This window comes from Tursiops truncatus, chromosome 9, assembly GCF_011762595.2.
Source record: "Tursiops truncatus isolate mTurTru1 chromosome 9, mTurTru1.mat.Y, whole genome shotgun sequence".
Lineage (NCBI taxonomy): Eukaryota > Metazoa > Chordata > Mammalia > Artiodactyla > Delphinidae > Tursiops > Tursiops truncatus.
Window position 1 is genome coordinate 93,940,404 of NC_047042.1, and position 576,716 is coordinate 94,517,119.

At 40.9% G+C, this 576,716-nt stretch overlaps 12 protein-coding genes, 3 long non-coding RNA genes and 5 pseudogenes across 26 annotated transcripts in view; 11 read left to right on the top strand and 9 right to left on the bottom strand.

Moving 5' to 3' along the window:
- Positions 1–16,799: 16,799 nt before the first annotated feature.
- On the top strand, positions 16,800–356,120 carry LOC109549748 (uncharacterized). 2 transcript variants are annotated; one of them, XR_012334133.1, is made up of 9 exons: positions 16,800–17,019; positions 24,803–24,856; positions 137,768–137,850; positions 160,554–160,701; positions 275,290–275,390; positions 289,974–290,030; positions 303,872–303,954; positions 332,205–332,365; positions 353,422–356,120. It is a non-coding gene; the product is annotated as an uncharacterized lncRNA (long non-coding RNA). The 2 variants fall into 2 exon arrangements; XR_002176147.3 differs by lacking the exons at positions 16,800–17,019; positions 24,803–24,856; positions 275,290–275,390; ... (2 more) ...; positions 332,205–332,365; positions 353,422–356,120 and adding exons at positions 47,585–48,108; positions 161,942–163,079.
- LOC101320041 (taste receptor type 2 member 60) lies at positions 18,247–19,546 on the top strand. Its single transcript, XM_019933827.2, is given in 3 exon segments — positions 18,247–18,745; positions 18,748–18,793; positions 18,795–19,546. Coding segments are annotated over 3 exon segments (936 nt in total). The 5' UTR covers positions 18,247–18,528; the 3' UTR covers positions 19,468–19,546.
- LOC141279592 (uncharacterized) lies at positions 33,424–47,175 on the bottom strand. Its single transcript, XR_012334134.1, has 2 exons — positions 44,007–47,175; positions 33,424–33,931 (listed from the first exon to the last, which is right to left on the bottom strand). It is a non-coding gene; the product is annotated as an uncharacterized lncRNA (long non-coding RNA).
- LOC141279612 (olfactory receptor 2F2-like) lies at positions 49,647–55,657 on the bottom strand (annotated as a pseudogene).
- On the bottom strand, positions 56,097–56,990 carry LOC141279591 (olfactory receptor-like protein OLF3; annotated as a pseudogene).
- Positions 70,383–74,882, bottom strand: LOC117313633 (olfactory receptor 10AC1-like). Its single transcript, XM_033863405.2, is given in 1 exon segment — positions 70,383–74,882. A coding segment is annotated over 1 exon segment (930 nt). The 5' UTR covers positions 74,703–74,882; the 3' UTR covers positions 70,383–73,772.
- On the bottom strand, positions 135,190–162,119 carry TCAF2 (TRPM8 channel associated factor 2). The gene is made up of 8 exons (XM_019933876.3): positions 161,993–162,119; positions 159,017–159,650; positions 143,927–144,918; positions 143,550–143,647; positions 142,365–142,578; positions 141,786–142,025; positions 139,946–140,283; positions 135,190–137,298 (listed from the first exon to the last, which is right to left on the bottom strand). The coding sequence occupies exons 2-8, from the start codon at positions 159,637–159,639 to the stop codon at positions 137,044–137,046; spliced, it is 2,760 nt and encodes a 919-aa protein (XP_019789435.1). The 5' UTR covers positions 159,640–159,650; positions 161,993–162,119; the 3' UTR covers positions 135,190–137,043.
- TCAF1 (TRPM8 channel associated factor 1) lies at positions 177,325–222,755 on the bottom strand. 6 transcript variants are annotated; one of them, XM_019933871.3, is made up of 9 exons: positions 222,133–222,755; positions 195,656–196,289; positions 185,889–186,883; positions 185,502–185,599; positions 184,162–184,375; positions 183,607–183,846; positions 182,217–182,554; positions 180,275–180,525; positions 177,325–177,710 (listed from the first exon to the last, which is right to left on the bottom strand). In XM_019933871.3, the coding sequence occupies exons 1-9, from the start codon at positions 222,146–222,148 to the stop codon at positions 177,701–177,703; spliced, it is 2,796 nt and encodes a 931-aa protein (XP_019789430.1). In that variant the 5' UTR covers positions 222,149–222,755; the 3' UTR covers positions 177,325–177,700. The 6 variants fall into 6 exon arrangements, with proteins under 6 accessions (XP_019789430.1, XP_019789431.1, XP_019789433.1 ...); XM_019933872.3 differs by lacking the exon at positions 222,133–222,755 and adding an exon at positions 221,360–221,492; XM_019933874.3 differs by lacking the exon at positions 222,133–222,755 and adding an exon at positions 221,165–221,349.
- Positions 232,341–264,327, top strand: LOC101339609 (uncharacterized; annotated as a pseudogene).
- On the top strand, positions 275,402–276,427 carry LOC101315760 (olfactory receptor-like protein OLF3). Its single transcript, XM_073810030.1, is given in 2 exon segments — positions 275,402–276,120; positions 276,123–276,427. Coding segments are annotated over 2 exon segments (939 nt in total). The 5' UTR covers positions 275,402–275,486.
- Positions 301,031–301,981, top strand: OR6B1 (olfactory receptor family 6 subfamily B member 1). Its single transcript, XM_004326619.4, has one exon. It carries the CDS (start codon positions 301,031–301,033, stop codon positions 301,979–301,981), a length of 951 nt encoding a protein of 316 aa, XP_004326667.3.
- A 30,855-nt stretch (positions 356,121–386,975) lies between the features above and the next one.
- On the top strand, positions 386,976–387,923 carry LOC101315534 (olfactory receptor 2A2-like; annotated as a pseudogene).
- Positions 387,924–415,385: 27,462 nt separating this feature from the next.
- LOC101315830 (olfactory receptor 2A2-like) lies at positions 415,386–416,273 on the top strand. Its single transcript, XM_033862734.2, is given in 3 exon segments — positions 415,386–415,662; positions 415,665–415,839; positions 415,841–416,273. Coding segments are annotated over 3 exon segments (885 nt in total).
- Positions 416,274–425,297: 9,024 nt separating this feature from the next.
- Positions 425,298–426,067, top strand: LOC101316122 (olfactory receptor 2A2-like; annotated as a pseudogene).
- An 11,084-nt stretch (positions 426,068–437,151) lies between these two features.
- On the top strand, positions 437,152–438,073 carry LOC109547058 (olfactory receptor 2A7). The gene is given in 3 exon segments (XM_019933846.2): positions 437,152–437,314; positions 437,317–437,970; positions 437,973–438,073. Coding segments are annotated over 3 exon segments (918 nt in total).
- A 5,420-nt stretch (positions 438,074–443,493) lies between these two features.
- OR2A1 (olfactory receptor family 2 subfamily A member 1) lies at positions 443,494–444,421 on the top strand. The gene is given in 3 exon segments (XM_019933831.2): positions 443,494–443,656; positions 443,659–443,867; positions 443,870–444,421. Coding segments are annotated over 3 exon segments (924 nt in total).
- Positions 444,422–460,620: 16,199 nt separating this feature from the next.
- ARHGEF5 (Rho guanine nucleotide exchange factor 5) lies at positions 460,621–486,520 on the top strand. The gene is given in 16 exon segments (XM_019933878.3): positions 460,621–460,787; positions 467,766–469,403; positions 469,405–470,869; positions 471,460–471,511; positions 471,933–471,997; positions 472,207–472,460; positions 477,258–477,418; positions 477,944–478,096; positions 478,399–478,528; positions 478,772–478,846; positions 479,264–479,353; positions 480,501–480,658; positions 481,264–481,425; positions 483,106–483,176; positions 484,973–485,077; positions 485,794–486,520. Coding segments are annotated over 16 exon segments (4,779 nt in total). The 5' UTR covers positions 460,621–460,745; the 3' UTR covers positions 485,952–486,520.
- Positions 486,521–500,143: 13,623 nt separating this feature from the next.
- NOBOX (NOBOX oogenesis homeobox) lies at positions 500,144–506,848 on the bottom strand. Its single transcript, XM_033862704.1, has 8 exons — positions 506,327–506,848; positions 504,188–504,761; positions 503,659–503,765; positions 503,226–503,338; positions 502,872–502,957; positions 502,428–502,659; positions 501,574–501,878; positions 500,144–500,874 (listed from the first exon to the last, which is right to left on the bottom strand). The coding sequence occupies exons 1-8, from the start codon at positions 506,846–506,848 to the stop codon at positions 500,573–500,575; spliced, it is 2,241 nt and encodes a 746-aa protein (XP_033718595.1). The 3' UTR covers positions 500,144–500,572.
- Positions 506,849–509,316: 2,468 nt separating this feature from the next.
- On the bottom strand, positions 509,317–510,595 carry LOC109549750 (uncharacterized). The gene is made up of 2 exons (XR_002176151.3): positions 510,345–510,595; positions 509,317–509,941 (listed from the first exon to the last, which is right to left on the bottom strand). It is a non-coding gene; the product is annotated as an uncharacterized lncRNA (long non-coding RNA).
- A 38,175-nt stretch (positions 510,596–548,770) lies between these two features.
- TPK1 (thiamin pyrophosphokinase 1) overlaps positions 548,771–576,716 on the bottom strand; it is a 332,319-nt gene continuing 304,373 nt past the window's right edge. For 5 of the 6 annotated variants that reach the window (XM_073810031.1, XM_019933883.3, XM_073810033.1 and 2 more), the window contains one exon: positions 548,771–549,936. In XM_073810031.1, coding sequence (XP_073666132.1) covers positions 549,809–549,936 — 128 coding nt within the window. In that variant the 3' untranslated portion in view covers positions 548,771–549,808. Of the gene's footprint in view, positions 549,980–576,716 lie in introns of all 6 variants that reach the window. The other variant, XM_073810036.1, reaches the window with a different exon arrangement.

A 576,716-nucleotide genomic window follows, 5' to 3' on the forward strand; every position in this document is an offset into this window, starting at 1 on the left:
TGGCTGGGGTGTGAAGTATGACCTCTCTGGAGGACGGCTCTTTCTGTTCCACTTTTTTCTCTTTCCCAGTTAGCTCCCAGACCTGGATCAGAGCTGCTTCTGGTTCACTGGGAAAATTCAGAGCCATGGTCTCCCCTCCATCTCCAGGCAGGCAGCCGTGCTCTGGGTCAGCTGCTCTTACCTGTCCTTCTAATGGAGGTGGCACATTCATGATTTCCAAGAGCTCACCCCACTCTTCCCACATATCAGGTTCAGAACAGGGCAAAATAATTAGAATTGTTATTAGACTGATTTTTGGATTAATGAGGTATCTTAATTGTGCATATTGAAAATTATGAGTAGCTTTAAGGCATTGGAGAGATGGTGAAGTTGGACATTTTCCCAGAGAGACTGATGAAAAAGAAAGAGGTAAAAAGTTCTCCCACAGTGACTGGGAAAGAGAGGAGTCAGAAACAGGGACTCTCAGGCTGTCAGAGAACTTTGAGGACATTTAGTCTGAGTCTTTGATGCCCATTCCACAAGAGAGACCCCTTTAGAAAGCGTTGGATGAAGCAGGTGCTACTGAGTGTTCTGAGAGAAAGAAACAGAATTTCAGAACTTTACAAAGAAGCTGTTACAAGATTTGAGAGTTATTCATCAGTAAGACACAAAAGGCATTTTGGTTTTTAAATGAGGAAAGGTATTGGAGCAGGAATGTTGTGGGAATAAGTTTCCCTTCAGAAAAGGAAAACAATAGACAGAAAACTTGAGTTTGCATTTTGTTTCTTTTGCTTTGTCGGTACCATCTTTTGTGGGTTGTGCCTGTTTTGCTAAATGACTAATATACAGGCCTCAGCAATGGACAAAATATTTATATATATATATTGCTTGGTGACAGTTCACAAACTTGCCAAGTTTTTATTGTTAAGTTGTACACACCGAGGTTGAAAAAGAGGAGATTTAGTCCTAGGTTACATGTTGAGAAAATGACAGAAATAAAACCAAGTCCAAGTCTTCTGAAACTTAGTTATATGCCCTTTACAACAAACTGGCTCTAAGTTAATTTAAACTTGTAGAATGTTAAGATGAGCATTTATTTTTGTAAATTGCTTTGGAATGTCATATTTTCTTAGATTCTCCCTAATGTTTGCCTGCGTGGGCATATTTATTCATTGCCACCTGGTGGTAAATAAGAAATATTATGGGGAAGAGGAGAAACAGGGAGATGACAAAACACTTGTTAGTTATTCCAAACAGCCATCTTGGTTCAGAAATTTGAGATTCAGACACTGAAAAATCGCAGGTTAGGTAGAGCTGGTTTCTTCTGGCCCCACTGGGCAATGGAAAACCCTGTCAAGCCACGTGGCTTCCTGATTTTCCATCAAGGGTAAAGGCAGAGTTGCAGGAGCTTCTTGATATTTTCCTGCAGAACAAAAACAAAGGCATAGACAGTGTATCTAATAATAAAGAGTAAAATCTGGAGCACATATGGCATCGTTAAATAAGATTAGATGAGAAAATGCTATATGCAAACGTGCTTAGCTTAATGCCAGCCACAAATTAGGTTTTCAGTGAATGATGGTTCAATTTGAGATTGTATTTCTTTCCTAGAACTTTCTACTTAATAACTTGTGATTTTAAAAATTATTTCTCGCCTCTTACTTTTTTTTTTTTTTCTGCCCGCGTGGCTTGCAGGATCTTAGTTCCCAGACCAGGGATTGAACCCATGCCCTTGGCAATGAAAGCGCATCTTTTCCATCTTTTCTCAGATGTCCCAAACTTCCTAACCACTGGACTGCCAGGGGATTCCTTTTCCTCTTACTTTTATTGCCACGGTCTGATGGGCAAAAACTAACTACTCCGCCAGCCTACCTGCCTGGGAGGCCAGTGCCCATTCCCTACTGGTTCCACACTCACCCAGTGTTCCTGCCACCATTCTGCCATCCTTCCCTATGTTTACCCAGTTGGAAACTACCACTGCAGCCAACTGAAATCCCTCTATTTCCTTCATTTCTGGAGATGCAGACAAAATGATGGGAGTTTTCTATCGGGATTGTCAGGAGGAGCTGGAAAGTTGGGAATGCTTTTTTTTTTCTTCCAGGTTTATTGAGATACAATTGATGCACAGCACTATGTAAGTTTAGGGTATATAGCATAATGATTAGACATACATATGTCATGAAATGGTTATCACAGGTAGTTTAGTAAACATCCATCATTTCATATAGATACAAAATTAAAGAAATAGAAAAAAATTTTTTCCTTGTGATGAGAACTCTTAGGATTTGCTCTCAACTTTCCTATATAACATACCACAGTGTTAATTGTATTTATTGTGTTGTACTTTACATCCCTAGCACTTGTTTATCTTATAAGTGGAACTTTGTACCTTTTGACTGCTTCTGGTAACTACAAATCCTATCTCTTTTTCTATGAGTTTGTTTTTGAAGTATAATTGACTTATAACACTGTTAGTTCCTGGTACACAACATAGTGATTCAGTATTTCTATACATTTCACAATGATCACCATGATAAGTCTAGTTACCATGTGTCACCACACAAAGATGATATATAATTATTGAGTATATTCCCCACACTGTACATTTCATACCTGTGACTCATTTATTTTGTAATTGGAAGTTTGTACCTCTTAATCTCCCTCACCTGTCCTCCCCGCCCTGCCCCGCTTCCCCTGGCAATCACCTGTTTGTTCTCTGTATCTATGACTTTGTTTCTGTTTTGTTATGTTTGTTCATTTGTTTTTAGATTTTATATACAAGTGAAAACATACAATATTTGTCTTTCTCTGACGAGTTATTTCACTTAGCATAATGCCCTGTAGGCCCATCCATGTTGTTGCAGACGGCAACATTCTTTTTAATGGTGGAGAAATATCCCATTATATATATCACATCTTCTTTATTCATCCTTTGATGGGTACCTTGGTTGCTCCCATATCTTGGCTATGCTCTTTTTTTTTTTTTTTTTTTTTTTGCGGTACGCGGGCCTCTCACTGTTGTGGCCTCTCCTGTTGCGGAGCACAGGCTCCGGATGTTCAGGCTCAGCGGCCATGGCTCACGGGCCCAGCCACTCCGTGGCACGTGGGATCCTCCCAGACTGGGGCACGAACCCGCGTCCCCTGCATCGGCAGGAGGACTCTCAACCACTGCGCCACCAGGGAAGCCCTATGCTCTTTTTTAACTCCTTCTCTTGTCCACTGAGTTTAAGAGGAAATCTGTGAACTTCCGGATTCTTAACCATTGGACCACCAGGGAAGTCCCTCAAGCTCTTTATCAGTGGTTTAAATCTTTCTCAACAATTTTGGTCTCATCAGGTATTCAAAGATTTTATTTGTCTGAGAAAGTCTCTCCTGGAGCCTCTTGTCCTGCTTCTAAATGGACGTGTCCCCATGCTTGGTGTACCTCCCTTCATTTAGAGATCTGCCTTTTCAGTCATCCTAGTGACTTGTTTGCGTCTCTCTTGGATCTTGTATTGTCTGTACCCTATGTCTTCCTTTATCATGGTGTACTCGCTAGCTTTGGAGGAGTAGTTCCCAGAGAAAGTGTATAGAAAGTAAAGTACATAGAAGTGTATGGAAAGTAAAGTATATAGAAAGTCTTTTATTGAGACTTGGCTTGGCTTGTCTGAATATTCTTTATTTCCACCTTGCACTTGAGTATCCAGATAGAGGACCTAGGTTAGAGATAATTGTTACATTGCCTTTTAGCTTCCAGAATTACTTTCAAGAAGACTAAAACCACTCAATTTCTAATATTTTGAATTTGGTATCGTCCCTCTTTTCCCTCTGTAGAAGCTTGTAGGATGGTCTCTTTATGCTCAGTATTCTGAAATTTTATGATGATGTGCCAGATACTTGGTAGATCCTTTTAATATGAAAATCCATATCCTTTGGTTCTGGGAATTTTTCTTCATTTATTTTGTTGATGCTTTTCTGCCCTCTGTTTATTATATCTCTCTTTTTAGAATTTCTGTTACTTGGGTGTTGGATATTGTGGACTGGTGTTCTCTGTTTCTTCAGTACATTTTTTTTTTTTTGGCTGTATTTTCTGAGAGACTTCATAAATTTTATCTTCCAACTCTTCTACTGAGTTTTAAATTTCAGATGTGCTTTTATTTACAAAGAGCTCCCCTTTTGAAATTTTTGAGTGTTGCTTTTAAACAACATTCTCTTACTTTATATAGTTTTGTCATTTTCTCTTAATTCTCTGGGAATATTGATATTGGGGGGTGGGGGGAAGATTTCTTTATCTTCCTTTGTTTTTTCCTCCAAGTAGCTATTTTACTTCTTTGTTTTGGTTTTATCTTCCATCTTTTCTCAGATGTCCCAAACTCCTTGTTGTCTGCTCTGTTGAGTGAGCGATGGGAAGGCTGGTTGGAAACCAAGCTCATGAATGGGACTTGTTGACCATAGGCTTCACTGTAGAGTGATTGACTGGGCCAGTTGTTTGAGGACTCTCTGATATCTTCCTCTGGGAAAGTTCAAATTCTTGGAAAAAGGCTATTCTTACCTCCTGCCTGGAGGGTGAAGGCCTGGGTGCCAATGTTCTGGACTCCAAGTGAGGGGAAAGCGTTTGTCCACCTAATTTCACTGTTTTCAATATACCTTTGCCTCAGATGGATTTAATATGCACCCAGCTCAGAGATCCTGTTTAACCCTCTCCAGAGGATACACCTCCAGTCTTTTCCTGGGGTAGGCAGGAGTGGTTGCTCAGTTATGCAAAAGGGGAGAAGTGATCTGGGAATCTGAACCTTAAACTGACTTTTTGTTAATTTTTACCATTTTTTCTTTGATGGTACCTGGTACCACAAATCCTGAGTAAAAGTCAGGTTATTTTTTGATTTTTCCTTCTGCCTGCACAGAGTTCAGTCTCCTCAGCTCTGCTCTGTTTTTATCACTCTTCCATCTACATACTTTCCAGTCTCCCAGATGTTTGTGCTGTCATTGTGAATTGGTGCCTTGAAAATAATTTTTAAAAAATTCCTTTACAGTCAATTTAGAAGAGTTTTGGAAGGGAGTGAAAGAAGATGCATTGACTCAACCTGTCTTTTTCCCTCTTGATAACTTTTGATCTAGGACAGTAGTTTCAAATTTGTTTTTTCAGTGGAGTTCTGTCTTTAACTTAGATCTTATGCAGAAGCTTAGTCTAGAAAGTAGATATAAACAGAGCTGCTTTGTGTGAAGAGAAGATGAGAAGCTGTGGTTCTACTTTCTCAGTTTTCCTTTGCCCCTTCACTACTAGAAGGAGCCCCTGGAAGGCATGGCTTCTAAACCACAGATTTAGAAGTTGTTGAACGTGATTTCTCTCTCCAGTAGATATTAGAGTGAACTTTATGGCAGTATGGAAGGAGCATTGATTTATTCTTTAAGAGATTAATTGTATTGCTTCCAATTTGTTTAAATGGTGCAAGACAGAGAAAGAACTATTCAAAAAAATTTTGATTTGAAATAAAATTGGAATCTGGACCTCCTTGCAGGCTAACCTTATCATCATAAAAATGCTATTTTTATTTGAAAAGAAACTGTATAAATTTACCTGAATATTAAAAAATGTTTAACTTGCTTATACATTTTGATAATTGAGGATGTTGGAAATTCCCAATTTAATTTTAGAGAGCTAAAATGCTGTTTTATTTTGGATTGCTATCAGATCCAATGTTTTATCCAAAATTATTTACTTAAATAGAAGAGTGAGAGGAAGTCTGTAGGGCCAAAATATTATTTAGAACTCATTCTGTATGAGCATCATCGAAACTGTGCATGATTTAGCTTCATATTTATGTACAGTCTCTCCATTAAAAACGTTGTTATTTCCTTCCTTCTCCACCTTTCTGTGGCACAGACCATCAGTTACCTGATGAAACCATGGAAGAATGTGGAAGTATTTGCACACTGCAGGTCACTCAAAGGTCCAGTGGGGAATGGACACCAAGATTTACAAACCTTGCCAAATAAAATGTGTATTTTCACATGTTTTTAAGATGACTCAGTGAGTTTTTGAACGTAATAAGAAAAAATAAAACAACACAAAGAAGCAAACTAATGAACAGAAACCAAAAACCTCCTTTACAAGTGTAGAGCACCAAAATGAAGGGAGTACAAATAGATCTTTTTGGAATCATACACTTGGAATCTGTTATGTGTTTGACACTAGCATCATTTCATAGAAGACTCAGGCATCATCTTAAAAAAATATTGCCAATTGTGCTACAGAAAAGGATTTTGTATGTTTCATTTGCAAGTATGAGACACCTTTAGAAAGGAGAAACACGACCCAAACTCTTGTGAGAATCACCTGGTATTTTTGATTGCTTTTGTGTATTGAAAGGGCTCTTAGCAACAGCTCAAAGGGTTGCTCTGCCTGTGGCCTCTTTTGGAGGCAGATGATGAATGGGATGTTGACTAAAGCTATTCACAGCCTAAAGGTTGAGGGTTATGTTTTATTTGGAGGGAATTTTTAGGTCTTCAAGCCCAGGAGGCAGCATCTCAAGGAACCCTGAGAGAACTGCTCCAAGGAGGCAGGGGGGGAGCTAGGATATATAGGAACTTTGCAACAAAGGGCAGGTAGTCTGAAAGTCAAAAATTATTATTAATGAAAGAAAACCAGATATCCCAAGTGAAGGAATTTAGCGCTTTTCTGTGTATGGGAAGATGCAGGAGTCTGGGCTCACTGAAATCATTCCTTTGAAATGCACCTCAGCTATCTGGGGCCAGTATCCTGTGTTTTCATATCCTGAGTTTCCTCAGGGCTCACCATGGGGAATGACTGCAGTTTGATGGCTGCTAGATAGCAGGTATTCTTTCCTTCCTGAGTCCCCTCAGGGATCACCAGCACAGCCTAGTGAGCTGCAACTGCTGATGACTGAGACATCCTTTGTTTACTGTTATGGCAGGCAATATTCCATTTATCAGGGACATGGGACCTCTCTAAGACAGGTCTAGTGGAGCGCTGAGAGACGGATGAACAGGTACCTGAGGAACGGTACTCTTTCAACTTTTTTATAGAAGAGTATCAAAATGGGAGAAAACATGCACTTTGTAGAGCTGTTAACTGTAGAAAAGGAAGTCTTGGGAAAGACTGTTTCTGGGAAAGCATATGTTTTGATGACTGTGCAAGTCACATGAAAGTTGCCTGTGAACACACAGGGAACACTTGGTTACATATGACCACAACAGGGCGTGTGTACCATGGCCTCAACTTGCTTCTTGATGACATCATGAAGCTGGCTTTTCACCGAAGGATTCTGAGAAGAGCCAAAATGTTGTGAAACCTGCAGAAACCACGCATTGCTGCTGTCTTTGAGAAGCCAGAGAAAATCGGCAAAGAACTAAATCACATCACTGAAGCTTTGTTGCAAAACCATTGGTCAGATTGGATTATCTGCTCTTCGATAACCTTTTGAGAAAAATAAAGCAGCTCTTCAAGCAAGCGGCATAAGCTCTTTCTCCTGAGGTCTCCACTGTAAATAGTTAACCTTGGTTTTATTTATTTTAAATCTTTTGCATATAGACCTCTCACCTTTGGAATCTTGAGTGAGACTGTGTGAAGTGGGAAGCAAGGCTGTTATCTGTGAGCGGTCATGGGGGAGGACCCTGACTCCGGGATCTTCCTTCCTTCACCACCTTTACCTCTGCTTTCTTATACCCTCCTCTCTCTTTTCGTTTTTCCCCTTTTTGGTCTGTTTTCACGTTCACAGGCATTCCTGCCTTTTACAACCCACTTTAGTTGGATCTTTCTTAGTGGCTACCTGAGCCTGGGTTGGCTGATCTGAACCAGTGTCCCTTTGCATGGTGGGCAGTGGAGGCAAAATGTAACGTGTGAAATCACTTTATAAATGGCAAGGTGATGCTCTAACAGGTGGTTGTTATTATCTTAAGCATTATTATAGGAAGTGGTTCATCCCACAGACAATAGTCCCTCCCTGGGGGCTTGTTCTGAGCTTTATTCTTAGCTCCTCTTATCGTCCCACCAACTCTTGCTTCCTCTGGCTCTTACTGTGATGTCCACTCTGGATCTGATCTATTTCCATTCTCTGTCTTTCCCTTCTTCTCGTTATGACGTATCTACTCTCTCTCATTTCCTCAGAGGCTTCTTGGGAAATGATTAATTTTGGTTTTCTAAGCACATTGAAACTAAAGTGTTAATGGCTAACAGATTTGATGTTAACACATTAGGGAAACTCACTTTTTAAGTGGAGACTCCTTGAACTCCAGTATGGAGCCTGCCAGTGAAATTTTAGGCAGCCTGAGCAGCCACTAGAAGGGAAAGGGAGCCTTTTCTTAGTGTTTCCAAGACTTGTGCGTATGTATGACTTCTTCTTCTTTTTTTTTTAATATATTTTACAATATATATATATTTTTAACATCTTTATTGGGGTATAATTGCTTTACAATGGTGTGTTAGTTTCTGCTTTATAACAAAGTGAATCAGTTATACATGTACATATGTTCCCATATCTCTTCCCTCTTGCATCTCCCTCCCTCCCACCCTCCCTATCCCACCCCTCCAGGTGGTCACAAAGCACCGAGCCGATATCCCTGTGCCTTGCGGCTGCTTCCCACTAGCTATCTACCTTACGTTTGTTAGTGTGTATATGTCCATGACTCTCTCTCGCCCTGTCACAGCTCACCCTTCCCCCTCCCCATATCCTCAAGTCTGTTCTCCAGTAGGTCTGTGTCTTTATTCCTGTCTTACCCCTAGGTTCTTCATGACATTTTTTTTTTCTTCTTAAATTCCATATATATGTGTTAGCATACGGTATTTGTCTTTTGCTTTCTGACTTACTTCACTCTGTGTGACAGACTCTAGGTCTATCCACCTCATTACAAATAGCTCAATTTCGTTTCTTTTTATGGCTGAGTAATATTCCATTGTGTATATGTGCCACATCTTCTTTATCCATTCATCTGATGATGGGCACTTAGGTTGTTTCCATCTCTGGGCTATTGTAAATAGAGCTGCAATGAACATTTTGGTACATGACTCTTTTTGAATTTTGGTTTTCTCAGGGTATATGCCCAGTAGTGGGATTGCTGGGTCATATGGTAGTTCTATCTTTAGTTTTTTGAGGAACCTCCATACTGTTCTCCATAGTGGCTGAACCAATTCACATTCCCACCAGCAGTGCAAGAGTGTTCCCTTCTCTCCACACCCTCTCCAGCATTTATTGTTTCTAGATTTTTTGATGATGGCCATTCTGACTGGTGTGAGATGATCTCTCATTGTAGTTTTGATTTGCATTTCTCTAATGACTAATGATGTTGAGCATTCTTTCATGTGTTTGTTGGCAATCTGTATATCTTCTTTGGAGAAATGTCTGTTTAGGTCTTCTGCCCATTTTTGGATTGGGTTGTTTGTTTTTTTGATACTAAGCTGCATGAGCTGCTTGTAAATTTTGGAGATTAATCCTTTGTCAGTTGCTTCATTTGCAAATATTTTCTCCCATTCTGAGGGTTGTCTTTTGGTCTTGTTTATGGTTTCCTTTGCTGTGCAAAAGCTCTGAAGTTTCATTAGGTCCCATTTGTTTATTTTTGTTTTTATTTCCATTACTCTAGGAGGTGGATCAGAAAGGATCTTGCTGTGATTTATGTCATAGAGTGTTCTGCCTATGTTTTCCTCTAAGAGTTTGATAGTTTCTGGCCTTACATTTAGGTCTTTAATCCATTTTGAGCTTATTTTTGTGTGTGGTGTTAGGGAGTGATCTAATCTCATACTTTTACATGTATCTGTCCAGTTTTCCCAGCACCACTTATTGAAGAGGCTGTCCTTTCTCCACTGTACATTCCTGCCACCTTTATCAAAGATAAGGTGTCCATACGTGCGTGGGTTTATCTCTGGGCTTTCTATCCTGTTCCATTGATCTATCTTTCTGTTTTTGTGCCAGATTCTCTATGTATAGTATCATGTCATCTGCAAACAGTGACAGCTTTACTTCTTCTTTTCCGATTTGGATTCCTTTTATTTCCTTTTCTTCTCTGATTGCTGTGGCTAAAACTTCCATAACTATGTTGAGTAAGAGTGATGAGAGCGGGCAACCTTGTCTTGTTCCTGATCTTAGTGGAAATGCTTTCAGTTTTTCACCATTGAGGATGATGTTGGCTGTGGGCTTGTTATATATGGCCTTTATTATGTTGAGGTAAGTTCCGTCTGTGCCTACTTTCTGCAGGGTTTTTATCATAAATGGGTGTTGAATTTTGTCAAAAGCTTTCTCTGCATCTATTGAGATGATCATATGGTTTTTCTCCTTCAATTTGTTAATATGGTTTATCACATTGATAGATTTGCGTATATTGAAGAATCCTTGCATTCCTGGAATAAACCCCACTTGATCATGGTGTATGATCCTTTCAACGTGCTGTTGGATTCTGTTTGCTAGTATTTTGTTGAGGATTTTTGCATCTATGTTCATCAGTGATATTGGCCTGTAGTTTTCTTTCTTTGTGACATCCTTGTCTGGTTTTGGTATCAAGGTCATGGTGGCCTCGTAGAAGGAGTTTGGGAGTGTTCCTCCCTCTGCTATATTTTGGAAGAGTTTGAGAAGGACAGGTGTTAGCTCTTCTCTAAATGTTTGATAGAATTCACCTGTGAAGCCATCTGGTCCTGGCTTTTGTTTGTTGGAAGATTTTTAATGACAGTTTCAATTTCAGTGCTTGTGATTGGTCTGTTCATATTTTCTATTTCTTCCTGATTCAGTCTTGGCAGGTTGTGCATTTCTAAGAATTTGTCCATTTCTTCCAGGTTGTCCATTTTATTGGCATATAGTTACTTGTAATAATCTCTCATGATCTTTTGTATTTCTGCAGTGTCAGTTGTTACTTCTCCTTTTTCATTTCTAATTCTATTGATTTGAGTCTTCTCCCTGTTTTTCTTGATGAGTCTGGCTAGTGGTTTATCTATTTTGTTTATCTTCTCAAAGAACCAACTTTTAGTCTTATGGATCTTTGCTCTTGTTTCCTTCATTTCTTTTTCATTTATTTCTGATCTGATTTTTATGATTTCTTTCCTTCTGCTAGCTTTGAGGTTTTTTTGTTCTTCTTTCTCTAATTGCTTGAGGTGCAAGGTTAGGTTGTTTATTCGAGATGTTTCTTGTTTCTTAAGGTGGGCTTGTATTGCTATAAACTTCCCCCTTAGAACTGCTTTTGCTGCATCCCATAGGTTTTGGGTCGTTGTGTCTCCATTGTCATTTGTTTCTAGGTATTTTTTGATTTCCTCTTTGATTTCTTCAGTGATCACTTCATTATTAAATAGTGTATTGTTTAGCCTCCATGTGTTTGTATTTTTTACAGATCTTTTCCTGTAATTGATATCTAGTCTCATGGTGTTGTGGTCGGAAAAGATACTTGATACAATTTCAATTTTCTTAAATTTACCAAGGCTTGATTTGTGACCCAAGATATGATCTATCCTGGAGAATGTTCCATGAGCACTTGAGATAAATGTGTATTCTGTTGTTTTTGGATGGAGTGTCCTATAAATATCAATTAAGTCCATCTTGTTTAATGTATCATTTAAAGCTTGTGTTTCCTTATTTATTTTCATTTTGGATGATCTGTCCATGGGTGAAAGTGGGGTGTTAAAGTCCCCTACTATGAATGTGTTACTGTCGATTTCCCCTTTTATGTCTGTTAGTATTTGCCTTATTATTGAGGTGCTCCTATGTTGGGTGCATAAATATTTACAATTGTTATATCTTCCTCTTGGATCGATCCCTTGATCATTATGTAGTGTTCTTCTTTGTCTCTTCTAATAGTCCTTATTTTAAAGTCTATTTTGTCTGATGTGAGAATTGCTACTCCAGCTTTCTTTTGATTTCCATTTGCATGGAATATCTTTTTCCATTCCCTTACTTTCGGTCTGTATGTGTCTCTAGGTCTGAAGTGGGTCTCTTGTAGACAGCATATATAAGGGTCTTATTTTTGTATCCATTCAGCCAGTCTGTGTCTTTTGGTGGGAGCATTTAGTCCATTTACATTTAAGGTAATTATCAATATGTATGTTCCTATTCCCATTTTCTAAATTGTTTTGGGTTCGTTATTATAGGTCTTATCCTTCTCTTGTGTTTCTTGTCTAGAGAAGTTCCTTTAGCATTTGTTGTAAAGCTGGTTTGGTGGTGCTGAACTCTCTCAGCTTTTGCTTGTCTGTAAAGGTTTTAATTTCTCTGTATGACTTCTTATTCCACCCATGTATAATACATGCAGGATATGGAATAAAATATTAACTTGGGACATGAAGGGTCAGGGAAGGTTTGTGGTCATGGGAGGCAAACAGGGATAAGGACTTTTTCTAACTTTTAAGGAAAAGTTAGAAAAGAGTATAGTGAGAAATGTAGTGCAAAATATGGGTATTTTCAATCACCTTTGGAGCCTCTATTCTGTTACCATTTTCCTACATCTGGCCCTAATGAAGAACAGGCAAATACAGGTTTGGCAAAACAGAGACAGGATGTCATTGAGCTGGGAGGGATTTGCATGCCCCGGGAAATCACGGGGATCCTCTTTTCAAATCCTGGAGGACCGGCAGGGGTGGGGGTGGGGGTGGGGGTGGGGAGGTGGTGGTGTTTGCTGGTTGCTACGCTTTTTCCTGAATCCAAGGAGAGCCTCTGAATCTATAGTCTCAACAGAGTGTGGCTTGTCCAGAGAGGCTGTGGATGTGCCCCAGCACCCCAGAGGAGAAGCCGAGTCTGAGCAGAGCCTCCCTGGAGAAGATGCCCTCCTCACCCATGTTGATCTTCATGGTCATCTTTTTCCTGGAGTTGCTGGCTGCCATGCTGCAGAATGGCTTCATAGTTACTGTGTTGATCAGGGAGTGGGTACAATGCCAGACACTGCTTGCAGGCGACATGATTGCGGCGGCCTCCCTGGCCGCCTCCCGGTTCTGACTGCATGGGATGGCCCTCCTGAACAACCTCGTGGCCTTCTTTGGTTTTGGTTTCAGAATTTACTATTTCAGCATCCCCTAGGACTTCATCAACTCTCTCACTTTCTGGCTTACTGCTTGGCTTGCTACATTCTACTGTGTGAAGATCTCATTCTTCTCTCACCCCATCTTCTTTGGGCTGAAGTTGAGGATTTCTCGGTCAGTGCCCAGGCTGCTGCTGGGCTCCCTGATCTTATCTGCTCTGGTAGCCATCCCGTTAGACACTGGGAACACAATTCGTGTGCGGATGGTTGCTGCCCAGAGTTCCCATGGAAACAGCACCCTGGCTGGTAGAACACAGACTGTCTCTTTGTACTTTTTTCTACCTCGTGTAATTATTATGCGGTCAATTCCATTTCTCCCGTCCCTGGTGTCCACCCTCTCGTGTTCTCGCTGCGCCGGCATTTGGGGCAGATGAGGGACCATAGACCTGGCCCCGAGTGATCCCAGCACCTGGGCTCACACCGTGGCCCTGAAGTCACTTGCCTTCTTCCTCACCTTCTACCATCACGTTACCTGTGCCTGATTATCGTTGTTATAAACATCCTAACCCTCTGGAATCACTGGCGCTGGGCCTGGGAAGTGGTGACCTGTGCAGGCATCTGTCGGCACTCCAGCATCTCGGTGCACGGCAGCCCCAGGCTGAGAAAGGCCCTGATGACGAGGCCTTGGAGAGCCCTGGGCAAGGAGCAGTTTGTCTCATCAGAGTCAGTAACTGCTGTCACTGAACAAGCCCATGGGTGGCAAGAATGCACAAGGTTTGGGTGTTGTCCTCTCTGTTCATTTCCTTCTTTCTTCCCCACTCTTTCTACACCCCATTAATTCTTTTTCCACTCCTCTCTGTTTCTACCCTCCCTTCCAGTGGTCCTGGTCCCTCATCTGGGTCCCAAACCACCTTGGACTAGAATGGTGGCCTCATTTCCTCACAGGCCTCCTTCACTCTCTACACAGCAGCCCTAATAATATATTCTCCAAGCGTCATTTTGGTCTGTATTCCCTTTACAGAGACCTGTAATGGTTGTCAGTTGTTCTGTGGTCAACCTAAAGTTTTTTTTGAATGGTGACATAGGTTGTCTCATACCATCCCACAGACATCAATTGCCCTCCTCAACCTTGCTGTGCTCTCAGAGCTCAGTCTCTACTTCAGCCCAGGAAAGCTTCTTTCTGTCTCCCCACATGCTCTTGCCTGCAGCCTGTGGTCTTTTGGCCCATCTGGAACCTCCTTCTTTCCTTTCTCTGCTGTTTTTTGCCATTCCCTTCTTTCGTGCCCTGCTTAAGACCAGTTCCACCCATGGAGCTTTTTCTTTTGAACAATTGATGTCTGAGGGCATGTATGAGTTTTGTGCCACTATAGGACCTGCCCATGGTTTTGTGTGTTCAATATATGTTGAATTAAAAGGAATTTTATGATGTGGAAATGCTTTGGCCAACAGAAGATAGAAAAAGAAAACAAACGAAATTTGCTATAGTTTTAAATTTTGAGAATCTTACTCTTCCTGTCCACTCATCCAGGAGGTGGACCCTGGATGCCGATGTCTAGGATGGTAGTCTCTGAATTAGGGTGTTTGCATCCCGGAGTGTGTGCAGAATGATCCATTGGATATAGAAAGAAAAGCGTGACAATTTCCATTTATTTTTATCTCATCCTTTTAATCCCTATTTCTGATATGTGTTTTATGATGTACATAATGTATTAGTAGAGTATTACAAGCATATAATGAAAATAAATAAACATGCGTATGGTGGAATTCATGTTCATAATTTTTTTTTAACTGATGGAGTTTACTATAAAAAAATGTGGAGACCAAGAGACCAGAAGAGATTGGGAAAAACACCATACATGGTTAACAGATTTATATGTCTGAGCTAATCAAGATAGGAGTAATAAACAACAGAACAGAATAGAGTTTACAAAGGATTTTCAAGTAAATAACTGCATTTATGATAAGTTGTCCAACAGTCTTGGGAGCTGAGACCCCAAAACATTCTGTTGTAATGCTAGCTGGAGGCTGAGCTACGGCAAGAAGAGCAAAAAAGAGGAACAGAGATGAGGTAACGGGGTGAGGAGTTTTCACTTGGAAGAAGAAGATTAGGGCTTTAAAAGAGGAGATTCCCAAATTGTAGGAGAGGAGCACAAGGGATTTCCCAAAGAGTAGAGAGAGGGTGAAGCTGGATAGAGGAAACTGTGGAAAGCTGGGAGTATCATAAAGAAATTTTTTCTTTTTTCCTTTTTTTTTTTTTTTTTTGGCAGCAATATGAGTGAGCTGGGAGGGCAATAATAAATTGCGGGGACTGAATTTTGGGGCTTAAGCCACAAGAGGGATGGGTGGAGGCAGCAAAGGCAGGAGCATCAGGGATGTCACCTGGAAGACTGGCTTTCCCTTGGACAGAGCTCCAGAACTTTACTGAATGTCTTGGGTGGGAGGGGAATGGTGGTGCGACTCTCATGTTCTGCAACATTTTCACAGCCTTCTGATTTATGTCAGGACTAGTGGGCTTATCTCAGGAGTTTTTAATTGGTTGATGTTCTCAACCTTCCTTTCCTAGGCTCTAGCTCATAAGAGCCCATAAGCATTTGGTGGCCCCATCTTGACCAAAGACACAGCCTAATATCTCATCCTGACTTTCAAAGCCTTCTGGGATCTCTCCCCAGCCTGCCTTTTCAGCCTGATATGCCACCATTCCCTTATGGAAATCCCCTGCTGTAGTCAAACTTATCTATTTCCTGGACATGATCAAACTTCCATCTCCTTTACTGGTGTCATCTCTGTCCTTTCAACATACAAGACAGCACCTTTGCTGTCCCACAACGAAGGGGCTGCTGATGTTACTGAATTCTTCTCCGGATTCTTGGTATGGAAATAGGATGACACATACATTTAGAACCACAGCCTGGGAGTGCTCCTTTTTTGTTCTCTGAGAGATAGAACTGAGCTAAGTGTTTCCCACACAGGCAATGTACTCAGGATTCCTACCTTTACCACCCTCATGATCATACATACAAAGACTACCTGTGAAAATTTCAAAATTCTCAGACTTGGCTTCCACCAAATAAAGTCTGAGAAACAAAATGTAACAAACAAAAAGCACAAACAACAAAAGAATCACCATAAAGCATATTCCATATTAAAATACAAATGATTGCTCACACTTCTGGATTAACTTAATCTGCACATAGTGTACGTCCAGTAAATGTTTGTGGTTTATGATTAGTGCATGAAAGCACTTTGAGGGCAGATACCTAGTTCATTGTTACAGCCCCAGCGCCTTTCACAGCGTCATTATGATATACAGGAGATGCTTATTAATTGTTGTTGGTCAAATTGAGGGTTAACAGCATATTTTTCCCATTATATGAGCCATCAAATATGTAGGAAGTAGAAGGGAAAAGATGTAAATTTTCCATATTGAGAACTTTGTGGCTGGCCAGACGCCAGAGCTACGAGCTCAAAGTTTGCTTTATTGCTCCGTGTTCCAGGAGCAAACAGCCAAATGTCAGCCAGAGGAACAAGGGCAGGGTAGAGAGCAGCTGGGAACTTATCCCCTGGAGATTTGCATCTTCTGAGAAAGGCAGAGTGAATTCGTCGCCTTAGTTCACCTCTCCTTTCCCCAAGATCACCATGTTCACCACAGCAGGGCTTCTGTGTTGGAAGGACAGTTCTACTGGACCTTTGTCTCAGGTGAACTGGGAACTAGAAAGAGATGCTGAGAGTTCTGGATTCTATTCTTTCTTTGTGGGGTTCTGTGCATGGAAATAGTAGGCTATGGTGCTGGTCAGAAGATGAGTGTTCTGTAAAATACTCCCTCACTCTCATGTTGCTTGATCCTGAGCCTTCACTATTCCCATAGCTGACCCAGAACCCTTTCTGCTTGCCTTACTCTCTGTGACACACTAACCTGCTCACACGCACCTGAGTAAGTAAGCGCTCACCTGATTGCTTTTTTTTTTTGATTCTTTGAGCCTCATTCCTATTGAAAATGTGGCCTTTGCTTACTCCACCTTCCTCTAATTAAAGTAGATGTCCAGTATTTGGTGCCTTGGACCTCTGTTGCATCCCTGATGCTCTCCTGAATTTTCCTTGGACCACTTGTCCCTCCACAGGGTGGGTATCATTATAATAACACTTGTCATCACCACCTTACTTATTTCTTATACGTGTGTAGAGATTTCTAGTTTCCACATGTACATCCATATATGTGTGTGTATGTATATTCACATATATTTGTGATCCATATTTTATAGATGAAGAAAGTGGGGTTCAGAGAGGTTAAACGACTAGTCCAAAGATCCGTAGATAGTGACTGTGACAAAACTCAAAGCCTGGTCTTCTGCCTTCAGCTGTGGATGAAGAAGATAGGATACAAGATGTGCTGCTAACTATGCAAAGATTTCTGGTCTTGGAATCAGTTTGGGTCTTGGTCTTTTCTCCAAACTGTGACTTTAGGTGGGAGTCTTAATCTATAACTTGAGGCTTCGTTTGTTCATCTATAGAATTATTTAATACCTTTTTTGATGTTTCTGATGTTTAAAAAAATTTTTTTTTATTGGGGTATAGTTGTTTTACAATGTTGTATTAGTTTCTGCTGTACAGCGAAGTGGACTTCCCTGTGCTGTACAGCAGGTTCTATATATTGGTTATCTATTTTATACATACTAGTGTATATATGTCAGTCCATTTAATGTCTTCTTTCACTCTGAAAACTGCGATTCTAGTCCTAGAATCTAGTCTTATCCTGTGAATTAGAACAGATGATACTTTTCACATCTTACAGATGGAGAAACTGAGGCACAGAGGGGCCTACTGACATACCCAGTAACTCACAGTGATGGTGGAACTAGGACTAACACTTGCCTTGATTCCTAGCCCAGAGTTCTTCCTGCCATAGCCCATTAGTGCTATAGCTATCATAGTAGGCTTTCCTATATGAAATGGCCTTTAAAGGTCACTAATAAAATATGGTTAAAAAATTCACTTGCTTGATTATGTATAATTGTCTGCTATGTTCTATTTGATGATAACAGTCACCACAAGTAATAGTATTTGAATTAACCTCTCTCAGTAGAGGTTTTGTTCAGTTTTCTGCCTGTCAAAGGGGTTTTCTAAAGGCACTGGCTTCATAGGGTCATTGTGAGAACTAAAGACAGTGAAGATCACTTAGGACAATGCCCAGAACATACCAACCAACCAAGGATGTTGAGCTCTGACTGTTAGTAGCAGGTGTGCTCACTGGATTTCCTCACAGAGCAGCCAGTAGGTGTGTGGTCATATCTTAGGTGTCAGCTTAGAGAGGTATAAGCTCCCATGTAAGGGATGCTAAATGCAAGGGCCTGATATAGTATCCACAGCAATGTTGATATAGGCAGACAGTAGGCAGAGGAAGGACAGGCAAATTCATGGGCAGGCAGGGGGACTTTTGAAACTGAGCCTTAATGATATTTGTATCTATTCAGAGAAGAAGAAACCTCTTCACCCTCCTCAGATAGCCCACATCCTCTACTTTATCCTCTGTATGTAGGGAAGCTGGAGAGACCAGCATCATACAGGACCTTCCAGAGCCACCCTACAGGAATAGACTTTGAAGTCTTGGGACCCATCTTGTCTTCAGGAGAGATGAGTGGAGAGGACGTGGTTCCAGGACCTCAGTTGGCTGATAAGATAGCCTTTATCTTTGCTATCATTTTATTCCTTTTGTGCTTGGTGGCAGTGGTGGGTAATGGCTTAATCACCATGGCACTGGGCATGGAGTGGTTGCTGCAGAGAACTTTGTCACCCTGCAATAAGTTATTGGTCAGCCTGGGAGCCTCTAGCTTCTATCTGTGATGGGTGGTGATAAGAACATTTATATTTTCCTGAATCCAATAGCCTTCCCATACAACCGTATTCCAGTTCCTAGCCTTTCAGTGGGACTTCTTGAATGCTGTCACGTTATGGTTCTCCACCTGGCTCAGTGTCTTCTCCTGTGTGAAAATCGCAACCTTCACCCACCCTGTCTTCCTCTGGCTAAAGCAGATAGTGTCTGCGTTGGTTCCATGGGTGCTGCTCAGCTCCGTGGGGGTCTCCAGCTTCAGCACCATTCTAGTTTTCATAGGCAACCGGAGAATAGATCAGAACTATTTAAAGAGGGTTCTGCAACCTTGGAATGTCGCTGGGAATGCTGTGAGAACATATGAGAGACTCTGCTTCTTCCCTTTGAAAATTGTTACCTGGACAGTCCCTACTGTTGTCTTCATCGCTGGCATGGCTTTGCTCATTCCACCTCTGGGAAGACACACCAAGCAGGTCTCCCTGTCCATCTCAGGCTCTCACGATCCCAGCACCCAGGCACACATCAAGGCTCTCATCTCCTTTGCTGTCCTCTTTGTTTCCTATTTTCTGTCACTGGTGCTCAGTGCCTCAGGTGTGTTTCCATCACGGGAATTCAGGCACTGGGTGTGGCAGGCTGTGATTTATCTGTGCACAGTAGTCCGCCCCATTGTTCTTTTCTTGAGTAACAGCAGGCCGAGAGCTGTGCTAGAGAGGGGCTGCTCCTCAGGGCATGGGGCATCTTGAGATGCTTTGATGAAGAGCCTCAGAGACTCTACTGCAGAAGGCCTGGGTAGAATGGGACATTGCTTCTTTAAATCTCTTTGCCACATTTAATACTCTTTCCCTTTTTGATGCATTTCATGATTTCAGTGAAATAGGATTTCAAGGTGAGATGGAATGTACTGAACTAGTGGTCTAGTGTCACTGATTTCCACTCAGGAAGGGTGTAGCTGATATAGTAAATGTTCCCTGTGGGACTTGATGTGGCCAAAGAAGCAGGAAACTTTTATTTCCCTGTGACTAAACTCGGTGTTTAAAATTATCCCTCTGGAAACTGGATGCAAGGATTTGGACACATGATTCACTTTTTAAAAAGAAATTAATTAATTTTATTTATTTTTGCCTGTGTTGGGTCTTTGTTGCTGCATGCGGGCTTTCTCTAGTTGCGGCGAGCAGGGGCTACTCTTCATTGCAGCGCACGGGCTTCTCATTGCAGTGGTTTCTCTTGTTTTGGAGCACGGGCTCTTGAGCGCAGGCTCAGTAGTTGTGGCGCATGGGCTTAGTTGCTCCGTGGCCTGTGGGATCTTCCCGGACCAGGGCTTAAACCCGTGTCCCCTGCACTGGCAGGTGAATTCTTAACCACTGCACCACAGGGAAGCCCACGATTCACTTTTTATCTGTTGAATCAGACTGGAGAAGATTTTTGGAAACTGAATTTTCCTTTGGCTTCATCCTGTAAAACCATATTTCCTTTTTCATCCTTAACTGATTTCTAGCCATCTAGTGCAGTGAAGCTCTCTCTCCTTTCATGCAAGAGTTCCTGGTGTCTGAACTCTCTGTACAGAGCATGGTGTGATCTGTGCATGTGTGCAGCTGTGTGTGTTACCTGGGATTTGTATATTCACAGATTACCTTTTGAGATCCCCCTGAATTCTAGGGGTTTATGGTTTATATATGGTTTATGTCCTCTACAGTAGCTCAGTCAGTTAGTCTGTTCTATAAATGTTAAGGTCCATGAACCCAGATGTGACTTCTTTTATTTTACCATTGGGACCTACTAAAATTTTTGGCATGGAGAGGTTCGTCTGTTTCTGCTGCACAAGATTGAAGAAGAGGCTCCCGTCTTGGTTTGGTGAAGCATGTAGACTGCTTGTCTGCCTTTCACAGATTTTCTCAAACTTTCCTTAAGCTCAGTGACCTCTTGAATCATTCAAACTGAGATCCCTCAGTGTCCCTGTATCTTCTCTGAAATCTCTCAGCCTCATTTCCTCTTTTTCCTCCCCTTTCCCTCTGTATTAGAAGACAGGTCCCTGCTTTTGGCTTTTCAGGGCTAACATTCATGCTATCCTAGCCCCATGCTCTCCTGCCTCTTTTCTATCCCTTGCTGGGTCAAGAATTCCCACTTCTACACCAGTCCTCAACCTTTTCCTATTTACTGTCCTTCCCTTCTTCAGTGTGCCTCTTACCTTCCCCCACACAAAAAAAATCCCCTCCACTCTTTCATTCCCTCAAGTTATCATCCTACTAATCAGTCACTTGCTGAGAGTCTCCCCATGGGCACTTACAACCTCCTGCTGCCTTTCTGTTGAAATGTGTTTCTAAAGGATGCACATGGGTTCCTGATCCCTAAAGGTGGTATTATCCCCAGCCCCCATTTTCATGTGTCGCTGTAGTATTTGCCTCTCTTAATAGAAAATGATTTCTTAAAAAAATGGATTAAAATATTTTACAAAAAGTAATACCTGATTTTGGTAGAAGATTTTAAAGCAGGAAAATAAACATCACCAGTAATTCCTTACCCACATGTCTTCCTAAAAGTCCTTCTCTTGGCCTCTCAGATGCTGCACTAAGTTCTGTTCCCTGCTCTGCGGCTCCTTTCGTGTCTTCCTCACTGTCTGTTCATCATCTTGACTTGGTGTTTTCCTTCACCAGCCCTCTTCCTTCCTTGACATGAATCTTCTCCTTTTTCCTTCATGTTTACATCTACTCTTGTAGTTTCAATTATGACCTTCATGTGAATAATCACCAAAGCCTTGACCTTCCTCAAAACTCTAAGCCTATATTTTTTCCTGCTTGCTGAGCATTTCTATCTGATAGTACCATGAGCACTTCAAACTTAGCAAGTTTGTAACAGCTGTCCTTTTTTTCTTCTTCCTCTTTCTTTCCCTCCACTGCCCAGTTGAATCTATTTTTTCTATTATTGATATCTAATAAATCAGACTTACCAACTCTGAGTTAGTTTTCACTCCTCACTCTCCACTGACCCCTTCTATCTAATCAGCAGCTTGTCTTCAATTGGTACCCTTGTAGTATCTCTATTATCTGTTCCTTTCTTCCTGTTCCTGTAGATCCTACCTTAGATTAGACTGTCCTCTTCTCCCACCTAGACTGCTTATATTTCTTTTTCACCACTTGCTTCATTACAGTGTCTTCTCTCCCACACTCCCCCGACCCCCAATCAAAAGTACCATTACCAGATTGATCTCTTGACAATTTCACCCACACCCTTATCACTGTTCAGTGCCTATCAATTAAAGCACATGTCCCTAAATTGGCATTCATGGACCTCCACAATGTGGAAATAGTTTTATCTTTCACTGCTTCCATTCTAGTAGAACCAACCCTATTTTGCAGCAAAATTTGGGTTATCATTGTTCTGGACATGCCTGGAACTTCCTCCATGACGTGCTGAAATGTGTTCTCTTATCCCACATCTACGTGTCAAAATCCTATTTAATTTTTTTTCCTGTTTAATTTTTTTTGTGGTACGCGGGCCTCTCACTGTTGTGGCCTCTCCTGTTGCAGAACACAGGCTCCAGACGCGCAGGCTCAGTGGCCATGGCTCACGGGCCCAGCCGCTCCGCGGCCTGTGGGATCTTCCCGGACCGGGGCACGAACCCGTGTCCCCTGCATTGGCAGGCAGACTCTCAACCACTGCGCCACCAGGGAAGCCCTCTGTTTAATTTTAAAGGTTAATTCAAATGGCTTCTCTTCAGGGAACCTTTTCTGGATGCCCCCACACCTCAAGCTTTGATCTCTCACTTCAGAGGACATACAAGTGGGGTGTTGCTCAGTTGTGACATGAATTCTGCCTTGTGGTGGTATGATCTGTATACTCATTTTATTCTCCTTAGTAGATTTTAAAGTTCTGGAAAGTGTGGGCTGCCTCATAGTCTTCCATGTGTCCCTGAAGCACTTATAAATACTTGCTACATTGAACAGAATGGTTCTCTTGCATCTGGAATCCAGCTGTAAGCACATGTACTTTTGTCTGTATATATATAATCTGGGCTACCCACTACTACCAGTTATATTTTTATGGTTCTATTTGAGCCATATGCCGTTCACTGGCCAGCTTGTTTTTGGAGGTCAGACATACATTCTGTTTCTCTTGAGTTATGCACAATGTAGGAATAATAAGTGGATGAGAGAGTAAAATTTGCCTGATTTTGTGATACCTTTACCTTCCTTCTTTCTTATGCATTTACATGTTGTTAAGCAACTGTGAAGTTCCTACCTCTGGAAATATAAGGGAAGTGCCATTTCTCCCCTTGGTTACTGACCCAGTGGACCTTTCCTAAGCAAACTGTCAACTACTCTTTGTTCCTTCCACTCTGTATTATTAGGCTAGGAGATGGGACATCTACCAGAACCTGCATGATCTCCCCACAGGGAGAAGTTCCCTTGGAACTTGAACACACAGGGAAATGTAAAAGAGAAGTAGGATTTGTTATATTTTTAAAATACCTAGTAATTATAAAGCAGAAACTAACACACCATTGTAAAGCAATTATACTCCAATAAAGATGTTAAAAAAATACCTAGTAATATTATTATCATTAATTTTTGCCTATAGTCTAATTTCATCATGCTTTATGGTGGTATTAATAACAATCATTCGTGAATGCTTATCTCGTGTGAGGCATGGGGCCACAAAATTTATTTATTTATATCCTTTATGTACTTAATTCTCAAACAAACACTGCAAAGTAGAAATTGAGGTTTAGAGGAGTTTACTGAGGTCTCATGGTCAGTGTATGATAGAACTGTGATACTTTAGTGCTATAATATGTAAAACATTGTGTTATTGGTGTAGGAATAGGTAAGTACATCAGCAGACAATCCAGATAATAGTTACATAGAAAATTATATTTGATAAGTAAGGCATTTCAAATCAGTGTGGGAAAAGATAGTCATTTAATAGTGTTGCAGCAAATACAGAGCCAACATTTTATCCTAGGTCCTACATAGATGATCTTTAATGTAAATGTTATTTAATTTTTTAAAAGCTTCCCTTTCTTGATAATTTAATTTTCTAATATTTTATTCCATAAAATACTGCCTTTATATTTTACAGAAATATTGACTCTTTTCTCCCCACCCTTTTGGGTGTCATCAAGAGTATGTATTACCCTTCAGCTCCTACAATTCTAAACCCCTGTTTTCTTAGGTTTTCTTAAGTCAGACTCAAAATATTGTCATAATGGAAATAATTGGTAAATTTGACTACAGAAAAATTTTAAACTTTTTAAATAACAAATTCTATAAATGTAAGGATCACTGAAGTCCTTTTCAATTTTAAAGGACAAGTAACAGAAAGGTAAATCTAATATCTCTAATATACAAAGAGCGTCTACAAATCAATAAGAAAAAGACAGGCAAACTAATAGAATGTTGATTAATGATGAAAATATATAATAAAGATTGTCAAGTAAACATGTGAAAATAAGATTATCATCGCTGTTGATTAAGGAAATGCAAACTAAAACAACAATAAGACTTCTGCTATAAACACAGCTGCATAAGTCAGTGTTTTTCCCTCTTCTTTCCCTGGAAAGCACATAAAAGCAATAGAAAGTTGAAAAAGACTTTGAAAACTGCATTTTCAGTAAAGCTAAGAGACAAATAATCCAGAATTTCAAAATATGTGATACCACTACCAATCACAGATGAGATCAGTTAAAGTCAAGAAACAACCTTTACTACAAACTCATAGCTCCTGTAGATCAGGAATCCAGGCACATCATAATACAGTTGAGAATTTCAACTGTATTCTCTGGTTCTGGGTCTCACAGGCTACAGTCATCTCCAGGCTCAACTGTGAAGGAGCCGCTTGCCAAATCACTCACATAGCTGTTGGCAGGATTCACTTTCTCCTGGGTTGTTGGACTGAGACATCAGCTCCTCATGAGCTGTTGGCTGGAGGCCTCCTTAAGTTCCTGGCCACAGCCTTTTCCATAGATCAGAGTGAATAAATGGGAAGGTGACACAGAAAGTGTCAGCGCGAGAGAGTGCCAGCAAGATGGAAGTCACAGCCTATTGTAACATAGTTAATTATTTTTTTCATTATTGCTCATAGGTAGTAACCAACAGATTTGATCAAAAGAAGCAGAGGACTAAGAAAATTATAAAGGTAAGCGCTAGAACAAAAAAACATACTTTCCTTAGAATTAATAGAACCACAAACAGAAATGAAGAAACATGCAACAAATATAAAAATCCTAAAGAAACCCTTTAAAAACAAAACACAAAACATAAAATAATGTGCTAGAACTAAGACTAAGCATATTGGATATATAATTAAATAAAAATGGGCTTTACACCTAAAAGACAATGGTCTTCAGATTGTCTAAAAAGCAAAAACAACTTTATGGTATTTCTAAGATCCATAAAAGAGAGAGAGTTGAAAATAAAAGAATGAAAAATAACATGTCAAGTAAATGCAAACAAAATAAATTTAAACCTAAATGATCAATGAGATAAGTTTTTAATGTTAAGAGGTAAAATGCAAAATTTAGATTGGTGTGAATATATGATATATGATAAATAACATAGCAGCCTTATAAAGTACAAATTACAAGAAATATAAACAGAATCACTAAAAGACTTTACCTTTGTCAAAAAGAGAAAAAAATAAATATCAAATAAATTAGCTTTTATTGATGTCAAACTGTACACACTCAGAAAACACAACTTCTTTGCAAATACCAATGGAATAGTCATGAAAACGAGCCTAACAAACAAAAAAAATTAGAAAGCAAAGTCCAGCAGTACGTTAAATCATCAAATAGAGTTTAATCTAGGAATTAAAGGATGATTCATTGTTAGCAAATCCATTAAATTATCTTATAAATAAATCTAAATGAAAATTCATATAACCACCTTCCAAAATGCTGTCATTTGAAAAAATGTAATATGAATTTTGATAAAACACTCAATAATATATGTATTCAATAACGATGCATATATCTATGTCAGCCCCAAACCTGCATCATATTTAATGAATTTAGATATTCTTATAAGGCTCAAGATATTAAAAGAATGAGTACTATGACCACTATTTACATTTTTTTTTGGCGGTACGCAGGCCTCTCACTGTTGTGGCCTCTCCCGTTGCGGAGCACAGGCTCTGGACACGCAGGCTCAGCGGCCATGGCTCACGGCCCCAGCCGCTCCGCGGCATGTGGGATCTTCCCAGACCGGGGCACGAACCCGTGTCCCCTGCATCGGCAGGCAGACTCTCAACCACTGCGCTACCAGGGAAGCCCTCCCACTATTTACATTTTAAAGTGATAATACCTAATGTAATCAAGAGAAAGAAATTAGTTATAGACATTGGAAATGGGAAGCAAAATATATGTTTGCATAGTTGAAAAATCCAAATAATCTACGTTAAAAACTACTATAGAACAGTAAGAATTTTGTAAAGTAGTGGGGAGAAAAATAAATGCACAGAAATCAAAATTTTCTAATATATACAAATAGTCACCAGTTAGAATGAAAGAAAAGATTCTGTTTGCAATAACAACAAAAAGACAAAATACTTCGAAATAAATTTTGTGAGAAATATGTAAGATCTACATGAAGGAAGCTTTAAAGCGCTCAGGAAAACGTGGAAGAAGATATGAATCAATGGAATACAATACCATGTGCTTGGATGAGAAGGCTCAGTACTGTAAAGATGTCAGCTACTCTTAAGTTAATTTCTTAATTTAATGTAAGACCTATAAAAATGCCAACTTTACCCCTCTTTATAAACCTATTTAAAAAAGGGCTAACATCTAAGGCTATTATGGAAGCTGGAAGGAACATCCCCCCCCAAAAAAGGTAGATAAGCTCTATCAAACCATGGTTTGATTTGTGGTATGAACCTCAAAATTTTAAGAGTGTGTGACTATACAACAGTAGAATAGAGAGTCCAGAAAACAAATATTTATAATATGGGACTTTAGTATAAATTCAGTAAATAAAAATAATATTTCAGATCAGAAGTAAATGGATTATTCAGTAATCGATACTGAGATAACAGGATAGTCATCTGAAAAAAAGAATTAAGGTGCTGCCATCCACTGGGATAAAGTCCAAATGGATCAAATATTTTAATGTTAAAAGCAGTAGAGTTGGGCTTCCCTGGTGGCGCAGTGGTTGAGAGTCTGCCTGCCGATGCAGGGGACACGGGTTTGTGCCCCGGTCCGGGAAGATCCCACATGCCGTGGAGCGGCTGGGCCCATGAGCCATGGCCGCTGAGCCTGCGCGTCCGGAGTCTGTGCTCCGCAACGGGAGAGGCCACAACAGTGAGAGGCCTGAGTACAGCAGAAAAAAAAAAAACAAACAAAAAAACCCAATAGAGTTGGGCTTCCCTGGTGGCGCAGTGGTTAGGAATCCGCCTGCCAATGCAGGGGAGACTGGTTCGAGCCCTGATCCGGGAAGATCCCACATGTCACGGAGCAACTGGGCCTGTGTGCCGCAACTGCTGAGCCTGCGTGCCACAACTAATGAGGTCCGCACGCCTAGAGTCTATGCTCCGCAGTGAGAGAGGGCACCACGGTGAGAAGCCCACACACCGCAATGAAGAGTAGCCCCGCTTGCCGCAACTGTAGAAAGCCTGCGCACAGCAGTGAAGACCCAACGCAACCAAAAATAAATAAATATATTAAAAAACCAAAAAAAACCCAATAGAGTTACTGGAAAAAAGTGAGAGGATGAAGATTCTTTTAAAACCTTGGTGTGTGGAAAACCTTTTAAGCTCGTAAAAGAAAAGATTAATTAAAATGAAAAAGTTCTGCATGGTAAAAATTCATAAGAAATTTACAAAAAAATATAACAAGCTGGGAAATGATCTGCATTCATAGCCAAAGTTTAATCTCTAATATATAAAGAGCTTTTAGAATCTTTAGGGAAAAGGTCAACAACCCAAAAGAAAAAGAAACGACAAATAATATGAATATGTAATTCACAGAGAAGGAAATACAAACGGTTCTTAAACACAGCAAAGATTGTCAAACTAATTTATAACAAGAGACACGGAAATTAAAACTATACTGAGATACCCTTTTTTAACTATCCATTTGGCAAAATTCCTAAACTTTGGAAATACTTTTTTGTCAAGTTATTGGAGAAATTAGTTTTCTTACACATTGCTGATGGGAGTATAAATTAGTTAATATGGAGGGCAATTTGTCAATATGTATCAAATATACTAATGTGTACACCCTTTGATCAGCAATCCCCCCACAGGATTTTGGTGTGTATTACCTTCTTACTGGTCACATTTTGTGTCTTACACTCTTGGGCATGCTGGGACTTGAGTCTGGTTATAGTTCTAGAAGTAATGAGGGGAGATAGAGTGGGTTACTAGGAGGATCAGTAATGCCTTGCAAGGAAACTACCACAGGGGCCTCCATGATGGACTCTGCAGGGAAGGAGTGACCAGTTTCCTCAAATAAGGGAGGAAGAGTTGCCTCTATTGATAAAGAAGATTTGACAGAATTTAAAGGTTCAAGTTTCTAGCAATCTATACTCCAGATCTCCCTATAGTATCAAACCAAGACTAGATTAACGCTCAAACTACTTTTTTTTTTTGTCCAGCTTCTTCCCCTGCCCTATCTTTTTTTTCTTTTTAACATCTTATTGAAACTCATATATATACATTGAAACACATATATACATGTATATATGTACATGTATATATGTACATACATACATATGTACATGTATATATGTGATATATGTGTACATATGTATATATGTACATGTATATATGTGATCAGATCACAGCTGATCTCCCTGTGCTATGCGGCTGCCTCCCACTAGCTATCTGTTTTACATTTGGCAGTGTATATATGTCCATGCCACTCTCGCACTTTGTCCCAGCTTACCCTTCCCCCTCCCCGTGTCCTCAAGTCCATTCTCTACATCTGCGTCTTTATTCCTGTCCTGCCCCTAGGTTCTTCATAACCTTTTTTTTTAGATCCCATATGTATGTGTTAGCATACGGTATTTGTTTTTCTGACTTACTTCACTCTGTATAACAGACTCTAGGTACATCCACTTCACTAGAAATAACTCAATTTCGTTTCTTTTTATGGCTGAGTAATATTCCATTGTATATATGTACCACATCTTCTTTATCCATTCATCTGTTGATGGACACTTAGGTTGCTTCCATGTCCTGGCTATTGTAAATAGAGCTGCAGTGAACATTGTGGTACATGACTCTTTTTGAATTATGGTTTTCTCAGGGTATATGCCCAGTAGTGGGATTGCTGGGTCGTATGGTAGTTCTATTCTTAGTTTTTTAAGGAACCTCCATACTGTTCTCCATAGTGGCTGTATCACTTTACATTCCCACCAGCAGTCCCTGCCCTATCTTGTGTCTCTTAATTTTCTATAGGTTTCTCCTGAAAGCAATTCCTCAAAAAATCACTTGCACAAGAACCTCCATTATAGGCTCTGATTCTAGAGAGCTTGATCTAAGTGGTCTGATCTTCAGATTGTATCTCTCTGATCTACATTTGTATAACGCTTCTTGAAGGTCTACATGGCTGTATAACGGGCATTTCAAAGTTATCATATGCAAAACTGAACCCCTGACATCTTCTCACTTCAGTATGCTTCTGTTACTATTTTTCATGTTTCAGGATGCGGCCATTCTTCTAGGTGCTCTGGACAAAACATTTTACATTACAATCATGCAGCAATTCTGATGCTAAGCCATTTGACTTGTAGCTAAACCATTTTTAATTTTTTTTGAACTTTTTATTTTATATTGGAGTGTAGCTGATTGACAATGTTGTGATAGTTTCAGGTGCACAGCAAATTGACTTAGCCATACTATACACGTATCCATTCTCCTCCAAACTCCCCTCCCATCCAGGCTGCCACATAACATTGAGCAACGTTCCCTGTGCTATACAGTAGGTCCTTGTTGGTTATCTATTTTAAATATAGCCGTGTATACGCGTCAATCGCAAACTTCCTAACTATCCCTTCCCCCCACCCTTCCCCCCTGGTAACCATAAGTTTGCTCTCTAAGTCTGTGAGTCTGTCTCTGTTTTGTAAATAAGTTCATTTGTATCATTTCTTTTTAGATTCTGCATATAAGTGATATTATTTGATATTTCTCTTTCTCTGTCTGACTGACTTCACTTAGTATGACAATCTCTAGGTCCATCCATGTTGCTGCAAATGGCATTATTTCATTCCTTTTAATGGTTGAGTAATATTCCATTGTATATATGTACCACATCTTCTTTATCCATTCTCTGTCAATGGACATTTAGGTTGCTTCCATGTCTGGCTATTGTAAACAGTGCTACAATGAACATTGGGGTGCATGTATCCTTTAGGAGCATGTTTTTCTCTGGATATATGCCCAAGAGTGGGATTGCAGAATCATATGGTAGTTGTATTTTTAGTTTTGTAAGGAACCTCCGTACTGTTCTCCATAGTGGCTGTACCAATTTACATTCCCACCAACAGTGTAGCAGGGTTCCCTTCTCTCCACGCCTTCTCCAGCATTTATCATTTGTGGATTTTTTCATTAAACCATTTTTAGATAAACTGCTTTTGGGTTGGGGTTTCATATGCAACAAGCATCTCCTTCACTGCAGTCTATTAAAAGTCCGCCCTTGACACAAGGGTTTGAAAAAATTAGTGTTAGAGTTGTTAACTCAGCTTTCCAAATGAACTTGTAATTCTACCACTTACCACCACCTTCATTGCTACCACTCAGTGCAAGCCACTATTATCTCTTTCTTGGTTTACTGCAATGGTGTCCTAATGGGTTTTGCAGCTTCTGCTTGCCTTTGGTCTATTTTTCAATACAGCAGCTAACAGCATCCTTTAAAAATATGTCACATCTCTTTCATGATTCTCCACCTGCTTTTCAACCTAGAGTAAGAAGCCCAAATTTTCATGACGAACGAAAATGCCCTTTATGATTTTGTCCTCCACCTCATACCTCTGAAGCTGCCTCCTGCAGTTCCGCCGTCCTCTCACACTGCCCTAGCCACTTTGGCTTCCTTGATGCTCCTTGACTGCTAGGCATATGCTTCCCCAGAGCTTCTGCCTTTGCTGATGTCTGGTTGGAATGCTCTTCGCCAGATATGGGCATGGCTCACTCCCTCTCTTATTTCTGGCATTGTCATTGCCACTCCAAATTGCAATCCTCCATAAGACTATTCCTTGCTCTGCTTTCTCTCTTTAACGTTATTATTACTTTACTTATTTTTTTTTATCATTTGTTTCCCTCAATCTAATGTAAACTTCATAAGGACAGGGATTTGTGTCTATTTTGTTCTCCACTGGCAAATGGTAAACAATAAATATTTGTTGAACACACGAATGCCTTATTTTATTATAATTAACTAGATTACTTTATTAATGCAAAGTTTCATTATTTCTATGCCTGTAGAAGTAACTATGGCTGCTAGAGAATGGGTCGTCAATGGACATTCTCTTATAAATTCAGACACTTCAGTGATTTTTGCTAGTTCGCTAATATAATACTCAGTCTTCATATTTTCTGCAGTTGTTGTTATAGGTAATTGCTGCTATGCTTCCTTTACGTTTGAACAAGAATTTATTGATCATCTAGACATGGATGTCTAGGTATAGATCTCCTTGCTAAGTGCAATGGAGATATGAAAGCAGGATTTAAACATTCAAGAAATCTACCATGTAGCATACTAAACCAGTTAGAGGAATATAGAACAGTTAAGAGCTAGTGACCATTGTCAAGTACTAATAGTTCATATAGTAAAGACAGAGAGAGGGTGAGTTTTCAGTAGAGAGAATTCTAAAATGGAAATTAATCAGACACAGTTGTCTAACATTATCTAAAATGTTTCGCTGCAACTTTTATATGTCTCAAATACGTGATATTGGGGAGTTTCCATCTATCTTTGAAAACAGTCTGTTTGATTTTTTATTTCTTTTTGCGGTACGCGGGCCTCTCACTGCTGTGGCCTCTCCCGTTGTGGAGCACAGCCTCCGGACGCGCAGGCTCAGCGGCCATGGCTCACGGGCCCAGCCGCTCTGCGGCATGTGGGATCCTCCCGGACCGGGGCACAAACCCGTGTCCCCTGCATCGGCAGGCGGACTCTCAACCAGTGCGCCACCAGGGAAGCCCAGTCTGTTTGATTTTGACATTTCTTAATATCACCAATGGCCTCCTTTTCTGAATTCCTATAGAATTATAGCCTGTATCATTGGCCATTCTTGCGTGATTCACTCAGGTGAAGGGCAATAATCTTGATTTTTAAAAAAGTCACAAGAACAAGGGCCCACATGGGAGGAGAGTTGTGAGGGGAAATGAATCCTGAAATCAGATCAGAGTTGTGAAGCAGGAGTGAGCCAGGATGTGGCTTCTGGTGGCTGCTCCTGGGGCTGGCCTCTGTCACAGGCTTATAATGAATCTAAGTTCCAATGGTTTGGATGGTTGGCCTTAGTAACAAAAGCTTTTGAAGCTGGGCTTTAGCAGTGGGCAGCCGAATGCCTTTTGAACTTCAGTAGGCTAAGCTGACTGACACACCTTTTAACTATATATAAATAATACTTGTCCTGGACTACAGTGATGGAAACTCAAGGCCAGGGAGGGGGTGGTGGCATTTTTTTTTTTTAGGACTTTTATTTTTCTTTCAATAAAATTAAACTGTTTTTAAGAAGAGGTTGAATTAACTATTTAAGGTACACTATTTACATAATAGTATTCATTCTCTGTTTTTCTCAAGACAGTTTTTTTTTTAAAAATGACTCCTTTGTCATCAGATTGTTATATCACATTAGAACTAAAGTGCAATGATTTTTGAGAGCAACATGGAAATTCTTCCTTCAGGGAGAACTATAGTTTTCATAAGATAAGGGATTAGGACTACGTTTTTGAGGTTGGTAGCTTCCTACCCTGCTGGCAAACTCTGTGGGAGCCCTGAGGTTTGGGTCAGCACCAAAAGTAGGATCCATTCAATCCTGTAGGGATCAGATTCAAAGAGACTGTTGATCTTACTGCGGGAGAGTTTCAGGTGGAGAAGGAAAATATCTGGTTCAAAGCTTTAGAATTGGAAAGCATTTACATTCGGACTCCTCTGTACTGAATAGAGAAATCCATGAGGAAGCTAGGGGGAAAGCTGCATTTCTCAAGTTAAAGCCAATGACTGTATTTATGTGAGTGAATAACATACTTTATCTGTGTTTGAAATTTTTTGTTACATGTATTACTGTGGTTGAGTTTTTACTAATCTGTTATTTTTGGGCAATATCATCACCAACCTTTAGTAGCAAGACCAGACTTTCAGGGCTCTAACAAGTAATGCTGAAAACATTTTTGTATGTACAGCATACATGTTTCTTCTCAGCATTTCCAAGCTAGATATAAGCATTACTGCTTCTATCATCACAGCGTTTATATAAAGTCTTGCTAACTCAGTCTCCTCAAAGAACCAAATATTGAAAACATCTGTAACAAAATATATCAGTAATGCAATTTGTACAAGGGTGACACAAAGATTATTTTAAAAAGGGGAAGCAATCAAGCTCATTTAACAAATATTTCCTTAGTGCCCACTGTGTGGGAGGTGTTGGGCGCTGGAGAAGACAGTCTTTGTTCTTTAAGGGAACAGCATACTTTCTAGTAGACCGAGAGCAACATTTCACATTGAAGCACGAATTTAAAAGATTAAGACCTATGTTGTGCCCAGAAGATATTCTTTGAGAAAATACTTTTTTTTTATTATGGTAAAATACACATAACATAAAATTTGCCCTTTCAACCATTTTAAAGTATACAGTTCTGTGGCATTAAGTACATTCCCATTGTTAGGCTGCCATTGTCACCATCCATTCCCAAGAACTTTTTCACCCTGTCCAACTGAAACTCTGTATCCATTAAGCAATAACTCCCCATTTCCCTCTCCCTCCCAGCCCCTGGCACCCACCATTCTACTTTCTGTCTCTATGAATTTGATTGCTTTAGGTACCTCCCATAAGTGGAATCATATAGTATTTGTCCTTTTGTGACTGGCTAGTATCACTTAGCCAGATGTCGTCAAGGTTCATCCATGTTGTAGCATGTGTCAGAATTTTCTTCTTTATCAAGGTGGAACAATATTCCGTTGCCTGTATATGCCACATTTTGTTTCTCCATTCATTTGTTGATGGACGTTTGGGTTGCTTCCACCTTTTGGCCATTGTTCATAGGAGAATAATAATTCTATGAACAAAGCAATGGTAAGCCAGTCTTCAGAAGGTTAATATACAACTCTGCATAATAATGAGACCTTGAATACTGCTACCAGTTCTATCCTACCTTCCCTTCCCTTGCCCTATGCCGATCAATCAGTTCTTAACTAGTTTCAAATCAAAGGGTCTTGTAGGCCAAGGTTAATGTTGAAGACAAAGTATAGTTATTTAGTCTCCCTTACTTAAATATATCACAAATGGTTTATTAGTTTTAAAACGTTAGTATTCTTTTTTGATAATTTATGATTATTGTAGGAAACTTGGAAAATATAGACTATTGTAAAGAAGTTTCAAAATCACTCAAACTTTCATTATCTGAAGATAACCACAATTATCACTCATTATTTCTTCCAGACATTTTTTTCTCACATAAAATTGTATTTATATATATATATGCATCTACAGAAATAAATAATGCTAATATCTCAGACATTTAAATGATTTTTTATAAAATTGGGATAATAATTTATATTTTTATGTATTATGAATACATCCCTTTTATGCAGTTACAGACATAAGCCTTTAAATAAGTATTGAAAGCTACTTTGAAATTTATAAGTGAAAAAGCATGCAAAATATAAAATGAATAATGAGCAGAATAATCATTAATTTCTCATAAGGAATCATCATTTCTTTTCATAGATGGCAGTGTTCTAGGATACCCAAATATTTTGTGGAAAGTATGGCATGAAACATGAAAAAAAATAAAGCTTACGAGTAAAAATATTTTATTCAATAACTTAGCCAAATAAGCATGTTTTTATTATAAATCTTTTACAGTGATTTTAAATAGAACTAGGACACGATAAACTTGGTGATGTTGTTTCATAATTATTCCATCATAGTGGTGCTCTCACTTCCTAGAACACAGCAGGACAGTCTGAAAAGGCAAAGATTCTGAATATTTTATTGCAGGACATATTATTATATCTTTTGTTCATTGTTTTGCAATCTACATTGTGATGAAATTTTAAATGTTCCATTTCCTTTCTTCAGAGAGGGAATCATGGGTCAGTTCTACCTAGAATCTCAGCCAGTGTGTTTTGGCATTATACTTTTATAAGTCCCAAGGAGCATGCCTTCATGTGTCTTGACTTCACATTTACTGTTTTTAGCCACTATAGACAAATGTTATGTCCTCTAAGACTGTCCTAGAGACCATATTTGCTGACTCTGCCTGCCACTTTGGGGATATTTATTCTGACTATTCTAGTTTGCATCAAAAGTATCATTGGTTCTCTCCCTCTCTTTCTTATAATTGCAAATTATGTGTTTATCCTTGTTTCCATTCATCCTGTCATAGACATATATATTTGAATGGTAATATAATAGTTAAAAAACATCATATTGTGTTCTACCTTTCTTAGTTAACATTCATAGTTAGTTTCTGATTGACTCCAGTCTTTTTTTCAGCTTTATTGAGGTATAATTGAGAAATAAAATTATTATATATATATAGAGAGAGCGTACAACATGATGATTTGATATACATATACATTGTGAAAGGATTCCCATAATCAAGTTAATTAACACATCTCACTTCATATTTACCTTATTTTAATGAGAATACTTAAGTTCTACTCTCTTAGCAGATTTCAGTTATACAATGCAGTATTATTGACTGTAATCACCGTGTTTTATGTTACAGAACTTATTAATTTTATACTGGAAAGTCTGTATTCTTATCAACCTCTCCCCATTTAACCCACCGCCCAACCCCTGGCAACTACCATTCTACTCGCTGTTTCTACAAATTCAACCTTTTTTTAAAAGATGTGCAGTTGTTAAATGGTCACGCAAGCACCCCCCAGCTATCTCTGGGCTCAGGGCAGAGGGAGCCTTTTCAGTAAGTGGTGTTGTGAAAACTGGATAGACACATGCAAAAGAATTAAACTGGATCCCTATCTTACACCATACACAAAAGTCAACCCACTGAGCCCACATGCTGCAACTACTGAAGCCCACACGCCTATGAGATCACACATATGAGATCACACGGTATTTGTCCTTTTCTGTCTGGCTTATTTCAGTTAGCAAAATGCCCTTCAGTTTCATCCATGTTGTTGCAAATAGCAGGATTTCTTTTTTTAAAAGGCTGAATAATATTGCATTGTGTATTTATGTATATATATACATGTATGTATATATATATCTTTATATCTATATCATATTTGCGTTATTCATTCATCCATCAACAGATACTCAGGTTGTTTCCATACCTTGGCTCTTGTGAATAGCCTGCAATGAACATGAGAGTACGGATATCTCTTCGAGTCAATGATTTAATTTACTTTGGATATATACCCAGAAATGGGATTGCTGGATCATATGGTAGTCCTATTTTTAAATTCTTGAGGAATCTACATACTGTTTTTCATAGTGACTGTGTCAGTTTCCACCAACAATGTACGGGGGTTCCCTTTTCTCCACATCCTTGCCAGCATTTGTCATCTCTATTTTTTTTTTTTTTGGCTGCGTTGGGTCTTCGTTGCTGTGCACAGGCTTTCTCTAGTTGTGGTGAGCAGGGGCTACTCTTCGCTGTAGTGCGCGGGCTTCTCATTGCGGTGGCTTCTCTTGTTGCGGAGCACGGGCTCTAAGTGCGAGGGCTTCAGTAGTTGCAGCACGTGGGCTCAGTGTGTTGACTTTTGTGTATGGTGTAAGATAGGGATCCAGTTTAATTCTTTTGCATGTGTCTATCCAGTTTTCACAGCACCATTTATTGAAAAGGCTCCCTCTGCCCTGAGCCCAGAGAGAGCTGGGGGGAGGGCTTGTGTGACCATTTAACAACTGCCTTGTTTGCTGCTGTCCTGTGGGACTTATGAATGCAAATCACATTAGCCCTCAGAACCAGGTGATTTGGGCGGGGAGGCTGTGCCTCAGATGGCAGCCTTAAAATTAAGTTGGAGTACTAGATGTGTGTTCCAAACCCTTTGTTCCTTTGGGGGAAGCTGGTAGTTGGGGTCTCCCTCTTGATTACAAGGCACTATGTCAAGGGTGGGGTTTATGATGAGAGAGTGTTTCAGCCTTCTGAACCCATTTCGATATGGGTATTTTCTCAGTTGCCCAATGGGTAGGAGTCATTCAACTAGTTTCTGGATTTCTTTCAGGGGGAATCAGTCCATATGTAGCTGTATATTTGGTGTATCTATGGGAGGAAGGAAAGTCAGGAGTCTTCTATGTCATCATCTTGGGGATGTCACCTTGGTTCTCTCTCTTTTACTCTCAAAGCCGTACACACACAGTGGTGGTTGATTAGATGACAGCAGAGTGTAGAGAACAGTGCTTAGAACTCAGAGTGAGAAAATCTAACTCATTAGAAAATCTTCCTCTAGTGACCTTGAAGCAGTCACTTAAATTCTTTTAAAAATTTTACTTACTTAGGGGCTTCCCTGGTGGCACAGTGGTTAAGAATCTGCCTGCCAATTCAGGGGACATGGGTTCGATCCCTGGTCCGTGGGTTTGATCCCTGGTCCGCAAAGATCCCACATGCCGCAGAGCAACTAAGCCCGTGAGCCACAACTACTGAAGCCCGCATGCCTAGAGGCCATGCTCCGCAACAAGAGAAGCCACGACAATGAGAAGCCCGTGTACCTCAGCGAAGAGTAGCCCCTGCTCACCACAACTAGAGAAAGCCTGTGTGCAGCAACAAAGACCCAACACAGCCAAAAAAAACCCCAAACAAATAAATAAATAAATTTTAAAAATTTACTTAAAAAATTTAATTTTGGTAAAATATACGTAAATAAAATTTACCATTTTAACCATTTTTAAGTGTACAGTTCAGTAGTATTAAATATATTCACATTGTCATGCAGCTAATCTCCAAAACTCTTTCATCCTGCAAAATTGAAACTCTATAACAATTAAACAACAAATCTTCATTTCACACCCCTCCACCCCTCAGCCCCTGATAACCACCATACTATTGATACTTTCTGTTTTTATGAATTTAATTACTTTAGACACCTAATATAAGTTAGTTACACAGTACTTGTTTTCTTGTGACTGGCTTATTTCACTTAGCATGTTCTCAAGGTTCATTCATGTTTGGCATGTGTCACAATTTTCTTCCTTTTAAAAGCTGAATGATATTCCAATGTATATATATCAACATTTTGTTTATCCATTCATCTGTCCATTGATGCTTGGGTATTCCTACTTTTGAGCTTTTGTGAATGATGCTGCTATGAGCAGGGGAGTACAAAAATCTTTTGAGATCCTGCTTTCAATTCTTTTGGGTGTATGCTCAGAAGTGGAATTGCTGGATCATATGGTAATTCTATTTTTAATTTTTTAAGGGACAGTCATACTGTTTTCCACAGTGGCTGCACCATTTTATACTCCCCCCAGCAGAGCACATAGGTTCCAGTTTCTCCCCATTGTCATTAATATTTGTTATTTTCTGTTTTTTGGCTAATAGCCATTCTAGTGAGTGTGAGGTGGCATTTCATTGTGGTTTTGATTTGCATTTTCCTAATGATAAGTGACATTGAGCATCTTTTCATGTGGTTGTTAGCCATATACCACTGGGAAAATACCTATTCAAGTCCTTGTCCCTTTTTTCTTCCAGTTTTATTGAGATATAATCAATATACAGCATTGTATAAGTTTGAGGTGTACCGCATAATGATTTGACTTATATACATCATTATATGATGACCATAATAAGTTTAGTAAACATCTATTATCTTATATAGATACAAAATTAAATAGAAAAATATATATTTTCCTTGTGATGAGAACTCTTAGAATTTTCCCTCAACAACTTTCATATATAATGTAGCATTGTTAATCATATTTATCGTATTTATTGTATATTACGTCCCTAGTACTTATTTATCTTATAACTGGAAATTTGTACCTTTTGACCGCCTTCATACAGTTGCCCCTCCTGTCATCCCCTGCCTCTGGTAACCACCAATCTGATCTCCTTTTCTATGAGTTTGAGTTTTTGTTTGTTTGTTTTTGAAGTATAATTGACCTATAACATGATGTTAGTGCACAACCTAGTGATTTGAGATTTCTATAAATTTCAAAATGATCACCATGAGAATTCAGGAGTTTTTAAAAATATATTCTGGATATTAACCCCTTATAAGATATATGATTTGCAAATATTTTTTCCCATTGTGTAGGTTACCTTTCACTTTGTTGATTGTGTCCTTTGATGGACAGAAGTTTTTAAATTTTGATATAGTCCAATTTACCTGTTTTTACTTTTGTTGCCTGTGCTTTTGGTGTCATGTCAAAGAAATCTTTGTTAAATCCAGTATCATGAAATTTTTCATCATCATAAATTTTGAGCATAAATTTTATTATATATAAAGTGATTATGATAATTCCTATCTCATTTCTTATGAGAATAAAATGTGATAATCAAGATTAAATGCTTAGCATGGTGCTCGATGAACATGACAGGTGTTCTACAAATGTTACGAGAATTTAAATGAGGGTGAGATTTCAAAATTTATATATCTGTGCCAATATTATATTCAAGCATCCACATAACGAAAATATCTGTAATTTTTTAACCTAAATATTGGGGAATAACACAGAGACAGCCATTCCTACAATTGACAGACCCGTGATGCTTGGAATAGTCTGGGAAATTATAAGTAGAACTGGTAGGTCTAGCCTTGAGAAATATATGATTGTAAAATGAACTGTTGTTAATTATTATTGCCGAAATTGGAGTGGTGGCCGCGCCACCACTGATTTCTGATCCTCAGTCCCCCTGCCCTCTATTCTATTGCAATGTGTTTCTCCAATTCTGGGTAGAGGGGTGAAATTTCCATTGGTCAGTATCTCATGTTTCCATGCAACAAGTACTGCATAGCATGCTTAGCATGTTTCTCCTTTTCAGTTCTGCCTTTCTGTTTGGTACCCATGCCCGTGAAGCTGCCCATTGGAGCCTCTATGGCTCAGGCCTCTTGTGAGACCGCCAACATCCATATCAAAGGGGCTGTCCCTCAGTGCACCCAAGTCACCAATTTCCAGGGTACCAGAGCAGTGCTGACTCTGTACAGAGCTGACAAAACACTTTCCACCTCTTAACTGGGCCCAAAGCGTCCCATCCATGACTTTGTGTAGGGAGTCACAAAGACAAAGAAGTGTGCTCCAAAGCAGAATTTTCTTCCTTTTCTTGATCAAGTTTTCAAAAATGGTTTCCTGTAAACTTCACTATAGAGTCCAAGAACCTGATAATGACATATCAGGAGCTTTGTGATCTGGCCCCTGCGTACCTTTCTGACATCGCTTTTGACATCTGCTCCCTTCTTTCCCTATTTACATAACCTTTCTTCAAACTCCTGTCATTCTGAACTGGCTTCAGCTAGCTCTCCCTGCCTGTACTTTTTCCTATCATGATCTTTTAGCCTTAGCCTACATCCTTCCTTTTTCCATCCTCAGCTGCCTTACTGAATCCTATGTGAAATTCAAACCTCAAGTCAAACCTTGTATCTTTTTGCAAGGTCTCCCCAGGATCCACCTGTTTTTCACCTTTCCCCTCCACATCCCACTAGATTTTATGCAGTTTTTAATGCTTTCAGAGCAGACACCAGGTACTGTAAAGGTGAAGAATACAAGCTACATAGTTAGACTGCCTGGATTGAAATTCTAGCTCTGCCACTTACTATAGCTGTAACTAGGAGATGTTACTTCTCATGTACCTGTGCTTCCTTATCTGTAAAATGAGGGTAACTATAGTACCTATCTCACTGGATTTCTTTTATCTGCATTATTTTTAATTTCAATGCTGAAATTTTCCCAATGGAACATTCTGGAGGCAGGCTTCTTGTGTCTTTTGGATATGTCCATCAGTTTTTTAAAACAACTTTATTGAGATACTATACAATTCACCTATCAGTACTTCATTTCTTTTTATTGCCAAATAATATTCTACTTAATGGATATATCCCATTGTGCTTCTCCATCAGTTGATATACATTTGGGTTTTTTCTATTTTGGGGCTATTGTGAACAAAGCTGCTATGAATATTTATATACTAGTTTCTGTGTGAACATATATTTTAATTTTTCTTGGGTGTATACCTAGGGATGGAATTTTTGGATCATATGGTAACTATGTTTTACATTTTTAAAACATTTATTTATTTTTGTCTGCATTGGGTCTTTGTTGCTGCACGCGGACTTTCTCTAGTTGCGGGGAACGAGGGCCACTCTTCACTGCGGTGCACGGGCTTCTCATTGTGGTGGCCTCTCTTGTTGTGGAGCACGGGCTCTAGGGCGCGCAGGCTTCAGCAGTTGTGGCACACGGGCTCAGTAGTTGTGGCTCGCGGGCTCTAGAGCTCAGGCTCAGTAGTTGTGGCTCACAGGCCCAGTTGCTTCGCGGCATGTGGGATCCTCCCGGACCAGGGCTCAAACCCATGTCCCCCGCATTGGCAGTCAGATTCCTAACCACTGTGCCACCAGGGAAGTCCCTGTTTTACATTTTAAGGAGCTGAACTCAAGCAGTTTTTCAAAGCAGCAGCCCCATTTTTGTAATCCTACCAGCAATGTTTGAGGGGTTCAATTTCTTCCTATTCTTGTCAACACTTGCTATGACAAATCAAGACCATGTGAAGTAGCATCATGGTTTTGATTTGCATTTCAATAATGACTAACAATATGGAACATCTTTTTGTCATTTGTATATCTTGGCCATTTGTATAGCATCTTTGGAGGAATGTCTATTCTAATCCTGTGGGCATTTTAAAATTTGGTTACTTGTCTTTTTATTGTTGAGCTGTGAAGTATTCTTTATATATTCGGGATGCAAGCTCCTTATCAGATATATGATTTGCAAATATTTTTTCCCATTATGTGGTTTTCTTTTTACTTTGTGGATGGCGTTCTTTGAAGCACAAAAGTTTTGATTTTTATTTTTATGAAATTCAATTTATCTATTTCTTTAGTCACTTATACTCTTTCAATGTCATGTCTAAGAAGGCTTTGTCTAACCAAAATCATGAAGATTTACTCTTGTGTTTTCCTCTAAGTGTTTTATAGTTTTACTCTTACATTTGAGTTAATTTTTTAGTATGGTATGAGGAAGGGGTCCAGTCTATTCTTTTGTATGTGGAACCTAGATGTTACAGCACCATTTTTTTTTTTTTTTTTTTTTTTTGCGGTACGCGAGCCTCTCACTGTTTTGGCCTCTCCTATTTCGGAGCACAGGCTCCGGACACGCAGGCTCAGTGGCCATGGCTCACGGGCCCAGCTGCTCCGCGGCATGTGGGATCTTCCCGGACCGGGGCACGAACCCATGTCCCCTGCATCGGCAGGTGGACTCTCAATCACTGTACCACCAGGGAAGCCCCAGCACCATTTTTGAAACTCATTGAGTTTTTATGAGTTGCAAAAAATTAATATCTGTAAAGCGCTTAGAATAGTACATGGGGATGCTAGCAGAACTGAGTAAACAGTGGTAATTATTATTTTAACACTTACTATGCTAAATGATCATCATAAGTCTACTTGTCTTTCTCTCTCAAGACCACCTTAATCTTTGTATCTACGTGCTTGGCCTAGCACCTGACAGACAGTACATGCTACATGCCGAATAGATTTTTTTGAATGGATGAATGATAAGTAGGGCTTCTATGCTGATGCAATCAGTGGGTAAAGCACAGGACAGATACCAATTTCAACACTGACATTCTGTGCTAACCTTGGGTCCGAACCAAAGGGCCTCTCAAACTTAGAACATGTCTGCCCTAGGGCATGTCCCCAGAGAGCATAGCACAAAACCCCTGGGTTCAGATCACTCTGGACAACTAGAATCTCTTCAGCATGTTTATCATTCCCACTTGTTTGTTTTCTTCTCCTCTCGTCCCTGAACATGAACTCAGGGAATGGAATCCCTCCCTAATATTTGTTTCAGCAAAATCTCCTCTGCTGGATCCTTTGGCTTTCAACCCCTAAAAGTTGAAGAGTGCAAGACTTACTCCCAGCACCTTAACTATTTCCGTCTACATTCTTTCCCCACATGATCTCATCTGGTTTAATGGCTTTAAATACCATGTAAGTGCTGATGACTCCCAAACCTGTTGTTCCAGCCGTAAATCTTCACTGAGATCCAGACTTATATTTCAATTGTCTCCTTCCCATCTCTTCTCAGATCTCTAACAGGCATCTCAAACTTAACATAAAGGTAACAGAGTTTCCCCACATCTTCTCTCAGTCTTCCTCATCTGAGGAAGTAAATGGCTCCATAAAATTCTCCCGGTTGCTGATATAAAAAATTTAGGATTTGTCCTTGATTTCTTTCTCTCACCTTCATATCAAGCATATTCTATTGGATCTGCCTTCAAAATATGCCAGCATTGTATGCCCATTCACCATCTCCCGCGCTTCCACTTGAGGACAAGCCCTCTGCTTGTACTCAGTTTAATGAAGTAGCTTCTGACTGCTCTTTTCCACTCCTGCCTCTTTCAATTCCATTCTTTACATAATAGCACAGAGGATATGTTTGAAAACATAAATTAGATTATCCTACTCCTCTCTTTAAACCCCTCTAATGGTTTCAGTTACATTGGGATAATGTCCAAATTTCTTACCATGACCAACAAGACTTTTTTTTTCTTTTATGTGGACCATTTTTAAAGTCTTTACTGAATTTGTTACAATATTGCTTTTTTAAAAATGTTTTTTGGCCTCGGGGCATGTGGGATCTTAGCTCCCTGACCAGGGATCAAACCCGTACCCCACTGTGTTGGAAGACAGAGACTTAACCAGTGGACCGCCAGGGAAATCCTCAACAAGACTTTCTTGATTTTGTCCTTTAAATAACCAGATGTTAAAGGTTGAAATTTCTACCAGGTGTAAAGATTTAATAATATGAGATTTCAAACTGAGTTGCCAGTTCACAATATGCAGATGTTCAAAGGAAATGGACATAAACTTTTCATAACTCTTGAAACCCTTTGATAAAAGAGTTGAAACAGTAGAAGAGAGAGGATTTTGTGAGAAATAAATACTTAGAAAAAGCTACATTATGAGTCCCATTCCATATTCTGCCAAGGAGGACTAGGAATGCCTCCCCCTCACCTCAAACCTGGTGGTGGTCGAGAGCTTCCATGGGGCCACTTGCAAAGCTTATAGGGTTATTTCTTCTGTTGGGAGGGACAGTGGACTTTCTTCTGCCTGAGGGATTAAGAGAACGAGAGACAGACTGACTGGGTAATTTTGGGGGCAGAATCAGGAGAATGTGGCTACATTAGGATTGTGGAGGCAGGGTTAGGGGCCAGCTGTGGGCCACAAGGGAGAGAGCATGTGTGTGAGGGTGTCTTGAGATCTGACTAACGGGGCTGTCCAGTGGAGTGTGGAAACTCCAGCAGCAACTATTTGGTGGTGAATGCCTAGGGACTGAGGAAGGAGTCCTGAGGGAGCGCTCAAAATAGAAGTGCTTTTGCCCCATCACAGGGAACTGCAGAGAGAGGGCTCATTAGGGAACCTCCAGAGCCCTGAAAGTTCCCATGAGGAAGAGAATCAGCATTAAACGTCTGCCAGGCCTGGGAAATGCAAAGCCAGATTACTTTGGTTGTAGTCCAAATAAGACCCTTCCTGCTCCTTTTCCAGTCTCCCTATGCATCAGCCAGTCTCAGAAGGGTTGAAGCTGCAGTTACCTAGTTTTCAATGTGCTGAACTGAAATGTCCAGTTTCTGGTTTGAGGCTGTTTTGTGACTTGAAGTGATCTTGGAACAACCTGTTTGACAAGCGTGAAAAGTAAAGTCATATGACACACTGGAGTTTTTTATCTCTGGCTGGAGAAGTTTCCCTTGCTAAATAAATTTGGAAGAAAAAGTAGAAAGGAATGAATAAAATTACGGTTTAATAGTATTGTAAGTACAGCCGAAGTACACATGGCGAAGGCTCTACTTGCTCAGCCCCTTAAGCCACGTTATCCCCTGAGAAAGCCTTCCCCAGCCTGCAAGTCTAAAGCAGCAACATTTTTTCCTCCACCTGTTCCTCAGCAATTTCACTCTTCTTTTTTCTTCAAAGCACTGACTACAGTATGAAAGTACCTTGTTCAGGTGTTTGCTTATTATCAGTTATGTTCCCTTGGATTGTAAGTTCCATAAAAGCAAGAATCCTTCCTCTTTGGCTCACTGCTATATCCCCACTGACTACAACAGGTGCCCTGTGTATATAAGTGCTCAATAAGTATTTTTTGAGTGAATGAATGAATGAGTAAAAACTGTATAAGGAACATAGATCTAAGAGTGAGAAAAATGTGTATTTGCCCAACTTTAATGGAGTTTTTCTTTTCTTTTCTTTTTTTGTGGTTTGCGGGCCTCTCACTGTTGTGGCCTCTCCCGTTGAGGAGCACAGGCTCAGCGGCCGTGGCTCACGGGCCCAGCCACTCCGCGGCACGTGGGATCTTTCTGGGCCGGGGCACGAAGCCGTGTCCCCAGTATCGGCAGACGGACTCTCAACCACTGCGCCACCAGGGAAGCCCTAATTCAATGCAGTTTAACCCCATGTATAGGTTTGTGTAACCACAGTCAAGACACAAACAATTCCATCATCACAAAAGAACTCCTTCGTGCCGTGCCTATGCATCTGTACCTGCCCCTCACCATACCCTTTGTGGTTTTTTTGTTTTGTTTTTGTTTATGCTTCTTGCTTTTATAATAGTGGCTTGTGCCACACAGAGTTTTTTTATCCAAAACAGTTTTAGTAATGTTGAGATTTTTGTCTCAGAAGGCATTCCTCACATTGATATCATAAAAAAACTGCCTTTTGGTTTCTTTTAGCACTTCTATGCTATCATTTTTAAAATATTTGACCGCTATGGAATTTACTCTTATATAAATTATCATGTATAGATAAATTTTACTTTTTTTTCCAGATTATTAGCTTGTTTCCCTAACACTATTTATTGATCTTTTTCTTCACTAATTTAAAATGCTACCTTTTATCATTACTAAATTCCTGTCTATATTGGTTTATTTCCAGACTTTCTATTATGTTTCACTGCCTTGGTGTAATCATGTGCCACTACCATGGCATTTTGATTCTTTCAGATTTATGATGTTCGAATAACTAGTACACTAGTCTTTCTTCATTAATCTTGTTTTTCAGAAATTTCTTGGCTATTATTTTTAAAATAATAGTGTCTGGTCTCAAACAAAAATTTCTTTTTTGTTATATAAACTTGATCCTATTCAATTTACCATAAGGAGACATACACATCCACAATATTGAGTCTTCTATTCAAGAATATGGTATGCATTTCCATTTGTTCAAGATTTCTTTTATTACTTTCAGTAGTGTTTTAATTTTTTAAAATATAGATCTTTGCATTTTTTGTGATGTGAATTCCTAGGTATAGTTAACCCTTTATGCCTTAGTTTCCTGGTATATTAAATTTGGTAATAATAACTGTCTTAGAATAATTGGCAAAGATTGAAATGTGTAATATATGTGCATGACATGTAAGTAGTACTTACCATAACTTGTTAATAGTATTATAATAATGCATAGTTAATATTATTTTTTCAAATTATTTTCTGTATCTGAGTCAGTATGAAGAGAGTAGGGGAACTAGGGTGTGGCAAGGACTTTTCTAGCCACAAGGAAAGACCAGTTTTTCTTTTTCTTTCTCTGACTCCTGTTTTTTTCAATATTTTGAATTGCCAAAAAGGGCAAATATACTAAGTGTGACTGAGATAAAGGAAAACCACTTGTGGTGGATAAGAAATCACTGAGAAGGAAGTCTGATGCTAAAGAAGGATATTGGAAGTTCACTAGAGGGTGTGGCTGAGAGAATAATTTACTTAAGTAGCATTTTGACATCAGCTGAGGGAAGTGAAAAAAGCTAGGAGTTGTTTTTTGTTTTGTTTTTTCCTTTGAAGAAATAAAGGGGAAAAGATGAAATGATAGGAATAATAAGAGTGTTACTAAACATTATGTAGCTATTATCTTTAAACTAAATTCTATATTATATTTTGTAAGGTTGCTATGTTACACTGTTATATTGAAGAAAGAAATGAAGAGACTAAGAAAATGTATTAGAGAAATCAGATTAGATCAATGGGAAACCAGGTTGACTGATGGACACTGGACCACATGCTCTCTTTGGGCAGTATTTTTTAATAGTAAGTCCAATTCTGTACCATCAGGGAAGCTTATCTAAAACCCCCATCTTATCAATCAGTGGCAAATATCACAGCTGTCTAGTAAAGGTTTTATAAAACACATTTTCTAAAATTTAAAAACGTTAATACAAACCAATACATAAATCGGGACGTGTTAACCTTTTGTGGGGGCCACAGATTGTTTGAGAATGTATTCAGTTAGCAGATATGTTTTGAGTGCTTACATGTAGACAACGCCCTGAGCTGGGGATAGAGTAGTATCACAGAAAACGCCTCTCCTGCCGTGGAATTTACAGCCTTGTGGGGAGTCAGGAGTAAAGCGTCTAGTCATACAAGTGAGCATGTCGTTACAAACTGGGACAAGTGTGAGGACGGGAAAGCATGGAGGCCTATGAGTCTGTGTAACAGGAGGACGAGGCAGAGAGCTGGGGTGGGGGAGGGCCACTAGCAGAAGGACTTCCTCAGGAAGTGATAAAAATTGGATGAGATACCACTTTAGCACACAATTCCAGAGGGGTCACAGACCCCAAGCCTGTCAGTGAGCTCCAGGCTAATAAGCCCTGCTCTCCAGTGTGTTCCTGGTCTCGATTGTGTGAAGCAGAGAATGCTGTAGGGGAGATTTTGTTCTGGGTAGAAGAGATTGGATTTGTGCCTGAGGAGCAGGGAGGTTCTGCAGTCAGGGAACCTCTGTCGTGGGAATTCCCAGGTGTGTTCAGATCCATGTTGCGTCACACCTGTTTGCTCCCTGCCTTGTCTCTAAGTGATTGTAAAATGCCCTCCTAATCTCGTTCCCGTCTTGGACCCTGAGCTTTGTCTCCTGGGCTTCATGCACGTATTTATTCTCCATTAAAAGTATAAATTTGAAGGCTTTCCCAGGCTAGTGCCTTGGTGAGACTCAGACTCATTTTGTGAACCTGCATTAGAAAAGCAAACTCCAAATCCCTCCTGACAGGGGTGGGGCCTATCTAACCAGGGTGTTGCTGCTCGAGATGTGACATAAGACAGAAAAACAGGCTCATATCAGAGCTAACACTTAAAGAAAACACCAGGTAAGCTCTGCTTATTTTTGCTTGGTCTTCAGATGTTACTCAGATGGCATGGTTATCTTCTCAATTAAAAAAAAGGAAAATAGAAAGTGCTTTATCTATAGTTATACCCTCTGTTCAATTCTCAATTTGAAGATCTGATCATTCATTTTTACGTCTAACATTTCCCTGTATTCTAAATAACTTGTGGTCTATATCCACTAGCTTCCCAATTCTTGGGCTTTCAACCTTACCTTAAACTCTGCCTGGTCTATGAAGTTTACCCTAATTAGAGGAAGTTGAATTATAAGTAGTTGATTCACTTACTCCCACTAGTGAAGCATGAAATAGAGAGTTTTTTGGACTAAAAGAAGAAAAAAGTTTGTCCTATTTATTTTTGTCTCAGTTAGCCTAACAGTCCTGGTGGAGAAGAGGAGGATAACTTCTAGAACATCATATATTAGATGTGCTATTTCCCACATCAGAAACTGTGCTAACTTGCTATTGCCTCTAATGCAAATTCCATGGCCTTGTTTTCAAAGCCCTACTATGCACACCATCCCCACTTTCCAGCCTTACCGCCTCCGCAGGACTCCTCAAAATGAAATCTTTGCTCTAACCAAACTGGTTTGCTCACTCTTTCCCAGACAGACCTTGGTATTTTTTATCTCCTCACCTGGCTTACGTCATTCCCCCATGAGCCAAGAATAAACCTCTCTCTCTCTACTCCCTCATCTATCCAAGTTCTACCATTTTCTGTAGCCATTTTAATTTTTCCTTCCTCTTCAATTCCTTTGCAAACGACCCAGTTTTTTCCCCTTCATGGGGGAATTTTGTGAATCCCCTGGGCTTTTAATTTCTATCTCATATTTGGCAATTAACCAAATGTTGCCTAATTATACTTTTCCATTGCTGGATTGTGTTGCAATTTCTTTTTTGGTATTTATCTCTTATCTTTCCAAGTAATCCCCAGGTTATGGGGAAGGACCTCATATTAGACTCGGCGTGTCTCTTGCAGCACCTGGCATGGTGTATTGAGCACAGTGGAGCTTGATACGAATGTGTTTACTGATTGATATTTCTTTCCAAGTCCTGCCTTTTTTCCAGGGCACCATGATGCTCTCAACACTAGGAGGGAGTTGTGATGACAACTGTGGTGATGAAAGGAGTCAGGGTGAGCACAGAAGAGAGGCTCATTAAATGTGCTATTTGACTGATTGACTAGATGGTGAAGTTGACATTTAGGACAATGATGAAAGTGGTTGTGGGAATTATTCTGATGTTCACTCAGTCAACAAATATTTAACATTTCTGATTGGTGTAAACTGCTTTTGAATTTCGGTGGAAAAAAGCAGAGTTACAAAGAAGATTCCAGCGCTTAAGTCATTATTTGTCGATACCTTCAAAAACAAAGAGTACATCTTTCACACACACATGTACTTGTGTGTATACAGTTGCAGGAACACTTTATCCCTTAGTACAAGCTTCTTTGTTCTCAGGGGAAACCCTCCTATTTCTGTTTCTGAGTTCTTCTGTATTTCTCGGTTTCTACAACTGAATTCCTACCCAGCATTCAGCTCAAGGCACCAGCAACACAACTCCACTAGAGTCCACCAGGACACCCTAGTGTGTGTGACATCCACACAGGCAACATGATTCAGCACGTGGTGCCCACAGCTGGGCAGGTGCATGGTGATTGCCATCTCCACTACAGAATTAGCCATGCCCACAAGCCAAGAGACCACTGTCAGCCTCGGGCCGACTGCTGCCCTGTAGTGCAGGGGGTCACCCACCATATAATGGTCATAGGCCATTGCTATCAGCAGCGGGAACTCAGGCCCCTCCAGAGCCAGGGAGAGGAAGAGCTGGGCCCCACATTGAGTAAAGGAGATGGTCTTCGTCTCCAGGAGGAAGTGCACCAGCATCTGGGGAACCCCACAATGGAGAGGTTGCCGAGGAGGAAGTACATGGGCGGGTGGAGGCGGGCGTCCAGCTGATCAGGAGGGTGATGAGCCCTTTGCCCAGCAGGGTCAGCAGATAGGCGGCCCCAAACAGGACAGAGTTCAGCCTGATTCTGCCTGTCCCTGGGGAGGCCCATGAGGACAGACTCACTCACCCAGGTCAGGGTATCCCTCCTCACGGAGCAGGTGGGTCAGGCTGCAGGAGGAGGTGCTGGGTTAGAGAGGCCAGAATCAGGATCAGAATTCACAGTCTGTGTTTGAACAAAGGACTTTAAGTAGGACTGCAAGTACTTGTATTTTTCCTCCGTTAGACTCTGAGTTTCTTGAAGTCAGGGACCTTTTCTGATTTTTCTTTTTGTACAAAGAAAGATTTCTAACAAATGTTTCACAATAAAAACATTTTGTTGGGTAAATGAATAGAAAGAGTTTAAAGTAGTAGTCTTGAGGAGGATTATCTGATCCCAAGATGTAGGACTTGTATTCTGAAACCCCCCCTTGTCCTTATTACTCATGCTGGAGCAGGTGGTTTTCCTGCTTCTCCCATTATCCAGGCTGGGTCAGTGACAGAGCAAAAATCCTTCATTTGGTTCTCAGTGTACTGATGAATCAGGCTTAATCCTAGGATGATAAGATCAAGGCATCATTGTAGAACATTATACCAACTATAATTATGTCCCAGCTTCTGTGATTTTGCTGTTTCCTTGGTGAAATGCTGGCGTTTATTTGAGTGCTAAACTAAGTGATTAATGTAAGATGAATGCGCACATCACTTACTTGCAATGACGTTTGGAAACTGACGGTGCCCACTGGTGAAGGCAGTAAGGGAGTGCCTCTGAAACCCTTGGGGCTTTGTTATGTGTAAATCCTTCTGTCATAGCAAAGACATGTTTGCCCTTGGAACACCTCCCTATTTACTTTGCTTGTCTTTAGCCTCTATCAAAAGATAAAGATGTCTTTTTTTTTTTTTTTAGTAAAAAGGTACTAAGCAATTTTATAGTCTGTATTTCTCTGTTAATAACAAGACCCTCTAGTCCCATTTCAATGTTCAGCTCATGTGTCTTTACAACACGTCAGAAGAAGGTAGTGCTATTGGCTAGTATGAGAGTAAGTAGAGACCACAGAGACACATAGAAGAGTCTGACTGCTGGGAAAGCCCTTTTGGATGTCCATTTGGGAAAGTTTGAGAGGGAAGGAAAAAACTCCATGTTAAAGGGTTTGCCTATGAAAATCCCACAGGACCCAAGGTGGAAACCAGAGCGGTGCTTTCCACATTGGCTACACATTAGAATCACCTGGGGTGCTTTGACAACTCCAGAAGCCCAGCCCACACTCCAGAGTAATTAAATCAGAACCTCAGGAGGGTGAAACCCAGACATTAGTATGTTAGTAACTTCTTAATATTTCCTGGTAACTAAAATGTAAAACTTTAATTACAAGTTTGAGAATCACTGCTTTAGAGGGAACTTTTAACCTTATCTTTGAAAACTTAAGACGTAGTATTTTTGAGAGAGGAATATGTTTAGAGATAAAACCAGTAGAGCTTTTGAGGAGGAAAAATCTTTGACCTAAACTTCTCATTCTTTGTTTGAAAAAGTTGAGGCCAAATCCCACTGAATAGTGAAAAAGTGATCCTGCATTTCTTGCCGTTTGTGTGCTGGGTCTCCCCTTAGCTTTAGCCTTCTGAGGTCTGTCCAAAACAAATGTTTTAGAATGTCTTAGATCAAGGGAAGAACTAGTTAGTATCAACTGAGACAATGTGTGAGAAAGCCCTTCATAACTTCAGAGCATTATCTAAATAAAAAGGATTTGTATTAAAGATATGAGAGATGGGTCACAGAATCCAATGAAATGGAAATGAAAACAGTTCACCCCAAGTCTTTCTAACAGGGTTTGAAGATAGGGCTGTGGTTGGATGGGGGTGAAGAGGGCAGAGCAGCTGGATGCTATCCTCCGTCTTTCCTACTAGCTAGTTGGAACTTACAACTTCCTTCTTTCAGTCCTTTTGTGGCCGGAACGTGTCACTGTAGAAAATGCCCAGAGTAGAAACTGGCTTTGGCGCAATACCCAGCTGAGTTTCTGAACCCTGCACCTGGGATGGGAGCCCCTGGCTTTCCACAGAGCCTATTTCTTTTGTCAGTGCAACAGGTAACCAAGCTTTAGTCCCTGCATGTGGCTCATGAGCGCCAAAGACAGCAACTGCAATTCCCACCACTGAAGAGAATAAAATGCAAAGTGAGAGCCACAGAGAAGAATGTAGGCTGGAAGGAAATTCTGGGATCACCATTTCAACCTCATCATTTTACAAATGAGGAAACTGAGACTCAGAAAGCAGAAGTGGTTTGCTCAAGATCATTCTGCCAGTTGGAAGCAAAGCTGGAACTGAATCTGAAATCTGAGGACCACAGTCCCCATCTTCTTCTTGCTACATCACATTATGTTACCACGTGGAGCATGAAGAGTGTATCGCAGCTGCTAGTGGGGAGCCACATTCCCACAGAATGAAATGTAGCACAGGTTTGATTTCTGGGGGGAGGGGAACGTCAGAAAAGGTGTGGTGTTTGGATGCCGCTCCTGGGGAGCCAGGTGGAAACTTTGAACTGCCACCATGTAACACAGGGAAACAGGCTGAAGAGTAGTTTGGACAGATCAGTGGACTGGTGGTCCAGTTCGTCAAGTACCAGCTGACCTCTTTCCATTTTAGCTGTAAAAGGGAAACATCCACCCCGTAGTGTAATGGGGGGATAGAGCCCACATACCTTGACTCTTAACTTATTCTGAAGCCAGGAGGTGGAACTGGAAACCCCCCTGCACTAAGCCCAGCTCTTTCACTCCTCTTTTCTGATTTCTAGCAAACAAACTGCTTGAAGGGTAGAGAGGGTATTTTTTCTTTTAATTGTGCCCTTTCTAGTTCTAACAGAGACTGGCATATAGAGCCGGTGGACTGAATGAATGAGTGAACATCATATCGAGGAGGGTTTCTTTAAAATTCCTCCTCTCATCTAGGAGCTCAGTGTAGAACCTTGTTACTGATGTTTTCAGAGTCTGCTCTGTGATACCGGCTCAAGAATGACTCTAAACGGAAGGGTCTTTTGAGGGACCAGTTGTTTCCTCCTGATTAGTAAGTGCCCTTTAAATACATTGAGTCTCTCTTTAAAGAGGCAAGGGCCAAGAAAAATTTCTAAATTCTAAAACTCAAGCAGTGGGATAAGTAGGAAAATATTTTGGACATTTCCCCCCTCTTTTCTAACCTACAACCTAATGAACTAATGCCTTCTTTGGATAAACTAGATGTATGCACTACTGCTGCAGACAATACAATCTAAATTTTATTTTATATATAAAAGATATGCTTTAATTATTAGGATTAGAAGGTGTCAATAGATTATTGTCCCAACTACGTCATAATTTAATGAAGGATTATAGCTCAACAAGTATAGAACGAACATCAGTTGACTCCTTCCAACTTTTAACTGGTTTTATCCAACCTCATAGACAAAGTTTGTTCATTCAGCTACTTGGTGAGCATTTCTGTAGCCAGGTTATGTTAGAAGGTGTACTAGAATACCACACTCCTCAAAGCTGGATGTTCCATAGACATGTGATGAGGGTAAAGGAAAATACATCAAAGTATAAGCACTGTGGGTTTTTTCTCACTCACTGACGAGGAAGAACTCCTGAGGCTTCTTTGCTGTAGAAATCACAGACACTGGGTAAAGGGCGGGCAAATGCCTAAGTGTGGAGGCTTTGGTTGGGGGAGAGAACTTTGAAAAGGAATAGAGAAAGGAAAAGGTAATCTGTTGATTTAAGGGGAGAAATTAATAGTCTAAAAATGAGAAGTCTAAAAATGAGAGTTAAAATATGTTTCTCAGGGGATGGAGCTGAGTGCCTCAGATGGGAGTTGGAGCAGTAGGGGAAAGGACCAGGGAGGGGATTAAGAGGAGGATGGAGGCTGGTGGTCATGGTCCTAGGGGAAGAGGGAGGCAGGAAGGGGCTGAGGGAGTGAGTGAAAGGGAGGGAAGGGAAAGGGAGGTCTTCAATAAAATTAAAAACAAAAGTTTTGCTGGACATGTCTCCAAAGAAGATATACAAATGGCCAACACACACATGAAAAGATGCTCAACATCATTAGTCATTAGGGACGTGCAAATTAAAAACATAATAACATATCACTTCATACCCACTGGGATGGCTACAATCAAAGAATCAGAACGTAAGTGTGGTCGGGGAAGTAGAGAAATTGGAACCCTCATTCATTGCTAGTGGGAATGTAAAACAGTTCAGCCATGGTGGAGAACAATTTGGCATTTCCTTAAAAAGTTAAACATAGAGTTACTGTATGACCCAGCAGTTCCACTCCAGGGTATGTACCCAAAAGAATTAAAGACAGGTTTTCAAACAAAAACTTGTACATGAAAGTTTATAGCAGTACTATTCACAATAGCCCAAAGTTGGAAGCAACCCAAATATCCATCACCTGATGAATGGATCAACAAAATGTGGTTATTTCCCTACAAGGGAACATTATTCAGCCATAAAAAGGAATGAAGCCCTGCTACATGCAACAATATGGATAGACCTCAAAAACATTATGCTAAATGAAAGAAGCCAGACACAGAAGATCACATATCGTACGATTCCATTTATATGAAGTACCCGGAATAGGCAAATCCATGAAGACAGGATGCAGACTAGTGTCTGTAAGGGCCTGGGAGGGGGGATGAACGGGGAGCGAGTGCTTGAAGGGTATGAGGTGCGCTTCGGGGGTGATGAAAATGTTATGGAACTAGATAGCGTGAGGTTCTGCAACACTGTGAATATACTAAGTGCCACTGAATTGCACATTGTAAATGTTTAAAATCGTGAATTGTATGTGATGTGAATTTTACCTCAATTTTAAAAAAAAGTTTTGCTAGGAGTTTTCAAAGATACTTCATTTTCTCCTCCTCAACCTTTTGACATTTTCTCAACAGACTAAGTTTGAATTGTTCTCCATTTATATTTTGTATATTTGCTTGTGGGTAAGACAAACCAGAAATCTGTAATATTTAGGTAAGAGATGCTTCATTCTGATTTTTAAAAGTTGTTTTAAACATTTTTCTGGATAAAGTATTATTGCCTCACTTTATTCTCACTTTACATTCTAGAATGTTTAGAGTTCAATCATTAACTGTGGGTTAGAAGAGTAGAGTGAAATTATCACTCACAGGGAGTTGTAATTCTTTCTTTTTTAAGTAGCTTGGCTTATCTCTAATGGTACGTGGCACAATTCTTAGTCAAGCATGTGTTCTGAATACATCCTTCAGTTTTCATAAGAGCATGTCCTTAGACCTGATTATGTAGAAAGATATTTGTTTGAGGTTATGAACATTCACTTTCTGGCCAGCCACTTGCCACCCACTGCGCAAGTCTGAAGGGGAAGTGAGCAGAATGATATCCACGTGACTCACACTGTGTCCAGTCCTGCTCGTCAGGGATGTGGGGATTATTACTATGACTTTGGCTCCAAGTCCCCATGTGAATATACCCCAGCCTGCTGAGTTGAGCTGGACCACGTGTGATCACATGATGACGTTTGTACCTCTGGCCTAAGACCTGTTTGATCCCATGGGCATGGTGAATCTTGTAACTTACAGCTTGTCCCCTCTTTTTTCCACTGATTTCAGAAAAGCTTAGACATATGGTTGTAGCATTTAGGAAAGAGACTTTCTTAGCATAAATCTTGTGTGCTGCTCGAGCTTCTGATTCGGTCTTCCTTTCTAATTCATATGTGCCAGTATGTCTTTCTTTTTCCGTTTAATCTTCTGTATGTATTTCTACGTTGTTGTAATTCACCTTTTTTAGACTAAGTCAGGAACCAGAAATAGTGCCCAGAGATAAAATTCCACTTCTCTATTATTTCAAAAGATAGTATGGATTGTGGCCTCTCTCACCTGCTTCCTTACACACACGTGCACACACATGCCCGCACATGCACATGCACACAGTAGGCGGAGGGCACGCTCCAGTGCCCACCGTCTTCAGAGTGAGGCCCTCTTATGACAAGGTCACATTCTAATGCTTTGATTCAGAGCGCCTCATCAGAGCCTGACTCAGAGCAGCCTTCATCTCCTTGCTCCTCAGACTGTAGATGAGAGGATTCAACATGGGGGTGAAAGAGCACCACCACCTTGTCCTGCTTGCCTGAGGCCGTGGAGCCAGGCTGCATGTAGGTAACCAGGGCCGGCCTGTAAGGCATGGAGACCACAGTGAAGTGGGAGGCTCAGGTCCCAAACGCTTTGCGGTGGCCCCCGCTGGAGCGGATCCGCAGGATGGTGGCCACAATGTGGGTGTAGGACAGTGCGACCAGGCAGCAGGGCACCAGCAGCACCACCATGCTGGAGGCCACTGTGACCGCCTCGTTGAGGGTGATGTCCATGCAGGCCAACCTGAGGAGTGCCAGTGTCTCACAAGCCACATGGTTCAGCACGTGGTGCCCACAGGTGGGCAGATGCACTGTGACCACAGTCTCCACTGAAGCATTAGCCAGACTCACGAGCCAGGAGACCACTGCCAGCCCTGCACAGAGCCTTGGCCGCATCACTGCCACGTAGAGCAGGGGGTCGCAGACGGCCACATAGCGATCATAGGCCATTGCTGCCAGCAGCAGGAACTCAGGGCCCTAGAGAAGAAGAGCTGGGTTCCACACTGGGTGAAGGAGATGGTCTTCTTCTCCAGGAGGAGGTGCACCAGCATCTGGGGAACCCCACAATGGAGAGGTTGCCGAGGAAGAAGTACATGGGCGGGTGGAGGCGGGCTTCCAGCTGATCAGGAGGAGGATGAGTCCGTTGCCCAGCAGGGTCAGCAGATAGGCGGCCCCAGACAGGACAGAGAGCCCAGCCTGCGTCTGCCTGTCACTGGAGAGGCCCATGAGGACAAACTCACCCAGGTCAGGTTGTCCCTCCTCATGGAGCAGGTGGGTCAGGCTGTCAGGGGAGGAGCAGAGGCAGGGAGGGGCAAGTAAAGGTCTCACTCCAGGAGTCTGGGAGTAAGTCGTGGGCCAGGACTGGAGCACCTCCCGTCAGGTTTCTTAACCTAGGTGCTTAGGAGAGAATGCAGTGAAGATGGTGGGGAAAAGGACATTTGAGTTCTCACACTAGACTCAAGGATGAAGTCCCTGTTCTGGTCGTCCTTTTACATCTAGGATCCAGCAGTTACAGTTATATAGGATATAAGCTATTGGTATAGAAGGAAAGATAGAGGGAAAAAGTGGCAGAGAAAAGGGAGAAAGAATGATAGGAAAGAAAAAAGGAAGGTAAAAGAGAAAGGAAAACTAAGGAAGGAAGGTAGGAAAACAGGAAAAGGAGGGAAGTGAAGTAGAAGACAGGGAAGAAAGGAAGGAGTCTCCACTGTGGGGTGGCTGTGGGAAAAGTATTACAAGCAGATACTTGAGACCAAGAGGAGCGCCTAGGGGTCCAATCCTAAAAGACTGAATTCATTTGCTCTGTATGTTTCTTCTGGGGTCCAGGTCTGGGTCACTGCCTAGAAAGGAGTCCTCTCACATCATTCTCGTGCCCATCAGTCTGGACGAAGTTTAAATACTTGAAATCAGTATAGGTTAAGCCCCTGCTGTGTGCCAGGGACTGTGCTAGACATCAGACACCTGTCTGTGGACCAGAAACGCAGAAGCGCGAGTCTTGCTCCTTGGTTCTTATAATTTAATCGGGGACATAGAGATTAAATTAATGATTACAAAAATTAATTAAGTATAATTGTGCTAAGTGCTATGAAGGAGAAGAACAAGGTTACTAGTTGGTTAATTAAATTTGCAGTTGTAATTAAATTATGACTGCAGTTATGCCTTATTTCTCAATAATATGCAATTTATGTAGTAAGTTAGATGTTTAAATAAATGATAAAAAAATAATATAATGAGAGCATCTGGAAACCAATGATACTTAACATGTCACTACTGAGTATGAAGTGACTGACATCCACTGATTCTTTTCAGGGGGAGTGAATTCTTTCTTAGCTAAGTTTGCCCTGGGTCATTTTCCTTCCAACATGTTGACCAGTCTTCTATAAACATAGAATTAAATGCCATCAGTTTTTCTTAATAGAAATGTAATATCAAGGTATATTTCCTGCTCTTAAAATATGAATAATTAGTACATTAATTAACTCAATTATTTAAAAATATTTATTGAGCATATGAGGTACTATGCTTTCAACCAACCTCTAGGAAATACTGCCTTTCAGTGTTAGGAATTTGTTTTAGAAAATCAGCAGTGCCACAGAATCAAATAAGAAATTTTAAAAAAATTGGGTCTTGGTAAAATCTATGAGAATCAAATGAGACAGCGTAACAAAGGACAAAAGCAATATATCAGTGTTAAGAAAACCAGAGTGGAGCCACATAATCAAATGCAACAGAATTGAAAAGCATAATCCAATTCAGATTCTCTCTAGCTGGGAAGGGGGTCTGGGTGCTGATTGGTGGAGGGAGAGAGCAGAGAACCTGGATGGATCAGGCATCGCTTGCCTTCCACTCAGCCCTGGTCCTGCAGTGGCCAGCAGGTGTCACTGTAGAAACTGCTAAGAATAGAAACTGGCTTTAGATTCTCAGGATTGGAGACAAGGCTCTGGGGCCTGAGTGCAGTAGTTGGTGGTTGGGATTCTGAGCGCTGCCCCCAGGAAGCCTGTGGCTACCCACAGGACCTCGTCCTTCTAACAGCAGAGAAAGCAATTCAGCTCTGATCTACTACAATCCGGAGGCTGCGACAGCATCCAGAATCCTCACCTTTGGAGCTGCTGTCATGAATCCAGATTCCCTTCAGAAGGGCCCTGTTGCTATATAAGAAAATTTAAAAAAATGTTAGACGTGAAAGGAATCATAGAGATCATGTATTTTATCCGTTTAATTCTACAGACAGGAAAACCAAGGAACAGGGGTAAGGTGATTGACCCAGGTGTCAGATCTACCTGGGACACAACCTGGAGCCAGGCTTAAGGCTGTGCTGCACGTTCTCAGTTCTCACTGAACCTGTTTGTGAGGGACGGGAGGGGGTTCTAAAAGGATATGGTCTAGGAAGGGAGGCGCCTAAGGAATCTTAGACTGGAGGCCCAGGACACCTATCTTGCCATGCAGAGGAATGCTGTGTGGTGAGTGAGAAGTCAAGGGACCTGAGTTCCTGTCTGCCTCTTCCATTAGCCTGCTATGTGCCCTGGGCAAGTTACTTGTCCTCTCTGAGCCTCAGTTTCTCCATTTGAAATGTGGGAATAATAATAATGCCCAGCTCACAATATTCTGAGTAAGATCAGATGAAGAAATGAATATGGATGGGCTTTGTAAAGTACTAAGTAAACACAAGTGGCTATTGTTGTTATACTCAACGGGTGAGGTCAATTTGCGTGGTCATCGGGTGACAAGAAACAATATGAATTTGTGCTATAAAGGCCAGAAATTGAACAGAATGGGAGCCGTAAAGCCCCTCTGCAATACATCTTATTGCCTAAATCACTTAATTAAAAAGACCCTGTTACTCAATACTATAACCTATATGGGAAAAGAATCTGAAAAAGAATAGGTATATGTCTATGTCTAACTGAATCACTTTGCTATACACCTGACACTAACACAACGTTGTAAATCAACTATACTCCAATATAAAATAAAAATTAAAAAATAAAGAAATAAAAAGACCCTGTTTAAATAAAGTGAAGAATAAGGTAGAGTCTGTTTATACCGGGTGGGTAGTACCATGCTCTACACACACTATAAATGCAATATATTTTTCTCCAATAAAAATTTGATGCTGTTTTTAGATGATAAAAACATTGATTTTTATTAATAGATGGGCTTGTTCTCAGTTTTGGGGGATAATTAGAGAATTTCTTTCCATTTACCTTGACTTAGTAAACATTCACTGAGCACTGAGTAGAACCTGGTCCAGTGGCAAGTGCTGGGGTGAGAAGGATCAATACAGTCTGGTCTCCATCTCTAGCAACTCGGCCTGGCAGGAGGATGGAGAGGATGAGTTATCATGATCTTATCAGAGTTTTCAGAGGAAGCTTGAGTATCAAGTCTGGTAACAGGAGACATAGAGTCAGACTGTGTAAATAGCCGGGAAGATATGTAGAAGTACTAAAGTAGAAGCAAAGAAACAAGTGCATTTACGTCTTGTAAAAGTGGATGTGGTTTACAGTGTATGTAGATTGGTGGTAAGGAGGCATGGTTTTCAACCTGTATCAATAGACCATGTAGGTATGGTTGTAGGTCACTACCTTTCTGAGCCATAGTTTCTTCATCTGCAGAACGAATAAGTTAGGTCAACACTAAGATTTCTATCAGCTCTGAAGATCTGTAGTAAGTGAATATACATAAGCTGTAGTTTAAAGCAGTATAAAAAGAGGGAAAAAAATCTTTGGTCTTTGATTACTCTAAGTATGCATAGCTAGTGGGGCTGTAGGAAATAAGATATGGGTTTCCGGGGTTGGGGATCAAAGCGTTCGTATCACACATAACTGTCTGGGGAAGTGCCAATGAGTGAGAGACCATGTTGGCTTGAAAACCAGAGGCTAAGGAAATAGGGACGGCACCATACAAATAGAAATGGGAAAACTACTTGGGTCAAGGCTGAAAGACCTGTAGGGTTTTGACACATGAAATTCTTTCCAAAATTGGACCCAGATATTTCTTACATAGTGTGGTAATCCATAACAACACTAGATCAGGGACCAAACCTGGGAAAAGGAGGGGTCCATGTCTATCTTCTGTTCTTATATCAATCCCACCTTCTCCATTCCTCTTTTTATCTCCAGTATAATGCAAATGCCTCGAAGCTAAGAAAAGAGACTTATCTCTTTTGATCGCCACTCTTCAGCTCTTTGAATGTATGTCTGTATATACTAAGCACTTCAGTTTATACTGTTAATTGGATGACTGACCAAGACCGAGGACTTGATTGAGTGGAAGAATCAAAGCGCCTCCAACTGCAACCAGTGAGAAAAACCAAGTAGAGGATCCTAGGACAGTCCTGGCTGCTCCAGGGGTTTGGGCTCTACTGTCTCACCCTCCTCCTGTTGTTCCCTGTGGGGAGGACTCACCGAGGCTGAGTCCTCACCTTATGCACAGAACTAACTCACTTTGGATGGGAGGCAGCACATCTTTCAGGAAGTCCTTGAAGCAGTGGTCCATCCTCTTCTTGGGGATGGAGGTTTACTTTGTCAGTCTTAGCTGAGAACTTTCCAGAACCTAAGAATCCCCAGAGGGCAATTACTTGCTCTTGCTGTGTTTCTTTACTCATTCTCCCCCCAAGCTGCTTCTTAGCAACCACAGCTCCCTACTCTTCTAAGTTCCCAATGGGATAAACATTTTGAAAATGTTTTATGTCAACTTTCAGTTGTCTTTCTAGTTCTCAGAGCCCTTCCCTGACTTTTTTTGAGTCTTTCGCTGCTTTTCAAGGCTGTGGCATTATTGGAGACTTTCGACAGGAGTCAGGAGACAAGAATATTTACACCTCTGACCTGATGGGAAGGGACTGAGATTAATTGGGAAGGAGAAGTGGAGCTAAAATCCAAGTTTGACCTCCTTTCTAAGAGAAGATGAATGCGTCTTCTCCCCTCCTTCCACATATCTAGTTTTGGCGACCAGGGAGTGGGGAGTAAAGTAGAAATTGCCAAGTAGAACCATCATGTTCACGTCCCAGAAGTCATTGAGAAGTCCCAAGTTCACAGTCATTAAAATACTCCCACAGGCTCCTTGGTGGTCTCCAATATCACACAGCTGTTGAGTTGTGTATTCTCACACTATCAGAAGTTTTTCAGGCTTTCCCTAAGCTTGATCTCCCAGTTCTTGATCATATTGCATGAAAGTTTTAATCTCTTCACTGGAATTACTAGAAGGAGCAGAGAAAACAGTGGGTTGGGATTCGATTTTGTTCCTATTTACTTACCCGTTTCTGTAATAATAGAACACGGTCTTTGGTAAGATGGAAACAGATATATTGTTAGCAAGTAACCCATTAGAGTTTTTCTGTAATAATTGGTCAATATTAGCAAGATAAAATTCAATTATCTTGAAGATTTGCCACTTTAATGACAATGGACTGGGGAACGGTAGTTTCACTGCATGCTCTTCCCTTTGTGCAGGACCTGTAATCTCAGGTTCACCTCTGTTCCTTCCACCATCCAGCTATGCTCAGGACCCAGAGGACCTGAAGCTCTCCCAACCTCAAGCATTGAAAACTGATGGGGCCGTTTGACAGAGTTGGAGCCAAAAGTTGAGGGGAGGGCAGAAGTAAAAAAGAAGTCTGAGGGTACCATGAGGGAGAAGAGAGAGAGAGATTGACACCTGAGAGGTGGGACTCCGGAAGTACATCAAAGATAGACTTAGTATAAATCAATACAGGTGACTCAAGTGTAAAATAACTGCCGGGTACCATCTTCCAGACAACATAGTGTGTGGTCTTCTAATAAAAATATTTCCTTGCTGTTAAAACAAAAATTCATCTTTCCTACTTTTCCAAGCACTAAGGTTACAGATAATATGTAACTGGGTGAAAACAGTAGGTTAGAAAATAGTAGGTTCAGAACAATCGTAAATTGAAAAGAATATATACATACAGTTAGATATGCATAAAGACAGAAACACAAAGAAAGAACTGAAAGGATAATCATAAAATGTCAATAGATTATCTCTGGTAATGAGTTTGTAGGTATTTTTATTTTCTTCTTTTTGAAAAATGTCTATAATAAACATTTTTCTAATATGAGCCCAAATTAAAATTTAAAAATTATTATTGATATAGATATGTCACATTGAGATAGGGATGCTGGGAAATCAACTTGCTGGCTTAATGTCCCACACTACTGAATGGTCTTTGGAAAACATGGGTGAGTGTTATGGGGTGGAGGGAAGGTATAATTAAAATCCTGCCTCAGCAAAGTAGGTATGACTACAGGTTTAAAATCATTTATACCATGAAAGGTGAATCTGTAAATACTCTATGGTGGCAAACACTCTGGACTAGGGACAAGATAATTGGTGTTTGCCGGGGCTTTGGTGTAATAGCTCTTTGCCTTCGGGCATGCTGTTTAATCTCCTTGGGCCTCAGTTTCCACACTTGTGAAACAGAGATTCAGTGAGACTGTAAGGATCCTGCAGCTCTGGAAGTCTATGTTTTCCAGTGTGGACATTGCTATATTTCCTAGATACTGACATCTGAGACAGGAGTTAGACCCTCATGGGATCCAAAGAGTGGTCTTGAGGACATAGGGGTAATTATCTCCTTTGAGCCTGATTCACATGAGGAGGGAGTTTCATTGACAGAACCAATATTTTATGTACTATTTGGATCCCTAGCCCTTGGAGATAATTCACTTCCTGCAGTGTCTGTGCAGCCCCAGGCCTGCTGCTTCCCTGGGTCTTTCCCTTCATTCCTTTGAAATTGCCCCACGACTACTGCTTCCCCACCCCTTACTTCTCCCCACTGATATCTCCTTGCCACAAGACTTTCCTGTTACTAGGAATAGTTTAGTTCACTCCCAGTGAACTACTTTATCGGGTTCTCAGTTATGCACCTACCTCCCTTTTTAGTTCTTTCTACTTTTTTTTTTTTTTCTTCTTAACCAGGGATAGCTTTCCCACATGAAATGTCAAGAGGCGGCTTCTAGGAAGCAGGTTACTTGGGCTGATGGTCTCTACACTTGACAGCTGATTCAATAGCTTTGGCTGCAACTCATCACAAATTATCTCTGTCATGAGAGGGTCTGAATACTTCTCTGATCCCTACCTCTAACACACTAGGAAAATGTAAAATGATTTCTGTGATTTGGTCTTCTCTTTGTGCATAAGCAGCTATGTGACTTGAGGGAAACCGCTTAGGTGGTGCTGGTGGGAATGAGAAAGAACATTCTAATGTTCTAATGGCAACTAATATTTAACGAGTACTGAATGCTTTATAAGAATCATCTCCTTGAAATTTTATGTAATTTCCTTATTTTATATTAACATTGGACAGGTTCAGTACAGCTCATTTCTAGAAAAGAAGTCTCTCCTTAATAGATTACTAGCACACCAAGGAGTTCAGAGATACCTTTACTTCAAGATCGACTTGCCTGTGTGATGGTGAAACAACTTTAAATACTCCTCATGGATGTTATATGAAAATGTAGCTTATTTGTTTTCTATAGTGATCTTATCATCCCAAGTTTACATTCTGATGCTTGGTATGGAAAGAGGAAAAGAGCAAACAATATAATACTGCCAATTGAAAATATCTTAGTTTCCTACAGTATAAACAGTATCTTTTGACTAAAAATAATCTTTCCAGGTAAATAGTTAATTAATTCAAAGTTCAGCCTTTGATCAGAATGGTTTATTTCTTTCTTTTCTCATTGGTGGATTCTGGGTATAAGAGAAAACTGCTACTATGGGATAACGTGGAACTTGGGATGAGGGTGTAGAATCACTCTTGTTTCATGCTGGTCCTGGTCTCTGCAGTTGGGCAATTACTCTTATCTGCGTGTGTACACATGGCAGGTTTCTGCTGAGACATGGTCAATCTCGATCTAGCCCATGGCATCCAGTATTGAAGTCTGTGGCTGAGGGACGCATGGGCAGTTTGTTGTCTTGGCTTTGTCAGGGTTCAGTGGCAATCCTTTTGTTGAAATGGTTCTGCTTCGGGGTTTCTGATGTGATTCTGACCCCCGTTTTCCACACACACACCACCTCCAAGAACTGACCATGATTCCTTTTGGGGGCAGTCCACCTCGTAGTCCTTTTTCTCCACCAAGTTGATCCTACCCTGGCAGGTTCTCTGGTGGAACTTTCAGCTGCCTTCTGTACCTCGCATTTGAAACGTGCAGGAGCTTGAGGCATCCATCCCATGTTCTAGGAGCCGGGAACATGTCTCAGACCTGTTTGGTGCCCTCTTCCACTGCTGTGCTGTGGCCTCATGAGCTACAGTCTCCCTTGAGGTCTCCAAGTGGGGATCAGGTAAACGTTTCTACCTTTGACGATCTCCTCCCCCTATCGCTTGTCTATCCTTTAATCTCTGTGCTCCATATGTATCCCAACTCTGATCTAGCAATCAGCAGTCACTCTGTTCCATTCATTCTTCCATGGATGCCATTGCCTGGGGGCGCTGTGGAACCATGTGGGTAGAGGAGGGATTGAAGGACTATACCTGGGCAGCTCTGACTATGGGATCAGGCAGCTACACGACAATCAGATTGTCATCACTAAGCATAAGACGTGAAATATTTTGCTAAAAGAGCCTGTTTGGTTCTTTGTGAGAGTCACTTCCAAGTTCCCCTAGCTTGGTATGGGCTCGACCCTAAAGGGGGACTTGGGTATGTGCCATGTCCTGGGGAGTGAGGAGAGGATAACAGTGTTCTGTCAAATTCGTAACAACTCTGTGAGGTAGGCACAGACTTGGCCAGAGCTAGACGATTGGTAAAGAACCAGCTGAGATGAAAATCATTATATGACGGGTTTCAAATCTCAGACTCTTTTTAAAAAAACATTTTTTTCTTTTAGGCCACGCCACATGGCATGCGGGATCTTAGGTCCCCAACCAGGGATCGAACCTGTGCCCCATGCAGTGGACGCGCGGGAGCCTAACCACTGGACCGCCAGGGAATTCCCGTGAAATTTTAGACTCTTTTCACTAGACCATGCTGCCGCCACCATTATTCTTTTCTTTCTGAAATAAAAGGGTTGCAAATGGAAGAGTGTAGAAGTCTCTTCATGCCCTGATGTTCTGAACTTCACTACATAGAGGTCAGCAGAAGGAGAAGCGGTTGGGATCTCTTCCGTGCCCCAGTTAAGCAAAACCATGCCTCTCACCCAAAAGGAGCAGGGAAAAGTTCTGGCCGGATGTTTCCTGCTACTCTTAGATACAACTGTCTTCCTGGCCTTTACATGAGGAAGCTGACTTGCTTTTTGCTCTGGAGTCTTCCTACCACCTCCAGGTCTCTACATTTGCCTCAAGCTTGCCCTAACAAAATTGGCTGTTTTTAGTACTGAAATGGGACTGTTTGGGGAACTGAAAGTGACTGTAAACCTTTATATTTTCTACGGGAACCAGGACATTATGCTACATGCTATGGATTTAGTCCAAGCATACCCCACAGTTCGTTTTGTTTTAATACATTTATTTATTTATTTATTTACTTACTTATTTTTGGCTGCATTGGGTCTTCGTTGCTGCGCATGGGCTTTCTTAAGTTACGGCGAGCGGGGGCTACTCTTTGTTGCGGTGCGTGGGCTTCTCATTGCAGTGGCTTCTCGTTGCAGAGCAGGGGCTCTAGGCGCACGGGCTTCAGTACTTGTGGCACGCGGGCTCAGTAGTTGTGGCTCACAGGCTCTAGAGCGCAGGCTCAGTAGTTGTGGCGCACGGGCTTAGTTGCTCCGCGGCATGTGGGATCTTCCCGGACCAGGGCTCGAACCCGTGTCCCCTGCATTGGCAGGCGGATTCTTAACCACTGTGCCACCAGGGAAGCCCCACAGTTCGGTTTTGAAGGTGTGGGGGTGAGCAGGAATAAAGTTATTTTCTGCTTATACCCTGAGAATTCAGGATGTTCAGTGAGCCAGTTCCTCTTAGTTCCCAGAACACAATAGATCTGAGATCTGGTGGTCTGGAGCCTGGGAATCTCATCCTGGCTCTGACCTTTTCCCAAGACTTTTAAGCCTTTTAAAAGTCTCAGATGGATTCTGTGTAGCAGAGGTGGTTTTATCTACTTAGCAGATCATGATGTTGCTGGAAGAAGCAAAGCCTGGTGGTTAAGAGTATAGGCGCCTAACCCTGATTGCCAGCGTCAGAATCTTGGCTCCCTACCCTGTGCATTTATGACATTGGACAGGTTAAAGTCTCTTTTGCCTCAGTTTCTTCAAATGTAAAATGGAGAGAATGATAATATCTGTCTCATGTGGCTCTTGTGAGGATTAAATGAGAGAACCCATGCAAAGCCCTTAGCACAGTGTCTAGTCTATGATGAACCCTCAACCAACGTTAGATATTTTTCTGTTTAAAATACTTTCAACACTTCAGAAGAAAGGTGCTAGTCAAACCTATGATACAAATAGAAACTATCCCCCCTGCCGCCCCTAATACATTTACTTCCATCCTGTTGAGGCTTGTAAACTCAACACTTTCTTTTCTCTTTTGCAAAATACAAGCTGTTCCAGCAGCTCTTCGCATCAGATCCAGAGTGTTTCATGCCGTCCTTGGGATTTTGTGAGAGATGTTTTGGAAGTACCTTTTAAGAAACTACACTGGTTGGAACTGATGCTCAAGCTTTGCTATAAGTGTAGAAAACTTCCGAGCTCCTGTCCTGTGGAACTGGAGAGGGCAGCTGGAGGCGATCCAAAGGAGAGGATAGATTCCAGCCCAAGAAGCCTTCTTCTGGCCAAGAGGGGTGGGCACGGGGAAAATGAAGCCTGGAGGGAGGTCAAAGAGGAAAGTGAGTGTAGGGGCTGGGAATGATTATCCAAGAGCAGATATGGGTCCAGAGCTATTCACAGAGGCGACAAGAGCCCTTTCCGTCTTGCCTCTGTTCAGGTTTAATAGTGAACTTACTGCCAATGTCCTGAAGAAAGGGTGAGAGGGTGAGGAGTGCTGCCCCAGAAACTGCCTTACAGACTTCCATCCTCTCCTATCTCCAGGCCCAGTGTGAAAAAGATTCAAAGAAATTCCTTTGGCTCCCAGAAGAAAAACGACTCTCCAGCTCTGATCTTGCTAGATGGGAGTTCCTCTTCTCCTTATCCTGAAAAAGGAAAAAAACCTTATATTTATATCATGCTTCATTACTTTCAAGCAATTTCATAGACACAATCTCATCTGAGGGAGGAGAAAGTTGAGGCCATTAGGGTACACAAAGTTTGTCCATTATCAAGTATTTCCTAAGTCTGACTCCAAAGCTTATATTAGGTTGGCTCTTTTAAGAATTCTAGTGGGCGAATACTGTAATCATGATTAATATCACCACCATCAAACATATATTTAAAAATCCTACTCTACTAGTTTGAATAGCATTAAAATCAGTGGAATGTCTTTAAAGGAATTTTTTCATGTGCCTGTTAAGTGGGCCTTAGTTTAGATGTGGGCAACTATCTCATACATAGGGGATTTCATTAACGGTTTCATAAGCATCTTCCATTCTCACTTCACCTTTCTTCATCTCTTCTGGATGACCGTATTCTAGTTCCCTCCCCCTGCCCTCTTCTAACCAGCTTGTCCCTTGACCTACCTCAGGTGGGGAAGTATTCACTGACTGGGAACTGCTAACTCTTAGCAATCTAGCCATCACCTCCCCAGTTGGAACTTGCTGCTTCAAGGAAAAGGACCTTGTAATCAGAGTAATTGGAATTTTCGTATCAGAAAGATGTTTATATGCTCGAGTTCGAGGCCTGGGAGACGTAGCAGTAAGTAATGTATGAGCCCTCCAAGGAGGTGGGTAAAGATGGAATCTGGAGCCCAAGGAGGAGGATTATATTGATTCCACACACACTGTCTCAGGTATCATTTGTAGAGTTTGTCTTTGTATTAATCATGTTTTTATATTTTTCATACTTCATGATGTTTTGACATCTTAGGGGTCTTGCTTGTAGGGGATAGGCTGCCCCTCTCAGAGCTGGCTAATTTCTAGACATTGCAAACCAACTTCCTTTTGATTACAATTTTCCTATGCAAACCAACCAATCCAAAGCCCACATCCCAGTCCCCTTCATTTAACTCCCAGGCACCAAGCCCCCATCTTCCCTGCTGTTATCACCTCAGGGCCAAGTCAGCTAGACTGGACAGCTAGAGGCCAGTCCTATGGCCCAGAGCCTGCCGAAATTATTCAGACTATCCAAGCCTAAGTTTCCTCCAGCTTTCCTAAACTGCCTAATCCATTCCTTCCTCAGAAACCACAGTAGTGTCTGAGGGTCATGCTGTCTCCTCTCTCCTTCTGCCTCCTGACTGACCTGGTGCTTCCCCACGGGCCCTGCGTGGTGTGGCCTGCCCCCTTCCCTTGCTATAAGCTCTTCTTTCAAAGGCAGTTGTCTCTGTGTCTGCCACCTTACCATACCAGAGTAAAACAAATCCCAGGTACAGGTCTTAAAACGGTGTTAATGATTTCAGCATTTAAAATGAAAGCCAGTGTTACTTTCTACTCCGGCAGGTGATTAAGCACAATTTGAGTTGGTTCTACATGTTTCTTCAGTATTGGCTGGAGTCAGGCAGTCCTTGCATGATCTCTGGCTAGACAGCCTTTCTGGAAGTGGGCTGTGTAGTTTGGCTGCCAGGCCTTTACACATGCTTTGCTGAGGTTTGTATGAGTGAGCTTGGTGCTCTTTGGGCCAAATTAGACATCTCTAAAGTCATCTCTGGCTCCAGCATCATATTATTTAGAAATAGCAGTATCATTTGGCACTGTTGATCACTCCATCCTTGAAATTGTCTTTCCTTGGTTTCCATGACATCATGTTCTCTTGGATTTTCTTCTACTTTTTTGATTGCTCTTTTTAAAAAACTCCTGTGCATTCCTTTTCCTCTGCCTAGCCTTTATTTTTTTTTGAAAACATTTATTGAATAAATAATGCATATATATGTTTAAGGAAAGTATTAAAAAAAGTAAAAGTTTGCTCCACCTCTGTCACCCAGTTCCACAGACTCTTAATTTGATTACAAATGTGTGTGTGTGTGAGGGTGTAAAACTATAGGACATACACAAGCACACACATATGCTCATACACACATGATATTCTGTGTGTTTTTGTGTGTAAATGCTATCATACCGTAACATTTATTTATTCACTCATTCTTTAACAATTTACTGCTGTTTACTAATTAGCAGCTACTACATGCCGGACACTGTTTAGACCCCGGGAAGACCATGTGAGTAAAGTAGACAATTTTCATAGAGTTTATATTCTGTTGGGAGGAAGAGACAATTTAAAAGAAAGTCATTTAAAAGAAAGTCAGAGAATTTTCAGTAATGAGAGATGATTAGAATTTAAAGTGTGCTAATGTGAGAGAGGACAGACAGGTGACATGTAGGGTGCCCAGCGAGGGCCTCTCTGAGAAGCCAGTATCTGAGCCAAGACGGCATCTGCATGATGAAGAGCGGCATTTCAGGAGTGGACATAATAAGGAAAAGGCCAGAATCAAAGATGGGCCAGAATCAAGGATGACTCCTTAGTACATACTTTCATGTACCTTGCTTTTTCATTTAATAGCATGTATGAGAGATGGTTTCAGGTCTATAACAGATAGAACTGCTTCATTCTCTTTAGCAATTGCATAAGATTCCATTATAGGGATAAAACCATAATTTATTTCATCAGTCACATACTGCTGTTTAAAAAATCTTTAATCTTTTGCTGATGCAAGTAATGCTGAGATAAATATTTTTGAATATACATGTTTGTCCACAAGGCAAATACATTGGTAAGGTCAAACTCCCGAAGTAGAGTTATTGGAACAAATGATATGTTCTTTAATTCTCATTTTAATTGATGTACACAATTGGCCTCCATAGAATTGAACAAATATATTATACCACCAACTCTGTATGAGGGAGTCTGTTGTAAATATCCTCCGAACTCTGTGTTCACATTTTTGAGCAGGAAGTGCTCTAAATAGCATTGTCTAATTTTATTTTGCATTCCTCTTATGAGTGAGGTTGAAACTCTTTTCCTGTTTAAAATCCATTTGCATTTCCTTTTCTGTGAACTGTCTATTCATATCCTTTGCCCATTTTTCTTTGTGATTGTTAGTCTTTTTCTCATTGATTGGCAAAAGTTTCTTATGTATTAATGAAATGAACCTCTTTCATACATTAGATATGATCTTCCCAGTTTCTCTTTTCATTTTGTTTAGGGTAGTGTCCCAGGAATGAAGTTTTTACTTTATTAATATAGTTAATAAATTATGCATTTGTGTCATACTTAGACAGTCATCCATCCTTCAGTGTTGGTCTTCCTCAGAGTCCTATCTTGGAACTGCTCTGTTCTTCCTCTGCTCACTCTCCCTGGATCATCTCAGCCGTGTCAGTTGCCACTGATGTGTGGATGATTTCTAAATATGTTTCTCCTGACACATACCCAACTGCCAAGTGTACATCTGCACAGCCCAGGTCAACATAATCAATACTGAACTCATCATTTCAACTTCGTCCTGTATTCAGACTGGTCACTCTTCCTGGGTACTCCATCTCAGTGAGCCCAATGTGTCATTTTTTCCAGATCAGATAATCTATATCATCAGTGAATCCTTTTTTCCTTTTATCCCTAAGCATTCAATCTGCAGTAAATTCTATTATATCTACCTTCTAAATATTTCTCAAATCTGTCCATTTCTCTCCATTTCCATTACCACTTACCTAAAATGGGCCAACATCATCTCTAACCTGTGTTTCTACACTAGCTTCCTAATAAATATACTTTCTGTCATGTCCTTCTTCAATTCTTTCTCTACACAGTAGTCAGAATGTTCAGACTGGATCATATCACTCCCCTGCTTAAATATCTTCAGTGGTTTCTCTTTTTTCTTCTTCTCCTTCTCCTTCTCTTCCTCCTGCTTTTTTCTCCTTTCCCTCCTCTTTATTCTCATTCTTCTTTAGGGTAAAATCCAAACTCTTTAACATGGCATACAAGGCTTACACGATCTGGCCTGCATTTGTACCTCTAGCATAACCTCTTAATACCTCTCAGCACACAGCACCCCCCTTCCCAACATCACCATCAATAAGAATCAGTCCTCTTGACAAGTCCTTGGACTGTATCATGGCCTCGTACCTTGGGGCATTTGCACATGCTGTTCCCTTTGCCTGGACTCTCCTTTCTCAGCTTTGTCTGGCTCTAGCTATCACAACGTGCCCTTAGATCTTACACATTACTTCTTCCATAACCTCCTGATGCTCCCACCACCCCAAGACCAGGCACAATGCTTCCAACAGGATCTTGTCACACCATAGTACTCATCACTTAGTAATGCAGTGCCTATTTATTTGCCTGAATCCCCTAGCAGATTTCAAGCTCCACGTGGACCTCACCTTCATCGCTCCAATAATTTGGAATGCCATGTTAGGTATACAGTGGCATTTGATCAGAGTTGAATCCTTAACTCTCCAGTCGCTGGCATGGAACCATCACTCAATAAACAGTTATTTGTTGCACGTATGGATGAAGGAATAAATTTTAGAATTTTCCTAATGTAGCCTAAGTTTTGTGCCAGTTTGTTCGCTTTACTATAGGATATATTGATGTAGTAACACTGCCTAGAAATAGTCACATTGAGGGAATTTCTCCAGTCAGTTTTACAAGGCAGAGTGTTTAGTAACTCTTCCTTTTAACGTCTCCTCACTTTATCTTTGACGGTAATATCTCCACCCAGCTACCGAGGTAGATGAGAGCACGTCAGTGCGCCCCTGCTCTTGTGCTACGTGGTAGAATTCCCTTCCACTTCACCCCAGAGCCTTCAGGAGACATCCTTCAGATATTCATCCTGGGGGTAGAGGGGAAGAAGTCTCTCTGATTCACTGAGGCACGCCAGTATTATTTGTCTTAAATAGTAATTTTTATATATGAGTAATATCCACTGAAAATGATTATGAGAAATTTGGAAAATATATAATCAATAAAATATAAATCACCTGTAATCTTATCACATAAAGAGCAATTATTAGCTTTCTGGTGGGTGGCATCACTTCCTTGTCTCAGTAGCTGTCTGTAGTCTCAAATCTGTCCCCCCTCTTGAATCTCTCCCCTGAGCTCTAAACTGGTGTATTTGCTTCCTCAGTCGCCATCTTCGCTGGCTTGTCCTGGCAGCATCTCAAGTCCACACGTTCTAAGCAGAAGTCCCCATCCTCCTCCCTCCTCACTTGCACCTGCTCCTGTGTCCTTTTCAGCGATTGTACCACCATCCACCTGGTGACCTAGGTTAGAAATGATCCTTAGCTTCTCTTTCTTCCTCGCCCTCATATCCAACCAAGATTCTGTGGTTTCCTCCTCCTGCATATCTCTTTATTCTTTCCATGTCCCTTAATCAGCTGTGTCAACACTCTGGTCCAGACTCCATCACCTCTCTCCTGTAATATGGCAACAGCGTCCATGGGTCTCCATGCCTCCAGTCCATTCGCCACACTGTGGCCAGAGTGACCACCCAAGGAGGGGCAAGCTGTCGTATCACTCTATGAACTCAAATCCTTCAGCCCTTTACAAGGACCTTCCCGAAATGCCCCAGCCCCTGTTTAACCAGTTCCATTTAGAGCATTCTTCACTCTCCTCTTCACTTGGCTGACCTCTACCCATCCTACAGTTCTCCACTGAGCCGTCTTTGCCCCCCAAGAAGTTTTCCCTGACTCCCCTCTCCCCTGGAAAAGTCTAGCATGAGCCCCTCCACCCATCTCCTGTTTTCTCCTCACATCTGTCCTCTCTCCCCGTGAGCTCCCTGGGGCATGAGTTGTGCCTTCTTTGTCACTACAAGCCTGCTACCTTGCCCAAGCCCAGCACATGGGAAGAACTCTACAGGTGCTGATGGATCCACTCAAATCAGGTCTAGGGTTCTTATTCCACACAGAACTGGCGGAGGATGGGGAAACTGTTGGGAGACTCTCTTAGAGGGACACTTTTCCAGATTCTCTTTTCTGAATCCGGTTCTTGAGCTCTCCCGGTGGCGTCCTCAGTGCAGACACCTGCTGATAGGGGGAAGTTTAGGGAGCAGAGCCGCCCCCCCTGGCCTCGTCCCTGCCGGCTATCATGGCTCACACAGATCCTGCCCTGGGGTTCAGCACCCAGCGGGTGGCGGCCATGATTTTGCCGTTGCGCAGGCTGTAGATGAGCGGGTAGAGCAGCGGCGTGACGTTGGTGTAGGCCCGCGCCAGCGTGCGATCCTGCCGTGGGGAGTAGCTGGCCTTGGGCCGCATGTACGTGAAGGTGGAGCAGCCGTAGTGGAGGAAGGTGACGGCCAGGTCTGAGGCACAGGTGGAGGCAGCCTTGCGCCCGCCGCGTGGGGAGCGCAGGTGGCTCAGGGCGGCGGCGATGGCGCCATGGAAGGCCAGGATGAGCAGCGAGGGCCGCAGCAGCAACACCAGGCAGGCGCCCAGCAGACGCAGCTCCTCCGCGTAGCTCTGCGTGCAGGCCAGGTGCAGCAGCGCTGTGATGTCGCCGAAGAAAGGCACTAGCAGGTGGGAGCCGCAGAAAGGCAGGTTGAAGACGGCCACCGTGAGCCCCACGGACACCGCCAGTCCCCCGAGGCAGCAGCAGGCCAGGGCCAGCCGCGTGCACAGCCCAGGTGCCACCACCGCCGCGTAGCACAGCGGGTGTCAGATGGCCACGTAGCGGTCATAGGCCATAGCGGCCAGCAGGAAGCACTCGGCCCCGCCCAGAGCCACAAACATCTGCACCTGAACAGTGCAGCCCAGGAAGGAGATGGGGCTGCCTCGGCCGCGGCCTGGCGAGGCCAGGTGGGCCAGGAAGCGGGCCACCACTGCCAGCATGTAGCAGAGCTCGACAGCTGACAGCTGGCACAGGAAGAGTAGCATGGGCGACCGGCTGGGCACTGAGGCCACGGCCACCAGGATGAGCAGGTTCCCGCTCGGGGTAGCCAGGTGCACGGCCAGCAGCAGCAGGAAGAGCATGGGCCCCAGGTGGGGAGGCTCTGCGAAGCCCTGCGGGAGAAAGCCACAGGGCATGGTGGCATTGCGGGCGCTGTCCACGCACTGGCTGCCCAGGGGTACCTGTGGGAAAGAAATGTGGGAAGGGAGAGGTTGTGGGCTACGCTCCTCGGGCGCTGCTGGTGAAGAAAGGGCTGGGTGGAATTTAGAGGGTAGGAGGGAGTAGGGCTGCAGAGAGGGAGGTGGGTTGATGGGTCCATTCCCATCCTCCCTCCCCATGAAGGAGTCTTATTAACTTGTTCTAAACAATGGTCCAGTTTTTCCTGCCTCTGGGCTAGAATTCTTACAGGTGCTTTCTCAACATGCTGCTTCCAAAGAAACCTTGATTTTAGGCCCTTCCTTTACAGTGCATCTCTCCTGACCTCCGCCTATGGAGAATCCCCTCTCTTCAGACTCCACGTATGTCGTGGGTCCTATACAGCCACCGGTATTAGTCCACCTCAGCCTCAGCTCCCCGAGGCAGGAACTGTGTCTTTAGGCTCTATTTCCTCCTCCCTGCTCTACTCTGCCACTTCTGAGTTGCTTGTCTGGTGTCTCAGAATCACAAAGACGTAATGCAGATGAGGATCTTAGCCATCATCTCATTCAGCCTCAAAATTTTAAAGAGAAAAAAAAAAAAAAAGCTGGGGAGGAGCAGGATGAAGGGCTTAACTGCTCACAGAAGGTTAGGACCAGAATCTGCATTCCTGAGGCTGAATCCAGAAATTCCCACGACCCCATCTGAGGTTGGTAAAAAAGGTCACTGGCACCAGTCAGTCAGTCCATATTGATTTAGCCTTAAATAGAGACCCGAGTCTGTGCCTGGCACTGAGGCAGACACTTAGGCAGCAGGGGATGGTTAGCAGAGAGGCCTAACCGGGCACATCAGGAACAATATGTCCTAACAGTCTTATTAATACTCTGCCAGCATGAGAAAAAGTGATGTGTATGTGTTTTAACTCGCCCTTCAGAGGGAGCAGTACATTCCAGATACGCTGTCGGAACACAGTCTCTTTCTAAGCATTATCCAGTGACTCATGCAGGCAACATTTGGAGAACATTTGATAGCATGTAGGTTGGCTGCAATTGTTATAAACCTCTGGAGTCAGGGAACATGAGGTGGTAAGAAATTCAAGGCCATGACAACTAGAGGAGGACGTTTGATTTTTCCAGTAGTTCTTAATGCTATCTCTTTTTAATTTTAATTGTAAGTTCAACCATTATTTCCTCTTAGTGACTCTGAGTCACTGTCTATAATCAGTGTTGGAAGTGGAGTTTGTGCCCGTTGTTACACTACAGAGTACAACGGCAATAAAGCTGGGCCACGGGCGACAGGTAAATTGGATGCAAGAACCAGAAAGAATGCAAAGAGCTTGGTTTTTGCTATTAATGCTCCTTTCTGAGATAGTTCTGGGGATTTCTATCTATCAGCGTCAACCTGTGCTCTCTCTTTTGTCATCCGAGGGGAATGCCTTCAAACAGATGTTTGCATTGCAATGGAGGAGGAATAGGGTGGGGTTGTGGGTGGGTCTGAGGGATGTGGAATCACTTCCCATCATTTTCCCCCCAACATTCAGCCACCTGGACAAATTTAACAAACCTGCGTGGAGTGCCTCTTCCCTGCCAGGTGTCATAGCTGTGGGTATGACCAAGAGAGAGAAGGCTGACTGTCCTGGAGGTTCAGACAGGACGAAGCTGTTGAAGTAACCGGCTCTCTTCGCTCTGCCTCTGCTTACCCCTCGGTCTTTTACTTCTTCCTTTCATCTCCTTAGAGAAGCAGGGTGTTGGGGGTAGAGAAACACAGACAGTCCAGTTCTTTCGCCTTCATGCTCATGCTTCACAGAAATGGAGATGACGTGGAAGGCCGGGCAGTGGCTCCAGTAACTCTAAGCTCAAGGTATACCACGTTTACAAACAAGGCCATGGAATGCAAGCCAGACAGTTTAGTTCAATCAAAAGGAGACTGAGGAGTATTTCTACTTTGTCTAGAGTTTTTAGGAGGATTTGTCACAAACTGTAGGAATGTATGTTAGAAATGTCTTTTCCCTGGGAGGGAGAAGGGAAACAGACACTTTCACAACTTCAACAATTTGGTCTGTTCAAAACCAGGCTCCAGCCTAGTAGGAGAAGCTACAGAGGGAAAAGAAAACACCCCCTTCCTCCTCCAGCGCCAGAAGGTCTATATTCTCACTCTTCAACAGTAATAGCTAAGAGAGTGTCAGGCAAATGCTCATAAGGACTTAATACATTTAACTCACTTAATCCTAGCAACAATCTGATGAGGTATGTGAACTCTTATTGTACCTATCTTACCGGTGAGGAAATTGAGGCCTAAAAGAGTTAAATGTCATGAAGCTAGTTAGCAGCAAAGCCAGGTTTTCACTCAAGCAGTTTAGTCCCTGCTAGTCCATGGTCTTATCCACTATACTGTCTTCCTTACTTATCACTCTCCTAAAAATTCTTCTCACATAAGACACAACCTCTTCCCACATCTCCTACCTTCCCCTGTCCAGAACTTACCTGTACTCTCCTAGGCATTTCTATTCTCAGATTTCCCTTTGCTGACATTTCTTCTGAGGACATGTGGATGTGAGCAGTAATACAGATCATCTAAGATAGCAAATCTAAAAATAATTTCTCCTTAGCCTTGACATTCTTCATTCCTGTTGTTACTGTTCTGACAGATCTGCTTTCCTAATTGTGTAAGGCTTCATGGAGCACCCACAGATTAATGGCTGGCTGGTGGCCCGGGACATCTGGATGCGGCTGGAAGCCTTGCTGGGCTGGGGCCATAGATCTGGGATTTGATTTTCACTGTGTAGAATAATTAAAATTATCTGTAATAATGATGTTTTTTAATCAGTCATTTAATAGCCAATTGAAACACTTCTAAGGAGAGGTTGTGGGGAGATTTGAAAGGCAGACAGATCAGGCTCCTCTGGGTCTTGAAGATTCCATAAAATGCTGAACTAGCTTGAAGGTCAAATGGTCCAGATCCTCATGCTATAGCAAGAGATGCCCCATAGAGGACATACAACCAGCCTGGGACCTCACCACTGTCTGTTGGCAGCAGAACTGGACTCTCAACTCCTGTTTGATGGTTCTATTTCTGCCAGAATTGTCTTCCAGAGTAGACCTGAGTCCACTGATCTAGTATTAAAATTGTTTACAAAAACACCAGAGGAGAGTTCACAGAAAAATCAGATCATTGTCCCATAGGAGGTTAAATTTAAAGTTGTACCTATGCCTGAATTTCCATAATTTGACTTAATAACCTGTCATGAGCATCTGGTCTATGAATTTATACAAATTGTTCTGAAATCTATTTTTGTCCAGTGCTTTTTTTTAAGGGAAAACACACACCATGCATTCAAAAGATTTTTCCTTTTTCTTTTCCTTACTCCTCAGTGAAGTAGAAAGGCTCCCCACAGCCTAAATTTTTGCTTTGTTATTTGATGGGTGCTTGATTTGGGTTGGGGACAAGCTAATTAACACTTCGGAAACCTTGCCTCCTCACTGTTGAATGGGGGTTGTAACAAAGGAGGGACGTGTGAGTATTCCGTGAGACAGCATGCAAAAACTAGCACAAAACCCCACACAGAGCAGGTGCACAACAAGACTAAAAAATATTCTCATCTCTGTCCTTCATGCCTTGACAGGCTTAGATTGTATTTCTTCTGAATATTCATCTTTCCACCGTGAAAATCTCCTCACCCCTTGATGGTGTCTCTTCAGGTGCCTTTTCCGTCTTTCTGGGATCCAAGAAACAAAGGTATACATAGTACTCTGGATTTAGGGAAGAATACTTTTCTCATGGGGAGAAAAGTAGAGATAGACATAAATAAGTCTATCTCTATCTATGATCATTATCATTACCATCATCTTTCTCCCCCCACCTCTCTATCTTTCAACTTTTTTTTTCTCTTTGGTTTCCTATCATCTTTATAAGACTGTACAGACTATGGAAGAAGACATCTATGAATTCAAATCCTGGCTCAACCACTTCTAGCCACATTACCTGTGGGTAATGTACTCAATTCCCCTGATCCTCAGTCTCTTTACATCTAAGTGGAGATAACGGTATCTAATTCATAGGCACTCTACAAAGGAAGCTCACAGCACAGTGCTGGGCACAAAGCGGACATGAAGAGATGGTTATTAATCACATCATGTTATAACCCAACTTCTGCAGTATGATGTCAGCCTTTGGGCTCCACCTGCAGAGCAGCTGACAACTGTAATTACTATAATGACTCCTTTTCCTATGTCATGAGCCTTTTCCTTGGTTTATGACAGATAACTTGAAACTCAATTAACATATATTTGCATTATTATATATTTCAAATTTAGATGTGTGTTCTGAAATAAAATCCCTTGAATTAAAAAACTCATTTACCTTTTTCTTGCTTTGTCACGCAAAATCACATCTTTTAGTGTGTTTTTTTTTTCTCATCAGTTTGGTAATTTCTTTACTCCAAGGAGCTAAATATCATCTTTGGTTGTAAAAATTTCACTGTGCTCCTTCTTCCAACCGTTTATAATCTCAGCCTCAACCCTGAGACAACCCTGGGACATGAGCCTCTTTTCTGGCATGATGTTTCTGTCTTGTGAACCATTATCTCTTACATGATAAAGCGGTCTACTGAGTCCCCATGACTAAATTTGGTAAGATAGCTTGTCAAAGCTTTTGAAAGTCTAAATAAAAGAAGTCCTTGCTAGTTTCTTGTTGGCATCTTTATCCCCTAAAAGCATTTAAGTAGATTTAATAGGGAATGTTTTCCTTACACAAACATTCTTGCTTTTCTCCTTTTACAGCGTTTTCTGAAGTATTTGTTGATCCTACATGTTATAAAAATGAGATGCCCTTGATATTTCTGTGTCTGCTCTGGAGCCCTTCTTAAAATGATGGTTACAATTCTGAGTCTTTTAGTTCTCTAGCTCTGGGTCGATATGTTACCTTGGGTTTTGCATTTTGGCCAACATTTTCTCCTCAGTTTCCTGACGATTCAGAGTTACATGACAATATGTGCACTTGTGTTAAGAGATCCCTGAATAGTTGCCACTGTTAGTTCTCTTTTCTCCAGAAATCAATTGTGGGATTAAAACTTTGAGTAAAGTGTCATTTCAGGTGCGCTGGTCTCTTTTATTTTCATCTGGAGAGGACATTTGAACCATACAAATCTAGGAGTCCTGCTGATTTTAGAGCTGGCTCTCTGCCTTTAATGCTTTTAAAGAAACTCTCTGCTTGAACAAAGCAGCACCCATTTAAACTAATATCTCTGACCCAGGCTTCCGCCAGAGGAAGAAGGATATGCTTCAAACATGAGCCCTTTAATCTTCAACATCAAAATTGTCCGGCAAAGAGACTGTCCCAATTCTGGAATTGTGAAGGTCAACTTTATCACACATAAATGCATGATCATTGTGCTGTTACATATTTTTTAAAGTATTCTAGGCCTAAGGGTCAGTTACTTTGTCTACTTGAATAAATATTTGCAGTTTTGCTCTATAAAAAGTCTAATTTGGGACTTCCCTGGTGGTGCAGAGGTTAAGAGTTCGCCTGCTGGTGCAGGGGACATGGGTTCGATCCCTGGTCCAGGAAGATCCCACATGCCATGGGGCAGCTAGGCCCGTGCACCACAACTACTGAGCCTGAGCTCTAGAGCCTGTGTGCCACAACTACTGAGCCCTCGTGCTGCAACTACCGAAGCCCGTGCATCTAGAGCCCGTGCTCCGCAACAAGAGAAGCCACCGCAGTGAGAAGGCTGCACACCCCAAGAGTAGCCCCCGCTCGCTGCAACTAGAGACAGCTGGCACATAGCAGCGAAGACCCAACACAGACAAAAAAAAAAAATCTAATTTGTTTTCAAAATTTATTTAAAAAAATCAGCTGTCGTTTTCCATGAATTTGGTTTTAGTAGGTTTGAGAATACTTTTAATTTCTAACTTCGTCTTGTGCTACAAAATAGAGAATTCCCTCAAAAACCCAGAAGCCTCTGTTTCTTATTGGCCACAGACTGAGAGTTGGAACTAAGTAATGGGGCAAAGCAGCTGCATGGATGAGGAAATCAAGGCTACCTCAGTTCTGTCAGGGTATTTTCATGATTCATTAAAATGGGAAAAAAAAAAACATGGTTAAGGAAAAAATGTTGATTTCCTCGGCCAGCCACCTTCCAGGAGAGAGAGCTTCTGATATCTTTGGAATATTGTCTCAGAAAGCCATGGGCGCCTCAGAAAACCTATCATCTGCAAGAGTCATGTGCATAATTTTGGCTTCAGGACCTTTTCCAATAGGACACTCCCCCTACCATCCTACTGCTTACCCCTGAGTTTCTAGAAGAGACTCCTGCGGTTGCTGAGAAAGAGGAACAAATTACTAGATGAAATAAGATGGAATGCACAGGATTCAGCCTGCCCAAGTGTGGGCTCTGATGGGGGACTGGGTCTTCTTCAAGGGAAGCCCTGTGGCCGGTGTCTGGGGCCTAGGGATTTAGTGCTTTGTCCAGGACGGGAGCATACATGGAGCTTTTCCTGTCATGGTATCATCAGTGGTCAAATTTTTGTGTCCCATGAGGTAGGATGATAATCATAGGTAACACCTTTTTGAATACTTTCTTTTCTGCCTCTGAGAGTTGAAGAATTCATATTTTCTTCAATTCTGTTCTTACATATTATTCTAAAGAAACAAGATATCATTGGATGCCTCTCGCCATGAAAACTTCTGTTCATTTGAGAAGACAGAACTCTCCCATTTTTAGATGAGAAAGCTGAGGCAGAAGAGATGCATTGGGGCAAAGTCATTCAATAAAAATAGAAGCAGAACCTAACAGTCCTGGCATTTGTAGCTGCCTCGTGTTTCTCAAGCCCAGCCCTACCTCAGTGCACCCAAGATTGAAGGGTTCCACGGGTTACAGCACCTTGAGCACCGGGTGCTCCATGGTTTCTTGCTGTGAGGCACCAGATCTGATCTAAGGAGGGTGGTCTTTCTCTCACCAGCGGTTATCTCTTTTGGGTAAACCTACTCGGGAAGTATTTTTATTTCCTTATTTTCATACTCTGCTCTCGATGTTTCCCTCTCTTCCTCTGCCCTCCTACCCCACAGTCTTCTTACCTGGGCTCAGAGACAAGGGTGACTTGGAGATGGGTGGAGAGGAGGTTCAGATCATGGTGACTGGAGATTAGAGAGATCACAGGCAAAATGAAAAACAGCAGACTCTAGAGCTGCAGTGGGCAGGTGTAGAGGAGAAGGGCTTGAAAGGAGAAGAATGAGGGATGGAGACGCTGGAGAGGGGCGAGCGCCTGGAGGGGATTTCCCACAGCAGTTTCTGATTCGCTGTGTCTGGTCGGTACTATAACCTTAGCCTGCTTTATATCCTGGAGAGTTGGGAGGATGGGGAGGAGAAGGTTATACTAGTCCCTTCCAGAGGGAGGGCAAGAGAAAAAGCATCCTGTGATTAATTCTCTCGTCATAAAATCTCTCCTCAAGGTTGGAGACCTAGGAGGGCTTGGCACACGTGCAGTGACTTTGCAGCTGTCCAGAGAGAAACAACTCCCTATTTCATACTGACCACCTGCCGAGTTCTCTCTGCCCCACTGGTGCCACAGTCTTTCCCTAGAGTGTTCCATACTCCTCTGTCATCACAGCAGTTCTCATCTGTGCATGTGGTAGTTCTAGAACCTGTGGAGAAGGATCGGGTACCCGATAGGTCTAAGCTGTGTTAGTTTGTCCCATGTCTAGAGCAGGAAGCTAGCTGGATGTTGAGATGCATGAATGAATTGTCTTTAACTCTCACATGTGTCCAAGGACCCCAGAAACTGCACTAGGAAGCTTCCACCACGGGATACTCCTGACAACTCTGGCAGGTCCCTCTAAGTTTGAGAGCTGAAGACTTGCTCTTGATTTCCCGGTTATTATCCTGCCTGTCCACCTGTGTATATGCACCAGAATCACAGGACTGTAGAGGTCATTTGCTGCAGTTCATTTACTCGTTCACTCATACTTTGATTTAATTATTCAACACATGATGCTTATTGAGTACCTACTATGTGCCAGCCTTTGATCTAAGTACTGGGGTATAGATCAAGGAGCAAAACAGACAAAAATGTCTGTCTTCATGAAGCTTACATTCCAGGGAGAAGAGATAGACAATAGCCAAATTAGGTAAATTATATGGCATATTTGAAAGTAAGTCCAATGGAAAAAAATAAAGGAGGATAGGAAATGTGAGGGGGTGACACGCAATTTTAAATAGGATGTTTGAGGAAGGCTTTAGTGGAAAGGAGACATTTGATGCAAAATTTGAAGGAGGTAAAGAAGTGAATCATGTGGCTATCTGGGGGAAGAACATTCAAAGCAGAATTAGTCAGAGATCCTGAATGGAGAGCAGGTCAGGTGTGCCTGAGGCACAGGGAGGGAGCCCAGTGTGGCTGCGGTGAAGTGAGGACAGAATAGTGGCAGATGAGGTCAGGAAGGCTGTGGACAGCCAGTAAGAGGTGCCTTGCAGGGGATTGTGAGAGACTGGCTGAAAGACTGAAATGATGTAAAAAAGGTCAGTCTGGTTGCTGTGTTGAGAATAGACTTTAGCGGGGCAGGGTGGAAGCAGAAATCAGCAATGCAGTAATCCAGGTGAGGGAATATATGATCTAGATGAGAATAGCAATAGAAGTGGGAAGACATGGTTGGGTTTTGAATGCATTTGATTTATTATTTCTTTTTTAAAAATACATTTTAAATGTAGAGCCAGCAGAATTTCCTGATGGGTTGGATATGGGATGTGAAAGAGAGAGGCCAGAATGATTTTCTACCTGAGCAACAGGAAGAATAGAGGTATCATTACCTGAGATGAGGAAGGCCTCAGATGGAGCAAGTTTGGGAAGAAAGAGTGGTCAGAAGTTCAATGTGGGGCATATTAAGTTTGAGATGCCTGTTGGGTGTCCAAGTGGATCTGTTTAATTGACATACAATCTGCAGTTCACAGAAGTTCAAGTCAGAGGTGTAAATTTGAAGTCATCAATTATAGGTGATACTTTAAGTTATGAAACTGGGTGAGATCGTTATAGGAATGAGTATAGTTAGAGAAAAGAAAGGGTCCCAAAACTGATTTCAGGGGTTCTCCAAAATTAGGGCTTTAGGAAGATGAAAAGAAACCAGAAAGGGAGAACATGCGGGGAGTCTATAGTCTCCATTTTTCAGCTCGGTAAACCATATAATTGTGTCTGCCTATCACCAAATTTGCACATCTCCATCATGGAATATTTACATGGAGAATGATTCCATGATATAGTAGGATGACTTCCCCCATTGATAACAAACGATTATTTCAATCCCTACATAATTCTTCTGTTAAAGGTAATGTGGAGGGTTGAATGGTGTTCTTACAGGGAGCAGTGGACCTTCCTCTTCCCTTTTCCCCTTCTTCATAAAGTGTAAGGAGTTATACCAGAGGCTGGAAGTGAGGGCAGAACCCAAACCCCATGGTGAAGGAAAGAGTTGGAAACAAAAACTTCTGGGTTCTAAAATTGTAGATTTCTTTCCCCAATTTTTTTTTCTCTGTATACGTTAGGAAGTAATTTACTTTGTGTGAGCCTTAGTTCACATGATTAAGTATAAGAATGATAATACAACCTGTGTCTAATTAGCAGATTTTGTTTTGACATTTTATTTTTAACAGTTTTATTGAAGTATAATTGAAATACAAAGAAAACTGTACACATTTAATTTGTTCAATGTGATGTGTTTGGACGTATGCAAACACCCATGATACCATCACCGTAATTCAGGGAATAGACATAACACAACACCTCCCAGAAGTTTCTTTGGGTCTCTCTTGCTCTCTTTCTCTCTCCCTCTTTTTATTTTTGGCGGCAAGGACATTTAACATGAGGTCTACCCTCTTAACCTCTTAACAGATTTTGAATACAGTGTTGTTATCTATAGACATGATGTTGTACAACAGATCTCTAGTATTTACTCACCAAGCATAACTGAAATTTTTACCCTTTGAATAACAACTCCCCATTTTCCCCATCCCTCAGTCCATGGCAACCACTATTGTATTCCCTTCTTCTATGAGTTAGACTACTTTAGATTTTTCATATATGTGGAATTAAACAAACTGATATTTCTCCCATCTTATAGAAAATCTTTCTTGGTCCTATTTTTTCATCTAGTTACCATTTTTGTGTACTTGGAGAAAATCCTTAGGAGAGTTGTGTGCAGTTGCTCTCTATACTTCCTCTCCTCTTATTCTTTTTAAAAATAGCACTTCATTGAAAAAGCAACAACAAAATAACAGCTTATTGAGGTATGATTGACATGTAAAATGCTGTTTGGAGATTTTAAATGAGATCTTACTTATGAAAACTTTTATAAAACCTAAAGTACTCCATAAATGTCACTTATAATTATTATTATGTTGAAGAGCCTTGATCAACATATTTTCTAAACAGAACTCCATCCTGCCTTTCCCTGGCACTGAGTTTCAGCATGTAGAGTACCCTCCCATTCTCATTCTTTTTATGCCCATAGTTTCCCTGTAAAATGAGAAGCAGTTGGGAAGGGACTCAGTCTGGACAGGCCTCCTTAGTGGTCAGGACTCACGGATGTGACGATACCGTTCACAAACAGCAGTGTATCATGGTTCAGAATTTTGGGAATGGTGCCAAGAGGATCTTGGACATAATTTACAGGATGTATAAGCCCTGACCTAAAGCAAAATTTACCAGTGACAGGCGTTTAGAGTTTTATACATAACATTTTCTTTGGCTGGAGTCTGGCTTTATTTAAAGAGTTGTGTCAACACAGGGATTGTCTGCTTGGGCCCAGGGATTCCTCAGAGTGTTGGTGCCTCTGTCGCCTCTTGGAAGGTTGGGATGAGTTTTCTCAGACTCAGAATTATGTGGGATCTGTGTTTGAACAAAGACTGGAAATACTTACATCATCTCTACATTCCTCAGCCATTTGTCACCAGATTGCAAATCCCTGCTTCTAGGGAGAAAAGATACTGCTGCTCTCTGACTTCAGCAGAGAAGAGGTCAGTCAGGTTATTGAGTTTGATGAATATCTATGGCCCTAAGGAGGAAAAGTTAATTTCTTTGCGGGTTTTGCATAATTTTTTGGGTAAATTTATAGAAATACAGGTGATAGGAAAAGAGCAATAAACTTAAAGTATCAAAAATAAATGCAATTATAATGCTACATAAAGAAATCAAGAGCACAGAAAAGAAACAAAACATCATAAACAGAACCTTAAGTTGATTCTCTGGCGATTCTAGGAAGACAGACAAACTTCTGGAATTTTCACCATGGAAAAGTGAGAAAAGATACAAATGAATTAAAAAATGAAAAGGTAGAAGTTAAAATAGATATAGTAGAGATTAAAAATAATAAAGTAATATTATTAAATAGTATTTATGGATGCAGGTGACACATATCTGAAAATAAAAGCCTAATTGGCCCAAGAAGAAATAGAAAATTTGTATAGAATTACGATCATTAATGACCTAGAGCTGCTACTGAAAATATAACCCCTCTGCCCTTCTCACTACTCCGATGGAAAATACTTTTACTGATGGACTTTACCAAACTTTCAAGATGAATATAAATATAATAATAAATATAAATAAAATAGAATGTAAATATACTATAAAGTATATAATCCACATATGTTTTTCCAGAAAATGAAAAAAAGCAAGAAAAATTGCCCAACTCATTTTATGACATTTGCATAACCTAGATTTAAAATAATTCTTATTAGTATATTATGTAAAACGTATACACTAATTTTACGGATGAAAACATTTAAAAATATTATCCAAGGAAATTTAACATTTTTTTAAAAAACAACATATTTTTACCAAGGGACAATTTTCCCAGGAATACACAGATGATTCAACCTCAGAAAAATCTATAAATTCACTCTCATGTTGGTTGACTAAAGGAAAACAGAGTTATCTCAATATACATGAAAAAAACCATGAGAATTCTTAGAAAGCTAGAACTAGAGAGGAACTTCATACCTAATAAAAACTACATATAAAAATTCTACAACAAATGTGGTATTTAATGGAATCTGAGGCACTTCTTCTAAAATCAGGAGCAAGATACATACTATAAGTATAAATGATACTTAACAGCACAGTACTTACAATTCTAGCCAATACAAAAGGAATGAAAATAATTGATATGGAGAATATAATTATTTGCTGACGATATGATCAGTTACATTTAAAATCCGAGAAAATTAATAGGCAAATGAGTCACACCAATAAGAAAGTTCAGCAAGATTTCCTAATATAAGATTTACATATAAATAAATTTTTTCTAAACCAGCAGTAATCAATTAGAAAATATCATAAAAAATAAGATACCGTTACGGTAGCAACACATTATAAAATATATAGGAATTAATTTAACAAAATGCACAAGAGCTTTGTAAAGAAAAATATATAAGACTCTAGTAAAGGACAAGAAAGGAACTCTAAATAAAGGTAGAAACCATATTCATGAATGGGTCATTAAAAATGCCTTTTTTCCTTGTAAAAATGTCACCTTTTCCAAGTTTGAGATATATTAAATGCATTTCCAGTAATAATTATGATAGGAAACATGAGGCACATTAGTATATTGGTTTAAATATACATATAGAAAAATAAAGACTCTAAAATAACTAATAAAAATGTAAAATTTTAAACATTTTTTCAAAGAGGAAAGAGTAAAGAGGATGAGTAACCCTCCAGATATTGACATACTGCAAAGCATCAATTAGTAAAACACATTGATACACATTTGTATAAGAAAAAAATGGGCATTTGGTAAAAGATTGACACCTCAGAAACAGACCCATAAATTCAGGTGAACTTGGTAAAAAAAATTGATGGATTTGAGTACATTAAATATAACTATTTTGGTTAACAAAGGACAACCAACATAAGTAGAAATAATAGTCCAGGAAGTGATACTTGTATCATCAATAATAAAAAATGTATTGAGTTATTTAAGGAAATATCACTAATTAATTTTAAGAAAACAAAAGTGGACAAAGGATGTGATCAAGCTGTTCAAGAAGAGGAATTTGAATGAACAAGAAGTCATTGAAGAGATTGTCAGCATTGCTTTCAGCCAGGGAGAATAGCATTGAAATAGCCATGCAATCCCTCTTTTTTCTTTCTCCGTCATCACTGCTATGACTTGGATACTTGGCCTTCATTTTTTTTTCTTTTTTTAAGATTTTTATTGGAGTATAATTGCTTTATAATGGTGTGTTAGTTTCTGCTTTATAACAAAGTGAATCAGTTGTTCATATACATATACCCCCATATCTCTTCCCTCCCACCCTTCTTAGCTGGTCACAAAGCACCGAGCTGATCTTCCTGTGCTATGCGACTGCTTCCTACTAGCTATATATTTTATACTTGGTAGTGTATATATGTCCATATATACACTACCACTCTCACTTTCTCCCAGCTTACCTTTTCCCCTCCCTGTGTCCTCAAGTCCATTCTCTAGTAGGTCTGCATCTTTATTCCTGTCTTGCCTCTAGGTTCTTCATGATCTTTTCTTAAAATTTTTTTAGATTCCATATATATGTGTTAGCATGTGGTATTTGTTTTTCTCTTTCTGACTTACTTCACTCTGTATGACAGACTCTAGGTCCATCCACCTCACTACAAATAACTCAATTTCATTTCTTTTTATGGCTGAGTAATATTCCATTGTATATATGTACCACTTCTCCTTTATCCATTCATCTGTCGATGGACACTTAGGTTGCTTCCATGTCCTGGCTATTGTAAATAGAGCTGCAGTGAACATTGTGGTACATGACTCTTTTTGAATTATGGTTTTCTCAGGATATATGCCCAGTAGTGGGATTGCTGGGTCATATGGTAGTTCTATTTTTAGTTTTTTAAGGAACGTCTCTACTGTTCTCCACAGTGTCTGTATCAATTTACATTCTCATGAACAGTGTATGAGGGTTACCTTTTCTCCACACCCTCTCCAGCATTTATTGTTCCTAGATTTTTTAATGATGGCCATTTTGACCGGTGTGAGATAATACCACATTGTACTGGTTTTGTTTGTTTGTTTGTTTTTTGCGGTACGCGGGCCTCTCACTGTTGTGGCCTCTCCCATTGTGGAGCACAGGCTCCGGACGCGACGGCTCAGCGGCCGTGGCTCACGGGCCTAGCCACTCCGCGGCATGTGGCATCTTCCCAGACCGGGGCACGAACCCGTGTCCCCTGTATTGGCAGGCAGACTCTCAGCCACTGCACCACCAGGGAAGCCCCGCATTGTAGTTTTTTTTTTTTTTGCGGTACGCGGGCCTCTCACTGTTGTGGCCTCTCCCGTTGCGGAGCACAGGCTCCGGACGCGCAGGCTCAGCGGCCATGGCTCACGGGCCCAGCTGCTCCGCGGCATGTGGGATCTTCCCAGACCAGGGCACGAACCCGTGTCCCCTGCATCGGCAGGCGGACTCTCAACCACTGCGCCACCAGGGAAGCCCCGCATTGTAGTTTTGATTTGCATTTCTCTAATGATGAATGATGTTGAGCATTCTTTCATGTGTTTGTTGGCAATCTGTATATCTTCTTTGGAGAAATGTCTATTTAGGTCTTCTGCCCATTTTTGGATTAGGTTGTCTTTTTGCTATTGAGCTGCATGAGCTGCTTGTAAATTTTGGAGATTAATCCTTTGTCAGTTGCTTCATTTGCAAATATTTTCTCCCATTCTGAGGGTTGTCTTTTGGTCTTGTTTATGGTTTCCTTTGCTGTGCAAAAGCTTTTAAGTTTCATTAGGTCCCCTTTGTTTATTTTTGTTTTTATTTCCATTTCTCTACGAGGTGGGTCAAAAAGGATCTTGCTGTGATTTATGTCATACAGTGGTCTGCCTATGTTTTCCTCTCAGAGTTTGATAGTGACTGGCATTACATTTAGGTCGTTAATCAATTTTGAGTTTTTGTGTGTGGTGTTAGGGAGTGTTCTAATTTCATTCTTTTACATGTAGCTGTCCAGTTTTCCCAGCACCACTTATTGAAGAGGCTGTCTTTTCTCCATTGTGTATTCTTGCCTCCTTCATCAGAGATAAGGTGACCATATGTGCATGGGTTTATCTCTGGGCTTTCTGTCCTGTTCCATTGATCTATCTTTCTGTTTTTGTGCCAGTACCATACTGTCTTGATTACTGTAGCTTTGTAGTATAGTCTGAAGTACAGGAGCCTGATTCCTCCAGCTCCATTTTTCATTCTCAAGATTGCTTTGGCTATTCGAGGTCTTTTGTGTTTCCATACAAATTGTGAAATATTTTGTTCTAGTTCTGTGAAAAATGCCATTGGTAGTTTGATGGGGATTGCATTGAATCTGTAGATTGCTTTGGGTAGTATAGTCATTTTCGCAATGTTGATTCTTCCAATCCAAGAACATGGTATATCTCTCCATCTATTTGTATCATCTTTAATTTCTTTCATCAGTGTCTTATAATTTTCTGCATACAGGTCTTTTGTCTCCTTAGGTAGGTTTATTCCTAGGTATTTTATTTTTTTTTGTTTCAATGGTAAATGGGAGTATTTTCTTAATTTCACTTTCAGATTTTTCATCATTAGTGTATAGGAATGCAAGAGATTTCTGTGCATTAATTTTGTATCCTGGTACTTTAGTAAAGTAAAAAAATTCATTGATTAGCACTAGTAGTTTCCTGGTAGCATCTTTAGGATTCTCTATGTATAGTATCATGTCATCTGCAGACAGTGACAGCTTTACTTCTTCTCCAATTTGGATTCCTTTTATTTCTTTTTCTTCTCTGATTGCTGTGGCTAAAACTTCCAAAACTATGTTGAATAATAGTGGTGAGAGTGGGCAACTTTGTCTTCTTCTTGATCTTAGTGGAAATGGTTTCAGTTTTTCACCATTGAGGATGATGTTGGCTGTGGGCTTGTTATATATGGCCTTTATTATGTTGAGCTAAGTTCCCTCTATGCCTACTTTCTGCAGGGCTTTTTATCATAAATGTGTGTTGAATTTTGTCAAAAGCTTTCTCTGCGTCTATTGAGATGATCATATGGTTTTTCTCCTTCAATTTTTTAATATGGTGTATCACATTGATTGATTTGCATGTATTGAAGAATCCTTGCATTCCTGGGATAAACCCCACTTGATCACGGTGTATGAGCCTTTTAATGTGCTGTTGGATTCTGTTTGCTAGTATTTTGTTGAGGATCTTTGCATCTATGTTCATCAGTGATATTGGTCTGTAGTTATTTTGTGTGACATCTTTGTCTGGTTTTGGTATCAGGGTGATGGTGGTCTCGTAGAATGAGTTTGGAAGTGTTCCTCCCTCTGCTATATTTTGGAAGAGTTTGAGAAGGATAGGTGTTAGGTCTTCTCTAAATGTTTGGTAGAATTCGCCTGTGAAGCCATCTGGTCCTGGGCTTTTGTTTGTTGGGAGATTTTTAATCAGAATATCAATCACAATATGCTTGTGATTGGCGTGCTCATATTTTCTGTTTCTTCCTGGTCAGTCTCGGAATGTTGTGCATTTCTAAGAGTGTGTCCATTTCTTCCAGGTTGTCCATTTTATTGGTATATAGTTGCTTGTAGTAATCTCTCATGATCGTTTGTATTTCTGCAGTGTCAGTTGTTACTTCTCCTTTTTCATTTCTAATTCTATTGATTTGAGTCTTCTCCCTTTTTTTCTTGATGGGTCTGGTTAATGGTTTATCACTTCTGTTTATCTTCTCAAAGAACCAGCTTTCAGTTTTATTGATCTTTGTTATCGTTTCCTTCATTTCTCTTTCATTTATTTCTGATCTGATCTTTATGATTTCCTTCCTTCTGCTAACTGGGTTATTTTTGTTTTTCTTTCTCTAATTGCTTTAGGTGTAAGGTTAGGTTGTTTATTTGAGATGTTTCCTGTTTCTAAGGTAGGATTGTATTGCTATAAACTTCCCTCTTAGAACTGCTTTTGCTGCATCCCATAGGTTTTGCGTCGTCGTGTTTTCATTGTCATTTGTTTCTAGATATTTTTTGATTTCCTGTTTGATTTCTTCAGTGATATCTTGGTTATTAAGTAGTGTATTGTTTAGCCTCCATGTGTTTGTATGTTTTACAGATTTTTTCCTGTAATTGATATAACGTCTCATAGCGTTGTGGTCGGAAAAGATACTTGATACGATTTCAATTTTCTTAAATTTACCAAGGCTTGATTTGTGACCCAAGATATGATCTATCCTGGAGAATGTGCCATGAGCACTTGAGAAGAAAGTGTGTTCTGTTGTTTTTGGATGGAATGTCCTATAAATATCAATTAAGTCCATCTTGTTTAATGTATCATTTAAAGCTTCTGTTTCCTTATTTATTTTCATTTTGTTTATCTGTCCATTGGTGAAAGTGGGGTGTTAAAGTACCCTACTATGATTGTGTTACTCTTGATTTCCCCTTTTATGTCTGTTAGTATTTGCCTTGTGTATTGAGGTGCTCCTATGTTGGGTGCATAAATATTTACAATTGTTATATCTTCTTCTTGGATTGATCCCTTGATCATTATGTAGTGTCCTTCTATGACTCTTGTAATAGTCTTTGTTTAAAAGTCTATTTTGTCTGATGTGAGAATTGGTACTCCAGCTTTCTTTTGATTTCCATTTGCATGGAATATCTTTTACATCCCCTCACTTTCAGTCTGTATGTGTCCCTAGGTCTGAAGTGGGTCTCTTGTAGACAGCATATATATGGGTCTGGTTTTGTATCTATTCAGCCAGTCTGTGTCTTTTGGTTGGAGCATTTAATCCATTTACATTTAAGGTAATTATCGACGTTTATGTTCCTATTACCATTTTCTTAATTGTTTTGGGTTTGTTATTTTAGGTCTTTTCCTTGTCTTGTGTTTCCTGCCTAGAGAAGTTCCTTTAGCATTTGCTGTAAGCTCGTTTGGTTGTGCTGAATTCTCTTAGCTTTTGCTTGTCTGTAAAGGTTTTAATTTCTCCATTAAATCTGAATGAGATCCTTGCTGGGTAGAGTAATCTTGTTTGTCGAGTTTTCCTTTTCATCACTTTAAATATGTCCTGCCACTCCCTTCTGGCTTGCAGAGTTTCTGCTGAAATATCAGCTGTTAACCTTATGGGGATTCCCTTGTGTGTTATTTGTTGTTTTTCCCTTGCTGCTTTTAATATGTTTTCTTTGTATTTAATTTTTGATAGTTTGATTAATATGTGTCTTGGCGTGTTTCTCCTTGGGTATATCCTGTATGGGACTCTGTGATTCCTGGACGTGATTAACTATTTCCTTTCCCATATTAGTGAAGTTTTCAACTATAATCTCTTCAAATATTTTCTCAGTCCAGTTCTTTTTCTCTTCTTCTTCTGGGACTCCTATAATTCGAATGTTGGTGCATTTAATATTGTCCCAGAGGTCTCTGAGACTGTCCTCAGTTCTTTTCATTCTATTTCTTTATTGTGCTCTGCAGTAGTTATTTCCACTATTTTATCTTCCAGGTCACTTATCCGTTCTTCTGCCTCAGTTATTCTGCTATTGATCCCTTCTAGAGAATTTTAAATTTCATTTATTGTGTTGTTCATCATTGTTTGTTTGCTCTTTAGTTCTTGTAGGTCTTTGTTAAACGTTTCTTGTATTTTCTCCATTCTATTTCCAAGATTTTGAATCATCTTATTATCATTCTGAATTCTTTTCCAGGTAGACTGCCTATTTCCTCTTCGTTTGTTAGGTCTCGTGGGTTTTTACCTTGCTTCTTTGTCTGCTCTGTGTTTGTCTTCTCATTTTGCTTAACTTACTGTATTTGGGGTCTCCTTTTCGCTGGCTGCAGGTTTGTACTTCCCGTCGTTTTTTGTGTCTGCCCCCGGTGGCTAAGTTTGGTTCAGTGGGTTGTGTAGGCTTCCTGGTGGAGGGGACTAGTGCCTGTGTTCTGGTGGATGAGGCTGGATCTTGTCTTTCTGGTGGGCAGGTCCACGTCTGGTGGTGTGTTTTGGTGTGTCTGTGACCTTATTATGATTTTAGGCAGCCTCTCTGCTAACGGGTGGGGTTGTGTTCCTGTCTTGCTAGTTGTTTTGGCATAGGGCGTCCTGCACTGTAGCTTGCCGGTCGTTGAGTGGAGCTGAGTCTTGGTGTTGAGATGGAGATCTCTGGGAGGTTTTTGCCGTTTGATATTACGTGGAGCTGGAGGTCTGTGGTGGACCAGTGTCCCGAACTTGGCTCTCCCACGTCAGAGGCACAGCCTTGACACCTGGCTGGAGCAGTAACAGCCTGTCATCCACACGGCTCAGAATAAAAGGGAGAAAAAAAGAAAGAAAGGAAAAGGTAAAATAAAATAAAAGTTATTAAAATAAAAAATAATTATTAAGGAAAAATTTTTAAAGTAGTTAAAGAAGAAAGAAAGAGAACAACCAAACCAAAAATGAAATCCACCAATGATTACAAGCACTGAAAACTATACTAAAAAATCAAAAACAAACCAAAAAAATGGACAGACAGAACCCTAGGACAAATGGTAAAAGCAAAGCTATACAGACAAAATCACACAGAGAAGCATACGCATACACACTCAGAAAAAGAGAAAAAAGGCAAAATATATATATATCGTTGCTACCAAAGTCCACCTCCTCAGTTTGGGATGGTTTGTAGTCTATTCAGGTATTCCACAGATGCAGGGTTAACTGCATCAGATACATCATGTTAACTGTGGAGATTTAATCCGCTGCTCCTGGGGCTGCTGGGAGAGATTTCCCTTTCTCGTCTTTGTTCGCACAGCTCCCGGGATTCAGCTTTGGATTTGGCCCCCCCTCTGCGTGTAGGTCGCCTGAGGGCGGCTGTTCTTCGCTCAGACAGGACGGGGTTAAAGGAGCAGCTGATTCGGGGGCTCTGGCTCACTCAGGCCTGGGGGAGGGAGGGGCACGGATGCGGGGCGAGCCTACGGCGGCAGAGGCCGGCGTGACTTTGCACCAGCCTGAGGCGCGCCGTGTGTTCTCCCAGGGGAGTGTTCCCTGGATCCCGGGACCCTGGCAGTGGCGGGCTGCACAGGCTCCCGGAGGAGGGGTGTGGATAGTGACCTGTGCTCGCACACAGGCTTCTTGGTGGCGGCAGCAGCAGCCTTAGCGTCCCATACCCGTCTCTGGGGTCCGTGCTGTTAGCCGCGGCTCGCGCCCGTCTCTGGAACTCCTTTAAGTGGTGCTCTTAATCCCCTCTCCTCGCGCACCAGGAAACAAAGAGGGAAGACAAAGTCTCTTGCCTGTTCTGCAGGTCCAGACCTTTTCCTGGACTCCCTCCCGGCCAGCCGTGGCGCACTAACCTCTTCAGGCTGTGTTCACGCCGCCAACCCCAGTCCTCTCTCTGCGCTCCGACCGAAGCCCGAGCCTCAGCTCCCAGCCCCGCCCACCCCGGCGGGTGAGCAGACAAGCCTTTCGGGCTGGTGAGTGCCAGTTGGCACCGATCCTCTGTGCGGGAATCTCCCCGCTTTGCCCCCCGCACCCCTGTTGCTGTGCTCTCCTCCGTGGCTCCGAAGCTTCCCCTCCGCCACCTGCAGTCTCCGCCCGTGAAGGGGCTTCCTAGTGTGTGGAAACCTTTCCTCCTTCACAGCTCCCTCCCACTGGTGCAGGTCCTGTCCCTTTTCTTTTGTCTGTTTTTCCTTTTTTCTTTTGCCCTACCCAGGTACGTGGGGAGCTTCTTGCCCTTTGGGAAGTCTGAGGTCTTCTGCCAGCGTTCAGTAGGTTCTACAGGAGTTGTTCCACGTGTAGATGTATTTCTGATGTATCTGTGGGGAGGAAGGTGATCTCCACGTCTTACTCTTCCGCCATCTTGAAGCTCCTCTCCTTGGCCTTCATTTTATATCTTCACATTAGCTTCTCAGGTTCCAGATATCTTTTGTCAAGAAACAAAAGCAAAATTGCCCTATTTCTCAAGGGATTTGTATAAAAATTACTAATCAGAGCCGGTATGATACCAACACTAGACATGGAGAATAAGGAAGCTGGGTTTACATGAGGACAGCAGTTCACATGTTTATCTTCATTGATTCCACATTCTTATTAGACAGCTCTGAGCCAAGGACCTTTCATGGTAACTAGTTGCAGCTTGGTGGAAAACATAACTTGTTTTTTTTCCTGTGTTTTTGAAGTTTAGTAATAAATACATGTGATAACTTTTGAACTATTTTTATCCCTTAGTTTGTGAAATAACATATTTACGAAATGTGAGTTTGAGGCTACACCCCAACCTCACTCAGATGGTTTAATACATTGAATATCACACCTGACATTTACAAGATGCTAAACAAACTATTAAATGAAACAAGCAAGCAAAAACAAAAATCAAGAATAAATGAGAAGCCCATTTTTTAATCATCAAATTGGCAAAAATTAGAATGCCAGATGATATAAGGTCCTGGTGAGGTTGTGGAGAAATAGGAACCCTCCTGCACTGTGAGTGGAGGTATAATTAGTGCAGTTTTTATGGAGAACAACTTAATATTAGTGAAATTGCATCATGTTAATAGTCTGTGTCTGTGCAGTTTCACCTGTGAGAATATATCCCACACTTACTCTTCCGGAGAGACAGGAAAGATAAATTCTCAGAAGTTTACTGCAGCACAGTTTGAACCAGCAAAGAGCTGGAAATAACATGAGTGCCCAATAGTAGAGAAATAGGTAGGAAAATGTGCCACATGCAAATAATGGAATACCATGCAGGGGGGTAGAAGTAATGAGCTAGAATTAAGTATGTCTACATTACTAACTCTCCAAATATAATGATGAGTAAAAACAGTAAGAAAAAGAGATGTAGCATAATGCCAGGTATCTTAATTAAACGCATGAGTGAGTACCTGAATAGAACAAGAAAAGAAGAACCTTGCATGACTGATAAGGTAATTGTGCCGGAAGGTGATTATAGCCAAGTTAGCATTTGCGTCACTCCCTGAGGCTTAGTTTTTCCCTTTATCCCCTGAAATGAGTGGGAATGGGAAAGGATAGAATTGTTATAGCTAATTAATATCAAATAATGACTGATCCTTCCCTTATCACCGAGTCTTCTCATTTGAGGTCTATGGTATCACCAATTCATATCAGAAATTATTGTCACCATTGTTTACAAATTTCTAAGATTACTTTTACCATCTTTGATGATTTCTCATAATAACGACTTCGAAACGTGGGGATGAGGGCAATAGTTTCAACCTCCTTGCAGTCACATAATTCGTTCGTTAATGAAGCAGTACTGTCGAACCTTGTCCCTGATTTTCCTATCCATTCACCTGCTGCTGCATTTTCAGTGACTTCGGCACTTAAGTTGTAATATACTAACCATACTTCCCATCCTTGATATTTCCACCTTTTTGCTTAACTAGTAGTGAGGAGATGATTTAAACTTCATTACTATCACCAACACTCCTCTAAGATAACATCTACTAAACCTTTTAACTAGTTGCACCCTTGTGTAGTATGACTGCCTACTTACTGAAATTTCACCCATTATACTAGCCTACTTTCTGACCGGACACCTCCCAACCTTTCCCAATGCCTGGCTAAACTTCAAGTGGGTTCCTACAGATGCTTAATAATAGTTTGCTCATTTGCTGATGAAATCTCCACAGTTTCCCTGTCCACCAACCTTCTTCTATTTTTCTTAAGCTTACCTCTGCTCACTTTATTCTGAAACATATTTCTTATTGATTATTGCCACTGTTGCTCTGTCTAATTCCACCATCCCCACTATATGATAGCTTAGAAAAGTTCCTGGAATACAGTAAATGCTCAGTAAATGTGTCCTGCTGTTCTTACTACCACCGCTCCTACCATCTACTGCTATTCAGTCTCCTAGGGCCACCATATGTCAAACGATTATTATACATTAAGCCTAGTGCCAAGGATTTTACGTATGTTATCTCACTTAATTTAATACGTTTTTACTGAGAACACTGAAACCGTTCAAGAAAAATCTTTAGGCTGTTCAAAATTGATCTCCTTAAAATTTGAGCCCTCCTCTTATCCTTTTTATCTCAGTAAAAGAGGTGTGTTCCTCCTCTCCAGGGCCAACAGTTCAATGTGTATTTCATTCTCAGTCCTTGTCTCTCACTCCCAAGACCATGTGTTCTCGTTTTCTGACTCTAGATTCTTTAGTCTCTCTCTTTCCACTGGCTCCTTTCTCAGACTTCAAATATGCTCAGGTCTGCCTAACTCGTCTTGAAAATCCCCAAGTTTGAACTGATTTCTGTATAAGATTCTATTATATCTTTCTCCTTCAGTTTTCACTATCTTAACACCTCTTCTTGCCTGAATTCTATGTTCCTAGAACCCACCTCTATTATTTCTGAACTAATCATAGTTGGTAATGATTTCCTAGTTACCAAACCGTCTTCTAAATTTTTAGTCTCATAGATTTTTCTAGTGCATTTGCCCCTTTGACTACCGTATCCTTAAAACTCTTCTTTCATTTGTATTACAGGACAGATTCTTGATTCTTGCATACCTTTCTGTGCACATTTCCTGGCTCTCCTTGCCTCTTAAAGGCCAGATGGTGAGCATCATATGAGGGTACCACCTGAGGGATATTGGAAACAGAGCATGCACAGAAGGTCAGGGTTGAGGCAGCAGCAGAGTCATTATTCACATTGTTGCAGAGAAACCAAGAGGACACAAGAAGGTAGAGAAAGCCAGAAGGTTCATATTCCTGGCACCAATTGAGAGCTGAGATAGCTGCAGTCGTAGGTGAAATATTATGAATGTCTGGGCATAGTTTGTCAAAGGGTTTACAAAAACTGATGGAGCTGGAGGAAGGAAGGGCAGAAGGTGTGCAGGGAGCAGTTGGTTGCAGGTGTGCAGGGTGACAGGGAAGTAGGTTGGTTGGTGGGCAGAAGAACAGATGGAAAGCAAAAAAAAAGGGATAAAGAGAAGAAGTTTTGGCACCATTTACTTACCTCCTCCTAGTGAAGTTAATCTTGGCTTGACCTTGCTCAGAGGCCTGGGGGTAATTATAGCACGAAGCAGCAGACTGGGTGATCGTGAGAGCAAGGTGAAGACCTGGGTTGGTCTGATTATTGGCAGTGGAAAGAGTAGAACCTGGCAGAGGTACAGATACAATAAGCAAGGCACTTGGACCATCATCATCCTTCCTCTTTAGTAAACATCAGCCATCCACACATTTTATAGCTTTTGATTGTAGAAAGTTTCATATATACTTAAAAATAGGGAGAATAGTACAATAAGCCTGCATGCGTTTATTATCCAGTTCAGCAGTTATCAACATTTTGCCAATCCTGTTTAATCTGTCTTTGCCCCACACCCTTTGGATATTTGCTTTTGCTGCAGTGTTTTAAAGCAAACCCAGAGCATCCTGTTATTTCACACACAGATAATTGAGTGCACTCATTTGTTTTGTATCTAAGCACCTGCACACACTGGTGCATTTTCTGCTCTGGAACAATTATTCATGTAGCTCTTCAGTTACGATATTTGAGTACCAGATGAGTCTTAAGAAGGAGTAGTAGCCTAAAAGCCCAGTGGGTTCTGCAAATGGATGTCATAAGGACTCTGGAACTAGTATCTTCTGTCTCCTTTAAATTTTGTGGCTTTAAGAGGCCCCACTAAGGACTAGACCTTATTCCATAAATTAAAGCAGGTCATTCCTTTCTTAAGCAGTCTTTAAAGTTGAAATTTGTATTTTGGGTAAAAAGGATTTTGTTATTTGAAAGTCTTGAGCTAGTCTGATAAGCAACATCAGAATCATCATTATAATCAACCTGAGTTATAGAGCAGCTAACTCTGGGAGATAAATAAGTACTAGAGATAAATGAGCCAAACTATCAGGAGAGATATGAAGGAATATAAAGCATAATTAACAACACAGTACTACATACAGTGCCTCCGATAAGCAGTACCAAAATAGGTGTGCTCAGTAATTATAGTGAACTAACTATAAGTCAGCAATCAGAACATATAATTTAATAAAGGATTTTTTTCCTAACATGTGAATTTACTTACCTTAGAGATCCCTTCAAAAAAATCACATTTCATGCTATGTTTGAATCATCTTCATTTAGAAGAATAAATCATATAAGCCCAGGGCCATGTGGACAGTCTGGGACGAGTGAGCTGAGCACTCAACAGGCCTAAGGTAGTTAGAGAAGGGTAGTGTTGAGCTCAAAGGTGGGCTTGATCTTACTTGGTCAAGAGCCAATTTAAAGGCCAGGAGGGATTTGTACAGGGTACTAGTGGAAGGTAAGTTCAGAAAAGGATGTGGACCTGAGGAGGTAGATGTCATAAACTGTGTTTTGTGGAACATTAGTGCCAAGCAGATGTTCTTAAGTTTTCATTGAAAAAAGTGTTCTTCTCAAGTGCATTTTGAAATGCAAATTTAAAAAAATGTTTCCGGTCTTGATCACATATTCAGGCTGTTAGCTAATGTTCATGTAAATGGAGAAGAGATGACGGTAGGTAGCATTTCTTTCTTTCCTTATTTTAAATGAAGTGCCTAGTATCCAAAGAGCATGTGTTTCTCAACACATGGTTTGGGAAACACCAGGGTAAGGAATTGATCTTATCTTAAAGGATATGAAGAGTCATGCAAAGTTTTTCTGCAGGAGACCAAGTGACATGTCACCAGGATTAATCTGGTGTGGTTTTAAGATGGAATGAAAAGGGAGAAAATGGAGACAAAGAGAACACTATAGTAATAGTTGAAAGGTGAAGTCATGAGGGCCTGGATTTGAGCAGTGGGTGTGTGAATAAAAGAGAAAGTTCACATACGGGAGAACCTTCAGGTTCAATAGATAACAGAATGAGAAAGGTGAGGGTAAGGGATAAGTCAAGTTATTCAGAGTTTTTGAGTGTAGGCAAAATTTGTGACCGTTGACAGAAATGGAGGCATACGCAGAGAGAGAGCTAGTGAGCTGGAAAGGATGCTGAGGTCAGAACTGAGCTGCACGTGGCCATTCAGGTGATGATGCACAACAGCTGCTCATGTGGGTGTAAAGTTCAGGAGAGGGAGGGCAGGGCAGGACATGGAAGCTTGGAAATTTTTGTGGCTGGATTTTGAGTGGCGGAAGGCTGGTAGTAAGAGTCCATGCAGATTTTATAGGCAGTGTGGTACCCCAGAAAGAATAGACTCTGTCTGGAGTTAGAAAATCTGGTTTCTAGTTCTATCTCTGGCACTTTGCAACTTTGGACAAATTATTTATCTTTCCTGAACCTCAATAGATAGATAGATAGATAGATAGATAGATAGGTGATAGATAGATATACAATAAAAATGTCTGTCTCGAAGGATTGTTGTGAAGGTTGACTTAGATAATGTTTGTACAGTATAAACTGTAAAGGGCGGTACCAATATTAGTTACTGCTATGAGTGTTAGAGTTAGCAAACTAAAATGTAAACTCCAGATTCAGAGATCAGTCCCAGAATAAGTGGGCAGTGAGTAAAGACCATTATAGTTCACGTCTACACAAGTGCCAGGGGCTTCCCTGGTGGCGCAGTGGTTAAGAATCCGCCTGCCACTCCCTGACTTCAGACTATACTACAAAGTTACAGTAATCAAGACAGTATGGTACTGGCACAAAAACAGAAAGATAGATCAATGGAACAGGATAGAAAGGCCAGAGATAAACCCACGCACATATGGTCACCTTATCTTTGATAAAGGAGGCAGGAATGTACAGTGGAGAAAGGACAGCCTCTTCAATAAGTGGTGCTGGGAAAACTGGACAGGTACATGTAAAAGTATGAGATTAGATCACTCCGTAACACCACACACAAAAATAAGCTCAAAATGGATTAAAGACCTAAATGTAAGGCCAGAAACTATCAAACTCTTAGAGGAAAACATAGGCAGAACACTCTATGACATAAATCACAGCAAGATCCTTTTTGACCCACCTCCTAGAGAAATGGAAATAAAAACAAAAATAAACAAATGGGACCTAATGAAACTTCAGAGCTTTTGCACAGCAAAGGAAACCATAAACAAGACCAAAAGACAACCCTCAGAATGGGACAAAATATTTGCAAATGAAGCAACTGACAAAGGATTAATCTCCAAAATTTACAAGCAGCTCATGCAGCTCAATAGCAAAAAAACAAACAACCCAATCCAAAAATGGGCTGAAGACCTAAATAGACTTTTCTCCAAAGAAGATATACAGACTGGCAACAAACACATGAAAGGATGCTCAACATCATTCATCATTAGAGAAATGCAAATCAAAACTACAATGAGATATCATCTCACACCAGTCAGAATGGCCATCATCAAAATATTTAGAAACAATAAATGCTGGAGAGGGTGTGGAGAAAAGGGAACACTCTTGCACTACTGGTGGGAATGTGAATTGGTACAGCCACTATGGAGAACAGTACGGAGGTTCCTTAAAAAACTACAAATAGAACTACCGTATGACCCAGCAATCCCACTACTGGGCACATACCCTGAGAAAACCATAATTCAAAAATAGTCATGTACCAAAATGTTCATTGCAGCTCTATTTACAATAGCCCAGAGATGGAAACAACCTAAGTGCCCATCATCAGATGAATGGATAAAGAAGATGTGGCACATATACACAATGGAATATTACTCAGCCATAAAAAGAAACGAAATTGAGCTATTTGTAATGAGGTGGATAGACCTAGAGTCTGTCATACAGAGTGAAGTAAGTCAGAAAGAGAAAGACAAATACCGTATGCTAACACATATATATGGAATTTAAGAAAAAAAAATGTCATGAAGAACCTAGGGGTAAGACAGGAATAAAGACACAGACCTACTAGAGAAGTGGACTTGAGGATATGGGGAGGGGGAAGGGTAAGCTGTGATAAAGCGAGAGAGAGGCATGGACATATATACACTACCAAACGTAAGGTAGATAGCTAGTGGGAAGCAGCCGCATAGCACAGGGAGATCAGCTTGGTGCTTTGTGACCGCCTGGAGGGGTGCGATAGGGAGGATGGGAGGGAGGGAGACGCAACAGGGAAGAGATATGGGAACATATGTATAACTGATTCAGTTTGTTACAAAGCAGAAACTAACACACCCCATTGTAAAGCAATTATACTCCAATAAAGATGTTAAAAAAAAAAGAATCCGCCTGCCAATGCAGGGGACACGGGTTCGAGCCCTGGTCCGGGAAGATCCCACATGCCGCGGAGCAGCTAAGCCCATGCGCCACAACTACTAAAGCCCGCGTGCCTAGAGCCTGTGCTCCGCAACAAGAGAAGCCACCACAATGAGAATCCCGCACACCGCAATGAGGAGTAGTCCCCGCTCGCAGCAACTAGAGAAAGCCTGTGCGCAGCAACAAAGACCCAACACAGCCACACACACAAAAAAAGTGCCAGGATCTGAGGAACTGAACTGGTATGGGGGAGGTAACGTAGGGTAAGAGCGGGCAAATAGTTTGTAACAAGGAATTCTGTTAGCAATTATTAGAGATCTACGCATTGGGAATCTGGGGCAGGTGGGGGCCAGCCCCTGGGTGCACTGTATGAGGGAAGAAATCTAAGCAGCAGGCCTGGGGTGGAAGATAAGGACGCCCACTCCCTTGGAATGCCAAGAGCTCAGCATTAGCAAGAGCAAGGCTGGCAACAGTCAGAATTGGTCTCAGAGTTTGGAGCAGAGAATACTTACGGGGGTCCTTCGATAATAAAAATACAACAATAATAATTAACTCTCCAGCGCTTACTGTGTGCCAGACTCTATTATAAGCTGTACTCATACTGACTGAATCATTTCGTCCTTAGAGACAACCCTAGGCTTATCAGTCTTTTGCAGATGAGGAAACTGAAGCCCAAAGCAGTGAAGTGACTTGCCCAGGTTCACACTGCTGGTTAGTAGCAGGGTCAGGATTCGCAGGGAGCGGGCTGGCTTCAGAGTCTGCCTTCTACCTTGGGCCACAGTTCTAGTGTTAGAAGGGAGAGGAGGTTTCCTAGAGGGTGGAGAATCCATTCAACAGCCCACATTCCCAGGGTCTGGAGCTTTTTACTGCTAATCCCTGTTCTTTACACCTCTGTACTCTCCATCGCCGCCATTGATTATTGTATTCACAGTCACTGTGTTAGTCCTGTGACAAAGGGTGGTGGCTTTTCTTAGTCTACTGGATTCTCTGTTATGGAGGCAGAGCAATGCGGGGTGGGCCCAGGGCTCTGAGAAGGCTGGGTTTGAGGCTGACCCCACTCTGTGGGCCCTCGGCTGTTACTTAAATTCTCCAAGCCCCAGTTTTTTCATCTGTTGCTTTAGACTAGTATTGTGTGTGAGGAGTCCATGTACAGGCTTTGGAATCACACACTTTGAATCCTGACTTGGCCTCTTATTAGCTGTGTGCTGTTGGGAAAATGATGGACTTTTCTGTTTCTCTGCTTCCCCATGTATAATATTGGGGTAATAGCAATCATACCTGTGCCAGAGAGCTGTTCTGAGGATTCAATAGAATATTGGCCCCGATACCTGAGGCTCAGTCAGTGTTCTCTATATGCCAATTTATAGGGTTATGGGGAGGGTGCAAAGTGCTCATTCTGTGCAGTGAGTACAGTACATGGCACAGAGTGAGTCCTCACTAGACCTCATATGTTACCATCTCCTTGTTTATCCTAATGCTTTTACCACAGAACAACAGCAGTGCACGGCCCTCATTCTTTTCCTTGAGGACTGCACCTCTGCGTGTTCTCAGGGGATGTATCTCTTGAATGTAGACGGCCTGTAGGTAGGATTGAATCTAAAATTCAGTCTTGTTACTGATTCCAGAATACAGAGAGATATTTTTGTCTTCGACTGCTGGCCGCAGGGCAACATCTTCCCAGCTCCTTTCCGTGGTCTCACCTGGAGCGCTCTCCTGCCCTTTGTCGCTCTCTGAAGGCTTCGCAGCAGGGCCCTTAGCCCTCCAGAAGAGCCCCCACAAGGCGTGGCTCTGTGGCTTCAGGAGTGATGGCTGGCAAGTCTGCTACCTCCACTTGCTTTTGGCTAGATGACCCCTTGTAAGCTTGCTTCATGAATCTTACCACATACCCTACCTCACCCTCAAGCTCCTGGTAGGAAAAAGCACTTCTGTTTTAGCTGGAGTTTTATTTTTATCAAAGTTAAAAAATAATTATGTAAGACTAAAAACAGTATTTCCCCTACTGTGCCCCTGTCTGCCTCTGACGTCTGCTCCTCAGTATCTTAGTCTATTACTGGTTGATATTTTTTTTCTTTTTTTTTTTAGTTTTACGTATTTCTCAACTTTCTATTGTGGAAGATGGGAATTTGGCTTTCTTACACTCCTCCCCAACACAAACACACACAAGACAAACACACATACTTCCTTTCCCCATAGAATAATTACATCATTATCTTGGTATAGGACAATATTCACTGTATCCATTATTGTAATTATGTTAAGAGTATTCATGATGAGCCGTAGATGACACTATTATCACCAATTGTTAAATTTCCTTTCTTGTAAAACTTTCATTTCCCCTGGAGTTAATAATTACCTCATTTTTGTTTGTTTGCTTAGCTTTCTGTGTAGCTATTAGTACTTCACCCCAGAGCACTGAGCCAATAGTGTAAAGCTCTGAGTACATTTAAACATATCAGCAATATGTCAGTTTCACCATTGTCATGGAGACGTCCCCCCTGGAGTGGAAAACTACTGCTCCAGCGTGTCTGGTTGGTCTTTGCTCACTGTATGTACATCTGTCTTCTTCGCATTGATGGCCCTTTATGCACATCCTGGAGATTACCTTCACTTTCCTGGGGTCCCTGTTTCCTGGATGCCCGATTTTTCTCTCTCTCATTTATTCCCTTATTTGTTGGAAAATATCCCCCTAGAAACTTCCTTAATAAAAGGAATATGAGAAAATAAAGTTGTTGTTGTCTTTAACATCTGTTAATGTCTATCTGTCCACACAATGGATTCATACTTCGGATGGGTGTAAGATTTTGTGCTGAAAATCATTATTCCTCAGAATTGTGAAGGATCATTCTATTGTTTCTGGCCTCCAGTGTTGCTTTTGAGAAGTCCAATTCCATTCTGAATCTCAACCCTTTTCATATAACCTATTTCCGTCTTTCTCTCTGAAAACATTTTGTGTCCTCTGTTTGTCCAGAATAACCTGACATATCATGGCACTGTGCCTGTGGGTGGGTCATTTTAAAATTGAATCATGAGTACTTCAGTGGGTTCAGTCTTGAAACTCAAGGCTTTCGCTTCTAGGAATACTCATTTATTATGTGTTAGATAATATTCTTCACTTTCTTTGTTCTTTCTTTTTGGAACTTCTGTTCAGGACCCTCTGGACCACTCCTCTTTCTTTTTTTTCAGGTATGATTTTTCTCTAGTTTTTCCTGTATGTCTTTCTCTTTACTTATATAAGGGAGATTTTCTTCAATATCTTCCTAAACTCTCATTGAATTTTTCATTTCTACTGTCAAAGTTCTGATTTTAAAGAGCATTTTATTCTCTGTTGTTTCTTTTCCTTGTGTGATATGATGTTCTATTTGTTTTCACTTGATAGATGGAATATCTTTTGTAATTTCTCTGGGGAGATGCATTATATATATTTTGTAATAATTTTCTTTCTGCTGAGAATTTTTTGTGTGCATATTTTCTCTAATGTTAGAGGTTTTTAAAATGACTGGTGCTTCCTAGCTTTCTGTCATATTTATGAGTCAATAGAACTGTTTAGAAGCACAGTATGTACAGACAATTCTTGCTGATTGGTAGGCTTCAGCAATTGAGTGGTGCCTCCGCTACTTCGACAGGGGACCTCTCAATGTCACGATCATAAATTTCTTCTACTGACTTGTCAGTATACTCAGAAAGCAATTCACATATCTCTAGCTGGTAGGGTATAAGTCTGGCTGCCAACATCTCGGGTGAAAGGGGTTTGAGGGTGAAATGGGGAAGAAGCCTCACTCAGTGTCTGTAAACTACCCCTGTTCTCGGATGTGTGTGGAGTCCCTGAGTACAGAGTTCCTGTAGTTCAAGCTCTTCATCTTCACCTGGGGCAGAGTAGGGGCAGCTCACTGACTGTATGGATCTCACTGCTTTTGTGCAGACTTTTTAACCAGACCTTATTTCTTCAGCTTTCAAATCCCGACTCTTCCCCAATTCCAGAGACTTTCTAGTAATCTGCAGCATTAATCTAGCCTTTAAGAGCTACTATATTTCCAGCTTGGTTTCTGTTTTCCTTGATCCGCTAAGTTGGTTACCCATCAATTTGTTTTGCAAAGACTAAAATTGTGTTGCTCTCATCACCGCTCCTGTTTTCTTGATCCCCTTGAAGATTTACACCTTTTGTAATTCCTTAATTGTCATTTTAGTGAGGTATGAGAGGAAGAAGAGGTAAATCTCATGCATAAGTAGAAGTTTCTTGAGAAGCACTTTCACCATCTTCTGCAGGGCATGTGTGGTTACCAAGCATGGAAGATAGTTTTGTTTTTGTTTTTTTTCATTTATTTTCCTTCCTGACAGCAGCCAGATTTGGTTTTAGGATTTAACTCCTTCATAGTCAGATGAAACAATAACCACTGGTCCTGCTCTCTCCAGTCAGGGGCTGGGCATGTGTCCCATGCTGAGCCAGGCTGATTCTTTCCCTTAAGATTTCAATCTTCAGAAGATGTAAGACAAGTCTGAAGATATTTGCCATTCCTCCATCCCATCCATGGCATCCTAACTAGATTTCTTCTTCTATTAGACAATTTCTGGTTTTCTTGCCTTCTAGATTTCAGAAATGACTGCTGACTTTAAAAACTGCACAATGTGAGAATTTTTAGTTAAGTTTTATTTGGGGCAAAATGAGTAATATAGCCTGGGAGACAGCATTTCAGATAGCTCTGAACAGCTGCTCCAGAGAGGTGGGGGGAAGGTCAGTATATATTTGTGATCTTGGTGAAGGGGGAGTACACGCAGTCAAGCACACATTGTTTGCAGAAGGTGTTTGCTGGTCGTGAGGAGCAGTCATCACCATGAAAGATTTTAGCGCTTTTCTAGATACGAGGAGATGCAAGAATTGGGATCATAAAATGGGCCCCTGAAAATATCTATCTGAAGACCTGTTCTGCCAGTTTTTCCCAGAGGCGCCTCACTTCTGCTCTCCACCCTGAACTCCTTTCAGGGGTGTTGAAAATCAGCAGCTGCAGCAGCACATGATTTAATCCTTGTAGAGGTAGGTGGCAAGTGCCCATTTGTAGTTGACACGACTTTTATTACTGTTGGTTTCAAATCTGATTCTATGGGCTTCCAGTCAATTTTATTAGCTTCTGATAATGTTTCAGTAATTTCACACTAGATTTTGTCATTACTCTAAGGCTGTGTAAAAGTTGCCATACTTTGATTTGGTGAGAGGCTGCTTCATTACCCAACCCTGCACGTTTCCAACTCACTAAATTTTGTCTAAATTCTTGCAAACTGACCAGTTCTTTCCTCAGTTCAGCTCTTTTAGGTAGCACCTCAATAATGTAGCTAGTAGCAGTCAGCTCATCTTTCAACATTCTTCTACAAAACATCTTTGCTTAATGTTATAATTTTGGTAAGGAATTTTTTTTTTCCCCCCGGTACGCGGGCCTCTCACTGTTGTGGCCTCTCCCGCCGCGGAGCACAGGCTCCGGACGCGCAGGCTCAGCTGCCATGGCTCACGGGCCCAGCCGCTCTGCGGCATGTGGGATCTTCCCGGACCGGGGCACAAACCCGTGTCCCCTGCACTGGCTGGCAGACTCTCAACCACTGCGCCACCAGGGAAGCCCAATGTTATAATTTTGTTAATGACAGTTTCTGTCTTACAAATTATCAGAGTCACAATTTATGCCAAATGTCTTGCCTCTGTTTTTTCCAGCTTCCACCAACAGTCTCCTTATAGCCTAAAGCTAATGCCACATATTCCAGGTTTTTGTTAGGGCAGTACCTCACATCTGTGTTTCAATGTGTGTTTCAGTCAGCTATTGCTATGCAACAAACAACCACAAATGTCAATGTTATATGACAAGATTATGCAGTCTTCATCAAGTTCCCTTTACATCCTTGTGAAAAATAAGTTGATCACTTATTATGTGTGAGTCTATGTCTGAATTCTACGCTTTTACATTGATTTATGTGTCTGCCCTTCCACCAACACTACACTGTCTTGATTAATGCAGTTTTATAGTATGCCTTGATCTGAGGTAGTCCTCCAGGTTTGTCTTTTTCAAAATTGTTTCAGCTCTTACAGTTCTTTTGATTTTTTTTCAATGTAAATTTTAGAACCAGCTTCTCAATTTGTACAAAAAATATCCCACTGTAACATTAGGATTGCATAGAATCTATAAAACAGTTGATGGGGAATTGACATCATAGCAACATCAAGACTTTCAACTCACGAACAAGGTAAATCTCCTATTTGTTTAGGTCTTTGATTTCTTTCACCACTTTTTTGGAGTTTTCAGTACAGAGATCATAAACACATTTTGCTAAAATTTTTGTGTTACAGTGCACCAAATTATTTTGTATTTTTTGGTGTTATTACAATGTTACTGTTTGCAGTTTTCCAGTTTCCATGGGTAATATATAGAATATATACAGAAACATGATTGATTTTATACTATAAGTAAATTGAACTTATATTGGCCTAATATCCATTGACCTTGCTAAACTTACCTTTTAGCTCTATTAGCTTCCTTGTAAATTCTTTGGGATTTTCTCAGTATACAACCACGTCATCTGTGAAGAGAACATTTTTATTTCTTCCATTGCAAACTGTATGTCTTCATGTCTTCAAGTCTCTTATTTATATCTACTTATTGCAATGAGTAGAACTTCCAGTATGATGTCAAATGAGAGTGGTGAGAGTGGACCTCCTAGCCTTGTTCCTGATCTTAGGGGTAAAACATTCGATCTTTCACCATTAACTATGATGTTAACAGGTCTTTTGTAGATGTTCTTCCTTAGTTTTAAGAATTTCCATTCTGTTATTAACTCCCTGAGAGGTTTTTTTTTGTGAATAGATGCTGAATTCTGTCAGATGATTTTCTGCATCTCTTGGAATGAGCATATGATTTTTTCCTTCTTTTGTGTACGGATGTGGTGAATTAATTCAGTTAACTTTGGAATGTTCAGCTATCCTTGCATGCTGAGACAAACCTCACTTCATCATAATGTCTTTTTTTACATATTGTTGGTTTGCAATTGCTAGTATTTTATTTAAGAGTTTTGGATCTTTTGTTGTGAGGGATATTTGGTCTGTAGTTTTCTAGTAATATCTGTTTTTAATATCAAGTAATGCCAGCCTCATAAAATGAGTTGGATAGCATTCCCTCCTTTTTTATTTTCTGGAAAAAATTTGTGTAGAATTGGTATCATTTTTTGAAATGTTTGAGAAAACTTGATGGTACAGCAGTCTGGCCTGAAGAGCTCTTCTTGGAAGGTTTTTTAACCACATATTCTATTTCTAAAATACATATTAGATTATTGAATCTATATATTTCTTCATATCCATTTCATCTTTATAGTTATAAATGTCTGTAGGATCTGCAATGATGTCCCCTCCTTTGTTCCTCTAATTGGTAATTTATATCTTTTCTCTTTTTTTATCTTTGTCGATATAGCTAGTCATTTAATAATTTTTAATTTTTTTCCAACGGAACCAGCTCTTTGGTTCATTGATTCTTTCAGCGTTTTTCCATTTTTTATCTGTTGCTATTTATATTATTTCCTGGGAATTCTGGAACAATTTCCATGAATCAACACTCTAGGTCACTGTGTTTAAAACTTAAAATAAATTGTGACTTATAAGAAATACTCTTTACATCATATCTTGATATGTGTACAAAAAGCCTACATACATATAATTACAACAAACTTTATTGTATTACGTGTGATAAATTTCATTTTTCCCTAATTTAATTCCCTTCGGTTCCAACCTGGCTATATTCTCTTTTGTTAAGAAAAATCTGTTCACAACCTGCTAACTATATTCACTGACCGCTAATGGTTAGTGATCTACAATTTGAGAAACTTGCTGAAGATTATTCTGTTAACAGGTCATATATACCACACTTTGTGAAACTGGTTACTATTTCTTGATCCATGTCATTGATAAAAATGTAAAAACAAGATAAGATACATTATCTAGTCCAACAGCATATCCCTAGAAATCTATTGAGAGGTTAAAACAGAGCCATTAATGAATATATTGATACTTTGCATGTAGTGGTTTATATATCCATTTGACAAACACTGAACCCAGGTATCAATTTAGGTAATGTGAATACAGCAGTGAATAAAGCAGTCCTTTACCTATGATATTTCTATCTTAGTGGGTAAAGTAGTTAATAAACAGAATGTATAAATAAGTATGTCAAGTGATAATAAATGCAATGACGAAAAGTAAAGCAGGATAAACGAGAAAGACATGGGATGCCATGCTATTTTATTTGGCAGAATTAGTGACTATTTCTCTTAAAAGAGAAATGAAGAAGTGAGAAATAGCTGGGGAATGAGTATTCTAAACAGGGGAAAGAGCAAGTGCAAAGGCCCTGAGGCAGGATCAAGGAGCTAGAGAGGAGAACATTGCGGGAGGAGAGTGGTAGAGATGGGAGCAGAGAGGTCGTAGAGTCCAGGCCATGGACTGCTTTACAGGCCTTGGCAATTACTGGATTTTACTCAGAGAAAGGGGAAGCTACTGAAGTGCTTTTGCAGCTGAGTTACATGATCTTATACACTTACATGCTAAAAGACTCAGACTGCTGTGGGGAGAGTAGAACACAGGGAAGTAAGATGGGGCAAAGGAAGGTATTGCAAAGGTCCAGGCAAAAGGGGGTGGTGACTTGCGTTAGGAAGATAACAACAAAGATGGTGAGAAGTGATGAATTCTGCTTCTATCTAGTAGGTAAGGCTGACCATACCTGCTGATAAATTGTATGGGGGTTCAAAAGAAGGGAAAAAGCCAACCCCCAGTCCCTATCATTCCATTTTATGTATTTTTATAACATTAGGTACCATTTATAATTACACTATGTATTTTTTATTTCTTGTTTATTGTCTTCCTTAACCCGTAGATTAGGTATTGCATGAGATTAGAAGCCTTGTCTATCTGTTCACAGCCATATTCGAGCACCTAGAAGAGTGCCTGGCACTAAAGATGCTTATTACATATTTGCTTGTATGAACGAGTGAAAGGAAGGGAATTTGACATCCATATTGAGTCCTAAATATATTTTGGCCTTTTCACCTCTCATTTCACTTCTAGGAATCTATTTTGAGGAAATCTTCACAAATACAGAGACTCATCCCCATAGACACTCATCAGAGCAACTGCTGCTAATAGTGGAAAATCAAACACATCCTAATTGTTCAACAAGAAGAAAATCTGGGGCACTTCCCAAAGGTTTAAGGAAGACTTTGACCACTTTCAGGGCAGGACAGTGGATGGCAGGAAACAGCTGTCTCTGCCAGGGCTTTAGCACCAGAGCCCAGCAGACCCATGGACAGAGGACCATGCCAGCTGGATGGCAGGGTGATGTTAGTTCACTTCAAATCATGCATTCTAATCACAACGCTTAAAATCTCGAGGGTTTAATTCTAAAAGTTTTACAGCGGGCTTTGAGCCAGTTCCTGGGGCCTCACCATGGGCCTGTGTGGAGGGACTTAGGGGGAAGGAGAGCAGTAACTAAGGGAGAAGTGTACATATAGAAAAACACGAGGGAAAGTGAGTGCAGAGCTTCAGTTAAAACCCAGCTGGGCAGTTTGCATCAGTGAGTCTAACTCTGAGAAGGAAAAGGTAGTCTTAGGAAATGCTGTGGGACTATGGGTTTGCTTGGCCCCTCAGAGGTAACACTTCCCATAGACATTGCCAGTACAGCTCATGGCAGGAACTTGGCATCTTCCTGTGGGAACTCATGCTGCTGTGCTCAAACTTGACACACTGGCATGTACCATTTTACTAATTACTGAAACCTACACTTATTCTGAGTGCTGAGTGCTGGGGAAAATAAATGAGATCTATAACCCCATTTTTTCCTCACCAAAGAAAGAATCCTCTTTAAAAAAAACTTGCACACAACAGAGTTCTAGTATCCAATCTTCAGTATATTTATTCCCAAATCAAAGAATTTCTGAGCTGAAAGGTAATCTGAGCTATTTTGCCTCTTTATTTTACAAATAAGGAAAATGATGTCCAGAGAGTACCTCAAGGTAGTAGAGAAAAGAAGAGAATGCTTTGTTTTCTGACCCTTATTTCAGCTCTCTCTGCATGATTCTGTACTGTTTACTCATTTTTTAATGGATTTACTTATTCAACAAACATTTACTGAAAATTTATGTGCAGTGCACTGGTTAGCCATTGGGGAAAGATAAAAAGGAAATGAATTATATTTTCCAGGGATGTGTACTCTGTGTGTACATGTTCTTGTACTCATTCTTTCTCTCTTCCCTCTGCCTAACTCGAAAACCAACTTTAGGTGCCCGAGACTTTGATCATTGGGAGCCAAATGCAGGACCTAATGCAAAGGGGAAAATGTAGTTACTATTTGGGCTTCCAGAGACTCTAAAATTTGGGTGGAATTCTTGGAGGAAGAGGCTGTGAAGTTGGCCTGGGGATCCTACAGTTGTGGGTATATCTAGTATAGCGCTTGGGGATCTTGGCTGGATAGCAACAGAAAAGAAAGCCTTGGCTAAATTTTGCAGGAAGGAAATTTACTAGAAATAATTTGGGTACTTCTCATAACTAATGTTATATATGGAGAACTGGGCCTGAATACCCTAGGCACCAAAATCTAGATGTTTGGAAGAGCAGCAAAAATTATGCCACAAGAAGAGTTTGGTTGACATGTGGCTGCTGTGGTCACTGGATGCCACCAACAGAATTAATTCCATACTTTACACTCCCCGTGTGTCAACTACTAGCTACAGGGTTGAGGGGAAATGTATATGTATCTGGCATTTTGAGCACGTGTGTTGTGAAGAAGAACCTTGTCTTACACGGTGACTTGGACTATTTGAGAAGACCCCAAACAAAATGAGGGTCCAAATGCAGAGCAGCCAAACAAGAAAAAAACCCAAAACTCTAAAAAGTCTGTTTAAAATTGAATATAATTGAGTTGAGACCAAAGAGGCAATCTGTATAAATTTAGTCAAATTTCCACTTTTTCATCCATAGAAGGTTTCTAGGTATGAATTAATAAATATTTTGTTAACATAGGTTTATCCTAGATACCCAAAGATATATTGGGAAGTAAGGTGCTATGATTAGGGGGAAAGCTCCCAGATATTTTACTATAATGAAAATAATCTCTGAGCTAATTAGATATCTGTAAAAGAAAAACTGTCTTTTACACATTAGTCTCTTAAACGTCAAGCATATAACAAAATTTAAATCCAATTGAATTAATAGAGAATCACTTAGGCTGACTTACGGATCATGTTCTATCTAATCTCTTTCCTTTTACTTGAGAATTACTTCGTAATTTCCTATAAAACTAAATTTAATTTACTTCCCCCCCCCTTTCAAGCACATGTCAAAATTTCTCGCTCCATACTGGATTATTCACATCTTCATTGTAGAAATATTCTCTAGTATTTCATTATCTTCAAAAACAAATTTTTTCTTAGTCCTTTATCCCTCTAGTTATCACCCTTTTTCTTTGCTTCCATACCAAGAAAAATGTGTCAAAAGTGTTTCGAATATGGGTTGTCTCAAATCCCTCACCTCCCGTTCTCCTCGACCTGTTTTCTGACTCAGCCACCACCCACAAGGACCGACCCCAGAATTGTCTCCACACTCGTTTTACGTGATTTTTTCACGAGCATTCAGCAACATGAACCGTTGACATCTGCCCCCTTCTTTGCTATAAAAAACTATTTTCTTCTCCACAGTTCTGTGACACTGTAATAAATTTGGGTTTTCTTCTTATCTCACCAAGCTAGTCTTTCCCAATCTCATTTGCTTTCACTAAAATAGTGGCTTGCAGCATACTAGTGTTCTTTTTCTTAAGGAATTCAGTGTGGCCTAAAGCTTTGAATACCGTCTATATTCTAATGAGTTCTAAATTTATATCTTCAGACTGGACCTCTGCTCTGAAGTCTAGACTCATCTATCAAGCTGCCTATCTAATAACTCCTCTTAATTTTGTACTCCAAACCTCTAACGTCTAGACTCATATATCAAACTATTTCATGTTTTCTCTTAATCCCATACTCTCATTTCCCATCATCTCAGTTAAAGGTATGAAAAACACTGAGGGCTCATTTGCAGCAACATGGATGGACCTAGAGATTTCCATACTCAGTGAAGTAAACCAGATGGAGAAAGACAAATATATGATATCACTTCTATGTGGAATCTTAAAAAAAAGATACAAATGAACTTCTTTCCAAAACAGACGTAAAAAGCAAACTTATGGTTACCAAAGCAGAAAGGGGGCTGGGGGGAGGTTGGGATTAATATATATATACACACTACTATATATAAAATAGATAACCAACAAGGACCTACTCTATTGCACAGGGAACTATACTCAATATTTTGTAATGACCTACAAGGGAAAAGGACCTGAAAAAGAATCTATCTATCAATCTATCATCTACCTATCTACCTACCTACCTATCACCTATCTCTAAATTGGTGTGCAGTAAACTTGAAACTAACACGATATTGTAAATCAACTATATTTCAACAAAAAATTAAAACAAAACAAAACCAAACCCACTGAGGGCTCAAGCCAAGACCCTAGGTGTCATCCTCGACCTCTCTTTACCCGCCCCCGTCACATCCACTTCATCAGCTGTCTATTATATACAATCCCAAAACATAGAGGGTCATATTTTCTGAAAATAATGACTGTTTTCCCCTTCCTTTGCAGTCTGTTTTTCTTGTCCAAATGCATTAATAAAGACCTCCAAGGATATGCTGAAGGTAGCACTAAGAGTGAACATTCTTTTCACATTCTTGAGTGTAATGTGAGTGCTTCTGCTTTTTAACTACTGAGTATAATGCTTGCTAAAGGTTTCTGGTGCATACACTACTTGTTATAGGAAGTTTCTACTTCACTGTCTCACAAAATGTTTAATCATGACTGTGTCTTGAATTTTTCAAACTATTTTTTGTCACGATTGTAAAGTTTTTCTCTTATGATCTGTAAATGCAGCGAACGTATTAGGTATACTATAAATGCATCATCCTTGCATTCTTGAGATGGATCTGTTCCCCCAAGCTACCTTCTCTGGATTTGGAGAATTCCTGTGGTCACTCCTCTCTGTAAAGCACTTTGCACCGAGCAGGTTCTTGGTTTTCTTTTACCATGTGATACCATCTCCCTGGATCTTTTAGGGGATGCTGTGTTAGAATTTTACAAAAGATCTGGTCTTCCTAGTAATCTCTGGCCAGGAGTCGAAAGAGGCTGGAGCCTGTGCTCAGTGTGCCATCTTGAGGACAGACAGGAAAGGACTGGGTTACTTTGGTTGATGATACAGAAAGATTTGGGGATCATCCTGACTTAGAGGAATGCCCTTGATCCACAGTTTAACAGCATATAGCGGGACTAGGGGGAGTGATGATTCAGAGAAAAGGAAAACCTCTCCAAAATTAATGTTGGCTGAAGTTCAAGTGAAGCGAGAAAAGAAACAGGTATGCGAAGAAGTGAAGACAGAGACCATAAAATGTCAAGACCTAAGAAATTTATTTTAAAAATAATTACATCCCTTGAAAGTTTCCATCTTCATTCCCCACAAAAATTTTGCTAAAAACAAACATTCTCATAAGTACTGAATCTTGAATATACGAGTGGTTGGGAGGAGACCAATGGAAAGTTCCCACTCATCCAGTCTGACCACAAATATGACCAAAATTTTTGTAGCCGGGTATGAGGTGTAAAAAAATAGAGGAAAGGCTAAGATCATATTACTGCTTCCTTCTAGAATAATGGAAGAATTTCTTTGAATTTCAGCAAATATCATAGGGCTCTATAAGGTACTCATTGTGGACAGGCGTTGGGAGTCCTTAATCAGTCTTGTCAGCCAACAAATACCTATCCATAAAAAACTTCCGATGCGTCAGGAGCTGTGCTATTTATTGGGGATAAAGTCTGAGAAATATAGACGGCAGCCTTGCCTTCATGAAGTGTGCAGTCTGGTGAGGGAAGAGAACTTTAAACACACATTAAATGTGAATGTGATAAGCATTGAGTGAAGCATGGGTGGCGTGGCTGCTGGTAAGCAGCGTGCATGGTCAGGACACAGCTGGGCATGGCGTTTCCTCTAAAAAATGACTTTTAGATTGAGACCCAAAAGAGAAGACAAAGAACCATTGTCAGCCTTTCCGACCAGATTCCTGTCTTTCCAAAGCTGGAAAATAAAACCCAAATTCGGTGTCTAGCCTCTCTGTCCAGAGGTACCTTTAAAAACAAGAGTGTATGGTTTCAGAATCATGGAATTCTAGAGGCGAAGGCTTTGGGGACTGTTGCTTATCTTTACCATCAGTGGAAAACTGGCTTGTGTTACCACTGTCTCAACTCATGTTATACTGCAGCTGCCCACTGTGAGTAGAGGAGAGGGATGTGAAAGCAGGAGGGTCTATTCCAAGTAAATCCTTCCCGAGAAAAGGCAGGAGTCACATTGCTCCAATAGCAAACTGGAGAGGACTTAAAAAGGGGAAAAATTTTATTTGGACATTTCTGATGACAGGTAACAGGAACTCAGCTCAAACTGGTAGAAGCAAAAGGAAGCAATTTATTGATTCAAGGAACAGAAGAGTCTGGGTGTTGCCATGGGGCTTGCAGCGCTACTAGATCTAGATTCTTGAACAATGTCCTTAAGGATATAGATCGTTGTCTTTGTCATTGTTTTTCTTTGTGTGGGTTTCATTGTCCATCAGCCTCTCTTTATGCAAAGATGATATTACAAGGCAGCTCCTGGCTTAAATGGCTCATGGAACCTGTGATCTCAGAAAAAAAATTGTTCTTCCTTACCAGTGACTTTATTACTTATCAAAAAAGGACACTGCCTGGTTCTACTTAAGTCATGTGAACATCCGCAATCCAGTCACTAGGTCCAGAGGATGGAGTACTCTGGTTGTCCATGGTCTCGTGCCAGCTCTTATGATGGGAATGCTGTGGTCCCTTGATTGACAACCCCATTCCAATCATGGAGAAGGTAGAGGCAGCTCTCAGGAGGAAGCGTCATAGAACAGATGAAAAAGTGAGTAAGTCCACTAAAGAAAGGCGCATTTATGTATTCTTCTCCTTTGAGCTTACATTTGGCTCCTGTAACTAGAGGAAGAGTAGCTGTGATCATCTGTTCTTACAGTTAATCCAAATCAACTGTTCTTACAGTTAATCCTTGCTCTGCCACTTGTTAGTTTGTCACTTTGAAGTTTAAGCATCCTTGTGTGCCAGTGAAGATTATATACGCAGCCATGGCTTAGCAGTACTCCATTCAGCATGGACTTGCAGCAGCATTAATCCTCCAGCACAGAAGATACTGACCAAAACGCAACCACGTGCCTTGCAAACGTTTCATTGATATGCATTGGAACAAGCCAATATATATATATTTTTAACATCTTTATTGGAGTATAATTGCTTTACAGTGGTGTGTTAGTTTCTGCTGTATGACAAAGTGAATCAGCTTTATGTATACATATATCCCCATATCTCCTCCCTCTTGCGTCTCCCTATCCCACCCCTCTAGGTGGACACAAAGCACCGAGCTGATCTCCCTGTGCGATGCAGCTGCTTCCCACTAGCTATCTATTTTACATTTGGTAGTGTATGTATGTCAACGCTACTCTCTCACTTAGTCCCAGCTTACCCTTCCCCCTCCCTGTCCTCAAATCCATTCTCTACATCTGCGTCTTTATTCCTGTCCTGCTCCTAGGTTCATCAGAAGTATTTTTTTTTCTTTTTCTTTAGATTCCATATATATGTGTTAGCATACGGTATTTGTTTTTCTCTTTCTGACTTACTTCACTCAGTATGACAGACTCTAGGTCCATCCATGTCACTACAGATAACTCAGTTTCGTTTCTTTTTATCAAGCCAGTATTTCTTTCGTTTGCTTGCCTTGGTCAATCTTTCTGACACTAACATCAAATTTTCTCAGATAACAGGCTTTGAATTGTCAGCAAATTGTTTGATCATTTCCCAAAGGAACCACATGGGGTGTTTGGTAGGCTGTGTGGCAGCTCCCATCTGTAGAGGTGAAATGGATGTGCGTGGTCCTCTATGCTGCAGGAATAATTCTAAAGAATTTTGTGAAGTAGTAAATCAGCACCCCCTCCCCTATGCATATGAAATATATCTTCATGAAGTTTAACCTATTATAACGTTAGAGCTTTAATTTCCAGGAACACGTTTTCCTACTTGGAACAGGACCTGTAATAGTTCCTAACTCAGGGTCGCTGCAATCAGGAAATGACTTGGTCCAGTTAAAGCACTTGCTGGCTGGCACACAGTGAGTTCTCTATCATGTAGTTGTTATTATTCATTTTCTTTTTCTTCTTATTATTTATTTATATTTATTTTTAAAATTTAGTTACTTATTTTTGGCTGCATTGGGTCTTCGCTGCTGCACGCTGGCTTTCTCTAGTTGCGGTGCGCAGGCTTCTTACTGCGGTGGCCTCTCTCGTTGCGGAGCACGGGCTCCAGGCGCGCGGGCTTCAGTAGTTGTGGCTCACGGGCTCTAGAGCGCAGGCTCAGTAGTTGTGGCGCACGGGCTTAGTTGCTCCACGGCATGTGGGATCCTCCTGGACCAGGGCTCGAACCCATGTCCCCTGCATTGGCAGGTGGACTCTCAACCACTGCGCCACCGGGAAAGCCCCTATTATTCATTTTCATCAAGTATCTGTTGACCAACTACTGTGTTCAAACCATGCAGACAAAAGATATTTGTGAAACGTATGAAATAATTTTAGGATAAAGAGAAAGGTGCTCTAAAGGGATCCAAGGAAAGACATTCCTGGGGTTAAGTCTTTGGGTCTGAGCAGTTCCTGTCACCCAATAAAGCAAATGTAAAACACTAAACAAATCAAGAAAGAAATCTCTTAAGATTAAAAAATAAAACTAGAGAAAACATGGTTGAGTTATGCAAATTACTAATTTTGAAAAATCACTGTCTAATTTAATCTCTATGTTGCAAATGAATTAGGATATTCTGAACAAGACTGAGAAAAAAAATAAAGCTGAAATTTGGGTTGATTATGTGAGGATTAGATCTGTTATATCCAATGATCTGTTTTAAAGTGAACATTTCTACAATTCTTCACTCCTTTCTGTAGTGTGCATATGATTTCATGGGATTTTCTTGCCACTCAGGCAGACAGGGCAGGCTATCAGCCACTTCCTTCTGGACAGGCCAGCCTCAGGCCTCAAAGGAAGGAGCCAGATTCTTCTGCACCTTTTCAGAGAACTTCTTCACCACAGATTCATCTTGCCAGTGTTGTCTGGTACTCAGGAAAGAGCTGGACAAATGCCTCCCACCCAAAGGCCTCCTGGAGCTGGGAAGAGAAGGAAGGGGCAGAATGAGATGTCTGGTCTACAAAAGCCACGCCCCCCCCGACACATACTCACATAAAATTACATGGTAATGCTTAGTTGTAAGCTATCTTTTAACACTGATTTAATTCTCAACAGTGGCTCTCTCCTTCTCCATTCTCTCATATGCTCATTCCAGTGACTGGTGTCGTATCTTATTCTGCCTCACTCCAGTCTCAGAGATGGAGTCTGTGCTTGCACTTTACTTGGTCTCTAATAAATGGTAGTTACTTTTAGTATTTTTCTCCTAAGCTTAGTGGTAGATAAAGATTTTAATCTGACATAGATGAGGATCATCTTGTGGAGCTGAAAAGTGGAATCCTTCCACTTGAAAACACAGACACCACCCAGATGTAAAGATATTTTTGTTCTTTGTTGAAGACTCGACTCGTAGTAAGTCTGCCACATTGTCTTATGGAGACAGGCAGATGTGTAAAAAGAATGCATTTTTTTGTGTGGGTAGAGCTAGGATGAACTCAGACATAGGGAGAGATGTGTACTCAGAGTCAGTTCCTGGAAGGCCCTCTGAAAAGGATAGTTGGGATTATAGAACTTGAGAGCTAGAAAGGACACAATCCTGGTCCATCATTTAGGAATCTATGACCCTGGAGAAGCACTGCCTTGAAGACAAGTTAAAGTAGAATGTCTCAGCCAACACCACTATCATTCTTTCATTATTGCTCAGCTGAGATCACAGACTGAGCCATTAGGAGATATCTAATACTAATTATAATCAACTTATTAAGTTACATTAAATTTTAATTAATTGAATTGAATTAAATAACTGACAACCTGGGGTCATTTCAACACAATTGTAACATGGGGGAGCAAGTAACTAATATCTCAAAGGAACATATTCAGGGAAGGCTTCTTGGAGAAGGTGACAATGGTCTGATTTTGAAAGACGGACAGTTTTCTTGGTATATAAAGAAGGCAAAACTATTTTGGTGAGAAAGAGCAATATTTGCAAATGTACAGAAACATGGACCGTGGCAGTGTGTTCTGAAAACCGTAAACAGTTTGGATTTGCTGGCGAATGAGTAAGAAGGCAAGAATCTGGATCTCGGGGCAGGAGCAGAAGGCAGAGCCCGTTACTAAGAGTGTGGCATTCTGCTGGAGGCACCAGGGAGTTACTGAAGTTTTATCAGCTGAAATGTATGTTTTTTTTGTCAGCACCTTTAGAAGACAGGTCAGTTGGGGTCATGGATAGAAGCAGGGAGACTAGTGAAGAGGCTATTGGAATAGCTTGGATGACAGACGCCCGGGACTTGAATTTTGACCATGTGGTGGGAATGGAAGGTGAGGGGTCAGGGAGGTGGCCGCCTGGCCTGAATCCAGCCCCAGAGCTATGGAAGTCCAGGTAGAGAGCAGTGAAGGGAGTCTGCCCCCAAGGGCTTTGAATTGAACTTGTAGGTCAAGCTTCTGGGACACTGACTCTTTCATGCATGTGCTCAGACAGATTAGTTATTGCTAAGGAAAACGGAACAGTCCAAATTTATTGTGCGGCCTGAAGTAATCTCGGAATCTTTGGAATCGTGAACATCCAGACGGCGTGCGGTAGTGCCAAAGGCGCGGGGGTCTGGAGTCAGAACACCACACCTGAGTTCTAGGTCTTCCCCTTTCTCTCAGTTTTAAGGTCGATGACAGACTGCTTATGCCCTTTAACCTTCAGCTTCTGCACTTGCCAAATGAGGATTGTGATAATACGTCCTTAATGTGTTTCACGAGGCTGGCAAGGATTAGATGGGGGAAATGGAAGGGAAGGCTTTGAAAAGCTGAAAAACACTACACATGTTACTTCTTTTATAATGGAACTAGGGCTTATCCACACTTGGGGTTTGAGTAAGAAGATACCATTTTGAGAAACTTGCTACCAGGTCACTTTCCCCAGCCTGTGTCCTCGTAATGCATTGTTGTAGTGAGGTGATGTTCTTGTCTTCTGAACTATAAAGGTAACTCAGGAGAAACCACTCAATTTTGTATTTGGCAAAGCTGCGAGTCTGCCTCAGTTTTCATGGCCAGAACTGTGTTATCGTGCTATACTTTTCACAGTGATTCTACCCACTTTCATTTATTTCCACAAAGTTCTGAGGTGGAGGGGAGGAGTAGGACACACGTCATTATCCATTTTAGACATGTGAAACCTGAGCCACAGAGAGACACCACCATGCAGCCGTCTCCCATGTCCAGGGGAGGCGGAGCGCCCATGGCTGGTGGCGGTGTTGAAGGACTTGCAGTGTGGTCCCCGTTTCCCTCCATTTCTGCTCTGTACCTGAAGATATGTTTCCAGAGCCAGTCAGGGGGGTTCCCTTGTCCATGTGCATTTTGATCCTCTGCTCCCGATTTTGAGGACTCAGACGAGAGTGGGCCTGATTCCCAGGGATGTCCAGCACTGTCGCTCTCACATAGACTGACCAGAGGTTGCACAGGGCCTCACTGATATGAGGATGGATAATCCATCCAGAATGCTTCAAGTTGCGGCCCATCTCGTGGAAGAGACCCCAGTGCCTTTGGATCTTATGATCGTCTCATCAAGGAACACAGGCACTGACTGCACGTGGCACATGATGCGGTATCCAGACTGCACCCAACCTGAAGGAAGCAATGAGGAAGAAGAACTGAGGTGATGAACGATGTTCTTTGTAGATTATATCTCTCCCACCATCCCAGGAAGCCCAGAACATTTTAAGTAGTCCCAGATTAATCAGAAAAGCATCCGACTTTACCCTCTTGTCCAAGCTTATTTGTAATCTAGCCGGTCTCCTTCCCAGTTTCTTGGACTTCTTCATTTTCATCCCTACTTGACCCCAGGGGTATACGTACATGTAATGTGACTATTAGTGTCATCATTCCTTTTTTTTTTTTTTTTTTCCATTTTTGCATGGGTGACTATTCCCGTGAATTGCTATGTGGGTGATGTGTTTCAGTGCCGTGATGTCCTGTGTCTGCATTTGGGACTATGAAGGAAAACACTATAATTTCTCCCTTCTCTAATTTAGTCTTAATCCATTTTATGGAATCATTTTGAGAGCCTGAGGACGGCAATCAGACTTCCTCATTTTTCTCTAAATACCTACCTTTACTCCAGGGTTTATTTTTTAAAACATCTTTATTGGAGTATAATAGTTTTACAGTGGTGTGTTAGTTTCTGCTTTATAACAAAGTGAATCAGTTATACATATACATATGTCCCCATATCTCTTCCCTCTTGCATTTCCCACCCTCCCAACCCTCCCTATCACACCCCGCTAGGTGGTCACAAAGCACCAAGCTGATCTCCCTGTGCTATGCGGCTGCTTCCCACTAGCTATTTATTTTACGTTTGGTAGTGTATATATGTCCATGCCACTCTCACTTTGTCCCAGCTTACCCTTCCCCCTCCCCGTATCCTCAAGTCCATTCTCTAGTAGGTCTGCATCTTTATTCCCGTCTTGCCCCTAGGTTCATCTGACCATTTTTTTTTTCTTTTTCTTTTCTAGATTCCATATATATGCGTTAGCATACAGTATTTGTTTTTCTCTTTCTGACTTACTTCACTCTGTATGACAGTCTGTAAGGTCCATCCACCTCACTACAAATAACTCAGTTCCGTTCCTTTTTATGGCTGAGTAATATTCCATTGTATATATGTGCCACATCTTCTTTATCCATTCATCTGATGATGGACATTTAGGTTGCTTCCATGTCCTGGCTATTGTAAATAGAGCTGCAATGAACATTTTGGTACATGACTCTTTTTGAATTATGGTTTTCTCAGGGTATGTGCCCAGTAGTGGGATTGCTGAGTCATAAGGAAGTTCTGTTTTTAGTTTTTTAAGGAACCTCCATACTGTTCTCCATAGTGGCTGTATCAATTTACATTCCTACCAACAGTGCAAGAGGGTTCCCTTTTCTCCACACCCTCTCCAGCATTTATTGTTTGTAGAGTTTTTGATGATGGCCATTCTGACCGGTGTGAGATGATATCGCATTGTAGTTTTGATTTGCATTCCTCTAATGATTAATGATGTTGAGCATTCTTTCAGGTGTTAGTTGGCAATCTGTATATCTTCTTTGGAGAAATGTCTGTTTAGGTCTTCAGCCCATTTTTGGATTGGGTGTTTGTTTTTTTGATATTGAGCTGCATGAGTTGCTTGTATGTTTTGCAGATTAATCCTTTGTCAGTTGCTTCATTAGCAGATATTTTCTCCCATTCTGAGGGTTGTCTTTTGGTCTTGTTTATGGTTTCCTTTGCTGTGCAAAAGCTTTTAAGTTTCATTAGGTCTCATTTGTTTATTTTTGTTTTTATTTCCATTTCTCTATGAGGTGGGTCAAAAAGGATCTTGCTGTGATTTATGTCATAGAGTGTTCTGCCTATGTTTTCCCTCAGAGTTTGACGGTGTCTGGCCTTACATTTAGGTCTTTAATCTATTTTGAGTTTAGTTTTGGGTATGGTGTTAGGGAGTGTTCTAATTTCATTCTTTTACATGTAACTGTCCAGTTTTCCCAGCACCACCTATTGAAGAGGCTGTCTTTTCTCCACTGTATATTCTTGCCTCCTTTATCAAAGATAAGGTGACCATATGTGTGTGGGTTTATCTCTGGGCTTTCTATCCTGTTCCATTGATGTATAGTTCTGTTTTTGTGCCAGTACCATAATGTCTTGATTACTGTAGCTTTGTAGTATAGTCTGAAGTACAGGAGCCTGATTCCTCTACCTTTGTTTTTCTTTCTCAAGATTGCTTTGGCTATTTGGGGTCTTTTGTGTTTCCATACAAATTGTGAAAATTTTTGTTCTAGTTCTGTGAAAAATGCCATTGGTAGTTTGATAGGGATTGCATTGAATCTGTAGATTGCTTTGGGTAGTATAGTCATTTTCACAATGTTGATTCTTCCAATCCAAGAACATGGTATATCTCTCCATCTATTTGTATCATCTTTAATTTCTTTCATCAGTGTCTTATCATTTTCTGCACATAGGTCTTTTGTCTCCTTACCTAGGTTATTCCTAGATATCTTATTCTTTTTGTTGCAGTGGTAAATGGGAGTGTTTTCTTAATTTAACTTTCAGATTTTTCATCATTAGTGTACAGTAATGCTAGAGACTTCTGTGCATTAATTTTGTATCCTGCTACTTTACCAGATTCATTGATTAGCTCTAGTAGTTTACTGGTAGCGTCTTTAGGATTCCCTATGTATAGTATCATGTCATCTGCAAACAGTGACAGCTTTACTTCTTCTTTTCCAATTTGGATTCCTTTAATTTCTTTTTCTTCTCTGATTGCTGTGGTTAAAACTTCCAAAACTACGTTGAATAATAGTGGTGAGAGTGGGAAACCTTGTCTTGTTCCTGATCTTAGTGGAAATGGTTTCAGTTTTTCACCATTGAGGACAATGTTGGCTGTGGGTTTGTCATATATGGCCTTTATTATGTTGAGGAAAGTTCCCTCTATGCCTACTTTCTGGAGGGTTTTTATCATAAATGGGTGTTGAATTTTGTCAAAAGCTTTCTCTGCATCTATTGAGATGATCATATGGTTTTTCTCCTTCAATTTCTTAATAAGGTGTATCACATTGATTGATTTGCGTATATTGAAGGATCCTTGTATTCCTGGGATAAACCCCACTTGATCATGGTGTATGATCCATTTAATGTGCTGTTGGATTCTGTTTGCTAGTATTTTGTTGAGGATTTTTGCATCTATGTTCATCAGTGATATTGGCCTGTAGTTTTCTTTTTTTGTGACATCTTTGTCTGGTTTTGGTATCAGGGTGATGGTGGCCTTGTAGAATGAGTTTACGAGTGTTCCTTCCTCTGCTATATTTTGGAAGAGTTTGAGAAGGATAGGTGTTAGCTCTTCTCTAAATGTTTGATAGAATTCACCTGTGAAGCCATCTGGTCCTGGGCTTTTGTTTGTTGGGAGATTTTTAATCAGTTTCAATTTCAGTGCTTGTGATTTGTGTGTTCATATTTTCTGTTTCTTCCTGGTTCAGTCTCGGAAGGCTGTAGTTTTCTGAATGTGTCCATTTCTTCCAGGTTGTCCATTTTATTGGCATATAGTTGCTTGTAGTAATCTCTCATGATCCTTTGTATTTCTGCAGTGTCAGTTGTTACTTCTCCTTTTTGTTTCTAATTCTGTTGATTTGAGTCTTCTCCCCTTTTTTCTTGATGACTCTGGCTAATGGTTTATCAATTTTGTTTATCTTCTCAAAGAACCAGCTTTTAGTTTTATTGATCTTTGCTATCATTTCCTTCATTTCTTTTTCATTTATTTCTTATCTGATCTTTATGATTTCTTTCCTTCTGCTAACTTTGGAGTTTTTTTGTTCTTCTCTCTCTAATTGCTTTGGGTGTAAGGTTAGGTTGTTTATTTGAGATGTTTCTTTTTTTTAAATTAATTTTTCTTTTGCGGTACATGGGTGTGGTACATGGGCCTCTCACTGTTGTGGCCTCTCCCGTTGCAGAGCACAGGCTCCAGACGTGCAGACTCAGTGGCTATGGCTCTCGGGCCCAGCCGCTCTGCGGCATGTGGGATCTTCCCTGACGGGGGCATGAACCCACATCCCCTGCATCGGCAGGCGGACTCTTAACCACTGCGCCACCAGGGAAGCCCTGTTTCTTGTTTCTTAAGGTAGGATTGTATTGCTATAAACTTCCCTCTTAAAACTGCTTGCTGCATCCCATAGGTTTTGGGTCATCGTGTTTTCATTGTCATTTGTTTTTAGGTATTTTTTGATTTCCTCTTTGATTTCTTCAGTGGTCTCTTAGTTATTAAGTAGTGTATTGTTTAACCTCCATATGCTTGTATTTTTTACAGATATTTTTCTGTAGTTGATATCTAGTCTCATAGCGTTGTGGTCAGAAAAGATACTTGATACGATTTCAATTTTATTAAATTTACCAAGGCTTGATTTTTGACCCAAGATATGATTTTAAAGTCCATTTTGTCTGATACGAGAATTGCTACTCCAGCTTTCATTTGCATGGAATATCTTTTTCAATCCCCTCACTTTCAGTCTGTATGTGTCACTAGGTCTGAAGTGGGTCTCTTGTAGACAGCATATATATGGGTCTTGTTTTGTATCCATTCAGCCAGTCTAGGTCTTTTGGTTGGAGCATTTAATCCATTTACATTTAAGGTAATTATCGATATGTATGTTGCTATTTCCACTTTCTTAATTGTTTTGGGTTTGGTATTGTAGGTCTTTTCCTTGTCTTGTGTTTCCTGCCTAGAGAAGTTCCTTTAGCATTTGTTGTAAAGCTGGTTTGGTGGTGCTGAACTCTCTCAGCTTTTGCTTGTCTGTAAAGGTTTTAATTTCTCCATCAAATCTGAATGAGATCCTTGCTGGGTAGAGTAATCTTGGCTGTAGGTTTTTCTCCTTCATCACTTTAAATATGTCCTGCCACTCCGTCCTGGCTTGCAGAGTTTCTGCTGAAAGATCAGCTGTTAACCTTATGGAGATTCATTTGTATGTTATTTGTTGCTTTTCCCTTGCTGCTTTTAATATTTGTTATTTGTATTTAATTTTTGATAGTTTGATTAATATGTGTCTTGATGTGTTTCTCCTTGGATTTATCCTGTATGGGACTCTCTTGCTTCCTGCACTTGATTAACTATTTCCTTTCCCATATTAGGGAAGTTTTCAAGTATAATCTCTTCAAATATTTTCTCAGTCCCTATCTTTTTCTCTTCTTCTGGAACCCCTATAATTCGAATGTTGGTGCATTTAATGTTGTCCTAGATGTCTCTGAGACTGTCCTCAGTTCTTTTCATTCTTTTTTCTTTATTCTGCTCTGCTGTAGTTATTTCCACTATTTTATCTTCCAGGTCACTTTTCCGTTCTTCTGCCTCAGTTATTCTGCTGTTGATCCCTTGTAGAGAATTTTTAGTTTCATTTATTGTGTTGTTCATCATTGTTTGTTTGCTCATCAATTCTTCTAGGTCCTTGTTAAACGTTTCTTGCATTTTGGCTATCCTATTTCCAAGATTTTGGATCCTCTTTACTGTCATTATTCCTATTCTTTTTCAGGTAGACTGCCTATTTCCTCTTCATTTGTTAGGTCTGGTGGGTTTTATCTTGCTCCTGCACCTGCTGTGTGTTTTTCTGTCTTCTCATTTTGCTTAACTTAGTGTGTTTGGGGTCTCCTTTTCGCAGGCTACAGGTTTGTCGTTCCTGTTGTTTTTGGTGTCTATCCGCAGTGGCTAAGATTGGTTCAGTGGGTTGTGTAGGCTTCCTGGTGGAGGGGACTAGTGCCCGTGTTCTGCTGGATGAGGCTGGATCTTGTCTTTCTGGTGGGCAGGTCCATGTCCAGTGGTGTGTTTTGGGGTATCTGTGGCTTTATTATGATTTTAGGCAGCCTCCCTGCTAATGGATGGGGTTGTGTTCCTGTCTTGCTAGTTGTTTGGCATGGGGTGTCCAGCACTGTAACTTGCTGGTCGTTGAGTGAAGCTGGGTCTTGGCGTTGAGATGGAGATCTCTGGGAGATTTTCGCCGTTGATATTACGTGGAGCTGGGAGGTCTCTTGTGCACCAGTGTCCTGAAGTTGGCTCTCTTCTCTCAGAGGCACAGTCCTGATGCCTGGCTGGAGCACCAAGAGCCTTTCATCCACACGGGTCAGAATAAAAGGCAGAAAAGAAGAAAGAAAGAGAGAAAGAAAGGAAGAAAGGAAGGAAGGAAGGAGATAAAATAAAGTAAAATATATAAAATAAAGTTATTAAAAAATAATTAAGAAAAAAATTAAAAACAAACAAAAAAAATGGACGGACAGAACCCTAGGACAAATGGTAAAAGCAAAGCTGTACAGACAAGATCTCACACAGAAGCATACACATACACACTCACAAAAAGAGAAAAAGGGAAAAAAAAATACATGTTTTCTCCCAAAGTCCACCTCCTCAATTTGGGATGATTCGTTGTCTATTCAGGTATTCCACAGATGCAGGTACATCAGGTTGATTGTGGAGCTTTAATCCGCTGCTCCTGAGGCTGCTGGGAGAGATTTCCCTTTCTCTTCTTTGTTCGCACAGCTCTCGGGGTTCAGCTTTGGATTTGGCCCCCCCTCTGCGTGTAGGTCGCCTGAGGGCATCTGTTCTTCGCCCAGACAGGACGGGGTTAAAGGAGCAGCTGATTCGGGGGCTCTGGCTCACTCAGGCCGGGGGGAGGGAGGGGTACGGATGTGGGGCGAGCCTGCGGCGGCAGAGGCCGGCGTGACTTTGCACCAGCCTGAGGCGCGCCGTGCATTCTCCCGGGGAAGTTGTCCCTGGATCCCAGGACCCTGGCAGTGGTGGGCTGCACAGGCTCCCCGGAAGGGGGGTGTGGAGAGTGACCTGTGCTCGCACACAGGCTTCTTGGTGGCGGCAGCAGCAGCCTTAGCGTCTCATGCCCGTCTCTGGGGTCCGCGCTGTTAGCCGCGGCTCGCGCCCGTCTCCGGAGCTCCTTTAAGCAGCGCTCTTAATCCCCTCTCCTTGCTCACCAGGAAACAAAGAGGGAAGACAAAGTCTCTTGCCTCCCTGGCAGGTCCAGACCTTTCCTCGGACTCCCTCCCGGCTAGCCGTGGCGCACTAATGCCCTGCAGGCTGTGTTCACGCCGCCAACCCCAGTCCTCTCCCTGCGCTCCGACCGAAGCCCGAGCCTCAGCTCCCAGCCCCGCCCGCCCCGGCGTGTGAGCAGACAAGCCTCTCGGGCTGGTGAGTGCCGGTCGGCACCGATCCTCTGTGCGGGAATCTCTCAGCTTTGCCCTCCGCACCTCTGTGGCTGTTCTCTCCTCCACGGTCCCGAAGCACCCCCTCCGCCACCCACAGTCTCCGCCTGCGAAGGGGCTTCCTAGTGTGTGGAAACCTTTCCTCCTTCACGGCTCCCTCCCACTGGTGCAGGTCCTGTCCTTTTTCTTTTGTCTCTGTTTTTTCTGTTTTCTTTTGCCCTACCCAGGTACGTGGGGAGCTTCTTGCCCTTTGGGAAGTCTGAGGTCTTCTGCCAGCGTTCAGTAGGTGTTCTGTAGGAGCTGTTCCACATGTAGATGTATTTCTGATGTATCTGTGGGGAGGAAGGTGATCTCCACGTCTTACTCTTCCGCCATGTTGAAGCTCCTCCTGTATTTTTAAGAAGTTACTTAGAATCAAGTCCCAGCAGAGTTTATTGTTGTAGTTGTTCGCTTATTTGTTTCGGTGAAACGCAATGAGCTGATTCTAAAATTTAAATGAAAGCAACAAAGAACCAAGAATAGTTGAATGTTCCTGAAGGAAAAAAAAGGTAGAACAAATATCAAGATTTTTTGTAAAAATATTGCAAAAGCATAGCATTGTCATAGAGATAGAAAAATTAATCAACAGAAAGGAAGAGAGAGCATCCAGGAAGGCCCACCCATATACAGACACTTGACCCTGTAGATGAGAGGGGGGGGGAGCTTTTTAATGAACAGTGCTATGATAACTGGGAATCCATGTTTTTAAAAACTGAAATTGTGTTTCTACTTCACACTACACACAAAACTCATTCAAAGATCTAAAATTGAAAGAAAATTTATAAAACGTTAGAAGGATACTGTAGAAAAAATATCTACATGAAGTATGGGTAAACAAAAAAATGAATTAAGATACAGACAGCACTAACCATAAGGAAAAGATTACTAACTTTGACTACATAAACTTAAGAAACAATGTTTATCAAAAGATACCCTAAGAAGAAGGGCAACCCAGAGTGGGAGAAGTTATCAGCTACACAAAGAACTGACCACAGTTATATACACAAAATATCATGACACAGAAAATCCAACAGAAAAATGCATGAGAGACTTAAATGGGCACTTCAAAAACAAAACCAAAAAATAAAAATCTAAATGTCTAATTAATATATGGAAACTGTTCAACCTCATTAGTGACCTCTGTGCTGGATCTCTGAACATGTGAGATTTTGCATGAGCCGTTTAAAAGCAGTCTCTGTTTCCTACAGCTCTCTGGCTCTCCTGTACACAGGCCCCGCAGGCCTAAAAGCCAGCTGTTTTGGGGCTTATCTTCCCAGTGCAGGACCCCTGGGCTGGGAAGCTCCATGTGGCGCTTGAACCCCTGGCTCTTTTGCGAGAGCCTCTGCAGTTGTGATTATTCTTTCATTCAAGGGTCTTCTCCCCGGGGTGTGGGTGTTGACTGCACTGCATTTCCACTCCGCCTACCCATCCTGTGGTTCCTCTTTACAGCTTTAGTTGTGGAAAATCTTTTCTGCCATACTTAAGGTCATTCTCATTGATAGTTGCTCTGTAAATAGTGTAATTTTGGTGCGCTCATGGGAGGAGGTGAGCTCAGGGTCTTCCTACTCTGCCATCTTGGCCACACCTCCTACAATTATTATTTGAATTGTGCATATGTTTTACACAATTTTTTTGTGAGCATGATGCATTTCATAATAATAAGAATATTGTTGGGTTGCTTATTGTGACTCTAAAAACTCCAAATTTAGTTATTAGAGCACATTATAACTTGTGTAGAAATCATGACAATGTTCGTAAAAATACTTTTCCCCCCATTGTTAAAGTCTGTGTTATAACAACAGGATTATGGCAAGTAAAGATGAAAGTCCTACTTGCTTCTCAGTTGTATCTTATTGCTTCTTCATTCAAATTGTCTGTCCCTAGCACAGATTCAAAGAATTTCCATGTTTCCTCTAAATTTGATCTTTAAATGTCTTAAGACTATATCCCAACTCCCAACCCCTACTCCAAGGTCTCATTATCTCTGGAGGGGTTCCCAAGAGGTTTGAGTATTTTTGCTAGGAAATCATAATAGCCTAGTCAAATTAATTTAAATCACTATTGCCTTAAACTGAGAACTGTGTACATCAAGGAGTCTTGCTTCAAGTAAAGACAAAGAAAAATAGAGTAGAATCTCCCTCAGTACTATCTGTTCTTCTTTGTCCTTTTCCACTTGAGTGTAGGATTTTGGTAACAATTAAAGGAATACATTGACTCAGATCCTTCTAAGGGCAACCAGCTGTTCACATTCATAAAACAATTTCTTGCCACTAGAGGAATAGCTAGAGCTCCCTAGAACATGAGTTCTGATTAAGATGTCCACTGCATAATTCTGCTTAGAATCTTTTCATGTATATATACACACACACATTTTTATGTATATTTGGTTGGTATCAATATATGAGACTAAAATTGTACTTAATCTGTATATTTGACCAGCGCTTTTCAGATTTACTTGTTCTATATTAGTTTGGATCCAGTATACTAATTGTCCCGCACACTAGCGCTTGATCCCAGGTTCCAGATCATCGGAGGTGGTGCAGGAATTTTCTTTGTACCTAAACATTTGATTCTGCAGCCTTTCAGGATCTTTGGGCAGGACATAGATGTTGCTTTCAGTGCTGTCTTAAGCAGGGCCACAAAGTTCTTGACAAAAAGTTTGAGAACAGAGAATCAAAACTAAAGACCCATGAGGTCAGAACTCTGCTCTTAAGAGTAGTGTTAGAACTCCCTGGTCATGGATCCTATTTTGATGAGGTGATGAATGACCAAGATATGGATGAAACTCCTCATGAATTTATTTCCAAATGTACTTGGACATTTTTTTGGCAGAGGTCTTATTAGCCTTAATTGTCCTGTGGCTGGAGATATTTTCGTTACTCAATTTTTAAAAATATATATTTATTTATTTTATTTATTTATTTTTGGCTGCGTTGGGTCTTTGTTGCCGCGCGCGGTCTTTGTTGCTGCTCACTTTCTCTAGTTGCAGTGAGCAGGGGCTACTCTTCGTTGCAGTGCGTGGGCTTCTCATTGCGGTGGCTTCTCTTGTTGTGGAGCACGGGCTCTAGGCGCGTGGGCTCAGTAGTTGTGGCTCGCGGGCTGTAGAGCACAGGCTCAGTAGTTGTGGTGCACAGGCTTAGTTGCTCCACGGCATGTGGGATCTTCCCGGGCCAGGGTTCGAACCCGTGTCCCCTGCATTGGCAGGTGGATTCTTAACCACTGCGCCACCAGGGAAGCCCCATTACTCAATTTTTAATAAGTAGTTTGTAGCACTTGACGTCCTTCTGTGAGTAGCTTTTTTCCCCCCAAAATTGGCCCTTAGAGGCACCAAGCGGCCAAGTTTCCTTTTCTCTCTGGCATGAGACAAATGGAAAGGCAGCCTGTACTGTGACCTGAAAAACTTGTAAACATCTTACTACTTCTTTTCCCCAGTGGGAGGTCACTAATTTACACATGTCCCAAAGCATTAGGCTGGAGAAGCCTAACCAAATCTTGAATGGGCTACCACTAGTTATAAGGCTACTAATCTTTGTACCTCTTTCTTACAAGAGCTAGTGTAAATGAGAGAAAGGTAATGTTTATTTTGGGAGAATATTTCTCTGTGGTCTGGATGGCCCCAAAGGTATATTTTGGGAAGCCTCTTGGGCTTGTTCTAATAATCATTTATTTTATGAAAGTCATAAATTTAGTAAAAAGTGTTAACTAAAACTTCATATGTGTAATTGATAACGGCAGTAACTCTTTTGTATGCCAAGAATCTAAATCCATTTTAACAACGTTATGAGCTAAAGAGTAGATGAATTTGTTTCCATTCCAGTTGAAGCAAATTGATTTGGGTGGTTTTTTTTCATGGATGTTAAAAGTGAAGAGCATATTGACCAATCTGTTTCTTCATGGGAAGAGTCACATGAATATGTCTTTTAAACTAAAACTAAGACAGAAACAGAGTTTGCCTCCATGGGAATAATTACACTGTTACAATTGATGGTCAGGAGCTGTAAGGTTTTCTAGGTGGCCATAAGGGGGAGACAAAGAGCAACATAGGCGACGAGGGAATGTACAATGCCAGAGATTTAGTCAAGATAGAAGATCACTTTAATTCCCTTTAGAAGTGCTTGTTATTTTATTTCAACAGTATTTGCCACAAGTATGAGGTGTTGTGGTTCCATTTAGTGTGACCAACCACTAATGCTTTAATTTTTTGAAATTAATTGTCCATTCTTCTAATAAGTCGCTGGCTATCTCGTGCTCAGGGGAGATAAGATAGAGGTATAGTCCTTTTTAATTTCCTTTAAAACTTTAAAGTAGCCATTATTACTTCCCTGAAGTATCCTATGGTGATTTCTTTCCTTAGAAAATTATCCAATTTGCTAGAAATTTCGGTATTTCAGATATTCGATCTAGTAACCTATAAGAATGCATGGGCTCCTTTGTCTAATAACAGTCTTAGACATGAGGATGGAAGTTTGGGTATCCTTAAGAATGAGCAAAGGACACTTGGATACAAGCCCTGAGGTTAAGACAAGCTTCCTCCAGGACTCCACGAAGTTGTTATTTGAAGCATAGGATCTTTAAAACCTTTCAGACTTGGTAGGGCAGGGTCTTGGTATTGAGGGATGTGTGCCTTGGATGCATGACCCTAATGGTTAAATAATTCCTGTTTGAGTAACTAGAAGTAGTCTGTTTGGTTTTTAGTAGTTTTTATGTGGTCATTTGTGACGCAGTAGCCATACCCATAGTTCCATGCGAGTAGAGCTACAGGTTGTGGCAGACCCAGTAATATAGTGTACGGTAGTATATAGTGTGCTGGCTAAAGTGTGGGTCCTGAGTCCAACTTCCAGGGACAGAAATGTGGTTTCACCACTTGCTACCTCTGTATCTCTGCTTCTTTCTCTGAAAAATGGAGACAGTCATAGTACTTATTCCATAGGACTGTTGTGAGGATAAACAAATAAAAAGCACTTATAACAGTTCCCTGGTAAATGGCATTCACCAGACCTGCACAGACATCCTTCGGAGCAAGTTTGCTCTGGAATACAGAATACTCTGAGAGTGTCACAGGTACACGCAATTAATTCTGAACTTAGAAACAAGCGGCAGAGCCACAGTCTCTCTGTAAGAGGGAGAAGGGCTCCAACTTCCACTACAGAGAATGTGGGGAAAAGTCAGGTTTTGTCTTTGTCTCTATGGCAACCTCTTAAACCCAGCATTATCCATTCATTTACTCATCCCTAGCATCACGGGTAAGAACACCAGTTCTGGAGTTGAGTTGCCTGCGTTCAAATCCTTTCTCTACCTATAGGGAAGCTAATCACATGCTGAGACAACCAGAAAATCAGGTACCAATATTTTCTTAGAGGTTAAATTTTGTATTTAATAAAAATTCAATAGTGAACATGGCATAAGTCAGAACTTTGTTGAACTTCCATTTTCTCGGTGAATTTGTTTCTAAATTGAAAATCATCCTTGGAGACAAGCTCTACAGTTTTTTCATTGCTGTGGGCTTCAGTCAAGCCCCGACTCTTTCTCTTATTAGCTTTGTGACTTCAGAAGCTATTTAATATCCTTAAGTGTTCACTTTCTCGTCTATGAAATGGGATAATAATATCCGTAAGATAACTCATAGGAAATACCTCACACGATGTCTGGGACATAAAGACTGTTCATTATGTGTTAGGTGTCTTTACTTTTCTTTCAATTAACAAATATTTACTGAGTACTTTTCATGTGAAAAGCACCTGACGAAGGACACTAGTGAAATAAAAGGAAATTATCCTAGAATTGGGAGAAGGATGTGCTGATGGGTTTCAGAAAAAGACATTCCCTAGGTTAGTTCTCCACCTGAGGAGTCTCTCTGTTCTCAACAAAGCTAATGGAATGATATTGAAAACAACAAAAATACGGTTTAAAAGCAAGCTAGAGGAAAATGGGTAGATGTACACCCATTAATCCTGAGGATGCATCTCTAATTGGAATGCCACCCAGCCAAAGAGCCGGGATGGGTTGGAATGAGATTATGAGAAAGCTTGGGGATGCTGGTTTGTGGGGTAATAAGTGAGTGTGGGTTAATTCGGTCTGCTGCACTCAGGAATCCTGTTCCATTGGAGCCTGTCCTGGCCATGGCCCTCTCAGCACAGTAGCTGTCGATAACTGACAGTGCCTTGATTCCAAGGTGACCAGAGGAGTCAGACACCTGTTTTGTACTAAGATCCAATGGGCTTATGGAGTTGGTAGGGCTGCTGGAAGGATTTTTTCCTTTGGTCGAAGCAAATGTACTCGAAGATGAAACTAACCAAGAAGACCCAACCCCAATAGCTTTGTAACCTCCAGTTTGAGTTCATACCACATTCTTGGGCTTAGGTTATACCCAAGAATCTTTCCAGAGGCAGAAGAAAGGACACATAGGATGGGCTAGGATCGTGAGGACTATCACTGATACCATGTCTGGGAACAGCACTGGTGTTCACTGAATACTCTCACACAAGACTGAATGCTGACCTCAGGGAGGTTGACTCTGAAGGGAGATTCAGTTTTCAGGTTGTCCACATGAAAGTGGGCAGACAGGCTACTGTGGGGCCTGGTGAAAGCTGAAGAGCTCCCTTATATGCGTCTGCAGGTTGTGTTCAAAGACGTTCATCATCATCAAACAATAGATTTTTATCCCATGTCATGGATAAGAATCCAGATGCAGACGGAGTTCAGTGATTTTCCGTAGAACCAAAGCTGGTTCAGGGCTCTCTCCATCATACCAGCCTGTCTCGCTTGCTGTTAGAAAGCTTCTCAAAGCAGAAGTTAAGAGCTTTGTTCAGGGCTGGCTGGGGTGAGGGAGTGATACCAGATTATAATGGAATCCATAGTCTTTAGAACTACCGGTCATAAATAGAAGCAAAGAGCCTGCAGAAACTCAAGATGCCAAGACGAAACATCCTCTTCTGGAGGATGAGGATGGTGAAGCAAGGCTCTTGATGAGAGCAAGAGCACCAGCAGAGAAACAATAAAAGAAGCACAGCAGCCTGAGAAGGTTGGTCCCATTGTGTCTTAGGACCTTAAAGGCCTTCCTGAGGAAGGAAGTAGGAAGTAGGAGGTAGGAAGGAAGTAGGAAGTAGGATTCAGGCTCAGGGTACACTAGGCAAGAAAGAGGGTGGCAGAGTTGGTGAGTGATCACCCCCCGTCCCACACACACACCCCTTCGTGCACATCTTTTAGTCCTCAGTCTGGATGTACATCTGCATGGGGTTTTCCTGCCACTCAGGCAGACAGGCCAGGCTCGCAGCCACTTCCTTCTGGACAGGCCAGCCCCAGGCCTCAAAGAAAGGAGCCAGGTTCTTCTGTACCCTTTCAGAGAACTTCTTCACCCACAGATTCATCTTGCCACTGTTGTCTTTGGGGATGCCAGAGAGGGTCTGGTACTCAGCAAAGAGCTGGGTGAATGGCTCCCATCCAAAGGCCTCCTGGAGCTGGAAGAGAAGGAAGGGGCAGGATGAGGTACAAGTTTGTGAAAATACCTGCAACATGCGTGTTCATGAGTGCATCTCATTTCTGGTGATTTCTTCCCCTTAATCATTCACTAGCTTCATTTCTCTGCTTGCCCTTATCTCCCCATCTCAACCCTGCACATAAACACAATCTTATTGGCTCATTCCACTTCTTGGCCACAAACTCTGTACCCCCTGAATGTAGTAGGGGACTACATGAAGACCCTAATGGGTGAAAAGAGGTAAATACTCAATAAATGACAGTTATCATTATTATCCCTATTTTAAAAAATTATATCCCCAGTTCCTAAGTGTTTCCCAGGCATCAGACAGGTTTGAGCCTGACTGAGATGGGGATTTTGGGAGCCAAAATCTGGGCACTTCCGACACCTTCCAGACATAATAAAACCTTCCAGACAGAATAAAACCCTTGTTTTTTTCTCTTTTTCAGCCGTCTCAGAGCTGTGACTATTTTCAAGGCTACTGTTTTTCTCTGTGGAACACTGCCTTTGGGACAAAACAAGGAAGAAGCAGGTATGTCACAAGGGGCTCAAAATGAGAGTGACTCATACTTTACAGGGAACAGCCCACCTGAAAGCCATGGGCAGGAGACTCTTTTCAAGATTATAGAGATTTAGAATTAGCCGGGATCTTGAGGTTTCCGAGACCACGCCCTTTTGTGGAGGAGAATCCTCTGACTCTGAGGGGTAAAAGCCCGAGGACAGATGGCATTTGGATCAGCCTCCCTCTGCTCTCACTGTTGTGCTCTCACTGCTCATCTGCTCTCACTGCTTGGCCTTTGACAATCGTCCTGCTCATCTCTCTTAATTAGTACTCTACAAATTAAACATTTATCACACACATAACATTAAAAAATGTCTACAATGTGCCGGGTATTTCACTAGGCAAAATGATTAAGGCTCTTGTTTATCTGGAGGTCACTGGTCAATGGGAGAGACAGACGTGTAAGTAAACAAATTACAAAAAAAGTTGGCTTGTCAAGCAGATGATGTCGGGAGAAGAGGACAAGAGAGCTGAATTTTGACAGGTGACTTGACAGGTAACAGACAAGGTGTTCAAGCACGTTGCAGCTGCAGGAAGGAAACGTGAGGAGGTATAGGAACGAAAACAGCAAGATGTGTTCACAGCGGGAAGCAGCTCGGTAAACTGCAGGATAATTATGGAGACGGGAAATTGGGAGATGGAGATGGAGGTGTTGGCCAAAGCCTGATGATAAAGGGCCTTCTGCACCCAGCTAAGCAGCTTCCATTGTATTCTGTGTGTGAAGGAGAACACTTGACGAGCTTAAACATGGAATATTCAGATTATTTTGGAAGTGGTGTGGAAGATGGATTATAGGTGGTTGAAGCAAGATGCTGGAAAAACTGAGGAGGCTTGTAAAACTGAAGAGAGTCCTGAGGATCTATGCTAAGGCAACAGCAGGAGGAATGATGGTGAGCAGACCTCCCACAGGTGAAGAAAACAGAAGGTATCTCTCTGTCCTGGGACCAAGTCTCAGGCTTCGAGGTGAGGGGTCTCCCTCCCTTGCAAATATCATTGCAAAATGATATTCATGGTGAGTGGGTCAGTAGGTAGGGTGGAATTAGGGCTTTGCCTTACACTTCAGTGGCAACTACCATGTAAGGTCCCTTTCCCTGTAGACCCTCAGACTGGCTCTAGGAGAATCCTGAGCTGATGCTACACAGTTATCTCATTGACTGGGGTTGTCTCACACTCGCTCTTCAGAAAATGAGTGAAAAAAGAAAAATCAAAGGGAGGGTTCAGAAGTGCAAAAGCCTGGGCTTGTCATTAGCTCCTGATTTTAGGTTCTGGGTCCATCATTTAAATGTGTGACATTGGACAGGATGCTTAAACTCTCTAACTCAGTATGTGCCTATAAAAAGTGGGCAATACCCACTATCTAAAGAGTCATGGTAGACAGTATAGGAGATCTGATATGGGGAGTGGCTTTGACAACTTGAAAATATAAAAATTCAAAGCAGGATGGGGGAGGGGAAAGGGATTTATGCTTATTTTATAGGAAATCGACTCACTTTGGGACTTCGGTGTTCTTCTATTGGGTTGGTTATTTACTTATTCATTCTAAAGACATTTTGGGTTCAAATGGGTGATGGAAATATGAGAATCTCGTTGACAGATTTACCTCCTGAGAGGCCTTCTTGTAATGGAGTTGCCCCTAACACATCACTGTAATTATGAAGGGATGCAACACTCACCTGACGCATAAAACTAAGGTGAGGGAAAACGAAGCAAAGCAAAACGATCGCCATTTCCAAGGCACCTACTCGGGGACAAGGGACGGACGAGTGAGTGGGAGCGCTGTGACTCAGAGCGTCTGCTCTTGACCGATATACCCAGAGACTACATTCTCTGCTTCTTTTCTTTTCACAGTATTTTTCATTTCCTCTTACATATCATCACAAAACCACAGTACGTGAGTGGGACAGGCATCATTATCTCCATCCTGAGAAGCACCGCCATGCAGCCAGGGGAGGTGGTGGGCCCAGGCTGATGGGGGTGGTGAAGGAGTTGGAGAGCTCCTGGGATCCAGGATGCTACACGACTGAGGGTCTAGTGGCCCGCATCTCCCTGAATTTCTGTTCAGTACCTTTAGATACGTTTCCAGAGCTGTCCACACATTCCAGTCGTTCAGGGGCGCTCCCTTTCCCAGGTGTGTTTTGATCCTTTTCTCTCGTTCTGGAGGGCTCAGAGCTGGGTGGGCCTGAGCCCTGGGGATGTGCAGGACCGTCTCATGCACATAGACTGACCAGAGGTTACAGGTGGCCTCGGTGGTGTGTGGGGGGAACTCCCACCCGTGCCGCTGCTGGTTGTGGCCCAGCTCGTGGATGGCTCCCCACAGACCTCCGCTTCTCATGCCCATCTCACTGATGAGTTCCTGCACCGACTGCAGGTGGCACATGATAGGGTATCCTGAGTGCATCCAGCCTGGGAACGCAAAAGGAAGAGTGAGGCATGGTGGGCGTGGTCCACCCAAACCCATCTCCCTTCATTCCTCTCCATGGTGTATTTTTTTCTCGCCATCCTGGCTGCCACCATAATTCCAGAATCTCCATGCTGATTGGAAAGCAGATGCTTTCTTTGACTTGGTCTGAAAAGTCCCGACCCTTCTTCCCGGCCTCCACACTGGAGTTATGCCTCGCCTTCTCTCTGGCCCCCCAAATGTTAACACTTTATATAGTCATTCTCACTATAATTCAGTGCTTCCTTTTGTGTGAGTTTTCTTTGCATGTGAGTCTGCAACATTAGGTCCCGTGTCTGAATTTGAGATCCCTGAGGCTAGGGCAGTGCCGTTCCTTCTCCTGTGTACGCTACTGTTGGCCAGAGTTATACTTTTTAACAGTGAAAATCTTGTAGTTTTTTGAAGATTAGAAAACAGGTCCAGAGGAATTTTGCACATGTTGGAACCAGATTTCCGTGTTTGTTTTTTTTTTTTTTTTTAAAGATGGCCTTCTTTCCTCTAAACCACCGAATACTTAACATAAACCTCTTTACTCTCTCTTTTCATTGCCAACACGTTTGAAGGAGATATTTTTGTTTTAAACTCTCCTTGAAACAACGCTCACTGCCATCTTGAACTCCTGGTACCAATTTTTCTGAGACTGTTCTCCCTCCTGTGAAATCTTACGCTTTAGATGAACATGATTTACCTTTTCACATGTAAACATCTTTTCATCTCCATCAAAGTCCATGTCTTGAACATCTTTTTTTCCCTTACTTTACTGGTAAAATTATGCCTTACACATATTGGACATTTAAAAAGGGCAAAATAGATGTCAGCAGAAGGAAGGAAATAAAGATCAGACAGGGAATAAATAGAGATTAAAAAAACAATAGAAAAGATCAATAAAACCGACAGCCGGTTTTTTGAAAGGATAAACAAAATCAACAAACCCTGGCCAGGCTCACAAGAAGAAAAGAGAGGGGACTCCAATAAACAAAATAATAAATGAAAGAGGAGAAATAACAACTGATACCACAGAGATACAGAAAATCACAAGAGGATACTATGAACATATGCCAACAAATTGGACAACATAGAGGAAATGGATGAATTTCTAGAAACACACAGCCTGCCCAAATTGAGTCAAGAAAAAACAGATAATTTGAACAGACCAATTGCTAGAAGTGAAATAGAACCTGTAATTTAAAAAACTCCCTACAAACAAAAGTCCAGGACTGGATGGCTTCACAGGGAAATTCTACCAAACATACAAAGCAGAACTTATACCAATCCTTCTCAAACTCTTCCAAAAGACGGAAGAGGATAGAACACTCCCAAAGCCATTCTATGAAGCCGCCATCACCCTGATACCAGAACCAGACAAAGACGCTACAAAAAATAAAAATAAAAAACTGCAGGCCAAAAAAAGGCAAAATAATAAATAAATGGTGTCCACAGACTAGGAGCATCCCTCTGGAGCACCCACCGGCTGAGATCTGCACATCAGCAACAATCCTCTCTGGACGGAGGAAAGGAAAGGGCTGGGCTGCCAGCCTGGCTATAGCCCGCATCATCTCATCCCAGAGGTGGAGTAAAGATTCAGGGTCCTCCAGGGCCTGGAGGTCTGCAGTTGGCACCGTCAAGATGATGTTGTCTGTTGCCAGCTCTCCCCAGGGAGCTGTGCTCTCCTGGATACGCCACTTCCACTCCTCCAGGGATGTCTTACCTGGGAATAAAGGGCATGGAACCTGTCACCCACTTCCTCAACTTTCCTTGAGCTGAAAAACACAACTGGAACTCCAGGAGGAGGACAGTGAAATGATGAACTACTATCATGTGGGTCTATGTGCTGTGAAGTGAAGGACAGGCCCCCAGACCCTTCCCTCTGTTCTGCCCAGAAGTCTCCATGGACACAGGGAGTCCCTCATCTCCTACCTCCACTGGCACCTCAGACAGTCCCTCCTCCTTCTGTCCACCAATCCCCTTCCCTCCCCTCCTTCAACCAGCCCATCAACACCACAGCACCCCCGGCTCTCCCACTCCCCTCCACGTTCAGTCCACTCACCCAGCCTGTAATATGGGGCAGGCACAGCGCTCTTGATGGTGACGGACACGGGGCCCAGTTTACTGCCCTTGGGCACGATGACATAGAGAAGGCCGCCCCAGAGGCAGGAGACTGACAGTTTGGTCCTATCCATGCAGCACTGGTGAGTTACCACAGGGGCTCGAGACAGCTTGCTGGCACTCGTCAAGTCATCGGTGTGGCAGCCAATCTGTACCTGGAGAGGCGATTCCACCATGTGTGCTGTGGGTGTGTGGTACTGTGTGGATGGAGGGTATTAAAAAACTCTAGCTTCCCCTTTCTACGAGCAGTGCATGCAGACCTGTGAGCTTTTAGCACTCCAAAAACCATATGGACTGAAAGGTCCGCAGAATCATTTTTCTAGGGATTTAAGCAGCTGCACAATGGACCACGATCAGGCAGACCAGGCATAACCCCGAGGCTGATACTGACTAGGGTCCGTGGTGCCTCTGTACCAGGCAGAAGCTGGGCTCTCACTCCAGGGTTCAAGTCCCTGACGTGATTCCGATGCTGGGAATGAGGCAGAGGGAATCTTCATCTGCCCTTTGTGCACAGACAGGAGGCCTATCCAGAGGCAGTGGGATATGGGGTGACGGGGGAGAACTGGTTCTGTCTTCCCCCTTTGTCTCAGCCTCCCCTCCTGGTCAGGTAGATGGAGTGCATTTTGTCTGGAGTCCTGTGACTGCTTTTCTTAGGTTTAATGTAAGTGAGCTCGAGAAAGGAGACTAACCCAAAAGAGACCCTTACTGTGGTAGGAAGTGACCCTCAAAATCGAGGCAGGAAGAATTTTACTTCTGCATGACGGCCTATCTTTGTGAGTGACAGGGTTAAGTATACCCTTCAGCGATCAGGGTGAAGAGGTGAAACCCAGAAAGGCCGCGTTGGAGAAATGAGTGAGGTTCCAAATATGTAACAGGCGCTCCTTCGCCTCATAGCCCTGTCGGGAGGTGGAAACCTGAGGGCTTGTGTTTGAGGACTGGCTCTGATGTTAGGAGCTCTGGCATCTTCAGTCACTCCCTTAGGCTCCGTGAAACTTAGCTGTTTCGTCTGTGAAATCTGTAACGTGGGCAGAACAATGCCTTCCTGCACTCCTGGAAGAAGTGTCGCGAGCTGGATGAGAATGAAGCTCTGTGGCTCTGAGACGTGGCAGTGGCGTTCTGGCCTTACCTTCAGGCCAGCAAAAACTGCAGCTTCAGACAAGGAGACTTCTGCATTTTGTCCATTTGGGAGGTAGAGCCCTGTACTCACCCAGGAATCACCGCTGCCTGACAAAAGCCATAGGAAAGGCTGAGTTATTCCCCCACCTGACTCCACCCCACCTGGAACCTCACAGCCCCTCCCAGAGGTGCAGCCCTGCCCTGCGCACCTTATCTCATCCATGCTTCTTGCATCCATCCCACCTAATCCCTGAGCAGAACCCCAACCCCCGTCTCCTGGGAAGAAGTACCTGTTAGAGAATGGAGCTGGCCTACCTGAGCTTCAGCACCTGCAATGTCCTGCAAATCTCGCCAGCCCCACCTTCCCCCAGGTCCCTCATTCTGTACCTGGGTTGCTTCCATCAATCTCCACTGTGATGGCGTGTTCTGAGGGGTACGAACTGGAGCTGCAAGACCAGGTTCCAAGCCCCTGTGCCAGCTGAGAGCAGTCTGTGCCGGAGCGTGCCAGCTCCGTGGCCAGGCAGAGCAGTGCAGCCTCATAGGAGTCACTGGCAACTGGCTTTTCCCTGCTCACAGCTGGGAGGCCTGACACATGCAGCATCTTCCTCAGGAGCCGGTGCAAGGAAGCATAAGCAGGGACCCCCTCTGCAGGGATCTGCAGGAAGCTTGCTGCATCTGCTCCCAGTTTGGCCAGCCAACTCTTTTCCAGGTTCCCACCCCCGCGGTTCACGATAAGCTGGAATTCAGACAGTGCCTTGCGGAAGTGGTAGCTCTGCTTCTCAGGGTTAGGGACAGGGAAACAGCCTGGCTCCAGAGTCCGAGCTAGGATACTGAGGCCAAAGCAGTTGAGTATGACATTACCAGGGAAACTAGCCAAAGTGGAGCGGCCGGGGTTCTGGGAGGCCCACCACCAGGCCTGGCCCCCGATCAGCAAGCCCCCCCCCTCAGCCACAAACTCCTGCAGCTGCTTAGCCTCCTTGTCACTGTAAGCCACACAGCAGTAGACACTCAAGTCAGCAGTCAGACGGGGCTCCAGACTGCACTCCAGGCCATGTTCTGACAGCAGGGCACACAGATTTTTTAGACGTGTGTTCACCCCAACTTTGCGCATCTGGCCTCTGGCCAGCCAGCGCACAGCATTGAGCAAAAAGGGCCCCATCTTGGGCGTACAGAGCATGCCCTCGTGGGCAGCCAGAACCACGCGGCCCCGGCCATAGCGGGCAGCTGCCAGGAAGCAGCCAAGAGAAGCGTCTAAGCCCAGGGGGAAGGCCAGGGCCCCATGCACCAGCAGCTGCGAGGGGAGTCCCCCTGTTTTGATGTCCAGCTCTGAGATCCCTTCCAGGAGCTCCTGCTGATCCTGCCCGAGATCCTCCCCAAACCTGGAAAAGAGACAAAGGAAAAGGAACAAAGGGGCTACAGTCAGTGAGTGAACCACTGAAATGAGCTCACTGAATAGAGCAATCTGTGTGGGTACAGAGATACACAGTTCATGCCAATCTTCTTCTTCTTGCTAAGATTTGAGATTTGAATCACTCGTGTGACTCGCTTTATTGCAGTGGTCTGGAACTGAACTCGCAGTATCTCCGAAGTCTGCCTGTTACTAAACATATAAATGAATTGTTAGAAAAATGGATCTGTTATTCTTAGAGAAAGTAGTCCTACTTAGACATTTTTCAGAGTAACATTTCTGTAAAAGAAGGCAGTAAAAATCAAATCGCCCTCTCCACGTGCTAGCACTGATCTAGGAACATGTTACATGTAAACTATTTAATACTACACTTGAAGATTTATACAAACTCACTCTTTAAAAATTGTCACTGAGGTGATTCTAATGTACAGCGCAGAAGGACAGCCACTGCAGGCCACCTTCTCCAACTCTGAAGGCACTCCAGCCATGTGGCTGACAGGGTCTTGGTGCTCCGGCCAGGTGTCAGGCCTGAGCCTCTGAGGTGGGAGAGCTGAATTCAGGATATTGGTCCACCAGAGACCTTCTGGCCCCACGTAATATCTGGGAGAGCTCTCCCAGAGATCTCCTCCGTCTCAGTGCTAAGACCCAGCTCCACTCAATGACCAGCAAGCTCCAGTGCTGGACACCCCATGCCAAACACCTAGCAAAAAGGAACACAACCCCACTCATTAGCAGAGAGGCTGCCTAAAATCATACTAAGTTCACAGACACCCCAAAACACACCACCGGATGCGGTTCTGCCCACCAGAAAGTCAGGATCCAACTGCATGCACCAGAAGACAGGCACCAGTTCCCACCACCAGGAAGCCTACACAAGCCACTAAACCAACCTTACCCACAGGGGGCAGACACCAAAAAAAAAATGGGAATTACAAACATGCAGCCTGCGAAAAGGAGACCCCAAACACAGTAAGTTAAGCAAAATGAGAAGACAGAGACCTATGCAGCAAATGAAGGAGCAGGGTAAAAACCCACCAGACCAAACAAATGAAGAGGAAATAGGCAGCCGACTTGAAAAAGAATTCCGAATAATGATAGTAAAGATGATCCAAAATCTTGGTAATAGAATGGAGATAATACAAGAAATATTTAACAAGGACCTAGAAGAACTAAAGAGCAAACAAACAATGATGAACAACACAATAAATGAAATAAAAAATTCTCTAGAAGGAATCAATAGCAGAATAACTGAGGCAGAAGAACGGAGAAGTGACCTGGAAGATAAAATAGTGGAAATAACTACAGCAGAGCAGAATAAAGAAAAAAGAATGAAAAGAATTGAGGATTGTCTCAGAGACCTCGGGGACAACATTAAATGTACCAACATTCGAATTACAGGGGTCCCAGAAAAGAAGACAAAAAGAAAGGGACTAAGAAAATATTTGAAAAGATTATAGTTGAAAACTTCTCAAACATGGGAAAGGAAATGGTCAAGTCCAGGAAACACAGAGAGTCCCATACAGGATAAATCCAAGGAGAAACATGCCAAGACACATATTAATCAAACTATCAAAAATTAAATACAAAGAACAAATACTAAAAGCAGCAAGGGAAAAGCAACAAATAACATACAAATGAATCTCCATTTAACAGCTGATCTTTCAGCAGAAACTCTGCAAGCCAGGATGGAGTGGTAGGACATATTTAAAGTGATGATGGAGAAAAACCTACAACCAAGATTACTCTACCCAGCAAGGATCTCACTCAGATTTGACGGAGAAGTTAAAACCTTTACAGACAAGCAAAAGCTAAGAGAATTCTGCACCAACAAACCAGTTTTACAACAAATGCTAAAGGAACTTCTCTACGCAGGAAACACAAGACAAGGAAAAGACCTACAATAACAAACCCAAAACAATTAAGAAAATGGTAGTAGGAACATACATATCGATAATTACCTTAAATGTAAATGGACTAAATGCTCAAACCAAAAGACCTAGACTGGCTGAATGGATACAAAAACAAGACCCATATATATGTTGTCTACAAGAGACCCACTTCAGAACTAGGGACACATACAGACTGAAACTGAGGGGATGTAAAAAGATATTCCATGCAAATGGAAATCAAAAGAAAGCTGGAGTACCAATTCTCACATCAGACAAAATAGACTTTTAAACAAAGACTATTACAAGAGACAAAGGAGGACACTACATAATGATCAAGGGATCAATCCAAGAAGAAGATATAACAATTGTAAATATTTATGCACCCAACATAGGAGCATCTTAATACATAAGGCAAATGCTAACAGCCATAAAAGGGAAAATCGACAGTAACACAATCATAGTGGGGGACTTTAACACCCCACTTTCACCAGTGGGCAGATCAACCAAAATGAAAATAAATAAGGAAACACAGGGTTTAAATGGTACATTAAACAGGATGAACTTAATTGATATTTGTAGGACATTCCATCCAAAAACAACAGAATACACATTTTTCTCAAGTGCTCATGGAACATTCCCCAGGAGAGATCATATTTTGGGTCACAAATCAAGCCGTGGTAAATTTAAGAAAATTGTAATTGTATCAAATATCTTTTCTGACCACAACGCTGTGAGACTAGATATCAGTTACAGGAAAAAAACTGTTAAAAATACAAACACATGGAGGCTAAACAATATGCTACTAAATAACCAAGAGATCACTGAAGAAATCAAAGAGGAAATTTAAAAATACCTAGAAACAAATGACAAAACACGATGGCAAAAAACCTATGGGATGCAGCAAAAGCAGTTCTAACAGGGAAGTTTATAGCAATACAATCCTACCTTAAGAAACAAGAAAAATCTCAAAAAAACAACCTAAAGCAATTAGACAAAGAAGAACAACAATAAAAAAAAACCCCAAAGTTAGCAGAAGGAAAGAAATCATAAAGATCATATCAGAAATAAATAAAAAAGAAATGAAGGAAACGATAGCAAAGACAAATAAAACTAAAAGCTGGTTCTTTGAGAAAATAAACAAAATTGATAAACCATTAGCCAGACTCATCAAGAAAAAAAGGGAGAAGACTCAAATCAACAGAATTAGAAACGAAAAAGGAGAAGTAACAACTGACACTGCAGAAATACAAAGGATCATGAGAGATTACTACAAGCAACTATATGCCAATAAAATGGACAACCTGGAAGAAATGGACAATTTCTTAGAAAAGCACAACCTTCCGAGACTGAACCAGGAAGAAATAGAAAATATGAACAGGCCAATCACAAGCACTGAAATTGAAACTGTGATTAAAAACCTTCCAACGAACAAAAGCCCAGGACCAGATGTCTTCACAGGCGAATTCTATCAAACATTTAGAGAAGAGCTAACACCGATCCTTCTCAAACCCTTCCAAAATATAGCAGAGGGAGGAACACTCCCAAACGCATTCTACGAGACCGCCATCACCCTAATACCAAAACCAGACAAAAATGTTACAAAAAAAAGAAAACTACAGGCCAATATCACTGATGAACATAGATGCAAAAATCCTCAACAAAATACTAGCAAACAGAATCCAGCAGCACATTAAAAGGATCATACACCATGATCAAGTGGGGTTTATCCCAGGAATACAAGGATTCTTCAATATATGCAAATCAATCAATGTGATACACCATATTAACAAATTGCAGGATAAAAACCATATGATCATCTCAGTAGATGCAGAAAAAGCTTTTAACAAAATTAAACACCCATTTATGATAAAAACCCTCCAGAAAGTAGGCACAGAGGGAACTTACCTCAACATAATAAAGGTCATATATGACAAACCCACAGCCAACATCGTCCTCAATGGTGAAAAACTGAAACCATTTCCACTAAGATCAGGAACAAGACAAGGGTGCCCACTCTTACCACTATTATTCAGCATAGTTTTGGAAGTTTTATCCACAGTAATCAGAGTGGAAAAAGAAATAAAAGGAATCCAAATCAGAAAAGAAGAAGTAAAACTGTCACTGTTTGCAGATGACATGATACTGTACATAAGAATCCTAAAGATGCTACCAGAAAACTACTAGATCTAATCAATGACTTTGGTAAAGTAGCAGGATACAAAGGTAATGCACAGAAATCTCTTGCATTCCTATACACTAATGATGAAAAATCTGAAAGAGAAATTAAGGAAGCACTCCCATTTATCATTGCAACAAAAAGAATAAAATATCTAGCAATAAACCTACCTAAGGAGGCAGAAAACCTGTATGCAGAAAACTATAAGACACTGATGAAAGAAATTAAAGATGATACAAATAGATGGAGAGATATGCCATGTTCTTGGATTGGAAGAATCAACAGTGTGAAAATGACTCTACTTCCCAAAGCAATCTACAGATTCAGTGCAATCCCTATCAAACTACCACTGGCATGTTTCACAGAACTAGAACAAACAATTGCACAGTTTGTATGGAAACACAAACGACCCCGGGTAGCCAAAGCAATCTTGAGAAAGAAAAACAGAGCTGAGGGAATCAGGCTCCCTTACTTCAGACTATACTACAAAGCTACAGTAATCAAGACAGTATGGTACTGGCACAAAAACAGAAAAGTAGATCAATGGAATAGGATAGAAAGCCCAGAGGTAAACCCACGCACATATAGTCACCTTATCTTTGATAAAGGAGGCAAGGATATACAATTGAGAAAAGACAGCCTCTTCAATAAGTGGTGCTGGGAAAACTGGACAGCTACATGTAAAAGAATGAAATTAGAACACTTCCTAACACCATACACAAAAATATACTCAAAATGGATTAAAGACTTAAATATAAGGCCATACACTATAAATCTCTTAGAGGAAAACATAGGCAGACACTCTATGACATAAATCACAGCAAGATGCTTTTTGACCCACGTCCTAGAGAAATGGTAATAAAAACGAAAACAGATGGGACCTAATGAAACTTAAAAGCTTTTGCACAGCAAAGGAAACTATAAGCAAGATGAAAAGACAACCCTCCGAATGGGAGAAAATATTTGCAAATGAAGCAACTGACAAAGGATTTATCTCCAAAATATACAAGCAGCTCATGCAGCTCAGTTCAAAAAAACAAACAACCCAACCCCAAATGGGCAGACGACATAAACAGATATTTCTTCAAAGAAGATACACAGATTGCCAACAAACACATGAAAGGATGCTCAACATCACTAATCATGAGAGACATGGAAATCAAAACTACAATGAGGTATCACCTCACACCAGTCAGAATGGCCAGCGTCAAAAAATCTACAAACAATAAATGCTGGAGAGGGTGTGGAGAAAAGGGAACCCTCTTGCACTGTTGGTGGGAATGTAAATTGATACAGCCACTATGGAGAACAGTACGGAGGTTCCTTAAAAAACTATAACTAGAACTACCATATGACCCAGCAGTCCCACTACTGGGCATATACCCTGAGAAAAGCATAATTCAAAAAGAGTCATGTACCACAATATTCATTGCAGCACTATTTACAATAGCCAGGACATGGAAGCAACCTAAGTGTCCATCGACAGGTGAATGGATAAAGAAGATGCAGCACATATATAGAATGGAATATTACTCAACCATAAAAAGAAACGAAATTGAGTTATTTGTAGTCAGGTGGACGGACCTAGAGTCTGTTACACAGAGTGAAGTAAGTCAGAAAAAGAAAAACAAATACCATATGCTAGCACATATATATGGAATCTGAAAAAAAAAAAAGTGGTTCTGAAGAACCTAGCGGTAGGACAGGAATAAAGTCGCAGATGTAGAGAATGCACTTGAGGACACGGGGAGTGGGAAGGGAAAGCTGAAACGAAGTGAGAGAGTGGCATGGACATACATACACTACCAAATGTAAAATAGCTAGCTAGTGGGAAGCAGCTGCATTTCATGGGAGATCAGCTCGATGTTTTGTGACCACCTAGAGGGGTGGGATAGGGAGGGTGGGAGGGAGACGCAAGAGGGAGGGGATATGGGGATATATGTATACGTATAGCTGATTCACTTTGTCATATAGCAGCAACTAACACAACAATGTAAAGCAATTATACTCCAATAAAGATGTTAAAATATTGTCACTTAAATCTGATGAGCATATTTACTACTTCTTATTGAGAAATGGTCAAAATGTAGTGAATTGAGGAAAGATTTTGTATTTCAAGAATTTTTAAAACCCATTTGTAGATACTTTGTCAAGCGACAGGAGATTGGTTAAATAAGTTATGGTTAACTGTAGATAGCATATCATATGGCAATTAAAATAATTACTGGAAAATGCTTCATAGAAAAAATTTTAAGTCAGATTCTAATATACTATGCTCTAAATAAGCCACATTTTGCACAACAAACTGCCAAGAACAAACAAACAAACAAAAAACAAAATCCACAAGACCAGAGAAACATTATCCAGAGTATGTTTATCAAAATGTCCTCAGTGATCATCTTGGCTAGTGGGATTTAGATGATTTTAATTACCTTTATAAAACTTTGTCTCATAATAAAAATCAAATGTTAATAAAAAGGTTTAGTCACTCAAGTAGCAAAACATTACTGAAGAAAATTCCTCCCGTACAGTTTCTCCTTAATTTCTCTTTAGCATGAAAATGGAGACACACGTTTTAATTTTATCACTCCGTTTTCAACTAACATGGCCAAATGTCAAGAGGGTTCTGGCATCAGTTTAGCTTGTACCTTTTTTCCACCTGTAGAGGCTTAAAGACTTATTTTGTGGGGCAATGACGTTGAGCCACAACACTTAGCTTATAGACGTAGCTTCCACACTAAGTGTTCTGCTGGAATCTTCTGACGGGCACCTTGTGAAGTCCAGCTACTGATAAAACACCTTCACTATGGAGAGATGTGATAATGAGACGGGGAACCTGAAGGTTTACACTCATGTGCTTATAAAAATGTCTAACCGCCGCTGTCCAGCTGAGCAGGTCATTGGTGGACTCTGGCTCTGACTGGTCAGGATGATCCTGCTTCCTCCCTTGGCAGAGTAGCTGGAAGAGCCTGTGAAATTTACATCCCCTCTCCAAGCCACCACTTGCTTATCACCACTTGTGTCTGGGAGTATTCAATAAAGACGACGTCCCTGAGTTGGCTAACATAGTATCTGATATATAGTAAGTCTTCAACACATGTTAGTGGGTATGTAAAACACACAAATACACACAGAATATTTATCTGATAATGAAAGACTTCATATCTGATAGACAGGGACCTTAATACCTAAAAGTACTAAGGGTATACAGGGTTATGGGTTGAGTTGTGTCTCCTCCAAATTCATTTGTTGAAGTCCTAACCCCCAGGACCTCAGAATGTGACCTTATTTGGAAATAGGATCATTGCAGATATGATTAGCTAAGTTAGGATACGGTGGGCCTAATCCACCATGACTGGTGTCCTTATAACAAGAGGAAGTTTGGCCACAGACACACACACATAGGGACAACGCCATGTAAAAATGAAGGCAGAGATCAGGGTGATGCTTCTGCAAGCCAGGGAAGGCTAAAGAGTGCCAGGAAACCACCAGAAGCAGGAGAGCGGCCTGGAGCTTATTCTCCCCACAACCTCAGAAGGAACCAACCCTGCCAACCCCTTGATCCCAGATTTTTAGCCTTCAGTGGTGCGGTGACAAAATTCTGCTGTTTAAGCCAGCCAATCTGTGGTACTTGGTTATGGCAGCCCTAGGACGTTAACCCAGTCACAATTCTGAAAACTGATCCACACAGGACACTCTGGGGGTAGGTGATCTGTAAAATTGGTCTGGATGTATCCTGACATTCTTGGACTAACGTTTTTTGTTTTTAATTAACTTTTGGCTGCGTTGGGTCTTGGTTGCTGCGCGCGGGCTTTTCTCTAGTTGCAGCGAGTGGGGGCTACTCTTTGTTGTGGTGCGCGGGCTTCTCATTGCGGTGGCTTCTCTTGTTGCGGAGCACGGGCTCTAGGCACGCGGGCTTCAGTAGTTGTGGCTCGCGGGCTCTAGAGCGCAGGCTCAGTAGTTGTGGTACACGGCTTAGTTGCTCCGTGGCATGTGGGATCTTCCCGGACCAGGGCTTGAACCTGTGTCCCCTGCATTGGCGGGTGGATTCTCAACCACTGTGCCACCAGGGAAGCCCCTTGGACTTACTTTAAAAACACTGATAACTGAATCAGAAAGTTACCCAGGGGTAGGACCATATCTTGTGTGTCTCTAGTTCCAACAGCACCTAGTGTGGTGTCCGGTGGGAAGCACTACCTAGCGGTAGTAAGACATGCCACAGAAATGAGGGGGCAATCATGTAAAATTAACATGCAGTGGGCTGAGAGCAGCCTCTGAGCTGCAATGCCTCTCACCTTTCTTCTGAAAAAGGACTCACCCTCTCACTTATCCAGGAGTACATGTGTGTGTATGTATTTTTATGTGTTTATATATACACATAGGCATGCATATATACAGAGACATGTGTGCACACCCATGTATGTATACATATACTATATATGAAATGATTATATGGGCCTGAGGAAAACTATGGAAGATGACATCCTGGGTTGTCAACATGGTTCCTGGGGAAGGGGTGGGAAGACGGTGTGCAGAGTACCATGAAGGAGGAGCAAATAAAAGCCTGGCATTTAATCATACTACAGCTTACTATTTATCAGTTACAAACTACAGGGAGACCTCTGAGAACTAACGTGGTCAGATGTTCCAGAACAGTTTTTTGAGTAAAAATTTTAAAAATAAAAACTAACAATTTGGTGATACAATTTATATAAGACAAAAATAAAACAAAATAAATATATGTCAATATATATGTCAAAAAAGTCAGGACAAAAATCACAGGAGTGTAAGAAGTATTCTCAATTGTGTGATGGAGACAAGGGGTTGGTATTGAAAGAGCTGCTCAAAGGGGACTTGTCTCATCAGTATTTTTTTTTCAAATACGGAGAAGGTATGAATATATTTCTCAGGTAATTAAGAATTAAATTTTAAATGTTAAGGTAACTGATGGAAAAATAGAACTGAGAAGCATAATCTACAACTATGCTGGGAGAATTTAAGGAGTAGAGAAAACTAGGTCAAATACTGTAACGAAGAAAAAATGTAAAAAGAAACAAAGTATAAAAACAAAACCGGGAAACAACAAGGCAAGAGTAAGAAATACACTTGAATTATCACTATCTAGGACTGGATTAAATTTGTATACAAAGAGACAGATGCTCTCAGACTGGGCTAAAAACATCTAGGTATAAGCTGCTTACAAAAGACACAATTGAAACTATCAATAAATGGTACACAAAGATTGAAATGAGGAAATCAACAAAGGTATATCTGGAAGATACAACAAAAAGAAAGCAGAAGTGCCGGTATTAATATGAGATGCAATTGATTTCAAAGAGGAAAGAATTAAACAAAAGATGAATATTTTCTATGAATAGAAGTTAAGCCTTCCAAAGATATAATTTTCATTAATTTTTATGGGCCTAAAAACAAAGTGCTGAAAGCAAAAACTGCTACAAAGAAAATTAAAATTTGATGAATTCATAATCACATTTGAAAATAGTAACAGATCTCTCAGCATCCAATGGATCAATTAAAAAAAAAGAAAGAAAAAAAGGATAGAGATGATTTGAGCAGAATGACTGACAAACTTGATTAGAACCAGAACACAATGGTGCAATATCGCCTGGAATCTGAGGGTGAGAAAGTGAGAGCCTAGAATGCTGTGCTCTGTCAGTTCGTTGTGTAAATATAACAGAAATGAAGACATCCTCAAACGTGATACATTAAAGATATAATGTTTTAGAACACACACACAGGCATAGACAAGCAATTGACAGGATCCGTATCAAACTTCTAAGAGCGGCTGCCTTAGTCCAGATGCATGAGACTGGGAACTGTGGTGTGGGATGAAAGACACTTGGCCACTCTCCTCTATACATTTTTTAATTTGAGTATAATTGCTTTACAATGTTGTGTTAGTTTCTGCTGTACAATGAGGTGAATCAGCTCTATGTATACCTGTATCCCCTCCCGCTTGGACCTCCCTCACCCCCCCATCCCACTCATCTAGGTCATCACAGAGCACCGAACTGAGCTCCCTGTGCTGTACAGCAGGTTCCCACTAGCTATCTATTTTACACATGGTATCTATGTATCTTATTTATGTCAAACCTAAGCTCCCAGTTCATCCCACCCGTCCCCTCCCGCCCCCCGACCCGTGTCCACACATCCATTCTCTACATTGCGTCTGTATTCCTGCCCTTGTATTTTTCATTATAAGCTTGAATTCATTTTGAAATATTTTTTGTAAAATGGTGAAATGTTTCGGGACTTCCCTGGCGTTCCAGTGGTTAAGACTTTGCCTTCCAGCGCAGGGGTTACGGGTTCAATCCCTGGTCAGCGAGCTAAGATCCCGCGTGCCTCGCGGCCAAAAAACCAAAACGGAAAACAGAAGCAATATTGTAACGAATTCAATAAAGACTTAAAAATTGGTCTACATCAAAAAGAAAAATCTTTAAAAAAATTTTTAAAAAAGGTGAAATGTTTCTCAAAAGAAAAGAAAGGGGCGAGAGAGGGAGGGAGGGAGGGAGGAGAGAAGGAAGAAAGGAAGGGAGGAAGGCTGGACAAGCAAGCATAGAAGATGGGATGTCAAGGAATTCTCAACAGATGTTTCTATTTACCAATATTTGAGTCTTGTATAATATCTATTTACAGTATTTAAGTTTGTATAATAACATAATGAAAGTAGCTATTATTTAATGAGGTTTAATATGTTCTAGGCATTTATTTACACATACAGATCATCTCGTTTAATCATTATAATAAACCTGAAAGTTATTATTCTTGCTTTATAGATGAGACAGAAAAGTTAGGCTATTTGCCCCATGTTTCTTAGCTAATAACTGGAAAGGACAGGAAACAAATCCAGGGTGGTTTGTCTCTAAAGCCAGTGATGTTGTCCACACACCAGTAATCTCTCAACTACTGAGTTTTGAATGAAGACCACAGTTGGGTATGCGGCAATCAACAGGTATATTTTGTGCAAAAGAGGCTTTAAGTAGACATGAAAGTGTGAATATACTGCATTTATGGAAAAGGAAAAGCATGTGCTCCTTCAGAGCTGGAAGTGCAAGAGAGGGCACTGAGGAAAGGAAGGGAGAGGTGGCAGTGCTCAGGTACCAAATCACACCTGAGCAAACAGGTGATACAGGAGATGGCTTTCTGATGGAGATTTAAAACCTGTCCTAGTAACGACAGCAATGATCAGAGAGTTCAGTGTGAGGCGAGCTGCTGTCATTGTCACCATGCCTTGGCCTTGTCTCTTCTCTCCCGTGTGCTGGCTACTAGACCTGTTTCACGTGGGGTGTTTGCTTCTTAATTTGTTTTCTTCACTCTGAAATTCCCCCTTTTCATCTCATTCTGTCTCTTGTTTTATATAACATACATTTTTAGAAAGTTCTGTTAGAGCATGAAGCATTCTCAAGGAGTGAATGTGTCCTCATTCATGTATTTATTCACTAATTATATAGTCTGCAAATATTCTGTTCTGTTCATTGGGTCATATTTTTCTTCCAGCCATGATTGATTCTGTTGTCTTTCCACACTAAATTTCTGTCTAATATTTCCCTTTTAAATTTAATATAGCCTTTTTATATAGTTATTACACAGTTGTTTTTTTTTTTCACCATGGGCATGAGCAGATCTTTTGCATGTTCTGATATCGTGTGGGTGAGGTCCTCTTGATGTTCTTTCTAAGTTACCCCAGACCAGTTTGTTTGTAGACACGTACCACATCCACCACCTTCTCAAATTACATTGGGGTCTGTATAATGCTTCCTTCCACTTTCTTATTGCTTAACGTCTGTATCTCTAACTGAAGGGCAAAGATCAGCTGGGGCCTATTGCTGTCCTTACTGGGGGCGTGTCCCTCCCCTCTTTAGGGACCTAAAGCAAGGCCTACTCCACCCAGCCAGGCATGGAATGCACTGGAGGTGTTCAGCCCACCACTGTCTTTGGAAGATGGCGAACTCCAGCATCCCTTTCTGCCTCCACCAAATTCTGAAGGAGCTTTGCTGCTTTTACGTTTGAGGATTTTTTCCCTTAAGTGTCTACTCACCCAATTTGTTCATTCTTCTACAGCATGAGAAGGCATCAGTGATACTTCTTGGATTTGTTTCAACTTTTTCCTGTGGTTGTGCATCGTGGGTAGGTACAGTCTCAGGAGATACTGCACACCGTGCCACACATCAGTCAGCTGGCACTCCCACCGACTGTGCTTTCGCAGTACGTGGGATCAGCATCAGAACCTCCACATTTAGTTGTTTGCTTACTACTTTTCATTCACTTGGTCAGATTTGATGGAGAGGGCAATTCTGGGCTCTAGGCTCATTTCACACTACCTTTACCTGGAAACTCTACATTTATGGGTCTTGAATATGAAAACAGAACAGTGCTGCTTACAAGCTGAGAGTCCTCAGACAAAGACCTTTGCACTCTATGGGAATGTGGTGATGATCAAGAGAGAGAACACATCATCTTTAAGAGAGGCATAAACCTAAGCTACTAGTTTGTATTTACTTTTATATGAGCAGCTCCTAATACACTCTAGACCTTGTAGGTTATGCCATGTGTAAGAGTAATGAGGTGCTGATCTGAGATTAATTTTTCCCCAGACTCTCCTGTGTCTTGGTATAAAAGCAGCAAATGCCTTTGGGTCTGGCTTTGCACGTTAAAGTACAGGCAGGACCTCCTCAGGTGTGTAAAACTAGGTGTGCAGGCAGCTTTTGCCCTTGGGGATAGGACCCTTGAGAGGATCTTTTGTTGGTTTTATGAGACTGCTCCTCCCCTGGGCAGACAGGGCAGTTCCCTTAAGGAGCTCCAGAGCCTCCTGCAGCAATTTAAAGTCAGCAAACCTGTTCGGTCAGCCCAGGAGCCATTGACCAAGATTTGTTGGCAGGAAAGTTCACTGAAAACCTCAAAGGAGACATGCGTGAAGGCGGCAGGAATCTGAGCTGAGGGCCTGGGCACCATACAGGCCTTTTAAGACTTTAGAGTTGATGGGGTCAGTCAACTCCAGCTCAGTTTTGGGCTAAGGCTGGAAGCCTGAGACACAGCACATTCTATAACATGAAGCTGTCTGTAGGCTCAACCCTGGTACCCAGGCCACCCTTTCCTTTCTCGTGGTTTAGGATGTGTATTCGTTCATATATTTATTCATTAATTTACACAGTCTACAAGGAGGAAGGAGCGGAGGTATGTGTCTCTCTCAGGCTGTGTCTCTGGCCATCACTGTGTCTTCTCTTAGGCTCCAGGTCCCATCAGACAGTCCCCGCATCTGGGGTCCCGGCTCCTGCTGGACAGGCCTCCACCAGGTGGCTACAGCCCCTGGGCTGCTGGACCACCACTGCCTCTGCCAGTCCTGCTGCTGCTCATCTCCTGGCTACCTCGCTGCCTCCTGTGCAGCTTTCAGCTATGTGTCGCCTGCTTAGTTAGCTACCCATATTAAATCCCTTCTGTTTGAAACACCAGTTAATGCTGACCAGGCCTGACTGATAAGCCTTCCCTGATGACCCTAACTAAAGCATTCTCCACTCCCCTCGCTGTCACTTTGTCACTTATCCTGCTTTACTTTCCTTGTAGCTCTTATCAATACGTGCTAGAGTATGTATCTGTTTCCTTAGTTGCCTAATTTTCCACTGGAATATAAGTGTCAAGACAGCAAGGGTCTTCTGCATGGGGCCTGGCACATGGTATGTGCCTCACACAAAGAAACAAATGCTTTTCCATTCCTTTAAGAGATATTGACACACACTCTCCAAGTCTCAGGCACTAGACAGATTGATGAATAAGACAAGTTTTAGACTGTCGCTTTGGCCACAGGTGGGAGTGGCAGTGAGAACCCAGCCGCTCTTGGGCTTCAGTGCATTTTAATTGTCCTATTTTCTATTTGTAGTGGTTCTGAAAAGCAGTGGAAAATCAGGTGTATTTGGAAGCTCACCGAAGAGGGGGCTCAAATCTATTGTGAACATACATCAGACTCCCCATAGGGAAACACCACTCACCTGACCTGGAGAGGGATCTTGGGCACCTTCTTAGAGACCTTGAACCGGCTTCTGTCCCCACAGGTATCAGTGAAGTACACACCAGCCACACTGGTCACCTGGTTCCCTGGGAACTTGGACAGCACCTTGTCACGACCATGCTGACTGGCCCAATACCAGGCTTGGCCCCCCATGAGCAGGCCCCCTCCACGTTTCACAAACTGGATCAGCTCTGCAGTCATGGTGTCATTGTAGGCATTGATGCAATAAACCCCCAGGGGTTCTCTCGGTTCTGGCTGAATCTGTGCCTCAACCCCAGAGCCCTGCAGGATGTTTGCTAGTGATGCCAGGGATGGGTGCACTCCAACGGGAGCCCCAGGAGAGGGACAGAGCCAGCCCACTGCATTGAGAAGAAATGGGGCCAAGCCGGCGTCCAGCAGGTAGCCCTCATGGGACACAACCACAAGGCGGCCTCGGCCATAGGAGGACGCAGCAATGAGGACCTGGCCCTGATCATTCACCATCACTGGGAAGGCAGCCTCTCCAGTTAGAAGGAGTTCGCTGGGGATGGGGCCTTTAGGGACATCCCAGCTTGTCACTCCATCCATGAGGGCCTCAAAGGCAGCAGCAGGAGTTGTCGCCATGGTTCAGTCAGCTGCAGGAGAAGAAAGCAAAGACTGAGCTTGGTCAGAACAAATGAAGGAATGAGTGAAAACAAAAACAACTGAATGCATTCAGATGAAAACTACTTGTCAGGTCCCCCACTGTGTGCCACGGCCTGGGGGTGCAGCAAGGAACACAACAGACAAGGTCCCTGCTTTCACGAATCTAATATTTGAGAAGGGGAAGGACAATAATTAGGTAGATAAACAGATAAAATGCAGCAATTAATAAGTGTTAGATGAAAATAAAACATAGTGATATCGAGCAACCGGAAAATTACTTTAGATTGGATGACAGGAAAGGCCTACAGGAAAAAGTGACCTTGAAGCTGAAACGTGACATTTAAGTTGAGGCCTGAAATGCTGCAGGAGAGCATTTTAGCAGTGAGAAGCCCCAGGGTGGCTGGAGGAACACACAGGGAGGAGCAGGACCTGAATGGAGTGAGGGTGGGGCTGGATCCCACGGAGCAGGTAGATCGAGGTGAGACCTGAGCTGACTTAGCATTTTCCTCTCTGGAAGAAAAAGTCAGTTGACCTTTCAGAAACTAAATTTCTTCTGGTAGCTTTGACCAAAGGAATTGGAAACGCCTCCCAATTTATCATATCTGCCCTAACTAGGGAGCTCCCCGCCTCTACTTGGGGAGCATCCTGAGGTTTACCAGGTCTTTTAAAATTTGGTGTGCCTAGAACTGAGTTAATTATTCCCTTCAGAGCAGCTCCTCTTCGATAAATTACTTACACTTTAGTCTCTCCATTTACATAAGGAGAATAGTACAGCCCTTGGAGGATTGTTTTTGAAGATGAAGAGAATGCGAATAAAAATGCCTTGTCCAGTGTCAGGTGTACAATGAGCACTGAGAAAACTCTAGTGTCTGTTCCTCTGCTGTCTCTTCTAGCTTCCTAAGTGACAAGAGCCATGTAGTAGGTGCTCTGGGGGCCCCGGACCGCCTGTGACTCCAGCAACTGCCCTGGAGGACTTTCCTGGACACTGGGAAACCTTTCTCACCTGGCAGGTGCCCTGAAGTGGCGGTGAGCTGATACAGGGTAAGCTTCACCCGGGGGAGGGCGTCACGGATAAATGCCACAGGGCTGTCCTAGGTGCATTCTGGAGCCCCTCACGAGGTCACCCAAGGAACTGAGTTCCAGCTGCCCACAGCGGTAAAGAGCTCAGCGACAGCCCTTCCTTGCTGGCTTCCCCTCCTTCCTGGTCTCTTCCTCCCCATGTCTTCACTGTGCCGTACTGGGCTCACTTCCCAGATAAACCACCTGCACTCAGATCCTTCTATCAGGTTTTGCTTTGGGGAACAATCTAAACTGACAGACACCAAACCCTTCCCTTCCACTACATCTGCCTCTGTCCTTCCTCCCTCCTGCTTCCGTACACCGTCAGCCACCTCATTTTGTTCATCTTCTTTCACGTATCTCTCAAATATCAGTCCCTTCAGTTTACATTCATATCTAGATGAAACCAATCTGGTTTCTGTCCCCAGGATACATTCCCACCAACAATCTCCCTCAAGCCATCCTACTCACATGTCTTCCAATCAGATCTCTCAGGTTCATCCACTCCCCCAGGTAAAAACTGAGTGGCTCCCCCTGGATTTTAAGCCTCCAGGGTACGGGCTCTCCACAGTTTTTTAGACTTCTTCCCTTCACTTTCTCCACCAAATCTCTGGTACGCTTGGCTCCCTGAGCATGCCCTGTATTCCTTGTAAAATTCCAGCTCCTTTTTTTTTTTTTTTTTTTTTGGTTTTAAACTGCCGTTCCCATCTACCACCTCTTAATATTGCCCCCAGTAAAGTGAATTCACAAAAAAGCACCAGTTCCCAGCTGGAGTATGGAGCCCGTGGGTGAGTGAGCTCAGCTTGCGGGTTTGGGGTAGGAAAAGGCAGCGAGAGATCAGGAAGCCGGAGGTCGAGCCAACCACCTCTGACAGGACAAGGGAGGTCTTTCACGAATCCGGGCCTCCCAAGTTTTACAGGAAAAGCACCAAAAAACCCAGGAGATGAGTAATATGTTCTCAGAACTTTGACCACAGCTTTCCATAACTACATGCCCGCGCGCGCGCACCCAGAATCACACCCACATACAATCACACATCTTTTGTCAAATTCTTGACTCACAAATTCAAAGAGGCGAGCGAAAAGTGTCTTGAGACAAACAGCAAATAGGGAAAGAAGGGCGAAACGGAACAAGAACGTGAACCTAAGAAGACAGACACCCCGATTGCCGGGAACCTTCTCGGATCTGTAACTGACACCTTGGGGCGTACCCGTGTCCCCAGGTGCTCGGCCCCCGGCCCACCCTACGGACCCGCTGGGATCGGCAAACTCACGATGGGGCGGCCGCGGTGCGCGATGCAGGCCAGAGCGTGGAGGTCGGAGCCGAGGTTCGGCAGGCGGTTCCGGCGCGGCAGGAGCTGCGGGGCGGTGCGGGCGAGGGGGCGGTGCGGGCGAGGGGGCGGTGCCCGGTAGGCTCCTCCCCGCCGCGCCAGGGGCGGGGCTGGGCTCCTGCGGGGTTCGCAGCCCGCCCCGCCCCCCCGGGAGGTGGGGCCTCTCGGCCCTCGGTTGTCCGGGCCGAAACCGGCTACCCCGGGCTCTCCGAGGGTCGCGTCGGAGCGAGAGGGAGCTCCGCAAAGTTGCTGTCACAGTTGGTGAGGAAAACACACGCCAAGTCTCCAATAAGGCAGACTCGGGGCGAAGAATCCCCCAACAGTAACGTAACCCACGGCCGAGGCTCTGCTTGGGCCACGCGTGGAACTGGGTCCCCTCCCCTCCGGTCCGGGGGTGCGGCGCCGGAGAATCCAGGCTGTCGTGTCACCGCCTCAGGGCGGCTCCTGAGTTGAGGGGCTGCCCCCTGGTGGCGAGCGACCGGCCTTGCACCCCGTGCCGGGCGGGATTCTCGGCGGTCCACGGAGCTCCCCCAAGAGAACTGAGTCTGGGAGTGTAGGCAGAAATGCCGCCCAGTGATGTGCTTGCTGGGAAGGAAACGTGCCCGTTACACCACCAGACACGTCCATTCCAGCTAAAGCTATAGAGTGGCTGCTGCTTGGATTTCTACCTAAAACTGGTGGGAAGGTCAAAATCAAGGTTAAAGAGTTCTAAATTTGCCGCGAATCTGATTTTGCACAGCTTTGTGCAGCAGATGCGCTGTTTTAACTTTTATGGAGTTTTTGTTTTGTTTTGTTTTAGGGGGAGAGACTAACAGGTAGGGGTGGGGACACGCGTGCGTACTTCAGAGTGATTATGGAGAAGGGGGCTTTAGATCCCTATTTTATAATCCCCCCACCCCCGTTTGGGGCTAACACTGGTTATACATGTAAATCATCGCACTGTTCATAAAGTTACCGGATGTATCTATTTTTCTTAAAGGTTCATGACTGTCTTTTTATAAGCATGAATTAAAAGTAGCAGTTAATCTTACATCCTCGTTGATTTTAACATGTTGTGGACACTTCACTCATATTCTCTTCTGTCTCGGGGCTTATCAAGGCCGGTGCCTTCACCAGATCTCGAGCCCATTCTCTTTGTAAAATAGGTAGCACCTCCTCCAGGATCTTGCTGTCGAGTTCCCTTTTATGTATTTTCATTTTTTAAATCTCTTTTTGACTTCTTCCTGGGTAAAAATATACTTTGGTAAACTCCATTTCTTGCCTATCTGTATAGAACATGTCATTTATTTCCTGCAGCTCACCCTCACCTTTGCCAAGAATGAAGTTCAAACCTTGCAATCCAGCTTCTGCTTCTTCCACTTCATTCCCTTCCCAAGTCCAGGCTCCACCCCTGCCTCCCCTTAAGTGTACACTGGGTAGTTGACTGACTCTTCATTTTCCCTCTTTGGTGTTAATCTAACATAATGCTAATTATTCTATTTTTCTTTGGATCTTTACGAAAATATACTTTCAGGATTTTAAAGCAGTTTTTTTTGTTTGTTTGTTTGAGAGTGGGGGCAATCAGGAATGAAGTGCTGATACTTATTTTAATATGTTGTGAAATGCTTTTTGTTATGGGCTGAATTGTGATTGAGTTAAAATGAGGCCAGTGAGGTGGGGCCCTAATCTAATAAGACTGGTGTCCCTGTGAGAAGAGGAAGAGACACTAGGGATGCCCTCACAGAGAGGACAAGCCATATGAGGACACAGTGAGAAGGAGACATCCCTAAGCCACTGAGAGAGACCTCAGGGAAACTGACCCCTGCTGGCACCTAGATCTTGAACTTCCAGTCTCCAGAACATGAGAAAGTACATTTCTGTTCTTTAAGCCAAAGACAACCTAAAATTACCTAATCAGTAAATTCTAACAGTAAGTTAGTGGTTAAATTAAGCTACATCATACAGTGGAACACTTTTCAACTGTTAAAAGGAATGAAGTAACTCTGCAGGTACTAATATGGAAATGTTTAAAAGTTTAATGTTTAATATGTGTTGATTAGTGTGTGTAATATTATCTTGTTTAATATAGAAAAAGATTTTATAGAGACACACAGCTTCTTTGTGTGTGTGTGTGTGTGTGAAGACCTTGATAACCATAAGTTGCCTCTGATAAGTGATTACCTCTTATAAGTGATTACCTCTGATAAGTGATTCCAGGGTGTTTGGGAATGGAGAATACTTTTCATCTACTGTAGTTCTTTTTTTAAAATATATATTAATTAGTTTATTTATTTATTTTTGGCTGTGTTGGGTCTTTGTTGCTGTGTGCGGGCTTTCTCTAGTTGTGGCGAGCAGGGGCTACTCCTCATTGCGGTGCGAGGGCTTCTCATTGCGGTGGCTTCTCTTATTGCAGAGCATGGGCTCTAGGCACGCGGGCTTCAGTAGTTGTGGCATGCGGGCTCAGTAGTTGTGGCTTGCAGGGTCTACAGCGTAGGCTCAGTAGTTGTGGTGCACAGGCTTAGTTGCTCCATGGCATGTGGGATCTTCCTGGACCAGGGCTCAAACCCGTGTCCCCTGCATTGGCAGGTGGATTCTTAACCACTGAGCTACCAGGGAAGTCCTTCTTTTTTTAAATGTAACTTTTCTTTTTCTTTCTTTATTTTTTTTTTTGGTTTTATTGAGTTATAATTGATGTACAGCACTATATAAGTTTAGGGTGTACAGCGTAATGATCTGACTTACATACATAAGAAAATGATTATCACAATAAGTTTAGTGATCGTCCATCATCTCATATAGATGCAAGGTTAAAGAAATAGAAAAAAGTTTTCTTTGTGATGAGAACAGTTAGGATTTACTCTCTGAACAGCTTTTGTATATGAGATACAGCATGTAAATTATCTTTATCACGTTGTACCTTACATCTCTAGAACTTATTTGTCTTATAACTGGAAGTTTGTACCTTTTGACTACCTTCCTCCAATTCACCCTCCTCCCACACCCAGCCTCTGGTAACCACAAATATAATCTCTTTTCCTAGGAGTTTGTTTTTGAAGTATCATTGAGCTACAACACTGTATTAGTTTTTTGTTACATAACACAGTGAGTTGATATTTCTGTACGTTTAAAAATGATCCCCTTGGCAAGTCTAGTTGTCTACCACTGTACAAAGATATTACATAATTATTGACTATATTCCTCACACTGCACATTTCATACCTGTGACTGATTTAGTTTGTAACTAAAAGTTTGTACCTCTTAACCTCCCTCACCTCTTCACCACCACCACCACCCCCTCGACAACCGCCGCCTGTTCGTTCTCTGTGCCTATGACTCTGTTTCTGTTTAGTGTTCTTTTTTTTTTTTTTTTGCGGCGTGTGGGCCTCTCACTGTTGTGGCCTCTCCCGTTGCGGAGCACAGCCTGCAGAGCACGCAGGCTCAGCGGCCATGGCTCACGGGCCCAGCCGCTCCGCGGCATGTGGGATCTTCCTGGACCGGGGCACGAACCCGTGTCCCCTGCATCGGCAGGCAGACTCTCAACCACTGCGCCACCAGGGAAGCCCTCTGTTTAGTTTTGTGTGTTCATTTGTTTTTTAGATTCCACATATAAGTGAAATCATAAAGTATTTGTCTTGTCTGATTTATTTCAGTTAGCATAATACCCTCTAGGTTCGTCCATGTTGTTGAAAGTGACAACATTTTATTCTTTTCTATGGCTGAGTAATACTCCATTGTGTGGGGCTGCAGGGCCTTGGTGGTACCAGGGCTAGTGCTGGCCTACTGGCAGGTGGGGCTGGGTTCCGGCCCCTCTGGTGGGCAGTGGCGTGTCCTGGGGTGACTGGGGGTTCAAGGGGTCCTATGGTAGCTGGCCTGCTGTCTGCTGGGGCTGTGTTTCTACCCAGCTAGCTACTTGGTCTGGGGTGTCTCAGGACTGGGCCTGGCTGGCTGGTCGGTGGGGTCAGGTCCCAGTTCTAATAAGCTAGAGGACAGATCCCCAAATCACACTTGCCAACACCAGTGCTTCACCGTGGGATGAGCACCCCAGAATGGCCGCTGCCAGCATCTGTGTCCCCAGAATGAGTCCCAGCTGCCGTCTGCCTCTTTTGGAGGCTCTCCAAGATGAGTAAGCAGGTCTGACCCTGGCTCGTTTCCTATTACTGCTTTTGCCTTGGGTCCCGGAGTGGGTAAGATTTTGTGTGTGCCCTGTAAGAGTGAAGTCTCTATTTCTTACAGCCCTTTGACTATTGCGAAAGTAAGCCGTGCTGGCCTTCAAAGCCAAACATTCTGGGGCTTGTCCTCCCAGTGCAGAACCCCTAAGGCTGGGGAGTCCCAATGTGAGGCCCAGACCCCTCGCTCCTTGGGGAGAACCCCTGCAATTTTCATTATTCTCCTGTTTGTGGGTCACCTACATGGGAGTATGGGTCTTGATTGTACCATGATTCTGTCCCGACTACCCCTTTTGTTGTGGTTCCTTCTTTATATCTTTAGCTGTAGAAGATCTTTTCTGGTAGATTCTGGTTTTTCTCATCAGTCCTTGCTCTACTATCCTCGTAAATAGTGTAATTTTGGTGTGGCCGTGAGAGGAGGTGAGCTCAGGGTCTTCCTACTCCACCGTCTTGGCCAAACTCCCCTCCAGGGGTTTTCTTTAAGGTTGCTCGATGTACAAAACTCCCTCCTACCAAAGTGCAATTTCCTTCTCCTAGAAAATGACTCTTTTTTCATATCTTAGCTCAGTCATCACTTCCTAAGGAAAGACTGTCCTAACCTCCAGAACTGTACTAAATCGTCCTTCTGATAAACCTCTCTTCTTACCCAGGTTGTAATTTTACAGTTATTTGTATGCTCATCTGATTAATGTTGTTCTCTCTCATAGGCTCTCATGGTATGAGTGTGGAGTCTGTCTCCTTTTTGCCCACCATTGATTTTGGTTCATTTCTGGAATGTAGTATCTTAATAAATATATAAATGTATGTTGAATAAATAAGTATATAGTGAATGTTCAAGAAATGTCTGTTGAATTGGTGAGTAAATAAGTCTTTGGAGGATTAGTGCAAACCTGATTGGCAGAGAACCAAATGCAGTCATGTTGCAGAAGGAAGGAGCATGGCGAAACCTATACAAGGAAGACAGTTTGGATACAACAGATCAGGATTTCCGAATACTTCAGGATGGAAACCCAATGTGAGGTGAAGTTAGTTGAGTTCTTGGTCTCATACCAGCAAACAACTGACCTTTGAGAAGCAAAGTGGGAAACGAGCCCTGAGGGAGGGTCAAGCAAGTTCCATGTCAGCGCTGAGCTCAAGATCTCTTTTGAGAGTTTGTGCTCTTAGGTTTTAACCGGTTTCTACCTACATCAATCTCAGTCTTTATGGTAAAATACCATATTTACTTTACCATATTGTTCTAAAAGGATTCCTGAGCCTATTTCAGTGTTGATCTAACAGAAGAAGGGATTTCAAACAAAGGTGATTTTTCCAGGGTCAGAGAGCAGAAGCAGACCCACCATCAGTAACGTACCTGCCATTTGGGAGCAAGGGTTGGCTGAAGAATGGAGACAAAGCAATATAAGGCACAGCATAAGGGTCCATTTTAAAAAATTGGGAAATGAAAGATGGTGACCAGCATGGATGTGACTAAGGATCATTGCTCATGTGAAGGTGTGAACCCCCAGGCCTTTCCTCCCACCCAGGAGAACACAGAAACTAGTCCATGAAAGTCAGAATATTCTCACGGGGCACATATTCTGTGAGGCACTCTGGGAGATGACGGTGATACTGTGGTCAGTAAGTCGAGAGAGGAGAGGAGACACGAAACAACTATAGTATCAGATGGATTTATGTAGATGCTGAATTGGCTGCAAATTAAGTGCAAGGGAACAGAAAGGAAGAAGCAATGATTTCTAATCAAGATATCAGAGAAGAACTTACAGAGGTAACACTAAAACTTAGCCTTGGAGAAATATGTGTGGTCTTTGTGGGCAGATGAGGGTGGCAGACATTACAAAGCGAGGCTGTGTCATAGTCTGCAGCATGAAGATGTGTGTGTGAAAAGCTTGGTTTGAGAAAAAATGTTCATTGTGAGTGGAGCTTGTTAACAGGACTTGTATATATAGTGCTAGCTCTACGAGGCATTTGGGCCAGATTTTAAGGGACTTTGGCTGGTATACTAAGGAGCATGGATTGTAGTCTCCAATTTGTAGGAAGGTTTTTAAGAAATGCCATGTAAGAAACACTGAGGTTACCTCCTCAACATCTCTTTTCTACCTCACCTCTCTTGTCCTTTCTAACCAAATCGCAATTTTGTTCAGATAATCTACCTCTCCCCTACAAGGTTCAGGGGGCAATGAAGCCATTTCCAGTTCCAAGGGTAGATACGAATTAGCTTAAGCCAGGCATGCTAATCCACGCCCTTTGCACTGCAACGATGGGCTCCTTTTGGGTTATAAACAATGTAATAATTGTCTAGCGTACACAGATCAGAGTTTTCATTGTTACTAGTGTTACATCAGTCCATTTTTGTCAAATAGAGGAAAATCTCTGCAGTAATTCCGGTTTCTCACTACGCCAAATGCAGGGGTTACTTTATACACATGCTTTGCAACTGTGGGCTAGCATTAATAGTCACTGGCCTCCTTCTTCAATTATTTTTAGTTACGAGTTAAACTTAATGTGGTCCCATATAGTCTTTCCCTAAAGGGCCTCAGGAATCTGGAAAGGATTAGCCACACTCTAATTTAGGAATAGAGATGGATGAATCCACCTATGTGCCTGTACTGGTATGAGTCACTGGCGAGGTTAATTAAGTCACTAAGATGATCCAGAACAGGTGTCTACAGCTGTTTCAAGAAGGAGTGGTTTTGTGGCTATGAAAATGCTCGGCTCAGATCTCCCAACTGCAGGGAGTGGGTATGCAGCTGACGGACGGACCCAGCTGCTGTGCTCTAGAATCCTTGGCGCCACAGCCACGTGGCCCAGGAGCTTCTGCTGGCCAGTGATTAAGTATGGTGGGGGCACTAAGGAGACGTGGGACTTTTTTGGTTTGTGACTTTGGCTCACGGACTCTCCAGAGGCCTTGTCAAAACCTTCTGACACCTACAATGCAAACCATTCCCTCTTTCACTCTCTCCTCACAAAGGTTAAAACTACATCGCAGTCTGATGGTTCTTCCAGCCTCCTCTGGGTCTCTCTCCATCTTCTCTCACAAGTGTTTCCCTTAATAAACCTCTTGTACACCTGACCTCATCAGGCTTCTGCCTCTTGGAGGACCCAGGCTAATATATGTACTGTTATATCTCCTAACATTAAAATGCTCAAGTGTATTCATTAAAATTGTGTTGTAGTGGGAGTAAAGAGCAAAGTCATCAACTTGAGAGTATTTAAGGAAGACTCATCCACATTTTTCATTCTGTAGTACATGTATGATAACATTTATTCAAATTATAGCATGGTCTGTTTCCAGGGGCAAGTTCCTGCCTGCATGTTTATTTAAAGCAATAAGCTGGAGTTTGCTGGCCATCTTGACAGGTGGCCAGCCCTAATTCAGAGTTATAAAAGTTTTCATATTCTCCTTTGGTGCATTTGTGAAATTAATGTGGGGTGATATTTTCTTTTTTGGGTTATAAGTATATGGAATATATATGGTAGGAGCCAGTAATATTCCAACCACAGAAGATGTCTTGGAGAAAATCACTGCCACTCCAGAGATATCCAGGCTGAAACTCTCTCCCTCCATTGATGAATGAGGGAGGAGGCTTCTTACATTTCTAAACTCCTCCCATTTCCAGGTCAGACATAAACTTTGGTTTTGTACCGAAGATTTCAGCCATCTGGGAACCAGTGGAGCTGACTTAGCCCAAGGCTGCGTGGATGTTCTTCCTCCAGCTCTGAAATATCAGGCCCAATGGGTAGGCACACAACAGATCCAAGTTCCTATAATTGCACCTACACCAGTGTGGTTTATACATCTTCATACACAATCCCACAAGGGTTACAACTATCAAGATGCCAGAGGGGCTGTTGTATGGGGATCGGGAATCATGGAAGGCCAAATATCTCCATAACAAAATTCCTACAGAGGAAGAGTGTGTTAAAGTTCCTACTCTTATAAAGACCAGCAACATAATTCTTTTCCTGCAAATGTTATTTCAGAATCTATTCTGAAGTTCCTGTGACATGAAGGCCTTCCTTCTTAAGTCTTCCCGTTATGTATTGAGACTTGTGATCCAAAGTGTCTTTTAATTTGAACTGAGGTCGAATGGACATCGTTCAGCTTGGGCAGGTGGGGGAAAGGGGGAAGGGGGGATATAGAATGACAAGCCAGGAGTAACTGAGTCTAAGGTTCCCGCTACTCTCCACACATTTGTCGTGATGGGCATCAACATATACGACTAAAATTTTCATTGCTATGCAAATTTTGTCAATTGTTTCCAGATCAATTTTCTCCGTATGAATTTGGTTCCAAATTCTACTTACTGGATCCATCGGGTCATTGACAGGGGCCCAGAAATTAGTATAGAAAAGTATAGAGTCATGTCTCCATTCAGTCCCTTTGGTAGAGGCCATAACAACTACTGAGATGAGCCCCTCTTTCTTTTTAGTCAGAGAAATTTCAGAGGGGAGCAGCTGCAAAATTTATTGTGAAATGTGGCTTGACTTTGAGGACAGACATTCAAAAGTTACAAGTGTCCATTAGGTTAATGGCCCCTAATAGAATGTTAAGGTCAGAAATCTGTGGTCAAGACTTACATCTGAGAAAGTAGCTATTGACTGTTCTAGGGATGAAACTCATGTCTGTCTTGCTGCTCTCAATATGCCAAATATAATTTTAACTCTCTTTGCCGTGAATTATCTGCAGGCTTTGCTCCATCATTTCCTTTAAGAATTTGCTCAAATGTCGCCTTATCAGAGAGGCTTTCCTGGACCTCACTACCCATTGTCTACTCCTCTATCCCAGAACACTCTCTTCCCCATCCTTTGTTTTATAATACTTCACAGGACTTAACATACCTGATATATGTTTATTTGTTCATTTTTATGTTTTAACTGGAACACGGGAAGGAGCTTTATTATGTTTACCTTGTATTTCCAGACCCTGTAACAGTAATTAGCATTGCAGTCTGTGTTCAATACATGTTTATTTAATGAATTTTTAGGTGACTTGGTGGCTAGACTAGAAGAGGATGCCCAAATGTGGGAAATGTATCTTTCAGAAACCAAAATTTTATACTGGTTTTATGAATGTTTAAGAAACATGTTATGAATGTTTCTTAAAAGAGGGCAGATAAAACAAGAAGGTTGGGCTTCCCTGGTGGTGCAGTGGCTGAGAGTCCGCCTGCCGATGCAGGGGACACGGGTTCGTGCCCCGGTCCGGGAAGATCCCACATGCCGCGGAGCAGCTGGGCCCATGAGCCGTGGCCGCTGAGCCTGCGCGTGCTCCACAGGCTGTGCTCCGCAACGGGAGAGGCCACAACAGTGAGAGGCCCGCGTACCGCAAAAAAAAAAAAAGGTTTTTAATTTAACTTGGAGAAGTGTTTCTCTAGTGGCTTCATGTAGTTTAGTGCTAAAAAAATGTTGAAAATCTGGGTGAGGCCATGGACCTTTACTACCTTAATCTCCTGTCCCAACAGAGATTCTAAGTTTAGCAAGGGAAGTCTGAGCACTGGGGAAATGCATCTTCCAGTTTCCGTTTTAAATTTCAATTCCTTCTGTGTGCACCAATTATAGCAGTTAGCAAATGAAATTACATGAATTGTAAAGGTTTGTTGTTATCCCTCCTATGTAAAAGCAAACTGCTACTCTCATGACTGCTTCCTATTCCTCCTAGGCATGGCCCAGAACCTACATTTAAGGAGTGGGCATGTTTCAGACAATAAGTGAGTGCCCCTTGAGTATTGAGCACGGTCCCAACTTCATTTTGGTTTACAACCAAGACTTCCACCAAGTCTAGGGGATCATTAGGGAACCATCCTTTCCCAGGATATCTCTTGTGATATTAATTGTGATATTAATTTTTTTCTAACTTATCCCTTATGCTCAGTCAAGAGAAGTACAGTTTTGAATTTTCTGTAAGAGAAACAAAGGCTCTTTCTCTATTCTTTTGCGTTAGGAAAGAAAAGAAAAAGCAGCCCCTGACACCCAGGAAGTTGTCTGACACTCACAGCTAGAACATGGCGATGTTTGCCCTGTCGGACATAAAAATTTCACAGAACATTGACCTCAGACAAGGTCACTCTGAGACTATGATAAATAAAGTTAGATGGAAACAAGATCTCTGGGCAACCACAAAATACCAGATACATCTCTCTCTTGTCTAAAGTGAGTAACTGCTGCTTTTTTTAAAAAAGCCAATTCCAGCTTTAAGCTCACTTTAGTCAGCCCCCCTTAGAGATGAGATTTATTGAGAAACTCACTCAGAAGTGCCACTGCTTCTTGAGAGCATCCAATCCAGAACAAAGCCTTGCTTCCTTAGACCCTCCCTTAAACTACCTACCCAAGCCCAAATCCTATAACAGGTTCTTTCTAACACTCTTTTACTGAGACTCCCACAGTTCCCTGTGCTGTGCATTTCCCCCAGCTGCGATAAGTAATACATCCAACTTGTTCAGCTACAGGTGTGTTTCTGATGGTCTTTGGCTGGAGGGCATTAACACCATCACCGGCTATACCTGAGCATATTCTCTCCTCCCCACCCCATCAAAGGCCCTTTTTTTTTTTTTTTTGCGGTACACGGGCCTCTCACTGTTGTGGCCTTTCCCGTTGCGGAGCACAGGCTCCGGACGCGCAGGCTCAGCAGCCATGGCTCACGGGCCCAGCTGCTCCGCGGCATGTGGGATCTTCCGGGACCGGGGCACGAACCCGTGTCCCCTGCATCGGCAGGCGGACTCTCAACCACTGCGCCACCAGGGAAGCCCCAAAGGCCCTTCTTTATCCAGTACCAGAGATCCACTGGGTTTTATCCAAAGGTCACTCAAACACTTCTGATAAGTCAGATCTTTGCCCTTTTACGTTTATCTGAAAGTTTCCCTATGAGGACCTGAGATTTAAGTCTGCTCTAAGTTTTGATTAAGTTCGTCATCAATAAATAAGCTTATAGTGCCAATCATCCTGTGATTAAATGTCAAAAGCCTTAACTAAGGCTTGTTATTGTTTGCTGTGTAACAGTTTGGTTCCAAGGCTACACAGATAGCAAGAAAAGGAGAAACTATTAAAAAAAAAAGTTGGAGTTTCCTCTCCTGTCTCTGTTAACCTTGACAAAGGGTGAGGAATGAGCTTATCATCTTTCCAGGTTCTTGGCTCCTGTTTACATCAGACACTTCCCAGATGAGAGGACTGGGCATAGGCAGAGGCTGCCGTATTGTTGAGAAGCGGAGCGGGGTCTTCTCTCTATGTCTCTGGGCCTCTTCCCAACCACTTGACTTGTTCTTATACTGTACATTTGATCATTTTGCCCTCCCTCCTACCCTTTCAGCACTATCTCAGTTCTCAAATTATACTAAATAATGTTGGCAATCTGTGAAAGTGCCTATGATGTCCAAATTTAGGCAGCTCATGCAAAGAAATTTTTAGTACCTCCACGTACATATTTCTTAACTAATTATATGAGTCCCTATCTAGTGCAGATGAACAGGATTAACTCTCTGATGGCCCTCAGGTGCACATATTTGTATTAACATAATCCTTGGCTTCTGACACTGTCATCACTGGTCAACGCATACCTTGTTTTTAATTTACTCATTTATTTATTCTATTTATTTCTAATATAATGAGCACCTATGAAACCAACCACCTAACATGACACTAGAACATTGGAAATAAACTGCTCAAGCTTTCCTGTCAAAGAAACGCTTCTCTTTACAGCATTTAAATGACAAGAATCCAAATAAGTAACATTTCTGTAACTCTCTCGAATTAGATGTGGAATTGTTTTTGTGTATCTGTAGCTAGATGTCTGAAAAGTTAAGGATAACCTCCACCCCTTCTCTACCACACTTGGAAGACTGACTCCAATTATGTGGGTCAATGAAAGAAATCTGTTTCAAAATGGAAGCCAAGTAGGGGTCCAAAATCTTTGAAGGAGTAAAGAACATAGGCGTGAATTAGTCTTGAAAGAAGGGTGTGTTACTTTTGTCAGCAAGAATAGTCAATATCTAGGGCAGTATTTGATTACTTACTGGCCTGTTAAGTACATATATTAGGTGAGGTTGTGACGTTGGGTGGGGACATTGGTTTAGGGACTAGGTAAATCAGAGAGTGATCTTGAGAGGAGATAGGAAAGATTTCCAATAAATGCAGTTGTTGAAGATTGGCAGGAAGGTCAGTCAATACTCATTAGAGAGCTCCAGTTGGCCTTGGAAGGTAGACAACAGAAGAGAGTAAATTAATGAAGAAGGAAGAGCCACCAAGAAACTAGGCATAGCAGGACACATGAAACTTGGGAGGCTGAAGATGTCCACTAGACAGCTGGCTGTTTCTCCCAACTACAGGGGAAAAATAGCGGAAAATCGATTATGATATTGAGGCAGTTTGGCAAAGAACATACCAAAGAGACTAACAGATGGATAGAAATCCTCTGACATCACCTGGTCTCGTATATGACTAAAACTTATCAAAACTGTGAAATGAATAGTTCAGGAAAGCGTACATCATGGTCTTGAAATGCTCCTGGAATAGAGACAAACATCATGTGCCTTCTTGGGAAAGAACACTAGTTGGTGATTTTCATGAACACCCTGTTGCACATTCATTCACTCAACAGATATTGAAAACCTGCTAGACAGTAAGCTGAATCAGCAGACACATGGTGAGATGGGGACAGGATTTGTTTTCTGTGGAACACCTGTAGAAACAAGAGAAGGGGAAGTGTTTCTGAATAGCTGGAGGGTATTTAGTGCGGTTAGAACTAGAGAGTGATGGGGAGATGTGATGAGCCTTGGACACACCGGGTGGATCCAAATACTTGAGGGCCTTATAAGCCATTTTAAGTGTTTTGATTGGACTGTATCTTAGTTAATATGAAGCCATTGAAGGGTTTTTATTTAAGTTTATTAAAAAATTTTCAAAGTAATACATGCACAAGGTAAAAAATTAAATAGTACAGAAGGACTTAAAATGAAAAACACAGTTTCCCACCCCACCCTTTTAACCCTAGTCCCATACCCTAGAGGCAATGCATTTAACAATTTCTATTTTTAGATATTCTGTTAACTAACTTCCTAACATTAAATAATGTTTGAACAATAATTTCTTGACTTATTAACTTTAGACAATCTTTAATAATCCCCCATTACAAAAGATAAGGATTTAACTTACACTATTCCCACCTTTCATTTGCCTATCCTTTTCCAAATTTTTGATAGATGTCATTTTTAATACTTCTATTGGTTTATAGTTTTGAACAGTAACAATCCTTTAGTCCTTGTTCCATTAACTGTAGACTTTATCTTTTCATCCCCATTTGGAATAGGTAAGTAATTCTACTCTTCCCTCCACCTCTCTTCCCCCAACTAATTCTCAACCTCTTTCTGCTTTTTCCTTTTCAGGATTACTTTCCCTTTTATTTCTGAATAAAAGATTAAGCCTTTCATGTTTTACCTATAGGCTGATCAGAACACTGAATACCAATCAATAGTATCTACATTATTTTGGCTTTGTAAATACTGTTTACTGGGAGCTAAGTAGAAGCTAGGATATTTTCTTCCAAACATATCCAATGTCATGTTTCCTGTGTCACTTGAAATGAAATGTACCTACTGCCAATATCAAAATGAGTCTCTTCTTACATTCCATGATTTTTTTTATTATTGTCTCATAATTGAACCTGAATTTGACATTTCTATTTTGTTCTCTTGTTTACTAAAGAATGTATCTCCTCCACATTCTCAAACATTCCAGCTTCTCAAGGATATCTATGGCACAGAATGCATATTCTCCCCAGAGAGCCTGAGACTGTGTACTCTCATCTGAAATGGGGCTCTTGGATAACTGTCACTCTAGAGTGAGCCATCCTATTGGATACCTGTCACTCTGGAGTGAGCCTTCTTGTTGGATAACTGTCACTCTGGAGTGAGCCTTCCTATTGGATAACTGTCACTCTGGAGTGAGCCATCCTATTGGATAACTGTCACTCTGGAGTGAGCCTTCTTGTTGGATAACTGTCACTCTGGAGTGAGCTATCCTATTGGATAACTGTCACTCTGGAGTCAGCCATCCTGGGTGAGGTCCACTGTTTTCTGGATTCCATTTCTTTCTCTTTCCCGATTTTCATTCTCATTTTGCCGGAGAACTTCCTCACTAGGTGAGAGAGAACTTCCTTTCCAGGTGCTAAGAGGGTAGACTTTCTGAAAACTCGCATGTTGGAAAATTCCTTTCGACTTGACTCTTGACAGTTTGGCTTGCTATGGAATTCTGGGTACAAAGATTTTCCATGTGTGAAGACACTTCTCTATTGGCTTCTAGCATTGTGTTGATGATGAAAAATCGGCTCCCAGTCTAGTTCTCATCCCTTTTTAGTTGAGCTAATTATGATGACCTAATTTTATTTTTTTCTCTTGGCACTTTCAGTATCTTCGCTCTATCCTTAATATATATCCAAAATTTCACAAGATTATGTCTAGATGTAGGTTGTATAGGGTCCTCTCAATTTGGAGACTTATTTCTGTTCAATTTTCTTTTCTTCACAACATTTCCTGTGTTCTCTCTTCCAGAAACTCATAACAGTTAGATATTGTCTGTGTCTCTTTCCTCTCTTTATATTTTCTATTTCTTTTTGCTCTATATCTAGGGAGATTCCCTCAACCTTATTTTACAGCCTGTCTACTAAATATTTTTGGCAGTCCTATTTCAATTTAAGGGCTCCTCTTATTTTCAGCGTTTTCCCTTTCTTTGTAGCATCCTGTTTTTATCTTACAAATGCACCTTAGATGTCTCCGAAGATATTTAAGTCATTTTCTTCCATGTTAACTGTTGCCCCTAGAGTCTGTTATATTTTTCAAATCTCCTGATTGTTTATTTTTCTCACATGCTGCTCCCCTGGTCCCTCCCCCAACCCCTACCCCTAAGGCTCAATGTCTGGGAATTCCCAGCTGACCATTTGCATTGAAGAATCAGTATAACTGTTTTTATAGGAGTTGCCGTGGGTTCCCTCTGCCATTGTGTGGTCTGTCTGCTTCTCCAGTAAGCCTTTCTGTGACTAAAACCACTTGGTTACTTGAGTAGGGATCTCAGCCATCTGTAGAGAACTAACTGCTAGGGGCTCACTTTTCTCCCCAAAAGAGAAATTTATTTTGGAGCACCAACTCCTACCTTTCCTCAAGCAGTTTATTCGATTCCTTTACACAAACAACAACAATAAACAACAACAACAACAGACTTAACAGAAACCAGTGGTAGGTTGCCTGTATTCTGTGCAAAGGTTGGGGTAGAATGAGATGGGGTTCAATTTCACAACTGACATAATTCTTCAGTAGACAGACTTTTCAGGTGCCCAAATCTCTTTGGGGTTACATGTTCAGATCAGCTTATATTCCGTCTGAAAGGAGCTGCACTCTTTCATTATCACTTCTTCCACTTTCTCTCTTCCAGAAATGTGTTGAGATCTTCTTCACTTATAACCAAATTCCTTCAGTTTTCTTTGCTGAGATGTGTCAATTCTCTTTTACATTTCTTGACTTCGGTTTCAGTGGGGCCTGGGGAGGGAGGGAAGTAAACTTACATGTTCAGTTCATCATCTTAAATTCAAAGTCCCATTGGAAGCTTTTAGACAGGGGAGTGACATGGATAACTTGATATTTTTAAAAGGTCCCCGGGGCTGTACTGCTGAAAATGGACTAAGGAGGGCAAGAATGGGTATAAAAATTGTTCTAAATGACTGAGGATCTAATTTCCTTTCTGAAAACATACAGTGTCTGAGACTTTTGGGAGTCAGACACTTTACCAAAATAGCCCATCGTTCAAAATCCAATAAGCTAGTAGAATGCTTTCATGGTGCCCTGGAGATAAGGACTGAAACCCGAAGATCCCGGAACCCAGATGACTGGGACCGTACTAAAGGGACCATCCCAGCACTGTCCATTGGGAGCACCTCAGGAGCCAGCCTCAAAGTCTTCCTTTGAACTGGCATTCGGGGTAAACAAAAGGACTTTCTGTTCTGATAAAATTAGATGAGAGCTAAGTAAAAACAGCCAAATTGCTGGCGAGGAGGGACATAAAGTTCCTTCTGTTTGCTGGTTCATTTCTTCATTTCCTCATTTATTTGCTTGTTCAAAGCACTGTAGTTACTACAACTCATTTGTATTCAGAATGCCTGGGTTCAGATCCCAGATCTATCACTTATTACCAATAAAGGCTTAGGCAATTTACCCAATCTCCATAAAATTCAGTTCACTCATTTGAAAAATGGGAGCTGTTCAGTTTCCATTCCATAGGTTACTGTGAAGATTAAATGAAACAGTCTATATACTTGGCACATACTCAACAACCCACTAATTGATAGCAATTATTTTCAATGCTGAATGAATATTTAACATCTGTGTTTGAAGTACCTGGATGATAGATACTCATGAAATAAGGGAAAATAATTCTAGTATTAAGAAATGACACAATAAAAGAATCGAAAGAAAAACATTGTCTAGGTCAAATCTTATTGTCTGTGCATCCATCCAATTCCCAATTAAGCAAATAAAACAGTGCATTAAAGCAACTAAATCAGAAGAAGCGAGCTAAAGGAAAACTGGCTGGATGCACACAGCATTAATCCTGGAGCCCCAGCTCTAGCTGAAACTACGAAGAATTGGGAGGTTCTGAATAAAACTGGAAGAAAAGTTAAAAATCTCTGAATGTACTGTAATTAAATGAAATTTGGGTCAGTTGCATCCAGTTATCTTGTTCCAGTGTAAAGGTTCTATTTGTGCATGGACTGTATCTGCCAAACAGCGACAGGAATCTGTGTCACTGCGGAAATATAAACAGCATCACTCAGCCGGATGCTCCTTGTTTGCTAAGGATGAACATCCTCATGGAATTGTTCTGGTTTTCAAGCGACTTCCACTCTTAATCAAAGAAGGGATTTTACCTGAAAGATGGAATTGAAGAAGGAGACCAAACCCCAAGCAGCTTTTAAACCCCACTATAAATATAGAGACCTTCCTTTAGATCATAGGGCAATATACCAGAATCCTTTCAGAGTCAGTGTATAAAAGTGTAGGATGGGATAGGGTTAATTCACTGCATCTGTAAATGCCATCTGAAAGTGCAGTCCTGATCTAAAATGATACTGAGTTAATTTGACAGTAACAGTGGCAGCTGACAATTTCTCAGTACCTACTAAATGCCAGGTACTGTCACTTTTAGAGGCACTAAAATTTAATCCTCACAATAGTCCTATGAAATAGATCCCATTTTATAGATGAGGAAATTGAGTCACAGAGAAGTTCAGGAGCTTGCCCAGAGTCTAACTGGTGAAAGAACCAGAACTTGGATGTGGTAAGTCAACTGTGAGAGATGATGACCTTAACTCCTGGGCTGTGGGAAGAGAATGGGGAGTAGGAAACTCACTACTCTGTGGACCATCATGAAATAAAACCACCCCTTAGAGTGCATGCCCAGTATCCACACTCCTCAGAATGACCGGTCTGTCTTCACCCACAACCCTGTGAGGCAGGGATCTTTACCCTCACCTTACACACAAAGAAATGGGAGTTCAGAGATAAAACGACTTTCCCAAGAGCTAACCCTAGTTATGGGCTCTTCATAATACACCAGACAGCTTTTGGAAAACTACCTAAGACATAAAATATATGAGTCATCAGGGAGCTGTCTGAATATCATGGTAAATTAGTATTTCATTTGGGTTCTATGGTCAGGTTTTTGGGGAAATGATCAAAATAAAAGCCCAGGGAGTCCTCAGGGTGAGAGCCACCCTCTGGGCTATGGCCCACGATGGTGAACCAAGAGCTGGCATAGGAGCAGGGGCCAAAGCTCTCAGCACTGGCCTAGCACAGGGTCAGGAGGGCATCTGCTGGCTGAGAGCAGAGGAATGAGCTCATAAACAGAAGGCTTTGCTCCTGAGGGATTATGATTCCACTTTTTTCTATGTTCTGAACCCACTCCCCAGAGATATGACTAAGATCTAGGGGCAGTGAGCTTGGGAGGGCAAGGCTAGAACCTAAGAGACAGAGGTCGAGGAGTGAATCCCCATCTCTGCCTAACTCCCCAAACCTCTCTACCTGCCACCTCGCTGGGCACTCCTTACATCTGTGTGAGGAGGTACAATTTCATAATATTTTCCTTCCACTCAGGCAGATAGGCCAGGCTGGTTGCCACTTCCTTCTGGATCGGCCAGGCCCAGGCCTCAAAGAACGGAGCCAGGTTCTTCTGCACTTGGTGGGAGAACATCTTCACCCACAGATTCATTTTGTCGACATTGTCTGTGGGCAAGTTGGTCTGGTTCCTATACTCAGTGAAGAGACGGATGAACGGCTCCCACCCAAAGGCCTCCTGGAGCTGGAAAGAGAAGGAAGGAGGAGGATGAGACATCTGATCTACAGGAGACCCAACAAACACTCCAAATGAGTTAACGCGTTTCACCCCTTAAACACCAGTTTCATGTCTATCACTGACCCTCTGCTGTTTTACCTGCCAGCCTCACGTGCTACTCTCATGTTCTGATGACGAGAAGGGCCTCTGAGCCGGCACAGGGCTCAACACAAAGCAGACACTCAAGACAGCTGTGGTGAAAACTGTAGGATTTACTACCAATATCATTATTCACCTATCTCACTAGACCATGAAAGTAGTCACAGGATATTACACGAGGATTTAAAATTGGTTGAAGTGAAAAAATCCACTGTTTTTCATAGTTGCAAAGTTAAACAACAATTAGGGAACTCCCAGCCGTATCCTGACATAATCCACACTAACTGTAGGTCTATGTCAATTTGCAAGGCGACCAAAAACGGCCTTTGGGAAAAAAGGTGAGTCCAGTAGAAGCAGAAGACAATGTATAGTCTAGGTAGCTAGAATGAAGAGTAAGGCATAATTTTGGGAAAAGGTAGCCGTCCCGAGGCTGTTGGAAACAGCCCATGTTAATTTGTTTATTTTTGGCTGTGCTCAGGCTCTGTTGCTGTGTGCAGGCTTTCTCTAGTTGCGGCAAGCGGGGGCTACTCTTTGCTGTGGTGTGAGGGCTTCTCATTGTGGTGGCTTCTCTTGTTGTGGAGCGCGGGCTCCGTAGTTGCGGTGCACGGGCTTAGTTGCTCTGTGGCATGCGGGATCTTCCCGGACCAGGGCTCGAACCCATGTCCCCTGCATTGGCACATGGATTCTTAACCACTGCGCCACCAGGGAAGCAGTTCCAACCTCAACTTGATTTCACAGAGGAGGAACTTCTGTCCCGATGACAAGGTTAAAGCAGACTCCTAGCAGTGTCATCGTCATTCTTGTGGCGGAGGAGATCTGCAGTGAGAACTCCAGCAGGTGGAAGGGCCAGAATAGAGTGTGGCTGGCCTGAGACTGAGTTCCAGAATCCAAGGTGATGAAACTCTCCACAGTGAGCTGGGAACTAATCCAGGGACCGGGGGACTGAACCTGGGGTGTTGTGTGATAACTAAAAGGCAAAGGCCACCCCCATGTCCAGTTCAGTGAGGAAACCTGGCTTGCTTATAAGGTGGAAACCGAGGCACAGCCAGGTCATAATAAGAAGACGCTTTACTCACCTAGGGAAAAAACAGCTCCTTTCCCACATATTGTGTGTGTGTGTGCGTGTGCGTGTGTGTGTGTGTGCGCGCGCGCGCACGCATCGGGGTGTGTTCAGCTTTAGGGAGCTATTTGAACAGCACAGTTTGGCTTCTGTCTCAGGTATGTCTAGGTTTAAAGCCAGTGACAGCAACTATATTTGTAGCATCACATTTGCCTCTACCAATTTTTAACCTTTCTCAGTGCTTTCTGTCTACTCTCAAAAATCTCTTCAGAGTCCTGGGGTGAAGGGCGGGGCTGAGGCAATTAAGTCCACCTTAGGGCCATGCAAAGTGATGCCCTGAGAAGCATCCTCAACCAGCACCTTCACACCTGGGCGCTGTCAGGACCTCCCCAACCTGGTGTGGGAGGCGGGTCAGCGGGAGGTCCCCTGGGCACCACGCTACCATCTGCTCAGGGTCCCCACTGCGGGGCTCCCACCACCGCCCACACTGGCCCAGCACCTGTAAGTACGTTTCCAGGGCCGTCCATGCGTTCCAGTTTTTCACATTGGGACCCTTGCCCAGGTAGATTCTGACTCTCTTCTCCCGAACTGGGGGCCACAGAGCAATATTGGCTCGTCCTCGAGGGATGCCCAGGACCGTCTCGTGCACATAGACACACCACAGGTTGCAGGTGGCCTCGGTGGTGTGCGGGGGGAACTCCCACTCCTGCCGCTGCTGGTTGCGGCCCAGCTCGTGCACAGGGCCCCACAGCCCCTTGGTTCTGATGAGTTTCTCACTGATGAGCTCCTGCACCGACTCCAGGTGACACATGATGGGGTAGCCTGCGTGCATCCAGCCTGGGAAATGCAGGAGGGGGAAAAGAAGGTTAGAGCGCTCCCCACCCATCTAACAAAATTATTCTCTCTGTTGTATCTCCCAAAACACCCAGTCCCCGCTGACCCCATGACTTCCAGAACCCTGTAATGCTCAGAAAGGCAAAACCCAGAGCCTCCCGGGCCTTCCTCCTTACGCTCTCATTTTGTAATAATGCTTTCATCGCTGCTCTGACTGGCTATGGGAGCCGAGGCAGGTTACAGATCGCCGTTCGTGTTACTATTCAATTTTTCTGTTTCTCTGAGAGTGCTCTGTCTGTGTGAACCCATCATTATACTCTTTTCTCAAAATTAAGAACTTGTGGTTCTCATTCTTTAGACATGGAATTGCCCACGTCGACACTACCTTATAGTGATCATCTACATAAGCCAAGAAAACTAAGGTCCAGAGAGATTTCCTTGGTTCTTTAATTTCTATACACCCTTCATTTTTCAGGCCTCTTGACCTGCTGGCAAAGATCTCTTTATTCAGTGCTTTCTCCCAACACCTGTGACCTAGGAAGAGGCCCTCGGTCAGTTTTATCCACTCCTTGAAGTCCCCTGATGGAAGTCTGTGAAAACCCGGCATGTATTTTCTGCACCAGTCCCACTGTTTGATAACATCTCTTGACTAAAACTGTTACATATTTTAACATACTGTGTACATATAGTTCTACGGCCTGCTTTTTATGTGTCATATAAGCTCATCATATTTCCTTATGCCATCAAAATATCACTTTAAATGTCTTCCTTAATGTCCACTGAAGGTATACACAATACATTACTGAACCATTCCATAACCATTCCTAAGTGGGCACTTAGGTAGTTTCCAGTGTTTTGTTGGGGGACACAGCGAGTCTTTTTTTTTTTTTTTTTTGACGCATTTTTTCCCTTTCCATTTAAATAGCAAGGATTACATTTTATATGCCTTGCCATAAGAACATTTCTACCCTCCTGGCTGCCCACTGCATGGCTGTTGCAAGAAGGAAGGCCCTAAGGGGGGTCAGCATGCAGAGAGGTTCGCCCCAGGCACCTACCGACTGAGATCTGCACGTCGGCAACGATCCTCTGAGGCAGACGCAGGGGGAAAGGCTCAGCCCCTAGCCGGGCCACGGCCTGCATCACCTCGTCCCAGAGGCGTAGCAGCGGCTCAGGGTTCTCCAGAGTGCGAAGGTTTGCGGTTGGCACCGTCAAGATGATGTTGTCTGTAGCCAGCTCTCCCCAGGGACCTGGATTCTCCTGGATACGCCTCTTCCATTCCTCCTGGGATGTCTCCCCTGGAAGACAGGCCACAGCGCTTGAAACTTGTTTCCCCAAATCCCTGACATTAACACGTTCAACTTGAACCCCAGCAGGAGAATACCAATGCCATGAACAGCCACATACTTGCTCTATCCTTCTTCTACAAAGGTCCCATGGATGGGATACAGTTTGGTCTTTATCCCCTCAGCCTCAAAGCTGACTGTAAGGAAGCTTCCCTCCCTTCCCTCCACCAATCCGAATCGCCCTCTTCCCATACCAGGCAGCCCCAGATGACCTCCTCACCCCCAGCTCTCCCTGTCCCTCGGGCTCGCTCCAGGGCGTCCACTCACCTAGCCTGTAGTAGGGAGCATGCACAGCCCCCTTAACCGTGACAGGCACGGAGCCCAGCTTGCTGCCCTGCGGCACAATGATGTACAGGAGGCCCCCCCAGAGGCAGGTTATCGACTTCGTGGGCTTGTCCAGGCAGCAGCGGTTAATCACAAGGGGGCCTCGGAACAGCTTGCTGGCCCTGGTCAGGTCATCGGTGTGGCAGCCAATCTGCACCTGGAGCAGAGAGATCCCCCACCTAGTGACCCTGGGGCATGCACGAGCCAAAGGGGAGAGCGCCCAGGACATGGGGACAGGAAGGGTCACGGGGCCATGACCCTAGGCAAGTCCAGGCATCCCACCATTTATAAGCCCTGTGCGCTAAACCCATGAAATTGTATCATCCCTCAAGGTCGTATGGACCAGATCGTGAAAATTCACCTCGGGGCGGGTCAAACAGCTCCACAAAGGGTCACGCTGAGATGCTGATGCAGGGGCACCAGGTGTGGCCCAGATGCTAATTCTGAGGTGGGCGACTCCCACACAGAGTCCCTTGCTGTCTCTGTAACAGCCAGAATCCTGGGCTGCCTATTCCCCCGTGGTGATTCTGGCTCTGGGAAGGGGCAGAGGGGATCCTGCCTTTTGACCTGAGAGGCCCAGTGGGAGAAAACGTGACCGGCTGATGTGGAAGATTGATTCAGTTCCACCTGTTCTCCCAGGCCCCTATTCCTGCGCCAGTGGAGTCACCCCTGTCCTCAGAGGCATCCTGGGACTGCTCTCCCGGGTTTATGCTAAACAAGTTCCAGGACAGATACAGGCACAAAACAGACGCTAACCATCACGATGGCCCACAAGGGGGATAGAGCAGGACGGCAGCTTAACGTTGTGAATACCGTGTGTGCATGTGAAAGTGACAGAGCTGACGCGGACCGGGCAAGCTAGGAACAGTGTATGGTGTCACAGGGAAGAAGCTGGAGTCAGAAGGACCTCATGCTTTGATGTGAAATCACGGGGTGGAACGTGGAGTAAGATTTATTGGACTGTGTGCTACGGCACCAGCCGTCTGGTACCTTTCTTATTCCCCACTCTATGACATAAGTTAAAAGCACAGAACTTGAGCCAGAAGCTGGTTAGGTTTGAGTCCTGGGCGCTGAAATGTATCAAATCCATACATTTCAGTCAGTCAGTCAGCTGTTCTGCACCTTAGCTGCTCCATCCTAAGCAACTAAGGGGGTAGAAGTACATGCCCTTAGTGCCAGCTGGTTTTGTAGGAAGGTCAGGTAAGATGCCCACTATGAAAGCAAGAGCATCTGGCTTCCGTATTTGGGTTCCACGTTACGTGGTGAGATGGGGCATGCCTTACCTTCAGGTCAGCAGAGGCAGCGGCTTCAGGCAGCGAGACCTCTATAATTTGCCTCCCGGGTATGTAGAGCCCGGTGCTCATCCAGCAATACCTGGTGCCTGCCGAAAGCGAAGGAAGAGTAGACGTTACCCTTCCTCCGTGATTCCATCGCCACCCAGCTTCCAGAGTCCCTTCACGAGCTCTGCACATCTTCCTGCCTCCGTGCCGCCCTGGCTCTACTCTTCCAAACATCACCTAAAACCTCAACCCCCATCTCCTTGAGAGTGCACGGCAGAGGACGGAGATGGCCCCCTGGGGGTGATCAGATCTGGAGCTGAGCTGCTGAAGTCATCACGACCCATTGCCCTCCAGTTCCCACCCGCCAGCCTCCCACCCCTCATTCCTTACCTGGATTGTTGCAGTTGACCTCAACAGTGATAGGAGATTCCGAGGGGCGCAGGTAGGGGCTGCTGTACATATCCTCAATTTCTGGGACTAACAGAGAGAGGTCGCTTCCAGAGTGGGCCAGCCCAGTGGCCAGGGAGAGCATAGCACCCCTGCAGCAGTCGTTGATGACAGGGTTCTCTCGGGTAGCTACTGGGAGCCGATAGCGACTCAGCAGCTTCCTCAGGAGCCGATGCACCGACATGTAGGCAGGGATCTCCTCTGCGGGGATCTGCAGGAAGGCTGCGCCATCCGGTCCCAGCTTTGCCAACCAGCCCTTCTCCACGTTCCCTCTCTTCCTGCCCATTATAACCTGGAACTCGGCCAGGGTGGAACGGAAGTGATAGGTCCTTATCCCTGCCTTAGGAGTACGAAAGGGCCCAGGGTTGAGGCTTTGGCTGGTGATGCTAATGCCAAAGGGGTTGAGGAGGAGGTTTCCTGGGAACCGAGCCAAAGGGGACACTCCTGGGTTCTTGAAGGCCCACCACCAGGCTTGGGCTCCAACAAACAGGCCCCCGCCCTCTGCTACAAACTCCTGCAGCTCCTTGACCCCCACATCACTCACGGGCTCAAAGCAATAGACACTGGCATCGCTGGTCAGATTGGGCTCAATGCTGCTGTCTATGCCCCCCACTGCAAGCAGCCCACTCAGAGTCCTCAGTTCTGTCTGCACCACGACCTTGCCTCTGCGGCCCGCGTCCAGCCAGCGCACAGCATTGAGCAGAAAGGGGCCCAGTTTACCAACGGTGAAAAGGACCTTGTGGCCAGTCACGACCACCCGGCCCCGGCCGTAGCGGGCAGCCGCTATGACACAGCCATGGTAGGAATCTAGCCCCAGGGGAAAGGCTAAAGCCCCGTGCACTAGCAGCTGGGACGGGAAACAGTCCGAGTTGCTGATGTCCAGCTCAGAAATCCCGTGCAGGAGTTCATCTCTGTCCTCGGAGAGATCGTCTTCACAACTGCAAAAGACACACGTGTTCTCTATTACAAAGCGCTCAGAACAGCACCCAGCACATAGCAAGTGTCAGACTTACTAATACCATTTTTAGCTCTTACATGGGAACTGGGAGAACAAAGTGGGCAGACCCGGCCTCACTGGGTATGGAGACTTGTTGGAGGGAAGACAGAGGCACTCGGCATTAATTCTGCTCTTTGTGTGCAAACCCTCCAAAGGAAATCTCGAAAGAAGTCCTGCTGGGTGTACCCAATACCGTATCTTAAATATACTGGGTTTAAGTGTTTGTTTCAGCCTTTGAAACACTATACAAAGAACTGAATGGAAAATCATGGTTTCATCCTTATAAGGAGGCTTGTTTATAATTTCATGTATCGAATTTTCTACAAATAAAGTCAACAGAGAGCTGAGTCAGTCAGTGGCGTTAGTGAAGAATCACTATTATCTCAAAAGGTGGGGCAGGGAGCTGACCGGCCTCAACTCTAGTGGGACCCTCCTGTTACGTGAACCCAAGAGGATTGACTGCCTACACCCAGAATCCCACACATTCGTTGCCGGCTCAACAGGGGTGATACACATCTGTGCTATAAGGTTTTTCTCATCACCACCTGTTCCTATCTAAGGGTAACAAACTCCTATAAGACTTTCAGGACACCTATAACCCCCAAAATGGGGGAAGCCCCAGGTAGTGGGATTATGAGGGGGTAAGAGGTAGAGTGATCTCTAAGCTTGAGGTCCCAGAGCTGGTTAAGTCACTCTCGTTAGGTAAATCTCTGGCAACCGTATGGTCAGAGGACGTTGTAAGGAAACACTGAAAAATTTATAGTATTTGTGTTGTACTCTCTGTGGTTGGCAGAGCTGTAATTAACTGATGGGGAAACTATAGTCCTCTTAGCAGGTACATACCTTTCCTGAAGATAAAGGTATCACCCTACAAGATGACTCTCCACCTCCTTGAAGCACTAGCCATTAAAATCATTCAACTAGCTGTTCGTGCCCTGATTCCAAATTTACCAAACAACCTTGTGATAATAATAGTACTTCCCAGGATCATCTGCCTAAAGAAAGAAGTCACTGGCCAGGAAAACCAAAATCTTCTATTTTTTTGTGACATTTATATTTCTCTAGCAACATCCTAGTATATCTTTAATTTGCTGATTCTAAAGCAAAAAACATTCATTTTTAAATTTAAGTACTTTATGCATACAAAATTAAATAGAAAATGTTTTAGTTCTTTTTTTTAATAGATCTTTATTGAAGGTGTGGCACATATATACAATGTAATATTACTCAGCCATAAAAAGAAACGAAACTGAGTTACTTGTAGTGAGGTGGATGGACCTAGAGTCTGTCATACAGACTGAAGTAAGTCAGAAAGAGAAAAACAAATACCGTATGCTAACGCATATATATGGAATCTAAAAAAAAAAAGGTTATGAAAAACCTAGGGGCAGGACAGGAATAGTGACACAGATGTAGAGAATGGACTTGAGGGCTTGGAGTGGGACGGGGAAGCTGGGGTGAAGTGAGAGTAGCATCGACATATATATACTACTGAATGTAAAATAGTTGGCTGGTGGGAAGCAGCAGCATAGCACGGGGAGATTAGCTTGGTGCTTTGTGTTTTAGTTCTTATCACGAGTTCTGTTCATAAATTTCATGCAATTAATTGTTTTACAAGTGTAGTCAGTGAAGAGGTGATTTACGTTGGTATCAAGGTTTGTACATTAGCCTGTTACGACAAGATGAGCAATACTGAATGTGCAAAGTTAAGACCCAGACACTGCGTCACTAGCAGGACCCTAGATGCTCCCTGCTGAGTCGGAAGCATCGTCAGAGACCTGTCTGTTATTTCTGAGAGCCATGGCTTATATGCAGGGGGAGATAAATGTTTCATAAAAAACTTGAATTGGATTTTTACTTTTCTTTTCCCTCTCTGTTCTGAAATGAAACAAAAGTTATTAAAAAAAGACAATAAAATCATGATAGCACTACATTCACTATATTTCAAGAAGGGTGCAATCAGCAAGCTGGGACAGGAGGAATTTATAGGAAATATAAATCAAATGAAATCAGATTGATCAGAAACCCAAGAGAACAGAAGAGTCTGTAACTGCACATGTGTGAAAGAGAAGATCAAGAAAACAAAAGAACAGGGATTAATCGTCATTTGTGAAAACAGCTATCCTTCCTTGCCTTGTTCTCAATCTCAGGGTATTTCACCATTAAGTATGTTCTTAGCTATAGGTTTTTCAAAGAGGACTCATCACACTGAAGAAGTTCCCTTTTATTTCTAGTTAGCTGAAATTTTGTCATGATTTGACACTGAATTTTGTCAAAGGTTTTTTTTGGTCTGTGTACATCTATTGAATATATATGGTTTTTCTCATTTATTCTGTATTAACAGAATAATTAATTTGATATTTGAATGTTAAACCAGCCAAGCATTCCTAGAATAAGCCTTACTTGGTCATGATGTAGTATCCTTTTTATATATTGCAGTCTACTTACAATATTTTATTAAGAATTTTTGTATCTATGTTCATGAGGGACATTGTTCTGTAGTTTTCTTGTCTTGCAATGTCTTTTTCTGGTTTTAGCATCAGAGAAATAATGTTTTAATAAGTTACAAAAACTTTCCTCTCCTCTTATTTTCTGAAAGAGTTCATGTAGCATTAGCATCAAAAAAGATACAGTCCAAACTGTAAGCAGTGATTACCTCTGGGAAGAATTAGTAAGAGGCAGAGGTGGAGGACGAAGATCTTTCACTTTTTACTTTGTATACTTTGGGACTATTTCTCTTTTTTCCTGTAAGCATATTATTTTGAAATTGAAAAAAGGAAAATGTGCATAAAAAGGAAAAGAAAACTGAATCGTGACTTAGCAATTTCTCTTCTAAAGTGGCATATCTTCCCACTTGAATTCACTCTCTAAAAACTTCTAATTTATTTTGTGAGAACCAGTTAATACAATTCTACTATACATGGCTAGGACTGTAGTAAGACGCTCAGAGTTAGGTAGGTATGCTCACCCCATCTCGCAGGGCCATGACCCTGACCAACACCTGCAGTTAGCATTCTATCTATCCTAGCAATGACCTCCAAAGACTTGTGGATCCTTGTTACAAATAAGCTTATTAATATCTGTTCAGGTATTTTTGTTTTCCAAACTTGGGGAGTCACATACACGCTGATTATCTTCAGGAATTTGGCAGTTCTCTTGTTGCATTTCGGCTCATTTGAAGTAGTCGATTTTCAAAATCCTGAAATCTTCATAATCTGAAATTCAAAGACTTTTCTATATAATATCCCTTGGCCATCTTTCAAAATGCAGTAGAGATGTCTATATACATATATATATGTGTGTGTGTATATATACATACGGCATCAATTTAGATAACGTTTGCCAATTCAGGTTTCACAGGGGTGTTTTCAAGCCAAGGAATTTGGAGCACGTGGACATTTCAGAGCAGGACCACTGTTCGACATGCTTTCTCTGCATCTCTGATGACCGTGAATATACAGGGATTACTGAAGACTGAAAACCAGTCTCAATGGAGTAATGGCTGAAATGAGGGCAAGGACCTTCTACTCCAGCACGTCCCATGTAGAGGGGGAAAGAGAGTTGAAAGCACACGCTAAGGTCACGGCATGCAGTTGCTGGCAGCGAGCCCAGGTTTCCAGGTTCTACCGAACGTTGATATCACAAGCCCTCTTCCTACAACAGTTACTTGGTTTTTGTGACTTCCTCCAGGCCTGGTTATTGGAGACGTTTCTGCTCTTCTAATTCTCAGACCTTTGGAAATCATTTTTTTGAAATAAGAAATAAAGCCTGAGACATAGCATATACCGAATAAATTGCTGGCTAAATGAATGGATGAATGAACACACATAGAACTAGAACTCTAACAGAAGCCTGAGATTTGTGTTAAAATGAGACAAGGGCCTTCTTAGCCATAAAACAGATTAAACTATTGTGGTTGATTCTCCCCAAACCTCCCTCAGATCGGTTATCTAATGATATGTTTAATCAGCATCAAGTCCCGTTATCGGTAAAGCCAATTCAGTGTCTAGTCCCTGTTTTGTTAAATGTAGAAAGAGGGTAAAACATGGCAATCCATCATGATGCTGCTGCCTCAGTTTGGTGGATGAAGTAGGAAAAATACCAGTTAAAATATCAATAGCTGGGCTTCCCTGGTGGCGCAGTGGTCGAGAGTCCGCCTGCCGATGCGGGGGACACGGGTTCGTGCCCCGGTCCGGGAAGATCCCACGTGCTGCGGAGCGGCTGGGCCCGTGAGCCATGGCCGCTGATCCTGTGCGTCGGGAGCCTGTGCTCCGCAACAGGAGAGGCCACAACAGTGAGAGGCCCGCATACAGCCAAAAAAAAAAAAAAAAAAAAAAATCAATAGCTTATACAACTGGAGAAACGTACATGACTTGGGGCAAAGCAGCATAATGATGGCTGCCAAGTAATTTTCAGTGTTTGGAAATGATATTCATGACCTCATACGCTTACATTACCACAGCCTGAAGGCTGATGTCAAAATAATTAAAGTGTTTTAGGTACTTTGAACATGTTTCTTAATTCATTTAATCCTCACAACCACCCTTAAAGGTAGTCATCGTTAATCCTACTTTAGAGATGAGGCTTATTTGTGGCTCAGGGTTTTAGAGCAAGCACCAGACAGAGCTTGGGAACTTATTAAATTTGCCCTCGACTAAAATCTGCTTTTCCCAGTAGATATGAAATCTCTTACTAGAATCCTGAGTCTTGAAATGAGGCTGTGTTTATGACAATGGATCCAGTGTTTGTTCAAATGAAATACTTAATAGAAAGAAGGTGGGACTGGTTCTGCATTTAAAGTACAATAGCCATTGCCCTCAGATCTGGAGATACAGTGGAGACCTCCGAGGATAAGCGGATGGAAGATTAGAAATTGTTCAGGGAACAGAGTACAGGCAGTGTGGCCATAGAGACAACATGGTGGCCAGCGCTCTAAGTGCAGATCATGGTGCTTTCCAGGCAGGAAGTGAGGGCAGTGACTATGAGACTTGTGTCCTGATATCTGCAGGTATTCTCACCAGGCTAAGTAGATCATCTGGTTTTATTATTTAGGGTTTTATTTTTCCATCATAAAATTAGTAACTTCTTCTGATAAAAATTTGATTCATCTTGATAAGACCTGTGGACAGTTTATTCTTGGAAGGTTCATCCTAATATCTTCTTTAGAATTTAATTTAGTAAGAAATGCACAAGTAGCAAGGTTAAAGCTATCTTAATTCACTCTCGCATGTTCAAATATGGGTTTAAAAATAAATAAGATATTTGGGCAGAGTAACTAAACCCACAGGGACTTTCAATGTGAACCTGACAGCCTGTGATGGAAATAATCTTCCTTCTTGAATTCTAATAGAAGCATGTTGGTGTCTAGTATTGCTGAAAATGCGTTGATGATAATGTTATACAGTATTACATAATTACAAGAACACTAAAGAAAGATCCAAATCTTCAACAGTAGGCAAATGATTAAATAAATGAGGTATATACACTGGCATTTGCATAAAATGAATCAAGTATAATTTTAAAGATTACATAGGATGAAAAAGTTTATGAGCAGAATTCAAAATAGCATGTATACTAAGATGACAAGGGAGCAAAATTATGAATGAGTGGGGAAAATAGTGTGCAAAGGTGAAAAGAGAGTTGTATTGTGGGTTTATGATTTAATAATTTTAAAATGAAAATAAAAAAAGAGATCCAGCAATGTTGAAAAGGTAATCTAAAAGAGTATCCAATGAAGAAAAATCATAATTCAAAAGTACAGTTGACCCTTGAACAACATAGGTTTGAACTGTGCAGGTCCACTTCTACACAGGTTTTTTTTTTTTCAATACTAAATACCACAGTACTGCACGTTTCGCAGTTGGTTGAATCTAAGGATATGGAACCGAAGATACAGGGGGCTGACTGTAAGTTATACGTAGATTTTCAACTGTGTAGAGGGATGACCCAAACCCTCAAGTTGTTCAAGGGTCAACTGTATTGGCAACACTGCACATGCATGTGTGTGTGCATGTTTCAGAAATATTAGAAAGGAAAGTGGGAAAAAAGTGATCTATTAACGAGTTAGAATTTTAAAAATATTTTCTGCTTATTAAATAAAAAAGCATTTGTGTGTCATAAAGATGTGGAAGATTTTAAATGTGATTTCTGAATTGCATGTGAAGCAAGGTAATGAAATATATGCCTTGTTAAAAAATTTGATAGGAAGTTTGAAAATTAAAGTTTATACCTGAAAATCATCTCTCAGTATCCCACAGTCAAGAGATCTACCTATTACTCACATTCGGGGCTTTCTTCTTATGTAATATTTTCTACATATAGCTATATTTTTTTTTAACAAAACTGGGAACATATTGAACCACCATTAGTATCCTATTTTATTTCACTTAATAGTATCCCCAAAGAGCTTTCCCTTGTCCTTAAATATTCTTGGAAACATAATATGTTTAATGGTTAGTTAATAATCCATTGTATAGTGTTCTATAATTTCTACTCTTCCCAATAAAAATAATGCTGAACTGCAATCCTTATACATGAATCTGATTATATCTCAGATTATTTATTTTTTAAAGTCCTATTTTAACAAATATATTTTCAAAGGTTGAGATTTAATTTACATAAAGTAAAATTCACACAATTTAGGTTTATAATTAATGAATTTGGATAAATGTATAGTTTGGTAACGACCACAACAGGAGGTGGGAGAAAGATAGGTTGATGCTGACCTTTCAGCATTGTTTTGATTTTTTGAACTCTGTGAATATATTACTTTGTAGAAGGAAGGAAATAAGGGATGAGCAAGGGAGAGGGAAGGAGGGAGGGATGGAACACACATACTGGGTGCTTGAGAGCTAATATTAAGGAAACTGGGGTGAGGAGGAGAGGTTTTTCTTTTCTGTTTTTCCCTACTCATCTCAACCTATGCATAGGTATTTCCTTTTTTTTTTTTTTTTTTTTTTTTTTGCCGCGCACAGGCTCTGAACGCGCAGGCTTAGCGGCCATGGCTCACGGGCCCAGCCGCTCCGCGGCATGTGGGATCTTCCCGGACTGGGGCACGAACCCACGTCCCCTGCATCGGCAGGCGGACTCCCAACCACTGCGCCACCAGGGAAGCCCCATAGGTATTTCTTAATGTAGATAAGTTAAGAAATGTATATATGTGACACACACACACAGACATATATTCTCTTGTACCTTTTCCTTCTCTTCATTTCTTCTCAGCCAATTAACTTAGGAAATCATTGCTGCCATCTTGAATCCATCCACAAGTCAAAAAATGACCCTCATAACATGTAAGTAATTCTATGATATACCTACCTGCACAAGCAGAGTCAAGCGTTGCAGTGACGTCTTACCTAGTGAATAACCGACGCTAATAACCCATAATCTCCACAGGAGGTTCTATGCACGTCCCTTATTAAGTCTGATTTTTCCTCCTGCGTTAGCCTTCAAGTTGATTTCCCACGTGCACGCATGCACATACACACACACACACGATTTAACCAAAAGGCAAAAAATTCAGATTCAGTGATGATGAGAGATGATACAGGCATAGCCAAAGAAAAAAGAGGTATGATTTTGATAGCGAAAAACATCTTTTAAGGCAACTAAAGGGGATTACGTTGTTAAGAAATAGAATTACGCCCAAGTTTTACCTTCCTGGTCCTTAGAATGAAGATCACTAGTAAGCTGAAGTTTGAGCAATCTGATCAATCCCTGTGCCTCTGAACAGCTCTTTCCTCATTGCACATATGAGAATGGAGCTGTGTGGGGTGTTCCAGGAGTTCCATGCCAAGGAGAGGCCACAGCTCATTCCCTAAGTCTCTGTACTACCCTGGTGTACCGTCCTCACTCAGTCTACCTCGTTCTGCTCCCACCGGACAGAAATACCAATGCTCTTTGCTCCAAGGATGCTGAGAGTTTTCATGCACAATATAAGGTGTGGCCTCGTGTGATTTTTCTACTTCTGGGACTACTCCAGCTTCTCATCTCTCTCTTCATCCATCCAACACATGTTTACTGAGCACCTACTAACCTGCTCCATGTTCAGCACCATATGAGGTGCTGGAGCACAATGTGAAGGGAACAGGCTGGGCAAGGCCCTCAAAGAACTTTCTGTGTAGCCTGTCTTGGAACCCATCAGCTGCCTCCTTCATCCTCCATCAGCAGGTCTTTTGCTTCCAGAGATAAAAATCATCTCTGACTCCTAGATTTAAGACCTAGCACATAGAACTTATGCCATCTTTCTGGTATCTCAACTTCTAAATCCTCTAGTTTTTACTTCCATCCTAACCCTATCTGGCTGGACATTGCAAAACCTTTCGCACAGCTCTCTAGACTTTGTCTTACTGGACCCCTCGTGTCCGTCTTCCTTTGCCTTACACTTCAGTTGCAGGCAACCTTCACCTGTCACCTTCCTGGATTAGTCATGTGAACCCTGGGATTCAGCAATATATTTTACTAAACAAGATGCCGGGGGACATAATGGTCACTAAGATGTTTCTCCCCTCAAAGAGCTAAGTGATCTGGTCTGAGGAGGCAACAGGGATCCTGCCCCTGCTGCCCCTCAGGGTATTTTAATACTCTGGTTGATTCATGGCGAGTCCACGTTGAGTGCCAAATTCTCTTCTGTTAGCCTGGGAGTAGCCTGAAGACAAGAACCACCTTCTGCTTTTTAACCTGGACCAGCTCCCCACTGGGGTGATGCACTCACCTAACTAAGACTGGGATCTTGGGCATCTTCTTAGAGACTTTAAAGAAACTCGTGTCCCCTTTATTGTCGGTGAAGTACACGCCGGCCACGCTGGTCACAAGGTTCCCAGGGAACGTGAACAGAACCCTTTCATCGTCGCCCTGGTTGGCCCAGTCCCAGGCTTGGCCTCCGATTAGCAAGCCCCCTCCACGTTTCATGAACTTGACCAACTTTTCAGTCATGGTTTCATTGTAGGCATCAATACAGTAAACCCCCAGGGAGTCTTTCACTTCTGGTTCAACCTTTGCCTCTACGCCAGAGCCCTCAAGGATTTTGGCCAGAGGTGCCAGGGATGGGTGTACACCAACAGAAGCCCCAGGGGAAGAGCAAAGCCAACCCACTGCATTGAGGAGGAAAGGAGTGAGCTGGGCCTCCACCAAGTAGTCCTCGTGGGACACCACCACCAGGCGGCCTCGGCCATAGGAAGAGGCAGCAATGAGGACCTGGCCCATGTCATTCACCATCACCGGGAAGGAGGCCTCTCCAATTAGAAGCAGTTCACATGGGATGGCATCTTCGGGGACATCCCAGCTTGTCACTCCATTCATAAGGGCCTCAAAGGCAGCAGACGGAGTCGCCATGGCTGGATCGGCTTCTGCAGAGAGGAAAGCAAAGACTCAGCCTGGTGAAGAATGGATAAACAAACAAGCCAAGAGTTCACTCCTCCAGTAGCTGGGGCAATTCTTCCCATTAAGCAGATGAGACCGACACTGTGAACTGACTCGAGCACTCTTCAGGGCCCTCAGTGTCTCCAATCCAGGAGACCCTGTTGTGCGCTGTCAGCTAACATTCTCATGGTCAGACTAAACAAGCTCGACATTTTGCATCACATAAGGAAGCAAACAGAAGTGAAGAATTCGGGCAGAATTGAGTCTCCAAAGACATATATTTAAGTACTAATTCCCAGCGCCTGTGAGTGTGATCTTATTTGGAAATAGGTCTTTGCAGATGTAATCAAGTTAAGGTGTGGTCATACTGGATTTGAGTGGGCTCTAATCTAATGACTAGTGTCCTTGTAAGAAGAGGATATTTGGACACAGACACAGGTACACAGGGGAGAGACACACAGGCTACGAGAACATGTGGGCAGAGACTGGGGTGATGTCTCTATGAGCCAAGGAATGCCAAAGATTGCTGGTACACACCAGAAGGTAGGAGAGAGGCATGGAACAGACTCTCCTTCAGAACTTCCAGAAAGAACCAAACCTGTCAACACTTGGATTTCAAACTTCTAAGCCTCCAGAACTGTTAGAGCAGGGGTCCCCAACCCCTGGGCCACGGATCGCTACTGGTCTGCAGCCTGTAAGGAACTGAGCCGCACAGCAGAGGTGAGCGGCGGGTGAAGCTGCATCTGCCGCTCCCCATCGCTCCCTATCTCTTGCATTACCGCCTGAACCATCCCCGCCCCCCCCCCCCCCCCCCCCCCCCCCCGCCGCCGCCTGTCCGTGGAAAAATTGTCTTCCACGAAACTGGTCCCTGGTGCCAAAAAGGCTGGGGACCGTTGTGTTAGAGAATACATTTCTGTTGTTGTAAGCTACCCAGTTTGTGGTACTTTGCTGCGGTAACCAGTGGAAACCAACGCAGTGGTGTAGCATGCTATCTCCCCACCCCCACTCCTCCCCATTTGGCTTCCACACTGATCGTATTAATCTCAGTTTGGGGCCAGAATTTCAGTCTGAAAAGTCTGGGTCCTCATAGAGGGTTCTCTGGTCACAGTCATAGGCTGGGTAAGAGGAAAGCAGAAGTCCTCTGGCTTGAGTCCAGGTCCCAGACAATCAGAAGCAGAGGTAACAATTTATGAACTTACGGCGGATTCTTACTTGCACCTGGACATAGCAGAGAAAGGTGTGTATGTCTGTGGATGCGTACTCACAAAACCCCTCTGCTTCTTCACCACAAGCTCCCTGCTCAAGGTCTCTCTGCAGCCTGAACTCCTCCATATGCACTTCACTGAAGCACTTCCCTCAAGGACAGACGTGTTGAATAGTCAGGACATCCAGGCCTCACTGACCACTCGGTGGGTCTGGACAGTGCTGCTCTCCTGGTCCTTGAGGCTATTACCACCTCCAACCTTACGGCCTGAGCCAACCTCATCATGTGTAACCTCTCAAACCGCTTCATTCCTATCCTTCTCTTCCCTCTTCTGAACATGCAGATATTCTTTAGGTGTTTATCTCTGGCCCTTACTGCTTTTTTCCCTGTGAAAGAATATGCTCACTCAAGGTACTACGGCACAGCAGTTACGAGCTTCGGCTCTGCAGTTAGGCTGAACTTAGCTTCCTCGTTCATTAAGTACGGATAATACTATCCACCACATAGGACTGTTCTGAAGATGAAAGGAATAGCATAGGCTAAGTGCCTTTCCATTACGTATTATATATGGATCTGTAGATATGTAGACACATATACGTGTTCAATTATTATATATATATCTTTGTTTAAAATTACTTGGTTACGAATAAGCTATTTAAGTATGTGCAAAATAGGGAATTATTGTAAAGTGAAAACAAATCTAACTTCATGTTAGATTTTACCAACACCGGATTAAGCATTTGTCGACTCTCGATTTTACAGGTTTCATATTGTGGAGCCAGTACTAATACTGATGATTGTTTAGTTCTCAAGGATTTCTACGGGCCCTTGGCAGAGGCCTTCCCTGTGCCTTCCCCAGGCCACAGATGCAAAGGCCCTGGTCCTGACATAAGCCATAAACTCAAGACCCCTATTAAAAGCACACTCTGCCATTTGTAACTGTCTCTGAAACTGAAAAGTCTTAAATTTATTCTTTTCCCTCCAAGTTAGCTCCTCTTGGGTAAAAACATAAGCTCGAGGTCCCTAGTTGTTAAAGAGGGTAACCTCCACCCCAGAGAACTACTGAGAAGATACAATCAGCAAACAGTTGGTTAATAAGAATCTGTCACGTCCCTGGCTCCTCCTGGGGTCCACAAACAGCCAGGACAGCAAACGGCAAGGAGTCACAGTTGTGTCCCTTCTCTCTTCTGATCCATGTCCAGCTGGTCACAGTGTCGTTCGTCCTTCACGGTTTCCAATCGCACTGCCATTAACCTAGTTTGGGTCCTCAGCGATTCATTCCTGGACTAAATGGACCCGGCTTCTAAGTCACCAGCATCTGTTCTCGCCTTTATTCTTCTACAGCCACTGATTGTGTTATTTCCCAGAAAAGAACCCCCCAGAGCTTCGCCTTTGCCCCCCGGGGAAAATCTGAGCTTCCTCTTGGGGTTTAAGGCCCCCAGGGCCGCCTGCCTCTTACTTTCCAGCATATCTCTTGCAGCTGCCAGGATACTTGGCCTTCCTGGACATGCCCTGCTTTCATTTTAGATTCTCTTTCCGTTCTCTTTATTCCTGTTCCCTCTCCCACATCTTTCAGGCCACTGAAATCCTACCTTTCTGAGAGAAAATATTCACAGAAAAGGAAACTTAATAAATCTATGCAAATAGGCTCAATATCACTAATCAGGCAATTTAAATACAATGTACGTTGCCCCTAAGATTGTCCAGAAAGAAGGGGGCAAAAAAGAAAGAGGAAGAGGAGGAGAGAAAGGTAAAGATAATAATGTCCAATGCCCCAAGGCTGTGGAAACACTAGCACGATCTGTTAGAAGGACTGAGAATCTGAAAGCAATCTGACAGTGGCAACTCAGTTTCAAAGGTGTGCCCATCTTAAGATGAGCAGGCCTACTGATAACCTTTCTTACAAAATAAGAACAGCAGTATTAAAGATATACGCACAAGGATGGTCACTGCCCAGCGAAACTGCAAATGGAGATAGATAAGTGAAAATCTAGACAGGGAGATAGATAGATGGCAAACAATATTCTCTAGAACCATTTTTGACTCCCGTGGGTACAGGATCTCTAACCCAAAGTCACGGCTACCCAACTTCCATGTAACCCCCGGATAGGCCATGGCACCGAACCTGAGACCCTGGGGCACAGCCCCCAGGCGGCCACCCATACACACGCTGTGAACGACTGCCATGCTGCCCCCAGCGCTGATACTCCAGACACACCCAGAGCAGGGAACTCGCAGTTCTGCCTCACTAGTTGTACTCCGAGCTAGTTCATGGGAGAAGAAGTATCTGTAGAGAAGTGACAAAGGGATGGACAGGTGGCCTGGAGATTTGAAAAGTAGGGGACAAGGGAGAAGAGGGGTGCTTTTCCTGCTGAGTCTCCCACCTGGTTCCTGGGCTTGACGGGTGGCCTGAGGTGCGTGGGGTTTGGGTGGAACCACCTGAGCGCCCTTCTCTCTGCCGGTTTTCCTTGTTCCTTAGTCTGATAGCAAGGCTCTGAGTGTGGCAAGACAAGCTTTGAGAAGGAGAATGCTTGAGAAAAGCATGATAATCTGTATTATAGAATACCACGAGGCTTTCATAAAGAACAGCGTTAAACCTATTTTTCTTCTACCTAGAAGAATGTCCTAGATATATCTGAAGTGAAAATTTCAAATTGCTATAATATGTAGGACAAAAACCCACCTTTGTATGGATGAGGTTACTAACAATAGTAGTACTAGCAATTTCAGTAGTAGTGACAATATAGTGCTTACCAGGTTGCAGGCATCATTATAAGCGCTTTACATACATTATTTAATCCTGACAATAGACCTATGAGGTATGTACTATCACTATCCCAATTTTAAAAATGCGCAAGACCAAAAAACAAAACAAAAAACCCGATGGCCAGAGAATTTGTTACTTGCTTAAGTCACATAGGTGGTAAGTGGATCCTTCATTCAAACCCAGGAAATCTAGCACTGGAGTCCATGTTCTTAAGTACCAGAAATACATAAGCCTGTTACTAGGATTTTATATAAACAGAAAACTATGGAGGCCACATTTCAACAAGCTAACACTGACTGCATAGGAAAGGAAGAGGTGAACAGTATTCTTTCTCTTTATATAAGTCTGCACAACAATCCTTTGAATTGTTGCATGTATTTCTATTACAATTAAAAATAGCACAGGTGTCATGAAGAACCTAGGGGTAAGACAGGAATAAAGACACAGACCTACTGGAGAACAGACTTGAGGATATGGGGAGGGGGAAGGGTGAGCTGTGACAGGGCGAGAGAGAGTCATGGACATATACACACTAACAACCGTAGTAAGGTAGATAGCTAGTGGGAAGCAGCCGCATGGCACAGGGATATTGGCTCGGTGCTTTGTGACAGCCTGGAGGGGTGGGATAGGGAGGGTGGGAGGGAGGGAGATGCAAGAGGGAAGACATATGGGAAATTATGTATATGTATAACTGATTCACTTTGTTATAAAGCAGAAACTAACACACCATTGTAAAGCAATTATACCCCAATAAAGATGTTAAAAAAAATAGCACAGGTAATATAAATTCAATCAAGTAAACACATTAAATGATTGAATATATAAATGATTGGATTCATCAACTGATCCTATCTCACTCATTCTAAAATGTCTTCCTTCATCTCCCAAGGTGTGCATTTGTCCACCAATAAATGTGAATTCCTCCTCTGTGGAGGTTCCCTGAACTTTGTAGCTGGTTCTGTCCCCACTTTAACCAGCTATCAATGACTCCCACACACAATTTTTCAACCAAATGCTGCTTCTTTGTGCCTGAATCCCTGTCTGCCCTCCTAGCTTGGTGAGCGCAGATGGACATAGCCTGGGGTAATCTCTTATTTCTCCCCTTAAGTTCTTCATCCTTGGTTCTCCTTCTGTGGATCCTGCTTTCTCTCCCCAGGCCCGCTAACTAATGGAACCCAAGGCACTTCGGGAGTAGAAGGCACCTCAGGCACGACCTGTAACTCAAGGAGAGAGCTTTACAGATCCCTTACCCCTTCCACAAAGAGGCCCCATGGCACCTAAACGGGGTCTCCCTTTAAGAGACGTACCTAGAAGGCAAGAAGGTAGTGGGCCTGCCTTGGATATGGCACCACATCCTGCACTGTAGCTTGATCTGAAATCCCCAAAGTAGAGTAAGTATCTGCAGGGGACGTGATTTATATATCTGGATTCCCCACAAGAATGAAGAGGTGCTCCACAGGTGGACGACTGAATCATGGATGTGAACGTAAGGGCAAACCTGGGATCAATTCTTCAGCATATAGCCACTCGGGCCTTGCAAAATGACCCATATCACAGACACCCAATCCTATAGGTCTTCTCGTCTTCATGCCTTTTTTTCCACGAACGCTTTATTTTTCCTTATATGTCCAGTATCTTTTCCAGTGTCCACCATCTTCTGTTAATAGTAGCCAGAATTGGGGTGGGTTCATACCAGCCCAATCTTACTTATTTTTCACTTAAAATGGTTTAATTCATACATTTAAAAGAATATGTAATGCACGTGGAAGAATTTGGATGGTAAAATAATAAAACGATTTAAAAATTAAACAAACTTCCATACACCAATCACCCAGATTAAACAACAGGCCGTTACTAACATCTTTGAAGGCCCTCTTGTGGCCCTCCAGAATCAGTTCCCCCCCATCCCCATAAAAACAGGCAGGATGCAGAACTCTGCTTTTTCTATTCCTCTAGTTTAATCTTAATGCGCTCCCTTCTTAATTCCTAAGTTCCCCCTGGGCTCTCTGTCTTTCTTTCACTCATATTTGCTCACTTTTCTCACTAGGTAAATCCCAGGAAAATAGCATAATGTAGGAGTATGAGCGCATAAGTGAGACCTGAGTTAAAAAAAAAAAATCCAGGTGTTGCCTCTTCCTAGCTGCTGATCATCTGGCTTCAGAGGGTGTCCTATCAAATGGACAATATGGGAGAGGGCCGGCCTTGACTCGGAGGGGCTGTCAGGACTAAGTTCTGGTGTGGGATCCTCCTCCCTCCTTTCCTCTCCACGCCTTCACCAGGCCAGACTTTCCTCCCCAGGCCCAGAGCCAGTCTGCAAAGAGCATGTCGGTGACGTCAGAGGAGTGGAGAGGGGGCTGAGGTGGGGGGAAGCAGCAGAAGGAGGGGTGAGAGGAGGGAAGACAGCGGAAAAGCTCGCGTGCGTTGGCAGGGAATTCTCCAGACCTGCTGGCACGGAGGTCTGGGTTGGTTGGAGGTACACAGACCATCGGCTCCTCTTAGACACACACACACACATTCCCTAGTCTCGGTGGGGGCAATGCAAGTGGGCGAGGGATCTCAGTCCCAGAGAGTGTTTGCAAAGATCAAAGGGCAGTAGGACAGAAGTGATGCTCTACCACCAGCTCCCCGTGTGACCCCGAGCAAGCCCTGCCACCTCCCTGGGCTAGGGTAGTCTCACCCGATAAAGCTGCGAATTAGATGCTGTTTCTCTAGGCCATGTTTGTGCGCAACTCGACAACACAAAGCAATTAAACAAACATCAGATGTTAGAACCCCAAGAGGAGGAGCAATGCGGCAGGAGGGATGCAGAGCTGGAGAACACAGAACAATCTCTCACAGGAAGGCGGACACAACAGCGAGGGATTGTGCCCCTATCTGGGAACCGGCAAACCTGCCGCTCGCCGGGGCACACAGGTCCGCCCGCGCCCCCCTCGCGCCCCCTCGGCCTCCGGCACCGCCCTCTCCCTACCCGAGCTCAGTCCATGGCCACCCGCCCCTGATCCAGCGTGCGGGGCATTCGGAGAGGGCCACTCACCAGGTCGCCCTGCAACTTCCAAGGCGGCAGCTGGGAGGAGGAGGGTTGGGGGCAGAGGGAGACGCAGGGTTTTGCGGGGAAGGGGCGTCCCAGCAAGCGGCGCTGGGCGAGCGAGCTGGGCGGAGACGAAGCGGGGGTGGGGTTCCGGACTAGTCTCCTCCTCCCCGCTTCCTCCTGGGCGGGACCGCGACCCCGAGGGGCGGCGCTTGGCAGGGGACAGCACTTCTTTGTGTCGCCGGCCCTGTCGGCTCGGCATTGCGGTGGCCCCCATTCTGGCAGTGGGGACGGCCGTCTAATTAAGACAAAACTTCTCTGACTAGTCATTAGTAAAGGAAATGGCTGAACAAACCATAGACACAGTCTACAGAGTATTATTCAATTCTCATGAAGAGGTTAGATCTCCATTTCGTTGGAGGAATGTACTTGACATATTGCCTAGGGGAAAATAAAAATTGCAGAAATTGTTGAATATGCTTTCATTTTTATAATAAAAAGCATCCCTCTATATATTTGTATTATGGTGGGTGACAGGATAGCTACGTCTCTACCTGCTAATATTTGTTTAATTTGAGGAACAGTGCAGGGCAACTTTTATATAGCGCTGCATTATTTGCACTGTTACTGTGTTGTCTGGTAAATTAAGAATATATCTCAAGCAAACAATAGGTGGCTAAAATTGATTCTTCTGTGTACTTTTCAAATCCTCTTTCTTTCCTAAAGTCCTTTCTGATGACCAGTTGACAGTTGCTCCTCCCTTCTCTGAATTCCAAGTTCCTACTTTGTGTGGTGACTTCACCTAGCTCAGGTGCTACGGTAGTATAATGTAGGATAATGGTTAGGAACTCAGACTGTCACCAGATAACCTGGATTCAGATCTTAGTGCTATACTTTAGGGGCTGAGTGACTTTGCACAAGTTACTTAATTCCTCTGTTCCTCGGCTTAAGCCTGGTGAGTGAATACAAAGTTTTTAGATCAATGTCTGGCATGTACAGTAAGACTGTAATGACTGCTTGTTAAATAAAATAAATATTCCGGTCATCCTAAGATTTAATAAATATGTTTCAAGAAAATGCATACTTTTTCATCTTGACTAGGATTTGGTCCAAATCCAAGTCATATTTCCTTTCTCCATCTCCCTTCAATCCTCTTTCCCCAAATTGAATCATATGAACAATAATTCAATAGGAGCATGTGGGCAGGTGAGCTCACTGGCAGGGTTTACATAGAGGAAATGCCAGGAACAGAAATCAAGAGGACCTGAATTCAGGATCCTGCTCGGTGAAGGAGTGATGGTGAGGCTGTCTTTTATCTTCTCCAGGGGTCAGGGTCCTCTTCTAAACAAAGAGGGCTGGTGACTTGCTTGCTAAGACCCTTTTGGGTCTGAAATGCCAAGACTAGTAGCACCAAGGTAAAACCTGAAACATTGTTTCATGAAAAATTTAAACTTCAAAACAAAAATGCATATACTGCATACATAAAAATAAATAGTAGGACAAAAATATACATGGGAGGGATACAACCTAACTTACCTCTCAGGATGGTGGCATGAGACTTGGTGGGGAAAAGGTTTTAAATGTCAGATTTTGTTTCTTAAAAAGGAGGAGAGACACACACAGAGGGAGAGAGGGGGAGTGACGTTGAGAGAGAAAGAGGGAGCTGAAGGAAAGGTGATAAAATGTCAACACCTGATAAATCTGTTATATTATTTTCTGTACTTATCTGTAGCTTTGACAGATTTTATTATGAAAAATGTTTAGAAAGGGCAAGAATGCATTAGACTTTTGATGGTTACCTTCCCGAAGGAGAAGAAATAACAGAACTAAAGAAATAAAAGCCAGAGTGGTGGAAAAAAAAAGCAGAGCCAGAAACAGACATGGAGAAACCGCAGGGAATCCTCTTTGAAAGACATCTGCCTCCTTAGGCCCAACTGGTCTCAGACCAAAAACCCGACCACTTTCTCAGTCCCGCTGGGCCCACTCCCCTGGGACCCTGGCCGCGTCCCTCCCTCTCGAAGCCCGGCCGCAGGGAACTCGGTTGGTGCTCCGTGGCCTGCTCTGGTCCCAGAAACCATCTTTGTATAAGACTCACCCGTAGTCCAGCAATATCCACACCCGCTACCTCAAAGGGGGAAGGGACTCCTCTGCAGAGACGTGACAAGGAGAAGGGGCACACAGCCCGGGATTTGAAAATTGGTGGAGGTGGTGGTGGACGCTGCGGGTAGAGGTGAGCAGCGGCGGGGGTGGGGGAGAGAGAAGGCGGCCGTCCCGGGAGCTGATTGGCTGACGCAGCGGTGGGGGCGGAGCCTGGCCGGCAGCCCACAAACCGCAGAGGCCCCGCTTTGTGTCAGTTTCTGCGCGCAGATGCCCCCAGCAAATGCAGGACGGAGAACCCCCGCCCCCGCCTTGGCAGTGCTGCAGGGCAGTTTGCGGAAAAAGAAATCCGTGATTCTATTTACCAGCAAACGAGTTGGTGGATAGTGATAGTTCTTTATATAAAATAATACAACTACTTCCAAGGATGTGTTAAATCTATATATATTTGCCAGGAGTTTGGCTATATTTATTTATTTATTTATTTTTATCACAGCTAATAATGGTTTTTTTAAATTATTTTTTTTACATCTTTATTGGAGTATAATTGCTCTACAATGGTGTGTTAGTTTCTGCTTTATAACAAAGTGAATCAATTATACATATACATATGTTCCCGTATCTCTTCCCTGTTGCGTCTCCCTCCCTCCCACCCTCCCTATCCCACCCCTCTAGGTGGTCACAAAGCACCGAGCTGATCTCCCTGTGCTATGCGGCTGCTTCCCACTAGCTATCTATTTTACGTTTGGTAGTGTATATATGTCCATGCCACTCTTTCACTTTGTCACAGCTTACCCTTCCCCCTCCCCATATCCTCAAGTCCATTCTCTAGTAGGTCTGTGTCTTTATTCCTGTCTTACTATATTTATATTTTTAATAAACATTTAACGTGGTAGTAAAACGGAGATTTTGCAATTTTGTACAAATAAATTTAAAAATATTTTTATATGCTTATATGAACACAAATTTTATGGAAGACATACATCAAACTATAAGAATTGGACAGTAAAGAGAAGATTATTTGTATTTTTTCTTCATACACCTCATTAACGTTTCAACGGTAATATATATTATTTTGTGATAAAAATAGATACATTTAATCAACGAAATAGATAAAATATCCTTGCTCAAGCAGCTGGTAGTGACCCTCCTATAAAAATGATTTCTCCCTGTGTATGGGTTTCCTGAATTTCGTTCCTAGTCCTGACTCATTTTAATCAAGGGAGAGTGGGATGCAACACTTGACTTTTGAGCCAGGATCTGGCTTTATGCCTGACCACGTGTTGTCTTGAATCAGGTGTCTGCTCATCTAGCTTGGTGAGCTCAACATTAGAAACCAGGGTGAAAACCACAGCCCCTTTTTATGGCTGTCCCCAAAGGCCTACAAGATCTGTGGGGCCTCTGTATACTGTCCTGTTTCCTCACCCCTCACCCATCACCACCCTGGTCCCTATACACTGGGTTCCTAAGGAGAAGATGTCCCCAGACCAAACTATCCTCAGGAAGAGACAATTTCAAAGCTTTCTCCCCTAGCACAAAACAGTGTCCAGGCTGGACCTTCCACAGGAATGTGGATTCAAGGTAAAGTGGATAGAGTACCACACCTTGTACTACTTCAGGGTTTCATTACAACTCCCCAAACCAGAGTAAGCCCAAGCCAAGAACTCTGTCATTCTTTTCCAGATTCTCCACTTCATGTGGCCGTAAACAGGTGATCCGTGATGTCCAACTGATGGCTGAATGGACAAGACAGATGATTGTGGGGTGAGGAAAGCAATCCTAGGATCACTCCTCTATGAAACAAATAGCACCGTGACATAGAAAACTGACCACATTGCAAATTTTCTGTATTGTAAGTTTTCTCCTCATCTTCGTGCTCTTTTAATTTTCTCCCTTAAGCCTTTTGTTTTCTGTGTCTCCCCAAATTTCAACTGGTTCTATCCTCTCTTTCTCTGTTTCAGACTCTACCTTACTAGCTCAAGTATAAGTATAAATCCTGTATCCTTTCTTTTTTTTTTTTTTTTTTTTTTTTTTGCGGTACACGGGCCTCTCACTGTTGCGGCCTCTCCCGTTGCGGAGCACAGGCTCCAGACGCGCAGGCTCAGCGGCCATGGATCACGGGCCCAGCCGCTCCGCGGCATGTGGGATCTTCCCGGACCGGGTCACGAACCCGTGTCCCCTGCATCGGCAGGCGGACCCTCAACCACTGCGCCACCAGGGAAGCCCCCTGATTCCTTTCTTATTTCTACTTCCCCTAGAGGTTCTGTTTTACTTTCCAGTTTCTGCCCTGAGTAATAGAGACTGCCATGAAATCCTGAAAGCACTGAAATAACTTTTGAGATATTAAGTTCTGTAGATACTCAGCAACATAGGAATGAATGAAGAAGTTATTAACAGTCCATACTACAAAATGTTACGCAGTTTTTAAAAAGATGAGCTCAAGTCAAACCTTGAGGAATGCTCTCAACATATATTTTTAGTGAAAAATTAATGATCCTACTTTTGTATGTTTCTGTTTATCTAACAGGAAAAATAAGGATATATTTGGCTACCTCAGGAAGTGGGAAGGGTTGACCAGTAATTTTTTCTTTAGATATTTTGTATTTTTAAAATGTTACAAAAATTATTTTGAAATAAAAAATAAGACTATTCAGTAATACCACTCTTAAGTATATATCCAACAGAAATGCATACACACGTCACCAAAAGACATGTACTAGAATGTTCAAAGCAGCACCATCCTTAATAGTCTGGAAGTGACCCAAAAGCTACCCTCACTGCTTTCTCATGCCTAGTGCCACCGCGGCACTACCTTCTTTAAACTACTTTTTATTTTTTGGCCGCGCTGAGGCATGTGGGATCTTAGTTCCCCCACCAGGAATGGAAGCTGCGTCCCCTGCATTGGAAGCACAGCGTCTTAACCACTGGACCGCCAGGGAAGTCCCCTACTTTCTATTATAAGAGTCTTAAATGTTACTTTCAGACCCACAAATATTGAGAATTTATTATCAAAATGTCTGCTTTAACAGAAATTCTAAAGGATAGATCTCAAGAAGAAACAAAATAATCTTAGATAAATAATCTGAGATGTAAGACAAAATGGTGAGAGACTTCCAATTCTGTCATTGAGAAAATACCTTGTTTAGAACAATGCTTCCACTAAAAACAGCAATAAAAGTTGGATAAAATGTAGGAAACAAGGGAAGACTTTGAAGAGCAAACAATATAAGCAGGATGAGAGAAGCTACAATCCTGAGGGAAGGAAAACTCAGGACATGAACTGCACTGTGGCTTCTTCTTTTAGGGCATTTTCCAGTTCACAATGCAGGATAACTGAGGCCAAGCAGGAAGTGTCAGCGTTACTGGTTCAAGATTACCAAACCAGTTAAAACTCAAAGGAGTGAAATTTCAGACAAGAAGAAACCTCAGAGAAGTGAATCTAAAAATCTATGTACAAATTCCCCTTAAGTCACTGGCTGACTCCTAAGCTATGCATGCACAGGGAGAGACCCAAAAAACCTGCAGAAAATAATGGCTAAAATGCCAAACAATTGAGCAGTCATTTCAGTAGCTGTACTATTATGGAAATATGGAGGTCCAGTCCCACCAAAGTAACTGATTTTTATCAACACTAAAAATAATGCCTGAGAAGTAAGGTCTATGCTCTTGGATAAAGGAAAAACCTGAAAGGGACCAGTTCTAAGAAAGCTTAAAGCTAATCTCTGATAGTATTAAAGTAATCTGCTGGTACTTTATCTGTCCCCCACGCCAGAAAAATCCTCTTTGATAAACAATAACATCAACCGGAACTTTCTGATTTTTCATTCATGATGTCCTGCATCCAATCAAAAATTTAGAAGGAGGCTAAAAATAAGGATGAATTATCAAGAACTCAAGAGAAACAACAAAAAATAGAAACAGACAAGTGGTTCAGACATTTGAGTTCTTAGACAGGGACTGATTTTAAAATAACTGTGATTAATGTGTTCAAAAATAACAGAAACAGGCTGGAGAATACCAGTATAGAATTAAAACGTAAAATATTAAAATAGAAATTTTAGAAATAAAACATAATCATTGAAATCAGGAATTCAATAGTTGGTTGTAATACCATATTAGACACAAATGACCAAAGAATTGATGAACTGCAACAAGAATCAGTAGAAAGTATCTAAAAATAACACACAGAGGAAAGAAAGGATGCATAAGGAGATGAAAGGATACAGTAAAACTATAATAGGAATTATGAGACATAGTAAAAAGTCTTGACATATGTGTAATTAGACTCCCAGAAGAAGAGAGACAGTGAAACAGAAGCAATATGCTAATAATTAATGATTGAAAATTCTCAAGAGATGAAAAACATCAAAACTCAAATTAAAAAAAAAAACCCTCGGGCTTCCCTGGTGGCACAGTGATTGAGAGTCCGCCTGCCTATGCAGGGGACACAGGTTCGTGCCCCGGTCCAGGAAGATCCCACATGCCGCGGAGCGGCTGGGCCCGTGAGCCATGGCTGCTGAGCCTGTGCGTCCGGAGCCTGTGCTCCACAACGGGAGAGGCCACAACAGTGAGAGGCCTGCGTACTGCAAAAAAAAAACACAAGAAAAACAAAACAAAAAACCCTCCTCATTCCCTAAGCAGAATAAATACAAAGAAAACTACACCTAGGCACATTATAGTCAAATGCTAAGAAACAAATTCAGAGAGGAAATCTGAAAGTCAGCGAGAAATAAAGGATACTTTCCATTTAGAGGAACAATAATACATCTGGCTTTTCAAAAGAAAATGATAGAAACCAGAACATAGTGGTATTGGTTAAAAAAAAAAAAAAGAAGACAATCTGCCAACCTAAAACTCTATGCACAACAAAAATATCCCTCAAAAAATGAAGGCAAAATAAAGACAATTTTAGATAAACAAAAGCTGAGAGAATTTGCTAGCATTACAGTATAAAAAGCAGTACTTCAAAATTAAGAAAAATGATCCCAGATGGGAGTACATAACTACAGGAGGAATTGAGAATACGGGAAAGAGTAAATACCTGGGCAAATATCAATATTGATATTTAAATAAACAAATACGTCTTGTGGGATATAAAAGCATAATAAACATACAATAACAAGAGCACAGCTGCAAGATGGTGGTTAATGAAGATAAATGGTTTTAAATTTATTGCATTGTTTGAGCCTTACCCATACCCTGACACCAAAGTCAGACAAGGAGACTATAAGAAAGGAAATTACAGACCGACATCCCTGATGAATATAGATGCAAAAATCCTCAACAAAATATTACCAAAGTGAATTCAACAGTACATTAAAAAAATCATACACCATGATCAGGTGGGATTTATTCCAGGGATGCAAGGATGGTTCAACATCTGCAAATCAATAAATGTGCTACCACATTAACAAAATGAAGGATAAAATCATCTCAGCAGATGCAGAAAAAGCATTTGACAAAATACAACTCCCTTCCATGACAAAAAATTATCAACAGATTGGATATAGAAGGAATGTACCTCAACAAAATAAAGGCCACATATGGCAAGCCTACAGTTAACATCACACTCAAGAGTGAAGGCTGAAAGCTTCTCCTCTAGGATCAGGGACAAGACAAGGGGTCCCCCTTTCACTTTTTTTCAACATAGTACTGGAAGTTCTAGCCAGAGCAATGAGGCAAGAAAAAAGAAATGCCATCCAAAATGGAAAGAAAGAAGTTAAATTGCCTTTGTTTGCAGATATCTCTGTTTGCAGATGACTAACTTCTTTTATTAAGCTTTTCTATATATAAACTTGCAGAGACAATTCAACATTATTACTTCTTCCAATCCATGAACAGAATAGCTTTTAATTTGTGTCTTCAGTTACTTTCATCAATGTTTTATAGTTTTCAGTGTACAGGTCTTTTACCTTCTTGGTTAAATTGGTTCCTAAGTATTTATTGTTTTTGATGCTATTGTAAATGGGATTCTTGTTTTAAATTTCCCTTTCAGGAAATTGCTAAATTGCTGTTAGTGTATTGAAACACAACTGATTTTTTTTTTATTTTAATTTAGGTCCTGACTAACTGGTACTCACTTATTTATTTAAATTTATTTATTTTTGGCTGCGTTGGGTCTTCATGGCAGTGCGCGGGCTTCTCCTTGCGGTGGCCTCTCTTGTTGCACAGCACGGGCTCTAGGCACGTGGGCTTCAGTAGTTGTGGCACGTGGGCTCAGTAGCTCCGCAGCATGTGGGATCCTCCCTGACCAGAGCCCGAACCCTCGTCCCCTGCATTGGCAGGCAGACTCTCAACCACCACGCCACCAGGGATGTCCCCACAACTGATTTTTGTAAGTTGACTTTATATCCTGTAACCATACATTCAACTGATCTCTGACAAATGTGCAAAGCACACACAATGAGGAAAGGATAGTGTCTTCAATAAATGGTGTTGGAATAACTGGATATCCACATGCAGAATAACGAAACTGAATTCTTCCCTCATACCATATACAAAAAGCAATTCAAAATGCATTAAATACTTAAACATAAGATCTGAAACTGTAAAGCTACTAGAAGAAAACATTGGAAAAAAGCTTAACACTGAGCTGGGAAATAAATTTTTGGATATGACCCCAAAAACACATGCAATAAAAGCAAAAATAAACAAGTGGGGCTATATCAAACTAAAGTTTCTGCACAGGGAAGGAAACAACAGAGTAAAGAGACAATCCACAGAATGGGAGAAAATATTTACAAACCATATATCCAATAAGGAGTTAATAATATCCAAAATATATGAGGAACTCAAACAACTCAATAGCAAGAAAACAAATAATCCAATTAAAAATAAGCAAAGGACCTGAATAGACATTTCACAAAAGAAGATATACAAATGGCCAACAGGTATATGGGAAAGTACTCAAATCCACTAATCATCATGGAGATGCAAATCTAAGCCACAAGATATCACTTCACACCTGTTAGAAGGGCTAATATCAAAAAGAGAAAAAATAGCAAGTGTTGGTGAGGATGTGGAGAAAAGGAAACCCTTGCACATTGTTGATGTGAATGTAATTGGTACAGTCATTATAGAAAACAGTATAGAGATTCATCAAAAAATTAAAATTAGAACTACCATATTATCTAACAATCCTAGTTCTGGGTATATATTCAAAGGACATGAAATCAGTAACTGCAAATAATATCTGCACTGCCATGTTCATTGCAGCATTACTCACAGTAGCCAAGATATGGGAACAACATAAGTGACTAACAAATGGATTAATGAATAAAGAAATTGTGGCATATATACACAATGGAATTTATATAGCCATTAAAAAGAAGGAAATCCTGCCATTTGTGACAACATGGATGAACCTCAAGGCATTATGCTAAGTTTTGAAATAATTCAGAAAGAGAAAGACAAATACTGTACAACTTCACTTATATGTGGAATCTAAAAAAGTTGAACTTATAGAAGCAGAGAGTAGCATGGTCATTACCAGGAGTTGGGGAGAGGTTGGAAATGGGGAAATATTGAGCAAAGGTTGCAAAGTTTCAGCTATGCAGGCTGAATACGTTCTGGAGCGCTAATGTATAGCACAATGACTATCGTTAACAATATTGTATTATATACTTGAAATTTGCTAAGATAGTATATCTCAATTGTTCTCACCAAAAAACGGTAAACTATGCAAGGTGATCAATATGTTAATTAGCTTGATTGTGGTAATCATTTCACAATGTATACATATATCTAAACATCACATTGTACACCTTAGATATATGCAAGTTTTATTTCTCAATTATACTTCAATAAATGTTATGAGTTAAGTGTGCTATACTACTAGAATTACTGCTAAAACATTTGACCTAAAACATTAGAACATGTAACTTCCAAATAAGAGAAGGAGTAAAATGGGGAATAAAAGAGAAAAAAGAAAGAGTGGTTAGGAATGAAAGAGACAGATAAAGCAGAAAAAATTAAAAGCAAATATAAGATGGTAAAAGTAAATCCAATTGTATTACTAATCACAGTAAATATAACTGGATTAAATTATTCAATGATGTTATAAATTGTCTAACAAAAATTTTAAAAACCTAGGATTTAAAGAAATACACATAAGTTTATGACATATATGCTTTTTTATGTACTGGTATCTCATTGTGGTTTTTATTTCTTTATTTTTAAATTTTTTAGTTTACGTTGGACTATAGTTGATTTACAGTGTTGTGTTAGTTTCAGATGTACAGCAAAGTGATTCAGTTATGCATATACATATACCTATTCTTTTTCAAATTATTTTCCCATTTAGGTTATTACAGAATATTGAGCAGAGTTCCCTGTGCTATACAGTAGGTCCTTGTTGCTTATCTATTTAAAATACAGTAGTCTGTATATGTCAATCCCAAACTCCCAATCTATCCCTCCCCACAACCTTTCCCCATAAATTTGTTTTCTGTGAGTCTGTTCTGTTTTGTAAATATTTTCATTTGTATCTTTTTTTTTTAGATTCTACATATAAGCAATATCACAAGATATCTGTCTTTCTGTCTGACCTACTTCACTTAGTATGATAATCTCCATGTCCATCCATGTTGCTCCAAATGGCATTATTTCATTCTTTTTAATGGCTGAGTAATATTCAATTGTATATGTGTACTACATCTTCTCCATCCATTCATCTGTCGATGGACATTTAGGCTGATTCCATGTCTTGGCTATTGTGAACAGTGCTGCAATGAACACTGGGGTGCATGTGTCCTTTCAAACCATGGTTTTCTCTGGATATATGTCCAGGAGTGAGATTACTGGATCATACGGTACTCTAGTTTTAGTTTTTTAAGGAATTTCCATATTGTTCTCCATAGTGCCTATACCAATTTACATTCCCACCAACAGCGTAGAAGGGTCCTCTTTTCTCCACACCCTCTCCAGCATTTATTGTTTGTAGACTTTTTAATGATGGCCATTCTGACTGGTGTGAGGTGATATCTCATTGTAGCTTTGATTTGCATTTCTCTAATAATCAGTGATGTTGAGCATCTTCATGTGCCTGTTTGCCATCTGTATGTCTTGTTTGGAGAAACGTCTATTTAGGTCTTCTGCCATTTTTTGATTGGGTTGTTTGTTTTTTGGTATTAAGCTGTGTGAGCTGTTTGTAAATTTTGGAGATTAATCTCTTGTCGGTAGCAGCGTTTGCAAATATCTTCTCCCATTCTGTGGACTGTCTTTTCATTTTGTTTATGGTTTCCTTTGCTGTGTAAAAGCTTTCGAGTTTTATTAGGTCCCATTTGCTTGTTTTTGTTTTTATTTCCATTACTCTAGGAGACAGATTGAAGAAGATCTGTGATTTATGTCAGAGAGTGTTCTGCCTACATTTTCCACTAAGTTTTATAGTATCTGCTCTTAAATTAGGTCTTTAATCCATTTTGAGTTTATTTTTGTGTATGGTCTTAGAGAATTTTCTAATTTCATTCTTTCACATTTAGCTGTCCAGTTTTCCCAGCACCATTTATTGAAGGGACTGTCTTTTTTCCATTGTATAGTCTTCCTTCCTTTGTCATAGATTAATTGACCATAGATGCATGGGCTTATTTCTGGGCTTTCTATCCTGTTCCATTGATCTATATTTCTGCTTTTGTGAAAGTACCACACTGTTTTGATGACTGTAGCTTTGTATTGTAGCCTTAAGTCAGGGAGCCTGATTCTTCCAGCTCTGTTTTTCTTTCTTAAGATTGCTTTGGCTATTCAGGGTCTTTTGTGTTTCCATTCAAATTAAAATATTTTTGTTCTAGTTCTGTGAAAAATGCCATTGGTAATTTGATAGGGATTGCATTGAATCTGTAGATTGCCTTGGGTAGTACAGTCATTTTGACAATATTGATTCTTCCAATCCAAGAACATGGTATATCTTTTCATCTGTTTGTGTTAGCTTCAATTTCTTTCATCAGGGTCTTATAGTTTTTAGAGTACAGGTCTCTTGCATCCTTAGGTAGGTTTATCCCTAGGTATTTTATTCTTTTTGATGAGATGGTAAATGGGATTGTTTCTTTAATTTCTCTTTCTGGCCTTTCATTGTTAGTGTATAGAAATGCAACACATTTCTGTATATTAATTTTGTATCCTGCAACATTACCAAATTCATTGATGAGCTCTAGTAGTTTTCTGGTAACTTCTTTAGGATTTTCTAGGTATAGTATCATGTCATCTGCAAACAGTGACAGTTTTACTTCTTCTTTTCCAATTTGGATTCCTTTTTATTTCTTTTTCTTCTCTGACTGCTGTGGCTAGGACTTCCTAAACTATGTTGAGTAAAAGTGGTGAGAGTGGACATCCTTGCCTGGTTTCTGATCTTAGAGGAAATGCTTTCAGCTTTTCACCACTGAGTATGATGTTGACTGTAGGTTTGTCATATATGGGCTTTATTATGTTGAGGTATGTTCCCTCTATGCCCACTTTCTGGAGAGTTTTCATCATAAATTGGTGTTGAATTTTGTCAAAAGCTTTTGGCAAATTCTATCAAACATTTAAAGAATTGTTAACACCTATGCTTCTGAAACTCTTCCAAAAAATTGCAGAGGAAGGAACACTCCTAAACTCATTCTATGAGGCCACCATTACCCTGATACCAAAACCAGACAAAGGTGCCACAAAAAAAGAAAATTACAGGCCAATATCACTGAAGAACGTAGATGTAAAAATCCTCAACAAAATACTAGCAGATCAAATCCAAGAATACATTAAAAGGATAATACACCATGATCAAGTGGGATTTATCCCAGGGATGCAATGATTTTTCAATATCCACAAATCAATCAGTGTGATACACCACATTAACTAATTGAAAAATAAAAACCATATAATCGTCTCAATAGATGCAGAAAAGCTTTTGACAAAATTCAACATATATATTTAAAACACAGATTTAGAAAGATTTAAAGTGAAAGGATGAAAGAATGATAAATGAGGTAAACACCAATCAAGAAAGTCTTGATTTGATGATATATGAACACATTAAGAATTCAAAACAAAAGCATTAATATTTTATTTTAGCCATAATATTTTATATCCCTACATTATGATAAAATTTTCAATTTATTCCAATTCCCTAATAGCATTGCCTCAAAATATATAAAGTAAAAATAAACAGATCTACAATGAGAAATTTCAAAATTCACCATCATAGTGAGAGATTTTAATGTATCTATTTTTGTATTGATAATTTAAGCTGATAAAAATTGGTGAAGATATGGCAGCCCTGGATTTCATAATTAACACACTTGTTTTAAAGGTATACACAGGACATTATATAATTAGAGACTACACATTATTTTCAAGCACACAAAACTGACAATGTGGTAGGATGTAAAGCTAGATTCAATAATCCAAAGGAATTGGTATCATAATTCTCTGAATTCATTATAAATTAGCTAGGCAACATTTACTAGAAGATAATAAAATATTCTTTATGGAGTGACTGGAAATTCAAATACACATTTCTTAAAATTTCATGGCTCAAACAAGAAACCGTAATAGAAATGATAAATATTTAAAGTATGACAGCAAAATATTCATATCAAATCTTGTGAGATAAAGCTAAAGAGCAGTGACACAAATTTATAGCCTGAAGAGCTTATGTAAGAATGATAGCTCAAAATTAATGAGTTAAGCATATACCTTAAGAGCTTAGAAAAGAAATAACAGAAAAATTCTAAGAAAGCAGAAAGAAGTAATAAAATAAATAATAATGAAGAAAACAAACAGTTTGTGTGTGTGTGTGTGTGTGTGTGTATGTGTGAAAGAGTTAACAAAGTAGTCCAAGTTCTGGCAAAATTAATCAAGCCAAAAAGAGAAAGAAAATATACACACATTAGTAATGAAAAGGGGGTCATAATAATAGAAAATATTTAAACGGATAATGAGAGAATATTGTGAACAAGTTTGTTCCATTAATTTTGGTTAAATATCTTGGAAAATGCAACTTATGAAAACTGATTCCATAAGAAAACCTAAATAGTCCTATAATCTTTAAAATAATTGGACCAACAGGTTTAATATCCTCTGACAAACTAAACTCTAAACCCTGAGTGTTGTGCTGGTGATTTAAAGTAATATTTGACCAGATAATTCCAATCTTGCACAAATTCTTCCAGAGAATAGCAACAGTGAGAATACTACTCATCTTATTTTATGAAATGATATTAACGACAGATAAGGTTAGTACCATAAAGAATATTTACAGGCCAATCTTAATTCACATATATAGATACAAATATTTAATGCTTATCCTTATATCTATATCTAAAAGTTATTAGATATTTATCATAGAGAGTTTATTCCAGGAATGTAAGGTTGATTTAATATTACTTTGAATAAACTAAACTTCACCACATTAACATACTTAAAGAAAAAAATCATATGAGAAAATCAATAGCTATAGGAGAAGCATTCAATGAAAAATTTACTCATAATAAAAGTGCTTAACAAAAGAAGAACTGAATTTTCTTATCATGGGACAAAGCATTTACAAAATAACCATCATGAATGCAATATTTAAAGTTGATATAGTGAAATCTTTTTCTTTATTATCTTAAGGATAAAACAAGACACCCCTCCCTACTTTTATTTAACATTATGCTGAGGTTCCTAGCCAATGCAGTAAGACAGGAAAAAGAAATTAAAAGTGTAAAGATTAGAAAGGAAGAAACAAAACTGTCATTATTTTCAGATGATATAACTGCCTTTTTAGCAAATCTGACTCTATAGGTAATTTAGAATTATTAATGGAGCTTATCAAGTTTGATATATAATCAATATATAAAAGACAATTGGATTTCTATACACCAGCAACAAACAATAAGCCACAAAATATAATTTTTATAAAAGAAAACATTTACAATAGCAATAAGAATATAATGTACTTAGAACTAAAGTCAACAGAAACGAGCAAAAGGAAAACAATGAAAGGTACTATAAAACATTACAAAACATTAAAAAATATTAATGGTAAGCTAAATAAATGGCATTATATACCAAGTTCACAGATGGAAAAATTCACCTTGAAGAGAACATTTCTCCCAAAATTGATACATAGAATTAATTCAGTATCAATAAAAATTCCAGCAAGTTTGTTTCTTTGCTTGTTCGTTTCCTGTTTTGAAGAATTTGACAAGTTTATTTAAATATTTATATGGAAGATCAAAGGTCCAAGAATTGCTAAAAAAACTCTTGAATTAGAATGAAGAGGTGGGAGAATCTTTCCTACCAGATTTAAAGACTTACTATAAAACTATAGTAGTTAAAAACAATTTTGTATTGATGTAGAGTTAGACAAATAGATAATCAGAGAGAGTACGGAGCTTAAAACAAATTCATGCACATATGAAAAACTTGATTCATGCAGATCACTGGTGCTAGGACAGTTGATTATTCATATGGAGTAAATAGTATAGCAAGAAACTTCCAGGTGGATTAAGACATTGCCAAATACAAAACTTTAAAAACTTTTAGAGGAAAGTATAGTAAAAGTGAAATTAAAATTCAGAACTTAATTCATTGGCAGAGATAGGCAGACATATGGAGAAAGAAAAGCTAAGCACCAAAGTGAAAGCAGATATTTGCAGCATATGTGGTTAACTAGGGATTGACTAGCATCCAGGTTATGTAAAGAAAGCATTCCAATAGACAATACGAAAAATACAAACAACCCAACCTGAAAATGAATGAAAGAGAGGAAGCAGAATTTCTCAGACAGAAAGGAAAATAGCTCATCGTTAATATGAAAATATGGTCAGTTTCATTAGTTATTAGAGAAATGTTAATCAGAATCAAAACTGAATGCTATTTCGTGCCTGCTCGACTGGCTAAAAATGAAGTTTGATAATACCAAATTGTGACAGGTATATGTAAAAACAGGAACTCTCATCTGTTGCTGGAGAGAGTGCAAACTGGCTCAACACTTTGGAAACAGTTTAGCAATAACCTAAGAAAGTTGAACATACACAAATCTTAAAACCCAGTATTCTACACCTAGGTGTACATTCCAAGGAACCAGAGTGAATGGGTGCACGTGAACCAGAAGGCATGTACGAGATAGTTAGAGGACATTATTTGTTAATATCCCGGGTAGTAGGCAGCCTTTAAAATGGCCCCCAATAATCGCTGCCTCTAGATATTCATGGTCTTGTTTAACCCCCTTCCTTTGAGTGTGGACTGGAACTAGTGACTCACTTCTAATGAACAGAAGACGGCAAAAATGATGGGATGTCACTTTTGAGATTAAGTTGCAAAAAGTCTCTGGCTTTCGTCTTTCTCTGTCTCTGGAAGCCTTCACTCTGGTGGAAGCAAGCTGCCATGCTGATCTTATACAGAGGCCCATGTGGCAAAGAAGTGAGGCCAACCAAAGCCAGTGAGGCCAAGAGGCCTGCCAACAGTCATGTGAGTGAGCCTGAAAGGGGTTCCCTCCACCCAGCCTTGAAATGACTGTAGCCCTAGCCAATACCTTGCTTAGCGCCTGAGAAAGACACTGAGTCAGCTCCCAGCAAAGCTCCTCCTGGATTCTTGACCCACTGAGACTGTGAGATAATATGCTTTTTGTTTGTTTGTTTTGTTTTAAGCTGCTAAGTGTTGGGGTAATTTGTTACACAGCAATAGATAACTAATATAAACCCCAAAGGAGCAACAACTAACAAATGTAGAATGAATGAATTACAGTAGACTCAAGCCATAAACAGTGAAAATGAAGGAATCATCAACTGGCGTGAACTTCAAAAACTTAAGAATACGTATGGTACAATGCCATTAATACTAAAGTAAAAAATAGGGAAAGCCAACATATATATATGTTTTTGGAATATACACACAAATGGTAGAATTATAAAGGAAAGCAAAGGCATGATTAATACAAAAAATCAGGATAGATGTTATCTCTCAGGGAAGGGAGAAGGATGAGCATGACCTAGGATACAAAGGGGCTTCTAGGGTACTGCTATGTCCTATTTCTTGACCTAGGAGATGGTCAGGCACTCACTTTATTAGCGTATATACCTTTTATTAATAAATTAAAAAAAAAAATCAAACCAAAGGAAAAAAGAAAGCAAAGTACTGCAGTGAAGTCAATTCACAAATATTTTGGGGTACAGAAGGATGGATGGATGGATGGATGGATGGTCAGCTAGCCATACGTTCTGTCCTTTATGTCTAGTTAGACCTGCACGTCCTCCAAGAAGTTTCCATGATTAACTGATTCGTAAATTTTTTTCTCCTATACATAAGGCCTTCTCCCTCCATTTCAGGTTGAGCCAAGTCAGTGGCCAGCTCGGGTCTGTTTACCTGGGAACCGTTCAATCCAACCCTGACTGCCTCAGGCCAAAGGCACTGCATTCTGAAGAGTCCGCCCGACGCCCCGCACCCACTCTCCCGCACCTTGCCCCTCACTCCCCCACCGCAGACACGCTCAGAGCCTGAGGGCGCGTAGAGCACTTGGGGAGGAAAGCACTTTCACCTTGCGCGCTCTGCAGAAGCAAGCCACCCGCAAAAAATTCAAGAGCAAGTCCCTGGGAGGTGAAATGACATCGCCTCCACGGTTCCTTTCAGCTGAAATCTCGACGGCTCCCAGCGGAGCACAAAAAAAGCACCAGAAAACAGGGGGTCCCGCGCCTCCAGACCAGCAACGGTGAGTAACAACGAAGCAAGAAGGGAACAGAGATGGAGCTGCAGGGAGACACCAGATAAGGAGCCGAGAAATAAACAGCGAGCAATCCTCTGTGGCACTCACCTGCTGCCTCCCCTTGGGTACCGCAGAGGCCCCACGGCAGCCCTCACGCCTCCCGGACCCCACACAAACGCACGTCCCGGGCATCCGCATCGCCCACGTCGCCCGTCTCCCCGCCCGGCCACCCGCCCTGCGGACCGTGGCCTGTGTCATCGCCAGGCCTCTCCTGTCCAGAACCCATCGCGGGCCCACACTCACCCTTAGCCCCGCTATTCCCTGCAGCGCGGGTTGGGGGCAAAGAACACCAGCTAGGCGGGGGTGGCGGCGGTTCCCAAGGGGCAGGAGTTCCTCAGGCGAAAAGGGACTGGGCGGCTGACTGAGGACTGGGACGTAGAAAGGACGGGGGTTGGGGGTGGCTAAGAGGGGGGCGGTTCCGGGATCTGACTGGTGGCCGCGCTGGTGGGGGCGGAGCCTGGCCGGCCGCCCCAATTGCAGAGGCCCCGCTTTGTGTCAGTTTTTGCACGAAGATGCAGCCTTAAATCCGCCTTAAATCCAGGATGCAGACCCCAGCCCCTGCGCTGGGAGTGCAGGAGGGCCATTTGTCGAAAAAGAAATCCGTCAGACTATGAACAAGTGAACGGTTGAAAATAATAATATATTTTCATATAGTATAATGCACAATTATTTCCAAGGACGAGTTAAGTCTATGGGTCCTAAACATATTTTGAATTAAAAGAATGAAGTTGCCTTAAAATGGAGGGTATGGTTACATGCTTATATAAGAGAAGACGATCTCACGGTGCTTATATAGGGCGAAGGGCTAAGAATGAAGAAGTTGGCTATTGATACTTCATAACCGCTGAATTTTTTAAAAATATCACATGTATTGTTCTATAAACCAAAGAAAACAGGAAGGTGTTAAAATGTTTTGCTGACCAACAAATAGGTGACAGATATTGGGCATGAGGGAGAGACAGAAAGGTGTAGCTGTTGAAAGCCTGGACCCTGAAGCCCCTGCCACGTCTGCTTACCAGCTGGCGAGTGCATTCCTTTCTGTGGGTGCCCTGACAAAGGACCACGAACTTGGTGCCTTGAAACATCACATTTGCTGTCTTGCAGCTCTGTGGGTCAGAAGTCCAGCGAGTGAGCATCTCACGGGGTACATCAGGGTGTAGGCAGGGCTCCCAGTTCCTTCTGGAGGCTCTAGGGGAGAATCCATTTCCTTGCCTTCTCCGGCTTCAAGAGGCTGCCCAAATTCTTTGGCTTGGGCCCCTTGCTCCGTCTGCAAAGCCAACAGCCTCATCCCTTGGATCTCTGTTTCTGTCATCACATCCCATTCTCTGCTTCTCCTCTTTCATTTGTTTCTGGGTGAGTTTGACCTGTTAGTTCCTTTGTGTCCTGGACCCAGCAGGCCTCCCTCAGTTCTAAATCTACTGCCCTTTTTATGCTCATTTCCTTCGGTCTTTCTGTTCCTCTTGTCCCTTTTACATTGTTCATCTTTGTCCCCCAGATAATTTAGTTTTTTACAGGTAGGAAGTGTTGTGGGTAGAACATCTTCTCACCAGAGCACTTGCATTGTTCTACTGCTGCTGAAAAGTCTGCTGCTTCTCAGAGTTGTTGACACACATGTGACATGTGTGAGAAGGACGTTCTAGACTCCCAGGGGCTGTCAGGCAAGTTCCCAGTCTTCGTGGTCTCCTCTCTCCCTCCTTTCTTCTCCAGGCCCGCCCCAAGGCCAGACTCTCCTCCCCAGGCCCAGAGCCAGTCTGCAAAGAGCATGTCGGTGACGTCAGAGGAGGAGGGGCGAGGGGCCCGGGGGTGGGGGGAGGCAGCAGGGGGAGGAGAGGAGCTGTCCCCAATGGCAGGGAATTTGCTGGCTGAAGTCCACGTAGTCTGCTTGTGTTTGCAGGCTGGAGGAGGTTCACAGGCTGCACTGGCCTTGTCTCCTGCCAGCCCCCAACACACACACACACACACACACTCTCTCTCTCTCACAGCAAAGCCTAAAGGACCTAAAGGACTGGGCCGGTGATCTTGGCCTCAGGGATTTTGTACTGAAACCACTGGAGCCTAATTAGACATCTGAATGTCAAGGGCGTGCTGCATCTCCACCTGTGCTCACCCTTTCGGCTGCCTGTGTTTCAGTATTCCTTTTTTGATAAAGGTGGAACCTGGAGGAGATGTTTTAGCTCTGGAACTCTGTGACCAGTTGCACAGCGAAAACAACCCCAGCTGAAAATGGTGGGCTCTACTGCTGTCTGGGAAGAGAGTGTGGGCGGGCAGGCAGGCAGGCATGTGCTTGCCTTCTGACTGTCAAGTTTTTGAGAGGAGGAGGGGTATGGCAAGAGAGAAACGCAGCTGTCTTGGCGGAGAGAACGAGAGAGAGAGCTCAAGGCCAAGGAACCCGGGTCTTTTAGCAACACTCAGTCTGCAATCCCTCGACACCCACCTGCATCCACCCGGTCCCCCAGGATGCCCCACTCAACTGCACAAACATTGGCTTTTCCCTTCACCTTCAAAGGACTTTGTAGTCAGAAACTACCCCTCTGTGCCTGGGTTGCCGGGTTGCTCACTTCTGGAAACCTCTGAGAAGTGAACCCCATTGTCTGCCCTCCAATCCCAGGTCAGGCCTGGTAGGGTAGCTCTGAGGGAGATCAGACTTTGCAGGGAAGTGAGGGGACTCATGACATGCCGGGGTTTCGAGGAAAGGAGGTATGGGAGAAGGGAGCAGAGGTCGTGCTATGAACACAAAGGCTGACCCTCCCCTGAGTAAGAGGGAATTCTTCCTGCCTTCAAACTGGGACGTGGCCTTTTGTCCTGCCCGCAAACTCCAGCTGAACCATGGGTTCTTCCTGAGTGTTGTGCCTGTTGACCTTCCGACTGGCGTTGCACCATCTGCTTTCCTGGGCCTGCAGCTTGCAGACAATCCCTGCAGATTTTGAGACTTGCCAGCCTCCATAATTGTGGGAGCCAATTCCTGATAATATCAATAGATCTCTCCCTATCTATCTATCTATCTATTCATCCATCTATCCTGTTGGTTCTGTTTCTCTGGAGAACTCTAATACGGCCCCCCCCTTCTCCTGGGTTATTCACTTGGAACTTGCTGACCAGCACTATGTACACCCCCCGTGCCCCCCACACTGCTCCCAGCCTCTACATGGCTCTGCTGCTGGTCACTCCTGTTAACTCCTGAATACAAGCCCCTCACAGGGGCTCCTGTTTATTCACAGAAGCAAAGGGTGAACTCAGGACAGGCCTTACTCCACGTGTTTCCTCGTGCTTTTTTTCTCCTCACCACCCATTAGAGATCTATGTTGTACAGCAAACGGACTTCCAGTGTGGAAGGGGGAGATTTCAGTACACTGATTGTTAACTCTTCACCCTAGTCTGGGATAAAACCCCAAGGGAATCTGCTACAGGAGAGTCTTTATGGTTGCTTCCTTCTCTCCCCATTTTTTTCCTCATCTCCTCATACGTCCCTCCCTGTGGACTTTTATAGGGACTAAAATAGATGTTTAAAATGGAATTATTACAAACACCAACGCAAAGAAGAAAATTTTTAAAGCTCAAGCTTGGAATATTTTGTGTTTGGAAATCAAGTTTGCTCAGTCTTAAGTAGGAACTTCACTGAGAAATAAATATAATCAAATTAGGAACAGTGGGAGGACAGGAGGAAACTGGAGGAAGACTGATTAAGCTGGAGAATTTTTTTAAAAAGAAAAGTTAAGTGCTATCTCTTTTTTTTTTTAGGATAATGACTTCCTCATTTTTATGAAAGCAATACAATGCATAAATAGATAGGGAAAAAAGGAAAAACATAAAGAGGACCATACTGTACATACTATTTAATTTAAAAGGTATCTGTCTTAGATAGTTTGGGCTGTTACAGCAAAAATATAGACTGGGTGAATTAAACAAGAAATATTTATTTCTCACAGTACTGGAGGCTGGGAAATCCATGATCAAGTTGCCAGCAGATTTGGTGTCAGGCAAGAACCCTCTTCCTGGTTCATAGATGGTGTCTTCTTGATGTTCTCACATGGCAGAGAAAGAGAGCTCAGATTTCTTCATCCACTTGCTAGGGCACTAATCCCATTTTTGAGGGCTTCAACCTCATGACCTAATGACCTCCATCACATTAGCGTTTAAGATTTCAACATATGAATTCTGGGGGACATGTTCATTCCATGACAGTATTACTTTTACGCTAACTTGAATTAAACAAAGAAGATGAAGAATTGCTCAGGTAAATGTTTCTCTACAACAAGAACATCTGAAATAATGTTAAGTGTTCTGCACCAGGGTTTTCTCCACTGGGCTGGGTGTGTCCTCTACTCATGGCATGATACTTTTGAACCCTGGGAAACCATGAGTGCTGCAGGTTTCCCTGTTCTCTGCCAAGACCATGATGGAGGTAGAGAGAAGTTTCTACACCTGAAAGATTGTACTCTTTTTCCAGGGCTACTCACCATGTCACTCCACTGTCTCAGGACTGGATGATAGCAGTGAGAATTCTTAGCATTTTATATACTCACCTTCTTCCCTCAGTACAATTTCTCAGCCTCTGCTGGGGCTGTTAGCAACATGAGTGAGGGTAGTGTTTAAACATTATTCTAGGATGAACCAAAATCTAATTTTTTGTAGAGGCAGGATCTGGAAGCTGGCTTCAAATACCCATTTTTATATAAGACATGGCTAGAAGAGAGCCTGGTATATAGCAAGGCCCATGCATTTATTATTAAATTATATTCACTTTCAGAAGTTTATGAAATGAGGTTGTGCCCCCATTCCTTCTTTGCTGTACGATAAGAAATATTTCTTTTGAGCTCTTACACCTTTCTTTAAATTAATTTCATTGCATATTGATGGAAGGGAATTTTGTGATCTGGCCTCCTTCTGCTATCTTTACTTGGAGATTCCTACAGCTGCCGTCTAACAGAAGTAAGCATTTATGCTAAGCAACACGTTTTTGGAAAGATTTCATCTATTTTATTTTATAGAATTCTCAAGTGATCACACTTTTTACATTAACTTAGAAAAGTTTTTATGGGTCATTTTTCTCCTAGTCTGTCAAATAAATAGTCTCTCTACCCTAAATCTGCAGTCTCTTTCTCTTGCTCTCTGTCTGTCTGTCTCTCTTTAAATCCCATTTAGAAATTCAAATAAGGTGTTTTGAAGAAAGAAAAAAAAATAACCTAACATCCTTCTAAGGGAAGAAAAACAATCTATTTTAAAGCAGGATCCAAAAACAACAAAAAAAGTCTTGACACTTTTTTCGGTCCAGGCTCAGGCTGGGACACTCTTGGGGAGGCACTCTCAGACACTCCTTGGCTTATAGAAGTTACTGATGATGGCACTACCAGAGCCTGGGGGCATGGGAGCCTCCAAATCCACTCATTTTCCTCTAGCTAGCTTCTTCCCAGGCCCCCATTCCCTCAGATTCAGGGCCTGGATTTTAGGCATGTGACCCTGGGCAAGTCAGATTTAGGCTGGCCATTACTGGAGAAAGCTCCCAGATCCTGAAGACACTAGGGGTCTGCCTCAGCAGAGCTTGGGGCAGGGGAAGCCTCCCAGCCCATCCATCCATCTTGAGCTAGCCAGCTGCTCTACCCTCATCCCCTTAAACCAGGGCCTGAATACTAGGTCAGCAAGTCCCAGAGGGGCTGGAAGCTGACCTAGACTTGTGTGTTCTGAAAGGCAGGAGGCTCAAACAGACCCTTGGATGTAAGGGAAGCCTGTTTTCTCAACCCACCCACAACCCTTAAGTTAACTGCAAGGTCTTCCCCGAACCCATCACACTCTAGGGTCTCCATGTCTGGTCTAGTAATGGTCAATCCATGCTCATAGTGACCCTCTTTATCTAGAAGGTATCCTCTGCCCTCAATCTCTGCTGTTGCCCAAAACAGAACAAAACCCCAAACCTCTATGTTTTGATTTGATTTGCTTATGGATAGAAAAATTAACGTCCTCACTAAGTTAGATACCCATGTGGATTAACTAAAAAACATCCCTTAGAAATGGTGCAACCTACCAATGTGACTGATGCACTTCCAATGGCAGGTGCAGCAGGGCTGAAGAGGTCAAACCCAAACCTGGGTATGCAAACACTGTGATTATGTGAGGGTTTGGCTTCAGGGTATAAATCCTATTTATATCCTGCTTTTTTCCCAACTAAAATTGTGTGTGTGTGTTTTCATTACATTTTCTGACTGGTCATTGCTAGTCTGAAGGAATGCTACTGATTTTTTTTAAAGAAACTATCAAGAATGATATTAGTTATTGATTTAAAATTGATATAATATTTATCAGGTTAAGGAAATATCTTTTTATTTCTTAGTGTACCCAAATATATAAAATCTGGAATGGGTGAAGCATCTTATTGAACTTTTTCTCTTTTCTTTCTTAGTGATCCAGTAGATTTCTAGATTTTAACTTCTTACATTGGAGGAATGTATGTACTTGGTTATAGTAAATTCTGTTTTCATTAAGCTGTTATACATTTATTAAGCTATTTATATTTATTTAGAAATGAAACTTTTTTTCTGGGATATCTAGGGACAGAGTTCTGTGGAATACCAACTGGGGACAAATTGGTCTATGGGTTTGTTTTCTTGTTCTAACTTTGCCAGGTTTACTACCAAAGCTATGTTAACTTTATAGAATCTAGACATGAATAAAGCTTTGTCAATATTTTGGTTTATTTATAAAATACTAAAATAACATTTTTCATGATTATAAAACTACCACATGTTCATTACAGAAAATTGGGACAATACCAAAAATCAGCGAACAAAAATATTTGTCACCTATATATGCATTCCCAATATTAGAGATAATTGTGGTTAACATTCTAATCAATTTTAATTTATCTATATCTATATAGGTATCTATCTTAGATTTATGTATATTCAGATATTTATAAACTTGAAATTATCGTGTGTATTGTGTACAGTTCTATGTTGTATTCTTTTCGCCATGATTTATATTTTGGACATTTTACCATGTCATTAAATATTCTTTAAACATATTCTTTTAATAGCTGTATAACAGTTCAACTCATTTACTGAAATTATACTTATTTTCCATTTTGAAATTAGGTTATTCCAGAAATTTGCTAGTCAAAAGCGTCTGGTTAAAAACATCTGTTTTACTTACATCTTGATCTGCATTCTGATTATAGGATGGATTCCTTGAAGCAGAAGTAATGAGCCCAAAGACATAGCCTTTAGAAGATTTTTGATACATACTGCCAAATTATCCTCTAGAAATGTTTGATATATTTCAGCTCAACATAAATGTATCCATCTGGACTTCCAATGGACTGAATATCTTCTTTTCTAAACATTATGTAGTATTTCCACATGTTGATTGAAATCCGTTTTGGTATAGTTTGAAACATGTGTGGCCTAATGGGCTTTTCTCTACTTTCTCTCCTTCCCAGAGTCCAACACATGTAGAGCCTAAAACGAGAGAGAGGCGTATTTTGAAATATAAGCTAGTGTATGGGGACGTTAGGAAGAGTTACTAGCTTAAAATCAGATTTGCGGTTGATATATCTGCTGCTCACGACTGCAGATGACAGTGCCGGGCACAGCAATCTCTGCACACGCCCACTGCCGCCATCTTTAATTGCAGCGTCCTGTGCAGCCTCTCTGCACACGCCCGCTGCCGCCATCTTGGATGGCACCGTCACATGTAGCCTCTCTACACACAGCCCCCGGTCGCCATCTTGGATGACGCCGTCACGTGCAGCCTCTCTGCACACGGGCCCCGGTCGCCATCTTGGATGACAGCGTCACGTGCAGCCTCTCTGCACACGGGCCCCGGTCACCATCTTGGATGCAGTGTCGTTCGCCTCACTTCTGCAACACGCCCGCCAGAGGCGAGGTGCCGGCGGCAGTCATTCCGCCCTAGGAACTCCGGTCGGAAGAGCCGGGTGCGAGGCCTCAGCACGTAGACCCCTGTGAGCAAGGGAAACCCGACTAAGTACAAAGGAAAAAAAAAGGTTAGACCTTATTTTATTACCCAGATTTTATTTTTATTGCCAGGAAATAGTAAATGAGCTTAACCTGGTGACACTTCTGGGGCAGAGCATTGGTTAAAAACGGCCCAGATACTTCAAGGGGACATTTGTGAAGCTGTGCAGTGAGGTGTGATGGGGATGTAGCCGCCGCCTCTGCCTCCCCAGAGAGGCTCTGTCCAAACGAAGTCATGCTGTGGGGCTCTGGAGTCAGACCTCGGTTTTCTTGGGAGGAGCGGGTGCCGGTGCCGAGGACGCTTACCCGTGAGCAGGCCAGTCTTGTTTGCCGTGTTGCTGGGCGCCTGGTAGGAGAATGAAGCGAGTGGAAATTCCAGGCACACAGTGATATGTTCTCTGTCTAATGTGTCCTGTTCCTGCTGCTGCTCTGCGGCGGAGGTTTTGCTTCTGTCTCCCAGCAGCCCAGCTGGATTGAAAATGAAGGTCACTCTTTGCCGCCCCTTTGCCCTCCAGCTCGCTCCCTCGGGCCGGGTCTTCTGCCCCGAGCGGGGATTTGTCCCGAGAGGCACCGAAGCTCACTTTGTCCTTTACTTGTCTTTTATTTCCTGGTGAGGATTTGTTTCTGTTCCCTCTTCCTTTGTCACTTTTCCAGCTTGAAATACATCCCTCGCTCTCATTTTGCAATTCTCAGAACTAGAAAGAAAACCAGTAGGAAAATCGAAAAATGGCATTAACCTGTTATTATCGTAATTATTGTTCCTTTTATAGCTAAGTCTGGAGGAAGCATCTAATTGTAACTGGCCTTTGGGGACAGCAGTGAACAAGCATAGTTTTTGTATAGAAATGCCCTTGGTTCTTAGGAAGTTGAGGGTTTGACACCAAGAACCACAGACACTTGCATACAATGGAAGTGACCAAGTGTCCTAATTTTTTAAAAATTTTTATTTAGTTAGTTTTGGCTGTGTTCGGGTCTTCGTTGCTGTGCTCGGGCTTTCTCTAGTTGTGCGGCGAGCAGGGGCTACTTTTTGTTGCAGAGCACGGGCTCTAGGTGCGCGGGCTTCAAGTAGAGCTTGCAAGCTCTAGAGCGCAGGCTCAGTAGTTGTGGCGCACGGGCTTAGTTGCTTCTTGGCATGTGGGATCTTCCCGGACCAGGGCTCGAACCCATGTCCCCTGCATTGGCAGGCGGATTCTTAACCACTGTGCCACCAGACAAGTCCCCTAAATGTCCTAATTTTATTGGGTAAATCCTAACTTCCTTCTGCCTTTGATCCCCCATCTGTTCTATGAGACCCTAGGCAGGTCTCTTGAGCTGTCTTGGCTTCAGGTGGGGCTAGTAAGATCTTACCTGAAGTCAGGAGCAGGACCACATCATCTCTGAAGGCCCCTCAGTGCTAAGATCTACAATTCTGTGAGTACTCTTTACTCAAAGATCCCAGAAACAAAGTCACAATCCAGCAAAATTTCAGAATTCCCGCTCTCCACAGAAGTGTTCTGAGATAAGAAGAAATGCTAAAGAAATGAGATCATATGTAAGTCAGAATACAGATCTCTAAAATAGAGAGGACTGAGAGAATGTATACCAGATTTCTGACTGTCTGTCAGGCAATGGGCAAAAAATTCTAATTATGCAATGAGGTTATACAGAGTTTTCTGTAAGGCAATAATAAAGTCCCTAAAAATGTGACCTGGTTCAGCTAAGGCACAGACAGGAGGCATTTAGAGTAAAACACAACTGACTGACTCACTGGCATAACCAGGCTCAGAGCCATTTGGGGTTCTTTTTACTAATGTATAATTGAAATGGAAGAGGAGGAAAGCAAAGCCAGGAAGAAATATGAGACTCAAGATAGAACGGCTGAGACTGCATCTTAGACCCAAGCTTAAGTCTCAGAGTATGATGGACAAGGTGACAGGTTGAACTGATGGTGGCTCTTTGCTTCTAAAGGCAGAGAGGACTGAGATGCAGCAAACCCCACCTTGGCCGGGGGAGGATTCAGGTGGAAAGGACATCTCAAATTTTGTTATTCATGAAGACTGGATGGGCATGAGATCACAGACTTTACTCTCCTGTAGGGATTTCACTTTAGTACTGAATTTAAACAAAGTGTCTTAATAGTCATTTGGATGATTTTGTTAAATAGATGTCGGGCATTTGGATCAGAGACTGGCCCAATTCATTACTGATCACACAACCTCCCTGACCTTTGGAGATTCCATTATCTCCTCTGAAGGATTTGGCACTACCTATGCTTCTAAATGGAATTACCTAGAATCTGTGGCTGCAAATGGTTTTGCATGCATCTTGATGACAAAATGAAATGCATCTCTATCTGTGCAAATCTACCTGTATTAGGTCCTATAAAGCACTTGGCTGTTGCTTTACAAGAAAATATGGGAGTTTGTGAGTTTTTCTTGTTATGAACACTTGCTTCATTTATGATCAATTTATACTCCACACCTTAAGTGTTATTCTATATGCAAACACTTCATTTCAATTAGACTTTTTGTTGAAAGTTGAATTTCAGAGCAATATCTCTGAAGAAAATTTAACTACAATTAGGCTTCCAAATTAAATGTAAAATTCAACTGCTTGTGTTATTTTCTATGTGAAAAACTCAACAAAGATGGCAAGACGATTAAGGCCTATATTTCAGATGGTTAAATTTACATATGCCCAGGCAATAGTGACTCCATCATGATTCACTCCTCTGCCTAGAAGACAGTAGTTTCTTTTGATATTGGATACTTTAAAATGTAGAGAAAACCAACTATCATTTTATTAGAAATGTAAAAGACAAAGGAATATGTAAAATGGCAACAGGTGTTGCATTTAATTGTCATTATCTCTTTAGTCTGCTTCAGTCTAGAACAGTTCATATGTAGGAACATTGTACCGTTGGTTTCTAATATCTCACTTTGAACATACAAATTAATGTGCAGAAAGTATATTTCTTCAATTTATACAACCCTTTATAAGGAAGACTAGATAAATCCTTTTATTCTATATAAAAACAAAATATATGTGTTAGAATTATTTGTCTAAATTAGGTTGTTAGGGAATCATATGTAAAATGCAATTTTGATTTTCAAAAGAGGAGAAGGACTTGACGGGAGGATAGGAAGAAAGTGAGATGGCAAAAGTAGACGGGAGAGGAGAGCTGCGTCCACGTCTGCCATCGTGAGTGGAGACTGCACCCGGGTCTGCATGCCACATGTATTAGTGCTGCGTGGCGGCTTGCCATCTCCAGTCCCTCCAACATGTGTAAACGGGGGGTGCGTATATTCGGCTCCAGGGGTTACGTAGCAGAAAGAGCAGATGGAAGGTAGCAAACTTGGGAACTCCTGCCTGTGCTCCATCCTTAATTCCTTATGTGATGCTGTCTGTTTTCTTCTCTGGACCTCAGTTTTCATGCCTTAGGGGGAAAAAAGGGATATGTCAGGACTGTGAAATTCTGAGATGAGAAATAAGGCGCAAGAGTAACACACGTGGAGTACAACAGAAACAGATAATCGTCAAGAAAACTTTTGCCCACTTTGGGCTCACAGTCTCTAACCCAGAGACACACCTTCCTACGTTCCACCCATTTTACAAAGATCCGAGACTCCAACCACGCGAGTGCTCAGAGACTGCCTTCCTCCCCACCCGCACCCACGGACCTTTCCATCTGTCCTCTCATCCTTGACGCCTGTTAAGCGAAATTTGCCATATTCCTGAAACTCTTAGCGGTACAATCTCCCTCTTTTGTGCTACTCTTCCCACTCAGAATGTGCTTAGAAGGAGATTCATTGTCAGGGGAGTGATGAAGAGACAGGTAAACAGCCTACAGTTTTAAAAAGTAGGAAAAGAGAGTTAAAAAGGAGAGTTATTATCCATAGAAGCCTCTTTTGTTCCTGCCGGGCTTCACTGGAGGCCCGAGGAGCTGGCGTTCTCTGTGGAGACACTTCTGATTCAACAAGATTTATAGACACAGCTCATGGGGCTCCTATGCTTAAGAAACTCATAAAGCTGGGTGCAAAGAAATTACAAAACTCTTAAAAATATTTTAATCTTATTAAAATGTGATTTTTCTTCTTTTAAAGGATCAAGTCTGACATAGCTTTTTCACTGAAGTGCTGTCAGACACATCCTGCACAGCTGGAGATGGCGAGTTCCAACAGGGTTTTGAAAATTATCACCAAGGGGCTTTCAGGTAAAGGAGCATACAGGAGAAGGAAGAAGGTTGTTTTGCATTAAAATACATACATACAATTAAAAAGCTGAGCTGCCTTCTGGGAATGGAAAGAATTAGTCATGGACGTGGGCTCTCCAGTGGCATTAGGAACACCGTGCTTCTACCTGCCCTCAGAACTTCTCTGTTTCAGGGGATGGGGCAAGCAGAAAATATTTCCTTTAGTCATACTAACAAAATCAAACCTGTTCTTTCAGTGAACTTCAAATACCAACAAGACAAATTGATGACTGCAGTGGCAGAGGAAGGAAAACAGTTTAAAAAGGCTGTCTAAAGAGAGTATAATTAACAGCTTCCAGAATTATCCATGTGGTTCACCATGTTCTGTGGATGGTCTTCCACCTTAGCGCAAATTTGGGGCTCAGTTTAGGGGCTGTGGGTGAGGGAAGGTTGATATCTTTAAACTTCAAAGGTTATTTAAAGGCCTCCTTCTGTGGTAGGAGACTGAAAGAATATCTAAAGGAATAATAAAGGTATGGACCAAAAATTAAAGCCGAAAGTGAAATATTTCCGTTAAGAATTTAAACAGATAGGTAGAAAGATAAAAATAAACCTCCCATCATTACAAGATCCAAAGAAAGCTACTCTTAACCTTAAATATTTTCTTCCTTTTCCTGTTTTTAAAAACATAGTTGCAAGTTGGGTTTAATTAATTAAATGGTTCAACAATTATTAAAAAAATTTTTTTTGAAATGTAGATTCATAGGAAGTTGTAAAAAGATGTACAGAGAGTTTCTGTGTACCCTTCACCTAGTTTTCCCTAATGGTAACATCTTGTATAATTATATTACAGTATCACAGCCAGGAAACAGACATTGGTACAATCCACAGAGTTTGTTCAGATTTCACCAGTTTTATATTCACTTATTTGTGTGTATGTACAGTATAAATAGTTCTGTGCTGTTTTTATTTTTTTGTTTTTGGCTGCGTTCGGTCTTTGTTGCCGCACACGGGCTTTCTCTACTTGTGGCGAGGGGGGGCTACACTTCGTTGAGGTGAGCAGACTTCTCACTGCGGTGGCTTGTCTTGTTGCGGAGCACTGGGCTCTAGGCGCGTGGGCTTCAGTAGTTGTGACACATGGGCTCAGTAGTTGTGGCGCACGGGCTTAGTTGCTCTGTGGCATGTGGGATATACCCAGACCAGGGCTCGAACCCATGTCTCCCGCATTGGCAGGCGGATTCTTAACCACTGTGCCACCAGGGAAGCCCTCTGTGCTGTTTTTATCACATGTGTACATTTGTGTAACCACCACAGTCAAGGTACAGAACTGTTCCATCACCACAAAGCTTCCTCATGCCACCCCTTTATAGCCACATGCACCCTAACAACATACAATTTTAATTTTTGCACAGTATCACCGTTATGGCCCTAGAAAAATATTATTGAACAAGCAAAAGTCCCTGCTCTATTGAGAAGAGACAGAAAATAAACAATTTTAAAAAATGAATACAGGCATACCTTGGGAATATTGCATGTTCAGTTCCAGACCACCACAATAAAGTGAGCATTGAAATAAAGGGAGTCACATGAAGTTTTTGGTTTCCAGTGCACATAAAAGTTAATGTTTACCCTATACTGTAGTCTTTTAAGTGTGCAATAGCACTATGTCTAAAAAAATTACATACCTTAATTAAAAAATATTGCTTAAAAATGCTAATCATCATCTGAGTCTTTAGCGAGTCATAATATTTTTGCAGTAGGAACATCAAAGATCACTAATCACAGATCCCCATAACAAATATAGTAATAATGAACAATTTAGAAATACTGCAAGAATTACCAAAATGTGACACAGAGACACAGTGAGCAATTGCTGTTGGAAAAATGACGCTGATAGATTTGCTTGATGCAGGGTTGCCACCAAAACTTAAATTTGTAAAAAATGCAGTAACTGGGAAGCTCAGGAAAATGAGGTATGCCTGTAGAAAAAAAAATCAAAAGGCTTTTAGGACTGGAAAGAACTAGTCATGGGTGTTTTCATGGTTTTAGGAAAGGCATGCCTCTGAATCTAAAGCTGTCTTCTGGGTTTCAAGCGGATGGGACAAAAAGATTGAGGAGGTTGAGAGCAGGAAATACTGAAGATTTTTCCAGAGAATGAAGGTAGATAGAAAAACAAACCAAATATATCTTCTCAATTAGCTCTCCATGCTTAAGCTAGGAAATTGACTCCGGCAGGGACAGAAGGCAGGCATTGAAAACTATCAGAGGCAATTGTTGACATAGCTTGAAGTAATTTTCCTGATTATCTGTGGTGAGTCATCCATTTATAGGGCAAAGCTGTCCTGTTGGTGCCTTCAGGTCACGGCAAGACGGTGAACTGAGCTTGCTGCCTTGAAGTTTCAAGGGTTAATCTTTGCAACATTTCTTTGAGGGTCTCCTCCCTGTGGTTATAGCCTGGGTCCAAGCTTTTTAAAGAAAAATCAGATGGGCAAACAAAAAAGGAAACTTGCTCTTTTTCTTTCTTCTCTTATGGCATTTTAACAGATAATTGGAAAGAAGAAAAAACCCAGTCATTATACCACTCCTGTTATTTATCGAGTTTCCATATGTATCATCATCATCCAGTATTCGTAGTTGCAAGCAGTAGATGCAAACGTTGGCTAATTAAAGCAGAAAACACGTTTATTAAGGGGTACAAAGTAGCTCACATAGTCTCTGAGAATCAGGCTTGGAGTTGACCAGCATCATGCAAAATGGTCAAAAATCATTCTGCAGAACTGATTCCATGAGGACACCACCCCAAAAAGTCTTTCGTGGGCCTGGACAGTGTGGTGTGTGCTGGACTTGCTACAGCTTATAGTGCCAGCCTTATCACGTTTAATTCTGGGTGGCTCCTCCCTCTACCATTACTGGTCTTTGTGCCAAATTCTGGCACAAAAGCACCTGAGCGACGGAGCTTGGGTCACGCCTGTGCCCCTGCTGCAAGGGATGTTGAGAACATTCTAGTCTCTGATGAGGGAGGATACCCCAAACAGAGAGGGAATATTCAGATGTGGGTTAAAAAACGTATTTCCTTCTTACAACCTTAACAACTCCTCCCCTGTAAAAAGCTCTCGCCTACCACAATGCACAACTCAAGTGTGCTGGCTGACTTCTCCAGTGGTATCAAAGACTCATCCGTCTCTAAGACCAGAATCCCTAGATGGACCCTGCTCCTTCTCTAGAATGTGAAACTCCTCTCTGGATATTCTGTCATTGGTGGGATAACGTGAAAAATGCGGCACCATGAGCACACGCTATATGTAAGAGGGGGGGAAAGGGAATGAAAGAAGAAAATGGGTCAAATATGCAAGTGCACACAGGACACATCAAGGAAGAAAAGGTGTGAAGATGCTAAATCCTTATTTCTGTGACTGCTGTTGAGGTCACAGTACTTGTGGCTTTTGTCCACCATCTGTCCCATGGTATCTTTACCCCTACCCAGCTTCACTGCTTGTTTCACTTCACTCAGAGAGTCAACCAGTGTTCATTCTGAGAAAACAGAAATGTTGAGAGTGGGCATTACCTATGTAGAAACATAATACCGTGTACCACAGAGTACCACAGAGTCTATCTGTTGACTTCTGTTTTTCTCTTTTTCATTTTGTAGACATTATGTTTTTTCAGGGAGGTATTTTCTCAGCCAGTGCCAATAAATTAAATTCCTCCTGGCCACCTGGAGGCTACAGGCATTCCTAATTAGTAGCTGCTTAAGAAAGACATTCTGGGTCTGTAGGCGAGAGGAGAGAGAGAGCTGTCAATACAGGAGCAACAGAAGAGGAAATTCTAAACAATAAAACCATTAAGAAAAAACTTGTTTTTTAAAGTTGGACGCTAAAAATGTTTGAGAATAAAAATCAGATTCAGAATTAAGGCATCCTTGAAGGTTGTCTGCAAAGCAAGCCCTTTGGGGAGCAAAATCACCCCCAGTTGAGAGCCGTTGGATTACAGTGTATACAACCCCAAACCCTCACAAAACATTGTTTCCCAGCTGGAAATACCCGAATTTTTCAATAGACTCTTCTACCAGGGTTATGGGCTCCATGGTGAAACTTTTGAATCTCTTAAGCATTAGACCATTTCCTTACTTATTTTTCTGAAGAATACAAGTAAAATTATGAGTTTTGAGTTCTTATGAGCCGTGGTTGGAAGCACTTTTCACTGTTAACTCATTTAGTACATTGCCTTTTGGGGAAAACACTTTTATTATCCCTACTTTATAGAAGAGGCACCTGAGGCCCAGAGAGGTTAAGAAACATCTTAAGGCCACACTGCAAGTAGGGGATAGAGCCAAGATTTTGAAAATTGATTTTTAGAACATATTTTATTTTGAATTACTTGGGGCTGACAAAATTTTCTGATAGTACAAAAGGGTATATTAAAAAACAAATCTTTTCTACACATTCACTGTAGTCTTCTTCCAAAGCAAACACAGTTTGTATGTATGTATGTATATACAAATAGCCCTTCTAACACAATTTGTACACATACAAACTGTTTATATCTTACTTTTTTTACTCTTCAACATATCTTGGAATCCATTTTATGTCATTAATATATAAGGAGTTACTCATTTTTACATTAAAATGATTGGCTCTTGATACGATTAAAGAAATTTTTAATACAAAATTTTAAAAATCTGTGAAAGAGAAGGAATAGTAATGAATCTCCGTGTTTATATGTGTACAACACTCAGCTTCAACAATGATCAAATCATGGCCAATCTTGTTTTATATATAACACCACCATTTTTCCTTCCTTCAGTTATTCTGAAGCACTATTTCATTATGTACCTCTAAAAGACAGAGACTTGTTAATTACCAAAATACTATTATTACACTTAATAAAATTTAACAGTAGTTCCTTAAATCATCAATTATCCATTAAACGTTCAGATGACTACTTTAATCCCACTTGGCATCCTAATTTTTAAAAATATTCTTTGTACTATTTAGGTATTAGATCAGGGATACACCAAATTAAAAGCAGACTATGTTAGAAGCACACTGAGTCTCCAGCCTGGATCTGACTCTGCGGTGGTCTGGTCTCTAGAGGCTGAAGACCACATGCTGCTCCTGTGTCCTTCGCATGAGGTAACACTGAGTGGACCCTGCTTTAGACTCTCTGTTATATAGTCATCTGTTAAAACTTTCTAAAAATGAGTTTAATGTTTATCCTCAGTTTTATCATTTCAGCACTTTTCATGTCTGTGTGTGTATCCAAATTTCTGTCTGGTATTATGTTCCCTTTGTCTGACAAATTTCCAAGAACTTTTTTGTAGTGTGGGTTTTCTAGCAATAAGTTCTGTTTTTGTTTTTTCTGATGAACTCCTATTTCTTCTTGATCTTTGAAAGATATTTTCACTGAAATTTGGGTTGACAGCTTTTCTTTTTTCGTCAGCACTTTACAATTGTCACTCCATTGCCTTCCAGCACATTTTTTTTTTTTTTTTTTGCGGTACGCGGGCCTCTCACTGTTGTGGCCTCTCCCGTTGCGGAGCACGGGCTCCGGACGCGCAGGCGCAGCGGCCATGGCTCACGGGCCCAGCCGCTCCGCGGCATGTGGGATCCTCCCGGACCGGGGCACGAACCCGTGTCCCCTGCATCGGCAGGCGGACTCTCAACCACTGCGCCACCAGGGAAGCCCCGGCACATAGTTTTGATGGGGGTAGAGGTTTCTTTTCTCTCGTTCTGACTCTCAGTCTTAGGCTCATCCTTTGTTCCAAGTCTCAGTCAAGGGCCTTCTGCAGAGCTCCTGTTGGGGTTGTGTTAGAGACGACCAAGTAGGGTGCCAGGATTTTCCTCCATGCCAGCCAGCAGTGAGCCACCTCTCCACCTGGGCATCAGTGGAAACTATGTGGAGAGCCTAGACTTTCACCCCTACGTGGCTGTAGTGAGGTACCCTCCTCCTTTTAATCTTCTCATTGTTAAGAAAATTGAATTCATAATGTAAAAACTCCCCCCCAATAACTCTCCAGGCCCATATGGTTTTACTGGAAAATTCTACAGACAGAGAAGAATTAACACGAATTCTGCCTGATATTTTCCAGAATTAGAAGAAAGAAGTGCTTCCAAATTCATTTTATGAAGCTAGTATTATCCTGATACCAAAACCATAAAAAAGACACATAAAACCACAAACCAATATATCTCTTGAAAATAGATGTAAACATTCTTAACAATGTTTTAGCAAATAGCATACATCAATATATAAAAAGAAGTATACAGCATAGTGGAGTTTATTTCAGGAACGCAAGTCTGGTTCAACATTTGAAAATAAATCGATGTATAGACAATATTTATAGACTAAGAAAAATTACATAATCATCATCTAATGCAGAAAAACATTTGATGAAATTCAACATATATTCATAATAGAAATCCTCAGAAAATAGGAATAGAGGGCAACTTCCTAAACTTGACAAACAGCATTTACAAAAAGCCCACAGCTAACACTATACTAAATAATAAATGAATGATTTCCCCCTAAGATCAGGAATGGGGTGGTAATATCTGCTCTCAACATTCTTATTCAACATAGTGCTAGGCATTCTAGCCATGCAGTAAAGTAAGAAAGAAAATGAAGGCATGCAGATTGGAAACGATGAAATAAAGCTGTCCCTACTAGATAGTTTCTGTTGTCTACCTAGAAAATCCCAAGGAATCTATGCAAATCTCCTAGAGTAAGTAAATTCTTCAAGGCCACAGGATATAAGAGAAGCAAAAATCCATTGTATTTCTATATACTAACAATAAATATGTGAACACTGAAATTAAAAATACAATACCAATTACAAGAGCTCAAAAATGAAATAATTTTATGTAAATCTGACAAAATATACAGAATTTATATGCTTAAAACTACATATTGCAAATAAAAGAAAAATTTAAATGAGAGATACTGTGTTCACAGATTGGAAGACTCAGTAAAGATTTGAATTCTCCACAAATTTATAATAGGCTTAACACAATTCCTATCAAAAGCCCAAGATTTTTTTGTACGTATACAGAAGACTGTTCTAAAATTTATATAGAAGGGCAAAGGAAGTAGAATAGTGAAACAATTTTGAAAAAGGAATATAAAATGAGGGGGGAATCAATCTATCCAGTTTTAAGGTTTATTATATATCGACAGTAATAAAGACTATGTGGTATCCCGTCTATGTGGGATAGATGCATAGATCAGTGGAACACAATAGGGGACCCAGAAATAAATACATGTATGTACCGTACTAATTTTTGACAACGGTCCAGAGCAATTTAATGGAGAAAGATAGACTTTACAAGAAATGGTCCTGGAGCAATTGGCCATCCATCCATAGGCAAAAGGAAAAAAAGCTCCATAGGTCTTACAGCTTATTAAAAAAATTCACCTAAGTGGGCCATGGACTTAAATGTAAAGCTATAAACTTATAAATTGCAAGATATTACCATTGGGGGAAACTAGAAAAGGGTACAAGTGATACTTCTGTATTATTTAATACAACAGCATGTAAATCCACAATGATTTTAAAATACAAAATTTAATTTAAAAAATAGTTTGAATCACTTCACAATGTATACATATATCAAATACTTTGTGCACATCAAATATTTTACAATTTTATTTGTTAATTATACATCAGTAAACGTGGAAAAATGTTTAAAGAGGTGTAGAAGTTTCACCCTTCTGTGTTAAGGATTTTGGGTGACCTTACTGCTTTTCCATTTTTTTTCAGTAGTTGCTGAAGCTCCCTTTATCAACTTTCTGTAGAGCTGGATTTTAAAATCTGTGTATTTAATGCTGATGTCTATTTTCTGAGCTCGTAGTACTATGAGAAATGTACTAGGATGTCCATTACACTCCCAATGCTCACAGAAGCCCATGAGACTGCACGTACATCAGGGGACTGAGGTGTACATCTCTCTTGTCTCTAGGAGAAGAAATAAGGGCATCTGGATCCAAAAGGGGAGAAATGGTATTTACGCTAGAATTAGATGCAGCCCCATCACTTCTCCCTAGATTGGGGCATTGAAGGCTAAAGTTTGACTTGGGTTATAGGAGAACGTACTAAAGCCTCAGTAAGCTGCTTCTCTTTTTAGAGTGACTTAAGGCTATAATGAAGATGTTGGTGGGAGAAGGATGGAGAACAGCCTTCCACAGGGAGAAGGGCAGCATGGAGGCCCTGCTCTTGTGAATTGGGAATGGGGGCAGCAATTAACATTCTAATGCATGGGGCTCCCGAGGGGAATCTGTTGGCCCAACGTTGGCCAGCGCAACTGCTGTCGAAGCTCGTTAGGTCTGTGTTGGAGCTGTTTCTGGAGCTCTTGTCAGCTTGCTCCCAGCAGTGCTCCTCACAATCACAGTCAGTCCCAGATGACTTATGAGCCTGGAGCCCAAGGAATTTGGGGGTTTCTATTCTACATGGTCCATCTCTTTGTTGGAAGGGAAAGCTCTTTAGATCCACTTAGACATAGATGCTAACAGAGATGTTTATTTTGTTAGACACTGATTAATATTTGAGAGGCATCAACAGCATGTGGGAGTGTGAAATTATGTGACGTATTAGGGACTTTGGATTAGGGATATGAAACATGACTGGTGAAACCTTATTCTAAGTATCATAGCAAATTATATAGTAAAATAATTCTGCTTTGCAGAAAGCATGAGGCTTGGGTATAATATTTTTCAACAGACCTCTCCCAGGTTTATTAGTACTGTTACAAAGAGACAAAGACACTAAAGGAAAAAGCCCAGAATTATAAAATCTTTAGTTAGGTATTAGTATTAACTAGCAGATGGTGGGAATATTAACATATTACATTTCCAGACAAGAAAAGATAAATTATTAATTGCTTTAAAGCCTTCTGTCTCAATTATTTCTGAAGGGTTTGCTACACATGATACTATGTTTTTCCTTTTAATAACAGATAAATTAAGATGTAAGGCAATTAATGGTTTATGCAAAGACCTTCAGCACTTAGGGAGTGAATTGGAGTTAGGATCTATGTCTCCTCCCATCCCAGGCTTGGTTCCTCTAGAATTGGCTGTAGGGACTGCACTGTGGAGACTTGCCAGACAGAGGGAATTTTACTGCAAAAGAAAACCCTGGTCTTAGTAACAGGGGACAAGAAATACAAAGAAGGTGAGAATTCACATGATGAAACCATAATAAAATATGTCACCAAAAGTGAATGTTAGGTTGCACGTGTTTGAGAAACTGAGTTTTAAAAATTGGACTTGATTAAGTAAAAATTCAAGTAATCGTATCAGGCTAAAGAGGTTAACAAGACCCCAAATAGAAAAAAAAATTAATTCTTCTTTCAGCATGTCAGACTCATCTTTGAGATGTCAGCCACCCACAGGGCCCTGGGCCCTGTTTCCGTACATGAGGATGATGCAAATACTACTTCTCAAGGTGGATACACTCAGTGTCTACATCAGCCAACTCTCGAGTCACGAGTCAGAGAACTCTTTCCTTAACTGAAAGTGCGTTGCTATGGCGCAGGTGTATAAATATGTGGGGCCCACAGTCACGTGTTCTGCTTCTTTATTCAGGGCTTTCACTTGTCCCATCCAAGACTGTTTAGAATCCCAATACAGAGGTCAAATAGGTTTAAGCTTAAATGGACACATTTTCTTTATTTAAACAAAAAAAAATCATAACTGACTAAATTGAACTAATTAGTTGTATTAAATTATATAAAATAATGTATTAGGAATCTGAAAACTAATTTTCTGTTTTCATTTCTTTGTCATAGAAGGCATTTTAGTTCTATTTGTTGTATTAATAACTGGAATAATGGGAGAAGGCACGTGGAAGTATGTTTAACTAGGTTCAGCAAAGTTATATTTTAACCGTGAGGAGTTGGTCTTTGCTCTCCAAACCTCATGCCTGATTTTTCCTATAATTTCTGTGTCATTCCTCATCCCTCTGTCATTTGTAAGGGTCTCAGTTTTTTGTTTTTTAATTAATTTTTGGCTGCATTGTGTCTTCGTTGCTGCGCGTGGGCTTTCTCTAGTTGCGGCAAATGGGGGCTACTCTGTCGAAGGCAGAGAAGGAGGTATGAATTCATGTAGATGTACAGAGGAATGGAGTTGACTTTTTGCTTTCTTTCACCCAGAAAGTGCTTTTTCAGTAGAATTGTATGTTATAATGTCAATTTTGAATATTAATAAGAAGCAATTTACATTTAAAAAATTTTTATAGGACTGATTCATTCTTACTATTTCTCCATGCCTGCCTAATTCACTAACTTTTCATGCAGTGTACAAAATAAAGTACAAAATAAAGGAAAATAGGAGATAAGGCAGTAAGAGGGCTTGAGGGCAGAAACAGAGCTGCTTCTGTCATCCACAAACCCTTTGGGGTTAGGGTAGGGTCTCTGAGCAGAAAAGTGAATATTGTCTATCCTTCAACTCTCTTACCTGTGTGAAAATTAATAAAGGAAAACCCTGCCTAAGGGAGGCCTGATGGGGAGTGTCAAGCCGACCATCAGTGTAAATTACAGGAAGAATTGTCAATTACAGGCCCCAGGGAAGGATCATCAACAGGAAAGAATCATCAATTACAAACCTCAACAGGAAAAGATACACACATTGCATCTCTTGTAAGTAACCAGACTACCCCAGCAACTCAGCCAGTGAGAAACCATCACAACCCTGAATTCTCAATTTCCTCCAAAGGACTTTGGTTCAAAACAGCCCTTCCCAACATCCTCCTTTTACTCTATAAGGTTCCTCTCCTTTGTTTGTGGGACTTCTATGGCTTCTCTACGGCTTGCATGTCCTGCATTGCGATTTCTCTTGCAGTAAACCCTCTCCCAAATAAGCCCATTTTGCTGGCAAAATAATTGTTCTGTTTTTAAGTTGAAAACCTCTTAAAGGACAAAACAAAGCAAGTAGGTCTAGAAATGGCCATATATTTCATGATTCAGATACATAAATTTTCATAAACCTCTTTTGTAATGTCCACAAACCTGACGTCCTCCACTGCTCTATCAAGACACTTCTACCACCACCCCTCACTTTGCTTTTCTTCAACATGGTCAGGCTGAAATAACATCTACTTGCCTCAAAGAAGGCCTTCAGATATAATTGTAAGACTGCAAGAAAATATTTAACTTAAAAAATCTGTTCACTTTGTTGAATATATAGCAGATCTGCAGCAGAAAGTAGACATTTCTTTTTATGTTAATTTGGCAAATATCTATAAAGTCTCATCTTGGCTAGATGTTGGTGTTTCAAGGCGAATATTACATTTACCTGTGTTCAAAGACTTAACCCATCCATAGAGGAAATGACACAAAACAGATCATCATCACATCATTTTTTCCCCCTGGTGCATGTGCAAGCCGCCTGGAGAACACGCCAGCCAGTGACCCCCCGGTGCTCCTTTTACTCACCCTGCACATCTCTCCACTACAGCTTGTGCCTCATTACACACAGGTGACAGTGCCACTGAGTGCAGGTATGAGCTTCGGAGTCTAATAGTTTCTGCTTTGAATTCATTCTCTTCCACTTCCTGAAGCAAGCCCCTTGGCCTCTCTGAGTCTCATTACTCTTCACCTATATAATGTGGATAATATTGGCCTACTGAAAGGATCATCGGTGAAATTAAGCAGTTGAAGACCCAACATTCCTATACTAATGACTGAATTAGGGCAGGTACCCATTATTTGGTGATGATAATTGATCTAACCTTTGGTTCCATGCTCTCTCTCTCTTTCAGGATCTTATTTCTTCATTTAGTCTGTTTGTCATCCTGGGGTTTCTCCTGCTTCTGATGGACTCCTTTTCCCTCATTATAAAAAATATACATGCCTCTCACCGTGGAGAGAGGAATCTTTGCTATTTTTCACTCTAATTCTTTCTTTCTTTCACATCCAGAGTTCTCAAATGATTGGTATCCACTTGCTGGGTTTATTTCCTCAAAACGTTCTTCATTTAAGCCATGGAAATGCAGTTTTCACCTTCACTAATCCATAGAAACTGTACTCTTAAAGGTCACTCATGGCCTTCCAGGCATCAAACTCAGAAACTTTCATTTCATTTTCATTGCTAACTTTTAACAGTGTTAACTAATTCCTCCTTCCAACTCTCAACTCTATCATTCACTTCTGATCGGATTTTCCTCCAGTCTGTTACTCCTCATCTGCATTCTTGGGTAATTTTCCGAAATTCTCCTACCCCCGTACTGTGAGAACTTTGTAAGTTTCTTGCTCACAGGTAATACTCTTCTTTCTATAGTTTTCTTTTCTTGAAGGGTTTTTGATTTCTAACTACAGTAATATTATCAACTATATGTAGCTCACCCTCAATTCTACATTTATCTCCTAGACTTCCCTCCAAAGCTCCAGATGCTTTTCCCAACAATTTAAAAAATATTTCATAAATATCTCACGAACATCTCCATTCATCTCCCCACATGCTGTATTCCTTCCTCACTTCTTCATGTCTGACAATGGAACTAAAAGTTCGCCCACTCTTCTAACACATCATGATTGATTTTTTTCTTCTTCCTCACCACTCCATAGAATAAATCCTCACTTATTTAAGCCTCAAATAAATAAATAAATCTTTGTTTTAATTACGTATCTTCCATCTTTCATTTAGTGTTCATTCACACTTACGTTTGCCCTCATCAATCCCACTTTATGAAGTGTAATGCCTTCCTTGTAAATTTCCCTGACGTAAGCTCTACCCACTCCACACATCCTACACACTGCCTCCACGTTAATCATGCAACACAAATTTCTTCACATCACTTTCATGCACAAACAGATCTATGATGTGTAAATGTATATAGAATTAAGTTCATCCTGAGCAGAATTCCCACACAATCCACAATCTTGTCCTGTCTTATTTCTAAAATTTATTATCTGTAGAATTATTATACTATGTTTTACAGCAAAGTATTTTATTAAAATAGCTGAAATATCTTCCGTTGGTATGCTACCTGATTAATTTTAACCTAAGACTATTCATTTTTTTTGAAAGCCCGCGTACAGCAAAAAAAAAAAAAAAAAGGTATTTAAACATTTGCTTCCCTTTCTCTTTTGTAAATAAAAAGTCAAGCATTCACACTCTCATTTCCTTCATTTTGAGCCCATATAAAAGGGTAGATTTTTAACAGCAGCAAGTTGAAAGGAGAAAAATGAAAAGAACAAGGTACAATTACAATCATCTACCCCACTGTATCTCACTGAGGCTAAAGAGACCCAAGGCTATCAGAAAGACAAATGGTCCCCAGGCCCTCAAAGTGACCCAGCTATTCCTAAGCCCTCAGTTCTATTAAAAGTTGCCTCCAATATTATTTATGACTGAATCGTTGAGGGGGGGGTTACATGGGAAAAACATGTTTGCTACTTTATTTACGCCAAGGCAGAGATCATTGACTACTAATACCCATACTACTACAGTACTGCTACAAGTAATAGGTCACAGAGTACTTTCTCCATAAATTACCTACATGTGAGCTTAAATGTACTTGTGAGTTGTATGATATTACCTGTTTCATATGTAAAAGTGTCACTAAACCCACATCACATAGCTGGTAAATAAAATCAGTTTTCAAACCTAGAGTCTCTGATTCCAGATCTTTTCACAAGCCCCTGCCTCTTTTCAATATTTCTTTTTATAATAGATTTATACATGTCATCATAATGGATCTAGTTGACATATTTAAGGTAGTTTTTGTAACTTTCCTACCAAGCTTTTCTTCACTGTTTATCAATTTACCTGCCATTGTTATCTACCATCCTTCCCTTGCCCTAGAAACTTAGGCAAGTTGGTAAAGATGTGCAGCTCCTAAAATTGTAATGCATTATCTTCAGGCTTTAACTGGGCCTCATCAAGTCCTTAGGAAGGTGCTGTCCTGTTCTCTGATGCAGAATCAGAGACAACATCAAGTCCTTAGGAAGGTGCTGTCCTGTTCTCTGATGCAGAATGGATACAGTGTATATCAGGATGAAGCCTGTCATGTTGGCCCATGAGTGATGTGAAACATCTGACTAAGGGTGGCCAATTGTATATAGTTTGTATTGATAAAAGTTATTTTTATGGTTCTGTGATTCAGTAGATTCTGTTATTTCTGTCTCTCTCTGCAGATTAATAATCCTCACATTTTTAAGTGGGAGCAGATAACCATACTTTGGTGAGAGAATTCATTCTCCTTGGCCTGTCCAGTGACTGGGACACTCGGGTTGCTCTCTCTGGCTCTCTCTGTCCTGTTCTTGGTTATGTACCTGGTGACAGTGCTGGGGAACTTCCTCATTATTCTTCTGATCAGACTGGACAGCTGACTCCAGACTCCCATGTATTTCTTTCTCACCAACCTCTCCCTTGTTGATGTCTCTTATGCCACAAGCATTGTCCCTCCGATGCTGGTGCATTTTCTTGCAGAACATAAAGGAATCCCATATGTGAGCTGTACAGCCCAGTTATTTTCCTCCCTGGGCCTGGGTGGGATTGAGTTAGTTCTTCTGGCAGTGATGGCCTATGACCGCTATGTGGCTGTGTGTGACCCCCTGAGATACTTGGTCATCATGCATGGAGGGCTCTGTACTAGTTGGCCGTCACATCCTGGGTCAGTGCCTCTGTCAGCTCTCTCATGCAGACCACCATCACCTTTCAGTTGCCCATGGGCACAACAAGTATGTTGATCACATATCCTGCGAACTCCTAGCTGTGGTCAGGCTGGCCTGTGTGGACACCTCCTCCAATGAGATCGCAGTCATGGTTTCTAGTATTGTTCTGCTGATGACACCTTTCTGCTTGGTTCTCTTGTCCTACATCCAGATCATCTCCACCACCCTAAAGATCCAGTCCACAGAGGGGAGAAAGGAAGCCTTCCACACCTGTGCCTCTCACTTCGCAGTAGTTGTCCTGTGCTGTGGCGTGGCCCTTTTCACTTACATCCAACCACGCTCCAGCCCTTCTGTCTTTCAGGAGAAGTTGATCTCTCTCTTCTATGCCATTTTGACACCATGCTGAACCCCATGATTTACAGTCTGAGGAATAAGGAGGTGAAGGGGGCCTTTCAGAAACTACTAGGGCAGTTATCTGGATTAACGTCAAAACTGGCAACTCGATGAATCATGAGCATCACTTAGAGAAAAGAGCTTTGCTCGTGTGCTTTCCCACCCAACTCAGATATGAAGCATTGTTACTGCGTTGCCCCGGCAACCAGGAAGGAAATGACAAAATGTGTACTTGTGGTGCCGTGTAGGAGGCTGAGTGATTGGGTTGGGGTGTGGGGTGTAAGGGTGTTTTTATGTCCCAGCAGCATGTTCAGAGAAACTAAGCCCTGCTGTAATAGAACTTCCCACTGTTAACCACTCAGTATCCGTTCATATGGCCTCAGAGTATTTGAGGAAAATACCATTTATTGTTTTTGATAGCAGCATGAAAAATCGTTGTAATCATTGACCCATTCTTGGATCGTACCTTGGAACACTGATTTTATTCAACCACATTTTAAAGAGGTTATTGTATTTCCATTGGGAACAAAATGCATTTTCATATTTGAACACTCACTTAAAATATTGTGTGACATATATAGTCCGGTTCATTAATTGTGTGAGTCAGTATCCTAAGGGGGGCGCTGCTGTCAACGCTGACTAAAATGTTTTTGTGGATGACCTACTGCATGTGGGTATACAGGCTCTGTCTGCGTAATGGAAATAAATGAGAGGAGAAACATCGACCATAGTCACATTTTACCATGATAAGGATATAATCGAGCGTTGTTTGTACACAATGACATTATTTAAGAAAAATATGAGATTCAGTTACTGCTAATTAGCATATGAATAATAAGAAAACTATTGCATGTATATTGGGTACCATTCAAAAGGTAAAATTGTAATTTCTGAAAATTCAGCAAACTTTCTTTTCTCTGAGATCTTGGGAAAAAAATAAGCAAATAAACAAGGAAATAAATGAATACAATGTTAAGACATAGTTAATCTAAGAAAAGCAGTTTTCTTGGAGAAGCCGGTGAACGATAATACAGCTTTGGTTTTGTGTTATCAGGATAGGTCAGTCTGCTCTGCAGATGTTATTCTCAAGTCTCCACATTAAAGGCCTTCTTGTATTCCCCTCCCCATCTCACACACACACACACACACACACACACACGCACACACACACCAAAACTCTACTTAATCTCTGTAAATCTTGTGAGCTGGCATTGTCTGTGAGTGTACCTTGTCTCTGAGGATAAACCTAAATAAGGTAAAAGAGGGGAAAGAAATGATTACACAAGGGATAGGTAAGGGAAGGAGACAAAAAATATGGTAATAGTGGGTCCTCTCACTCTCTTCAAGGGGTATAAAAGAGGGACTCTTCTTTTTTTTTGGTCTCATTATTAAGTCAGTTGGTTGGCTTTTGGTTGATTTGCGTTTGGGCGTTGGTGATCAGAAGTTGAAGGGTTTCCACCGGCACCTATTTTCTCTGTGAAATAAGATGGAGTACCCATGGCTGAGAGTACAGGGGAAGGAGGAAGAGATACAGGAGTGAGACTTGAGAATGGTGCAGGTTTTTTTTTTTTTTTTTGGCTGTGTTGGGTCTTCTTTGCTGCACCTGGGTTTTCTCTAGTTGTGGTGAGCGGGGGCTACCCTTTGTTGTGGTGCGCGGCCTTCTCATTGCAGTGGCTTCTCTTTTTGTGGAGCACGGGCTCTAGGCACACGAGCTTCAGTAGTTGCAGCACATGGGCTCAGCAGTTGTGGTGCAAGGGGTCTAGGGCATGGGGGCTTCAGTAGTTGTGGCACATGGGCTCATTAGTTGTGGCTTGTGGGCTCTAGAGCGCAGGCTCAGTAGTCGTGGTGCACGGGCTTAGTTGCTCCACAGCATATGAGATCTTCCCTGACCAGGGCTCGAACCCGTGTCCCCTGCATTAGCAGGTGGATTCTTAACCACTCCACCACCAGGGAAGTCCGAGAATGGTGAAGGTTAATAGTCCACATGGATATAGACAAATGTGCCCCTTTTACCTGTGGACATCACTGAGCCTAAAGTATGTCTGAATTTCATCTCAGTGTCTTCAATTACAAGGTCACAAAGGTCATATTTTTCCTCTAATTTGACCAACTTTATCTTTATTCTCAGCCTTCTCTAAAACAAAGTTACAGTTGATCATTTTGTAGGCATTGACTTTGTTGTAGACAGTGCTTTTGGCATTGTGGGGTATCAAAGTTGTGTTCAGGTATAGCCGCTACCTCAAGAAATTTACAGTCCTCTAGGGCAGGGGTTGGGAAACTGTTTCTGTATTAGGACAGATAGAAAATATGTTAGACTCTGTGGGCCATACATTCTACATCACAGCTATTCGGCTCTGCCGTGGTAGCAGTAAAATAGCCATAGATAATACATAAAAAAAGAACGAATGTGGCTGGTAGCCATAAATCTAAATATATGGACACTGAAATTTTAAATTTGAATTTTATATAATTTTTACATCATAAAATATTCTTTTTATTTTTTCAACGATTTAAAAATATAAAAATATTCTTTTCTTGTGGGCCATGCAAAAACAAATGGCAGGCCAAATTTGGCCTTTGGGCAATAGTTTGCTACACCATTATCGGGGAAATAGAACAAAAGTGCAAAATGATAACACGAGGTATGCGCATAAAGAGCCCTGACACTCAAAGGAAGAAAGGGTTCATAAAGAGTCCTGATATTCAAAGGAAGAAGGGATTCTTTTCTGCATGTAGGCTGTTATAATGGTGAAGGCTTCTAAGAGAAAATGAAGTGGCCCTCACTTCAGTTTGCATTTCAGAAAGCATCTCATTTCTCATAGTCGTTTAGGTCCATTTACCCAAGATCTAAGGACCCCATACTAATGGGTGAATGGAGGACGTGAATCGCACACTGAGCATAATTCTTAGATCTCGGTTGAATATTAATTGGATGATTTGTATTACTTCTTAGCCGTAGCAGCATTTAGCCACAGTGACAGGTCTTTTGGGGACACATTCCCTTACATACAAGCTGAAGCTTCACTCTGTAACTGTCCCTTATCATGATGTCTGGGACCATCAGGTTCTCCCCTATTCATCCCACTAAAATTCAGGATTTTGAGATCTAAGCCTATTGTATAAAGTATAGGTCCTATAAAATATACACAACCAAGTCAGACTGATGTGGTTTGGTTGTCCTTCTCGTTCCAGATTTGGGCTAGGCTACTCTCGGTGAAATCTGACCCTCATTATCATGAGATTGTTTTCCATCTCGTGGAAAGTATCTCGCCGCTGTATGCATACTATTTCCTGACTGCTTGGAGCCTTCTACATCTTCCTCATCAAAGTGTAGCAGGATAACAAAACAAGAAGTGCGATCCTGGGCAAGTTATAAAACCTCTCTAAGAATCAGCTCTCTTTTTCATAACTTACGAAGAATAATAAGCTCCTCATGAGAAATTTGAGAGTATTGAGTGAAATATATGTAAAGCAGTTAGTAAAATGGCTGACACACAAAAAGCACTTGATAACTGTTTGCTATTATCTTTGTTTTTTTCCTCATAAAGTGTTCTACCCATTTTCCCCCACCTCCTGTCCTCCCTGACCAACTCACTAGTCCATCCCAAACAATCTAAGGGGTCTGACAGAAGAGTAGACGCCAGAGTAGTGTCTAGAAAACAGACCTCTAATTTTTGGCAACAAAGAACAAATTCTGTCTCATGCATTCTCATTGTAGGAGGTATCATCCCCCAAGCGGTGAAAATTGGTCTTCATGGGCGGGGGGCAAAAATATCTTCGGTATTGGGCTTCCGTGGTGGCGCAGTGGTTGAGAGTCCGCCTGCCGATGCAGGGGACGCGGGTTCGTGCCCCGGTCTGGGAGGATCCCACATGCCGTGGAGCGGCTGGGCCCGTGAGCCATGGCCGCTGGGCCTGCACGTCCGGAGCCTGTGCTCCGCAACGGGAGAGGCCACAACAGTGAGAGGCCCAAGTACCGCCAAAAAAAAAAAAAAAAAAAAAAAAGTGTATATATATATATATATATATATATATATATATCTATCTATCTTCGATATTGCAATGGCTTATGGTCCTTCAAAGGGACCATTTAAACAGATATACAGAATATCTAAGGTATTAAATTTTCATGGGGTGGGTGATTAAGAAAAAGATGTCTAAAAAGTTTTCTTTGAGGGATGATGATGAATAAAGGGCTGAGACAAACTGCTCCATCTGTAGAGAACTATTCCTTGTTTGGGCACCAATATTCACAAGTGAATCATAAGCACAGAGGTCAGAAGACATATAGTCCTAGAGTTAATTCGTTATAGGCTTGATGTCTGCTTCATCTGTTTTTTACTATCTTAGTCTATAACCCTGGGCCTTGACTACCTTGACCTACTCTATCTAAGCAAATCCTTCTGCCCAGTTGGTTTCTACCCCTACTTTTGGCCTTTACAGCCACAAAGGTATGGACAACTGAAAGTTGAGTGAATTCACCCTGCTGTGGGACCTGAGTCACGGAGACCCTGTTCAACTTCTGGCCAAGTACCTGGTGGCAGTGCTGTGATACTTCCTCATCAAGCCCCTATGAGCAGTCTGGACACTTGATCACCTGTTCTATATATTTTTATTTAATGACTGTGCTTTGCGGGGTTCTGTTATAAAGTAGTTCTGTTTCACAGATGCTTATTCACTTTTTGGGAGCCAAGAAGTCTAGAGACTTTTAGAGGGGGTATTAGAATTCCCATCAGTTATATAAATATAGGATTTAAGTCAGATTTATAAAAATCTGAAAGAGCAGAGTAATATTAGCTAGCTCTGTGCTACACTTACTAATTTTAAACTTTAAAGGTCTCCTAAATTCTGTAAGCTTATATTAATGCCTTTCCTTAAAATACAGATATTATTATCCACATTGGGGATAAAATATGAGTTTCGAGTATACGTAACTCATGCAAGCTCAGACAGCGAGTAATCAACACATACAGCCGAGATGCAGTTCAGCCTTGGCTTGTCTGAACCCAAAGGCGTCCTAACTCTCGACAAGGACACGCCTTTTGGGATACCGCAGGGAGTTCTGGCACTTTAAGTCTGCTGTGTGTGGATCAGCGTTCAGGTGAAGATGTGAAAAACCCACAGAGCCGTAGTGTTACCATTATAGTTAGGACCGTTAGAGTTTCAAGTGACAAGACCCAAAACAAACTGGAGAAGCAAAGCTAAAAATTAAATAAATTAAATACCTTAACTGTGGAATATTGTAATCAGTATCATGAATAACTGAATCTAGAGTCTAAAGATTTTCTTGAAGTTTGTCTTTTTAAATTTTTTCGTATTTCCTGCCTCTTGGCTTTGCTTCTCTCTGTGCAGCTTGTTCTTTTCTATCATTCATCGATTTCCTCTGTGAGGTGGAAAAAGTGACCCTTGGAGGCCCCAGATATACAACATGATGTGAGAGACAAAATCCTGACTTGTCTGCTAGCTCCAGCGGAAAAAGCTCAGAGATGGGTCCAGGTTGGCTTACCCTGGGTGGTGTGGCCCTTCCTCAGTCAAGCCCTCTGTTAGGGTTATGAGGCATTAACATATTTTTTACTTGAATTGTTTTGCTTAATGGAAACTTATTTTATCACCAGTCATATGTTCAATCTTTGTAAATGTCGCATACATACTTGAAAAAAAGGTGTTTTCTGTAATTGTTGATTGGAGTATTCCATAAATGTTAATTAGTCCACTGTTGATAGTGCTGTTGAAGTTTTCTATTTCCTTACCATTTCCTTATTATTCGCTTCTTTCTACTTGTTCCATCAATTATTGAGAAGTATTGAAATCTCTAACTATAATTGTGAATTTGCCTATTTCTCCTTGCATTTCTATCAGTTTCTGCTTCATGTGTTTTGAGGCTGTGTTATTAAGTGCCTCAGTATTTACAATTCTTCTGTATTCTTGATGAATCTTTTACTATTATGAAATGCTTTTCTTTATCCCTGGTAGTGTTCTTTGCTCTGAAATCTACTTTGAGTGATATTAATATAGAAACTCTAGCTTTCTTTTGATTAGTGTTAACGTGGTAATTTTTCACCATATCTCATGGATCATTGTCCTTCATTGCCTGATGTCCAATGCCATGAAAATTGTAGTTTAATATATTTTGTCCTGATCTATAGTTCTTTCTGATGGGAGGGTAAGTTCAAGCCCTGTTTCTGTCTCTTGGCTAGAAAGGGAAACTTCTTTTGTCTGTTCCATTGACCCATGCCTCTACTGATAAAGCAGTGTTAGATTGTATTGAGTACTGTAGCTTAATAGTAAGTCTTTAAATCAGAGAGTGTCACTCCAAATTTGTTCTACATTTTCAAAATTACTTAGTCTGTATTCTAGGTTCCTTGTTTTCCACATACATTTTAGAATCAGCTTGTCAAATGTTTCAAAACAGCCTGATGGAAATTTGATTAGGATTGCATCAAATTTATAAGTCAAATAGTAGGGGAGAACTGTCAGCTCAGCAATATTGAATCCTACAGTTCGTGAACATGGTATTTCTTTCCATTTATTTAGGTCTTCTTTAATGTCTCTGATCAATTTGTAGTTTCCATGATAAAAATCTTACACGTTTCATTAGCTCTTTTTCTAGTATTCCATGATTTTTAATGTACTTTACATGATACTTTATTATAATTTCAGTTTCCACTTTATTCATTGCTAGAATATAGAAATAAAATTTATTATTTCATACTGATGTGCATCCTTTGTCATTGTTAAAACCCCTTATTAGATTTCCTTTTTTTTGTTATTGGTAGATTCTCCTTTTATTTCTTTTTCTTTCTTTATTGCAGTGACTAGAACCTCTAATACAGTGTTGAATAGGGGTGTTGAGAGTAAATCTGCTTCATTTTTCTGGATCTTAGAGGGGAATCATTCAGTCATTCACCATTAAGAAGGATGTTGACTATTAGAACTTTGTTAATGTCCTTTTTCAGACCGAGGACTTTCTCTTCTATCTCTAGATTCCTTAGTTTTTATAATTAATGGATATTGAATTTTGTCAAAATTTTTCTCATGTCTATTGAGATATATCATATCTCATATAGATATCATATATATCATATATATATCTCAATAGATATCATACATATCATATATATGTCTCAATAGATATATATTATCATATATAGGTAATCTCTGTAGACTCTTGATTTGGTAAATCACATTTTTTAGTTTTTTTAAAAACGATTTTATTTTGAACTAGTTTTAGACTTAAAGAAAGTTTGAAAATATAGTACAGAAAGTTTACCGTAAAGTTAACATCTTACATGATCATAGTACAAATAACAAAACCAGGAATGTAACATTGGTGTAATTAATATTATTTCATTTTTAGGTAAATTATAGTGCTTGGTCTAATTTTATCAGTTTTCTCACTATTTATTTATTTTTTTTAATTTAGAATACTATCCAGGATCCCACATTACATTTGCTTATTATTTCTCTTTAATCTCCTTCATTCTGTAACAGCTTGTCTTTCCTTGTCTTTCATGCCTTGACACTTTTGAAGAATATTGACCAATTGAAAGTTTTACTAACTTTGCATTTCTGGGATAAAGTCAACTTGGAAATAACATATTTATTATAAGCTGGATTCAATTTACTAATATTTTAAAAGTATTTTTGTGTCTATGATGATGAGTGATTTTGGTCTGTAGTTTTCTTTTTTATTTGCAATGTTTTTGTTTGGTTTAGATATCAGGGTAATATTTAAAGAATTAAAGGAGCAAAGTTACTTCTGCTGAAGGTTTCTAGAAGAGTTTGGTAGATTTTGCAATACTTCTTCCTAAAATGTTTGGTTTAATTCACCAGTAAAGCCATTTGGTCTGTTGTTTAGATATAGGACCATTCACGTTATCTGTTTCTTCTTTTACGAGTTTGGCAGCACAAAACTTGTGAAAGAAATTAAAAATTTTTCCATTTCGTCTGAGTAGTCAAATGTATTAACATAGACTATATTCATAAGGTTTTGTTTTTATTCTTTTGATGTCTGTAGGATCAGTAGTGATGTCACCCCTTTCATTTTTTATATTGATAATTTGTGTCTCGTCTCTTCTTTCTTGATCAGTCTAGATAGAAGTTCATCAATTTTATTGATGCCTTCAAAGACTCATCTTGATTTTTTTTTTCTATTTTTCTCTTTTCCATTGATTTCTATTCTCATCTTTATTTTTTCTTAGGTGTATGTCCTTAACTTTGCTTGTAATATTTTGTCTGTTGACTATGAATACTTTTATCAATAACTGAAAGTATCTTTATTTCTCTTTTATTTTTAAAAGACATTTTCTCTGGGCATAGAATTCTAGGTTGGCATTTTTTTTCTTTCAGTTTTTCTGTTAATATTTTTTTTTCTCTGTTATGTAATGCATTTTTTTTTACAACTGCTTTCATAATTTTGTTCTTATTATTGCTTTTCAGCACTTTGATAATGTAGCACTTTGTAATGTTTTTCTTCATTTTTAAAAAATGCTTGAGGTTTGCTGAACTACTTGAATGTGTAGGTTCTTTCTCTTCATTATATTTGGAAATTTGAGTTTAATATTTTTAAAGTATTGATTATGTCTTCCCCTATACCCCAGTACTCCTTTTTACTTCTGGGACTCTGATTTCATGTTTGATATTTCTCACAGCTTATTGAAGCACCGTTCAATTTTTTTCACTCTTTTTTTCTCTACTTCATTTTGGATAGTTTCTATTGCTATGTCTGCAAGTTCTCAGATCTCTTCCTCTGCAGTGTCTAATCTGCTATTGATTTTATCCAGTGTATTTTTCATTTTAGGTATCATATTTTTCATCACCTTATAGTTTGAATTGGGTATTTTTATATCTTTGGTTTCTTTCCTCATCATGCTTAGTGTTTTCTCTGTCTTCTTGAAATGTGAAGTGTATTTATAATGCTATCTTAATGTGCTTGTATTCTAATTTTATCACCTCTGCTGTTACTGCATGATTTTTATTCGTTGATTTTTCTTCTCATTATGGCTTGTTTGCATTCCCTCTCCTTGGGCTGTGGCCTGGAAACTCTTCTGCCTCTTTGTATGCTTGGGAAAATTTTTTACTGGATTACAGACACTGAGTTTTATGTTTTTGGGTGGTGGATACTTCTGTTCTCTTCACCTATATCTTAGGAAATTTATCATGATGTTTGATTTCTTTTATAGTTTCCAGATTTAAGTGCTTGAAAGAGGAAATATTTGTCTTCTCCCTGTACCTATTAAGTGGTATTTTCTAAGGGGTTGGGACTACCCCATCTTTGTTCTCCTTGCATCAAGTGATATTAAAAATAGTGTATAGTAAACTATTATCCATTTCCAAGACAAATAAAAGAAGACAAAGAGAAATGGAAGAAATAGGCAATATTAGGAAAGAAAAGAGACATTACCACAGATTCTATATACATTAAAATATATAAGAAGATATTAACAGATTTGGACTAATAAATTTGAAAAGTTAGATGAAAAAGATAAATTCCCAGGAAAGATAAACCTGACCAAAATGGACACATGAAGAAATAGAATAGTCCTATATACTAAGAAATTTGAATCCATATTTAAGAATTTTTTAACAAAGAGCATTTCAGGCCAGGTAGCTTCACCAGTGAATTCTACCAAATATATAAGGAAGAAATAACACCACTCATCCACAAAAGTAATTTCATATATACATATTTAATATATAAAAGCCAGTTACATTTTTATATAATTTAAAAGTTACTATTTAAAACAGCACTTCAAACCATCATACCTGGGAACAAATCTAGTAAGACATATACAACACACAGAAAAAATATACATAGAAAAAAGGAAAGATATTAAATAAATGGGAGAATATTTTTTTTTATGGATTGGAATACTGAATAGCATAGAAATGTCACTTCTCCCCAAATTGATTTTTAGGTAAAATCCCAATTAAAATTTCACAAAGTTTTTTTTTTTTTCCCCTGGAAATCTAATTCTAATTCTAGAGTCAGATTGAAGAGCCGAAACAATTTGAAAATGTAGAATCAAGTTGGAGGATTTATACTGCTATAAACAAGGTTTATTATAAAGCTACAGTAATTAAGACAATGCAGTACTGGTATAATAATAGATCTAAGTAGACCAATGGATCATTAAAAAATAGTCTAGAGAAAAACCTACACATATAAATTAAAATTTGGTTTGTGGTAACACAGGAGAATAGTGAGGAAAGAATTGTCTCTCAATAAAAGTGGATATTCACATAGAAAAAAATGAATCTAGGTTCCTATGTCGTATCATGCACAGAAATAAATTCCAGATATATTGTTGATCTAGATGTGAAAAGTAAAACATTAAAACTCCCAGAAGATGGCATTGAAGAATAACTTCGTGATTTGGGAGAGACAAAGATTTCTCACTCAAGACTCAAAATGCAGTAACTATATGAAGAACAACTATGAATAGAACTACATTAAAATTAAGAACATCTCTTCATCAGAGACACCATTAGAGAATGAATAGGTGGGAGAAAATATTTGTGATACATATAAATGACAAGTGACTCATATTCAAAATATATAAAGAACTAAAATCAATAAGAGAAAGAGAAATAACCCAATAGGAAAATAGGCAAGAAATTGAACACACACCTCAGAAAGTGGAATATCCAAATAGTCAGTAAATACTTAAAAATATGTAGAGCCTCATTAGTTATCATAGAAATGTAAAATATAATCACAGTGAGATACTACTATGTACACATCAGAATGGCTAAAATGAAAAAGACTTAATCCAAGGACAAAGAATGTTAGAGCAAAGGAATACTCATACAGAGTTGGTGGGAATATAATTGAAACATCTGTTTTGACAGAACTGGTGATATTAGCTAAAGTGGGACACACACATAATCTGTGATATAGCAGTTCCACTACTAGGCAACAGAAATGAGTACAGTACATGTCTGGGACAAAAGATGAGTGTGTGTGTGTGTGAGTGTGTTTATGTGAATGTTCATAGCAGTGTTGTTTTTAATAGCCACAAATTAGAAACCACCTAAATATCCATCAGTGGGATGGCTATCAGATTTGAGATGCCTTTAAGTGGGTAGTAAATTTTTGTAGTATTTTTAGAAAATGAGGGCAAAAATCTAGATACAAAAATACATAATGACAATGCCCAGTTAAAAGGAACCTCCCAATAGTGAGACAAAATGGAGATACGTCCCATGAAAAAGTTGCATAAGTTGTGTAGATAATATATGATCGTAGCTTATGTACAATTTCAGAACCTTGTTACAGGAGATATTGCCCAAAGATCCCCTTGACGGTCCATAAATAATTGGGCACTTTGGCTCAGATAGTCTCAATCATGAGTACATGGACAGAAAGTCATGGGCAAGTTTTAACTACCTCAAAGTGAAACTTCAACAAAGACAGGAGAATGTCTCCAGGGGAACTGGGGATTCAGATTCTCTTCTCTCCTGTTTCTGGCTCAGGGAAAACTGAATTCTCACTTGTAAATTCTTTTAAAAGCAGATGAGAGTTTAAGGTGAGAGAGTCACCATACAGAGAAGGTGAAAAAGCAATGGAAACCTAACAAGCACAGCATAATTGGCCTGTAGAGATTGTATCTCTGAGGGAAAATAAAATCCCACTTCTTGCCCAGCCCTGCTCTTCCTGGGCAATGCTGACCTCTTTTCCTGGAGGTAAGGCAGTCATGCTCAGAGGCTCTCCATTGGGTTCTTAGGATTATGAGTCAAGAAGCAAGGATTTCCTTAATACACAGCTTCTTTCTGGGCTCATGTGAAACTTGGGTTGAGTTTGGTGACTACAGAGATTAAGGTCCCATTTTTGCAATTGGTTTTAAGAAAATACATTTGGGTAGCCAAACTGGGGAGAAATTTCTCTCGAATACCTCTGAGAAATGAAGCACCTAGCCTGGGGCTTTTACTGCATTCATGGGAAACGTTGAACTTATTTGCTACAGGTCGTGTTCCCTGTGTCACATTGCACTCCCCCCAGCACTTGTCCACTGCTGGAAATTTGGATCTGAGAACAGGTTTGTGTTAACCAGCTCATTCTTAAACAGTGATGGTCAGACGGTAACTTCGTCTAGATGACTGGCTCTAAACTTTCTGTTGCTCCAAGCAGTGTAGTTGTAGGTATGCATTAGGAAGTGGGAATGGGGTGGGGATAGCAACTTAGCCAGTTAACATTGTTGGGAAATCTCAAGCTTTCCAGGTGGCTTCTTTTGAGAACACTTCTGATGTAGAACTTTAGGAAGCTTGAATCACAGTTCTTGGAAGGAGAGGTGGTTTAGGAATGCTGTTTATCTTACTATTATTGTCACTTACAACACCTCCACCTTATTTTTGAAAATCTGTTTTTAACTTTTATTTACATACCATATTTTCAAAAGTGTTTTAAACATTTTACTTTTGGTTAAAAAATTATTCTTTTTCCTATTGATGTCATATCCTTTTTCTATTATCCTCCCTACTTCCCTCACTCCAGCGAATTGGGACAGACTTGAATTTGTGCTCCCTTTAGACAGATGAAGAAGCTACAGTCGGACCTCCAGATCCACAGGTTCTACATCTGTGGGTTCACCGACCATGGATTGAAAATACTAAAAAATTATCCAGAAAGTTCACAAAAGCAAAACTTGAATTTGCTTAATGCTAGCAACTGTTTACTTATCATTTACTTTGTAATTAGATATTATGAGTAATCTAGAGATGATTTAAAGTGTACAGGAGGATGTGTGTAGGTTATATGCAAATACTAGGTCATTTTCTATAAGGGACTTGAGCATCTGTGGATTTTGGTGTCCACTGGAGTCCTGAAACCAATCCCAGGGATACTGAGGAGCAGCTGTAGTAGTGACAGTCGAACTGGGAAATGCAAGTTCATTGGCCAGGCAGGTCGTTCATTCACTCCTGGGGAGAGGCACTTTAGAAAACATGAAGATGGTACAGAAACGTGTCATGTGAACCATGAGTGTTTCTATTTGTAAACAATACCTTGCTGAGCCTTTAAGCGGAATTACTGATCCAAGACCAGGGATTACTACATTTTCTTTGTCAAGCCCTTAACTATTATTAGTTTTTAAGAAGTGGAAACTCAAAACCACAAGATACTATCATCAGATTTTTCAGTCAAGTCTCCTTATCTGGTACCTGAGAAGACCTTAAAGAATCATCAGCTACCTCCTGCACTGTATTTTTTTTTCCTTTTAGCCCTCTCCTGGTGAACTCATGTTACATGAATTGTTTCATGTATTATAGCAGAATCAGAGACTGCCTCATGCACCTCCCTAGGAATATTATCTATTAAATTATCATCTGTACATTGTCAGGTTCCGCTGACAGGTCTCAGGCACTGATTTTCCCCTTTGAAGTCACTTATCTCTCTTTTGTACCTGAGGTCTTCACCAGTGATAATTTTATATTCCAACTTTTCCCTTTTCATTGGGGATAAAAAGGTAGGTTTCCTCTTTCTTTGATAGAAATATTACAAAGTGGCTTGCTGATCTGAAGCTCTAGAGTAAATTCTAAAGAATTAAGGAACATTTTGTACTTTTATTGCCTCCTCTTGTAATTTACATAAATTATCTCTCAGAGTAGGAATGGTTTATCAAGCTTAATTCATTTCTAGATAAAAGATTATCAAATGCAAATGCCAGTAGACCCTTCTCTGCTGGCTAATCCAATCACCTTTGGCACCCTATTTATCTGCAGTTAGCTGCCCTTACTGTCATGAATGCCCTCAACACAAAATATGATTCTCATCATATATTCAATGGCACTATCTGATCACAGACAGCAAACAGATAATATCTCCTTGTCACAGCAGTGCATGCGTTTCACTTTCTCTACCTAAAGGACAGAGTAATTAGAGGGACAGGGTATGTGGGAAATCTAGAGTGGGCTTTGTTCAGTCCGTGAGGTTTTTGGAAATCACTTGAGATTTGACAAGGTACAAATAAGATTACTAAGAGTTCCAGAAAGAATACTAGAGCCCTTGAGCTTTCGGAAATACTAATATATCAGCAGGATTAGAAAGTTTGGGGATGGTATTGAGTAGAGTAGAGTATTACCTTCTGGTCATGTGAGTCACAGTAGAGGGAGCATAGCACAAGGATGAGAAAAGACAGTTTTCTAAGGGGCAGGGGATAGTCAAATATTTCAGATAAAGATAAAAGTAAGGACGGTTAAAGGAAAGAGATCATCAACAGTCATTTCACTGAGTTAATTCTAATTAATTTTTTCCATCACATTATATGGTCTCCAAATCACAATAATCACTATCTAGAATACATACAAATAGAATCAGAGGGAATGTGCAACCAGTTTCCCCTTACCTTTTAGTTAATAGGCCAGCACGTGTGGCAACTCTTCGAGCTCTTAGCATTTACTAAGGAAGACAGCGCATCTTTGATTTGTTTCTTGACAGCCATACTCTGCTGTCGACGCCGTGATCTGCTGCTCTTTCAAGGGAGGAGAAATGCAATATTGCAGATTCTTTCCTCTTATTCTCTCAGCCAGGTAAAAGACAAACAGGTGAAGATTTTTCAAAAATGAGCCTGGTCACCCAGGTCTTCATTTTTTATCTCACTGACTCTAAGATGTAATTTTCGATAATTTTTAGCTACTAAAAACTATTTTATATTTGCTACCTTCTAACTTACAACCCCAAATTTGTGATTTTAAAAGGGTGGAAATTTAATATCTCATTTTCATAGTCAAAGAATCCAGAAGTAAAAAAAGTAAATTAAAAAGAAAACCTGTTCATACCTATTAGGTTCCATTCAGTATGGATTCTGAGATAGTAAGGAGGGAAAAACCGGTGTCTAACAGGGAAGTAAACAAACTCCATGGTTAGGAGTTGGCTTTAAAGAAAAAATATCATGTTTTACAGTTAATCTTTTTAACTCAAATAAGCATTTTAATGAAAACATTTCTGCTTAAGGAAGCTTCTCCTTGGATCTGAGCCACATCAGTGGGTTCTGTTGTTTCCCAGAAGGAGACATACAATCTGAAAAACCACACCACTTAATATTAGATGGCTGTTTGGTCTAAGTGACCTTATAAGGTCCTCTGGCACCTTACGTATCTAGTTTTTTTGATTTATAACTTGGGTTTGGTCTTCAGAAGCTCATGGGCAGGGAAGACCAGACATGGATGAGTGAGTTCATTCTGCTGGGACTGTCCAGCTGCTGGGAGACTCAGGTCTCCCTCTTTGTCCTTCTCCTGGCCATATATCTGATGACTGTGCTGGGGAACTTCCTCATCATCCTCCTTATCAGACTGAATAGCAGGCTAAACACACCCATGTACGTTTTCCTCAGTATCCTGTCATTTGTGGACATCTGTTATATCAACATAACTGGCCCCCAGATGCTCATTCACTTCCTTCTGGTCAGCCCAGGAGTCTATCACATTCTACAGCTGTGTGCACCAGCTGTTTATCTCCTTGGCAGTGAGCAGCACAGAGTTCTTCCTGCTGGAAGCCATGGCTTATGACCGCTGTGTGGCAGTGTGCCGTCCACTGCACTGTGCAGTCACCATGCACGGAGGGCTGTGCCTGGGGCCGGCTGCTGGCTGCTTGCTGGCTGGTTTCATGAATTCACTGATGCAGACAATCATCTTTCAGCTACCTCTGTGCCATAAGGTTGTTCATCACTTTGCCTGTGAGATGTTGGCTGTGCTGAGGCTGACCTGTGTGGACATCTCCTTCAACAAGGTCATGGTGGCCATCTCATCTCAGGATTTCTGGTGATCATGCTTCCCTGTTTTCTTGTTCTGTTCTCCTGTGGTCGTATAGTTGCTGCGATTCTGTGTCTTCATTCTGCCCAGGGACGCCACAAAGCATTTGGGACGTGCGCCTCTCACCTCATTGTGGTTTCCATGTGCTTTGGAACAGCCATCTTCACATACTTGAGACCCATGGCTGGCTCCTCAGCAGAACAGGAGAAGATGGTCACCCTGTTCTATGCTGTGGTGACCCCAATGCTGAATCCCTTAATCTACAGCTTGAGGAACAAGGAAGTGATGAGCACCTCTAGAAGAGTGTTGGGGAAACTTAGCGACAAAGGGTAAAGATTCATAGAATTTCTCCTTCCCTACAACAGCCCATAGAACGACATTCTAAACAAAGAGAAAATGATGGACATGCCCTTTCTTCTCAGATTTTCTCATAAGGTAGATCGTGGTGAACAAGTTTTTCTAGACTGACTTTCCACATTCATCCACATTTTGACCTGTTACACATACGGTAAAAAAAAAAAAAAAAGCCTTTAATTATTAAGCTGCAGTCTGCTGGATAATCTCTCCTTCTAGACTTCATATGCCCCCTTTTACTTTCATATACTTCCTGCCTATTCCCTCAGAAATTGAAACATAAACAGTAAAAATTTTCAGGGTGAGAAGAGCCACACTTTGTTTCATGACCCCACCCATCACCAGCAATGTTGGTTTGAAAAAGGTACTTAACATCCCTGACCTCTAGTTTCCTCAACTATAAAAAGAAGTAATAATATCCAGTGTGTGTGATTATTTTGAAGATTATAAATTATCTATGTAAAATGCCCAGTAGAGTGGTGCCATAGAGTAGGTATTCAACTGTTTTTTAAAATAGCTTGTAGGACACAATTATAACTACACACTATGCAGAGTGACTCACAGTGAATGTTCTGCTTGTGCTGTGGCTCTAGTGGATCACTGTTCTGTGTCTGCTCCAGGTAGCCACCTTACCCAGAACCACGGCATCTGTCCACCCAATTTATTATCTCTCCATCCATCCATCCACCCATTCATTATCCATTCATCCATCCAACTTTTCTGTCTCTATTTATCTATCTATGTATTTTTTAGCTCCAAGCCAGACAAGACCTTTCTCATGATCTCCAAACACATGTATCAATGCTTGCTTAACTCCTTTCACTTACATTATATGAATCTCATTGATAACATAGTTAAAATAGAGCTGTTGTTCTTGCTTCCTCTATCCCAAGCTATTCCTTTCCTGTTGCCCGAATACGCCTTCACTGTTTTAGTAAAAGGATCCATCATACATCAGAGTAATTCTTGATTCCTTTATTTTACACCCTACCCAGCAATAGATTCCATTAGCTTGTCAACAAACTATGTGATCAACTGGTCTCTCTGTTTCCACTTCTGCTTTCTACATTCTACTCTGCACACAACAGCTTTAATTTTTAAAATTATTATTTGTTTTGTGACTTTATTTTGTAAACTAAAACACAGGCAGAACACCGCACTAAATAAATGTTAGCTTAGTGAATTACTGTAAGACAAACCCTCTTGTAACCACCACTCAAGTAAAAACAAAACAAAACAAAACAAAAAACAGTTCTGCCAGCTACTGTAGCAGTCACTCCATGTGCCCCATCATAATCACAACTTTTTCGCAAAAGTAACTGCTCTAGTGACCTCTGTAGTAATCACTGTCTTGCATTTCTTTATGGCTATATTATTCAAGCAAACATCCCTAGTCACTGTCACTGTAGTTTAGTTTTGCCCATTTTTTTCAATTTGATATGCTTTGAAATCTCATTAATCTATAGGTCCCCTCCAACTCTTTCTTTTCCCTACAATTTATTTGAGTGACCTGGGCCATTTGATCTGTAGAAGTCTCCTCTATCTTAGAAAATAAATCAAGTCACATCCTTTTCCTGCTTAGAATAAAATCCAAACTCCACAAGTACAGGACCTAACTTGGTCCAGCTGCCGCCTGCTTCTTCTTCTGCATTTTGACTCCTTCCTCTCACTGCTCTCATGGCACACTGCTTGTCTAACAAGGGTTGGAAGAAAACGGCTAAATCTCTATAAAAGGAAAATTTATTTTTTTAACAAGTCATAGACATTCATGGAAAAAATAATTGTAGGCCTGTACATTTTTTGTATGTGAAATCTGAGACTTATCCAATGTATTAATAATTTACTAATAAGCACTAATAAATTTAGTAATAAATAATTCCTTTCACTGGAAATTCTGAATCCTATCAATTAGCATCATGAATAACTGGGCTCAAATTTCTGAGTAAAATCTCAAGAGTAGAGATGTTTTGATCTCCCAGTTTTACAAGGAGAAAATTCGTTTCTGCCTTGGAAAGGGCAAAGTATTATATTCATCAGTTAGACTATAAGGTTCTTGAGAGCAAGGGCTATGCCTTTTATCTTATTTGTGTTCCCAGTGCCTTAACAATGCTAATAAATTTCTGCTGATTGATTTACTAATTGAAATTTTCTTTACTGTTCTAGAGATTGCCTCTTATGAAATATATGAAGATAATGCATGTTGGAATTTAGTATAATAGTAAATAGGCTTTAAAAATCTCAGGCTCAGAGTTAATTGGTTCATAATACTGTTCAGTAGATGAAATATTATCACCCATACAAGGCTTCTTTTATTAATTAATTCTGTTTTATCCCATTCTTTATTCCTCAACTATTCTGATATGTTTAATGCATATAATGATGTTTGAGAGTACATTTATGTATTTAAAATATAAACTACTCAGACTGTATCTTAGTTTTTTTTTTTTTTTCTCAACACTATATTTTTAAGAATGATACATATTGCTAGTCTATTACTTTTAACTGTTCAGAGTAATCCACGGTGTTCACCATATTTTAGCTATGGTACCCAGCTCCCTACCCCCACATATAGCCCGAGGATGAACATCATAATACATGTGCACTTAAGGACCTGTGAGAATTTATTTAAGGAATATACACAGGAGCCAATTGCTAGGTAATGGATAATGCTCTCCAGAATGGCTTTATAAGTCTACACTCGTACGTCAGTGCCTGACGGCTCTTATCCATCCACAGCCTGCACGTTTTGAATTTTTCTAGCCTAAAAGATATAAAATTGTCTTACTTTGCATTACTCTGATAAGTAATCAGTATGAACGTGTCTTCATATGCTGAACTTCTGATTTGTCTGCCTTCACCCAGCACCACTCTATCCATGCCTTCCCCGCTTCAATTCGTGGTAACTCCATCATTGCAGTGATTAGGCAATTTCCCAGTCTTTCTCTCATAAATTGGCAAGAGTAGCCTGTTGTCTCTATTTTCAAAATACATACATAGTATGATCACTTCTCAGCATCTCCACTCTTACACCCCAGTGTGAGCCGCCCTGACTTCCCACTTGGGTTACTGCCATTGCCTGCATCAAATTTCCCTGCTTCTATTCTTATATCCCAGCACTCAGTGATCCCTTTAAAACAGAACTCGAATCACGTCCTTCCTCCTTATATCCCAGCACTCAGTGGTCCCTTTAAAACAGAACTCGAATCACGTCCTTCCTTCTTTCAACCATGCAGTTATTCAGAATTAAATCCGAAGTATTTACAATGAACACAGGCTTTTCTCCTAACTATGCCTCTCTACCTGGAATGCTTCTTTCTCAGTTAGCCACTTCCTCATCTCCTCCAATTCTTCATTTAACTATCATCACTGCCCTATTTGATGCTGCAGACTTTCTCCTTGCCCCCTACTCCTGTTCCCTCTTACCTTGTTATTTAGTTTTTTCCAAAGAACTTATCTTTTCTAACATATTTGCAGTTAACTCATTGTTTAATGTCTGTCTGTCATCCCTCCACTGCCCCCAGAATATAATGTAAGCCCCTTGAGAGCAGGGCTCTTTGGTTCAGGTAAATATATGTACCAAGAATATAGAATAGTGTCTGTCTTACAGTCAGCACCAAATAAATATTTCCTGAGTGAACCATATTGTCAGCCTTTTGGGTTTCTATTGCTGGACACTCTGTGTTCATCTTCTTTGCTCATTTTTCCTTTGAGTTTTCTACCATTTCCTTGTTGGTGTGTATATGATAAATATGAATCCTTTTTGGTTAGCCATTGCAAATACATACCTCTGATCCATCGCCTCTCTGTCAGTTTTATTCATAGAGTCCTTTGTTGAATGAAAAACCTTCATTTTGATATAATCCAAATTATCGCATTTTTGTCCAATGATTTATGCTTACGAAGTTTTGTTTTTCTAAAAAAAAAAATCCCTGTATCTAGGTCATAATATATTCTGTGTTATTTAATTAAGTTTTATACTTTTACCTTTCACAGTATTTCTTCAGTTTATCTTTAGTATTTTAGTATTTCTTTAGACATCTGCTTCTACATATGTTGTTAAATATGGATCTAGTGTTTATGTCCATGTGTGGTCCATTTATTAAACAGTCTATTCTTTATTCAGTCATTTTAATAACTTTCATGTACATTAAGTTTACCTATATATGGGTCTGTCTTTGAATTCTATTCTATGTGTTCGTTTGTTCTTGCACCATGTAATCCTGTTACTCTACTTCTAAAAATTGAAGTATAGTTGACATACAATAGTATATCAGCTTCAAGTATAAAACATAGTAGTTTAGCATGTATATACATTACAAATTGATCACCATGATAAGTCTAATAACAGTCTGTCACCAGATAAATCTATTACAAATTACTATGTTCCCAATACTGTTCATCACATTCCGTGATTTATTTATTTTGTAACTGGAAGTTGGTACCTCTTAATCTCTCTTGCCTATTTTCCCCAACCTCCCACCCCTCTTCCAATCACCAGTTTGTTTTCTTTATCTGTTAAGTCTGCTTCTGGTTTTTTTTGTTGGTTTGTTTTGTTTTTTTAGATTCCACATATAAGTAAAATCATTCAGTACTTCTCTTTCTCTGTTTGACTTATTTCACTTAGCATAATATCCTCTAGGTCCATCTGTGTTGTCACAAATGACAAAATTCCATTCTTTTTTATGGTTGAGTAATATTCCATTGTGTATATAGCTATATATCACCTCTTCATTATTTATTCATCTATCTGTAGACACTTAGGTTGTTTCTATATCTTGGCTACTGTAAATAATGCTGCAATGAACATAGGAGTACATATATCTTTTTGAATTAGTGTTTTTGTTTTCTTCAGAAAACACCCAGAAGTGGAACTACTGGACTGTGTAGTACTGTTTTTAATTTTTTGAGGAACCTCCACATTTTTCCATAGGGTTGCACCAATTTACATTCCCACCAACAGGAACTGTTGTTGATAGCCATTCTGACAGGTGTGAGGTGATACTGTGGTTTTGATTCACATTTCTCTGATGATTAGTGATGTTGAGCATCTTTTCATGTGTCTGTCGGCCATCTGTATGTCTTCTTTGGAAAAATGTCTATTCAGGTCCTGTGACCATTTTTTAACAGACCTCTTTGGGGTTTTTTTTTTTTGATATTAAGTTGTGCGATTTCTTTAAATATTTTGGATATTAACCCCTTTTCCAGTATATCATTTGCAAATATTTTCCTTTGTTCAGTAGGTTGTCTTTTCATTTTATGATTTCCTTCATTATGAAAAAGCTTTTTAGTTTGATGTAGTCCCATTTGTTTAGTTTTGCTTTTATTTCCCTTGCCTGAGGAGACAGACAAACACACACAAAATATTGCTGAGACTGATGTCAAAGAGTAAACTGCCTATGTTTTCTCCTAGAGTTTTATGGTTTTAGGTCACCAGAAGATGCTTTTGTCACCAGCTCCTAGAATAAGCCCTTCTCTGGGGCAATGCCAGGTAGTTGAGCAGAGGATGAGAACAGACTGGGCACTCTGACATAGACAAGGCGTACAGTGGAAATCTCCCTTCCCACTCCTGGGAAAGGGAAATGGGGACTAGAGGTACCACTGCACAGCACTTAACATCCTCACTAGAGGGTTTTCACAGAGGAGGTTGTACTTTTATTAAAGGTTCCCAATGCTAAAAATCCCTAAGTACAAACCAGGATATGAAAGATCATCTTCCTTAAAGTGAAGGGAAAGGTGAAATTGCTAAGGTTACAGGATGTGATGGTAGAATTCCAAACCTGAGAGCAGCCCAATAATAAGCAACATCTGTTTAGGGATTGGCATAAAAAACTCTCCCTGTCCAACCTCGGATTAGATGATGTACCATAGAGCATCTCAGTGGTCCCGTGAGTTGCCTGGTCCAGGAGCTATTGCTTAGAGGAACGTGGAGATGGATGAGTTGGAATGAGAAAGTTTCGATTTAATCTTCACGGTCCTAAAGTGGGATAAAAATTCCCACCATCCAAAAGTGTTATCACTGAAGACTCAGACACACTTCCCTTGAGAAATTAAAGTTTGGCAATGTCCCTTCCCATGCTCCAGGGACAAGGAAACAAAATGTTCATTTGCAAAGTTGAAATGTAGGTTAGGGTGTTAGATGCAGAAGTGACCAGACAGAGGGAAATGGAAAATAAAAGAAATCTAATAAACAAAAAATAATTGGCCCCTTGAGATTTTATCACTAAGTTATAAAAAGTTACCTGTTCCAACTGCACTTGCTTCAAATTCCATAACTTTCCCAGCCCTGCCATCTTTCCAAGGCACAGGATGGCCTCCTCCATTCTCCAGAGGTGAGCCAGGCATTTTCAGTCTTTCTTCATCACTTATTTAGCAACATAAATTGTGAAACCAGGTTCCTGTGATCCATGGCCTCTCCTGCCATACTCCTCAAACCTAAGAGTATGGTGGCTTGATATATTGGCCTCTAGTAGAAACTTATCCTAAAAAATACGTTCCGGCTCTTCAGATTATGTTTGTGAGTGTACAGCTAAGTAGGTTTGCAAAGGAGCTTGTCAACAGCTTGAGCGTGAGTGAGTGTGCTTATGTGTGGGATCCAAAGAGGACACTATGGAAAGTGCTCCTCTGAGTGGAGAGAACTCCTGGCTCTCTCCTCCACCTGTGTAGTGATTTTGGCTTAGCTACATGGCCACTCAACAGTTTTCCTCTGCCTTTGGTGTGACTGCCCAGTGACCTGGAAACGTAGCCCACTCTCTGTGTTGGTGCGATAGTAACTGTTTTAACTGTTTACACAGCAGGGGATGTGTTGGCACTATTTATAAGCACTCACCGCTACAGAGGATAGATTCCAAGCTCCCCGTGGCAGACAGCTCAGAAGGGACAAAGCTTCCCAACCAGATAAAACTCATACCTTCAGACCAGGACCCTTCGTCATGTCTCATCTCTTACTTGTTAGGGATATTTTTGGCTAGAGAAAACTATCCTTAGGTTCAAATCTTCTTTTGAAAGCTAATTAAAAAAAATAAGCACTCGATTTATCCATTTCTGTTAAATTGTTTTCTTCCTTATTTTCCATAATTAGAGCCCTTAATTTTCTCTTATAAGAGGAAGAAAGAACTTCCTGCCATGTATCCATTATAAGATGTTGTGTTTTCATCACCATATGAGACACAAAGTAGAAGCATGATCACCTTTTCAAATTTATGAAAGAGGCCATACTTCATGAAGAGAGTCCCTAATAGGGGTGATGGGCTGTGTTTCTTTTCCTTATGTTGCTGATGTGGCTTGAAGGCCAGACTTCAACTTCATAGGTGAGTGAGAAGTACCTACTCTGGTCCACCATGACTGTGAAGTAAATGGATCAAAAGTAGGAACTCAGTTAGTCCTCTTGATATGTCTTCTGATTTCCATGTTCGGTGAATCCACAACCTTTTAAAAATGACTGTGCTACACACAAGGTCTGCTATGTGTAGGAGCAGGATGGTTGATGTGCCCCAGGCTATCAGATAATCCTGTTTACCTGCTGACTCCTCCATGGTCTAGTCCTTTCCCATCTGTAAAACAGAGCTAATAAGCCAAAGTTCAGAGTGTTGTTGTGAATATTATTATACTATGTTATATTAGTAGATGTATAAAGTAGTATGATGCCTAGTACAGAGTAAGTGTTCAGCAAATGAAGTATTTATATCAACTCAATATAAAAATAAGTGTAATTATGATTCTTATTTCTTCTCTTACCATCTTTCCCACTCCAGTGGATTTTTGCACTCTGGGCAAAGTGTTTCAGGAGCTTGTTTGTTTTCTTCCTGCCATCTGTCTCCAAAATAATAGACAAGACTGAGAACATTTTCTAAAACTGAACCTTACCATTCAGTGATTCACAGGGCAATTGACCTGTAAATTATTTGAAACAGTTTTACAGAGAAACAGGTTTACTTTGACTTTACACATCACTTTTTAAAAATATCAAATGTACTTTATTTAAAAAAGACAAAATTGCTTGCAAGTAATGTGTCACTCGGAAATTCACTTGCTTGACTTCATTACTGAGCAAAAGCAACATGACTTTAAGCACAGATACCCTTTTTTTGGGATATGGTTTTGGAGATGGGTAAAAAGACACCATTTATTTTTTTGTTGTTACATTGACTTTTAAAAATTGACATTCGTTTGAGTCCTGGTTATAGAAGTGTAAACAGTGTAAATGAATCTACCATTAACTATCACTGTCACATCCATGCTACCTATCTGCACATATATACCTGCTGATAAACCTGGAAGAGTTCCTGCATCACAGTTACATTTGAGCCCCGGGAGACAGGCCTGAACATACAACGTAGGACAAATCACTGGTATTCCTTTAAAGAACAGGTCACAGTAGAAATACTTCTTGGAAACAATTCATCCACTTTGGTATGTTTTAGGTGTTATTAGTGATTTACATAGTTGTTTATTTAATTAAATCATAACATAAAGCATTAAACACAAAATATTAATTTCTTCAATATCTATGTTGTTAGCAAGTTTTGAAAAAAATACACACATATATACAGTTGACCTTTGAAACATGGGTTTGAACTGTGTGAGGTCACTAATACGTGGAACCACAAATATATGATAGATATACACATCATGGCCATCTATAGCCATCATGATATTAGGTGGGGAAGGAGAAAGTAAAAAGAAGAGCAAACACTTCCATGTGGAGAAAATATAGTTCAGATGCTTAGATGCAAAACTGATATCCCCAGATAAAGTACTTATAATGAATTTTCCAGAAAACTCCCTTGTCTGTCACAATGGGCCTGATGACTCTCTCAGTCCAAATATTCTGAAAACTGCAAGCATAGGCAGCCATATATTGGGAATAAAGTGAATGGATGCGGAAGGATGGATGGGTCTTGCATTTAGCTGTATTTTATAGTGTGGTCTCTAGCTATTGGTAAATCTCTAAAAAGCATTGGAATGCCAGAATCCATTTACATAGGAATAGGAAAGCACTGTAGATATTACCAGTCCATATTTTTATCATGGCTTGAAATGACTAGGAAAATTTCCAACAAGTATAATGACAATAATTTTTATTCCAGTGTAAAATGTAGCAGAACAAAAAGAAATTGATGTATAAATAGGTAAAATGCAAAATAAAATTACAAAGAAGGGAATGCACAATAATTAAGACTAGGCTATTGGTTTGTAGCTGTGAGGCTGACAAGCTGTTAATTTTCAACATTCTAGAAAAAAACTCATTCTTGATTATAAACTATACCTATTTGTCATCAAGAGTTTGAATTCTTTATCTTTTCATGTAGTAAAGAATATTATTTATATCTTTAAATATTGTGCATTTCTTTGCCAGTGTTGCAGCTGAGTATCTTGTTCCAATCAATTTTGGTGTAAGTGACTGAAAGCTTTCAGTGCAAGGCCTTGAACGTGGTATCTGACATTGTTTGATCATTTCCGCTAATTTCTGTGTGATACTCAATTTCTGAAAGCTCTCTTTTTAATAATTCCTTGACATTTTGGACCTTATTCAAAGCAATATTAAATTCTGAATATTTTATAACTAACCATATGATAATAAACTATAATATTAAGTCCTCCAACCATCTGTGTTATAAGTGGTGTGATCTGTAACAGTCATTCTAAAAGTTTTTATGCTGAAACTGGAAACTTCCAATAAGTGTAATCTGCCGTCCATCTATAATTATAGCATGAATAGTATGGAAGCCATGGGAGTAATTCTCTTCACGTGACTCTTTCGTGCACTGTCACAGGATGGTCTCAGAGACCTCAAACTCCCATCTGTGTATTTGAGTTATGGATCACTTATTTCTTTCTTTAAGTGAGCAAACATAAAAGAAATTTTGATTTTGGGTCAAAAAACTACTACTGTCTCTGTCGTCATGTTCTGTAATTAAGACCTGATTATCTATCCTTCTGCCTTCTCTGCTGGGGACTGATCCCTGTTATATTGGGAAATAAGTTGTCCCTTCCTTGAGAAAACATTATTATTAAGTAATAACCTGACATCATTACATGCTTTATTAAATTTCCCTTGGGGGACATAAGAGATAAACTTTAGCAGCTCTGTATACCTTCTCTTCATTCAGCCTGAGTCTTGAAGTTGGCCATCCTGGGTTGATCTTGCCCACCTGGGCCACTGGTATGAGGTGGGTGGAGAGGAGGCCTTCCACCTGCCACTCTCAAATTAAAAGGGCAAATTACAGAAAATAAATTCAAAATCACTTAGTAATAAGAAGTATGAGAATATCACTTAAAACATTCAGGATTTCATGGATACAGTTCATTAAGGAGGGGTGAGTAGAGTTGTGTCTGAGGTATCCAGAGTAAACAAAACAAGAAAGTTAAATGGTATAGAACAGGGCTTCCCTGGTGGCGCAGTGGTTGAGAATCTGCCTGCCAACGCAGGGGACACGGGTTCGAGCCCTGGTTTGGGAAGATCCCACATGCCGTGGAGCAACTAGGCCCGTGAGCCACAACTACTGAGCCTGCGCGTCTGGAGCCTGTGCTCTGCAACACGAGAGGCCGCGACAGTGAGAGGCCCGCGCACCGTGATGAAGAGTGGCTCCCGCTCGCTGCAACTAGTGAAAGCCCTCGCACAGAAACGAAGACCCAACACAGCAAAAATAAATAAATAAATAAATTTACTGAAAAACAAACAAACAAAGCGCACACACACACATTTAAAAAAAAAATGGTATAGAACATCATGTAGAATTCAGAAAAAGTCATGTGGGCTAAAGAATGTCGCACCAGAAAGAAAGAAATTATCCCCTATAATAACTACTAAATTGACTAGGATTTTGTCTAACCACTTCATTAATTTCTTTCCTCCATTTAAGAGCAGATGTTTAGGAGAAGAAATTATCTTCCAGTAAATTGAATTTCAAGAATGTAACTTTTTTTCTCCTTGATTTCCAGCTGCAAAACTGGGTCCCATTGTGTTCTTCATCTACGGATATGTTCAGGCAGAGTTTGGATGATGATTTGGCTGAGACATTCAAGGAGAACTTTAAGTTCAGGTGGGTAGGTTCTCCCTGTGGTCTAAAAGCCACCTTCCAATTCTGATTTTCCTTAATTTGTTATTTTGACATCATTAGTTCAGTCCGGAGAAACTCATGGGCCAGGGAAATAAAACGCAGACATGGGTGAGTGAGTTCATTTTGCTGCGGCTGTCCAGTGACTGGGGGACTCAAGTCTCCCTTTGTGTCTTGATCTTGGCCATGTACTTGGCGACTGTTGTGGGAAATTTCCTCATTCTTCTTCTGATCGGACTGCACAGCAGGCTTCATACCTCCATGTATTTCTTCCTTAGTGTTTTATCTTTTGTGGACCTTTGTTATGTAAACAGTTTTGCCCCACAAATGCTGGCCCACCTGCTCTCAGTCTAGAAGTCCATCCCGTTCCACAGCTGTGTGCTCCAGCTCTGTGCACCCCTGGCATTGGGTGGGTCTGCGTTCTTTCTGCTGGGAGCCATGGCCTGTGACCACTGCGTGATGGTGTGCTACCCGCTGCACTACACAGTCGTCATGCACAGAGGGCTGTGCCTGGGGCTGGCTGCCGGCTGCTTGGTGGCTGGTTTCGTGAATTCACTGATGGAAACAGTCATCACCTTTCGGCTTCTCCCGTGTCACAGTGTTATTAATCACTTTGCCTGTGCGACCCTAGCAGGGCTGCGGCTAGTCTGTGTGGACGTCTGCTTCAGCGAGGTCATGGTGGTTGCCTCAGTATTTCCGGTGATCGTGCTTCCCTTCCCCTGGTTCTGGTCTCCTGTGGCCGCACAGTTGTTGCCATTCTGCGCATCTGTTCTACTCAGAGACGTAGCAAAGTGCCCGGGACGCGCGCTTCTCACCTCACTGTGGTTTGCGTGTGCTTCGGGACTGCCATCTTCACCTACCTGGGGCCACGGTCAGCCTCCTCAGTGGAAGAGGAGAAGACGGTTGCTCTGTTCTATGCTGTGGTGGCACCTATGTTGAACTCCTTGATTTACAGCTTGAGGAATAAAGACGTTACGGCTGCTCTCTATAAATTTTTAGAGAAATTCAGAGATAAAGGGTAAAGACTATAAGAACTTCTTGCTATCTATTAGCAGAATCAAAAAGGAGATCAGATAAGTGAAGGTGGGACTGCCACACTCACACTAAGGAAGACTGTTATGGTCAGACCCTCACTTTCAAATGAAGAATTCCTCCACGTGATTAATGGCTTTCCTTATATAGGCCAATACCAGGTAATTTACATGTCAGTGATTCAGCAGAGGGCCTTTTTTTAGATCGTCTTCTCTCAGGTATTCAGTAGTATTTAGACATCATCTGCCTGTTTAAAAATTTTATTAGCGTACCAGTGTTTAAAGAAATGAGCCATGACTTCATCAAGCAGACCTGGTTTGTGGATTGAATGGGTAGATGAATTCCACCAATTAGGTTCACTTATACTTTTGTGGAACAGAATAGATAATGTCTGTTTTTCTTTCTACATGACAATACTCCAGTTGTTTGTAGTATTGGAGGAAAATTAATTTCCTCCAGGATAACCACAAATGGTTTTTTCAACTCTTTAAAAAATATCAGTTTTGAAACTTTCAATACCATCTGTGCCTTAGTCTAGACTGTGATATTATATCCTGAAATAAATAATATATGATAGAATGTTTGTTCAGGCCATTATGCTGGATCTCATTTGCTTTTAAGATGAGAAATCTGTGGCTTCACTGTAGTCTTTTTTTATTGTGGTAAAACATACAATATGTAACAAAATTTGCTGTTTTAGTCATTTTTAAGTGTACACTTCAGTGGCGTTAATTACATTTGCAATGCTGTGCAAACATCACCACTATCTTATTTCCAAAATTATTCATTACCAGTCTTTTTTTGGCGGTACGCGGGCCTCTCACTCTTGTGGCCTCTCCCGCTGTGGAGCATAGGCTCCGGACGTGCAGGCTCAGCGGCCATGGCTCATGGGCCTAGCCACTCCGCGGCATGTGGGATCTTCCCAGACTGGGGCACGAACCTGTGTCCTCTGCATCAGCAGGCGGACTCTCAACCACTTTGCCACCAGGGAAGCCCACCAGTCTTTTATACAACTAATTTCCCAAGACCTGGTTCCTATAATCTGGTTACAAAGACTCTACACCCATTACACTCTTTTCTTTTTTTTTAACTTAAACAAAGGTATATGCATTTTGTTCTGCTAATTGTTCCTGATTTTCACACATCACACCAACTTGCCAAGATTATTTTGAATTTTGATTCTCCAGTTCATTCCTTCTGTTTATTTTGTCTTTCTTTTTCAATGGATACAATAAGCAGAAAAAGTTATAAAAATAAACACCAAAATAGTACATGTCAATTATGTATCACTGCAAACTTGGAAGAAAGTGGTCCACAAGGTCTTATAGTTGGAATCGTATAGTATGCAGCCTTTTCAGATTGACTACTTTCACTTAGAGATTTACATTTAAGTTCATTCATGTCTTTTCATGGCTTAATCATTCCTTTTTGGAACTGAATAAAATTCTATTGTCTGCATGTAGCACAGTTCATTCATTTACCTACTAAAGGATATCTTGCTTGCTTCTGAGTTTTGGTAATTGTGAATAAAGCTGCTTATAAACATTCGTGTGCAGGTTTTGTGTGAACATATTTTCAACTCCTTTGGGTGAATACCAAGTAGCATGATTGCTGGATCGTGTGGTAAAGGTATGTTTTGCTTTGTAGGAAACCACCAAACTGTCTTCCAAAGTGGCTGTATCACTTTGCGTTCCCACGAGCAATGAATGAGAGTTTCTATTGCTCCATATTTCACCAGCATTTGGTGTTGTCAGTGTTTTGTATTTTGGCCATTCTAACAGGTGTGTAGTGGTATTTTACTGTTGATTTAATTTGCATTTCCCCGATGACACATGATATGAAGCATCTTTTCATATGTTTATTTGCCAACTCGATATATTCTTTGGTGACGTGTCTGTTAAGGTCTTTGGGCCATTTTTTAATCAGGTTGTTTGTTTTCTTATTGTTGATTTTTAAGAGTTACTTGTATATTTTAGATAACAGTTCTGTATCAGATGTATCTTTTGCAAAAATTTTCTCTCAGCATCTGGATTGTCATTCCATTCTCTTGACATCATTCACTTTTAAATGGTGATAGAAATACATACTTACATACGCAAGAACTCAAAATTATGACCCATTCATCCTTCATTAAGACTACAGGCAATACAACAAAAAATGTGAAAACTTCAAACAAAAGATGGTTTAAATGAAGGACTGGGGGGCATGAAACTGAAGTTGTGATAAGACAGGCAACAAGCTAAAACCTTCTGAGTGTAAAATTGAGTTTTAAAAGCTCTAAATTTCGAGGAGAGGAACCAAGATGGCGGAGTAGAAGGATGTGCTCTCACTCCCTCTTGCGGGAACACCAGAATCACAACTAGCTGCTGGACAGTCATCAACAGGAAGACACTGGAACTCACCAAAATAGATACCCTACATCCAAAGACAAAGGAGAAGCCACAATGAGACAGTAGGAGGGGCACAATCACAGTAAAATCAAATCCCATAACTGGTGGGTGAGTGACTCACAGACTGGTGAACACTTATACCACAGAAGTCCACCCACTGGAGTGAAGGTTCTGAGCCCCACGTCAGGCTTCCCAACCTGGGGGTCTGGCAATGGGAGGAGGAATTCCCAGAGAATCAGACTTTGAAGCCTAGTGGGATTTGATTGCAGGACTTCGACAGGACTGGAGAAAACAGAGACTCCACTCTTGGAGGGCACAAAGCAGTGTGTGCATCGGGACCCAGGGGAAGGAGCAGTGACCCCAGGGGAAACTGAACCAGACCTACCTGCTAGTGTTGGAGGGTCTCCTGCAGAGGCGGGGGGGGGGGGGGAGGGGCGCTGTGGCTCACCGTGGGGACAAGGACACTGGCAGCAGAAGTTCTCAGAAGTACACCTTGGTGTGAGCCCTTCTAGAGTCTGTCATTAGCTCCACAAAGAGCCCAGGTAGCCTCCAGTGTTGGGTTGCCTCAGGCCAAACAACCAACAGGGAGGGAACCCAGCCCAACCCATCAACAGTCAAGTGGATTAAAGTTTTACTGAGCTCTGCCCACCAGAGCAACAGTCAGGTCTACCCACCACCAGTCCCTCCCATCAAGCCTCTTAGATAGCCTCATCCACTAGAGGGCAGACAGCAGAAGCAAGAAGAACTACAGTCCTACAGCCTGTGGAACAAAAACCACATTCACAGAAAGATAGACAAGATGAAAAGGCAGAGGGTTATGTACCAGATGAAGGAAAAAGATAAAACCCCAGAAAAACAACTGAATGAAGTGGAGATAGGCAACCTTCCAGAAAAAGAATTCAGAATAATGATAGTGAAGATGATCCAGGGCCTCAGAAACAGAATGGCAGCAAAGATCAAGAAGATGCAAGAAATGTTTAACAAAGACCTAAAGAATTAAAGAACAAACAAACAGAGATGAACAATACAATAACTGAAATGAAAACTATACTAGAAGGAATCAACAGCAGAATAACTGAGGCAGAAGAATGGTAAGTGACCTGGAAGACAGAATGGTGGAATTCACTGCTGCGGAAGAGAATAAAGAAAAAAGAATGAATAGAAATGAAGACAGCCTAAGAGACCTCTGGGACAACATTAAATGCAACAACATTCGCATTATAAGGGTCCCAGAAGGAGAAGAGCGAGAGAAAGGACCAGAGAAAATATTTGAAGAGATTATAGTTGAAAACTTCCCTAACATGGGAAAGGAAATAGCCACCCAAGTCCATGAAGCACAGCAAGTCCCATACAGGATAAACCCCAGGAGAAACATGCTGAGACACATAGTAATCAAATTGGCAAAAATTAAAGGCAAAGAAAACTTACTGAAAGCAGCAAGGGAAAAACGACAAATAACATACAAAGGAACTCCCGTAAGGTTAACAGCTGATTTCTCAGCAGAAACTCTACAAGCCAGAAAGGAGTGGCATGATATACTTAAAGTGATGAAAGGGAAGAATCTACAACCAACATTACCCAGCTAGGATCTCATTCAGATTCGATGGAGAAATCAAAAGCTTTACAGAAAAGCAAAAGCTAAGAGAATTCAGCACCACCAAACCAGCTCTCCAACAAATGCTAAAGGAACTTCTCTAAGTGGGAAACACAAGAAAAGAAAAGGACCTACAGAAACAAACCCAAAACAATTAAGAAGATGGTCATAGGAACATACATAGTGATAATTACCTTAAACATGAATGGATCAAGTGCTCCAACCAAAAGACACATGCTTGCTGAATGGATACAAAAATAAGACCCATATATATGCTGTCTACAAGAGGCCCACTTCAGACCTAGGGACACACACAGACTGAAAGTGAGGGGATGGAAAAAGATATTCCATGCAGATGGAAATCAAAACAAAGCTGGAATAGCTATACTCATATCAGATAAAATAGACTTTAAAATAAAGAATGTTCCAAGAGACAAGGAAGGACACTACATAATGATCAAGGGATCAATCCAAGAAGAAGATATAACAATTATAAATATATATGCACCCAACATAGGAGCACCTCAATACATAAGGCAACTGCTAACAGCTATAACAGAGGAAATTGACAGTAACACAATAATAGTGGGAGACTTTAACACCTCACTTACACCAATGGACAGATCATCCAAAATGAAAATAAATAAGGAAACAGAAGCTTTAAATGACACAATAGACCAGATAGATTTAATTGATATTTATAGGACATTCCATCCAAAAACAACAGATTACTCTTTCTTCTCAAGAGCGTACAGAACATTCTCCAGGATAGATCACGTGTTGGGTCACAAATCAAGCCTCAGTAAATTTAAGAATATTGAAATCATATCAAGCATCTTTTCTGACCACAACGCTATGAGATTAGAAATGAACTACAGGAGAAAAAAAGTAAAAGACACAAACACACGGAGGCTAAACAATACATTACTAAATACCCAAGAGATCACTGAAGAAATCAAAGAGGAAATAAAAAAATACCTAGAGACAAATGACAATTAAAATATGATGATCCAGAACCTATGGGATGCAGCAAAAGCAGTTCTAAGAGGGAGGTTTATAGCTATAAAAGCCTACCTCAAGAAACAAGAAAAATCTCAAGCAAACAATCTAACCTTACACCTAAAGGAACTAGAGAAAGAAGAACAAACAAAACCCAAAGTTAGCATAAGGAAAGAAATCACAAAGGTCAGAGCAGAACGAAATGAAATAGAAACAAAGAAAACAGTAGCAAAGATCAATAAAACTAAAAGCTGGTTCTTGGAGAAGATAAACAAAATTGATAAACCATTAGCCAGACTCATCAAGAAATAGAGGGAGAGGACTCAAACCAATAAAATTAGAAATGAAAAAGGAGAAGTTACAACAGACACCGCAGAAGTACAAAGCATCCTAAGAGACTACTACAACAACTCTATGGCAATAAAATGGGCAACCTGGAAGAAATGGACAAATTCTTAGAAAGGTATAACCTTCCAAGACTGAACCAGGAAGAAACAGAAAATATGAACAGACCAATCACAAGTAATGAAATTGAAACTGTGATTCAAAATCTTCCAACAAACAAAAGTCCAGGACCAGATGGCTTCACAGGTGAATTCTATCAAACATTTAGAGAAGAGCTAACACCCATCCTTCTCAAACTCTTCCAAAAAATTTCAGAGGAAGGAACACTCCCAAACTCATTCTATGAGGCCACCATCACCCTGATACCAAAACCAGACAAAGATACTACAGAAAAAGAAAATTACAGACCAATATCATTGATGAATATAGATGCAAAAATCCTCAACAAAATACTAGCAAACAGAATCCAACAACACATTAAAAGGATCATACACCATGATCAAGTGGGATTTATCCCAGGGATGCAAGGATTCTTCAATATACGTAAATCAATCAATGTGATAAACCATATTAACAAATTGAAGAATAAAAACCATATGATCATCTTAATAGATGCAGAAAAAGCTTTTGACAAAATTCAACACCCATTTATGATAAAAACTCTCCAGAAAGTGGACACAGAGGGAACCTATCTCTATGTAATAAAGGCCATATATGACAAACCCATAGCAAACAACATTCTCAATGGTGAAAAATGGAAAGCATTTCCTCTAAGATCAGGAAGGAGACAAGGATGTCCACTCTCACCACTTTTATTCAACATAGTTTTGGAAGTCCTAGCCATGGCAATCAGAGAAGAAAAAGAAATATAAAGAATACAAATTGGAAAAGAAGAAGTAAAACTCACTGTTTGCAGATGACATGATACTATACATAGAGAATCCTAAAGGTGCCACCAGAAAACTACTAGAGCTAATCAATGAATTTGGTAAAGTTGCAGGATACAAAATTAATGCACAGAAATGTCTTGCATTCCTATACACTAATGATGAAAAATCTGAAAGAGCAATTAAGGAAACACTCCCATTTACCACTGCAACAAAAAGAATAAACCTACCTAGGGAGACAAAAGACCTGTATGCAGAAAACTATAAGACACTGATGAAAGAAATTAAGGATGGTACCAACAGATGGAGAGATATACCATGTTCTTGGATTGAAAGAATCAACATTGTGAAAATGACTATACTACCCAAAGCAATCTACAGATTCAGTGCAATCACTATCAGACTACCAATGGCATTTTTTACGGAACTAGAACAAATCATCTTAAAATTTGTATGGAGACTCAAAAGACCCCGAATACCCAAAGAAGTCTTGAGGGAAAAAAACAGAGTGGGAGGAAGCAGACTCCCTGACTTCAGACTATACTACAAATCTACAGTAATCAAGACAATATGGTACTGGCACAAAAACAGAAACATAGATCAATGGAACAAGATAGAAAGCCCAGAGATGAACCCACGCACCTATGGTTAACTAATCTGTGACAAGGAGGCAAAGATATACAATGGAGAAAAGACAGTCTCTTCAATAAGTGGTGCTGAGAAAACTGGACAGCTACATGTAAAAGAATGAAATTAGAACACTCCCTAACACCATACACAAAAATAAACTCAAAATGGATTCAAGTCCTAAATATAAGACCGGACACTATAAAATTATTAGATGAAAACATAGGAAGAACACTCTTTGAGATAAATCACAGCAAGATCTTTTTGGATCCACCTCCTAGAGAAATGGAAATAAAAACAAAAATAAACAAATGAGACCTAATGAAACTTCAAAGCTTTTGCACAGCAAAGGAAACCATAAACAAGACGAAAAGACAACCCTCTGAATGGGAGAAAATATTTGCAAACGAATCAGTGGACAAAGGATTAATCTCCAAAATATATATACAGCTCATGCAGCTCCATATTAAAGAAACAAACAACCCAATCCAAAAACAGGCAGAAGACCTAAATAGACATTTCTCCAAAGCAGACATACAGATGGCCAAGAAGCACATGAAAAGCTGCTCAACATCACAAATTATTAGAGAAATGCAAATCAAAACTACAATGAGGTATCACCTCACACCAGTTAGAATGGGTATCATCAGAAAATCTATAAACAACAAATGCTGGAGAGGGTATGGAGAAAAGGGGAACCTCTTACACTGTTGGTGGGAATTAAATTGATACAGCCACTATGGAGAACAGTATGGAGGTTCCTTAGAAAACTAAAAATAGAATTACCATATGACACAGCCCTCCCACTACTGGGCATATACCCAGAGAAAACCATAATTCAAAAACACGCATGCACCCCAATGTTCACTGCAGCACTATTTACAATAGCCAGGACATGGAAGCAACCTAAATGCCCATCGACAGGTGAATGGATAAAGAAGATGTGGTACATACATACAACGGAATATTACTCAGCCATAAAAAGGAATGAAATTGGGTCATTTGTAGAGACATGGATGCATTTAGAGACTGTCATACAGAGTGAAGTAAGTCAGAAAGAGAAAAACAAATATCGTATATTAACACATATATGTGGAACCTAGAAAAATGGTACAGATGAACCAGTTTGTGGGGCAGAAGTTGAGACACAGATGTAGAGAACAAAAGTATGGACACCAAGAGGGGAAAGCAGAAGGTGTGGGGGTGGTGGTGTGATGAACTGGGCGATTGGGATTGACATGTATACACTGATGTGTATAAAATTGATGACTATTAAGAACCTGCAGTATAAAAAAACAAACAGAAAAAAAACAACTAAACTTTCTTTGGGTTATTTGTATGAAAATATGTTAATATAAATATTTCAGATATTACATGAAAGTTCTAAAAATCTTATATGTTCTTTTATAATGTTATAAGTCATAATTCTAGTTATTACTTTAAAATGTATATGTCAGAAATAACTAAATTTCCTTGTCAATTGCATTATTATGAACTTTCATCAAATCTTTAAGAAAAAGAAAACCAAAACTCTAAATTTCTTTATGTTGAAAGTGAAGAAACAAAGGCCAGAGTGGGGAGTACAAAATGAAGCTGCTGCCCCCGAGGGAGTAAGGACTTGGATATAGCCCAGTGTCTAGAAAGAGGTCTTAATTACCTCTGATTAACCACTTTCCCTTAAGAGACTATCCCAAGTAATTCTTTCATGCCTCTTAACCCTGTGTATCTGAGGCTTGGCAGGAAGTCCACAGTTTACAGCTTGTCCTTCATCATCTGGGCTTTTATCTCAATTTGTCCTAAATATCTGACCAAAATACTAATCTGCTCTGATTATCACAATCATTCCCAGTTGTCCCCTGAAACTTGTGCTCCATTATCAGCAAAATGCTCTATATTCTGAATGGCTTTTTAAAAATGTATTCTTCTCTTTCGTACTTGAATGTCAAGCCGACTGTTCACTGAGAGCTCTGATTCCACTCCGTCCTCTGAAATGCACACTCATTTTCTCTTATATTTTCTCTAATACTGAGTAGGAAAGTGAAGAGGGTATCTTTCCTGATCCTCTGCCACTTCCAGACCATTGCTCTTTTTACTTTTTCCTAAATTACTTCAATTCCTTTGAAGCATATGGTATCAGACTGTTGCACCATCATCCACTCTTTTTTCCTTCACTTACCATCCATCCTCCTTATTTTACGCTGGTTTACTACTAATTCTGTTGTACACGTGAAAATTTCTACATCAGTGCAAAAGATCCATTCAGTATCCTAGCATCTCTGTTATTTGACTTTCTATTTCTTTCCATTGTTTTGTCCTCTGACCCACTTCAGCCATCAACTTTGGTGATCATACCCTAGACCTCTGCTCATACTCCATTATTAGAGAAATGCAAATCAAAACTACAATGAGATTATCACCTCACACCAGTCAGAATGGCCATCATCAAAAAGTCTACAAATAATAAATGGAGATGGTGTGGAGAAAAGGGAACCCTCCCACAATGTTGATGGGAATGTAAATGGTACAACCACTATGGAGAATAGTGTGGAGGTTCCTTAAAAAACTAAAAATAACATTACCATATGATCTAGCAATCCCACTCCTGGGCACAAGAAAACTATATTTCAAAAAGATATATGCATCCAGTGTTCATAGCAGCACTATTTACAGTAACCAGGACGTGGAAGCAACCTAAATGTCCATTGACAGATGAATGGATAAAGAAGATATGGTACGTATATACAATGGAATACTACTAAGTCATAAAAAAGAATGAAATAATGTCATTTGCAGCAACATGGATGGATCTAGAGATTATCATACTAAGTGAAGTAAATCAAAAAGAGAAAGACGGTAACCATGTGATATCACTTACATGTGGAATCTAAAATGTGACACAAATGAACTCATTCATGAACAGAAACAGACTCACAGACAGAAAACAAACTTAGGGTTACCAAAGGGGAAAATGGGGCTGGGGAGGGATAAATAGGGAGTTTAGGATTAGCAGATACAAACTACTATATATAAAATAGATAAACAAGGTCCTACTGTATAGCACAGGGAACTATATTCAATATTGTGTAATAAATCATAATGGAAAATAATATGAAAAAGAAAAAATATATACACTTTGGTCTACATCAGAAAAACTAACACAACGTTGTTATCAACTATACTTCAAAAAATTAATTTGTTCAAAAAAATACTAAGACAATATTTTCAATAGATTTACACCAATAATCTCAAGAATTTAGATGAAATAGATAAAATCCTGGAAAATCAAAAAGTACCAAAACCTGCATAAGAAGAAATAGGTAACCTGCAAATTTTCTACCTATAAAAGAAATTGAAGGTACAATGAAAAACCTTTCCTGGCCCAGATGGCTCCTCTAGTGAATTCTATTAAACTATATATACTAGTTCAAACTCTTCCAAAAAACAGAAAAGGAGTAAACACCACATTATTTTATGAAGCCAGTATTACCCTCACACTGAACCAAACCAAGACATTACAAGAAGAAAACCACAGACCAATAACATTCAGGAACAGACACACAGAATTCTAAAAATATTACCAAATAAAATCTGGTAATTTACAAAAAAAGAACAGTTTATATTTTAGTTTAGTTCAGCATCCTTAAATAAATCAGTGTACATATTTCAGTATATCAACAGACTAAAAGGGAAAACCAATTGATCACCTCAATAGATGGCAAAAAAGTAAATAAATTCAACATTAATTATAAAAATCTTTACAAACTAGGTGTAGAAGGAAACTTCTTAACCTAATAAAGTTTATATACAAATAACGTAGCTAACATCATACTTAACGGTGAAGAACTGAATAATTTTCCCTTTGAGATTGTGAACAGTACCTGATGTCCATGATCATCATTTTTCTTTATCTGGAAAGTGATAAGGCCAGAAAAAGAAATAAAAGGAATGCAAATTAGAAAGAAATAAATAGAATCATTTTTATTCTCAGGCAACATTATCATTTACATAGAAAATCTCCAAGAATCTACAATAAAGCCCTTGGAATTAATAAGGGAGTTTGGCAAAGTTGAAAGATGCAAAGACAATATACAAAGTATGTGTGTGTGTATATGCATTTAAATATGTAGGTTAAATATATAAATATAAATTATATTCTATACATATTTAAGGTAATGTTTCTGTAAACATTACTGAAAACGGTGAATAGGGAATTTCAAGACTTTATTTCTCCACAAAACAGCAAATAAGCTGGCAAAAACTTTTGGAATTAACTTTTGTAGAACTCCGAAATCTAGTAAAAAATTGACTACAAAAAGGGGAAAGATTAATAAAGACTGAAACTGCTGCATTTTGGTAAAATAGTGCTGGGGCATTTCAGTTGCCCACTTATTACCTCTCACCTCCCATATTGGTGACAGCCATGAACGTGACAGTCTATACTCCTGGTGGAGGTTGCTAGTTAAAACCAGCAATCTGGACCTTATTGTCAAAGAATTTTGGTTGTTTCAACTTATCTGGCAGCTACCTGAAGGACTGACATAAAGGCTTGCCTTTGTTTCACTGACTCAGTGTTCTTAGGGCTGGGATGGCTTTCCATGTGGCGTTTGCGGAAAGTATTTAAGGGCAAAAGTATTGCAGCCTGACACTAGTGTTAACAGTCGAGACAGCCAACAGCCAGACTGAAAAGATTGGGAAGGAAGAGGCTGGAAAAGGATACATATAGGAGAATAAGGGCTTTTAAAACCTCAGGTACATGCCAGAGAATTGAGAAGGCTTCAGGCATGCTCAAGGCTGGAGTCATGCTTAGAAAAAGGCTGAGAAGGATTTCGCCTCTGGGTGACCTTCAGGCTCTGCAGGAAGTGAAGACCAAGGCAGAGATATATACGTCTTGGGTAAGTGTCTAAAGCATGCCTCAAGCAGAACCAAATGTCCATCAAGTGGTGAATAGATAACAAACAGGGTAATATCCGTATACTGGAATACCACTTAGCGATAAAAAAGTGAACTGTCCTTTACAATTAAAAAATCTGGGCATAACAGAACAGATACAAGAATACACCGAAGAAAGGAAAAACATAGCCAAGGGACCTCAGGACCTGAGGGACAACACAACAGACAGTGAGTTCCCTGGGTTTCCTTAATGCTTCCCACATATCCTGGACAGAGATCTGCAAAATTCTCCAACCTGGAACTGCCAACAAGTATAAAAAAACAGCTCCAAGAAAAGCCTGTATAGCTGCTAGGATAAGATAGTGTCAGCATGTCATGGAATATAGCCGGTTTGTATCTGATGAGCATCTCTAACCTATTTGGGATTATTTGTATGAAGTTCGGACCCTAAACGTGCTGTATAAAGGCTCACAGACACAGTAATTCATAGAACTACTAGACGGACATTCCCTATCTTTGGAGTAGAAGTGTGCTCCCCCTTTTTAGTCTCCCTGGCACACTGCCACCACAACAGGTGACCAGAACGTGGTTAGTGCAGTTATTGTTTGGTGGACACTCTGCCATTTCTTTCCATTAGTGACCACCACATCATGATAGATTTAAAATCCATTTTGGAAAATTGTGGATGATATCAAATGAAACGTTTTGGCGGATGGCAGACATTTTGGGGGATGCTAGGATTTTGAGATAAATAGGGGTCAGGGATTTGAAAGAAATGCCTTAGTTTTATTTGTTGCAATTTGTTTTTTATACTTCAGCCCTAAGATAAACTATGTTAAAGGCTGCTTGATTACCATAAACACATGTGGCAGACTGAATTGCTTATAACTGCCAATATTTCCATTTATCATTTTATGAAACCCCAGTGAATTTGACAGCTTTTCTTTCTGTGAGGGTACTTAAGAGTTCATCAGATTACAGAGGAATGATTTTAGTAAACTAGAGTTTTGTCCCAGAACATGAAATACTGGTCAAGTGGTTCCCAAAGGCAGCTGACAAAGTAATAATGATCCCATCATGATAAATTTATTTAGCGCACAATTATGGCACAAGCATTTAAAACAAAACCTTTTATTTAAAATTTTACTGAAGTCTAGCAATATGTTTACTTTGGATATTAATATCTCCCCTGGAGTGCTGATATGATTATCCTGTTTCAAGCAACTGAAGATTGAATAATAATTGAAAATCTATAAATAGATTTAAAAGTAGTACTTTTTCTTCTTTTCGTGTTTCAGCAAAGAATAAATTCAAATGTGGTTCTTCTCAAAGCATGTAGCCATGAGTGAATTTCTTTCCCCTGTGGAACTAATATTGTATAAAATAAGTAAGATTGTACAATAGGCAAATAGAAATTTCTCATGGCTCCCACGAGAGGCCTGAACTGCCATTGTCAAAGTACTTTTCTCTTGGGTGTTTGCAGAGATGTAGGGCAAAGTCTTGAAAGCATATAAAGCCCTCAGAATGCAAAGATCTTCACAGCTTGGTGTGCCTACGACCACTGTAGCTTCCACCAGGAAGGCAATGGGTGCTCTGGCCCCAGGGTGCTGGCATGGTCATCCCGGTGCCACATCAGGCACAGATGTGGTCCTGGTGCCCAGGGCTCACCTCTCATCTGGTCCTGGCGATCAGTTTGGAAGCAGTTGGGTAATCTGTGCCCTTTCACACTTTGTAGGTTTTAGAGAGTGGGTTCCTCACAGCTATTCAATACCTGAACCTTTCTTTTCTACTTCTTCTATTTTAGAATCAGTGAAGAATTTCTTTTCACATTCTACCCCCTCAGAGGCTGCTGAGAGCCAAGGTAAGTGTCCCCTCTCAGAACATCACCTTCTAACGATACAGGCACCTCTGTTTCAGGTTCATATAGCACGGCAATGTTTAAATCCAAAATTTTAATTCTGTTATCACGCTTCTCCCTCCTACCCACCCTCAATCTCCAGCAATCAGTCAGGGTGATAATCTCATCTTCTGAACTCTTAAGTACAGCCATATATGCAGTGAGCAGAGAGAACACATTCCCCCTACTATTTTTGAGGGGCATCTCTTGAAGTTGGGTCAGAAACAAGCACATCCGGTTCTGATCCCAACCTACAGATTCCTGTTATGCCTTCTGACATCCCTGTACTGCAGGCTGCTGCATCTTCCCGGCAATTCATTTGTGATGGTGGCTACAAAAACTGCTGCTGTCTTGACAGGGAAGGAGGTTATATTTTTATCAAATTTTAATTGCTTGGAATCTACCCTTGTACAGAATCCAGACAGAATTAAAAGAAAGTGTACACACAGCAGGCACAAGAATGGAGAGAAAAAGCTAAGGTGTTTGATTCTAGATCATTGGTAAAAATCTCAAATGAGGGGGTAACAAGTTTGAGTACACGGTAGTGGAGTAGCAACTACTATGAGTGAAAAGGTCTACAAAGTTTATGGTAAGATAATACATTGACAACACATATAGTTAATTCCTCCTATCTGTGTGCAATGGTTAGTGCTTATGCGCTCTTCATGTAGTTGATGAGAAAGAGGGAGGTCTTTTGTTGAGCTTCCTCTAGGAGTGCAAAGTTACTTGTTTGACTTATGAGCAGGTATGTCTAAATATTGGTTGTCTTTTTTCTTTAACAAATTGTAACTGGGGTGATTTTTCTTTTCTTTGTGTGTGTCTTTAAGAGTGTGTCTGTAAAGTATGAGGGTGTATTCCAACTAGTGTCTTAATCTCTGATTTGGCAACCCTGACGCATCCAGATCCACCCTCCCTCACATCAGTAACCAGGGTGGAATGTGAGGATGTTATCAGCTGCTGAAAGACGTTCAGTGATTACTTACTGTCTATAATACGGGATAATTCTTAAATCCCTTAGTACTTCATATGAAGGTCTCCATGATCTGGTCCTTAACACTATTTTATCTCTCCTTTTCTCTCTCTCTCCCCCACCTCCTTTCTCTCGCTCTCCTGTCCCCCACTTTCTGTCTCTCCTTTTCTGTTCATTCATTAACTTGCCCACTCACAGAGCAGGTAAATCTTAATGAGTTACTTCCCTGAAAATGTCAGGCTATTTCCTATCTCTATGCCTTTGTTCACTCTGATTCATCTGCCTAAAATGCCTCATCCTCTAACTTATTTATATTTTAAGACTCAATCTAATGATTATCTCTTCTCTGATACATTTACCAGGCATTTCTATATGTTCATTGCTGTTTTATATGATTAAATACGTATCTGTGTCACATTTCTTAAAATTTGAGCTCATCTCTAATAGCCTGTGCCTATAATGAAATTTCAGTACAGTTAGAGAACATTTCCTAAAGTTATCAGAAATTTTAAATATAAAAAAGGTGTTGAGGGCAAAATCTGGTATTCCTTATCTGTACATGAGAGAGCCTAGCGGTTGAGGCTATGCTTTTGTAGTCAGACAGACCATGGCTTCACTGTAATTCTGATTTCATTACTCTCAAACTTGGAAATGTTACTTAATCAGTCTAAACTACAGTGTCCTCTGTGAAATCAGAGTAACAATTCCTCACTGGTTTGTTTTGTAGATTAAATGGGATATTCAAAAAATACTTAGCAAATTTCCCAGCATCTAGCAATAATTGATAAATTATTAATAGAGAATATTCTGGACTGATTGTTCAGGCTTCATGTTAAAACTCGTCAAAACAAAACCCTACCAAATTCATGCCCATTGCCATCTCTTCAAATCTGAGGAAATGTCCGTTAACATCCCAAGATTTCCCCATCATAGTAAATGGCACAATTCCATATGATAAGCCATATACCTGATATTCCTCCTTGATTTCTCTCTTCTCTTACCTCCCATATTTAATCCATCATTTACCATTAAAGATGCTTCTAAAATGGATCTTCAGTGCACTCACTTCCCTGAAACCACCGCTTTCAAGGTTACTGTCACCTTCCCTGAGCACCCTCCAATAGTCTCACAACTCCCACTCTTGCCTCCCTAGAATCTTTTGCAATGACAAAGTTATCTTTCCAAGCATGAATCATACCGTGCCCCTGTTCAGCTTGAATCCTTTCACTTGCTTCTCATTGTATTTTCTTTAACATCTTTATTGGAGTATAATTGCTTTACAGTGGTGTGTTAGTTTCTGCTTTATAACAAAGTGAATCAGCTATACATACACATATATCCCCATATCTCTGCCCTCTTGCCTCTCTTCCCTCTTCCCTCCCTACCCCACCCCTCTAGGTGGTCACAAACCACCGAGATGATCTCACTGTGCTATGTGGCTGCTTCCCACTAACTATCTGTTTTATATTTGGTAGTGTATATATGTCCATGCCACTCTCTCACTTTGTCCCAGCTTACCCTTCCCCCTCCACGTGTCCTCAAGTCCATTCTCTACGTCTGCGTCTTTATTCCTGTCCTGCCCCTAGGTTCTTCAGAACCTTTTTTTTTAGATTCCATATATATGGGTTAGCATACTTGTTTTTCTCTTTCTGACTTACTTCACTCTGTATGACAGACTCTAGGTCCATCCACCTCACTACAAATAACTCAATTTCATTTCTTTTTATGGCTGAGTAATATTCCATTGTGTATATGGGCCACATCTTCATTATCCATTCATCTGTTGGTGGACACTTAGGTTGCTTCCATGTCCTGGCTATTGTAAATAAAGCTGCAGTGAGCATTGTGATAAATGACTCTTTTTGAATTATGGTTTTCTCAGGGCATATGCCCAGTAGTGGGATTGCTGGGTCGTATGGTAGTTCTATTTTTAGTTAGTTTTTTTTTTTTTTTTTTTTTGCGGTACGTGGGCCTCTCACTGTTGTGGCCTCCCCTGTTGCGGAGCTCAGGGTCCGGACGCGCAGGCTCAGCAGCCATGGCTCACGGGCCTAGCCACTCCACGGCATGTGGGATCTTCCCGGACCGGGGCACAAACCCGTGTCCCCTGCATCAGCAGGTGGACTCTCAACCACTGCGCCACCAGGGAAGGCCTATTTTTAGTTTTTTAAGGAACCTCTGTACTGTTCTCCATAGTGGCTGTATCAATTTACATTCCCACTAACAGTGCAAGAGGGTTCCCTTTCCTCCACACCCTCTCCAGCATTTATTGTTTGTAGATTTTTTGATGATGACCATTCTGACCAGTGTGAGGTGATACCTCATTGTGGTTTTGATTTGCATTTCTCTAATGATTAGTGTTGTTGAGCATCCTTTCATGTGTTTGTTGGCAATCTGTATATCTTCTTTGGAGAAATGTCTGTTTAGATCTTCTGCCCATTTTTGGATTGGGTTGTTTGCTTTTGTGATACTGAGCTGCATGAGCTGCCTGTATATTTTGGAGACTAATCCTTTGTCATTTGCTTCATTTGCAAATATTTTCTCCCATTCTGAGGGTTGTCTTTTCATCCTGTTTATGATTTCCTTTGCTGTGCAAAAGGTTTTAAGTTTCATTAGGTCCCCTTTATTTATTTTTGTTTTTATTTCCATTTCTCTAGGAGATGGGTCAAAAAGGATCTTGCTGTGATTTATGTAATAGAGTGTTCTGCTTATGTTTTCCTCTAAGAGTTTTATAGTGTCTGGCCTTACATTTAGGTCTTTAATCCATTTGGAGTGTATTTTTGTGTGTGGTGTTTGGGAGTGTTCTAATCTCATTCTTTTAGTTGTAGATTTCCAGTTTTCCCAGCACCACTTGAAGAGGCTGTCTTTTCTCCATTGTATATTCTTTCCTCCTTTATCAAAGATAAGGTGACCATATGTGTGTGGGTTTATCTCTGGGCTTTCTATCCTGTTCCATTGATTTATATCTCTTTTTTTTGTGCTAGTACCATACTGTCTTGATTACTGTAGCTTTGTAGTATAGTCTGAAGTTAGGGAGCCTGATTCCTCCAGCTCCGTTTTTCTTTCTCAAGATTGCTTTGGCTATTCAGGGCCTTTTGTGTTTCCATATAAATTCTGAAATATTTTGTTCTAGTTCTGTGAGAAATGCCATTGGTAGTTTGATAGGGATTGCACTGAATCTGTATACTGCCTTGGGTAGTATAGTCATTTTCACAATGTTGATTCTTCCAATCCAAAAACATGGTATATCTCTCCATCTGTTTGTATCATCTTTAATTTCTTTCATCAGTGTCTTATAGTTTTCTGCATACAGGTCTTTTGTCTCCTTAGGTAGGTTTATTCCTAGATATTTTATTCTTTTTGTTGCAGTGGTAAATGGGAGTGTTTCCTTAATTTCTCTTCAGACTTTTCATCATTAGTGTATAGGAATGCAAGAGATTTCTGTGCATTAATTTTGTATCCTGCTACTTTACCAAATTCATTGATTAGCCCTAGTAGTTTTCTGGTAGCATCTTTGGGATTCTCTATGTATAGTATCATGTTATCTGAAAACAGTGGCATCTTTACTTCTTCTTTTCAAGTTTGGATTCCTTTTATTTCTTCTTCTTCTCCGATTGCTCTGGCTAAAACTTCCAAAACTATGTTGAATAATAGTGATGAGAGTGGGCAACCTTGTCTTATTCCTGTTCTTGGAAATGGTTTCAGTTTTTCACCATTGAGAACGATGTTGGTTGTGGGTTTGTCATATATGGCCTTTATTATGTTGAGGTAAGTTCCCTTTGTGCCTACTTTGTGGAGTGTTTTTATCGTAAATGGGTGTTGAACTTTGTTGAAAGCTTTTTCTCTATCTATTGAGATGATTGTATGGTTTTTCTCCTTCAGTTTGTTAATATGGTGTATTACTTTGATTGATTTGTGTAAATTGAAGAATCCTTGCATTCCTGGGATAAACCACAGTTGATCATGGTGTATGATCCTTTTAATGTGCTGGTGGATTCTGTTTGCTAGTATTTTGTTGAGGATTTTTGCATCTATGTTCATCAGTGATATTGGTCTATAGTTTTCTTTCTTTGTAACATCTTTATCTGGTTTTGGTATCAGGGTGATGGTTGCCTTGTAGAATGAGTTTGAGAGTGTTCCTCCCTTTGCTATATTTTGGAAGAGTTGAGAAGGATAGGTATTAGCTCTTCTCTAAATGTTTGATAGAATTCGCCTGTGAAGCCGTCTGGTCCTGGGCTTTTGTTTGTTGGAAGATTTTTAATCATAGTTTGAATTTCAGGGCTTGTGATTGGTCTGTTTATATTTTCTACTTCTTTCTGGTTCAGTCTCGTGAGGTTGTGGTTTTCTAAGAATGTGTCCATTTCTTCCAGGTTGTCCATTTTATTGGCATATAGTTGCTTGTACTAATCTCTCATGATCCTTTGTATTTCTGCAGTGTCAGTTGTTACTTCTCCTTTTTCATTTCTAATTCTATTGATTTGAGTCTTCTCCCTCTTTTTCTTGATGAGTCCGGCTAATGGTTTATCAATGTTTATCTTCTCAAAGAACCAGCTTTTAGTCTTATGGATCTTTGCTGTTGTTTCCTTCATTTCTTTTTATTTCTGATCTGATCTTTATGATTTCTTTCCTTCTGCTAACTTTGGGGTTTTTTTGTTCTTCTTCCTCTAACTGCTTTAGGTTTAAGGTTAGGTTGTTTTTTTGAGGTGTTTCTTATTTCTTGTGGTAGAATTGTATTGCTATTAACTTCCCTTTTAGAACTGCTTTTACTGCATCCCATAGGTTTTAGGTCGTCGTGTTTTCATTGTCATTTGTTTCTAGGTACTTTTTGATTTCCTCTTTGATTTCTTTAATGATCTCTTGGTTATTTAGTATTGTATTGTTTACCCTCCATGTGTTTGTATTTTTTACAGATTATTTCCTGTAATTGATAGTTATTTTCATAGCGTTGTGGTCAGAAAAGATACTTGATGCGATTTCAATTTTCTTAAACTTACCAAAGCTTGATTTGTCACCCAAGATATGATCTATCCTGGAGAATGTTCCATGAGCACTTGAGAAGAAAGTGTATTCTGTTGTTTTTGGATGGAATGTCCTATAAATATCAATTAAGTCCATCTTGTTTAATGTATCATTTAAAGCTTCTGTATCCTTATTTATTTTCATTTTGGATAATCTATCCACTTGTGAAAGTGGGGTGTTAAAGTCCCTCACTATTATCATGTTCCTGTTAATCTCCCGTTTTATGGTTGTTAGCATTTGCCTTTTATACTGAGGTGCTCCTATGTTGGGTGCATAATTATCTACAATTGTTATACATTCTTCTTGTATTGATCCCTTGATCATTATGTAGTGTCCTTCTTTGTCTCTTGTAATAGTTTTTATTTTAAAGTCTTTTTTGTCTGATGAGAATTGCTACTCCAGCTTTCTTTTGGTTTCCATTTGCATGCAATTTCTTTTTCCTTCCCCTCACTTTCAGTCTGTATGTGTCCCTAGGTTTGAAGTAGGTCTCTTGTAGATAGCATATATACAGGTCTTGTTTTTGTATCCATTCAGCCAGTCTATGTCTTTTGGTTGGAGTATTTAATCCATTTACATTTAAGATAGTTATTGATATGTGTGTTCCTATTACCATTTTCTTAATTGTTTTGGGTTTGTTATTGTAGGTCTTTTCCTTCTCTTGTATATCCTGCCTAGAGAAGTTCCTTTAGCATTTATTGTAAAGCTGGTTTGGTGCTGCTGAATTATCTTAGCTTTTGCTTGTCTGTAAAAGTTTTAATTTCTCCATCGAATTTGAATGAGATCCTTGCTGGGTGGAGTAATCTTGGTTGTAGGTTTTTCCTTTTCATCACTTTAAATATGTCCTGCCACTCCCTTCTGGTTTGCAAAGTTTCTGCTGAAAGATCAGCTGTTAACCTTATGGGGATTCCCTTGTATGTTATTTGTTGCTTTCTCCTTGTTGCTTTTAATATTTGTTCTTTGTATTTAATTTTTGATAGTTTGATTAATATGTGTCTTGGCATGTTTCTTCTTGGATCTATCCTGTATGGGACTCTCTGTGCTTTCTGGACTTGATCGACTATTTCCTTTACCATATTAGGGACGTTTTCAACTGTAATCTCTTGAAATATTTTCTCAGACCCTTTCTTTTTCTCTTCTGGGACCCCTGTAATTCAAATGTTGGGGCGTTTAATGTTTTCCCAGAAGTCTCTGAGACTGTCCTCAATTCTTTTCATTTTTTTTTTTTATTCTTCTCTGCAGTAGTTATTTGCACCATTTTATCTTCTAGGTCACTTATCCATTCTTCCTCCTCAGTTTTTCTGCTATTTATTCCTTCTAGAGAATTTTTAATTCCATTTATTTAATTTCATTTATTGTGTTGTTCATCATTGTTTGCTTGCTCTTTAGTTCTTCTAGGTCCTTGTTAAATGTTTCTTGTATTTCTTGTATTTCTCCATTGTATTTCCAGGATTTTGGATCCTCTTTACTGTCATTATTCTGAATTCTTTTTCAGGTAGACTGCCTATTTCCTCTTCATTTGTTAAGTCTGGTGGGTTTTTACCTTGCTCCTTCATCTGCTGTGTATTTGTCTGTCTTCTCATTTTGCTTAACTTACTGTATTTGGGGTCTCCTTTCTGCAGGCTGCAGGTTCATAGTTCCCGTTGTTTTTCGTGTCTGCCCCCAGTGGGTAAGCCTGGTTCAATGGGTTATGTAGGCTTCCTGGTGAGGGGACTTGTGCCTGTGTTCTGGTGGATGAGGCTGGAACTTGTCTTTCTGGTGGGCAGGACCACATCTGGTCGTGTGTTTTGTGGTGTCCATAAACTTAGTATGATTTTAGGCAGCCTTTCTGCTAATGGGTGGGTTTATGTTCCTCTCTTGCTAGTTGTTTGGCATGGGGTGCCCTGTAATGTGGCTTGCTGGTCATTGAGTGGAGCTGGGTCTTAGTGCTGAGTTTGAGATCTCTGAGAGAGCTTTAGCTGTTTGATATTACGTGGGGCTGGGCAGTCTCTGGTGGACCACTGTTTTGAACTTGGCTCTCCCACCTCACAGGCTCAGGCCTGACACCCGGCTGGAGCACCAAGACTCTGTCAGCCCCCCGGCTCAGAAGAAAAGGGAGAAAAAAAAGAAAGAAAGAAAATAAAATTATGTTTTAAAAGGTATTATTAAAAATAAAAAAGTAATTTAAAAAAAGGAGAAAGCAACCAAACCAAAAACAAATCTACCAATGATAACAAGTGCTAAAAACTATACTAAAAATATATATAAAAAAAACCTGACAAACAGAACCCAGGACAAATGGTAAAAGCAAAGCTGTAGAGACAGAATCACACAAAGAAGCAAAAGGAGAAAAAGGGAAAAATATAAAATATAAAGGAAGAGAGCAACTAAATCAATAAGCAAATATACCAACGGCAGTAAGGATAATAAGCTCTAAATACTAAACTAAGATAGATATAAAACCAGAAACAATTTAGATGCAGAAAGCAAACCCCAAGTCTACAGTTGATCCCAACGTCCACCGCCTCAACTTGGGGATGATTTGTTGTATTATTTGATGATTTGTACCTGGAATACAGGTATTCCACAGATGCAGGTACATCAATTTGATTATGGAGATGTAATCCGCTGCTCCTGAGGCTGCTGGGAGAGATTTCCCTTTCTCTTCTCTGTTCGCACAGCTCCCGGGGCTCAGCTTTGGATTTGGCTCCGTCTCTGGGTGTAGGTTGCCTGAGGGCATCTGTTCCTGCCCAGACAGGATGGGGTTAAAGGAGCCGCTGATTCAGGGGCTCTGGCTCACTCAGGCCGGGGGGAGGGAGGGGTGCAGAATGCAGTATGAACCTGCGGTGGCAGAGGCCGGCATGTTGTTGCAACAGCCTGAGGCACGACATGTGTTCTCCCGGGGAAGTTGTCCCTGGATCATGGGACCCTGACAGTGGCGGGCTGCACAGGCTCCCAGGAGGGGAGGTGTGGAGAGTGACCTGTGCTCGCACACAGGCTTCTTGGTGGCTGCAGCAGCAGCCTTAGCATTTCATGCCCATCTTTGGTGTCCATGCTGATAGCCACGGCTTGCACCCGTCTCTGGAGCTCGTTTAGGCAGTGTTCTGAATCCCCTCTCCTGTGCACCCCGCAACAATGGTCTCTTGCCTCTTAGGCAGTTCCAGACATTTTCCAGGTCTCCCTCCTGGCTAGCTGTGGCGCACTAGGCTGTGTTCACGCAGCCAACCCCAGTCCTCTCCCTGGGATCTGACCTCCAACGCCCAAGCCTCAGCTCCCAGCCCCCTCCTGCCCTGGCAGGTGAGCATACAATCCTCTCGGGCTGGTGAGTGCTGGTTGGCACCGATCCTCTGTGTGGGAATCTCACCACTTTGCCCTCTGAACCCCTGTTGCTGTGCTCTCCTCTGTGGCTCCGAAGCTTCCCCCCGTCCACCCCCCATCTCTGCCAGTGAAGGGGCTTCCTAGTGTGTGGAAACTTTTCCTCCTTCACTGCTCCCTCCCACTGGTGCAGGTCCCGTCCCTATTTTGTCTCTGTTTTTCCTTTTTTCTTTTGCCCTACCCAGGTACGTGGGGAGCTTCTTGCCCTTTGGGAAGTCTGAGGTCTTCTGCCAGCGTTCAGTAGGTGTTCTGTAGGAGTTGTTCCACACGTAGATGTATTTTTGATGTATTTGTGGGGAGGAAGGTGATCTCCACGTCTTACTCCTCTGCCATCTTGGAGCTATCTGTCTCATTGCTTTTAGACCACTATTCGGATCCCCTGTTACGACCTATGGGGTCTTGCTCATGCTGGCCCTGCCCACCTTTCCCACCTATTCCTGTGCTCCCTCCCCCATCCATCACAGCACAGCACTGGCCTCATCTCAGTGCAGCTCCCTCCCACCTCACTCTTCAATGGGCTGGGGCCCTGGCATCCTTCTCTCTCTTAATGTTACCTCCCCAGAGGTCAGAGAGACCTTCCCCAATCACATGAGTATCATGTTCAGTTTTTTAACCTTTGTAGAAAATGTCTCATATTTTATTATGTATTTCTTATTGTTTGTTTATTTTATAAAAAATCTCCTCCGAGAGACTCTCACTTCCACCCCCAAGGACTTAAATCTCCCCAAGAGGAAGCTCAGGTATGCTCACCATTCTGCTTGGCCCATAGCAGTTACTCTCCTCACTACTATTAGTCCATCCCTACTTTTTAATGCCCTAATATGGGGTAAGAGCCCTTTCACACTTACTGTCATTTAGAGTTTATATAAAATTTTATTTACATTATTTCATTTGGGTTTTGATCCATGTTGACATAAGCTAGATAAATATTAACATTGACATTTGCAGAAGAGGAAATTGGGTTTCAGAGAGGATAAGATTTCAAGGTTCATATCGCAATCTCTGGGCAAACCTGGTACTTGACTGAGGTCCAGGTTTTTAATACTGAAAAGCCTAACTGTCCTCATCACACCTTCTCATGCACCTCACAGAACATGACAGGTTTCACTCCATCTCCATGGATTGTAGAGGGAAGAAAGTATTGGTATGTGAGGGATAAATGAATTGTAAAGGTAGAATTTCCAGAGCTCTGGGTGGATGAAAGGCCAAGAAAGCCAGGTGTATCCTTTAGAATTGGCAATGGTAACATGGAACATGGTGCTTCGATACTGTTTAATTTGGGTGTGGTTGTGAAGGGCAGTGTAGGATATTAGATAGAGCATGTTGTTTAGACTTGGACTTGAATGTGATTCCTGCCCTGCTGCCAGTGGGAATGTGGTTAAGTAACTTAGTACCTTTCCAAAGCTCAGTTTCTTCATTACTAAGATGGGTATAATAACATGTGTAAAGAGGCTGTGTGAGAATCAAACTACATTATGTGCATAATGTACCCAGTGTATGATCTAGCCTATAATATACTATTAAAACATGGTATCTGTTGCTGTTATTACTAGTCAGAGAAGGCAAAAGGTGGAAGTCTGACCAAGTGATTTTTTCCCCCAGGAGAGTTAAGCCCTGTGTCTCCAATATGGAAGTGGAGAACCAGACACGGGTCACCAGGTTCATTCTGGTGGGGTTTCCTGGGAACTGGGGTGTGCGTGCAGCAGTGTTCCTCATGTTGCTCGTGGCCTGTATTCCGACAGTGGCTGGAAATGTGATCATCGTCGTGTTGGTGCAGCAGAACCTGCCACTGCACGAGCCTGTGTACTTCTTGGTGGCCAGCCTGTCCTTGGAGACCTGGTGCATCTCTGTGACTGTACCCAGGTTGCTGTTTAGTTTTTGGTCCGTGAGCAACAGCATCTCCTTCACTCACTGTATGATACAACTTTACTTCTTCATTGCACTCATGTGCACAGAACGTGTGCTCCTGGCTGCCGTGGCCTGTGACCGTGATGTGGCCACCTGCCGCCCACTGCACTGCCCCACCATTATGAGCCATGGGCTCTGCTTCCTCCTGCCTCTTGGTTCCTGTACCAATGGCTTTGGCATCTCCTTGGCTAAGATCTACTTCATCTCTTGCCTCAGCTTCTGTGGCCCCAATATCGTCGATCATTTCTTCTGTGATATCTGTCCAGTACTTAAGCTCTCCTGCACAGACATGTCCACAGCTGAACTGGTGGACTTTGTCCCGGCACTGGTCATCTTCCTCTCCCCCCCTGCTCTCACTGTCCTGTCCTGTGGATGCATTCTGGCCACCATCCTACGCATGCCCACAGGAAAGCAGAAGGCGTTTCCTGCTTGTGCCTCCCACCTCGTGGTGGTCACCATCTTCTCTTCAGCTACTGTTTTCATGTATGTCTGGCCCCGAGCCATTCATGCCTTCAACATGAACAAAGTTATTTCCATCTTCTATGCCATTGTTACCCCTGCTCTTAACCCTTTCATTTATTGTCTAAGGAACCGAGAGGTCAGAGAGGCTCTGAAGAAACTGGCTTACTGCCAGGCCACCCGATCTGGCGGTTCTGTTATAATTGATTAGAAAGAAGTAGTTTGATTTGGTGCCTGCTCTTCCGTCCTCCATCCTTTCTCCTTTAATGCCTCACCTGGATATTACGCACGTTACTGTGACCTCACCACATCCACATTAACCGGGGGCTCTTGGCTGTGTCCTGAGGGCTGCATCAGTCTGTGTTCTAAGGGCATACCCCTTGAATAGAGAACTCCCTTTGGCTCTGATCCAAAATGGGGTTTCTAAGACTGTGAGTAAATTCCTGAGTTAAGTGGGAGAGAGAGATGGCAGCATGTGAATTAGCTGTTTTATCTAGCAAGCATTAAACACTCGGGGGAAACAGATTTGCTGACAGCTTCCTGACTTCTCAGTTTCCTGACTGAGACAGAGGTAGCAGCTGCTTCAACAGTCCATTCTGGATGTTATGCCAGGAGTCAGTCTTGGTGGCAGAGACTAGAGACTGTTCCTCTACGCCTTTCAGCACTTTTTGTAAGCACCAATTTCCCTGCGTTAAGTACCTTTCTGCTTCAAACAGCTGGAGTGCTTTCTGTTATCCGTAAGTGAACTGGACCTTTTCCAATGATATTTTGTCTTCTTACATAACTTACTCCGTTGTTTTGTGTTGAATTTCATATTTCCCTCCTAGATGTCACAGTGTGTTTATTTGTATCCTCGAGTGCATGAGCACATAATAGCTGATAAATAAATATCATCTCATATATTATTTGCTAACGGAAGCTTGCCCTCACAGTCCTCCTTTCTTCTGATCCCAGTGTTCCCTCATTCCTCTTCAGTTTTCTTTTACTTCCTCTGGGCTCACTCCCTCACCTCATATACACATAACTCGCCCAGTCTTAGGAATTGACAGATTTTCGTCCTATACCACAGTGTCTCTCAACTCTCCTACTTGTTTATCTGACACCCTACCCATGTACGCCTTACCTTTTTGATAAAATGAGCCCACACACCTGCAGAAGGGCACATGGATATGCCCACTCTCGATTCATAGTTCTGACAGTGGCAAAGGGAGCTATAGTTTAAGTTGTATTCAATGTAACATGCTGATGTCAGTGGGAGTTTAAGTCTTCCATTAGAGCAGTTTAAAACAGAATGGCTTTTATAATTTGCATCCTCTTTCACAAACAATACTTTCAAGAACGTTTTCTCTTTCTTCTGAAGTAAGAGCCATTAGGTGGGCTCTTTGCTGCATTTTACAAACTTCCAGAACAGAAGGAAGTAAATAATGAATAACCACAGACAGTGGGGAGCAGAGGTCAAAACCCAGATCCGCTCACTCTAAGCCCTAGGTCCTTTCTTAGCTCATGGGATCTCCCCAGAGAGGAAACATGCTTCTTTAGCAAGCCTAGTGTGGAAGCCAATTGTGCAGGGATGTGGTTGGAATAATCAATTACTATATCTAGAGAACTGTTAATAAAATAAAAATGGACACATGTGAAGTATACTCCTCAGGAAAGAAAGAAACAAAGGTAAAATGCAAACCTCTTTAGAGAATAAAGATACAAAAGGGCATGATTCTTATAATGGAAATGATTTAATGTTTGCTCCTAGAACATATTTTGGTCCCTTCATACATAAAGAAGTGGTTATAAATGTATTTCCATTTAAAACCCAAACATATAAAGATAAGTGATTATTTTTGAGATAATTCAGATGATTCAAAACATAACAGTACAGTCATATAGGGCTATGAAATGTGTACACGGAAAAACAGGCAAAGACACCTTTAGCAGAAATCAGGAAATGAGGGGTGTAAACAAGCAACTGGTTGCTGACAATCTGAGTTTTATTCCCAGGTATATTTTTGTCATGTGAGCTGAAACAAACCATCTAAACTCTCTGAAACAGATTCCTCACGTGTAAAATAGGAATAATGATGCTCACTCTGCTTCCTTTACACAGTGGTCTTGAAGATCACCTGGCATGATGCAAAAGATCTTCATTGTTAAAAACGTTGACCAGCGTGAGACCTAAGCAAGCTGAAGGTTGGTGAGGGTTTACACGAGGAAACTGGTGGGGAAGATTGTGCCCTCGACCTGTCTGAAACTGTCCACACTGCCTGAGCTTCGTGTATATAAGCTGGGAGACTCCCGATAGAAGGGGATGCTTGTTTCTTTATTATTTTCAGAAGTGTCTGAATGAGGGAGAGCATGGAAGTAGAATTTCTTCATAAATTCTGTTGTGTTTCAAAGAGCAGATGGGAATCAGCAAAATGTAGCCTTGACCTCTTTGTGAGAAGAATATCTAAATGCATGGCCTCCGAAAAGTAGACGGTACAGATCAGACCAAGATGGGAATCAGCCTCAGCAGAGAGAAGATGTTTAATAGCAGTGTAATGGATAAATGCACACAGAAGAGAGCTATTTGTAAGGTGAGATGCATAAAGCAAGTGATAAGTTTTGAGCCAGCCTGCGTGGGTTTAGGTAACCGTAATATAAACTCTGGTAGTCAGTTTTAGCAGGATTTAATTATAATCCCTCAGGATTAGTTATAATCAACCAAGCTTATAAGAAGCTTCATCAAATAAAAAAATATTACTTATACATGCAGTATATTTTTAAAGGGACTATATTAATTAACTCATTCAACTAGTATTTATTGAGTATCTGCTATGTACTAGATACAAGTGATAGGGATATAACAATAACAAAACACAAAAACTTGTCACCCTCGTAGGTAGGAACAGATAGCAGACAATATATTTTTACATTTATAATACATATATACATACATACATAATGTAGTGGGTTGAATGGTGGTTCTCAAAATATATGTCCACATCCTCAACTTGGAACTTGTGATTGTGAATTTATTTGGAAAAAAGCGTCTTTGAAATGTAATTAAATTAAAGATCTCCAGATAAGATCATCCTGGATTATCTGGGTGGACCCTAAATCCAATGATATGTTCCTTTAAGAGAGAGAAGGGGAGAAGGCTGAGGGAAAGGCCATGTGAAGATAGATGGAGGCAGAGACTGGAGTTACGATGCCGTAAAACAAGGAATGCTTGGAGCCACCAACAACTGGAAAAGGCAGGGAAAGATTCTGCCCTAGAACTTCCAAAGGAGGCACCAGATTTTGGACCTCTGACCGCCATCATTGTAAGAAAATAAATCTGTGGTGTTAAGCTATCAAGTTTGTTGTAATTAACAAATTAGTTAAGTTTTAATTAATTAACAAATTAGTTAATACTGTAACAACAGTAGCCCTAGGAAACAAATATGTATACCAATTCAGGTGGCAATAGTGCTATGGGGAAAACAGTGTATGGAAGAGTACTGGAAAGTGCTGGTGGAGATTTGAAATTTTACTTTATTTTTTTGTTTCATATTTTAGAAGGATATTTATTGTCATGGGGAAAATTTCATGTAATACATTAAGTAAAAATTGTGGGCCATTGAACTTTTATCTATTTTATACGTATTAGTTTAGTGTATATATGTTAGTGTATATATGTCAATCCCAATCTCCCAATTCATTCCACCACCAGCCCCCCACCAAGATTTGAAATTTTATTTATTTATTTTTAGCTGTGTTGGGTCTTTGTTGTGGTGCACAGGCTTCTCACTGTGGTGGCCTCTCCCGTTGCGGAACATGGGCTCCAGGCGCATGGGCTTCAGTAGTTGTGGGTCGCGAGCTCTAGAGCGCAGGCTCAGTAGTTGTGGCACACAGGCCTAGCCTCTGTGGCATGTGGGATCCTCCCGGACCAGGGCTCGAACCCGTGTCCCCTGCATTGGCAAGCAGACTCTTAACCACTGCGCCACCAGGGAAGCCCAAGATTTCAAATTGTAATTATGAGGTTCCAGAAAATCCTCACTGAGGAAGTGACGTTGGAGCAAATATGTGAAGAAGCTGAAGGAGCAAGACATCTGATTAACTGGGCAAAGATCATTCCAGACAGAAGAAATTGGGATTTTTGTTATCAAGACAAGGGAGCAGTTTGAGTTTGGCTGCTCAGAACTGCAAATGCCCACTACATTACTCCATTTTGGTTGCCTAGAACCCCCATGTACCGTATTTCCTAAGGTAAATTTTCTAAGATGCTCATGCTTACCAAAAAAAATCCTCCCCCATCGCTCCCCTCTACTGCTGGATGGAGACAACCCAATTCTCATGGGTGCTACATTGAGCTCCAGGTCCAAGATGACAAGCCAATAAGCAATCCTCTCTGTATAGGAAGAATAGAGCTCTTGTTCTATTTTAAAAAAGTTTTTTCAAACTTGGAAAAAAGGCAGAATGACAATTTCTTGACTTTTTGATATTATGCCAAAGCCTTTTTTAATAAGCCTGTTTGATACTAATGGAGCTTTCTTGGAGAACGTTGCCGTATATTTGACCAACAATTTACAACAAAGCTGCAGAATTTAAAGCCCTATATAGTTATCAGTTAACCTGCAGACATTGACAAGATGTTGTAATTCTGCAGCCTCTTTAGAAAAGTTGAACCAAAGTTGATTTGGTTTATTGGGCTGTGAAAAGTTCACCAGGCTTATATCTAACTCAGTAGTCTTATGTTGGTATTCGTTTCCTGTGTAAAGTTCTGTTCCTTAATGCTGTTGGGACAATTTATTTTGTCTTCCTGTTTCTTACTAACAGGTTAAATGAATGTTGGCACATGTTCATTATTTATTTGTTGGAGACTAGATGTGGGGCAGTGGGGCGAGGCAGGGCAAGTGGTAAATGAGCAACATGATAATAGCATGTGGCTAGGAAATATTTTATTCTTTTATTGAAATGTAGTTGATTTACAATGTTGTTAGTTTCAGGTGTACAGAAAAGTGATTCAGTTATACATACATATATATCTTTTTTTTTCAGATTATTTTCCATTATAGATTATTATAAAATATTGAGTATAGTTCCCTGTGCTATACAGTACATCTTTGTTGGTTATCTATTTTATGTATAGTAGTGCGTATCTGTTAATACCAAACTCCTAATTTATCTCTCACCCTTCCTTTCCCCTTTGGTAACCATAAGTTTGTTTTCTATGTCTGTGGGTCTGTTCTATTTTGCATATAAGTTCATTTGTATCATTTTTTTTAGATTCCACATATAAGCAGCATCACATGATATTTGTCTTTCTCTGTCTGACTTACTTCACTTAGTATGATGATCTCTAGGTCCATCCATGTTGCTGCAAATGGCATTATTTCATTCTTTCTTATGGCTGAGTAATATTCCATTGTATAAATACCACATTTTCTTTACCCATTCATCTGTTGATAGACATTTAGATTGTTTCCATGTATTGTAAATAGTGCTATTGTAGATAGTGCTGCAGTGAGCACTGGGGTGGGTGCATCTTTTTGAACTATGGTTTTCTCCAGGTATTATACCCATGAGTGGAATTGCTGGATTGTATGGTAGCTCTATTTTTAGTTTTTAAAGAAACCTCCATACTGTTCTCCATAGTGGCTGCGCCAATTTACATTCCCACTAACAGTGTAGGAGGGTTCCTTTTTCTCCACACCCTCTCCAGTATTTATTATTTGTAGACTTTTTGATGATGGAAGACTTTAGTAACAGTGGTCTAGGAAGGCCTATGAGGAGGTAACATTTTACGCAAAGCCTGAATGATGAGAAGTAGCCAATCGTGACAAATAAAGTCCAGTGACTGAAAAGCACAGGTTCTGGGGCCACACTACCTACTTTGAAACTAGTTCCTGCTGCGTAAACTTGGGCAAGTTTAATCTTTCTGTGCCTCAGTTTCCTCATTTGTAAAACGAGGCTAATAACTGTACCTACTTCATTGCATTGGTTTGAAGATAAGTGAATACAGGTAAAGTAATTAATTTAGTGTTCAGCACAGAGTAAGTGTTCAATAAAGGATTATTTTTGTTTCTGTTTGGGACAAAGTTTTATAGGCAAAACACATGAGTTTAGCCGCTTGTAGTGAGAATTAGAGTGGCATGTTACGTGGAGAAGGTTAATAATGCTGGGAGTAAAGTAAAACTTGTAGTATAATAATTCCAATTTAGACATTTATAGTAAGGAAATGCATACATGTGGGAATAATTAAGGAGATTCTCATTGCAATGTTGTTTATAATAGAAAAAAATGAATAAAGAAAACCCCAGCATGTTAAAAAATATACTTGGATAGAGAAAAATGTCCTTGTGATGGAAAATATTGTAGCTAAAAAAAATGACACGGAAAGTGGCTCGTAGTATACTATTGGGTAAAAATTAATTTGCAAATAAGCAATTACAAAAATGATGTACAGTATGATCTCATAAAATACATGAATATATGGTATATGTATACTTTCATGAAGAGAGATAAAAGGAGGAAGCATTAATAATGTTCAGGATGCAGAGATGAGAGTAGATGGTCAGATATTAATCAGATGAAGGTTTAATAGCCCAATATAGTTGGAGAGAACTAGGCGGCTGTTCTTTAACCTGCTTCCTACATTCTGTACTAGTGATACTACACCAAGGCAGAATAACAATGAATGGCAAAATACGATTTTCCTTTTTCCCTGTTGTTTATTGACAGATTCTTCTGAGGCCCAGAAGCCTCTGTGGGTTGGGCTGGTTATGACCCCGTAAGTGTATACACAGGGTAAACAAGTTATATTGCAATATGAAATTCAGGCAAATTAATGTTTCTAATGTATAACAGAGTATGCACAAAGGCTGTGGTTTATTTGATGTTAAAAAATCTAAAGCATCAAAGAGCGAGGCAAAGCTTCTGGATCAGAACAACTTCATCAGCCTGCCTTTGCTGTGAAGGTTGTCATGGTAACGGTAGGGCTCAGAACTGAGAGCATACTAAAGCAGTTATTATAACTCTACATAAAACATATTTGACATTTGGAGCGTTTCTCTTTTGATTCATGATTAGTCTGAGACACTGAAATGTTCCCGTGGTGGGCTGAGGCCATGTGGACAATAATAATCTAAAACGAAAAAAATCTAGAGATATAGATACAAAATAGAAGAAGTGTTTGTCTAGGAGTGGACGCACTGCAAGATTTTTGTGTCTCGTCCTCCTCTCTCTGGTCCTCCTCCTCCTTTTTTTATGTACCTCATATTTTCTCCTGCTTTTCTGCTTAATAAATGCTGTATTGCCTGTTTCCAAGGTAAAATTATTCCCCCCTACATGAAAATGCTCCTGTGCTCCTGTCACACTCCTCTTTAAAACATTTCATTGTTTCTCTTCACCACCTATGAAGACGAGGTCCTTAGCTGGGTCGTAAAGCTCTCTGCTGTGTTCCTGCCCATGCTTCCCACCTCGGCACCTACTTCTCCAGCATCAGTGATATTCCCACCTAACATTTTTGGTCTCAAACTTCTTGTAGTTTATAAACACAACATGCTGTTTTAGGCATCCCTGTCTGGTTCAGGCTATTTCCTGAGCTTAAAACATCCTGCCATCTCCAGTTATGTGATTGGGTTGTTTTTGTTTTTTTCATTCTTCTAACTCAATTTAGGTATCACCTCTTTCAGGAACCTTCCCTTCCCTTTCTGTCTGAGGCACAATCAGCTGTCCTGCATTCTCTTTCCTGATATCAAAGGAACAGGAACTTGTCTTATTCATCTTTGTCTCCCGAGAGTCTAACACGGCCCCTGGCATATAGTTGATGCCTGATTAACAGTGTTAATCTAACCTGAACTGAATTAAGGGAGAGTTTGTGCTTCTGAGTAAAAGGAAAGGAACTAAGAAGGTTATACAGGGTATTTCTCTAATACTACTCTAAATGTCTTGAGAAGTTTCGTTATGAGAAGAATCCTAAAGATGTACAGTTCTGTAGCTGTTACTAACAGACTCAAGAAAGACTTGGCTATGAGTGTTTGCTTTAGATGACGCTGCAATCATAATGCTTACTCAACAAATCTAGTAGCTTTTTAAATCATCAGCGAACATGTAGCATGCTACAAAAACAGAAATGGGGAGCTGTTGCTGTCGCTGAGCAGAAAAAAATACTGGATTTGTGGAGAGAGAAGCTGTAGTGTCAGCTTCTAAAACTCAGGATGTTCAGATTAATCATTTTAATATCTTCGTAACTCTTAAAAATAAAACTAACTCATTTTCTCCAATTATTACCCAGTTATTATCTTTGTTCTCATTTTCCTCGCTCTCCACTTCAATCCATCCCTTACTATGTTCCTTGATGGCCTATACCCCTCAATCCCTGTTGCCATCATTCATCTCTAAGCCATCAGAATCTCTCACAAGAATGTACTGTCATATCCCTTCAACCAGTAGCCCTATTTCCTTTCTCTTATTCTCATCAAATAACCACACCACCAGCAGATGTATCTTTTATAAAAATTGCTTTAAATATACTCAACTTGATGAGTCTGGGGATGTGTACACCTCAAGTATATCACCACCATCAAAGCCATGACATAATAACCATCACCTCCCAAAGTTTCCTCCCACCCCCTTTTTGTTGTTATTATTAATTATTGTTATTTTTTAGTAAGAGCACTTAGTATAGATCTATCCTATTAGAAGAATTTTAAGTATACAATGCAGTATTGTTAGCTCTGAGCACTCTGTTCTGTAGTAGATCTTCAGAACTTATTTTTCTTGCGTAACTGTAATTTTGTACACTTTGATCATCCCCCTTGCCCCTTCCATCAGCCCTGTCAAACACCATTCTACTATCTGCTTCTTTGAATTTGGCTATTTTAGAGTCCATGTATCAGTGAGATCATGTAGTCTTTTTGGGAGCAGATATAACCTTTTTTAAACTGAAGTATAGTTGGCTCACTATACTAGTTTTAGGTGTAAAACATAATGGTTCAGTATTTTTATAGATTATACTTCATTTAAAGTTATTACAACGTAGTGGTTATATTTCCCTGTGCTGTACAATAATATATCCTTGTTGCTTATTTATTTTATACATAGTAGTTTGTATCTCTTAATCCCATTCCCCTATCTTGCCCCTCCCCACCTTCCCTCTCCACAGTGGTAACCACTTTGTTCTCTATATTTGTGAATCTGTCTTAATTTTGTTATACACATTTATTTGTTTTATTTTTTAGATTCTACATATAAGTGACAACACAGTGTATTTGTCTTTCTCTGTGTGACTTATTTCACTAAGCATAATACTCTGTAGGTTTATCCACGTTGTTGCAAATGGCAGAATTTCATTCTTTTTGTGTGTGGTTGAGTAGTATTCCATTGTATATATGTACCACATCTTCTTTATCCATTCATCTTTTGATGGACACTGACATTGCTTCCGTATCTTGGCTATTGTAAATAATGCTGCTATGATCATTTGGGTGCATGTATCTTTTTGAATTAGTTTTCATTTTCTTCTGGTCATATGGTTGTTCTATTTTTAGTTTTCTGAGGACGCTGCATGCTGTTTTGCATAGTGGCTGCACCAATTTACAATCCCACCAATGGTATACAACAAGGATTCCTTTTTCTCCACATATTTGCCAACACTTGTTATTTGTTTTCTATTTGATCACGGCCATTTTGACAGGTATGAGGTGATATCTGTTGTTTTGATTTGCATTTCTCTGATGATTAGCAATGTTGAGTATCTTTTCATGTGCCTGTTGGCCATCTTTATATCTTCTTTGGAAAAATGTCTGTTCAGGCTTCTGCCCGATTTTTAATTGGGTTGTTTGGTTTTTTTGATACCAAGTTATGTGAGCTGTTCTTATATTTTGGATATTAACCCATTATTGGTCATATCATTTGCAAATATTTTCTCCCATCAGTAGATGCATATTTATTTTGTCAGTGGTTTCCATGGCTGTGCAAAAGCTTTTAAATTTAATGAGGTCTCATATCCTTATTTTTGCTTTTATTTCTTTTGGATTAGGAAGCAGATCTACAAAAAATATTGCTGTGATTTATGTCAAAGAGTGTTCTGCCTATGTTCTTTTCTAGGAGTTTTATGGTTTCAGGTCTTACATTTAGAACTTTAATCCAATTTGAGTTTATTTTTGTATGTGGAATGAGGAAATATTCAAATCTTATTCTTTTACATGTAGCTATCCAGTTTTCCCAGTACCACTTATTGAAGACTATCTTTTCTCCATATATTCTTGCCTCCTTTTTTGTAGATTAATTGACCATTACTGTGTGGGTTTATTTCTGGACTCTCTATTCTGTTTCATTGATTTATGTACCAGTACCATGATGTTTTGGTTACTATAGCTTTAGAGTATAGTCTATTTTCTTAAATTTGTTGAGAATGTATTTTGTGGCCTAGCATGTGATCTATCTCGGAGAAAGTTCTATGTGCACCTGAAAGCAATGTGTATTCTGCCGTTTTTGAGTGGAATGGCCTGTAGATATCTATTAAGTCCAACTGGTCTATTGTATCATTTAAGACCACTATTTCGTCTTTGATTTTCTGTCTTGATGATCTGTCTATTGATGTTGGTGGGCTGCTAAAGTCTCCTACTATTATTGTATTTTTGTCAATTTCTCCCTTTATATCTGTTAATATTTGCTTTAGATATTTAGCTGCCCCTGTATTGGGTGCACATATGTTAACAAGTGTAATATCCTCCTGTAGTGGTCCCTTTATCATTATATGATGCCCTTCTTTGTCTTTTGTTACAGTCTTTGTTTTAATGTCTGTTTTGTCTGATGTGAGTATTGCTACCCCTGTTCTCTTGAATGAAATACCTTTTTCATCCCCTCACTTTCAGTCAGAAAGTCATAACTTTTAAACATATCTCTGATCATGAAACTCTGTGTGGAAAAGTCTTCAGTTTTATCTCATTGTCTGAATAAAGTCCAAAGACCTTTGTTTTATATTCAATATCCTCTACTATCTGCTATAACAAGCGCTTTTTTTTTTTTTTTTTTTTTTTATGGTACGCGGGCCTCTCACTGTTGTGGCCTCTCCCGTTGTGGAGCACAGGCTCTGGACGCGCAGGGTCAGTGGCCATGGCTCACGGGCCTAGCCGCTCTGCAGCTTGTGGGATCTTCCCCAACTGGGGCACGAACCCATGTCCCCTGCATCAGCAGGCGGACTCTCAACCACTGCGCCACCAGGGAAGCCCCAAGCTTTTGTTTTTTATGTGACACAACAAATTGAGCCCATAACCCCCAAATAAAATGCCCCATTCCCCATGAAGACGAGTGCTGATTTCTGACCTGAAAGTAATATCTGCAGCCTCTGAATAAACTCATTTTCAATTTGTATTTTGTTTTTTAAAATTGTATTTCATTTTCTTTATAAGAGCATCCACGCATGATTTACCTTTGTGTAGTCTCAAACAACCATCATATTTTTGTGTTCAGAGTAGGAACTCAGTAAGCATTTGTTTAACGAGTTATTTTCGGTTGATTTCACAAACATTACTGCAAAAAATGTGGGTTTTGAGGATACTTATTGTTGTTTATTAGCAAATAACTGTCCATTTAAAAAAGTAGAAAAAATTCTATGATTCTCTGTAATTGATTTTTCACAAATTATAACTGGTATACATAATAGGCTACCTATTCTGATAATTTACTTTTACAGCTCACTTAATTAAAAAAAAGTCAGTTTTCTCAAGCAGTGTTTATTTGGTGTCAGTACCATCTAGTGGCAAATGTGAGTAATACTCAATGATTAAATTGACATTGGAGAGTTAGTACTGAGACAGGCCTTGAAGATCATCTGGTCTATATAATCTGTATAATTCATTATACAAATTACTAAACTGAGATTTTGAAAGTTCAAGAAGTTTCTCATGGTCTGCAAAAAGCTGAGCCCTTATTATGTGAAATGAACTGTTAGACGGGATATTAAGAATGATAAAGCATGGTTCATGACCTCACATAATTTACTGCCAGCACAGGAAATAGACATTAATATGTCAGAGATGACAATGAAATATTTAAATTATTCAATATGAGTTAAAATACTTAATGAAATATCTGGACAAAAGTTTCTATAAGAATTCAGAAGAATAAGAAAAATGTGCTAAGAGTGAAGTGAATAAAAAGCAGTTTTTAGAAGAGGTTGAATTTGTGTTGTGTTTTGATGAGGTTTTAGTGCATTTATTGTACTTTGCATCACTGATTTGAGATGCCGTTTTCATCATAAAATTCCAATATACACTTGTCTATTTATGGTCTTTTTATTCTGATCCAATGATGTATCTCTCTACTCATGCACCAGTAACATACTGTTTGATTACTGTAATCTTATGAAGTTTGTAAATAGAAAGTTTAGTCTTCCTTATGACTCTTCTTTTACAAAATTTTGCCAGTTGTTCATGCTTTTTAGTTTTCCATATGATTTTAGCATGTCCTATCTAATTTAAAAATCCTGTTGCTACTTTGGAATTGCATTATAGTTATTGAATTGCTTAGGGGAATTGACATATTTATAATGCTCAGACTTCCTATTCAATAACATAAAAGTTTTTCCATTTGATCAGGTTTTTGCATCACTAAGCAATTCTTTAAAGTTTCTTTGACATAGTGTTTACATGTTGTGTTAATTTTTAAGAGACCATGGATGTTTAGTTTTCTTACCAGTATTCTATATTTTTTTGGATTGTGTTTAGGAAATAATGTATTAGTTCTAATTTTTTTTTTTTTTTTTTGCGGTACGTGGGCCTCTCACTGTTGTGGCCTCTCCCGTTGTGGAGCACAGGCTCCGGACGCGCAGGCTCAGCGGCCATGGCTCACGGGCCCAGCCACTCCGCGGCACGTGGGATCTTCCCGGACCGGGGCACGAACCCGTGTCCCCTGCATCGGCAGGCGGACTCTCAACCACTGCGCCACCAGGGAAGCCCCTAGTTCTAATTTTTGAAATTAGTTTTCTTTAAGTCTTGATATGTGACCTTTGTGTGTATGTGAGTGTTCTATTGGCATTTGGAAAGAAGGCTCATGTTTTTTCAGAATAGAGTCTGTGCAATATTAATATGATGTACTTTATTGATTATGCTATTTTTAATCCTCCATATCTTAATTTTTTCAGTGATCTGATAGGGACTGGGAAACGTGAACTAATGTCTCCTACTGCTTCTGTTTTTCTATTTCTCCTTAAATCACTTGTAGTTTTTGCTTTGTGAAGGTTGACCTTATTTCTTTTGAAGTTACATCGTTATAACTATTGTATCTTCTGTGTTAGTTACATTGCGTGGTGTTATGAGTGCCCTTATATGATTTATGCTTTTTTTTGTCTGTATTAAGCCTTCTCTGATATTGAGATTACAACTCACGCTTTACTTACTTGCTTTATTTGCCCCATTTGCCATTGTCCACACTTTTCTTTCTAAATATTCTGAATCTCTGCTTTGCCTATGTTTCTTGTGAATAGCATAGACTTGAACTTTGATTTTCTTATCTAGTCTCTAAGATTTTTTTGGTAAGTGAGTTTAAGTCTATTTACATTTATTGTTGTGACTACAATGTTTGGTATGGATTCTACATCTAATTTTATGTTAAACTTGATGGGTTTATAGCCTTGAAAAACTGTGTTGTATATTTTATTTTTGTCATGCACATGTCTATTAATAATTAGGAAAACTGTGGTTTCATTCTAGAGGTTATGTTTTATATCTATAACTTTGTATAGCATCCTTAATTTTCTGTGTTTTTACATTGAATTTGATTATCTGCCACAGGTAATAATTACCTACTGTGGGCAATAATGAAATTTTTCTGACTACTTACTCTTGATCCTTCTTTCTTTCTCTCTTTTCTTCCACCTACATTTAGTTGATCTTATCATTCTTGGTAATTACTGTCATCAACTAAATGTACTTATAAATCACCTGGTTTTCTTATTTAAGTGAAATATTTTTGTTCCTAGATACCAAAGATGAGAAAGTCAGCATTACAGAACTCCTCTCCTTCTTTCCTGTCAACTTTTGTTACTTATATTTGTTTCTGCATTGTCAGGGCATGTTTTAAGCATTTGAATTTTGCTCTGTCACCTTAATCCTCATAATTGTATTCATCATAGTCTACAATTAAAATGCTTCAATTCTCACTGCCAATTCTTTTGCCATAGATTTTCTAGGACTGATATTCTTTGGATTTTCTGCATGTTCTACACTGTGCTTTTGTGTTTGTATAACCATTTGGCTGGGTATATAACTTGGTTGATTCCTTCTTTCCTGAAGGATTGTGTAGGTGTTGCTTCACAAACTTTAGCATTGAATATTGCTATAGAAATGTGTTAAGTCCAGATGGAATTTTTTTTTTTTTGCTTTATAAGTCGTTTTTCTGCTCTCTAACCACATGATTCTTTATGTTTTTAATCTAATAACATTACTAAGATATATTCTTATATGGCCATTCTGTGTCACTTTACCAGGGGCAAAGTTTGTCTTTTCAGTCTCTAGATTCATTTATTTTTTTACTTCACAAAAATTTTCTTGAATTGTATTTTTAAATATTTGTATTTTATGATTTAGATATTTTAGAAAATGAAAGCATTGTCTCCTATGCCTTTCATATCTTTTATTTTCCTAATTCAATTTAACTCTCTATTTCAATTTGGTTATGCTGCTTTTATTATTTTTATGTTCAATTTCCCTAGTGGGTTTCCAGCAGTGTCTCTATTCTCTTTTCCCCATTCCAATTTCAACTTCATTTCTGGAGTTTTTTTCCATAGTTTTTCATTTCTATTTTAAGCTTTATATTTCCATATTTCATCTCCTTTTGCTGCATCACTGTGTTTTTCCTAAATTCTTTTTTTTTACATTTTTTATTGAGAAAAAATTCATGTAACATAAAATTCACCATTTAACCATGTTAAGGTGTTTCTTTAGTAAATTCATGATGTGATGCAACCTTCATTCCTAATTCTAAACCGGCACTGACTTTTCAGCTTATTGCACCTGAACAGGTGTGGTGCTCCTGACACCTAGTGGGCAGCGGCCAGAAATGCTGCTAAAGTTCCAGAAGAGAGAATTATCTGTCTCCAGAGTGTTGAGACTGAGAGATACCACTCTACATACACCATTAAAGCACCACATCACATCCAAGGAAGTAAACAGCCATTCAGTCGTGTCATCCCTACTGGTCTCAAGAATGTCTTTACAGAATTTTTTATTTCAGTTCAGGAGGCAAGGTTCACATGTTTGGTTGTTAGGTCTTTTTAGTTTCTTTTAATATAGAAGAGTATTCTCTGCCCCATACTCAGCCTTTTTGTCTGATTACTTTTTGTAAGAGTTCAGGCCAGTTTTAGCACTGCATTTTGTTTCCATATTTTATTATTACCTTTTTTTTACTGAAATGTAGTTGATTTACAATGTTGTGCCAATCTCTGCTGTACAGCAAAGTGACTCAGTTACACACATACACACATTCTTTTATTTTTTGAATTTTATTTTATTTTTTATACAGCAGGTTCTTTTTTTAATTACTTAATTTTATTTTATTTATTTTTGGCTGCACTGGGTCTTCGTTGCTGCGCGTGGGCTTTCTCTAGTTGTGGCAAGCGGGGGCTACTCTTTGTTGCGGTGTGCAGGCTTCTCATTGTGGTGGCTTATCTTGTTGTGGAGCACGGGCTCTAGGCACATAGGCTGCAGTAGTTGTGTCACGTGGGCTCAGTAGTTGTGGCTCGTGGGCTTAGTTGCTCTGTGGCATGTGGGATCTTCCTGGACCAGGGCTCGAACCCATGTCCCCTGCATTGGCAGGCAGATTCTTAACCACTGTGCCACTAGGGAAACCTTACAGCAGGTTCTTATTAGTTATCTATTTTATACACATCAGTGTATACATGTCAATCCCAATCTCCCAATTCATCCCACGACCCCCACCCCGCTGCCGCTTTCCCCCCTCGGAGTCCATACGTTTGTTCTCTACATCTGTGTCTCACTTTCTGCCCTGCAAACTGGTTCTTTTGTACCATTTTTCTAGGTTCCACATATATGCGTTAATATACGACATTTGTTTTTCTCTTTCTGACTTACTTCACTCTGTATGACAGTCTCTAAGTCCATCCACATCTCTACAAATGACCCAATTTCATTCCTTTTTATGGCTGAGTAATATTCCATTGTATATATATACCACATCTTCTTTATCCATTTGTCTTTTCCTAAATTCTTGATTCTCTACAAAGTTGTGAGTCTCTGTAAAGTTTTGTTTTACAGAGAAAAGAGCTTCATAAAATTTTATGGAGAAATGTCTGGTTACCATTTTTATCTATTATGTGAGAAAATTTCTCTCATGAGTACTCTTTATCACCTATTAAGTTTTCTAGTTTCTTTCCTTTTTTCGTGCAGAGTATTTTCATAGATACAGCCAATCCTCATTATTTGAATATTCTGTAATTGTGAATTTGTCTACTTGCTAAAACGTATGTGTAACCCCAAATAAACACGTGGAATACCTTCATGGTCATTCATGGACATGAGCAGAGTGGCTGAACATTTTAGTTTCTCAATGTGCATGTTTCCAGCTAAGGTGAACAAGCTGATACTCTGCCTTCTTGTTTCAGCTCTCGTGTTGTAAACTCGTGTCCCTTTTGTGGTCTAATTAATGCCACATTTTTCACATTTTGGTGCCTTTTGTTGGTAATTTCACTGTTTAAAATGGTTCCCAAATGTAACACTGAAGTACTGTCTAGTGTTCCTAAGCAGAAGAAGATTGTGATGCACTTTATGGAAAAAATAACCATAAATTTGGTTGATGAAGGTTAGATAACCTTCTTCAGGCATGATTTATAGTGCTCTTGGCCTTGAATCCAATGTTAATGCATCAACAATACAGTATATCCAGAAAAACAAAGAGGAAATTTGCTGATGTGTACATAAGAATTCTCTTAAAATGCTAATGTAACAGCTATAGTGCATGATGAAGCTATGGAAGAGATGGAAACGTGGCTAAAATGTGCATTCATGAGATGAAAACTGATAAAAGGTGTAATGGGCAGCATTGTTGTGAGGCTTAAAGCCAAAAATGTTGTGATCATGTTACCCAGAGTCAGAAAAATGTTAGCCCTTCTCAGCTAGTGCTGTCTGGCTCACAGTTTTCAAAAGGCAGTGCAGCGTGAAAAATGTTAAACGCTCAGGCAAGGTATTCTCTGCAGATATGGGGACCGTGAAAGAATTTTTAGAATACTTGCTAAGTGTTATACAAGAAAAAAAGTTACGTGGAAGTGTAAGTTTTCAATGCTGATGAGATGGGCTTGTTTTGGTAGCGGAACCTATATAATGCAAATGGCATTTTGGTTGATAAACATGTTGTGACTAGAGGTTTGCAGGAACCTAATGCTGTATTTTACCTGAGAGCACTAGTTCTGTATTTGGTAATTCAGTGTTCACAGTGACTTTATAGAACACAACTACTGTAAATAATGAGAATCGGCTGTATTGGTCTGTTTCCCATGGACTATCTGAAGCAGATAAATTTTTCCTGGACAAGTAAAGAAAGAGCCAAAACCAACAGGAAATTTCCTTATGAACCAGAATAATGCAGTTGATTTTTAGTTATTTGTAGTAGTTATGTTCTATAAAGTCGCTGTGAACACTGAATTAACAAATACAGAACTAGCACTTCTGGGGGAAATACAGGGTTAGATTTCTTTTTTAGACTTGTTTTTTTATTTTAATGCTTTATATATAGAGCAATTTTAGGTTTACAGCAAAATTGAGCAGAAGCTACAGAGATTTCCCGTATACTCCCTGCCCCCCAACATGGGCATAGCCCCCCCCCCATTATCAACATCTTCCACCGGAGTGGCACATTTATTATGATTGATGATACAGAATATTTTCACTGCCCTACAAATTCTCTTTTCTTCACCTATTCATCCCTCCGCCCTCAGCCTCTGGTAACTACTGATAATTTTATTGTCTCTATAGTTTTGCTTTTTACAGAAGGTCATACCGTTGGACCCATACCGTAGGTAGTATTTTAAGATTGGCTTCTTTCACCAAGAATTATGCATTTAAGTTTCTTTCCTGTCTTTTTATGGCTTGATAGTTTATTTTGATTTAGTGCTAAATAATATTCCACTGTTTGGATATACCATAGTTTATTTATCCATCCACCTCCTGAAGGACATCTTGGTTGCTTCCAGGTTTTCACAGTTATGAATAAGGGCGCTATAAATATCCATGTACAACTTTTCTTGTTGGACTTGCATTTTCAACTATTTTTGGTAAATACCAAGGAGTACAGTTGTTTGATCATATGATAAGAGCATGTTTGTTTTGTAAGAAGCCACCAAACTGTCTTCCAAAGTGTACGTACCATTTTGCGTTCCTTTCAGAAATGAATGAGAGTTCCTGTTGCTCCACATTCTCACCAGCATTTGATACTGTAATTGTTCTGGATTTTGGCCATTCTAGTAGGTATGTAATGGTATCTTATTGTTGGAATCTGCATTTTCCCGATGACATATGCTATGGAGCATTGTTTTATATCCTTGTTTGCCATCTGATGTCTTTTTTGGTGAGGTGTCCATTGAGGTCTTTGGCCATTTTTCTAATTGAGTTGTTTGTTTTCCAGTTATTGACTTTTAAGAGCTCTTTGTTTGTTTTGGATAACAGTTCTTTATCAGAACTGTCTTTTGCAAATATTCTCTCCCAGTCTGTGGCTTATCTCTTACCACCTTTATTCAGTATTGTACCGAAGTATCCAGAAAGTTCATTGAGGCAGTAAAAAGAAATAAAACGTATATAGGTTGGAAATGAAAAAGAAAAATATCTTTATCCTCAGATAATGTGTGTGTGTGTGTATGTACATGTACACAGAGAGAGGTACTGCAAAAAACTACTAGAACTAACAAGTTATTTCAGCAAGATTGCAGGACATAAAGCCAATATACAAAATCAATTATATTTCTAAGTACTAAAAACAAATAAAAATTGAATTTGGAAAACAAAAACCATTTATAATAGCAACACAATATGAAACATGAGGCAAAAGTTGTGAGAGCTATACTCTGAGAACTACAAAGTATTTTGAGGCAATTTAAAGGAAACCTTAGAAATGGAGATATATCATGCTCAAGTAAAAGAATATTCACTATTATTAAAATGCCAATTGATTTTTGACAAAGGTGCTAAGAGAAGTCGATGGGGAAACAATTTTTTCAATAAATTGTGCTAGAACAATTGCATAGCCATATGTAAATAAACAAAAAATAGCAAAACTCAACCACCCTTATCTCTCATCACATGTAGAAATTAATCCAAAATGTATTATAGCTCTAAATGTAACAGGTAAAGTTATTAAAACTTTAGAAGAAAATATGAGAAAATTTAGTGATATTGGGTTAGCAAAGATTTCTAAAATAATATCCAAAAAACAAATTATAAAAGGAAATATTGATAGTTGGACTTTATAAAAATTGAAACATTTTAGTCTTCAAAATGCAGTATAAAGAAAATGAAAAAGCAGCTTATAAGCTGGGAGAAAATATTTGCCAAAAATGTACATCTGTGTTAGGTATAGAATTTCCTCAGTTCAATAATAAGACAAATGACCCAACAAAGTAAGCAAAAGATTTGAATATACACTTCACAGAAATACATACATATAGGAAATAAGCACAAAGGAAATTACTGCATACTATTAATTATTAGGAAAATGGTAATTAAAACCACAATGAGATAGTAATATACAACTATTAGAACAACAAAAATTTAAAAATCGACCATACAAAGTGTTGATGAAGCTGGACCTCTCATCATGTGGTAGTGGAAATGTAAAACAGCACAACCACTTTGGAAAACAGTTTGATAGTTTCTTTAAAATTTAAACATACAGCCCAGTCGTTGTCCAAGAGAGGTGAAAGCATTGATCCTTACAAATATTTGCATACAGATGTTCATAGAATCTTTATTTGTAGCCAAAATTGTCCATCAACAAATGTCCATCAATAAGTGAATGGATAAACAAATTATAGTACATCCATACAACAGAATACTATGTATCGATACAAAGAGATAAACTATTGATACAAGCAACCACACCTACAAATTTCAAAATAACTATGCTGAATGAAGAAAGTTTTATCAAGAAGAATATATACTGTATGACTCTTTTCAAGTAAAACTCTATAAAATATAAATTAATCTATTGTAACAGAAAACAGAGTTGAGATTAACTGTGAATGAGGTACGATGAAGGATGGATTTCAAAGGAAGCTTTTGAGGGTGATGTTGATTGTGGTGCTATTTATGGGTGCATGCATATGTCAGAACTCATTAAATTGCACTCTTTAAATATGTGCAGTTTATTGTTCTTCAATAATACTTCAATAAAGTTATAAAATAACAAAAGGATGACCTTAGTTTTTCCAAAATAGAGTTTGTAATTTTTGTTTTTTATTGTCTTTGAGGTTTATGGAGAACTTCAAGGAAGAGAAGGTGGAAATGTCAAATGTTTCAATGGTTTGAATATTTGTGTCCCCTCAAAATTCATATGTTGAAATCCTAATCCCCAAGGTGATGGTATTAGGAGGTGGGGACCTGGGAGGTGATTAGGTCATGAGGGCTGAGACCTCCTGATTAGGATTAGTGGCCGTATAAGACGTCACAGAATGCCCTAGTCCCTTCCACCATGTGAGGACACAATGAGAAGGCGCATGTCTATGACACATAAATCAGGGCCCCACAAGACACCAAAACTACTGGCACCATCATCTTGGACTTCCCAGCTGTCAGAACTGTGAGAAATAATACTTGTTGTTGATGAGCCACTCAGTCGATGGTATTTTGTTACAGCAGCCCAAAGAGACTAAGACACATCCCATTACTAAAGCCGGAAGCCCCCCTGTTTTGAGATTTTTAGATAAAAATATCTAAGATCATATTTTTTCAGCAGTGCTCAGCCTGAGTCTGAAGGGAAAGACAGTAAAAGAGTGGGATGGATCCAAGAACAGTGTCTTTCCCAGGCAATTTCAGAGAAAGGACAATGGGATTTAGATTATTTATTAAAAACATTGTTAAAGAGATGGAACATGAAATATAAGTAGGTTGAGAAAAAAAGTGAAAACAGCTGAGAGTAATAGAAGAAAGGGAGGAAAAATGGAAAGACTAGAGGGTCTCAGGAAGTCAGAGAACCAAGATAAGTGAATTCCAATGCATGGGAAAGCTAATGAGTGGATTTTGTGCTTGAGAGATTATAGGTGGCCACAGGGCTCAGTGGTCAGAGAGTGAGCAGAGGAGAGAAATACAGGCAATTCAGCTGAACATATTGTACTGTTTTTTCTTCTTTTAATCACATTAATCTGATTCTTTAAAAAGCAGCTTGGTAAAATTATTAATCTTTAGCTTAAATGATGGAATTAAAAGTAGCTGAAGCTAAGTAACCTTACCAGAGCCTTAAGTGTGGAAAGAGCAGCTTGAATAATGTTTATTTTTATTTTTTATTAAACTCAGGGTTTTAGCATGAGAAGAGAGACTGGAAAACGGGAAGAAAAAGAGAGAAGATTGGAGTAAGGGGGCCCAAGCAGGCTGACTTGGAAATGTGTACTCACTAATTAGACTGATTCTTCAGGGTAGGGTTATTTTATTTGTATAGTAGTTTTTTTTCCATAAATAGAACACCATCTTCTAAAACCCAAAGCAGAGCATGAGTAGGGATGAGGCTGGCCCTAAATGTTTCACAGTGGCAACGACAGCTTGTGTTTGGTGGCCACCTCTGTGCCAGGTAACTGCTCTGTGTTGGATAACTTAAAAGTATAAGAAATAGAAAAAATATATGGACAGATTTTTTTGTGATCTTTGGCTATCGAAAGTAAATCAGAGTAAATGGTGAGAGAAGGAAAGTGGGTCAGAGTCAGACTGACAGATACAGACTGTTTTGTATCTCATGCTCTTACTTTGTCTTCTTATTTTTGGATCACATCTTTTGGCCAGTCTAGTTGATGTTTTATTTGATTCAGTTTTTCTTTTTAACCGATATTTTATTGTAAGATTTTAAAATTCACAGAATTTTGGAAAGAATAATGTAGTGAACACCTATATCTCCTCCTATATTTACTAATTGCTAAGTATTAGTATTTTGATATATTTTATCTATTGCCTATCAACTATCTATTTACCTATCTTGCTTTCTCTTGATAACTACCTAGCTCTATATAGATGTATAGCTATTCATATACATATATCCGTGGCAATTTTGTACCCCTTCCCCAAGGGATATATTACAAAGTCTGGAGATATTTTTGCTTGTTAAAATTGGAGAGGGATGCTATAGTCATCTACTGGGTGGAGACCACGGGTGCTTCTAACCATTTTACAATGTATCAGACAACACTCCACAACAAAGAATTATGTAGTCTAAATGTCAATGATGCTGAGGTTAAAGAGGGAAATAACATATATATATATATGTGTGTGTGTTAATATAATATATATTATGTGATACAGTATATAATGTATATTCAAAATAAATGTATATAATTTACATATATATATATTGCTGAATCACTTTTAAGTACATTAGACATTTTGAGTAAACTTTAATAGAATATATGTACATACAACCTTCTCACCAATGAATAACATGTATCTCCTAAGAACAAATATTAAAGACAATACCATTATTACACTCACAAAATTTAACATTGATACAATATTATTATCTACAAATGGTTCTTTGGATTTTTTTTTTCCAGTTCAGAATCCAATCAAAGTTCATGCATTGCATTTAGTTTCTTATCTCTTTAGTTTCATTTAATCTCAGACTTTGTCTTTCACATCATTGACATTTCTAAGAATGCAGGCTAGTTGCTTTGTAGTATGTCCTGAAATTTGGATTCATCATATTTAGAGCCAGATAAAACTTTTTGGGAAGGAATTCTACATAGATGATGTTGTGTTCTTCCTAGTGCATCATATTAGGGGGCCCATGATGTCAGTCTGTCCCAGTATTGATAATGTTAAGTTTGGTAATTTGGTAGACTGGTTTCTATTAGATTTCTCCATTGTAAAGGAACTTTTTCTTCCTTTGAAATCAATTAGTATTCTGCAGCATGAATTTTGGAAATTATGTGAGGAGTATGTCTCCTAAAACTATTTTCAGCCAATTATTTTAGCATCCATTGACTGCCTGAATCAATTATTAAGTTGGCCACAAAATAGTGATTTTCTAATTCTGTCCTTTTACAATTGTTAACATTCTTTGCTAAAGAAGAACTTTCCCTCTTCTTACCACTATTAATGTACTTTTATTACTATCCAAAATGTTATTTATTCATATAAGGAAATATTTATAAATAAAATGTGTGTAATTTCTTTGAGGTTTCTGATCTGATGGAGTCTAAAACCATGGCCAGTTATGATGAACATACAAATCAGATGCTGTGTGGGCATCTTCCATTTGCCTCTCCACATCCACACTTTACCTTTCTCTCCCCTGCTCTGTGCCTGGGAAGACTGATCTGCATGTACTACGTCATGGGGCTTCACTGCCCTCTGGTGTCTTGTTGGGTTTGGCTCATTAGAAACAAAGGCAAAAGACCAAAGAGAGGTAGGAGAGTGAGGCTAAGTATTTATTACTTTCTGCAACACCAGTGTGGACTGGTCCATTTGCCTTAAGATTCCAGTTTCTATCAGGCTGCTTTTTCTGCACAGCCCTCCTTGTCTCCAGGTTCTAGTAACATCAATCTCTTCTCCTTTAGACCTAGGGGTTGTAAAAAGCTTTATCAATAGCCCAGGTTCTTGCACTAGCATGGGATCTTGCACTTTCCCTTGTGGTTTCCCCACACCCTGCACATACCTTTGTAAAGAGTCCCTTTATTAAACTTTCCTTAAATTATCACATTTGAGTGTGCCATCTGTTTCCAGCTGTGGCCCTAGGTGATACACATGCCTTGATCCCTTCCTTCTTTCTCTCCACCACAGGAATCAGACGAGCATCAGATGGCTCCTCAGGCTTTCACTGGATCCCTCATTTTCCCTCATGGTGTTTTCCCAATAAATCCCTTGCACATCTAATCTTGTCTTGACACCTGCTTCTTAGAGGACCCAGACAAACACTGTAGCTCATTAACCTCAAGCATTCCCCCGTGCCTTGAGCCTTAGTTAAGGCTTACAGAAGAACTAAGAGGGCTGAAATTTACCATTGATTTGGTATCAATCTATTGAGACAGTTCTATTGTAGCATATCAGCAAATGTGTATAAATGGAATATATGGCAAGGAGATGGTTGAGTTAGACCTGGGGTTATCATCATATCTTCCATTAATGTTGCTTTGTTTTGTCTTCCTTGCTGTTGCTAAGAAAAAATATACAGGGCAGCTGTTTGAGTAGCTGAACTAGAGACTGTGGGATGGTCTAGAGACTGTGCTTGAGTTCATACTAGAGTCTATTAGCAGAAAAATGGAAAAGACTTCAGAATCATTTTTAAATTTGGGGGCTGCCATTTATATGGCCTCGGATGAGTTATTTAACTTGATGGAACTTGCTTTTATAAACAGGAAGGTCATAAACATCTCCTTTAAAATATCATTTGGATAATTCACAATAATTCATGTAAAGCCCTTAACAGTGTACCTGGAATATTTTGCAGTTAGAGCTCAATCCATTGATAAGACACTTGGAGCCCCAATCTCCAAGGAGGGTATCCCCACACTCCACTTAAACCTTAACTCTGGGGCCCCACTGCTGAGCAGAGGACTTTTTCTTGAGCAACTGCCTGAGGAGAGCTCTGCTGCTGTAATTAATAGTGGCAAAGTTTTAATGAACTCCACAAGGACATTTTTTCTGACACCTAGTTTTAGATCCTGAAATAGTTTCTATTCCTTCCAGATCAATTAAAAAGTTTTTTTTTTTCCATCTCTGCCAAGATGCCTGAGGCGGCTTTCCAGCTGTGTCTTTTTAATGAGTTCTCTAAAAGGCTCCTGAGCCTTTAGGTTCTGTAGAGAACTAACTAAAGTTGCAGGAGCTTTGGGGGAGTAAGGGCATGAAAACCTCCAAGCAACCCTAACGGAGATTTCCCTGGGCAGGCTCAGAGGTGCACACACCTTTTAACTTAGAATCTCTCCAAATTCATTTGCAGTCACTGAGGGAGGGAGGAAGTGGGGGAGAGTACTTTGGAAGTCTTTAATAAGTCACTGATAAGTGAGACTCTTCCAATTAGTTTCATATTTGAGTACAAACGTTGGGCCTCTGTCCTATTGGCTGGCAACTGGGGACCTACAGTGCTCACCAGATCTACAGTGCGGAGCATAAGCACACACTCACCAACTCTGTCCCCAGACTCAGGCTACCTCAGGGCTTTAATTAACCTGATGGGTATGTCAGGTGGTCCCCTCATGCCCAAGAAATCAACAAAGAAAAAAAATACATATATATGCTTATGCGTGCACCAAGCAGATTGGACATGTAATTGAACCAGTCGGGCAATTCATGCTGAAGACCAGTTAATTTAAACTCATGTGTAGAAGTAAGTGTGGGTGCATGAAGCAAGTAATGGAAAGGACTGAAATTTATTGCTGATGTGACCAGTTCTTCTGAGTTCTTTGACCTTGCATTTACATTGATTTTCATACTTAACCACCTATCAAACATACCGGTGGAACAGGGTTGGGATTAAGGTAAATGGAAGAAGAACCTGGGATGAGTTCAATTCATCATAGACAGTCCAGGCAGGAGAGACACTGCCATGATATCTCTGATGGAATTTAATAAAGAGGAGTTAGACCATTATGTAAACGTAAATAATTTCCCCATTTCTCAAATACCTCTCGAAAAAAATAAGCCAGCAAACTACTAGTAGTCAAAAGATTTTCCTGAATATGCTAGGATTATTTTCTTGTGTAAAAATTTAGATGAATTAAATGCAATTTACTTTAGAGAGAGAGAATTCTTAGGGTGAAGAATTACTTGATAGAAATAAAAAATTTTAAGTAATAAGTACTCTTTTAGAGCGAGGAAGATTGATCATACATGTGTATCTTTTCTCCCTTCTAAGATACCACTGATATAGCAATAGAGCAAGAGGTATAATCCACAAGAACAAATAGAATGGCAGAGGAGACATAGCAAACGAGAGAAATTGCAGCATTAAAAAATACATGAAAAGTACGTGGAGGGATGATAACGAACATATCAGAGAGGAAGCAACCAAATAACAAGCATGCAGAAGGGGAAACCATTAAGAAGTAAGATGAATTACCTCTCAGAGCCCTTTAGGGGCTAGAGACTTGAGGACACTAGCAACAGTGGAGGGATGGGGTACCCAAAGGGTGAAATGGAGATAAAATGAAAGTCTATTATTACAGTGGTTGGATCTTCTGACTTCTGCACCATCCCTACACAGCTAGGTAACATCTCACCCTGGGCAAGAGCACATTTAATTGAAATGAGCCCATTCAATTTAAAAGATTTCATTCTATGGAAAACCTGAAGGTTAGAAGCCTTAAATTCTGGTGTCCCAGACAAAGCAGGAGCCAGTGAAACTTCGGTCTGCAAACAGAGGAATTAAGTGAAAGTCTGAGTACTGAAGGATGAGAAGGTGAGCCCAGTTACTCTCCCTGCACCTCATTCTCTCACACTCAGGTGCATTCTACACCTCCTGCTCACAATTAGACAAGATGTTAGAGAATTCGTTGGATAAACCGAAGAGCCCAGGAGACATTTATATTTGAGAAAATCTCAACAAAATGCCTAGTTGGACCATCTGTAACCCTATGTAAAAACTCCATATATGGATTTTTCCAATGAGAGACAAATGCAAAAAGAAAAGAAGAAATCAGTGGAAACAGATATAATGAAGAAAAGAGAATAAAACTATAAAATGCAATAATTAAATATTTCTATCTTTCCCACCTTCTTTTCCTATAAGAAGAAATCAACAATTGGCCAGCTGTATGGATGTGGGTGGGGTGATGTGTCAGGAATCTGTGTGCATGTACTGGATTGTAGAAGTAGCATGGTTTGGAGATTGGATGCATTGAGCAAATAAGCAATTGATTGAGCAAGTAAGGAAATAGTTTGAGGACTTGCAACTGGAAAAGGTACTCACAACTGTAAAATGGTAATAGGGTAGAAAGCACCCAGAGAGAGTAGGATTGAAATGGAGCAATCAGTATGAACTTATTTTGTTTTTTAGTCAACTTCATTGAGGAATAATTTACACACAATTAAGTGTATTTCTTTTAAGAGTACAGTCCAATGAGTCATGACAAATCAACACAATCAAAATTTAGGTCACTCAGAGAACTCTCCTGGTATCCCTTTTCAGTGGATTTATGCCCTGTTATCCTCTGCCCTATCCTCTGATATGCCACTATAGATTTCTGCCACTGTAGATTAGTTTTGCCTGTTACACAATTTCATATCAATGCAATCACAGAATATTCTCTTTTTAATCTTCCTTTACTTATCATGTTTTTGATTCATCCATGTTAATGCATGTATTAGCAGTTCATTTATTTTTACTGAATGACATTCCATTGTATGGATATATCAAAAATTTTTAAATCCATTCAACTGTTGGTTAATATTTGGATTGTTTTTAGTTTTTGCTATTTTTTTTCAAAGCAGCACTGAACATTTGTGTACATGTCTTTGTGTGACTTCATTCTCTTTGGAAAATGTCTAGAAGTATTTACATACTTCACCATGTAAAGTATATTTTACTTTATTTGGCACTGAAAAATAGTTGTTCCCACCAACAATATATGAAAATTTCAGTTGCTCAACATTTTCATTACAGTTGGGTTTTAATTATTAACCATTATAATGTGTATATTGTGGTATCTCATTGTTTTAATATGTATTTCTCTGATGACTGGCAATGTTGAACATCTTTTAATGTGCTTATTGACCCTTTTTATATTATCTTCCTTGGAGTATCTGTTCAAGCCATTTGCCCATTTGTTATTTGGGTCGTTTGTATTCTTATTAAATTTTAGAGGTCTTTATATGTTCTAGATAGAAGTCCTTTGTCAGATATGTATTCTAAACATTTTATTCAGCTCTCTGGTTTGCCTTTTCATGTTCTTAATGGTGTCTTTCAAAGAACAGATGTTTTTAATTTTGATGAAGTACAATTGATCATCTTATGTAAAACCATGCTTTGAAATATATTAATACAGAAGTAGTTATAGATGTATGTTTATATGTAAGTGTGTGTATGTAAATACATTTATTTCCTACCCCTGTTTGCTGGCCTAGAGGGCTTAGAAATACACACTACTGGCAGTGAACACACTGAGAGCTCAGATCTTGGTTTTTAAATACTCATCTCCACTGAAAGTTACAGGGATTCCTGAAGAAATGGCTAATTCTAGGGTAAGATTCAAAAAAAAGTACAAGAAGAGCCTTTAATGTCTTCTTTTCCTTCCAGTTTTATTGGGATGTAATTGACATACAGCACTGTATAAGTTTAAGGTGTACCGCATAATGCTTTGACTGCATACATCATGAAATGATGATCACAATAAGTTTAGTGAACATCTATCATGTTATACAGATACATGAAAGAAATAGAAAAAAACTTTTTTTTTCCTTGTTATGAGAACTCTTAGGATTTACTCTCTTAACAACTTTTGTATATAACCTACAGCAGTATTAATTATATTTATCATGTGATAGATACGTTACATGTCTTGTACTTATTTATCTTGTAACTGGAAGTTTGTACATTTTGACCGCCTTCATCACCATACAAAAATGCTACCTTATTATTGACTATATTCCCCACGTTATACATTACATCCCCCTGCTTGGACCTCTTACTTTCCCTCACCTATTTCACTCATAACTCTCCCCCTCTTTTCTGGCAACCACCTGTTTGTTCTCTGTATCGTTAACTGTTTCTCTTTTGTTCGTTTGTTTTATTTTTTAGATTCCACATATAAATGAAACCATATGATATTTGCCTTTCTCTGTCTGACTTACTTCACTTAGCCTAGTACTCTCTAGGTCCACCCATGTCACTGCAAATTGCAAGATGTCATTCTTTTTTATGGCTGAGTAATAGTCCACTGTGTGTATGTATGTGTATTACATCTTCTTTATCCATTCATCAGTCTGTAACATCTTTTATACCGGAAATAAGAAAATACTCAAAAAACAGTGGGAATGTCACCTTGAAGGAACTCTTATTGGCCAAATAAAAACAAAAAGTGAAAGTAACAGATTACAGTCCACTGAGTAAAATATGGATCCATGAGTCCATACTGATATAAACAAATTACCAATAAAATAATGAAAGATGTGTAAGCTCTTATTTAGTAGAATGATAATTCATAAATGTAGGATAAATGATAGAAATAGAAACTTGTCATTTGGTGACCATTATAATGCTGATTGATTTAGACAGAAGTCATCAATTGAGGCTGAACCTGGTGGATAAAGTTCTCATAAAGATCAAAATGTTGGTACAATGTCAGAATATCTCCTACAAAACTCTATAACTACAAAGGGAAAATCAGGAGTCTGTGGTGGAGAAACTGGAAGATATCAACATAATCAGATGATCAAGATTAAAACACTGCCAGTGGTGAGATGGGTCAGTGTCAGGTATGCTCTGATGTACTGCGAAGAGCACAGCACTGTCGCTAACAATTAGATATATGCAAACAATGGAAAGGCATAAGAATTGTAGTTTCTGACCTGTGCTCTTGAGTGGATAATAGAAGTGTGGTTGGGGTAGAAGGGGACAAGTGATAATTAAACCAAGAGCATACCTCTGGAATAGGGATCATTGAGTGAAAAAATCCCAAGGCTGGAAAGAGTTTGATATGATCTAGAACTTGTTCTAGGCCCAGTGTGGGTTTAACTCACTAATCAAAGAGAAAGATAAAAAGAGATGTGGTTTAAGAAGGAGGAAGGGCCAGACCATTTATCTCTTTCAAAACTTTTGAAAGGAATTTGGTTTTATGATGTGCAAAGGGAGGATGTTATAGATTTTTAAGTAGGAGACATATGCAATATGTTCTGCATTTTCAAAGGATAATTGTTACTATGTAGAGAAAGTCTTGTGTTGAGGCAGGAATGGAAGCCAGAGGCCAAGTTAAGTGACTTTACATCAGTTTCGTGGGTTTGGTTGGCCCTGACTAGAATAAAGCCTCACAGAGGTTAAGAAAGGCACAGATAAAGTGTTTTCATATAACTAATTAATGCTTTTAATACACAAAAATAACAAAATCTATCTTTTTTAGAGATAAGGTAATTATAGGATAATAAAATATTATTAATAGTATTTTATAGGCAGCGTGGTCCAGTAATGGGATGAGAATTGAAGGTTATACAATAAATATAGGTTGATGTAATGAATTTATATCTGTTTACACTATTCAATTTGGAAGTAATGCTAAATATATGCATTTAAGGCCATTATAACTATGAGGCTCAAACCTCTCCTCTCTTCTTATCCAGGAACTAACCCCCCTAATAGACTGTGGACTATGGTGGTGGCACTGATGGTGGAGAGAAGTGAACAGAATTAAGACACATTTTGAAGAGGAAGAAGAATCAAGAGTGATTCCATTTCTCACTTGAGTAACTTGAGGGTGCAGTGATACAACTTACTGTGATAGGTAAGACAAGGAGAAGAAAACTAACCATTACATTTTGAATACACTAGATTCGAGATACCTGGATTATTATCTTAAATCTGCCTTTAGTCTTCAAGAAATCATACCTTTTACAGCTTCAGTATTCTTATCTTTAAAATGACACCTTTGGACACTATAGTCTCTAAAGTTCTTTGCATGCATGAAATATTTTATTTTAAAAATAGCGTCTTACCTTTACTTTCAGCTTTAGAGTTTGCAAAGTCTTTTAGCTTCCGTATAAAGAGTGAAGTACTCTTCTCATGCTGGAGGTCCTTGGACCATGCTTTGAGAAATACTTCTCTGTCAACTAAGCACTCTACCAAATGTTTAGCAGTTGAGAGGTTACAGGAGAATTTGATGGTTTCCTTAAAAACGCCCAACAAGGACTCTTTGGTGGGGATAATGGCGGACTGTGGGAGGGCTCATGCCAAAGAGTACTTCCCAGAACTTCTGTTGCCAGTGTCTTTGTCCCTGCAGTGAGCCAAAGCTACCACCCGCCTCTGCAGGAGACCCTTCAACACTAGCAATGGCTGACAGGGCCTTGGTGCTCCAGCCAGGTGTCAGGCCTGAGCCTCTGAGGTGGGAGAGCCGAATTCAGGACATTTGTCCACCAGAGACCTCCCAGACCAATGCAATATCAAATGGCGAAAGGTCTCACAGAGATCTCCATCTCAACGCTAAGACCCAGCTCCACATCAACGACCAGCAAGCTACAGTGCTTGACACCCTATGCCAAACAACTAGCAAGACAGAAGCATAAACCCACCCATTAGCAGAAAGGCTGCCTAAAATCATGATAAGGTCAAAGACAGCCTAAAACACACCACCAGACGTGGACCTGCCCACCAGAAAGACAAGATCCAGCCCCACCAACCAGAACACAGGCACCAGTTTCCTCCACCAGGAAGCCTACACTACCCACTGAACCAAACTTACCAACTGGGGGCAGACAGGAAAAACAACGGAAACGATGAACCTGCAGCCTGCAGAAAGGAGACCCCAAACACAGTAAGTTAAGCAAAATGAGAAGACAGAGAAATAGCAGATGAAGGAGCAAGGTAAAAACCCACCAGACCAAACAAATGAAGAGGACATAGGCAGTCTACCTAAAAAAGAATTCAGAATAATGAAAGTAAAGAGGATCCAAAATCTTGGAAGTAGAATGGAGAAGATACAAGAAACGTTTAACAAGGACCTAGAAGAACTAGAGAGCAAACAAACAATGATGAACAACACAAAAAATGAAATTAAAAATTCTCTAGAAGGAATCAATAGCAGAATAACTAAGGCAGAAGAACGGATAAGTGACCTAGAAGATAAGATAGTGGAAATAACTACAGAAGAGCAGAATAAAGAAAAAAGAATGTAAAGAACTGAGGACAGTCTCAGAGACTTCTGGGATAACATTAAGTGCACCAACATTCGAATTATAGGGGTCCCAGTAGAGGAAGAGAAAAAGAAAGGGACTGAGAAAATATTTGAAGAGATTATAGTTGAACACTTCCCCAATATGGGAAAGGAAATAGTCAAGTCCAGGAATCACAGAGAGTCCCATACAGGATAAATCCAAGAAGAAACACGCCAAGACACATATTAATCAAACTATCAAAAATTAAATACAAAGAAAAAATATTAAAAGCAACAACGGAAAAGCAACAAAAAACATTCAAGGGAATCTCCGTAAGTTTAACAGCTGATCTTTCAGCAGAAACTCTGCAAGCCAGAAGGGAGTGGCAGGACATATTTAAAGTGATGAAAGAGAAAAACCTACAACCAAGATTACTCTACCCAGCAAGGATCTCATTCAGATTCGACAGAGAAATTAAAACCTTTACAGACAAGCAAAAGTTAAGAGAATTCAGCACCACCAAGCCAGCTTTACAACAAATGCTAAAGGAACTTCTCTAGGCAGGAAACAAAAGAAAAGGAAAAGACCTACAATAACAAACCCAAAACAATTAAGAAAATGGTAATAGGAGCATACATATCGATAATTACCTTAAATGTAAATGGATTAAATGCTCCAACCAAAAGACATAGACTGGCTGAATGGATCCCAAAACACGACCTGTGTCTATGCTGTATACAAGAGACCCATTTCAAATCTACGGACACATACAGACTAAAAGTGACGGGTTGGAAAAAGATATTCCATGCAAATGGAAATCAAAAAGAATGCTGGAGTAGCAATTCTCATATCAGACAAAATAGACTTTAAAATAAAAACTATTACAAGAGACAAAGAAGGACACTACATAATGATCAAGGGATCAATCTGAGCAGAAGATAAAACAATTTTAAATATTTTGCACCCAGCATAGGAGCACCTCAATACATAAGGCAAATGCTGACAACCATAAAAGGGGAAATTGACAGTAACACAGTAATAGTAGGGGACTTTAACACCCTGCTCTCACCAATGGACAGATCATCCAAAATGAAAATAAATGAGGAAACACAAGGTTTAAATGATACATTAAATAAGAGGGACTTAAGTGATATTTATAGGCCATCCCATCCAAAAACAACAGAATACACTTTCTTCTCAAGTGCTCATGGAACATTCTCCAGGATAGATCATATCTTGGGTCACAAATCAAGCCTTGGTAAATTTAAGAAAATTGAAATCATATCAAGTATCTTTTCCGACCACAGCGCTAGGAGACTAGACATCAATTAAAGGAAAAATGTAAAAAATACAAACACATGGAGGCTAAACAATACACTATTAAATAACCAAGAGATCACTGAAGAAATAAAAGAGGAAATCAAAAAATACCAAACAAATGACAATGAAAACACAACGACCTGAAACCTATGGGATGCAACAAAAGCAGTTCTAAGAGTAAAGTTTATAACAATTCAATCCTACCTCAAGAAACATCTCAAATAAACCACCTAACCTTACACCTAAAGCAATTAGAGAAAGAACAAAAACACCCCAAAGTTAGCAGATGGAAAGAAATCATAAAGATCATCTCTGAAATAAATGAAAAAGAAATGAAGGAAATGATAGCAAAGATCAAAAACTAAAAGCTGGTTCTTTGAGAAGATAAACACAATTGATAAACAGCCACTCATCAAGAAAAAAGGAAAAGACTCAAATCAATAGAAGTAGAAATGAAAAAGGAGAAGTAACAACTGACCTTGCAGAAATACAAAGGATCATGAGAGATTACTGCAAACACTATATGCCAATAAGATGGACAACCAGGAAGAAATGGACAAATTCTTAGAAAAGCACAACCTTTCCGAGACTGAACCAGGAAGAAATAGCAAATAAGCAGACCAATCACAAGCACTGAAATTGAACCTGTGATTAAAAATCTTCCAACAAACAAAATTCCAGGACCAGATGGCTTCACAGGTGAATTTTATCAAACATTTAGGGAAGAGCTAACACCTATCCTTCTCAAACTCTTCTAAAAAATTGCAGAGGAAGGAACACTCCCAAACTCATTCTATGAGGCCACCATCACCCTGATACCAAAATGAGACAAAGATACTACAAAAAAAGAAAATTATAGAACAATATCACTGATGAATATATGTGCAAAAATCCTCAACAAAATACTAGCAAACAGAATCCAACACCACAGTAAAAGGATCATACACCATGATCAAGTGGGATTTATCCCAGGGATGCAAAAATTCTTCAATATATGTAAATTAATAAATGTGCTAAACCATATTAACAAATTGAAGAATAAAAACCATATGATCATCTTAATAGATGCAGAAAAAGCTTTTGACAAAATTCAACACCCATTTATGATAAAAACTCTCCAGAAAGTGGGCAGAGATGGAACCTACCTCAACATAATAAAGGCCATATATGACAAACCCATAGCAAACAACATTCTCAATGGTGAAAAATGGAAAGCATTTCCTCTAAGATCAGGAAGGAGACAAGGATGTCAACTCTCACCACTATTATTCAACATAGTTTTGGAAGTCCTAGCCACAGCAATCAGAGAAGAAAAAGAAATATAAGGAATACAAATTGGAAAAGAAGAAGTAAAACTGTCACTGTTTGCAGATGACATGATACTATACATAGAGAATCCTAAAGGTGCCACCAGAAAACTACTAGAGCTAATCAATAAATTTGGTAAAGTTGTAGGATACAAAATTAATGCACAGAAATGTCTTGCATTCCTATACACTAATGATGAAAAATCTGAAAGCGCAATTAAGGAAACACTCCCATTTACCACTGCAACAAAAAGAATAAAATACCTAGGAATAAACCTACCTAGGGAGACAAAAGACCTGTATGCAGAAAACTATAAGACATTGATGAAAGAAATTAAAGATGATACCAACAGATGGAGAGATATACCATGTTCTCGGACTGGAAGAATCAATAATGTGAAAATGACTATACTACCCAAAGCAATATACAGATTCAATGCAATCCCTATCAAATTACAAATGGCATTTTTTATGGAACTAGAACAAAAAATCTTAAAATTTATATGGAGACACAAAAGACCCTGAGTAGCCAAAGCAGTCTTGAGGGAAAAAAACGGAGCAGGAGAAATCAGACTCCATGACTTCAGACTATACTACAAATCTACAGTAATCAAGGCAATATGATACTGGCACAAAAACAGAAACATAGAGCAATGAAACAAGATAGAAAGTCCAAAGATAAACCCACGCACCTGTGGTATACCAATATATGACAGAGGAGGCAAGGATATACAATGGAGAAAAGACAGTCTCTTCAATAAATGGTGCTGAGAAAACTGGACAGCTACATGTAAAAGAATAAAATTAGAACAGTCCCTAAGACCATACACAAAAATAAACTCAAAGTGGATTTGAAACCTAAATATAAGACCGGACACTATAAAACTCTTAGAGGAAAACATAGGAAGAACACTCTTTAAAATAAATTACAGCAAGATCTTTTTCGATCCACCTCCTAGAGTAATGGAAATAAAACCAAACATAAACAAATGGGACCTAATGAAGCTTCAAAGCTTTTGCACAGCAAAGGAAACCATAGGTAAGATGTAAAGACAACCCTCAGAATGGGAGAAAATATTTGCAAACGAATCAACGGAAAAAGGATTAATCTCCAAAATATATAAACAACTCATGCAGCTCAATACTAAAGAAACAAACAACCCAATCCAAAAATGGGCAGAAGACCTAAATACACATTCCTCCAAAGAAGACGTACAGGTGGCCAAGAAGCACATGAAAAGCTGCTCAACATCACTAATTATTAGAGAAATGCAAATCAAAACTACAATGAGATATCACCTCATACCAGTTAGAATGGGCATCATCAGAAAATCTACAAACAACAAATGCTGGAGAGGGTGTGGAGAAAAGGGGACCCTCTTGCACTGTTGGTGGGAATGTAAATTGATTCAGCCACTATGGAGAACAGCATGGAGTTTCCCTTAAAAACTAAAAATAGAAGTACCATGTGACCCAGCTATCCCACTACTGGCCATATACCCTGAGAAAACCATAATTCAAAAAGACACTTGCACCCCAGTGTTCATTGCAGCACTGTTTACAATAGCCAGGTCATGGAAGCAACCTAAATGCCCGTCGACAGACGAATGGATAAAGAAGACATGGTACATATATACAATGGAACATTACTCAGTCAAAAAAGGAACAAAATTGGGTCATTTGTAGAGACGTGGATGGATCTAGAGACTGTCATACAGAGTGAAGTAAGTCAGAAAGAGAAAAACAAATATATATTAATGCATATATGTGGAAGCTAGAAAAATGGTACAGATGATTCAGTTTGCAGGGCAGAAATAGAGACACATATGTAGAGAACAAACGTATGGACACCAAGGGGGGAAAGCTGCGGGGTGGTGGGGTGGTGGTGTGATGAACTGGGCGATTGGGATTGACATGTATACACTGATGTGTGTAAAATTGATGACTAATAAGAACCTGTGGTATAAAAAAATAAATAAAATTCAAAAATTAAAACAAAAACAAAAAGCTAATACTAAATTTTCTTTGGTTTATTTGTATGGAAATATGTTAATATAAATATTTCAGACATTACATGAAATTCCTAAATTCCTTATTTGTTCTGGTATAATGTTATAAGTCATAATGCTAGTTATTATTTTAAAATGTATATCTCAGAAATAACTAAATTTCCTTGTCAATTGCATTGTTATGAACTTTCATCAAATCTTTAACCGTGGTCATTTGTAAGTCTTTTGTCATTTACAGATAGTTCTTGGTGTACTCTGATGCTTTTGCAAAAATGTTCCTATAAAAGGGTTTCATCTTCAAGGAATTCATGGAAAAGACTCTGACAAGTACAGGTTTCTGGTAACTGACTATACTGCTGAACTGAATGAAGTAAGCATTTTCAGAACTGGAAAACTGATGAATTCATAAAAGCACTAACAAAAGATCAGGATAAAAAAAATTGCATGGACTGAGTGAACCGATGAGGATGATTATAATTTTTGTGACTTTCTGTTTGAATTTAAAAAAAAGTATGGTACCTGGCACAAAAACAGAAATATAGATCAATGGAACAGGATAGAAAGCCCAGAGGTAAACCCATGCACACATGGACACCTTATATGTGATAAAGGAGGGAAGAATATACAATGGAGAAAAGACAGCCTCTACAATAAGTGGTGCTGGGAAAAGTGGACAGCTACATGTAAAAGAGTGAAATTAGAACACTCACTACACTATACACAAAAAGAAACTCAGAGTGGATAACAGACCTAAACTTAAGGCCAGACGTTATAAAATTCTTAGAGGAAAACATTGGCAGAACACTCTATGACATAAATCACAACAAGATCCTTTTTTTTTTTTTTTTTTTTTGTTTTGGCGTTACGCGGGCCTCTCACTGTTGTGGCCTCTCCTGTTGCAGAGCAACAGGCTCCGGACACACAGGCTCAGCGTCCATGGCTCACGGGCGCAGCCGCTCTGTGGCATCTGAGATCTTCCCGGACCAGGGCACGAACCCGTGTCGCCTGCATCGGCAGGCGGACTCTCAACCACTGCGCCACCAGGGAAGCCCTCTATGTTTAGTTTTTTAAGGAACGTCCATACTGATCTCTATAGTGGCTGTATCAATTTACATTCCCACCAACAGTGCAGGAGTGTTCCCTTTTCTTCACACCCTCTCCAACATTTATTGTTTGTAGATTTTTTGATGATGGCCATTCTGACCTGTGTGAGGTGATACCTCATTGTAGTTTTGATTTGCATTTCTCTAATGATTAGTGATGTTGAGCATCCTTTCATGTGTTTGTTGGCAATCAGTATATCTTCTTTGGAGGAATGTGTATTTAGGTCTTCTGCCCATTTTTGGATTGGGTTGTTTGTTTTTTTGATATTGAGGTGCATGAGCTGCTTGTAAATTTGGGAGATTAATCCTTTGTCAGTTGCTTCAATGCAAATATTTTCTCCCATTCTGAGGATTGTTGTCTTTTCATCTTGTTTATGTTTTCCTTTGCTGTGCAAAACTTTGAAGTTTCATTAAGTCCCATTTGTTTATTTTTTGTTTTTATTTCCATTTCTCTAAGAGATGGGTCAAAAAGGATCTTGCTGTGGTATATGTCGTAGAGTGTTCTGCTTATGTTTTCCTCTTAGAGTTTTATAGTGTCTAGCCTTACATTTAGGCCTTTAATCCATTTTGAGTTTATTTTTGTATACGGTGTTAGGGAGTGTTCTAATTTCATTCTTTTACATGTAGCTGTCCAGTTTTCCCAGCACCACTTATTGAAGAGGCTGTCTTTTCTCCATTGTATATTCTTGCCTCCTTTATCAAAGATAAGGTGACCATATATGCGTGGGTTTACCTCTGGGCTTTCTATGTCGTTCCATTGATCAGTATTTCTGTTTTGTGCCAGTACCATACTGTCTTGATTTGTATTTTGTCTGATATGAGAATTGCTACTCCAGCTTTCTTTTGATTTCCATTTGCATGGAATATCTTTTTCCATCCCCTCACTTTCAGTCTGTATGTGTCCCTAGGTCTGAAATAGGTCTCTTGTAGACAGCATATATATGGGTCTTGTTTTTGTATCCATTCAGTGAGCCTGTGTCTTTTGGTTGGAGCATTTAATCCATTTACATTTAAGGTAATTATCAATATGTATCTTTCTATTACCATTTCCTTAATTGTTTTGGGTTTGTTTTTGTAGGTCTTTTCCTTCTCTTGTGTTTCTGCCTAGAGAAGTTCCTTTAGCATTTGTTGCAAAACTTGTTTGGTGGTGCTGAATTCTCTTAACTTTTGCTTGTCTGTAAATGTTTTAATTTTTCTGTTGATTCTGAATGACATCCTTGCTGGGTAGAGTAATCTTGGTTGTAGGTTTTACCCTTTCATCAGTTTAAATATGTCCTGCCACTCCCTTCTGGCTTGCAGAGTTTCTGCTGAAAGATCAGCTGTTAACCTTATGGGGATTCCCTCGTATGTTATTTGTTGCTTTTTCCTTGCTGCTCTTAAAATTTTTTTCTTTGTATTTAATTTTTGGTAGTTTGATTAATATGTGTCTTGGTATGTTTCTCCTTGGATTTATCCTGTATGGGGCTCTCTGTGCTTACTGGACTTGACTGTTTCCTTTCCCATGTTAGGAAAGTTTTCAACTATAATGTCTTTAAACATTTTCTCAGACCCTTTCTTTTTCTCTTCTTCTTCTGGGATCCCTGTAATTCGAATATTGGTGTGTTTAGTGTTGTCCCAGAGGTTTCTGAGACTGTCCTCGATTCTTTTCATTCTTTTTTCTTTATTCTGCTCTGCAGTAGTTATTTCCCCTCTTTTATCTTCCAGGTCACTTATCCTCTCTTCTGTCTCAGTTATTCTGCTATTGATTCCTTCTAGAGAAGTTTTAATTTCATTTTTTGTGTTGTTCATCATTGTTTGTTTGCTCTTTAGTTCTTCTAGGTCCTTGTTAAATGTTTCTTTATTTTCTCCATTCTTTTTCCAAGATTTTGGATCCTCTTTACTATCATTACTCTGAATTCTTTTTCAGGTAGACTGCCTATTTCCTCTTCATTTGTTAGGTCTGGTGGGTTTTTACCTTGCTCCTTCATCTGCTGCATATGTCTCTGTCTTCTCATTTTGTTTAACTTAACTGTGTTTGGGGTCTCCTTTTTGCAGGCTGCAGGTTCGTAGTTCCTGTTGTTTTTGGTGTCTGCCCCCAGTGGGTGAGGTGGTTCAGTGGATTTTATAAGTTTCCTGATGGAGGGGACTAGTGCCTGTGTTCTGGTTGGTGGGGCTGGATATTGTCTTTCTGGTGGGCAGGGCCACGTCCAGTGGTGTGGTTTGAGGTGTCTGTGAACTTAGTATGATTTTAGGCAGCCTCTCTGCTAATGGGTCTGTTTGTGTTCCTGTCTTGCTAGTTGTTTGGCATGGGGTGTCCAGCGCTGGAGTCTGCTAGCTGTTGGGTAGAGTTGAGTCTTAGCATTTAGACTGAGATCTCAGGGGGAGCTCTTGCTGATTGATATTACGTGGCGCCAGAGCCTCTGAGGTGGGGGTACTCGCCTCTCTCACCTCAGAGGCTCAGGCCTGACACCAGGCCGGAGCACCAAGACCCTGTCAGCCACACAGCTGTGCTCATTTGTTGCTGGGTGCTGCTTCATTACCAGAGAGTTTCTGTTGTGGATTTTTAGCCCTCTTGGTGTCCAGACCTGTCTGAAGGAAGGTCCTAGTGTAACATCCCACTGTGTGAGGCAGATGGCAGGCAGGATATGGCGGCAGTATTCACTTCCTTTTAAAGAAAATATTAGTAAAACAAGTCCATAAAAAATAAAATTAAATTATGATAGTTTTTATTCTGAAAATGCAATAGTTGTTTAACCTTCCAACAATGAAAAACAATTTGTCATATTAACAAATTAAAATATACAATGAAGAAATTGTTTGACAAAATTCAACATCAATTCATAAGACTCTTTGCAACCTAAAGAAGATTTACCTGCCAAATATAAATAAAACAATAACAATAATAAATTAATTTGTTAATATAATTCATAATTAAGATCAAATGTTATAAAATGCTATCATAAACAACAGGACTTAAGTTTGAAATGCTTATAAATAAATCTAACAAAGGATGTTCAAAACTATAAAGAGAGAATTAGAAAAATTTATTGAGGCACTATGGTAACTATGTATACAGACATACAATGTGAGATAAGCCAGGCTCTTGGGTTGAGAGACATAATATTACAAACATTCAGTCTCTTCAAACTGATGAATATATTCAATATAATTCTAATCACTGTCCTACAATACTTCAGAAGAATGTGTGGGTGTCTGCAGAACTTGACAAGCTGATTCTATCAATACAATGTAAAGGGCAAAGTCTAGACCAGGCACCATTAAAAAGGATGAAGTACAAAGTGAGAGGATTTTATAATAAAAATGTATTATAAAGTGTGAATAAGTAAAACAGTGTGGTCTTCATCCAGGGATTGACCAATAAACAAACTGAACAAAATACAAAGCATAGAAGCTGACTCAAGACTTTATAAACTCTTGCTATATGAGACACATGGCATGGAAGATCTTTGGGGAAAGGAAGGGCTTTGCAGAAAAAGGTTCTGGTACAAGTAAGTAACCATGCAGATGCTCAAGCCTAGCACTTTCAAGGCCTAAGCGTCAAAGGCAAACTATAAAGCTTTTAGAAGTTATGAAGGGGAAGGACTTTTAAATTAATGTACAAAATTATTAGCCACCAGAGAAAACATTGATAAATTTGACTAGATTGGAATTAAGACTGTCTATTAATCAACAAAGAGCATAAAAAGACTGAAAAGACAAGACAGAGAATTCTCTTCTACCAGATCTTCTAATTTGTCAGGTCTCAAATGTCACCTCCTCAAAGACCAGCATATTTCAGAGTCCCACTTGTCTGGACTAGGTGAATTTCTGTCATATGTCTCAAGCGTATCTTTTTCCTGGCATTTTTAAGTATCTGAAGTTATCCTCCTTTATTTCTGTTCATACGTTTATTTTCAGTTTACAATTTCTAACATACAAAATCACTGTAAGTATCCACTTTGTCTTCCTCATAGCTGTGTCTGTAGTATCTAGAGCAGAACTAGGCACAGAGAAGGCCCTCAGTAAATCTCTGTTGACAAACTGACCAATAGGCATCCCCACATCTTCTTCTTGAAACCAAGGAGCACACAAGTTAGAGGAGAGACAGATACATTTTTCTTTTCTTTTTTTAAGTCCCATTTTTTAACATGAGGAGACCAAGGAATAGAGAGGTTGCATAACTTACCCAGGTTATTGAGATAACATATGAAAAAGTTGGATCTAAAACATAGGTAATCTAGATCCAGAGCCTGTATTCTTAATGCTATGCTAATTCTATATGCAAGTATAGTTTACACTAAGGATCCAATGATTCTACACAAAACATAGACAGTTCTCTCTTCTGTCCGAAGGAGAAAGAGTTAGCAAAATTACCAAAGGAGAATAAAGGTAAGGCAAGAGTAGAAAGAAAATAAGGTCTTTAATTCCCAGAATAACCTTTAAGAATGGAAGTAGTATGAAGATTTATTTGGGGAGAGCAGTATGGTTGATGAGCCATTTTAGACGTTTTGGTGGGAGAATTTTTCTGACATAACAATATTTAAAATTGACAGAGAAGCAAAGAAAAATTCTTTTTGTATGTATTTCCATTTTTATCGGGAAAGAAAATCTTTTCCAGAATAATTCCTCTCAGCAGATTCTTACTTGCGTTCCATTGGCAAAATTGGGCCACATGGCTCTCTCTAAACCAGTCACTGAAGAAGCAGATGAAATTGAGAGCTTGACTTAGATCAGTTCCCTGTGGCTCAGAGTGAGGCCCCTTTCTTTGATAACTCCACCACCTAATACCTGAAGAAGATCAGTTCTAGGTCAGTAAAGAAGGGGCTAATTGCCATAGGGCAGACAACTGGCAGTATCTGCTAAAAACTTTTAGTTCTGAAGCAAAACTTCTTAAATCTTGAGAAGTGGAAAATTGAAATGTGCTAATTTTCTCATTCTTCAATTTTAGAGATTCAGTTAATACTCTTTCAAAATAAGGCATTATGTTTAAAAACCTAATGGCTACAATCTAAATACAATGAAAAATTATATTTATATCAAGGAGAGTGCATTAAGAATTTAGGCAGTTAAAAAAGGATTCTGCAGTAGATTATTTTTGTTTCATAGTAGGTACTTTTCTTTCTGCTACATTAAAAATACATATATATGTGTATATATATATGTAAATGCATATATATTAAAATAGCATGAAGGGTATGAACCAATTTTTATAAAAATATTTCTCATTATCTGTTTATCCTTTTTTGTTTATATTTCTCTAAAAGCAAAGTGATAATGTAGGATTCCAGTAACCAAATGTGTGGGTGATATGGTTGTAATTTCCTGAATTACTTAATTTATTTTCATATTGGGAAAATATTCCATTTACACACAAAAAAAGTCAAAATACTTTCCTAAAATATCCTGTAATTACATTGTGTTAAGGTATTCATCTATCTGTCCTATTAGCCTGGAATCTGTATGTATTCATGAAGAAATCCCCAGTATATTGAGCTGTTAATCATAATGGGTAGTTCAGGTGATTTGGTATGGGATACTTTCAGATTTTTCCTTAGTATTTTTCAGAATTGCTTTACTTTGTATTATGGAACATATGTCCTTTTTACAACAAAAACACTCCATTTTTTTTCCCCCTAAAAGTGGGTGGAGAGAGAGGATGGTAAAGAACGGTGGAGAATTTAAAGAAAGAAGGTGACATGAATGCAGCTCTCCTGTTTACTCCTAGGATGTGAGTCAGGGGAATGCAGATTTTGACTCTCTGGATCAGTGGCATCCCTTAGTGCGTGTAACCTAAATGGTGCCTGACACATTACTGGTGTATGGTAAACATTTGATAAGGGAGTCAGCACCAAATCTACAACTCCTGAGCAAAGTGCAGTGCAGTGTGTGGTCCTGTTAATCAGCCCAATCAAGGAGAGGCAATCACTGGAGATCCACTGCTGTAAGAAAGAGAAGCAACACCCCCCTTGAAAACCATTCATCCACAGCACGTCAGCAGTGGCAGAAACTTTGAATAGAAAACTCTTTATTAGTCAGTATTTTCTGTTGCCTGATTTTCTAAGCAGGAAGTATGGAGCGATAAAAGGCTCACAGCTGCAAGTAATAAAGGTGATGTTAACCAGTTCCCTACTTTTTCCCTCTGCTTGGATTCTTTGTGCCAATGGCTAGGAGTTTCTACACCTTACAAATGTCCTAGGCCACCTCTGATAATATACCCATCCCTGAGGAGATTCTGTTTTCCTTCTGTCTGGACTGGTTGCTTTCTACCAACTTCATCTGCCTTTATACTGTATTGTACTCCTTAGTATATTTAATCTCGTATCTTTCTCCGTCTTGGTTTACTCCTTTGTTTTGGTGGAGCAATCCTACAATAGCTTCTTCTGGTTAAAAACGTGTGCTGTGGCAGAAGTTATGGTAAAAAGAGTCATCAGCACTTTTAATTTCTCATCATTGCTTATAACATTTATCTTTTTCAAATACCCCATTGAAATTCTATATGCTAAAAGGAGTTAAAAAAAATAAGAAAGAACTCAATCCTGTGTAGGAAGAATTTCTGTCTCAGAGATGGTGAAATATTAAAATGATATTTAGGTGCAGCTGTAGGTATGTATTTAAATGTAGTCTGAAAACTCATTTATCTCTAAATTGACTTTCCTTTAATACATGTCCATCATTAATGATGGAGCCAATTATGCTTTGTAATATTTACTCTTAATAAAATATAAAATATGGATAAATATAAATACTAAATAGACACAAGAAATCTAAGACTTTCCAGAATAAATATTTTGCCTTAGCCAATTCAAAGATTAAAAGCAAAAAAAAAAAAAAAAAATGGAGACAGATGGTGATGACACCTCTTTGTATCCATAAAGCTGTGTTAAATGTCACCATATTGTCTTCATCAAACTAAATAAAATGGTAACTATGCATATGTGAAGGAACATGAACCAGATTATTATCCTTAGCTCTGTCTGGTTGTTGGTGAGTTAAATGTATTTTTCTGTAATAATCTGGCTTTGCTTGTAAAATATAGGAAAGGTGGACAATAAAAATACTAAAATGTAAAAAAAAAAAAATTAAGCACAACCTTGAAGGATGCTGTAAGTGTTTTAGTCAACCAGAGAAGGGAGTCCAATTTCGTTTGCGGTGGTTGAAGAGGCTCCATGAGTGCTTTGAAGGGTTAGTATTATGTTTGATGTCAAATGGGTAATACGAGGATAAAATTGACTTGAAACAAGGAGTAAGCATTTCAGAGTAGGAGTACTGGGGAGCAGTACTTGAATGAAACGAGAGTATATATTGGAGAATAAGGAGGTAAGTGGACTGAGGAGCTGTTGGACACACGACTACTATAAGAAAAGAAATAACCACAGTTTGCCTCCTCTTAAAATATTTATTCTGCTCTCTAATACATTAAATATATCACTTCTGTGTTGAAGTGCTTCTTGCTCCACAGTTTAAGAACTAAGACTCTCTATGAAACTAGGTTAAGATCAAAACTTAGAAAGTTAGAACTGTAAGGACTTTATAATCATCAAACATTATCACTTAGTGCACAAGAAAGAGGACAATAGAGAGAGACAGAGAGATTAAGAGAAAGGTGTACATTTCAATTGTAGGCCTTAACCTGCAATGAAGAAATAAAAACGTAGCTGTGAAATTTAAGAGATGTTTGAAAAGGATGGCAAACCAGAGAAAATTAAGGCGAGATATCTAAACTGCCAAGTCACAAATATTTGAAAGTGAGAAATGTGCAGTGATTATGTGGCAACAACGTTTTCTACATGGGGAGATACCTGTGTCCACAAGATGATGCCTTAACAGGGTCCATAGGGCCCCTCCCATGAAAGATCAATAAATATATCCTCTCCTCTATGAACAGGAGAATTTAGAGAGTAGAGCGACCTTAAGACTGATAAAATAAGTATTGAGAAAAGTTAATTTATGACATGATCTTGAAATTTCTGTTTTCTGTTCCAGGGTCTTACATACTTTAGAGACATCTTGGCCTCACCCAATCAAGCAAAACACACACAAACACACATAAATCCCAAACAAATGCACGTAACAGTTCTCATGGGATACTGAAAGACCAAAATGAATAAACATGGGAAATGCATTCACCTGCTGATAGGAAAGCAGGAAGGACGTTAAATCTCTCTAAGGAGGACATGAGTAGAGGTGATAACACACGGTTCTGTCCCCTGATCATTATTTGTGTCTGTAGGGAGAGGGTTGTGTCCAAATGATAGAAAAAGCCTTCACTTGCAGGAGCAAGTCTATCATAACATTTCTGTGCTGAGAGCTGTGTGTCTGGGCTTCACCTCCCGATGAGGCCCCTGTGGAGGAGAATCAATCCTAGTTCTCCCTCTGTGTGACGTTTCTTCTCAGCCTGAGGCCATGTTGTAGAGGAAAGAAGAGATTCTGCACTCTAAGTTCATTAGTCATGAGAAAGCTTGGCATGTGGAAACAGGAAAGGGAGGGTGAATGAACCACTGGCTTCAGGTATTAGAGACTGAATGTCTTCCCTGTGTCCTGAGCCCATCTTCAGACTTTGGTCCTGAGGGTATTTCTCGGGCCCACTATCTATCCCCGTGGTGTGGCCTTAATGCCTCTGGCCCTCCAGGACCCCTGTCTATGTCCCCTTCTGTGGCATCTCTTGGGTTTGTCATGACTGTCAGAGAAGAGGAATCAGCTATTCATCCATGTAGGACAGGATCTGGCTAAAGGGCTATAAAGAATGTCAGGGGACATTCCCCAAATAAAAAATAAAAAATTGCGAAGGAAGAGGTCAGTGGTTTGCTTGCCCAGTTCTGTTGGTATACAGATTCTCTTTTTGTTCCTTATTTTAGCAGAGAAATATTCAATATTATGATTCTATGACATGCTTCCTTATGATATTAGATCCAGAATTCACTCTCCAATAATGGCTTCCAGTACTTATAATAAATATTTAAACTGTAAGTGGCTTATGTGGGATAACTCATTTAACTTTTCAAATGTCCTCCGAGGTAAGGTTTATCCACCCCAGTTTGCAGCTGCAGGAACTAAAGAATGGAGAGGAACAGAGAGATCACCAACGTAGCCTACAGCAAAGCCAGGATTTGAACCCAGGCGGTCAGGGTCAGAATCCATGTTTGTTTGTTTTTTACACTAAGCTATTCATGAGGATCAGGCTGTGTTGAAGTTACAGATGGAGAGAGTAAATAATATCTGAGTAATTATGAAAACTGGACAACTCTGTGCTTCCTCAGAGCTTTGACTTTGACAGCCCCAGGGCAGTCACTCTGAGAGAGTGATCAGTAGAAACTTTTAATTTGACTCAGTGTGAAATATTCTAAATTGCCCCACTTGCTTTCATAAGATTTACTGCTTTTTCTCACATTGGTATTTTGGCATAGCAGAACTGCCATTTGACTATTAAAACCTGTATTTTCTTCAGTTCTAGGAGTGAGGTTACTTTAAAGGATTCTTCTATTTCTTTAAATTCCTTTTTAAAGTTAATTTTAAAAATCAGCACATGGGCTTCCCTGGTGGCACAGTGGTTGAGTCCGCCTGCCGATGCAGGGGACACGGGTTCGTGTCCCGGTCCGGGAAGATCCCACATGCCGCGGAGCGGCTAGGCCCGTGAGCCATGGCCGCTGAGCCTGCGCGTCCGGAGCCTGTGCTCTGCAACGGGAGAGGCCACAACAGTGAGAGGCCCGCGTACAGCAAAAAAAAATTTAAAAAAAATCAGCACATAAAAATATGAATAGAAATGAGAGTAAAGTGGTGTGTTTTCTATTTAAACTCAAAAATAACTGAAAAGAAGCGAGATAAATGTGAAAGAGTTTACAATACCATAATTTTGTTGCATCTTTAATCCCACTGATTTATGTTCTCTTGGAATTGTGGTCCCTTTAATACAATTAGTAAGAGCTAACATTTATTTAACTCCTACTGTGTACCTGTTTAATGGTATTTATTCTTCACACCAGCCCTTTAGACCCTGCTGTCACTGTTTTCCAGATGAAAACAATGAGGCTCAGAATCAGTGACTCAAGGTCACATGGTTCCCCTGCAGAGTGGAGATGGGAGTGACGGCCTCACCAGCACTGCTGACCCTGCTGCTTTCATCCTATTCAGAGGGATCTTGCTCTTTTCAGTCCTTGCTCATTTTCATGCTATGGAAGAACAGAGCGATGTATTCATGAAACCTTTTGCATCATTCTGTGCACTGAAAGCCTTTTCCTTAAGGTGTAGCAGGGTGGACACTTAAAGGCACCTTCATTTCAGGTATTCTTCTCTTTATCTTATCTGTCACAGGCTTTTTCTCAGGAAAAGAAAATTCTGGCTTCTTGAACTGAGATTTTTAAAATGCAGAAAACCATTCCATATTGAAAGGGAAGAAAATTGCTTTCTTTATTTTACTGTATTTTTTCTATCTTGTCCTCACATACGTCCTCAACAGTAGTCTGTGTAGACAGCTACCATAATAGAACTGTCTCCTCATGACCTTACTACAAACCTGTAAAAAGTGCTCTTGACACCCAGTGTAACATATGGTTTGTCTGGAGTTCACGCCTGATGAAAAATGTTTCACTAAGAAATTTTTTCCCTCCTTATTTATTGCTGCCATTTGAAAATAGTTTTTTTCTAGGCCACTGGTTTCATTCAAAAATATTTTACTAAAAAATGTTATGTGTAAAACTCTGTAATTCCAGATTGTTTGAATTATGAACTTTGATTAGTCAAACAATTCTAATCATATGGGAAAAGGAGGCTAATAACTTGGTACATATATACAATGGAATTTTTTTTTTGTGGTACACGGGCCTCTCACTGTTGTGGCCTCTCCCGTTGTGGAGCACAGGCTCCGGACGCGCAGGCTCAGCAGCCACGGCTCACGGGCCCAGCCGCTCCGTGGCATGTGGGATCCTCCCAGACCGGGGCACGAACCCGCGTCCCCTGCATCGGCAGGCGGACTCTCAACCACTGTGCCACCAGGGAAGCCCTATACAATGGAATATTACTCAGCCATAAAAAGGAACGAAATTGAGTCATTTGTTGAGACGTGGGTGGATCTAGAGACTGTCATACAGAGTGAAGCAAGTCAGAAAGAGAAAAACAAATATCGTATATTAATGCATGTATGTGGAACCTAGAAAAATGGTACAGATGAACTGGTTTGCAGGGCAGAAATTGAGACACAGATGTAGAGAACAAACGTATGGACACCAAGGGGGGAAAACCGCGGTGGGGTGATGATGGTGGTGTGCTGAATTGGGCGATTGGGATTGACATGTATACACTGATGTGTATAAAATGGATGACCAATAAGAACCTGCAGTGTAAACAAACAAACAAAACAACTAATACTAAACTTTCTTTAGGTTATTTGTATGGAAATATGTTAATATAAATGTTTCAGACATTACATGAAATTTCTAAAAATCGTATACATTCTGGTATAATGTTATAAGTCATAATTCTAGTTATTACTTTAAAATGTATATCTCAGAAATAACTAAATTTCCTTGTCAGTTGCATTATTATGAACTTTCATCAAATCTTTAACCGTGGTCATTTGTAAGTCTTTTGTCATTTACAGACAGTTCTGGGTGTACTCTGATGCTTTTGCAAAAATGTTCCTATAAAAGGGTTTCATCTTCAAGGAATTCATGGAAAAGACTCTGACAAGTACGGGTTTCTGGTAACTGACTATACTGCTGAACTGAATGAATAAGCATTTTCAGAACTCTAATGGAAAACTGATGAATTCATAAAAGTGCTAACAAAAGATCAAGATAAAAAAAATTAATTACATGGGACTGAGTGAACTGATGAGGATGATTATAATTTTTGTGACTTTCTGTTTGAATAAAAAAAACATCCCACAAGGACTCAGAGGCAAAAAATATACAAATCAATTTTCACTGCAAAGTAACGGAGCTGTTACAGTGGAGGATTCCTGGACTGAATGTCAATATTATGACACAGTGTGAGTGTGTTTCGTGTGTGGTAATTGCAGTCATTGTTGCTTTTGTTGTGGTCATCCATTTACAGTGCTTGGTGTCAGTCTGTTTATCTCTTGTAAAAATAAAATGTGTGTGTGTGTGAAAAAATAAGAGAAAAAAGGGAAAAATAAATAAAAATTTTAAAACTACATAAAAAAATTGAAGCGCTTAATCTTCAAGTATTTTGGAATTTTCCGGCTTTGTTTTTGTTATTGATTTCCAGTTTGACTTCGCTGCAGTTTGAGAACAGACTTTATATGATTTCTGACGTTTTAAATTTGTTAGAGTGTGTTTTATGGCCCAGAATGTGGTTTGTCTTTGTGTATACTTCACGTGAGCTTGAGACAATGTGTATTCTGCTGTTGTTGAAGCAGTCTGTAGATGTTTGTTATATCCATTTGGTCGATGGTGTTGAATTCAGCTATATCTGTACTGATTTTCTCCCTGATAGATTTGTCCATTTATGATAAAGCGCTGTAGAAATCTCCAACAAAAACAAACAAAAGAACTTGCATATTTGATAGTGAAGCATCCCTGTGCCTGCTATCCTAGGTCCCTGGTCTGGATGCAGTAGGAGCACAGATGCTCACTTCACAGCTGAGCCCACTGGGCTTTTCCCTTGTTGTTCTCCCAGGATCCATCTCAGGCCCACACAGGCTTCCCTGGCCCAGGTCCTGACTCAGCCTGCTTGTCGTTCTTCAGTTTCTTACCCATACTTCCCCTCCTGGAGGTCTCCCATGACTCCCAACATTCTCCTTGGAAAGAAATTTAGTCTTTCCAGCTTCCTGTGTCTTTTTTAGCTCTAAACATATGCATATGAGACTTTTTCTGAAGTCATTATCTAATTTTCTGTCATTACTTTTGTTCCTTGCTTTCCTTGATGACAGAATGTACTTTCTCAAAAAGGGCCTAAAAAATTTACAAAATATCCATGCCTCTAGATTAAGAGCTCCCTGAGCCTTCGTATTCGGATTGATTCATGGACTTATTAACATAGTAATTGATGTGTCCCCGAAGTGCCAAATTCCATTCTGTCATTATGCTCTATTGTTTTCTTCTTGCTTTCTTGGTTCTCCTCAATTTGAAATCAACATGCCAATTTCTGAATTGCATACAACTCAACTGTGAGTAATTTTTCTCTGTTTCTACCAATTCCCTGGTATTAAAATATTCCACTGACACATTGCTCTGCAATTTGATTTGAAATATCTTTTTGCTATCCTTTCACAAAAAGATTTGGACATTTCTGTCTTCTGTCCGTCTTACTCAAAACACGTATTAAAAAAGAAATATATGAAGTAATTTGAAGAAGAAAGAACAGTTTCCAACTGTAAACTTCAAGCTCATGAAATGATGAATCCCTGCTCTATAAAAGCAAAATAAAAATAAATAAATTTTACCCAAAAAATCTAGATATCTTAAGTTAATGACTTCAGTGCTTTTCTATGTATAAGAAGATACATGAGTCTGGGCTCATTGAAATCATTCCTTTGATATGCACCCTGACTATCTAGGGCCAGTATCCTGGTTTCCTCCATCCTGAATTCCCCTCAGGGTGCGCGACCAGCTGCAGTGCTGACGGCTTGATGACGACATTCTCAGAGCTATCTGACAGGCTGTCTCCCTGAGGCTATCGTCCTCAGTAATGTCCCACAATTAAACATAAATGGCACCTTCTAGGTTGTGCGTTCTTAAAAATTTGACAACAGTAAAGGAAGTCTAATATTGATGCCTCAAGAAAAGCTCACAGCTAGAGAATGTTGTCTCTTAACCCGATTATGCCACATGCACAAAATTGTGAAGTCGTATGTTTGCCGAAACCAACGCTGCTTTTGGAACCTAGAATGGAAGCGTGCACCCCTGAGTGCCAGTGCACCTGGAACCACGTGGGTCTTATGATAAGTTGGCGCCATTGTTGGTGACTGAATGGAACTGTAGTGATATAGCAGTAACTTTTGACTTTTATTTTTCAGGTTGCTTCTGCTGCAAAGGATCTCATTAGGAAGAAATTTCTGGGAGCCATTCTCCCTGTGGCCGTCGGACCATGTGTTGTACAGTTCTCAGCTGATGGATCACTGTGTAACTATAAATCTTGATGATCACATGCTTAGAAAGGTCTTTGGTTATAATGGACAAAATATATCAGCTTCATTCCTAGCAGTCCATAGTGTGCTATGGACAGATACACATCACCTCCGTTTTTGTGGATGGAAAGCTGTTCAACAGAATAGGAGAAGACAGTGGGTTTCTGACAGGAATAAAGCATAGACTTCACACAGTGGGTATGAATTTCATGGGAAATGACCCTACCCTGACAGGAGGAAGATTCTAAGAGGACTTATGGCATACTCATACTAAATTACATCTAGGTAGGCTACTTATCAAGACCTATATGCAGGACCCAATATTGTGAGGGAGCAAAACATATGCATAACTGCACTCATGCTATTAGTACACAGTGGCAACAACAAGCATGGTGGATTGTCCCACAAAACAAAAAAGTGGCTTTAAAAGAGATAGGCGGCCATCTAGACATCACTGAACAAGCTGAATTCATTTTTAATGAGGCATGACAGCCAGTAGAAAAAAGATTTTCTTAACTAGAATGAACAGATTAGAGGGAATTCTTTCTAGGAAAAAAACAAGGGATAGGAGTCAGCCTGAAAACATGATGAGATTTCAGTGAAATGGGTCAGACAGATTCAACAAATAAAGCTGGTTACTGCTAGGACTCAGCTCTGACCCAAGACCTCTGACTGTTTTGATCCAGATGGAGACCAAAGTAACTATGGGGCAGAGCCCCTCCATTCTAGCTGCTGAAGCCAAAGGGGTACACTTATGGGGATCTTACTGACCTTGGAACTTATTCTTTTTCTCTGGAAGCATTTGTAATTTTCATTGATGCATCGTGATTGCCCTCTTGTTTACGAAGAACAGATCAGAAGAAGACATAATCTGTAGTACGTTAGGAGGAAAAGAAACTTGTCTGAATAACGCCACGTCCTTCTTGTCACGGTGGGGCAGGCACAGATGTGGGCCCCACTATATAACAGCCCACAATAGAAACTAGTTTTAGTACGAGTCTTTAAACTGAGATAGGGTAACTGGCTTTGTCCCCAACTAACTTGAAACCCAGAAATAAGTGAATCATGGATAATTGTAGTGACACCTGTCCACAATAATAATATGGTATATGGACAAGGGCCGGATCTGTTGGAAAGGCATAGCAGAGACCTCTAATTCTTACTGATTGGTTCTGTAATGAAACTGAATTGTACCATGCCTGTACTGTAATACGGTGTAATATTGGCTTGTTGCTAAGATTCAACTACCTTATTTAAATAAGTCACATGATAATGATGATCAAATGTTTGGGGAGATGGGTTAAAGCTGCCTCAGAATCTAATACCAATGGAAGACGGCTGGCCTGAGGAAGAACTTTATTTAGCTAACCTTTATTCAGCTCACTTCTACACTAAATAGTTCTGCACAAGCTTATTACAAACTCAAAGGGGAACAAGTAATCAAATTAGTACAAAAATATGAAAATGTATATCATGGCTTTCTAGGATATACATGTTTCTTCAAGGCTATCCCTACCCTACACTCGCTCCTCCAAATGTTAGGTATACTCATGTTATTGCTGTATCTATTGTATTAAATAAACTGTTCCTATAGCTGTTATATAGCTGTTATATATATTCCTATATAAATGCTCTTCTAAATGTAACTGCTTAGAAAAATATGATGATTTTGCTGCAAGAGAGACTAGGCCATGGTCCAGGTGGGTGGACTCTGTAAAAAGAGTTAATTAAATTCCTATAATTTGGGAATTAAAAGAAATTAAAATGTTTTAATCTTATCACTTAGAGTAAGACAGAAATAGACATTTTTTCATTCTGAGTTAGGATTGAGGGTCATGATTATTTTGGGTGGGAATTGTGGAGACATGCGGCCGATAATAAAGATGACAAGATGCATCTTTCTGAGGAAACATATAGGATCCAAAAAATGAAAGCGCTGCTCAGCAGTTATGAAAAAAGGCTTTGTACTGCAGGCAGACTTCTAAAGATGGTCTCCTAAGATATCTGCCCCCTACCCCCACTATTTAATCAAGCGCTAATCTGGGTACTTCTGTGAAGGGATTTTGCAAATCAGTTGATGTTAAATATGGAGGTTATCTTGGGGCTTGACCCAATCAGGTAAGCCTTCTAACAGCAGATGGAGCCTTCCTCCATCTAGTGTCAGTGGGGGAAGTCAGGGAGATATCTGCTGTGAGATGAAGCTGGGCTCACGCAAGGACCTCAGATAAGGATCGCAAATCCAGCCAAACCCTCGACTTCAGTCTGTGAGACGCGTGCAGAGAATCCAGCTGACTGGGACCAGGACTGCTGACCAGTGGAAATTGTGAGGTGATAGATGCGTTATTTTAAGCTGTTAAATTTGTGTTAATTTGTTGCAGCAGCAATAGAAAACTAAAACTCTTTGGTGTCAGATAAAATTCATTTGTTTCCAGCTCTGGCCCTTGCCAGATTGGTAATCTATCATTTACTTCAATGGTAACTAACTTTTTGGTCAGGACCCCTTTGAACTCTTAAAAATTACTGAGGATACAAACATATTTTATGTACGTCGTTATCTTTGTTGATATGTGTCATGTTAGAAATTAAAACTGAGAATTTATTAAATATTTACTTTTAATTCATTTAGAAATATTTCCATTATATAATATAGTGTATTTTTATGAAAAATAACTATCTTTTACAAAACAAAAAACAGTGAAAACAGTAGCTATGTTTTACATTTTTGAAAAATTTTTCAATGTTTCGCTTAACAGAGAAGACAGATGGATTTCATATCTTCTTCTGCATTCTATGTGTGACGATATCACATGCCATGATGCTTCTGGAAAATTCCACTAAGAGAGTGAGAGTGAGACAGGCAAAAAGTGTCTAAATATTATTGTGAAAATAGTTTTGATCCCATGGACCCTTGGAAATATTCTCAGAGATTCCCACTTAAAGAATCAAAAACTTTATTTTTTAAATAATTTATTTATATAAGTATGTATACTATGTTTGTTATGTATTAATATATGTAATTATATTAATAATTTATACATTATAATTTATTTTAAATTTATATTTAATATAACTTCAATCTCCACATCTGTAAAATGAAGATAATGATGATATTAAACTATGTAGTCAGTATAAAGCATCTGGCACATATCCTGAAACAAAGAAGGGCTTAATAATTTTTGCTTTTGGCTATTAGAATCCTTCCTGATTTGTATCTATCCACCCTTAGTGCAGATAGAAGTATACCTTGGCTTGGGGGATCTGTTCTCTCTCAGGGTTGTCATAACAGTCTTCGTGGAAACCCACCTCTCAACCATCTAAATGTATACTTCACGGGGGTAGTAGAGGAGCATGAGTTCATAAAACTAATCATTTTAAGGGCGTGGGTACCGTAATTTGTGATATCTGTCTCTGGTTTATAACCCTAGAGATACTTGAAAATCTGTGTAGAAACAGAATGATGCTAGTGTCTGCTCTGACTGTTCCCTAGAATTTTTCCTCCAAGGACAATTCAACATAATCTTAGCTCTCTTCCAGAGAGAAAATTCAGGAGTTTCCCTCCACCTCCTCTTCAGAGAGAAGACAAAAATGTATTATATCTTATGATCTTTCTGGGAATTTGAATTTTCAATAGAAACTCAAGAATGTTTTAAATTTGATTCTAAAATAAAACCTATGCTCCTGGGGTTCCAATGAGCAACTCCTCTTTTATCTGGAATTTAATCCTCTGAAAGCTGCTGGGGGAGCAGGGTACTGTACTCATTTTAGAGGTACATTTCTCCCTCTGTGGGGTTTATTCTAGGTCAGAGAAGATTCTCTTGAGAAGATCCTGAGCTAATATCTCCTTGTGCAGAAGAGATTAATTTACCCTGGGAGGTAGTTTTCAGTACAGGTAGGTGAGATAGGACAGGACAGCAGCAGACACCACCATGGCTCTGTGGACAAGAACAACATCCCTGGGTGATCTTTCCTCCAATTCATACTGTACATTGTAGGCAGAATAATAGACACCGATGTCTCCCTCCCCGACTTTAGGGAACTTCTGCCTACTCTGCTGTGGGTGGAGGGCTCTTGCACTCCGTCAGCAGCTCTCTCACAATCACCTCCCAGTGTAACTGAGTGCTGCCGGTCTGGGCTAGCACCACTGTCTCAAAGAAAAGGGGCTCAGAGAATGAAAGGCTCTATATCTAGGAGTTGTCTCTGAATAAGGCTCTGAAATAGCCAAATTAATAAAATGACTTTATATATTAGCTAGCCTAAATAAAGATATTGATGTCCAGGGAAGCCTCCCTTGATGGAAAATAAAATTCTAGTAACAGTTACAGTAAATCTTTGCTGAAACAATGTAAGAGGTAAGTTTGCCATGTATCTAATTTTTTGGGAACCATCCTAGGTTATCACCCTGTCGTGATGATTATCAGATTTGAAATCACAATATTTTATATAAATATCTTTCCTATCACAGATAGGATAGAATGAGTGCCAACACTCCTGACAAGAGGTGGAGAAATAAATAACCTGCATAGATCAAGAAACATTCTGAGCCACAGGACTGCCCAGGTAGACAGAATTGCTCATACTGACCATGTAAACCTTTCGTTATCGGAGCTGTTATTCTTTTATTTACTCTATTGGGAAAGTGACGTTTTTGGCATCATTTTTGTGATCTCTTCTTCTCTATTCCGGTACTGTATCTGCTTAAGAGTTTTGAGCTATCTTCAATTTTATTTTCATGCTGATGATTTTTTAACCACAAAATGGTAATAATGGTGATGAAAAAGGAAAATTAAAAGATTTATTAATTCAGGCACAAAAATAACTAGACCAAAAAACTGACAAACACATATTCCTACTGAATACTAATAGACTGAAGTACCTTCAACAATATTATTGTCCTTTCTGTTCAGAGATTAAATGTGTTAGACATTGCTTTTTGTGTTCAAGTGTGTCTTAAGAATTTTGCAGGACAGATGTTGCTATCTCCCACTTTATGTAATATAGAAATATTCTTTAATTGTAGCAAAAATCAATGTCACAAACTTAATGCCCATTTATATAGAACCCTCCCAAATGCAGTCATATTTATGGAAGTGAAGGGATCTATGATTTTTGTCTCTGTTTCATTTCCCAGTGATCAGATCCTAACTGTGAACTTTTCTACTAAAATAGAAGCCATGTCTTGGTTAACTGAAGTGGCAAATAGAAGATAGTTAGTGTATGCGTGTTTTGAACTAAAAATGACAATCATCCATTTAACAAACACTTCCTGAGTGCTTTTTTTATCTAGAATTATACTAGTTATTATGAGACATAAAGATATATAAGACTTACCCGTAAGACTTTTTATTTGGTGAAAGGGTATCTCAGTTCAAATAAATGACATTTGGTATAAGTACCTTTTGATTTTTATCTTGAGGATTATCCGTATCTCATAGTGAGGAAATATCTCTTTTAACTTTTATATTTGACCAAGCCTACACATTTAACAGGTGCCTGAAGAGCCTCACCATATGAATCTACTCTAATTCCAAGAGTAGAAAAGACCCCTTTTATAGGTCATTAGCCTTATAACGGGGCCTAGAGAAGACCAAGCAGGCTGCCACTTTTCTCTTTATAGTAACTGGTAGTAAACTGCAATAAAATTCAAAAGAGGATGGCCATGACCCAACTGCAACACCCTTTCAGGATTATGCAATGAGAGGAGTAATAAGAACACTTTGCAATTGCACTGGTCTTTTTGCATGACTCCTATGCATTTTCCAACTCAATATATACCAGCCTGAGAATTTGCATTTACTGACACCTGATAGCCCCCAAAAAGGTATACAATAATTCTCAGCATTTTAAATGGCTGAATTCATCCTATACTCGTAAACATTAAAAAATGTGTGAACTAAAATAATATCCATCATCTTAAGAGAATTAACTCATAATTATCTGGGAGGGAATACATTGTTCTATTGAAACTTTACTGTAAGCCATGTGTGATAAAATGGCATTATATTTGTGCAACATTTTAAAGTGATATGGTATTATATTAAAATATTGTTAACTTGTAATTATTTAACTTGTATAGGTAAAAACCTTTCCCTCTTTTTGACACACAGAGTCTAATAATTACAGATGTTATCACCTAGGAGAAACAGGAGTTCTTCTCAAGCCAAAAACTCGAATTGAGAAGAAAACACTAGATTAGATACCACTTGAGAAATCGGTATCTCTTACTCTTAATAAGATAGATATAAAGCTGTCCAGAAAGGAAATCTGAATAGTGGTGTCAGAGTGGTTTCTTTCACGTGGAACCACATGGAACCTAGGGAGGAAGAAACACAGACAAATTTTGTATAAAATTGTGTCAACTCTCTCAAAGGATAGATAGCTCAGGTAGCAGGTGGAGAAAGAATAAGAGTAAGAGAGAATTCAGCCTGTTAACCAAATAGCTGTACACATTATAAGTCAGGCTGTACTTAAGCTTTGTGGAATATTAATTTCCATTTAATATTTTTCTTCCTGCTCAGTATCTAATATCAAGCTGAGATAAGAATGAGCCAAAGGAAGTTGGTGTTAAGTAGACTTTCACCAAAGTGTTTAAAGAGGATCAATGGCCCTTTGGGAGCCAGCATGATAGGAAAAGCCATAAGAGTGGGACAACCACATGGAAAAGGTAGATTTAGGATTGTAGAGTCATGACTGTCAACTTAGACATCCTTTCCCACTGGGGAGATGTCTTTGTACACGAGGGACTTTTGCTTGTTTAATTTCTGGACAACCAGAGATACATGCATACATACACAGTGATTGATTTGACTGAGCACATTCCAGTCTCAGAATTTATTACAGGAATTCATGAAAAAAATAAAACATATATGTATAAAATTTAATCACTGAAATATTATACTGCATGTACTTAATGAGGATAAAATATTAAATAAAGTAAGATACTTTTATTCAAGGAAATAGTATGCAGCTGTTCAAAGTATGATGCAGAGAAATATTTTGACATGGAAAATCATTCCTGATATGTTTGTAAATGAAAGAAATAGGTAAAATTCATTATATATATATATATGTGGATTATAGAGTAAAAAGGTATAACTATATATACAAAGCATTAACAATGATCATCTGTGATTCTATGTTTTGGGGTATTATCTCTTTAGTCTTTTAAACGGAGTTTCATAATGTTTTTGAAAGAAGCTTTTGAAATGATGTCAAAAGCTCATACAAGGTAGGTACCACATTATTCACACAAGGAACCAAACTCTTAAAATTTTACTCTCTAAATTAAACTGTTCAAAAGCCTGTAATTTTCTAAATAGAAATAAAAGCGAGAGAATAGTATAAACTGGATCAGTAATAGGGTGCTGGCTACAATATGTATTTTACCTAAAAATAAACTACTGAATAATATCAAGACCATTTTCTTCAAAGCTATTATTCAATTTAGTGAAATTGATTTGAGTCCATAAAGGAAGACAGTTAGGGTATGTTTTCAGAAGTAATTAAAAGAATGTTATCCCCTGTAACAATTTGTATACATTCCCAAATTAAATGCTAGCTCTTTTCAATGAGGACATCAAAAAATTGGTAAAAATCATAATAAAAATATAAATTATTAAAATTCAGATATTGCTTTATATGATTATTTACTGAAAGTAATCAGATCTTTTTGAAGAAATGGCTGTGTCCATGGCTGAAGTGGGGAATGTACAAAAAAAGCTTGAAATGTCTTATCAGAAGTAAGGAAGTACTCAAAAATTATGGGAACATGTTAAAATGACAAAGGAGTAAGCTTTCAGGGTTCATATCTAGGACAGTTAAGATGTAATGATAATAAATAATTGTAATCCCTTGATAAAAATATTCATGAGCCCATATTGACAGATAGATGAAAGAGAGGAAGAGAGAGAGCAAGGGAGATAAGAGATAGATACAGTTGCATAGAGATAGATGGATAGAGAGAGAGAGAGAGCTTTTCCATATACTAAAATTGACAGCCAATACTAAATACAAAAGCAATGAAGGAGTTGGAAGGCCGCATTTTGCAAAAATCATTACCAATAATTGAGTGAGTCAAGTAATCAATAGATGCTCAAATTAGTGGCTGAAAGCTTTATGAGGAACAGAATATTTACATATTAATTTTAATGGATGCTCCAGAAATTACATTAGGGAAGGAAGGAACGATTTTATAATGGAGATAGTTGGGAGGCACCATCTTCACAAAGTGATCCAAGTTAGCATCACCAACAATGGGACAAATTAACATCATACACCCACTCATGGATACACCGAGGAGGATACCTGTTTTTCCTGAAGAGAGTGAATAATCTGAATCGAAAATGAGGAATTTCATACAATTTCAACTCGAGGAGCAGGAGCACTCTACTAAAGAACTGCTCTATACTCTTAAAAAATATCAGCGTCATGAAAGGCAAAGATAGTTTAGTAACTATTCCAAATGAAAGGAAACGAAAGACAGATGACATTAAATATAATATGTAACCTTGGATTGGGTCCTAGACGGGGAGTGGTTGGGCTAGAGGCCAATTATATATAATTTACTATAAATTGAAGAATCATGTCAATATTAAACTGTCTGATTTTGATCATTGTATTGTGGTTAGGTTAGTAAATATCTTTGCTCTTAGTGAAAAAATGAGGAATTTAGGGTAAACGGGCATCGTGTCTACACTGTAACCCCAAGGGGGTTGGTCAAATGAAGGAAATTCATTAGTAATGGTTAAATTGTACTGGAGGTATGGGTTTTGAGCATTGCTCAAACTTTACATTTATTGTGGGATTATTTCTAATAAGGCAAAGTAATCAGCTGTTGAAGCTCTTGAAATTTTTCTCACCAGTATTTTTGTAATTTTGAAACAACTTCTCTGAAGAGCTTTAGGGAAGCACCAAGCAGCATGAGACAGCTATGATATAGCCAACATTATTTCTCTTTCATGGTGGCAGAAGTTCCTCTGGATTTATGAAAACAGATTGAACAACTGTCTTCATGATGCTAGTGGTGATTTTTATGATTAGCTATTTGTATAGATTGCAAAAAGATCACTGCAATGTCTAGTTAACATTCATCACCATACATGGTTACAAAATTTTTTCTCTTGTGAAGAGAACTTTTAAGATCTACTGTCTTAGCAACTTTCAAATATGCAGTATAGTATTATTAACCACAGTCACCATGCTGTAATACATCCCCTTGATTTATTTATTTTATAACCGAAAGTTGATCACTTTTGACCTCCTTCACCCATTTTACCCACCCTTCACCCCTTGCCCCCTGCCTCTGGCAAACACCAATCTGTTCTCTGTAACAAGAAGCTCGGTTTTTGTTTTTATTTTTGTCTTCTTTTATCTTAGATTACACATATTAGTGAGATCATATGGTATTTGTCTTTCTGTCTGACTTATTTTACTTATCCTATGCCTTCAAGGTCCATGCATGTTGTTGCCAATGGCAAAATTTCTGTCATCCATTATGTATATGTATGTGTAAGTGTGTGTATGTATATATATATATATATATATATATATAATTTTCTTTATCCATTTAATCTTTGATGGACACTTAGGTTGCTTCCATGTCTTGGCTATTGTAAATAGTGCTGCAGTGACCATGGGAGTGCACATATCTTTTTGAGTGAATGTTTTTGTTCTTTTGGATAAATAGAAGTGGAATTGCTGGATCATATGGTAGTTCTTCTTCTAGTTTTTTGAGAACCCTCCATACTGTTTTCCATAGTGGCTGCACCAGTTTACATTCCCACCAACAGTGCACAAAGGTTCTTTTCACATTCTTGCCAACAGTTATTATTTCTTGTCTTTTTGATAATAGCTATTCTAATAGGTGTAAGGTAGTATCTTACTGTGATTTATTTGCATTTCCTTAATGATTAGTGATGTTGAGAGCCTTTTCATATACCTGTTGGCCATCTGTATGTCCTTTTCAGAAAAAAGTCTGTTCAGATCCTCTGCCCATTTAAAACTGGCTTGTCTCTCTTCTTTTTTTTTTTTTTTTTTGCTATTGTTGTATGAGTTCTTTATATATTCTGAATATTAACCCCTTATCAGATATATGATTTCCAAATATTTTCTCCCATTTGGTAGGTTGCCTTTTCATTTTGTTAATGGTTTCCTTTTTTTGCAGAAGATTTTCAGTTTTTATTTTAAAATGTATCATAACGATATTGATTATTCTCTATTTTCTGACAAGTCATAAAAATTTTATTTACCTCGAGTTATAAAATTCTACATTAATTACAAAATTAAACATAATTAACTTTCATTTAAAAAATATATAGTGCCCAAAGCTTAAAATATATAATAGTCAACACGGTAAACAAATATAGGTATTAAAAAAGGTGAAGTCCAGATTGCTGCTGTAGACACTTACAATATCTAAATAAACATATAAATAAACAGAATTCACTTTACCTGGTAGAGGATCATTATCCACAAACTTCTTTGTTGCAGGTTTTTTCCATCATAATTTTGTCTAAATTGTTCACATGTGCTGCCAATGTATGATTGTCATTATAATTTTAAAATAAAGGCAATTCTATGTTTCTTCCCCTTTCTGAGCAAGATAATCATATTTCCTTGAAATATAAATTGCCACCAGTTTTAGAGTTAGAAACTCTTCAAAGAAAATATTTCTGGAGACGATCTCAGTGTCCAGTTCAGTGCTTCCAGTGCGAATTTAAAAACTGGCTTAACTGTTGCCCAGTCAGTACCTCAGATTCTAAAATGTGAGGCTGTATATTTTGAATAAGCTTAAGTATATGCAGCAATATCAGCAAGTCTTGTAAACTATAAAGTTATTCCAGTGAATCAAATGTTTATCTTCTCTATATAATCAAAAATCATATGGTTATAATATTAAACATGGCTCATTTTTAGGTAAAAATATAAAGCATTTCTCCATTAACTTACTTGTTTTACAGAGAGAATGAATGGAAAAATCAAAGAAAAAAGTTAATATTCTTAAAATAAGGGAATAAAAACTGCATTTCTAAACTATCATCTGGTTCAAAATCATTATTTTGAGAGAATAATTTCTAGAGTAAAATTTCACTTTCACACATCTTTCCTTTACATTTCTGTAATACTTCCAAGATATTAGAGCTATGTTTTTGTTGTTCTGATGTAGTTGGGAATACTGTATTGTAAGCTGCGTTATAGTAAAGCTTATAGAACCTTGCATTACAGTAGTGGCCTTCTGGTGATTGGAGGGTCTTCCCAAAGTTAGGAAGTTTCTACTAAGTCACAGTGGAGACAGATGCTCCCTGACAACCTGCCTACGCACGCACGCACATGCGCGCGCACACACACACCCCTCTGGACACAACGCTGGCATTATATGAGAGCAGTGCAATACCTCAGATATCAGAGGTCAAGAATACAGAGATACATGAAGTTATAAGAACAGACACCGACTGCTAGGTTGGAGCCAGAGAAATGGGTGAATGAACCCCCTTTTCCCTACTTACTGTGTGGATGGAGCGAGTACTTAAAATACAGGACCCTCATCCGTAAAATAGGAATAACCTTATGTCATAGAAGATTAAGACCTGCCTATAAGATACTGCGTCAGCACAGTGCTTGACGCATACACTGAGAAAATGCTACTCTCAGGTATATACTATCCAGAGACCACTGGTCAAGCCTGAAGCCTGAGGATTGTCCCCAGTTGTGGACACAATATGAAGAGAGTCATGTGTGTCCAGCTGCCCGGAAGTAAGGCTCTTTCCACTTGAGGTCTGCATCCAAGAGCAGGGGGCCCGCTCTGGGGCCTCTCACACCTGAAGAAGCAGTTTTGTTGGTAGCAGCCGTATACTTACTAGTTATCACTATTACACCTGATTATTATTGGTTTTTTAGCCTTCAGAGTCTTCAGAGATCTCTTGTTTCTTATCCCCAGCAAGGATCCTTTCATTCTTGTACTACATGAGAAAGTGGTATTTTTAAAGCCTCGAGAAAATGGCAGGGGCTCTAAAAACATCAATGCAGTAATATCTTCTATCCTGAGATGGTACATTTCTTTTCTTAAGAATAATGTAGAGAACCTGCTAGGTGACCAGCAGCATTTACAGTTGACCCTTCAACAACATGGGCTTTTGAAAATCCGTGTGTAACTTATAGTTGGCTCTCCTTACAGGTAGTTCTTCTGTATCCGTGGATTCAACCAACCACAGATTGTGTAGTAGTATAATATTTACTCCTGAAAAAAAATTGCATATAAGTGGGTCACTGCAGTTCAACCCTGTGCTGTTCAAGGGTTAACTGTACACAGGTAGGGAACCTTATTTGGGGTTAACTGTACACAGGTAGGGAACCTCATTTGTCAAAACAGGTGCTTCTGGGACACTTTCTCTACCATCTTCTCAATAAGGGCTGATCCTAGTGCCTATGGTGTAGAAGGTTCAATCCAGGGACAGATGACAATTATAAATGCACAAGCATCAGACCGGGCAGTGGGCGATACAATTCAATACAAGGAAATGACCTAGGCTTTAATGACCTGCACTAGGTATTTCATTCCCTCCTACTGGGGCCCTTTAAAGTTCAACTTATTTAAGATCTGTCGTCATTTGATCCCTGACAAGGCACAGCCTGACTGGTGGAGAATCAAGCAGAGGGACAGGGTATCAATTAGTAAACAGTTTAGTGAACACAGTCTTTGGATCCAGCTTCCTGAGTTCAAATCCAGGTTCTGCTACTTACCAGATACTGTGCCTGGGCTGGTTATTTAACCTCTCATTTTCTCAATTCTGTCATCTGTAAAATGGGGAGAATAAAACTGCACCTGCCTCGTAGGGTAATCATGTAGATTGAGTTAACTTTTGTAAATGCATAGGGCATGCAAACACATAGCAGAAACTATGTAAGTGTTTAACTGATACATGACATAGAATAAATAAATCTACCACAGGCTTGGCATTATGGTTAGATCAGAAGCCAAGGATAGAAAACGACATCATATTAACTTTCCCCTTTAATGTATACTTTTGATTAGTCAGTGATAGACCTTGGAAGACTCAGAGTTGTTTTTTTCTAGCCTTATTCTTTCATTTGGGGAAGAAATTATTTTCCCCACTTTATAGACGAAGCAGTCAGGAAGATTCGGGAAGATTAAATTACTTACCAAAAGTGAAAAAAGAAATTCCGTGAGAAGAGAGAAACTAGAAACTGAGGAAAGAGTTTTCTTAAACCTGTAGTGAGACAGGCCTTTGGGGAAGAGGCAATTCACAGCCCCTGCTGAAAGCAATTACAATCCTGATAAAACTCCAACAGTTCTAAGGGACTTTCCTGATCTCTCAAGATCCTTTCGGGATCACCCACTCAGCTGACTATCAGTTTTGAAACTTGCCTGCATTTTAATCTATTTTGTGAGTGGCCTAATAATCTTTAATCATACATTTCTTTATTGTTATTGCCTCTCTTTTTTCCTACAGAATGTTTTTACTATCAGGGGGCAACCTGGAGTGCGGCTTACCAGCAACCTCTCAATTTACCAGCATGTTTGAAACAAAACTGTGATGTGGGCACAAAACTATTTTGTCTGAGAAGTTGTCTTTAAATATATACATATTTCCCAATTGAATACAGCATTCCTTCCTATATTCTTAATGATTCTTACTCCCTGCTACTTTTTATTAATCCTAAAAACTCCTAGATCCATTGAATTGGCATTGGAAGAGATATTAGGGATCAACTAGGCCAACTTTCTTAATTGAAAACAAAAGCATCTTCTCAGCTGCAGCTACGGAGACTCAAAGAGAACTTTAACCGAATGTGTCTTGAATAAGCCATTATTTATCCTTTCTATGGGCAAGTGTGTCCTTTTCTATGTTCAGTGGGTTTATCTATTATTTATTTGTTTATTGTCTCTCCCTTTTCCTTACAGGCTCCAGACAAAAGTAAAAGTAGTAGTAAGTCCCCTTTTTTTTCTCTCTCTCTTGCACTTGGAAAGGAGAAGAACACAGAAGACACCAGTGGTTCTCACAGCTGAGTTTGCACCAGGATTACCTGGAGGGTTTGTTAAAATTCTGATTGCTGGGCTCCACTCTGGAGTTTCTGTGAGGTTTTGCATTTCCAACAAGTTTCTGGCTGATGCAGACGGTGCCAGGCAAGGAATAACCCACGAGATAAGCTACCTCAAAGGAAAATCCCTTCTTGACCATCACCTTCAGGACAGACACACGTCTTCTCTTCTGCCCCCAAACACCAAAGCTTTCCCTCCCCCAGGAGAGGGGGTGTACTAAGAGAGGGGTATAATCCAAATGCATGTTGCTAGGAGACTATCAGACTGGAGGGGAAAGTGCCCAGTGGACAGAGGGCTAAAGGCTGTGGTGGGGGAGGGTGTCTGGAAGGTTCCTGGAGGGTCTCAGTGGGAAGTTCCCTGTGGTAAGTAGGTTCTCACCCAGAGAAGCCACTTCTGATTCTCTGTCATCTGGCACCTTTTGTAAGGATTGGATTGTATCAATGTAAACTGGAAAAAGAACTGGTTGAACATATTTCAAAACTCCCTTAGGAAAAGGTCAAGACACTCTCCCCTACTTGAGCTTCAGCAAATTTCTCCAGGGTAAGGGGTAGGGAGACAGATCCAGGCTTGACCCGGAAGTGTCTTTGTTGGCTCCTAAAATCGAGTCCCATCCCCCCATCCCTAAATGCCTTGTTTGATAGAACGGAGGGGTGGGGAAAACAAATGCAATTTGACTGTAAGGTAGATTCCTTCTCCCCATTTTAAAATTCCTGCAGGTGGTATAGATCTAAGAAGGGGCAGGTTCTCTTGATCAAAACGATCCTCCTGAAGGTTCTCCTAGTAAGAGGTTATTTGGGGAATAGGTTTAACTTTTACAAACATCACTCCTCCCCCACCCCCATTCCCCACAACACCTAGTAACATCCTTGAAGTTGTTTTGACCGATGTTCCCAGCCTCAGCACTGTCCTTAGCAGCACGCGCGGAGCATGACGGGCCAGGACTCGGCACCACACCGACATCAGAATCAGGTGCTGTGATTTGGCATCAGGTGATTCTGATGTTCCCAATAAGGGTAAAAAAAATCCCAGTTTTAATCAAATAGCCAGTTACAGCTCTGTGGGAGCTGCCTGTCTTTTAATCTGGGTAGTGAGGAAACGCTTCAACCACGGGCCGATTTAGGCAGCGGGAAAGCAGCCCGAGGGTGCTGTGCTTACGGAAAAAGAAGGAAGACTGTAGGTGGGAGAGCTCTTCTAAAAAGGAGTCGTCATAAAAGACCATGGAACTTCGGTAGAAACATCCAGTATTTTGCTAAGCTTGCTGGCCAAAGTCACCAATGATCTCAGTCAATTATGGTCTTTGAGAAGTACAGCAACCGAAAACCTCAGCTTTCCCAAGGTAGCCGAGTTTCCGTTCCAGCTCTGAATCTGCAGTGGGGTGAGGGAAAGACTGAAGGTAAGTGCCTGCAACTTCTTTCACCTCCAAAATCTTCCTTTATTTTAGGGTGTAGTTTGTGTTATTCAAAGGGCGACCCTAATATGGCTTCTTTATAACTGGGAGACTGCTCTTGGGCGCTTAAAGGTATCAGTGCTCGGAGGATGTCCACAAAAGGGGACAGTGGTTATTTCATGCAAGATGAGGTGTTTTTTTTTAACTTTGTTAATGAATGGTTTGAATCTCTCCTGGAGGGAAATGGGATGCATTGATAGTAACTTTGGTAATTTTGCCATTTACATGGCGAATAGAACACAAATCTGAAACATTTGGTTAAAGTCTCTGTTTATTCATGAACTTAAAAAATAAAATTCACTAACACACATTGTGAATAAAGCCTACTTTCTTAGCTGTAGAAAAAGCTATTTCTTTTCTGAAGGCTTTCTCTTGTATAGCTGTTTTTAACTAGTTGACTCAAAGAGTCCTGAGAAATTTTCTTAAAAATGGGCTCCTACGGTTAGCATGTAACACTTAAGTGTTTTTCTTAATCTGTACAAACTCTTCATTCCTGGAGTTAGCTTTGTATTTTCCACTAGTTAGGATGGGCAGAATTTTCCCTTAGTCTCGTATTCAGAAATTGTGTGTGTGTGTATTTTCCTCCAAGGCTTAAATGCTAAGCATTTCTTTTTCTTTCCCACAAAGAACATGTGGATCATTAAGGCCAGAATTATTTTGAAAGTAACATCTCTGTGCTTAGTAGTGATTCCCTTATAAGTCACTTGGTCTCTCTTTATTAATGTCTCTCTTATAACCTTCTTTAAATTTTTGTTTTTTTATTCACACTTGTTTTCAAAACCCTGTAAATGATATCCAAAGGTCTAGTCCCTCAAATCCAAACTCTAGTCGTAGGCATTCAAATTTCATCTTCTGGTGGCACAGGTTTCATTTCTCATGACCTCTCATTAGGGTGGTCTTCTCACTGTTTAAATAGCGAGACCCCTTGTTCGTTGATTATCACTTCATGTCTTCATTCCTGTTGTTTTCCATGCTGGAGTGGTCTCCACCTCTTTCCTAATGACAACTGCCTGCCATGGCACAGGGCTGCCTGCCACCAGCCCTGTGGGGACCATTGTGGCAGTTTGACCCCCCAGAAACACCTCAACCAACCACTTGTTTCAAGAAATGGAACACAGAAAATACTTCTCTCTAACATTGGACAACCCTTCTGCCTTTGAGTGTCCCTAAACTGCTTTCTTACCTCCTTGCAGCCAACCAAGAGCTACCAAATGTCCTTAAAACCCAATTAGAAAGACTCTCCCTCTTCCAAAAAAAAAAAAAAAATTCCCACCATAGTAGAATGTTTGCCAATCAGAGACTTGTCTCAGTGTTTCCTTTTTTTACTGTATAAAACTTACTGTCCTTGCTAACAATTTTGTACCCCTACTGACATAAAAGCAACAGCAGATGAGTTTGAGCCTAACGTCTACAAATAAACAGCCTTTTAAAATTGTGCCCCAGACTTAGTTCCGTCTTTGACACCAACCATCTGAATCCTATCAACTTTTCGGAAGCAGTTTTGGTTTTAACCTCTCTGCAGCTCTCCAGCGCTCAGTTTCCCCTTTCCTGTGTTATATGCCCCACGCCCCCCCCTCAACAGCCTCACCCCCCGACTCCCCCTGCAGGAATTGTAAAGTAATAGTGAGGAAGTGAAGGGAGAGGTGCTATATCTTCTCTCTTTTCCTCCCTGTGTTTTCTCTCCGTCAACTCTCTCCCTCTCCCTCCCTTCTTCTCTACTTCCTTTTTCTTTTAAAATCTCCATATACCTGAAACTGAACTAAGCATAAACACGCAACGTCTTGTCAATCAATGTTTTTGAGCATGTTCATACTCATCTCCCAGGGCAGTGGGAACAAAGCCAACCAGATTACCATGTTATTTTACATATACAATATTTAGTCACAGTATAGAATTTTTAATATCACTTTGACATTATTAGGAGAAACTTCAATATTTCAAACGCTCGTGTAAATAATGTTAAAAGAAACTTAAACTTTTTAAATAGCCTAAGAAAACAATATTTCTGTCCATTCTAGTAATCAATTGATCTTTACCCTTAGTGTTTGAATAGTACTATAGTGAAGTAAGTATTTTTGAATGAATGCATGTATGAAAAAATGACTGACTGAATGAAGGAATACCCATAGACTATGCTTATAAATGAGGAAAAGGACTTGTAGATAGGAAATGTAGAGATGTAGAGAATGGACTTGAGGACACGGGGAGGGGGAAGGGTAAGCTGAGATGAAGTGAGAGAGTGGCATGGACATATATACACTACCAAATGTAAAACAGATAGCTAGTGGGAAGCAGCCACATAGCACAGGGAGATCAGCTCAGTGCTTTGTGACCACCTAGAGGGGTGGAATAGGGACGGTGGGAGGGAGATGCAAGAGGGAGGAGATATTGGGATATATGTGTCTGTATAGCTGATTCACTTTGTTATAAAGCAGAACCTAACACACCATTGTAAAGCAATTATATTCCAATAAAGATATTAAAAAAAACTGAAAAAAAATTGTGGTCCATATATACGATGGAATATTACTTAGCCATAAAAAGTGACAAAATGGTTCATTTGTAGAGACATGGATAGATCTAGAGACTGTCATACAGACTGAAGTAAGTCAGAAAGAGAAAAACAAATATCGTTTATTAATGCATATATGTGGAATCTAGAAAAATGGTACAGATGAACCGGTTTGCAGGGCAGAAATAGAGACACAGATGTAGAGAACAAACATATGGGCAACAAGGGGAGCAAGTGGCGGGGGTGTTGGTGTTGGTGTGATGAATTGGGAGATTGGGATTGACATATATACACTAATATGTATAAGATAGGTAACTAATAAGCTGCTGTATAAAAAAATAAAATTCAAATAAAAAATGAAATTAAAAAATTTTAATTAAAAGAATTATGGGACAAATGAAAATATAGTGTTCTTAAATTTTTACATCATGCAGAAGAAAATCAGGAGAATCTTGTTAGTGTTGGTAATGTTTAATGAGGCATAGGATTTCTAATACCTTCCTCTAAACTGCAATAATTTGGTTTTTTCATCCATATTTTAGCATTCTAATACATAAGATTCAAGATACTATTTATGAGGCTAACAAGGGTTTCATATTCATATTAACCTAGCTTTTTGCTGTGTAAAAGGTAAGAATTAATGATCTGCTAACAGGAAATTACTGGAAAGGTAACCTAGGTAGCCACTAGAGCTTGTAAGTCAGAGTCCTCTGTGGTTGTACTAGGTGTGAAAAAAAAGGGTTTCACTTCTGCAGTAAGTCAGGGAAAGCAGTGATTATTCTCTGTAGATGTGAGGTAGGATGGGAGAAGTTCCAGGAATAATAAATATTGAAAAAGCCCTCTTACAATCAACTTACAGTGTTTATTAATGCTATTTTCTTAATTAAATACACATTTTAAGCATGTATTACAATTATGTGGAAATTTAAATGTATTAGCTGAATCTCCCATAAGGTATATTCTTATATAATGTACAATATGACAAATATCTTCTTTTAGTCTATGAAAACAACATGCCAGGAATATAGAAAAAGTTTAGAGATATTGAATCTATTGGGAGCTGGACTTAGAAGCTAATATCAGGTAACTGGGAGCTCCAAGGAGACAAGGTGAAGAAAGAGGCATTTGAGAGCGCAAGTCTGGGAGCCAAAGAATCAGGCAGTGTTGTCAGGGTACTACTGCTTGTAGAGGAAAAAAACTACTGGAGTTTTGATTTATCTGTAAATATATGAATTTGTATAGAAGTCAGATGCCGCATTAAACTAAGTTGCTAAAGTCCTTAAGCAGACAACACAGGACAGGAGGGCACACCAGAACTAGCAGTTAAACCAGCAGCCACCATGGAGGCTTTTAATGCTCGTGCTGACATTGATAACATTTGATGTTTATGCTGCCATTAACTGTAACATTAGTACCTAAATCTTGGGTATCAGGGACATGCAACAAAATAGGGTGAGGGCCTTAGGATCATTTTACTACCTGACGGACTCAACCTGCTTGAGAAACTCTTAAATTATCATTAAATAGAAAAATCTCTAGGGTGTGGGATTATGAGATACAAACTACTATGTATAAAAAAGATAAGCAACAAGGATTTATTGTACAGCACAGGGAAATACAGCCATCGTTTTATAGTAACTTTAAATGAAGTAAATGAATGATTCTATAAAAATATTGAATCACTATGCTGTACAACTAAAACTAATATTGTAAATCAACTATACTTCAATTTAAAAAGAAAAAAGAAAGGAAAAACAGCTGATCAATTCAAAATACAGAGATTTGTCATTATAAAAAAATTAATAAATCAGTGCCTACAATATGCTGTATTTGCCCATTTGATTTTTTTTTTAGGGCTCATGTTTGAAATCAGTGTTTGATTATTTTACCCCAATGGTAATGATTAAAAATTAGACTTTTCTGCAGTTTCAGGCTTTGAAGGATGACTGTCTTCCTTGGTGAATGCCCCTGAAATAGGACTTTGTACACATTCTCTGTATCCCATCCTAAATGTGCCTTCTTGCTGAAAAATCTGCTGAGCACTTTTCATGTGATAAATAGACCAGAAACTTTAATTCATTTACATAGATTTACCACATCATTCTCATTACTGATGCACTTAAATAGCTTTTCTCATTTATAGTGAGTAACAGAGCTAATATTAGATAGTATCCTTTAGATTACATTTTGTCCAAATAGAGAGATTTTATAAAATTCCTCAGGGCCAAGATACATAACATAAAGGAGGCTAGTATGTTGAGTATAATTAAAGCCAACTTTTGACATTAAAAAACTAAACTTTGTTTCAACTTAACTGTGGATAATTATGCTACTGTAATTTAAAAAATCATTAGAAAAAATATATTTATTAAATTTTTGTAATTATCCTCTTCAATTTAGAGCCAGGAAACCACACCTATTCCTCTGCCTGATTATGTCCAATCAAATTTTGGATTACAGAGGTGATGTACGGACAGGGATTCTGTAGCTGATACTGTGGGTGACCTTTACATAACACCTTGCCTTCCCACTTCAGTGCACACTAGCCTGACTTCCAAATGCCACCATCTGCATTTCTTTGCCTGGGCAGGTTCTCTGGAAACCAGAGCCACTTTACTAGCCTATTACTCTGGGAAAAGGAGCCCTGTTACTTGGTCCATCCACCTCAAGGCGCTCATCCAATAACAGATACTAGTTGGTGACGCATATGCTACGCTGGCTCCAAGATTTTTCCATTAGGGTCTAACTTCAATTATTACAATTTTCTCCTTTGATCATCCAACCTTCAGTGGCTGTCTTTTCTTGGTTGTGCCCCTTTTCCATTCATCTGTCTACTTATAGTTCCCGAGATTGTTTCCCCAAAACTACTTGTAGTTGAATAACTGTCCCAGGGTTGGCTTCTGAAGGAACCCAAACCTAGATATATCTTTTAACTGGAGGCAATATTTAGACTTACTTAATTCATGATGGGAAAAGATATTCACAAACCCAGGCAATTTCGAACATGGATAGGAACTTGACATGGTGATTTTTATGTTTACAAATATTAAAGATATTTGTAGAAGTCTGGGTATTCCAGCGCCAAAATACTAGGTTAACAGAATATATTACATTACAGTTTTAAAAATTCTCATTGATACCATTACATTCATATGATAGAGGCAAATTAAGTAATGTAAATTGATCATAGATTTTTTGAACACCTTTATTGGAGTATAATTGCTTTACAGTGGTGTGTTAGTTTCTGCTTTATAACAAATTGAATCAGCTATACGTATATATGTATCCCCGTATCTCTTCCCTCTTGCATCTCCCTCCCTCCGACCCTCCCTATCCCACCCCTCTAGGTGGTCATTGTTTTTCTCTTTCTGACTTACTTCACTCTGTATGACAGTCTCTAGGTCCATCCACCTCACTACAAATAACTGTTTCATTCCTTTTTATGGCTGAGTAAGATTCCATTGTTTATATGTGCCACATCTTCTTTATCCATTCATCTGTTGATGGACAATTAGGTTGCTTCCACGTCCTGGCTATTGTAAATAGAGCTGCAATGAACATTTTGGTACATGACTCTTTTTTTTTTTTTTTTTGCATTACGCGGGCCTCTCACTGTTGTAGCCTCTCTCGTTGAGGAGCACAGGCTCCGGACGCACAGGCCCAGCGGCCATGGCCCACAGGCCCAGCCGCTCCGTGGCACGCGGGATCCTCCCGGACCGGGGCACAAACCCGTGTCCCCTGCACCGGCAGGCAGACTCTCAACCACTGTGCCACCAGGGAAGCCCCATGACTCTTTTTGAATTATGGTTTTCTCAGGACATATGCCCAGTAGTGGGATTGCTGGGTCATATGGTAGCTCTATTTTTAGATTTTTAAGGAACCTCCATACTGTTCTCCATAGTGGCTGTATCAATTTACGTTCCCACCAACAGTGCAAGAGGGTTCCCTTTTCTCTACACCCTCTCCAGCACTTCTTGTTTGTAGATTTTTTTGATGATGGCCATTCTGACCTGTGTGAGATGATATCTCATTGTAGTTTTGATTTGCATTTCTCTAATGATTAATGATGTTGAGCATCCTTTCATGTGTCTGTTGGCAATCTGTATATCTTCTTTGGAGAAATGTCTATTTAGGTCTTCTGCCCACTTTTGGGTTGGGTTGTTTCTTTTTTTGATATTGAGCTGCATGATCTGCTTGTAAATTTTGGAGATTAATCCTTTGTCAGTTGCTTCATTTGCAAATATTTTCTCCCATTCTGAGGGTTGTTGTCTTTTAGTCTTCTTTAAGGTTTCCTTTGCTGTGCAAAAGCTTTTAAGTTTCATTGGGTCCATTTGTTTGTTTTTATTTCCATTTCTCTAGGAGGTGGGTCAAAAAGGATCTTGCTGTGATTTATGTCATAGAGTGTTCTGCCTATGTTTTCCTCTAAGAGTTTGATGGTGTCTGGCCTTACATTTAGATCTTTAATCCATTTTCAGTTTATTTTTGTGTATGGTGTTAGAGAGTGTTCTAATTTCATTCATGGGTTTGGCATATATGGCCTTAATTATGTTGGGGAAAGTTCCCTCTATGCCTACTTTCTGGAGGGTTTTTATCATAAATGGGTGCTGAATTTTGTCAAAAGCTTTCTCTGCATCGATTGAGTTGATCATATGGTTTTTCTCCTTCAGTTTGTTAATATGGTGCATCACATTGATTTGCATATTGCATTCCTGGGATAAACCCCACTTGATCATAATGTGCTGTTGGATCCTGTTTGATAGTATTTTGTTGAGGATTTTTGCATCTATGTTCATCAGTGATATTGGCCTGTAGTTTTCTTTCTTTGTGACATCCTTCTCTGGCTTTGGTATCAGGGTGATGGTGGTCTCATAGAATGAGTTTGGGAGTGTTCGTCCCTCTGCTATATCTTGGAAGAGTTTGAGAAGGATAGGTGTTACCTCTTCTCTAAATGTTTGATTCGCCTGTGAAGCCTGTGAAGCCATCTGGTCCTGGGCTTTTGTTTGTTGGAAGATTTTTAATCACAGTTTCAAGTTCAGTGCTTGTGATTGGTCTGTTCATATTTTCTATTTCTTCCTGGTTCAGTCTCAGAAGGTTGTGCATTTCTAAGAATTTGTCCATATCTTCCAGGTTGTCCATTTTATTGGCATAGAGTTGCTTGTAGTAATCTCTCATGATCCTTTGTATTTCTGCAGTGTCAGTTGTTACTTCTCCTTTTTCATTTATAATTCTATTGATTAGGGTCTTCTCCCTTTTTTTCTTGATAAGTCTGGCTAATGGTTTATCTATTTTGTTTATCTTCTCAAAGAACCAGCTTTTAGTTTTATTGCTCTTTGCTATCGTTTCCTTCATTTCTTTTTCATTTATTTCTGATCTGATCTTTATGATTTCTTTCCTTCTGCTAACTTTGGGTTTTTTTTGTTCTTCTTTCTCTAATTGCTTTAGGTGTAAGGATAGGTTGTTTATTTGAGATGTTTCTTGTTTCTAAGGTAGGATTGTATTGTTATAAACTTCCCTCTTAAAACTGCTATTGCTGCATCCCATAGGTTTTGGGTCGTCATGTTTTCGTTGTCATTTGTTTCTAGGTATTTTTTTGATTTCCTCTTTGATTTCTTCAGTCATCTCTTTGTTATTTAGTGTACTGTGTAGCCTCCACGTGTTTGTATTTCTTACAGATATTTTCCTATAATTGATATCTAGTCTCATAGCGTGTGATCAGAAAAGATACTTGATACGATTTAAATTTTCTTAAATTTACCAAGGCTTGATTTGTGACCCAAGATATGATCTATCCTGGAGAATGTTCCATGAGCTCTTGAGAAGAATGTGTATTCTGTTGTTTTTGGATGGAATGTCCTATAAATATCAATTAAGTCCATCTTGTTTAATGTATCATTTAAAGCTTGTGTTTCCTTATTTATTTTCATTTTGGATGATCTGTCCATTGGTGAAAGTGGGGTGTTAAAGTTCCCTACTATGATTGTGTTACTGTCGATTTCCCCTTTTATGGCTGGTAGTATTTGCCTTATGTATTGAGGTGCTCCTATGTTGGGTGCATAAATATTTACAATTGTTGTATCTTCTTCTTGGATTGATCCCTTGATCATTATGTAGTGTCCTTCTTTGTCTCTTGTAATAGTATTTGTTTTAAAGTCTATTTTGTCTGATATGAGAATTGCTACTCCAGGTTTTTTTTTTTTTATTATTGTGGTACGCTGGCCTCTCACTGTTGTGGCCTCTTCTGTTGCGGAGCACAGGCTCCAGACTCACAGGCTCAGCGGCCATGGCTCACGGGCCCAGCCATTCCACGGCATGTGGGACCCTCCCAGACCGGGGCACGAACCCGCATCCCCTGCATCGGCAGGCAGACTCTCAACCACTGTGCCACCAGGGAAGCCTCCGGCTTGCTTTTGATTTCCATTTGCATGGAATATCTTTTTCCATCCCCTCACTTTCAGTCTGTATGTGTCCCTAGGTCTGAAGTGGGTCTCTTGTGGACAGCATATATATGGATCTTGTTTTGTATCTATTCAGCCAGTCTATATCTTTTGGTTGGAGCATTTAATCCATTTACATTTAAGGTAATTATCGATATGTATGTTCCTATTACGATTTTCTTAACCTTTTGGATTTATTATTGTAGGTCTTTTCCTCCTCTTGTGTTTCCTGCCTAGAGAAGTTCCTTTAGCATTTGTTGTAAAGCTGGTTTGGTGCTGCTGAATTCTCTTAACTTTTGCTTGTCTGTAAAGGTTTTAATTTCTCTGTCAAATCTGAATGAGATCCTTGCTGGGTAGAGTAATCTTGGTTGCAGGTTTTTCTCTTTCATCACTTTAAATATGTCCTGCCACTCCCTTCTGGCTTGCAGAGTTTCTACTGAAAGATCAGCTGTTAAACTTATGGGGATTCCCTTGTATGTTATTTGTTGCTTTTCCCTTGTTGATTTTAATTTTTTTTCTTTGTATTTAATTTTTGATAGTTTGATTAATATGTGTCTTGGCATGTTTCTCCTTGGATTTATCCTGTATGGGACTCTCTGTGCTTCCTGGACTTAATTGACTATTTCCTTTCCCATGTTAGAAAAGTTCTCAACTATAATCTCTTCAAATATTTTCTCAGTCCCTTTCTTTTTCTCTTCTTCTTCTGGGACCCCTATAATTCGAATGTTGGTGTGTTTAATGTTGTCCCTGAGGTCTCTGTGACTGTCCTCAATTGTTTTCATTCTTTTTTCTTTATTCTGTTCTGCAGTAGTTATTTCCACTATTTTATCTCTAGGTCACTTATGCATTCTTCTGCCTCAGTTATTCTGCTATTGATCCCTTGTAGAGAATTTTTAATTTCATTTATTGTGTTGTTAATCATTGTTTGTTTGCTCTTTAGTTCTTCTAGGTCCTTTTTAAATGTTTCTTTATTTTCTCCATTCTATTTCCAAGATTTTGGATCCTCTTTACTGTCATTATTCTGAATTCTTTTTCAGGTGGACTGCCTATTTCCTCTTCATTTGTTAGGTCTGGTGGGTTTTTCCTTGCTCCTTCATCTGCTGTGTGTTTCTCTGTCTTCTCATTTTGCTTAACTTTCTGTGTTTGGAGTCTCCTTTTCGCAGGTTGCATTTGCATAGTTTCCTTTGTTTTTGGTGTCTGTCCCCGGTGACTAAGGTTGGTTCAGTGGGTTGTGTAGGCTTCCTGGTGCAGGGGACTAGTGCCTGTGTTCTGGTGGATGAGGCTGGATCTTGTTTTTCTGGAGGGCAGATCCACGTCTGGTGGTGTGTTTGGGGGTGTCTGTGGCCTTATTATTATTTTAGGCAGCCTCTCTGCTAATGGATGGGGTTGTGTTCCTGTCTTGCTAGTTGTTTGGCATAGGGTGTCTTACACTATAGCTTGCTGGGTGTTGAGTGGAGCTGGGTCTTGGCGTTGAGATGGAGATCTCTGGGAGATTTTCGCCATTTGATATTATGTGGAGCTGGAGGTCTGTGGTGGACCAATGTCCTGAACTTGGCTCTCCCACCTCAGTGGCACAGCCCTGACGCCTGGCTGAAGCACCAAGAGCCCGTCCTCCACATGGCTCAGAATAAAAGGGCGAAAAATAAAAGAGAGAAAGAAAGAAGAAGATAAAATAAAATAAAGTTATTAAAATGAAAAAAAATATATGTATATATATATCTCGTTGCTCCCAAAGTCCAGCTCTCCAATTTGGGATGATTTCTTGTCTGTTCACGTATTCCACAGATGCAGGGTACATCACGTTGATTGTGGAGATTTAATCCGCTGCTCCTGAGGCTGCTGGGAGAGATTTCCCTTTCTCGTCTGTGTTCGCACAGCTCCCAGGGTTCAGCTTTGGATTTGGACCCGCCTCTGCGTGTAGGTCGTCTGAGGGCATATGTTCTTTGCTCAGACAGGACGGGGTTAAAGGAGCCCCTGATTCGGGGGCTCTGGCTCACTCAGGCCGGGGGGGATGGAGGGGCAAGGAGTGCGGGGCGGGCCTGCGGTGGCAGAGGCTGGCGTGACGTTGCACCAGCCTGAGGTGCACCGTGCGTTCTTCCGGAGGAGTTGACCCCGGATCCTGGGACCCTGGCAGTGGCGGGCTGCACAGGCTCCCTGGAAGGGAGGTGTGGATAGTGACCTGTGCTCGCACACAGGCTTCTTGGTGGCGGCAGCAGTAGCCTTAGTGTCTCATGCCCGTCTCTGGGGTCCACGCTGTTAGCCGTGGTTCGCGCCCGTCTCTGGAGTTCCTTTAAGCAGCGCTCTTAATCCCCTCTCCTCGCGCACCAGGAAACAAAGAGGCAAGAAAAAGCCTCTTGCCTCTTCGGCAGGTCCAGACTTTTTCCTGGACTCCCTCCCGGCTAGCCGTGGTGCACTAGATTCTTCAGGCTGTGTTCACGCCGCCAGCCCCAGTCCTCTGCGCTCCGACCGAAGCCCGAGCCTCAGCTCCCAGCCCCGCCCGCCCCGGCCGTGGAGCAGACAAGCCTCTCGGGCTGGTGAGTGCCGATCGGCACCGATCCTCTGTGCGGGAATCTCTCCACTTTGCCCTCCGCACCACTGTGGCTGCGCTCTCCTCCGTGGTTCCGAAGCTTCCCCCCTCCGCCACCCGCAGTCTCCGCCCGCGAAGGGGCTCCTAGTGTGTGGAAACCTTTCCTCCTTCACAGCTCCCTCCCACTGGTGCAGGTCCTGTCCTTTTTCTTTTGTCTCTGTTTTTCCTTTTTTCTTTTGCCCTACCGAGGTACGTGGGGAGTTTCTTGCCCTTTGGGAGGTCTGAGGTCTTCTGCCAGCGTTCAGTAGGTGTTCTGTAGGAGTTGTTCCACATGTAGATGTATTTCTGATGTATTTATGGGGAGGAAGGTGATCTCTGCGTCTTACTCTTCCGCCGTCTTGAAGCTCCTCTTGATGCTCATAGATTTTGAAATCAGGGAACTCTTTACGGAATTCAGTGTTGATCACACAATTTTGGGAATGTGCCTATGACTGTCATTTTTTATTTCTACAAAGTGACTTTGTAAAGAGATACTGTCCAGATTATTCTCATCAAGTGGTTTCCCCAAACTTAATTTTTCTAGGAATAAATAAATTAAACCATACATATCTAAAACTAATTATAGGAACCCCTGCAAGAAATATTTATTTGCTCTCATGGATTGTAAGTTCAAGGAAAGAGATAAGTCCATGTTTCAATCTTGTTTTATAAGCTAAGATAAATTTTTCCCTTGGAAGATAGGAAAAAAGTTATTATAATCATCTTAAGAATATTCATATACAAACTTTATATATATATATATATATATATATACAATCTTTGTATAAATCTATATATGTATATAACTTATGTATGTGTATACACACATTTATTTGGATGTATCTGGAAGTAGAATCCATAGGTCATTGTTATGCATATGTTTGAAAACAGTATATACTTCCAGAGTTTTCCAAAATGGTTGCATTAAATTACATTCTCATCAGTAATGTATCCCTGGTTTGTACACTTGCCAAGGCCTCGTAGTTTCAAACTTGTGAATTTTAGCCATTCCTTGTGAGTTTTATTTTTATTTCTTTGGTGACCTAGGAAATTTAGTATCTCTTAATATCTTAATGTGCTGTGGGTTATTTAGATGATTTTTCATGTGAAATGTAAGTTCAAGTATTTTGCCCAGTTGAAATTGGATTATCTATCTTTTCATTAATGAGTTGCAGAAATTCTTTTATATTCTGAATATGAGCCCTGAATTTATTATACATGTTATATATATTTCCTTCTATTCTGTGGATTGTGTTTTCACTCTCTTGTTTATGCCTCTAGATAAATAGCAGTTTATTTCTTAGTTTTATAAATCTTTTATGCTGTTTCAGTTCCACTAACTCCCAGGTCATAACTATATGCCATTGTTTAATATTCTACAAAGCTTGTTTTTATCTTTCATACTTAGATCTATTACCTACCTGTTTTGCTTTAGTTTCTTCACGCAGATAGCCAATTGATCCAGCATTATTATTGAAAACACCACTGCCTTTCCAGTGTGCTTGTGGGGTGATGGCATGTGCATGTCTGTATTTCTGGTTTAACCATGCTATTTCACAAGTTTATTTATTTATCTTTGTCCCATTACAACATTGACTGTATAAAGTCACTGTAACTTTATAGTTCTCAGTATTTCATAGAGTATGTCCTTTTCCTTCATTTTGCTTCAACATTGACTTGACTCTTCTTGATAGTTCATAATTTCTCATGAAACTTATAAATAAGATTATTCAATTTCCGCACATTAAAAAACCTTCCTTAATTTCTGATTTAGATTTCATTGAACCTATAGATTAATTTGGAGAGATCTATAATCTTCACAAAACATTCATTCCATAAAATGTTATGCATCTTCCAGATTTTTAGAAATTTGCTTATTTGGTAAAATAGATTATCTACAGAGATTTTAATATTTTCAACATGCATAAGCGTGTTGTCAGTAAAAACTGAAATTTATTTTTTGAATTATTTTATTGAAGTATAGTTGATTCACAATGTTAGTTTCAGGTGTACAACACAGTGATTCAATATTTTTGTAGATTATACATCATTTAAAGTTATAAAATATTGGCTGTATTCCCTGTTCTGTACAATATATCCTTGTAGCTTATTTATTCTACACATAGTAGTTTGCACTTACTAATTTCCTACCCCTATCTCGCCCCTCCCCCCTTCCCTAATCCATCCTTTATTTAGAATGGTCTTAAATAAAGTTTACATGTGGCTAGAAGGGTGTATTGGTTACACCTTAATTGGCACAGAAAATGAAATTTCAGTCTTTAATGTTTGTAAACCATATACTTCAATTTTCAACCCTTTATTTTGACTTTCCACTTCAAAATGTGGAGATTAGTTTTCTTATTATTCCTTCTCGTAATTCTTCTCCTGTACTAGCTCACACTTGTTGAGTGCCTATTTTATCTAGAATTCTACAAGTTATTATATGAGACATAAAGCATGTACATGACATAGTACCCACTCATGAGGCTGTTACAACCATTTAAGTCATCTCACTTAAAATAAATGACAGTTGGTATTAACCCCACCTCATCTTGATTTTTTACATTGATCTTCCTAGTGAGATTATGACTCTTTTTACTGTCATAATTGTCCAAGCCTGTTACATTAATCTATGCTTCATAGTAATCTCCTCTAATTGCCTGGGACAGAGAAAGATACTCTTGGTGGTAGGAAATTTTAGAGGTAATGGATATGTTTGTAACAGATTATGGTGATGGTTTCATTGGTAATACTTATTTCCAAGGTCATCAACTTGTATACGTTACGTAAGTGCAGCTTTTTATATGCCAATCATAACTCAAAATGTTTAAAGAATAAGACCCTCTTAATAGACTTCTTGTCACATAGACATTTAGTGATGAGAGGAATAAGAAAGACTGCCGTCTTTCTTTGTACACTAATTGATTACGGGCATACAAGAAAATCCCTCGAATGAGGAGCCTTATGTCTTCACTGCTCTCTAGGACACCCCTTCACGCTTATATAATGAGATTAGTGAATAAGCATAGTGTGTAGCCATACTAGTACTTTTGAATGACCCATATGCATTTTCCAGCTCAATATATGCCTGCTTCAAAATTTACATTTGCCTAAACCTGATATTCTTCACAGGGATATATAATTTCCAGAATATTTTAATTACTAATTACTTCCAAAGTATACTTCCATAAGTCCAAAAGTATGAATTAAAACTATATGTATCATCTATCTTAAGAGATTTATGTCATATCATCTGAGAATACGTTAGTTTTGTAGAAACCATGCTTTGGCCATGAGTGATCAAAGTCACATCACAGTTTGCAATATTTTGTATTTAAAAGCCATGGTGTTAATTATATTAAAATATTATTTAACTTGTGATGACTATATTGGTAAAGACATCTCTGTGTGGTGTATGGTGTAGGTCTTAAATGTCAAGTCATTCCTTCTTGTCATTCATCTAGGAGACAGGAGTGTCTCTTCAAGCCCCAAAGTGAAATTAAGAAGAAACAATAGGTTAGAAGCAATGTGAGAAATTTGTAGGGTAGGGTTAATTAAATCAAATTATGTAAAAAGATGTCTAGGGGGGAAACGCTAAATAGTGGGTGTTGAGATAGTTACTTCCACATGGAACCATTTGGATCCTGGGCAGTAAGAAACACAGACAAATACGATTTTAATCATAAATTTGTAATCAGAGTAGATAGCTCAAGGTTATGTGTAGACTAAGAGGACAGATTTAACCCAGTAAACAAGAAGCTACATCTTTTGTAGTCAGATGATACTTAGACTTCATGAAGTTGCACTTTCCATGAACTATTCTTGTTCTTCCTTGGGATTTACTATGAAGCTGAGATGAGGATGAACCTAAGGAACTGCATTTTATACCAGGTTTGACTAAATTGTATCAAAGTGTAAGAGTCAACATGATAGGGCTTCCCTGGTGGCACAGTGGTTGAGAGTCCACCTGCCGATGCAGGGGACACGGGTTCGTGCCCCGGTCCGGGAAGATCCCACATGCCGCGGAGCGGCTGGGCCCGTGAGCCATGGCCGCTGAGCCTGCACGTCAGGAGCCTGTGCTCTGCAACGTGAGAGGCCACAACAGTGAGAGGCCCGCGTACCGCAAAAAAAAAAAAAAAGAGTCAACATGATAAAAGTAGAAAGGTTGAAGTGGGACAGCTTCATCGGAAAGCTGAACTTGAGATTAGAGTCATGATTGTTAAATTAGAAATCTTTTACCATTTAATGGTTTCTTGCAGTGATGATGTTTTTTGATTTTTTTGGGCTTGTTTGCTTTTTATAGACGATGATGGTGGTGGATATAGATAAAAAGATGATAGGTGGAGAAAGAGAGGGAGATTTGAGTGAGAACTTCCGTGTCTAGGAGTATACGACAAGAAAATAATAAAAGATACACAAAAATATATGTATAAAATTTAATCAATGGCATTACAGTACATACAACCTAGTTAGAAGGTAATGTATTAAATCAGTTTAAATATTTGTATGCAATAAAATAGTATGCAAATGTTTAAAGTATTTGTATGGAAATATTTTGACATAGAAGATGTACATAATATTTAAATGAAAGAATAATGTTTATATAATTTTAAGTATATGAAAATATAAGTAGAGTGAATAGTGGAAAACTATATGTACAAGTTATTAGCAATGATCACTGTTGGCCATAGATTTCACATATGTATTATCTCTTAAGCCTTTTATTGAATGTTGTGTCTCTCTAAGACTTAGGAAAACTTGATGTCAAAATCTCATGAGGTAGATGCCACTTTGTTCACACAACGAACCAGACTACTGAAACTTAATTAAGTGTAAAATTTCTAAGAGCCTATAATTAGCTAAATACAAAGAAAAACAAAAAGTATAAACAAGATAATTTTGAATTCTAAATGTACTTTTGCCTAAAAAAACTACCATATAATATTGATATCATTTTCTTTAACGGTAATGTTATATTAGTGGTGTTTTCCAAAAGAAGTCAGTAAGGGTGTATTAGGATTAGGCAAGTGAAGTTGAGAATCCATTATCCCCTTAACAACTTAGGTACTCTCCCAAATTATATACGCTCTCTATTAAATGAAGATATTAGCAATTTGGCAACAATCCTGATAAAAATATTACTTTACGTCCAATAAATCCAGATACTGCTTTGAAAATATGATTCTTCAGTAAGGAACCAAATATTTTTGGTGAAATAACTGATTCCAAGCTGAAGTGAGAAATCTACAAGATGGGTATGGATAATTTGTTAAGCCAGCAGGAAGAAAGTACTTAAAATTATGAATTAATAACTCTATAATGGAGAGAACTTGGAGACACCATCTTAACCAAGTAATCCACATTAGCATCACCTATATTGAGAGTAATTAACAGTACCTCTGTATTCATGAGAGGCTTTAAGATTAAGAAGGATATGTTTTTTGCTACCAAAAATTTATAATCTGAACTTAAAACATGGACAATCAATGGAAAACCCCAATTGAGAGACATTATACAAAACAAGAACTAATCCCCGTCAAAAATAGCAGTGTCAAGGAAAGAAAGACTGAATAACGATTTCAGATTAGAGGAGGTAAGATATTTTATTGGATTTCAATCTTGGACCAGAGGGGCTGAAAATGCTATGCCTAGAATAGTGAATCATGTTAATATCTCCTGATTTTGGTAATTATACTGAAAATAAAGTAGTGAATATCCTTGTTCTTGGAAATAATAAACAGTTTAGGGATAAGCTGGCCTTATGGTTGCACTTAACTCTTACGTGGTCCAGAGAAAATTAACAAAATATATACAGAGAAAAAGAAATGATAAAGCAAACATGAAAAACATTGGTAAAGTGTATATACTAGTATTGTTTATAATTCCTGATACTTATCTGAAATTTTGAATTACTTTAGAATAAAAAGTAAGAAAAACAAAAAGGCAGAGAAATATTGAAGAAAAAACTCAGTGAAGTAGGGACAAGCATAGAAGCCAACTCCGAATTCACTTCAGATAAATAACTCCAGTTTTCATTGTTATCCAGCTCTGACCTTTCCACCACACTTTAGTCCTTTACAGACTGTCATTAAGAATGGAGGCGGGGGGGGGGGGCTTCCCTGGTGGCGCAGTGGTTGAGAATGTGTCTGCCAATGCAGGGGACACGGGTTTGAGCCCTGGTCCGGGAAGATCCCACATGCCGCGGAGCAACTAAGCCTGTGTGCCACAACTACTGAGCCTGCACTGTAGAGCCTGAAGCCTCTGCGCCTAGAGCCCGTGCTCTGCAACAACAGAAGCCACCACAATGAGAAGCCCGTGCACCGCAATGTTGAGTAGCCCCTGCTCACCGCAACGAGAGAAAAGCCCGCGCGCAACAACGAAGACCCAACACAGCCATAAATAAATAAATTTACATATAAAAAAACAGAATGGAGGGGAACCAATCATGGGTCACAGAGTTCATCCTAGTGGGATTCCAGCTCAGTGAAGACAGAGAATTTTTCCTCTTCGTTATCTTCTTCCTATTTTATATCTTCAACCTGCTGGCAAATGGCATGATCTTGGGACTCATTTGCCTAGACCCCAGACTGCACTCCCCCATGTAGTCCTTCCTTTCTCATCTGGCCATCACTGACGTATCCTATGCTTCCAGCAATTTACCCAATATGCTGGAAAACCTAGTGAAACACAAAAGAACTATCTCCTATTTCTCATGCACCAAGCAGATGGTTTTCTATTGGCTTTTGCTTCCGTAGAGCACCTGACTTTGGTGGTGATGTCCAGTGACAGGTATGTGGCATCTGCCATTCCCTCCAGTACACTGTCATCATGAACTGGAGAGCGTGCACGTTCCTGGCCATCATTTGCTGGCCACGTGGATTTTCCCTGGCCCTAGTACAAGAAAGTCTCTTCTAAGGCTGCCCTTCTGTGGGCAGCAGAAGGTGAACCACTTCTTCTGTGAAATCTGATCTGTCCTCAAAGTGACCTGTGGTGAAACCTGGATCAATGAAATTTTCCTCTTTGCTGACGGTGTGTTTATCTTAACTGCGCCCCTTTCCCTGCTGCTGGTCTCCTACGTACGCATCCTCTGGGCCATCCTGAAGATCCAGTCAGAGGAGGGCCACAAGAAAGCCTCTTTCACCTGCTCCTCCCACCTGTGTGTGGTTGGGTTCTACTTTGGCATCGCCATGATGGTTTATATGGTCCCCGGCAATAGTCAATGAGAGGAGCAGCTGAAGATCCTTTTCCTGTTTTACACTGTCTTCAACCCATTGCTCAACCCCCTCATCTACAGTGTAAGGGATGCTCAAATGAAGGCTGCTTTCCACAGAGTATTGCAGAAAAGTAGAACAATATGGCACAAGGCACAATTATAGTTTAGTGAATTTTTCCCCTAGAGCTCAAGAAAATTTTCCAACAAAATACATGACTTAAGGATGAGAATTATCTAAGAGTAACATCACAAAGATGGGAGAATAGGAATCCCCAAGCCCCCCCTTCCTCCATGAAGATGACATAATATAGATCAAATTGCCTTCCAGAGAACACCAGAAACCACATAGGAGTCTGCAGCACCCCAGACTAGCCCAAAGCCAAGAAGAGAGAGAGTGAAGCTTTTAGGCAAAGTTATGGCATTTTATTGCCATATCCACCTCGCCTCCCTGACCCACTGTGTTAGGATCTGGAGAAAATTCCCAACTCCCAGCTCTTTGTCAAGAGGGAAAGAGAAGAGTAGACCGTGCCTACTACATTCTAGCTTTTCGGGTGGTGGTGGAGCCTGCGAGCATGATTTCTGTCATGCCTGACTCTGAGCCCTGATGGGAATGGGAATAATGGCAGTTTGGACTCCATGTTTCGACCACTGAGAAACATAGCAAGCACCCAACTTTTTACAGTAATACAGAGATTTTTGAATTTTTACAATTCTAATAGATGTGCAGTGGTATCTCATTCTTGTTTTAATAGAAAATTCCCTGATGACATGTGATGTTGAGTGTGTTTGCAAGTGCTTCCTTGCCACCTGTATATCTTTTTTGGTGAGGTGTCTCTACATTTTTGCCCATTTTTATGTAATAAACTTTATTTTTTAGAGTAATTTTAGATTCACAGCAAAATTAAGTGGCAAGTACAGAGATAACCAATATACCCCCTGCCTCCACACATGCAAAACCTCCCCCATTATCACCATCTCCCCACAGAGTGGCACCTTCATTATCATTCATCCACCTGCATTGACACATCATCACCCGCAGTCCACACCTTACATAAGTTTTCACTCATGGTGTTGTATATTCTCTATGTTTGCACGAGTGTATAATTATGTGCATCCACCGTTATACTATCATAAAGAGTAGTATCACTGCCCTAAAAAATCACCTCTTCTTCCTCCCTCATTACTAATCCCTGGCAACCACTGATCTCTTAATTGCCTCCATAGTTTTGGTTTTTCAGAATGTCATATAGTTAGAATTATAAAGTGTGTAGTTTTTTCACATTGACTCCCTTCACTCAGTCGTATGGATTTAAGTTTCTTCTATGTCTTTTTTTATACGCTTGATAGTTCATTTCTTTTTAGTGCAAAATAAGATTCTGTCGTCTTGATGCACCACAGTTTATCCATTTGCCAACTGACGGACCACTTGAGTGCTTTCAAATTTAGGCAATTATGAATTTAACTGCTTTAAACATCTCTGTACAGGTTTTTATGTAAACTTACGTTTTCAGATCTTTTGGATAAATACCTAGTAGTGCAATTGGTATATCATAGATTAGAGTATGTTTATTTTTTTAAGAAGTTGTCAAACTGCCTTTCAAGGTGGCTGTACCATTTTGCAATGAATGAAACTGAATTCCCCCCAGCAGTATATGAAAGTTCCTGTTGATTCACATCCAAATCAGTGTGTGGTGTTGTAAATATTCTGAATTTAGCCATTCTACTAGGCATGTAGTGATATTTCATTGTTGTTTTAATTTGCATTTCCCTGATGACAAAGATATGTGGCATCTTTTCATATGCTTATTTGCCATCTGTCTATCTTCTTTGAATAGATGTCTGTTAGGGTTTTGGCTTTAAGTGTTCTTTGTATATTTTGGAATCAAGTCATTTTTCCTATATGAGGAAAGATTGTCTCCAGTATGTGTATTGACTTTTTATATTCTTACCAGTGCCCTTCACAGAGCAACAGTTTTTAAATTTAATTAAATACAATTTATCAACTTCATTTTTAGAGTTGTTGATTTTCAGTTCAGGGTTGTCATTTTGTATTTTGGAGGGAGGAAGAGTGGATACTTGTTCTAAATCTCTTATGTTTCACCCTGAGGCGAGACTTAACACTGCATATTGAAAGGTAATCATATGAGTAAGGCTTACAAATAACTCTCTCCTACTCTACAGCACAGGAGCTCGGTAGACTGAATGATGCTTTTACATCCCTTATTAACTTACACGAAATTAGTAGTTGAATCTACAGCTGGGAACAGAGAAAGGGTGAATAAATGCCAATTAAAGGAAATTTCTGAGAGCCTGAATTTGCCTATATTTACTGGGAAATAAGTCCAAATGAGAAATAACAGATAAGGACCATATCCCAATTATCCAGTAGAAGAAAAAAAAAGAACCAAACAAAATTAAGTGTTTATTGCCAGTAGGTGCACTGCAAGAAACACTAAACAAAATATTTTTCCCACCTGAAAGAAACGCTCCCTGATGGTAATGGGCATAATTATTTTCTCTGAGATTTGAGAATACGTTCTCTTTGGTTTTCAGAAGTGTGACTATAATATCCCCAAGCGATGTTTTGGTTACACTTATCCTGCCTCTGATTTGCTGAGTTGTCTGCATTCATGGGATCATAACTTTTATCATGCTGGGAAATACTCCAAAATAATTCCCTCAAAGTTTGCATTTGTGCCATTATAGTTTTTAATTTTAGTTTTATTGAGATATAATTGACGTACAGCTCTGTGATATAGAGCATAATGATTTGACTTACATACAAAGTGAATTTTTTTATCACAATAAGTTTAGTAAACATCCATCATCTCATAGAGATAAAAAATCGAAGAAACAGAAAAAAAATTTTTCCTTGTGATGGGAACTCTTAGAATTTACTCTCTAAACAACTTTCATATATACTATAGAGCAGTGTTAATTATATTTATTATATTGTACATTACATCCTTAGTACTTATTTATCCTAGAACCGGAAGTTTGTAACTTCTGACTGCCTTCACCCAATTCCCCCAGTCCCCACCAGGCCATATACGGTAACGACAAACCTGATCTCTTTTTCTGTGAGTTTGGTTAGTTGGTTGTTTTTGAAGTATAATTGACCTATGACACTATGTTAGTTCCTGCTACACAACATAGAGACTTGATATTTCTATACATTTCAACATGTTCACCAGCCTAAGTCTAGTTATAATTTATCACTATACAAATACATTATATTGTTATTGACTATATATCCCCACACTGTACATTTCGTATCATGAACCATTTATTTTGCAACTGGAAGTTTGTACCTCTTAATCCCCTCCATCACTTATTTCTTTCCTCTTCCCTCCCTCCTTCCCCTCTGGCAACCGCCTGTTTTTTCTCTGTATCTATATCTCTGTTTCTGTTTATTCATTCGTTTTGTTTTTAAAATTCCACATATAAATGAGAACATGCAATATTTGTCCTTCTCTCTCTGACTTATTTCACTTAGCATAATAGCTCTAGTTCCATCCATGTTGTCAAAAATGGCAAGGTTTCATTCTTTCTTATGGCTGAGTAATATCCATTGTGTATATATACTATATCGCCTCTATCCATTCATCTCTTGATAGGCACTCAGGTTTCTTCCATATCTTGGCTATTGTAAATAATGATGCTATGAACGTTGGTGTGCATGTCTTTTCAAATCAGTGTTTTTGTTTTCTTTGGATAAACATCCAGAGGTGGAATTGCTGGATCATTTGGTAGTTCGATTTTTTTTTTAACATCTTTATTGGAGTATAATTGCTTTACAATGGTGTGTTAGTTTCTGCTTTATAACAAAGTGAGTCAGCTATACATATACATATATCCCCATATCTCCTCCCTCTTGCATCTCCCTCCCACCCTCCCTATTCCACCCCTGTAGGTGGTCACAAAGCACTGAGCTGATCTCCCTGTGCTATGTGGCTGCTTCCCACTAGCTATCTATTTTACATTTGGTAGTATATATAAGTCCATGCCACTCTCTCACTTCATCCCAGCTTACCCTCCCCCCTACCCATGTCCTCAAGTCCATTCTCTATGTCTGCGTCTTTATTCCTGCCCCTAGGTTCTTCAGAACTTTTTTTTGTTTAGATTCCATATATATGTGTTAGCATACGGTATTTATTTTTCTCTGACTTCACTCTGTATGACAGTCTCTAGGTCCATCCACCTCACTACAAATAACTCAATTTCATTTCTTTTTATGGCTGAGTAATATTCCATTGCATATATGTGCCACATCTTCTTTATCCATTCATCTGTCGATGGACACTTAGGTTGCTTCCATGTCCTGGCTATCGTAAATAGAGCTGCAATGAACATTGTGGTACATGACTCTTTTTGAATTATGGGTTTCTCAGGGTTTGTGCCCAGTAGTGGGATTGCTGGGTCGTATGGTAGTTCTATTTTTAGTTTTTTGAGGAACCTCCATACTGTCCTCCATAGTGGCTGTATCAATCTACAAGAGTGTTCCCTTTTCTCCACACCCTCTCCAGCATTTATTATTTGTAGAGTTTTGATGATGGCATTCTGACTGGTGTGAGGTGATACCTCATTGTAGTTTTGATTTGCATTTCTCTAACGATTAGTGATGTTGAGCATCCTTTCTTGGGTTTGTTGGCCATCTGTATATCTTCTTTGGAGAAATGTCTATTTAGATCTTCTGCCCATTTTTGGATTGGGTTGTTTGTTTTTTGGGTATTGAGCTGCATGAGCCACTTATAAATTTTGGAGATTAATCCTTTGTCAGCTGCTTCATTTGCAAATATTTTCTCCCATTCTGAGGGTTGTCTTCTCGTCTTGTTTATGGTTGGTAGTTCTATTTTCAATTTTTTGAGAAGTCTCCCCATTGTTTTCCAGAATGGATATACAAATTTACATTCCCACCAACAGCGCACAAGCGTTCCCTTTTCTCCACATCCTCACCAACACTTGTTATTTCTTGTCATTTTGATAATAGCCATGCTAACACATTTGAGATGATCTCTCATTGTGGTTTTGATTTGCATTTCTCTGATGGTTAGTGATGTTGACCACCTTTTCATGTGCCTGTTGGCTGTCTGTATGTCTTCTTTGGAAAAAAGTCTATTCAGATCCTCTGCCTACTTTTTAATCAGGTTGTGTGATTTTTTGATGTTCAGTTGTACGAGTTTTTTGTATATTTTGAATATTAACCCATCATTGGATATATCATTTGAAAAATATTTTCTCCCATTTAGTACATTGCCTTTTCATTTTGTTGATAGTTTCCTTCACTGTGCAAATGATTTTTAGTTTGGTGCATTCCCATTTGTTTATTTTTGCCTTTGCTTCCCTTGACTGAGGGGACACATCCAAAAAAATCACTAAGACCATTGTTAAAGAGAGTACTGTGTATGTTTTCTTCTAGAAGTTTTTTTTTTAACTGAAGTATAGTTGATTTATAATGCAATATTAATTTCAGGTGTAGAGCTTAGTGACTGAATATTTTTACAGATTCCATTAAAAGTTATTACAAGAAAATGGGTCTAATTACCTGTGCCATGCAATATATCCTTGTTGCCTATCTATTTTATATATAGTAGTTTGTATCTCTTGATCCCCTATTGATAATTTGCCCCCATCCTCTTTCCTCTCCTCCTTGATAACCACTAGTTTGTGTTCTATATCAGTGAGTCTGTTTTGGCTATGCACATACATTCGTTTGTATTGTTTTTTAGATTCCACGTAAGTGATACCATATGGTATTTGTCTTTCTCTGTCTAACTTATTTAACTAAGCATAATATTCTCTAGGTCTATTCATGACACTGCAAATGGCAGAATTTCATTCTTTTTTATGGCTGAGTAATATTCCATTTTGTGTGTGTGTGTGTGTGTGTGTGTGTGTGTGTGTGTGTGTGTATATACCATAACTTCTCTTCATTTGTCTGTCATTGGGCACTTGTGTTGCTTCTATATTTTGGCTATTGTAAACAATGCTGCTATTGGGGTACATGTTTCTTTTTGAATTAGTGTTTTCATTTTTCCCAGATATATACCCAGGATTGGAAATGCTGGATCACATGGTAGCTTTGTTTTTAGTTTTCTGAGGAAACTCCATACAGTTTTCTATGGTGGCTATACCAATTTACATTCCTACCAACAGTGTACAAATGTTCCCTTTTCTCCACATCCTCTCCATCATTTGTTATTTGTAGACGTTTTGATAATGGCCATTCCGACTGGTGTGAGGAAGTACCTCATTTTGGTTTAAATTTGCATTTCTCTAATAATTAGCAATGCCGAGCATCTTTTCATGAGCCTGTTAGCCATCTGTATGTCTTCTTTGAAAAAAATGTCTATTCAAGCCTTCTCCCCATTTCTTGATTAGGTTTTTGTTTTTGTTTTTTGGCGGTACACGGGCCTCTCACTGTTGTGGCCTCTCCCATTGCGGAGCACAGGCTCTGGACACGCAGGCTCAGCGGCTATGGCTCATGGGCCCAGCCGCTCTGCGGCATGTGGGATCTTCCTAGACCAGGACACGAACCCGTGTACCCTGCATCAGCAGGCGGACTCTCAACCACTGCACCACCAGGGAAGCCCGGGGTTGTTTGTTTTATTCATATTGACTTGTATGAATTGTTTATATATTTTGGATATTAACCCATATCAGTCATGGCATATGCAAATATTTTCTCCCATTCTGTAGGTTGTTTTTTCATTTTGTCCATGGTTTCCTTTGTTGTGCAAAAGCTTTTAAGTTTAATTAGGTCCATTTGTTTAATTTTGCTTTTATTTCCTTTGTATTAGGAGATAGATCCAAAAAATTATTGCTGTGATTTATGTCAGAATGTATTCTGCCCGTGTTCTCTTCTAGGAGTTTTATGTTTTCAGGTCTTGCATTTAATTATGTAAGCCATTTTAAATGATTATTTTTGTACATGATGTGAGAGAGTAGTCCAGTTTGATTTTTTGCATGTAGCTCTTCAGTTTTCCCAACACCATTTACTGAAGAAACGGTCTTTTTCCCACTGTATATTCTTGCATCCTCTGTTGTAGATTAATTTCCCATAAAGTGTGAGTTTATTTCTGGGCTCTCTATTCTGTTCCATTGATGTATGTGTCTCTTTCTATGCCAGTACTATGCTCTTTTGATTATTGTAGCTTTGTAGTATAGTTTGAAGCCAGGGAGTGTGATAACTCCAGCTTTGTTCATCTTTCTTAAGATTGTTTCATTTATTTGGGGTGTTTTGTGTTCCCATACAAATTTTAGGAATATTTATCCTAGTCTGTGAAAACTTCCATTGATATTTTGATAGGAATTGCATTAAATCTGTAGATTGTCTTGTCTAGTGTGGACATTTTATTAATATTCTTCCAATTCATAAAAATGGTATATCTTTCCCTCTGTTTGTGTCATCTTCACTTTCTCTCATCAGTGTCTTACATTTTTCAAGTTTTGATGTGGTCCTCTTTGGGTTGATCCTGTGTGGTACCCTCTGTGCTTCCTGGATCTGAATGTCTATTTCCTTTCCCAGGTTAGGGATGTTTTTCAGCTATTACATCTTCAAATATGTTCTCTGCCCTTTCTCCCTTCTCCTTCTGGGACCTCTATAAGGTAAATGTTAGTACACTTGGTATTGTCCCAGAGGTCTCTTAATCTGTCCCCAATTCTTTTTATTCTTTTTCTTTTTTCTGTTCAGCTTCAGTAATTTCCACTGCTCTATCTTCCAGCTTGCTGATCCATTCCTCTGTGTCATGTACTCTACTATTGTTTCCTTCTAGTATATTTTTATTTCAGGTATTGTTTCTTCGTCTCTCTGTTTTTTCTTTATATATTTAACTTTTTGTTGAGAGCTTTTAACTTCTAACTCTGTTCATCTAATCTTTTGTCAAGTTCTTTGAATATCTTTATGATCATCACCTTAAACTTTTTATTGAGTAGATTGCTTACCTCCACTTCACTTAGTTCTTCTGGCATTTTATCCTGTACCTTTGTTTGGGATCTATTTCTCTGTCACCTCATTTTGCCTAATTTGCTGTTTTTATTTCTGTGTATTTGGTAGATGGTTATGTTTCCAACATCGGAGATGTGGCTTTTCTAGAAGATGTCCTATATGTCCCAGCAGCCCACTCCCCTCTGATCATCAGAGCTATGTGCTCTAGGGATGCCCCTATGTAGGTTGCATGGGTCCTTCTGTTGTGGCCGGCTGACTACTGTAAGTCATCTGGTAGGCATGGCTGACCCCCAGTAGGTTGGGTGCATAGACCCGGCTTTGTGCAGAGGCTACCAACTGCTGATAGGCAGGACTGGTCAGGAGGTGGCTAGCTGCCAAGCACCAAGGGATCCTCAAGCTGGTGCTGGCCCACTGGTGGGTAGAAACAGGTTCCAGTGTGGGTGGTTGTGGAGCCACAGTCCTGTATATAGTGTCAGCATGCTTATCAGTAGGGCCAGCTCCAACATGATTGGCTGTGGGGTTAAACATGTCTCAGAGCTGTCATTGGTCTGCTGGTGGATGGGGCTGGGGTCCTGGGGTTGATGCCTGCACACTGGTGGGTGGGGCTGTTTCTAGGGCTAATGCCAGGTTGTTGGGGTGTGGGACCAGGTCCTGGGCCCTCTGGTGGACAGGGCTGAGTCCCAGGGTGGCAGTGGGCTCAGAGAGTCGTAAGGCAGTCAGCCTGCTCATGAGTGGCCCGGTGTCCCTGCCTGGCTTGCTGCTTGGCCCTGAGGCATCTAAGGATGGTGGGCACAGGCAGGTAGGCAGGGTCAGTGCCAAAACTAATAAGCTAGAGAGAGGATTCCAACATGGTGCTTGCCAGCACCAGTATCCTCGTGAAAGAATAAGCTCCCCAAAATGGCTGCTGCTAGTGTCTATGTCCCCAGGGTCAGCTCCATTTGCCTCCTGCCTTTCCAGGAGTTGCTCCAAGATTAGCATGTGAGTCTGACCCAGGATCCTTTCAAATTACTGCTTTTGCCCTGAGTCACAGAGCTTGTGAGGTTTTGCGTGTTCCCATTAAGAGTTAAGTCTCTATTTCCTACAAACCTCCAGCTCTCCCAAAATTTAGCCCTGCTGGCTTTCAAAGCCAAATATTCCGGGCTTGTCTTCCTGGTGCAGGAACCCAGGCTGGAGAGCAGCTTGATGTAGGGCTCAGACCCCTTGCTTCTTAGGGAGAAATTCTGCAGTTGTAATTATCCTCCCACTTGTGGGTCACCCGCCCAGTGGTCTAAATCTTGACTCTACCTTGTCCCAGCCCCTCCTACTTATCTCATTGTGGTTCCTTCTTTATAGCTTTTGTTGTAGAAGATCTTTGCTGCTAGTCTTCTGATCCTTCTCATCAACAGTTGCTCTGTAAATACTTACAACTTTGGTGTGGCATGGGAAGCGGTGAGCTCTGGGTCTTCCTCCACCAACTTGACCACTCCTTTACCATTTTATTTGGCTTTTCTCTTGAGTATGGTTAGCTTTTTTTACCCACATCCCCATATATTTTTCAGACTCTGCTCCATTTTTTCATTACTTTTCTTTTAATGCTTTGATTTGAATGTTTTTTGTTATCTCCATTTGAATTCATTGATCCTACTCATGACTCTGTCTAGTCTGTTATTAAATCCACACATTGTTTTCTTAATTTCACATATTATTATTTACTCCTTAAGAATGAATATCTGATTATTTCTGTAGATTCTAATTCTTCACTGAAATATTATTTTTTAAATGTTGTGTATCTTTGTTCCCATTTTCTCTGATATAAATAACAGTTATTTTGAAGTCTTATAGCTTCAATGTCTGGTATATCTGAGACCTCTTTTGTTGGCTCTTTTATCTCTTGGTAATTGATATATTTTTCCTGCTTTTTTATATTTGGAATGGTAAATTACAAAGGCTATAGACTATGTTATTATCATATAAAGATTAATGAGACTTTGATTTTATCCTTAAAGGCAATTAAATTTGTTGAAGATTACCTTACTCCTTTTAGAGCTTGGTTTTAGATTTGTTAAGACATGTGTATTTCAGTTACATTTTTGCAAGTTAGGACTTGAGAAATGCCTAAGAAAACGTCCGGCACTTTGGGGAATCCTTTTCTACATAATCTTCTCTCTATAATTTCATCCCCTAAAATCCCAGCTTTCTTATTAACCCATAACTCCAATCTCTGTTGGAGATTTCAGCTCTCTGCTTGGCATCCATTTTCTTGAGCACTGTTTGAAAAATACCTCCTGAAAGAAAGTCTATGTGAATGTGAGGCTTATTTGTACTTCCTTTTAAACAAGTTTTGCAGCCTTGTCCTGCGCATCTACTTGTAAAACACACTCATTCAAAGCCTAAACTCACTTCTGATTGCATTAACAACTTGATTCTCAACAAATCATTAGGTGTTGTGGGAAAATTCTGTCCCCTGAAAATGTAAATGTTGACGTTTCAACCATCAGTACTTCACAATGTGACTGTACTTAAGATTGCATATTTAAAAGGTCATTAAGTTAAAATGAGGTCTTTAGCAGGGGCATCAATGTGATATGACTGGTATCCTTTTAGAAGAGGTGACTAGGATGCAGACATACACAGAAGGAAAACCATGTAAAGTCACAGTGAAAAGATTACCATCTGCAAGCCAAAGAGCATCTTCAGAAGAAACCAACCCCATTGAATCCTTGATCTTGGACATCTAGCCACTAGGACAATAAAAAAATATATTTCTCTTATTTTTTTTATTTTTATTTTTTTTGTGGTACGCGGGCCTCTCACTGTTGTGGCCTCTCCCGTTGCGGAGCACAGGCTCCAGACGCGCAGGCTCAGCGGCCATGGCTCACGGGCCCAGCCGCTCCGCGGCATGTGGGATCCTCCCGGACCGGGGCACGAACCAACATTCCCTGCATCGGCAGGCGGACTCTCAACCACTGCGCCACCAGGGAAGCCCTATTCCTCTTATTGAAAGCATGGAGTCTGAGGTATTTTGATATGGATCCCCAAGAAAATTAACACTTTAGTTCAGAGTTATGAGAAATAATCAATAAATGTCAGTTAAAAGAGTGCCAAGTAATGTCATATGGAAATCAGTTATCAAATAGATTATTTAAAAAGCTATTAGAAAAGTCTCCACCATGAAAATTTTTTTCAAGTTTGGGAACAAATTTCTTTCTCTTAATTGTAAGTCTTAATAATGAGATCTTCCAGAAAATAAGGTCATCCTTTGAATAAAAGCACAAAAATATTTACAGTTTAACTCTCACAGTCACATCAGAATTCCTTATTAAGTTTCCCAAGCCTACAGTTCTTTGAGATCCATTAAAAGGAGCACATAATCAAATTTTACCTTAAAATTAATTAAAACCATGGGGAAATAAATGCCATTTTGTGGACGAAGAGAGTGTGTGTGTGTGTGTGTGTGTGTGTGTGTGTGTATATATATGTATGTATTCTTCAAACTACAAACCAAGCTAATGATTAGATTGATTTAAAAGAGCAAAAGACATCTGTATGCTAAATCTTTCCCAAATTTGTGTCGTAAACATTGACAGTGGAACAGTGCAATACATTTTGGCCTGAAATGAAAGAAGTCATTAGGACTACAGAACCTAGCTCTCAGGCAGGAGTATGTAACGTGAAAGTCTAGAAAAGGTTCTTCAAATTAATCTAAGTTTATATAGTGTAAAGAATAGTTTATGTTATCACTGCATAGACAAAAAATATACATTTCCTTCGAAAAAAAAAGCGCTAGTCAGTGGGAATAAATGAGTAAAGCCCTCCAAAATTCTCTGCAAAAGCAAAAGCACACTGACAAAATTTGTCAAAATCATCTTTTTCAAAACCCAGGAAATGAAAGGCTTGCAAAAATCTGATGAGTGTTCATCCAAGAAGAACTGCTGACCTAGTTAAGAACAGTGAGGTCTGCAGGGTTTTAACTTTCTCTGTTCTCATCATGCACACCCCAGCTCTGTGGTTCCCTAGAAAACAAACAGCCCTGCAATCATAGTGAAAACCAACATCCTTACAGCCTCTGGAAGCTGTAGCCAGGGTTGGAGGACCAAATAAACCTATGACATATCGAAAGGAAATGGCAGTTGCAGTATAAATTTTGATGTTAAGATTAGAACCTAGACCATAGATCCTACACTCTTAAACTCTAACACAAATTGTGGAATCATGACTAAATTTTGTAATCAACATCTGAGAATACAACTAATATTTTTAGGTGTAATTAACAGTACAAAAATATATGTAAACAGACAAAAATCACCAAAGACAGCTAGGATAAGAAAAAAATAAAGAGAAGTTTAAGTATATAAAAGTGCATTTAAAAAATATATATATTTTTTCTAATCATATCTATTATAAACCAGGCAGTCTCTTAACAACAAGGGAGAGTAATGCATGAGAGAAAACCTTGTAATTGGCTCCTTGTAGGTGGATTTAGGGCATTGGAATTACTCTAGGAGACAGGAAGTCAAAGGGCCTGCTGATTCACTCTGATGTGCAGTAGATAAACATTTATTCTGGACCACTGCATTTTGGGAAGAGGCCTGGCTTCAATATTAATTTTTGTGTTATCGACATATGAAATGTGTTGAAATCCCTGGGATTCATGAGGTCCTGTAGAAAGTGAACAGAAACAAAGAATAAACCCTGACCAATACCAGTGTTTCTAGATCTGAAGAGGGACCTGAAGATCCAGCAATGGAGTCTGAGAAGGACCAACTATAAAGGTAGAAAGACCACTGGCCGGGGGGTGGGGGGCACAGTATCATGACAGTGAAGTGAAGAAATGTTGCAAAGAGAGAGAGCAATTGTGTCAAATGCCGCCGGCAGGTCAAGTCAGATGACAACAGAACTGATCATTGGATCTAGCAAATAGATGATTGGTGTCTTTAAAATAAAGAGTTTCGGATTCTGACTGAACGTGTTCAAGTCAAAATAGGAGCAGAAACTTTAGAGACAGAAACTGCTGGAGAGAAACTCTTGAGTAGGCAAGAGGGGTGGGATTCATAGCATGAGTTGTAGGTTGGCATTGGCTGGGGGAAAAACCTCATAACTCAATAGTAAGAGCAGAGAAGTTGAGATAAATGCACAAATTCAGTAACTCATTCAGTGTGTTAATTAGGATTGTACAAATTGTCATCGGATTGCTTCCATGTTCTCAGTTACTCACCAGCTGAGACAATGGGTGGAGGGAGTTATGGGAGGTTTAAAGAAAGAGAAAATAAGAAAAAAATCACTTGGGAGAAGACTAGGGAAATATAGTATGATTTCTGGGAGCATCAAGGCCTAAAGTGACGTGTAAACTCCTGAATGTGAGTTATCTGAATCGTCACGTCTGTGTGTTGTCCTGTGGCTCTCTGTATGCAGGCAGAGCCGTCCACCGACTAATTTCAATGCTTACAATACTATGCTTACAACACAGAGATCACAGTGGCCTCTCTAAATATGGGATATATATTTAGGGAAAATATATTTTTGAAATGGACAAATACTGAAGGAGCAGCTTAAAGCAGGAAAGCATTTAGGCAATAGGATTCAGTCTACATGCGTTTCCAAGTGATGATTAATATTTGCAATGGAAAATTTTGATAATTATTGCACTTTTCGACAGATTGTTCACTTCCTGAAAAAGATATAGTCCTTTGAGGGGCTGCCTTAATTAGCTCCATGGGCATTGTATTTATTACATCATGAAGCTTTCCAAAAGTAGGATATAGATACAGGAACAATTAGATCAAGGACATAATACTTTCATATCCTTGGGAGTTGTACTATGGGACATAATAAAGAATGACTTATCTCTAAAGTTTTTATACTAGGATCCTCTTGAATACAGACATCTTTGCCATTCTTCCTGTGTTCTTCCTTCTGTCCATAAGTAGGTGCATATGCGTGTGTGCATGCACACACACACACACACACACACAGATACACACACACTCAGGGATAACAGCTGGAGATCCAAGAGGGGAGGGGAAGGTTTTGCGGTTTTGCACTACTTTGTAGGAAAGATGGAGAATGATGAGAAGACACTTAGTAATTTGTTCCCTGGTCTCCACAGGTATGTCTCTGGGGAATGGGTTGGTTTTAGGTGATCAGACTATAAAGCCCTCACATCTACAACCTCCTGAGAACCCCCTGAGTCCTGCCCTCCCCATCAGGCAGAAAAGGTATCTGGGATTCATAATCCACTGTACTAGCTTCAGGAAGCAGGTGACTCAGCTCCAACCATTCCCCATCTCTGTGAGTTTTCCTGTACGTTCAAGCCCAATTGGAGAAAAATACCAGAAGTAGGACAATCCCCTTTGTACAAATTATTATTATTTTTACAATGGTTAATGATTTACAGAAATGCAGGACAGAAGGATGGCAGAAGTCATCAGGTTTAGGAAGAAGAAAAAGGCACGTTTGTGGGACCCCTTTCTTGCACTGTGCCTGGGGTCTCAGAGTAACATCTGATACCCATGCTGTCTAAACATAGGTTTCTTATTCCTCTTTGTCAGGGCCCCTCCCCAGTCACACTTACAGGAAGGGGCTGGTGAAACTCAATCTAAAAGGGGCATAAAAGCCATGCTGTTGCCTCTCCTTACAAATGATGAAGCTGGAGATGTCGTGTGATTTGTCCTTCACTATCTTTCATTTCTTCCTCTGCTGAGGCCATCTGTTCCTACTACATCCTGGAAATGTCCTCCTGCCAGGGAAGTGAGAACACTGGAGTTCCTTTCTTTGCTGCCCAGTGGGGAGAAATTTTTAAATTTACCAAATTTTACCAAATGCAAAAATTAAAGAGCTAAATGCACAACGTCAGTAACTCATTCAGTGTGTTCATTAGGATTGTACAAATTGTCATCTGATTGCTTCCATGTTCACAGTTACTCTCACTCACTAGCTGAGACAATGGGTGGAAGGAGTTAAATTTAAAGGAGTAAAATTAAATTAAATTTTACCAAATGCAAAAATAAAATCAAGAGAACCCTGTCAGTGTTTGTAATGTTACGGTGAGGCATAGGATTCCTACTACCTTCCTCTAAACTGCAATCATTTACTTACTTCCATCCATATTTCTGCATTATAATACTTAAGATTCAAGTTACTATTATGAGGCTAACAGAGTTTTCATGTTCATAGTAATCTGACTTCTGCTGTATAAAATTGATGGTTTGCTAACAGCAAATTACTGGAAAAGCATTCTAGGTACCCCTGACCTGAGCTTGTAAGCTGTCAGAGTCCATTGAGCTAGTATGAGGTGTTGGACCAAAGGGCTTCACTTCTGCAGCAAGTCAGGGAAAGCAGTGATTAGTCTCTGTAGACACCAGGTAAGATGGGAAAAGTTCTAAGACAAATGATTATCATACAGCCCTATGATAATCGTCATGTAATGTTTATTAATGCTGCTTATCCTTTTCTTACTAAATAAACATTTCTAAGTATATATTAAAATTAAGTAGAAATTTAAATATATTAATTGAATCTCCTGTAAGGCATATTCTTATATAATCTACAATGTGATGAATGAACTCTTTTAACATATAATATTAACATGCTTGAATTATAGAATAAAGGTTAGAAAGATAGAATCTTTTGAGAGCTAGAATAGATGCTAATATCAGATAACCGGGAGCTCTGTGGAGACACGATGAAGAAAGATAGGCATTTGAGAGCACAAGTCTGGAAGCCAAAGAATTGGGCAATGTTGTCTGGGTACTATTGGTGAAAGGGAAAAAGCTACAGGAGACTTGATTTAACTGTCAACTTTTGAATTGTATAGAAGGCCAATTCTACATTAAACTTAGTTGCTAAGTCCCTAAGCAGACAACTCAGGACAGGAGGACAGACCAGAACTGGCAATTAAACCAGCAGCCACCACGGAGACTTCTAATGCTAATAACATTTGATGTTTATGCTAACATTAACTGTAACATTAATATCTAAAACTTGTATGTTAGAGACACGCACCGAGATAGGATGAGGGGCTTACAATCATTTTACTAAGCTGGCTGACTCAATCTGCTTGAGAGCCTCAGAAACCATCATTAAATAGTAAAACCTCTGGTCTATTCTCCTTGGCACACAACACAGAGATATGTCACTCTAAGAAGTTAGTAAATCAGTATCTGCAATATGCTGTATTTGCTCGTTTGTTTTTTTAAAGTTAGAGCTCATATTTGAAATCAGTATCTGATTATCTATTGTTCTACCCCAATGGCAATGATTAAAAATTAGACTTTTCTGCAGTTTTCAGGCTTTGAACGGTGATTGTTTTCCTTGGTGAGTGCCCCTGAAAGTGGACTTTCTACACAATATATAATCAATGTTCCATCCTAAATGTGCCTTTCAATTGTTGAAAATCTGCTAAACACGTTTCATGTGATAAACACATCAGAAACTTTAATTCATTTATGTAAATTTGCCACAGCATAGCATTCTCAACATATACTGGTGCACTTAAATGTATTTCTCATATTATTTGTGGTGAGTAACAGAGTTAATATTAGTTAGTTTCCCTTAGATTGTATTGTATCAAAATAGAGAAGTTTTATAAAATTCCTTCAGGTACGAGATAGATAATATGAAGGAGGTCTGCACGTTGAGTATGAGTAAAGCCAACTTTTGAAATTTAAAAATTAAACTTTCTGGGGCTTCCCTGGTGGTGCAGTGGTTGAGAGTCCGCCTGCCGATGCAGGGGACACGGGTTCGTGCCCCGGTCTGGGAAGATCCCACGTGCCGCGGAGCGGCTGGGAGCCTGTGCTCCGCAACGGAAGAGGCCACGGAAGTGAGAGGCCCGCGTATGGAAAAAAAAAAAAAAAATTAAACTTTCTTTTTACTTAACTGTGGATAAATATCTATGCTACTGTACTTTTAAAAATCATTAGAAAATATTTATTAAAATTTTTGGCAATTATCCTCTTCAATTTAGAACCAGAAAACCACACCTATTCCTCTGCCTGATTATGTCCAATCAGATTTTGGATTTCAGAGGTGATGTGCAGACAGGGATTCTGTAGCTGATGCTGTGAGTGTTCCATCCTAACACCTTGCCTTCCCACTTCAGTGCACACTGGCCTGACTTCCATATGTCACCACCTGCATTTCTTTGTCTGGGCAGGTTCCCTGGCCACAGGAGGCACTTTAGGAGCCCATCACACAGGGAAAAAGAGCCCTAATACTTGGTTCACCCGCCTCACGGCCGTCACCCAATAGTGGATACTAGTTGGTATATAGACACTCCAGGTCCCTTCCATCCCAGGTGGGTTAACACTGAGGTACATATTCTACACTGGCTCCAAGATTTTTCCATTAGGATCTAACTTCAGATACTGCAGTTTTGTACTACTTGATCATCCAGACCTCAGTGGCTGTCTTTTCTTGGTTGTCCCCCTTTTCCACTCCTCTACTTGTATTTCCAGTGATTACTTCCTAAAAACTGCTTGTAGTTGAATAATTGTACCAGGGTTGGCTTTTGGAGGAACCCTAATCAAGATATACCTTAAACTTGAACCAATATTTATATTTATTTATGATGGGAAAAGATATTCAGAAACATAGGCAATTTATGCATGGGCAGAATCTTGACATGATAATTTGTACATTTAAAAATATTAAAGATATTTGTAGAAGGCTGGTTATTCTACCACCAAAAATACTTTGTTGTAAATTTTCAAATTTCTCATTTATACCATTTCATTCAAATTACAAGCGCAAACTAAACAGTTAATATATATTCATAGATTTTGAAATCAGAGAACTTTTTATGGATTTCAGTGTTGATCACATAGTTTTGGGAATGTGCCTATGACTCTCATTTTTTTATTTCTAGAGCAAAATTTTATATAGAGAAATAGACCAGATTATTCTTGTCAAGTAGTTTTCCAAAGCCATTAATTTTTCTAGGAATAAATCAATTAAATCAGACACTTCTAAAACTAATTATAGGAGTCCCTGCAATAAATATTTGTGTGGTCACATGGACTGTAAGGTCGAGCAAAGAGATCAGTCCTTGTTTCAATCTTCTTTAATAAGCTATGATAGGATTTTCCCTTGGAAGTTAGAAAAAAAGTTACAATTATCTTATGAATATTCACATACAAACTATATATATATATATATATATATACACACACACATACAATATTCATATAAATTTATGTATGTGTGTAACATATATATATAGGCACTTATTTGGGGCATATCTGAAAGTAGAATCCATGAGTCATTGTTATGCCTATGTTAAAAATAGTCAATTTTTCCAGAGTTTCCCAAATGGGTACACTAAATTACATTGTCAACAGTGATGTATCCCTGCTCCACAGCCTTGCCAAGTCCTTGTAGTTTCAAACTTTTGAATTTTTACTATCATTGTTTTGTGTTTTAATCTCCATCTCTTTGGTGACATAGAGAGTTTAGTACCTCTTAAACTTTTAGTGTGCTCACGGGTCATTTGGATGACCTTTCACATGAAATGTTTGTTCAAGTATTTTCCCCACTTTAATTTGGATTATCTCTCTTTTCATTAACAATTTGCAGGAATTCTTTAAATATTCTGAATATGAGTGCTGTATTGGTTATACGTGTTTTAAATATTTCCTTCCATTCTGTGGATTACATTCTTACTCTCTTAATGATGCTTCTAGATAAACAGGAGTTTGATTCTTAATTTTATGAATCTTTTCTTTAATACTGTTTTAATTCTGTTCAAAAATTTTTGCTCCCTCTGAGGTTTTCATTATTAGCCGTTAATTAATGTTCTACAAAACTTGTTTTTATCTTTTATAAATAGGTCTAAAACTTACCTGTTTTTTGTGGTATGCTGGCAGAAGTCATGTTTTAGTTTTTATCCACATAGATAGCCAGTTGATCTAGCATTATTCATTAAAAACACCAGTGCCTTTGTCTTGGTTCAAGTATGTGTGTGTGTGTGTGTGTGTGTGCGTGCACATGTTAATGTGTACATTTCTGAATTTCTGAGTTAACCGTGCTATTTCATGGGTCTGTTTATTTATCCTTGTCCCAATACAACATTGACTGTATAAAGGCACTGTAACCTTGTAGGTCTCAATATGCCATAGAGTAAGTCCTTTTACTTCATTCTTCAAAATTGCCTTCACTCTTCTTGATCTTTTGTAATTTCACATGAAATTTGTAATAAGATTCTCAATTTCTACACATGAAAAAACTTGGATTCTGATTTTGATTTTATTGAACCAATAGAACAATTTGGAGAGATTTGCCATCTTTACAAGATGCTCATTCCATAAACAAGTTATGTAAGTCCCCCCATTTTGTACATCATCCTTGAACCCTGATTTTTGGATATTTGCTTATTTGTAATAATAGGTCATCTATAAAGATTTTATTTTCCACATACACGTGTGTTGTCAATAATTCTATTTTATTTTCTGTTTTAAATTTTAGCACTTCTATTTCTTCTTTTTATCTTATTGCCAGCTAGTTCTTGAGTCAACATGAAGGGAAGTGCTTTTAATGGAGCATGTTGAAATCATTTCGTAACTCAAAGGGAAAGCTTTGTATATTTTACTATTAATAATAATGTTTTTGATTGTTTAGATTTTAATAAAAGTTTCTTTCTATATAAAATTTGCTAAATTGTTTTGTAGGGAATAGACAGTGAATTTTCATCTTTCAGCAGGTTGTTCATTTTATTATGACTTTGTGGTATCTTATATATGTCCACCTGTGCTTCAGTCTGATATCAGTATTGCTACTACCAGTCACTGTGGACATGAAACTTGCTTTTTCATTATTTTATCATCCATCTTTCTGGTTTTGGGTATGTATGTGTATGTCTGCATGCATTTATGTTTAGGTGTGACTGTTGCAAAGTGTTCATAAATGGATTTTCTGTTTTTAATATGATATGATCCTCTCTATCTTTTGATAGATAAATATAATTCATTTACATTTAATACAGTAATGGATATAAATAGACATTTTGTGTTTTCTGAATATCAGTCCATTTTTTTTGCTCCCCTTTTTCTGTTTTTTGCCATCTACCTTCTTTTTTTTGATTGATAATGCTTTAATGTTTCATTTGCACTGTAATTTTGGAAACCATAGATTCTATGTCATTTTTTGATTGATGCTATTCTTCAAATGCTAATATCAAAATGAATAATATATTGTAATATATTTGAAATCATTCAGTATTTAAGCCTCTTCAAGAATTTTGCACTCTTCCAAATACCTCTTACTTCATTTATTTTTATCAAATTTTGCTTTTATCCTTTTTAAATGTCATAATGATTATTTTATAGCCCTCAGGTTATTAAATGTAAGATATTTAATTACATTGTTCAATAGTTTTTTGTTCGTTTGTTTTTTGTGGTATGCGGGCCTCTCACTGTTGTGACCTCTCCCTCTGCGGAGCACAGGCTCCGGACGTGCAGGCTCAGCGGCCATGGCTCACCGGCCCAGCCACTCCACGGCATGTGGGATCTTCCCGGACCGGGGCACGAACCCACGTCCCCTGCATCGGCAGGCGGACTCTCAATCATTGCGCCACCAGGGAAGCCCTGTTCAATAGTTTTTGTAGGTATTTGATTAATTCTGAATTCACTTCTGTCCTTATTGGGGAATAATCTTTATTAGTATACTAAAGAGCTATAGGCTCTAAACTCTTATAATTTACATATGAAAATCTCTTACTTTGTTCTAATTTATTCAAGAGAAATCTTGCAATTATAAAATCCTTGACTGAGAGCTTCTCTGCCTCTTGTTACATTAAAGATAGTACCTCATTGTCTTCAGATCTTGTGCTGCTGATCAGAAGTCTGTCAGTGAAATGGTTGTTCCTATATAGATACTTTTCTTCTACCTTTGGTGACTTTTTAAATTTATTTTTGATCTTGAAACAATTAATATAAAATAGCAACAAAACATTTAAAGGGGCAAATGAAATTATAGCTTTTATTAAATATTACAAAATTTATGAAACAAAAATTAAGACTGTAATTTGTTATGGCAGCCCTAGGAAACTGTTTTTTGTAAAGAGGAAAACAACAGCCAAACATTTAATTGTTAATTTATATTTATTGAGAATTTATTTTTTATCTATCATAATCTAAAATTTTTGATCTAAAGATTCATTTTATCTTCAGTTATCAGAAGTTCTTATGGATGCATTATCTTTTTTTTTTTCTTTCTTTGACTGTGTCAGGTCTTAGTTGCGACAGGTGGGATGTTTGTTGCGGTGAGCAGGCTCTTCATTGCAGTGCACAGGTTCTCTCTAGTTGTGGGGCGCAGGCTCCAAAGCTCACGGACTCAGTAGCTGTGGCATGCAGGCTTAGTTGCCCCGTGGCATGTGGGATCTTAGTTCCCTGACCAGGGATTGAACCCGTGTCTCCTGTATTGGAAAGCAGATTCTTAACCACTGGACCACCAGGGAAGTCGCATGGATGCATTATCTTTATTGTACTCTTGCATAATACATTTTATCAGTTGGAGACTAAGTTCAGTCTTTCTTCAGTTCTGGAACATTTCTGGTGAAACCTCTTCTAATACGAACTCTATACTATCCTTGATTATCTTTCTATGGAAATTTTATCATGTTTATATTTAACATCCCAATCTATCATTCTTGCTTGTAAACGAAAATTTTAAGAATTTCTCCCTCTATTGAGCACCTAGGACTAACATAGTGTTGCAAGTCAATTATACTTCAATTAAAAAACAAACAAAACACCAAACACATAGAAAAAGAGATCCGATTTGTAGGACTAGAGGCAGAGGCGAGGCAGGAGGAATTGGATGAAGCTAGTCCAAAGGTATAAACTTTCAGTTATAAGATAAATAAATCTAAGGATGTAATGTACAACATGATGAATATAATTGACATTGCTGTATGTTATATCTGAAAGTTAAGAGAGAAATCCCAAAGTTCTCACAAGGAAAAATAATTTTTTTCTTTTATTCTGTATCTACATGAAATTATGGATGCTCAGTAAACTTACTGTAGTAATCATTTCACGATGTATGCAAGTCAAATTATTACGCTGTATACCTTAAACATATAAAATGTTATATGCCAATTATAACTCAGTACAACTGGATGAAAAATGGATAGAATAAATTATAACAAAACATCTAAAAAAAGAATTTATCCCTTGTCTATATATGTTGAGATCTAGGTATATTCTTAAATATAATCTTTCACTGAATCATCTCCTTTTTTTTTTAACATCTTTATTGGAGTATAATTGCTTTACAATGGTGTGTTAGTTTCTGCTTCATAACAAACTGAATAAGTTATACGTATACATATATCCCGATATCTCTTCCCGCTTGAGTCTCCCTCCCTCCCACCCTCCCTATCCCACCCCTCTAGGTGGTCAGAAAGCACGGAGTTGATCTCCCTGTGCTATGTGGCTGCTTCCCACTAGCTAGCTATTTTACATTTGGTAGTGTATATAAGTCCATGCCACTCTCTCACTTTGTGCCAGCTTACCCTTCCCCCTCCCCATATCCTCAAGTCCATTCTCTACTAGGTCTTCATCTTTATTACCATCTTGCCCCTAGGTTCTTCATGACCATTTTTTTTTTTTGTTTTTTAGATTCCATATATATGTGTTAGCATACGGTATTTGTTTTTCTCTTTCTAACTTACTTCACTCTGTATGACAGTCTCTAGGTCCATCCACCTCACTTCAAATAACTCAATTTCGTTTCTTTTTATGACTGAGGAATACTACATTGTATATATGTGCCACATCTTCTTTATGCCTTCATCTGTTGATGGACACTTAGGTTAATTCCATGTCCTGGCTATTGTAAATAGAGCTGCAATGAACATTGTGGTACATGACTCTTTTTGAATTATGGTTTTCTCAGGACATATGCCCAGTAGTGGGATTGCTGGGTCATATGGTAGTTCTATTTTTAGTTTTTTGAGGAACCTCCATACTGTTCCCCATAGTGACTGTATCAATTTACATTCCCACCAACAGTGCAAGAGGGTTCCCTTTTCTCCACATCCTCTCCAGCACTTATTGTTTGTAGACTTTTTTGATGATGGCCATTCTGACCAGTGTGAGATGATATCTCATTGTACTTTTAATTTGCATTTCTCTAATGATTAATGATGTTGAGCATCCTTCCACGTGTTTGTTGGCAATCAGTATATCTTTTTTGGAGAAATGTCTATTTAGGTCTTCTGCCCATTTTTGTATTTATTTGTTTGTTTTTTTTTTTTTGATATTGAGCTGTATGAGTTGCTTGTATGTTCTGGAGGTTAATCCTTTGTCATTTGCTTCATTTGCAAATACTTTGTCCCATTCTGAGGGTTGTCTTTTCGTCTTGTTTATATTTTCCTTTGCTGTGCAAAAGCTTTTAAGTTTCATTAGGTCCCATTTTTTTAATTTTTATTTTTATTTCCATTTTTCTAGGAGGTGGGTCAAAAAGGATCTTGCTGTGATTTATGTCATAGAGTGTTCTGCCTATATTTTCCTCTAAGAGTTTGATAGTGTCTGGCCTTACATTTAGGTCTTTAATCCATTTTGAGTTTATTTTTGTGTATGATGTTAGGGAGTGTTATAATTTCATTCTTTTACATGTAGCTGTCCAGTTTTCCCAGCACCACTTATTGAAGAGGCTGTCTTTTCTCCACTGTATGCTTTTGCCTACTCTATCAAAGATAAGGTGACCATATGTGCGTGGGTTTATCTCTGGGCTTTCTATCCTGTTCCATTGATGTATATTTCTGTTTTTGTGCCAGTACCATACTGTCTTGATTACTGTAGCTTTGTAGTATAGTCTGAAGTCAGGGAGCCTGATTCCTCCAGCTCCGTTTTTCTTTCTCAAGATTGCTTTGGCTATTCAGGGTCTTTTGTGTTTCCATACAAATTGTGAAATTTTTGGTTCCAGTTCTGTGAAAAATGCCATTGGCAGTTTTATAGGGGTTGCATTGAATCTGTATATTGCTTTGGGTAGTATAGTCATTTTCACAGTGTTGATTCTTCCAATCTAAGAACATGGTATCTTTAATTTCTTTCATCAGTGTTATATAATTTTCTGCATTCGGGTCTTTTCTCTCCCTCGCTAGGTTTATTCCAAGATGTTTTATTCTTTTTGTTGCAATGGTAAATGGGAGTGTTTTCCTAATTTCACTTTCAGATTTTTCATCATTACTGTATAGGAATGCAAGAGATTTCTGTGCATTAATTTTGTATCCTGCTACTTTACCAAATTCATTGATTAGCTCAACTAGTTTTCTGGTAGCATCTTTAGGATTCTCTATGTATAGCATCATGTCATCTGCAAACAGTGACAGCTTTACTTCTTCTTTTCCAATTTGGATTCCTTTTATTTCTTTTTCTTCTCTGATTGTTGTGGCTAAAACTTCCAAAACTATGTAGAATAATAGTGGTGAGAGTGGACTACCTTGTCTTCTTCCTGATCTTAGTGGAAATGGTTTCAGTTTTTCACCATTGAGGATGATGTTGGCTGTGGGTTTTTCATATATGGCCTTTATAATGCTGAGGAAAGTTCCCTCTATGGCTACTTTCTGCAGGGTTTTTATCATAAATGGGTGTTAAATGATGTACATATCTGTAATTTACAATTGACTGAGAAGTATTTTTTCGGAATATCTAATAGGGCATATTTTATTAGTTCTTGTTTGTATAAAAATTGCATACATTATATATGTGTATATATGTATTTAATAACTGTATATTATTGTAATTATATTACTAAATGTATTATAGTAATGACTACCCCCACCCCAGCTCCTGGAGCTTCTGCCTGCTGAGATGTGACAGGGGTATCCTATTCCTCAGCAGCTTTCTCGACATCACTTCCCCATTGGGGTTGAGTGATGGTCATTCATATTAGCCCAACTCTATTGTTTGAGAATAATTTGGCTGGAGTCTTAATATGCAGACATTTCTTCTGGATAAAGCTCTGACATGGCCAAAAGAACAAAACAACCGTATATTACCTAATAGATAAATGTATTGCTAGAGTAACCTCTTATATTGGAAAACAAAATTCTGGTAACAGTTATAGTAAACTCTTTTCTTTGCTGAAACAGTGTAAGAGTTTTGCAATATAGTTATATCTTACTGAGACTTTCCTAGGCTACCATCTAATATGGATAATTATTAGGCTTAGGATTTCTGTTTTGATAGAAATATCTGTCCTACCACAAACTAGGATAAAATGAGTGTCAATTACACTGACTAGAGTTGGAGGAATAACTTAAAGTTCCCAAGCTCAGTTGCCGGACTACCCCAGTGGAGAATACCATGTACTGATCATTCACACCTTTGTTTCCTGAGCTGCTATTATTTTAATGTAAAGAAGAAATTTTCTATTGGAAATGAGAAATTTTACTTAGGCTGTTTTATAATAGAGGGGTAGACAGAAAGATAGGTAGGTGAGTAGAAAGGAAGAATGAAAGGAAACATGGAAGGGAACATGGAAAGAAAAAAGGGAGGGAGGAAGGAAGGGAAGAAAGGAAGGAAGGAAAGGGAAGGAAGAAGGAAGGAAGGAAGGAATAGATTTGACCTAGAACTTCCATGTCCTGGAATTTAGTATAAAAAAACACTAAAATATACCCAAAAAATGTATGAAATTTAGAAACTGTAGCATTATATTGCACACAACAAGGTAATACATTAAATAAAATGTTCATGTGTGACAAAATAGTGTGTGAATGTTTAGACTATGTTGCCGAGAAATATTTGACGTGGAAAATATATATGATGTTGTACTAACTGAAAGAAATAGATAATACTATTCATATAATTTTAATTATATATATGAAAAATGTACAGTGAATAATGGAAAGTGGTATATATAAATTATTAACAATGATAACCTTAAGCTATCTGTTTCATATATGTATTATTTCTTTAGCATTTTATCAAATTTCATCTTTTTCTAAGAGATTTAGAAAACTTGATGTCAAAATCTCATGTCACATAGGTAGATATGAGTTTATTCACACAGTGAACCAGATTATTGAAACTTTAAGCTCTAAGTATAAAATGTCCAAGAGTCTGTAATTTTCTGAATACAAAGAAAAACAAAAAAGGTAAAGACAAATGTATAGACTTTTGCTTCTATAAAGTTCCTGACTTTGGTGGTGATGTCCTACGACAGGTATGTGGCAATCTGCCATCGCCTCCAGTACAATGTCATCATCTTGTTAATAATAATGTTGATAATATTGAGATCATTTTAACAGTCTTGTTAATTTAGTGAAATATATTTGCTTCTCCAAAAGAAGTCAGTAAAGATGTATCAGGATTAAACAAATAAAATTAAGAATACATTATCTCCTTAACAATTTATATACTGTCCCAAATTATATATTTCCCTATTAAATGAGGATATCAAATTTTGGCAACAATCGTGATAAAAATTAATTATTTAACATCCAATAAAGGCAGATATTGCTTTGAAAATATGATTCTTTTAAAAAAAGGAGACAATTTTTAATGAAATAACTGATTCCAATCTGAAGTAGGAAATCATAAGATGAGTAGAGGATAGTTTGTTAAGCCAGAAGGAAGAAAGTACTTAAAAATTATGGATTAATAACTTTATAATGGAAATAACTTGGAGACACCGCCTTAACCAAGTAATCCACATGAACATCACCAATACTGGGCCAAATTAACATTATCTGTGTATTAACTGAAGGCATTAAGAAAGATACTTTTATTTTTCTGCCAATAGTTTTTAATCTGGACTAAAACACGGACAATCAATGGAAAACCGCAATTGAGAGATATTATACAAAACAAGAGAAGAGCTCAGGGGCTTCTCTGGTGGCGCAGTGGTTGAGAGTCCGCCTGTCGATGCAGGGGACGCGGGTTCGTGCCCCGGTCCAGGAGGATCCCACGTGCCGCGGAGCGACTGGGCCCGTGAGCCATGGCCGCTGAGCCTGCGCGACTGGGCCCGTGAGCCATGGCCGCTGAGCCTGTGCGTCCGGAGCCTGTGCTCCGCAGAGGGAGAAGCCACAGCAGTGAGAGGCCCGCGTACCGCAAAACAGAACAAAACAAACAAACAAAAAAACCACAAGAGCTCATACTCTTCACAAATATCAGAGTCAAGGCAAGAAAAGCTAACTATTTAAGATTAGAGAGTATGATAAGTGATACTGGATTTGAACTTTAGACTACGTGGGCAGAAAATGCTGTATTTAGAATAGTGAATTATGTTAATGTTATGTCTCCAGATTCTGGTAATTATACTGAGAACAGATCAGTGAATTTATTTGTTATTGAGAAATAAATCAAAAGAATTTAGGAATAAATTGTCAGTATGTGAATATGGTTTCAATATAATCTTATGTGGTCTATAGAAAATTGATACTATGTGCATACAGAGAAAATAAATGATAAGGCAAACATGAAAAAAAACAATTTGGTAAACTATATACTAGTAATATTTATAATTCCTGATACTTATATGAAAACTTGAATTGCTTCACAATAACAAGTAAGAAAGCAAAAGGTAAAGAAACTTTGGAGAAAAAAACTAAGTGAAGTAGGGACAAGTACACAAGCTTCCTCTGAATTCACTTCAGGTAGGTAACTCTGGTTTTCATTGCTATCCAGCTCTGACCTTTCCATCACACTTCAGTCCTTTTCAGACTGTCATTAGGAATGGAGGGCAACAAATACAGAATTCATGCTGGTAGGATTCCAGCTCAGTGAAGAGATGGAATTGCTCCTCTTTGGTATCTTCTCCCTGTTATATGCCTTCAACCTGCTGGCAAATGGCATGATCTTGGGACTCATTTCCCTAGACCCCAGACTGCACTCCCCCATGTACTACTTCCTTTCTCATCTGGCCATTATTGACATATCCTATGCTTCCAGCAATTTGCCCAGTTTGCTGGAAAACCTACTGAAACACAAAAATACTATCTCCTGTTTCTCATGCACTATGCAGACGCTTCTCATTTTGAGTTTGGTTCTACAGAGTGCCTGATTTTGGTGGTGATGTCCTATGACAAGTCCGTGGCAGTCTGCCACCCCCTCCAGTACACTGTCATCATGAACTGGAGATTGTGCGTGGTCCTAGCCATCACTTCCTGGGCATGTGGATTTTCCCTGGCTCTAGTACAAGTAATTCTCTTACTTCTTCTGTGGGCCCCAGGAGTTGAACCACTTCTATGAAATTCGCTTTGTCCTCAAATTGGCCTGTGGTGAAACCTGGATCAACGAAATATTCCTCTTTGCTGATGGTGTGTTTATCTTAACTGTGCCCCTTTCCCTGATGCTGGTCTCCTACGTGCGCATCCTGTGGGCCATCCTGAAGATCCAGTCAGAGGAGGGCCACAAGAAAGCCTCTTTCACCTGCTCCTTCCACCTGTGTGTGGTTGGGTTCTACTTTGGCATCGCCATGATGGTTTATATGGTCGCCGACAATAGTCAATGAGAGGAGCAGCTGAAGATCCTTTTCCTGTTTTACACTGTCTTCAACCCATTGCTGAACCCCCTTGTCTACAGTTTAAGGAATGCTCAAGTGAAGGCTGCCTTCCGCAGAGTATTGCAGAAAAAGCGGACAATGTGAAGCAGGGTACAACTTGGTTCGGTGGATTTTTCTCCTTAAGAGATATGATTGCTGTTGCAAAAAACTAAATTGCTGGATCATATGGTAATTCTATTTTTAGTTTTTTAAGGAATCTCCTTACTACTCTACATAGTGGCTGTATCAGTTTACATTCCCACCAACAGTGCAAGAGGGTTCCCTCTTCTCCACACCCTCTCCAGCATTTGTTGTTTGTAGATTTTCTGATGATGCCTATTCTAACTGGTGTGAGGTGATACCTCACTGTAGTTTTGATTTGCATTTCTCTAATAATCAGTGATGTTGAGCAGCTTTTCATGTGCTTCTTGGCCATCTGTATGTCTTCTTTGGAGAAATGTATATTTAGGTCTTCTGCCCATTTTTGGATTGGGTTGTTTGTTTTTTAAATATTGAGCTGCATGAACTTTTTATATATTTTGGAGATTAATCCTTTGTCCATTTATTCATTTGCAAATATTTTCTACCATTCTGAGGATTGTCTTTTCATCTTGTTTATAGTTTCCTTTGCTGTACAAAAGCTTTTAAGTTTCATTAGGTCCCATTTGTTTATTTTTGTTTTTATTTCCATTACTCTAGGAGGTGGGTCAAAAAAGATCTTGTTGTGATTAATGTAAAAGAGTGTTATTCCTATGTTTTCCTCTAAGAGTTTTATAGTATCCAGTCTTACATTTAGGTCTTTAATCCATTTTGAGTTTATTTTCCTGTATGGTGTTAGGGAGTGTTCTAATTTCATTCTTTTACATGTAGCTGTCCAGTTTTCCCAGCACCACTTATTGAAGAGACTGTCTTTTCTCCATTGTATATCCTTGCCTCCTTTGTCAGAGATTAGTTGACCGTATGTGCATGATTTTATCTCTGGGCTTTCTGTCCTGTTCCATTGATCTATATTTCTGTTTTTGTGCCAGAACCATATTGTCTTGATTACTGCAGCTTTGTAGTATGGTCTGAAGTCAGGGAATCTGGTTTCTCCAGCTCCGTTATTTTTTTTTCCCTCCTGATTGCTTTGGCTATGTGGGGTCTTTTGTGTCTCCATAAAAATTTTAAGATTTTGTTGTCCTAGTTATGTAAAAAATCCTGTTGGTTATTTGATAGGGATTGCATTGAATCTGCAGATTGCTTTGGGTAGTATAGTTATTTTCACAGTATGGATTCTTCCAATCCAAGAACATGGTATATTTCTCCACCTGTTTGTGTCATCTTTGATTTCTTTCATCAGTGTCTTATAGTTTTCTGAGTACAGACCTTTTACTTCCTTAGGTAAGTTTATTCCTAGGTGTTTTATTCTTTTTGTTGCAGTGGTGAATGGGATTGTTTCCTTTATTTCTCATTCTGATCTTTCATTGTTAGTATATAGAAATGCAAGAGATTTCTGTGCATTAATTTTGTATCCTGCAACTTTACCAAATTCATTGATTAGTAGTTTTCTGGTGGCATCTTTAGGATTCTATATGTATGGTGTCATGTCCTCTGCAAACAGTGACAGTTTACCTCTTCTTTTCCAGTTTGTATTCCTTTAATTTCTTTTTCTTCTCTGATTGCCGTGGCTAGGACTTCCAAAACTGTGTTGAATAACAGTGGTGAGAATGGACATCCTTGTCTTTTTCCTCATCTTAAATGAAATGGTTTCAGTTTTTCACCATTGAGAATGATGTTGGCTGTGGATTTGTCATACATGGCCTTTATTATGTTGAGGTAGATTCCCTCTATGCTCATTTTCTGGAGAGTTTTTATCAGAAATGGATGCTGAATTTTGTCAGAGATTTTTCTGCATCTATTGAGATGATTATATAGTTTTTATTCTTCAATTTATTAATGTGGTTAACAATCACTGATTGATTTGCAGATATTGAAAAATCCTTGTATCCCTGAGATAAATCCCACTAGATCATGGTGTATGATCTTTTTAATATATTGTGGGATTTGGTTTGCAAGTATTTTGTTGAGGACTTTTGCCTCTGTGTTCATCAGTGACATTGCCTTGTAATTTTCTTTTTTTGTGGTATCTTTGTCTGGTTTTGGTATCAGCATGATGGTGGCCTTATAGAATGAGTTTAGAAGTGTTCCTTTCTCTGCAATTTTTTGGAATAGTTTCAGAAGCATACTTGTTAACTCTTCTCTAAATGTTTGATAGAATTTACCTGTGAAGACAACTGGTCCTGGACTTTTGTTTGTTGTGAGTTTTTTGATCACACATTCCATTACAGTACTTGTAATTAGTCTGTTCATATTTTTTATTTCTTCCTGTTCAGTCTTAGGAGATTGTACCTTTCTAAGAATTTGTCCATTTCTTCTAGGTTGTCCATTTTATTGGCATACAGTTGCTTGTAGTAGTCTCTTATGGTCCACAAATTTTTCTGATGTTTTAAACTTGGACATTGGTCTTTCCCTGCCCTCAAACTGAAACTTACACTATCAGCTACCCTAGCTCCTCAGCCTTTGGATTCATACTGAAACTACAGCACTATTCTCCTGGATCTCCAGCTTAATGACTGCAGATCTGGGGACTTCTCAGCCTTGAACAGGGAGAAATGAGACAGTGGGACAGGGCAGAGAGGTCCGACTTGGGGTTTCAGCTGTGGCTTCCCTCCACCCCTGGCTACCAAGCTGCAGAGAAGGCAGTAGCTGGTGCCCCTGCAGGCTGCCCCAATCTCTCTCTCGAGTTTCCCATTCTGACCAGATATGTTCAAGACAAAATAGGAGCAGAGACATTTGACACAGAAATTGCTGGAGAGAAGTTCTCGAGTAGGAAAGAGGGATGGAATTTATAGTATAATTTGTAGGCTGGCCTTCTCTGGGGAAAAACTAGTAACTCCACAGGAAGGGCAGAGAAGTTGAGATAAATGCACAAATTCAGCAACTCAGTCAGTGTGTTAGTTAGGATTGCACAAACTGTCATCTGATTGCTTTTTATGGTCTCAGTTACTCTCATTCAGTAGCTAAGACTGTGGGTGGAAGGATTTATGGGAAGTTTAAAGAAAGAGAAAATAATTAAAAAAAAAAAACCCTGAGAGAAGAGACTAGGAAATACACTATGATTTCTGGGAGCATCAAGGGCCAATCAATGTAAATACTCATGAATTTAAGGGATCTGAGTCATCATGTTTGTTTGTTGTCCTGTGTTTCTATAGGTTCAGGAAAAGCCATCCATCATCTAAATCCAATGCTTACAACACTGTGCTTACAACAGAGAGGGGATAATGGCCTCTCCAGATATAGTATATACATTTAGGGGGCAAATATTTTTGAAATTGGGGAAATACTTAAGGTGTAGCTTAAAGCAGGGAAGCATTCAGGCAATTGGATTCAACCTACATGAGTTTCCAAGTAATGATTAATATTTGCAATGGAAAAGTTTGATAATTATTGCACATTCGCACTTTTCAGCAGACAGAGATTGTTCACTCCCTGAGAAAGATATAGTCCTTTGAGGGGCTACCTTAATAAGCTCCATGGGGGTCACATTTATTACATCATGAATCTTTCCCAAAGTAAGATATGGAGACAGGAACAATTTCAAGATCAAGTACATAACACATTCGTATCCTTGGGGATTTTACTATGGGAGATAATCAGTAACGTATGACTTATCTGTTAAATTTTTATACCAAGATCCTCGAGCACAGACATCTTTGCCATTCTTCATGAGTTCTAACTTTTCTGCATGAGCAGGTGCACACATCTATGCACACACACACACACACACACACACACACACTCACACGCACACATGCACACCTGTACACTATCAAAGATAACAAAGCAGGAGAGCCAAGAGGGGAAGGGGAGGTTTTGCACTGCTTTGTAGGAAAGACCTAGAATGGTGGGAATATGATTTGTAATTCGTTCCCTGGACTCCACAGGAATGTCTCTGGGGAATGGGTTGGTTTTAGTTGATCAGACTATAAAGCCTATATATATATATATATATATATATATAAGTTCCTTATCCTCCCTGTGTCCTCTCCTCTCCATCAGGGTAGAAGAGGTATCTGGGACTCATCACACACTGCACTCGCTTCAGGAAGCAGGTGACTCAGCTCCAACCATTCCCCATCTTTGTGAGTTTTCCTGTACATTCAAGCTCATTTTGGGAAAAATACTAGAAGTAGTACCCACTCCCTCTTTGAAGAAATCATTATTTTTATACCAGTTAATGGTTTACAGAGGAGCAAGATAGAAGGCTGGCAGAAGTCATCAGGTTTAGAAAGAAGAAAAAGGCACCTTCATGAGACCCCTTTCTTGCACTGTGCCTGGGGTCTCAGAGTAACATCTGAATCCCATGCTGTCTAAACATAGTTTTCTTATTCCTCTTAATCAGAGCCCCTCCCCGGTCACACTTATGGGAAGCAACTGGTGAAAATTGATGTCCCTGAGTCATGATATAAAACTGAACAGGCTATAAGAGCCCTCTAATTCTGTTGCCTCCTTTTAAAAATGATGAAGCTGGAGGTGGGGTGTGTAATTTGTCCTTCACTAGCTTTAATTTCTTCCTCTGCTGAGGACCATCTTCTTACACTACGTACTGGAAATATCCTCCTGCCAGAGAAGTGAGGAACATTAGCATCCTTTTCTTTGCTGCCCATGAGGGAGGTGTTAAGTGGAAGGGAGAGACTTTGAGGTTAAATTTATATAAGCTTACAACAAGAAACAGAAAGAGAGTTTATTCTCTTCCGAGGTTATGAGTCATACCCAGGGAAATATGTGTAGGAATTCTGGAGGCTTCTGAGATTGGTGAGAGTTGGTAAGGATTGAGGAGAACAGGTGAAGTTTCCTGAGAGGTCATTTTAAGAGCTTTTGAAAATGGGCGTACGTTCAGGAGTTAGAGCAGAGGATTTGTTATCTGCGCATGTAATTCATTCTTGGCCCTGGTAGTTGATAGAGTGGACAATATATTTCTCTAATTTCATAATGCACACCTATAACGTGGTGACAACATATTAATCAATTCACAAGATTAAATAAAATACCATGTATGGTGTATATACCTGAGGTTCTGAAACACAGTAAACACTAATCAACATGTGTCATTATGATAATCTCATCGCTTTGCATCCCAATCTCATTCTTCAGTAGATGAAAATATGCATCTACTTGAGGGGACGTAGTCCCCTTAGAAGTGGCAACACAGGCTCTAGTCACCTGTTTATCGGATATTAGGGAGATACAGATCTTAATAAACCACCAGGGGGTAAGAAGTTTGAATTAGCAAAGCTATTGTATGGCCAAGTGTTATGTCCTCTACATTGTGATATTTGCCTCAGGTTATGGCCTTTGAGATGTTTGAAAATATATTTCCATTCTATGATAACATATCTGCTCCTGACTTTTCCCAGAATATTTCCTGCACAATCAAACACAAGTGATCTTTGTTTTCCTCCAGGGAGAATGTTCATCAAAACTTTTTTCCCTCAGGAAAGATGTTTATAGGTGTCATGACTAATGGGTCCTCCTTGGAACATCTAAGTTCTCAAGAGAGTTATGAGAATTGTTTGTATTGAACCAGTTATAAAATACAACCTCTGGCAGAGGCAAACTATTACATTTAGAATGAATAAACAATAAGGTCCTACTGTATAGCACAGGGAACTATATCCAATCTCCTAGGATAAACCATAATGGAAAATACTATTTTAAAAAAAGAAGGTATATATGTGTATAACTGAGTCACTTTGCTGTACAGCAGAGACTGACACAACACTGTAAATCAACTATGCTTCAATTTTTTAAAAAAAGAAAAAGAAAAAACCCCAAACTTTGCTCCCAGAAGTGGAGAGAATACAGCTTTATGATTCTCCATCATCATCAGAAAGTGAAGCAAATATTTTCAACTCTGGAATTTCTCACTATGGAGACTACTATAAAGAGGAACAGTCTACTTTCTGTGGGACGGTCTGTAGGTTAAGGTTGAATCTTAAGGTAACAGCCAGAACTAACACCATCATATGTAGCATTAGTAGTAGTAGTTTTAATTAATAGAACTCCCTCTTGAGCCTCCCTCCCACCCTCCCTCTCCCACCCTCCCTCTCCCACCCCTCTAGGTCGTGGCAAAGCACAAAGCCAATCTCCCTGTGCTATGCGGCTGCTTCACGCTGGCTAAGAATAGTCTTACTTTTGATGTCAGTTACATAAGGAAAAATTCTTAGATTAGACCCTAAAATTGAGAGGAAAATCACTACATTGGATAGAGTTTTAAAATAGTTTTATGTATGAGCAATGGTAAATGTTTCATAACAAACTTTCTAAAGGGGGAGGAGGGAGCCTTACAATTTCAAGCAATCAGTGTGTCATCACTGTGCACAGAGTGGGAAAGGCAAAAGAACCATCAGTGCTAGTCAGCCAGCAAAAAACAGTTCCCTCAAATGTTGCAGCTACAGAGGTCATCAGATGTCCCAGTAATGCCCCATATTTACGAGCTCTCTTTAAAATTAGAATGACTACATGTGACTGTTTCTGGCCTAAAAAGTGAGCAAAAGTAACATCAGTCATTTCCAAGCTAAAGGTGTTAGGAGCAGATATGCATCTTCATCTGTTTCCCGACTGTGATCCACTATGTTCCACAGGGCACAGCTGCAAGATCACAGCGGGCTGCCTTGCCCACATCTGAAGTTGTTTGAGTGTAAAATACATATTGCTATACAAGACATTGACGACTCAAGGAGTATCTGTTGTGTTGTGGCAGCTGGGTATCGTGTAGGAGGATTAAAATGCAGTGTATATGAAGGAGTTGCCGTTTGGAAAACTTCAAAAACCTAGAAAGTAAGATATGAAAACGGGATGTGTCAACGATTTGGGATTTGAGGACAGTTAAATCAAGGCTCAAGGCAGAGGGTAGAATGAGACAAGGTCTCAAGGTTGGTGATTATGGGAGGATCAAGGTCTGCATATTGTTAGTCAGATTGTCCCCTGTGGGATCCTGCAGAAGCAGACACCACGGTGGAGTTTGGCATGCAGGATATTTATTAGGGAGTAACATTGGAGAATGAAGGGGAGGCAGGAAACCTGCAATGTCAGTCAGTGCAACAGAGGCTCATTCAACCCCACAGCCAACTGTGAAACACATTTTTCCCACGTTGGCCCAGACTGTGGGGCCATTAAATCCCCACCACCATCAGCCATGGGTTGTGGGCAGTACCAGAAGCACGTGCACAATCTGTGATGGGATGAGGCCTCTCTGCAGTCTAGGTAGCCCTGAAGGAGCTGATTGCTGGAGGCCACCTACTGGCATCCGGGGCAAAGCAGTCCTCTCTTGAAGTCACGGCTCTCCTTCTCCACCACCCAGGTTGAATTCAAGTTCAAGGAGTCTCTATTTTTCTTTTTTTGTTGTTGTTGTTTTCTTATTTACCACTTATCAAGTAATTGTAAGAAAACCCCCAAAGTAGCAGGTTATTCCCCGTTTGAGCCAGAGGTTTAAAGAGAATGCCTCTTAGGAGTCAGCATGATAGAAATACCCTTCAGGTAGGGCAACTACCAGGGAAGGATGAATTAAGCTTTACAAACTGCTGTCATTTCCCACTGAGGGTTTCTTGCCCAGGTGAAGCTTTAGATTATCTAACTGCTTGGCTTGCTTTTACTTCTTTCTTAGCAAGCAAATAAAGCATCCTTTGCCTCACCAGTTCCATTCCTAGGAATATATGCTAAGCTTTTAAGTTAAAGGATAGATAGGTAGGTAGATAGATAGATAGACATACATACATACACATTTTGTATATATACACACATATATCGCACACATACACACATGCATGTACATTTTTTGCCCCATAACACATCATGGCGAATAAAATGGACATAGTCCAAAACTTAATTGTCAAAAAATGAGATTCACTAAGTTACATTGTATGTATGAATGAAAAAAAAGCTGCTTCACTGTTAAATGAATGTCATAGAAGATTTTTCACATGAGAAAGTGTTCATAAATGTTATTGCCAAAGGAAAAACAAAGGATAGGTATAATATTTGTTTCTTATCGCTTTAAAATTTCTAATATATAGCCGGTAGATATATATGTATTATAAAGACTAGATATTCACATATCAAAATAATTAAAATGCTTACCTTTACATCATAGATTTCTTAGTCATTTATAGGACATTTTATTTTTCTGTTTCTAGAAAGTAGAAAATTGAATATAGTATCATCAGATATGACATGGATCTTCTTATTTTCACTATGACTCAGTCTTTTGAAACTGTGACCTGTGACCTAAAATCGTGAGGAGTCAGCAAATTTTTCATACAGAAAGAAAAATAAGTAAAGGTACTAAGTGAATAACTAAAATAAAATTCTAGAATTGTAAGATTTTTTTTTTTTTTTTTTTTTGCGGTACGCGGGCCTCTCACTGTTGTGGCCTCTCCCATTGCGGAGCACAGGCTCCGGACGCGCAGGCTCAGCGGCCATGGCTCACAGACCCAGCCGCTCCGCGGCATGTGGGATCTTCCTGGACCAGGGCACGAACCCGTGTCCCCTGAATTGGCAGGCAGTCTCTAAACCACTGCGCCACCGGGGAAGCCCTAGAATTGTAAGATTTTTTAAGCTAAAAATAAATCATCAGTTCATGTAAATATTGTTAAAGTACTGAAATAATTAGTTTCTTTATAAGGAAACAGAAAAGCTGAAGTAGAGGATCAAGAATAAAATTACTGACTCTATTACCCCACAATATTATTTTTACACTATGGTAAATACTTTGTCCTTCCTTTATAAATGTGGTTCTGAAATATTTGCTACATTAAGACTGAAAATAATTGAAACAGAACAGAAATTAGTATGTGTTTCCTCTGAATTCTTTTGAATTAAATAACTTCAAGTTTTATTAATTCTTTGGACTAATCTTTCTGTCATCCTTCTGTCCTTGGCAGACTATCTTTAGATGTGACGTGGGTCGCATCTTGGTAGGATTTCCACTCAGTGCAGAGATGGCAGTGATCCTCTTCTGAATGTTCTATTTTCTGCCTTCAGCCTGCTGGGGAATGGCATGATCTCTGGACTCATCTGTCTGCATCCCAGATGGCACAGCCTAGTGTAATTCTTCCTCTCTTACCTGTCATCATTGACATGTCCTATGCTTCCAACAGTGTCCCTGAGATGTTGGTAAACTTAGCAGATCTGAATAGAACCCTCTCCTTTGTTCCATGCATAATGCAGACATTTTTGTATTTGACTTTTGCTCACATCGAGTGCCTGACGTTCGTGGCGATGTTCTATGATAGGTTTGCAGCGCTTTGTCGTCCCCTCCAGTACACTGTCATCATGAACTGGAGAGCATGCACGGTCCTGGCCATCACTTCCTGGACATGTGGATTGATCCTGGCTCTGGTACATGCAGTTCTCCTTCTAAGGTTGTCCTTCTGTGAGTCCTAGGAAGTGGACCATGTCTTCTATGAAATCCTACCTGTCCTCACACTGGCCTGTGCTGACCCATGGATCAGTGAAGCTGTCATCTTTGCTGCCTGTGTATTTGTCTTAGGTCCCTTTGCTTGGCGCTGGTCTCCTATTCTAGCAGCCTCTGGACCATCCTGAGTATCCAGTCAGGAGAGGGCTGAAGAAAAGCCTTCTTTCTTCACCTGCTCCTCCCACCATGGTGTGGTTGGGCTTTTCTTTGGCACTGACATGGCACTGGTATGGTCCCTGTACTCTAGTCAAAGAGGAAATAAGAGAAAAAGCTGTTATTGTTTCACAGTGTCTTCAGTCCAATGCTGGACCCCCTCATCTACAGTCTCAGGAATGCTAAGGTGAAAGGTGCTCCAGGGAGGGAACAGCAGAAGAGGTCCATGTGAGGGGTGGATAGAACTTTTGGCTAAGTAGAGCCTTCTTCCTTTGGAATGTGGTCGGAGGATGACTTCAAGGTCAGAAAAATTACCTAACAGCAAAATTTGATAAGAGAATCTGAATTGTCCAAGACACTACCTGAAAATAGGAAGAATTTTGATGTGCAGGTTTCATCTCTTGTGTTAAGCATTTTTGTCCAGAGATGAGACATCTGGATTATCAATATGCTTAAAGCCATAAAAATCTAAAGAGCACAATTTTTTCAAGAAATGGATTAATAGCTTATTTTTTAAATTCTTGTTGTTTAATTATTGAAACAATGTCATTACACTAAGTAACCAATTCAATCATAAGCATTCACATCGCCTGGTAACAAGTGTTAGTTTTCAGGGAAATGAACACCCAGAAGGAAAATTCCTGGCTGCAGAATGTTGCTCAATACATACAATCATTGCAGAACTAAATGTCTCTACAATACCAGTTATGAGTCAAGTGAAGACAGGACTGGGATTCACTGTTGGATAGCGAATAATTTCCAAGTCGTCTGACAAGAGTTGAAAAATACGTAGTATTGACCAAAAAAAGATAACACTGTCTCATAACCCATTATAGAAATGTTTCCATCCCTCCTTTACTTCTGCTTTGATTTTTACCTCTCACCTACATTCTCTGTCTCCCATTTATGTTTTACAACATGCATAATTAAATGCAGATTTATATTCTAATTACCTCACTTTCCTACTATTTTTATATCTCTTAACAAGGTTTCCTCTGAAGCTTCTGCCTTTTTATTTTCAAGACTAGCAGAGTATTTTCAGGCAATAATATTTCACTTTATTATGTCTCTCAACCATTAAAAAAATAAAAAGTTAAATAGTAAACAAATATATAGTGGAATATAGTAACATATTAGAGACTTGACTTCTTAATGGGCAAAGATAAACCACACTAATGATTATGCATGGAGTGGGACTTCCAGAAAATGTCATGCAAAATGACCATTACTTCTAAAACAAACTTTCCACTCCTGGATGAGATTTTCCCTCATGAAACCAAATTATTAAAACCCCTTTTTTTCAGTAATCTTGTAACTACTGTATTTTAATTAAAATTTTAAGTGCAGGGAAAAGATTTTCTAGATTCACATGAAAAATAAATTAGTATGTGTCTTGACTATACCAAAATAGCTGGTATTAGATTTACCCTCCCACCATATACAGCTATACAATCTCAACAACATATAGAAAACAACTTTTGTCAATTGTTGAAGAAATGGAGGGGATGCATATGAGGTGAATACATTGGCCCAAACTCTCCCAGAAAGGCATTTTTCTGGACTTTGTACAGGAATATGGAACCCAAGGAGGGATCAGTGGTCTTGGTGACCGGAGGAAGCAATGATTAGAGTTCAAGCCTGCTAGATCAGTTAGGAATTGGGGGTCAACATCCAATATGAGGAGAGCAATAGAGAGAGAATCCTAGAAATATTCATGTTAAAATGTCATTTGTTTCCTGAGTTAACTCCCTAGCTATGTGAAAATGGGCTAAGGAGAGACCTAGCAGAAAGTAGCAGCAGCAGCTGGAAGACTGAAAGAAGAAAAAAAACCTCACAAATTCCTGGGGAGATGTTAGAGTTCAGATCCAGCCAGAATGGGAAGAGATTGGTCAAAAGCAGACAGAACAAAACAAAACTTAGAAACTCAGATGGGGCTCTAGAAATTCCATGTCTTGGGAGAATTCCCATGTCCTGGGACTAGGGGCTATGTTACTTACCATAACACAGCTTAAAACTGAACCTTAAGAGGAGCAAGGTGATCTTCAAGTAGTCTAACTGCTCTCCAGAAAAAAAAAAAATCTCAAAACTCTTGAGAGTTTCTATAGCATATTATCCATAACTTCAACATTTAAAAAAATCCCTAAACATGCAAAAAATGATTGGTAAGAGATAGTAAGTTACTAGGAAAAAACAGATCGTTCAGATATTGGAGTTAATAGAAAAGGATATTAAAATATCTGTAATTGATATAAAAGAAATAAAGGAGAGAATAGATGACAACATGTAGTATTTCGATTGAAAATAAGAATCTGATTTTAAAAGTCCAGTTACCATTCTAAATCTTTCCATAAAAGAAATCTGACAAATAACTCATTAGATGTATTTTACAGAAGACAGGCTACAACTGATGTCAAGATTAGTGAAGTTAAAAACAGTTCAATAGGGCTTCCCTGGTGGTGCAGTGGTTGAGAGTTCACCTGCCGATGCAGGGGACGCAGGTTCGTGCCCCGGTCCGGGAAAATCCCACATGCCGCAGAGTGGCTGCGCCCGTGAGCCATGGCCGCTGAGCCTGCGCGTCTGGAGCCTGTGCTCTCCGACAGGAGAGGCCACAACAGTGAGACGCCCGCGTACTGCCAAAAAAAAACAACAAAAAAATACAGTTCAATATATATTGCCAAAACTAAAGAGAGAAAAAAATAAAGAACTCAAGAGGGCAAAATGAAGTTGTAAGAAAGAGTCAAAAGGTCTAACATACATGTAATTGGAGTCCCATAAGGAAAAAAGAGGGAAAAATGGGACAGGTGAATTACTTGAAAAAAAATAATGACAAGAAGTTCTAAAATCTGATAGGCAATATCAACACACTGATTTAAGAAGCTTGGGAGAACTCAAACAGGATAAATATAAGTAAAACCTCACTGAGAAATATATTAGTCAAACTGCTGAAAATGAAAGGTAAAGAAAAAACATTACAACTGACCAGGAAAAAAAAATCCATTACTTTCAAGGGAACAACAATAAGATTATAGCTGACTTCTTAACAAACATCATGGAAGACAAAATAAAATGGAATACCATCTTAAATTACTGAAATTAAAAACTGTCAACATAGAATTCTATACACAGCAAAGCTGATCTTTAAAAATGAATTCCCTAAACAGAAAAAAAAGGAAACTTGGAATATTAGGAAGAAAGAACATGGTAAGAAAAATTATGAGTAAATTCCATAGGCTTTCCTTATCCTCTTGAGTTTCTCAATTATGTTTGATGGTTCAAGCCAAAATTATATCTTTTTTTGGTACTTTCTAAATTTATGGAGAGGAAATATTGAAGAAAATTATAAATTGGAGAGAGTAAAGAGATGCAAAAGGAGATAATATTTCTATACTTCATTCAAGCTGGTAAAAAGTGACATCAATTGACTGTTATATATATATACACACACATATATAATATAATATCTAGACCAAGCACTAAACTATAAAAAGCAACCAAAAAGCTATACAAAGAAATATACTAAAAACACTATAGATAAATCAAAATGGAATTCTAAAACAATATTCAAGTAACCCACAGGAAAAATAAAAAATAGAGAGTTGAGACTGAAAACAAAACAAAATAAGACTTAAGCCCTAAAGTATCAATAATTAGATTTGATATAAATGGTCTAGATGCATTAATTTAAAGACAGAGAATGACAGTGTATTAAAAAGCATGACCCTTACTTCTGTTTCTTGAATGCCGTCTATGAGAAACTCACTTCAAGTTTAGCAACATAGGTGGGTGGACTTAAAGAATGGAAAAAGATATATCATGTAAACATTAATGGAAGGAAAGCATGAGTAGCTATATTAATATGAGATAAAGCAAAGAAAATTTTCAGAAACAAAGAGGAACTTTACGTAATAAAAAGTTTAATCCACCAAGTAGACATAGCGATCCTAAATGTGTACCACCAAACAAAAGAGTTGCAAAATATATGATACAAAAATGTAGACAAATCCACACATGGTTAGAGACTTCAGCACTGCCATTTCAGAACCTGATAGAACAACTAGAGAGAAAATCAGCAAGAATACGGAAGAACTCAACAGCTCCATCAACGAAAAGAATCTAATAGTCATTTATAGAACATTCCATAAAATTTATAGAACAACAGCAGAATGCACATTCTTTTCAAGGGCTGACAGAAGAGTTAGATCTATTCTAGCCTGTAAAAACACCTCACCAAATTTAAAAGAAATAATCATATGGAGTAAATTCTTCAACCACAATGGAATCAAACTAGAAATCAATATAAGAAAGACAGAAAAACCTCCAACACTTGGAAATTTTAAAATACACTTTTAAAAAACTTATAAGTCAAAGAAGAAGTCTCAAGAGAAATAAAGAAAATATATTGAACTGAATGAAAATAAAAACACAACATTTCAAAGTTCAGAGAGGGAAACATACCAATAAATGTGTACATTAGGAAAGAGGAAAAGTTTCAGATGAGTAATAGATGTCCTTACCTCAAGAACCTAGAAAAAGAAGAGCAAAACAAATTCAAAGCAAGCAGAGGGTGGGAATTAATGAAGATTAGAACAGAAAACACTGAAATTTAAAGCAAAAAAATCAGTAAAGCAAAGAGCTGTTTCTTTTAACAAATCAATAAAATTTAGAAATTTTATCAGTAAATCAGTGAAGCAAAGAGCTGTTTCTTTTAACGAATCAATAAAATTTAGAAAGCTCTAGCAGGATTTATAAGGGAAAGACACAACCTAAAAATATCAGAATGAAACAGGGCATCACTGCAGACATCAAAGGATAATAAAGGAAATTATAAACAACTCAACACATATAAATTTGACCACTTAGACAAAATGGAACACTTCCTCAAAAAAAAGCAATCACAACTCACCCAATATGAACAGACAATTTTCATAGCACTATAACTATATAATATGAATTAAGAAAAGTTAATTAATAATTTTAAAATACCAAAAATCAAATTCAGGAAAGCGAAGACTTATGTTTACACAAACACACCCCGCCCCCCAAAAAGACCCTGTACGTGTATGTTTATAGCAGCTTTTTTGGTAATAGCTCAAAACTGAAACAATCAACAGGCGAATAGTTAAACTGGGATACATAGAATATGGCTCAGTAATACAAAGGAGCAGACCACTGACACATGTATCAACCTGGTTGAATCTCCAGAGAATTATGCTAAGCGGGGGGGCGGGGGGAAGCCAAGCACAAAAGATTATCTACTAATCGCACTGTATGATTACATTTATGTACTAATTTTGAAATATCAAAATTATATAGAACAGATTTGTGGTTAAGGACGGAGTGGGTGTGGGAGGGAAGTCGATGTGGCTAGAAAAAGGCAACATGAGAGATTCTTGTGCTGATGAAAATGTTATGCACCTTGACAATATAGTGATTATGATATTGTATCATAGTTTTGAGAGATGTTACCAGTGGGGAACCCACATTCTGGAAAAAGATGTCCTCAGTACCTATATTCAACAAAATGCTCATGTCCAGACTCTTTAAAGAATGCTTACAAATTAACAAGAGGGGAAAAAAAAAACCCTCAAAAATTGGGCAAAAGATTTGAACAGGCACTTCATACAAAAGGATATCTAGGGCTTCCCTGGTGGCACAGTGGTTGAGAGTCCGCCTGCCGATGCAGGGGACACGGGTTCGTGCCCCGGTCCAGAAAGATCCCACATGCCGCGGAGCGGCTAGGCCCGTGAGCCATGGTCGCTGGGCCTGCGCATCCGGAGCCTGTGCTCCGCAACGGGAGAGGCCACAGCAGTGAGAGGCACGCGTATCGCAAAAAAAAAAAAAAAAAAAGGATATCTAAAAGGTCAACGAGCATATGATAATGTGTTCAATACAATTACTCATCAATAAAATATAAATAAAATCACAGAGAAATACCACAGTGGTTAAAATTACAAAATTAATATCAAGTGCTGGTAGGAATGTAAAATTATAAATCCACACTGGAAAACTGTTTGGCAATACCTACTAAAAATAAATCTGTGCCTATCCTATGGTTTGGTAATGCTATTCCTTGGTATATACGCAGTGAAAACATGTATAAGAATATTCATAGAAACTTAAGTTACAATAGCCAAAAACTAGAAATAACCCAAATGTCCATGAACAGTAGAATAGGTGAATGAATTTTGGAATGTTTGTATTGAATATTATGCAGCATAAAAAAGAATGAACTTCTGATACCCAAACAACGTGGGTGAATCTCAAAAACATTATATTGGGTCAAAGAAGCCAGAGACAAAAGCATCCATAGTGTGTAATTTATTTATATGAGATTCAAAAACAGGCAAAACTAATCTATGTGATGGAAGTCAGAATAGTGGTTACCTCGGAGTAGGAAAGTGATTTCTAGCGATGAGGTGGTCACAGGAATTTTCTCTTGTGATGGAGATGCTCTGTACTTTCGTCTGGATGGTGCTTCCACACGTGTATTGATATATGAAAATTCATTGAACTATACAGTTAATATTTATAGCTCTAGCACTTGGAACTTTTGACTGGCAGACCATGTGGATCTGAAGGTATCTCTGGTAGATAAAGATGTCTCTGGTAAGCCCCAATGGGTGAATCATGGGACAGGCCACAGGGACACCGCATCAAAGCTTTCCATCTCCAGCAGAAGACAATACACCTTTCTCAACACCATTCCTCACCTATTGCTGAGACTTAGGAGAGACTAATCATAGAGTATCAAGTTACTATAAATCCAGAGTTGCCTGTCTTGAACTGAGATGCTATCAGACTCACCAAATCATAGGAGAGAGTCATCACAGCAATCACGCATCATATACTGAATGTGGTATAACGGAGGACAAGAGCAGGTGCAGAAGACAAAGTAAGTTGGATGGACAGTTGGCCCAGATCCCCATATCACCTGTATCACTGATGCTTCTCTCTAATGTATGTATGTATTTTTGTGTATGTGTGTGTGCACACGTGTGTATTATCTCCAAGAGATTTCCTACAGCCAGTTGACAATTTAGGAAGAAAGGCCTGATACAAGGATGATTTGGCTAGATATATTGGTGCAATATATGTCACACTCAGGTGGGGGGCCTTAAAGGTAATTAATGAGGGTAAACTTGTCATTGCCCATAGCTAGCCATTCAACTATTCCTCTACCTTGTGGAGAGAAAAGTTTCCTGAGATAAGATATTCATGGACTCCTGAAAAATGGCAAATGTGTTGATTGACTGATAATGGATCTGGAAGGAGGACAGTTGGAATATTGGGTGAATGGAGGTATGGGAAAAAGATGTGGGATGGTACACAAAGTGTATGAATCTGTACCTCCCATATTCATGCCAATCAGAGACATCATTGCAGAAGAGGCATTAAACAACCAGGTATAGCCAGTAAGTGTCAGGCAGCCTCTGCTTTCAGCCACTCCAGTGATTACACAGTGAGCACACAAATGCATTAGGCATGGTAACAGAGGTGGGGGCTTTGCACCAGCACAGTCTGCACCTCACCAAGGCTGCTTTACTGTGCTGAGTATCTGTTCTCAATATGGTACCTTCCTCTTAAGGAGACCAATAAGTCAGTTGGCGACATGCTGATTCCTTCTACCCTACAAAGGGCAATGATTCACTGTGAGTGCAGATGACACACATCACAGGTGTGACTTTCCCTTTCTTGTGTGCGGTATCTTGATTAGTACCTCTTGGAGGGCCATTAGATTATCTGATTTCTGATATGGTTTCCCACATAGTATCATCTCAGTCCAATAGGCCTATTTCATAGCAAAGGAAGTGACAAAGGGCAAATGACCAAGGGATTCACGGGTTCCAACACATATTGCATTGCTCAGAACTTGTAGACCTGATAGAAATTGTAACCTGACACACAGATTTAAGGCAGTGGACTGTTGATAACACCCTGAAGAATTGGAATACTGTATTCCTCCAGTATAGACTGGGATAGTAGTATTTGCCTACTCCGATAGGTAGAATACCTATAACCAGCCCCACCATAAGGGTAGAGAGGACAGGAGTTGGCCCTCTGCTTTTACAGAGCTCTATCTTTCCCATAGGGCAGGTCCGGAAATTATCAAAAAGGGAAGTTTTTCAAAAGTAAGCTTCACTCAGCCCTTGGGCCTTATTCATTCACCCTCCAGGCAGATCACCGAGCTGCGGGGCATGTCCACCGTGAAACCCTAACAGGGGCGCCCACACGTTTCCGGATCTGTGCTCAAGGATGCAGCTTCTGAGTCGCTATCTAAAATGATTTCATGGTTATCGCCTTTGAATACAAGTTTATTCTCCTATAAGGTTCACGGCAGCTGGGAAACAGGACTATGTACGTTAAAAGAAATATGGCTTTGGGAGTTAAGGTCAGGTTTCTATTTCACTGTCAGACGATAACCAGGGATGAATCTCTGCATCTCCTGAGTGCCTCTTGAATGTTTGGGAGCTGGAACAACATAAAAATTCATGAAACTATAATAAATTCCTATATTTGGGTACCTGTAATATGGGGTCACCAGAGTGACTTAATATGTATGTATCCTTTTAATTATGAAGGTATTTCCTGTTCTTATCTTAACCTCTAAAGATCTCGCTATTTCTCTGGCTTCCTCAGAGACAGAGACTGCCAATCCTCTTCAGTCTCAGAAGGGGAACAGTGGTTGGCTTCTTTACGTCTCTATAGGGAGCACGCTGGTGTAAGTGAGACCTACTGTCTCATGCCCTACACAAAGCCCTCATGACAATTGAGAAGGTGCCCTGTGGAGATAATAAATGAATAAAGCCTTCTCTTCTTTTAGGCAACATGAAAAGCCAATATCCTTCCTTGGCAGTTCTCAGAGGAGGAACAAGCCTTCCAGCACCATCAGGAAATTTAGCCACACCAGGTATGTTTGCTTTTTCTGCATGAAGATTTTGTGAGGTCCTTACACAAAAATCATCCCTAGATACACAAGTTTCTTAATTACTTTTGTGAGTTCTGGTCAAATATATTTTAGCATCATTTTCATTGCCTGTTAGCTTTCACTGTCACTCTTCAATATCATGCAAAAGTATATTTTTATTAATGCTCAAATTTTTCTCATTGATAGTAAAAATAGTAGGCTGAGTAAAAGATACTATTAAGCAATATATCAATATGTTAATATAATCAATATATGAATGGTTATTTTTTACTGGTAGCTATTTTTAAGGTAACGAGATAAGTGTGTACGACTTTCTGGTAAATGTTTAATATTAATCAAAAAAGTCCAGTACCTTTTAATTTTAAAAACTAGGCTTAAAGTACCACTAGGCTTAAAGAACCACTGCAGAGACAGTATCTAAAACCACGTATAGGGGGAAGTCAAATATCTAAATATATAAGGACAAATATTCAGTTATTGGATAAGTGTACAAATAGTTATGTATTTATGTACAGTATTATGAGACCAGAGTCTAAGCAGTTAGTATGTGTACAGAGTTCCTATCATTGATAGCTCCACCCTCAGAACAATGGTAGGTATGTAATAGGAAATCAATAAATACCAAATTATTTTATTTTCAAACTTCTGGACCTGACACTTATCATTGGAATAGCAATAGGGGAGTAAGAAGGCAAATGGGATGATTTTTAAATGGGTTGATAATTTTATAGCCATTTAAATGGAGAATTACTTCTCACTCTTGCTCTGTTCAAGACAAGATGATTTTACATTAAAAAATGGGAATAGGGCTTCCCTGGTGGCGCAGTGGTTGAGAGTCCGCCTGCCGATGCAGGGGACACGGGTTCGTGCTCCGGTCCGGGAGGATCCCGCGTGCCGTGGAGCGGCTGGGCATGTGAGCCATGGCCGCTGGGCCTGTGCGTCCAGAACCTGTGCTCCACAACGGGAGAGGCCACAACAGTGAGAGGCCCGTGTAATGCAAAAAAAAAATGGGAATAAAATTTAAGCAAGAAGGGCAATATCACGTTTCTACGTACATTCTAATTGTGGAATCATAGAATAAGAAAGATGATTTAGTTCAATGTCTCAAGGAATTTAAAGACCCCTTTGCAGCATCCCTCACAGAAGTCCTCTAGCTATTGCCAATCACGTGCAGAGACAGTATCCAAAACTGGGTATTTCTAGAGTGTTTATCAATATTGAGTCAAAATCTAACAAAGTTACTGAATCTGTTTTTGTGTTTAGATAAACAACACAGTACAAATCTATTCAGTCATTCATATAAATGTTCATCTAAGTATTTTGAAAAGCTAAATATGAAAAAATAGACTTTAGGCTGAAAATAAGTCATTATATTTGAACAAGAAGAGATTTTGTGCAATATTAGTTGTGGAGGTGACAACAGATGCAGGAGTAGAAAGTGTGTTTCGACAGGTAGGTGAGAGGCTAATGGTGTATCTGGGAAGTGGTACATCTACCTTTAGTATACCCTGCCCTTGATGAGCCCTTCCAAGTTGAGATTAGATGTACTGCAGCTTAAGGACTTTAGCATGTGTATCAGTTAAGGGTCATAGTTTTTGAAAAAAAAAAAAAAAACAGAAGTAACTCTAATATGAGCAAAGAAAAGCAGAATTTATTTGAAGGATATGAGGTATCTCAGTGAAAGAAACAAAAACTATGTATTCTATTAACATGTGGCAACATAGTCATTGGGTTGGCCCAAAACTCTGTTCGGGTTTTTCGTACCATCTTAACATCTTACAGAAAAACCCAAATGAACTTTTTGGCCAAACCAATATTTTGAAAACTTAGCCTCTAGTAAAAACTTAACAACAAGAAAGGAAATATATGTATATATGTGTTTATGTGTATGTATGTATATATTTTAAGGTTACCAAATAAATTCTCTTTTAAAAAATTTTATTTGTTTTGTTTATTTATCTTTAGCTGCGTTGGGTCTTCGTTACTACCTGCAGGCTTTCTGTAGTTGCGGCGAGGCGAGCAGGGGCTAGTCTTCATTGTGGTGCACAGGCTTCTTATTGTGGTGGCTTCTCTTGTTGCGGAGCACGGGCTCTAGGCACGCAGGCTCAGTAGTTGTGGCTTGCGGGCTTAGCTGCTCCACGGCATGCGGGATCTTCATGCACGAGGTCTCGAACCTGTGTCCCCTGCATTGGCAGGCAGATTCTTAACCACTGCACCACCAGGGAAGCCCCAAATAAATTCTTTAAACGTTCATTTAAAAACATAAAAATTCACTGAAAGTGTTTCTGAACACTTTTTTATACCACAGAAAGGTATAGTTGACATAAATCTATTTTCAAAGACTTCTCTTTAACCATGGACATTAACTGAATTTCCTGTGTCATAGGGATATGGGAGACAATATGACATGTATCACAGAGTTCACCCTACTGGGATTTCCCCTTGATGCAACGATTCAGATGCTTCTCTTTGGGCTCTTCTCTCTGTTCTATGTCTTCACCCTGCTGGGGAACGGGGTCATCCTGGGGCTCATCTCACTGGACTCCAGACTGCACTGTACTTCTTCCTCTCACACCTGGCCATCACTGACATAGCCTATGCCTGCAACACCATGCCCTAGATGCTGGTAAACCTCCTGAGTCCTGACAAGCCTGTCTCCTCTGCTGGCTGCATGACACAAAGCTTTGTCTTTTTGACATTTGCTCTCACAGAATGTCTTCTCCTGGTGGTGATGTCCTATGATCACCATGTAGCCATCTGCCAGCCCCTCTGATACTCTGCCATCATGATCTGGGGAGTCTGCATCATGCTGGTGGTGATTTCCTGGACCATTGGAGTCCTTCTGCCTTTGATTCATCTAGTGTTACTTTTACCCTCACCCTTCTGTATATCCCAGAAAATCAATCACTTTTTCTGTGAAATCATGGCTGTTCTCAAACTTGCTTGTACAGATACACACATCCATGAAACTGTGGTACTGGCTGGAATGATTTCTGTGCTAGTGGGACACTTCTCAATTGAAAGCTCATATATGTGTGTCCTCTGTGCCATCTTCAGGATCCAGCCTGAGGAACGTCAAAGAAAAGCCTTGTCCATCTGCTCATCTCACCTCTGTGTGGTTGGACTCTTCCATGGCATAGCCATAATCATGTATGTTGGACCCAGATATGGGAACCCCAAGGAACAGAAGAAATATCTTTTCCTGTTTCACAGACTTTCAATCCCATGCTCAACCCCCTTATCTATACTCTTAGGAATTCAGAAGTAAAGAATGCCTTGAAGAGAGTGCTGGGAATAGGGAGGGCTTTATGAAAAGATGGTGATATCGGGGATGACAGTGACCTAGGAGGATATTATCTTAAGAGGTCCCAAACCCAACTCAGCATAAGGTTATCTAAGACTCTTATTAAAAATAGAACTGTCGGGGCTTCACTGGTGGCGCAGTGGTTGAGAGTCTGCCTGCAAATGCAGGGGACGCGGGTTTGGGACCTGGTCTGGGAGGATCCCACCTGCCGCGGAGCAACTAGGCCCGTGAGCCACAACTACTGAGCCTGCGCGTCTGGAGCCTGTGCTCCGCAACAAGAGAGGCCGCGGCAGTGAGAGGCCCGCGCACCGTGATGAAGAGTGGCCCCCGCTTGCCACAACTAGAGAAAGCCCTTGCACAGAAACGAAGACCCAACACAGCCATAAATAAATAAATAAATAATTTTTTACAAAATATTGAGTTCCCTGTGCTGTACAGTAGGTCCTTGTTCATTATCTATTTTATATATAGTAGTGTGTATATGTTACTCCCAAACTCCTAACTCTCACTTTTATAGTGCTATTCTTAAGCATAGGTAAGGAAATTCAGTCCTCTGTAAATGTGAACTGATGGTTATTCTGCTATGGGGACAGTTTGAGGAAAAGTTAATGCTAACTTTTTGAACATATTCCTCACAAATAGTGTACATATGTGTAGAATTTGGTTAACTTTGTTCTATACAATAGTTAAGTAGCTGCATGAAAGCAATGACCTTGTGAACATTGACGCTAGATAAAAAAATAAGAAAAGCCTGTGTGACAGATTTAGGTTAAATATATGGAATCGTTTTCGCAAACCAAGGAAGATTATACTGGGATGTATTATGGAGTGATCTTTCATTTCAGGGGAGAATGACATTAGTTCAGTCCTTGTGTTTATGTCTTGTCAACAAAACCACAATATATAATCTATGAAGCCCATACACATCTTATCCATTATCCATAACTTGGAGAACAGTGTCAGACACACAGAAAATACTTTAAATGTTAGACTTTCCCAAACCTGGAATGTACATGAATGTGTGTATGTGTATGTGTGTGTGTGTGTGTGTGTGTGTGTGTGTGTGTGTGTGTGTGTGTGTGGTTGAGGGAAGTGAAGAAAAGGCAAGGAGTTGCTACTTAAAGGATAATCTCTGTAGTTTTTAATAGAATTGTCACAGTTTTGTGCTCTTTTTAATCCCTAATATCTCTTCAACTAATCATGCACTTTCCCAATAAAACCATTGAAAGGTCGGAAGCCAAAACCTGCTTTCCTGATCCTTCAACTGTATATTATCCACAAAATCGCATTGTTGACTTACACTGTAATACTTACAATTCCTGTGTGGCAGGAATGTGCTCAGTTTTTTGTCTCAGTTAAATCATTTAACTATTTAACACGTATTATCTCAGTCTTCACAACAACCTCATGAAATGGGTACTATCACTTTTCTCCTTTCAAAAACGTTAATACTAGGGCTAAGGGGTGAAGAACTATACCCAGTCATCCAAGTAGTGGATGTGTGTCTGGTCCTTAAGCTTATGCTCTTTAATTACTACTCTGTAGTGCCATATACTCTCGTACACGAACAATCCAGCAGGAGGAAAATCAATAAGGATATAGCTAAACAACACCATCCATCAACTGGATATAACGGACACCTATAGACCACTTCATCCAACAGCAAAATACACATTCTTCTCAAGCTCACATGTAACATTCACCAAGATACAGCACATTTGGGGCCATAAAACACACCTGAACAAATGTAAAAGAATAGAAATCATACGATGTCTGTTCTTAGATCATAATGGAATTAAAGTAGAAATCAATAACAGAGAGAGAGCTGGAAAATCCCCCAAATATTTGGAGATTAAACAACATCCTTCTAACTAACACATGGGTCAAGGAAAACAACTCAAGAGAAATGTTAAAATATTTTGATCTAGGAAAGAATCAGAGAAGGGTTCTATTGAGTACATTAATTGTAACAAATATTTCCTATAACTGGAAAGTTAAACATGCAGTACTTAAGTTGAATTGAGGATTTAAAAATAGCTTTCATTTTTAGGAATGCTATGTGACTCATGCCCACAACATTAGAAAAGAGTTTGTCAGTTCATCAGGTCTTACATTTTACTTTTTGAAACGTAGGCCACATCTAGTGCTGACATGTTTGTTCGTGTATAAAGAAATGATTTCAATCTTAGATATTTACTTTGAAACCACAGAGATCATGGATAACATATTAGTCATAAAACAATTTGCCAATTTTTAAAATGCTAACTTGTACATACATATAAGATGTATCATTTATAGCATCAAACAATGCTTGAATGTTGCATTCAGAACCACAGTATATTTAATTCATTTCTTAGTCTCTCCTTTCACTTCTGCTAGTCCTTTAGCAAATTCAATCCATTTGAGTTCAGGTAAGATGCTTTTACTAACATGTAGAATGAAATAAAATACGAGGGAAAAAAGAAAGAAAATAGAAGTGTCTTTCAAGTGTTCAGGACTTAAACATTTTGAGATTCTACAGTTGTTATTATCAAACTTCAGTCAGTGTTCTTTTTGGCTTTGGGATGAATGTCCTTAATTGGGTATGATTATGGTCAAAATTTAAGCAAGTCAGAAATTACAGACCCAGTCCAAGAATGGTCCAAACTTTCAACATTTAGGCATTCACTCATTTATGTGTATTCATTCATTCATTTGTTCACTCAGTAAACATTTGCTAAGTGCCAAAATTACAAAACTAGATACACCTGTTCCTTGTTCACAAGGAGTGGGTTACAATCCAGTTGTCAATATGTCAACTGTTTTTGTAAAGACTCTTAATGTACTTGTTAGGACCTTCTTTCTCTTTTTTCTCCCTTTAGGTTTCCAAGAGATTCATACTTTGTAAGTAGTGTTTCTTTTTCCTTTATCTAATCATTTTGGAAGTTACAGAAGGAAATAAAGGAGGACTGAATAAAGAGATTAAGCATTTTATAAGATGCAGGTTCAAACTCATTTTCACACCTAAATATTTTAATATGTTTTCCAAATAAATTTAAAAGGTTGTCCTAGCACAGTAGTATTTTATATACTCCTGAAAAAAAATAAGCCTTAGTCACGTGTTTGGAGTTCATAGTATGGTAGATTCTATTGTGTCTTGGTAATATAATAATTTATTGATAATACTTATTTAAAAAACAGTCATTTGTTGCTTCTAGAGAGGAATCTAGTGGGGATGTCCTTCAGGATTTCAATTAGCTTCTCAGAAAAGCTTTCCTTGGGTTGTATTTCTATGTGATTATCTCTGTCTAGGGCCTGGCCCTCACTTTGTAGATCCAGCTTCGGAAATTTTATTCATTTCTCATCTGTATCGTACTACTCAAACTCAAAAAACGAACCATGAATAACCCTGAATGGAATTATTTATTATAAAAAGATTGGCAAGAACTTTGCTTACGAGTACATTCCCTCTTTGTCAAAATATCTGCATAAGAAGGTAAATTAATACCTCCCAGTTGATTGGTGAGCATGGAATCGGGGCAGGGGGCGTTAACTGGAGATTTTATCAGTGAGGGTTATTGATCCCTGATCACTCAAGCCATCTGAGCTGTAGACATAGACCTGCCAGGAGGACAGCACTCTCATACCATCAGGCCACACTCCCCAGGACAGTGCTGAAGACGTGCTGATAACCACTGGCCCCATGGGTAACCCTCTTCTTTATTCCTCAGTCTTACTGTAGACAAGTATCTCACACAACTGTCACATTTGGGTTCCTGAGTCACGATCAGATCCTCTTCCGCCTCTTCCGTGAGATAGCATCAGAGCTCCTTGAGTGGAGTTTTTGGATGCACTCAGAACTTTCCAGTTATATGTCTACACAGGTTTTCTTGTTTTCCTCCTCCAGTTCTTCCCATCCATTATGAGTGGATTTTACAAGTTTTGCTTCTCAAAAATCAGTATTGTTTCTCTTATTTCCAAGGTCCTCAGGGAGCATCTCATTAATGTCTCCATTGGTATAACGACAACTGGACCAGGATCTTATCAACAAAAGCACGCTTCCATACATTAACCCTGGAGAAGTCTTTTCTTTAGCGGCAAGCAAGCACAAATTCAGTAGCTCAGCCCCAGGTTATTTTTGCCCAGCAAAGGTGCAACTAAATGTTTGCACCAGCAAAGATGCTAGAGTTCTACATGGTATTTTGAGGCAGCTGTTATCCAGGACTTAAGGACAAGCCAACTATTGTTTGGTACATCACCAATTCACAGAAGCATCAAATACTGGGCCACCAATTTAATGCTATGTAAATCTGTAAAATGACAAATTCACTAAATTTTCTCTTTACCAAAAAGAAATTAGCTATCTGTAAAGCAGATATCAATTCTTGTGTTGCTGAAGTAGGGCAGAGTTGATTTTTTAATGAATTGTCATTTCTTGTCTTTCTGAATTTCACAAATGAAACATGATGCAAACGTTAAGCCGTCACACAGATGGCGAGGCCTGCAACACACTGTTGTTCCAGGTATGGCCTTTCCCAGTTAGATTATGACCTAGACTTTCTCTTTTGATAGGAGTAGAGTAGTAGGGTTACAAGTAGCACATGGGGAACTATGTCTTGAAGTGCAAGCACATAGGGAACTATGTCTTGAAGTGTGCATCCACACTCACCACAGCCTTCAAAACGATGTGTGAATGCCTGACTTCAGACTCACACCCCTGCGCACAAGTCTAGATTCACAATACATGAACACTGGGCAGCCCCCCAAATCCAATTCCTACAAATTGTAAGGATTGTTTTTCAATAAAGTTATTTGGTAAATCAGTAAGTGTGAACCCATCAGTACATTAATAGCCAAATGCCCAGTGGTTGGTTTGATTTCATCACTCATGAGAGCTCACATGGAGCATATCCAGTGATTCCTTCTTAGCAACTTAAACAATCACATTGTCATAAAAGTTTCGTTTTATCTTTTTCTTCCTCCTGTTATCAGGTAAGCTGCTTCAGAGAGCAAAGGTTGATTTCAGCTGCTGAAAGTGACGCAGTTGATATTTCTCTTGAGAAACTGGAATTACATCTCTTTTCTAGGACTACTCTAATTCCCATATTTGGAGTTCTTCCATTACTGATTACTTCTGCATCCCAGAAATCCTCTTTGTGATGTTGACACATGCAGCTCCAAGATCATCCCTATTTCATGGTTATTTTATTTCCTCTTTTGATTTGACAGTCTTTCTCCCCATCACAAGTGTCAGTGACTCTAGGTAACCTATCATTGGTGACACAATCCCCTTCCTATAAAACTGGATGATAAAGTGATTAACTTAATGAAAAACTAGTCATCACCCTAAAATTTTGTCCTTTAAAAATGACTATTTTTATGAAATAATGTCTAGATATTTTTGATAACTCTGTCCTGAGCAATCCCATTTTATCCTTTTCATAGTGAAATGGGGGGAAATCAGACAGTGGTTACAGAATTCATTCTTCTGGGATTTTATCTTGGCCCAAGGATTCAGATACTTCTCTTTGGGCTCTTCTGCCTGTCTTACACCTTCACCCTGCTGGAAAACAGGGTCATCCTGGGGCTCATCTCACTGGACTCCAGACTGCACTGTACTTCTTCCTCTCACACCTGGCCATCACTGACATAGCGTATGCCTGCAACATGGTGCCCCAGGTGCTGGGAGACCTCCCGAGTCCAGCCAAGCCCATCTCCTTTGCTGGCTGCATGACACAGACCTTTCTCTTTTTGACTTTTGCTTACGCCGAGTGTCTTCTCCTGGCGGTATTGTCCTATGAGCAGTATGTGGCCATCTGCCACCCCCCCCCCAATATTCTGTCATTGTAAGCTGGAGCATCTGCATCACCCTGGTGGTGATTTCCTGGGCATGTGGCTCCCTCCTGGCCCTGGTCCACGTGGGCCTCGTCCTGAGACTGCTCTTCTGTGGGCTTCATGAAATCAACCACTTCTTCTGAGAAATCCTGTCTGTCCTCAAACTGGCATGTGCTGATACCTGGCTCAACCAAGTTGTCATCTTTGTTGCTTCTGTGTTTGTCTTAGTTGGGCCCCTCTGCTTGGTGCTGGTCTCCTCCACACGCATCCTGGTTGCCATCCTGAGGGTGCAGTCGGGTGAGGGCCGCAGAAAGGCCTTCTCCACCTGCTGCTCCCACCTCTGCGTGATTGGGCTCTTCTTTGGCAGTGCCATCGTCATGCACACGGCCCCCAAATCCAGCCACCCGGCAGAAGATCCTTTTCCTGTTTTACAGTTTTTTCAACCTATGCTGAACCCACTGATCTATAGCCTGAGGAACACAGAGGTCAAGGGTGCCCTGCAGAGAGCACTGTTCAAGGAAAGTCATTTCCAGTTGGAGTGACATTTTTTTTTTTTACATCTTTATTGGAGTATAATTGCTTTACAATGCTGTGTTAGTTTCTGCTTTATAACAAAGTGAATCAGTTATACATATGTTGCCATATCTCTTCCCTCTTGCATCTCCCTCCCTCCCACCCACCCTATCCCACCCCTCTAGGTGGTCACAAAGCACCGAGCTGATCTCCCTGTGCTATGCAGCTGCTTCCCACTAGCTATCTACCTTACGTTTGGTAGTGTATATATGTCCATGCCTCTCTCTTGCTTTGTCACAGCTTACCCTTCCCCCTCCCCATATCCTCAAGTCCATTCTCTAGTAGGTCTGTGTCTTTATTCCTGTCTTACCCCTAGGTTCTTCATGACATTTTTTCCCTTAAATTCCATATATATGTGTTAGCATATGGTATTTGTCTTTCTCTTTCTGACTTACTTCACTCTGTATGACAGACTCTAGGTCTATCCACCTCATTACAAATAGCTCAATTTCATTTCTTTTTATGGCTGAGTAATATTCCATTGTATATATGTGCCACATCTTCTTTATCCATTCATCCGATGATGGACACTTAGGTTGTTTCCATCTCTGGACTATTGTAAATAGAGCTGCCATGAACATTTTGGTACATGACTCTTTTTGAATTATGGTTTTCTTAGGGTATATGTCTAGTAGTGGGATTGTTGGGTCATATGGTAGTTTTATTTGTAGTTTTTTAAGGAACCTCCATACTGTTCTCCACAGTGGCTGTATCAATTTACATTCTCACCAACAGTGCAAGAGGGTTCCCTTTTCTCCACACCCTCTCCAGCATTTATTGTTTCTAGATTTTTTTGATGATGGCCATTCTGACCTGTGTGAGATGATATCTCATTGTAGTTTTGATTTGCATTTCTCTAATGATTAATGATGTTGAGCATCCTTTCATGTGTTTGTTGGCAATCAGTATATCTTCTTTGGAGAAATGTCTATTTAGGTCTTCTGCCCATTTTTTGGATTGGGTTGTTTGTTTTCTTTGATATTGAGCTGCATGAGTTGCTTGTATGTTCTGGAGATTAATCCTTTGTCAGTTGCTTCATTTGCAAATATTTTCTCCCATTCTGAGGGTTGTCTTTTGGTCTTGTTTACGGTTTCCTTTGCTGTGCAAAAGCTTTTAAGTTTCATTAGGTCCCATTTGTTTATTTTTGTTTTTATTTCCATTTCTCTAGGAGGTGGGTCCAAAAGGATCTTGCTGTGATTTATGTCATCGAGTGTTCTGCCTATGTTTTCCTCTAAGAGTTTGATAGTTTCTGGCCTTACTTTAGGTCTTTAATCCATTTTGAGCTTATTTTTGTGTATGGTGTTAGGGAGTGATCTAATCTCATACTTTTACATGTACCTGTCCAGTTTTCCCAGCACCACTTATTGAAGAGGCTGTCCTTTCTCCACTGAACATTCCTGCCTGGAGTGACATTTGAATCACCGCCCTCAGTAGTCTACTTGGAGCCTTGGGTACTGAATACCACCTAAGCTCATCACTTTCTTTATGTCTGAGACTAAGTGATCCAAGACACTCTGTAAAGCATTCTCTTTTCCTCCCCTTAAAGTATTTAAGTTTTGCTGCATTCATTATATTTAATTCTATCAAACATATGTATTTTTTCATTTAACTGCTTGGTGCATTAAGACTCTCTAGAGGTAAAAATTTATTCCATCCACTACTGAGGGGCCAAGAAGGTTAGAACAGACACTCTACCTCTGACTTCGTCAGGTGTGTGCAGTGATAGCGGAATGGCAGGCATTACTGATGGAGCCACATCAATAACAATTCTTTACAGTACTGTAGCTACAGGTAGAGACCCAGAATCCATTAATAACTTTGTCCATTTTTACCCCCCACATTCGGATGTTTCCTCTCAATTGTAAATCCTCTTACAAATAGTAAATGTACCTAAATGCCTACTTAGGCTTAGGGGAAATTGATTTTGTTGATTAAATCCTATCATCTGTCTTACAATTTCTGAGATCAGAGAGTCAGTCCACACACGTTCAGATGGCATCCCAGGGAATTACCCAACAAAATCCACTGTCCAGTCTGCCCTGGGCTTTTGATGGCCACTTGTTTCCAAACTCTTTTCATCTTCTCAAGAAAAATGTCTATGATTCTCTACACTCTTCACTTAGGAGGAGCTAGCAAGTGCTACAGCCCGACTTTCAGTCGCTGGGTATGAATGGAAAGCCCTAAGCAGAGGCAACTGAATGGAAAAAGGGGTGTTAATAATAATAATAGTTAATAGTACTATTAATTACTCTGTGCCACCCATTGCACATTGACAGCTAGTTTACAGAGATCACCACATTTCCTCATCATAACAAATCCATTTCTCATTATCATCCCATTTTATAGATGCAAATATTAAGCAGATGGCAAATGTGAGACTCATACCCCAACAATCTGACTCCCAAGCCTTTCCTACTTAACAGGACAATGTAGTACATCACTATCAATGTTATTAAATTAAGAATAAGGCTAACCTATCGCAACATAAGATATGTTAGGAGAGTGTGGGTTCCTTCTCAGTCTAATATGTGCCACAATGAGGCTGGGAGAGTCAGATATTACTTACTGAAGGCTTCTGGTCCTGGTCAGTGAGTCCGGTGGGCGTGGTCGCTAAAGATGTTCAGAGTTTTGGAGCAGCACAGAGAGGGTGGGAACGGAGGCTGTTCTCATTGAAATTAGAGGTTAGGTTTAGACCTGAGCATGGTGTTAAGACCCAGAACTAGGACATCTCTGTTTTCACATATATCACTCACGTGTTCATACACATGCATGTGCACGTGTGCACACGTATTTACTGAGTACTCACTATGGTGGGGCACTCTTCTAAGCATCTTATAAGTATTAGCTTTTCAAATCTTTGTAACAGCCCTATGAGAAAACAGAAGCACAAAGAGATTAAGTAACTTAACCAAAGTCTCACAGGTAATAAGTACCTAGTCCGGGATCAAACCAAGGCAATCTAATTACCAAGACACAACCAATATATAAAAATCAAAAAGATTGTGATGTTTCAGGAGAAGGAAGAGGAGAGAAGAAAAAACTTTCAATGTCCAGCCAAAGATAGGCCTTGAGCTCCATATAGAAATAGTACTTAAATTTGCTGAAGAAAGCAGTTTCACTTTATACTGGCGTGAAAATGAGAGGGAGGTAGCAAGAAAGGACTGTGACTCCAAGGGTCAGGGATGGAGGAAGAGCCTCTCAACTAGCAGGAGAGTGAAACTGAAAACAATGCAAGAAAGAGTCTTGCATTGGGATCTTGGAAGATCCCACATGCCGCAGAGGAACTAAGCCCATGCGCCACAACTACTGAGCCCATGTGCTACAACTACTGAAGCCCGCATGCCTACAGCCCGTGCCCCACAACAAGAGAAGCCTGCGTACCGCAATGAAGAGTAGCCCCTGCTCGCCACAACTAGAGAAAGCCCGTATGCAGCAACGAAGACCAAACACAGCCAAAAATAAATAAATAAATTTATAAAAAACGAAAAACTAAAAACCTGGCAAGAGGGTGGAGACAGTTATGCGTAGAAGCTCCCAGAAGTGATAGGAACAGGAATCCATGTGTGGCAGCAGGTTCACTTGCTGCCTGATATTGGCACCTGTAGCATCTTTGGCATGTGGACAAGGGATTGCCAACCACAGACCTGAAGGACTGTTGTTTACCATTTACTGTGAATGTAGAGTATCATTGTTAAATATGGGTTGTTGCGAGGGGGCAAAAACAAATGAAAGGAGAATTGGAATGCTGTCCCACTGGGTGAAAATGTAGCTATGTTTTCCCAACCAGCGGGGAAGTGTCTTATACTTCCTGCTTTCTTGACAAACTTTGAAGAACTTTGACTCATTTTGATCTTTTTTTAACCTGTGCTTCTCTTTGTTCGTTTCTAATTTTTGAAATCATGTTGGGCCAAAAGGAGAGGTGCCTCCTTGAGCATGGCATGATTCAGTCAACAGAGCGCTAGCTTAGATTCGGGATATCTGGGTTCCCGTCCCAATTCCCCCACTAAATCACTATATGACCTTAGAAAAGTTGTTTTATTCCTCTGGTCTACAGTTTCCTCATCTATAAAATGAGAAGTCGAACTAGACAATCTTTAAGGTTCTTCCTTAATTTTCTGTCTGCTGGTTTCCTCACATTTCACTGGAATTTGGATTTTCACTTTTTCCAAAGGAATATAGAATAAGTTCCAGGCAGAGAAAACGAAATGGATTCTTAAAATAATTGAATATCTTGGTCTTTAAACATGGTAGGAACACAAGAGTAATGGCTGAATTAATAAATGAATTGAATATTTTAGTGCTCCAGGAAATAGGAATTCCATAAGGCTGGCTGAAACATAGGGTGAAATGCCCACTCTAAGAAAAGTTAAGTTTTATTAGCCTTCTTGGAGCTTGTTAAGAGTAACTTCACTGGGATAGGTTCTAGGACCTGGAATAAAACTGAAACGTCCAATTCTGTATCTCTGTTGCCCACATTGTAAATAATAATTTACTATCTAATATTTATTGAGCACGTAAGTTTCAGGCATTGTGGTGAGATACATGCATTATTGTCTTGTCTAAGCTTCGTAACAATTCTATGAGTCTAGTACCTTTACTGAAGTCATTTTTAAAAAGAAGAAATGGAGGCATAGAGATGATAAGAACTTTCCTGTGGTTACCGGAAAGTGTATGACACAACCTACGTTCTAATCCAGGTCAGCCTGACACCAAAGACCACACCCATAATCACTAAGCATACTTCCTCTCTGTAGCCAGGACTTTTGGAATCTTTTTCTGCTTATAGTTAAGGAAGACTAAGAAAAATCAGCCTGAATATTCTGAAAATCTATTTTAAGAAAAAGATAAAAATAGAGCTAACAGTTTCAATTGATGTGTAATGAAAAAAATAGTAATACAAAAACCAGTTTTTTAACGGAGCAAAAATTCCTAGATACAGTAGAGACAAATGAATCCCACACAGTAGAACAAGTAAAAGCCACAAATGAACATGATGAGAGATGTATAGACTCTCTAATAATTAGAGAAATTAATTTTAAAGCATGAGATACCATTTTTTGCCCCTCAAGTGGACAAAAATAAAAAGATTGATACTTTCTAGCATGGCTGAGCATATGGGCAAATAGGAATTTCCTCACAGTCTTGGTGGAAATATAAATTGATTTCATGGTTATTTGGGAATATCTCTTCCAAAATTAAAATATGCATACCTTTGATGCAGCAGTTCCAATTCTGGGAACACATCCTATAGAAATATTCACATATATATGTAAAAAATATGTATGTGTAAATTTATTTTAAATTGAAACATTTGCAATAGCAAAATGTCACAAATAACCTAATACCCTTCAATAGTGGGGTTGTTAAATAAAACATTATAAATCTGTATTCTGGAATATTATGCAACTATTATAATAAACAAGTTTTATCTATGTAATGTTTGGAAGATTCTAGTAAGTAAGGAAAAAAAGTCATATTGATATAGTACTTTCTCATTGCTATAGAGAAAAGCCTATGCGTGTGTGTGTGTATGTGTTTGTATGTGTGTGCAGACATATATTAAGGTACAGGAAAATATTCAAAATGGTAAACATTAAAGGCTTAAAAAGATGACTCTCAAAATGAAAAGTGTACTACAAAAAATAATACTGCATTTTTAGAAAATTTTAAAGTAAACAAGGGTCAGTATTGCCATTTAAAAAAGGACAAAATAAGCAAAGATTAATATCATTTAGGATTTTGTTTTAAATTGTACCAAGGTATTTTTTTTCAACATAATACAATTTTTTTTTCTTGTTCAGGGAAGGAGTTCCCAACCAGTAAGCAATTAGCCATCAACTGGTGATTCAGAGACACAGGGTCCTCACACCTTGTGGATCTGTCACCATGTCCATGTGGTTCCCAAGGTTGTCATGTGTGTTGGAAGGAGGAAAAGCATGGAGGCTTTAGTGGGCCCGGCCTAAAAGGGATTGGCACTTCTGCTCACATCTCATTGGCTAAAACTCGGTCACATGGTCATACAAAACCACAAGGAAATCTGGGATATGTGGCCTATATATGTTACTTCCCAGGAATAATAGGAAACAGTTTTGTTAAACATCTAGCAGTCTCTGCCACAGGTAATCAGAGGCTCTGAGTTCCCTAGCTCTCTGGCTCTTCAGGACAACAGTGAAACTCGAGAGAACTGGTGGTACTAAGGGGTGGAATAGAGAGACCTGAGCCCCCTCCCAGACCCGCAGCAGCAGCACTCCCACTGATACGTACGATGGATTTGTGTTCAATTTTATGTGAAATACAATCCAAATAAAGCTTCAAGACAAATCCTCTAGGCCCCACTACAGCAGAGCTATTCTGAACGGCTAACACTCCCCAGACCACTTCCTGAGGGACCCAGCCAGTGTTAGCCCTGATCATCAAATCTCCAGACAGGAGGGGATCCCAGGGACCTGAGTTCAGGCATGTCCTAGTCAGTCTTTTTGCTTTGTTTTGCTTCCCCATCTATAAAATGATGATAAGATGCCACCCACCCTATCTGTTCCAAAGGGGTGCTGGGAGTTTCAAAATGGTAATATACATGTCAACAATTTTTAAGCTGAAAAGTACTGAACATTATTTTTAGTACTACAGCATAGAGATTCATCATTTCTCTTCTCTCACCTTCTTTCTTTACTCCTCCCCTACTTTCTCTATGTATACTTTACCTGACTCCTTATAAAACAGATAGAGGATTTGAAACGTGCTCTCTTTAACTAAAACCCACTACAGTTCAGTTCTAAGGAAGACAGATTGTCTGAACAAAAGTCATAACTGGGCAAAGGGTTAGATTTGGGGTAACCTGTTAGACAGGGATGTGATCGTTTCTTCCCAGAAAGTAGGATGTAATGGGAGATTGGACAGCTGATACTTTAACTTTTACCTCCACCAGAGGGTAGAAAGGCTGGATTTCCAGTTATCCAAAATGATATTCCCATGTTGTTTGTATTGAACTGGAAGAGCAGAAAGGAAGTAGTGGCTGATGTCGGTCAAGAGTCAAGATAGTAAGTGATTGAATCTTCCGGTGTGCAGCAGACATCCAGCGCTCCATGCCTGGGTTATTCGACCTTTCTCCATCAGATCTAGCAGAACAAATTGTTATTGTGTGTGCAATGGGAATCCTTCTGTGGGCTGCAGCAATGTTACTGATAGAGTATTACTGACCTCATGGGCTATTTGTCCTTTTGGGAAGTCAACGCCTACCCAGTATGACTTCAGAGGCACCCTAGGCTTACAATGATCTCTTCCTCTTGTCTTCAGATACTCAGAATTTCTTTAGCAAAACCATCCTTTGTTTCACAATCATAAATAAGCATGCAGATGCACATATTCATGCTAGGTTGTGAATAGTAGGTACTAGGGGACCTGTTTTGATAAGAGTTACAGTCCTAAATACCTAACAAGGCTGGCACTCCCCATGACAATTTCACCTATTTTAATCCTTACCTCTTCTGAAACCAGTGGCCACCGAAGATTTTTAGCTACCATCTAAGTCTCTGAAACCCTCCAGGAGACAAGAAAATGGCAAAAACAATACCAAGTAAGAAAAATACACACTAAGTTCCACCAGTGGGGGCTGATTGAGTAAAGAGCAGTACCTCTGTGCAATAGAATGTCATGAAGTTAGCAACAAACAAACAAAAAACAATATGGGGCTTCCCTGGTGGCGCAGTGGTTGAGAGTCCGCCTGCCGATGCAGGGGACACGGGTTCGTGCCCCGGACTGGGAAGATCCCACATGCTGCGGAGCGGCTGGGCCCGTGAGCCATGGCCGCTGGGCCTGCGTGCCCGGAGCCTGTGCTCCGCGGTGGGAGAGGCCACAGCAGTGAGAGGCTCGCGTACCGCAAAAAAAAAAAAAAAAAAAAAAAACCAATATGGATGTTCTTCTATATCTTACATAGAAAGTTTCTGAGTTACACTGAGAAAAGCAAGTATAATGGAAGGAGGTGTGGATAATCTATATCTGTATGTGCTCATATGTACATAAAATAATTCTGGAGGGATACATAAGAAACCGAAGAGAGAAGCTGGAAACTGGGATGATGATGACAAGCAACAGCATAACTAGGCTGAAGCTTATAAAACTTTGGGCAGCTTCTTTAAGAAAAAGAATGTGAATTCATGACTCTAAAATTAGTTCTGGCCTTGGAAGGGGCCCTTGGTAGGGGCTCTGAAGCTTAAGCTTCACCAACATTGTGGTAAATCTACCTCTTGGGACAAGCAGGGGAAAGAGAATGTGAATGAAAACGTTTGAATGTTAGACGTTTGAGCCATTTTTAACTACTAAAAATCTAATTTAACAAAATCTAATAAAACAATCTATATTCCCAGGGATTTTGTTTTAGTGGACCCAATAACATTTCTAGAACATGATTCTGTAAGTTCCTGGAAGGTATGCATTTTTCCCTGAGCTCCCCATTACAGTGTTTTAGCTCCTTAAATACAAAGGACCTCGTTTTCTCAACTCCTCTGAAAAGAGCCATGACAGCTAGTGTTTCCTCCTTTATTTTCATTGGGGATTTAGAGTTGCTTTGCTACTTCAAAGAAGACGGGATCCCTTGGGACATGGTTAAAACCCAAACCTGAGGACACAGAGCCTAAAAGAAATAATCCTAAAGTGAGAGACTATTGGATCCTAAGTGTACGGCATTATTCTGAAAATAAGAAAGTTGCCACTGATTGAGAGCTGCTGACTCAGCCATCAAGATTTAGAATCTATGAGAAACCTTTTGCTACTTGTAAATTGTGTGTTCCAAGCATGATTTAGAGCCAAGAACACATTTCATGATTGATTTTTGCAAAGACGACTACTCTTTTCAGAACAAAAAGGCTTGTGACCTAAAGCGTTTATTTCCACAAGATGGCGCTATAGCTTCTGCCAAGCAGAAAACTCACATTTCCTTCAGAAACGAGAAATCCAAAATGCCTTTTGACTGGGGACCAAATTTGTGGAAGATTCTTTCAAAGAAGCACTTTGTGCAAAAACGTGCTGGGGGAGGTTAATGTGGGCCACGAGGGTGAAGGTTATTTCAGGTGATAATGGTTCCACCACCTCCACACATACCCGAGTTGATGTCTCAAGGCTTCACGCTCACCCTGCTGCCCACTCCTTCTCCAAAATGTTGCTTTTACCACTGTCAGGCACGTGTCAGGAATGGAAGCTGGGTATTCAGGAGCGGCGCAGAGTATCAGCCATCGTGGGAATGTATCTCCCACACCCACCCACACTTTCTACCCAGGGGCAGCTCACCTCTTCAGGGGAGCCTTTCCTTACCACTTGAATCACACTTTCCTTTAACTTTCCCTGGCATCGATGTTTACCTCCTTATCAGAGCCTGCTTTAGAATGTTATCATTGGCATCTACATTTTCCAAATTCTTCAGGGACAGAGTCCATGTCATCATTGCCATTTTATGTCCCACAACAATGAGCACCCTCCCTTGAATTTATGCAGTCATGATATCACGAACACAGACGATCTAAAGTAAGTGCTCAGTAACCTTGGTAGCCTGAGCTATCGAGAGGATGCTAAGCCCACGTGGCCACTACCTAGGAGCTAGGGGTCTGATCTTTTAGATCACAACCTCTCTGGAACTCTTGGAACATCAAAAAAGGACAGGATTGAACTGTCCTCCTAACTCTTTTAAATATTTTGCTTCTACGTCTTTAATGGCTCCAGTAGCCCTGTCTTGAGGGAGCCACGGAAGCAGGAATATTTGTATCATAAGGAACTAGAACGATGTTTCTGCTGAAGTGAATGGCATCTCTCTCTCTCTCTCTCTCTTCATCTTCATTCTTGTCTCCGTTTTTCTGTCTCCTCTTCTGTGCCTTGGCAATCAAAACTGTGACACGGCAATACATGACTGGTCACCCCCTCTCCCTTTGCTGCCACGACCTCTCGGGGCACGGTGACACCAGGGTACTATGGCCCTGCTCTTAGGAGTAGGATGGAAAACTGCTGTGCAGCTGTGGGGGTTGTGGCTGCATTTGGGAGAAGAATGGGGCAATATGGATCAGGGTGGAAGAGGTACACTTGTACCCAAGGACAATTCCTGGGGACTTTGAGAGGGGGAACAAGATACTTCCAGAATTAGACATCAGGGCTTGAGATTAGGAATAAGGCCAATGACTTTCTACCAGCACAAGGGAAAGACAGTGTTTACCTAATAAGATCATCTCTGTGTTCAAGATAACCAGCACGTGGTTATCAGTTTTTGCCTTTTATCACGGCCATCAGGAGAGGCAATACACAAAGACCCAACTTTTTCTTTCAATAATATGATGAGATTTTAGTCTAAAAAAGACAAAATGCACGCACACAAAAGACATAATGCACTTTTCCAGCTTCTCCTAAATAAGAGAAAAAAATAAAATACATATTTATATAAATGATAGAAGAAATATTTGACTTTAAGCCCCCATCAGAGGAATTCTTGGGACCCTAACTCCCTCTTCCTGCTAATGTAAGAGCTGGTATAAACATTTATGTATATATCAGTATGTATCTCTGTGTGTGTACTTCTCATACCAAAAAGAATATAACATGGCTCATAAATATATATTTGCACATGCATATGCACATATAAGATAAAATTAAAGGAGGATAGAAGAAGAAAATAGGGCAAAAGGAAAATAAAAATAGAAGGGATAAGGGTTCACACAAAAAAATGACTAGACCTTCCAAATTCATTCTGATCGGAAAAAGTGAAAATCATAAGATTGATAGTACAGCAGCATTTATGTAAATTAAGTTAAAAATATGCCCACGCAAACAATACAAAGGGTTTTTTTTTAATACAAAAGGAGTAAATGAGCAAAACAAAGGAGGAAACTTGAACAAACCAAAGGAACCAGAGACCACAGTGCGCCATGAAGATTGTAATCAATCCAACTTCCTGCACCTGCCCTCCCCAAGTAACAATTAAGCAGGTAAATTATAATAAAACCTAGGAAGTGCTATCATGGAGATCAGCTCCAAATGGTGAGGAAGTCTGGACTAGAGAAGCGGGACGGCTTCACCAAGGAAGTAACCTCACTGTTGGATGTTGAAGGCTGTGTAAAAGTTTGCAGAAAGTAGGAACAGGGAAAGTGTAAGCTAAGGGCAATTGAAAAGCAGAGGTTCCTAAATACAGTCAAAAGATAAGAAGGGAAAGATTACAGATAATTTATTATATTCTTAAGTGATCATTTTGAGATGCACTTTTATCCCTGTCACCTCCCTGCTTTAGATCCTTCAATGGCTTCCCTTGCCCTCAGGATAAAGACTGAAATCTTTAATGTGGTCCCCGAGGCCCCCATAATTTCTGGTCTCCACTCACAGCATCAGTTTCATTTTGTGCCTATGTCCCTCCCTCCACCCTGACCCCTAGATCTGAAACACTCTAGCTTTCCTTCAGTTCCTGAAATGAGCCCATGACCTTCCCGCCTCAGGGTTTTCAAATCTTTACCTCCTCCTGAAACCCTATTTCCCATCCTCTTTTCCTAGTTCATTTGTATTCATCCTTCAGAGTTCAGCTGAAATATTACTTCCACACTATTGATTTCTCCAACTCTCCAGATAAAGTTATTCTCTTAGGTTAAATATATATACCTTTTGTACCCATTAAGATTATAATAACGTAATTATTAAGTAATCACTTGTCTAGTGTTTATGTGTTGTCGTAATATAAGCTGACATAAGGACCACGTGGACCACGATATCCCCAGCCTCTCATTCAATGCCTTTCACATAATGGGAGCACAAGAAATATATGTTGGATGACTGAATGAATGAAATAATTGAGTGAGAGTGCCTTACTTGGGTTGGGCAGGGGTGATTCTGCTTCTAGACAGCTACAGGAGATCATAAAATCTAAATAAGAGTTGAGGTCCAGTTAAGGAAGCACTGATCCCGTTCTTTCTATCAGGGGTCCACACAACAGGATGCTCAGTGGATCTATTGGGAGAATGGGATGAAAATATTAGAACTTTTCATTATATTTGTTTTCATCTCATTATTGTAAATGTCTGTTTCAAATTAATATAAAGAAGTACATGTATATTGTTTACAAATGAATAAAACACATATTGGGGATACTTGTTGAAATATTTTGATTGATAGAAAGTCAGATAAAAACTGTTTTAAAACCATTGCTGTAGATCAGAGAGTCCCCATTATCGTCACGCGTCCAAACCAGCAAGGAGCCGTTTTCCAATAGTTCCGCTTGAACCTGTGCCATTGAAACTCCATAGATTTGGGGCAACAGTCAATTCATAAAACTTACCAGGTGATTATGATAAAAGCCTCTGGTGAAGAACCATTGCTTTTATATCAAGAGTCCCAAATCTGGCTTCTCATCATAATCACGTGGGACACTTAAAAACAAACCAACGAATAATAACAAAGAAAAAAAATCTTCCCTAAATATTTTGCTGATTTGCCAGGTTTGGGAACCACTGCGATAGAGCCAGAACTCCACTAAATGGGCTTCATTGGTTTTAGTCTCTTTGCCAACAGAGATCATCACCATCTTTATCTCCATCCTTATCTTCCAAGATTTGAGGATGGGAGAACTTCTGAAACATTCCCAAATGAAACACTCAAAAAAAGTAAGACAATACGAATAATAGCACTTCCAGGGACTGCTTACTGCAATACGGGATAGGATCCTGCTGTCACCTGATAACTGTTGGCACTCTCCAAGGCTGTAACCATTCTGTGGAAAGATGTGGTCACTCTCAGACACTATTTCCCAGACGTTTTGAAGAGGTTTAATTGAATAAGATGCAGAGGCATATATATTTTCCTATGATATATGTGCCCAAGTTAAAAATATACCTATAGGAGAAATTTCAAGAGCTATGAGCCTCCAGAGACCTGGGGAGAGTGAGAAGTCAGGCCATGAAACGTCTTGAAGGCCATACAAGCTACTGAGAGTTTGGACGTTATGCTTCCAGAGATGCGTCTCCTCTAAAGGATTTTGTTCAGTTTTATTGAGGATAATTGACAAATAAAAATTGTATATATTTAAGGTGTACAACTTGATGTTTCAATATACATATACACTATGAAATGATCACCACAATCAAGCTAATTAACATCCATCACCTTACATAGTTACCACTTCTTTTTTTGTCTCTGCCATTTCTTTACCATATTTCATGTTAAGCCCACTATCTGTTCTTCCCTGAACAGAATGTGCTTGTGCTTCTCTTTTTGCATATTCCATTCCCACTGTTGGTATGCCTTAACTCTAGCCTCCTCTCCACCATGTAACAGTGTACTTTTTAAAGGCAAGTCAACTCAAACATCACCTTATCCTTGAAGGCTTCTCTTGCTCCCCAAGCAGTGCTCTCTCTTTTATGCGTCACCCTTTGTGTAGATATCAGCATAATACTCATCACACTCTGCTATCATTATTTGCTACTTGTTTCTCTCCTCCATTGGATTGAGAGCTCTTTGGGGGCAGAGAGTTGGTTTTTGTATATTGACTTCTAGAAATGACTATTAAGTCAACGAATGAAAAAAAGAACGAGGCAATTGCATTACATTTAGGCTGGTACCAATGTACAAAGGTTGAGAAAAGAAATAAAGGGAAACCGAAGAAAGACATAAAGGGAAACCAAGGATGAGAAAGAAAAACATGTTCATCAGAGTAGAACAGGATAGTTAAGAACCACACTGGCCAAGTCAGGGTGGATTTAAAGGAGAAAGATAGACAGGCCATGGATGGCCAAGTTAAGAAAAGAACTGAGTTCAAAATCACTTCAGAAAGGTTCAAAGGTGGGTCACGGGATCAGGTAAAAAGCAGAATCAGAAAGGCCAGAGTACTATTCAAAGAACTAGTGCTGGATCCGCTGAGGGTCAGTTAACCAAGTGGGAGGCCACACAGCCAATAACATGGGATGGTGGCATCGGGTCAGGGCAGTGACAGCCCCAGGGAGAACTCTGATGAGTCCCTGCTTCAAAGAAGGTCACTGTAATCCCTTTGCTCCCAATACCTAGAACTATAGAGGACAGTTCTCTGTCCTTCCTGCACCATGGCTGGATCTCAAGGGCACTGTCTGCAATTAACATGTCCCCCCAAACGAGAACCTTTTACTTTTTTCCCCCACTGAATACAGCTCTCATTTTCAAATAACTTTACTTTGAATGGGTTTACTTTTCCCGTCTCTTATCACCTTGATATTGTACATTTATTCATTCAACATACAGAACTATCAGGCACTGTTACGAAAGGAAACCATTACCAATCACCTTCTACACTTGCACTGAGGTGATCCTATACGTTACCTTGCTGACTCACCACCACAACCCAGTGAGGCAGGGGTTATTAGATATTATCCCCACTTAAGACAGCAGGATAATGAGGCCTGGAAAGATGAAGATGAAGCACAGGAAGATAATATGCCAATTTTTTGCATTAAGCAAGTGGCGAGGGTGAGATTCAAATTGGCCCAAAGCACCCCATGTGAATCTAAATCCCATCCTCTTTCTACTGTATCATTCTCTGTCCTCTCTGGTCTTTACAGAGGAAATGGCCCAAATAAGATATCAAGATCTTGGTATAGGATGACAGGCCTGATTCAGAAGCCCACTCATCAAGAGCAAACATCAAGAAATGGAAAAGAAGAAAGAAGAGAACGCCAGTGTGCAAAGCGAAGGCAAGAGAAGGCTGGGGCGCTAGACGGTTCGCACATGCAAACACCCTGCAGACAGGGGCGCCCCGTGGGAAGGATCAACTCCCTAAGTGGTAAGTTTTAACTCTCCTACATGTCACTACTAGTTGAAAAGTCAGGTCGAGCCTTGTATGCCTAACTCTCAATGACCCCAAGATCATTGAATCAGGGGCGGTGACTTAAGAAAACAAAAACGCTGATAGGTCAGAGCTGGCAGAATGAGAGGAGCTCAAGTCTATGAGACTTCACGTTCCGAGAAAACAAAGGGCTGGAGGGAGAACCAAGGGAAGCCACAGTGGAGCAGAAAGGATAGCCAGGGTGGTTTAGAAGGCAGTTCCGGCACCTGTGACCACAGTACCCACTCCCAGGAGGCAGTATGAAACAGCAGAGATCGGTCACTTCTGCCCAAAGATCAGGAGTTTGCTTACTTTGCTCAGCCATTAGAAGTCAAGGGCTCTCTCACACCCTGGACTGAATTCTCTCTGGCAACTGAGAAATAGACAGTTCTAGCTTAAAGTTTTGACTTTCTGCACTCCCCACCCTTATCCTCTTGCTGAGCTAATGGCATGTGTGAGGCCTGTCCTTACGTACCTGAACTCCTACTTCTGGTTTTCCCCATGGCTTCCCACGCCTTACGTAGCAGCTCAGAGTAGGCTAAAGGCTGCTGGACTATTGAGGGCTTAACTCCTTGGAGTGCTATAGCCAAAGCAGTGCATTCTTTGAATATAGAGCTGCTTTGGGACCCTATTGGAAAGGAAACCATTCTGCCTTAATGACATTCTACGCTAAAGCCCCCTTCCAAGTACTCTTAGGCCTACGCAGCTGGGATCAGCGCAGCAGCCAATGGGCACAGTAATCTGGAAATGGTCTCACCGAATAGCTGTTTGGGCTTATAGATCATGGCAGTCCTAAGAGCAAAACAGCCAGAAAGCCCGTTAAGGGTCTACTTGACTGGAGTAACGAGTGAGGTTGGGGGCTGATCTAAGTGAAATGAACATACCAAAAATCTCTGTCCCCTACATGAGGGATTCTTACTCTGTGCGTGTGTGTGTGTCTGCAGCGTAGAATATTTTGGCATTCTTTGAAGTCTACAGAGAGGCATAAAGATTGACCCACTCAGGGAAAAAAAAAAAAAAGATTGACCCACTCAGCCTTGGACTCAGAGACCAGGAGAACACAAGGTTTCCCTGAAAATATCAGAAAAAATATATATAGGCGTGAGAAAACACACAGGCCTGAGACATAGGCTTAGATACTTACGTACAAACACACACAAGTCCTGGGGAGAATGCAGGAGGAACACACACCTTGGGAGACATGAACTCAGATAATGCATGGAGGAAAGACCTGGACACGCTGTTTTAGAGATGCACGTTCCCAGGCCCTAAGAGACGCCCTCTTAGGGAGTCAGAGGGAGGAAGGAGAAGAGGGAGGGGCCGGCGCAGGGAGAAAGGCAGAGAGGGAGCAGGATACACCCTTCCTCATAAAGGGAGAGACAGGTAGCCGTCAAGGCAGAGAAATTAACATGGAGGCCTGACGATGCACATGCAAATACAGACGGACACAGAAACTCAGAAGTTCAGAGACACAGACTGGCCAAGAGATGAACATCAACAGGGGAAAGATCGGCATGGGTCCGGCTCAGGTAAAGACCTGAAGAAATACTGGGGAGAAGAAACACCCAGGCAGGTGTGAGAGACCTAGCCGGGCCCAGGAGAGGCCCCGCGCTCCGCTCTCCTAGTCCCACGCCCTCGGGTGGCCCCCGCCGGCCTCTGTCCCGCCAGCCCCGGGCTCCCCTCCCGGCCCGGCCAGCACTTCCCAGCTCTGACGCGGGCGCTCCCTTCACACCAATGAGGCTGCGGCGCGGAGGGGCCCCGGCCCTCCTCCAGGAAGGTGTGTCCCTGGTTTCCTCACCTGAAACTTCCGAAGAGAACCAGATCCCTCCCTCCCGGCCGGGCGGGGCGGCTGGGCAGCCGGGGCCTGCGCTGGGGACTGCCGGCCGGCGCCGGGGACCCGAGGGGACTCTTGGGCCAGGACAGCATGTGACACTTCCCAGGTGGGTGCCCTCCTCCCCCGCAGCTCCCGTCTCCGGGCGGGCGGCTGTCGAGCCCCGGCGGAGGTCAGGGAGTGGCGGGAAGCGCCGGAATCTAGGCCTTCACCTTGGGGCCAGCCCCGGCTGGGTCCGGGGACGACGCAGGCTCCTGAAAGGGGGGGCTGGGCAGAGAGGCAGAGCTCGGGGTGTAGGACCGAGTACCTTGGTCTGGAAGAGGAGGGAAGCTGGACGAAAGGTTCTTGCCTGGAAAAATTTGCTTCCGGCCTGGTCTCCGCCTTGCAAACGGGCACCCTGCCCCTAGGTGTTCCGCGGGCCGGTAATGAGGGCTCGCTCTTCTAAGTCTAGGCCCTGGGGAAAGCTAACCCCTATAATAAGGAATGACTGAGATTCCCTTTGTGGACGTACTCCCTGCCTGGAGATGTTTTGTTGCCTCCTGTTTTCTTAACCAGGCCTGGGCCTTCCTTCCCTTATTTTCCTATGAGTTCGCATACTGTGTATGTTAGCCGAGGTGCTTTAACCTGTAAACAACCGCTCCTGCCCTGTCCTCCACCCGGTTTCCCGACATATGGGGAGTGCTTCCAAAGCTTCACGTTGATCACAACATTGCATTCAGAACTCGGGGAAGTGGGAAGAGAGCTATTCAGAGTTGGGGTGCTAGAACACCCTGCTGAGGTCTAGTATTGAGCATTATTCATAACCTCCCCCCAGCAAGACTGTCCTAGGAGAGCCCATCCCGGTGGGTGCCCCTGGATTCTCAGATCTCGGCCCCTCCTCTCCTTCCTGGATCTGGGATTCCCAAGACAGATTTGCCCTCCTGTCTCGCAAGGAGTGAGGAGTGAACTCTGGCTGGGACTCTTGACAGACAAGGGAGGGAGAGTGACTTTCTTTTGTAGCTTCTTCCCCCATTTGCTCCCGCACTGCAGTCCTGGGTCTTGCATCCTTGGCTACCCCAGAAATCTCAGCTCCTGGCTAAACAGCTCCTAATGTGGCCCTTTGTTCAGACTTCCTGGTTTATCTACACCTGGGCCCCGGCAAAATGGGGGTCATTCGTTAACCAATCTGTGGGCCTGAAACTGGAGCCATGTCCGTTGAGGGGATTCTTGGGGGGCTGGGGAGGGGAAAGGATGTGGGGTGTCAATTCTGAGTGAGACTGTCCAGCAGTAGGAAGGTCTGTCATTGTCTTGGTGGGAAAGAGAGAGAAGTCAGGAGGTGGGGGAAGGAATCCCTCTTATCAAAAGGATACAGTGGTTCTAAATATAGTCAAGAGTCTTTATAGATTAGGGGTCCCTAGAGCGTATGGCTGTCCACAACGTGGTCTCTCCAGGGTTGCCAGTCGCTGCATTAAGCGCGCTGTGTGTGGGATAGACAGGAACATGTCATTCATGGTGTCTGGTGTGGTCAGTCACTATGTGGTAGGACAAGAACAGGATCAGTGTTACTCAAGTGTCACTCAAGTGGTGTCAACCCAAACAGATGATTTACAGAATCTGGTGTAGACAGGGGTGAGTCACTCACCATGTCTGTGGAGTAAACAGGAGCTGGTCACGTGTAGTGTCTACAAGGTGGACCAGGACAAGGTGACCGTCAGGGCCTATGTTAAGGACACAAACCGGTCACTCACACTCACATCTGTGTGGGTGGCACCAGGGCCACAGGTGGGCTTGTGGGGTATATTTCAGCATTGCCACTAATGATGGTCTGTGTGAGCCCATCAGGGCTACAAGGCAGTGGATGATGTGATATTTTCAGACATTAGGGGTAGATAGAGGTGCTTATTACAGTTTTCACTCGGATGATAGGGCTTTCCGGAAATGGGTAGAACACAGGTCTTAGCAGTTAGCGGTCCAGAAAGCTACTCTTATTTTGATGTCTTTGTAGCACTGAGGGCAATACTGTGAAACAGTGAATGGTGGCATCCATCTATGTGGTGATCTTATGTTTGAAATCAAAATGAGAACATTTCTTTTGATTTGGTGGGTATTTTCCTAAAATAGCATATAGGCGATACAGTGTAAATGCAGGAGTATTGTAACCTCAGGAGTATCTCAGTGACTTGTGGTGTAAGTGAGAATATTTGAAACTGACACTGCTAGACAATCCAGGAAGCATGGTCCTCAAATGTGGACCATGACACTTGACGCTGGATTGAAGAAGAAGCAGTGTAATGGGGGTGGGAGACAAGGAGGAGGGATATCTTGGAAATACAAACTGATGTCTGGTGACTGGAAATGGACAAGAGCTAAGGTACTGGGGGCTCTAAGGGGACTATTGAATTCTGTCACACGCTGTGTCAATGGGGTGACTTAGAGCTTTGCCTTGAAAGAAGTCGCATGTGAACAGGGGCAGCAGATGCAAAAATGACCCTGGTCTGGAGGGAGGCCGGATCACCGTGGTACCACGCTCTGTCTTTGCCTGTGCTCAGGTAAAAATGATTATTCACCCCCCGTGCAGAAGGCGATGAGGAAGTGACTCTTACAAAGTGGGAAGTGCAAAACAAACCTCTCTCCTGATGCCCTTACGTGAGCAAAACCATGTTTTCCAGATTTCCTTTAGCTTTGTCACGTTCTAGACTCATAATGCTTGACTGTCATAGGATTATAGGACAGGACCACGTGTAGGGACATGGGGGCCGAGCCGGTGACCACCAGTATTTCCAAAAGGGTAAAGGTAATGTTAGAAATAGTGTCAGTGGGGTTGCAGGAGACAGACACACATGGTGTCACTAGAGTGGAACTGAAGACGTTCGTGTAGCACGTGCTGTCTGTGGATGTAACCTGAATATAGCAGAAATACGCTGGTGTGTTTAGAGGCTGCTCGTTTTGAGGACATGAGAGCGTCTATGAGTACAGGGCCGGGACGGTACACGTGCCAGGGAGGGGAGGCTACGGGTTTAATCACAAGGTCTCCTTAGGCAGGTGGGAGCCAAGTTTCAGAAAGTGTTTACGGTGAGCAAGTATATTATTTAACACGTGGTTGGGAAAACAGGGTCACGTCACAGCAGTATCATCTGTAGTGATTATAGTGTTTTGTACTTAGGGCTGGATGTAGGGGCCACATCACACACTGTGTCAATTAACTGGAAAAGGACACTTGTGTTAGACACGGCCCTTTACCCCATAGAGATGGGTATCTGTGTCTATGAGGTGACCAGGAGCTTGTCACGTACTACAGCTGCAGGGTGGCTAGGGAAGTACCCATGTGGTGATGTCATGCTCTCCTGCGTAGAACCTGCAAGAGTGGTTTATTTTTATTTTATTTATTTATTTTTATTGATTTTGGCTGCGTTGGGTCTTCGCTGCTGCGCACAGGCTTTCTCCAGTTGCGGTGAGCAGGGGCCACTCTTCGCTGCGGTGCACAGGCTTCTCATTGCAGGGGCTACTCTTGTTGTGGAGCACGGGCTCTAGGTGTGTAGGCTTCAGTAGTTGCGGCATGTGGGCTTCAGTAGTTGTGGCATGTGAGCTCAGTAGTTGTGGCTCCTGGGCTGTAGAGCCCAGGCTCAGCAGTTGCAGCACATGGGCTTCGTTGCTCCGCAGCATGTGGGATCCTCCTGGACTAGGGCTCAAACCCATGTCCCCTGTACTGGCAGGTGGACTCCCAACTACTGCACCACCAGGGAAGTCCCTGCAAGGGGGTTTAGTGTGCGTGTGTATGTTTATGCAAGTGTGTATGCACGTGCATTATCACAGGACAGCAGGCCTTTGGGGCAGTGGGTTTCCGCTTTAAGCCTAGACCAGACAGGAAAGGTGTGAGTCCAGGTGCAGCTGTGAGTTCTATAAGCCCCCAGGGTCTTCTCTGCACTAGTGACCGGCCAGCTTTCTAACAGCCGGACTTCTGGTTGCTTATGGTAGACTGAAGTGAGAAGGCCCTGGTTTGAGTTCACCTGTACATTTGCTTAGGAAACTTGAGCAAGTGTGTAGGTTATCTGAGTTCAGTTTCCTCATCTGTAAATTAGGCGAAGTTTTCTATGTGTCTCTAAAAGTCCTTCCAGCTCAGAAATCCTGTATTCCTCTCCTACACTTTCTCTCTTTCTCTCTCTCCAACAATACTTACAATCCCTGACATTTCTATTACCATCAGTGTTATCAATGCACTTTTAAATTTTTTACGTTGTCGTGTTTAATCTTTATTAGAAGTCCTTGGAAAGTGAGTGTATTATCCCCTTTCTAAAGGTAAGAAAATGAATGTTCAAGTACATTACATGATTTCTACAACTGTGTGAAAATTATCAGGATGCAAGGAAAAAGTAGAACTAAAAGTTGCACAACACTCTTTTAACTCTGTGTTCTTCCTTTCTTCATTTATCCATGCAGTGAATCTTTGTTGAGGGACAGGTAAGCCCCAGGCAGAGGGGATTGAGCAGTTAAATATGGCAGTGTCTGTGTTCTCGTGAAGTTCATGGTTTAACCTAGAAAATAGACACTAAATTTGTAACTACAAGTGCAGTGAGTGTGAGAAGAAGTAAAGGGTTCTCTGAGCAGGAGAGTAGGATTCCAAGTAGAGAAGCAGCACATGTGAAGGCCTACAGGTGAGAGAGGGAGGTGCGCCGAGGGGACTGAAAACCGACAGGTGTTGACAGGTGATGAGTCTGCTGGAGAGGAAGGCGGAAGCCAGGTTGTGGAGGGCATGTAACCCACAATGGATATTTGGGTTTCATCCCAATGGCAGCAGGAAGCTACTGAAGAATTTAAACCAGAAGTGGAGCTTTTAAGGATCACTCAGGAGCTGGGGCGAGAATGCCTGGGAAATAGGGGAAGAGAAGCCGTGTGGAGGCCAGCGGCCAGCTGTGCCCCATGTGCAATGGCCTGGGTACGAAAGGGCAGCAGGGTGGACCAGGCTGTAGCAGCGGAGATGGAGAGAAGTGGACAGACTCGAGGGATACGCAGGAGGCGGGGTCCATAGGACTTGGTGGCTGATTAGATATGGGGAATGCGGGCCAGGAGGGAAATAAGGATTTTATTCTGTGATGGAAAAATATTTATTGAGTGCTTAGTATGGGCCAGGTATTGTGTATTAGGTGTAGACAGTTGAGCAAGACAGACATTGTTCTTGATCTCGTGAAGCTTACCGCCTCTTGTCTGAGATAGATGGTAAATCAAAATACGCACGTAACTATATAATTATAATTGTATAAATGCTACAGAGGAGAAGTAAAGTGAACTCTGGTTGATACGTGCTACAAAGAGGAGCACAGTAACCCAGGTAGAGGATTGGGGAACACTTAAGGGGTTACATCAGGAAAACGTCTCACGAATAACAAGAAAGAGTACTTCTAATGTCAATTTTGTGTCCAATGTAGTGTCATGCTGGCAAGAACCACCAAAATAAGCATCCCTAGAGTCTTGTTTGGAGTTAACAAGTTAAGGTTGTAGGAGAGATGGGCAGAGTGGGGCTACTGAAGCCCAGCTAGAGGTAGGTGAGATGTGAGGATATGAAGACCGCAGATGTGAAGAATTCCACTTACACAGTGGAAAGACGAGAAAGACATGAACATGCTTAAATTCTGGTGGGATGCTTCCAACAAAGAAGGTGAAGGTATGAAAGAATGAGATAATCCACGGCATCAGGTCCTGAAAAGGCAGGCTAAAGAAGGTGGCACTTAGAGAGGAGGGATGCTCTTGCATTGTCAGAGGGGGAGGGTGGACACAGTGAAGTGTGGGTCTCTCTGAATTGCAAGAAACTGAAGCAGTTCCCCTCCGCTGGTTTGTAAATTCTTTGCAAGGTGAGAAAGAGAGGTGGAAGGTCAGTAACGTGGGCAGTAATGAGAAGAGTTCACACGGTTGGTGGAGAGAAGGGGAGAGTAAGATAGTGAGGGGTACACAGTTTGATGGCCCTCATTGAAGTGGGTACCCATTGTATCTGCTCTGGTTCTCATCTAGTAAGTCTAGTTATCGTTCCACTTTCCAACAGCTGCCTCTATAATTGAAAAACAATTTTTTTGTTAATTAGTTACAGGTTCTGCCAGACACTGTGGAAAATAAGATGAGTGAAATCCAGACCCTCTGTAAAGGAGATTACACGATGCCGTAGTACCTCAGATGCTGGCCGTAATGGCCAGACCTGTTTTAATCCCCTCTGCAGCTTAGGTGGAGGATACCCTCCAGACACTGCCTCTCTGGACTCTTAGATCTAGGGTGTGTCACTCACAGTGTCTGGGAGTTACATGGAACTGAGTCACTCTTGGTGCCCAGAGAGTAGACAGGGAGACACTACGACATAATACAATCTAGAGGGTAATGACCACTGGGAATGCTTGGTACCCTTTGACAACGGTCTTGTGCCCTAATGTAATTGTTTATCATCTGTCTCTCCCACAAGACTGCAGGCTCCATGAGGATACAGTCTTTGCCTTGTTCACTACTGAGAGGGTCACTTGGTAAATATTTATTAAAGGAATAAATCAGTGACAAGTTTTACAGAGGCTATTGCTTATTTTGTGAAGTACTTTTTGTCTCAAAGAATGACAGTAAATGGCACCAAAGAAATCATCACACACTTGTTCTCTATGGTCTGTCCCTCTGATAAATAAAAGCAGAAGAGGGGATAGAAAGTTTGTCTCTTATTCCTCTCTAGGATTCAGCCCTGATGGAAGCTGAGGGGCCCCAACACGGAGCGGCGACCCCCGTTCCTGCCAGAGTGGAGTTCAGTACTATCCTGGCAGCTCCCATGAGAAGCAGGCAGACCCCTGCCTTGGGGCCTGAAGCTGAAGAGGGCGCGGACCCACTCTATCAGTGGGCGGAGAGACACGGACTCTTGGAGACCCAGCAGAGACATGCAAGGGATGTGAATGACTGTGCGACTGAGAGCATGACCTCTTTTCCCGTCGAAGCCTCTGCAGATGTGGAGACCGACCAGGAAAGCCTGATGGCTGGGGCCTGTGACACCCCAGAGCATCAGGAGGCAGGGCCCCAGCGCCCAGCGGATAGACAGGCAAGGCCGCCAGCTCCCCTGGAGCTCTGGGCCTGCCCCAGCCAGGGTGAATATCTAGACACGGCCTCAATAGCCGGTGAACTGGGTAGCAGCATGGAGGTGGAATTTAAACCAGAGCTCACTTCTTTGATATTGGAAACCGGACAAGCCGAAGGAGAGGAGGGAACTTCCCCAGACACCTCTGCCCAGACCAGATGTGGGCCTTGCTGTGAAGAGCACCCTGCGGAGACCAACCAGCCGCAGGACTCGGAAAGTGGACCTACCAGGCGGGAAAGTCCAGAGAGAGAAGGGGCCATGTGTCTCCAGACGGCCGAGGAGCTGGAGGGATGGGGACTTCAGGGGGAGGGGACTCTGCGGGAGGATGTTTGCTCTGATGGGCTTTCGGGGGAGCTGATGGGAGAGCAGGTTAGCGGAACAGAGGAAGAACAGAGACAAAAACGGCAGCAGATTCAAGACGATGTGATGCTTGCAGAGCAAGGAGAAGGCAAGGGCCATAGTGGGGAACTGGGAGGTCTGAGTTCTGGTGGGCGGGACTGGAGGGCTCACGGCCACAGGGATCTAGAACAAGGGGAACAGGAGAGCGGGGAGTTGACGGGGCCAGAGGAGAGTAACGTGGATGCCCAGTATGAGGAGAATGAAAGCTTAGTGGGGAAATCAGTGAAAGTCGCTGGAAAGCAAGATCAGGGTCTACAGGGGAAAGCGATGCCAGTAGAGGGGCAGGAGGAGAAGGCAGGGTCAAGCGAGGACGTGGGCAGTGGGCGTGGGGACGCCCTGGGGGCAGGGGGAGAAGAGAGGCCTACAGAGGAAGGAGGAGAGCGTGATGTTCCTGCCACACTGGCGCTGGTAGCCCCTGAGGTCTCTTCTCCCCATGACTTGTTTCCAGATGCCTGTTGTCCCACAGCCAGGATCTCCGGGACTCAGACAGAGCCTAGGGCTGAGGAACCGTCCCCTGCACCTCTGACTCCTACCCTGGAGCTAGTAGGACGGTCCCAGCAGCTTATTTCTTTACCTCATTCCTTTCCTGCCGCGGAGTCGCCTGACCAAGAAACAGCTCAGTGCAACCCGCGAGTGGGCTCTGAGCTGGGGGAGGGGACAGCATCCAGCCGGGGAGAGGAGGGGGTCTCTGTGACCCCTCCAAGGACAGCAGCGTCAGCCCCTCCCAGCCCTCCTGAAGTCTCCCCCGGCATGGCTGCCTCATCCTCTGCGGGCCCCCAAGTCGCCTTCCGCAGGAGGGAGCCCTGGGTTGCTGCATGTTCTCCAGAAACCTCCGGAGCCTCTCGACCCCCCCGACAGCCCATCTCCCTGTGGGGCTTCTGAGAGCCCTGCAGCTGCCCTCCACGGCCTCCCCTCAGCAGGCCAGGCCAGCCCTCAGGGTCCCCCAGGCAACCGCACCGGGGCGGCCCAGCACCGGAGGGGCCACTCCTACCCGGGCTCTCACGGGACAGAACCGACTCCGGACCTGGCGGGAGTATCACTCTCCTTCTCCCACTCAGAGTTGCCCCAGAGACCCCCCAAAGCTGCCATCTATGGCTCTGTGATCCCAAGAAGGGCCAGGAAAGGCGGAAGGGACTGTACCATCATTCCGGGATCCTCGAGTTCGCTACCCGCTCCAGGGCAGGACTCTCAAGGATTGACCTCAAACCCAGCAAGGCCTGGCAGCCCCCAAAGCAGCCAGCCGTGGGCCTCCACACACCCCTCGGCGTTTGCCCCAGGATCTCCTGCCCATGGCCCTTCCCCGCCCACTGTCTCCGTAGATGAGGGGACCCGTGAGCCTCCACCCCCTCCTGCCCCAGAGAAGAGGCGCGTCCGCTCTACGGTGGAGGGAGACGGCCCTCGCTCTGCCGTGGTCCCCACGCAGAGACGGTATAGCCATCCTCCGCTGGCCCTAGGTGTAGGGCTGCACGGCCACCCCAAAGGCCCACTGCCCCGAGTTCCTGACCCCCTTGTGGCAAGGCAGCACCGACCCCTGCCCTCTACCCCGGACGCCCCCGACCATACTCAGGCCTCTTTCTCTCCCAGGCAAAGATACAACAAGCCATTACCCCCAACTCCCGATTTGTCTCAGCCACACCCTGCTCCTGTTTCTTCTTTGAGGAGCTCCAGGATCTACAGGCCTCTCCCCCCTCTCCCCCCTCCTCTCCCTGTTGCGAACCCTCCTACTGAACCACCACCGTTACCCCCAAAGTCCAGGGAGAGGAACAGGCTCGCCCAGGGGGGACTCGGAGATTCAGAGGGTCAGGCCAGGACCAGGCCAGTTTGTCAAGAGCGGACCATCTCCACTCCCCATTCTGCGGGACGTGTCTCCTGGCCTCCGGCCACGGGCAGATCGACAGACTCTTCGTCTCCCGCCAGTAGGAGTAAGAGTGAAGTGACCCCTGGCATGGCTTTCAGTAACATGACAGCTCTTGTAAGTCCCCCTTTCCTGACCGCCCCCTGGACTCTGGAGGTCCAGGGACCCACCTCGGAAGAGCCTGAGGTCCCTGCCAGAAGATCTTTCAGAAGGACCTTCCCCCAGGAAGGAGCCAATGGCCTGAGGAGGTCGGATCTAGGCCGAACAAGGCAGCCAGAGAAGCCCAGCCATCCCCATCTAGAGAAGGCGTCCAGCTGGCCTCACAGACGGGACTCGGGGAGACCAGCGGAGGGCAGCAGTGGACAGGTGGGGGTCCCTAGTGAGGGGTCGAGTAAGCACAAGGACTGGCACCGGCAGGGCCTGCGCAGACCCTCCATCCTACCCGAGGGCCCTAAAGGTGAGTGAGGGGCAAGGACCGCGGTGACATTCGTGTCAGGCCGAGCTCTCTCCAGCCCTTCCTTCCTCATCCGCCTCCTGTCCCCCAGCCTCCTGCTGGCTTCGCTCACCCACCTACACAGCCCCAATGCAGAGGAAAGTCCTTGAGACCCTCTCTGAGCTCACGGTGCTGCCCTTTCTTCTCCTTCCCCTCTGTCTCCATCCATCACCCAACCATGGGGTGCTTTTATTGTGTATCTCTTTTCCCCAAGATTGTTCTGAACCTCCCCCCGCCCCACTCCACCTCTACTTTCCAGTTACAAAGACCTGCTTGATGTCCTTCCAGTAGAAGAGAAGGCATCTTCTACTTGTCCAGTTCACGTTCTGACACGAGGGACGGGGACAGACCTGGTACTATTGTCCCCAAATGCTTTCGACTTCGGCACTGTCCTCTCTCACAGGTTCCCAGTTGAGCCCTTTTACCCACCTACCACCCCCCACGCCCCACACCGATGCCTGCATCTCCCACTCTAGATCTTATGTTCTTTGGCTCTCTCTGAATGCCCCTTCCGAAGTCCCAGTTACTTTACCCATTTCCATTTTCCGACACAGGAGGTCCAGCCGTGGAAAAATCCCCTAGCCTTTCAGATGCCATTGTTTTTCGGTGAGTCACCCTCTGTCCTAATGGATACAGTTTTACTCTTTTTTCTTAGGATACTGAGATTTTCATTAGTTGACAATGGTTCTGGGACCCTGTCTTTTCCAGGGTTAAGGAGGGGAAGAGACAGACCCCAGGTTTCCAGGGTGTAGGGAGACTTTTTATCTATCTGCTTCCGTCAACTGATTCAAATCTCCCATCCCTCTATAGGCCACTTGGCCCCATGAACTGAACCCCACCCCCCTAAAAAAAGCTTGACATCCAAAGAAGCTTCAAACTACCCAGAAGTGGGTCAGGCTCCAACTTGCCTCTCCAGGGGATTTGGCCCTGACGTTCAGTGGTTAGAGACTGTCTTATCTGTAGTCACCTGGGGCTTCTCCGTGTCTGAAGGCCAGCAAGCACCACGGAGCCCTTCTTGACTCCACAGGGAGAAGAAGCCAAAGGAGGTGATGGGGGGCTTTTCAAGACGTTGCTCCAAGCTCATCAATTCCTGTGAGTAATTGAAACAGAACTGCGGACCCACACGAGTGTTCTGCCCAAGACTGGAGAGGGGTTCCTGGCCATCAGCCGTGGGGCGGGGATATCTGTAGGGAGAGAGGGATGCCGGGAGAGCCAGAAGCAGCTCGGTGGCTTCTGTTCGTGCACCTCAACTCCGCAGCTCCCTAATTCTCTCCCTCTCCCCTGCTTCTTCACCCCTGTAGCTCAGCTGCTTTACCAGGAGTACAGCGATGTGTTTCTGAACAAGGAGATCCAGAGCCAGCAGCGGCTGGACAGCCTGACAGAGGCACCGGGGCCCGCCTCCCCCCGGCAGCCCCGAAAGGCCTTGGTGTCCTCGGAGTCCTACCTGAAACGCCTCTCCATGGCCTCCAGTGGCTCCCTCTGGCAGGAAATCCCCGTGGTGCGCAATAGCACGGTGCTGCTCTCCATGACCCACGAAGACCAAAAACTCCAGGAGGTACCTAGCAGGGCAAGGTGGGGCAGGGGAAGAGGCTACAGGAGGGAAGCAAAGTGCTCTCGTCCTTATCTCCTACTCCCCTCCGCCACCATGAGCGGGCTGTCCCTACCACATACTCACCACACACACGTATTCACCACACACACGTGCACCCCGTGACAGTGAGTCATCCCCATGGAATTGCTTTCTGAATGTCACCGCTCTCCCTCCTCTCTACCTCCTCATGCCATTGTTCATTAACTCCTCCCTGTTATTGGTTTGAGCTCGTACAAAGTGACCATGCCCCTGAATTTGTTGGGAGGAGTGTGGAGTTAATCTAGTTAATCTAGTTAGTCTAGCTTCAGGCTAGACTAAAATTTCCTTCTTCAACCAGGGTTTCAGTCTACACTAAAGTTTTCCTCTTCAACCAAGGAGCATGCAGGGGCTTTTTGTTGGGTCCCTTGAAGAGTGGCCCTTGCAGCTGTCCTGTGATTTTGGTCTTCTAGAGGCTTTTGAATGACCATCAGTCTCTGCTTGGTCCTTACTTCCAATAGCAAGACCATAGGAAAGGCTGTTGGTCTGATGTTAAGTTACTACCATTAATATGTTTTACGTGGAGAGCTTATCTTAATAATCAATCTAAAATATGGGTTAAAACCTTTCTTCCTGGGAAGATAGTATGGCACGATGGAAAGGCATTATGGAACAATGTTTAAGTATTTATTTTAGGTTCTGGCTTAAATAACCTGGATGTGAAGCCCACTTTAATATTTGCTAGCTATTTAACTTTGGCCAAATTACTTGATCTTTCTAAGTTTCTGTTTCCTCATTCGTAAAACTGGGTTGCAAAGAGCTACTGGGAGAATCAAAAAAAAGGTAAGTTCCTGTTCACAGCAGTACTATTTATAATAGCCAAGACATGGAAGCAACCTAACTGTCCATCAACAGATGAATGGCTAAAGAAGATGTGGTATATGCATACAAATAGACTCACCGACATAGAAAACAAATTTATGGTTACCTGGGGTGGGAGAGAGGATAAATTAGGAGCTCGTGATTAACAGATGCACACTACTATATATAAAATAGATAAACAACAAGGACCTACTGTATAGTACAGGGAACTATATTCAATATCTTGTAATAACCTATAATGGAAAAGAATCTATAAAAGTATATATATATATGTGTGTGTGTATGCGTATATATGTGTATATACCTGTATGTGCATGTGTATATATATATATGTACAACTGAATCACTGCTGTACACTTGAAATGCTGTAAATCAGCTACACTTCAACTAAAAAAATATTTTAAAAAAGGTAAGTTCCTAGTACATAGTAATCAATCAAAAAATGTCTACCACTTTATTTTTTTTTTTTACTGAAGTATAGTTGATTTACAATATTATATTAGTTTCAGATGTGCAACATAGTGGTTCAATATTTTTGGATTTTTTATTTAAAGTTATTATAAAATAATGGCTATATTTCCTTGTACTGTACAGTATATCCTGGTTACTTATCTATTTTATACATAGTAGTTTGTACCTCTTAATCCCATACCCCTATCTTGCCCCTCCCCTCTTCTCTGTCCCCAGTGGTGACCCTAGTTTGTTCTTATCTCTGCGAGTCTGTTTCTGTTTTGTTATATACATTTGTTTGTTTTATTTTTAGATTCCACATACAAGTGATAACATAGAATATTTGTCTTTCTCTTTCTGACTTATTTCACTAAGCATAATACTCTCTAGGTCCATCCATGTTGTTGAAAATGGCATAATTCCATTATTTTTGTGGCCAAGTAGTATTCCAGTGTGTGTATATATATATACCACATCTTCTTTATCCACTCCTCTGTTGATGGACGCTTAGGTTGCTTCAATATCTTGGCTCTTGTAAATAATGCTTCAATATCTTGGTTCTCGTAAATAATGCTGGTATGAACGTTGGGGTGCATGAGTCTTTTTGAATTAGTGTTTTCATTTTCTTTGATATATACCCAGGGGTGGAATTCCTGAATCATATGGTAGTTCTATTTTTATTTTTTTGAGGAACTGCCATACTGTTTTCCATGGTGGCTACACTAATTTATAATCCCACCAATGGTGTACTAGGGTTCCCTTTTCTTTCTCCACATCCTTGCCAGTATTTGTTATTTGTAGACCTTTGATGATAGCCATTTTGCCAGGTGTGAGGTGATATCTTATTATAGTTTTGATTTCCATATCTCTGATGATTAGCAATGTTGAGCATTTTTTCATGTGCCTGTTTGCTATCTGTATATCTTCTTTGGAAAAATGTCTATTCAGTTCTTCTGTCCATTTTTTAATCAGGTTGTTTGCTTTTTTGATATTGAGTTTTATGAGCTGTTTATATACGTTAGGTATTAAACCGTTATCAGTCATATCATTTGCAATAGGTTGTCTTTTTGTCAGTGGTTTATTTTGCTATGCAAAAGCTTTTAAGTTTAATTAAGTCCCATTTTTAAAAGTTTTGCCTTTATTTATTTTGCCTTAGGAGACAGATCAAAAAAAATACTGCTACAATTTATGTCAAAGAGTGTTCTGCCTATGTTTTCTAGGAGTTTTATGGTTTCTGGTCTTACATTTAGGCCTTTAAGTCATTTTGAGTTGATATTTAATGCAATCCCTATCAGAATACCCATTATATTTTTCATAGAACTAGAACAAATAACCCTAACATTTATACAGAACCACAAAAGACCCCAAATTGCAAAGGAATCTTGAGGAAAAAAAACAAAGCTGGAGGTATCATGCTCCCTGATTTCAGACTATACTACAAAGTTACACTAATCAAAATGGTATGGTATTGGCACAAAAACAGACACATAGATCAATGCAACAGAGTAGAGAGCCCAGAAATAAACGCACAAACTTATGGTCCATTAATCTATGACACAGGAGGAAAGCATATACAATGGAGAAAAGATAGTCTCTTCATAAGTGTGGGAAAACTGGACAGCTACTTGTAAAATAATGAGATTAGAACATTTCCTAACACTGTATACAAAACATTTGCTACTTTAATTTCAAATCAGGCTGACCTGGGTTTAAATCCTGGATCACCATTTACTAGCTGTGTAACATTAAGCAAGGTATATAACTTCACTAAATCTCAGTTTACTCATCTAAAAATCAAGGATAATATTGACTACTTTTCAGAGTTGCTGTGTGGTTTAAATGAAACAACACCTATTTAGCTTTTAGCATGGTATCTGGTATATAGTTTGATACACACATTAGTGCCATATCCTCCCTCTTTCAGAAGTGGGAAGGAGTAAAATTTTGGCCGTAAGGACTTATGGATAAACAGTGCTTTTACCAAGCCAAACAGATACACATTTTTAGGTTTTTTGAAGCTCACACTTGGGGGCCTTGTGCTGACCTCAACGTTTAAAGCATATGGAAGATATTTAGAAAATCACTGGTCTGCCCATATTTATGGACCAAACAGTGGGCAGATGATTTGAACCCTAGCTCTCTTTCACCAACTCCAGAATTCAAGGAAGTCCACCAGGGCTCCTAGGCCAGCCCTGGTCTCACATTTCTGAGAAGAAAAGCCTCTATACTTATACACATATGTTCCTTTCCTGAATGAGCACTTCTGGGAAAAAGTGCTTTCACTGACTCCATTTCTTTTGACTGTCACAACATCTTTGTGAGGAGAGGGTCACTATATCTATACAGATAAGAAAACTGAGGTTCAGAGAGGGTACCTGAGCCACCCAAAGTGATATACTCAGCGAATGTCAGAGCCAGGACGCAAATGAACCTTCAGTGTCCTGGTTCAGTGTTGTCGTGTGTGAGCGGCCTCCAGCCATGTCATTAGTTATCCAAGTCACCACCACGGTGTGTGTGTGTGTGTGTGTTCTTTCTCTTTCCTGTCCATGCATCTGTCTTGAAGCTGCATACTTGAATGAAGAATAGAGAATAGGGCTGTGAGTCATTGTGTCTCCTGCTGGAACTTCCCAATAACTGGGCTGTTTCCATTAAACCACAGTTGCGCCATCTCCTTCTCAAACATCCTGCTTCCTTCCGTTGCTCCTCAAACCTCAGATTACCTTCATCCCCTAAATCTGTTCCTCTTCCAGAGTTCTCTAGTTCAGTAAGGAACTCTGTCATTCACCCAGTTAAACTCAAAAACTGAGGCATTAGCTTTGACTCTTCCTGTTCTTTCAGCCCCTATTTCTAGCAAATAAACAAGCCCTTCCAAATCTCTCTCCTATATAATTATGAAATTGGCTTACCTCTCCCCATCCCCATGGCTATTTAGACTTTCATCTCTCCTCTGGAATTACTATGACGCTTCCCTAACATGGCTCTCTTGCCCCCCTCTAATCTTTTCTTCATACTGTGCTCAGAAATATCTTTATACAATAGGAAACAAATTAGATCAAGTTAGTCCCATACATAAAGCCTCTTTTCATTACCCCACTGTCTTAAGTCTAAACTATTTTACCTTCTTTACATAATCCTCCAGACCTCCTCTCTGCCTCTCCAGCTTCATCTCCGGCCACTGCTTTGGTAGCCTTGGTTCCAAGGATACTCAGTTTATTTGAGTTTCTTGAAAGCATCTTTTTCTCTTCCACCTTTGAGGGTTTGCACATGTTTTTCCCTCAGCTTCAAAGGTTCTTTCTCTCTCCTCCCTGATATCAGGTTGGACTCTGGTGTTGACTGTGAGCTCTAAAAGGATCTGTCTTGTTAACCGCTCTACCCCTGAAATACTACACAGTGGCTAACATACGCCAGGGATTCAATGTTTTTAATTAGTCTTCCTCCTCCCTAACCTCCTAGGCCAAATTTGAGCTGATTGTGTCAGAGGCGTCCTACCTGCGCAGTCTACATATAGCCGTGGATCATTTCCAACATTCAGAGCAGCTCCGGGCCACCCTTTCCAACCAGTATCATCAATGGCTCTTCTCTCGTTTACAGGATGTGCGTGACGTCAGCACCATGTGAGCTTCCCCTTCTCCCCAATACCACTCACTCAGCCTCACTCTCTTTAGTCTGTAAACCTCTCATTGGCTTTTCCTTTTTCAGAACCCTCTCATTGCTCCCTCCATGATTCCCAGCGGCTACAGGGATAGAGGGAGCAAAGAGAGGAGACTGTGAGTGGGTGGTTGGGAACAGTAATGGGTAAACGAATGAGAAATGCTTCCTGGGTTGAGGTTTTGCATGTGCTGTGGGCATGCAGAGCATTGGAGATGACGTGGGAAACATCTAAAGATCAGAAAACCAGAACAGGATGAAAAGAAGAACAAGAAATGGGATATTAGGACCAGAGAGTTAGATCAGGGGCAAATGAGCGGCAGCCTTGGAGAGAACTCTAGTGCATGGCAAGCAACGCAGAGCTAAGGACAGTCAATAGAAGTTATTGGCTAATGGAGGGAAGAAGTAACAAGCTCAAGCTATAGCAGCGGTCAGCCGACTCCTCACTTGAGACCCACAAGTCTGATGAGACTTGTTTTAATCCTGTACAGGTTCCTTTCAGACCTGGAAGAGAACTTTGAGGGCAACATCTTCACCTTCCAAGTGTGTGATGTGGTTCTGAGCCATGCCCCCAACTTCCGCCGGGTCTACCTGCCTTATGTCACCAACCAGACCTACCAGGAACGCACCTTCCAAAGCCTGCTGTGAGACCTGATCCCCATCCCGTCCCCACGTGGGCCCTGCAGTGACCTTGCACCAGACCCCCAATACCCAGCCCAGAGGGCTACCCCGAGAGCACACGTTCTTGTGCCTGCTCTGTGATCTCAAGCCCACCCCGCTTCCAGATCAGACGCCCTCAGCCATCACATCTGGGGCTCCTGTACATTGGACCCCACCATTCCTTCCCAACCTACAGGCGTTCCACCGAGCCCCCACTCCCCACGCCTTCACTGTGTCCCCCAATACTCGCCAACCCCTCCTCACCCAAGGCTCCCTGCCCACACAGGAGTAGCAACAGCAGTTTCCGAGAGGTCCTGGAGAAGCTGGAGAGTGACCCCATCTGCCAACGCCTTTCCCTCAAGTCCTTTCTCATTCTGCCCTTCCAGCGCATCACCCGTCTCAAGCTACTGCTCCAGGTAGAGCAGATCCCACCTCAGCCCACCCTTAATCCAAAGGACTATCCTTTCTCCTGCCACTCTCCCACCCGCTGTGGACAGTGTGAGCGGTCTCCCGTATCACCACCCCCACTCTCCTTTCTCAGAAATATTTGCTGCTAAACTTTTGTTCCTGAACTTCTCCATTCACCCACCCTCAATCGCCTCTTCCTGTTTGCCCATCCCTTCTTTCCATCTGGCTCCCGCCTACGGTTTGTTCTGTAGAACATTCTGAAGAGAACACAGCCTGGCTCCTCGGAGGAAGCAGAGGCCACGAAGGCACACCACGCCCTGGAGGAGGTAGGCAGCTACCAACCCCTACTCGGACCCCGGGATTGTCCTTCACAGAGAACTCTTCCCCTGCCCCGGCCCATGACTCCAGAAAGTACAGGCCCCTCAGCTACCTCACCGCACCCGCCAAACCTCCAAGCATTCACACCCCACAGCCTCAAGGACACTCCATGCCAAGGGACTATGCTCTCCTGCCACGATCCCCAGATTAAATCTTACTTTCACGCGGCCCAGGAATGTCCTGTCAGGTCTCTACAAAGTATACCGTAGTCCTAGAGCTTCAGCGTCTGCTGTATTGGCTCCCTTCCAGGCTGGTGCAAAGACTAAAGCTAATCGCAGCCAGTTTCCAGATTTCTTGCAGGGGACACAAAACCAAAGCCTCTAACAGGGATCTCTTCCTCTCTCTTCACCCTGCTGAACACGCAGCTGATCCGAGACTGCAATAATAACGTCCAGCGGATGCGACGGACGGAGGAGCTGATCTACCTGAGCCAGAAGATCGAGTTTGAGTGCAGAGTAAGTTAGTCCCTTGGGTCCCCACCCTGCCGGGAAGCAGATCCCACAGGTCGCCTTCTATCACAGAACCATCTTGCTCACGGCATCCCAGCCTCTAACCTGATCTCTGCACACCTTCTGTTCTGCCCTGTTTCTGGGATGCCCAAATGCCTACTTCAGTCTCCACGATATATTGTTAAGTGCGAAAGGGGAGATGCAGCCCTAAGTGTGTTATACAGTATCTTGCCTTTGGTGAAGAAGTAGGGTAGAAAATCTGTATGTGCATTTGCTTGTGTATACGGAAAGAAACTCTGGAAAGGTGCCTAAGAAATAAAGGACAGTGGTTACCTGAGGGGGAGAGGGTGCCTTTGGGAACTGGGCAGATGAGAGAGAACTTATCAATGTAAGCCTTTATAAAGATACATTTTTGGTACTTGAATTATTCAATATTTTATTACGTCTCCGTCTAGTCTAAGCAAAGCAGTATAAAATTGAATCCAAATATCGAGCCGAAATCTCTCATCCAAATACAAATTTAAAATAGACATTCCACATTCAAATTTCAACTCAGAACAGATACCATCCTTACCTCCCAAGAAGAGAGGGAAAATCCCTTAACTACATATTAATTATTGTTCAATACCCTTATCACTACCCAAACTCCAGCTCTAGGCAGACCCCACCGGTTCTCTTTATTCTCATCCCCACATCTGATTCTGACTGCTTCTCTCCTGTCTCTGGTTATCATCGTAGAAAGAACGGATGTCAGAACCACCCTCAACTTTTAACGTCGAATAGACATATCATACTGTTCTCTGCTTTGTTTGTTCACATGCCCCAGTCGGGTTCTCCCATCTCTTCTTCAGTTCCAGCTTCCAGGGCTGAGCTTTCTCGTGTAGTCACTCTCCTGGGATGGACCATAGGCACCTTCCGTTTGCCTGAGCTGGGGACGTGGGAGCCACGCCGCAGTAGACAGTGGTAGTTAGACGGTTCCGAGAGAAACAGAGTTTAAGTGGATGGGTCATGAGCAAGGAGGAAGATGTGAAAGAGACGATTGTCAGGGGCGGGACTTATGAGGAAGAGGCATGGTGAGGGGGGCAGGCCCGGGAGAAAGCCTCGTGCTTGTCCCGTCTGTGACACCGTCTTCTTTCTCTTCCCTGCTCTGTAGATATTCCCGCTCATTTCACAGTCACGCTGGCTGGTGAAGAGCGGGGAGCTGACGGCCCTGGAGTTCAGCGTCTCCCCAGGGCTGCGGAGGAAGCTGAGCGCACGCCCAGTCCACCTGCACCTCTTCAATGACTGTCTGCTGCTGTCTCGGCCCCGAGAGTCAGTGACTGGAATGGGAGGCCAGAGCACAAGGGGGAAATGGGAGGAGGCGGGAGGGAAGCACTAAAGGGACAGGGAAGGGTCATGTGCCTATAGAGGAACGCTTCTCAGTGTCATCCCGTGGAGGCCAGGTCATGACCCAGAGAGGAGGAAAATGGTCCAGAGCAAAAAAGGGGATCCCACCGAATTATATCCCGAGATCGCCTGGCAGGACCTGGACCATGTTATAGACACAGAGCAAAAGGCAGCAAATTAGCTTATCCCATTTTCAGATCAGTCCATTTGTGCTTTCTTTGGGCTGGGCTCAGCCTACTAGCCTAGCATCGATACTTAGCCACTTCTCTTGTCCTGAGGGCCTTAGAAACTTTATATTGGCTCTGTTTCTTCATCTCTTTGAAGCGGTAAAGCATCCATTGCACTGGATATGTGCTTTGCCAAGCCATTGACAAATCTCTTCTGGGAGCAAGTTGACACCATCTTATGGTTTTTATGAGAATTTGCAGGCTGCGGATGCTAAGGCCAGGGATTTTGAATTGGCAAAAGATATGAGGGTGGAGGAAGCATGATAACCCTAGAGTCGGGCTGAAAAGCCTTGTACTTTGCAGGGGTAGCCGTTTCCTGGTATTTGACCACGCTCCCTTCTCCTCCGTCCGAGGGGAAAAGTGTGAAATGAAGCTGCATGGACCTCACAAAAACCTCTTCCGACTCTTCCTGCGGGACAACGCACAGGGCTCCCAGGCTGAGTTCCTCTTCCGCACCGAGACTCAGTGAGATGGGGCTGGGCAGGGGAGCCGGGGGGAAGGGAGGGAGGACAGCCTGGCAAGGAAGTGGGACCAAGGCAGAAAATGTGTCCAGAAAACAGCCACAGTACCGCTTAGTCCATTCTGGACTGGGGAGCATCTATAGAGCGTCCTGAACCCAAACTTCTAGAGCTAATAAATGACTTACAGGAGACTGGGTGGGAGAGGGTGTAAAGTCGCTGTCACTACCAAGGCTTAGCGTCTATTATGCTAAGAAGGGCAAAGTCTGTGTAATTGGATTACTGACGTCCACAGTTGAATGTGTATAAGCCAGACATTCCTCAGTGCCCAAGGCTGGTGGGGCATAGATGTGAATAAGACATGAAAAAGGTAAGCACTGGGGGGCCTTCCGCTTTCTTTGCTCCCACCTTCCAACCCAGTCCTCTGCTGAGCAGAAATCCATAGCGTTGAGAATTTTGATTTGCTCATCTTTTTAATATTAATAATAATAAAATACATTCACACATATAAACACTGTGAAGAGTATTAAAAATAATACCTATAAAATCTGGTACACAGTATCTACCTTAATGAACAATTGTAGCTATTATTGCTGTTATAAAAGATATAAGAAATCTCTTCTTTAAAAAGTTTGACAAGATACTTAGTGGTATGAACATCCTTATGTTGTAGACACTTTGCATTTTTGTCCCTTAGAAGACACGTCAGGGTAGGATCAATAATACCTGCCCTCGGGCTTCCCTGGTGGCGCAGTGGTTGAGAGTCCGCCTGCCGATGCAGGGGACGCGGGTTCGTGCCCCGGTCTGGGAAGATCCCACATGCCGCGGAGCGGCTGGGCCCGTGAGCCATGGCCGCTGAGCCTGCGCGTCCGGAGCCTGTGCTCCGCAACGGGAGAGGCCACAGCAGTGAGAGGCCCGCATACCACATGCACAAAAAACAAAAAACTAAAAAAACATCTGCCCTCACTTATGGAACAGAGGGGCTGGTACAGGTGCAAAACGTCACCTAAGTCAAGTAATCAGATACAGACTCGTGTTCTTTGTGTAGCACTTTGGGCAGCATCTTCCTGGAACGGTAATACTGTCAGCTCTCAGTTACTCCAGGATGTTTGGAAGCAGAGGTGAAGGTAATACAAAAACCTTCAGATAATTACAAAATTAGGCTTGGATTATATTACATGACCAAAACAATAGTAGGTATATCTCCCTGATCTAATCATGATTACAGAATAATTTTCATCTCTGAGATATTTGATTGAAGGAAGGTAGGCAGAAGAGTGTCAAAAAGTATGCAAAGTGATAGCGGGAATCTCAACTGAGATGAACATTTTGCTTAGTACACTTCCCCAAATGGCAAATCGACATGTGCATAATTGACAGTTGACTTTATGCCCCTACTTGAAAGATACGAGATGCCATTAAGAAGATAAGCTTGGAAAGAGAGGGGGAAAGATAAAGGATGATAAGACACATGAACATATAGTTCATGATCCTGTCAAATTTCCATCCAAGGGGAGTCCCATTGACTTTTGTCCTGGATATCACTGAACTAGACAACTTTTTGAACGAGACAAGTCTTTCCCACGGAACCTTCCCTTCCCTATCATTGGCCCCTGTCCTATACCCGCCCCCCCCCCCCCCCCCACCAGAGCTGCAGTTGAAGCAATGACCCTGCTTTGTTTTCTAGAAGTGAAAAACTTCGCTGGATCTCAGCCTTGGCCATGCCAAGAGAGGAGTTGGACCTTCTGGAGTGTTATGGTGAGTGAAGGTCTAAGAGGGAAAGAAAAATGGTGGGGTCAGAAGTCTCCTTTAGATGCAGGAGTTTAGGACGCTGGGTAGTAACTCAGGGAGGCTTCTGTTTATTACTTTTGTCCAGAATTTCAGAGTGGAGGGCTGGTCACTGGAACTTAAACACCTGGGATGCATCTGCTTAAAGTTCTCATCACCATGGCAGTGCCTCCTCCCCAGCACCATACATTCCTTGCCTTGGGCAATAGTTTGCTCTTTTAAAATATCTGTAGATTAGATAGATATTTAGATTTTACTGACTTGAAGTTCTTGGGGAAATAGGGGGAGAGAGTCCATCTGGAGTAGGGGTTGGGGAGGATAGCAACACAGTAGATTTGTCCTGACCACAACTCCTCCTGTACAGGATGACCTGAGACACTGCCCTCACCCCAGGCTTTCAGGTACTCATGGGCAACCACAGGCACACACATTAGGAAGTGTCTGCATTCATGCTAAGAATGGACTTCTCGGTCTCATGTAAGCCCCACAGTTGTCGTCCAGCAAGGATTCTCTAATTCATATCCAAGAGGAACTGAATTCAAAGGAACACTGAGCCTTTAGTGACTCAAAAGAACAAACAAATACAAGGAACTTTGTAAAAGGAAATAGGAGAACCAGGCTGTAAACGGAGTTCTGCTCAGTGTTCAATCCGTCTGCTGGGCTTCAGTTCCCCAGTAGGTAAGGAAGGCAAGATAATTCTTCCTCCTTTACTGTGATCTTGTGAATGGTATATATGGATAAGCTTTGGAAATACAAGTACAGATAACAGTGCAGTGTTCTGTTTATTTTCTAAGAGAGCCAGTGCAGTGTGGTAGAGCAGAAAGCCATAAACGCATGTACGATAGACGGCTGTGGGTCAGGCGTACTCTGGGGCATCTTATTTGGAGCTTCAAAACTGTGGAAATTTCTCCTCACTCACGAAGATATAGACATACAAAAAACCCAGAATTTCCTTGATCAACTCAGTCATTTATAGATGAGGAAGGGTGTTCAGTGCCTTGCTTAGATCATACCTCGAACCCCACTGGATAAGTCTCTTCTAGTCCCACATCTTGTACCATGAAGAGAATGAAGAATGAGTCACAGACTCAGAATTTGCAAATTAGGTGGAGAGGCAGAACACAAACATGAAACAATTAGGTGAAAGATAAATGGATTGCCATAGACAGTCAGTTTTTTTTTGGTTTTTGTTTTTGTTTTTGCGGTATGCGGGCCTCTCACCGCTGTGGCCTCTCCCGTTGAGGAGCACAGGCTCCGGACGCGCAGGCTCAGCGGCCATGGCTCACGGGCCCAGCCGCTCCGCGGCACGTGGGATCTTCCCAGACCGGGGCATGAACCCATGTCCCCTGTGTCGGCAGGCGGATTCTCAACCACTGCGCCACCAGGGAAGCTCGACAGTCAGTTTTAAAGGAGTTTAGAATCCATTGAGGACAATCAGGGAAGGTTTCAGTGGGAAGATGGGTCTCTAGCAGAATATCAGTTATTTGTAATAATGAGTCACTAAAAGGTGGTCACAACCTATTTCTCCATCCTTGCTGGAGAAATAGAATTTTTGATTCATTTCAAGTCCGGCATTTCTATTTCCTTATCAACCATTTTGTTCCCTGGTAGAAGATGAAGACTTTTCCAATTGTCTTTCTTGTGTGTAACTTTCAACAGCCCAAACTTTCTCTCTCTCAAGTCCTCCCAAGCTCCCCCTGCAAGTCCTTTCTCATGTTCTAGTTGCCTACCTTTCCTAACCTCTGTCACACTCTTCTCTTCCAAAGAGTCCCCACAAGTACAGTGCCTTCGAGCCTACAAACCCCGAGAGAATGATGAGTTGGCACTAGAGAAGGCAGACGTGGTGATGGTGACTCAGCAAAGCAGTGATGGTAAGAGGGAGAATCCATGAGGAGCAGGCTGGGCATTGAAGGTGGGACACTATGGGTGGATGTCTTCATTTCCTAAGGCTGCTCTAACAAAATAGTACAAGTTGGGTGGCTTAAAACAATGGAAATGTATTCTCTCATAGTTCTGGAGACTAGACGTCCAAAATCAAAGTGTTGGCAGGGCCATGTTCCCTCTGAAGACCCTAGGGGAAGGTCCTTCCTTGCTTCTTCCAGCTTCTGGTGGCCCCAGCTTCCCTGGCTTGTGGCAGCATCACTCCGAGCTCTCTCTCTTCCTTCTGTGTGTGTGTGTGTATGTGTCCAAATTTCCTTCTTTTCATAAAGATACCAATTATATTGGATTAATGGCACACTTTACTCAAGTATGACCTCATCTTAACTTTACCAGTTACATCTGCAACAACCTTATTCCCAAATAAGACCACATTCTGAGTTACTTGGGCTTAGAACTTCAGCATGTATTTGGGGAGAATACAATGCAACGGGTAAGAGTGGAGAAGGCTCAGGAACAGGCAGCTGTGGACTGTGCCAGACCTACAGCAGCCAGGGTGAGTGCACGGGGCGGCTGGATTTCCCAGGCTGCGGCCTCTCCAGTCCTATCAGCCTTACAGTTCAGAAGAATTTCTGGGAAGGAGGTCTGGGGGAAATTACTGTGGGTCTTTTCCAGGTAATTCTTCTTCCCACCCACCCTGTGCCCATAGGCTGGCTGGAGGGCGTGAGACTCTCCGATGGGGAGCAAGGCTGGTTCCCTGTACAGCAAGTGGAGTTCATTTCCAACCCAGAGGTCCGTGCACGGAACCTGAAGGAAGCCCACCGAGTCAAGACTGCCAAACTACAGCTGGTGGAACAGCAGACCTAGCTGTTTTCTGGGAGGAATCCCCTGAGCTTAAGGACAAGATGTTCCTGCACAGGGCTGGCCCCAGAATCTGGCCACAGAGGCCCTCTGTGCACCAGGAACTAGACCTTCTGAAACCCAAGGATGACACCGAGCTGCCAGTCGCTAGTCCCAGGCCTCCATTTTTTGTGCTTTGTGCTTGGTGGGGGGATTTTCAGGGACTTTGCACTGGACTCTGGGAACCTTTTCTCATAGGAAAAGGGACCAATGGGGCCTAAGCCAAGGAACTTTACTTCTACTACCCTGCAGTCCTTAAACGTTCTCTGCTTCCAGAGTACCAATTCCAGTGACCAGAGTTTCCATCACGGCCGTGTGTTAAAGAGAATCTGACCTCAGCCCACTGGAGGGAGCTGTTTAAGGGGGATGAACACATCAGTTGGGAGGGTTAACCTGGTGACCTTTTAAGATATCTTCCAACCCTAGAGACATCCCATAATTGTCAGGGCGAGGTCAGTGCCTGCGTCTCTGGGATCCATTGGTGGCTGTGTGAGGGCGATCCTCTCTCACTCTAATAAACTTGGCACTTCTCCGAGTGTTTTCTCCCCAGACCCTGGAACAAGGTTCAGAACGTGGAATCCTATGAGGATTCCAGGCTATTTGATTTAGGTGTCATGAAGGACCACGGTGGTACCTGGGTTATGGTAGTAGTCGACTCTCTTTGACTCCTCAGAGTTTGGGCACTTTTTCTGCTTGTTATGGCCTCAGAGGTTGTATAAGGAATTAAAATGAGTTGATGGGTGATGAATACCCCATTCAAACCTTCTTTTTTACTGAACCCACAAGTTAAGGTCTAAGCTAGTTTAGGTGGATTTGGAAATCCTACTCTGACCATTCATGAGTTTATATTTTGACTTGAGTTATTGTGAAGGTATCATTACCTCTGTTTCATCCTCTTTGTGAGAAGCAGCATGGGGTAGAATCCTAGAATCCTAGATTCTAGGAAAGAGTCTGAGAATCCAAGTCACGAGACCTAAACTCCAGTCACCGCCCGGCCACGATGCAGCTTGTCCACGTCTCAGTTTCCTTCAATGTAAAATTCAAGATCGAACCCATTAGCCTCCAGACTCCCATCCAACTCTATGACGTATGATTCTGTGTCTCCCCTCAGGTTGCCTTTCTCAGTTGAAGAACATCACCCTTTACCTTTTTTTCTCATATTGAGCCCTCATACAGCAGTGGTAGCATCATCTTTTAAGTGGGCTCACTGTGGTTCTTCCCTGGACATTCCACGACTCTGGTTTATCTTTAGGGGGCCTTGAAAGTAGCATGGCATTGCAGCTTTGTACAAAGGTAAGAATCATATGGTAAACTTTGTCCTGTACCCAATTAATGATGATATGACACAGTAGTACCACTTCTGATAAGACATTTTGTTTTTAATCCATCCTCAAATGTAAGTTAGCTTGCTTAATCCTTAGAAAAGTTATCACTATAGTAATTGAGTTTGGGTTAATATTAATTTATCCTAAACAGGCTGACACTGCTAAAAAAATCGAAAATAGGGATGACTTCGGAGAAGGTCGCTGGAGATTTTTCACTCTTTTCATAAAGCTAGCTTTTTATTATTAATATGTGATATATGTATGTATTCTAAGTAAACTAACAACGGATTCTTCTTAATAGCAATTAACAGTAATTATAATCCAAATTTTTTGTTCACACCAGTATTTGAACACTGGCCATATGGCTCAAACAGAGCCATATCCAGCCTTATATTTTCCAGGCAAACTCTCCCTTATTTTCCCAGAGAGGTAACGTACCAACGTCTGAATGATACACATGTAAAAAAATGTTTTTAGTTGAATGACTGCTTCCTTGCTTGAAGTTGCTAAGACTTTCTGAGCACCTTCAGAGCTGACTTCTATAAGACCGAAACTGTCTTTAGGGATTTAATATATATTTGTTTAATCAGGTTATTCTCCCCTAATCTGGGAAATTAAGAGACAATTGGCTTCAACTTGTCTTTAGATCCTTGGTTTTAAAAACAAACAATGACAGCTTAGGTATGAGTAATCTTTCCTGAATTGAATTACTAATTTTTTTATACTTTAGGTTTCAGAAAGTTGGGCACAGTTCTACTTATTGTCCCTTCCTTCTTCAGAGTTCCAGAATTTAATTCAATTTTTTCTTCAATCCTGCTTGGCATCAGTGTGTTAGAAACTTAGCAATTTCTTATGAGAAATTCTGAAAACAACCATTAACTAACACTTTTTGGACAGACTGTATTTGAGGCATATATGAATATACAGTATTTTGTTGGGATTTTTTGAGCTAAACCAGGTAGGAATAATGTCTTCAGGAGACATAAACCACAGTCCTTTTCATTGCTCCTTTGCTGAATTGTAACAAGCTTGGAGCTTACAATCCTATAGATCTATGCTGAATCACTTCCTTTGGGCCCTTGACCACATTGAATTTCCTTCTGTCACTTCTACCTACTCACAACTTAGAGTACTACTTTGTAAAGTTTATTTTCACCGTCAACTTTTCACGTAGAGTTAACTGTGATCTTAAGCTTTTTATTGTGCAGTAGTTGCTCTGTCAGTCATTTATAATGACTTTAATGAGATCAGCTTGCACGTTAGTGTCCGGAAGGCTCACAGTTTGAGATGTGTTTATTCTCCCTAATTTTGTTTTCTCTTAAACAACTTCTGTATCCACGACACGAGGATTTTGGTCCTAGGATGACTGATTTTTTTCTTTTTTTAATTAGCCTTTGGGATAGAAGTTGTTTAAAAGTCTTTGAAAATGTAAAGAAATTACATTCACTGGCTCTCCTTCTTTTATACACATATTTATCCCCCTGATATATCCTTTTGGACCCCATGTTGCTCTACCCATAATTGTCTGCGTGCTTTAAGGTATTTAGTGCCCTTATCATAACCTCTTCTCGTTGATGAGGTCAAATTAGAAATGCAATATTTTGGTACGGGAGCCCTTTATAGACACGATCGTTCCTCACCCACCTACCCCGAGACACATCACTGAGACTTGTGCGTGTTTGTACACGGTTTTCCAAACCTCTGCGTAAATACCTTTTGGTGGTGGTGACTGCCCTATCACTCACAGTTCAGTTACCTTAGAGCCGCATTTGCTGTTAACATGACTCAGGAGCTGCATGATTATAGCAGCTCAAAGCCTGTTGTTCAATGTAATCTTCTAACTCTTCAATCAGGTGTGCCAGGGGGCCAAAGGTTACAAGCAAATGAGCTAAAGGGAAGCAGGTGCCAGACTCAGTCTTGATTCAAATAGACTGAGAACATTCTCTATACTTAATGGCTGTTGACGGATTTCTTCCAACCCACCCATTTTCAATGACAATTACGGAGTGGAAATTTCACTCTCCTCTTCCTTGGAAGAGGAAGAAGCAAAGCATGCCTTCAGTCTGCAGAATTCTCAGGGAAGGTCCCCTAAGCGAGGCTGCGGCACAAAGAAGACTCGGGGAGTACAGGTGAGTGGGAGCTTGTGAAGGAAAGGAGCTGTGTCGGTGTGAGCTGGAAGCTTTTTCCAAACTGGTGAGGGAGCTCAGAGGGAGTGACTACAGATCCCGGCTGCCTGGTGCATGAGTCACTGGCCCTGAGGGCTAGAGCCTGCTGCAGGGAGGGGCCTGAGCCTGGCCCGCAGAGTTCCCCAGGCACCAATGGGCAGACAGATATTCTCCTGGCAGTTTACCTGAGCGATTCAGAGAGGCAGTTGTCTGTGAACAATGCAAATGGAAAGCCAGGAGTGGAGCAGGAGCTGCGTCAGCCAGTTTGCACCGAGTGAGATGGAGGTTCTGAATCTGTTCACAGGCCACAGGGCTCCAGGGAGAAAGTTCGGACTCTGCTGGGAAAAGTGGCTGAGGGCGACTGACCGTGGGAGACCATGGGAGAGTCCACGAGAGTCACGAATCCAGCAAGAGACTTCAGCCATCACAGAAGCCGTCTCCGGGAGAAAAGGCAAATGCAGAAGGAAAAGAGGGATCCGTGGGTGAGGCTCTTCCAGCCAGTTCTAGAGCGTTTCCTTACCGAGGTCAACCCCGTGGGGCTGAGACAGTCGTCCACTGTTGGAGCGGAAAGAGCCCTAAAGATCTTTGTGTCTAACCCCTTCACTGTCACAGTGGAGCCTGGTGAGGGGACATGATTTGCAGAAGGCCACGCGGCCCGTGAGTTGTAAACTGCAAATCAGAACTGCCTGCCCTTTAGGATGTAAGCACGTGATCTGCTGAGTGTGTGCTGCTCACAAAGGGCTGAGGGTGACTTGCCATGAAATGCGGAGACTGAGTAAACAGAACATGTGCAGGCAGATGATTTCTGAGAAAGTGAGAGGAGCTGGTGGTCAGACTTGTGGAATGATTAAGAGGCAGGTTTTAGGGATTGGATTGAGCCTGGCCAGGCAACAGACTGGAAAGAAAGATAAGGAGTGGTTTTTGCGGCCATTCGTCATCCTTACGCAGCAGGGCCCTAAGAACTGGAGAGTCTCAGGAGTGCGTGCGTGCGTGCGTACATGCGTGCGTGCGTGTATCTATCTGTGTGTTCAGCTTTAGGGGAGGAAAGGACAAGAGGATCTTTAATAGAAGTTGGAATCTATGCAGAGAGACTGGGCTTCCTCCTTGAAATCAAATGATACTGGCATTAACAAATAAAAGGGGAAAAAAAGATGAAGGAGTTTCCAGTTGGGAATCAAAGAAAATGATGTATAAAATATTTTTCAAACATTTGACAGTTAAGTCCTTTGAATTGATTCTGGGGAGACCTTTTAGTTCACTGGGTATGAAAATGTACCTGATTTCACTGATGCAAATAACAAAGAGTTATAGTAAGTGGCAGAAAAGTCAAACCAAAATGAATAATGGGCAGGAAGGTAAAGAAGTGGGCAAATTGGGACACTTGGGAAGATGCAATGCTTGTTGTGGCTCGGAGGGGGGCTCTGAATAACAGATTGCACCCCTGGTGGCTACAGGAATACGGATTGGGACAAGGGTGCCAAGCTGGAGAGAAGGGTACCCTGGATAGAATTAGACGGAAAGGATGACACAGCAGCCGTGGGGCGAAAGTACGCCAGAAAGGACCGTGGAATCTGTGTGGCTGGAAATTCCATTCTCAGACAACAAAACTGTGCATGGATGAATGTACCTGAGGCAACTTGACCAGAGTAATGAGACTAAGAGACAACGTGTGAAAGCTACACATGAAGATGCAGAAGCTATAAGGCGGAGGCAGAAGCCAGCTCCGTATTTTATAAATCATTCTCCTAGAGGCCTGGGCTCTATAACCTGAGGTCAGTTTGCCATTCTCTCCTTCCTACCCAGACAGTCACATTCTGTTGTTTTCCTCCTAGCATCACTCTTGTTCCCCTACCACCATTTTAGTCTCAACACCTCATTCGGGGACACTGGCATGATGTCCCCACGGGTCTCTGTACTCCCAGTCTTTTCACCTGCATCTTTTTGGAAGAGTGCATTATAACGATCTCAGATTTGACTGTATTCTCTTTACCCCTCTCATTAGCTACCAGGTAATAAGCCTGGACCCACCTTAGCCATCCAGCCTCACCTCCCTCTTCTCACGTGGCCCCTTGTAGCCACTTTCCTCCCCTCCAGGCCTGTTCCTTTCATGCATTCCGATTCCCTTTCCATCTTTGGAAGTTGCAGCTTCCGCTTCCCTCTTACCAGTGTTCTCTTCTCCCTCTTACGTCTCACAACGATGTCCCTCCTTCTTTTTTAAATCAAACAGTACTGAGTGTTGAAGTTATTTAAGCACAGACTGAGGGTCTCTGGAGGGATTTTATTCTAGATCTAATCGAGATCACACACTGACCCCCTCCTTCTGACCTTCTTTCTTGTCTCCTCTAAAGCAAAACACTTTGCTTCTTGAAATTGGCACCTCCTGACAGACTTGGCATCCTGTCCAAAATTTATTTATTTTGCGACTTTGGGCAAATTCGTAAACCTCTCTTGCGTCTCAGATTTCCACCTGTCAAATGAATAATACCTTACAGGGTTGTTGTGAAATGAAATTCCCTATTAAAGAGCTAGACACACAATAAATGCTAAGTAAATGGTTATCACCATCATTAATATTTTGTCTAAGGACTAATTTCTGAGTAAAGTAAGTAAGCTATTTCAGTGCCTCCTGTGGTCTCATAAAACATACACAAAACTGGCTATCATTGATAGCCTCTTACCTATTAAGGATCTTTCAGCTTTTTACGTGATATGTGGACATCCAGGAAGCAAGACTCCTCTACCTGCATTTGGTGAAGTGGAAAATAAACTCAAAAGACCTCTCGGTTACGGCATCCTTAGGAAATCATTGAAACCTCATAAATTCAGATCATGAGACCTCATGTGCACAATTATTTGTCCAAGCTCCTCTCCAGGCCTACTGACCCAACTGGACTTTTGATCTTTCCCCATCCAGCACCTCTTCCAGCTCTTTCCACCTCTGCTCAGCCATCCCTTACCAATCTCAATGCCGCCTTTTCTTTTGCCTCACACTTCTTTCCTCTGTTGGTGTTTCCCTGAGTCCATCCTAAGATCACTTCCTTTGTTCTACGTGCTCTCTGTCTGAGCCACTTTGTATGGTCTCTTGACCTCAACTCGTATTTTCTATGCTGAAGAAGCCCAGGAGTAACCTCTAGTCCTAACCTCTCTCACAGACCCTAGCTCCATATTTGTCTCCCTAGACATGTCCACCCAGATGAACACAGGAACTAAAGCCTCAACACACACAAACTAAACGGCCTCCCTTTCCCCATATTTGCTGCGTCCCCATTATTTCCTTTCTCAATTAACAGCATTTTTTAATTACCGACATCTGTCTACTTCCCTTACTCTTTGATTCCTTTCAGCTAGTTTTTTCTCACAGTGATTCTGATTCTTAAATAGTTCTCCGATCTGTCCCTCTTCATTCTTTACTTTTCTCTAGCCTCTCGTCACCTCTCACTTAGACTAACTCAATAACCCTGTCTGGTCTCCCTGCATCTCCTCTCTAAGCCCTCCAATCTTGTGCTCCATTTGTCTTTCTGAAACCTGAATTTTGGCAAGTCATATGCTTGAGTGAGAAATGCCAGTGCCTCTCTAATCACCCAAAGAATACAGCTCGAGCATCTTAGTATGGGATATGGGGCCTTTCCCTCTGTCCCTTACTGGCCTCAGTGACGACAGTCCCTCCATTGGCCTCTCTACGTACAAATCCAGCCACTCCGACCTTCTCCCTAATCATCTTTCCAGTCTCAATGGCTTTCCACTCACTATGCCTTTTGCCTGAAATACCCTTTCCTCCCTTCTCTGCTTATCCAAATTCTACTCTCCTTTATGAGTAATGCCCTGGACTCTGAAGCTTTCTTAGCGCCAGCAGACATGGCTGCCGCAACTTTGAGACGTGTGTCACACCTTGTTCTCATGGCTGGTCCTGCACACCATCACCCTCCTGCAGTGTAACTGGTCATTTGTGTTGTCTGACTCCCCAGCAAGACTGTGAGTTCCCTGAAGCCTGGAAGGACATTTTATTGCTATTGCTGCCACTGAATGATGGAAGGAGTGTCTGCTTTCATTTCTCGGGACTCAAATGAGAGGGTATTTTTGAAAGAACATTATAAACTAAACTACAAATATAAGAACCCTAAATAACCCAGACTTTCCCTGGGCCCTAAAATGACACCGCTTCTGGGTGAATGAAGGAGATTCCTCACTTCCCGGAAATCAGACTTATTCTTAATCAAGACCATTTAAGACTTGGAGTGGAATCAACAAAAGCCAAATTGTCTTTTGCAGCCTGTTTTCCTGTGTTCTGTCGGCGCAAATGACGTTAAAATATGCATTTCAAAATACATTCTAATGGACTATCTCAGAAATATATAAGTAACTAATTAATCATGTGGCTAACAGGAACAGAAAATATAATAGGATTCCAACAGATTTTAGAGCGTTTTTTTAGACAAGTGTGGAGCCTGAAGAATGGCAGGAGGGAGGAAAATACTAAGTGAACAGGACCGTTCAGAGCCTGAAATGCAAGAAAGTTGAGTAGAGATGCAGAGCCCAATTCCTGGCTCCTGGACAATCTATTTGAAGTGCGAAGCTATGGTGGATGTAGCTGTCCCCAGCAAAGTGCTGCAACTAGGGCTACCAAAGTTAGCAAATTAAAATACCGGGTACACCCATACTGCAGGAAGCATACTTATACTAAAGACATTATTTGTTGTTTATCTGCAGTTCAGATTTAACTGAACACTCTATATTTTATCTGGCAAACTAAGCAGCAACCCAAGGGACTTTAATATCTTTGAACCTGATCTCAGTGGCTCTAGGGCGTTTGAGAGAAAGAATTATTATGGGCTTTCTTATTGTAAACAACCAGAATACTTTAAGGCCACAGTTAAAGTGGTGGTGGACCGCCATCTAGTGGAAAAATTGTGAGAGTGCACGCTTAAGTTGGAGGCGTAGAAAGGGGTTTTTCTGGAGTCTGCAAGGAAGGATTCTACTCCCGCCAACTGCACACTGTTGCACTGTGGGAGGGTGATCACATCAAGAGGATGGGGACTGTGGGGAGGGGGCACGGGGGGAGGGTGATGGAGGAGGAGTGCTGAAATGTGCGTGCCCTGTGATTTAAAGAGAGAAGTCGCCTGACCATGGCCCTCCAGCATGCAGTGTCTGCTCCCTCACTCCCACCAAATCCAAAACAAAAGCTATAGCTAACTCTAGCTCAAGATCCTTCCAGATGGGGTTGGCTCAGAGGCATGTGGAACTATGACATTCTGCGGGTCTAATCCCAGGTGATTATTATGAGCAATGGAAGAAGTCATCCAAAAGGTAACACTGTGGCTACAAGCTCAGATTTTAAAAGGGCTGAAAAGACGTACAAGTTAAAAGGAGGCACATCCTGGAATTTCAAGGGTAATATCTCAAGGTGTGGACCCCAGAAACTCAGTGCTGCAAAACATGCTAAAGACCAATACTAACAGTAAGACTAGCAATGACAATAATAAAACCAAACTTGGAACAGGAAGAGCACGGAAAAGATAAATGTACTTCTCAAGGAGCACATTATAACGTCAACATATAATACCGAGAACATATGGCTCTTATTTTAGTCTGTCTTCTCCAGAAAGGACAACATTCTAGAAATTAAAAGCGTTGGGCAAAAAAACACAGGATGGTCTCAAAACCCAAACAAGAGTCTTATAGCTGATTTATATTTAATTATAGATTATATTTAATTCTATATTTCTTCCAGAGCAGAACAGGAGAGGATCTCTAAGATTTAAAAGATTTTCTCTAAGATTTAAAAGAGGCAATTGTCCTAATTTTCAAAGAGATGATTTGTAGAAACTAAAGGAGAATAAATTTAATGTAAAATTCTCATAAATTACTGGAAGAGAGTATTGAAAGATGGTTTCTGAACATTTAGATTAAAATAATCATAAAAGACAATAGGTGTTCCTTATGAATGAGCCATGCCAAACTAGTCTTATTTATTATGCTGTTAGGTTTCCAAGAACATTAAATTATTAGAGTGCTATAAAGAGAATATGTTTTGATTTTAGTGAGTCATACAGCAAAGTTTTTTTTTTTTTTTTTTCCTCAAAATCCTTTTCCAAAATCCTGTAAATGGCAAAGGATGGCCCTGGATGACAATATAGTGAAGGAGGATTTTAGCTAGTTTAACTCTTTACTCAAAAAAGTGCTCATTAATATTTTCAAGGAGTTACGTCAAAATGTTCTGTACTTGCTTGTATCCTGTTTACTAATTTTGAATGACTTGGTCATAAAGTTCCTAAAACATACTGAACAAACTTACAGGGAGAAAAAAATTGCAAAGATATGGCTCATCTATATAAGGACTCCAAACCATCTTAACAGTGTCAATAATGGGTTAAAATTAACCAAATGAAACTAAACAAGCAACATAAATTTTGTACATTTAGATTCAAAATGTCAATTCTACAAATACAAAATGAGAGAGAACGGCTTTAAAACAGCTTCTATTAAAATGACCTAGGGGGTCATAGTTGACAAAAAGTTTGTCTTGGATCAAGCATATGAACTGGCTAAAAAAATAAAGGCCCATTTCTCTCCAGAAAACATTAATTGAAGAGAAGGTCCTATGTGATGGAGGTAAACAGTCATACTGCACAGTGCAATTGACGAGAACTCCAAGTAAGGTTCAGTTCTGGCTCCATTCTTTTGTTTTTTTAATCATATTGGAGTACGGTTGATTTACAATGTTGTGTTAGTTTTAGGTGTACAGCTACGTGACTCAGTTATACACGTATCCATTCTTTTCCATATTCATTTCCCATATAGGTTATTACAGAATACTGAGTAGAGTTCCCTGTGCTATACAGTAGGTCCTTGTTGATTACCTATTTTATATATAGTAATGTGCATACGTTAATCCCAAACTCCTAATTTATCACTCCCCCCATCTTTCCCCTTTCGTAACCATGTTTGTTTTTAAAGTCTGTGAGTCTGTTTTGTAAATGAGTTCATTTGTATCATTTTTTTTAGATTCTACCTGTAAGTGATATCATATATTTGTCTTTCTCTGACTTACTTTGTATGACAATCTCTCGGTCCATCCATGTTGCTGCAAATGGCATTGTTTCATTCTTTTTTATGGCTGAGTAATACTCCATTGTATATAGGTACCACATCTTTATCCATTCCTCTGTTGATGGACATTTAGGTTGCTTCCATGTCTTGGCTATTGTAAATAGTGCTGCAGTGAACGCTGGGGTGCATGTATCTTTTCGCGTTATGGTTTTCTCCAGATATATGCCCAGGAGTGGGATTGCTAGAACCTCCATGCTGTTCTCCATAGTGGCTGTATCAATCACATTCCCACCAACAGTGCAAGAGGGTTCCCTTTTCTCCACACCCTCTCCAGCATTTGTTGTTTGTAGACTTTTTAATGATGGCCATTCTGACTGGTGTAAGGTGATACCTCATTGTAGTTTTGATTTGCATTTCTCTAATAATTAGTGATGTTGAGCATCTTTTCACGTACTTTTTGGCCACCTGTAAGTCTTCTTTGGAGAAATGTCTATTTAGATCCTCTGCCCTTTTTTTTTTTTTAACATCTTTATTGGAGTATAATTGCTTTACAATAGTGTGTTAGTTTCTGCTTTATAACAAAGTGAATCCGCTATACATATACATATATCCCCATATCTCTTCCCTCTTGCATCTCCCGCCCTCCCACCCCTCTAGCTGGTCACAAAGCACTGAGCTGATCTCCCTGTGCTATGCATCTTCTTCCCACTAGCTATCGGTTTTATTTGGTAGTGTATATGTGTCCATGCCACTCTCTCACTTTGTCCCAGCTTACCCTTCCCCCTCCCCGTGTCCTCAAGTCCATTCTCTAGTAGGTCTGCGTCTTTATTCCCGTCCTGCCCCTAAGTTCTTCATGACATTTTTTTTTTTTAGATTCCATATATATGTGTTAGCATACGGTATTTGTTTTTCTTTTGACTTACTTCACTCTGTATGACAGACTCTAGGTCCATCCACCTCACTACAAATAACTCAGTTTCGTTTCTTTTTATGGCTGAGTAATATTCCATTGTATATATGTGCCACATCTTCTTTATCCATTCATCTGTCGATGGACACTTAGGTTGCTTCCATGTCCTGGCTATGGTAAATAGAGCTGCAGTGAACATTGTGGTACCTGACTCTTTTTGAATTATGGTTTTCTCAGGACATATGCCCAGTAGTGGAATTGCTGGGTCATATGGTAGCTCTATTTTTAGTTTTTTAAGGAACCTCCGTACTGTTCTCCATAGTGGCTGTATCAATTTACATTCCCACTGCCCATTTTCTGATTGGGTTGTTTGTTTTTTTGATATAGAGCTGCATGAGCTGTTTGTATGTTTTACAGATTAGCCCCTTGTCAGTTGCTTTGTTTGCAAATATTTTCTCCCATTCTGTGTGTTGCCTTTTCGTTTTGTTTATGGTTTCCTTTGCTGTGCAAAAGCTTTTGAGTTTAATTAGGTTCCGTTTTATTTTTGTTTTTATTTTCATCACTCTAGGAGGTGGATTCAGAAAGATATTGCTTTTTATGTCAGTGTTCTGCCTGTTTTCCTCTAAGAGTTTTACAGTATTCAGTCTTACATTTAGGTCTTAAATCCATTTTGAGTTTATTTTTTAAAATTTATTTATTTGGCTGCATTGGGTCTTTGCTGCGGCATGCAGGATCTTTTTTGCACAGCACGAGCTTCTCTCTAGTTGTGGCACGTGGGCTCCAGAGCACAGGGGCTCAGTAGTTGTGGCACTCGGGCCCTCTAGTTGTGGTGCACAGGCTGTAGAGCACGTGGGCTTAGTTGCCCCATGGCATGTGGGATCTCAGTTCCCTGACCAGGAATCAAACCCACGTCCCCTGCATTGGAAGTTAGATTCTTAACCACTGGACCACCAGGGAAGTCCCCATTTTGAGTTTATTTTTGTGTATGGTGTTAGGGAGTGTTCAGATTTCATTCTTTTACACGTAGCTGTCCAGTTTTCCCAGAACCACTTATTGAAGAGGCTGTCTTTTCTCCATTGTATATTCTTGCCTCCTTTGTCGTAGGTTAATTGACTATAGGTGCGTGAGTTTATCTCTGAGTTTTCGATCCTGTCCCATTGGCACCACTCTTAAAAGGAACATCCACAAACTCATACTCATTTGAAGAGAGGAATTTAAGGTGGTAAAGAGTGAGACGGGGCCACTTGAGACAAGGCTCTGAGGAACGACACACAGTGCTCAGATTTCGTGATATTAGGTTTATTCTTTGTAGCACGTGGAAAGCAAAACTCATATCAGTTAAACAATATTGACTTCCTCCTAGTAGAAGAGAGAACTTCATAATAATTAAAGCTCTCAAACATTCTGTAGGCTCTTGTGTAAAGGAGCTAGCCGCCCCCTCCTTTGCAGCCCCCCCTAGAAAATCAAGACTGAGTGATCCTCCATCAGTGGTGGTATAGAGATCATTCCTGCATTTGCCAGGTGGTTGGACTTCTCAGCCTAGGAGTCTACGCTTCTAAGAAGTTTTCACCACTTTCTGTTTGCTTGGTCTATCATTCATTCTCAATGAACTTATTTTGTTTTCAGTATACTATTAGATTGCCTAACACTTTAAATCTAATTGTTGCATATAAGCACAGATCTTAAAGCCCTTCACCCTTAAATTCTTGGCTTTAGGTATCTACTGTTTTGCTATCCATACCAGGCGTTACTTATCGGAGTGGCAGGAACCTAAATCAGTTAAGATCTGGAGGAGAAAATATCCAGCCTCCTTGTAGGGCCTTGAAAGCAGCAGTATGCCGTGGTGACTGATGGCAAGAGAGGAGGAACAGCACGGAACTGAACACTTGTTGTTTTTACCCCTTACATAGAAGAATCTTTTCCCCTTACGTCTGTTTTTAGGCTGCTCATTTCATGGGCGTCATGAGACAAAATGTGAAAACAAAAGAGAGACGTATATTTTAAAAGACCTAGCTACATCACAATATAAGACACTATTTCAGCGTATATGTTGCAATCCCTAAATTAAGGCTACTAGGATCCTTGTGTGGCTGTAGAATAGTAGTGCAAAGCTACTAAATACTGTTGGTCTTTAAAACCCTACACAGATACCCGGACATGCGTTTGTGTAGCTAAGACACTTCCTCTCCATTTCTAAATACTTTTCCTTTTCGGTTCTCGTGAGCCATGACGCTAGAACTAGTACGATGGATTTAAGTTAATAATTGCTTGTAATACATGTTTTAAAAAAAAAAGTGTGTATTTTCCAATGATCGTAGCATTGGAGGTCCAGGATGGTACCCGATGTACACTCGTCAAATGCACGGTAAGGTGGTCCGAGAGGAAGACCAGACCAGCCATGGCCCCTCATTCCCTCCCCCGCCCCCCCCACTCCAGAAAGAAAGACCACTGGAAATATCAGTCATGGTTCACAATTCTAGAGGCTTAACCTAAGTAGCCCGGGGCTTCTCTCGGTAATCCTATCCCTGCAGGGCCCTAATTCCAGAGAAGGGCCGCGGCGCAGGTGTGCTCAGGCTCAGTTCTGGGTTTGGGGCTAGAACATGGTTTCATGGCAGGAGCAAAGACGCAGTCCAAGAGGCCCAGTTCCTCCCCCAGCAGGAGACGGGAGGATGCCAGCCTCCACGGGATCCTGCCCCATGGGGGGGACCTCACGCGGGCCGCCGGGACACAGCTGGTCAGCCGAGTGGAAAGCAGAGACGAGCCCGGCGCTCTTCACTGGCGTGAGCGGGGAGACGCATCATTACAGAGAGAAACCCAAGGGTAGACTAGTTTACTGCTTCCAGTGGACACTGTGGCTCGTCTGCGTAGCGAGGCAAGAAAACAAACGGATACAAACTTCGGAGGTGACACAGGCCACCCTCTTTCTTCAGGGCCACCATCCAGAGGTGTGGGGAAAAGGGCAGGGCCAGGCCTCTTCCTTCCCAAATCAGTGTCCGGAAAGATGAGTCCACAGAGGGGGAAATGCCCTACTTCCACCCCCAACCATAGACTCCAGGCTTTCCTAACACTTCACCCGCCGTCTACTCTGGGGCGTCCCAACCCTCCCCAGCAGGGGGGCCTCTTCACTCCTCGGCCCCGGCACTAGGGGCCATGGCCGGTCTGGTCTTCCTCTCGGCCCTCCTCGGGGGCTGAGGGCAGCTCCACAGCGGCGGTGGGCAGCTCCTCTTGGGCCTTGCTGAGTAGGGGCTCCGCGCTGGGCCTGGTCCCTTCAGGAAGCCGGGTGAGGCCTGGAGAAGACTGCCTGCTCGAAGCCTGAGCACAAGGGGCTGCAAACAGATCCAGGAAGTAGCCGTCCCCTCCCGGGGGGCCCCCCAGAGCTGGTGGACAGAAGGAACTGGGGAAGGGCAGGTCTGGCAAGCAGGGGTCATTCCAGGGGACTGTACCTGTGGGATCAAAGAGCAAAGCAAAACAAAGAGTAAGTAGGATGATGGGTACCAACCACGTTCAACGTGTTCTGTGACAGAGTCCCCTCCCTGCTCCACAGAAACACGGGTTAGGACCCTGGAGCGAGTCTCCCCTCAGCAGCAGGCAGGCTCCTGTCTCGAGGTCCTACGTCTGGGTAACAGTGACACAAAGGGGACCGTGGGTCAGGCCGAGTGAGTGCCCTCTCGCGCAGGCAGGAGACTGGGAACCAGCATCTTTCTTCCCCTTCTGCTGGAACTGAGTCCTCCTAAGATGGTCACTTCCAGGATTTCAGGGTCCAGGTGGCCCATCGGATACTCACATCAGCTCCCACCTATCCCGTGCCAAGTATTCCACACCTGTGGTTCCTAATCTTCAGCAAGCCCTCTAAGATACAGGAATATTATCCCCGTTTCAGAATCCAGGAACCTCAGGAGAGCCCAGAGCTGAGCTGGACTTTAAACTTTGCGTTTCCTCACTCCAAAGCTCTCTTGCTGAGTCTTACTCTGCTCTGAAACCTCCGAGAAACTGGAGGAAGGAGAGCTTCATAAGGACAAGCGGGCTTTCTGTAAGTAACAGTGATTCACTCACCCCACGCCTTCCCTCCAGCTCACGAGGCTCTCTCCCTTCTCACCGTCCTCAGTCACCAGAGGCCCCTTTCTGTGCCAGCCCCGACTCACCCATGTTCCCAGCGGGTGGCTGCAGCAGGATCTGCCCTGAGGGAGGGCCCGGGAAGTAGCCCTGGGATGTGCCCCCGCTGGGGCCATAGGACAATGCAGACAGAGAGTCTTCCAGCAGTGGAGGGGTCAGGGAGCTGGGCATGTGGAAGGGGAAGGGGTGCAGGTATGGAAACTGGGGCTGGGGGTGTTGGAAAAGCTGGCTCTGTGGAGCCTGGGAGAACTGGAACGGTCCTGGCTGGCTGCTGGGTTGATATTCCTGGGGTTCCAGCTCCTCCAAGTACGAGCAGGCGGGGGGTGGCGTGACGCTGAGAGAGACAGAGGAGTATTTTTTTTTTTTTTTTTTTGCCGTACGCGGGCCTCTCACTGCTGTGGCCTCTCCCGTTGCGGAGCACAGGCTCCGGACGCGCAGGCTCAGCGGCCATGGCTCACAGGCCCAGCCGCTCCGCGACATGTGGGATCTTCCCGGACCGGGGCACGAACCCGTGTCCCCTGCATCAGCAGGCGGACTCCCAACCACTGCGCCACCAGGGAAGCCCCCAGAGGAGTATTTTGTGCGGCTCGGGGGGCGGCCCCATTCCTACTGCGCAGCGAGGCTCCCCTCCCCCATCCCCACGACCCCAGACCTGCCACCTCCTGTTCTCTCTCCTGCTCTAGCTTCTCATCCTCGTTCCTGTGCTACTGCTGTGATGTCCTAGATCCTTCGCACCCCAATCCACTTACCCTTTTAATCCTCACCACATTTACTACTCCTTGCTTCTCTCAGTCACCCTCACCCCTCCCAAGCTCCATCTATCTTTCCTCCTCCCGTACCTCCCCCAGAATAAGTCAAGTACCACCGCCATTAGGTTGCGTACCTTGTCCCCCACGACCCACAAGGGCCATCCTTGCGGCTGCTCTCGTTGCCTGGGGTATCCAGCAGCAAAGACATCAGCTGGGAGGTGTGCACGGGGCCGAGGGGGAAAGGAAGGTTGGCTCTTCGGACAGGTGGGGGGCTGAAGAGTGGTGGGGTCACTTCCACCTTCTGGGCACCCTCACTCTGTTGGGTCGGGGCCAGAGTCTGGTCAGATGTCAGCAGCATGGGGGGCTCTAGCAACAGAGGTCAAAGGGGGGTTGTAAGAGTACGAAAGTGGGGGGCAACCTTGGCAGCGCTGGTCCAAGTGCACAAAGCCCGGGTCCCCCTGAACGAAACCGTGGGGAGCTCCGGCCACTCCCAGGTCTTTCAGGAAACAGCCCTTTGACTCTGCTGTCTTCCGCGCCGCTGTATTTCCCAGACAACCCTTGGAAGGTGGTCAGCTCACCTGGAAGGGGATCCAGCGGGGACTCCTGAGCGAAGGTCCCAGGCTCCCGGTCCGCGGGCACAGCAGGTGGCGGTCCGGCTGCAGAACTAGAGGGAGACGAGCGAAGACTGTAGCTCGGGCAGTCCCTGGATTCAGACTGGGGCTTCAGTGTAGGGAAAGGGACCCAGATTTCCAAACTGTGCCTCCTACAAGGCACTGGGCAACTTCCCAACCTCATGCAGTCAAAATCCCTCTATTAGCCAACAACTCCCTACGCCCAGCCTTCCAGTCCCTTCTCCCCCTAGAGCCCAGAATCCCAGCTTAGCCCCCAATTCCTGCCCACGGGGATGGGCCCGGAAGAGGAGAAAGGCTTACCTGCACTGGTTGCTGGTGGGGCTGAGGGCAGGGCCAGCAGCAGCGTCCGTACTCTCCTTCCCGGTCATTTTCTCCACTTTTCGCCACTTTGCCCGGCGATTCTGGAACCACACCTGTAGGGGAGAGACACCCGAGGAGCTTGAGAAACAGGGTAGAGCCTGAGGCTAAGTCCTGCTGTCCCATGATGTCTCCGTGACTGTAGGAGGTCACTGCAGCGCTCAGGCTGGCAGGGAGAGGTTCATCGAGATGGCCTCTGAGGCACTTTGCTCTTCCCATATTCTAAGGCTGTGGCAGCGTGGAAACAGGCAAGAACACAGCCCCATCTGAGGCCTCACCCCAGCCCCTGTCCGGGAGCTGAGTACTTGTTTGGCTCTCCCAGAGTGCCGGCGCGTGGGTTCTCCTCCACCCCGAGCCTGAGGGCAAGTACCCTTACCATGATGCGCTGGGGGGTGACTCCCACCGTCTGGGCAATCTCCCGGCGCTTATCGCTGTCTGGATAGTGGTCTTCTTGGAAGAGCTTTTCTAGCTCCTCCAGCTGGTCTGGAAGAAGAAAACACTGGCTTGAGGATGAATACCAGTGATGCGGAAGCAGAGGAGAAAAACAGATACCCTCCAGAGGGGACCGCTGTCCCCAACCCGAGGGCCTCCCCAGAGCCCTGCGACTAAGCTCCCCATTGGGCTGGGGCCTCCTGTCTCTCAGGCTTTGTGGCAGGGAACTGTGTGGTGTTTACTTTCCTGCCCCTTCTACCCTGGGCCCAATTTCATGTTCTGATGAGAAAACCCAACCTTTCCCTCTGAGGTCAGAGGTCATGGCCTGCACAGGTCAAGAGAGGACCCGGCCAAGGTGATGTACAAACCAACCACACTCCTCTCTCCTGGGGCTGCTGCATGCTCTGTTGAGCCCAGCTTTCCCAGAGATGAGGCCAGGTCCCCTAGGTTTCCGCTCGCCTTCAGGGACTTACCCGAGCGGTATAGAGTCCGCGTCTTTTTCCGGCCTTGGCAGGTCACATCCGGGGACTTCTTCTGGTCTGTGTTTTGGCTGTTCTGGGCCAACGTGCTGAGGAGGTTGGCCAGATGGCAGGAGCCCCGGCCTGACCCACAAGGCACTGGGTTGTACGTGGCCCGGGCTGGGTTAGCGACACTGGGAGATGCCGTGGAGTCCAGACCCACGGCGTTAGGCTTTTTCTGCTTACCGGTGGCTGGAGAGTAGGGTCTCTTCCCCAGCTTCCCCTCTCTCACCGGGAGAGGATGCCCTTCCCCCTGAGGCTGGGGTCTAGGCGGGCCCAGGGCTCTGTCTTTGCGGAGAGCCCCCGAGCCCTGGCGCTGGCAGGCTCTCCCAGCACCGGCCCCAGCTACTTCTCCAGGGGCCTCTGATGGCTGCTTCTCCCCGGGAGCAGCGCAGGAGAGGCGCACGTCCTCACTTGGGGCTTCCTGAGTGTGGGGGGCTGAACTCTGCAGGGGTTCCTCCTCCTCTAGCCTGGCAGCCGGGGGCTTGTCTCCGCCCTCCTGACCTGTGGAGAGCCAGCACCCGCTGACCTTAGCTCAGGAGAACGAACAGCCTGGACCAGGAGGGCGTGCTGCTTCCTGGTCTGCGACGGGTGTTCTGTTTGATCTGAAGCTTTAATTTGTCCGCTTATCAAATGGGGTAATCATTCCAGGCGTACCTTCCTAACTCTGCTACTGTGAGGGTCAAATTAGATGATCCCACAGCTTGGAAACGCAAAAGCAAATGGATGCAGCCACGAGGAGCCTGAGCTCGCGCACCTAGACGGTAGGCGTGCAGTCCTAATTTGGGGGGAACTTACTCTCTGTGAGTTCCCTGTTTTCTCCCCGAGACCTGGAATGTGAGTTTGAGGGACAGGCATCTATTCAGGGGTTTCTAGGGGACACATGTTGGCGTGGACTCTGGGAAGAGGGAGAGGAATCAATGGAGACTGCTGTTTCTCAGACTGGATCTCGTTCCTGCGGCAGACACAGGCATCAGTGCTCAGAGCAGGGACGCGGCGGGACGGAGTGGTCTCCAGGAGCCCAGGCGAGGACATCAAAGGAGCTAACAGGAATGTCCACCCTGACCTCCCACAGAACTCACTGTGTCCTCGGCCGCCCCCCTCTCCCTCATGCACACCCCCGTCCCCTCCCTGCAAAGCAGAACCTCACTCAGGGGCCTCGGGCCCAGCTGAGCGCCCTCCTTTTACAGGTAAGGAAGAGGGACCTGGCTGGCACTCATCCTCCAAGCTTGTCTGTCCTTCTCTGAGCTATGACTGATTCATCAGTTTACCATGTCCCAGGCATTGCGCTAGGCACCTTTCAAAGATTAGTCCAGCATGCATTTAATCCTTGTGAGGAAGACATATGTATAGCTCATTCTAATATGGAGAAACGTGGATGACAAATTTGAGCGGTTTGCCCAAGCTCACACAGCGCCGTGCTCTTGACCACTAGACAGAGTCCTTCCTGGGGTCACCAACCCCGCCCCCATTCCCCTCCCAACTTACTCATAACCTCCAGATCCCAAACCGTCTCAGCTCAAGGAGCTGCTTTATCATTTCTAACTAAATTGGAACATTTTTAAGAGGATGCTCACTACTAAGAGCGAGTTTTGTTTTTTTTAATGAAAGTTGCATGAGATAGGCTGTCTTAAGGAATGACTTTCTAACGATGTGTAAGAAAGCTGTAGGTCATGGGCTAAGGCGCTTTGTCAGATTGTTTCCTAGGGTACAAGCTGGTGAAGGGGGTTTGCAGGCCTTTATGGCGCTGAGGCTGGATGGTGAAATGGGGAAGGAGGGACACACCGGTTTTACAGCATTTTAGGGGCGCTCGTAGCCTAGCAAACCCGGTACACAGTAGGTGCTCAATAAATGCGACGTATCCGGGTGATAGGCCCCGGTAAGAAAGGTGATGGGTGTGGGAACCTAGAGCAGAAGAATCACGGCCCTGCTTTTCTTCCCTTCATCCTCAGAGATCCGAACGCCAAGGATGGGGGTCGCGGCGTGGTGGGCTCCCTGGCCCCCCCGCCCCGTCCAGCCCCTCTCAACTCCCCTCCAACCCCCTACCCTCGGCCTGCCGCTGGGCCCCAGCCCCTCAGGCCCCCGCGCACTCACCCCGCGGCTCCGGGCCGCGCTCCGAGCTGAGCTCCATTGCCTGGACTCCAGCACGCGGCCGTCGGACTGCTTTTGCGCGCCGCCTAATGAAGCCTCGCGCTCGGGCAGGTGTGCGAAGCTGTGAGCGTGGGGTGCCCGCGCCCTCACCCCGCCGCCGGCGAGGCCCACTCGGGAGGGCGGTGCCTGGGGCAGCTGCGGGCTGCCGAGGCCCGGGGGCCACGCCGCTTCCCGCCCCCGCCGAGGCCCAAGCCGGGGCAGGTGCGGCTCTGCTGCGGCCCCTCCCCGGTGGGTGGGGGTTGCACGCGGGGCGTGGGCGAGAGCCCGCCTACTGGGTCGTGGTCGGGAAGCTCGCCCTAGAGGGCCAGGGCGTTCGGCTGGGGGAGGGTGGCCGGCTCCCTGGGCCGGACTTGGTGGCGCCGTTGGCCTTGGAGACAGAGTCCTTCCCGTGGAAGGCGACTTGGGGAGCCACTTATCAAGGGAGCTCCAAACCCTTAACAAGGGTTCCCTGTCTCCCAGCTGCATCATTGAGGTTTCCCCAGGCCTCAGGATTAATGAGCCCCCAAGACGCCATGCTGATTGGAAGGTCCGTAGAGCACGGAGCTGTCCTGAGGATGAAAGCGAGCTGGAAGAACCCAGGCTGCAGGGTGAAGTGGACACCTCTTGAATGGGACGCAATTGTACGCGCACGGGAGGCCGCAGGTAAGCCGGGAGAAAGCACTAGCTCGTCAAAGTTTTGTCTCATGTTTCCACCCACTTGATATCAGTTTTTCTGGCCGAGAATGAAGGAGTGTCGCGTAAGGGAGATCTCACAGGTGTGATCTTTACGACTCCCAGTTCCTGGAATGTTTCTTGTCTGCTTTATAACATAATTTCAGGATTTAAAATCCTCATGGCCTCTTCCTTCCATCTGCCCTTGAGTGGGAGGCGCTGGCCAGATGGAAACAGGTGCTTGGTGCTGTGTGGGGGTGGGGGTGGGGGTTGGTCAGAATAGAAATCAGGTGTTTTGCTTTTAGGATTTAAAAGACTCTGGACGCCACGTGCTTTCCCGCTGTAATCACCTATTGGTAAGTTTCCCTGTGCCTTAAATGCCTTTCAGGGGCTTGGCCTACACACATGAACTTTGAAGATATTACCAGTTCTTTCTGAAATATAAAAATTATAAACGAGTTAACTCCGTGACAACATGACCAAAATTCCAGGCACCTGGTGTTTCATTCTGACTCCTATAAGACTAATATCCTCTAATAAATGAGGGGTTTAAAAATAGGGCCCAGTTTCAGCTAGAAAGGAAGCATTCTAGGCCATGTGAGCAAGGAATGGGGGGCAGTGAAGTCGCTTTCTTTGTGGAACATCATCATTTGGTGGTGACGTGGCGGTAAATGGAATGCAATCGTCTGCTTGCTTAAACATTTACAGGACACCTACCGTGTGCTGGGTACTGTGCGCAGGTCACTTCCTGCCTGCACAAGTTTACTGGCAGAGCGCGGGTTAGAACAGTGACACAAGTAAATGGACAGTGTCCATACGAGGAGGTCGGTGGTGAGTTAGAAGGATGCATAGAGGAGCAGGAAGCTCTGCTGGACTCGGATTGGGGGTGGGGCAGGAAAGGCTTTCTTGGAGAGGGTGACACATGGGCTTTGAGCTGAAGTTTAAGGGAGAGGCATTCTTACCATGTCACAGCCCTGCTTAAACCCTGAAGTGGCCCTTGCCTGCCTGTGTGATAAAAACCAACCTCCCTAACCAGGAGAGGAGGCTTCTGAGGTCTGGTTCTTTCCTCTGAAGCCTCAGCTCTCCTGCTTCCCACACCCAAGTATTCCAGTTTTAATGTCTCTTTTGACCTAGTGTTTTTCAAGGAGTGTTGACACCCTGGATTAGAATTTCTTAGGGAATTTGTTTAAAATGTGGCTTGCTGGGCTTCCCTGGTGGCGCAATGGTTGGGAGTCCGCCTGCCGATGCAGGGGACACGGGTTCGTGCAGAAACAAAGTCAACTAAAACCAACACGGGTTCGTGCAGAAACAAAGTCAACTAAAACCATCCCCAGGGATGGAGATAGGGCAAGTGGATGGTGGGGGACTTTGTCGGGGAAGGAGATGACCTGTTGTCCTTTACTGAGGTGTCTGCTGCAGTGAAAGTGGGTCACAATTAATTTCTTAATAGGTTATCCTATCTCATTAAATTAAGAATAAATCATCCTTCCCTGCCATCACTTATGTTGAATTTCCTCTCGCCGTCTCTTTGCCCTCTGCCTGGGTGAAGGTCAGAAAAGCAAAGACTCAAATCACCCATAGACTGGACACCACCCTTACATAAAACTCTGAAAGATACAGAGTCTGACTGTATAAAAGGGTTTGCTCTGAGACTTAAGGAATTGAAGATGTTGGCATTTTCTAAACACATAAATAATTGAATTTGTTGGGCCTGGGCTCTGACATGAGAGAAATCGAAGCTTTCCTCCTCTTTGTTTCTCTCTTTCTTTCCTCCCTTCCTCAGTCTTGATATTCTTGCCTTGTCGTTTTGTGTGTGTGTGTGTTTTTTTTTTTACAAATGATATCGTTTTCTTTATTTACATGAAAATTTGATTTAGCGGCTGCAAGTGAATTTGGTCTAAGAAGGCTTGGGATAGCGTCTTGACGTGTTTGGTTGAAAAGGGATTGTACTTATGATATATGCTGTGCAGAGTGCTACCTTTCAGATAGGGAAGGGGGACTGCTCTTTATTGGGAGGACAAAAAGATACTGTTTTAGGGGTACTTGGAAATATTTATTTCTACAACTTGGTCCATGGCATCTTCGTGATCTTAAGGCATGTTCATAGACCAACCTTGTTTAGAGGGAAGGATTATTTTGGGGGGGCAGTGCGTGGAGGGGAGGAGGTTGTCCTTAGTTTTCAGAGCCAAACTATAAACCACCACTTCCACCCTCTTAGCAAGCGCCAGTTATTCCAACATCTTTTTCTTCTCATGGATAGAATGACAACAAAGAGGAACAGGTCTGATGCTACTAAAGGGTATAATTAATCTTTTGTTTTTCCCATTCTATGTAGAGTTAACCAACCGTACAATGAGTTTAAGCAAGTGAAATAGATTCTTTGTCCTTCCTCCCTCACTCTCTATAATGAGAAAAATAACCAGTAGAAGGTGGTTGACTGAGAAAATTTTTCAAAGAGGAGACACATTCTTGTCCTGCATGCCACTCCTGGGAGTAGGCAGCAACAGGTCCTTGGAAATCCTGGGACCAGAGGCAAGAATACGGTTGTGAAAAGGCAGAAATCTGAACGGGCCCTGGGTCGGGAGATCACAGTCCCAGCAAACACAGGAGGTAAACGCCCCAGGAAACAACCAGGAGGCGAAGCTCCATCCAAGGCAGGGGAGGGCAAAGGGAAATCGGAGCTCATCACAGGTTCGGGGACCAGGACGTCCTGAGCCCGAAGGAGGTCCTTGGCCGGATGATCAGATAAACGCCGTGGGCTCACCATGACAGAGCTGAGGGTGCCAGTGACGGGGGAGACACTGGGAGTTGCCGAAGTCTCTGCACAGCTGCTTCCTTTGGAAACCCCGGGAAAGGCTGGTTGGAGGTGACGGGCATTGAGAACACCTGGCTGGAGCAGAAACTGCCCTGGCGGGGAGAAAACAGGTTCTGGCATGAGTGAGCCTGAGCACTTGTAATCCCTGTGTCCCAGACTCCCAAGTTTTTATGCATCTAACAAGAATAGTGACTGTGTCTAAGCAACGTGGCTGCTGCTAGTTTTTAATCAGGCCGTCCTCCTAATAAATCACTATTGCTTGTGTGTTTTGTAATTTACAAAGTACTTTCCCTTGCGTTCTAATCCCCTCCTGATGTACCCATGTTCTGGAGACAGACTGTCTTCTTTCTGCTCTGTTCTGGCCTTCTCCAGGATTGCAAAGCTGTAATGCTAACTATAGCCTGGCATTCAAGACCTGCTCCAAACCCAGCCCCGGCCTTCCCTCATTCTGCATCTGTGGCTGCTGTCCTTCCCTTCTCCTCTCACCCCACTCACAGACCCTCGTCTAGTCTCCTCATGGTGTCCTCTCGTTCCAATCTTGTGGGCCTCTCTCAGAATGGCCCCCGCCTTCTCATGCCTCGGGACCACAGAGCACATCGTTTTATAGGCCTGGAACATCGTCCCTTCCCTTTTATTTCTGTTAAAGTCTGACTCATACTTGAAAGCCCAACCCAAATAATCTCTTTCCTGTGAAGCCTATTTTAGCTTTCCACCGCCAGGAGGAACTGCTCCTTCCTGTATCCTCCCACTGTGCCGTGCTTACCTTGATATTACATCACCTAACACAGGCTGACCTGATGAGAGCTCTGTATGTTCTCCACCGGATGGTGAGCTCTTACATGTGTTAACATACATCTGTTCACGCCAGGCGCTTTCTACTTGCTCTACAGATATCAAGTCATTGAATGCTCACAACAACCCTCTAAGGTTCTATGGTTAGCCCCATTTTATCGAAGAAGGAGCTGTGACACAGGGAGCTTAAGTGCTTTGCCACAGATCACACAGCTGCTAGGTGGCACGCCCAAGATCTGAACCCGGTTGGTCTGGTTCCTGGCCATACTCCTAACCACTAGGCTTTCCTGTTTATGTCATTTATATTTGCATCAAGATCCTCCAGGGAACTGAATGTCAATATTATGACATAGTGTGAGTGTGTTGCGTGTGTGGTAACTGCAATCATTGTTGCTTTTGTTGTGGTCATCCGTTTACAGTGCTTGGTGTCAGTCTATTTATCTCTTGTAAAAATAAAATACATTGTGTGTGTGTGTGTGTGTGTGTGTGTGTGTGTGAAAAAAAAGTACAAAGTTTCAGTTATACAGGATAAGTTCTGGAGATCTAACGTACAGCATGGTGCCTGGAGCTAACAGTATGTATTGTATATATAAAATTGGCTACAGGGTAGATCTTATATTAAGTGTTCTTATCCCACACACAATAATAATGATAAAGGGGTGCGAGGGAACTTTGGGAGGTGATGGAAATGTTAACGGCCTTGATGATAGTGATGGTTTCATGGTCATGTATTTATCCCCAAACTCATAGAGTTGTATACATCCCATACGTATGATGTTTCAAATGTCAGTCAGAACTCAACAAAGTAGTTTTAAAAAGTAAAAAAAAAAAAAAAAAAAAAAAAAAAGATCCTCCAGGGCTTGGCATGGTGGTTTGCACATGGGGATCAATGATTGTTCGTTGACCAGAAGTTGATCACCATTGCCGGGAATTAGAGGGTAGCGTGGGGAGTAGGTGGCTATGGCTGTACAAGGGAGCAACAGTGATGGAGCCGTTCTGAGCCTTGACCGTGGGGGTGATCGCATGAGTCTACACGTAAGATAAAATTGCATAGGACTAAACAGAGTTGACCCTTGAACAACACGGGTTTGAACCGCACAGGTCCACATATGTGCAGATGTTTTAAAATAGTAAATACCATAGGACCGCATGATCCGTAGTTGGTTGAATCCGCAGAGGTGAAATCTCAGGTAGGCAAGAGCCACGGATACAGAGGCCAACTGTGAGTTATACATGGATTTTCGACTGTGCAGAGGGCTGGTGCCCCGACCTCTGCGTTGTTCAAGGGTCAAGTGTATATACGTGTACACACACAAATGAGTGTGTGTGAAACTGGTGAAATCTGAATAAGGTCTGGGGATTGTGCCAATATCAGTTTCCTGGTGTGATACAAGATGTTTCCACTGGGGGAAGCAGATACGAGATCTCTCTGTATGATTTCTTAACACTTCATGTGAAACTACAATTATCTCAAAATTAAAAGTAAAAAATACATGTGTACATACCTACACGTACATATATACATAGACGTGTATACATATATATATATCTATATATTAATCCCAGTGTTTTGACCACAAGTTTAGTTTTCCCGGATTCAGTTAAGTGTAATTGACAGAAATAAGATTTCATGTAGCGCAGCACTCTTAACCTTTTGTTGACCGTGATTTTAAAACATTTAGATTTAAATTATATCTATTTCTTTAAGCGGGCTGTTGACAGGCAAGCAGAAGAATTTATGTCTAATTTGTTTTAAAAGTAAAATAACTCTGTCTCTCTTAATAGGAATGCAAATTTATCAGGAAAATATTGGTAAATAGTAGAAATGATTAGAAAAGAAAACAGTACAATTTTCCATCAAACAGTATCAGTTGTAGACAGTTTGGTACCCTTCCTTACAGTATTTCTGCCATTACCGTGTTTCATATATGTTCTACATGATTGTAATTAATTATATATATATATAATTTTGAGCATTCCTCCCTGCAAAACGTACTGTGAAAAGCGAGTCCTTTATTTTTTTTCCATCTTAGGAACTTATTGCGTGACCATACTGTAATTTAACTATTCTCCACCTGTTGGCAAAAACTTTTAATTTGAAGGTCTACATTTTTTTTAAATTAAAAAGCAAACTTGAAATAAGGCTTCTAATTCTTTTTTTTTTTTCCTCTTACAGACTTTGAAAAAAAAATCTCTTGGTGATTGATCTGACCTATGGTTTTTTTTAGTCCCAAACCCATGAGGAGCCACAAAGTTGTTCACTGTACAGAAATAGGCAGCCAGGCTGGCAAGTGTACAATGAAAGTGCTTCATCAAGGAGGGGCCTAAGCTAGACGGGCCAACCGGGCAGGTCTAGTGAGAGTTAGAAGATCCCCAGAACAAGGTGTTTTTCCTCCTTTGCTGGCCCAGGTCTATACCTCTGCCAGTGGCTTGACTGACTTTTCTGGTGTTCAGGTGTAGGGTCGTGGCTCCCAGGAGAAAGTGCTCTGCCAGGAGCCCTCATGGTGCAGGAAGAGAGCTCTGCTTTCTGGCCAGGGTGTGGTCCTGACCGTTCTATTGGTGCTTTTAGGCCATGGACTCATGTCCTCGTGGGCTTTGAAGCCTTTGAGCCTGTGCGTCTGGTACCCTGTGACCCAGGTACCATCCCCTCCAGGTCCAGTGAATAGTGTGAAAGGTGGGGCTGTGTCGTGGTCGGCAGGCTCCTCTGTGCTTTGGGGCACCAAACTTTAAAGTCCACCCACATTAGAGTGACAATTCCAGCTCTTTGGAATTGAAGATGGGCTGCCCTTGTCTCGAAATGTCTCCTTTCTCCTGATATCCGTCAAGGGCAAGATCAGTAGTACAGGGTAGAAGCTAGCAGCAGCTTCCTCTGCGTGCAGGAGGGGATGGTGGAATATAAGGCATGCGTTTAAATGGGGCAGAGAGATGAAATGATAGATTGATTAACCGAGAAATAATTAGGCTGGTAAAACCTGTCATGCAGCTTGCTGGAAAGACAAAGGAGCAACCGTATGGGCTGCTAGACCCACTCTTCAGCTTGCAAAAGACTTTTTTTTTTGTTTTGTTTTTTTTTGCAGTACACGGGCCTCTCACTGCTGTGGCCTCTCCCGCTGCGGAGCACAGGCTCAGCGGCCATGGCTCACGGGCTCAGCGGCCATGGCTCACGGGCCCAGCCGCTCCGTGGCACGTGGGATCCTCCCGGACCGGGGCACGAACCCGCCTCCCCTGCATCGGCAGGCGGACTCTCAACCACTGCACCACCAGGGAAGCCCTGCAGAAGGCTTTTGATTGTCTCTATCTTATAACTGGGGTGCTGTGTGCGTTATTAAATTGACCCAAGGAAGTGTGGGCCTTGCCTGGGCCACCTGAATTCAGTCAGGCTGTCATTCAGAGCAGTCCCAAGGAGAGGGAGGAAAAAGCAACAGAGGTGGGGAAAGCCATATTTGGAATTAGAGATGCACCAGGCAATATTAGATCCATGTTCTTTAGTTGGGAGATATAATTTCTGATCTGAACTCTCAGAGATGCTGCTCAAAGGCCCAGTTGGTTTGGGCTCATGAGCAAGGGCAAGCACTGATGGCTTTCAGAGTTTTTAAACTTAACCTCATTCTCAAACTGAACTTCTGATTCCCACCCCAAAACTTGTAACACCCCCAGGCCTCCCTCTTTTTGTTTCAGCCACCCAGTTGGAATCATCCTTGACTCTGCACTCTCCCTCACAGCTTACATATAAGGTGCCAGAATATTCCAGCCAGTTCAGCCTCCGAAACGCATCTCCAATCCTTTAACTTCCCTCGGTCATCACCACTCTGGCCCAAGCCCCTCTCCTCTCCTGCCTCTTCTTTAGTGACCGCTTCCTAAACTTCTCACCCTGTTTCCACTCCTGTCCCATTATAATCGGTTCTCCACAGGCTGGCTAGGGAGACAGTTTTAAAATGGAAATTGTCATGTGTGTCACCCTGCTATTAACATGCTTTAATGACTGTCCATTGTACTTAGAGGAAAATGAAAACATCTTACCGTAGCCCTGCATGATCTGGTTCCACCATTTCTGCTTCATCTCAGGTGACTGTTCTTGTCCTTCAAGCATCTTGAACATATTCCATTCTTCTGCCTCAGGGTCTTTACATATGCTATTCCTGTGCCCGGAACCTCTCTCTCTCTCGGTGGTTCTTATGGCTAGCTCCTACCCAGCTCTTGGTTTAAGTGTTATTTCTCAAGGAGGAGTCCTCTGGCCACATTTTCTACTTAACACCCGCCTCCTAATATTTTCTCTTTGTTTTTATTACTACTCTTAACACAACATGTACTTATATTTTCATTTACAGACTGTCTCCTCTACTATATGTTAAGCTCCATGGGTACTGAAACTACAGCGGTTTGTTTCACCAATATATACCTGTGTCTACAGATCTGGCAAAGTGGCTGCCTTATACATGTTAACTATTTGGCTGATGAATGAATGAATAAAAATATGGATGTTTTAGTTGGAAGGGGGAAGAAAAGGATTATCAGATTCATGGCACAAATTACGGTTTCTGGTAATTCATAACCTGATGTCTAACAGGATTTGATAAGGCCGTTAAGTTGGAATGCTTCCTGAAAGTGTTGACCGTTTTTTTTTTCTTTTAATAAAGGGGTAATATAGTATCACCCCCTGTTTTTGTTTTGTTTGTTTAAATGTATTTATTTATTATTTTTTGGCTGTGCTGTGTCTTTGTTGCTGTGTGTGGGCTTCTCACTGTGGTGGCTTCTCTTGGTGCAGAGCACGGGCTCTAGGCGCACAGGCTTCAGTAGTTGTGGCTTGTGGGCTCTAGAGCACAGGCTCGGTAGTTGTGGCTCACGGGCTTAGTTGCTCCGTGGCATGTGGGATCTTCCCGGACCAGGGCTCAAACCCGTGTCCCCTGCATTGGCAGGCGGATTCTTAACCACTGCGCCACCAGGGAAGTCCCAGTGTTGACTGTTTTGAGAACCGAGGAAGCCAGAAGCCAGGGATAAAATGTGGCATTTTAGTGCTTGCTGTAAAGAACACAGTGAAACTTGGCATGCGTCTTTGGTAAAGTCCATATTCACCAGAGGCCATGACTTTTCAGAGGAAAAGCATGACTTTTCAGAGCTGCAGCTTTTTAGGGCTGGTGCAGTCTTCAGAGATGAGCACAAACAACCTTACATTTAGAGCGGGTTTCTTGTAGACAGCATATAGGTGGATCTTGGATTTTTTAATCCAATATGAGTCTCTGCCTTAAATTGTTTAAGTGTTCAGACCACTCGCACATAATATATCATGATTATTGATATGGTTGGGTTTCAATCTATCCTCTTGCCACTGTTTTCTATTCATCACCTGTGTTCTTGGTTCCTCTTTTCCTCTTTTTATGCCTTATTTTTGAGTAATCGGGTATTTTTATGATTCAGTTTTTTCTCATTTGTTGGCTTATGAACAATAACATTGATTTATAACGTTTATTGACTTTTTTAGTGATTGCTTTAGGACTTTGGGGATACATGTCTAATGTATCACAATTTACCTTCAAGTGACATCATACCATTTCACAAAAATATAAGAATCTTACAACAGTTTATTTCGGTTTTCCTTCCCATTCTTTGTACCCTTCTACATGTTATAAAACCCATGATACATTGTTATTATTTTTGCTTTCAACAATTATTTCTTAAAAAAATATTTAAAATAAAAAAATAGTATTTTATATTTACTTACATATTTACCATTAGTAAGCATTCATTCCTTTGGAAATAAGAGATTTCCATCTGCTATCATTTTCCATGTTAAAGGAATTCCTTTTACATTTCTTGCGGTAAAAATCTGGTAATGGAGTTTTCAGCATTTATATGTCTGAGTAGTCATTATTTTCCTTTTATTTTTGAAAGCTGGATATATAGACTTTTAGGCTGACAGTTTTTCTTCCTTTTGGTGCTTTAAAGATGTGGGTCCGCTATCTTTTGTCCTTCATTGTTCCTGAAGAGAAGCCTGCTATCATTCTTAACTTTGTTTCTCTGCACCTGTATCTTTAGTTGATTTTAAGATTTTTCTCTTGATCACTGGTTTTAAGCAGATTGACTATCATGTACCTTAGTGTAGTTATTTTAATGTGTTTTGTGCTTGGGGTTCATATAGCTTCTTGGATTTGTGTGTTCATAGCTTCCATCAAATTGGGAGATTTTTCATCCATTATTTCTTCAAATATTTTTTCCATCTCCCCTTTTTCTTCTTCCCTTCTTTGGGGACTCAAATTATACTTAGCCTTTTGAAACTGTCTTATGGTTCACTGATGCTTTATTATGCTGCTTGTCTTTTTCAACAGGCTTTTTCTTCTCTGTGTGTCATTTAGGAGAGTTTCTATTGCTGTGTCTTAAAGTTTTCTAGTCTTCTTCAGTGTCTGTAGTTAATTCCATTCAGTTTATTTGTCATCTAAGACATTGATTTTTTTTCATTTATAGTACTGTAATTTCACTTGGGTCTCATTTATATCCTCCACATCTTTACTTATCACGCACATATTTTTCTTTACCTTCTTGAATATATGGAATATATTTACATCACTGTTTGAATGTTCTTGTCTACTATTTTTGGGTCTGTTTCTATCAAGATGCTTTCGTCCTAATTATGAGTCATATTTTCCTGCTTCTTTGCATGTCCTGAAATGTTGTTATTCAATATCAGACATTTTACCTTGTTGTGTATATGTAGGTGATGTGCATTAGATAGATATATCTATATCTCCTATATATACAACAAGGTGTGTATGTATGCATGTATATATGTGTGTGTGTGTATATATATATTGTTGAGCCTTGCTCTGTGTTCTGTTACTTGGAAACACGTTAATCCTTTAAAGACTGACTTCTAAGTTGTGTTACCTAGAACCAGAGAAGCCTTCATTCTGACGCTAAGTTTCCCTATTCCTGAGGCAATATCCTTCTGAGTACTCTACTCAGTGCATCATGTATTGCAAAGTTCTTCCACTCTGGCTATAGGAATACAGACTATCCCTGGCACTGTGTGAACTTCAGTGGTGATTTTGCCTTTTCATTGGTTCTTTTCCCAACTAGGGTAGTTTCTCCACACACATGCAGCGACCAGTACTCAGCTGAAGATTTGAGGGGAACCCCCTGAAGTCTCTTCTGCAGTGTTCTCCTCTCAATGCAGCTCTCTTCTCTCTGTGTAGTGCTTCCTTTCCAGCACTCCATCCTGTGACTGCCAGCCACCTTAGTCTCCCTGAATTCTCAGTTCTGTATCCTCAACCCTGCCCTGCAACCTGGGAATTTCCTCCAGACAGTATGCTGGGGTTATTGTAGGGCTCAGCTCATTTGTTTCTCTTTTCTCAGGAATGACTGTTGTGCATTGGCTGTTGTCCAATGTCTGAAAATAACTGTTTCCTAGATTTTGTATAGTTTTTACTTGTTTAAGATGGTAGGGTAAATGTGATGGTGTTTGTTACTTCATATTGGCTGGAAGTGCCCACAGACTACTTGATGAATTTCAGTTAGCTCTCCCCTGCCTGCAGGATAAAGTTCAAACCCCTTAGTTTAGCATTCTGAGTCCTTTATAAGCTGACCTCATGACAACCCCAATCCCCAGCCCACCCACTTTCAGTAAATCAAAACAATTTGCCAAATCTTGATCGTGTCCAAACTTTTTGATCCTCGAGAGCATTGCACATGCTCTTCTCTCCACCTAGCAAGACCTTCTTCCCGTGCATCCCCCATCTAGCCAAACTCTACTTGTTCTTTAGGACCCAACTCAATTATGAATTGCTCTGTTAAATGTTTCCATACCTCAGTGTTTGTTGCTACTGCTGTGTTCCAACAGCACTCAGGCTATACCTCTGTCGTGCACTTAAGACTCTTCTGTGGAGATCCTTAGTTAGGCTTCTACACCTGAGTGAGGTCTTCTAATCTTCTTAAGGGTAATAACCTCTACGTTTTATTTACATTTTCATCCCTCAGCCTAGCCCAGGACCCATCTTGTAGTAGATCCTTGGCAAATGTTTGCGTAATGAATGAATGTCCTGTCACAGTGTATACTCTTGCTTTCTGCAGGTAGTATTGACTTGCCCACTTGAAGAACTTGGAAATTATCAATAAGAAAAACAGAATAAAACTTGCGCTAGAATACCTGCCATCCTCTACCAGGTGTTCCACACTGTGCTTATCAGTGAGGGTGCTGGGCAGGTGCTGTTCCCTTCCAGGATATCATCCCACCATTAAAGCAGTTCATAGCCAAGAGTTTTTTCTCTCTTCTTAACAGATGGTGCAGTTCTGTGGCTGATCTCTGTAAGAAGTAAGTGCAGGAAAAGTTAGTCCTTGGGAGTTCTTGGAGTTAACGTAATCATTGTCAAAGCATCAGCTTCAACTCTCAGAGATGATTGGAATCAGGATACTTCTGGGCTGACTGAAGGCCAGGATCTTAGAGACTTCTGACTGAGATAGCCCCTGAATTGCCCTGGACATGTGCAGTCAGGATAATGCATATTGGAAATTCAAGATTCTTGACTGTTCTTGAAAGCTGACAATTTAGAAAACAGCAAGCCTTTTGGAAGCCTGTCTCCATAATCAAGATGGGGAAGGGTAATCAGGTGTGTCACCAAATAAAACAAAGTCCACCAGAACGATAAAGGAAAAAAAACCTCTAAGTTTATTTACTTGCTTGCCAGACAAGAGAAGACACAGCACTGAAAAAATTCACTAAATAATTAACTTGGCGGGTGGTGGGAGCAGGGATCAAGGGGCTTTATCTGCTAGAATGAGGGCTTCATGGTGGTTATGCTGAGCAATGACTGAAAACTGCTTCCTCTCTGAATGGCACAGAATGACTCCATCAGTCTATACATGATTGACTAAAACAAGTCCATTTGTCAGAAAAGTGTCTGTGGCTTGATCCCATGAGGGGCTGCCATACCACATGACTCAAAATTCTAAGTCCTTTATCAGCTCGGTTTGGATAATGATTTGCTGAAAGTTTGTGGTGGTTTAATGATATCACCTGGTTGGAAACAGTTTTGGTGAATCCCAGCTTTCAGTTTTGATCTCTGCTAGGCACGTGTAGCTGTAAGTGGAAGATTTTCTTTTGTAGGTGTGATAATGTGATTTTTCCCATGAAGAAGTTTGGAAGAACACACCTGATTTAGCTTAGAGAAGGGTACGGCGTGGGCTTTGTATTGGTAGGAGAAGATTAACGATGTTACACACCTAGGACTTCTACCAAATAAACTTTATCAAATGCTGAAGCAAAGACTTTGGAGAAGGGAAGGGTTGGTTTTGCTTAGCTTGATAAATTCACCTACGTCTCAGTTTTTTCATGTAAAGCAGAGGTAACGGTATCAGTCTCATATCAGTTAATGGGAAGATTAAGTGAGATGATATATGTAAACCAAGTCCCACAGTCGCCTACCTGCTCTTTACGTGATAAACAGCAAATAGCTGATGGCTTTCCTGCCCTGCAAATTCTCACCCACATGCACCCTCATATATGGAGCCTCAACTGTCCCTCCATCCACCCTGGACTCCTGGTCTCCTTCTGAACATGCCCTTCCCATATTTGCCCCCTTCCCATTTTCCATGTTTATCCCCTTTTATTTCTCCCTTCGCCTTTCAGTACTCAAAATACCATTTGCAGGTCCAAAAGCTGACCTTTATCCATACCCTTCATTAATAAGTTAGACATAACTTCAGTACAGAATTCTTCTTTGTTATAAGATTCTAAAGGCTTAGTGTTGGGAATGGAGCTGCTTTGGGGAAGGCAAATAGTCAAATGCAACTACAAAGGAATTTTAGATTTGGGAACGCCAGAGAACCAGCATCTTAGATGCCCAGAACCAGTAGGTATGTCTCCCTTTATCCCTCATCCCAAATACAGAGCCCTACATAGCCTATAGCATAATCCTAATTTTCCTCAAGCGGCAAAGACCTTCTGTGACTAGGCTAGAACACCCTGAAATATTTGACAGTCATTGAGTGAGGCTGGGTGATCTGTCATTCTTTGTGATCACAGGAGAAAATGGGCAAGGTGTGGGGATTCTAGGAGACAGAGGAATTAGTGGAATTATAAACTAACAGACGCCCAAGTTCCTATAGAACAAGGTAGAGAACTGGGTACCTTGTTATATCAAAAGAAATTATATGTGTTTGAAAATTTAGGAGACTCCTGGATTACTGGCCCTAAAACCTGAGAGGAGCTCTCAACTTTCTCTGCCATTGTCCTACCATACCCAGTTTGAAGCTTTCTCTTTGTTATTGGAAGAACTTTTCTAGAGGGGTGATACAAGTGCATGGTAGGTAGTGACTTAGAATGACCACTGTGTTATTTTGCAGCTTTTTTAGGCAAGTTTGAGACTCTAATGTTGATTGTAGGTGAAGGGCCATCCATGAAAGATGTGGACAGTGTGAATCTTGAAGCCAAATCTGGCCTCTGTACCCCGATACTGAATTAAATCTCGGAGACAGTTTTGGGTGGAATAGAAAAGAATAGCTTTATTGCTTTGCCAGGCAAAGGGGGGCACAGCAGGCCAATGCCCTCAAAACTGTGTGTCCCAACCTGGAGGGGGTCGTGAGGAGTTTTCTAGTGATGGTTCAAAGAGGGCGTGGTCAGCTTGTGGACATTCTTCTGATCGTTCGTGGTGAGGTAATTGGGAGTCAGCATCATCAACCTTCTGGTTCCAACTAGTCTGGGGTCTGTGTGCTTGTGGGCAGCATGCTGTTAACTTCTCCCACCTGGTCAGGTTTCAGTATCTGCAAAACAGCTCAAAGATACTGTGTATCCCTTAAGGGGAACCAGGACCCTGCCCTAAGGCTGTACTATTGTTTCTTGACTGTTCCTCCCTTGTCTCCACATCCCCTCCCTTCCCTGATTAGCAACTGTTTGAACCTGCTCCTCCGAGCTCAGGGAAGCTCATGGAGGTTGAATGAAGCCTATTTCTTATAATCAAGAAATGGGGGACACAGACACAGAAAGGCTTTTGTGCCCAGGGGACCCACAGGGTCCTGCTCTGTTTCAATCTTATCAAAGGGGAAAAAGAAGATTGCAAGGTAGATGTGACAGATTAGGATAGGATCAATTATGCTGCAGTATTTTAAAAATGACCCTGAAATTCCAGTGATTTGAAACAACAGGACTTATTTGTTACTCAGATTACATGTCCAGCATTAGTCAGTGGGGCATCTGCTCTATATACTCAGGGACCCAAGTTGACCATTGTATTGACCCATTGCCTGGAAACCACATCCTGTTTCTCAGAACTGCCCGCAGGGGAAGTGAGGGCCTTTCAACTGCCTCATCTTGGAATTGACTCCCATCCCTTCTGCTTATATTTTGTTGCCGGGAACCAGTCATATGGCCCTGATTAATTGCAAGGGCACTGGGAAATGTGTGAGAAGCTGGAATACGGTGGTGGGGGGGGGAGCATGATTGTCTCTGTCTTAGACTGTTCTTCTCCTCACCAAATATCTATTTGCTTCCTTCCTCCCAGTTTCTAGAGACAATCTAAAAGTTCTATTTGACCAATGCATCTGGCCCCAATTCCAGGATCCCTGAGCGCTGTTCACCAGTCACAGCATCAGGTTAGGTCATGGCCCCTCTTGGTCTTGTCAACTAAAAAAAAAAATTCACAACCTAGAAGTTGAGAATTATGTTTTATTTGGCAGGAAGTTTTAGGACTTCAAGCCCAGGAGGCAGCATCTCAAGCAACCCTGAGAGAACTGCTCCAAGGAGGTGAGGGGGGAGCCAGGATATATAGAAGGTTTGCAATGAAGGGCAGGTAGTCTGAACGACAAAAGATTATTGTTAATGAAAGAAAACCAGATATCCCAAGTTAAGGCATTTAGCGCTTTTCTATGTATGGGAAGATGCAAGAGTCTGGGCTCACTGAAATCATTTCTTTGAAATGCACCTCAGCTATCTAGGGTCAGTATCCTGTGTTTTCATATCCTGAACTTCCTCAGGGCTCACTGTGGGGAGTGACTGCAGTCCGATGGCTGCTAGATGACAGGTATTCTTTCCTTCCTGAGTTCCCTCAGGGCTCACCAGCTCACGTCAGGTGGTGGCTGCGATAGCTGATGACTGTGACATCCTTTTATGGCAGGAAATATTCCATTTCTCAGTCTGGAGATACAAGAGGTAAGAAGACAGGTTACCTGCTGCCCACAAACTAGTACATGAAGGTAGAACAAGAACAGGTTAGCTACAATAAACACTCCCCTTCTATAAGGTCATGAATGGGGGTTCTGTATAGTCACTCTTCTCTATGGCCTCCTCTCACCAATAAGAAGGGCCTTTTCTTCCACTTTCTGGACTTTCCCTGGTATCTGAGAGGGGTCTGCCATTTCTAAATATAGGCTCTCTCACTACATAATTAGTCCAATTCTTCCAGTTTCTCTAGGAACTTCTACCCACCTATTTGTATTCTTAAGTCTCCCCACTACCCCCAATTGATTTCTTCCCTTCTACTTGAATGAATTTTATTTCTATGTGTGTGAAGCACATTCTGTGTGCAAAGCAGGATGCTCAGGTTGTAGAGTAACAGATGAAGAAGACTCTTGATGCTCAGTGGTGCTCATGATCTCATGGAAGTAGGTAGGAAAGAGATAGTGTAAGATAACTTTTTGAGATACTAATTTGCACAGGCATGCCTTGGAGGTATTGCAGGCTCGATTCCAGACCCTTGCAGTAAAGTGAATATCACAATAAAGCGAGTCGCATGAATTTTTTGGTTTCCCAGTGCATCTAAAAGTTATGTTGGGACTTCCCTGGTGGTGCAGTGGTTAAGAATCTGCCTGCCAATGCAGGGGACACGGTTTGATCCCTGGTCTGGGAAGATCCCACATGCCGCAGAGCAGCTAAGCCCGCGTGCCACAACTACTGAGCCCACGTGCCACAATTACTGAAGCCTGCACACTCTAGGGCCAGCGTGCCGCAACTAATGAGCCCGCATGCTGCAACTACTGAAGCCTGCGTGCCTAGAGCCTGTGCTCCGCATCAAGAGAAGCCACTGCAATGAGAAGCCCATGCACTGCAACGAAGAGGAGCCCCTGCTCGCTCGCCGCAACTAGAGAAATCCCATGCACAGCAATGAAGACCCAATGCAGCCAAAAATTTTGAAAAATGAAAAAAATAAATTTTTAAAAAATACATAGATTCCTGCTAAAAAAATAAAAGTTTTGTTTACACTATACTGTAGTATATTAAGTGTGCAGTAGCATTATGTATTTTAAAAATGTACATACCTTAATTTAAAAACTATTGGTTAAAAAAAATGCTAGCCATCATCTGAGCCTTCAGTGAGTCGTAATCTTTTTGCTGGTGGAGGGTCTTGCTCGATGTTCACGGCTGCTGGCTGATCAGGGTGGTGGTTGCTGAAACTTGGGTGGCTGTGGCCATTTCTTAAACTAAGACAGCCATGAAGTTTGCCACAGCGACTGACTCTTCCTTTCGTGAACGATATCTCTGTAGTATGCAATGCTGTTCGATAGCATTTTACCCACGGTAGAACTTCTTGCAAAATTGGAGTCAGTCCTCGCAAACCCTTTCTTCAGTAAACTCTGCCTTAATTTCTGTGGTATTGCTCATTCCTCAATCCTTATCTTAAGCAATCCTTTGACCCTTTGCTCTCTGAGCATGCTTTCTCTGTCTCATATCTTTGTATTTCTTTCTCTCCAGTGTCCGGAGGAAGTTAGCATAGGTTTATTTTTGTCCTGTAGTGTTCTCCAAATCTTATAAACTTAGGCAGAAAAGGAGTTTATTGAAAAAGATATGAGTAGTTCATAGCTTCAGGGCTGGGGTGAGGCTGAAATGTCATACATGGAAAAATGACTCAGCAGAAGTCAAGTTCCCACCCAAAGAAGAGTCTGGAATGGGTATCACCATGGGCACCTTGACACTAGGGAGGTCAGTGCTGTGAATTATTTATTCAGTCTTTCTTGCATCTTTGAGACTCTCCTTTAAGACTCAAAGTCCTCTGTAGAAGCACCTTAATGACGTGGTCTTGATACATCCTCACACTCCAGCCACTGACGGGTAGAGGCAGGAATAGCTGGTTTCTAGGTTCTGATAGCGAGAAGTAGAGCCCTCCTTCCACCAAAATCCACACAGTAAGCGTTCTTCCAAAAGAGGAAGGTATCTGGACATTGACTATATAAAGAAACTTGCCCTCTGCGTGTTATTATCTGCCTGTATTTTATTAGGAAATTCAGATTCATCCTAGATCTGTAACTCTAGCCCTGACCTTTTCCTCCTTTTGAATCCTGTCTTTATGGTTGCATTCAGAGCCTTCCTTTTGGGTGCTCCGTGGTCCTCCAAACTTATAAAGACTGACCACACCATCTTTCTCCCCTTCCCATACTATGTATTCCTTCAAGAAGCACTTGGGAAACCAGTTAAAAATGCAGATTTCCTTGATTCACTTCCCCTCCCCCACAATTCTGATTTTGTGCTTCTGGGCCAAGGAGTCTTCCGGTTTTAGCAGGTGGCCCAGGTGATTTTGCTCCTTGTAATGGCTCTTCTCTTTGAGAAACAGGGTTCTCATCAGTTACAAACTCTGGCCAACGTTTTTCTCTGCCATCTCTCTCAAATCTTTCTTTTCCTCAAAGCGATGTGCCTTCGCTCTTGTGAACAGTATTTTCAAGGCCACATTTTTACCTTATTGGCTTTGTTCTCCATGTGTCTCACCATCGCTGGTGTAGACCTTCTCGTAGGCATCTCTGCGGTGGTCACATCAGGCAGGTAAAGGGAAACTGTCTTCTGTCTTCCACTGCCCCTGGAGATGCGGCTGTACTTCCAGAAATGGGGTTGTGTGTGGTTGCTCTGGGTGATACAGTAGTAGCTACTCAGCAACCCCACGGGCTTTCACCAAGGCCCACCCGCACAGTCACGCCCCGAGTCAGATGAGTGGTCAAGGTGACCTTCTGACTCCCGCTAGGGAGATGTTCTACAAACTGCGTGCTGAACGTGACCTGCGGTGAACATTACTCCCTTGTGTGGGGACATTAGGTCAGGGCCTTAGGAGTTCCTTGAGACATCCTCCTTTTCAAACTTCACACTGTATTCAAAGCTTTGTTTTGTTCCATGACGCTATTCATAGGAAATAATTGTGAGAATTTTTCTGGTTTTCCCTGCCCTGCCGCCAATAGTACAGCTTTACTTCCTCTCTTTCCGGTCAGTAAGGGGTTAGAATAAGGAGGCTGCCTCCCCCTGCATGGACAGTTTTTTATTAAGAGCATTCAACAATGTTCATTTATCTTGTACTTGATATATTGATGTGGTTTTATGTCTTTTCTCACCTTGACATATTTTTGGTAGATTTTCATTTAAAAGTTGAAGAGGGAGGTCTCCTTTCCTTGATTCTTTGACCTCTGAGCCGGAGGATGGTTGTAGTAAATCATTAGAGGCAAAGAGGTGAGAAAGCACCATTTATTCTGGGCGCAAGCTACATCGTGCATTTGACCTTAGACTTAGAATAATGCTAAACACCAGGAGAGAAGCATCGTGGTCTCCGTTCCTGACCGGGAGTAAGGAACGAGCATCATCTTGTGGAGCCGGTGAGAACCCGCACGGCACACTGCTCCCTTGTTTCTGTACGTTACGAGAACACCACGCCTCCAGAGAGTCCGCCTGCCGATGCAGGGGACGCGGGTTCGTGCCCCGGTCCGGGAAGATCCCACGTGCCGCGGAGCGGCTGGGCCCGTGAGCCATGGCCGCTGAGCCTGCGCGTCCGGAGCCTGTGCTCCGCAACGGGAGAGGCCACAACAGTGAGAGGCCCGCGTACCGCAAAAAAAAAAAAATAAAACAAAACACCATGCCTCCTGATCCAATCGGGAGACTAGGAGTGCAGCCAAGAGCTGAGTGCACAGGCTGAGTAAATACCGAAACTTACCTTGAGTGTTTCCAGTTTCCTTCATGACCGTGGCGGGCATACGGATGGAGCTTCACGCATTCTGGTGTGTAAGAAATAGCGCACTTCTTACGTTCTCTCAGTCATTCTCCTTTTGATGCTAAACATCTGTCTCTCTAGGCTGCCAAGAAATTCAACCTGTCATTCTGCAGGCTCCTCCCGGGTTCTGGGCCTGGTACAGTGGGCACCGCCTGGCTTTCTGTCATCCGTCCCTCTAGGTCATCAGTGGGGCATCTCTTGTCCTTGTCTACAACATCCCCTCAGGCCCGAGCGCTCCCCGCGGGGGGTAGGGAATCTTTGGCAGAGTGGGTCAGGGCTCCTGTCTCTGTAGAGGCAGCATACTGTCCTCTCTGAGGCCTTGCTTCTTCCTCCCCCCATGGTCCACCACTCAGCCCAGGGACAGCCCTTTCTGTCACAGATGAAGCGTCTTCCTCTTGTCTGCTTCTCCAACACACTCCACTGCCCCCCTCAAACCTTGTTTTTTGTTTGTTTGTTTTGGCCACACCAGGGCTTGCGGGATCTTAGTTCCCTGACCAGGGATTGAACCTGGAACACGGCATTGAAAGCGCTGAGTCCTAACCACTGGACGGCCAGGGAACTCCCTCAAAACTTGTTCTTTTTTTTTTAGAAGGACATCAGCTCAGCTTTCATTAATTAATTTTTGGCTGTGTTGGGTCTTCGTTTCTGTGCGAGGGCTTTCTCTAGTTGTGGCGAGCGGGGGCCACTCTTCGTCGCGGTGCGCGGGCCTCTCGCTATCGTGGCCTCTCTTGTTGCGGAGCACAGGCTCCAGACGCGCAGGCTCAGTAGCTGTGGCTCACGGGCCCAGCCACTCCACGGCATGTGGGATCTTCCCAGACCAGGGCCCGAACCCGTGTCCCCTGCATTGGCAGGCAGATTCTCAACCACTGCGCCACCAGGGAAGCCCCAAAACTTGTTCTTAAACTGAACTGTTAGCAACCAAAATTTTACTTTTCCTTTCCTTGAGAACAGGGAGGACAGAGGCTCAGAAAGTGAGGGGAAATTTTGCTTCCCATCCTTCTAGTGTAGCAGAAAAATATAGAGGGAAGTCTGGGATTAGAAGTCTCCTATGCTGGCGCCAGCAATCTGTTAGTTCCTACTATGTGTAGCGTTCAGTACCCTTCCTTCTTCTCACGAACTGGCTCTGGCTCTTTCTGAGATGCTCTGCTGAGCACTGAAGGCGTGTTGTAGTACTTGCCAACATCAGGCAGGGTTCTGTGGTGCAGCCAGCCAAAACCCATTCTTGCCAATTTAAGCAAAAAGGGTCTGGAGGCATCAGGAAAGCTCCCCCTACCCAAGAAAAGAAAGAAAGAAATGATGTGCAGTTAGGCAGATAAGTGCGTGGTAAGAATCAATGGTAAGAGGAGATTGAAGAAACAAGGAGGGGCCCAGCACTGGAGAAGGAGAGAGGAAACGCAAATGACTAATGTAGTCTCTGCCCAGGAAGGACTTTACAGCTTGGTAGGGAAGTGGACTGCCCTGCACAGAATGTGAGAAAATGACTGAAGTGAGGCAGGGCTTAGCCACAGCCCTGCTTGGAAGCAGCCAGCCTCAGTGTTCCCAGAAGGAAAGCTGGTCTTGAGCGCCGTGTAGCTTTTAAGGGTTAACGCTTTTAAGTGGCAGAGTTGATGATCAGGTCCTTCTGGACGAGGGCCAAGAGAACAGGCTGTCTTGCGCTATGACTAGAGCATCCCCAGTGGAGAGGCCACTGTAAAATCCTCTTCCTGCAGCCTTGCTTTGTCAGTGGGAAAATGTCATACCTGACTTGGGAAGGAACCGTCAGAAACCATGTCATTTACATGGTTGATATTGAACATCTTGCAGAGAAGGCCATTTCCATGGGGCCCCGCCCAAGTGAACAGACACAAGCATGTCCATATGCCATGCTACTTACTTTTCGTTGATCCAGGACAGTTATATTGACACACATTTTAGTTACTGGAAACTAAAGGAAATTCTCCAGTAGGTGCATTTCAGAACTGAACAGGTAAGTAAGATGCACGTGCCGTTAGTCAATGGTACGTTTGGATGCCTGGAAAAGTATTCTGAAATAGTTTGGTGGCCTTAGGGGAATTAAATTAATAGAACTACATGAATATAATAACTGTGTCTGTGGCATGTACGTAGAGTCCCGTCTCTCTGCAAATAGGATTACTCATTAATCAAATAAGCCTCTAGCACCAGAGTCAATGTCTTCTAGGGTTCTTTCCAGCTCTGAGCTTGTGCGAGTGTATACCTAGCTCTGCAGAACAATTTTTTTTTTTTTTTTTTTTTTTTTTGCGGTACGCGGGCCTCTCACTGCTGGGGCCTCTCCCGTTGCGGAGCACAGGCTCCGGACGCACAGGCTCAGCGGCCATGGCTCACGGGCCCAGCCGCTCCGCGGCATGTGGGATCCTCCCGGAGCGGGGCACGAACCCGTGTCCCCTGCATCGGCAGGCGGACTCTCAACCCCTGCGCCACCAGGGAAGCCCTGCAGAACAATTTTGAGGCCAGAATGATTAGGGTCCTTGCTGCCAGATGGAGCTGGAGTAGAATCCTAACAAGTCTAGCCCAGGTGTGAAAACTCCTAGAAACCACCCACTTGTAGAACAGATCACGAGGAGCACATTCGACCAGGAAAGAATCCCCATTTCCCTCTATCAGATGACAGCCCTGTAGGCAAAGAACATGTATGTAAAGGTAAAACAGAAAGTCAGGCGAGGTCAATTTTAACGATGCCAGGTACCTGATAGATGTTCCTTAAGTCGACTTCTTCCAGTGTCTGAAAGGAGCACAAAAGCCCAGGGAGAATAATCCATCTGCCTTTGGGCTCTGGAACCATCAAGGACATAAGAAACATCTTGACATTGTGGAATGATGAATGTAAGAATATATTGCATCAAATTTATACCCCTTCCCAAATTTCTTTGGCTTCATTTTCCCAGGTCGCTGGCTGCTTGGTTCATGAGAACCACTGTCCCCTCGCTAACACCACTGTCCACCTCGTTCTCCCCCAAGGTGAAGGCTGAGTTCTATGGGTCTCGTCAAGTCAGGCATGGGCACCAATGCGGCCCTCATCCTGGGAGAGGCCGAGGCAGACTTCAGTGAAGTACCTGGGATCCAGCTTCCCTGGCAGCTGCCCGGAAAGCCCGGTGACAGATCTAGTGGAAGTGCTAGGGGTAGGGACTGGGCTGTAGGACATAGCTTGTGCAAAAGCCTTGAGACAGCAGAGAGAGTTCAGAGAACTGAAAGGTGGCAGGGTGGCTGGGGCGCGGCGAGCAGACAGCAGAGGAAAGCAGAGGACAGACGACACAGGGCCTGGCAGGATGACCTGGGGCCATCGCCTGAGGGCAGCGGTAAGCCATGCGTAGAAGAGTTACACCAGCAGGGTTGCCTTTTAAGAAGGTCACTCTGGCTGCAGTGTAGAGATATGACTGGAGGAAGACAAAACTTGGGAAAGAGAGACAAGTGAGGAGGTGTTTGGTGGAACAGAGGCTGGCGCTGACAGTGGCGCCAGGTGGTGGCAGATGACCTGCAGGCAGGTGACCAGAGATCTGCTTCTGGCTCTGCCTCTATAGCTCTGGGTGAGTTATTTCAGCCTCCTGATGCTTCATGTTCTCATCTGTGTGCTGGAGTTCCAACTACCTGATTCCTGGTCTTACCCTGAAACGAAATAATGTCACGTGAGCATACTTGCTAAATAACAGATGCTTCAGAAGTCCAATTTGGGTGTGAGGTATGAAGAAGGAGTGACCTCCCATGACTAGCCCAGCTGTCCTGCCAGTTAAGCATGGTCACTACAACATCCTTCCCAGTGGAAGCCCCGGCTTTCCTCATGTTGGGTAACACAGGTGACTTCCCTGGACCTGTGGAGGCTCATCTTTAAATATGATCTCCACTGGGTTAAGGATGGAAGCAGAGCTATTTCTGGTAATAGACATGTCAACACCAAATGGCTGGCAGACCACTTGAAACAGCAACGTAGAGATGTACCAGCTCATATTTGCTGCACGCTGTGCAGGGCATGACTTAAAACACAGGCCAGTGAACATTGCCATTAACAATCCTGGAGTGATGCTGTGTTCCTACAGTAAAAACAGGTGATGGATTTGAAATGCAATTTGAACTTAATCATTTGGGTGAGGTCATTTCATAGTTGACTAATTTAGCAAACCATTTTTAAGGGTGCTAATTAAACATTGCCCAAGGTTATCAATTTGCTGCCAGAACTGCAAAAAAAAAAAAAAAAAAAGGGCATGGAAGGGTTTCAGTCCAGCTAATTACTGAATAAAGCATAAGACTTGATTACCACGTCAGGGGAATTTTTAAAATGGCGATAATTTTATTTGGAGCATGTCTTTTTATTTAGAGGAGGAGTTATCTATCGAAAGACTAAAATGACATATAGTGTCTTATGTGGCTTATTTTGTTCATCATTAATTACATCTAGTGTCATCAGGGCAAACTCTCTTTTACATACGGGACTGAGGAACCTTGGGGTTCTGTTTCCTAGTCTCTTGATTGTCTGGGATGGCACTGAAGCCTGAAAGCACATGGTTGTCATGTCTGTTTCAGTCATCAGAGTCTGATGGTTTCGTGAGAGCATTTAACATGCCGTGAGAGTGGCTGGTGCAATTCTTCTTGATGCTTTTCCACTTTCTTTTGAAGATTATATGAAGTAGTTGTCTCCAGAAAATCTGCAGAATTAGAATGTAAGCTTCAAGGGGACAGGCACCATGCTTGTTTTATTCCGTGCTCAATTTCCAGTGCGTGGCATGCGGCAGATTCTCAATAAGCACTTGTTAAATACAGACATCCACTATGGGCCAGGTGTTGCTCTAGGGGCTTGGGATATGTCAGTAAATAAAGCAAAGATCTCTGCCCTTTTGGAGATTGCATTCTAGCGGGAAGAAGAGATAACATAATAAATAAGTAAATTATATGGCATGCTAGAAAGTGATAAATTCTTTGGAGAAAAATTAAAGCAAAGTAAGGGAATTGAAAGTACCAGAGTTGGGGTGATGTGGAGTTGGGTAGTCGGGCCTGTTTCTTTATTAAAAAGCATGCTCCAGGTAGACCTTGTTGAGCAGATGAGATTTGAGAAATGATTTGAAAATGGCAAGGGCAGTAGCCTAGTGGATTCTGGGGAGAAGCGTTCCAAACAGAACAGCTAGAGCAAACACCCTAAGGAAGGAGTAGGAGTGGGTGTATTTCAGGAATAGCAAGGAGGCTCATGAAGCTTGAACAGAATGAGCAGGGGGCTTATAAGGTTTTCCTAAGCCACAGCAGGGTTTTGAGTAGAGAAATGCCATGATTAGACATGGCAGCTGTGCTGAGACTAGTTGGGGAGGGGGAGAGAGAAAGTAGAAATAGGGACCATTGGGGGGTGATTGCAGTGATTCAGATGAGAGATGATAGTGGCTCGGACCAGGGTAATAGTGGCAAGGGAGGGTGAGAAGTGGCCAGATTCTAAATGCATTTTGAAAGAGCTAGAAATTGTGAGAGAATGAGGAGACAAAATGACTCAAGGATCTGGGCTTGAACAACTGGAAGGATGGAGTTGCTGTCATTGAGATGGGAAGGTAGTATGTGGCGCAGGCTTTTGAGAGAACAGCACAGGTTCAGTGGTGGATGTGTTGAGTGTGAAAAGTCTTTTAGATATTGGAGTGGGGATGTTGGGTAGACAATTTGATATGTGAGTTTCCATGCAGATGTTGTCTGAAGTCATAAGTACTAGATGAGATCACTGAGAATGAGCAGACATGGTGGGAAAGCAAATAGGGAGTAATGTCTTTGATCCTTTGTATTCCTGTGATGCTGGTCATAACTTCTTTTTTATTTCTGATTTTATTGATTTGGCCCCTCTCTTTTTTTCCCCTGATGAGTCTGGTTAAAGGTTTATCAATTTTGTTTATATTTTCAAAGAATTGGCTTTTAGTTTTATTGCTTTCTATTATTTTAAGTCTCTATTTCATTTATTTCTGTTCTGACTTTATTATTTCTTTTCTTCAGCTAACTTTGGGTCTTGTTTGTTCTTCTAGTTCCTTTAAGTGTAAGGTTAGGTTTTCATTTGATATTTTTCTTGTTTCCTGAGGTAAGCTTGTATCACCAAAAGTTTTCCTCTTAGAACTGCTTTTGCTACAGTCCATAGATTTTGGATTATTGTGTTTTTGTTCTCATTTGTCACCAGGAATTTTTTATTTCCTCTTTGATTTCTTCAGTGACCCATCCATTGCTTAGTAGCATGTTGTTTATCTTCCACTTGTTTGTGGTTTTTGCTATTTTTTTTTTCTTGTAGTTGATTTCTAGTCTGATAGCATTGTGGTCAGAAAACATGCTTGATATGATTTCAGTCTTCTTGAATGTACTGAGACTTGTTTTGTGGCCTAGCATGTGATCTATCCTGGAGAACAGTTTGTGTGCACTTGAAAAGAATGTGCATTCTGGTGCTTTTGGGTGGAATGTCCCATATCTATTGTCCATCTCCTCTAATGTGTCATATAATGCCAGTGTTTCCTTATTGATTTTCTGGGTGATCTGTCCATTGATGTAGGTGGGGTGTTAATATTGTGCTACTGTCAATTTCTCCCTTTATAACTTAATATTTGCTTTATGTATTTAGGTGCTCATATATTGGGTGCATATATATTTAAAATTGTTATATCTTCTTGGATTGATCCCTTTATCATTTTCAAAAATCCTTCTTTGTCTCTTGTTACAGTCTTTGGTTTAAAGTCTATTTTGTCTGATATAAGTATTGCTATTCCAGCTTTCTTTTCATGTCTATATTCATGGAATATCTTTTTCCAACCTCTTACTTTCAGTCTCTGTGTGTCTTTAGATCTGAAATGAGTCTCTTGTAGATAGCATATATATGGGTCTTATTTTTGTATCCATTCAGGCCTCTGTATCTTTTGATTGGAGCATTTAGTTTACTTAAAGTAATTATTGATAGGTATGTACTTGCCATTTTGTTTATTGTTTTGGTGTTGTTTTTGTGGCTCTGTTTTATTCCTTTTTTTTTCTTTTGCTCTTTTGTGATATGACTGTTTTTAGTATTATGTTTAGATTCCTTTCTCTTTCGTGTGTGTATCTATTATAGATTTTTGGTTTGTGGTTACCATGCTACTTATTTTCTTAAGAAATATGGAAAAAGACAGAAGTAGAGAGAAGAAAAAGTTACCTACAGTTTCATTATTCAAAGCTAACCATGGTAAAAATTTAAATATTTCTCTTCCAGTATTGTCTAATATTTACATAAATTGTGATCAAAACGTTTATACGCATTGTGTCCTTTTTGCTCTTGACATTAACCTATTACTAAAAAATTCGCACAAATGTCTTTTTTTTTTTAACTGGATACATAAACATCCGTCTTTTACTGCTATGTTAACCGTTGTGTTAATATTTGAAGGTAATGCTCACTAGCATTACAAATGGATTAGAAAGGGAAGCAAACGTTCTTCTTTTTCCTCTCTTCTTTTTTCCCCATCTCCTTCATCCAAGGGGAATGTCCCATTTTTCCTGTATTTTTTCAGTCTTGCTTTGTCTCCATCCCCATGAATCTTTCCTTTTTTCCTTCTCTCTCTTCCCCATTTCTCTTTCTCCTGTTCCTCTCTCTCTCATCCCATTCATTTCATGATAATGTATGCCTGTGATGGCATCATTGTACTCGTGTCTGCCATGCAGTAGGCACTCAAATTTGTGTTTAAGGACAGCAATGTGTCAATTTGGAATATCCCATTTAACTGGATTTTCCGCTTTATTGAAAGTTAACTCATTGTTATAATGAAATGGCACAGGGTTAGTCTCCTGCCTGGGACTTTGGAACTCTCGTTGAACCAGGGAAACTCATTTTTATCTACATTCTTTCATCTGCATTCTTACAGAGGTCAAACCCTTCACCAGCCATAAATTTCCAACCTAGAAACCTGACTAGCAGATGCAATAGCAGTAAATTTTCAATGAGGCCATAAGAATACATTTGTAGGACTTCCCTATTGGCGCAGTGGTTAAGAATCTGCCTGCCAATGCAGGGAACATGGGTTTGAGCCCTGGTCCGCAAAGATCCCACATGCCATGGAGCAACTAAGCCCATGAGCCACAACTACTAAGCCTGCAGTCTAGAGTCTGCAAGCCACAACTACTGAGCCCACATGCCACAACTACTGAAGCCTGTGTGCCTAGATAGAGCCCATGCTCCACAACAAAAGAAGCCACCGCAATGAGAAGCCCGTGCATCGCAACAAAGAGTAGCCCCTGCTCGCCGCAACTAGAGAAAGCCCACATGCAGCAATGAAGACCCAATGCAGCCAAAAATAAATTTATTAAAAAAAATACATTTGTAAAAAATACAAAGTTAAAATTGCTTGTGATACTTTTAGCTAAGCAGCACACATGTAGAAAGCAGCATATTCTTGCCCTCAATTTTCATATAGGTATAAAACCTTGGATTCCTGGGGAGTTATTCAACATAGAATCTTGGAAATTAATTTAGAGGCCAGATCCCGCAACTGTTAGTCCGGCCTTGCATTGTCCACCAGGGAGCTTGTGGCATCACGAGGGAGTGAGTCCATGCTGTGACTTCTGGAGGGCAGAATTGTTAGGGGATTCCTTTTTACGGTAAGATGAAATGTGCCTCCTTGAAATCTACAGAAGGTCCTGTATGTGGAATGCGTTGAGTCGGCAAGAATACGAGTAAGTGGAAGCTTAAGTAACTCGGGGCTCCTGTAACTCCTAATTCTTTGTAGTCAATCCATTCATCCTATCTTCTTGAATCTGATTTTTGTGCTGTGGAGCTTCAGCTCCTATAAATTATACATCTACCCAAGAGAGAGGTGAAAAAGTCTTAGGGCAACTTGTGCAAAGCTATTTGTTCCTGAATGTAGGAATAAATCACCATAGCATCTATGTGACTAACACCATTTATATATTTATATGGATACACAATTACTAGCAACATCTAATCTAGAGAAGAAATTATGAAAATGATTTGCATAGCCGTGTCTTATAATTTAGAGTAAATTTTTCTTTTTGTGGAAAACTTACTGTCTTCCTAAAAAGTCTCTATCCTGCTTCCCTTTGGCCTTGAAAAGAATATATTGACTTCCTCACGATTTAATATGTGACTTTTTCTCATGAAACTCATTGTTGGTGCCACTGGCATACAGATATTCAAACTGACCATGTTGCTCAATTCCTTGCAATGGAATTGAATAAAAACTTGGATTAAAAGGTCAACTTTAAACTATGCATAATAGATTCACTGAGTAAAAGCTATCCCAACAACTTTCTGCACCGTTTCTCCCCATCTCATTATTCATGTAGGCTTCCCTGAATTTAAAGGAGTGCAAATAAAAGAAGAATGTGTAGAGAGACTGTTGGGGCCTAGAAAATTTTTTTCATGAATAGAGAATGAAACATAGATTGAAAAGTATTCTTCTTAAATTAATGAAGTTGATATAGTCAAGAGAGAATTGATGGACAATTAACATTTCTGATAGGACAAAAAGGTAAAACCTCTCTATTGTAAAAAGTCTCTTATTCTATGGCGTTCATATATTTGGTCCCATGGCCATAGTATTGAAAGCCTATTTTTGAGATGATTATTTTTAATAACCGATTTTATAATCGATACTAAAATTATTGGGGTTACCCAGCAGGGAGTGTTGGGACAAAGCATGGGGATTTCTAAAAGGTCCAGGTGAGCAGAATGTCTTAATATTACATAGAATGCTTGTTCGTGCATTCTACAAATATTTTCTGAGTTACCACTTGTGTTAATAAAAGGAACGTAAAGGCAAGTTGTTTTGATAAGATAGGGGTTTTTTGATAAAAAGCTAATTCTTTTGTGGCATTAATAATTTTTTACAAGTTAGTTAACAGTGCTATTTATTTATTTATTTATTTAAACATCATTATTGGAGTATAATTGCTTTACAATGGCGTGTTAGTTTCTGCTTTATAACAAAGTGAATCAGTTATACATCTACATATGTTCCCATATCTCTTCCCTCTTGCGTATCCCTCCCTCCCACCCTCCCTATCCCACCCCTCTAGGTGGTCACAAAGCACTGAGCTGATCTCCCTGTGCTATGCGGCTGCTTCCCACTAGCTATCTATTTGACGTTTGGTAGTATATATATGTCCATGCCACTCTCTCACTTTGTCCCAGCTTACCCTTCCCCCTCCCCATATCCTCAAGTCCATTCTCTGGTAGGTCTGCGTCTTTATTCCGTCTTGTCCCTAGGTTTTTCATGAACTTTTTTTCCCCCTAGATTCCATATATATGTGTTAGAATACGGTATTTGTTTTTCTCTTTCTGACTTCCTTCACTCTGTATGACAGACTCTAGGTCCATCAACCTCACTGCAAATAACTCAGTTTCGTTTCTTTCTATGGCTAATATTCCATTGTATATATGTGCCACATCTTCTTTATCCATTCATCTGTTTATGGACACTTAGGGTGCTTCCATGTCCTGGCTATTGTAAATAGAGCTGCAATGAACATTTTGGTACATGACTCGTTTTGAATTATGGTGTTCTCAGGGTATATGCCCAGTAGTTGGATCGCTGGGTCATATGGAAGTTCTATTTTTAGTTTTTTAAGGAACCACCATACTGTTCTCCATAGTGTTTGTATCAATTTACATTCCCACGAACAGTGCAAGACGGTTCCCTTTTCTCCACACCCTCTCCAGCATTTATTGTTTGTTGATTTTTTGATGATGGCAATTCTGACTGATGTGAGATGATACCTCATTGTAGTTTGGATTTGCATTTCTCTAATGATTAATGTTGAGCATTCTTTCATGTGTTTGTTGGCAATCTGTATATCTTCTTTGGAGAAATGTCTGTTTACGTCTTCTGCCCATTTTTGGATTGGGTTGTTTGTTTTTTTGATACTAAGCTGCATGAGCTGCTTGTAAATTTTGGAGATTAATCCTTTGTCAGTTGCTTCATTTGCAAATATTTTCTCCCATTCTAAGGGTTGTCTTTTGGTATTGTTTATGGTTTCCTTTGCTGTGAAAAAGCTTTTAAGTTTTATTAGGTCCCATTTGTTTATTTTTGTTTTTATTTCCATTTCTCTAGGAGGTGGGTCAAAAAGGAACTTGCTGTGATTTATGTCATAGAGTGTTCTGCCTATGTTTTCCTCTAAGAGTTTGATAGTGTCTGGCCTTACATTTAGGTCTTTAATCCATTTTGAGTTTATTTTTCTGTATGGTGTCAGGGAGTGTTCTAATTTCATACTTTTACATGTAGCTGTCCAGTTTTCCCAGCACCACTTATTGAAGAGGCTATCTTTTCTCCACTGTATATTCTTGCCTCCTTTATCAAAGATAAGGTGACCATATGTCCATGGGTTTATCTCTGGGCTTTCTATCCAGTTCCATTGATCTATACTTCTGTTTTTGTGGCAGTACCATACTGTTTTGATTACTGTAGCTTTGTAGTATAGTCTGAAGTCAGGGAGTCTGATTCCTCCAGCTCCGTTTCTCTTTCTCAAGATTGCTTTGGCTATTCAGGGTCTTTTGCGTTTCCATACAAATTGTGAAATTTTTGTCCTAGTTCTGTGAAAAATGCCAGTAGTAGTTTGATAGGGATTGCATTGAATCTGTAGATTGCTTTGGGTAGTATAGGCATTTTCACAATGTTGATTCTTCCAATCCAAGAACATGGCATATCTCTCCATCTATTTGTATCATCTTCAGTTTCTTTCATCAATATCTTATAATTTTCTGCATACAGGTCTTTTATCTCCCTAGGTAGGTTTATTCCTAGATATTTTATTCTTTTTGTTGCAATGGTAAATGGGAGTGTTTTCTTAATTTCACTTTCAGATTGTTCATCATTAGTGTATAGGAATGCTAGACATTTCTGTGCATTAATTTTGTATCCTGCTACTTTACCAAATTCATTGATTAGCTCTAGTAGTTTTCTGGTAGTATCTTTAGGATTCTCTATGTATAGTATCATGTCATCTGTAAACAGTGGCAGGTTTACTTCTTCTTTTCCAATTTGGATTCCTTTTATTTCTCTTTCTTCTCTGATTGCTGTGGCTAAAACTTCCAAAACTATGTTGAATAATAGTGGTGAGAGTGGGCAACCTTGTCTTGTTCCTGATCTTAGTGGAAATGGTTTCAGTTTTTCACCATTGAGAACAATGTTGGCTGTGGGTTTGTCATATATGGCCTTTATTATGTTGAGGAAAGTTCCCTCTATGCTTACTTTCTGCAGGGTTATTATCATAAATGGATGTTGAATTTTGTCAAAAGCTTTCTCTGCATCGATTGAGATGATCGTATGGTTTTTCTCCTTCAATTTGTTAATATGGTGTATCACATTGATTGATTTGCGTATATTGAAGAATCCTTGTATTCCTGGGATAAACCCCACTTAATCATGGTGTGTGATCCTTTTAATGTGCTCTTGGATTCTGTTTGCTAGTATTTGGTTGAGGATTTTTGCATCTATGTTCATCAATGATATTGGCCTATAGTTTTCTTTCTTTGTGACATCTTTGTCTGGTTTTGGTGTCAGGGCGATGGTGGCCTCGTAGAATGAGTTTGGGAGTGTTCCTCACCCTGCTATATTTTGGATGAGTTTGAGAAGGATGGGTGTTAGCTCTTCTCTAAATGTTTGATAGAATTAGCCTGTGAAGCCATCTGGTCCTGGGCTTTTGTTTGTTGGAAGATTTTTAATCCCAGTTTCAGTTTTAGTGCTTGTGATTGGTCTGTTTATATTTTCTATTTGTTCCTGGTTCAGTCTCAGAAGGTTGTGCATTTTAAGAATTTGTCCATTTTTCTCCAGGTTGTCCATTTTATTGGCATAGAGTTGCTTGTAGTAATCTCTCATCATCCTTTGTATTTCTGCAGTGTCAGTTGTTACTTCTCCTTTTTCATTTCTAATTCTATTGATTTGAGTCTTCTCCCTTTTTTTCTTGATGAGTCTGGCTAATGGTTTATCAATTTTGTTTATCTTCTCAAAGAACCAGCTTTTAGTTTTATTGATCTTTGCTATCGTTTCCTTCATTTCTTTTTCATTTATTTCTGATCTGTTCTTTATGATTTCTTTCCTTCTGCTAACTTCGGGGTTTTTTGGTTTTACTTTCTCTAATTGCTTTAGGTGTAAGGTTAGGTTGTTCATTTGAGATGTTTCTTGTTTCTTAAGGTAGGATTGTATTGCTATAAACTTTTCTCTTAGAACTGCTTTTGCTGCATCCCGAAGGTTTTGGGTCGTCATGTTTTCATTGTCATTTGTTTCTAGGTATTTTTTGATTTCCTCTTTGATTTCTTCAGTGATCTCTTGGTTATTAAGTAGTGTATTGTTTAGCCTCCATATGCTTGTATTTTTTACAGATTTTTTCCTGTAATTGATATCTAGACTCATAGCATTGTGGTCGGAAAAGATACTTGATACAATTTCAATTTTCTTAAATTTACCAAGGCTTGATTTGTGACCCAAGATATGATCTATCCTGCAGAATGTTCCATGAGCACTTGAGAAGAAAGTGTATTTTGCTGTTTTTGGATGGAATGTCCTATAAATATCAATTAAGTCCATCTTGTTTAATGTATCATTTAAAGCTTGTGTTTCCTTATTTATTTTCATTTTGGATATCTGTCCATTAGTGAAAGTGGGGTGTTAAAGTCCCCTACTATGATTGTGTTACTACCGTCGATTTCCCCTTTTACGGCTGTTAGTATTTGCCTTATGTATCGAGGTGCTCCTATGTTGGGTGCATAAATATTTACAATTGTTATATCTTCTTCTTGGATCGATTCCTTGATCATTATGTAGTGTCCTTCTTTGTCTCTTGTAATAGTCTTTATTTTAAAGTTTATTTTGTCTGATGAGAATTGCTACTCCAGATTTCTTTTGATTTCCATTTGCATGGAATACCTTTTTCCATCCCCTCACTTTCAGTCTGTATGTGTCCCTACGTGTGAAGTGGGTCTCTTGTAGACAGCATATATATGGGTCTTGTTTTTGGACCCATTCAGCCAGTCTGTGTCTTTTGGTTGGAGCATTTAATCCATTTACATTTAAGGTAATTATCGATATGTATGTTCCTATTCCCATTTTCTTAATTGTTCAGGGTATGTTATTGTAGGTCTCTTCCTTCTCTTGTGTTTCTTGTCTAGAGAAGTTCCTTTAGCATTTGTTGTAAAGCTGGTTTGGTGGTGCTGAATTGTCTTAGCTTTTGCTTGTCTGTAAAGGTTTTAATTTCCCCATCAAATCTGAATAAGATCTTTGCTGGGTAGAGTAATCATGGTTGTAGGTTTTTCTCCTTCATCACTTTAAATATGTTCTGCCAATTCCTTCTGGCTTGCAGAGTTTCTACTGAAAGATCAGCTGTTAACCTTATGGGGATTCCCTTGTGTGTTATTTGTTGTTTTTCCCTTCCTGCTTTTAATATTTTTTCTTTGTATTTAATTTTTGATAGTTTGATTAATATGTGTCTTGGCATGTTTCTCCTTGGATTTATCTTGTATGGGACTCTCTGTGCTTCCTGGACTTGATTAACTATTTCCTTTCCCATATTAGGGAAGTTTTCAACTATAATCTCTTCAAATATTTTCTCAGTCCCTTTCTTTTTCTCTTCTTCTTCTTCTGGGACCCCTATAATTCGAATGTTCGTGCGTTTAATGTTGTCCCGGAGGTCTCTGAGACTGTCCTCAGTTCTTTTCATTCTTTTTTCTTTATTCTGCTCTGCAGTAGTTATTTCCACTATTTTATCTTCCAGGTCACTTATCAACTCTTCTGCCTCAGTTATTCTGCTATTGATCCCATCTAAAGTATTTTTAATTTCATTTATTGTGTTGTTCATCATTGTTTGTTGGCTCTTTAGTTCTTCTAGGTCCTTGTTAAGTGTTTCTTGTATTTTCTCTATTCTATTTCCAAGATTTTGGATCATCTTTACTATCATTATTCTGAATTCTTTTTCAGGTAGACTGCCAATTTCCTCCTCATTTGTTAGGTCTGGTGGGTTTTATCTTGCTCCTTCATCTGCTGTGTGTTTTTCTGTCTTCTCATTTTGCTTAACTTACTGTGTTTGGGGTCTCCTTTCTCAGGCTACACATTCGTAGTTCCCGTTGTTTTTGGTGTCTGCCCCCAGTGGCTAAGGTTGGTTCAGTGGGTTGTGTAGGCTTCCTGGTGGAGGGTACTAGTGCCTGTGTTCTGGTGGATGAGGCTGGATCTTGTCTTTCTGGTGGGCAGGTCCATGTCTGATGGTGTGTTTTGGGGTGTCTGTGACCTTATATTGATTTTAGGCCGCCTCTCTGCTAACGGATGGGGTTGTGTTCCTGTTTTGCTAGTTGTTTGGCAGAGGGTGTCCAGCACTGTAGCTTGCTGGTCGTTGAGTGGAGCTGGGTCTTGGCATTGAGATGGAGATCTCTGGGAGATTTTCGCCATTTGATATTACATGGATCTGGGAGGTCTCTTGTGGACCAGTGTCCTGAAGTTGGCTCTCCCACATCAGAGGCACAGCCCGGACGCCTGGCTGGAGCACCAAGAGCCTTTCATGCACATGGCTCAGAATAAAAGGGAGAAAAAATAGAAATAAATAAATAAAATAAAGTAAAATAAAATAAAATAAAGTTATTAAAATAAAAAATAATTATGAAGAAAAAAATTTTTTAAAGTAAAAAAAAAAACAAACCAAAACGGACGGACAGAACCCTAGGACAAATTGTAAAAGCAAAGCTATACAGACAAAATCACACACAGAAGCATACACATACACACTCACAAAAAGAGAAAAAGGGAAAAAATATGCATATATCTTTGCTCCAAAAGTCCACCTCCTCAATTTGGGATGATTCGTTGTCTATTCAGGTATTCCACAGATGCAGGGTACGTCAAGTTGATTGTGGAGATTTAATCCGCTGCTCCTGAGGCTGCTGGGAGAGATTTCCCTTTCTCTTCTTTGTTCGCTCAGCTCCCAGGGTTCAGCTTTGGATTTGGCCCCGCCTCTGCGTGTAGGTCATCTGAGGGCGTCTGTTCTTCGCTCAGACAGGACGGGGTTAAAGGAGCAGCTGATTCGTGGGCTCTGGTTCACTCAGGCTGGGGGGAGGGAGAGGCATGGAGTGCGTGCGGGGTGAGCCTGCGGCGGCAGAGGCCGGCATGACATTGCACCAGCCTGAGGTGCGCCGTGCGTTCTCCCGGGGAAGTTGTCTCTGGATCCTGGGACCCTGGCAGTGGCGGGCTGCACAGGCTCCCGGAAGGGGGGTGTGGCTAGTGACCTGTGCTCGCACACAGGCTTCTTGGTGGCGGCGGCAGCAGCCTTAGCGTCTCATGCCCGTCTCTGGGGTCCGTGCCGTTAGCTGCGGCTCGCGCCCGTCTCTGGAGCTCCTTTAAGCGGCGCTCTTAATCCCCTCCGCTCATGCACCAGGAAACAAAGAGGGAAGAAAACGTCTCTTGCCTCTTCGGCAGGTCCAGACTTTTCCCCTGACTCCCTTCCGGCTAGCCGTGGCGCACTAGCCCCCTTCAGACTGTGTTCACACCGCCAACCCCAGTCCTCTCCCGGTGCTCCAACCGATGCCCGAGTCTCAGCTCCCAGCCCCCGCCCGCCCTGGCGGGTGAGCAGACAAGCCTCTCGGGCTGGTGAGTGCTGGTCGGCACCGATCCTCTGTGCGGGAATCTCCCCGCTTTGCCCCCCGCACTCCTGTTGGTGTGCTCCCCTCCGCGGTCCCATAGCTCCCCACTCCGCCACCCACAGTCTCCGCCCGCGAAGGGGCTTCTAGTGTGTGGAAACCTTTCCTCCTTCACAGCTCCCTCCCACTGGTGCAGGTCCCGTCCCTATCCTTTTGTCACTGTTTATTCTTTTTTCTTTTGCCCTACCCAGGTACGTGGGGAGTTTCTTGCCTTTTGGGAGGTCTGAGGTCTTCTGCCAGCGTTCAGTAGGTGTTCTGTAGGAGTTGTTCCACGTGTAGATGCATTTCTGATGTATCTGTGGGGAGGAAGGCGATCTCCGCATCTTACTCTTGTGCCATCTTGAAGCTCCCCAATCAACAGTGCTATTTATTAATAGAGAACGCTGAATCAAAGTCACAAATAATGAGATTTTGTGTGGGTAATGCTGTTAGAGATAACATACTTTTTTTTTTAATGGTTTTAGACTCCCCAGCCTAATTTCATATCCATGTTAAAGGTTTAATTTGTGGAACAAGTAGATGTAGACACAAGCAAAGGAAATAGCAGAACTGCATGCCATGGTCTCGAAGTATTTGAAAATAACATATATTCTTATCTGTAGTCTATTTCAACAAATGACAGCCAAGGGCATTCCTTGAACCACCGAAGTTAGAAATAGCTGCAGCTACACGATTCCCAACTCTGAAAACTTTCTTTGTTACCTCTTGTTTCTCCTTTTTTCCTGGCAGTTCAGGCCAATTGCAAGTGCTCTTCACATTTATTTTGACCTTGATTCTTTTTTTTAAAAAAATAAATTTATTTATTTATTTATGGCTGAGTTGGGTCTTTGTTGCTGCATGTGGGCTTTCTCTAGTTGTGGCGAGCGGGGGCTACTCTTTGTTGTGGTGTTCGAGCTTCTCATTGCAGTGGCTTCTCTTGTTGCGAAGCACAGACTCTAGGCACGCAGGCTTCAGTAGTTGCAGCATGCGGGCTCATTAGTTGTGGCACGCTGGCCCTAGAGTGTGCAGGCTTCAGTAATTGTGGCACGTGGGCTCAGTAGTTGTGGCACGTGGGCTCAGTAGTTGTGGCACGCGGGCTTAGTTGCTCTGCGGCATGTGGGATCTTCTCAGACCAGGGATCGAACCCGTGTCCCCTGCATTGGCAGGCGGATTCTTAACCACTGCCCCACCAGGGAAGTCCCCGATCTTGATTATTTTAACCAGTTTCCCAAACCTTCATCATAATTTGCCCATGGCTCTCATTTTCCCTTCTCTGTCCATATCAAGGAACTTCAAATTCCTTGATCTTTTGATTTCCTTTGTGTTACTGGCTGTATTTTGTCTTGGATGATGTCTTTAAGGCCAGCTTTGGCACTGTGAACAATATTTCCTTCTTCAGATATGTGAGAGAGCAAGTTTATAACCAGGTCTGCCCAGTCTAGAATTAGGCACTTATCTTTAGGACTGAGGAAACCGTTCAAGCGAAACTTTAGCATCTAATTAAATTTTGGATAGTTAGGGATCAAGGAAGGAAAAGAATGACAGTTTCTAGGGGCTAGGGAAGTCATGCAGTATGTTCCTGGGGCCTGGGTCCAAGTGGGGAGGTTAGTTAAGGCACCACACAAATATTTTTTGCACCCCTGCTGCAGGCAAGGCCCTATTCTAAGACAGAAGATATAGCAGATAACAAGGAACACAAAGTCCAAACGCAAACTCTCAAGGACTTTATATTCCAGCAGAGGATCCATACTGTTAAGCAACGAAGCACAGACTTAATTATGCCATTCAGGTGGGCGTCTGCTCAGTTCCTGCAGAATTGTACACTCCTAACTCCCCATGTTTATTGTTCAGAAACATAACTGGCTATTAAATATTCACTGGTCTTTAGGGCTTAAAGGTATGTTTAAAAGAAATAAATAATTAAGCTATGATTTATAATCTTAGTCTTATCCATTCCTTTTACAGTGAGTTAAAAACCCTTTTCAACCTTTGGACGAACACCGTATTATAATGTGAGATTTCTTGGTTCTCAGGGACTAGCTATAGGTCTATTAGGAAAAATTTCTTATTTCTTAGCAATGGATAATCTCAGCTCCTTGCTGATGTTTTTCAAGTTGTTTGCAGAGATGGCCTTAGGTTTTCTTTTTTGTTTGCTATGTACTGTACAAAGCCCTTGCTTTCAGTGGTAGAATTAAGTACATAGGGAACAAGTCCTTGAATCTGTTTACTTATCCATTACCTGTGACGAAGAATGGTGTTGCCATGACCTCTCTCCCAGGTTGTAACTGTAGCTGTTGTGTGCACAGTGCTGAGATCGCAGATTAGCTCTGAGCCCCCGGGGGTGCCAGGGCAATGCAGAATAACTGATCGTGGCTGCGTGCAGAATTGTTCTGAAATGACACTCAGACCGGGGCTCATCAGAAAAGAAAACTATGATTGATAAGTGGAATCTGCTGTGGGCAAGGAAGGGCGAACGTGTACTGTATGAGCCAGGAATTTTCCATTCCATATATATTGACACCCTGGGAATGGCTTGACCTTGTGGCTTCAGGTTTAATCTTCCCCAGGTATGGGGATCATTTATTCTATTTTGAGTAGAATGTTTTAGACACCATTTAAATAATCTAGCTCTCCTCCCCATTCCTAATGAAGTTAAATTGATTTTCTTATTCCCCAATAGGATCTCATTCAGCCTGCTGTCATTGGTGGCTTATTCCGCTTAGCCCACATCTGAGAGTAAAAACTGTTATTAAGTGGTGAAGATACAGTGGTAAACTATAGTCACGCTGTCCTAAACTTAGGAAAGACACGTGTGCCTAATGCAGAACCGTTACACACACTCACTCACACACACGCACGCACAGTTTAAAAAATCCCTTTATGCATTTTACTTTACCCTTTTCTGTATTTTTTTTCAATCTAGAATAGACTCCTGGGTGTTTTTCAATTTAGAGTAAAATTATTAGAGTACACTGTGTGTGTGTGTGTGTGTGTGTGTGTGTGTGTAGAATAGATTACAAGACAGATTGTATTTCTTGTGGGTCATGGTCAATACAGTTTGAAAGTCACAGTTCAGACCATACTCCTTTTATAATCCCAGAGCCTTAGGGGAGAGAATAGTTTCTTGCCACTTATGGACTGCACGTGTAGCATCAGTCTCAATCACACCAAATCCACGTGCTGCTTTACTTTGGTTGTTCAAGTAAAGCTTTGGAGGCATGAATTTGGGGCAGGAGTAGTAAGCAAGGTCCCCTTAAAATGCTTTCCACACATACGGAAGCACAACACGAAACCCTGAGCAGTTACCTTTATGAAGGCCCAGGCTGTCATGGCCCCCTTCTCCATGCTCTGACTGACCCCTGAACTAGTGAAATGGCCCTAGGTCCCATCCCAAGTGAAAACTGCTCTATGTCTGCTTAGCAAAAATTAAGGAACGAAGATGTATTATTCTGCCCGACCTGTGTCTGGGAGCGTGGTCCACCTCCAATTCCTCGGACAGCACACGAAACTTACTACATTTCATAGTCACTTGTGACTCCGACCAGGGTTTCCATAGCTGCAGCCATTTCCCAGCTGCCTGAAGAGTGATCACAGCTTATCTTCACTACTCAGTGACTTAGGCAGCCAGATGCCATTTTGGGGTGACCATCATTAGATTCATAAAAGCTATAAATCCGACCCATGAAGAGGAGAGACAGACCGCGGTCAAAAGGGCCAAGGAGCACAGGCCACTTTCCCGGCAGAGCCCAGCTTCCAGTTTCTCTTCTGGCTGCAAGTGGGAGGTCAGGGTCCAGACTGAACATGGGGGCGGCAAGAGGGGCTGCCTGGGAAGGCCCAGAAAGTTCACTGGGGGCCCCTGAGGTCCATCGTCAGACTCCTCATGTTAGTATAAAAGTAAGTGGTTCCTTGTTTAAATGATGTGGTGAGGAAGCACAAAAAGAGGATTCCCTGGTGGCACAGTGGTTGAGAGTCCGCCTGCCGATGCAGGGGACACGGGTTCGTGCCCCGGTCTGGGAAGATCCCACATGCCGCAGAGCGTCTGGGCCCGTGAGCCATGGCCGCTGGGCCTGCACGTCCGGAGCCTGTGCTCCGCAGCGGGGGAGGCCACAACAGTGAGAGGCCCGCGTACTGCAAAAAAGAAAAAAAAAAAAAAAAAAAAAAGAGGAAAATTGCACTTAGGTAGTTTTAAGGGCTAGAAAGGGGTCAAATACCTAGTTCTTCAGTAGCCTGGCAGGATTGGGAGAGGAGCCCTATACTTGAGGGGAAGGGCTTCCACGGGCCTCCAGTGGGTGGTCTGGGATGAATCTCAGTGCGTTTGTTCCCCCCTCACCTTCAGCAAACTATATTCTTCTTGTCAAGTATCTGCTTATTAACACTGGTAAAATTTTCAGGGTACATAGGGCACGACTCTTTTGCAGTAAAATCTTAAAACAGTGGACATATTTTCAGATTCCGTATGTTGTGAATACATTTTTAGTAATGAACAGGTAACAGCTGAGCCTGAAACTGTAAGTGAACCAGCGCTCAGTATCAGGTACTGGGAGGGCCCTTTCCCAGTGTCCTTCCTCTTTCTAGCTTCTTCTGGCGCAGGCGCTGGCTGAGGCAGTGGCTTGGAGGTCTTATGTTGTATTTTCCCGTTGGAGGTTCTGAGTTAAATGGGCCAGCTTAGGAGCTAGTGCTTCACTGAGCTTTCTTCTAGCTATTTTTTTAAATTTATTTTATTTAAATTGAAGTATAGTTTATTTACAATGATTCAGGTGTACAGCAAAGTGATCCAATTATATATATATGTATCTATTCTTTTCCAGATTCTTTTCCATTATAGGTTATTACAAGATATTGAATATAGTTCCCTGTGCTATACAGTGGGTCCTTGTTGTTTACCTATTTTATATGTAGTAGTGTGCATCTGTTAACCCCAAATTCCCAATTTATCTCTCCCCCACCCCTTCCCCTTTGGTAACATAAGTTTGGCTCTAGCTCCTGCCTTCTTTACAGTTGTCTCTGCTGTGGGTGGGAGGAGACAGTAGGGGGACAGAAGCTCTGGGCTCTGCATCTGTGCTAAGAGGCAGAAGGGCCTAGAACCGGGCCTTCCACTGTAGTACCGATTGTATGATGTGTGACTCTCACCTGTGCTCTGAGCCCTTCTCTTACTCTTCCCCAGGGTTCTTCCTCCACCAGTTTTCTTCACTTTCTCTACCACGGAAGCGCCTTCCCTCTGTTGGCTCTTTTTTCTCCAGCATGTAACAATCTTTGAAAGCAATCTACCTGTCCTTCCTTTCTAAGTCCGACAAGGTAAACAGGTGCTACCTATAATCCCTACTTTATAGATGGGGCAATGGGTCCAGAGAGATTAAGTGTAAACATGTGGCACATGTGCTCTAGAAAGTAACTTCCATGGAGGTTAGAGAAAGTGTTGACAACAACACTGGGTTGCCTCCCCAAAATCAGAGGCGTGAACAACTATACCTATTAATCATCTTTTGAGCAAATTTTTTTTTTGTACAGAAACACTGATTAGGAAAGACTGGTCATTATAAACTACAGGTGAGAAAATGGATTGTTTTCTTAAAAACTGACCACAGGCACATGGATAACTAAATATTTTTATTTGACATCTGGATTCAATTTCACATATATTTGCATAAATTATGAATAATTATCTCTAATGATTGACTGCACAACTGCACGCTAGTTCACCTGATCCCACTTTCACTCTCCACTTACAACGCAATCGTCACTGCTGTAGCACCAGAAAGAAGAGAGCTGCTGGTCCCTTTCCTTAGGGCAACACCGGCTTTGCGCTATGTAAAGCTGCTGGGCAGGTTCTGCCTGTTTTAAATTTTAATAATCAGGCCAATCATTTTAAAATTTATTATGAAAAGATAATACCAGAAACCATTAAGGCCAGAATAAAATGCAGTTCTAGCATCCCAAGCTAGAAGGAATTATTTTTTCAGTGAAAGGGAATACATATAATACAGAAAGAGCTAATATTATTAGACAGAAGTAGCCTTTGGTGTTAAGCAATTAAGGATGAACAGGAGGAGGGTTATGTGCTGGACAGCACGGAGCCTCAACAGAGCCTTCTCAGGTTCAAACCTAAAAACAGTTTTCTAGGGCTTCCCTGGTGGCGCAGTGGTTGAGAGTCCACCTGCCGATGCGGGGGAACGCGTGTGCGTGCCCCGGTCTGGGAGGATCCCACATGCCGCGCAGCGGCTGGGCCCGTGAGCCATGGCCGCTGAGCCTGCGCGTCCGGAGCCTGTGCTCCGCAACGGGAGAGGCCACAACAGTGAGAGGCCCGCGTACCGCAAAAATAAAAGCCAACAGTTTTCTAGGATACATGGAATGATTAATAACATAAGAATGATCAGTCCTGAATTTTAGAGTGGAATAATCCACATTAGTTTTCCAACTGAGTGTAATTTACTTTCTTAAGAAATAATGATTTCCCCCTGTCACTGTACAATTGAGATCTGTCATTCATAATGTTTATGAATATAACATATTTAAACATATTTAAAACTAGCAGGCTTCTCAGGGACAGGTTTAGATTCCTACCAACCAAGGTGAACTGTTCTTGTGGAGCATGAAGTTGTTGGCAAATGAGGTCAGAGGCACAGCTGCGGAGGTCAGTCATGGGTGTTTTTGATGGCCATGGTCCAGAGGAGGGGATGGTCTGTTTCCACAGTCACAACACCAGATCCATCGTAGGTATTGGAAGTGCTGACCAGTGTTCCGAAACTAATCCTATGGTTTGCTGTAAGAAAATAAGAAAACAAGTTTGGTGAGAGCCAAGCTCCCTCCAGTGGAGAATGGCTTTGTCAAGAGTTACCAAAAAGCAATTAAGCACACACTTCGATAGATGATCTGTAAAATGCGGGATGGGTTAACTTAATACCTGCCCTGCAAACAGACTGTACCTTTTTTTTCTCCTGTGCTTATACAGTTAGGCCCCCAGCAGCCATCTGCTTCATACCGAGGAGTGTACGTATGTCAATCCCAATCTCTGGCGGGGAATGGGGAGTTAGTGTTTAATGGGGGCAGTGTTTCAGTTTAGGAGAAAAATTCAGTAGCTGGATGATGGTGAGAGTTGCACAACAGTATGAATGTACTTAGAGCCACTGAACTGTACAGTTAAATATGGTTAAAACAGTATGTTTTATGTGACTCTTACCACAATAAAAATTTTTTTTAAAAATGTGGGATAGGTGAAATGTATGATATGAGGTTCTAAACCTGAAAGTTTCTATAGCTTGTTATAACCAGTCTTCCTGGAGTTGGTTATTGGTTATTTACCAGTTTGGGATATATGTCACTCTCAATACTAAATTTCATGAAATTTTTTTTTTTCCTTTACCAGTTGTAAAACCAAAACCCATTTCTGCAATAGGTTACTTCCTTGCCTGGGTGCAATTTTAATCTTTCTTGATGATTCTGAATTACCTTTTTTTTTTTTTTTTTTTTTTTTTTTGCGGTACACGGGCCTCTCCCTGTTGTGGCCTCTCCCGTTGTGGAGCACAGGCTTCAGACGCGCAGGCTCAGCGGCCATGGCTCACGGGCCCAGCCGCTCTACGGCATGTGGGATCCTCCCGGATCGGGGCACGATCCCATGTCCCCTGCATCGGCAGGCGGACTCTCAACCACTGCGCCACCAGGGAAGCCCCAGAATTAACATTTTTATATTTGACTAAGCTCTATAAAAATACAGTTTTAGTTTTAATTATAAATGATATGGGGCAGAAAGCTAATTACTTAAAAAAAAAAGCATGGGATTTTGGTCATTTTTTCTCATAAAGAAAAGCCAAAGTGAACAAGGCTTGCTTTCTGTAAAATTAATCAGAACTGGGAGGTCAAAAAGCAGACTTCCAAATGTGTAATCTTGAGCGTGCCACTTAAACTCAGCATACAATGAGGGCACAAGACGAGATAATCCTTTAAATTACTTAATTATGAAAATAAAGGCTTTGGAGTTAAGGTATATTATTAGAATTTATATATTTATAAATTACAAATTTATAAATTACATAATTACATATAAATTACGTTTATATATATATATATTTCCTATCAAGTTCGTTGAAGTTAATACCTGGGCACCCATTGATAACCTCACTTCCCTTTGCTTATAAAAGAGCAGTTCACGGTATCAACATGACTTGAAACCATGACTGTCCTGCAAACATTCCTTGATAATCAGTACCGATTTCTTCGCTAAGAAATTAGAAAGAGAAAAGTAAACAAATGTTATGGAGAGAAATAAACAAATGTCAGAGTCAGAAAAGGCCCCTTTTCCTTCAAACGAAGTTCAACAATGAAGTTACACAGTTTTGGGGTAAATAATTCAATTATAATGGTCACTTCCCGCTAGAGGGAGCCTGTTATCTTTCTGAGGAAATCTTGAAAAGGCAATTTAAAAATTCAGAAGTAGTATTATAGGATAATTATGATATCAGTAATTCACACAGTTTACTTATTAAAACTCAAACTATTTCTTTACTAGTTACTAACGTGATTAGTAAACTGTCAACACGTTTACTAATGCAAACATGAAGTTATAAAGTAAAACTACAGGAATACAAGAGTGAACCTCGTGTGACTGTTGCCCTAACAGGTAACTCAGTGCAAGAAGCTTTCGCCTCTCAGTAATCTGGAGCTTTTCTGAGACGATGTTTCTGAGTGATATTTATGATAAGCACATAAATTTACAAATCCAGGCACTATTACATAGATAGTGAGTCTGTCAAGGAAAGAAGCCTTGCTCTCCTGAAGGGTGACCGTGCCTGGAATCCGGGTGCACCAGATCCCTACTGACATCCATCCCAGGCCCAGGGTTCCCAACAGCCCTCTGAGGAAGGGCTGGGGAACAGTTTACACATTTCATACCATTTATTCAGAAGGGCAATTTAGGGTGCCTCAGTGGACCAGCTTTACAGTGGAAACCCCCCAGGGAAGCACCAGGTGCACACAACCCACCTGAACGTGAAACAGTGCGTTTAAGATTCTGGCAGCTAATTAAGTTAAAATCCTGTTTTTTACCTGGGCTCAAAGGACATGAGTGCAAAATTATTTCTCTAGTTTGTAGTTGCATGTAAATTCCTTTCTGATTTTCTGAAGGTAGACTATGGATTTTGGATTATCCTAGGTAGACAACTATATTATATATGTTGGCTTTTCTAAGACATTGTTGCATCCTAATTAATTCTTAAATGGGAAAAGAAGTGAAATAGCTTTATTAGGGTATGAGAAGGTACAGTTTTTACTTTGCATGAAATATATAAGGCCATTATTATCCAGGCTTATAAATCATGTTTTCTTTGTATTTTGTAATGTTAAAAGAACCAGTTATTAAACATTTCTTAGTTGGCTTTGGGCTGCTGTAACAAAATGCCATAGGCTGGGTTGCTTAAATAGCAGACATTATTGCTCACAGTTCAGGAGCTTGGGAAGTCCTAGATCACGGTGCCAACATGGTTGAGTTCTGGTAAGAACTGTTTTCCTGGCTGGTTTTCAGACAGCTGCCTTCTTGCTGTATCCTCATATGGTGGAGAGATCTCCTGCCTCTTCCTCTTTTTATAAGGGCACTAATCCATCATGAGGGTCCCACCCTCATGACCTAATCCAACCCTAATTATCTCCCAAAGGCCCCACCTCCAAATACCATCACATTGGAGGTTATGGCTTCAATATGTGAATTTGGGGGGACTCAAATACTCAGTCCATAACAATAATTACAATTAATTAAAGGTTACAGTGAAATTGATTTGATTATCTCCAACTTTATGGAAAGTAGAATAAAAATGATAGAAAAAAAAGATGAATAAACTGAAACATAAAATCATGAAATTCTATTGACTATGTCACTACAATTATTTTGGAGTATGTTTTCTCCAAAGAGTCATGCTTTTGGACAAAACTTTCAAAAGTCTTCCTTAGAAGAAGATCTTTTTTTTTTTAAAGAAAATGTTTGGAATTAATACTGAACTCCCCTCTCCCCAGATGTTTGAGGGTCAATCATGAAATAAAATACATAAGACTGACAGAGAGGTAACTTCCTGCAGATAGCAATACAACAATTACTTCCTTTTATTATTTTTTCTTCCAGTTTTATTGAGAGATAATTGACATATAATAACACTGTATAAACTTAAGGTGTATAGCAAAATGACTTGACATATGTATATATTGTGAAATGATTACCAAAATAAGTTTAGTTAACATCCATCACCTTATATAATTACATTTTTTTTTTCCTTGTGAGAACTTTAGTGTCTACTCTCTTACCAACTTTCAAATATACAATACAGCCTTGGCAATGATACTCGTCATGTTGAACATTACACAGCCAGTACTTAAATTTATCTTAAAACTGAAAGTCGATATCTTTTGACCACCTTCACCTCATTCTCTCCACCCTCTGCCTCTGGTAACCACAAATCTGATCCTTTTTTCTATAAATTTGAGTTTTTTAGCTACCACATATAAGTGAGATGGTACAGTACGTGTCTTTCTCTGTGTGACATTTCATTTAGCATTATGCCCTCAAGGTCCATTCATATTGTTGCAAATAGCAGGGTTTCCTTTTTATGGCTGAACAGTATTCCACTGTATATACACCATATCTTTATCTATTCATCTGTCGGTGGAAACTTAGGTTGTTTCCATGTCTTGGCTATTGTAAGTAATGCTGTAATGAACATGAACATGGGAGTGCCATTACCTTTTGACATAGTGATTTTGTTTCCTTTGGATATATACCCAGAAGTGGGATTGCTGGTAATATGGTAGTTTTATGTTTAAGTTTTTTGAGAAACCTCCATACTGTTTTCCATAGTGGCTGCACCAATTTACATTCCCACCAACAGTGCACAAAGGTTCCCTTCTCTCCATATCCTCTCCAGAACTTGTTCTCTTGTCTTTTTGATGACAGCCAATCTAATAGGTATGAGGTCATAACTTATTGTGGTTTTGACTTGATTTCCCTGACTAGTGATGTTATCTACCCTTTTCATGTACCTAGTGGCCATCTGTATGTCTTCTTGGAAAAATGTCTATTCAGGTCCTTTGGCCATTTTTAACTTATTTTTTTTTCTTTTGAGTTGTGTGAGTTCTTTATATATTTTGAATATCAACCCCTTCTCAGATATGATTTGCAAATATCTTATCCCATTGCTTAGGTTGTCTTTTCATTTTGTTATCGTTTCTTTTGCTGTGCAGAAGCTTTTTAGTTTGGTGTAGTCCTATTTGTTTATTTTTTATTTTGTTGCTTGTGCTTTAGTCTTTTGTGCTTTGGTCTTTTGCCAAGACCCATGTCAAGAAGCTTTATTCCTGTGTTTTCTTCCAGGAGTTTTATGGTTTCAGGTCTTATGTTTAATTTCTTAATCCATTTTGAGTTAATTTTTGGGAGTGATGTAAAATAGGGATCTAGTTTTACTCTTTTACATGTGACTATCCAATTTCCCAGCACCATTTATTAAAAGGACTGTCTTTTCTCCATCAAGTATTCTTGGCTCTCTTTTCATGTTAGCTCACTGTATGTGTTGGTTCTCAATTTCTGGGTTCTCAATTCTGTCGTATTGGTTTATGTGTCTGTTTTTATGCCAGTACCGTAATGCTTTTATTATTATATCTTTATAATATAGTTTGAATTCAGGAAGTGTGATGCCTCCAGCTTTGTTGTTCTTTCTCAGGATTGCTTTGGCTGTTCAGGGTCTTTTGTAGTTTCATATGAAGTTTAGGATTTCTCTTTCTTCTGTAAAAAGTGCCATTGGAATCTTGATGGGGATTGCAATGAATCTATAGGTGGCTTTGGGTGGTATAGATATTTTAACAATATTAATTCTTCCAATCCATGAGCATGGAATATCTTTCCATTTATTTTAATCTTCAATTTCTTTCATCAATGTATTATAGTTTTCAGTGTAGAGATCTTTCATCTCCTTGATTAAATTTATTCCTAAGTATTTTATTGTTCTCGATGATATTGTAAATGAGATTATTTTTCAGATAACTCATTCTTAGTGTATAGAAATACCTTTGATTTTTGTATGTTGAATTCTGTATCTTGCAACTTTACTGAATTCATTGATCTAACAGTTTTTTTTTTTTTTTGGTTCAGTGTTTAGGCTTTTCTATACATAAAATCATGTCATCTACAAACAGAGATAATTTTAGGTCTTCCTTTTCAATTTGGAAGGCTTTTCTTTCTTTTTGTTGCCTGCCTTCTCTGGCTTGGACTTCCAGTGCCATGTTGAATAGAAGTGGTGAGAGTGGACATCCTTGTCCTGTTGGAAAAGCCTTCAGTCTTTCACCATTGAGTATGATGTTAGCTGTGGGCTTGATATATATGGCCTTTACTGTATTGAGGTGCATTCCTTTTCTATAGCTAGTTTGTTGAGAGTTTTTATCATGAATAGATGTTAAATTATGTCAAATGCTTTTTCTGCACCTATTGGGATGATCATATGATTTTTATCTTTCATTCTATTAATGTAATATATCACATTTATTGATTTGCATATCTTGAACCATCCTTGCATCCCAGGGATGAATCCTACTTGGTCATGGTGTGCGATCCTTTTAACGTGCTGCTGAATTAGGTTTGCTGTTTTGTTGAGAATTTTTGCATCTATATTCATCAGGGATATTGGCCTGTGGTTTTCTTTTCTTGTAATGTCCTATTTGGCTTTGATATCAGGGTAATACTAGCCTTGTAAAATGAGTTTGGAAGTGTTCTCTCCTCTTCAGTATTTCTGGATATTTTGAGAAGGACTGCTGTTAATTCTTCATTAAATGTTTGGTAAAATTTACCAGTGAAGACATCTGGTCCTGGACTTTTTTGGGGAGATTTTTGATTAACAATTCAATACCCTACTAGTAAGTGGTCTGTTCAGATTTTCTAGTTCTTCCTAATTCAGTCATGATAGGTTCTAGGTTTCTAGTAATTTATCCACCTTTTCTATGTGTTGGTGTATAGTTGGTCACTGAAGACTCTTATGAACCTTTGTATTTCTATATTATCAGTTGTAATGTCCCCTCTTTCATTTAAAATTTTGTTAGCTTGGGATCTCTCTCTTCCCCTTGGTTAGTCTCAATAAAGATTTGTCTGTTTTGTTTACCTTTTCAAAGAGCCAGCCCTTAGTTTTATTCAGTTTTCTCTATTTCTTTCCTGGTCTCTATTTATTTATGCTCTAAACTTTATTTCCTTTTTTGGCCAACTTTGGGCTTAGTTTGTTCTTCGTCTTCTAGATCCTTGAGGTGTAAAAGTTTGGTTGTTTATTTGAGATCTTTCTATTTCTTGAGGTATGCATTTATAGATATGAACTTCCCTCTGAGACCTGCTTTTGCTGCATCCCGTAAGTTTGTATGTTTTGCTCCCATTTTCATTTGTCTCAAGATACTTTTAAATTTCTCATTTAATTTCATCTTAGATCGATCTACTGGTTGTTCAGGATAGTACTGTTTAATTTCCATGTATTCATGAGTTATCCAGTTTTACTCCTTTTACCAATTTCTGGTTTCATACCATTGTGGTCAGAGGAGATATTAGGTATGATTTTAGTCTTGGTTAATTTGCTAAGACTTGTTTTGTGGCCTAATGCATGATCTATGCTAGAAAATGTTCTGTGTGCATTTGAGAAGAATGTGTATCCTGCTGTTGTCAGACAAAGTATTCTGTATATGTCTGTTAGAACTTAGTCAACAGTGTTGTTCAAATCCATTGTTTCCTTATTGATTTTCTGTCTGAATGATCTATTGGTTATTGAATGTGGGGTATTAAAGTCCCCAACTATTTGTTGTTGTTTGTTTATTTCTCCTTATAATTCTGTTAATGTTTGCTTTATATAGTTAGGTGCTCTGATGTTGGGTGGGTGCATAAATATTTACAATTGGTGTATCTTTTTGATGGATTGACCCCTTTATTGTTATATAGTGAAGTTCTTTCTCTTTCTGTCATTTTTAGCTTAATGTCTATTTTGTCTGATATTAGTATAGCTACCTTTGTTTTTTCTTCGTTATCATTTGCTTGAAATATCTTTCTCCATTCTTTCAGTCTCAGTCTGTGTCATTGAAGCTAAAGTGAGTCTCCTGTAGGCAGTATATTGTTTGATATTGTTTTTAAGTCATTCGTCCAATTTTGTATCTTTGATTGGAGAATTTTATCCATTATGTTTAAAGTAATTATTGATGGATAAGGATTTACTATTGCCATTTTCTTACTTGTTTTGCTGACTGTTTTGTAGCTCTGTTGTTCCTTGCTTCTTATTCTGCTGTCTTCTTTTGTGTTGATGACTTTTTTTGTATTGGTATACTTTCACTTGATCCTGATCTCTTCTGTAATAGGTTTTTCCTCTGTGGTTACCATGAGCCTTATATAAACTATCTTATATTTATAATATCCTATTTTAAGCTGACGACAACTTAACTTCAATAGCATCTCTAAAATTACAATTTACTTCTCCCCCATCACGTTACAATTTACATATTTTTTATAACTTCTCCCCCATCACGTTACAATTTACATATTTTTTATATTATGTATACAGTAACAGACTATTGAAGTTATGGGTTTTTCTTAATACATTTTAAAACTTTTAAACTAGAGTTGTAAGAGAATTATGCACCACTATTACCATATTAAATAACTTTGATTATTTACCAATACCAGGAAGTCTTATACCTGTGTTCATCTGATTTTATCATGTAAATTAGCATCACTTTATTTCGCTTGAAGAACTCCCTTTAGCATTTCTTGTAAGGCAGGCCTAGTGGTGATAAACTCAATTAGCTTTCATTTGTTCAGGCACTTATTTATCTCCCCTTCATTTCTGAAGGACAGGTTTGCCAGGTATAGTATTATTGTTGACAGTTTTTTTTGTTTTTTTTTTTTTCCCGGTACGCGGGCCTCTCACTGTTGTGGCCTCTCCCATTGCGGAGCAAAGGCTCCGGATGCGCAGGCTCAGCGGCCATGGCTCACAGGCCTAGCTGCTCCACAGCATGTGGGATCTTCCTGGACCGGGGCATGAACCCATGTCCCCTGCATCGGCAGGCGGACTCTCAACCACTGCGCCACCAGGGAAGCCAGACAGATTTTTTTCTTTCAATATTTTGAATATATTACCCATTCTCTCCTGGCCTGAAATTCTCTTTCTGTCTTTGACTTTTGGAACTATTTGGTTTAATCTGTTTGGGGTCCTTTGGGCCTCATGGATTTGTATGCCCATTTCTTTTCTCATTTTCAGCCGTTATTTGCTTTATATACACTTTCTGTCCCTTTCTCTTTCTCCTTCTGGGGTACCCATAATGCAGATATTGTTTCTTCTGATGGCGTCCTATAAGTTCCATAGGCTTTCTTCACTCTTTTTCATTCTTTTTTTTCTTTTGTTCTTCTGACTGGATAAATTCAAATACCCTGTCCCTGATTCTTTCTCTGTCACTGATTCTGTCTTCTGCATGGTCAATTCTGATTTTGAAGCTCTCTATTGAACTTTACAGTTCAGTCATTGTATTCTTTAGCTCTAGGACTTCTGTTTGGTTTATTTTTGATGGTTTCTATTTTTTTTCTTCATCTCGTTTTGTTCATGCAATTTTTTCCCCCGAATTTTGTTATCTGTCTTGTAGTTCACTAAACTTCTTTTAAGAAGATTATCCTGAATTCATTGAAGTTCACAGATTTCCATTTCTTTAGTGTCAATTATTGGCATTTTATTAGTTTCCATTGGTGGTGTTGTTTACCTGATTTTTCCTGATCCTTGATTTCTTACATTGGTATCTGCACATCTGAGTAAACAGTCTCTTCTTCTAGACTTTACAGGTGTGCCTTGGCAGAGACAGTCCTTCACCAGTCAGCTCAGCTTGGGGTTCTGGACATGTGAGCTGACAGAGTCCTTGGGCAGGGGGAGCCTGCTATTAGGGTCTTCTTTGTGGGCAAGGCCACTGCCTGAGCTCTGAGGTTGTGGGGTATGTGTTGTGGCTGAAAACAGTTGGATAGGACTGCTGGCTTGGTTCTTTGCCCAAGTGAGGCTGTTGGATGGGGCTCTGTAGTTGCCTGGGTTCTCTGGTCAGGTTTCCTGGATGGTCAGACTTGGTACTATATTTAGCAGTCGTTGGGGCTATGATGTAGCTTCCCTGCTTGACCAGGGCAGCAGAATGGACCCCATGGCCAGCACAGCCCATGGTTTAAGGACCCAGATCAGGCAGGATTGTGCGCCAAATTCTCTGGCCACGCAGAGTTGCTGGTTTTGCAGTGCAAATGGTGAGAACCACTGGTTGTGCTCTCTGCTCAGGTATCACTGTAAGTGGGGCTGTAGGATGGGCTATGCCAGCGGTCCCCAACCTTTTCGGCACTGGGGACTGGTTTTGTGGAAGACAATTTTTCCATGGACCGGGGCGGGAGGTGGGGGGATGGTTCAGGCGGTAATGCAAGGGGGAGCGAAGGGGAGCAGCAGATGAAGCTTTACTCGCTAGCCTGCTGCTCACCACCTGCTGTGCGGCCCAGTTCCTAATAGGCTGCAGACCGATACTGGTCTGCAGCCCAGGGGCTGGGGACCCCTGGGCTACACAGTTTCCCATGTGCCTGGTTAGGTTTCCTGGTTGGGCATGCTGAAGGCTGTATTTAACAGTGGGTAGGGCTATGAATTAGTTTCCCTGCCTGGGCGGAGCCACCAGACAGGCTCTAAGGCTGACACGTCTCTTATTTGGGGGCCAAATTAGGCAGAATCATGCACCAAGTTCCCTGGCCTGACAGGCCACCATCCTGGCTCTGCATACGGGCAGGGCCACTGGCCAGGCTCTCCATTCAAGTGCTGCTGTAACTGTGGTTGCAGGATGAGCTACACAGACTCCCAGGAGCTCTGGTTAGGTTCCTGCTCGGTAGAGCTGGAGGTGGTATGCAGCAGTGGGTGGGGCTGTGAATTAGCTTTCCTGTCCCGATGGAGTGGCAGAACAGGCTCCATGGCTGGCAAGGGCTCACTGTCTGGAGTCCTGAATCAGGCAGATCTGCGCCCTGCCAAGCTCCCTGGTCGGAATGGACCACGATCTTGGCCCTGCAGATGAGCAGAGCTGCTGGTTGGGACTTCTACTTGGGCACCACTGGGAGGAGGAACAGGGCCACAGTCCGAGCACTCGTTGCTACAAATCCCTTCCCCCTTCTCTGTCACAGTCACGTCCCCAAGTCCCCTTAGATGCCCATAAGGCAAGACTTGAGAAGGCATCCTGAGAAATGACCCATGATGCTGGAGGAGCCGGGTGGATTTTCCCCTGGAGGAACTGCAGGCCTGGAGAGCCAGCCTGGGGGAGGAGTGATGTGGTCCGGGTGCAGCTGCTCCTCTGAACTTTTCTAATGTGGTCCTACCTCATTCTCTGTGATACAGGGGGTGCCTTCAGCCTCACCCTTGTATTCTAGGATTTTCACAGTGGTGTCTTGTCTATAGATAGTTATTAGTTGGTCTTCTTGTGAAGGGGACTGAGGTTGGGAATGACCTATGTTTCCATCTTGATGATGTCACTCCTTCACAAATTAACTTTTTCATTTCTACTCCAGAGGACTCATCCAAAACTTTGGCTAGCTGAACATTTACTTTCAATTCAACATTTAGAACCTATCTAGATTCAGATTTTTTCCATCTTTATTTGCAGAGAGTACAGCAGAGCTAAACATAGTTGTTCCGAGACAAGTCACTCAGATCAAGCCCTGTTTTTAACTATAGACAAACATAAAAGTGATAGCCATGTGTAAAACTATAAGCAATCTGTGATAAACATAACCTAAAATTGCTTGCTCTGTTTGAATATAAAAGTTGTGTCTTATCTATTTGCTTCAAAGACATGATCATCAGTTGTTTTAAGGACAGTTGTAGTCTAATGATAGAATATTGGCTGGTGAGGATGGGTTAAGTTCCTCTTCCAATGAAATTTAATGTGAATTACATTAGGGAACACAGAGGCATAGTCTGACTCTGAGCTTTTCATATTTTAGAGAAACAGAACTTAAAAATATGAAAAACATGAAAACTGGTTTTATAATTTTCATCCATTATATCAAAGTATGTTCTTTCCCAGAGGAAAGGTTGAGAATTAGGCACTTAATATTCTGTTGTTTTCAGTGATGTCCTATAGCTTTTCTCCAAAGCTGGAAAGACTGAAGACTGCAAAGCAGAGGCTGGCAAATTGGTAGAATTCAAGTATTCAGCTCTTTTCCTGTCAGTTGGAGGGGGGTAGGGCCATTTGTCCTGGCTTCCTACCTTACCTCTGCAAGCTGGTTTAGTGGGCTGTGCTCCTTTGAACTGGTTGACAGAGTGTAAAGGAGTACTCTGGAGGCCTCTGATGCTCTCAAGCGTTGGAAAGCAAGAGCAGGAAGCATTTGTTCCCTCTGCACCTGTGTGATTGCTCTGCTCAGGTGTTTTTTACAGAGGCGGCATCTTGCTGTCAAAAACTATGAACCCCGTCATGATGAGGTTAATAAGTCAGACCTAGGTTCAAACCTTGGCTTTACCACTCTCTAGCTCTATATGAACTCAGTTATTTAACCTTCTGACTTCAGTTTCCTCATATGCAAAATGCGGATAATAATGTCTGCTTCACAGAGAAGTTGTATGGATTATATAGTCAAAATTCTAACACACAGTAAGTATTCAAGGAATTTCCATCCCTTTTGCTTTCTTCCGTTATTTTGTCAATAAAGTAGATCAGATTTTCCTCTCCTACCTTAAGAGCCTTTTAAAATGAAAAAAGAGAGATGTCATGATTTGAACAATAAGCAAATGCCTTAATTCAAGTGACTAGTTTATAGCCAGCTGAGAGACAGAATGAGATGAACTTTGCCAGGCTAGGTTATGTGTGATGCTTAAAATCACTTCAGGTGTCATCTGCATACATGTACAAACTCATTTGTCATCTGCATACATGTACAAACTCATTTGTCTGACAGATATTTATGAAGGTTATACCCTGTGTTGGCATTAAGGATACAAACATGAGTGTGTCTGCTTTCAAGGACTTCACATTTTAGTAAAAGGTGAAGACATATATACAGTCCAATTCAGTGGACAGGATGGAAGCAGGAGGCAGGAGCTAATGAGGATGGAGCCGGAATGGCTGTGTATTCTAGTGGAATGGGGAGGAATCCCTCAGAGGCCTGGCTTCCCAAGAATCTGTGGATTGACACTGGTTATCTGATAAAAATAAATTATTTAAAAGGTAATGCAAATGTATCTAAAAATCAGCAAAACTGAGAGAGTAAAAGAGAAGGGAGTGAACAAACTTTGTCTGGGAGATGCTACTCAAAGAGGTGGTATTTGGGATGGAGTAATTCTCATTCATTCAAGACATTATCTGAGCACTTACAGTGTTCAAGGCACAGCAGGCTTTTATCTGTAGTTTACAGATGAGGAAAATGAAGCTCAGAGAGTTTAAAAACAGCATTTAGACTTATAGTGGTTCTTGAAACTTTTCAAAAATTAAATTGCTATATTACATTTTCATTTTCTTAAAGGCAGAAAGTCAAACTATTTCTAGTTTAGAGGTGTAGAGTACATGCAGCATCTACTCTCTTAGCAAGTTTCAATATTCAATTCAGTATTATTAACTATAGTCATCATGCTGTATATCACATCCCCATGACTTATTTATTTTATAACTGGAAGTTTGTACCTTCTGATCACCTTTACTCATTTCTTCCACCCTCTCACCTCCCACTTCTGGCAATCACCAGTATGTTCTTTGTATCTATGAGACTGGTTTTTAGTGTATTTTTTACATTCCACATATATATCAGATCATCCTGTGTTTGTCTTTCTCTGTCTGACTTACTTCACTTAGCATAATGCTCTCAGAGTCCGTCCATGTTGCTGCAGACGGCAAGGTTTCCTTCTTTTTTATGGCCAAGAAATATTCCTGTGTGGGTGTGCATATTTATAAAATCTCACATTTTCTTTATCCATTCATCCACTGATGGACACTTAAAGATCTTAAAGTTGTTTCCATGTCTTGGCTATTGTAAATAATACTGCAGTGAACATGGGGGCACAGATATCCTTTCAAGTTAGCATTTTCGTTTCCTTTGGATAAATATCCAGAAGGGGGATTTCTGGGTTAGATAGAAGTTCTGTTTTCAATTTTTTGAGGACCCTCCCTACTGTTCTCCACCATGGCTGCACCAATTTACATTCCCACCAACAGTGCACGAGAGTTCCCTTCTCTCTACAGCCTTCACAACACTTGTTATCTTGTCTTTTTGGTAATAGTCATGCTAACAGGTGTGAGGTGAGTATAACTCACTATGGTTTTGATTTGCATTTCCCTGATGATTAGTGAGGTTGAGCACATTTTCATGTACCAGTTGTCCATCTGTATGTGTCTCATATGGAAAAAAAGTCTACTCAGATCATCTGCCCATTTTTAAAATTTTTTTGCTATTGTATGAGTGCTTTATATATTTTGAATATTAATTCCTTATCTGATATATTGGCAAACATTTTCTCCCTTTTAGTAGGTTGATTTTCAATTTTGTTGATGGTTTCCTTTGCAGAAGATGGCTTCCTTTCCTGCATAGAGGCCTTTTAGTTCAATGTAGTCCCACTTATTACTTTTTTGCTTTTGTTGCCTTTCCTTTTGGGGTCAAATCTAAACAAATCACTGCAGAGTAGATGGCAAGGAGCTTTTTCTGTATGTTTTCTTCTAGGAGTTTTATGGTTCAGGTCTTATGTTAAAATCTTTAATCCATTTTCAGTTCAGTTTTGTGTATGGTATAAGATAGAGGTCTAGTTTCCTTCTTTTTGCATGTGGACATCTAGTTTTCCCAACACGATTTGTTGAAGAGATTGCCTTTTCTCCATTGTATATTTTTGTCTTTTTTGTTGAAAATTAATTGATCATATATGCATGGGTTTATTTCTGGGCTGTTTGGTTCCACTTGACCTATGTGTCTTCTTTAATTTGAAATATAGTTTACAATCGGGAAGCATGATTCCTCCAGCTTTGTTCTTTTTTTCTTAAGCACTTTTATTGGAGTAAAATCACTTTATATTGCTCTGTTAGTTGCTGCTTTATAACAAAGTGAATCAGTTATACATAAACATATATCCCCATATCCCCTCCCTCTTGCGCCTCCCTCCCACCTTCCCTATCCCACCCCTCTAGGTGGTCACAAAGCACCGAGCTGATCTCCCTGTGCTATGCGGCAGCTTCCCACTAGCTATCTGTTTTACATTTGGTAGTGTATAGATGTCCATGCCAATCTCTCACTTCGTCTCAGCTTACCCTTCCCCCTCCCCGTGTCCTCAAGTCCATTCTCTACATCTGCGTCTTTATTCCTGTCCTGCCCCTAGGTTCTTCAGAAACTTTTTTTTCAGATTCCATATACATGTGTTAGCATATGGTATTTGTTTTTCTCTTTCTAACTTACTTCACTCTGTATGACAGACACTAGGTCCATCCACCTCACCACAAATAACTCAATTTTGTTTCTTTTTATGGCTGAGTAATATTTCATTGTATATATGTGCCACATCTTCTTTATCTATTCATCTGTCGATAGACACTTAGGTTGCTTCCATGTCCTGGCTATTGTAAATAGTGCTGCAAAGAACGTTGTGGTGCATGACTCTTTGAATTATGGTTTTCTAAGAGTATATGCCCAGTAGTGGGATTGCTGGGTCATATGGTAATTCTATTTTTAGTTTTTTAAGGAACCTCCCTATTGTTCTCCATAGTGGCTGTATCAACTTACATTCCCACCAACAGAGCAAGAGGGTTCCCTTTTCTCCACACCCTCTCCAGCATTTACTGTTTGTAGATTTTTTGATGATGGCCACTCTGACCACTGTGAGGTGATACCTCATTGTAGTTTTGATTTGCATTTCTCTCATGATTACTGATGTTGAGCATCCTTTCATGTGTTTGTTGGCAATCTGTATATCTTCTTTGAAGAAATGTCTATTTAGGTCTTCTGTCCATTTTTGGATTGGGTTGTTTTTTTGATACTAAGCTGCATGAGCTGCTTGTATATTTTGGAGATTAATCCTTTGTTAGTTGCTTCATTTGCAAATATTTTATCCCATTCTGAGGATTGTCTTTCCATCTTCTTTATGGTTTCCTTTGCTGTGCAAAAGCTTTTAAGTTTCATTAGGTCCCATTTGTTTATTTTTGTTTCCATTTCTCTAGGAGGTGGGTCAAAAAGGATCCTGCTGTGATTTCATAGAGCGTTCTGCCTGTTTTCCTCTAAGGGTTTTATAGTGTCTGGCCTTACATTTACGTCTTTAATCCATTTTGAATTTACTTTAGTGTATGCTGTTCAGGAGTGTTCTCATTTCATTCTTTTACATGTAGCTGTCCAGTTTTCCCAGCACCACTTGAAGAGGCTGGCTTTTCCCCACTGTATATTCTTGCCTCCTTTATCAAAAATAAGGTGACCATATGTGCATGGGTTTATCTCTGGGCTTCCTATCCTGTTCCATTGATCTATCTTTCTGTTTCTGTGCCAGTACCATACTGTCTTGATTACTGTAGCTTCATAGTATTGTCTGAAGTCCAGGAGCCTGATTCCTCCAGCTCCATTTGTCTTTCTCAAGATTGCTTTGGCTATTTGGGGTCTTTTGTGTTTCCATACAAATTGTGAAATTTTTTTGTTCTAGTTCTGTGAAAAATGCCATTGGTAGTTTGATAGGGATTACACTGAATCTGCTGATTGCTTTCAGTAGTATAGGCATTTTCACAATGTTGATTCTTCCAATCCAAGAACATGGTATATCTCTCCATCTGTCGGTATCATCTTTAATTTCTTTCATCAGTGTCTTATAGTTTTCTGCATACAGGTCTTTTGTCTCCTTAGGTAGATTTATTCCTAGGTATTTTATTCTTTTTGTTGCAATGGTAAATGGGAGTGTTTCCTTAATTTCTCTTTCAGATTTTTCATCATTAGTGTATAGGAATGCAAGAGATTTCGGTGCATTAATTTTGCATCCTGCTACTTTACCGAATTGATTGATTAGCTCTAGTAGTTTTCTGGTGGCATCTTTAGGATTCTGCATGTATAGTATCATGTTATCGGCAAACAGTGACAGCTTTACTTCTTTTCCGATTTGGATTCTTTTTCTTTCTTTTTCGTCTCTGATTGCTGTGGCTAAAACTTCCAAAACTATGTTGAATAATAGTGGTGAGAGTGGGCAACCTTGTCTTGTTCCTGATCTTAGTGGAAATGGTTTCAGTTTTTCACCATTGAGAATGATGTTGGCTGTGGGTTTGTCATATATGGCCTTTATTATGTTAAGTACCCTCTATGCCTACTTTCTGGAGAGTTTTTATCATTAATGGTTGTTGAATTTTGTCAAAAGCTTTTTCTGCATCTATTGAGATGATCATGTGGTTTTTATTCAATTTGTTACTATGGGGTATCACATTGATGATTTGCATACATTGAAGAATCCTTGCATTCCTGGGATAAACCCCACTTGATCATGGTGTATGATCCTTTTAATGTGTCGTTGGATTCTTTTTGGTAGTATTTTGTTGAGGATTTTTGCATCTATGTTCATCAGCGATATTGGCCTGTAGTTTTCTTTCTTTGTGACATCTTTATCTGGTTTTGGTATCAGGGTGATGGTGGCCTCGTAGAATGTGTTTGGGAGTGTTCCTCCCTCTGCCATGTTTTGAAGAGTTTGAGAAGTATAGGTGTTAGATTTTGCCTGTGAAGACATCTGGTCCTGGGCTGTTCTTTGTTGGAAGATTTTTAATCCCAGTTTCAATTTCAGTGCTCGAGATTGGTCTGTTTCTATTTTGTTTTTTCCTGGTTCAGTCTCAGAAGGCTGTGCTTTTCTAAGTATTTGTCCATTTCTTCCAAGTTGTCCATTTTATTGGCATACAGTTACTTGTAGTAATCTCTCATGATCCTTTGTATTTCTGCAGTGTCAGTTGTTACTTCTCCTTTTTCATTTCTAATTCTGTTGATTTGAGTCTTCCCCCATTTTTTCCTGATCAGTCTAGCTAATGGTTTATCAATTTTGTTTATCTTCTCAAATAACCAGCTTTTAGTTTTATTGATCTTTGCTATTGTGTCCTTCATTTCTTTTTCATTTATTTCTGATCTGATCATTATGGTTTCTTTCCTCCTGCTAACTGTGTGGATTTTTGTTCTTCTTTCTCTAATTGCTTTAGGTGTAAGGTTAGGTTGTTTATTTGAGATGTTTCTTATTTCTTGAGGTAGGATTGTATTGCTATAAACTTCCCTCTTAGAACTGCTTTTGCTGCATCCCATAGGTTTTGGGTCATTGTGTTTTCATTGTCATTTGTTTCTAGGTATTTTTTGATTTCTTCTTTGATTTCTTCAGTGGTCTCTTGGTTATTTACTAGTGTGTTGTTTAGCCTCCATGTGTTTGAATTTTTAAAATTTTTTTTTCCTGTAACTGATATCTAGTCTTACAGTGTTGTGGTCAGAAAAGATACTTGATATGATTTCAAGTTTCTAAAATTTACCAAGGCTTGATTTGTGACCTAAGATATGGTCTATCCTGGAGAATGCTCCATGAGCACTTGAGAAGAAAGTGTATTTTGCTGTTTTGGGATGGAATGTCCTATAAGTATCAACTAAGTCCATCTTGTTTAATGTGTCATTTAAAGCTTGTGTTTCCTTATTTATTTTCATTTTGGATGATCGATCTGTCCACTGGTGAAAGTGGGGTGGTAAAGTCCCCTACTATGATCGTGTTACTGTCGATTTCCCCTTTATGGCTGTTATCATTTGCCTTTTGTATTAAGGTGCTCCTATGTTGGGAGCATAAATATTTATAATTGTTGTATCTTCTTCTTGGATCGATCCCTTGATCATTATGTAGTGTCCTTCTTTGTCTCTTGTAATAGTCTTTATTTTAAAGTCTATTTTGTCTGATATGAGAATTGCCACTCCAGCTTTCTTCTGATTTACATTTGCATGGAATATCTTTTTCCACTCCCTCACTTTCAGTCTGTATGTGTCCGTAGGTTTGAAATGGGTCTCTTGTAGACAGCATAGACACAGGTCATGTTTTGGGATCCATTCAGCCAGTCTATGTCTTTTGGTTGGAGCATTTAATCCATTTACATTTAAGGTAATTATCGATATGTATGCTCCTATTACCATTTCCTTAATTGTTTTGTTTTTGTATTTGTAGGTCTTTTCCTTGTCTTGTGTTTCCTGCCTAGAAAAGTTCCTTTAGCATTTGTTGTAAAGCTGGTTTGGTAGTGCTGAATTCTCTTAGCATTTGCCTGTCTGTAAAGGTTTTAATTTCTCCATCGAATTTGAATGAGATCCTTGCTGGGTAGAGTAATCTTGGTTGTAGGTTCTTCCCTTTCATCACTTTAAATATGTCCTGCCACTCCCTTCTGGCTTGCAGAGTTTCTGCTGAAAGATCAGCTGTTAACCTCATGGGGATTCCCTTGTATGTTATTTGTTGCTTTTCCCTTGCTGCTTTTAATATTTTTCTTTGTATTTAATTTTTGATAGTTTGATTAATATGTGTCTTGGCATGTTTCTCCTTGGATTTATCCTGTGTGGGACTCTCTCTGCTTCCTGGACTTGGGTGACTATTTTCTTTCCCGTATTAGGGAAGTTTTCAAGTATAATCTCTTCAAGTATTTTCTCAGTCCCTTTCTTCCTCTCTTCTTCTTCTGGGACCCCGGTAATTTGAATGTTGGTGCATTTAATGTTGTCCCAGAGGTCTCTGAGACTGTCCTCAATTCTTTTCATTCTTTTTTCTTTATTCTGCTCTGCAATAATTATTTCCACTATTTTATCTTCCAGGTCACTTACCCGTTCTTCTGCCTCAGTTATTCTGCTATTGATTCCTTCTAGAGTATGTTTAATTTCACTTATTGTGTTGGTCATCATTGTTTGTTTGCTCTTTAGTTCTTTTAGGTCCTTTTTAAACGTTTCTTGTATTTTCACCATTCTATTTCCAAGATTTTGGATCCTCTTACTATCATTACTATGAATACTTTTTCAGGTAGAGTGCCTATTTCCTCTTCATTTGTTTGGTCTGGTGGGTTTTTACCTTGCTCCTTCATCTGCTGTGTGTTTCTCTGTCTTCTCATTTTGCCTGCCTTACTGTGTCTGGGGTCTCATTTTCACAGGCTGCAGGTTTGTAGTTCCTGTTGTTTTTGGTGTCTGCCCCCAATGGGTGAGGTTGGTTCAGTGGGTTGTGTTGGCTTCCTGGTGGAGGGGACTGGTGCCTGTGTTCTGGTGGATGAGGCTGGATATTGTCTTTCTGGTGGGCAGGACTGCATCCGGTAGTGTGTTTTGGGGTGTCTGTGACCTTATGATTTTAGGTAGCCTCTCTGCTAATGGGTGGGGCTGTGTTCCTGTCCTGCTAGTTGTTTGGCATGGGGTGTCTAGCACTGGAGCTTGCTGGTCATTGAAGTGGAGCTGGGTCTTGGCATTGAGATGGAGATCTCTGGGAGAATTCTTGCCAATTGATATTATGAGGGGCTGGGAGGTCTGTGGTGGAGCAATGTCCTGAACTTGGCTCTCCCATGTCAGAGGCTCATGTCTGACACCCCGGCGGAGCAGCAAGACCCTGTTAGCCACACAGCTCAGAAGAAAAGGGAGAAAAGAAAAAAAGAAAGAAGTAAAAAAGAAAGTTATTAAAATAAAAAATTAAAAATAAAAAGAATAGAGCAACCAAACCAATACACAAATCCACCAATGATAACAAGCACTAAAAAGTATACTAAAAAATATCAGACAGACAGAACCGTAGGACAGATGATAAAAGTGAACCTATACAGACAAAACCACACAAAGAAGCATACACATACACACTCACAAAAAGAGAAAAAATTAATAATATATAGAGATATAAAAAAATAAAAGAGAGCAATCAAAGCAATAAACAAATCTACCAATGATAATAAGCTCTAAATACTAAACTAAGATAAACATAAAACTAGGAACAAATTATACACAAAGCGAACCCCAAGTTTACAGCTGCTCCCAAAGTCCACTGCCTCAGTTTTGGGATGATTCGTTGTCTATTCAGGTATTCCACAGATATAGGTACATCAAGTTGACTGTGGAGATTTAATCTGCTGCTCCTGAGGCTGCTGGGAGAGATTTCCCTTTCTCTTTTTTGTTCGCACAGCTCCCGGGGCTCAGCTTTGGATTTGGCCCCGCCTCTGCGTGTAGGTCGCAGGAGGGCGATTGTTTTTCACCCAGACAGGACGGGGTTAAAGGAGCAGCTGATTAGGGTGCTCTGGCTCACTCAGGCCTGGGGGAGGGAGGGGTACGGAATGCAGGGTGAGCCTGCCACAGCAGAGGCCAGCGTGATGTTGCAGCAGTCTGAGGCATGCTGTGTGTTTTCCTGGGGAAGTTGTCCCTGGATCACAGGACCCTGGCAGTGGCGGGCTGCACAGGCTCCTGGGAAGAGAGGTGTAGATAGTGACCTGTGCTTGCACACAGGATTCTTGGTGCCTGCAGCAGCAGTGTTAGTGTTTCATGCCCATCTCTGGTATCTGCACTGATAGCCACGGCTCACACCCATCTCTGGAGCTCGTTTAGGCGGTGCTCTGAATTCCCTCTCCTTGTGCACCCTGAAACAATGGTCTCTTGCCTCTTCGGCAGTTCCAGACTTTTTCCCAGACTCCTTCCTGGCTAGCTGTAGAGCACTGGCCCCCTTCAGGCTGTGTTCATGCAGCCAGTCCTCTCCCTGGGGTCTGACGTCCAAACCTGGAGCCTCAGCTCCCAGCCCCCATCTGCCCCAGTGGGTAAGCAAACAAGCCTCTCGGGCTGGTGAATGCTGGTTGGCTCCAATCTTCTGTGCAAGAATCTCTCTGCTTTGCCCTCTGTACCCCTGTTGCTGTGCTCTCCTCCGTGGCTCCGAAGCTTCCCCCTCCGCCACTTGCAGTCTCTGCCCGCGAAGGGGCTTCCTAGTGTGTGGAAACTTTCCCCCTTCACAGCTCCCTCCTAGAGGTGCAGGTCCCATCCCTGTTCTTTTGTCTCTGTTTTTCCTTTTTTCTTTTGCACTACCAAGGTACGTGGGGAGTTTTTTGCCTTTTGGGAAGCCTGAGGTCCTCTGCCAGCATTCAGTAGGTGTTCTGTAGGAGTTGTTCCACATATAGACGCATTTCTGATGTATTTGTGGGGAGGAAGGTGATCTCCGTGTCTTACTGCTCTGCCATCTTGAAGGTCCTCCCCCAGCTTTGTTCCTAAGATTGCTTTGGCAATTCAAGGTCTTTTGTGGTTCCATACAAATTTTATGATTGTTTGTTCTATGTTTGTGAAAAATGCCACTGGGATTTTGATAGAAAATTCATTGCACTCCCTGAGTAGTATGAACATTTTAACAATATTCTTCCAATCCATGAGTGTGGAATATCTTTTGATTTATTTTAGTCTTCAATTTCTTTTAACAATGTCTTATAGTCTTCAGTGTAGAGATCTTTCACCTCCTTGGTTAAATTTATTTCTAGGTATTTAATGTTTTATGAAACTGTAAATGAGATTTTCTTAATTCCTCGTTCTGATAATTCATTATTAGTACATGGAAGCAGAACAAATTTTTTATATTGATTTTTGTATCCTACAACTTTACTGAATTCATTTATTAGTTCTAACACTTTTTTGGTGAAGTCTTAGGGTTTTCTCCACGTAATAATCATGTCATCTGCAAATAGTAACAGTTTTACTTTTTCCTTTCCAACTTGGATGCCTTTTTTTTTCTTGCTTAATTAATTGTTCTGGCTAGGACTTCCAACACTATGTTGAATAAAAGTGCTGAGAGTGAGCCATTTTATATTAATTTAATCCAATATACCTAAAATATTATCATTTTAACATGTCTTATCGAGACGTTTCACTTTTTCATACTAAGTCTTTGAAATCTGGTATGTATATATACGTGCAGCATATCTTAATTTGGACAAGTCACATTTTAAGTGTTGAAGAGCAATAAGTAGCTAATGGTTACTGTATTGATTAGACAGTACAGATTCTAGGTTACTGAGGTGGGAACTATATTTAAGATTCAATTATCTGTTTCTCCAGAGGAACATTATTTAATTATACAGATACTGATTTTCATTTCACCTGCAGATATGGAGTGATAGAGTCTCATGTTATAAAGGTACTATTACATTTTAAATAAGCATATCAAATCCATTTGAAATGATTTCCCCTTATTATAGGAATGGATCAAGAAACACTCAGATACTTAACATGTGCTCAGCAGTGAGAGAGACTGAGTCCTCTGCCCTTCAAGTTGAAAGTTTAAAAATATGTAGCAAAACTGTAGGAAAAAACCCTGAAACTGCAAAATTTAAACAAACCTAACATAAAATTACGAATAGGGTATATATTATCAATACATCCTGTAATGAATATAATGACTGCTTCCTGGACATGTAGCAGATAGTTCTTTAATTGTACTCCTTACCCCAAATCATCACCTCTCCTTCCCACTCCTCTAAATGTCTTGTCTGATCATGTCTCTCTCATGTGAAAGAATTACTCATGGACTCCAGTTGCCTATAACCTCCCTGCCCCCCACCCTAAACATCATGGCCTGACATTAAGGCCCTTCATCATCTAGTTCCTCCCCTATAACCTACTTGCCAGCCACCCCATGCTACTTGCTATTCCCTTAATAAACCTAAATGTAAGACCAGATACTACAAAACTCTTAGAGGAAAACATAGGCAGAACACTCTTGACAGAAATCACAGCAATATCTTTTTGGATACACCTCCTAGAATAATGAAAATAAAAACAAAAATAAACAATTTTACTTGTGGGACCTAATTAAACTTAAAAGCTTTTGCACAGCAAAGGAAACCGTAAACAGGACGAAAAGACAACCCACAGAATGGCAGAAAATATTTGCAAACGAAGTGACTGACAAGGGGTTAATCTCCAAAATATAGAAACAGCTCACACAGCTCAATATCAAAACAAACAACCAACCCAATCAAAAAATGGGCAGAAGATCTAAATAGACATTTCTCCAAAGAAGACATACAGATAGCCAAAAAGCACATGAAAAGATGCTCCACAACACTAATTATTAGAGAAATGCAAATCAAAATTATAATGAGGCATCACCTTACACCAGTCAGAACGGCCATCATCAAAAAGTCTACAAACAATAAATGCTGGAGAGGATGTGGAGAAAAGGGAACCCTCCTACACTGTTACCACTATGGAGAACAGTAAGGAGGTTCCTTAAAAAACGAAAAACAGAACTACAATATGATCCAGCAATCCCACTCCTGGGCATATATCTGGAGGTAACCATAATTTGAAAAGATACATGCACCCTAATGTTCATAGCAGCACTATTTACAATAGCCAAGACATGGAAGCAACCTAAATGTCCATCGACAGAGGAATGGATAAAAAAGATGTGGTACATAAATACAATGGAGTATTACTCAGCCATAAAAAAGAACAAAATAATGTCATTTGCAGGGACACGGATGGACCTAGAGATTATCATACTAAGTGAAGTCAAACAAAGACAGATATCATATGACATCACTTATACACAGAATCTAAAAAGATGATACAGATGAACTTATCTACAAAACAGAAACAGACTCACAGACTCTGAAAACAAACTTATGGTTACCAAAGGGAAAGGTTGGGGGAGGGATAAATTAGGAGTTTGGGATTAACATATACACACTACTGTATATAAAATAGATAATCAACAAGGACTTACTATATAGCACAGGGAACTCGCCACAATACTCTGTAATAACCTATATGGGAAAAGAATCTGAAAAAGAATGGATATATGTATAACTGAATCACTTTGCTGTACTCCTGAAACTAATATAATATTGTAAATCAACTATATCCCAATGTAAAATTATCTGAAGAGACTATTAAAATACTTTTTTCAACTAAAAAAAAAAAAAGATCAGGAACTTCTTATCCCTGTGAAAAGTTTTGCTGTCTCCCCTCCTTTTGGAACTTACCCAGTCTTTTCTATGCTTGTTGTGTCCTTCAAGGCTAAAGTCAAATATCATCTTCTAGTCTGTGCATCTCTCTTTGATTCTATATCCCACTATAGGCTGAATTAATAATTCTTTTCCATTTATAAGTGGCTTGGTTGCTTCCTTAGAATATACTTTGTATTAAAAGTTGGCCATTTAGACGCCTCTTCTATGGCAGGCAAAGTACAGGGTGAGTCTGAAACACCTTGTTCCAGAAAACAAAAGAGTGCTCAGAAAAATTTAGGGCACTTTGAGATAGAGAAGAATACTGAGAGTGATGCAAATAACACATTCAGTAATAAATAGAATCCCCAAAGGCATGTGGAGAGAGGAAAATTTCTTTACAGAAGACTGCCAACTACTAAAGGAATGAGCAACAGAATAAGAATATCAGCAAGGCACCATTTTGCAGCTTCCAGTGTAATAACTGGTTCAGGCAAGGAACATCAGTGGATGCTAAAGCCACAGGGTCAAATGTTGGGGAGCAAGGTATTTACAGTCTCCAACTAAACTCCACGTAGTACTTTTAATTAAAATAATATCATCTTAACCAAATGATCAAGCTTAGCATCACCAGTAAAAGGACAAACTGACATTATGTGCCTTCTGATATGATGAAGGGATGAATACAACATCATTTATTGTAATAATTTTTGCCAAAAAGGCTTAAGCTGAATATAATCATGGGGAAACTATCAGACCAATGCAGAATGTGAAGCGCTTGACAAGTTAGCAGGCCTGAGCTATTCAAAAGTGTCAGTGTCAAGGAAGACTGAAAAGAGATTTTCTGGATTAAAAGAGACTAAACAGACAACTAAAAACAATGCATGTTTTTTTTTAGTAGATTTTTAAAAAGTTATAAAGAGCATTACAGGTAAAACTAAGGAATATGAATATAGACTGCATAACACTGTTCTATCACTGTTATTTTTTTGGAATAGATAATAGCACTGTAGTTTTGTAGGAAAAATATCTTTCCTTTTAGGAGGTACAAACTGAAGAATTTCAGGGGTTAAATATTATGTATTCAGCATAGTCTCAACTGGTTCAGAAAGCTAAATACACACGCAGAGAAAAGGAAATATAGAAGAATGTTAACAGCTAATAAATCTGGGTGAAAAGAGTATAGATTTTGCTGTATTGTTAAAATCTTCTGTAGGTTTGAAATGTTTCAGCATTAAAATTCAATATTAAAATTTGGACAAAAATTTGGGAAATAGGCTAAGAACTTGTGGACGGAAAGTGTTTTTGTCTTGTTCACCTCGATTCCCCCCAAACTGAAGTGATGCCGTTATCATGCGTAAAGTAGATAGCTAGTGGGAACATGCTATAAAGCACAGGAAGCTCAGCTCCGTGCTCTGTGACGACCTAAATGGGTAAGATCGGGGGAGGGGGTGGAAGGGAGGTCTAAGTGGGAGGGGATATAGGTATACATATAGCTGATTCACGTCACTGTACAGCAGAAACTAACACAACACTGTAAAGCAATTATATGCCAATTAAAAAAAAAGGAAAGCAAGAAATGCTCACTGATTTGAAGTGCATTAAAATAAATCCTAATTGAAAAAAATGCATGCCAAATTTAGGAGAAGTCACCTAGCCAGTGATATCTGCATCACAGCTTCTTGGAAGAGCCTAAGAGAGATGCAGAGCGCTCAGCCTGGTATGTGGGAAAGAGTCCTTCCTTTGTCAACTTATTGAAGCTCACCAAGGATAACCTCTGCTTACACTTATTGATGCAGGGGGACCTGAAAATTAACCCAAATTATGTACCAGAACGTCTTAGTGCCAGGGAAAATGATAAGAGGAGACTTATTCATTGTTATGCAGGCTCTGATAACAAGTCCTCAGCTTTGCTTTCTTTTAGGACATTATCTCTCAAAATCCTGATCTGCCAAAGACTCCTCCCAAGGTGAGCACTCACTCGTCACCTCTCTATCTTGACAACTAATCCTTTCTTGAACTCAAGTGTCTAAGGAAGGGCTCTTATAATTCTGTTTGAGAGTGGCTGCATTTATCTTCATCTCTCACAAGTCACACATTCTCCTTGCCCTTGGATCAGGGCCGGCAGTCATTAGAAGGCTTCTGATGTTCAATTATTCTTCCATCTTCACATTTCCTGTGCTATGACTCAGCCTGCTGTCCAAAAAACAATCAGACCAAGAAAACGCTGGTGCTTGGAGGAATCAAAGCTAATTTGGCCAGCTGGAAAACATCTCCCAGCATTAGGCTTCTCCAAAGCAAACAAAATTTGTTATTATTTTTCTTTGTTAGAAAGAAAATGTGTTATATCATTAGCATTAAATTCTACGCCCAGGTCCCATGTTGCAGTTAAAGAGTCCATCAGAGTTGTTTTTAGGGAAAATCCAAAAAAACCCAAAAACACAAAAAAACCCAAAAACACAAAAAAACTTACTGGGTTTATGAAATAAAAAGGGCAGTCCGAATCCATAAAATGTGACCTATTTACATTCATTATTAGTGGCAAAATGAATGATCTGTGTAGAACTGGCCAAAAGTTTTCAGTGTGAAAAGTCTGTATCAGATTTAAATGTACATGCAAAGAGGGGGATGCTAATCTGT

Coding starts and splice junctions, on each gene's coding strand:
- TCAF1 (XM_019933871.3), bottom strand. Junction 186,884..195,655: donor AAGATCCCAGTCTTAGTTAG/GTGAGTGCATCA, acceptor TGTCTTTTGCAG/TTGTGAAGACGATCTCTCCG. Junction 185,600..185,888: donor GGTCAACTGCAACAATCCAG/GTAAGGAATGAG, acceptor CGCTTTCGGCAG/GCACCAGGTATTGCTGGATG.
- NOBOX (XM_033862704.1), bottom strand. CDS start 506,848: ATGCAGCTGGGAGACAGGGAACCCTTGTTAAGGGTTTGGAGCTCCCTT. Junction 501,879..502,427: donor TGTGGGTCGTGGGGGACAAG/GTACGCAACCTA, acceptor TGTCTCTCTCAG/CGTCACGCCACCCCCCGCCT. Junction 500,875..501,573: donor GCCACCCGCTGGGAACATGG/GTGAGTCGGGGC, acceptor TTGATCCCACAG/GTACAGTCCCCTGGAATGAC.
- OR6B1 (XM_004326619.4), top strand. CDS start 301,031: ATGGAAGTGGAGAACCAGACACGGGTCACCAGGTTCATTCTGGTGGGG.
- TCAF2 (XM_019933876.3), bottom strand. CDS start 159,639: ATGGCGACAACTCCTGCTGCTGCCTTTGAGGCCCTCATGGATGGAGTG. Junction 140,284..141,785: donor TGATGTGCAGATCTCAGCCG/GTGGGTGCTCCA, acceptor TTGCGTTCCCAG/GCTGGATGCACTCAGGATAC. Junction 137,299..139,945: donor CTCTGGAAACGTATCTAAAG/GTACTGAACAGA, acceptor CTTCTCTTCCAG/CTCCAGGAGGCCTTTGGATG.